General features: G+C 40.7%; 12 protein-coding genes, 1 long non-coding RNA gene and 1 pseudogene across 26 annotated transcripts; 8 read left to right on the top strand and 6 right to left on the bottom strand.

Moving 5' to 3' along the window:
* Positions 1-2,480: 2,480 nt before the first annotated feature.
* LOC117394439 (CMRF35-like molecule 8) lies at positions 2,481-17,765 on the bottom strand. Its single transcript, XM_033992721.3, has 8 exons — positions 17,593-17,765; positions 15,588-15,920; positions 14,891-15,223; positions 8,166-8,286; positions 7,382-7,497; positions 6,994-7,052; positions 6,502-6,585; positions 2,481-4,866 (listed from the first exon to the last, which is right to left on the bottom strand). The coding sequence occupies exons 1-8, from the start codon at positions 17,720-17,722 to the stop codon at positions 4,708-4,710; spliced, it is 1,335 nt and encodes a 444-aa protein (XP_033848612.3). The 5' UTR covers positions 17,723-17,765; the 3' UTR covers positions 2,481-4,707.
* A 10,123-nt stretch (positions 17,766-27,888) lies between these two features.
* On the bottom strand, positions 27,889-65,462 carry LOC117394438 (DNA topoisomerase I, mitochondrial-like). 4 transcript variants are annotated; one of them, XM_033992718.3, is made up of 26 exons: positions 65,327-65,462; positions 62,483-62,653; positions 61,632-61,716; positions 60,537-60,592; positions 58,855-58,954; positions 58,143-58,186; positions 57,588-57,806; positions 56,623-56,698; positions 54,623-54,810; positions 54,159-54,248; positions 53,124-53,333; positions 52,506-52,581; positions 51,720-52,330; positions 45,893-46,008; positions 44,829-44,950; positions 44,535-44,657; positions 43,717-43,904; positions 41,228-41,372; positions 40,530-40,673; positions 38,985-39,170; positions 36,036-36,104; positions 35,522-35,636; positions 35,079-35,206; positions 32,746-32,840; positions 29,153-29,302; positions 27,889-28,555 (listed from the first exon to the last, which is right to left on the bottom strand). In XM_033992718.3, exons 2-26 carry the CDS (start codon positions 62,608-62,610, stop codon positions 28,453-28,455), a joined length of 3,567 nt encoding a protein of 1,188 aa, XP_033848609.2. In that variant the 5' UTR covers positions 62,611-62,653; positions 65,327-65,462; the 3' UTR covers positions 27,889-28,452. The 4 variants fall into 4 exon arrangements, with proteins under 4 accessions (XP_033848609.2, XP_058874655.1, XP_058874652.1 ...); XM_059018672.1 differs by having other exon boundaries at positions 61,632-61,713; XM_059018669.1 differs by having other exon boundaries at positions 65,332-65,462.
* Positions 65,463-76,972: 11,510 nt separating this feature from the next.
* LOC117394441 (CMRF35-like molecule 3) lies at positions 76,973-93,422 on the top strand. The gene is made up of 9 exons (XM_034921076.2): positions 76,973-77,092; positions 81,064-81,360; positions 81,634-81,718; positions 82,461-82,558; positions 82,796-82,854; positions 84,493-84,561; positions 86,262-86,330; positions 88,041-88,109; positions 92,698-93,422. The coding sequence occupies exons 1-9, from the start codon at positions 77,020-77,022 to the stop codon at positions 92,782-92,784; spliced, it is 906 nt and encodes a 301-aa protein (XP_034776967.1). The 5' UTR covers positions 76,973-77,019; the 3' UTR covers positions 92,785-93,422.
* Positions 93,423-99,232: 5,810 nt separating this feature from the next.
* Positions 99,233-110,015, top strand: LOC117394442 (CMRF35-like molecule 7). Of its 2 annotated transcripts, XM_033992723.3 has the most exons (8): positions 99,233-99,519; positions 100,467-100,823; positions 101,393-101,438; positions 107,029-107,141; positions 107,231-107,289; positions 108,466-108,558; positions 108,797-108,879; positions 109,319-110,015. In XM_033992723.3, the coding sequence occupies exons 1-8, from the start codon at positions 99,486-99,488 to the stop codon at positions 109,332-109,334; spliced, it is 801 nt and encodes a 266-aa protein (XP_033848614.3). In that variant the 5' UTR covers positions 99,233-99,485; the 3' UTR covers positions 109,335-110,015. The 2 variants fall into 2 exon arrangements, with proteins under 2 accessions (XP_033848614.3, XP_058874647.1); XM_059018664.1 differs by lacking the exon at positions 109,319-110,015 and having other exon boundaries at positions 108,420-108,913.
* Positions 110,016-116,602: 6,587 nt separating this feature from the next.
* On the top strand, positions 116,603-131,631 carry LOC117435474 (leucine-rich repeat-containing protein 24-like). 2 transcript variants are annotated; one of them, XM_034058659.3, is made up of 5 exons: positions 116,603-117,133; positions 126,465-126,616; positions 127,914-128,192; positions 129,042-129,210; positions 129,903-131,631. In XM_034058659.3, exons 1-5 carry the CDS (start codon positions 117,043-117,045, stop codon positions 130,913-130,915), a joined length of 1,704 nt encoding a protein of 567 aa, XP_033914550.3. In that variant the 5' UTR covers positions 116,603-117,042; the 3' UTR covers positions 130,916-131,631. The 2 variants fall into 2 exon arrangements, with proteins under 2 accessions (XP_033914550.3, XP_033914549.3); XM_034058658.3 differs by having other exon boundaries at positions 116,604-117,133; positions 126,462-126,616.
* An 11,515-nt stretch (positions 131,632-143,146) lies between these two features.
* them6 (thioesterase superfamily member 6) lies at positions 143,147-146,596 on the top strand. Its single transcript, XM_034059001.3, has 3 exons — positions 143,147-143,603; positions 144,853-145,374; positions 145,868-146,596. The coding sequence occupies exons 2-3, from the start codon at positions 144,874-144,876 to the stop codon at positions 145,973-145,975; spliced, it is 609 nt and encodes a 202-aa protein (XP_033914892.2). The 5' UTR covers positions 143,147-143,603; positions 144,853-144,873; the 3' UTR covers positions 145,976-146,596.
* Positions 146,597-147,870: 1,274 nt separating this feature from the next.
* Positions 147,871-149,451, bottom strand: LOC117394561 (UPF0598 protein C8orf82 homolog; annotated as a pseudogene).
* Positions 149,452-154,443: 4,992 nt separating this feature from the next.
* Positions 154,444-275,612, bottom strand: LOC117435568 (rho GTPase-activating protein 39-like). Of its 2 annotated transcripts, XM_034058864.3 has the most exons (10): positions 275,434-275,612; positions 212,997-213,428; positions 198,201-199,590; positions 192,808-193,369; positions 189,060-189,152; positions 174,110-174,183; positions 163,728-163,927; positions 163,349-163,440; positions 160,073-160,242; positions 154,444-159,539 (listed from the first exon to the last, which is right to left on the bottom strand). In XM_034058864.3, the coding sequence occupies exons 1-10, from the start codon at positions 275,442-275,444 to the stop codon at positions 159,345-159,347; spliced, it is 3,219 nt and encodes a 1,072-aa protein (XP_033914755.3). In that variant the 5' UTR covers positions 275,445-275,612; the 3' UTR covers positions 154,444-159,344. The 2 variants fall into 2 exon arrangements, with proteins under 2 accessions (XP_033914755.3, XP_033914756.3); XM_034058865.3 differs by lacking the exon at positions 189,060-189,152.
* A 14,523-nt stretch (positions 275,613-290,135) lies between these two features.
* LOC117435740 (uncharacterized) lies at positions 290,136-298,321 on the bottom strand. Its single transcript, XM_034059141.3, has 3 exons — positions 298,006-298,321; positions 296,027-296,211; positions 290,136-292,866 (listed from the first exon to the last, which is right to left on the bottom strand). The coding sequence occupies exons 1-3, from the start codon at positions 298,319-298,321 to the stop codon at positions 292,369-292,371; spliced, it is 999 nt and encodes a 332-aa protein (XP_033915032.3). The 3' UTR covers positions 290,136-292,368.
* Positions 298,322-306,643: 8,322 nt separating this feature from the next.
* bmb (brambleberry) lies at positions 306,644-319,761 on the bottom strand. Of its 2 annotated transcripts, none has more exons than XM_033992952.3 (13): positions 319,615-319,761; positions 318,451-318,714; positions 317,105-317,233; positions 316,019-316,204; positions 314,443-314,665; positions 313,772-313,888; positions 312,237-312,416; positions 310,218-310,424; positions 309,818-309,953; positions 309,476-309,534; positions 309,053-309,189; positions 308,110-308,210; positions 306,644-307,486 (listed from the first exon to the last, which is right to left on the bottom strand). In XM_033992952.3, exons 2-13 carry the CDS (start codon positions 318,703-318,705, stop codon positions 307,360-307,362), a joined length of 1,857 nt encoding a protein of 618 aa, XP_033848843.3. In that variant the 5' UTR covers positions 318,706-318,714; positions 319,615-319,761; the 3' UTR covers positions 306,644-307,359. The 2 variants fall into 2 exon arrangements, with proteins under 2 accessions (XP_033848843.3, XP_058874634.1); XM_059018651.1 differs by having other exon boundaries at positions 318,451-318,711.
* A 284-nt stretch (positions 319,762-320,045) lies between these two features.
* Positions 320,046-324,305, top strand: LOC131725215 (pyrroline-5-carboxylate reductase 3-like). Its single transcript, XM_059018644.1, has 4 exons — positions 320,046-320,365; positions 322,725-322,764; positions 322,872-322,936; positions 323,608-324,305. The coding sequence occupies exons 2-4, from the start codon at positions 322,728-322,730 to the stop codon at positions 323,848-323,850; spliced, it is 345 nt and encodes a 114-aa protein (XP_058874627.1). The 5' UTR covers positions 320,046-320,365; positions 322,725-322,727; the 3' UTR covers positions 323,851-324,305.
* A 2,543-nt stretch (positions 324,306-326,848) lies between these two features.
* LOC117394610 (elongation factor 1-delta-like) lies at positions 326,849-345,267 on the top strand. Of its 5 annotated transcripts, none has more exons than XM_059018643.1 (9): positions 326,849-326,868; positions 336,037-336,175; positions 337,803-337,874; positions 339,915-339,986; positions 341,928-342,012; positions 343,276-343,397; positions 344,082-344,270; positions 344,706-344,900; positions 345,166-345,267. In XM_059018643.1, exons 1-9 carry the CDS (start codon positions 326,864-326,866, stop codon positions 345,202-345,204), a joined length of 918 nt encoding a protein of 305 aa, XP_058874626.1. In that variant the 5' UTR covers positions 326,849-326,863; the 3' UTR covers positions 345,205-345,267. The 5 variants fall into 5 exon arrangements, with proteins under 5 accessions (XP_058874626.1, XP_034776972.1, XP_058874620.1 ...); XM_034921081.2 differs by lacking the exon at positions 326,849-326,868 and adding an exon at positions 326,875-326,971; XM_059018637.1 differs by lacking the exon at positions 326,849-326,868 and adding an exon at positions 331,428-332,740.
* A 75-nt stretch (positions 345,268-345,342) lies between these two features.
* LOC117394263 (uncharacterized) lies at positions 345,343-358,190 on the top strand. 2 transcript variants are annotated; one of them, XR_009320487.1, is made up of 6 exons: positions 345,343-351,679; positions 353,190-353,301; positions 355,000-355,080; positions 355,809-356,311; positions 356,608-356,732; positions 357,866-358,190. It is a non-coding gene; the product is annotated as an uncharacterized LOC117394263 (long non-coding RNA). The 2 variants fall into 2 exon arrangements; XR_009320481.1 differs by having other exon boundaries at positions 345,343-353,301.
* Positions 358,191-361,504: 3,314 nt separating this feature from the next.
* Positions 361,505-422,414, top strand: LOC117394730 (1-phosphatidylinositol 4,5-bisphosphate phosphodiesterase gamma-1-like). 2 transcript variants are annotated; one of them, XM_033993229.3, is made up of 32 exons: positions 361,506-362,790; positions 377,963-378,112; positions 379,632-379,725; positions 381,104-381,151; positions 382,832-382,916; positions 388,939-389,019; positions 389,248-389,282; positions 391,692-391,764; positions 392,139-392,237; positions 392,877-392,995; positions 394,032-394,117; positions 395,874-395,994; positions 396,401-396,569; positions 397,334-397,453; positions 398,826-398,933; positions 402,411-402,598; positions 403,387-403,587; positions 404,463-404,582; positions 405,854-406,037; positions 406,743-406,820; positions 407,403-407,506; positions 408,123-408,219; positions 409,351-409,417; positions 409,939-410,096; positions 411,268-411,364; positions 412,480-412,704; positions 413,579-413,727; positions 414,411-414,525; positions 416,387-416,548; positions 418,059-418,147; positions 418,892-419,076; positions 420,338-422,414. In XM_033993229.3, the coding sequence occupies exons 1-32, from the start codon at positions 362,532-362,534 to the stop codon at positions 420,396-420,398; spliced, it is 3,927 nt and encodes a 1,308-aa protein (XP_033849120.2). In that variant the 5' UTR covers positions 361,506-362,531; the 3' UTR covers positions 420,399-422,414. The 2 variants fall into 2 exon arrangements, with proteins under 2 accessions (XP_033849121.2, XP_033849120.2); XM_033993230.3 differs by lacking the exon at positions 381,104-381,151 and having other exon boundaries at positions 361,505-362,790.
* The last annotated feature ends 65,173 nt before the right edge of the window (positions 422,415-487,587 follow it).

Raw genomic sequence — 487,587 nt, 5'->3', positions numbered from 1 at the left:
ATTCAATAGATATTTACAAATTCACAATACGCTTTAGCAATTGAGCTGCTATTGCAGACAAGAACATAGGTGTGATGTTGATGAAAAAAACTCTGGAGGTGCTATAAGGAGATTCAACGTGGGGCAGACAACATTCTAGTGCAGTTGTGAGACCTCTATATTAACAGGAAGATTCTTCTGTTTGACCTGCAACCTGAAAAGGCCACCTATTGTGAAACATTGAGCCAATCACAATGGATCATCTGGTTATAGTAAATGCAAAGATCAAGACACCACTTGATATGTGCAATGGACTATGGTAGCATGGAATCATTTGACAGTCTGTCCTAGGATCCTCAATTGAGGTGTACAATGCCGTGAAAAAGTATTTGCCCCCTGTCTGATTTTCTGCATATTTGCACATTTTTCACATTGTATTTGGTCAGATTTTTTTGTGGGTTGTAGTAGTATATAGAGGGAGTCTGAGAGAAAAAATGACACCAAAGTTTTGGTGCTTCTTTCATTTGTTTGGTGTGCAAGGTAATCAAACATGCAATCTTTAGGTGTGAAAAAGTTATTGCCCCCCCCCCCCCCCCCCAGTTAACTCAACCCAATTAAAGGGATAATTAGGGTCACCTGTTTGAGTACTTTGGTTTACAACCAGGCCTGATTTGGGCCAGCCCTGCCCAATATAAATCTGACTAACTTTGGCCCTTACCATCAGAGTGAAGTTGTCAGCACACAGATTCTAGAGGCACATCATGCCACGAACAAAAGAAATTCCTGAAGACCTCCGGAAAAAAGTTGTTGATGCCTATCAGTCTGGAAAGGGTTACACAAAGCCATTCCTAATGCTCTGGGGCTCCACCAAACCACAGTCAGAGCCATATTGTCCAAATGGAGAAAGTTTGGGACAGTAGTGAATCTTCCCCGGAGTGGCCGTCCTGCCAAAATCTCTCCAAGAGCAAGGCGTAAAATCGTCCAGGAAGTCACAAAGAACCCTAGAACAACATCCAGGGATTTGCAGGCCTCTCTCGCCTCGGCTAAGGTCAGTGTTCATGACTCCACCATCAGAAAGAAAACTCATCTCAAGTTTGCCAAAAAGCACCTGGATGATCCTCAAGAGTTCTGGAATAATGTTCTATGGACAGATGAGTCAAAAGTGGAACTTTTTGGTCGACATGGGCCCCGTTATATCTGGCGAAAACCAAACACTGCATTCCACATTAAGAACCTCATACGAACAGTCAAGCATGGTGGTGGTAGAGTCATGGTTTGGGGATGTTTTGCTGCATCAGGACCTGGAAGCCTTGCCTTCATTGAAGGAACCATGAATCCTGCTCTGTATCAGAGAATTCTACAGAAGAATGTCAGATCATCCATCCGTGAGCTGAAGCTGAAGAACAATTGGGTCATGCAGCAAGACAATCATCCGAAACACACAAGCAAGTCTACACCAGAATGGTTGAAGAACAAGAAAGTTTTGGAATGGCCTAGTCAAAGACCTAAACCCCATTGAGATGTTGTGGCAGGACCTGAAATGAGCAGTTCATGCTCGAAAACCCACAAATGTCACTGTTGAAGCAGTTCTGCATGGAGGAGTGGGCAAAAATTCCTCCACGGCGCTGTGAGACTAATCAATAACTACAGGAAGCATTTGGTTGCAGTTATTGCTGCTAAAGGTGGCGTAACCAGTTATTGAGTCTAAGGGGGCGATTACTTTTTCACACGGGGGCATTGGGTGTTGCATAACTTTCTCTAATAAATAAGTGAAATATGTATCAATTTTTTGTGTTATTTGTTCACTCAGGATCCCTTTTATCTAATATTAGGTTTTGGTTGAAGATCTGATAACATTCAGTGTCAAAAATATGCAAAAATGCAGAAAATCAGACGGGGCAAATACTTTTTTACGGCACTGTATATCTCAATGTCGGTCAGAGTTCAACCAAGGACGGATTATGGAGGACTTTCAACCACCTGTAAGGTAGATACAGCTGCAAAGGAGGTTGGGGAGAATGACTTTCAGAACATTTTGTGAAATGTGGGCATGCCCTTTATAGGATTAGTTTGCTAGAAGATTTAGTTGAGGGACAGAGCCTGCCCCTTATTTCTTACATATCATAATATGTTCCACAATATATTGAAAAAAATACTTAGACATATTTTGAAATATATTTTTTATGTATGCATTGCAGGAGTCAAACACAGGAAAACAGTGTTTTAGCATTAAAACAATGAAATAAACGCAAATATTGTTGATTGTCTAAGGCCAATACACAATCATGAAAATATGGTTTTCTTACATTGGTTTCTTTTTATTGTTAACTGGAATATGTTACTAAACAATGAATGATGGCTTATTAAAGGATTTCACTATATATATATATATATATATATATATATATATATATATATATATATATATATATATATATATATAGTTGAACTCATGACATGCAACATAGGGTTACATATTATAATTCTATTACGTTCCCTATTGCAAATATGCACACATCCAGTGTATAAATATGAATTTTGGTTATACATATTTTTAAAAATGCAGTGTCTGTTCTCCCAATTATTTATTTTTTATTATTTCTAGTTGATTGGATTTTTATTTCCACAAGGGTTTTAATTAGTATCTGCCCTCCAAAGAATTTTTGAAATTAGCTCTGGAAGTGTCTTCTGCTTCTATAACAGAGCATGTAGCTGATACTGGACTGCCATTCTATACGCTTTATTATTATTACAATGATTACTTAACTTGCTTACAAGGGGCGCAGCGACAGTAAAGCCTCCTTATCTTACATTACATGAGTTGTTTGTTTTCTATTTCATATCTGCCTGCCCAGCCTACTTTTAGTTCTTTTTTATTATGCTATTACAGGAAGCTGTTCTTTCACACCATGAAATGTAGCTTGGAAATGTATTTTTTTTTAAAAAAACAGGGAAACTGCTATAATAATTATTATTGTTGATATGTGGTCCATGGGGAAGAAGTAACAGTTTGATGTAGATTTTCAGACCCCTGAAAGTGGTCGATGTGGTCCATGGGGAGAAAGTAACAGTTTGATGTAGATGATCAGACCCCTTTTAATGTCCCGTCCAGACACTTTTGGCATTTTTTATAATTAAAAAAAATATGGGGTGCTATAATAACCATTATTTTTCATATGTAGACTATAGGGAAGGAGTAATACTTTGGTGAAGGTTTTAAGATGACCAAATATCTTTTAATGCCCCATCCGGGCACTTTTGCCTTGGTCCACCTTTTACCCACTCCCCTTTTGGTTTGACCGACTGCATATCTGCAATATTGATTTCCAAATGATGTCTTCCTTTGATTGGCCGTGTTTTGTTCCTTGATTTTCAAATATAATTAAATAGTTATTAGTAATCTATTCAACTAAAAGCAATTCAGCTGTAGCAGCAAATATGTTTTAATGGAAGTGCTTGAAAGCTGGACAAAGACAAAACTGCCCAGACAGGGCACTAAAACAATACAAAATGTCTTGAAAACTATACCATCCGGGCACTTTTGCTTTGGTCCGGAAGCATGTTATTTTATTTTTTTTTTAAAAAGAATTCATAAAATGATCATTCTTTTTAATATAGAGGAGTAACAGTGGGTGTAGTTTTTAAGACGGTTTACATGTGTGCCCCGTTTGGCCAGTTTGGTCTTGGTCCAGCCTGTTTTAATATACAGGGAGTATGACGAAAAAAATATGAATTGAATGCTGATATCTCAGACATGCATTTTCTCTGTGCCTCAACATGTAAGGACAAAAATAATAATTCACATTTTTAATATCACTAAACAAATGATTAATCACAGAAAAGCGTGCACAGCATGGGATAATACATTTCACATTGCTGTTGCTGGAAAGTGGGAAAAAAAACATTAGAAGTAACGCATGTAACAAAGTTATATTAGAACATCAGTGTAAAAATGTGCTCTGTTGTTGAGCAACTTTTAATTAAAGCAAAGGCATATTATATCAATGTGCCTACAGCTAGCTGTACTGCAGGTAATAAGTGTGGGCATTTAATTAAAGGAGATAATGAGGTAAGAGTCCCACTATCATGGTAAAAAGAGTGGTATTAATGCAAATTAATTGTTCATGAGAGCTGATCTAACACCATGAATTACAGCGGAGCCAGGAGTAAAGACTGAAGGTGTATTACTAACACACCTTCAAGCTTAACTCCAGTTTTACCACTAGTATGTGAATTGGGCCCATAGTCTCTTATACTAACAATAATACTGCCATAAAAGTGGAAATCATTTAACACATTTGACTATTTATGACTGAAAGAAAGCCATTGCCCAATCACTGCTTGTCCGGTTCTAGAAGCTGATTGATCACAAAATGTTGTCAGATCTTAATGGATCCCAATGATTTACAGGTGGCTTCAGTTTCAAGCTTTACTTGGATGAAAAATATTATTGTACACTATTATGCACTTGTGCCACATATCTACAACATCTCATAGAACCAGCCTCATCGGGGTCATTTGAGTTTATACATACTGTACAATATCCTCATTAAGTTTCTCATTCTCGGAGAGCTGGGTAAGCTGCACACAGACGTATGAGAATCCAGGCAATAGTTTGGGCGTCTTTTAAGGTCCTAGAATGGATGTGGATTATGAGTTTTTATCATCTCTTTAAGTTTGCATTATACAGGTTTATTGATGCAAGTCTGGGAGCGCAGAAGGCACTTCTCATGGGCGGTTGGTTTTTTTACCAACAGTTGCATAGAGAGCGGAGGCAGCATCAAAAGGCTGTGCATTGCAAACCGTTCCCATATCTCCTGTGGGTGAATCCCTTTTCTGGAATTCCAGTGTGGCGTATGTAGTGGCCTCTCCAGGTATCTGAGAGGGCTGAAAGAGAAGATAGTTATCGACAGTGGTGTAGTCCTAAATCTTAAAGTACCGGAACACTAATTAAAATATAGATTTTTATAGATAAAACTAATTATACAAACTCACGTTTTATTTGTATATTGAACTTGAGGTAACATTTAATAGGTAATGCATGCGTATTCAATTGAAAGACTGAAATTGAAATTAGAAATTAGAGCGGATGGGCACTATATAAGCATTTTCATAACAAATTGGTAAATGTTCTTAAGTTAATTCTTAAGTCAAGGTTCCAGCTCGACTACACCACTGGTTATCAACGGTGTATGTAATGGTCGAAACCTATGTTTACATTCATGCATATCTCTTAATGACATCAGGGAAGGGCAGATCCAACACAGCTTTCACCTGCACAACACAGAACCGGGTCAGGGAAAGCTTTGCTGCGGTTCTGAGTGTCACCAATGTCACCTGCTAATTTACTCTTCTGCCCTGTGTTATATTAGCCACACTTTCTTATTAATAAGCTGTCTTTGTTTTTAGTTTTCAAGCTGCCCTTCCTCCCCACCACCACTAGCTGTCAGTTCCTTGTCCATGGGTGTCATTGGGTCAGTTCCACTTCCCCAATCTCTTTCCACCGTACCTCAATTCCTGGTTTGCATGGCTAGGGCTAGTGCTGGGTTATGTGTGAGTGTTATTGCATAAGAACAAAATGTGTAAGATATTTTGAGAAAGTGTAAGTTGAAAGTGCAAGTCAATACTGAAGTGTTGAAGGTGCTCAGAAATGTGTGGGAGGGGTGGAATAGTGAATTGCTTGTGCGAGTGGTTTATTTGTGAAGATTAAGAAAGTCAGTAAGTTCAGGTTTGACAGCACCCTTGTGGTAAAGAAAGCTGTTCTTTGATATACAGTAATATGGATTTTAAATACAGCGAGCAAAAAGACCCCCAGAGAGACAGAGCTCTGAGTGCATAAGGAAGGGCAGTCCCTGTAGTGGAAAGATAGTTGTACACATGCAATGATCATTACAAGCTTCTGAGGGTTTTGGTATCTGATAACTTGCTGTGGACGCACCACGTTGATTGTCAGCTGTAAAATGAGAACAGTTCTGGGGTTTATTTTTCGTTCCTTTAGCGAGGGCCCCTCCAAATGTTGTTTTACATCTTTACAAGAGTTTGGTAAGACCTATTTTAGAGAACAAGTGTTTTGTCTGGGATCCATTTCAAAAATACAATACTAAGAAGCATGAGTCTGTGCAAAAATGTGATTGTACGGTTGTATTGAATGACTGGAACTGGGATTCTTATGATAATCTTCTTAGATTCTTAAACCAAGCGCAGAAGGTCCGATTTTATTCTTGCTCATTTCTAAAAGGTTTTGCATTCACTGTACGTCCACACTATTGCTCCATGGGACAGGACCAGCACATAGAGAACACCTGGGGGTGGGTAATTTAATTTCAAATGGAAAAACTCTGGATTTTGTATTTGAAAGAGGAGCAATCAGTGATACCAAGATACAGTATTTAGTGATAATGCAAGGAGTCTGAGTGTAGTCAATCGGGCAGTCATTCTGCAATTGTTAATCTGTCTCAATAATTGTACTGTAAGGTTAGTGTATACTTTTGGATATATGAAGTTTCTGCATGTATTTATTACCTTTTCTTTTCTCATGGTTTGCTTTTTCTTCTGAAACGACACTGCAGTGTAGGTGACTTCTTCCCCCGCAGGTTGTCCTGTAAGCTGTGAGAGAAGAGCAGAAACAACTCAATTCTGTTTCTGGATGGAGTTCACAATGAAAATGCCTTGTACAAATGGGTGAACAGATTTATAGTGCTGGGTAAGGTGTTATCTCTGATTAAACCCGACAAAGAAAAGCATGCTCCAGTTTCCACAGCGAAAGCTCAAGTTAGGGTTAACGAAAAGCCACGTTTGTATGACAAATCAGTTGGATTTGCTAGTTCATATGCAGTACAGCAGTAAAAATCAGGGCAGCTTTTCTTGTTTTAAAATCAATGCATTAATAAATGTTTTGATTTATTTAAAACCTCCAGACAAACACTTCTTAAAGGTAATTACTCAATCAGCACACAACTATTAAACATATAGAAATAGAAATGCGTTTAAACAGGAATCTAAATAAGAACTTACAGCGAGGCTGTCCACTCTCTGGTCAACGTCCTCTTGCTGAGACACCTTTCTCACTATACCTAAAAAAATAATTAAAGATTTTAAATAGTTTGTTTGCCTCCAACAAATATCCCAAGGGTGTGTCACGAGTACACAAATCAAGTACCCTAGGTCCAGCCTCCTTCAGGTTTTATAGGTGTTACAGAATTAAGTGATTGACTCAATTAAGTAATTTAGAGGACAGGTGGAGCAGAGACCAGGAGGACTGGGCCTTGAGGGCTGATTTTGTGCATCCCTGGTGTGAATACCTGAATTGTTTAAATTGTCTAAAGGTTAGTGATAGAGAAGTACGTGAACATGACATTTGTCGACAAAAGAAATAAGCAGTATTGAGTTAGTTGTGTCTTACCCTGTTTGATCTGTATATACTTTATTACGCAAATGACAGCGATTACCAAGAAAAAAACAAGAATCCCAATTGCCACCATGAGAGCTACTTGTGTAGAGCCGCTGTCTGAGAAAGTACTGTAAAACAAAAATGAGAGTTAGCAAGGCTGCATTTGTCTGTGCAGAAAACCAAAATACAACTGATCAAAATGATTGCTGGGAAGTCATGTGAATTCCAACAGAATAGCTGGTAGAATAACTAATTTAATGACATGGGGTAGCACTGGTACAAAAGATCTGACTACCCTGAAAGGAGCTATATTCACCTTAAGTGACAGTTACAGTACAGATTACCCTTACTACGGGTGTATTTTAAAACTATTCTATTTTATACTTTTTTTGTTTCAATATTTCCTGTAATTCAGTGCAATGTGATAAGCTGCTATCTCTTCATGGGTTATGAAATAGTAATTGCAATAGTAATATTAATCGTCATTTATTTTGGTTGCATGTAACTGTATCTGATTCCTCCTGGTTGTATACAAGAATCCTTTTGACTGTTGTGGTATTCAGATTTCGCGTTATATATTTTGACTCTTGTGTGCGCATAAAAGGTGCTATATAAATACAAAATTATTATTATTATTATTATAGAAATTCTTTAAAAATCAACAGAATCAACGATGAAAGGTAGTCATAACAAATAATTACAATTACAATAACTAAAAAGCTATTAAAAAAACAGTATTTGCAAACAAAAAAACAATATAATACTTTATAAGTTGCCTCTTTACAACTGGAATTACCTGGTGGTGTTTCCTGGGGTATTGTTTGGCAGTATGACATTTGTAGTTTGGGTCCGTATTTCATCAATGGTTGACATGGAGACTGAGGTGTGAATAGTTGTTTTTGACTTTGTGGCTATGTCTATTAAGAAAAACAATACGTTAGTCAAACTGGCATTTAAAGTAAATTATAATTCAGTAAAAATGTACTATAATGTTCATGGGTAACTGTGTGAGGGAGTTTGCTGGTGCTGTCTCCAGCTGGATTGGTGTAGTAGGACACAGTCAGTTTGGTGTGGATTAGATCTACGTTGTTAGTGTTTATTAAGGATTGGGGTTGGTTTTTTTTAGCCTGCTGGAAGCTCTAACATTGATCTAGGTGGTAGAATGTTAGGTTAGATTCCAGAGCAGAGTGGAGTATTGGGGGATTATTTGATTGGCTGTGTAAACATTCTCTTTTGTATGGTGGTTAAGATGCCGGTTTGGCACACAGTCTCTGCTGATGCATCTGCTCCCCTGTTTGAGCAAGAAGTGAAGCACATTTTTCCTGACACACACTAAGTTCTAGTTAGCCTTATTAAACATATATTTAAAGCCAAGGAAAACCCAGCAATAAATCCACCTTAGTACTGTATTTATCTGGTGCATGAAAATCAAAATCAGCCATGTTGCTTTCCCTGCCTGTTGAAAACTGCCATTTTGTTTGTGTTACATGGTACTCTACAGTAGATTCAAGACCAGAAGTGCTCATGCTTATTCTTAATTTTACTTGCATATGGGCCCTATTCATAAAAGTACTTGCCGACTGCCGTAATAAAATGAATTTAGTTTAAAACTAACGAAAGTGGTCCATATTGCTATACATAAAATGATCTGAGCAAACAGGCGACTGGGTATACAGTCGTTCAAGAATGATTCCGATGCCCTTATCACGTCTGCCAAAAATTCAGGACATGTTATAATTTAGAAAAAAAAGTATTTTTTAAATAAATACTTTGTATTTCCATTTTGTTTGGCAACACTGGTAAACACATTTCCATACGCACACATAAGATTTCCATTCTTAACTGCAGGACCAAAAAAAAAAAACTAAACAAAAAGCACTGTAGGAGGATGTTTGAATAATACTGTAATTCTAGTAATAATAATAATAATAATAATAATAATAATAATAATAATAATAATAATAATAATAATAATCATTTTGAAAACTTTAAATGTTAATCTTACAAATGCTCAATTATTATTAATAATAATAATAATAATAATAATAATAATAATAATAATAATAATAATAATAATAATAATAATAAAACCTGCTTAAAGCAGGGAATCAATCAGGGGCGAGTTTATGTTTATGAATCAGTGAAAGTTTCACGCCGTATTGCACACAAAATTGATCGTTTTGTGGTGTGCGAAAAAAGACTCCCTTTCAAACATTGATAGAGCCTCGCACTGAGGCTCGATCAGTGTTTTTTGCAAGCCCAAATTTCCCAGCGACTGCATCAGCAACACTGGTATACTGTATATTATAATAAACAGGCTCACACAGGCAGGCAGTATTCGTCCAAACTGTTTATTGTGAACACAGTTAAAAGAAATAAAAAGAAAAGCACTGCTGTCAGCCGCGCATCACGGCAAAGAAATAATAATAATAAAATAATTCTCAGTCTCTCACTTACTCTCCGCTTCACAGCGCTTTTTCAAAAAGATTATGCCAGAGAATATGTTCTTGTGTGAGTATATATTTATATTAAACGTGTTCCTTCATATAAAGATTTATTTTTTATATATAGGCAGTGTTAATCACGGGTATGTCAAACTGTATAACAGAGCAAGTGTAGTAATAAAATATGTCTTTAAAAAAATAGTCTACCAAGGCTGTCGTTAGTTTAGACTTGACTGTAGAAAGCGTTCAATAACTCCTAGTTATCGACAGCATTTTGCTGTCGTTTACTCTTATGAATAGGAGGTGAAAACTTTATGCTAATGAGGTAATGTGGCAATGTGGCCACGCCCTTGTGCGTAGTTTGTGTTATATGTTGTATGTTACGTGTTGCGTGTAAATGTTGGTGTATAGAGATGGTACACGGGATATAAACGGGTCTGTGTTTCACGTGTATTTAAAAATGTAGATTTGTATGTAGGCACGAGGATGGCACAAATCACTTCACATGCTGGTTAAAATGTAATGTGTGGTCACGGGAGTGCACTTTAATTAATTCACGTGCAGTTGTACCGAGATTCCAATTGAATGATTGACTAGCAATCGAGTCTCGGTACAACTGCATAAAAGCAGCATGTTTTCACTCACTCGGGGTTGGGTGTTCGTGAGTGGAGAACGAGTGAGAGAGAAGGAGAAATAAAAGCTAGAGTTTAGATAACAACTGCTACAGCGTGCTGGAAGTGCCAGCACGGTACTCGTTAACGTTCGTCCACTTGTTTTGTGTGTTAGTTCATTTTGTTTACCTGTTTATTTTGGCCGCAAGTGCCGTGTCCTGTTTTCTGTTTGTTCAACATTTTTATTTATTGGTTATTAAACGCTGAGTGCAGCCATTGCACTCAGTTTCACTCATCACGACCGTCTGTCTGTGTGTTTTCTTCCGGGTCTGACGTGTCACTACCAGCCAGCCTTGTGACATATGGTGTCAGAAGCGGGATAACAGCGCCCCCCAGACTCAGGCCGGAAAGAGTACCGCAGTTTCTTTGGGGGAAAAAAAAAATGACAATGGCAGAAGACGCCAGGAAACTACGGGACTGGATCCTGGACAATGCTGGGCTGGAGGCCCAGTCTATGCCCATAGCCACCCGGATCCTGTGGCTGATAGACAGGGAGCGATGGGAGGCCTATGGGAGGGAACACACCCTAAGCACCTGGGAGGAAGGTGTGGAGTTGGTCCTCAGCTACCTGGAGGCAGCTATAAGTGGAACAGCAGCCCAGGTAGCAGGGTCTCCAGCAGGAGGATTCATGGCCAGCTGCACCTTCCTAGAGATGGGGGAGGAGCCCGAACGTCCTACGCCTGAGTGGGAGGAGCCCGAACGTCCTACGCCTGAGTGGGAGGAGCCCGAACGTCCTACGCCTGAGTGGGAGGAGCCCGTGCGTCCTGCGCCTGAGTGGGAGGAGTCTGTGCGTCCACAGCCCAAAGGGGAGGAGTCTGTGCGTCCACAGCCCAAAGGGGAGGAGTCTGTGCGTCCACAGCCCAAAGGGGAGGAGTCTGTGCGTCCACAGCCCAAAGGGGAGGAGTCTGTGCGTCCACAGCCCAGGACCCAAGCTGCCAGCAGAGGGAGAATGCCTGCTGGTTCCACCTCCAACAGCAGAGGAAGAATGCCTGCTGTCCCCATGTCCACCAGCAGAGGGAGAATGGCTGCTGTCCCCATGTCCACCAGCAGAGGAAGAATGCCTGCTGTCCCCGTGTCCACCAGCAGAGGAAGCATGCCTGTTGGTTCACCTGTTGCTGCCGTCCCGAGAGCTAGAGGGGAAGGAGCCATCGTTGCCATCCTGAGAGCCAGAAGGGGAGGAGTTACAGGCTCAACCCCCTGAATTTTTCTGGGGGGGAGAAGGGCAGGATGCTGGTGTCCCCCAGCAGCCTCTATCTATGCTGCTGAAGGGAGCACGGCACACACCAGCCCAGCCGCCACAGCAGAGGGAGCCAGTACCGCCACAGCCTCCCTCTGAGTGGCCAGCATCAGCCCCATCGCCACAGCCTCCACCACAGTCCCCTGCAAGAGAGGCAGAGCCGCACCAGTCCCCTGCAAGAGAGGCAGAGCCGCACCAGTCCCCTGCAACGTCAGGAGACTACACGCTGCTCCCACCTCCATCGTCAGGAGACTACATGCTGCTCCCACCTCCACCGCTTCCGCCACTAGGAGCAGAGGAGCAGGAGCTGCCTCTGCCTCCACCACCTCCACCGCTTCTTCCACTAGGAGCAGAAGAGCAGGAGCTGCCTCTGCCTCCGCCACCGCCAGAAGCAGAACAGCAGGAGCTGCCTTTGCCTCCGCCACTGCCAGGAGCAAAACAGCAGGAGCTGTCTCTGCTTCCCGCACCTCCTCCACAGGGAGTACGGTGGCCGGAGCCCAAGAAAGGGGAGCTACCGGCTACAAAGACAGGGGGAGAGGTCAGGAGACCACTTTCCCCAGCAGCAGTTTCGCTGCAGGAGTTCTTGTGGCCGGAGCCCCACAGGAGGGAGCTACTGGCTACGAAGAAAGGGGGAGAGGTCAGGAGACCAGCATCCCCCGCAGCAATTTCGCTGCAGGAGTGGACCAGCATGCTGTCAGCCGTGCCACTACCGGCAGGGGTGCTGACAGCATTGCCAGCCATGGGCCAGGGTGTCCTCGGGTCACCGCGCACCAGCGACCCCTGTAGTCTGGCCAGGGGCCTGCGGGCTTGCTTGTAAGCTGCCCGAGAACTGCGTTGTCCTCCGACGCTGTAGCTCTTGGGTGGCTGCATGGTGAGTCCACAGTGTGAAAAAAAGCGGTCGGCTGACGGCACACGCTTCGGAGGACAGTGTGTGTTCGTCTTCGCCCTCCCGAGTCAGCGCAGGGGTGGTAGCAGTGAGCTGAGCATAAAAATAATTGGCCATTTCCAAACTGGGGAGAAAATAATAAAAATAATTGGCAACGACTAAATTTAAAAAAAAAAAAAAAAAAAAAAAAACATGGCTTCATAGACGAAATTATATAGTGATCGAATGAATGTCCCAATAGGTAATATCGTAAGATGTGAGAAGCCCATTTAATGGCCAAACACTCCTTTTTGACTACGGAGTAGTTGCGCTCCTGGGGGAGCATCTTTTTACTGATGTACAGGATTGGGTGTTCTACTCCATCTTCCTGTTGGGACAAGACTGCCCCCAGACCAACATTCAGTGTGGAGGATGAATCCTTTGTTAAAATCTGGTGTAATAAGGGTAGGGGCCTGGCAAAAACTCTGCTTAATAGTATCAGATGCACCCCGACATTCTTCTGAGCATTTAATTAAATTTGGTGCACACTTTTTAGTGAGGTTTACTAGGGGGTTGACCACTGTGGCGTACTCGGGGATAAATCTTCGGTAATAACCGGCCAACCCCTATAAAGACCTCACCTGGGACTTGGTTTTGGGGATCGTCGTGTCCATCAAAGCCTGGACTTTGGTGGCTACGGGTTTCACCTGCTTATTTCCCATAATAAATCCCAAATATTGAGTATCTTTTTGGCAAATGCACATTTACTCAAGTTGGCTGTCAGCCGGGCTACCTTCAGGGACTGTAGGACGGCCATAATCCTAGCCAGATGCTCTCGCCAGGTGGAGCTGTAGATAACCACATCATCAGTATATGCTGCTGCCTACTCACGATGTGGGTGTAAGACCTGGTCCATTAGTCTCTAAAAGGCAGCAGGCGCACCATGTAGCCCATGGTTATGAAATGGAGCAGACCATCAGGAGTTGAAAATGCAGTTTTCTCTCTGGAACTGCGGGTCAATGGGATCTGCCAATATCTCTTCATCAGGTCCAAGGTCGAGATGAACCTTGCTGTCCCCAGCCTCGCCCATCTATACCCCCAATTTGTGGGCGGAGCAAAGCCAGTGTATCATGTGGTCACACAATCGTTGTGTGACTACCCTGGGGCGTGTATCTGGTGAATCTCAAACACGACCAGGTATGCCTCCGGGTCATCCTCCGCCGTCATCTTCTGTGCCCTCGCTTTCGGGGCCGTTGGTGCACTTGGTATCATTGCGATCCCAACCCTCTCAATCAGAGCCATGTACCTCTCCTCTCTCCTTCTCTTCTCTATCTCCTGTATACAATCCAGCACCTCCAGCAGCGCTGATAGTGTAGTGCGGTCTATCCCTTGTTCTGACACCACGTGTGGCAAAGTGGTTTGCAGTGTGCAGGTGTAGAGGTAATGCAATGCTCATACAGATGACAAACAACAAAGTTAACGGTCCAAACAATCCTTTATTGTTTTGTAATCCAGGTCGTTTGGTGACTGTAAATAATAGTAACTGGCACTACACAACAATGTGTACTGCACAGTTAAAACCACGGGGTTCAGTCCCAAAATAATAAACAGAGTATAAACACACACAGAACATAAACACGATCACAAGTCCAGAGTGAGTGCTATACGTGCAAGTGGTGAAATACAATTTATTAGTGAACAGTAGTGCAGTGCTGTCCGGGTTTGGTGCTGGCCTATAGCGACAGCTCCTGGATCGTGTTAGCCGACTAACAATGACAAACGAGTACAACTAGAACGACAAACAAGCAAACACAAAACACTCACGGTTACTTTACAGTCCTTCAGCGGTTCTTTCGCAACCATAACAAAGGCACAGTTTGCTTTGCCACACCCCCTTGGTTAGCGAGTGCAATCGCTTTTCCTCCAATCCGCGATTGGCACATCGCCGCCCGTCTGGAGCGATGACTTGGTGTACTGTGACTCCGCCCCCTTTCTAGATGGCCAACTTCCACCTTTCACTGGAATGAATTGCCAAACCATCCAGTCCGGGGCACACTGTTCCCTTTACACAGCGCCCTCACAGGTCGGGAGGGAGATTTATAACCAAGATTCATTCTTTCTCTGCCACACCTGGTTATAACAAAAATCAGTTTCTACAGAAGACAAGACATTTTTAAGTACAATTTAATGTCAACGATAAATGATACATAGGGTTCAGAAGTTCCTTTGAACAGAGGACATCAAGCAAAGACAACACTGTTAAAATGTATTTATTGCAGAGCAATATGATCAATGTTTCCTTACTGTCAGTAACTGTGAGGTAGAGTGGAATCCTTTCATCAGCCCCTCCTTTCTGTATAGCACACCAGTACCAGCCTGCATCCTTCTTCTCCAGTCTCCTCACTGTCACATTGAAGAATCTGGGGAGGTTACCATTATCATCACTGATTGATACCTTCTCTCCTTCTGTTTGGGGAGTGTCAGTTCGTACTAGAGTCTTACAGGAGGCCCATTCTCTCCCGCCACACCAGTATTTTACATGCTTTGTGTATAGCTGAGCATATTGACAGGAGACACTGGCTGATCCTCCTTCACTTCCCGTTATCAAGTTACTTGTGACAGACAGGCCGGGGGTTCCTGCAAACACAACAGCAATTAATACTGACAGCAGGGTTACATTAATGGAAAGAAGTACTCATCTTTTTATGTAGATCTGTATCATGAAATGTTTCATAAGCCCCTAACCCTAACCCTGCATGAATCACTCCCATGAAATTAGGTTATCACATATCAGATTGATACATTTTAGTGGAGGGTAGGGTGTTTAGATCATTACAATAATTGTTTTGTCACTTTAGAGACAAGATCTCAAAGGGTATATCTTGGTTTTTAAAATAATCTTCCTGGAGCACCCAGTGATGAATCTCTATCCACAAACACACACACACACACAAGGTCTGATAGTTCGTTTTTCAAAAATGTTGTTTAAAGAATGATTTACCCTCTGTAACTGTTAGGTACAGATAAAATTGTTGATCAGCTTCTTTTTTGCCTCCCAGTTTTATAGCACACCAGTACCAGGCTGTATCATTCTTCTCCAGTCTTCTCATAGTTACAATGAACACTCCTCCCGTTCTATCATCACTGATTGATATTTTATTACTATGACGAGGGGGGGAGTCAGTCTGTTTCAAAATGTCACAGTATGTCCATTTAGACCCTTTACACCAGTACTTCACATGGTCTCTGTACTTCATGTCATAGTGACAGGGGACACTGATGGATCCTCCAACCAAGCCGGTAAAGGCCCTTTCTGTTGACAAACTGGATGTATCTGCAAGTACAGAACAGAAAAAAAACCAAATCCAACACTTGAAGCTCATAAATAGATGTGTATAACTCAGCTGGTGTATTAAATTCACAGGATTAATGTACAGTATATCATCTGCTCGAATAAGTATTGGTTGATATTCTCTGATACTAGTACTTGTACTGTATGTGTTCTTTTCTGTTTAAAATCCAATCTTTAAACTGAGTTTATCTCAAAATACTGGGGATTCTTTTGAAATTTTTTAAAGATTTACTGGCTTGAAAGCTGAAAAAGATATATAATCTTATCTTATTCATATATATGTTATTCATATATATAAGATATATATGAATAAGATATACACACACACACACACACACACACACACACACACACACACACACACACCATGTGAAGCAGAATATCCGATATCTAGGCAATAGTGGAGTTGCCTCTTCTGCTCCCTCAGAATGAAGCAATATGAGGTAGAGGCATTTTTCTTATTTAAATGTTTTTACATCGATATATATATATATATATATATATATATATAAAAATACAAACAGACTCATAGTGAAAGCACCTTTACAAAGATTTACACAGAACATGAAAAATACAATATTTGAGTAATTGCAGTAAGAACCACACAGAATGACTGCAAACAACATAAAAAGGAGAGGAAGAGGTAAGGAAAAACTAATACAACGTAATTGGAAGCGACTTGACCAAGTTACTCCAATTATTAGCATCTTGTCTAAACTGATGTCCCTTTTTGTAGATTTCATATCTTTTTACTGCTGATAATGTTTTGGATCTTGGTATCACTTCTTGTTTTAAGAGAAATTTCCTCTTCTGTTCTTATTCACATGATGACGATTCTGATTCTCAGATCTATCAATGCATTTCATTTAAAAAATATATTCAGAAACTTATTTTTCATTTAGTAAATAACACTAACATTAACACGAGTCCAACTACTAATAAAAATGCTTTCATGGGATTCAAAGTCTTAACCATCTATACTATTCAGGAACCACAAGTGTCAGTAACTTTAGGTGTCATGCTAAACCGTCTTGTGTAGTAACCTTTGGATTAGCAGCAGTCACTCTGTTCTGCCCGTGTCCATATACATGAAGGTAACTGAACATAACAAACGTGAATGTAAGTACTAACAAATTCCCTAGTACACAGCAATCCCTACACTAATGCTCTCCATTTTATGAATGATTATTTGTTCTTAAACATACCACAGATATTAGTAAATATTTTTAATGTGATGTCCGAGTATATCACTACAGAAACACAAGCAAAATAGCGATTGGAATTGTTGCAGAAATATCCTTGTTTTCCATCCTGTCCTCTATTTAGGGCCACTGGACATTTTTCAATGGCTGCAATCACGAGTGACTGAAGATAACTGAATGCTCTTGCTTTTAATCTACCAGCCTTATGGGTCTGAGAAATGGCAATTAGAAATCCTTTATTGAACTGTACTGTAGTTACTGGAATTTTTCACATGATATTATTTATGAATTGTATTTATCTTGTATGTATATTGCTGTTATTGTATTATTACTTGTACTGTAACACTTGAAATGTATTTGCTTACGATTGTAAGTCGCTCTGGATAAGGGCGTCTGCTAAGAAATAAATAATAATAATAATAATAATAATAATAATATGGATAAAATCATACCTGGAATGGCAGCCAGAAGAAGGAGAAGAAGCAGCTTCATTTCTGAGATAAAGGCGACAACTCCCCAACAGCAACTTTCTTTCACTTCCTGCAGCACTATGATAGAAATGCCCCTGGCACTGTGTGTCATCTTGAGTTCCTGTGCATCACACACTGCAACCCAGATGCACAGAGGGGCAGACGCAAGATCAGGGCTAACTACCAACTGTGCAAAAAAACTGACGTTTCTTTTTTTAATTGCAAGTGTATTTGAAGCCACTGGTGTAGCACGTTTGAATTAAATTATTACATTGACTGAATACTGAATATACCTTTAAGCGTAGTACAATTAAATCATTATTAACTTTTACAAGTGAGGTTTGAAGGCATTGGACAATAACCGGTTAACGCTAAATGAAACAAGTGTTGGATATTTTCAACATTAACCGATAAATCTTGACAATTAACTAGTTATCAGCTTTGGCCCGAACTGCTTTGGGGAATGCCAAGAAATAAGATGGGTGCAAAATATTTTTGACTAAGTAGAAACAAAATGCAGTCCCCTGGTTTCCATCGTATTCATGTGATCGAAGTCACACTGCTTTGACTGCCAACCTCACAAGACCTGCTGCTGACATAAAGAAGTGTGCACCGTGGTCTGTACTGGGGTGCCCTCTTGTTTTTCTTATTTGTCAAATTACACAGACCTCATGGAGGAGAAATATACAAAAATTTATCCGAAAATTATATATTTGGGAAATTTACTCAGAATATATATTTAGAAACATACATTGCAATATTCAAAAATGGCTGCAAGATATATTCAATTCATTAATTCAAAAAAAAAAAAAAATTTAGAAACACATTGACCAAAGTAAACTAGTGAAATTTGCAGAGGACACAAAGCTTGAGGGTGTGGCTGACACAGCTACATTTAACCAGGTAATCCCAAAAGATTTATACTGTAGCGGACAGTGTCAGTCAAATGAGGGTATGGCTGGATACTGAAATGCACAGTTTGAAATCATTTGAGAAACTTGCAAGTTAATATTTCTCTCTTCTCCCATCTCTTGGTGAGAGGTAAAAATTCCTTTGCATAATCACAAACTGGGATCTTTGCACAGGCAATTCTGGCAGACTTTGATGAGAAACAGGCACGGGTGAGCCCCCCCTCCCTCAAGAAAGTGGAGAGGGGGGAAGCCAGTCAATCATCCTCGACAGGTCGAAGGAACTTTGGTCGAACTGTCAATCACAATCTGTGGGCAAAGCCAAGTTGCCCAGAAACAAACCAACCAGTGTTTAGGCACATTGTGTGATTTTAAACACCACCCACAAATTCAACGATCCAATCAAGACAGGTTGAGGTTTAATTCAAAAGACTGAGACAAGCAGAAATCAAAGGGTAGAATCAGGTCCAAAAATGACTAAAATCATGTTCTGAGAAGGCTAAGAGGAAGCTGAAATCAGCTCTGCGAGAGACTGAACCAGGAAACAGGACACAGCATTGATCCGAAAGCGAGTCTTTGTTTTTATTTCGCTGCTTGAAACCAACCACGAAACAAACTTAAGCAAAGAACCAGCAGCTGTGCCTCTGGAAGGTCCCGTAGCCCATACAAAAGAATTGCGACAAGAACACTTTTACAAATTACATAACTTTTCAATTGCAACACTCTTTGAACTGTGAGTTACGTCTGATCAATGGAACTATTTCCAGTTGGAAACCTCCATACAAGTCAAAGATAATGTTGCAACACTATTGGAAATCAACAGCTGAAATATGATTGATTAAAATGAGAAACGAGTATTGAAAATATTAATGCAAAGTAGACCACTTTGTGAAACTAACCGTAATTAATATTAGTATTTTAGTCTTGTATGCTAATAATGTTGTGTTCATTGTAATCGTTTGACTAAAGAATCAATGAGCTGTATACTATTAATGAATATCTCTAACCAATAGCCTTTCCTTCCTGTAATATTAGACACCCCTTTTTATTCTTAAATAAAGTCTTATTTTATATTTCTGATACGTTGTGTGAATGTCGATTATTGTCAAGGGAATCCGGGTTCTATATGAATAAGGTATTTATCTCATTTCCTACACTTTGGTGCCACCAATATACCGAACACACTACAATACCTCATACAAAACTGGGCAGAGAGGCAGCAAATTAAATTGGAAATTAAGTGTCAGTAAATGTAAAGTGTTACATGCCTGTCACAAAAGTGTAACATCCAAATACTACATGGGAGCACACCAAGAGAAAGACCTTGGTGTTGTAACAGACTCATCGCTGTCAGCAACCACACAGTTTGGGGAAGCGATCAAAAAGACAGACACTGACCAAGAGACACAGCATTGCTCTTATAGGTGACAGGGTAAATTGGCAATCATGTATCCAATGTAATCTGGCCGCATTCTCATATCTCTTGTTGGTTCCACACCATTCAGGTCAGACTTACCAAAGTCCAGCCACATTCTTGCATCCCTGGCTTGTCTGCCTGTTGTAGGAAAATATTTCAGGAATTGAAAACCCCATCACTGCCCTAACACAAAAATATGAATTACCAATATTTACAATGTGCAGGGCCTTTGTCCTGTTACAACCACCACACCAGGAAAGTGTAGTTATTTCAACAGAAACACACGTCCCGGTGAAAAACAAGAAAAACCCAGTTATCTTTTTTTATTGAATGCATCTTTATGCCAGTGGAAAGTAGTCCTTTTGACATATTAGTCTAATTACTGGAAATAAATATTACTTAAAAATCATATGTTTTTCTAGCAATTCAATGAACGAGGCGACAGCTCAGATAAGGGTTAGAAATAAAAGCATTTAATAGATGTACAGTGTGATATATTACAACATTGTGGCCCAGGCTCTCACCTTAGGCCAGCTGAAGCCACTCTCTTTTGAGGTGAGCCTCTGACAGCAGTCACAGGGCATCTAAGGCTGGATGATGGGACATTTAAAAATGTGGCAAAGGTGGCAGTTTAGACCTGGTTTTCACATGTCAATTGAAACGCAAACGCTAACACCATTGATGGTTTGCTAAATCGCTACATTTGTATGTAAATGTAGCGATTTAGCCCATGTCCAGTGCTAACGCTGACTTGCCGTGTGGGCACTAAAACACGGTTGCTAAATCACATAGGTGGGCAAAGTCTGTTTGCCCACACGTGCCCCTGATTCTGGTGTGCTAACTGTCTGCAAAAGTGTTTTGCGATTGCCTTAGGGGGTTGCGAACGTTGCTAAATAGGGCCCCAAGATTTATTTTTATTAACATCAATAAGATTTGAGAAATAGCAACGCCTGGCTGTTCTCCAAGCTTCATTGAGCTTTAATAGATTATTGTTTAAAAATATCATAGTGAATGTGCAATTTATTAGCCCTACATTCTAATGTGCAACATTCCCTTTTCATTTTGTATAACTGTTAACCCATGGTGCAGTTTGCTAAGAAGAGACTTTGAGTTTTAACAGCGGCCATAATATCAAACGTACTTGTTAAAAAGTGGTTATATCTGTCAACTAACTAATTTATTCTCTTATTGGGTAAAGACAACGTAGCCTCAAAAAGACTGCACAAATGATCAGAAACAGTAAGATCTAATCTAAAGTGTGACCACGATTGTGAGGAAGTCCTGCAACATGATTATCAGGATATAATCCAGATAATCTAAAAGCCTTAAACATTCCAGTCTTTGGATCAGATTCAATGTCAACATGTAAAATAATCCTTTGGGCGGAAAGTAAATAATTACAATAAGAACAGGTAGTTGGCTATTAAACAGTAAAGATAAAGATTCAAATAAAGAGTACTTGTCAACACCTAATAGGGTGTGTATTCTGGGGAAAAAAAGTATAATTTGAATATATCAGGTTTACCTTTTAAGTTCAGTATTTGTTCAAAAAGATTTTATCTTAGCAATAACCTTTCTCCCTGATAACATTTTTATTTTAAAATGTGTCAAAGTTTGTTAACCTCATTATACGTTCATGTTATTATTATTTGTTTATTTAGCAGACGCCTTTATCCAAGGTGATTTACAGAGACTAGGGTGTGTGAACTATGCATCAGCTGCAGAGTCACTTACAATTACGTCTCACCCCAAAGATGGAGCACAAGGAGGTTAAGTGACTTGCTCAGGGTCACACAATGAGTCAGTGGCTGAGGTGGGATTTGAACCGGGGACCTCCTGGTTACTAGCCCTTTTCTTTAACCACTGGACCACACAGCCTCCTATATGTTCCATTCATATGCAGGCCTCCTCAAGCACATAAACAAGCAAATGTAAAAGCATCATGAACACCAGATGCCCGTTTCTTGAAATCTTGTTTTCTGCTAAGTTGGAGTATCTTGTTACTTGTTCATCCTGAACAAAAAAAAAAAAAAAAGCACAGCTTTAAAAACATGGTAAATATTTAACACAAGTCATTTTCATTCAATCATGAGAGGTTTTAGGTAATTCTGGAGATGGCTACAGTTGTTGTAGTCCTAATAATATCAGTAACAATACACATTTATAAAAAATAAGAAACATACTTTTATGGATGTTTTTTAGAGTTGGTTGATATTTGTATAATTCAAATGTGTGTTTGTAACTGTTTTTCTGTTATTACAGTAATGTTAACATAACAACAAAATATGAACGAATGAATGAATAAATAGCAAAATAGCCTATGCAAAAGTCCATTCTGGTTAGGAACAGGGAAGATGACAGCTGAACACTGTGGTTCTCTCTCTCTCTCTCTCTCTCTCTCTCTCTCTAAAATACGCGATGCAATTTTTTTTAAAATAGCATGTTTTTAAAAAAAAAATTGGCAAATTTGTCAACAGTACTCTGTTTTAAAGATCGCTCATCTCCAGTACAGTTATTCAGAGAAAGTGGATTCGTAACTAAATTTATTACGGTGTTTCCCTTGTCTGGTGAAATTAAAAAAATATAGAGAGAGAAAATTAAATTCTAAACACTGAAATGTATTATTTTTCTCAATAACAGTCGGCGAAATTCAGTGCTTACCCAGCATATTAACACCCCGCCTCTACTCACGAATGATTGGACATCTGTCAGATCTTTCACTTTCCCATTGGCTACTCACTCGCCTTCATTTTTCAAGCAAAATACTGTGAACGGCCTCTGTTTGCTTATGATTGGACAGCTGTGTAAAACTTGGCAGATATTTTACTCTCCTATTGGTTAAACTTACCGTCAATACCTGCAACTGAAACAGACACAGTTTATGTCCCACCCAGCTAACTTATGATTGGGCTACCACAGAGAAAATGCAGATATTCAATTGGTTGATCGTATCGCAGGGCATGATGGCCAGGCTTCAAGGGCACCACTTTGAGGACCACTGTTGTAGAATTACAGTTGCAGTGGGCATTTTACGAAAATGTAAAAATGACATTAATGGTGTCTAAAAATACAAAAAATAAACATAAAACATGTTTAAAACTGACAGGCCATTCAGTTAATTCATCAGTTGCAGCCCAGACGACACCTATTGCCAGCAAGAGTTTGTATTGCAACTGGTGTCATCGGGAACACATTCATAGCATACAGTGCTGCACATACAAGCCAGGCAGACTGCAGACGCAGCTACTGTGTGTAAAAGTGATCTCAGGAGAACATAGGTGAGAATAATGAATAAGTGCATCAGGGTGCACCGTGCTGCTACCTGACCAGAAACAATGAAGATGCGAAGACAAGCTTTGGGATAAATTGGAGTTACCTGGAGCAGTTCACAATGCCAACATAATTGCTGCAAGTTATTTAACGTGATCAGGGAAGATATGGAACAGCACAGCAAGGTCCATTACATGTTACAGATATTGTTATAATGTGTTATAAGAAGAAATGGAACCAACCTTGATGGACCTTAATTTCAAATGTAGGCAGTGAAAATTCTGGGGGGGGGGGGTGGAGTTCCAATTGTGGCTGATGATAAATAGACTACACATGAGAAAACAGTGCCGGGGTAGATGTCTGTGCAAGCAAAGAAGTGTGTAACTCATGCGCCCCATGTGGTGACAAAGTGTCTAAAGGCTATTCTTCTGCATGTGGGTTGATGAACCACTGCAGTTGAAGGTGATGTCACAGTAGAAGCCAGTCCTGTGGGGGGATGGGGAAAAGACGTAGTTCACGAAATTGTTGAATTTGAAAAATGCATAAGCAACAAAAAACCCCATTAACATACAACCGGATTATACTGTTGTAGTGTATTTTAAATACAATGTCTGTGTACATATGCTTTACTGATGTAACTATCAACAGTTATCTGCTCTAGTACTGTACTGTAATTCATGATATGTATTTTTTGTCTACAACTGTAAGTCGCCCTGGGTAAGGGCGTTTGCTAAGAAATAAATAATAAATAATAATAATACAGCTGCACTGAAAGAAAAGCAGAAGTTAGCAGCTACCTGAACATACACTCATGTAGGATGTTGACACGCATTGGAACTCTGCCTATGACATGATAAATTGCATTGTCGAGCAAGAACTTGCTATCTGTGCTGTCCTCTTAAGCACTGGAAAGTCTGATGATTGTCTGCTAATACTTCCAAAGAGCAACATATCCCAAATTCGAGATTTAATGACAGTGTTGGAACCGATCAAGAGTGCCAGTCATTCTCAGCTCTGAAAATCAAGTTACTTCATCGATGCTACTGCCAGTGCTTGAAAAGCTTAAAACAGCCACAGCTCCGATGGAAATGGATTCCCCAATCCAAAGAGATTGCAAGCTGGAGATCAAATCGGGATTCAAGCATGTTACAAGACAGACGGTGTTGTGCATTTTATGCAGAATGCTACCTTTCTTGACCCACGATTCAGGTGTCTTTCATTCATGTGTAACGATCCAGCCCCCTGATAAGCAGGTATTACTGGTCACAACTGAATCCAAATAAGGCCCAGATTACAATGATCAGGTTATCAAAGTGAACTGTACAGCAAAAAAGAAAACAAAGGGTGATTTATGTCAATAACAAAAAATAACGGTTTATTGCAAAATATGGTTAAAGGTTGGAAAAATGTCAGAATAAATAATCAACAAAACACAAGAACAATAAAACAACTGGAAAATAATAAATCTGGTAAATAAACAATACAAAACACGAGTTAAAGTATCAAAAGAAAACTAAACAGTCCCAGAAAACATATCAAAAGAAAAGAAAAAATGCAACAATGTCCAAATCCTGTAAATCAAATAATGGAAGGATCTCGCCAATGTTATGAAGTCCAGTTTAGATGATCAGATGAAAAATCTAAATGGTAAAACTAGTGAGCGTTTAAATAATTGTAATCCAGTTAGGAGAAGTTTATAACAAAAAAAAAAAAAAAAGACAGACACTAATAAACTGAAAAACACCACTCAGGCAATGAAACTGTTCTGTCAATCAAACTAACAAACAATAAATAAACTTAAAAAGCTGAGGAATACAGAAAAATAAAACAGACTTTGTACTTAATGAATAAATAAAAAGCGCTAAGACAAAAGCCTGATATAAACTGCAAACCAAAGATAAGTTTAAAGAAAGGTTGCATTGGTTTTAAACAAAACATAGCCATGTGCTCCACCCTCTCTTTCTTCTCTTTGCCTAACTGCCTATATAACAGCCTCAGGTGGAGCCAAATGGTGGCCCTCTCCGAGTGGCTGGGGAGAATTCAAATTGCCCGATGGGGAGTGGGGCAATTTAAAGCCAAGAATTATGGGCAATGTATTTTTTTTTAATGAAAACTACAGACCCTGCTTAAAGGGACAGTTGAGGAAATTATTTTATTTCCCTATGTAGCCAAGTGGTTGCTACACATGGATCCTTCTGACAAACGTAAGGTTTTTAATCGCTTGGAGGAAGACGTCCTTGAGTTTTTGCAGACAGAAAAACAGAAGCAAAACACGAGTGTCTTTTCTGCTGGTGGTAATATTATAACAGCAAAACGGTCTAGGCTTAACTCTGGCAATGCTGACATATAAAAACAGGCAATAACAAACAGAAAATTCCTTAATTAATGTAACTTGTCCTTGTTTTAATCCCTGTGTAAAATCATTTGAGTTGCTTCTTTGGTGAGTAAGTATTTTTATTATTTTTTTTTTTTTAATTAGTGACAAGTACACAGCATACCTTACCTTTATGTTATGCGCCATGTTAAATCTGTACTGTGCCTACTTTTGTTTCAAAGCAATTAATGTAAGTTGTGGCTGTTTAACTGTTATGCACAACATTGTTTTAAAGTTATTGGATTTTCTGTTAAAAAAAAATTCTTTATTTTGAAAAATAAAAACTCAATGCATCGTTGATAAATGACTGTAGGATAATCGAATAAAAAATTAGGTTGCCGATTGCAGGAAATTGAATGGGTTGCCTAGCCATGTTGTTGAGGCACAATCACTTGGATCCTTGAAGACCAAACTTGACAAAGTTTTGAGATCAATCAAGATCGGGGGGAAAAAAAAGGAGTTAAAGAATGACCAATATCGAAGTGAACAATATCTGTATAGTGTGTAAAACTTATGCATTTTAACAATATTGAATTTTTAAAAGCAAAATACCCTTTTTAATGTTTTTCAAATATATACCACAAATCAGACCTTTCACTGGCCCATCTGCCTGCATCACTGCCACTGGTGGATTTAAAAACAAACAAATGGAACAAATGTGGTAAATCTTACATAGGGGCAGGTTATTGGTTACATTGGTGTACCGGCCGTACTCAAAGGTTAAACACATAAACTAACAGAAAGTTATAAAAATACAAGCACACATTATGCATTCATACACCATACTCTCCCTCAAATCCAAAACCATGCACTGTGTTAATCGCATTACCTGAATGACAAGAACTGGAATATTTCTTTGGTTTAATGCGATTTACCTTGCAGAACTACTCTGGGACTGTGGGATCGACGTGGTCCAACCACATCCTCAGAGAGCTTAGAGAATGGTTAAATGGTTTCTGTAACTTCGCTGTATACACAGTAAATGAAATTGTGGGTTATCAATTTTCCAAATCAACACGTCAACATTTATTTCTGTACTTTGTTAACACCTGCAGTCATAGTTTACAGATTTGTTTAAATGTGTCATGCAGACAGTATTTGAGTATAATCCCTCATATCTGTCTCCAACCCCACAAACACAGAAATGACAAGAGCTGTTAAAATACAAAACGACCAAGTGACCTCAATACAGTCAAACCCCGTCAATATCAATTCAAGAATAGTGTCAATAAGACTTTACTTAAGAAGTTCACCAAAAAACTTGCAAAACAGTCAAAAAAGTGTTGATACAACAATTATGCCTGCTGTGGAAGTCAAATGTAGTACTAGCTATTGCACTGATCCCAATAGTGTTCACAAACAAAATGTATTTTCAACATAGTCTATTACACTACATGTACTACTCAAGCTTAATCATTAAAAACATACGAATGCTGTAAGGAAGAAGTTCTGTGTGAATTCTGACCAGGACATTTTTAATGGGCTGATATTAAGCAGAGCTTTACATAAGAGTGTTATCAATAGTGTTCACCCACTTTTAATTTTCACAGGATGCATTTATACAAAATCTTTAGTAGCTTTGAGGCCTCTCAAATCAGCTATGTGTTTCTATTTCACAAAAAGTAATTTACAAGGGCATGCCTCTGTAATTGCTATGATAATAACAATAACAATAATAATCTACCTGTTTATGACTGGGCTGTTGCTCAAAGTAAGCACACAAGTATGTTTACAGGTGCTGGACGAACATGGAAGAGTTTAATGTTCGGATATCCATTTAAATGTCAGACAAGTGTTTGAAAATGTGAGGAGTGACATATCTGATCTGAAACAAACCCTGATTGACTCGCTTCCCAAATCTGAAGCGAACCTTAAACTTTATATAGAGATCAGATGCTGACGTTTAACAGCCAGAGTAAATACAGGACCAAGAGCGGCTGTGTTGATCTGTTTTTTTTTTTTTTTTTTTTTTTTTTAAATATAGAAGTTCCCCACAGAGCTATTTTCATGGTGCCTGCGTGTCACACATGCAAGTAATTTTTAAGTCATAGTTGGATGTGCTGTTATTTGTTCTGATTGACATTGACAACCATATAGTGTAGATTTCCTCTTCTAAACTCCAGAGGGGCATGAAATTAAGTTGAGGCTGAAGTAAAAACCGCATTGAGAACATTTTCTTTCAAAACTGATTTTTTGTGTTTCAAATTATAAACATTACAGGCCTATCTCCGCATAAGGTAGGTTTTGTCAGGTTTTCCGAACTTGTGGGGACTTGGGACCTCGAAACACAAACAGATCCGCACACACAATATCGATCTGCCACACTGGCTCTTTATTTCAGTATCTCCTCGGTATAAATCTGATGTTAATTGAACACATACAGAACAACCCTTACATTTTAAAAGGGCCAGTCATGTAAGGAAAAACAAAAATGGCAAACAAACTTAGCGCAGTGGCTTCCAACATCTCAGAGAAGAAAACAAATACCAGGAGAAAAAATAAATTACAATAAATAGGTAGAAGCAGAGAGCCAGATGAAGTAACACTCTGCAGAAATGCTTTATTTGAGAACATCAGAGGACAAACTCAGGTAAAGCACACAGACCTGGACAGAAGGATCAACAAAACAACAACAAAAACATTAAACACCACATGAAAGAAATGTGTCACACTGTGCTTAAATAAAGCAGGGATATAAATAAAGGGGCCAGGACAACAGTACTGCAAGACTATCGGTTGTATCAAATCTGTCCTCCAAGTCAATTTCTTTATTTTCCTTTAAGTGCTTAATGAGAGTCCATAAGTGTGGAGGGCCTTGAGATTGCCGTTTACAAAAGTCTATTAATACAAGCCCCAACACATGATGCTAATTTTTAGAATTCAAAGTCTTCATCCGTCATGTGAATGGCCCATGCAAACTTGTCTCGATGTGTTTTGGTATAGATCTTCTCGATCGGGACACCAAACTTTTTACACCTGCAAAAAATAAGTTATTTAATAAATCCCAGCGTTCACTTAAATGTATACAGAGAGGGAGAATAAGGATACATACGATGTAGCTCCAGCTCATATGAAGTATGAAGCTTTCAGCAGCTCAGTAAAATGTTAGTAGAAAAAGTAATTCTTTATCCCAATTTTACTTTTGCGGGGTTATCTACTTATGATATTTGCAATTGCTTTAAGTAGTTCTTAATGCTGTTGCTGAGATATTAGGTTTTATTGATTTGTTTTTCCTATAACCAACAGAAATGCTTCAAAGAGTTTTGAAAAACCCAGCAACCTGCTAGAACTTGTAATTTCTTTTACACTTCACAATCTGGGACATAGATTTCCATGTCTACCTCTAATGTATTTTGTCCTTTTACATTCACTATCCAAAATGGGGAAGTGCAAGAGAAATTAGAAGTTCTGGCAACTACGATAAAAGTTCACAGCACTTTCAGAGGTCATACGGAAAAAAGAATCAATAAAACAATATGAGAAGGTACAAAGGAAATAAAATAAAAGATGTGTCATTTGAAGATACTTGCTCTTTAAAATCACAGGAGAGGAGTAATGAAGTATAAACAGTACCAGGCCACGGAGATCCTGGGGTCGAGGTAGTTCAGTTTGGACGTCCCCAAGGCAATCTGTTTGTTCTCCTCGCGGTCAGTCACCTGCAGCTGCAGTTTCTTAAGCTGCTCCTCGAGTCTCTTCACCAGGGCAGCCTTCTTCTCCATCAACCTGCAAACACACACAGCGATACAAGGTCATTCTGTACCTGCCGAAATCTAAACACTGCTACTCCAACAAAAAGAGGCCATTCAGCCAATCGGTACTCGTCTGGTTCCTAGTAGCTGACTGATCCCAAAACGTTGTCAAGTCGGGTCCTAGAGATTCCCAATGATTCAGTATCTTGTGATTTTGCTTAAATGAGAAAATACACATTTAATATTTATTCCTAAGACAACTCTGACAAGCGGTCTGGAAAAACTCAATTCTAAACAAGAGGACCGTTTGGTAAGCCAGAACCGTGCTGTGGCTCTCGGCTTCAAAAACAGATTTAGTTTACACCTAGTACCCTAAAAACAAAACAGATAACAGGACGATGCAAATTCTTATCTACTTAGTCGTAGACTGAATGTGTGTATTCTATACAAAACTGTCCAAAACTGCCCTTTGGTGGACTATGGAGATGTTTCTGTCTGGAATTAAATACAGATGAACCCGTTTCATGTTACGATTGCCGTGCAGGCATGATATAAACCAGGTTTCACGGTAGCCTAGGACAGCATATTACGAGTGTGAGCAAAAAAAGAAAGAAAACTAACGGTGAATTAAAGAGCAGTGTTTTAATACTGTACATTTAGACATTCTTTACATTTAAACACATGCATATAGTTTACTACAGGACAAATACGCTTTGTATCATTAACTGGAACAAAACCATTTGTGTCATTATTTAAAAAAGGCAACTTTTTTAAAATGAATTGTCAACTGATGTGAGCTATCAGCTTTTTTTTCAATCTTACTAAATAAAAGTCCAGCCACTAAATCCTTTCTGTCCAAGAAATTAAAATCTTAAGTGACAGTTGTGCTTCAGATGTGGATACAACTGCTCCAGGTAATTCACCTTCCTCATCACAGGCAGAATCAGCAGCCTGAAGTTGGTTCTGTTTCTTTTGCTGGACATCCACTGAACTCATCCTCTGTAAACCCCTCTAGGACCACCAGCTCTTCCTCAATCACTGAAGCCGGGGCATCCTCTTTCAAAAAGCCAGTTAATAATGGTTTCACTTTTTATAGAGTCCCAACCTTCCTTGATCAACAACGTAGTTGTAAACAGGTCTATTTTCCTTGCAAGCTCAGTTGCAGACTGCACATCGTCTCCTGCATCCATTGAAAGCATGGGAACCAATAGGCAGAGCACGATAATAAAGTCCTGTCTCGTCAGCATTGTATACATCATCTGGCTGGCAGAGCTGAATAGCAGGCAGTTCATTTTTCAATCCAGTTGTGAGCTCTCCTGAACAATCTCATAACATTTCTCCCAGTGATAAAGCCACCCATTGGTTGACTTAAAGTCATCAACATTCAGGTCAGCAGCAAACCTGACAGCTTTGGCTTTTAAGATTTATCTGCTAACAGGCAGATTTGAGGCTATGGCAGATTGAAACCATCGAAACAGAGCTTAGCTTCATCAACATCAGCTGCATCAGACTGGTGCGTTGACGTTTTCAGTTGACATTTGAAGTAGATTGTTGTAAAACAGTGTTTCGATTTTTATACATTTTGCTGACAGCAGATGGAATGATTGAGAACTTTTTTGCAATCTCAGCAAACAAAAGTTTTGGTGGTCCTTTGCAGAGACATATTCTCTGCCTTTTGTTTGCTAGTTAAATCAGTTCGCTGGCGAGCAGGCATTCTCGATGCTTCGCAGACAGCACAGTGACGTTGGTGTTTTGTAACTGAACTGTATCCCTTTAAGACCGACTAGCAGCATTTGACAGGCTGCACAAAATATCAGTTTATCAGCCGAGATGATTATCGGTTGTTAATTGTGTTGGAAATTAATTGTATCCTGTGGTTACGTAGTAAAGCCCGGCCAAGCAGTATTTGACAGGCTGCACAAAACGTGACAATAAGCGGGTTTGTGAGATGATATTAAGAGAGGTAATTTCTCAAAGAACCACTCGCCATGCACCATAGTTTTTTGACAAATCATTATAATAAAACGGGGTAAGATATTAAGCAAGGTGATATAAAACGGGTTCTTCTGTACAATGGTATTTAGCTAAAGATCTCTTAACTATTATAAAATCATTATTCTTGTGGACTCGTACATTTACAAACGTAGTATATTAAAAGACTTACTTAAATCACTGAAAATTAAGTTACTGATCATTCAGAAAATTAGTTAAATTTAATTAATGCATTAAAATGATAAATAATGGACTTATGATTTTATTTGGTACTGCATTGTGTGAAATCACATCAGGAATATAGAACTGTGATTATCAAGTAGAAATTCATAGTTGGGAATTTATTTCACAGAACAGTATTTTAACTGAATGCATGTCAATTAATACGTTTTAGAACCCTGTTTGACTTAATATGGGAGGTGCTTTGTAGAAAAGGTATGACGTAATCCAGCTTGCATTCAAAAGGGCCAATCACTGAACCAATGATGGGAAAACTCATGCAGAGCATATGAAAGTGAATCATTGTAAGAATAACAACACAGAAACATCACTGTGTGAGCGATTCATTAACTAAAGAACCACAACCCTTCTGCATAAAACATCGCAGTAACAATCTGACTGCATGGCTCAAGGCTAACAAACACTGCTGCTGGATACAACACGAATAAGAAGAGGACCAGATTGAAATTCAAATGATGAACAAATAATTCTGTTTAAACTGTGTATGATGTAATTATATTAATCCATAACCTATGGGTTTTTTTTTTATGGTAAACAAGCACTGATATATGATAACACTGAATTGAACCAAAATTGAATATTGTCTAAAATATTAAGTCATATGAATCCTATTTATAGCCAGAATTATAGGATTACTGTAGAATACATATTGTACATGTACAGTGTAACCTCTGACTCCACTTAAATATGAGATGGTATTAACAGATATGTATACTTGTCTCAAGATAGCGTAATGATTTATGCTTACAATACCTATCATAAATACACTCCACAATCTACAACATGGCTAGGTAACCCATTCCATACCCTCGCCACTCTCTGCGTCTCCTATCTGTCCCAAGTCAGCCTACACTTAATTTCCAGCATTTTCCTCTGGCCCTGGTTTCTGCGTGGAGTTTAAAGTATTAATTTATTTGCATATGGCTTATGTAAAGTTTGACGCCACAAAACTACTGGACACTTATAAACCCAAGTCAAATGAACAATTCAGTATGTCCATGAGTCCCACAAAATACCAAAGAAAAGGCTCAAGAGGCCATGCACACTAATGAGAGTCAGGTCCGAGACGCACTCATTATTGAACAGGATGAAGCGATCACTGCTGCATCTAGATTATGTACCTGCTGTGTACATTCTTTCAACTATCTTATTCATTCTAATAAATTGCAGTTTTCTACACGAGGGCAATTGTGTTTTGCAACAGGACACTGACCCCCCCCCCCCAAAAAAAAAGCCATCGCTCACTTCTTTGACTTCTCGTCCTTCTTCTTTTCATAGTCAACCTTGGCTTTTTTTAGGTCAATCCTGGCCTGCTCCAGCTGCTGCCGCTTTGCTTCAATCTGTGAAGCACAGATACAAGTGTAAGACTTCAGGACTTTGTTTAGCTTTGTTTCTTTATGAAAGCAGAAACACATGACAAGGTGTACAAATATGGTCCAATATCCACACGCCTAGGCTTGCAGACACTGGACCACATTTTAACATTCTGGAGTTTTATTGTGCTTCTAAAATGGCACCCTCACCCCTCCCAATGTGAATTGGCTGTCAAGGGAATCAGGCTTGGTGACATCTGCACAGGTTGGAACACTTGTTAACTAATGAGATTGCATCCTTTATTCTCATGGAATATTGAGGAACTTTGTATTCATTAGCAACAAAAACTAGTGCTGCATACAATCAAAAAAAAAAAAAAAGAAACTTTAAAAAATGTTAAAAATGTTATTTTTTTAACCCTTTGCGGTCCATTGTCGGACTGGGTCCGACACTGCAATTATTCCTCTCAGGTCCTTTGTCGGACTGGGTCCGACATCATTATAGCAACGCAAAAAACGGGTTTCTAGTCGTTTTTTCTCCGGAAAAAGCCGAGAAAACCATTCAATTGCCGAGTGGTAGCGACAGGAGCCGAGACAAGTCGAAGAAAAAAAAAAAAAAAAAAAAAAAAAAAAAAAAAGGGCGTATCTCATGATTAATCATATATGGCCCTGGTATCAGATAACGGGGCGGTCATAGTAAACAAGCTGGCTGAGTGCGTCAGCGCACAGAGACTATCATAGACATTTGCAGAGCTTTTTTCAGATGTTATAGTAATAAAATAATGACTTTGATAGCAATATTGAGGAGTTTGGTGATAAAATGAGTGATCCGGAGATGATTGATCGGTATGTACGACTATTATCATTTATTATTTTTTATTTCTTACATAGGTGAAAGCGACAGCGAACGAAAGGGTGGGGCAGGGCTGGAGATGCCTAGTGAGTGCTTTGTTGATATGCAGGGCCATTTAAACCCATTTGACTGTGGAAAAAAATACTTTTAAACAGCGCGTCTAAAATTAACTGCGCGTGTGAAAATAAATTAGACCTGACGTGCCTGACGCGCACTTAATAAATGGACTGCAAAGGGTTAACGTGTCAATTTTGTAATACCAATAGAACCCTCATTTACCATCTGGTAAGGCCCATCTTGTTATGTTAAATGCTTCAGCCTTTGGCTCAGGCATTTAACGGCATGAAGCGGGCCTTTACCAGTCTCTTATGAGAGTTCTACTTCTATTAGAAATGGTTTTCAACTGACTAATATATTTTTTAATAAGTTCTATTAAACATTCCACAGGCTTAATGTATTATTATTATTTATTTATTAGCAGACGCCCTTATCCAGGGCAACTTACAATTGTTACAAGATATCACATTATTTTTTATTTTTTTTACATACAATTACCCATTTATACAGTTGGGTTTTTTTTTTTTACTGGAGCAATCTAGGTAAAGTACCTTGCTCAAGGGTACAGCAGCAGTGTCCCCCACCTGGGATTGAACCCATGACCCTCTGGTCAAGAGTCCAGAGCCCTAACCACTACTCCACACTGCTGCCCTTACATAACTATTTTTTATTTTTTTACAAAGATTGTTTGCTAAACTACTACACATTGTGTATTTTGTTATATTAATTCATGGATAATGTTCAATAAATGCTTTTATTTAACGTGTTTTTTTTATTTATCTTGTATTAAGCATAGGGTGCCAACACTTTTGTCTGTGACTTTGGGTGCATTTTGTTGTATAGGTGATAGTAACTGGAAATAGTATACATTTTCTTTCAATTACAGTTAAGGGTTTAAAGAAAACATGCCGAAACCTGCGAGACACCTATCAGTGTTGTCAAGTTAGAGTGGAAGTCCATGAACGTGAAGGAATTTCTCAATCTTGAATTGATGTACTTACATCTATTACTGCAAATCAGATCATATTCGTGTTTATCCCAGTATTTCCAAATGTTGCTTTTGTATACTTTTTATAAAAACTTGTTTATTTTCTGTAAAATCATGGATGGAAAGAAGACTCCCACTGCATAGCGGTTTGATCCATTCCTGCTTTTACTAGAAGTTTAATAAGACACACTCTCTGGCCAATCAAGCTTATAGTAAAACCTGGAATGGGTGAAACTGCTGTGCAATAGGAGTCTAAGTTCCATCTCTGAACATATCTATAAAAGTCAAACCACAATGCTACAACATTCAGCTAAGTTACCCCATGGTGGTACGGTTACCCTGGTAACCCTGTTTTATCTGACCCAACCTTAGCCTGCAGGTTCTCCATGGACTTCTCAAAGCTTTTGGGTGCTGCCCTCTGGTGGTTGCAGAGAATAGCCACAGCCCTGTTTGCTCGATTGTACGACAGGATCTTCTCAGCAACAGTGTCGTCGGCTTTACAAAAACAAAGTGGTAAGAGTGCAAAGCTAATTAATTGATCTGAAAGTGTTCACTTCTGTTATTTTTCACTTACAGTCTTTTCCACTTAAAACATTAACACATTCCACAGAACATCCTTTTCTATTTTCAAAATTTGGAAAAGCTGTCAACAGGATTGGAAACTCACATTAGTCCCACTGCCCCAGTCCTGGGTCTCTGAGATCCAGGACTGGGTTCAGCAGAACTAGTGCAAGTCAAGTATGCATTTCGGTCCGACGGGACATGTGGCATGGGGAGTGAAGAAGTGGGAAGAAGTGGTTTAACACTTACGGTTGGTGAGCTGCATTAGCTGCTGCTGCAGGGTGATGGAAGCGTTGAATGTTCGGAACACTTTGGCAGACAGTCCGTCCATCAGTTCTCGGAGGTACTTGTTCACAACGTCGGTCTAGAACAGAGACCCAGGGTGTCAGATTAAGAAAACACACACACACAAATAAAATGGGGATACAAAAAATTAGACAAACACAAAAATTACACACAAAAAATGAAAAAAAAAAAACAGTTATTTGCTAGATGTTCATTGGGAAGTAATACAGTATACAGGACTGCACTTTATGGGAAATCTAGGGTATTGCCACAGCGATCCCTGTGGATAACAGACAGGTTGTCAAACAGGGGACTGAATTTATTCTACAATAAAAAAAACACATCAGATCATCATATTACAGAACACTCGTCTCTCCTTAGATTAGGTCCAATATATATTTGTTTTTAAAATCAAAAAAGATCTATACAACAAGCCTTCCCTGTTGTATTAAAGAACGGTCTGTGTTTCTGAACTCACGGTTAGTCTATCAAACAGGTCATCCTCTGGGTTCTTGTTATTCATAAAAAGCTGTAAATTCTTGAACACCTGCAGGGATAACAAACAAACAAACAAACAGTCAGACACTCGTTAGTGCTACATTTACAAATACAAAAAGAAACTTACCCTCTTGCGGTCCTATGTCGGACCTGGTCCGACATCGCAATTTTCCCTTTCCGGTCCAATGTCGGACCCTGTCCGACATAATCAAAAAGACGCAAAAAACAGGTCTCTAGTCGTTTTTTCTCTGGAAAAAGCGAGTAAACCATTCAATGGCCGAGTGAGACCGATAGGAGCCGAGAGAAGCCCAAAAAAAATAAAATTAAAAAATAGGGCGTATCTCATGAATACTGATAGACCCGACACCACATAGATAACACGGACATAAACAAACAAGATAGCTGCTTCCGCATCCAGCGCTGAAAGAATATCACAGACATTTGCAGAGCTTTTTTTTAGCTGTTATAGTAATAAAATAACGACTTGGATCGCATTATTGAGGAGTTTGGTGATAAAACGAGTGATCAAGAGATGATTTATCGGTATGTACCATTTTTAAGAGGCATTTGAAAAATATAGCGAACAAGGGGTGGGGCGGGGCTGGAGATGCAGTACTGAGTGTCCTGTTGATATGCAGTGCCTCTTAAACCTGTTTTACTGTGAAAAAAATCACTTTTAAAACAGCGTGTCTAAAATAAACTGCGCGTGTGAAAATAAATTGGGCCTGACACGCGCTGAATAAATGGACCGCTAAGGGTTAAGTGACATTAGGAGACTCAATTAGAAATTTATTTACGCATGGATACACCCATAAAAAAATTGCAAGACTCACTGAAGCCATTACAAAAAAAACCATATCCCCACCCCCCACCACACACACACTCACATTTTAATACTATATATGACTGTAAAATGTATTGCTGGAATTTAAAACAGTGGTTCACAACTACTGCCTTGACATTCATGGGATTGAACACTTATCTGAACAATCTCCACTAGCTTAAGAGATGAAAACATAAAAAAGATGACAAAGACAACTATTAGTACAATTATTATTATCATGGTTATCCATAGATTATTGTTAAATTGAATGTATACAGCATTGGTTCCCAACTGTAGTCCTAAAGTAAACCTGTGACTGTTGGTTATTTTTCTGAGCTCTGAATTATTTAATTGGACCCATAATTGTACTAATAATTCTTTGTCATCTTTTTTTATGTTTTTTTTTTTTCATCTAATGACACTTAAGGAATAAAGTGTGTTATTTTGCGTTTTATTTGTTCACGTAGCAATACTAACATCTACTTCAAGTTTGTTTTTGTTTTTTTGTCTTCATATTTTAAATATTTTAAAATTCATGATAGAGGTTTAAGCTAGGGTATTTGTCCTAATATGGACACCGTACACGTAGACGGCATCAATCATGCAGGGATGACACAGGCAAGAAAATAGTAAAATATTGGAAAATTAAGATAAACACTTAAAAAGAGAAAGACTGAACTATGAGAGTACAGGGGAGAACTGTAGATTTGGTGATATCTTAAGTGGAAAATATTTTCTGGCATAGTGGTGATTATTACATTCAAGACAGCAAAGACAGTGTGAGGACCTTCTTTTAGAATTACCCATACCAGAAAAAACACGAGTATTTTTTAGGTGGTGTAGAGATCTAAACTGATTGCACATCTTTCTACATTTTTCAAGGCTACGTAAAAAAACACATGGCATCTATACACACTTCTCTAGTCACAATAGCACATCCTACCCTTTCTTTATACAATAACCAAAACTGCTCTCCCATTGGTTTCCTGTGGTCGGCAGTACTGTTAATACTCAATAATGGAACAGTAAATAAAGCACAGCTGAGATGACACAAACTAATGACACCTGTTGCCATGGGCGCCCCATCCCTGCTCTCAAACCTCTTTTAGTGGACCACAATAACCGTCAGACAAACAAAGCTAAATAAATAACTTTAAAAGGTTGTTGTAGAATAGTGATAATGGCATTGCTGTGGTGTGTTCTTCTGCAGCAACTCATGAAATGATGCCTCGCTTTGTAACACTCCACAAAATGCCATTATACTTTAAACAAATATATAGAAACTTTAGTAAAAACAAAAAAAAAAAAAATCACACACACACACAGAGTACATCCTCGCTAGAACGCCCTTCATTATAACAAACCAGGCCCCTGGAACCCCCCCGACCCCCGACACCCCCCACAAAAAAAAAAAAATACATAATAAATAACACACACTGTCAACATCCTGTCTGTACGCACAGGATGCCACCTCCGCAGTGAAGTCAACTCTTTTGTTTTAATAAAAAGCACACATTGTGTAACTATGCCTCCAAAACGAAAATCATTTTATGTTGCAACGAAGCCAGAAACTATATTGATCATTTGAAAAAAGGAGTAATGCAGGCGTATCTTTTTTTTTTGGCTTGTTCAGCAACCATGCAGCAAAGCAAAATTGATTAAAGAAAAAAAAAAAAAAAAACTTGAGGATCCGATTAACTTTTCATGTCAAACCTTTCATGTCGGGTTGATTTGGAATAAAATCTCAGTTTGGGATTCTTGCATGTTGGATTAAGATTTGGTGCACTTTGAAACGATTCATGGTCAGATTGATTCTGAATAAAAGTTCAGCTTCAATTTGGGATTTTTTTTTTGTACTGCGGTTTAATTCTTTAACGAATAGGATAAAGCAAAGGCAGAATACTGCATACATGAGATGAACAGGTACGTGTAATTCAACTTGTATTTACAATCTCATCTCATTAACTTACTCCAACAGTTTATCATGCATTTTGATTGTCCTTACACTATAACAAACCCCTCGATATAACGAACAAAAGGCTTGGACCCCAACAGGTTCGTTACAGGGTGTACTGTTATATATATTTTTTTAATGAAGTGTCTTACAGGTTTCTCCACTGGCACTTTGTTGTAGTAGCGAATGGAGTCCTTGCCCAGGAAATCGAACTCCACCACGTACTCATCGTCACCCAGCTTCTTGTGCAGTTTGATGTGCTCCAGGCGCAGCGAGCAGCAGCCCACGGTGTCCGCAGTCTCCGACTCGTCCTTCTCATTGCCCACCCTCAGAGCCAGCTAGGGTATCACAGACAACATGCATTTAGAAACAATCACTAACTTTAAATAAGTAAGTGGCTTCAGTCCTCTAAGTCTTTGCTCAGGTACTTTGTCTATTATAAACATAAGAACATTTATTGGAGAGAGGAGGCCATTTGGCCCATCGATGCTGGTCCAGTTTCTAAGAGGTGACTGATCTGAGAATTTTGTCAAGTTGGGTCTTAGAGGATCCCAACAATTCAGCGTCAACATGGCTAGGTAACCCATTTCATACCCTCCAGTCTTCAATTCAATTCCAACTGTGTCTTTTGCTCCTAGTTTCTGTGCCTAAATGTATTGATTAGGGTTAACTTTGTCAACTTTGTTTAAGATTTTAAAAGCCTTCAATCAAGTCTTCCCACTAAATGTTCTTTGTTCTAAAGTTCCTTCAGCCTATCTTCATAGCTCACTTCATTGAACCCTGGGGTTAATCTTAGTTTGACTCTCTCCAGGGTCACAATGTCCTTTTGGTAATGCTGTATAATATATGTTCAGGAGCTGCTCTTCAATTCTATTACCTGTCAGACATATTTACTTCAGCCCAAGTGTGTGTATATTTGTAAGCAGAGCACCATCTGGAACACTGGAGTGAATTGTGAGCAAAACGAAGGGAAACATGAGTCAAAGTGGCAGATTTTAAGTTTATAAAGACACTAGCTTCTCTATCCTAAGTTACATGTACAATATCTAGGGCAGGCAACTAGACCTGAAGGGGACACTGAAAGAATGTGTGTGTTGTAGGGGTGAGTTAGTATACTGATCCATCCCGTGTCTTGTAACACAGATGTCATTGACCCATCGTCTAATTTGATTTCCTTTCTACAGTTTGAAAACCCACACTTTATAAATACATGTAGCCTATGGGTCTGGGTTTAAGTATTAAATGTAAGTATTAAATATGCCATTTTAACAAACTGTATTGAGGTACTTAAACTACACCTTTATTTATCACTATAACACATAAAAATCTAGACGAGTAAAACCTTGATTAATCAGAACAGCCCTTTGTTAACCTGTCCTGCTGTGTGATGAGCTCTTAAAATGTGTAAGTTAACTGTTATATCAAATTAGATATGATATCATAAACTTAGTACAGAGAACATCAAGCCATTTATATATCTCACTGTGCCACAGAAAACAAATCAGTAGTAATATATTCACATAAAAGAAGACAGTAATCTGTTTGCAGCATGTTGGGTGCCACAGTTCATGCAAATGTTGAGACCACTGCTGGAGGCACAGTAGAAGTTCATGGGTGCATATAGTCTACACCTAGACTTGACCTTGGTTTCTATTTCTAGCTGCCACAGAGATGAACCCCCAGTGTTGTTCTGGTACCTTGTCTATGAAGTACAGTGCCACCCCTCTCTGTCTCTGCTTCATTTCGCGAGCCTTCCAGTCAGAGCGGTACTGCAAGCGAATGGAGTCCACCAGGCCTTTCAACTTGCGGGCCATCTCAAACTTCTGCCAGTCCTTCTCCCCCTGCAGAACGGACCACCACAGCAGCAATGGTTTGACTTCTTTTTATTTTACAACCATTAATCAGGTATGATGCAACACAAGTCATTCAGGGCAATGGCCTGACTCTTTACCTTGCCATAAAGGAGCCACACACACTCTACTTGGTTGTATTAGATACTGATTTCACCAAGTAGACACATGTTCTGGCTAGTGCTATGGTGTTCAGCGTTAACTGTATGTCATGTTCTTTAACAGTAAATCAGTACACAATGCAAGTTTCTTCAACAAATTAATTATTTATTGTTACTATTGTACATTTTATTTTGTATAAATCGGACATTGCAATTCCCAGGATATGTGCCGATAACTGTTTTTGAAAGCCAGGTTTCAGTTTTCAGAATTCAAGTGCAAACACCCCATTTGCTCAGCAAATACAAGTTTTCTCTGTTAATGTGAAAGCAGCAGAAGCTGGGTGTGAACCTGGGACCTCGCACTCCACAAGCAATCGTCACACTGTGCCGTGTAGCCTTGCCTGTCTGCAAGAGCAAGAAGTATTCAATAACGAACTCACCAACCTTGAGTTTAGAGCTGGGGTTGAGCATGACATATTTAATAGATCCCTGCACATTCTCGGTCCACGACGCCAGCCACGTGACTGTGTTATCGTGCCGGACCTCCTTCCACCTGTGGCCTTCAGGAGGTTCAGGTATCTTTGAATCTCTGCAGGGTACAATTAAGGTCAGGGTTACAGAGGTGACACATGAGTTCCAACCAGAGATGAAAGTGAGGAGAAGTAAAAAGAAAAAAAAGTTGAAAACTGGGATCCACTGCCGTGTTGGATTTTTGGCTCAGGAACCCAAATTGAATGAAGTTAAGATTCAGATTGCACCTGAAATTATAATGTATACCAAATAATAAGTGAACTTTATGCTGGTTTCACAAACCCAGAGATGCCAATACTTGAGTGAAAAACACAGCACCTGCCAAGCAAAATTAGGTAAATAGGGTCTGTGAAACTTGATGCAAGTATTCAGTCAAATAAAGTTGAGGTAAAATATATATTTAGTTTTAAGTGAAATCTATTTTTTCTTAAATAAATGCTGTACAGCATGTCTTTTCTTTTAATGTTCTTGTTCCTTTGGATCTCAAATGCAACTTGTTTACATCAGAAAGTCACTCACTTTTAATTGTTAAAGGTCAAAAAAGAACTATGTACACTTTCAATTGTTCTTGTTAATTTTTATTTTTGTGGCACCTTCCTTTCCCCTGTTTGAGCTTTAATAATAACAAATAATAACAATAATAATAATAATCCTAAACATTGAACCTACAAAAGAAGCCACACAAAATACTTTCAGTGCGGCACACACAAGGCTAGAGCTCTTGAACTTGAGTTAATCAGCCACTCTTTTGGGCCTATTTGCAATACTAAGCATTTAATATTATAAAAGTTTTTTTAAGCAAAAAGTTGAAATTTTCTGCTTCATTTTATGTTCCCATGGAAAGAAAATGTAAGAAAATATAGTGCTAATAAAAACAAACACTAATTGCTTATGTCACGTGAGAGTCTGGTTACAACTTAATGTTATGTTAATCAAGTTGAAAATGATTTTTCACTCTGTCTTCTATGGGAATCAAATGTCTGGCAACTTCTTGTTTTTCAAAAGATGCTTGTTTAAACATGGGGTATATTATATAATTCGCTGGATCGCCATGTTTGTCTCCATCAACATCAGGTCACAAAGAAAAAGCTGTAGTTACTGCGAGAGTGTTTATTATGTCTACATGTTTTTTGCAGAGAATATGGCTTTCCAACGCCTTGTATCCGCTTTCAAAATCAGGGGTTCACGTAGCTGCTACATCGCAGATACGCATGTGGACCAATAAAAAAAAAAATGCAGACTTACTTATTGTTGTATAAGACACAAGCGTACAGTCAGTATATTTAACAGAAAAGCATTTATAATAAAAGGCAGAGACGGTGCTTATGGTTTGAAGGTGAGATATACATGCCTAATGTATTGATTATTCCAGGAGAGTCTTTGTCAACAATGTCCGCGATCAATACCCCCTTAATTTTTCGCCAGCACCTTCCTTCCGTTCCATTACGTCCGCCATTTTCTGCAATGTGAACTGTAGAACTGCACCATACCTGTTTAATTCACAGTACTGTACTTGTCTGGGGACCAATGAAATAGCAACTTGCCAAGACAGCCGTCCGCAAGCACCAATGTAAAAACAACTGCCTTATTTTTCCTGGTTTTTTTTCTGTTACTTTGCCGAGATCTATTTCTATAATAATTTAGCGGTGTTACACTGCAAAAACACTTTACACCAACTGTTATAAATGTGTTAACAGCTTTCAAAAAAACAAACAAAAAAAACACACAACAGGAACTTTCCCCCCCGTATCTGCAGTGATCACATCAGTAGCCCCGGGGAACTGAGTAAAAGCTGAAATCCGCCAATTTGCGGAGATTTTTCATCTCTGTCTAACTGACTGGGTAAGGTTGTAATTTAAGAGTAATAAAACCACATTGTCAACCAATTAAACCAATATTGACAAATGTTGTTCAGGTTATACACTATTTATTTATTTACCTCCTTACTTTTTACTGTTCTTATGCTATACTGTAACATGCCTTGTTTGCTGACTCAGCCCCACAGTACAAGGAGCCAGAAAACAACTTGTGCTGCATTTTATACTAAAAGAAAAAAGAAAACAAACTGGCAAAACATGGTTAAACAAATATACATTCCACTACCACCGAATTTAATATTCCAGGCTTAATATATAGCATTTCTGCTGTAACCAATGTATATTTAATGTATATTTAAATGGAAAATATATATTTAATGGAAAGGGTGGTCTAAACCAGGGATGTGCAATCACAGTCCTAGAAGGACATTTCACTCCAGCATGCAAAATGAAAATTATTTAAACTAGGGTCTGGATGGAGGTTCAATTGGCAAACAATTTAGAGAAGGGCTGGATTAAAGACCAGGACAGGAAGGAGCCCTGCTCTAAAGAGGCCAGGCAATGCAGGCCAGAGCCAGTCCTTACTTGCTGCAGTTGATGATGACGTCCTCCGGCTGGAGCCTCTTCTTCAGCATGCCCATCTTCGGGTGGATTCCTCGTCCTCGGAATAGCCCTGGAGGCTCGACCTTGAAATTCCCGATCTTCTCCCGGTGCCCATCCAAGAGGCAGAACCCAAACTCCTGCTGAACCTTATCCGCCTCCGCCTTCAGCTCCTGTGCAATAAAACACCAGGGAGTGTGTCACTGGGGGAATCTGTAACAGTGGCTCTCAAAGAGAGGACTAATGATGACTATTTTGTTAAAAAAGAAATGAAATATGGGGCCCTACGCATAAAAAAAAAAAAACACCTGTTCTAGAAGGATCTTGGTTTGTCCGTAAGAGTCCACAAGAGACATACGGAATATTATTCTAAAATCATTAGCAAATCGGAATCACTGTGGGATGTGGGAGGAAACCAACAGCAAGCTGAATAGAGTGCGTTCTAATAGAGGCACTGTAATGAATGGATTGGCGACAATGGGAAAGACAGCAGCTTTGTCAGTTTATTGATTGGTTGACAAGTATTTTTACGTACAGGAATGCACAAAAGTGATGCATCTCTGGGAAATTCTAGAGAACAGCCTTCACTGTTGATTTCCCAGTAGGGTCACGTAACCCTCCAAAAGAAACGCTTCATAGACCTGGGATCAGACTCCTCATGCTGATGACACAGTTATGGCTCGGGTCTGTTTTTTTAGCCGATGAGATTGCTAACTATTCTTCTTATTCCGTAAGGTCTAACAGAGCAGAGGGCTGATGGGAGGATTTGATCCTGACACAGCTGAGCATTCTCTCTGAATTACCTGCTTCTTTTCTTTTGGCAGGGCTTTCTTCTCTTCAGTCCGGTCCACAAAGTATTTGTGAATTTCTTTGAAATCGCATTTCTCCAGGTCTTTGATATGCTTTCGCTCTGTCTTTGTCATTTCCTGCAAATTCACCATAAGAAAAAATTTAATTTTAATATGTATTCCTTGTCCGATGTCAAAAATAATCTGAACACTGCAATTCAATTAAAAAAAAAAAAAAAAAAAATGTTCTGGTTGAAAAATATAAAACACTGTTGAAAAGGCTTTCTGCCAGTAGATGAAATGTCTTGCCTTCTTCCAGTCGGTGAAGAAATTATTCAGAAATATTTCCTTTGAGGTGTATTCGTGTTCCAGCATCTTGGCAAAAAATGTAGCAACTTCCTCTGCAGCAGGACTCAGTTTCATAGGCTTCCCTGTAATCAAAGAAACTCAACTAGAACAGAACGTTTTCACAATTACACCATGACACTTTATTACTTCTAGTCAATAAATGAACAGCTTCACAGTAACTTACACCATTTGTAACTCCTTCAAAAATAAATTTCCAATAAAAGGTTATCAAAACAGGTACTAATTTAACCAGATGCACCTAATAAAAGACAAAACTACACAAATTAGTGTAAAAAACTTTGATTCAACTGAAAACTGTATTTGTGACAGAACAGTGGGTTTGTCAGTTCCTGAACCTACAGCTGTCAATTGCTTGTTTTCCTCTCTGAAAGTCAATCTCTTTTGAAAACCGACAGTATAACTGTAGTTTTTATAGTTGGACGTGCTTCAATTTGCACATTATCGAGGATGATGAAGAGGGGTGCGCGGAATGCATCAAAGCATGTGATCTATGATTTGATTTTCAAATTTGGCTTGTTTCCCGTGTGCTTGTTACAAACTTGCCAGTGCTGACAGAAAGTTTACTTTCTGGAGTTTAAATGTTCAGTGTGTTAGTAGTTTACTCAGTTCAGTGTTTTATCTACGTTTACGTTTTTAAAGAAAAGTATTATTGAGTTGAGCAGGCAGCTGCCGCCCTACTTAGACAGTGAAATCACTCGCTCTGCGCTGGAGAGACAGGACTTTTTTCTTTACTTGCAATGCTTGTGTGTGTTTTTTTCATTATTAATTAATTTCGTTGTGCGAGTGCATTACCCTACGCCTCCACACCAGTAATTATTAATTAAAGCAAAAGCACAATATTATTATTATTACAAAAATGGAATCCCAGGATTACGATAAAACTTAGTGGTGAATCGATGTGTCAAATGATCCAGACTGACGTGCATAACTGCACTCAGACAGCACTGTATTACAAATGCACCACTTATTGTTAATCCCCAACATGATTGGAAAGCAGTGCTCACCATCATAATTGAAGTGGACATTGTCAGGCAGTGGCTCATAAGGAGGTGCGAATAGGGGGCCTTTGTGTTCAAGAAACTTCCACTTCTGGCCATCGTTGTAGTTCCCTTCCTCCCACCTGGGAAAAAAGTGAAAAAAAACAAAACAAAAAAATGTACAAGCACCGACCCACAGAGGACAGAAAGAAAGACGTGATTTACCAACAGTGACAGAGGAGGAGGGGACAGAAGCACTAGACACACTACCAACACTGCTTTTCATAACATTTTGCAGAAACATAAAAACAGTGTTTTGTCAAATAAGAGGATCTCTGGCACAATAACACATCGATATATAAATATAAAATACAATCTTTCCTGGGAACAGAAGAAAGTCTATTGTTGGAGCACAACCACACACCATAGAGTGGTCCAGTGGTTAAAGAAAAGGGCTTGTAACCAGGAGATCCCCGGTTCAAATCCCACCTCAGCTACTGACTCATTGTGTGACCCTGAGCAAGTCACTTAACCTCCTTGTGCTCCGTCCACACACCCTAGTCTCTGTAAGTTGCCTTGGGTAAAGGCGTCTGCTAAAAAAACAAATAATAATAACAATAACAACAGCAGCTGGCTGTTCATCTGCTGCTACCTTAAAATACTAACACATGCCAGTTGCATCACGACTTTAATTGATCTTATTACAATAAAAATTAAAAAAAGGTTTAACTACATTTCAACAGAGATTTTTTTAAACCTTACTTAAAACTATTAGTATCAGGACATAGGAGCAGTTGGTCATTTTGGCCTGAACTACAGAAGGTCGGGGGTAGGTTTTGTTTTGGCCGTTTCGACGACACTGTCCCTGCAGTATGTTTGTCTTGGTCTAAATACGGGAGACTGAACTTGTAGTGTGTTCATTTGCTTTTGGTCAGTTTATCTTTATTTTGTAATCAACCCTAACTAGCAACATGTTATTTATTACAGTAACGTACACGTACCTTTAAACAATGTGATTGTAATACAGTGTGTCGTGCATAAACTTTGTTTCTTCATTATAATCAATAAAGATTAGTCGCTTATTAAAATGTTGCACCCTTGTTTGCATGCAATCTGTTCTACACACAGCAAAATCCATAAATGAAACCAATTTTACTGCTTAAAAAGGAGACGAAAAAGTTGAGGGAAAACCATTCATAGTAGTCGCAGTAGTATTGTTGTTGGGTTGTGTATTAGTGATTTACATACACTATCGTTAATACAACTTATTTCTGTAAGGGAGGTGTAAAACAGCCCAATTAAACACTACATTAAAATTAAACATTAAATGAATCTCTCAGTCTTTCACGAACTTGACAAACTACTGTATCACCATTGCTACATACAAGCCTTTTTATGTGCACTCCGGCGCCCAACTGAACTAACTGTTTAATGAAATACAGCAGCTTGTTGTAGTAATGCACTTTTAATCAGTTCTTTCAGATTTATGATTTCTATATTGTTGCCCGTTACATTACTTCAACGAAAGAAAACCTAATCTTTACCTTCTCTCGCCCTTTCCCACAAACGTTACCCGTCTCTGACAATCTGAAGCGAGACATATCAAATCCCTTACGCCACGCAAGGAGACCGCAGTAGTTCTGTTGACTGTGCAGAAGACTAGCTGTGCCACCCGACTTGCATAGCTGAACATTCCAGGAGAGGAATGCTGTCAAATATGTTCTTCAGAACACTGCGGTACCCAAGCATGCCTGCAACACAACCACATGTAGACTGTATACTTTTCATGATCTTCCACAACCAACGCGTTTCCTGTCCTGCACTATGTTTCGCCCCCAGGAAACAAACACTAGGAGGGTAAAGCAAAATTAAAACGGGTTTTATTACTATTATTATTACTTTAGTTAATATGATTTTTATGTGCATATACGGACTAAACGAGAATACTGAAACGAATCCTAATTAGTAACACGACGTTAGTAAACTTTTTTTTTTGTAGGTTACATTAACGGGTGTGACGTGTTTATTGTATTTTTGGAACGGACGGTCACGAAGAGTGTACATTTCAAGGTTTATTGCTGGTGCTGTGGGGACAGAAGCGTATACTATAGAAACATATTGAAATTCTATTATTATTATTATTATTATACAGTATCAACATTCCCCAATTCTACCCAATGTAATATTATATTTAAAATATCTTAAGTGTGTCACACAGTAAAACTTGTTTGTTCCGTGATGTTAATCAACTGTGTCCCCTTCCTCACCGCACGGGATACCCTTACCTGTATGGTTACGGGCGGATCTAGCCTTGTAGCTTGACAGGTTCATTACATTCTGGAAATACTTATAAAACAGTCAACTTTAGGTTTTGTTTATTCTTTTTTCAAAAATTCCAGTAACTGCTTGACAAGGCACTCAGAAATCATTCTATTACAGAACACGATTCTTTCTAAATCAGACAAAACCTTAAAAGCCTGTGTTTTTTTTTGTAGTAACCTTATAAATGGATGCATTTAAATGTCAGTTATTTATTTATTTAAAAAGCAATAAATACCTTCAAAAGGCCCAAAGAAGTTGAACATATCTGTTCCTTGCCAGAGGTTTCTTGGAAGCCTTTTTTTTTTTTTTTAACCTACTGAAAAAAGACCTGCGTAATATGGGTGGTGCGTAAACACTTTCCTCGGTCAGTTATCTCGGAAACAAGATGTGACAAATGAAACAAAGCACCAGTGTAATATAGTTTTTAGGAACGCATCACATTCGGATTATTACTTTATTTAAAATAAATAACTTACCGAATGTCTAGTGTAGATTGATATTTGTTTTCTGACCGGTTCACATGACGCTGTACTTTATAAATTGTGTGTTTGTCAGTCTTTGCAGGGTCTCTTAACCCATAGTGTTCATATATATAGTCTAAACAGATTGTAAAAATGTAATTAAAAAATACAACCAAAGGAGATACATGTGAAGTAGCTCTCGGCTTCTGGTATATTAAAACCCCAAAAGTAATGACTAAAGCTAAGGTTTACAATTTTAGAAAAGCAAACTATGAAGGTATGAAACAGAGACTAACATAAGTAGATTGGAGTAAAATAGAGAAAACATCCACAGAAAAAGGATGGCTGTTTTTTAAAAACGTAGTACTAGAGGCACAAAACAATTACATCCCAAAAGTAGACCAATCTAAATCTAAAACAAAATGGTTTAATAGATCAATTAAAACAAATATTTAAGCAAAAAGACACTTTACTGAGTGTTTAAAAGGGACCAAAAACAAAACAGAAAGAGTACTTGGAACTGCAAACACAAGTCAAAAAGGAAGTTAGAAAGCCAAGAGAGAGATAGAAATGAATATTGCTAAGGGGGCTAAAACCAATTCCAAAATGTTTTTCCAATATTATAAAAGCAAGAGAACATTCAAAGAGGAGGTTAAATGTCTAAGAGACACACATGGCAAAATCATAGACAAAGAAAAAAAAATAGCAAATATATTAAATGATTACTTTTCACAGGTTTTTACAAAGGAGGATACGGACAACATGCCCCACATGTCGACCTGTTCCTATCCAGTTTTAAGTAACTTTAGCATAACAGAGGCAGAAGTGTTAAAGGGACTAGGAGCTCTTAAAATAAACAAATCCCCTGGGCCAGATGAGATCCTCCCAATAGTACTCAAAGAAATGAAAGAAGTTATTTACAAACTGTTAACCAAGATCATGCAACAGTCTCTTGACACAGGGGTTGTACCGACAGACTGGAAAATTGAAAACATAATACCGATCCACAAAAAGGGAGACAAAACCAAACCAGGTAACTACAGACCAATAAGCCTGACGTCTATTATATGTAAACTTATGGAAACTATAATAAGATCCAAAGTGGAAAAGTACCTATATGGCAACAGTATCCTGGGAAACAGTCAGCATGGTTTTAGGAAAGGGAGATCTGTCTAACTAACCTGCTTGATTTTTTTGAGGATGCAACATCAACAATGGATAATTGCAAAGCATATGACATGGTTTATTTAGATTTCCAGAAAGCTTTTGACAAAGTCCTGCATAAAAGCTGAATTCTCAAACTGAACGCTGTAGGGATTCAAGGAAATGCATGCACATGGATTAGGGAGTGGTTAACATGTAGAAAACAGAAAGTACTGATTAGAGGAGAAACCTCAAAATGGAGCGAGGTAACCAGTGGTGTACCACAGGGATCAGTATTAAGTCCTCTGCTATTCCTAATCTACATTAATGATTTAGATTCTGGTATAGTAAGCAAACTTGTTAAATTTGCAGACGACAAAAATAGGAGGAGTGGCAAACACTGTTGCAGCAGCAAAGGTCATTCAAAATGATCTAGACAGCATTCAGAACTGGGCAGACACATGGCAAATGACATTTAATAGAGAAAAGTGTAAGGTACTGCACGCAGGCAATAAAAATGTGCATTATAAATATCATATGGGAGATACTGAAATTGAAGAAGGAATCTATGAAAAAGACCTAGGAGTTTATGTTGACTCAGAAATGTCTTCATCTAGACAATGTGGGGAAGCTATAGAAAAGGCCAACAAGATGCTCGGATATACAGTGAAAAGTGTTGAATTTAAATTAAGGGAAGTAATGTTAAAACTTTACAATGCATTAGTAAGACCTCACCTAGAATATTGTGTTCAGTTCTGGTCATCTTGTTACAAAAAGGATATTGCTGCTCTAGAAAGAATGCAAAGAAGAGTGACCAGAATTATCCTGGGTTTAAAAGGCATGTCGTATGCAGACAGGCTAAAAGAATTGAATCTATTCAGTCTTGAACAAAGAAGAGTACGCGGTGATCTGATTCAAGCATTCAAAATTCTAAAAGGTATAGACAATGTCGACCCAGGGGACTTTTTCGACCTGAAAAAAGAAACAAGGACCAGGGGTCAAAAATGGAGATTAGATAAAGGGGCATTCAGAATAGAAAATAGGAGGCACTTTTTTACACAGAGAATTGTGAGGGTCTGGAACCAACTCCCCAGTAATGTTGTTGAAGCTGACACCCTGGGATCCTTCAAGAAGCTGCTTGAGATTCTGGGATCAATAAGCTACTAACAACCAAACGAGCAAGATGGGCTGAATGGCCTCCTCTCGTTTGTAAACTTTCTTATGTTCTTATATTTCAGCTGTAAGGATAAACAATACGTTTTGTTTGTATTTTTTTTTTTTTTTTTTTTTAAAGAGAAGCAAAGTGAAGAAATGTAGCAATCAACCGATATTCAACATACAATCAACATACATTAATATAATACATGCATTAAAAGAAACATACCCCCGCCAGGAATACTGACACCACATGTCACATGTCAGAATTGTAGATCGATGTGAAGTACATCCAGAATGTGTAGATTAGCCATCCTAACAAGTGTCCATGCAAAGTTGTCTCAAACTCAGGCTTCCATTTTGGAAGATCTGGCCTGTATTAGCCCAACCAGCAGGTGGCGCTGTGAATTAATGCATTTACCTTTAACATCTGGAGTCCTGCATTCAAATCCAGCTGGTCACAAAGGGAACGAGTGCAGGTGTTCCCACAAAGTGTGTGAGTGAGTGCAAATATATTAGCCTCATCTTATTATAATTTAAATTCTAAAATCACAAATTACATTTCCCAGTGGTGAGAAAGGTAATGTAGGTTCCATCTTTCTTCCTTAAAACCAAAATAATGCTTGTGTTTAAATATTCATATTAAAATAAACATCAGCTTTTAAATGATATTCAGGGTTCTGTACCTAGAACTGACCCCCGTTCCCCTCATTTGAAAAGGGTCAGTCCAATCTTGCACCATATTCCTGCAGGCTGCCCTTGGGTACACTCACCATTTCCACTTACTGGCCTCCTCCTGCTGCTGCTTTTCCTTTCTCTCTTCTGTTTTGGATTTCTTTTCCTCCCCCTCTTTCTTAATTTTCTGTTTCTCAGACTCCTTATCTTTTCCGTCCTTTGAACTTTTCCTTTTCTCAGACTCCTTCTGCACCCCTTTTTTGGATTTGTCTGAGTCTTCTTTACTTTTTTTCTCCTTCCTCTCTTTTCCTTCCTCCCCCCTTTTCTTCCCCTCCTTTTCCCCCTTGTGACCGTCCCTGTGCTCCTTGTCTTTCTTCACTTTCTTTTTACTACTTTTCTTTTCTTTCACACTCTCAATTTCCTTCTTGTGTTCTGGATCATGGTCTCCTTCCTTGTTTAAAATGAGTGTTTCTTTGTTTTCATCTGCTACCTCACAATCCTTGAGCCTTCCTTTAGTCTCCATGCTTTCCTCGCTATCTCTTTCCTGTTTGAGGCTGCCCTGCACTCCAACAGCCTCGCTCCCAGTATAATCAGCCAGGCTTCTCAGCTCTTCCTCCTTGATGTCTGGAGGCTCACTGTAGCCCCCCCAGGTTTCTTTGTTCTCTTTGATGGTTTCCTTCTCCTTTCGCTTCTCTTTCTCCTTCTTTTTCTGTCATTTTAAACAAGAGGCAGTATTACCAAACTTCACTTTTCCAAGACTTTCAAATCCACCACCCACAATCTTCCCCACGTATTAAAATTATCCATCTGTGCTGATTCTGTACACTGAAGAGCGTCTCTATTTAAAAAAATGTACGGGAAACAGGTTTAAGGCCAAAACCTACCTTGTCATGTCTGTCTTTGCTGTTGTGTGAGGACTTCTCCTTTTCTGTTTTGCTTTTCTTAGCTTTCTGTTCTGATCTGCAAGAAGAGCAAGAGAGTTGTCTACTCCCTTTAATTGTACAGGCTTGGTCCATTATAATATGTGTTTCTGTTGTTCATCACATCCTTGAAACTTATTTTTTTTTAAAGTCAGAGCTCAGGGACGGTTCATAGCAATATTTTCTCTGCTAAAGATCATTAGAGCATGCTTCTAGTTAGCTCCCCAGAGCTTTTTGCACCATCAATGTGAGACTAATTTGATCAATAGTCTCACCGTCAACACCTGCTGCGAGCTTCCCTGTAAAAACAAAAACACCAGACTCATTGGACCTTGTTAAGAGCTGCAATGAACTCAACAAGTCCATCACAATCTAATAATCACATTTAGTTTTTTTCTCACATTGATGACGCAAAAAAGCACTTGTGCTTAACTACCTGTAAGCATGTTTTAATGGTCTATAGTAAAGACTGAGCTCAAAACCTTTTAAAAATATGCTTCAAGGAAGCCATTAAAAAAGGAAGCAACATAAGAATTGGAAACCAAATAATATGAGTGATGCGCAGCTGAGAAAATGACCTACCTTTCTTTGCCTTCATCCTGATGAGGTCGTTTGGACGTGATCCCCTCTTGTGAGATGCTGCTGTAGTCTTCTTTCACTGGGACAGCCACCGGATTACTGCCAAGCTCATTTTCTTTGAGAACCGAAGGGATACTGAGGATCCCCTCTTTGCTGTCGAAGGCTGAGGAGTTGCTGTTTAGATCCAGTGAATCTGGAGTCTTATCAATCAAACTGCCCCCCAAAAAAAGGGAAGTACATTTATTCATTCACTTTTTTTCCAACTTTAAATGCCTTAGTTATGAAACATTAGGTCTGTTAAAATAACTACTTAAGTGCCCTTTACTGAGCCTAGTTCAGATGTTCAACCTGTGTGTCTGTCAATAACTTCCAGGTGGACCCTGATCTAAAAAAAATTAAATAAATAACTCAAAGTTAATCAAGTCACTGATCTGCTTCAAGACTGTTCGCCAGTTCTCTTTGACTTGAAGCATTTTAAATTGGGTAGAAAAATGCTTAAATACTGTATATAGGGTGCTGTATGATACAAGCTTAACCCTACTCCACTCCGATCTGTCCCTGAGTGAGTGAAAATCAGCTTGTATCTTAAACATCTATCTATATATTAAAAAATAAAAATTGCTGTTCTTTAAAAGGGTACATAAGGACCTTTATTTTATTGTGTTACATGTTCCCATGGATGATGGGAAATGTAGTTCTGAGAGGTCCATGCAGGTCCATGGGAAGCCATCTTGAGGCATGGAATGTAATTTAAAAGTTTAAAAAAGTGGTCAAAATGTAAAGAATTTTAAAAATAAAACACACCTTACGTAAACAGTTGTAGCAACACATGGGAACATGTAACACAATAAAATAAAAGGTCCTTATTTACCCTTTAATGCTGTATGACATCAATATCAGTGCTATCTATACCAGAAATGTAGGGTTTTGTGAAAAACTATTGTACCCTTTTGTTCATATAGTGTCCTCCAAGCAACATAACCCCCTTTAAACACTACATATTAAAAGAACAAATGCTCGAGACTACCCATTACTCACCCTTCCTTGCTGTCCCGACCATCAGTTTCAGGGGGCTTGTTATCCTCTGCATGTTCTTTGGTGTCATTCAGTACAGAGCTTACCTGAAAACTGATATTAACACATTACATTATTATAACCCCAATCAATTCACTACAGCTCCCTTCAACAGCAAACCCAATTAAAGGGTTGCTAACAAATGTAACAGGCAGTGTTGTGTGATACCCTGCCGTTATGGATTCGGTCTGTCCGTGAGATGAGGTTAAAAGCTCTATAACCTTGAATGCAGACCAGCCCGACTCTTTTGCATTGTGGTTAAGATACTCACTTGCTCTGTGAGGGGGTCACCTGTTCGCGCCCAGCCTCTGCCCTGTTACACAAAGACATTTGAAACTCACGCCAACCGTCTAGTTGCACAAGAGAAGAGGACATAAAGCACATCCACTAGTACGCAGCATCTTACTTTTGTATGTATAGCACTGTACCTTTCAGAGTCCCCGCATTCCTGCCTGGGGCTCCCCTGCAGTCCAGTCTGATCACCCTGGCTCTTCAGCTCTTCCTCCTGCCTGATGTCCGGCAGGACTCTGTGCCCCCGCGAGGTTCCCCTGTTCTCATCTCCGGGGGGTTCGTTCTCTCTCCTCTTGTCTCTATCCTTACTACTCTTGCTTTTGTGCTGCAAATCAAGGAAAAGTTCTTTCACCAATAACAATATGATCATTGTGGCCAAACACCACCCCTTTTTAAGATGGCATTGCTTAGCTACGCTTCAAGAGAGAGCTTTACTTGGCACTTCAGGTATTTTTTTTCCTCGTACCACACTGTGCCAGCCCTCCTGTGGAAGTAAAGACCCGCTGGATCTGTTTAGACGCGAATACAAAATTATCGTACAAAAATGAATTAAACAAACAAGTACATTTCTTATTGTACCTCGCAGAACCACTTCTGTGACTGTCTGTCATCCCCCCACTCAATGGTTAAAGTACTAAAAGTAAATGTACTTTGTTCAGCTGATTTCATATATGCCTCCGCTGAGAGCATTTTAATGCATTCAAATAACAGACTGCAGTCGCTGTGTAAAATTTACCCCCATCAATTAAAAAAAAGCAACATTAGCACTGTAAACAACACACAACTTACAGAATTGCGGATACAAGTTTTTATAATCAATTCGCAAATCAGAAACTTAAAACCACCTGTTATTTAGTTCTAAAAGTCATTACGTGACACCAGCGTGGAACATTCGCTATAAAGACAAAAATACAATATCACAAAATCATAAATTAAAAAACAAAACAAAACTAAGCAGCTTGTCATGTCGTGGCAAAAACTGGACAGTTGTACAATTAAAAGAGACTACGCTTTGAAAGAAGGAAACATGGCCAACAATAGTTTGTTCAAAGCACTGCCTTCCATTTTATGCACTCCTTGCCACCTTCCTTCACCGTCTTTCTTCAGAATCTCCAGTGCTGGTGTTATTCTGTCATCCTTAACAACTGAACGTCTCTCTTCTTGGGATCTTGCTGTAAAACTTATTTTCCTCAGGTCACACACATAATATCAGTTTCAACTAAAGACATTTTTGAAAAATCTGAACTGCTCCAAATCCAGTAGGTGCCTTACCAAGCTGTGGTTACAATAGTAACGCCTTCGGAAAGGGACTCCCCAGCGTGGGGAGTTGCTATGGTAACAAGCAGCTTTGTGAGGCACTCGGGGCCCAAATTTATAAAGGGGAAAAACTGACCGCAAAAAGCCACGTATTGTGTGTGTTCAGTACGGCTGCACTCAGCGTCAAAATAACAACCTATTTTATGAGACTAATTAGGTGAAGCAGGCGATTCCGCAATCAAACAAATTAAATACCTCATCGCAATTAGCGGTGGAGAATTACACACCTCTTCAGTTCAGCAACAACAACTCCATACAGCTTCATACGAACAATCTTCAGTTTAACTACGACTTACATCTTCTTAGATTCCTATTTATTCTTCTGTGGCCTTTAATGTATTTAATATGCTTAACTGAGCTTAAATGTGTTTCTCAATTAAATAAAAAGAATATGCAAAATGCTGTTTTAGCCTTTGGGAATTATTGGCGATACCAGCGTACCAACATGACTCGACCACTTATGTCAATTCATTATTTTTTGGTGCAAAGCCCCTCAAAATGTGCTTTCAAATGATAACGTCAAAATGATTTGTCTAGGTCAATGCAGTTTTTCATCATATGTGGCATGACTTGCCCAGATCTTCTTTAGCATGCACTCAATGCCCACCCTGGCACAATTTTCTCAATCACATGTGGTTAATGTTTCACTAACCACAAATGGAAAAAACAATTCCCCAGGATTTGGTTCAATTGAGCAGGAATGACCCACTAAACACAAGGAGACATTGCTGTAGCACCATCTACTGGTGGTTAGGGGGGGAACTACAGGAGGCAAGCAAAAGTAGGAGCAGGGCAGTGAAAGGTTCTCTAGCTACCTTACCTTGTCATGCTTGTCTTTACTGCTGAGTGAGGACTTCTCCTTTTCTGTCTTGACTTTCTTCGCCTTGTGCTCTGATCTGTTGATGAAAAGCAAAGCAGGACACTGATCCACCTCCCTAAACCATAACGCCTTGGACCACAGCTTTGTCCGTTTAATACACATTATCTACATCATTTTAACATTTATAGTAATGTATCCTTTCCCATCAGCATGTTAGATTCTCGTTCATTTCCTAAACACTGACATTAAGATTAAACACATTTTAACATATATGTGTGATGAGTGTTGGTATCAAGATGCACTCGGATTAGAGTTTAAAATAATTTACAATACTATTGTGCACATGGAAAAGAAACACAGAATCTGAAACATTAAAATAACCTTACACTGCATAAGCACTAAGGTCAACATCTCTATTTCACACACATATTTCTAAAATAAGATTTGGATACTATTTAGACTAAACTATGAACACCTTGTTAATAGTTTAGAGTAGGAGTCTGTGTTGCTCCTGCTTTGTTATTTGCCAGGTATACTAACTTCTACAACTGTAAAAAATGTTTCTAAAAAGACTCCAAACAAATCTTGAGAAGGAAAGTGGAGAAGAGTTAGGAAAACAGCAAAATAGGAACAGAACACACATAATGAAATACAAAAAAAAAAAAATCAGCAGGGGTGGAAATAAGACTCTTATTGCATAGCAGATTCACCCATTACAGGTTTTACTACGAACTTGATTAGCCACAGTGTATAGGTAACAAGCTCAGGTGTCTTATTAAACTCGTAGTAAAACTAGGTAAGAAATTAGGATAATATGAAAATGTACTGTAGATCACATGAAGTTTCACTTCAAGATAAATTAGAAAATAAAAATGTTGTAATCAAAGCTTTTATAAACTTTGAGGGAAAAAAAGCAAGGAAACTCCTAAAGATTAGCAATTGATGTGTCCCCAAGCGGTACATACCTTTCACTGTCATGAGAACGCTTCGTCGCCTCTGCTCTCTCGTTGAGAATCAGGTTACAGTTCAGATCTTTTCCACTGTATACCCTGCGCTCAGAGGAGGTGCTGAAGAGCTGGTCTTTCCCTTCAGAGACAGAGGAGTTACCATCTAGACCCTCCTGGTCAATGACAGCTGAGGAGTTACTGTTAAGATCCAGCAAACTTGATTTCTCATCTACTGGACTGCAAAGGGAGGGAACATAAGCAGTCAATAGTATGTGGACTACATTTTTAATTCAAATGTATTACTTAAAATATCCCCTGTGAATCTTACAGCTTCACTAATTGTAATTCTATATACCTGCATCAGCTACACATGGGTGATCCAGGTAGAATGTCTTTATAAAATATCTACCTATGTTCATTTTCAACATATTCAGTGTCAGAAATACATGTACACTTGCATCGGGTTAGGGTTAACTAACTGTATGTACTTGCATACAGCTAGACGGTACATGCTTGATTTTGTATGGGAAGAAGTTTAAGCATCTTTCAAAATAAATATAGCTGACCACTTACCTCTCCTTCCCATCCGCAGGTCCAGGCAGTGACAAGGTTTGTTCCTGCAAAGATGGAACAGTTCAATTGAGATGTGAATGAAAAAAAAAAGTGTCATAGAAAAATAGCCTTATCTAGCTTAAATAAGTAACATACTACTGGTTTGTACTTGCCATTGCAAATTATTATTATTATTATTATTATTATTATTATTATTATTTATCTCTTAGCAGACGCCCTTATCCAGGGCGACTTACAATTTTCACAAGATATCACATTATTTTTACATACAATTACCCATTTATACAGTTGGGTTTTTATTGAAGCAATCTAGGTAAAGTACCTTGCTCAAGGGTTCAGCAGCAGTGTCCCCCACCTGGGATTGAACCCACGACCCTCCGGTCAAGAGTCCAGAGCCCTAACCACTACTCCACACTGCTGCACTACCATTGAAAAATTGCATCACCACACCCTAGATTCACTGTACGTACATGTAATAATGCAAGTTTGATATACTGTACAGACAGTATATCCTCCACATTACACCAGATTATCAGTATATCCTCCACATTACACCAGATTATCATACTCTCAATAACCTAGAGTGCTGCAATCACAACTGGATGAACGGTTTTCTAGATAAAAGTAAAAATGGAAGTGTCACATACAGGCGTCTCCACTACACTGCGTCTGCGATTGGTTTGTTATTTGCTTTTCGTCATGCTGATCTTACCAAGGTTACATCCTCTGTCCCTTTCCCCAACTCCTCAATGGTGCCCAGTTTGCTTACTTTCTTGTTGCCCAATTCTTTTGAATTCGTGCGCTTCTCAGAACTGAAAAGTTTAAAAATGACAATCAGTTTCACTGTAGTTTCATATTCAACCTTTCCTGTTTTGCGATTTTAAAATCTTTGAAGTTTCAAAACCAGTGCACACACATACAGTAATCCGTCACATATCAGACTGTGGTGGGACGAGCTGCCCTAAATGCCTTGTTTAGAAAGATAGTAGTAATGCTTGTGACAGGGTATTCGTCTGCCATGTGAGTATGTGCATTCGCTGCTGAGTGACAGGCAGGAGATCGAGACAGAGGTTGAAACTGATACGCCCCGCAGGCAAACAGGATTTATTTACATAAACACATTGAACAGCTCACGTGACCAGCAATGGAAGCGCACACACCACATACAACACTGTGTACGAAAACCTTAGTAGGATCTACAATCTCTGAACTAATCTTCTTTGTTCAATAATAAACTAACATTGCTGAAGAGCTTCATCGTGGCAGATAAATGGTTATGGCGGATATGCAACGGATTACTGTTCAAAGAGCACAGTGAGCTCAATTTATTTATAGCTTACAAACTTTTTTGTAGCTTCAAAGTCTGTGTTAAGGTGCACAGACTACCATGGGCATTTGTAATGTATGCTAGTTCAGCCAAAGTGTGTTTACAGTATATTAGTAAGAGCCACCAGTGCACTGTATTGCCAGCAAAAAGAAAATTGATTGAACTGGCAGATCAGTAGATGGCGCTGGCTCTTACAGCTCTAAAGACACTGGCTGATATAGCCTACATTACATACATCTTTGTCAGGCAACTGGAACTGAACAGCAGCTCCGGAACTTAGGTGAAAACACGTTCAAATAATTCCATAAATCTTAGCTATTTTGTACTTCTATATAGGTCTCAAATGTGCAGTTCTGAAAGAGACATGTTAGAGAAAACATGTATTTTCATAACAAAAAAAAAAAAGATATCTGATAATACTCTCGGTTAAATAAATATCTGTTTGCAAGCTGAAGTCTGTTACTGCTTCGCTTCCTTGGTCATTTCAGCCCAGCAGTGTCTTCTGGGTCAAAGCATGTCAGTCAATAGGGAAAGCAGATGATTGGTTATTGACAGGAAAGAAGCCAGTGAAAGGATAGGGAAAACATCACCCTCCAGGTAAAATGACCAGGATGTTCACGACAGCCTGAGGGCAAGGCTTGCAAGCAGACATTTCTTTAACCTACAGTAGTACTGGATAGTATGTTTGCTAAAATGTGTTTCTTTCAAAACTGCACATTTGAAACCTAAATAACGAATGGATGTGTACTGGAACTATTCCGTTAGCTAGGATTACTTAAACAAAGGCTTGCAGGGTACGTAAGTATGCTAGGAATGTATGTATGGCAGACAGACAGACTAACGAGGGCCCTAACTATTCAAATCATATGCGTTACTAAACCAAGTTCAGATTCTCCTCTAAACCCTCTACTTTTTCCAGATCAATTCCCATAACCTACATGTCCTATTATTTTGCACTAAAAAAAGATTTATGGAGCTGTAAATTAAAAGATAATTCATTAAACATTTAAAACCCTGGAGTGAACTCTGCTTGTGCAACACATATAATCAGTTTGTCCAGTTCTAACCAGGCAATCAAATTGTCTTGAAGTGGTTTTCCTCCTGCATTTGTAGATGATTTCTCCTGCAAGAAAAAAAAGGAGCCTGATTTATTAATGTCTCAACTCAGTGGTTTACTAGTCCTTGGTCCACAAGAACCCCCAACGCTGCAGGTTTGTGTTTCAAACAGAAATTGATTAACAGACTCCAGAGGCAGAGTGCCGATGAGACCAGTGCGTGGTGCCTGCACAGACTCTAGAGACAGAGTGCTGACGAGACCAGCGTGTGGTGCCTGCACAGACTCTAGACACAGAGTACTGACGAGACCAGCGTGTGGTGCCTGCACAGACTCTAGAGACAGAGTACTGACGAGACCAGCGTGTGGTGCCTGCACAGACTCTAGAGACAGAGTACTGACGAGACCAGCGTGTGGTGCCTGCACAGACTCTACGGACAGAGTACTGACGAGACCAGCGTGTGGTGTCTGCACTGACTCTAGAGCCAGAGTGTCGGCGAGACCAGTGTGTGGTGCCTGCAAAGCCAGCTCTGCAATACTGATGTAGTAGCAGTGGAACAAAGGTCATTACAATCTGCTACTCTGTACTCCCAATCTCTGCCATGTAATAAATGTGTATTTTAATATAATGTTATTTGTCATCATTCTTTCCTGTCAGTAACCAATCAGCTGCTTCCCCTAATAACTGACTTTGCAGACTGTAAAATGCTTTGACGCCGAAAGACACTGCTGAGGTGAAATGACCTAGGAAGTGAAGCAGTAAATTCTTGGAGGGTAAGGCAAGCAAACAGAGCTTTATTTAACCTAGTGTAGGACATGTGTTTCTTTCACCATAAAGTGAATGAAAGTGACAGGTAAAATGTCTGAAATGTTGTTAGCTAAACAAGCTTTTTAATGTCTCGGAGTCTGTAAGCACAGAGTTACGTGCTCTACAAAACAATGTACATTATAAACAATATTTAGAGGACCTGGGTTGAAAACCATAAAGTCCAAAGTGCAATACACAATTTTATAAAAAAACACACAAATCAGAAGCTAAACTGGCTTGTTTCCTGTGATATATTGTGTTTACCATAACCAGCGTCATTGAGAATATAAACATTCTTACCTTCTCTTTTTTCAGTTCACTATTTTCATCTGCAGATCTGACCTTGTGTTTCTTGTTTCTCTCTGAAGTATCACTCTTCTGCCTTCTTGGAACAAGAAAAAAAAAAAAAAAGCTTCTACAAACACGTTCTCTGCTTTTTAAATCAACGCAGAGACTCCCAATATGAATACTCCCAGATTTGTATACACTCACTAGCTTGTGCTAGTGTCCAGACCAGGTTCTTTTAAAAATTGAGAAAGCACTTCTCTGGATGTATGTGAAAACTAAGTATAACACACAGATGGAGAGACTAACACAGAGCCTCCATATACCCCCACATTATAACGCTTAACTCGTGTTAAATAAATTCCTCAGGACTTGAAAATGGGGGTTCCCTGTAAAAATGGAAACTTGTAAATGTGACAGACTGATGCAGTCAGGATACATGCGATGGTCCTGATGGCTGCTTACACAAAAAGATCAAATGATCATTTAATGACGGACTATTCTGTCAAAAGACAAAATTAAATGACAGGAAGAGTGTGTATTCATACCAACTGTTAATCACACGTTCATCACTCAGGAAACATTTGGTGAAATACAATGAGCTATGTTGTGTTTGGTGTTACATGCAAAAATAACCAATATTACGATACATTTCAAGCAGTATTTATTCAAATATTCAAACACCCCAGCACTATAAAATAATGTTTAAACTGTTATTCTTTTAGGGGTATTTGCTAGTGGATAAGTATTGTGTCTGTCTGTCTGTCTGTATACATTTTCAGCTGCTTTCTAAGTAGCCTAATTTTAAAGTCAACTTGAAATAGAAATAGCCAGGCAGAGCAAATACAAAGAGGGTGTTTTGTTACCTTTCAGAGGAACCTCTCTCTCTCTTTGCATCTGTTGATGAACTCTTCTTCGCTTCCAGTTCTCTACTTTTGATCATCATGTTTTCATCACAGCTTCCTTCTGCGATCTTCTCCTTGGGGTCCCCCATCACAAAAGCCTCTAGCTAGGCTAGAACAGTGAACCAGCACCCCCTTGAGGTTACAAGAGATTCCACACTCATTACTGTCATTGCTGTTTTGTCAAGGCAACTCTTACGATTTAAAAACAAAAGAGAATGGTTGTAAAGCTTTAAACATTTCATCATAAAGTGAATGAACAACACAGTATTAATCCTGAACAACACAGTATTAATCCTGAACAACACAGTATTAATCCTGAACAACACAGTATTAATCCTGAACAACACAGAATTAATCCTGAACAACACAGAATTAATCCTGAACAACACAGTATTAATCCTGAACAACACAGTATTAATCCTGAACAACACAGTATTAATCCTGAACAACACAGAATTAATCCTGAACACAGAATTAACTAAAACGTCTTGTTTTAAAAGGGTCTTGCTTGGTTTTCTTTTTTTAAGCTACATAATGTATCGTGATTGAAAACTGCAAGTGAAAATTAAAATGAAATATGAAGAGGACGATAACAACACTAAACCAAATCTAAAACGAATTTGAAAATGTGTATGGTAGTTTAAACAGTAAAAGGCCACTTACCCAGGAAGTTTAAATGTTCAATCTATTAAAAGCAGATTTACATTTTTTTATTATGTATTACATCATATTGGCGGGTTTGGTTTTGGTGCAGTTAGAATGCCAAACTCCCTGGTGAGGACAGACATGGTTAAAAGCATGGCACTGACTACAAAGAGAGGTACTGTAGGGTTACATGAACCTGGCTTCAATACTAGTGGTAGCTGCCACTGAGTGATGGTTGACATGAGATACCTGCTTACTCCGATGTCTGCTTCACTTTTGGTGATGGATGCTAGTATTTCCTTGTCAATCAAATTATATTTGCAGCTGTATTTCCTGACTAATTTCAAATTGCTTCACATTTATTGCTGTTATGATGATGATGATGATGATTATTATTAGGCATGCTAACAGGCTTTAAAACTAGCAGCATGATCACTGGTCAGAGAATCTTGGTATTCAAAGCTGCACTTGAAAGCAATATGTTTAATCATAGCACGTGGTCCTTATTAGCTACAACACAGTTTAAATCCCAATATGGCAGCCATCTTAGGTCATGGTTCATGGGCACTGGTACTCCCCCGTCCCCCGGCAATGATAAAATATTACAAATACAAAGACTTTCATTTCATTTCTACTCCATTATACCTGTAATAGTTGTGTACCGAATGTGAAGTCTATATCTCAAAGTGTTTGGTCTTTATCACAAAGAAAAACATGCACAATTTTCAGCTATATTCAAATGAAAAAATGACATGTATAGTATATTAACTCTTACAAGACTGTAGTCCACTAAACAGTCCTATGAAAAAATAAACCACTCAATACAGCAGAGTGCTAGTGCAGTCTCAATAAAATAACTCCACTCAGAATAGCAGAACAGTAAACAGGTCCTATTCTTGGATCTGCATCTTTGTATGAATTATTTCCATATAATACACTGAAAATTTTAATTATAATAACATTTACATAGGGTTGAAAGAGATAACATATGGGTACAGAACAATCACTTATTATAGATCTAGTTTCACAGACAGGATTAGAACTAACCCTGGACCACCCAATGTTACACAACAGGTAAGGCAGTTCAAGACTAGTGCTATTTAGGTCTGTGAAACCAGCCCATTAAGTTGCCAGTAGATTTGGTCCAGTGGAGAGGGGGTCAACCATTTCAACTCCCAAGACAGGATGTTCCTTGGATTTGGATTAATAAATATATATCAATAAAATAAAGTCTGTTGATTTTTTACTACAGTGCATTGCTTCACTGTGTGCTGGTTTAAATATGTATTCCCCGAAAGTGTGATGATCCCCATTATGTATATTTAACAGTGACCACATTTAAAAGAAGACCTGTAGAAGTCGAAGACCAAGTTTGTTTTAACCATTCAATAAAAATTAGCACACATAGGCATATATTTCCCTAAACGTTATATTTATCACAGTTGCTTAAACCACCAAAAGACAATTACTTAAAAGCGCTTCTGCGTGTTCCAAACAACTTAGAAAATAGTCAACGCTGGTCTTCAATTGTGAAAGGTCTTACTTTCCAAATGTTCTGCATAAAGCCACGAGCATCTACCAACTTTACCAGCTAAATATTTCAAACCTGGAATTGATTTTGTACGAGACACTTCTTTAATAAAAATGCGATTTGCACTTATTTTCCTCTTGTAAAAAGCGCAGGTGGTGGAAAACGACAAGGGGGACTTAGGGAAATGGCGGAGTCAAACCTCAAACTAAAAACGAACCAATTTCAAAGTTCGTTAATGATAAAAACTAGTTGTCTGAAAACAAAAAAAAAAAACATTTTTAAACAATTTTAAATGATCGTTGAGGAGATGAATCTGTAACGAAAATTGTACTTGCACGATTAGAAAGAGCGGGTTTTAAAAATGGCAAACACGTTAATCGTAACATTCTAGCTCTTTCACGTCGTGTAGCAAAGCGTGTTGTGTCTCAGTATACCGAAGCGTCTCGAATTCGGAAGTTTGACACACGTAGCAACGTTCGTTTGGAACCTAGAAGAACAGATTTAATGCATGTTCTTAAACGTTTAATTTCTTCAGAAGGTAAGCACATTTCCCAATTTTTTTAAAAAAAAGTTATTTTACACAAACTGTTCTTAACTACCGGTATCGAATACTAGAATGGGTTACCAACCTAACCTGCAGTCCTGAAACTTCTCTTTTTCTCTGCTTCTTCGCTTTGCGATTCTCTGATTCTGAGCATACATACAATGCGCCACCCAGTCCTGCAACGGAGACAAGTCCTCTCACCTCTCCACTGCGCAAGCTCACACGACGCTCTTTTTTTTTTTTTTTTTTTTTATCAGTGTGCTATTATAACATGATTTAATAATAGGAAGAAAAACAGGAACGCTCATAGAGAGGATCCTTATAATCGCGTAATAATAAATCTAAGGGTTATGTCATAACAGTTCCATAGGTTTCTTAAGAAAATTGATCTTTGAAGATCTGTACCGATAACACCGTGTAACATTTTTTTTTTTTTTTTGTTGGTTCCTGGGTAGTAAGTGTTATTTCCTAATTGCTTATGCCTCAAAAGTATAGAAAATGGCTATTATTCCCCACAAACTTTGCTTTTGTGACCAGGACAGTGATATTTTGAAATGTACCTATTTTCCAGAACATTCCAGATAGATTCAGTGCTGAGTAAACTTGGAGTAACTTCTAGAACTTTCTAGAACTTTCCAGTAATATAAATAGTAGTATAAATACAGGGGCCTTAAGCCCACCAGTTCAGTTTAGTTCCAGCTGCCTGTGGATACATATCTGCATTTTTCTGAGATGGCATCAAGAGGCTGCAAGCATCCGGCAGACGCATTTTGCTATGTCTGCGGCCAACTTATCAAGACAAGAGCGAAAAAGTACTCCGCGGAAGCATCTGCTAAGATGTGTGAGGCCTACAAGGCATATTTCGGCATGCCTGTCAGGGATCAAGACAAACCCTGGGCACCTCATTTCACCTGCGAGCACTGATGATGGACAGTTGTTGCTCGGAATTTTATGTTATAAAATTTGTTAAAATTTTTAAAATTGTAAAAGTTTTTAATTTTAAAATGTTTTACAATTTTCAGTGTTATTGAAAAAATATATCATATATGAAAAATGTTGCGAGAATCTCTTACACATTAGTCATGGGTGAAATAAATGTATTTTTGTAGGATGGTACAGAGGGGAAAAGAGAGCCATGAAGTTCGCTATCCCAAGAATTTGGCGGGAACCCACTGACCACTCAAGCAACTGCTACTTCTGCATGGTGGACCCTTCCAAGCGGACCAAGTTCTCTGTGGGGAGGAACAACGTCAAGTGGAAGCCACTGGTGGACCCCCGGAAGGTGCTGATGCCACCACTGCACATCAAATTGGGCCTTATGAAACAATTTGTCAGAGCTCTAGATAAGGAGTCGGCAGCCTTCAAGTACCTTCAAGACTTCTTCCCTAAGCTGTCTGAGGCAAAGGTCAAAGCCGGTGTCTTCGTCAGACCACAGATAAAGAAGATCCTGGAGTGCAATGAATTCCCCAAGAAGCTCGGTAGTAAGGAGAAAGCAGCTTGGAACAGCTTTGTCGCAGTTGTTCGGGGCTTCCTGGGCAATCACAAGGCCAAAAACTATGTGGAGCTGGTTGAGACTCTGGTGAAGAACTACGGCACAATGGGCTGTAGGATGCCCGTCAAAGTCCATATCCTTGATGCTTATCTTGATAAATTCACGGAGAACATGGGAGCGTACTCGAAGGAGCAAGGCGAGTGCTTCCACCTGGACTTTGAACGCCGCTACCAAGGACAGTATAACGAGAACATGATGGGAGTCTACATTTGGGGGCTGATTCGTGAAAGTGATTTACATATATGCTAAAAGGGTTCTGTTTTACTGAACAAAAATCGTTAACAGAACTTAACTTTAAAAATCAAAGAATACAGCTGTGTAGTATTAAAACAGTAGCTCAGAGTGAAGTCTTTTCTCTGCTACTTCGTCACAGACAGAGATTATTTACATGTCAGTTTGTTTATATGGCCCAAAACGTTACAGCTGCTTCAAAAATTGCCCCAGACATATACTCTCCACTAGACAGCTACTCTGAAAGGTCTGAGGTCTGAAGATAAGTTGAGGGAATCCAATATTTTATTTAAAAAAAAAAAAAAAAGACAAAGTGTTTTAAAATTAACAAGGATGAGATGTTGTATGTACAGAGCTAAATAGACCTATACAGAAGTAAAGTGACACAGGCTGGTCTTAAACAGAGAAGCGTGTCTGTTGAAAAAAGACAAAATGTTTAAAATAAGGAACAACCTGTTTAAGAAATGTAAATACTTCTTAATCCAACACATAAATATATACATAAATACACAAATAAACAAATGCAATGCGAGAACCTGTATACGTTGTTAAGTTAACATTTTAAAAACTTTATTGCATTATTTATTTTACACAGCTTGAGACCCAAACACATGTAAAAGCAACACACAGCGCTTCTGAAAAGTCCCTACAAAGTGTCTTGAGTTTAAAACATTAAAAAGCCCAATTAAAAAAAAGAGTACGTGGATGATAAACAGACGTCCTGATGGGACATATTTTTAATTTTTGATATACCTGCTGTAACGTGTTAGTCAAATTCTCCTTGAGGATCCCCTTCTCTAGCCATAATCTGCACTAACTCTGTGGCTATTGCAGTGGCACTAGTGGACCTCAATGGAGCTGCCTCTGGGTATCGCGTTGCATAGTCTACCACTACTAATATATGCGTATACCCAGAGTCAGATGGTAGCAAAGGGCCCACTATGTCCATTGCAATGCGTTCAAAGGGAGTGGAAATAATCGGCAGTGGGGCCAAAGGGGCGGGGCGCACTCGACCCGACGCTACTCGCTGGCAGTCTGGGCATGTGGCTACATATTTCGACACATCAGTATGAAGACCTATCCAATTGAATTGAGCCAATATCCGCTCCCTTGTCTTGTCAGCTCCGAGGTGCCCCGCAAAAGGGACATCATGCGCCAGCCTCATGATCTCGGTCCGACAAGACGGGGGAACCAATAATTGTGTTACAGGCTGTCCTGTGCCCGCGGCTAGATTTACCCTATACAGTAATTGCCCCTTGATACTGAAGTGTGTATATATTAGCGCTCCAGCGCCATCAACATCCTTACCTTCAATAGACCGGACTTACCCCCAAGCGTGCACTAGTGACGGGTCATTATGTTGGCTCCACACTATGTCCTCGCTTCAATACCACATGTCCGGTATATTGAGAGGGGCTGGAGTAGCATCTACCCTGGATGGCCCAGTAACCTCGCCCTCTCTGTCACACTGCATTCCGACTCCTTTTGACTGGCGTTTGTTACCATTCAAGCATTCCCCCACCAGACCCCAGCCTTGTCTCAGTGATGCTCCCTCCCATTTTGCGGTCCTTCTCTCTTTATTTGTTTTTCTAGGACGGAAAATAGGAGAAAACATTTCGGCTTGAAAAGGAAACACATCACCAGGGTATGACCTGGCCAGATGTCCCTGCTGGTTGCACCTAAAACAAGTTGGGGGGTGTGACGGAAATATAATGAGTTCTGGTTGTAAATCTCCCTCCCGACCTGTGAGGGTGCTAAGTAGCGAAAGGGAAAGGCTTTGGACGGGTTGGCCTGACAGTTCATTTCCTGGGTCGGAAAGTCAGTCAGCCTGGAAAAAGGCAAGACTCCATTGCAGGAACGTATAGACCTGGAAGGTAAACGAGGAAGCAGCTGCAGGCAATAGAGTCTGCTGTAATCGTTTACCAAGGGGTCATGCATGATCGCATAAAGGGGGCCGGAGAATTGTAAATCTTTTTCTTTGCTTGGGTTCAGAGAAGCACAGAACTGGAAGGACCTGGAGAGTTTCCAAAAAGTAACCGATATTCGTGAGTGTTCTGTTTGTTTGTAGCACTGTTAGTAATTGTGTTTTGTTTGTAAATTCACTAGACGGCTAACACATCTCCGGAGCTGTCGCCTTGGGCCAGCACTACCCGGAACAACAACACCACAGTCACTGTTATTTGTTATCACCCACCTTGAGCACTACTGCATGCACCCGGACTGGTGATTTGTGTATGTAGTATTGTGGGAGCGGATAACGTGTTATTATTTGTTTTGTTTACAAATCATTATTATCATTTTCCTGCCAAGCTTTATGCTAGGGGTGTGTTGCCGGAGGATTATTGTTTGGTCGCCAGACCAGGATTTGTGTTGACAAAAAAAATAACGTTTCCACATTGGATTATAGTTTTTCACTTGTGATTATTTCTGTACTGGATCACCTCTGCACCTGTTCATAATCAGCAGCCACTTTGCCACAGGGGGACAGAGGGGACATTGGTTAAATATCTGTCCCGTTGTTGGTATGGCAACGGGTCAGGGGCAGCACCTCTACCCCAGCTGGAGGCCAACCTTGGTCTCCATGAAGGGGAGGCAAGGAGGCCCATTGGGGTCGACGGTCTCAGAGGTCTGGGTCCTGGGGCTGATGGTAGTGGCGGAGGAGAGAGAGGAGGGGCTCGGCTTCTCCGAAGGGCAGGAACCGACAGTATCCCTGTCCGGACGGAGACTAGGGAGTCCTCATAATTCTCTGCCAGTTTCATCTTCCAGGGTGTGGGGGTTGTGGTGCCATATCCAGGCTTGGGTATTAGCGCTGACCACATGGCAGAATTGCTCCACAACCACTGCTTCCCCCATTTGGAGGTTGGTTTTCTTCTCGTGGGTCAGCCAGTGTACCATGTGGTCATACAACCGCTCCGCAACCACCCTGGGGCGTGTCTTCGGGGATCTTCGGTACTCCCTGAACAGTAATGTTGAGGCGACGGAGGATGGCCAGCTTGACCAGGTTATGACTGGCGGCATTGAGGTTGCTCATAGCCTGGTAGGCTGCCTGAGCCTCCCCAATCAGGCAGGGTCCCAGATGGCTCACTCAGAACTCCTGCGGCCATGACGCAGTGGTGGCCAGCCTCTCAAACGCGACCAGGTACGCCTCTGGGTCATCCTCCTCCGACATCTTCATCGCCCGAGCCTTCGGTGCTGACATCGCTTGTGTTCCTGTAGGGGCTGTTCCTGTGCTGGCCCTTGGCGACAGCTCCGGAAACGTGTTGTAACAAGACTGTAACAGGGGAGATCTGTGCTGACTGTCTGGCGCATGCGTGGTACTGCATGAAGGGGGCAGTAGCCTCGTAGATCTGCCTGTCAGTCAGTGCAGTGACACAGAGAGGTGGGGAAGAGGGTGTGTTGGCTTTCCCTCTAAGTGGCTGAGAGGTGGGCCTTGGGGGATTGCTGACCCTATAAGATAACGCTCTGTTGTTCCCTCAGCCTGCCCCTCTAAGACGAAACGAGCCAGCTGGTGGGAGCTCTGCTGTCAGACCGAGCACGGCCGGAGAAGAACGAGCACAACAACAAATTAATTAAAAAGAAAATAATTTTTAGTAGCGGGGAAAAGCTTGGGCAGAACCCCGAACAGTATCAACAGGTTGAGGGAACGGGTGAGCATAGGACGGAGACCCGGGCCGTGCAGATAGCAACGGCCGGGGTACTGCTGCCGAGTGCAGCAGCTTTATTTTGTAGTTTTATTACTGTGTTTTATTTTCCCTTTTTCTTTTGCCTTTTGTTTTCATTATTGTTTTCAGCACCTGTGAGTGCGAAACGGTGGACTGTACCTGTATTGGTATTACTGTGGACCTGACTACCATTGGCGGTATTCAGGCCACAGACAACAGCGCCCTCTGCAGGTTAAAGAGAAAATAAAGCCAAATAAAAGAAAAAAAAAAAAAACTGGGCACCAGTAAGGTGTTGCAAATAAACCTTCTGTCTCCCACGTGTGTCAGTGAATTGCCCACCACCCATCCACAAAGACAATTACAAACAAAAAAAACAGAACACTCACGATACTGTTTCTCACAGGGCCTCTTTCAGTCCTTCTCGGTTCTGTTGTAAACCAAACCAAATGCGAAGGAACAGATTGCGATCACACATGACCCCTTGGTAAACGAGTGCCACCACCCTCTCCAATCTGCGATTGCCACGCCGTTTCCCTTCCGGGTCAATGCGTTCTTCATCCAGACTGGCCGACTTCTCGACCCTGGGAAAGAACTGTCAGACCAGGTCATCCAAAGAACTCTGTTCTCGCTGCTTAGCGCCCTCACAGGTCGGGAGGCAGATTTACAGCCAAGAATCATTGTATTTCTGTCACAATGTGTTTATTGTTTTTTTAATTTCAGTTGGCATAACTGAATTACTAGAGCCACATTTTCAGTACTACCCAGTAGTTTGTTGCAGAACATTGACACAAAACTGTTTCTGAAAGGACAGTCATGGGAATGTACTCAAAAAATCCTGTAGACAGATTTCATCGCAAGATTCCCACACTATAAAGCACTTTAATGGTAACTCTCATTCAGTTCAGAAAAGCCTTGATCTCTATGTATTTTCATAGTCCCCTCTAACAATTCACAGGCACGACATCCATGGTCTTGTACAACCCGAGAACACTGCCTGCAACACAAAGATTGTTAGCCTAGTTGTTTAAGTCGATCAACACAGCTCTTTTCAGTGCTTTTGAATACATATTTCAGTACTACTAAATGCAGGTGTCCACTGCCATCCATATTCCAAACAACCGTCAGGACCAAACGTAGTCTGTCTTAGCCAGCAGCTCTGTGTGACAGATAAATGACATTCTATGGGCCTTGTGCTAAATAACTCCCCAACAAATGTTTATCGCAATTGCATTGGCGGTTCTCTTGTGAAACTGGCTGGACAACCTCTAGATATCAGCACAGGAAACAGTGGGTTGGAGGATTTGAAATGCGCTGTCCACTTCTTTAGCTGTCTTGTTTGTCAAAGGGACAGTTCCTGCATACTTAGTCAGCGCAGCTATACACATTAAAATATAACCTAAAACCATTGTTGAAGTTTGAATACCAGAGAGGGGCTATCTATACGATAAATGTTTTTTTTTTACATTTATTTAACACAAACACCAACACAGCCAATTCTTGTTTTAATGAATTTATAAATTGTTTACAATTCCCCTCTTTGAAACTGCTCATTCTACGTAAAGGAATTACAGCAAACTCTTGTACAGCATCTTAAAATAAAACACACCAATCACTTATCGCCTATAGCCTATCTCCACAAGCCAGTGTAGTCCCCAGCCCCTCGCCCATGAGGGGGGCCTGTCGCTTGTACAATTGTCTCTCAGTTTGCCATGCTCACACAAGAATAGACACAGCTTAAGTTTGTCGCATTTTATTTTAAGACTGTTTTTTTTGTTTTAAGTAAATACGTTGTAACAAAGTTGGAAATTATCTAAAATACGACCGCTGATAGTCAGTGTTTGTAGCATATGTTTTTAAAGTTTTTAAGCTTTAACTAAATAAATTTAAATAGACATTCATGATCCATGCATTTCTGCATAAACACCTGATTTGAAAGTGTTTAAATATGTGCCTAAAGACTGTTTTGTTCAGTTGATAATCCTTCAGTCTGTAGTTTTGAAAACGTTTGTGTTCGTTTACTTCTGCATAAGCTTACAGGCCGCTCTAACATTGCCAGGAGAGACCCAAACTGTTTTTTCTGTATGGCTGGGTCAACATATTATATATATATATATATATATATATATATATATATATATATATATATATATATATATATATATATTATTTGTATAATTAAAAAATACAATAACAACTCTATACTATGGTTTTATTTACCATTTTACTGTAACAATTTTTAATATCAAAATTGACTTGAAACTACAATCTTTAAAACTGTTGCTTTAAAACTACACACATGGCCCTTAACCGAGTTAAAACTTCTTTAAAAACTACAAACACGAGACAGGAAGGGTAGCGGCACTTCCACAATGCCCTCAGCACACTGGGGGGAACTGCCAGCCACACTTGCAATTCTCTCTGTTTGTTCAGATACAGACAAGAACTGACACTGAAAAGGTTTATAGCGTTTTATTTTAAAACTGTTTTTTTTTCTTCAGTTTAAGTAAATACATTGTAACAAGTCTAACATAGCGGCAGCTGATAGTCAAGGTTTGTATTATTTTTTTATTGGACATTTTAATGTTTTATGCTTGTACATCCAGCTGTGTAAAATAAATAATGCAATAAGGCTTTTAAAATGTTAACTTAACAATGTCTCACATTATTATTATTTTATGTTGTTTATTTATTTATGTATTAATTTATTTATGTATGTGTTGGGTTAAGTATGTACATTTCTGTGACAGAAATATAATGAATCTTGGTTGTAAATCTCCCTCCCGACCTGTGAGGGCGCTAAGCAGCGAGGACCGAGTTCTTTGGACGGGCTGGCCTGAAAGTTTTTTCCTCGGGTCGGGAAGTCGGTCAGTCTGGAAGAAGATGAGACTCCGTTGCAAGAACGTATTGACCCGGAAGGGAAACAATGTAGCAGCCGGAGATTGTAAAGGCAGCTGCATTCGTTTACCAAGGGGTCATGCGTAACAGCATATAAGGGGGACGGAGAATCGTAATCGGTTCCTTCGCTTGGTTTGTGGTTTTTAAGCTCAGAAGGACTGTGAGAGACCCCAAAGGACTGTGAACAGTATTGTGAGTGTTTTTTGTTTGTTTGTTCTGTCTGTTAGTAATTGTCTTGTTTGTGAATCACCAGACAGCTAACACATTTCCAGGGCTGTCGCCTTGGGCCAGCACAAAGCTGGGCCAGCACTTCATCACTGTCACGAAATAAACTGTATCACACACCACGAGCACTACTGCACGCATCCATGACTGGTGACCGTGTTAGTATATTGTGGGACGGATATTAGTGTTTATTATTTGGGACTGTAACCCTGTTGTTATTTACTCCGTGCTCTACACATTGTTGTGTATTGCCTGGGATTATTATTTGGTCACCAGACCTGGGTACAAATGAAAACTGTTTCCAACCGGATTATAGCTCTCTGTTTCATTACTGCACTGCATCACCCCTGCACCTGCACGTACCACTTACCACTTTGCCACAATTTCATAAACAGGTTGTTCCTTATTTTAAACATTTTGTCTTTTTTCAACAGACACGCTTCTCTGTTTAAGACCAGCCTGTGTCACTGTACTTCTGTATAGGTCTATTTAGATCTGTACAGCATCTGTTCCTTGTTAATTTTAACACACTTTGTCTTTTTTTAAATATACACACTTATTTAAAGCCATCCTGTGTCACTTCCTTCTGTATCGGGGCAATATAGCTCTGGACATGCAGCCTCTATACGTGTCAACAATTCACATTTCTCCCCTTTTAAATTGTTTTTCATGTTTAAGTAACTGCACTGCAACCTTGTTTTTACCTTGCTATCATTCACTGCAACGATTTGCCATTGGTTCTGGACCGTTTCTTATTTTCTAAACTGAGCGACCAGCAACACCCTTAGCACATGACCAGCGATGCTGTTAGCCAGTACTGGGGCCCCCAGTTTCTTATCTTCGAGCGATGCCCCTTAGCTCCATGCGGGGCACAGTTTAGTGTACAACAGTGTTCTCTTTGCCTCAGACATCGACAAACACATTTAAGGTTTGTAGCATTTTATTTAAAACATGTTTTTTCTTTAAGCAAATACTTTGTAACACGTCTAGCATAATGGCAGCTGATAGTCAAGGTTTGTATTCTTTTTTTAATTGGGCTTTTTGTTGTTTTAAACTAAAGACACTTTGTAGGTACTTTTCAGAAGCACTGTGTGTTGCTTTTACATGTGCTTGGGTCTCAAGCTGTGTAAAATAAATAATGCAATAAGGTTTTTAAAATGTTAACAATGTATAAAGGTTATTATTATTATTTATTTCTTAGCAGACACCCTTATCCAGGGCGACTTACAATTGTTACAAGATATCACATTATTTTTACATACAATTACCCATTTATACAGTTGGATTTTTACTGGAGCAATCTAGGTAAAGTACCTTGCTCAAGGGTACAGCAGCAGTGTCCCCCACCAGGAATTGAACCCACGACCCTCCGGTCAAGAGTCCAGAGCCCTAACCACTAATCCACACTGCTCACATTTGATTTGTTTATTTGTTTATTTATGTATTTATTTATGTGTTGGATTAAGAAGTATTTACATTTAAACAGGTTCCTTATTTTAAACATTTTGTCTTTTTTCAACAGACACGCTTCTCTGTGTAATGTACTTGTTTTTAACATTTTACAGTCTTCATTTTCAAACTTGCTTTATTTTTTAACTCTTTATACATTTTAGTTTATTTCTTTACTATTTTCAACTTTCTTTATTTTTTCAACACTTTATACATTTCTGGGTTTTTTTTCACATTTCAGGCTTGCTCTATTTTTCAACACTTTGTACCCTTTTTGTTTTAACCCATTTTACTGCTCATTTTATTTTTCTGAAATAAACAATATAACAAAACAAACTGTATACCCATTTTTTAACGTTTTTTAAACTTTTTTTTTGTAAAAAGCTTATTTTTCTGAAATAACATATGTAGCAAAACACACTTTGTATCTGTTTTTCCCATTTACTGCTTGTGGCCGAGCTGTTGCTGCGATGACGTCACGGACCAGGAAGGAACGACACATAAACAATGAATTGGCGGGTGAAACTGAACGCAACGGCGCTCAGCGTTTTATTAAATAAACAAAACAAACAAAATATTTAAACAAACAACAAACAAAAAGGCACAAGGGCCAAACAAATAAACAAATAAGTATTGTGCTGGTGTAAACCAGTACGCTTAGCAGTTATATTTAAGTTTCGTTTTCTCTCTCATCGCTTTCTCCGCTCATGTACCACCCGTTTACCCATTTTATTGATCATTTTATTTTTATGAAATATAACACATGCAGAATTGCTAAAAATCAGGACTTAAATGTCCACCATCTCAAATCACATGTGAAGAGCATATATTTTGAGGATTTATGTTGTTACTCAGTGCACCCCAATGATATTTTGTGCAGACTCAAAATGTAAACTAAATTGTACCTTGTGTAATGTTTTAAACTTTGCTTTTAGAATATCATTGACCAGCTGGCATAGCTAGTGTTGGGAAAATGCTGTGTTGCAACATGTTGCATAATGTTGTTAGCACTGATGTGGTGTTTATGTCCAACACTCAGAGTGTTAGAAAATGAACACTGAGATGGTGTTAGAATTTCAACAGTTTTAAAAGTGTTGATTTAACACTTTTGTGGTGGTTCCCATATATACACTTCAAAAGTGTTGAATTTAACACTCAAGGTGTTAAATTCGCCCATTCAAATTTGAAGTGAAGACGGGAGGGTGGGACTTCCGCTTAAAGACTACAATCACATGATAGGAACTGGGAGGCAGGACTTCCGGTCAATCCTGATTGGCTAAGGGCACCTGTCAAAACCAAATGCTGCATTCTCATTGGTTAAAAATTAACATGGTGATATCTGCTATAGCGTATAACTGCTTATGTATAACTGAATACCTATATAGTATTTAAACATCTAAATAAAATGGATTTTGTTCAAGTGTTGTACATTAATGCTGTCTGGTCTGATTTTATTTCCTTACAGTAAAATTCAACCCACCACATTTTCATGTTTTGTACAATTTGCAGGAAGTAGCTGTGGTTGTGCATTGAAGTTGGTGCTCTTGCTCTTAAAATCTATCTTAAGACCATGACACTGTTTCTGAAAACCAAACGCTGTTTTCATACTTCTTTGCCCTAATTTGGCTGTTCTTTCTGCTTGCCGTAGATGTTTATTTTTAGGTCTTCCACCCTGCGGTTTTTATCTATTGCATTTCTCACTGTGGTCTTTTTGGCCCCTGTGTTTATGGGCTGCGTCTTAATGAAAAAGGAACTTAAGTACATATGAAAAAAAATACATTTAGACCAGTTCTTCAAGAAATGAAGTTCCTTATCCTTCTCCTGGTTACTCTTCCAGGTAAGAACATTGCATTTTTCAGTTTTTGGAGAAAGTTCAGTGTTTCAAAATTTTCCTCTCCTGTGATTCTAAATGATCTACAATATATAACCATTCAGCTGATGAAGGTTTTTTAAATACTAATTGTACACTGCAGTTGAACCTTCTTTTTCGGATATACATGATAAATCAAACAGAGATTTTTCTTTATATACTGTATGTTGCTATATTTGATACCAATGCATTGTAAAACGAATGTACCCCTAGTGACACAATATATTGTGGGAACGAGATTAGGGGGAAATGTAATTTTAGCTCTCCTTCAGGTTTCAAGCCCAGATGTTGCCCACAGGTAAATACAACATGGTTTTGTAATCACGAGTAGGGTATATGTATCAGTATACGGGTAGTAAAACAGGAACTTGTAGTTTTATACTGGGAGCTAGGATTTTACTTAATATCCTTAAATCAGATTGCATTAAAGAAACTGGTCTACAGCTGGAAAATTCCAGGAGATCTTCGTTCTTTTTTGGAAGTAGTGAGTCTGGCTAATGTCATTGTTTATAGGAGCTGACTTTCTCAATAGGAAATTTGTAATATTATAATAATTGGTAGAGGGGCCATCCTCACCAGTTTTATTTTATGTTTTTGGCAAAACAGGTCATGTAAATGTCTTTAAGTTTCATGACTGTCTATGTGTATCCTGTACACATCAATTTTCAAATGATGGTAGTCTAAATTTATGATTTGCTTATCTTGAGTTACCGTCAAGTATTTTTTCCCAAGTAAATGTCTCTGAAAAAAAAAACAAGAACTGTCATGAACCTTAATTTCTGAATGGTGAAAATAAAACACAAGTAATTAAGATAAGCCTTTCTTTAGCATTTTAGGCAGTTAGAAATAACAGAAATACACACACACACACACACACACACACACACATATATATAATTAAGATTTCCATTACATGAGAGTAGATGTTAAAACTTCATGCTGATTTGAACTTGGCTCTCGCCAAGATAAGCACCAACTAAGATGTAGCTTTACAGTAAGCTAATGTGATCCATCTGCGTCTCTATCTATTTGCGTTTGCTTCCATCTGCATGACAACCATCTGGATTGAGCTAAGTAGGGTTCATCTATGGGGTCTTCAAGTGGGCACCTTCCATCCTCAGTGTTTCGTCAACTAGCCTACAACACCTCAAGAGGGTTCGACAGTGATTCTACGTCCCAGCATCACCCCCCTCCACCCCCCACTCAACTCAGCCCGGTTTACTTACCCGTACATCAGAGTTGCTTTCTTTCTATTGTGCTTGAGATCCCCAGCCAGAATCTTTCCGTCTCAACCACAGCCAGCTGCTGTTCTTTTCTGCTGCTTCAGATAAGTTCTTCACTGTGTGACACAACTCTTGACCACTGAATCCGACGTCTCTGAGAAACCGGGTTGTAGAGTGTGCCACAAATTCTCGACAACCCACTTCCACTGGGTAAACCCAGACTCTCCATCCTCGCTGTTCCACTTCAGCGGCTAGTTGAGCGTACTAAAGTTTCTTCCTCTCATATGCCTCATCTACAACATCCTCCTATGGCACTGTTAACTCTAACAGGTGAACAAGGCATGCTAATCCAGACCACAAGACAATATCTGGTCGAAGGTTAGTGGTGGCAATCGCAGGTGGAAAAACCATTGACCAACATCTGCCAGCATTTTCCAGTCTCTAGCAGCTTCCAGTTGTCCTGAGCGAGGCTTGGTTTTAACACCTTTTCTTGGCAGTTGCTCTCCTGGGCGGAGGAATGTTGTCTTTTGTGTGTAATGTTTTGATGGAACTGGTGGCAACTTATTGGTCATCTTACGCTTGTCTTCCAATGCTAAGGCCAAACATCGCAGCACCTGGTCATGGTGCCAAGTAAACTGTCCTTGGCTAAGACCCGCCTTACATCCTGTCAAAATGTGCCTTAATGTTGCTGGTGATGAACACAAAGGACATGAGGGATCCTCTCCTATCCAGAGGTTTAGGTTCTGTGGTGATGGGAGAATATCATATGTTGACCTGATGAGGAAACTGATCCTGCTCTGTTCCATTGTCCATAGGTCTTGCCAGCCGATCTTGCGTCGTTCCACACTCTCCCATCTCATCCATTCTCTCTGCTTGGCCTGGAAAATGGCCTTTACACATCTCATCCTCTCCTCCTGCTTTTGCACCTCATTGACTACCTGCTTCCTCCGTTGAGCTGGGGCTGCCTTGTGCCTTGTGACCCCCTCTTCCATGCTGAACTTGCCCCATGATATCATCGATTCGAAGGGCAGCCTTTGCATCTTCCACGGCTTTCTTTGCTGCCCACTTGCTTCCAGTTTTCAACACAGGTCCTGCCTCCCTTACACATTTGTCGCGTGACTCTACTAATGTCATTTCCAGTCGGACCTTGGTGCTCCTCGGTTAGAGCAGAGACTGGTAGTTGCAGTATTCCTTTACCATAAAGTCCCACTCTGCGGAGGCAGTGTGGAACTCCCAACCATTTCCTGACGTATGAACTGATTAAAGCTTCCAGATTCTCTACTGTTGTCAAAGAAACCTCATACACAGTCAGTGGCCACAGCAGCCTCAGCAGTAGACCAAACTGAAAGCACCAGATGATCTTCATTACTCAAGCGGGGCATGATCATATCTTTCATTGTTCTTGCGTTAATTAAAATCATGTCTTTTAGAATGGCTTTTTATACAGATTCTTAATCAACTCTTTTTGGCAATTTTAACTCAACTCAAATACCAAACAATGAGCACCTGGCGTTTTGATGAAATCACATGACTTGAACTTAGTATTTTGTTATCCCAAGGAACAATACTACTCAAGCAACAAACCTATCTGCTCACTATTTAAAATGTAAATAACATTATGTATGTTCCCCATGAGCTATTGATGTATTGATATATACATATATTCCAGTTTTTTGCCGTCTACAATGAAATGCTGCTGTCTTATACACAAATACATGTTGCAGTAAAAAAGATGATTGTGATTGTGTTGGACTTTTCTGATTGTTTACAAACATTCTGTCTGTGTAAAAGCTTGCCAAAACACTGAACTTGACTTCTTGAGTTTGTGATTGTGTCTGATCGTCAGCTGCCTCGTTATGAAAACAAACTTACATTTTTCAGAAGCAGAAATCAATTAGGGCAAAGCTTTAGTTTCTGGTAACTATAGTTATCAGAACTTGGACCAAAAGTCTTAAGGCTATAGTAAAAAAAACTATAGATGAATTCTTAGCCTAGAGGTTAACTTACTTGCCAGCAGTCCAGAAGGTTGCAGGTTTGCATCCTGCATTTCACAAGTTTCATTTCTCTTTTTCCCTTTTTTATTTAGGATTGGAGTTGCACTTGTTTTGGACATGGCATCAACACAATACATTACCCTCCAATATTTGTGTTCTAATACTTGTAACACCTGTAGGCAGTATATCAGTAATCCCAAGTCCTGTGGATTTGAACTGATCTTGGCATCACTGATATATAGGCAAAGCTATTTATTCTCAGTTCTTACCATTTCCAGGTCTTACTAAAGCTATACTTCAATATTTACTGTTTTCACCCAACATTTGGCCAACTCAAGCATGTCAAAATACTGATTTATACCAAGAAAATCTATTACTTTACATTTATGTAAATAATAAAAATATAGTTTTAGTGTAATGGGGCTGTGTCTGAAACATACTGAACGTATGCACTGATGCAGGTTAACTTCAGCAGCGTTACATGGTTTGCATTCACAAAGAATAGAAGCAGGCGAGCTGCTCTGAGATTACCCCTGATATTTACCAGCAAAAATGCAAATGATTTATTTTCATCTGTTTTATTTATTTATTAATAAACACTGATACATTCCTAGAAAATGTTACATTATAATACTGTAATACAAAATGAGAATAAAAGGCCTTATATATGTGTGATTAAATAGAAGACTGTACCTGATAAAACTCATTCATTTTGTTGCAGATACTGCAGTGACAAGCCGCTCCATAACTGGCTGGGAAGGAGGATCAGTCAGTATCCAGTGTGACTATGATCAGTACTACAAAGACCATGAGAAGTACTGGTGCAAGGGGAAGGATTGGAGCGCCTGTATTATCCAGAGAAATGAAGATAAAGTATCGATTAGTGATAATAAAACCCAGGGAGTATTCACTGTGACTGTGAGGAGGCTGGAGAAGGGGGATGAAGACCAGTACTGGTGTGCTATAGAAACAATGTTTTATGATATAAACATTCCTGTTTACCTCAAAGTTGCTGATGGTGAGAATATAAACTAAACCACTGTGCTATTATAGTATCTGGTAGTCATGCAGTACAATATGCAGTATATCAGGATTACTCTTACTGTTTCACTTGGTATTGTAATATTATTAAACCATAATGGAATGATAACATCCAAAGTGGATTTTTTTTTTTTTAAGTTTGATCAAAGCCATATTGCTAAACAACAGTTTATTTAACCCACCAAAAAAAGTATACTGTGTGAATCGTGTCCAGTATTTCCCAGTATAACACTAGTTACATTTTGTCTAGTGCCTGTTACTACCACAGTCCCAGTCCCAGTCTCAACGCCAACTGAGATGTCAACTGCCAATGAAACAACCCATAACACACTCAGGTAATGAGCTAGTACCATTGCAGCACAGCAGCCTGGCTTGGTATGAGACCTGGAGCAGTGTGTGTGTGTGTGTGTGTGTGTGTGTGTGTGTGTGTGTGTGTGTGTGTGTATGCGTACGTGCATGTGTGTATGTGTGTGTGTTTGTGCGTGCGTGCATGCATGTGTGTGTGTGTGTGTGTGCGTGTGTGTGTGTGTGCGTGGGCAGGTGTTGGTTAAATGGCTTTGAGCCCATTACATTTTAAAGAGTTCTTATTCATAAATTTGCTTTTGCTAAATGCGCACCATTGCTGTGAAAAAAAATCATTCAACACAGAGCAATGAAACTTGGCAGATTGAGGAACCAAATGATGGACCCCAACATGGCAGTAAAGGTGGTCTATTAACTTCTTAATATCACCACCATTGAACATGCAATACCAGCACCTGGCTGCATTTTCACAGGGGCACACAAGTTGGTGGATGGTATAAATCCTTGAATTCAGCTAGGAATGTCCACTCCTTGAGGAGTCTTTTCAGAAGCAACTGCAAAAAACATCTGTGTCTTTCCTTCATAATATTCTGAGCATAGATTTTGAAAGCAAATTGAAATGTATAGAACATAAAATAACATTATTTTCAGGTTCCTGCCAGCACCTGTTTGTCATGACATTTATTTTGTCTTTCTTGTATAGTATATGAATAGACCTTACTCAATGTTTTATTCCTTATATTTCTTCACTGACATCCTTATTCCACTATCTAGAAGATTCACAACTTTTATAATCTGGGTGACTGGAGGAAGTCTTTTCATCTTATTGGTATCTGCAGTCGTGCATACAGCAATCGTTCTTACTAAGAGCAGTAAGTGGATTGTTTACAGACTCTCAGATATCCTGAGAATAAGGCATGGAAACAGATAACTTTCTTTAACCTAAAGTAGTACCAGCTATATATCAGCTATAACACGTTTTTTTTCAAAGCTGTACATTTGATACCTATGTAGCTAGCAGAAATGTAAGACTGGTAGGATTTATGATATGGTAATATTGGGATGGCTATAATTACTTTATGAGATTTAGGTGCATTTCGATATTTCAGGTGAAAGACGCAAAGAGCCTCCAAGATTGGAGAGTGACAACAACAAAGGCGCTGTGACCGTAGGCTCTGTTTTTTTATTATTATTATTATTATTATTATTATTATTATTATTATTATTAGTTTATTTAGCAGACGCCTTTATCCAAGGCGACTTACAGAGACTAGGGTGTGTGAACTATGCATCAGCTGCAGAGTCACTTACAATTACGTCTCACCCGAAAGACATAGCACAAGGAGGTTAGGTGACTTGCTCAGGGTCACACAATGAATCAGTGGCTGAGGTGGGATTTGAACCGGGGACCTCCTGGTTACAAGCCCTTTTCTTTAACCACTGGACCACACAGCCTCCTCTGTGTGGTTTTCTGTTTCAACATCCTGTTTTTTTTTGTTTCTGCCCTCTGGTCCCAGTCTCTGTGCTGTCTGAAATAGTGACTGGGTCTGACTTTGCAAACCCCTTTTAGGATTTTACACATTGCCAAACCAATCTACCCTTTTGAGGAACAGATAATCCATGAGCAACACCACAATATAAATAGATCAGGAAACAATACTTTGGGTTTCAAGGAAATTTGAACAAATCAGCTCAATTAATTAGTACTAGCTTATTGCAATAAAATAATATCATATAATTTCACCAGTTTCAATGAGCAAACCCAATAAAAACACCCTCTTGGTACATTCAGCTCCCATTTCAACAAGCTTCAAATTTGTGTTTGATTCTGTTTAATTACCTAAACATTGAAAATTTAAGAATTTAAGCATATTTGGAGTGTTGGTAACCACTCGATGGCCTGTAACAAGAAGCCCTGCGATAGAGTTTAAGCTACTGTGCCGACACAAATGATGGAAACAAATAATTTGTTGGTTATGTTGGTTCTGACTAAAATATGAAAATATGAAAAATGTGTATTAGACTAGATGTGTACAACACTAATGTGTAGTTTGGATAGACTAAGAATAAATTCTGACTATATTAAAAAGCAGAAGGCTGACAGAATCAAAGGGGTGGGGTGGGGTGGGGGTTCAAGAGGAAGTGTAGTGAAGTAGTACTGCCACAAAGCCCTTCAGAATAGAGTGGTGTGGTTTGCTGTGGTGTCAGGTTGTGCTGCCATCAACTATGGTCAGGCAGCTTATTTTTGTTACAGCTTGTAAACAGGGTGAGACCCAAGTGTCAGGTGGTTAATGCAACCCTCACTACACCCCTAAGCTTGGATGTGAATTTCTGAAAATAATAAAATAAGAAGTAATCCTAAGAAGTAATTTAGCCAACAAAGAGGAGGATGTGTGGTGAACCACCTGATACCACAACACAAAGTAGTGTGGTGTTCAATTCTCTGCAACTTAGCTTATTTATAAAAGTGTAGCTGCTAACCCTGAAGAGGTCCTATCATTTTTCGATACACCACTTTTACAGAGAGAGCCCAGGGGAACCCTTTCTATGTCCAGTAAACTTCATCCAGTAACTGAACTACTGAACACAGAGGGGTAGTGTGGTGAAATAGTACTGTTACAGAACCACCTGACACCACACCACATACAAGAGTAGTGAAGAGGGGGGTGGTGTCAGGGGATCTACAAACAAGAGGCTTGGTTAAGCAACTTGAGTAAAAGTGTATCCGCTAGGCATGTTAGAATCCTGTGATTTCTGATTTCAGAGAGCATTCACTGTTTGATTTTTTTAATTTCATTTTTTACAGAACTCAGAGGAACTCAAAGGAGATAATCCATACGTGGTAATGTCATCTGCCAAACAACAACTTGACAATGTAATACATCTTTCTCATTTTCTCTCTTTCTCTCTCTCTATATATATATATGTACCAATTTGAAAAAGAAACGCACTGTCAACATGAAAACATTACAGAGTTAGTATCAGTTATGACCTTCCTGAGCATTAACACAATCCTGGCAGTGTTGACTCATAGCCTCTGGATAGACTGCTGTGGGATGTTCTGCCACTCTTCCTGTGCAGCCGAATGGCAAAGGTTGGCTGGTCGAGGGTGTCTCCTGTGGATGGCACAGGCGATTTGGTCCCACAGATGTTCTATTGTACTCAGGTCAGGAGTCAAAAGGGTGGGGGGGTTCAAGAGGAAGTGTAGTGAAGTAGTACTGCTACAAAGCACTTCAGAATAGAGTGGTGTGGTTTGCTGGGCTGTCAGGTTGTGCTGCCATCAACTGTGGTCAGGCAGCTTATTTTTGTTACAGCATGTAAACAGGGTGAGACCCAACAAGTGTCAGGTGGTTAATGCAACCCTCACTACACCCAGTCATTAAAAAAAATACAAACTGGATAGTAACCCTAACCATTACATTAGTCACTGACAGACCTTAACCCAAAAGGCTGCTACATACCAGATGCGATGCGACAAGTGAAACTGTGCAGCGGTGCGACAAAATGAATAGAACCTATACTTTTGATAAGTATCTTTCACACGACAGGTGACTCCAGGGCAACACTGGAACGATGCAAAATAAAAATAATTTGATCCTATTTTTTGCGATTTGTCGTGTGACAACTAGGGAATTGACCAATCAGAGAACAGCTTCAATGCACGTGGTCCAGCAGGGTGAAGCAGTATCCAAAATGACAGAGAAAACAATAATACTTGCTATGGAAAAATACCCAGAACTTTATGACAAAGATCATCACAATTATAAAGATACAGATTTGATAGGTAATATATGGGAGTCCATTTTGAAGGCACTGGATAAGCCTGGTATGTATGATTTATTGCCATATATGTTGAAATACCGTCAGAGAAGACACTCATAATTACTACATCATGTTGATGGATATGTACCAGTCTTGATCATAGTTTTGTCAATAGCAATTTTTTATAGTTTTATTGATCTGGTAGTTTTCCAATGTGTCGCATCACCTCTGTGTCACTTTTGGTGTGTATGGTCATGTTGTAGCGAAAGTATCTTGTTGCCCAATGAAAAATCACATCATGTGCGTGATGGCCTTAACCCTAACCCTAAGGATGGACGTGAATTTCTGAAAATAATAAAATGGTATCCTAAGAAGTAATTTAGCCAACAAAGAGGAGGATGTGTGGAGAACCACCTGATACCACAACACAAAGTAGTGTGGTGTTCATTTCTCTGCAACTTAGCTTACTTATAAAAGTGTAGCTGCTAACTCTGAAGAGATCCTGTGATTTTTCGATACACCACTTTTACAGCGAGCCCAGGGGAACCCTTTCTATGTCCGGTAAACTTCATCCAGTAACTGAACTACTGAACACAGAGGGGGAGTGTGGTGAAATAGTACTGTTACAGAACCACCTGACACCACACCACATACAAGAGTAGTGAAGAGGGGTGTGGTGTCAGGGGATCTACAAACAAGAGGCTTGGTTAAGCAACTTGAGTAAAAGTGTATCTGCTAGGCGTGTTAGAATCCTGTGATTTCTGATTTCAGAGAGCATTCACTGTTTGATTTTTTTAATTTCATTTTTTACAGAACTCAGAGGAACTCAAAGGAGATAATCCATACGTGGTAATGTCATCTGCCAAACAACAACTTGACAATGTAATACATCTTTCTCATTTTCTCTCTCTCTCTCTCTCTCTCTCTCTCTCTATATATGTACCAATTTGAAAAAGAAACGCACTGTCAACATGAAAACATTACAGAGTTAGTATCAGTTATGACCTTCCTGAGCATTAACACAATCCTGGCAGTGTTGACTCATAGCCTCTGGATAGACTGCTGTGGGATGTTCTGCCACTCTTCCTGTGCAGCCGACTGGCAAAGGTTGGCTGGTCGAGGGTGTCTCCTGTGGATGGCACAGGCAATTTGGTCCCACAGATGTTCTATTGTACTCAGGTCAGGAGTCAAAAAAGGGGGGGTGGCGGTTCAAGAGGAAGTGTAGTGAAGTAGTACTGCTACAAAGCACTTCAGAATAGAGTGGTGTGGTTTGCTGGGCTGTCAGGTTGTGCTGCCATCAACTGTGGTCAGGCAGCTTATTTTTGTTACAGCATGTAAACAGGGTGAGACCCAACAAGTGTCAGGTGGTTAATGCAACCCTCACTACACCCAGTCATTAAAAAAAATACAAACTGGATAGTAACCCTAACCATTACATTAGTCACTGACAGACCTTAACCCAAAAGGCTGCTACATACCAGATGCGATGCGACAAGTGAAACTGTGCAGCGGTGCGACAAAATTAATAGAACCTATACTTTTGATAAGTATCTTTCACACGACAGGCGACTCCAGGGCAACACTGGAACGATGCAAAATAAAAATAATTTAATCCTATTCTTTGCGATTTGTCGTGCGACAACTAGGGAATTGACCAATCAGAGAACAGCTTCAATGCACGTGGTCCAGCAGGGTGAAGCAGTATCCAAAATGACAGAGAAAACAATAATACTTGCTATGGAAAAATACCCAGAACTTTATGACAAAGATCATCACAATTATAAAGATACAGATTTGATAGGTAATATATGGGAGTCCATTTTGAAGGCACTGGATAAGCCTGGTATGTATGATTTATTGCCATATATGTTGAAATACCGTCAGAGAAGACACTCATAATTACTACATCATGTTGATGGATATGTACCAGTCTTGATCATAGTTTTGTCAATAGCAATTTTTTATAGTTTTATTGATCTGGTAGTTTTCCAATTTGTCGCATCACCTCTGTGTCACTTTTGGTGTGTATGGTCATGTTGTAGCGAAAGTATCTTGTTGCCCAATGAAAAATCACATCATGTGCGTGATGGCCTTAACCCTAACCCTAAGGATGGACGTGAATTTCTGAAAATAATAAAATGGTATCCTAAGAAGTAATTTAGCCAACAAAGAGGAGGATGTGTGGTGAACCACCTGATACCACAACACAAAGTAGTGTGGTGTTCATTTCTCTGCAACTTAGCTTACTTATAAAAGTGTAGCTGCTAACCCTGAAGAGATCCTGTGATTTTTCGATACACCACTTTTACAGCGAGCCCAGGGGAACCCTTTCTATGTCCAGTAAACTTCATCCAGTAACTGAACTACTGAACACAGATGGGGAGTGTGGTGAAATAGTACTGTTACAGAACCACCTGACACCACACCACATACAAGAGTAGTGAAGAGGGGTGTGGTGTCAGGGGATCTACAAACAAGAGGCTTGGTTAAGCAACTTGAGTAAAAGTGTATCTGCTAGGCGTGTTAGAATCCTGTGATTTCTGATTTCAGAGAGCATTCACTGTTTGATTTTTTTAATTTCATTTTTTACAGAACTCAGAGGAACTCAAAGGAGATAATCCATACGTGGTAATGTCATCTGCCAAACAACAACTTGACAATGTAATACAACTTTCTCATTCTCTCTCTCTCTATATATATATATGTACCAATTTGAAAAAGAAACGCACTGTCAACATGAAAACATTACAGAGTTAGTATCAGTTATGACCTTCCTGAGCATTAACACAATCCTGGCAGTGTTGACGCATAGCCTCTGGATAGACTGCTGTGGGATGTTCTGCCACTCTTCCTGTGCAGCCGGCTGGCAAAGGTTGGCTGGTCGAGGGTGTCTCCTGTGGATGGCACAGGCGATTTGGTCCCACAGATGTTCTATTGTACTCAGGTCAGGAGTCAAAAAAGGGGGGGGGGCGGTTCAAGAGGAAGTGTAGTGAAGTAGTACTGCTACAAAGCACTTCAGAATAGAGTGGTGTGGTTTGCTGGGCTGTCAGGTTGTGCTGCCATCAACTGTGGTCAGGCAGCTTATTTTTGTTACAGCATGTAAACAGGGTGAGACCCAACAAGTGTCAGGTGGTTAATGCAACCCTCACTACACCCAGTCATTAAAAATTATATATTTATATACACACACTGATGCTCAAAAGAAAAGCAACACTCAGGTCTAATGGATGTAATTAAATATTTTAAACATAGATATCAAACAAAATCACAGAACATTTGAACAAAAATACAGATCAAAGACTCGTGATACGTTGTCAGTATGAAACGTGATACACTGTCAAAGTAAAAATATTACAAAGTTAGTATCGGGTATGACCTCCCTGAGCAATAACAATCCTGACAGCGTTGATGCATAGACCTGATCAGCCTCTGGGTAGACTGCTGCGGGATGTTCTGCCACTCTTCCTGTGCAGCTGCAGCCAGTTGGCAAAGGTTGACTGGTCGCGGTTGTCTCCTGTGGATTACACTGGCGGTATTGTACTCAGGTCAGGAGAAAAAGCTGATCTCAACATTGTTTTCTTGAAGTCGTGCAATTGTAATCCCAGCACTGTGTGGTCTTGCATTGTCCTGCTGGAAAATCGACACTTGCAGGAACCGAAAAACTTCCCTCAGTGATTTCATCAATGTATTGCTGAGCAGCGAGGTTGCACCAAAGGCGTTCTTGTGTTAAAGGAGATTACTCTCCGCATCATCACACTTCCACCGCCCCACCAGTTGGCTTGAACAACGCAACAGTCAGCATAACCCTCACCACGATGTGGTGGGCCAGTGTGGTGACCCTCTGCCTTCCAGGACATGGCCTGTCCCTCACAGAGCCAGTTTCCTGGTTTCTCTGGACTAGTCTGCTGATTGTTGAAGCAGAACATCTCATTCTCCGGGCAACTTCTCTCACAGATAGGCCGCCTTCAATCATGCCAATACCAACCAGCCGATCTTCATTACTCAAGCAGGGCATGGTCGTATCTTTAGTTGTTCTTGTGTTAATTAAAATCATGTATTTTCAATGGCTATTTATACAGATTCTTAATCAACTAATTTAGGCAATTGTACCTCAACTCAAATACCAAACAATGAGCACCTGGCGGTTTGATGAAATCACATGACTTGAGCTTAGTATTTTGTTATCCCAAGGAACAATACTACTCAAACAATCAACAGACCTATCGGCTCACTATTTAAAATGTAAATAACATTATTATGTATGTGCCCATTGAGCTACTGATGTAAAACTTAGACTGTTGCGTTTTCATTGTGCATCAGTAATTTTATATATATATATATATATATATATATATATATATATATATATATATATATATATATACAGACGTGCTCAAATTTGTTGGTACCTCTCCACAAAAAATGAAGAATGCACAATTTTATTTTGTTGCACAACCTTTAGAGGCAATCACTGCAATCAAACGTTTTCTGTAGCTCTCAATGAGACTTCTGCCCCTGTTAACAGGTAGTTTGGCCCACTCTTCCTGAGCAAAGAGTCTGAGTCTCAGGTTTGATGGGTGCCTTCTCCAGATTGCAAGTTTCAGCTCTTTCCATAGATGTTCGATAGGATTCAGATCAGGACTCATAGAAGGCCACTTCAGAATAGTCCAATGTTTTGTTCTTATCCATTCTTGGGTGCTTTTAGCTGTGTGTTTTGGGTCATTATCCTGTTGGAGGACCCATGACCTGCAACTGAGACAGAGCTTTCTGACACTGGGCAGTACGTTTCGCTCCAGAATGCCTTGATAGTCTTGAGATTTCATTGTGCCCTGCACAGATTCAAGGCACCCTGTGCCAGGCGCAGCAAAGCAGCCCCAAAACATAACCGAGCCTCCTCCATGTTTCACTGTAGGTATGGTGTTCTTTTCTTTGAAAGCTTCATTTTTTCATCTGTGAACATAGAGCTGATGTGACTTGCCAGAAAGCTCCAGTTTTGACTCATCTGTCCAAAGGACATTCTCCCAGAAGGATTGTGGCTTGTCAATATTCATTTTAGCAAATTCCAGTCTGGCTTTTTTATGTTTTTCTTTCAAAAGTGGAGTCCTCCTGGGTCTTCTTCCATGGAGCCCACTTTCGCTCAAAAAGCGACGGATGGTGCGATCAGAAACTGATGTACCTTCACCTTGGAGTTCAGCTTGTATCTCTTTGGCAGTTATCCTTGGTTATTTTTCTACCATTCGCACTATCCTTCTGTTCAATCTGGGGTCGATTTTCCTCTTGTGGCCGCGCCCAGGGAGGTTGGCTACAGTTCCATGGACCTTAAACTTCTTAATAATATTTGCAACTGTTGTCACAGGAACATCAAGCTGCTTGGAGATGGTCTTGTAGCCTTTACCTTTACCATGCTTGTCTATTATTTTCTTTCTGATCTCCTTAGACAACTCTCTCCTTTGCTTTCTCTGGTCCATGTTCAGTGTGGTGCACACAATGATACCAAACAGCACAGTGACTACTTTTCTCCATTTAAATAGGCTGAATGACTGATTACAAGATTAGAGACATGTGTGATACTAATTAAAGAAACTAATTAGTTTGAAATATCACTATAATCCAATTATTTATTATCTTTTCTAAGGGGTACCAACAAATGTGTCCAGGCCATTTTAGAATATCTTTGTAGAATAAGCAATAATTCATCTCTTTTCACAGCTTCTTTGCTTTATTCTATGACATACCAAAGGCATGCAAGTATACATGATAAAATAGCTTTTAATTTCATCACTTTTCAGGAGGAATAAAGCATTATTTCAATGAGCTGTAAGGGTACCAACAAATTTGAGCATGTCTGTATATAGAGTATATATATATATATATATATATATATATATATATATATATATATATATATATATATATATTAGAGTAACCTATACTATGGTGCCAAAAAATATATAAAATTTAAATTAAGCCAGGACTATAGGAATGATAATTGTTCAAAATTAAATAAATCAGCAACAAGGTCAGAATAATACACAACACAAATGCCATGTACTGAACAAAGCAATCCTGCTTTATTCAAAACGATCAATTAATTATTTGCAACTCCATTACAATTATTAAACCAAACAAACTAGTCCAGAAAGTCTCTTAGTAAACCCCAGTTCAAACTCACGGTCCTTCTTCGTTGCATGATAATATCCTGTAGAATCCAGAACTGTTTGAATGTAGACCAGGCGCAAAATCCTCTGTTAAATCAGAATTAGTTGTATTTCACAAGTTTATTTTCACTTGCTGCATTGCAGTAAGCCAAACTTTGATTGGTGAAAGGAACGGTATTTGCAATCAACAGCAGCAAGCATGAACTGTCCCATCCACCAGCACAATGTTAATTTTTTGGCCGGCCTCTCATTACTTCCACACAAACCAAAACACAGAAACACTGTCATGAGAAATGAAAACACTGGTGCCGCAGTATTTTTTCCACTGTATACTGGCTTTCCTCCAGAGCTTCTCAAGCACATTTTTACACAACTGAAAACTGAGGAACGGGCACTGCAGTGAATGTAAAAGTGTAATGTGCATTGTCTGGAAGTATCACAAGGCCTGTCTCTCACTTGGCTTTGAGCTGGTCCTGCATTCCATTCAAATCACTTGACAATGTGCTTTTTCAACTGTCAGCCCATCACCTACTGTGCCATACTCTATGTGTATGTATATGTACAGAGATGGAAATAAGATGCCTATTGTGTAGCAGTTTCACCCATTCCAGGTCTTACTACAAGCTCTATTAGCTCCTGTGTGTAAGTAACAAGCTCAGGTGTGTCTTAACCAGCAAAACCAGGATAGGATCAAACTGCTAAGCAATGGGAGTCTTATTTCCATCCCCGATCTATATGTGTGCATACAGTATATATGGGTTATATGTAGAGAATAATCACTATTGTAAAGGCAGATCAAGAGCAAAATTACAATAACTCATATATATACAATAACATATATATATATATATATATATATATATATATATATATATATATATATATATATATATATATATAGACACACACAAACACCATAAAAGGGAATGTAAGAAAAGGAATCAGAATCAGGCATTAAGGAATTAAAATGACGGCAACATCTAGTGATCTACAACTTCAAGGATCAAGTTTCTTTATTTGAAACTCCCTGTGGACCCCTTGTTTGAGAACCACAGCTTCACTCTGACTCATTCATATTTTTTCTCTTGCAGGCTGAATGGGATCCCGTGGGGGACAATACTTACATAAATGTGTTCTTGAAGAAGAATATGCAGCCAGTAATCCAGGATGGAATGTAGTGCATTAAACAATACCACGTACATGTACCTGGATTGAACAATGAAAACACAATACTAATATATATATATATATATATATATATATATATATATATATATATATATATATATATATATATATATAGATATAGATATAGATATAGATATAGACACACACACACACACACACACACACACATTCCAAACGAGCAATTTAACACACCGGCTGCTCTGGTGCCATCCCCGTCTGGTCTGGCGGAACCCGTCAGCACTCTCACTCGCTCACCAGCTGTGTTGTGGAAGAAGTGTCTCTGTCTCGGAGCCTTCCCCTCCACCACTCCTCCGCCTAGACCTGTAGTGCAGTTCCCGTCCCGGAGGTAAAACACTTCCGCTGCAGCCTTCTGTAGATGGTTTTCTTTTGTTCCTCTCCGCCCAGACTTCCGCCTTACACTCAGAACCCCATTTTGAATGGCAGTTCTGACAATGATTATATGATAATTTGTATTAGTTTCATTTTGTCTGGTACTTAAAGCCCTGATATTAGCATCTTTGAACCAAAAAGTTATATTAAATCAATTATTAAAATACCATTTTTAGTTAAATGTATTTACATTGAATTGGGAACCTTTGCTCCCGCTTTTAAGATATAATAATTTGAAATAACTGGTAAATTTCAAATAACTGTTGAAAATGTTTTTGTGATGCTTTGTTAATAAACTCAATATTTATTAAAAACATTACTTTTTCTTAGCTCCGAAGTAGAAATAATTACAGATGTGAAGTTGTTTGATGGTCTTGTATGGTTGCAGTTTGTTTTCTACTGTTGTATATGTCTATTGTAGAATAATTCACACCCAGCTGTACATAAGGCTGCAATGCCTTTGAGGTGTTATATTTTATAATACAACACGTTTTTCTACCACTGCCTGGCAGTGGTATATAATTATTATTATTATTTGTTTATTTAGCAGACGCCAAGGCAACTTACAGAGACTTGTTTAAACCGAGATCTCCTGGTTACAAGCCATTGCTTTAACAACTGGACCACACAGCCTTCTATATATACACAAGATATATATAAACATCTCATATATAGCTGTTGAATGCTTGGGTATTCTGACCAGTCCTTGCACCAACGGCAGTTCAATTAAATTAAGATAATTTTATTATATGAAATAAATTAAACCAAAACTGAAAATGAAATACCAAAAGAAAACAAACACCTACCCCTCACCATGGTATTAGCTAATCTTATACTTCGTATTTTATTTTCCCTCACTAGTGTAAACAAATATATATATAAAATCCAAAATCCTTATTTTGCCTTCTTTTAATCCTCCTTTCAAGATTTTGGATCCACAGGTAAATTTGTAGATGTGTCTCCCTCTGCTGGAGATAGCAGGTACTGCAGTCTGTGGTTCTGGCACGTCCCCTCCTCGGGTTCCCTGTGTCATCAGACCAACCCTGTGCCTCAGTACAGTTTTAATAAAACAATTGTCCCACACTTCTGTTCAGTGGTCACGTCTATATATCCATAGATAGATAGATAGAGAGATAGATAGAGAGATAGATAGAGAGATGTTTTTGTAAGTGGGTAGAGAATATGTACAGTAAGTGTTCAGTTTATTTCAAACCTTAACATAACCAAAGAGTGTCTAAGACCCTTCACCGTTATATTTGTTCTCGTGTGAGACTTTCACTTTTTCAGTCAGCGAAAATGTGGGCTAAAAACGGAGTGAATTTGATGTAGTCCTGTTAAAATGGTAAAAAGACAGCTACGTTTGGAGTTTTTCTACAAAAAGCTAAACCACCAACGCCAGACACATCAAGAGAAACTGAACCCGACTCTTCTGTGGTTCAGAATGTTATTAACAGCACGACAGTGTGACGATACTTCCATTTCAAACGCTCAGGTTAGTGCAGGTGCAGCTGTCTGTCGATAAGAGTCCCTCGTCTGTAGTGTTGTTTGCAACACTGTGTTGATTGTGACAATCTGACGTAGAACTGTTTGTGATGAAAGATCTGCTAATGTTAGAAAGCTAGCTTAATGTTTACAAAAAAATGGTTAAAATCGGGCATCAGGTTTGAGCACGGTTTTGCTTCCTTAGTTTTTTTTGGGGGGGAGGACTGTGCCCCACCAGTTTTTCAAGCCAAGAGTCGCCACTGCTTCCGTTAATGTCTGTTGAGTTATATAAGTTGCCTTGGTTTATCAAAGCACTTAACAGTACAACACTGCTTTCACTCCAGTCTTCTCGATAACTTGTTCTCAGAGACTATTCATTTTAAAACAGTTCACACATGGTGGGGAGTCTCTTGTAGCAAGCACTGCCGATTAAAATTAGTTCTGTGTTTACAACCTCCTCAACTTGACAATGAGTGTTTTTGGAAATCTTAGTGTACAAGGATAACACACACCAAGTAAACAAAAATACACCTTCAACTGCTGTTTTCTATATGCTACCAATACACTTAGTTCTGAATAACGGTTTGCATGAACTTCAGTAACCTTGCAACACGGCGAAACAGTTAGCTCTTGCCTTCTCTCTGTAGACTGGCCGTTTCAGTTTCTCTGTTCCTTGCTTTGGTGCTGAGGTGCTGAACATGCAAAAGAGATTCACCGGCAGCATACCGCATGCAAGCATATCATAACAGTGTTAGTATAATACTGCACTATGGTGTCCCAGAAGTGTAAAACACAATTAGAAAAAATTATATAAAACAAATATTTTAAGAACAAAAATATTTTTTATGTCCTCAATATTTTTGGGGTTTTTAAAAAAATATTATTTATGTTTTAAAAATATTTTTTGTGTTTTAATAATGTTTTGTGTGTTCTCAAAATATTTTTTTGTGTTTTTTTTAAAATATTTTTTGTTTTAAAAATATCTTTTGTGCTTTTAAAAAATATATTTTTGTGTTCTAAAAATATTATTTTAATTGAAACATATGTGTTATGATGCTGGGTACGGACAATTCAGTATTGTTCAAGCTCATTGACCTCTCAATTTTATATACATGTCAAACATCACCTTTGAAAATAATCTGTAGATGTCTGCAGAACACAGAAACCCACTTAACAATTGTGTAATTTAGGGAGTTGATGATCATGTTATGACACATGGTTCTAAAATAGCAAATTATCATTGTCCGAGGTCATTGACCTCTCACGGTCGTCAGAGGTCAAATCCAAGATGGTGCCACTTCTGAAAATAAACCTTAGGGTGCGTACAAAAACTGTAGAAAATTTTATGCTTTTGTCACTATACTATAAAAACCTGTCCAGTGAGTTCTTAAAATCCCACTATTTCAAGACACTCATCAGAATTAAAAGCAATATTTCTCACAATAGAGAGAGAGAGAGAGAGAGAGAGAGAGAATAAGTTTGTGTTTATTATTTACTGGTGGCATACAGTCTTGTTATCTTTCAGGGGTTGGTTTACAACTGGGGAGCAGGCTCAGCTCAGACCTGCTGAGGAGCAGGTGTCAGATAAACAACAGTTTATATATTTCTGCATATCGGTATTCCTCTTTGACTATACTGGCCAATTATTATTTTGAAGCTCAGCTCACCACTACCACCCCTGCGCTGACTCGGGATGATGAAGACGAACACATGCTGTCCTCCGAAGCGTGTGCCGTCAGCCGACCACTTTTTTTCACACTGCGGGCTCACCATGCAGCCACCCAAGAGCTACAGCGTCAGAGGACAACGCAGCTCTCGGGCGGCTTACAGGCAAGCCCGCAGGTACCCGACCAGACTACAGGGGTCGCTGGTGCGCGGTCAGCCAAGGACACCCAAGCCGACCTAAACCCTTCCCCCCCCCGACACTTGGCCAATTGTGCACCGCCCCCTGGGAGCTCCCATCCATGGTCGGCTGTGGAATAGCCTGGATTCGAACCGGCGATGTCCAGGATATCGAAGAGCATCCTGCACTCCACGTGGAGCGCCTTTACCGGATGTGCCACTCGGGAGCCCCCCAGTTCTTGTCTTTTTCTGACTGTCTTTTAAATACATATCTTTTTTGTAAACTTCTGTTTTCTCTTTGGGAAGATCTAAAAACATCTAAAAAATGTTGCCATAAAATAACGTCTCATTAAAAGTGATTTTTTTGTTGCCATGAAAATAACGAGAAACAGATCCCTTAAACCGACTAAATAAAAAGGGTATGAACAGAATAGAACCATCCTCTGGTGAAGTGGACTGAGATCGGTTGTAGTCAGACCACAGCTAAGACTGTAATCAGATGTAAATGTTTACTGCTTCTTGAGCTAATGCAGTGTTGATTTGCAAGCTCTGTGTGAATCGCACATCCAACTGCCACCATTGTAACACCACATGAACACTGAAACACAAAGCCAGGGCTGCAAGCATGCATGAAACATGTGGACAGTTTTAATATAGTTTCCCCTGAACCTGAATGTCAAACTATCTCCTCGCTTATGAAAACCACTTCATAACATTAAAATAACTGTTAGAGACCCATATAGCAGGATTCCAGGAAGACAGGTCTCATGTGTATTTCTGTCTCAAAACAGGAAACAAAGAGAACATGTTTTTTATGCTTCGAACTCAGAATGCAGACTGTATGGGATCTCGAGGGGGTTAATACCTACATAAATGTGTTATTTAAGAAGAATATGCAGCCAGTAAACCAGGATGGAATGTTACGCATTAAACAATATCACTTACATGTACTTGGACTGTACACTGATAAAAGCTGAATTGTGATTGCAAGATGCCAGAGTGGTGTCGAGAGCATTCTTGTTGAACTGTAGCTTCACCATCTGAATGGAAAGTATGAGAAACCACAAATATAACAAAATATGTTAAGATGCAAATACGTTCTGTGAAGGGTGGGTCTTGTAATTTGGGTGAGAGGATTTTGGCTGCTCAAATTGTGCAATATATGTTAATAATGAGACACCCCACAAACAACGTGGGGATAATGTACACCCAAATGTGCTTAATAAGGGTTTAATTCTATCGAGGACTTCTGGTGACATATAAATCACACAAGCTCTAGCTCTCATCAGAAACCTGATAATGAAATTAAATATTGTTTTCTGTTTTTTGTTTCGCTCACTATGAGGGTTATTGTCATTTGCAGTGTCATTTATATGTGTCAGAATAACAGGTAAATAGCAAACAAACTGAGAATCCCTATAGTCACTGGAAGCAGCTCTAGATTACTCTCGCGATGACAAGTCAGTTTTGAAAAGATTGAATAAACTGTTTGAATTTGAGTTTGATGATGAGTTATCAGGTTACAAAACAGCACTGTATCCGTTTTGAATCGGTTAGCAACGAATCGCTATCGGTGCCAAAAAGGTGTTCTTTTAAACAACATTTCTGTTCCTTTAGCCAGAGTATTTCCAATGGGAAAATTCTGTTTCACCACAAGGGTGTTCCCTAAACCGAAATGTTCACTTAGGAGGTGTCCTGTACATGGAGGCTACTGTATTTTATTAGGAACAGCCACTGAAACCCAGTAAACAATTTAAACAATTTGGTAAGCTTCTGGGTTTTTTGAAGTTGTGTTTTGAATAAAGCAATATCTTCATCTAGTTATTCAAATATGTGCCCACAGCAGATTTGACACAGATAAATGTGTTTAGGTTAGTTGTTTACCAGATTTTTGAAAGCACCCATTCACAGCTTGTTCTCTCTTGCTTTGCATGCTCTTTAAGCCTGATATCTGTTATTAGCTGTTGTGTCTTTGCTTCTGCTGATTTTTCAGTGTATCTTATTCTCATGATTCTATATGACATACACATCCACAGTGTTTTAGAACTGCACACCCTAGTCTTGTATTTAATGTATTGTTATGCATTTTCATTGTATTTAATGTATTATTTTACATTGTTTTTCACTGTATGTAATGTTTTATGCATTTTTTTTTACTGTATCTTGTAAAGCGCTTTGTGATGGTGGTCCACTATGAAAGGCGCTGGGGAGCAGATGTCAGATCAGCCTGAGACTGGCTCAGCTCAGACCTGCTGGGGAGTAGGTGTCAAATAAACAACAGTTTATATATTTCTGCATACCGGTATTCCTCTTTGACTATATTGTAATATTTGTGTTAAGTGCAGCTGCTTGTGCAATTGATACACATTGTTCTTGTCTTTTTCTGAAAAAGTCGAAGGGGGGTGAATACTTTTGAGAGCCACTGTAAATGTTTACTGCTTCTTGAGCTAATGCAGTGTTGATTTGCAAGCTCTGTGTGAATCGCACATCCAACTGCCACCATTGTAGCACCACATGAACACTGAAACACAAAGCCAGGGCTAATATAGTTTCCCCTGAACCTGAATGACAAACTCTATCTCCTCGCTTATGAAAACCACTTCTTAACATTAAAATAACTGTTAGAGACCCATATAGCAGGGTTCCAGGAAGACAGGTCTCATGTGTAGTTCTGTCTCAAATACAGGCTAGTCTGGGGTCATACCTCAAAACAGGAAACAAAGGGAACAGGTTTTTGAGCTTTGAACTCAGAAGCAGCTTGCCTTTCATAGTTTGACAACAACATGTATGGTTATTTTTATCAGACTTTCCAGTTATTTAGCAACAATAACAATATATAAAACACAGAACTTGGTTTGTGTGTCTGTGCTCTCTGAAGTGCAGGGGACAGCAGCACACGAGAAACTCTACAGCACAGTCTGTGTAAGCTGCGCACGACAGAAAGGCATTGCTGCAGAGCTGTCATCATTTAACTGACATGGGACATTTTCTTCTTCTAGCTACTCTCTCAGGTAAGCACAGTTAAATGTAATAGTTAACTGTAGGCTATTCTAAAACGCCTACAACAGCAGTTTATTTGATACACATAGCAGGAATGGGCAGGGGGTTGTAGAACGATAAGAAGTAGACAGGCACTGTGACTAAATCTTCTATTAGCCAGAAATGTTCATCTACGTGACTTTATTTTATAATTGAGCGTTTGAAGTTTGGAATATGTGTACATTTACCTAACGAAAGTCTATTATTGTAACATTACCTTTAGGAATAACACAACAAGACATTAGCCAGACTATTTTCAAAGTGTTTTCCCAGGCTTTAAATAACTTTAAATGCAAAAATACTGGTGACTTTCACAAAAATAAAACCAAAAAAGTACTAAAAAAGTGCTGTGATGTACCTCTTGTTAGTCCTTTCCATATGATTATCAACAAATATAAATGGAAACTTGTAAAGGGTTATTCAGAATCTAATTGCATAAACTCTTTCATAGAGTACATGTCGATGTGTACAATAAAAGTGCCTAAGGGTATCTGAGAGTTACAGAAATTCACTTGCACCACTTTAAATAGAGTGCTGTTGGACTGGGTTTAGTACAACTGCTCCATATTTTGACCAGTAGTATTCAAACAACCTACAATCCATACTTTTGTTTCATACATGCTGCAGAGTGACCATGGTGATGCTAGCAAATACTGTTTGGATGTTATCTTTTAGTGGTATATGGTTTCTTAATAAATGCTGTTGATTTAACCCCATGCACACCCGAATGCATGAGTTTAAGCCTGAGTCTGTTTTGAATATATGCATTTTTAAAGCTTTATTGCTTACAGATATCTTTGATAAAACAAAAAGTCATAACTATAAAATGTACTGTGGTCTTCATCATATTTCCTCCACTCTGAATGCCAGTGATATAAGGGAACTGTGCACCTAATAGGAATTGCTTTTCTGTTTGCAGGTTGCTGCAGTCTGGTGGTACATTCAGCAATAAACAAGCCTGTATCCGGCTGTGTAGGAGGATCTCTCAGCATCCAATGCCACTATCATCTATACTACAGGGACTATGTGAAATATTTGTGTAAAGGAAGTAATTGGTTCACCTGTAAACCAGTAAAAAGCACTGCTGATCCCAAAAGAGAAGGAGATAAAGTGTCAGTCATTGATGATCGAACCCAGGGAGTATTCACTGTGACTGTGAGGAAACTGGAGAAGAAGGATGCAGACTGGTACTGGTGTGCTGTAGAAAAAGCATTTGATGATTTAAAAATAGATTTCTACCTCACAGTTTCTAAAAAAACCACTTTGAATCATGAAGGTAAGAAAAATATCAAAAGTACATTATTGCCTTGTTTTCATCAGCCACTGGCACTGAGTTGATCGGCTCTACTGATTTTCTACTTAGTCCGCGGCCATAGATAGTCTGCCACTAATGCCATTAGCAGGGAAGAATGATTCTTCGACATTTACAAGGGAGCCCCACCAATACACCTCCAAATAAATACTGTATATAAATATGTTATTACAGCTCTAAATTAATTATTTTAAAATAAAAAAAGATCTAAGTATATATACTTTTTATCTCTGTAGAAATGCTGCATCATTTTCTAAGATTTTGTTTAAATGAATGAAAAACTAAAATGTTGGGATAAGATCTTCACTATAATATTTTAAGTCCAAAACGTAATATTAGAATCAAGGAGTATTCAATCAAGGTCTGTGAATCTTTCACTTGGTAGGTTTCCACTTTGCAGAAAGACTGCCCAAGGATAGATAACTGATGAAAAAGTTGAATGTATTATACTGAAAAACGAATACAAAATGGAAAAGGATTTACATATTAGTATTTTAGATAGTTAAGTCATATTTTCAATCTTTTTTTCACAGTTACCACATCACCTCTCAATCGTACAACAACACAGAATACGACAAGGTAATTCTTGATATAGCGGTCAGTTCAATTGATCTTTATGGTGGCACATCTGAATACTATAATTATTTGAAGAAGGCAAAGAAAACAACTTAAGAAAGACCACAAGTCTCTGAATTTAATCCAAGTTGTTTTTTCAAGCTCTGTGAATTCAACAGCTACTTTTGTCTTCTGTCAGATAAAAGATGATGCAAATGACACTGGAGAAATGGGTCTGTGAATTTCCCTCTACAGTATTGTAAAAATCATCTTATGACTAGGACAGTATGATTAGGGCTGTATTTTTTTCACAGTAAGAAATGACTAAAAATAGGTATTTTCAAGAGATTTCAAGATTCAACATAATATTTATTAAAGTAGACAAAAATAGCATTGTCACATTCAAAATGTATAATTTTCTCAAAAGATATTATACAAAAAATGTTCCTAAATATTTAAATGCTTACCCGAAAAACAGTAAATGCTGAATTGTAGAATATTTTGTTTTTATGTCAACCTTTTAAAGACATTCTATCACATTCTATCACCATCAGTGAATTATCAAACAAAATAAAAACATAAATAAATGTAGAAAATACATCAATAAGGCAAATGTTTGCTGTATTTATTTTTAAGTGTTAAAAATGTGTATATTTACACTATTTCTTCTGAAATAGGAATTTTCACAGAACTACAGTACATATAACACAACAATGAGTACATTTCACAGAAATCATGCTAACTGTGAAATAAATTCAGCCATAAATATGATTTGTTATAAGTTTATTTGTAAGCAAACTGCATTTGTTTGGGGCAGTATTAGTCCATGAGCCCAGTACCTACATTTTGACTCATCGGTGCCACCCAGAGGGGCAAATTCTAACAATGCATTTTTGAAATCAATCACTTATAATCGCCCCCTCATACTGATGAAAAAGCAATACTACACAAATAATCTCCATTATGTAAGATAACAGAATCATTGTAAATCAGTTTTAATCAACAGTTATGACAAAGTTAATTACAATAACTATTTTTTATATGAAAATAAACACTGTTACCTTTTACTAGATACATCCTGTTTTTTGCTTTGCATTTGTATTCGAACTCTAATTCATCAAGTTCATTGTCACTTGAGAGACCAAAATCACTGTCACTTTCCTCACGGTCTTGATTTTCTTGAAGTCTTGAGTTTGCACATGTCTGAGCACTTCGTTCCATTGCTCATGCATGGGCAGTCCGGTAGCTGACAGGATCTTGCACATTTGCAGGACAGAAGTTCCAGCACTGCTTCAGGTGCTGGAGGACCATCCATCCAGTTGATAGTAAGATCATCTTGGCCATCTCCAGACTCAAGCTTCCACCAAAATCCAATGGGAATGTCAGGCCTGTGTTCCAAGCACCTCTTCCATATGGCTGTTTGATAGTTGGGTCTCTGTGCATCTTAAAACAGACAGTCAGCACATGGGGGTAACTGATGCGACTCAATCTCACCCTTCCTGCTGCAGAATAGCTGGTAGCTACCTTGATGTCTTCAGAATTAGATCCATACGACAGGTAAACTTGTCCAGTTTGGAGAACAGAACTGGAGAAAGATTACATCCCTGACCTAGTACCTGAAAGATATCTTGTACTGATGTGTCTGTTTTCATCATTTTCAAAGCACTCATCTTTCCACACCCAGCAAAGGCACCGACAGAATCGCAGCCTGTGAAAGCATAGAATCCTAGTATTCCCTTGCACACATCTGAACCACAGGCACTGCAGACTTTACTGATGACTGTGAATCTTGTGCAAATGCTAGTTCCACATTTCACAAACAGAGGTGCATTAATTATATCATTGAAGGCAAGGCAGAGCAGAAACACATCTGTGTCTTGCTTCCAGATTTTGCAGCATAAGAAGCATGGAATAGAAGTCTTGTATCTGCTGCTTCTTGGTGTGACTTTAAATCAGGCACCTCTTCACTGGTGTCCTTTATAATTTTGTAGCATCTCTCTTCATGTGTTACAAAAAGTACTTTGTCATCTTGTAATCAGTTCTTGAGTCCCTGGCTTCCTCCATTGATTGATCAAGAAATGAATCAGTGCTGTTTTGTGTCAGTACTTTGCAAAGACTTTCTCTGCTGGAGAACCATTTGGCCACCAATTATGTTCTTGTACTGAACTCCTAAGTCCTGACATCGGTTTAGTCTCTCAGCTTCCTTGATGCTCTGCTGTCGATACACATCAAATACAATGCCAATTGTATTTTGTGAACTTTGGGCACTTTCTCTGAGGGCTGCTAATAGGAATGGTGATGCAACCTGTCCAAAGGTTTTCTGGTCTGTCTTTACTTTATGGACCAATGCCATGCCATCAATAATTGTTGCTGAGGGTTAAGGAATGTCATCAGCAACAGATGCTTGGCATGACCATGATCCATAGCAGAGGCCCAAGAGGATGGCCAAGAACATTCTTAATGTGTAGCTCTTTCTTGGTCTGGGCTATCAGGATCATTTGGCCAAAGAGTTTCCTGTCTGCTTTGAGAATAAGGTCCTTGCCCTTTGCTTTTGTTTTCATTTTCTTCTTTGTCATACTGAGAATGTCTTTGACTTCTGTGTTGTCAGCTTGTCATGAAGTTTGTACTTTGGAGTCACACTCTCCAGTCGTTCTTCTCAGAACGTCTGATACTTACTCTTTCCAACCGCCTTTGCACTGAGAAGATCAGCAGTTATATCTTCAGACACAGCTATTGCAGTTTATAAACTGACCATTTCCTGCTGACCATTAAATGGATTGATCCAGTTTTCAATTGTTTCTACCACTGCAGCGACAGCTGCCTCATCTTTGATAATCCTCCTGGTTTCAGAGCTCAGCATGATGCACATCACACTTTCCAAAGCCTAGCATGTCCCTGAACTTGTGGAGAAATGCACCTCGGTGTTCTGCAGTTAGGTAGAATCTGGTCACAGCTCCTGGTTTCAGACTGTATTTTCTGATCCCTCCTGGTATTTTGGAGTCTTTGTTCACAGTCTCCTCAATTTTTTGATCGACTGAAATCTTCCCAAAAGGGTTTTCTGACCCTAGCTGAACTGAGAATCCTCCCTGTTTGAAGTGGTCATGGACTTCAGAATGTTCAGTGGGGATCTTGGACATATCTGCATAGTACACAGGCAAATATCGTGAGTAGTTCATCTTATCATAGGCAAAGCATCATGGGATCATGGCATGGATAGCAGTCATGTGAAGATCCCAGTCACCCTCTCAAGATGCCTGTATGAGTCCCAAGAGAATTTCCTGTACCATGTCAATGTATACATCCAGAAAGAGGATGAGGGGCCATTGTTTTGTGGTAGCTACTCAAGGTATGCATGGAAAAGGTCACAGTAGACTGGAACACTGGTTGCTCTAAGGTTTCTTCAGATCTTTCTTTGCTTGTTTCTTTATGAAGCTCAGAGACTAGCTCCAGTGTTTGATCTATACGATGTCTTTGATTTGAATGATGTTCTTCAAGCTAAGTTGCAAACCCTATCCATGCAAGCCTCATTAAGGCTTCATACACATACTTGTGTACACAAATTGCTCTGTTTCATTGTTGCCTTTCCATTACTGCTGCAACAGAACCCTCGGCAATGATTCTGGATTCAATGCAGATGTCTCTGAGACCTGCATCCTGAAAGTGTTTTCCCAATATAATGATGGCATTGCATATTGTGTGGAAAGTATCCAATCTCAAACTAATGTCTGAGTACTGTTCTCTGTGTTTCCAAACAACTTTTCCATGGCATTTTTTGCTTGTTTCAGGATCTCAGAGGCAGTTGCCATATGTGTTGCTGGTGCATTTATGGTTGGAAGATAGGCAATGTTGTCCTGGTGGATTTCCAGACCTTTGCGAATTCTTATGTTGAAGCCTGTCCAGGCACAGACTATCTGCTGCTGTGGATCTACTTGATAGCATTAGGATCCACAATACATCCTTCTTGAATGTCTGTTGCCTTACATCATCTTTCACCACATCCACAGTCCTCACATGCCCAGGCCCACTTCTCTGGCCTGTGTTGTAAACTGGCAGCCCAAATTCACACACTGGAATACTTCTTTGCTTGCGTTTTTCAACAACTTATAACTGGGGTGACTTTGGCTGAGGTCCATACACTCTAGGTTGAACCACAATGGCATTCACCCTGTGGCTTGTACCTTCTCCAGTAATGGTTTCCTCCAAGAAGCCAATGCTGTCCCAAGCAAAGGTAGTGAATACATAAGGCTGGATGTTTTTGGGTAACACAACATTTCCATCCACAACTGAAGCCAACTTGTGAAGGCAGAGTGCTGTTTGATTTTCTTCTGCTTGAGAGTAGGATACCCCTGTAAATACTAGCCTAATAGCATGTGAAACAGTCTTTGTCAGTGATTAGTATGGATGATCAGTGCTGTGGGTAACTGATCATCCATACTAATCACTGACAAGGATGGCTGGGCGGTGACTTCAGGCCTGAAATATTCAGGTCAGATGCAGGAAGGTAAACACACTGACACCAAATACTGCAGTTTAAAATAAAGAGACGTGGCGGCACCGTTTTATTCAAATACAAAAATAAATCAAAAAGTTCAAACAGAAAAAAACTGCGCTCACAGAGCAAAATAAAAGGTTCAAACAGAAACAAATCTCGAACACAAAATAATAAATAATACTGGTCAGGCTGGGCTGTAGCCTTCACTGTTCCTGTATCTTTTTTCTTTTAGTTTCGTTTTCACTCGCTGCTCGCTCTCTCTCTCTGCTCTAACACCCACCACCCCGAGTGCAGCGAGCTGCAGGTTTATATACAGGTGACCATCTCCCGATTTAGCAACAAATTAATAACTTAATTAATTCAGGAGATGGCCACCTTCTGCATGAGGTTTTTTTTTAATTATTCCTGGCAGAGGACGAGTACCCACTCTCGCCTCTGCCAGAACACATTTTAAATAAAACAATAACAAACAAAAACGCATGGCTACGCCGTCATAAATAATAAATACATAAACATTGCTTTATGATAAGTAGTCATATTCTTATCCATTATATTTGTACATTTCCTTTCTTATTCTAGAGTGCTTGCAATCGTTCTCAGATATTCTGGGTTCTGTTGCTCCAATGTTGCTTTTTTAAAATCTTTTTTTCTCTAAATCTGCCTTCACTGGCTTTGATCTTGTCTGAAGAATCCTATAGACTTTATAGTCTTTCTCATTCCATTCAAATCATGTGACTGTATATACAGTATCTGAACCCTGTCAGCCCTGTCTGCTCTACATTTATAGAGACAGAGAGTAGAGGGGCTGGCAGAGGTGAAAGTCTGGTCACTCGTGGCACCTAGATGTCTAGATCAAGCTCAAAGCAACTTAAACCAGATGAAGGCAGATTTTGAGAAAAAAAATGATAAGAATTCAATATTGGAGCAACAGAATCCAGAACCACTCCGAATGATTGAACAAACACCATGCAATAACAAGGGAAGTGCAATAAAAGTGACATTTGAAACTATTTTTTTTTTAATTAACACATTATGAACTTACAATAAAGCATGTTTTCAATTGAAATTGGTTTGGAATCACTGGTACCAGCAGGTGTCTCATTTCTTTGTCATCTCAATCAGACCGATGTTTCCCAGCAATCGCCGCTCACATGTTCTACCCCTGGTGACAGGGGGGCTTCTTGTCTTGTTGGGATCTGTATTGATTTCCATAAGGAAGATGAAGGCCAGAGCTGGTAAGTTAAGTGCTCCAATCGCTTGGTATTATAATTGAACACCAAGCACACATATTGTGAATCCATGAAGTTTTGTTGCTGTATTTCAGAAGCGAACTGCAGGATGCTTCAAAATGGAAATATTGACCACACGATGGGTTGTCTTGCTGTAAGAAAATCATATTTATTTGTATTATTATTGTTTCTAGAGCTGTATTTCTGGTGAAGACGTAATCATGTTTCAGTATTTAAGCGAAGCAACAGTATCTGAATCTCCAGGTGATTTAAAAGTTAATTGGCACAAGTCTTGACATTCAAAAAAGCAGAACTATCTCACAGAGGGCTAGATTCTCAAAGCGTTTTACTCGTTACAAGTGTAAGAAAGGAGTCCTACATGAGGTCTTATGAAGGAGGAGACACTAGATGACAAGCGATTGTCTGGATACAGCCTAATACAGCTAGTTAAGCAACAACAATGGCAACTTCTCTTCCCTATCTCTAACCAGACTTTCCACCTTTTATTAGTTATCCAATCACATTAATCCTAGCATCACTCAATAAGTATTTATTCTTATAATTCTAGAATACTGACTAGTAGAGACAAACTATGAGTGATATTAACTCACCAAAATACAAATTAGTATTATGTTAGCAATTTCTTTTTAAGAAGGAAAAAAGAGAAAAAGACAGGTGCTTGTAATTGCATTTAGAATAGATCACATTTTACATTACTGTGTAATTACACTGTAGTAACACAGTAGTTACACAAATGGGTGTATAGTAACAATGCAGCAACATGTTTATTTACAAAATGAAACATACTAGAAGTATCTAGCATGTCTTGTAAGTATAGTGTAATTACACATGTGGTTGCGTATTTAAAATGCAATTACAATGCTATTATATATGCAATTACTATGTGCGTAATTACTGTGTACTGTGTAATTGCATATACAATTACTGTGCAATTACATATACAATTACAGTGTAGTGAAATATGCTTTGACAGTGTAGTTAAAGATACAAAGCAAGGCAAACAAGATACAATCAAATCTGAGATCTACATCTACCCTCAACCCCCCCCCTCCCCCCCCCCACTTCCCGTTATATACTGAAGAGACCACAGCAGTTCCACGTGCTATGTTATGTTTCGTTTATTACAGTTTATCAATGTGGTTGTAATGTGCATGTGTGTGTGTGATCTGTAGCAGAACAGGAAAAAACAGCCTCTCTGTACATCTGTCTGTGGTAGAGGCCCTCGTTCATGGTAACAAGCTGGGTGTGTGTGGTCATTCACAGCACAACAAGAATGCAAGAGTCACGACTCACCTTTCTGGTCCTACAGCCACCCAGAGGAGATCTCCAGGAAGATGTATACATGGACATGTCATTTCAGAAGAAAGAAAATAAGAAGATCATGCCACTGCAACAAGGCAATGTACTGTATTCTAATGTTTTGGTCATGGTCTACTTCCCTGTCTAGATACAGTGCATGGGTTGGATTAAAAAATATATATTATACACTTGTGTAAATGGGCTATCCCTCATAAGGCTGGTTTATTTGTTATGCATGGTTATGTGGAGCGCAAACTGACCTTTGCGAAATGGGGCCCTCTGTTATTATGAGGTCAATTGATGTAAACAGTGACGGATTTACATGCTTTTTTATATCACAGTCTCCCTGCAATCCAGAAGATAATCATGATGTATACACAGCAATGTCATTTGAAAAGAAGGAACCATCCAAAGGAAAGACCAGGTAACCCTTCTCCTTCTTCATGCAAAGCCTTAAAATCTAAAATCAGATATATATCAGAGTGCTGTAGCCGAGACGGCAGCTGACACAATCTGGAATGTTGCATTATTCATTTAATAGTAGAGGAAGTAAAGCCAGTACATTCTGCTACCCTGGGCTCTTATGGCTGGTTTTACCGACGTGGATTATCTCTAATCGTGGACTAACTATTGGTATTTTAGGTAAAGCAGTCCAAGGCTAATGCTAATTGGGATCTGTGAAACTAGCCGTCAATCTCAACCATTTCACAATTCTGCATTTTAAGGATTTTTCTGTTTGTTTGCCGGTTTTTTTGAGAAAAATTACCAAAGATCATCTGGATCATTTGTTTTATAGCAATTTAGATGAATAATGTTAAATACAAAATGTAACAGATTGATTTCTTCTTCTCCTTTTTTAATAGTGTTGTCCATTTGTGATCGACGAATACAGTCCCTAACCTTTTTCCACAAGCCTGGCTGATCTATCAAGTTTAGTGGATGCAATGAATTGTATAAATACCTATAGATTACTGAACCACCCTTTCTTTACATTTCAAATACATTTAGGCTAATGCAGTTGTGGATGCCTAGCATTAGAATTACAATGTGAGGAGGGTTTTCGTTTACACTAGCAGCCAGAATGTAGGACTGCATGGCTACAATTACATCCATAGCAGTATCACTGGTCGCTGTCCAGTTCTGATCATGCCTCCTCGCTCTACTATCACTGGTCACTGTCCAGTGCTGATCATGCCTCCTCGCTCTGCTATCACTGGTCGCTGTCCAGTGCTGATCATGCTGCCTCGCTCTGCTATCACTGGTCACTGTCCAGTGCTGATCATGCCGCCTCGCTCTGCTATCACTGGTCACTGTCCAGTGCTGATCATGCTGCCTCGCTCTGCTATCACTGGTCACTGCCCAGTGCTGATCATGCTGCCTCGCTCTGCTATCACTGGTCACTGTCCAGTGCTGATCATGCTGCCTCGCTCTGCTATCACTGGTCACTGTCCAGAGTGTCGATCATGCTGCCTCGCTCTGCTATCACTGGTCACTGTCTGGAGTGCTGCACAATGTAAACCTATCTCAGTTTTAAAAATGCTGTGTAACAGAAATAAAATGTTTATTAAATTTGGTGTTTTAATCCATTCTCAAATGTCTTGGTTTTATTCATAATGGAAATTGGCATCTTTTATTTTTGTATTTTATTTTTTGCTATTTTTAATAAATCGTCTTGCATATAGTACCTCAACATAGATTACATAAACATCTAAGAAAACAGAATGACAGAATAAACAATTAAAAAATCCTTCACTGCTAGTATATTCAAATCTCCCACATTAGTACACAGTAAACATTTTGAAAGATGAGAAACAATAAAAAAAAATTCGGGCCAAAAGCTACTGTTTATAAAGATTATATGTATAAAGGGGATGGGGCAGTTAGTCCCTAATTATATCTTGTTTAACTTTTATTTCGTAACATGGACCTTTATTCATGTGAACTGTTTTGAAATAGTAAATAGTGAAATAGTCCTAAATCTAAAAGCTGGTTCCATTCTACATTGACCAGGCAGGTTTAGGGTCCTCTGCAAAGGCAGAATAAAATCCCTTTTATGGTATAAAGATAGCAAGAAACTTCTCTGAAAAATGAGATGCTCGTCCTTTGTTTCTTACTCGTTTTAAATAATCTAGTCCTCTCTGATTCAAAAAATGTCCAACAGGATGTGGAATGTGTTATTAGAAATCTGCACGAAGAAATGTCAGAGTTCTATATTCACAGACTAAACATAACCTGGCCAATATCCAGAAGCATGCAGTTACACTGGGTTTGCCATTGGGTGTAATAAATTTGATATTCTGTGTTCTGCACCACTCTCTCTGTCATTTTTAACTCTAACCAATACTTTAACCGCAGCACGGACACCATGACCAGAGGACACACAGTTGTAAATTAAGTGGAGACTTAGGACAGAGGGTAGGAGACTTTTTACACAGATTGCAGTGAAAGTATGGAATGGGATCCTAGCAATGTTGTTGATGCTGAATCGTTAGGGTCCTTTAAGACCCGACTTGAAAACGTTTTGAGATAAATAAAATACTTTGAAACAGATGAGCATTGGTGGGTTGAATGGCCTCCTTGTAAAATGCCAGGAATGCAGAATTTGATTCTTCGACTACTATAGGAATCTAAAATATACTGAGACATTGACAGGCCTGGCCTGAAACCCAGGCACAATGTTTGTCTAATAGACTGAATAGGTCTGTTCAACATATACTATATATACAGGGGGTAGCTCATTTTATGGGTGATTGGTTATGTTAGCCCCTGTACCTTTGTGTGGATTTATTGTAAATAGATTGCAATAAATAAAGATGGTCAAACATCTTGTGTAATTAGAAAAATGCTGTAATATTTAAGCAATAACAATGGAGGCACAGGGCATTTCCTGGGGACTGTGTAATTCTCCAGGAAATGCCATGTGCCATTATAAGCTGTTTGGGAAATTTTAAAAACCTGTGTTTCATTGGCACAGGGAATTGGTAGAGTGGGAAATAAGTAGACATTCTCTATACTGCAGATTTCAGATTTTAAAGGGAGGGTTCGTCGATTTTCTATCAGGGGACTTATTATCAAACAGTGTGTATCAGTTTGTGGGTAATCACTGTTTTTTTTTTAATACTGATTTACATAAAATCATAGAAGACTAGTGCACTAGATTTTGAGATCTGTGCTCTGGCTTTTCTGTTCCGTACCACATCATGGATTGTTATTGCTGTGTTACCTGTTTGACAATGTGGGCAATAATCCTGACACTATCAGTGCACTGGAGAGGACATTTTGAAAAGAGACTTTTGTGTATAAGTGTAAAAAGTTGTCAGGATGTTAACAATGAAAGGAAAAATTACAGGTACATTGTTTAAAGAGTTGTAGCAACATGTGGGCACTTACTCTTTAAGGGACTTTGAGAGGGTAACAGCAATGTACAATGGGGTTCACTGCAACTTAATGACATCAACTGTACAATGTTGAAGTTTCTATTATGCCTTATTCTCTATATCGGCACAGTTGACCGGGTCACCTGCAGTATATATAGTAACATTATACAACGTACATATATATTCTTTGAAGCAGTTACGTACAACTTACACAAGTATATTGCAAAGTTAGGTAGAAGTGTGGAAAGGCAGCAGCATTAATAAGTGTTTGGAGCCTTTGTTTCATTCTGCATTCTGCCTGCAGTGTGTGTATTTGCTATACATTCTAGAAGTCTCAAACCAGGAAAGCACTGCATGTAGATTGGATCACAGCCAGTGAATAAACACAGCTTGTGTACCAGGCTGTGTGGTCCAGTGGTTAAAGAAAAGGGCTTATAACCAGGAGGTCCCCGGTTCAAATCCCACCTCAGCCACGGACTCATTGTGTGACCCTGAGCAAGTCACTTAACCTCCTTGTGCTCCGTCTTTCGGGTGAGACGTAATTGTAAGTGACTCTGCAGCTGATGCATAGTTCACACACCCTAGACTCTGTAAGTCGCCGTGAATAAAGGCGTCTGCTAAATAAACAAATAATCTGTGGAGTGTTTGTTATTTTATTGCTCCTACATAATAGGTCCAGCAGTCCTTGACACATCACTGATGTTCTCCATACCACAATGTAGCTGGTGCTTTATGCACATATCACTGAGTGCACTTTGTACAAGCAAATTTGTATCAGTATCAACATAAAAATGAAGATCACCAATGTTTAAACACTAGAAATAAAAACAACATCCAAATAAAAAGATGTGTCTGTTTAAGTGACTGTGCCTATAGCAGAGGGTACTGTATGTGGGTGTTTCATATCCAAAAGAATACTGTACAAAAACACTATGGTCTACTGAAGTGTACTGCAGTATACAAATATGCACTGGAGTTGAGGTATATAATGGAAAACTATTGTCCTGAAGGAGAATATAGTGTTTGATGGGATTATATTTCCTGAGGTCATTGATCTTCAGTATAGATCCCTATTTCTCAACCAGCATGCAAATGTGATTTGGGGTCTTTTCCCAGGATGAAGCCCAGTTGATGTGAACATTTTAGCAACTGATGGGCCCTGCAAATCAATATATACTCAATGTACTAAAATAAAGAATGTTTTGTTGAACATTTGTGCAGAAACAGTGTCAGCAGACATTTACTGCACAATGATATGGCACTCGGCAGCAGGTTTCTACATAAGAGAGTTTTCCAGCGTTCTTTTAGGTGCCCAGCGAATTGATCCAGAAACTTATTGCCAAAGTCTAATCAGGAAAATGACTTCATTAAATCTCTCATCATGTGTAAATGGTTAATTATGTGCGGTATAAACAGAAGCACTATGGTTCTTCATGGGTAACTCAAAAACAATACATTTGTGAGTAAAGACATAAAGAACTGTGGACTTCGTCCCTCTGTCTTTATGTCTCCCCTCACTCATTGATTATTTTTACATAACCCACTTAGAACCATTGTGTATCCTCCATGTAATAACTGAGAACTCACTTGTTGACCCTTTAGCCCAAGGAAAATGTCTCCAGTATTTTCTGTTAATGTTACAAAACTAGTAAGAAAAATCTAGATTTCATTGACATTCTTCATATGTTTTTCATATACGGTATAACACAAAATCTCTGTCCTACTTAAACATTACTAACTTCTTACTGTACCAGGCAGGCACAACTGAAACTGTTTAACAAAACACACTGGCACTGGAAAGGTCTGTGAACTACAAGCTTTCACATAGAGGCTGTTTCTGTATGACAGATGTATTGCAGAAAGCATTTTCAGTAAAGGATCATGAACCAATGCATGTGCGCTCAAAGCATGAACCGAATTCCCCTTCTGGTTATGAGGCAGTACAGTGCAGCTGGTTGAGAATTTTTTTTTTTTTTTATAATTCACTAAAGCCGCTGCCACGAGCCAAATAACATCATAACAGCAGAGACTAACAACAGAAAAGTGGAGCAGAGCTTAATCCTATAGGGACAAACAAAGGGATCATTGGAATAGGCAGCCTTAAAAACATGTATATAACGTCCTTCATGTACAAACACCCCAGGGCACGGCACAAATACTTTACAAACTAAAACAAGTTCTAAACTACTTGGGGGCAGGGGTGCTTTGTTTGTTTTAACGAGGCTTTCTGATGGATCCATGGGCAAGATCTTTTCCTAAACATGGTGTTTTATTTGAATTGATGATGCCGGTAGGGCTGCATCCTTGTAAATGCAATGAGAAATGACTGAATGGCTTTGCTCACTTGGATCCATTGCAATCAATGCAACGACAATCCATTAAAGGGAGAAAAAAATGGGTCAGATGAATTTTCTCTTCTGAAATAACACTTAGCTGACTCCCCTAAAGAATTCCCGACATGTCATCCCAGATTAGAGTCATTTCCAGCAGCAGCTGGGGGTGGGCGGTGTGGGAGTCACTTTCCGCTTCAGACAAACTCCTTCCCATGACTTATGACTCTGTGTGAGTGACTGATTGTACATGAGAAATGCTAAGAAAAACGCCTTTCTTGTTCTGATATTATGAACAACAAATTCTTGTCTAAATTATAGGGAATATTTTAAACATATGACTCCAGTATTACAATGTTGTCCTTGTTTATTGCAATGGCAGGCATTTCTCTAAATATATACATGCATGTTTACTATGCCTATATAACAAATAGAAGTGCGTGACAGGGAAGATTTATGGAATTAGTTTTGTTTGCTACAATCACTTTAACAGATGAGATGTTAAATCAATGTCCTATTGTAAGTGACTCTGCATATAATGCACAGTTCACAATCTACCTATGAAAAGCACTTTGTGATGGTGGTCCACTATGAAAGGCGCTATATAACGATATTATTATTAAATACATATTGGACCAAATTCATTAAATATTCCAGTGCTCCATTTGTTATTTAATTGTTACTCAATCATTTGGCCCCATTTGTATACTTGCAATGCAAGGCCTGTCTTGGCATTAATTATTTAATCTCCACAGTACATCCTGTAATGAATCCTTAGGCAAGCTACTTTACCTTTAAGTGGACAGTTGCCATGTTGCTAATGATTATACACGCCCCCTGTTTGATCTGCACCCGCAGAGTGGGGCAGTTAGCAAGTACTGAAGAGCTGAAGAGTTCTAATGAGAACTTATCTTAATTATACCTTTCATTTCTTACATAACTGTATTATTAAGCTTGACATGGTTAGCAGATAATGTAGACTAGGGTTGTGTAATGTTATACTACAATAAAGTACCAAACTTGTTCTTTTTTTATCTCAGAGCTCCGTCTGGATTTCTTTTTATCACAATGACTTCTTAGCTACATATATAGTGAAGCATGAGATAGCAAGGTTTTTCATAAGCTATAGCAGGATAACAATGACACCACTCGACCCATTTTTATCAGCAGACAATATAAATTCTGGGAACTTTAAGCAAGCCACTTTGGATAACAGCTTGTGCAAATTGCAGTCCATACTTTGTGCACTCTTCATATTGTAATGACCCTGGGTCTGCTGTAGCCGCGTTCGGGAAGGTTCTGTGACCCAGGGTCAAAGGTTAAAATGCAGCAGGTGCTCAGTGACGTCAGAGATGGGAAAATAGCCACCAATCAGAAGCTCGGGACCTGGTTGCAACATTGTTGTCACAAATCATGGGATAAAATATTGCAAGAATCAAGGGATCGAGAGTGGGAAGCTGAGCGTGCTTGGTATTGGTGGCTGGTGCACCAGGGGCGTGGCCTGGACGGGGATAAGTAACTGGCTGCTGAGACAAACAGTGTGGTCAGGTGTGAGACAAACTGGAGAAGAAACAGCAAAAGAGAGAAACTGGACAAAAGAGAACCAAGAAAGAAACCGGAGACTGTACTTAGTTGGCTGAAGCACACGGCCGAAACAGTGTGCTTTTGAGCTTTCTTTTCTTATCTTATTTGTCACAGTCTGAGTAGCACTGCACTGCTCATCTGTAGCTTAATAAACCACTGCATTGAAAAACCTGTGTGAGTCTGCCTTCATTTCCACGCAACGCTACAGTATTCTTTATGTAATATATGTGGTGTAGGCACTTTATGTATTGTTGTTGTTTGCATGGCATCAGTGTAATCATTTGCATGTTGTTCCTGACAAATAAATGCAAAGGTGGCACAAGAATATGGTTAACTTTGCATTCTTTCCAAATAAAACAGTGTGTGTTCATATGGTGAAGAGTAGTGGTACACACTTGTTACAGAGAATGTGTGAAAGAATGCTACTGTCACAAACTATTTTGAGAGAAACGTGTTCATTTATGTATTTGTGTCCTGAGCTGTAAGAGCTCACAGCAAATTGGTCTGCTTTCCAACAGTGTAAACATGTGGTAAGAAAAATTATTCTGAACATTATAGCATACCATCATGTGACACCATCAACGTTAACTTATAGATAGATAGATAGATAGATAGATAGATAGATAGATAGATAGATAGATAGATACTAGTTTAGAGTGAGAGTTCACAGCAACTACAAATTGCCTTGGGTTAGCTGGCTGTGTGAATTCCTACAGAGATGAAAGGATCTTTGTAAAACACTTAAAGAAGTGACACGGAAAAAACAAATCAAATAAAAGCGGCCGGGTTAGGTGATTGGCCCAGATGCGATGATGCATTTGCCCAGTCACCAATCGCGTGTAAGAAAGAGCAGAATAGAGAAAAATACAGAAAGAGAGAAACAAATATCGTGCAGACTAAAAAAAGAACAAGAAAAAGATAGAGAATTGACAGTGACGTGCTCAGTGTTGGTTCAGTTTCAACGAATGACGGGACTGTGATGAAAGTCGAAAGCAAAGCTGGGACGTGAGAGAAGCGCTGGGTGTCTGTCTAGGACAAGGGAAACACAGACGCGCTAGACCCAAAACTGCTATGAGCATATATAATTGAGACAATCGAACTGGGAGCATCCGAGCACATCCAGGAGGAGCTGTGGTGTACTGTCACACAGGCGCTGGCTCAACACAAGAAGTCGAAGCTTTGTGACACGATAATAACATGCAAGGGCAATCAACGAAAAACATTTTGTGCTACTCAAAAAAATGTGCTCTCTCGTTGAATTATGTACTGCTTTAAAACAATGGGTCTGATGGTCTGATGCTTGCATTTGTTTATTTTTTAACAGAACGTAGCAAACTGGATGTTGTTCGAGACCCAGCTTCGAAGAACGTCCTGATAGCTTTGTCAGGTAAGATATATCTGACATATTTTTGTTCTGCTTGTAGCGGTACTGACGCTGAGGACGCCCACTGACTTATAACTATCAAATAATAATAATAATAATAATAATAATAATAATAATAATAATAATACAAAAATCGAATCGAGTGTTTGAGTCTTGTCATCAATCATTTATAAACCGTAAACACTGCTGCGCGTTCTGTGGGGTAAATGTAGCGTCCATACACTCTCGTTATCACGTATCCCAGAATGATAATAATGTCGCTTTAGAGTAAGAGAACCCCGTAAGCCGTATCGACCCACTCCTCTCTGAAAGCTCTGTTATTCAGTTACAGGTGCTGCTTAGAAACCAGTTGTGGGGTTGAGATAAAATAAAAACCGCACCGCTCAGGTCCTAAACGTCACCGATACAGGTGAGCCTACTTGAGAAAGCCTGGGAAGTCTCCCGTTTTGAGACGCGATAAGGAGTTTGCCGTCGCTCCCTAAGATCGTGATTGATTGCCAGATTCTGTGAGTGACGTGAAGTGGAATCGCTTCCAAAATCAGTGTGTGGGAATACATATTGCAATAAAGAACTGTCAGTTAACGAATTCACAGTAATGTGTATTGGTACCACAGCATAGTACTAGATACTGAAATACAATACAAATACAAAAATAAATCTTTGGGGAAAATGCATTACTGCGCATATCATCTCGTTTTTTGAACACCATTGAACGAGTAACAGTATAGACCTGAATCTTCAAACAAAACCATGCTGTTTATACCTGTGTATCTTAAATGTGACTATTATCCCGAGTTAATAACACTTTTGTCTCACATAGACATATATTGTATGGAGACCCAAGGTTTTAAAACTGCAATTTTACAAAACTGCTAACAAGCAACTTGGAAAGTTCAATCAAATATTCATAGGTCTGATTTTTAAATAAAGGTAACATTTTACTTTCTCAGTTGTTTTTAAATAGTGCTTTGGAATAAAGACCTTGATAAAGATGTATGATGAATATAGCTGCCTAGTACAGTAATTGGAAAACAGAGTGGAAAATATAAGCTTCTCCTCCTAGTGGCTGCTGAGTTAATAATACTGACGTCAGCACTGGACTGTATTTCCCTCTCAATTGCAGAGCTTGCTCTTTGGTTGAATGGTAAGATGTTGTTCTTTGAGCTGTGAGGTTAGGGGATGAGATGCCTGTTCATTACACCATGTGAATTTACAAATCAGCTGCTGGATCATAAACTATTTAAGCCGACAACTTCATATTTTCAGTGTTATGGCAACTTCTGGGGCAAAATCTTAACAGCTCCCTTCACTTTGACCTGTGACCTACAGTATTTGGGTCATGTGATGTTTTGGTTTCCAGATGATAAAAACCTATCACCTACTGGCTTCATACTTAGCACACAGCTGTATTCTGTGATCCTCTCGGTCATGTTCGATCATTGGTACCAAACACTTTTGTGCCAGTTTTTGTCTCAGCCTCTTATCTCAGAAACCATTTGAGATAGTGAATTAATTTGCAGGGTTATACAGTATATACCCTGTATGCTAGATTACCTGTGACCTAAGAAAATGTATGAACAAGAGTAAATGTCCTTACTCTATCTCCACTTCATTTCCAACTGTGTCCTCTGGTCCTGTTTTCTGTACTGCGTTAAAAGCTTCGGTTAGGCTTAAATATGTTTAATGACTTCCATTAAGTCTCCTCTAATGATTATTTTGTTCCTGGCTAAGTTAATTACCTTCCTTCAGCCTATCTTCATAATTGACTCCTTTAAGCCCCAGATTTAGTCTCTTCGCTGGACTCTTTCCAGGGCTGCAATGTTCCTTCAGTACTGTGGTGATCAGGTTTGGACACAGTGCTCTCAGAGCCGTCTTACCTGTGCATTAACACACTGGTGAGGCAGCACACTGCATAAAGACAGTACACATGTCTGTTATTGTCTTCATGTTTGTTACACAGCTGTATTCCTTCCAGTAAAGATTAACCTTTTCACTGTTGCATTGTTTTAACCCCTGTCCAAATCAATGATACTGACCACATTTGACATAATGTCTTTATGGATGGTACACTGCTGTTTCTGTGATTCTAGCAGTAAAGTTCCATTGCAGGAGGTGTCCAGTAGAAATGTACTATTTCACAACCTCAGTGACACTCTGTGTTTACAACCCCTGTGATCGTATACACCATTCCCCTTTTGATTGCGCCCCCAGGGCTGCTTTGTTATTGTTCTTTGTTAGCTTGTGTAATGTTTGATGGGTTTTTAATCATATTGGTCACCTAGGCAGAGCATCCCCATTCCAGAGAGCTGAATGAATGAGCTGATTGCACTGCATTAGAGCTTCGGCCTGACACAGTGTGCTGCATTGGTCTGCCACTGTTTTACAATGTGGCCTTTTACAGGTACCTATGAGACCACAACCCTGCAGTGTTCTGGAGTGAGAGTGGGACCCATTGGAGTTACTACTAGCTCGAGGGTGACCCAATACAACTGCCTGCTGTGAAATGCCTGTTATCTACACTGCTATCCCTTATAAAAGTGTACCACAGTGAATTTCCCCAGTATGTTTTGCAGTTTTCCGATGATTGTACTGTGCATTTACCATAGTTTACCCTGGTTTGCTATGTTTATTAATGTGCTTTACCATACCTTGCTGTTCTTTACAATGCTTACCTATGCTTTATGATGCTTTCACTGAGCTTTATTACACTTTACGATGCTTTAGCCATAGTGAACTTGTATAATGGATGCTACAGCTTCAAGACTAAGAAACACAATTCAACCATGAAGTCATTTTCAGTGCTCCAGATAAGGTTTTGGGTCTGGGAGTAACTTACCCTCTAATTTTAACACTGAGAGAGAAAAATGTATTTTCAGGGGGTAAAATGCAACTTTACCTTGAAGTCCTGAGTAATCTAGATAAATGCTGTACAATCTTTAATGGTAATGGGGTAGGCATTAAAAAAGAGCCTTCCATTTTAACTGCAATGTTACTTTGAACTACTGTACAACGAGGCATGTGTTTTGCAAGGTTCTTTATCGGCCCAGTGCATTTTTTTCACGGTATCACGCTGACTGTTAATTAATTACGTTACTTATATTATAACATTAAATTCTTAAACTCATTGAACATGTTAAAACTTCAGTATAAAGCCATACAGATAAATAAAATAAGGAAATACATTAATAAGTTATAAAACAGTTAGTTTAATATTATAGGCACCTTTTTTTTTAGCTGTTGCCTCTGACGATGGTTCCAGTTGGATTTGTAGCTGGACTGGGGTGTTTACGCTTCAACTTGTGTTGCTTCGAAATGCTCTTAGTCTTACTGTGATTGGCTGCAAAGACAACAGGGCTAGCCAGAGATTGGATAATATTTGTTGGGTTGGTTTTTCATGTGTACAGTTTCCTAGTAACTGAAGACTTTGTATTCTCGGAGATGTAGTTGTTAGTGGAAGTTTAAGGGGAGGTAGACAAGCTGTGCAGCAAAATTGCTATGCATATTTTTATGCATATATATATATTACAATTCTGTTTAATGAAATTGTGTTATTGTTCAACAGATCAATATACAGCAATGGAAAGATTAAAGGTGTTTCTAACAGCCATGTTGAAAATATATATAGAAACCCTAATTATGTTATAACCCTAACACCCTCCCTCCCTCCTTCCCAACAAAGACAAAGAAAGAAAGAAAGAAAGAAAGAAAGAAAGAAAGAAAGATCCTAATAAACTAACAGAAATAAAAGATAAATTAGCAGTTAAAAGATATAAGGGAGGACGGTCACCTGCTACCATTCCAGACAGAGAAGGCTGAGGAGGTTTAATTTGCTTTGTATTACATGAGAGTGATACATAATTAATATTAGTAGTCAGGGCACAGAGGGGATTTGAAGACTGTCAAAATATGATAAAAATGGTTGCCATGCTGTGTAAAATTTCTCCACAGAACAGTGTATTTAATTTCTAACTAATTACATAATATCCCTGATCCAGTGGATATGTGACGGTGGGACAGTCTGTTTCCAGGTCTGCAGGTTTAATCGCCTAGCTAACAAGGTAAAAAATGATTTCACTGCTGTGGAGAGAGACAGAGAAAATATATATATATATGTATTATTGTTTTCAATTATAGCAGTATGGTGTCACAATTGCATTACTTAGATACGTTTTTCCAGTTGTAGAAGAACATAAACTAGGAGATTATTATTATTATTAATTATTTCTTAGCAGACGCCCTTATCCAGGGCGACTTACAATTGTTACAAGATATCACATTATACATTATTTCACATTATACAGATATCACATTATTTTTACATACAATTACCCATTTATACAGTTGGGTTTTTACTGGAGCAATCTAGGTAAAGGGGGATTGAACCCACAACCCTCCGGTCAAGAGTCAAGAGCCCTAACCACTACTCCACACTGCTGGAGATTACTATGATTACATTTTTTTGTGCTGTTTGCCAGGTCTACAAAAGCAATGACAAGGCATTACTGTGGCAGTTAGGATACATTAAAGCAGTGTATCCATGGCTACAAGTGCAGCGCCTGTTTCTGCAGTGGAGAGAACGAGATGATTAGTTTGAAGAGTGGGTGTCTGAGGAGAACAGGGGCAGATATGACAAGACTGAGGAGGTTAGGTGTGGGGGAGGCACTGGGACACACCATCCCGAACTTGGAGGTGGAGAAACTGACACAGCCTCACAATCTGGGGGAGGAGACAGGCCAGCCTGTTCATGTTGTTTAAAGATTTGGGTGGTCTGTATGCAAGAGGTTTGATCTTTAGATGGGAGACTATAAGCTTTCATGTCCAATTGGAGCATGGAAAAATTTAAATATTTTTGAAGTGTTAAAAAGTTTATCATTTTTCCTAAATGTCCTAAACTAGATATGCATGTCGTCTGTAGTGTTTACACAGCGATCATTTTCCAAGTACACATCAGTGTTGCACACATGTCGTCCATGAGTGTGTCATAATGGAGGGCTTCATGTTGACTTTTGATTGGTAACAAAAATTCCTAAAATGTTAAAGCCTGAACTTTAAGAACATGTTTAATCCTCAAGTTTAAATGTTCAGGAAATTAAACAGAATCTAGCATCCCTAGAAAGGATTCTACCCTTATAAAAGTTTCTTCTGAAAGCAAAGTGTAACATACAGGGATTCAAATAAGTGGTCCACCGGTTTGCAGGTCCGTGTGCGGCTCAGACTTCATAGCGTAGCTCGTGAGTGCAAATGTGAAGCACACATTGTTAAAAGAAAAGGAACAATCCTCATGACACAGTAAGAGAACGTCGATATTTTCATTTGAATTATATTTGAATGTTTTTTTCTATAAAATCTTTTTAAAACAAGCTGCAGTCATCACATAATAACATCACATAATAACTCGAGACAATACTGTAGTACCTGTATAAATTCCCTGATTGCCTAGCAACCCAGGCACAGCACAGTTTAGAGATGTGCAAGACAGAGCTGTGTTTCAAACCTTAACTAATTACATAGTTCTGTGTTTTTCTACCTTGTTAATGTTATATTGATCTCAATAAGGAACAAACAGATTCTAACGGTCCACATATGAGAACTCCCCGATAGTTTTTATTTGAACCCCTGGTAATATAGCACAGTGTAAGCACCCTAAAGCATTGGTAAGCATTGTAAAACCCAGAGAGGAATGGCAAACCATGGTCAGCTATGGTAAATGGAAATTGGAAAAGCATGAGAAATCTGCGAAGAGGACTGCTTAAGGGTCAACCAAGCAACCCCACAAACCTCATTACATGAGATGAGTTTGTGGCGTGGAGTCCGGAAAGACGTTTTCAAATTAGACAGTGCTGTTGACAGACTGGCGCTCTTGGAATTCATGGACGTTTGCCTGCTGGAATAATGCAATTGCTGTTCATGTCATAAAGGCGGTGAAGCGAGTCCCTGGCAGCTGAAAAACGCTGTACAAACACAGAAGGGCAGGCATGATTTACATTGTTAGGCATTTCAGCCAGTAGTGTCAAGGAGCTGTGAACATGGTTACCCATACTGTGTATAAGCAACCTTGACCGCGAGTGTGTGTTTATTGATTGAAGTGGGGTGCAGGCTGCCATTTTAAAAGCGCAATACAAAGGTGTTCAAACATGGTTTTGTGTTGAGGGACACCCCTAAACACGTCTTGCAGGACAGTTTTAATGAATGGTTTTGTTAAATACTGTTTTATAATGCCCATTTTGATTAGTCAGATCAAGTTTCCAGTCCATGAAACCTTTCTCGACAGTTTTAGACATGGGGTTTATTAGCCTCTTCTCATTTTTCAAAGCACTGTTTACCCTCAGAAAAAAAAACAGCGCTTATGTGAATAGGGCTGGTTGTGTATTTTGGCACTGCGAGTGTTAACAAGCATGTCTTCTCCACTGGCTGTTCTGGACCCTTGCCCTGCCATGAATGAGAACAAATAGGTCTTTCTGCTCCCATGCCAGCATGTGACTCGGGTAGAATAATAGGGAGACGATGCCATACCTTATTGAATGGCAGACTATCGGTTGTTTTGCCACAGATGCACTTGGGTTCTGGCAGTCTGCGCATGTTCAGGGCATGAATTGGGAACGATTGTTGAGTAAATGAGCACAGTGCAATCTGCTTCCCTGAGTGCAGGCTCAGAGAAAAACAGTGCAACTTCCCTGTTAGGCCTATGTTGCATACTCCTAACTAAAACATCAAACCTGATTAAAAAAATGTGCCCCCCCCCCCCAGTATCCTCAGAAGAATGAACCGGTACTTAAAGCAGTCTCGTGGTTCAGTATGTCGACAGAACCCGTATTTATTTATGTACATTGGAATCTATTCACAAAGTGCTTATTCCATAAAGAATGTTGTTGTTTCTTTGTTTTTTTTTTTGGTGAGGTACTGTACGTGTATATGTTCTGAATAAAATAAAACATTACATACTTTCCTGATGAAGCCAACACAGTTTCACTCTTCTTCTTCTTCTTCTTCTTCTTCTTCTTCTTCTTCTTCTTCTTTTTATTTATACTAACAGGAGCTGATATCCATTCTAAAAATTACAGTAAATGTACACTGTAATTTGCAGTTTTCCCATGCATTTTCCAGTTATCCTATGCATTTATCCTTGTTTACCACTGTTTGTCATGCTTTTTAATATGCTTAACCATACCTCTCTGGACTTTACAGTGCTGACCTATGCTTTACCATGTCTTCACTATGCTGTATTACACTTTGCTATGCTTTTACTATGGTAAACTTTTATAAGGGACTTAACCATGAGGGCGTCTTATTAGAAATATAGAGAAGCCTAACATTTCTTAGGTTATAACCCTGAGCCGATATGCAGAATATTATGGGGCTGTTTAAAAGAGAGCTAATTTTATGGACAGACCTACATAAGTAATTTTTATTTTACATCATATGCATTGTGTACCACAATAAATTTCAAGAATACAGTGGGCACTATACATAGAGGTGCTGATGAAACCATTGAAGACATGATTAGTAACAATGTGGTCTATATGGAAATCATTCTTGAAAGCGTTCAAAAATCTTATTTTCTATATTCTGGTCTATCGGTTGGTTCACAGGTTCAGTCTAACTGGTTCCACTGGTTCAGATCAGCTAAACTAATTAATTTTGTTCAGTTCATTAGGATGTTCTTGTCCTGAAATTAATCTGCTTGAAGTGGACTAAACTCCATTGAGTCCAAGCTTGTTCTGATTGTAGGGACAGGGACTAGCTGCTGTGTGTGCTGCAATGGAACTTTTCTCTGCTTTCAGAAAACACACACACACTGCAAGATAAAAAGAGAGTGTGAATCTTCTCATTTGAGTGAACCCCACGTTCCACTCCATCCACTGATGCTGTTACCTGTGTATCGAGTTTGCTTTGCTGCAAGATCAAAGTTGTAATGGCTTGGCATGTCAGCCTATTGCATTGAATAGAGAGGAAAGGGCAGAACATTTTACCATTCCAATAAAGACCAGGCTCTGCAGTCAAGAGATAGGCACATAATATATGCAGATGTTTGCATTGCTAACTCACCAGCTGCTAAGAGGAGATGCATTCCATTCTCCCCCTTTTTAATCAAATCTTGTCCTTGTGCATGAATACAAGTGCATGCCTACTAACCTTCAACGTCAAGCTCATCCCCACAACCACCGGAGCAACTTTTAGAGAGTCATGTGTCTCGCAAGCCAACATACCTGTCAGGATTCTTTCCCGTAGGGTGTCACTGTAATGGCCTGGTAAGACAGCCCATTCAGTTTAATGGACACCAAGCGCTAAGACGAACCCTTACCCTATAACTAAAGAGTAAGCTCTGTAGGCGAGAATCACGTACAAGTCTTATTGCTGATGGCAGAATTATTAACTTGCCAGCAACCGGGAGGAGATCCGTCACATTCTCCCCCTGCCTAATGAAAGCTTGTTGCAAGATCATTGCTGGCTGTACAGATGGTACAGGGGAATTGGGAGGTCTCTCAGCTGCCCAGCCCAGTCTTATTACACATTCTCCTGGTGTGGGAAAGCAGTGCGGTCTAGCAGTCAGAACAAATGAATTAGAGCCCGGAGATTGTGGGCTTGAATCCCAGCTCACTGTAAGAACGTGTTAGACAGTATCCAGCATCAGATAGGGGACAGCAGTATCCGCACCCACAGGTTTGCAGGTAGACCAGGGCTTTCATTATAGTTATTGCTGTATTACTGCCACACCTGTCACACTTGTATGAGAGCAGTGCACTAAAGATTAGCCTGTCTTCCATTTGTGGCCTTGATTCAAATATGCCTTTAAAATTAAAACGGTTTTAAAATCTTAAAAGTTGCCAAAGTTACCTTTAGCCAAAACTTTTGGAGCAGCACAGAAACCAGGACCAGATTAAACACAGTTGAAATTAAGTGGAGATATATTTAGTACAGAGGGGGGTGGTGAGGGCATGGAATCGGTTACCTAGCCATGTTGCTGGTGCTGAATCACTTGTATCCTTTAAAACTCGACAACATTTTGAGATGAACCAGCTACTAGGAAACAGACGAGCACTGATGGGCCGAATGCCCGCCTCTTGTTAGTGAATTTTCTTATGTTCATATAAGTAGCAGGTTGGACCCCTTATACAGTCTCTGAATGGTCAATATCAAACTGAAACGTGTTTAATTTACCTGAGCACACAACCCACGCATCTTCCTTGTGTGCAATTCTGCTGTCCCCATTTTGCTGCAGGACACTCCCACAGAGCTGATTCATTTCCCAGGCACTGCAGGGCCACATCCTGTTCTTATGACCTGGGTCCTCACAGTTCTCCCCTCTCTCTGTCTCTGTCCCCCCGTGTAGCAGTGATGGGCCTGCGGGTGCTCCTCTGTGTTCTTGCCCTCCAGGTTGTTAGGACCCTGGGCTGTCCAGCCGAGTGCCGGTGCTACAGCCTGACGGTGGAATGCGGCTCAATCGGGCTGAGAGAGATCCCAGCTGATGTCCCTCCAACCACTCAGGTAAGCTTTCCCAGACACGGGCTGAGACTCCCCTCAGTTCATAGTTGGGACCTGTACTGGCTGAATATAATGTGGCTCTGCGTATAAGGTTTTGATGTGAAGGACTTTGCAATCCCTGTTTGAAAAACAGTTATATAAATCAGAGAGGTTTCCCCAAGTAATTTTCTTTGACATGTCTCAATGAAAACAGAAAGAAACCTGTTCGAATTGAGAAAATACAATAAAACATCTGCCCTATTAGAATAGATATTTGCCACTACCACGTCTACAAAAATGTAAATATGCTTCATATAAAGGAACTTGGGATTCATTTCAAACACTTTAAATAGGAAAATAAATCAACGTCTCAAAAAGTCTTAGACTGCACATATACTTCAGATGCTTTTTTGTACAACAGCAGAGTGTAATGAAATCTCCCCTTGATCCTGGTGGTAGGCTAGGGTCCATCACACAAGAGAGCAGGGTCTGGGAGGATAGCAGGCCGGCTAGGGAGCTAGATAGGAGGAATAACAGCTTCCTTACTTTTATTTGAGCCTACATGGTAAATCAGGTTCCAGTTAGAATAATATGTTCTATTATCTCAGTAGTTACTACCTTCACACATTGGAAAAGGTTCCCACTTCCAGAGTTAATCTCTTACATCCCTAAGGGCTGAACCTCTCTCTCCTTCTGCACGTGCTCACTGCATGCAGTCATTCAGAAATACAGAAACACTCTTTATTCGCAAGCAGGCAGAACAAGAACATCGTCAGGTGTGCAGCCCAGACTAGAGTGCAGACAGACAGGCAGCAGCTTGAGAGCGCAGGTACAGGCTGCTGTACAGGATGTGCTGACGAACAGACAGAACCTCATATCTGAAATACATAAACACAGTGTTTAGAACCGCCCTGTATTCAGAAACTGGGTTAATGTTCACTTTTCTTTCTCAGTGAGAAAAACCATTAACTTTGCACACTGAACATGCACGAGAATAACAGCCATATTCAGAAAAAAAAAAAAAAAAAACACTTGGCGTGATCATGCTCACGTAAGTGAGCCATGGTTTTCCACAGTGAGAAAGCACACTCAAGGGAGCATTAACACTCCAGGGTTGTTTCTGAACAAGTCTCCTGAGTTCACAACAGATTGCTTCCACTGTTGACCAGGAGAGGGAGACAAAGCTAAGGGTACAAAAGGACGCAATTCAGGGTCAATTTATGTATAGTGTAATACCGAAGGCCCAGTTCAGTTAACTGATATATTATCCATAACTATGAAATACTACAAGGAATGTAAGTCTCCCTTGCTGTGTCTGCAGACCATCTTCCTGCAGGATAATTCCATCGGTCAGATCCGTCAGCAGGACCTGTCTCATCTGGGCCAGCTGCACTACCTGTACCTGCAGAACAACAGCATCTCAGCGCTGGAGCCTGGCGCCTTCCACAGCCAGCAGCAGCTGCTCGAGCTGGCCCTGAACGGAAACCGCATCCACCTGGTGAGCGGCGACGTCTTCCAGGGTCTGGAGCACCTGCGCATCCTCTACCTGGCAGGGAACCAGATCACACGGCTGCACGACTTCACCTTCCGCGGGCTGCAGGTCAGGGGCGAGCTGGCTTACTGGTGGGGAGGGGGTGTGTGGGGGAGCAGATTGTCAGAAGCGTGTCAGTGTGGTGTGGTGTAAAGTTCAGTGGGCATTCTGTGGAGACTACGGAGGTTAAAGGGGGTAGAGGAGGCTGTCACTATATATAAGCGTAAGTAGCGTCAAATGACATCTGTACCTTTTTGTGAGTATACTATGGTACTAAATTATGTGGTTTTGAAAAAAAAAAGATGATAAGTCTGTGTTATGTTGCTTTCACCCGAGTGCAGGAGCTGCTCTTCAGTCTAATACAAAAGTGAGAAACAAAACAACTTGAGGTGTGTGTTTGACTCTAGTTTTTTCCTATTAAAAAATAGCAACTTAAATGCCAGAATATTTGTCTTTCATTTGCTTTACCTAGCTGGGATTTACAAGGATTCATTATGCTTATTACACTTCGTTGTGGTTTTACTATGGTAAACTTTTGTAAGGACAGGTCCCTCTATGTTTTGACTTACTCTCAAGTGTCTGTCTGCCCCTCTGTGTTTGAGTCTCCCTCTCAGGTGTGTCTGTCTGTCTGTCTGCCCCTCTGTTTGAGTCTCTCTCTCTCACATATATCTGTCTGCCCGTGTTTGAGTCTCTCTGTCACGTGTGTCTGTCTGTTTGTCTGCCCCTGTGTTTGAATCTCTCTCTGACATGTGTCTGTCTGTCTGCCCCTCTGTTTGAGTCTCTCTCTCTCTGATGTGTGTCTGTCTGTCTGCCCCTCTGTGTTTGAGTCTCTCTCTCACATATGTTTGTCTGTCATTCTGTCTCCCCCTGTGGGTCTCTCTCTCTCACATGTGTCTTGTCTGTCTGTCCTTCCTTCAGAGGCTGCAGGAGCTGCACTTACAGGAGAACAGTGTGGAGCTGCTGGGAGAGCAGGCGCTGGCCGGCCTCTCCTCCCTGGCACTGCTGGACCTGAGTCGCAACAACCTGCGCACCCTGAGCCAGGCCTCGTTACGCCCACTCGCCAGCCTGCAGGTCCTGCGTGTCACAGGTACGGGGCGCCTCCTTCACAAAATACTGTCAGTGTCTGTTATGTAAAAAGTGTGTGAGAAATTCGCTCTCATGATTAGAAGTAGCCACTGAACACTTATAAACATATTCTAAGTCATTAAATCTAAATAAAAAAACAACATACCAAAAAATGTATTTAATCTGTTGGTATAAAATGTGTTGTGGTTTAAACATTTTGAAGGCTTTGTCACTGATCTACACTCAAAGATAACATGTAGGTGCTGCTAATACTTACTGCTGTTGACATGACTTCTAATAAGAACAAAATGGCAAGGGTGGTACACTAAAAATTGCATTCTGTTCATAGGAATATCAAATATGTTTACTTACCTTGCTGACTATCCATGTTTCTCAAATATGATTTCCTTCCTCATGGCATACTTTTTGAAACATGCCATTCCTTGTGTGTGTTGCATGGGCTCATTTTCTTTTACAAAAGTAGAAAAACACCTGTGAAAGTTACACAATTAATTCAGTAATTAGTGACTGCATAGTGTAGTAACTGTGTTAACTTTCCCCTCCCTTTCTCCCTGTGTGTGCGTGCAGATAACCTGTGGCGTTGTGACTGTGTTAACTCTCCCCTCCCTTTCTCCCTGTGTGTGCGTGCAGATAACCCGTGGCGTTGTGACTGTGTTAACTCTCCCCTCCCTTTCTCCCTGTGTGTGCGTGCAGATAACCCGTGGCGTTGTGACTGCGCACTGCACTGGCTGCGGAGCTGGATCAACGAGGAGGGGCAGCGCCTCCTGAGCTCTGCCGAGCGGAGGCTGGTGTGCGCCGAGCCACCTCGCCTCTCTCACCAGAGCCTAGTGGAGGTGCCAGGGAACAGCCTCGTCTGCATCCCCCCTGTGGTGCAGCTGGAGCCCAAACACCTGACTGTGCGGCTGGGGGAGAACGTGCGTGTGTCCTGCCAGGCCTCCGGCTACCCCCAGCCCCTGGTCACTTGGAGGAAAGTGTCTCAGACCAAGGCATCCCCCAAGGTCTCTGAAGAAGAAGGAAGAGGTGGAACCATGGAGCCCAGCAAGGGGGTCCGGGGGGACCGCTTTGACCCAGACACGGGCAGCGGGATGCTCTTCCTGAGCAATGTGACAGTGGCGCACGTGGGCCGCTACGAGTGCGAGGCCTGGAACCCAGGCGGCGTGGCCAGGGTGACCTTTGACCTATCGGTCAACCTCTCCTCCTCCTCCAGCCAGCGCCCCTACCCGGCAGTGGACATCAGTCAGGAGCCTCTCTACGACTTGGACAGTATGGACTTCAATGCCCTCAGCATGGCCACCCAGACCACCATCGCCATTGGCATCTCCATGCTGGCCCTCACCGCCCTGCTCCTCATCGCCATGATCTACAGCCGGCACCGCCACCGCAAGAAGGGCCCGAAGGAGGAGAGCATCCTCTACGTCAACGACTACTCGGACGGGCCCACCACGTTCGCCCAGCTGGAGGAGTACCGCGACGAGCGGGGCCACGAGATGTACGTGCTCAACCGCAGCAAGCCCGTCTTCCCGGCCAGCTACAGCGGGCAGCAAGGAGAGCTCACTCCAGAGCAGCTGCAGGACCAGGCCACACAGACTGTGGTGCCGGAACTGGGAGAGAGGAGTGGGGAGGAAGGGGAGAGGGGCGAGGAGGCACTCTTCATTAACCAGAGCCTGATGTTTGACACGCACATTGCCTACGAGATCCACTGCTGATAGACTGGCAGCAAGAATTGCAAAGGCATTTACTGATCCCTGGGATTAAGGAATAAACTATGGGGGGGGGGGGGGGGGGTGCTTGACTGAAATATTTAAAATCTTAAAAGGCGTTGACAAAGAGAACATGAACCAATACTTCAAGTGCAGCACAGAAATGAGGATCAGTGAACACTCGGTTGGAAATCAAGTGTAAATAGACTCTTCATGCTTCTTCACACAGAGTGATGAGGGTATGGAATAGGTTACCTAGCCATGTTGTTGATGCTGAATCATTGGGATCCTCTACTCTGTGCTGGATTAACAAAGATCATGCCCAGGCCGCATGCATGGCATATTAACAAGATGAAGTCTGTTTTTTTTTCTGAAAGGGATGCTTATGTTACAGAAACCCCACAATCCTTGGTTTATATTCCAAACACAATTGAAGGTTGCAAAAGATTTGCTCATGATTATTTGCTGATGATATATGGGGTTTGTGTTATAATTATCATTATTTTTTTCCAAGAAAACAATAACTCTTTGAACATTTGTCTTTATATTTAGTTTATGTTGAATTGCTGAAAAAAAAAACATGGGGGAATAAGTACACCTTTAAATAGTGCTGGATTTCAAAATCTAAAGGAAACTTTAAAAATTCTTTCAGATTGAATTAGCTGGAAAACAAAAGTATAATTCTTATTACAATAAAACATATTTCTCTGGAGTAAAATAAAGCGGGTGTCCCATCAAATGACCTATTATTCCTCAATTATGCTTTGTTTTTCTTTGCATCTTTTTGATACTGCCATTTATAAATATCTGAATAACTGTCCCAGCACTACTTTACAAGGTGGAAAGGAGCAGTGTTGTGGGGCGCAAACACAGTTAGTCTCATAGGAAATCACACATTGTGCAGAACTGTGGAACACTCCATGTGACTTGCTTCACACTCACTTTTAGGAATGTCAGATTCATATCATTAAATGTTTAAACTTTACGATTAAACACGTTTAACAATGAACTTTGCCACAGTGGGAACTTGTACGCAATCAAAAGATGTCTTGAGAAGCCCTCCATTAGAGTGCTGTTACTTTTTTTATGATGCACGACAACATTACAATAACATTCATGTATAACATTATTTATTCAATAATACATACTTACCCTGCACACATCATGTTGTATAAAGACTAAAGCTGATCTGTAGATTTTGTCAGGCACATTTTGACAATGGTTAAATGTTTAGGAAAAATTATAAAATAGGCAATAGGCATACAGTTTCTTATTCAAGGGGAATGCCAATATGCAATGCCAGGTTGACTCAGGGTTAGGGTTAGGGTTTGGGTTGGGATTAGAGTTGGGGTTGGGGTTAGGGGTTAGGGTTTAGGGTTTAGGTTTAGATTTAGGTTTGCATTAGGTTGTGGTAAATTAATAAACTTTAAAAACTTGTAGTGTAAAAAACTAAATATAGCAACCACATGCTGTAACTTGTCCTTTTAGTTCAAACACACAGTAAAGGTAGCTTGTAAGGTTTCACTATAGCATTAATGCAAATGGCAAAAAACACTGGAACTGTTTTGGACTATGCATACTGAAAAAGTTAAAGACTGTAGTGCCATGTTGACATAGAAGAACATCAAACCACTTTCCTTCAAAATCCAAGAAACAACAACCATCCCTGGATTTGATTTGATTACTTCCAACCATGATTTTCTCTCAAATCTCCACCATATAAAGGAGCGTAATTATGCTGTTTATTGAGATTTTCAGTGCAGCTAGCTAGAATTATGTTTAAAGGCCTTTAAATGTGTGTGGTATTTGGTATAAATTCTAAAGTCTGCTCACTTCTTTGTCTATTCAATAAGCACTCTCAAGAATTTAATTGAGCCCTGGGCATAAGAATAAACTATTACATTGAGCCCGAGTTCCAAGTAATACGCATATATACTGTATATCTCATACCAAAGATTCTCAATCGGATTTAGATCGGAACTTTGACTAGGCCATTCCACAACCTTGATTTTATTCTTCTTTAACCATTCTGAAGTAGATTTTGATGTGTGTTTTGGATCATTGTTATGTTGGAACGTCCAATTGCGCTTTAAAGCAAGTTTTGTAGCAGAGGGTTTCAGATGATTCCATATGCTATGGAATTCATTTTACCATGTATTGGAACTAAATGTCCTGTGCCATTAGAGGAGAAGCAGTCCCATAGAAGGATATTACCACCTCCATGCTTGACAGTAGGTATGGTGTTCTTTTCTTTGTACGTCTCAAAAGACTTTCACCAAGCGTAATGAATATCAGCGTGACCAAATAGCTCGATTTTTGTTTCATCACTCCACAAAACCTTTGACCAGAACTCCTATCCATCATTCAAATGCCGTTTTGCAAACTTTAAGCGATTGTCCTTGTGACGTTTCCCTAAGAGTGGCTTTTTCCTTGGTCTGCAACCTTCACCTTGCAATTCTCGACCTGTGGTTGAAATGGAAAACTTTTGACTGAATGCTGTAATTGGTATCATGTTATGAATGTAATTGGAATGTTTTGATATATGTGAGTGGTTGGCTTCTACCTAATTGCTGTTTGATTTTAATTGAAAAGTTATGGGCTATTCATCTATCAATTAAATGAAGAGACGAAATAAGTATTAACAAAGTGTTATATGAAGATTTAAACTTGCCATTAATCTGTTAATTGATATTATGATTGAATGTAATTAACGATAACCTGTATAAAGAGAGTTGCTGCTCATATTTGATCTACGATCTCTACAATCGCCACCTGACGACAACTCGTTCGAGTCGAAACGTGTCGTGGACGTGGACTTTAAAATCTCCTGTTTGTCTAAATAAAATGAAAATCATGTTTAATCCTTGAGTTAGTGTGTATCATTAAGGAACATTACGGAGTGTGCGACCTTAACTGTCTCTATCATCCTGAGTCATGGGAAATTGAAGTTTGAAGGACTATCCCCTACTTATTGGCATAAGTTAAGAGACAATCACTTGTACTATAGACTTTTACCTTACTGTGGTCGGCACCTTTGTATATTGAAGCATTGTTGTGCACTAAAGGTTACATTTTGACTTTTGATATGTATATTGACATTTAGTTATTTCGTTGAAACCCTTCAATTCCGCTTGAAATCTGTGGTGGACCATTTTTACCCAGACAAAAGATAATAAACAATTATGTCACATAAGGTCATTTCGGGGTCAGTGTTGTATTTTTCCACCAGCTAGCAATCCAAACCTTTTACCTTCTGATGGTGTCTTCGGGTGACCTGCACGTCAGTGATGGTAGCATGGCGATTGCCCTGCACATGGGGAAATTAGTGTTGGTGTAATTTGTATGTGGAAATGGGTTTATTGTGTGTGAATTTTGGAGTTGTTTTATTTGATTAATTGATTGATTACAGATGGGTGCTCGATTGAGACTTGCTGCCTGCTAGGTTTGGTTGAGAGGAAAGGTAGCAAGTGATTGGCTGTGCCGATCCTCAATCATCTAAATTTAGATGATCAAAATCAACATCAAGAGAATGAAAGGAACAACATCCAGGACCCTATAAACAGTGCTGGCCAGGCAGCAAAAAGAAGGGAGGTCATGATTGTTGGGGACTCTATATTGAGAAACACAGCAAGTTCAGTGTGCAGTCTGGACCCCCTTACAACAACAGTGTGCTGCCTTCCAGGAGCCTCTGTCACGCACATCACTGAGAACGTGGACAGGATCCTAGAAGGAACAGGAGACGACCCGGTACAAACAACATTGGTAGAGACAGGCCAAGATCCCTGCAAAACAAATTCAGAGAGCTAGGAAGGAAATTAAAAGACAAGACCAAAACTGTGGTATTTTCTGGGATACTGCCGACACCTTGCAAAGGAGCATATGGACAGCTGGAAATACATAATCAAAATGCATGGCTGAAATCGTGGTGCACACAGGAAGGCTTCACCTTTCTTGAACATTGGAGCACATTCTACAACATCGTTGGTAGCGTCACATTTCCCATTTGTTTACTTTCTTTTTGTGTGTTAATAAATCCTGCACGCCTGTGCCAGCGTTTCAACTCCAACTCCCATGTCTCTCTGTCATGCATATCAGCGGTTACCCACACACGAGAACCTTGTCACAGTGATGAACAATTTTACAAGGCAAAGCAAGCATCAGAGTTAATGCAAAGTGCAATGTTTCCATGTTGGATTTATTCATAGTGTATGCAAAGTCGGTAGGATCTGGCAAAGATAACAAACAGATGAACCAATACACATGTGACAGAATATTTACTTGACATTTAAACTGTTTTTCATTTACTAGGACAGTACCTCTTTTCTTTTAAGGATGTGTTGCATTAACTGTAGTCATTCAAAGTAACAAGTGAGTGTGTTTTCAGATGCCTCTTGCGAACCCCCACCCCACCCACCAGACACCCGTGTAAAGGAAACCGTGCATCTCAATGGGACTATTAAGGGTTAACGTTTGTATGAAATATGTACATAATGAACTGCTTTAATAAGGCAGCCTTTGGAATGTTTACTGTGCTGGAAGTAAAGGGCAACACAATACATGTGTATTCACTTAAGCTGCAGTGCACTGCACTGTTATATGCATTAGCTTTGGTTATATCTTTGCAGCAATTGATTCATTTCATAATCTTGGGGATACAGTAAATGGAGTACTGTATGATGTTACAGCAGGCACAGAGCTTGTTTGTTAAGGTACTGTCAGTGTAGCAGACTTACAGCCTAGATTAGCAGGAATTTCCTTATTAAATTTGCATAGCAGTTTTGCAATCTCCCATGCTTTCCCCATGCTTGTCCTAGACATGCTCACTGTGCCTTACCAGACATCCACTACCAGCCCATTCACTATGCTTTACAACCATTCCTTGGCTCTGTCACAACCCTCAAACTTAGGGTTACAAAAAGAAACCTCCTCCACACTGTGTCCATCCCTACACTGTGTCCATCCCTTTCTAATTATACAGTGGCTCTCAAAAGTATTCACCCCCCTTGGACTTTTCCACATTTTATTGTGTTACAACATGGAATCAAAATGGATTTAGTTAGGAGTTTTTGCCACTGATCAACACACAAAAAGTCCATAATGTCAAAGTGAAAAATAAAATCTCCAAATTGTTCTAAATTAATTACAAATACAAAACAGAAAATAATTGATTGCATAAGTATTCACCCCCTTTGCTATGACACACCTAAAAAAGCTCTGGTGCAACCAATTGTCTTTAGAAGTCACATAATTAGTTGAATTGAGTCACATGATTTCAGGTTAAATAAACCTGTCTCTGGGTGATCCCACAGTTGGTTAGTACATTTCCTAACAAAAACTACATCATGAAGACGAAGGAACATTCAAAGCAAATCCGGAATAAGGTTCTTCAAAAGCACCAATCAGGGGTAGGATCTAAGAACATTTCCAAGGCATTGAATATCCCCTGGAGCACAGTAAAGTCCATTATTAAGAAATGGAGAGAATATGGCACAACTGTGAATCTGTCTAGAACAGGCTGTCCTTAAAAACTGAGTATCCGGGCGAGAAGGGCACTAGTCAGGGAGGCCACCAAGAGGCCTATGGCAACTCTAAAGGAGTTACAGTCTTCCACGGCTGAGCTGGGAGACACTGTGCATACGGCAACAATAGCCTGGGTGCTTCACAAAACTGGCCTTTATGGAAGAGAAACTCACATCAAATCTCGGCTAGAGTTTGCCAGAAGGCAAGAGGAAGAAGATTCTATGGTCTGATGAGACCAAAATAGAGCTTTTTGGCCTCATTGCTAAGCGCTATGTTTGGCGCAGGCCTAACACCGCACATCATCCTGAGAACACAATCCCTACCGTGAAGCATGGTGGTGGCAGCATCATGCTATGGGGATGCTTCTCTGTGTCAGGGCCTGGAAAGCTCGTGAAGATAGAGGGCAAAATGGATGCAGCAAAGTACAGAGAAATCCTGGAGGAAAACCTGCTGCAGTCTGCAAGAGACCTGGGACTTGGGAGAAGATCCATCTTCCAACAGGACAATGACCCCAAACATACAGCCAAAGCCACACTGGAGTGGCTTAAAAACAAAAAGGTCAATGTCCCGGAGTGGCCCAGTCAAAGCCTGGACCTCAATCCAATTGAGAATATGTGCAAAGAGAAAATTGCTGTTCACCAAAGGTCCCCATCCAACTTGACAGAGCTTGAGCAATTTTGCAAAGAAGAATGGGCAAAAAATGCAGTGTCCAGATGTGCAAAGCTGGTAGAGACTTATCCAAATAGACTCATGGCTGTAATTGCTGCCAAAGGTGCCTCTACCAAATATTGACTCAAGGGGGTGAATACTTATGCAATCAATTATTTTCTGTTTTGTATTTGTAATTAATTTGGAACAATTTGTAGATTTTATTTTTCACTTTGACATTATGGACTTTTTTTTGTGTTGATCAGTGGCAAAAACTCCTAATTAAATCCATTTTGATTCCATGTTGTAACATAATAAAATGTGGAAAAGTCCAAGGGGGTGAATACTTTTGAGAGCCACTGTAATTACACAGAAAAATCCTAAAAAGGAAACTTATGTAAAAAGTTGTCACCTTATGAGCCTACAGTGAATATGAGAGCTCGCTGCTCCACTGCTATTGAATGCTACAGGAACAGTCTTAAAGGATTCCTATAGTATTCATACAACATACTCTAAAATAGACATATGATTCCTATAGTACTCTTATACTAATCCATCAGTATTACTAGAGTATTCCTGAAGGAGTCCTATAATACTCCCTAGCATTACAGAGAATCATACAGAATACACAATAGGATATTAGAAAGGTAAAACATTAAATGGAGGACAAGCTGTCAGGCTGTGGACAGTATAAATAACAATTAGCCCAGATGACTGGAACACAAATAAGGGGGGGGGGGGGGGGGGGGTCAAAATACATCCAATCACATTCGTACTGGGGTACCTATCCAAGCTCAGTGTGAATTTAAATAGTCTCTCTGTGTTTGTTTAAGGTAACAAGAGCCTAAAGAAAACAACACATCTCTATTTAAATGTGCTGAATACAATATTATTATTATGAAGATAAGGACCTGACCGATACAGTAAAGTCACCAGAACTTACACACCTGTTCCACTCTAGAGAGTGCTGAAGAAAGGGACCATGGAGAAGACTCTGGGTGTTTGTCTGGGTGAGTAGCATAGACCATTTTCAAATACCACTTATCAATACAATAAGCAAAACTGGAGAGCTTATATCTGACTCAAGCCAGACATTTTTAGATTCATATTCATGAAAGCTGTTGGTTTCCTTAACAAAAACCTAGGACAATGCTTTAAGTTTTACAACATATTTATTTTATTAATCAAAACATTCTTTAAACAACTTATGAGTAACTGATTTGTGACTATGGTCCCTTATTTTCACTAAAAAACAGTTTATAATAGAATAAAAATAGAAAAGATAGAACACATAGAAAGAAAAACTACGGTTCTAGCTGACACTATTTCTTTTTCAGCTCTTTTTGCAACCTCATGTTCTGCACAGAGAAGTTATCATCTTATCAGTTCATCTAAAACATGGTCTGAAGCACAGTATTACTGCAGATCCTGCTACTCAGGACCCCTGCCTCTCTTATTCCCAGCACATCTCCACTCTGGCACGCACTTGCAGATTCTTCCTGAGCAACATCCGAAGAATCCGACCCTTCCTCACCAACTATGCTACCCAGCTCCTGGTCCAGGCCCTGGTACTCTCCCGCCTAGACTACTGCAACTCCCTCCTGGCTGGCCTCCCTGCGTCCGCCACCCGTCCGCTCCAGCTCATCCAGAACTCTGCTGCTCGCCTGGTGTTCTCTCTACCTCGCTTCGCCCACGCTACTCCACTACTCCGCTCGCTCCACTGGCTCCCGATCACCGCTCGCATCCAGTTCAAGACTCTTGTACTAGCCTACAGATGCCTTGATCAGACTGCACCCAGCTACCTCCAGACCCTCATCTCTCCCTACACCCCCACTCGACCTCTCCGCTCCGCCTGCACTAGAAGACTGGCTCCACCTCCGCTACGCTCCCCTGCCTCCCGAGCCCGCTCCTTCTCCACCCTTGCTCCGCAGTGGTGGAACGACCTTCCTACAGATGTCAGGACTGCCCAGTCCCTGACCACATTCCGGCGCCTCCTTAAGACTCACCTCTTCAAACAGCACCTGTAGAACTCCTCTGTTGTATCCTGGGACACTATCACCCTTCATTTAAATATGCTTTATTTTGCTCTTATCTGCCCCCTATTTTACTATTTTAATCCTGTACCTCAGAATATTGTAATCTGCCAAGTGTTTAATCTGTAGTATTTTGTACTTAATCATATCCTGATGTAACTTTCACTATTATCTGCTGTATTATTGAATTCTGGTTTGTCACACTTGAGAATTATTGTATTTCTTGTTCTTATTGTATGACTTATATTGTAACACTTGAATGTATTTGTATTTGCTTGCGATTGTAAGTCGCCCTGGATAAGGGCGTCTGCTAAGAAATAAATAATAATAATAATAATAATACTCAGACCTGGTCACTGTTACCCCTCAGAATGAACCTGTTCTGGGTGCCTCAGCTACAGATACGTGGATCGGACTGCACAGAATCCCAGGGGGTTGGCAGTGGTCAGATGGAGACAGCAGCAGCTATTATAATTGGGCACCCGGTGAGCCGAATAATTCTGAGGGACATGAAGATTGTGCTGCTCGTCTAACAAACAACAACTGGAATGATTGTTCTTGTAGTTCTGGATTGCTTCTCCACTGTTATGAAGGTAAGTATTAATGAGTTGAGAAGTCTAGCTTTACCCACAACCAAGAAAATAGCATGTGGTGTGCAGAAGTACATCTCATTTTATATTGTGTGTTCAAATATATATATATATATATATATATATATATATATATATATATATATATATATATATATACAGTACTGTGCAAAAGTTTTAGGCAGGTGTGAAAAAATGCTGTAAAGTAAGAATGCTTTCAAAAATAGACATGTTAATAGATTATATTTATCAATTAACTAAATGCAAAGTGAGTGAACAGAAGAAAAATCTAAATCAAATCCATATTTGGTGTGACCACCCTTTGCCTTCAAAACAGCATCCATTCTTCATAAAGGATTTACTTTCTACTTTTGAAGTTAAACTGTCCCATGTAGCCACTGTATTTTTTTTTCTTTTCATTTTGTACTGTAAATACCTTTCGGTTGTAAAGATACCACAGTAAAGCTACACACACACACAAGTAAATGACATCACTAAGTACACCTACTTTCAGGGATTTACACCCATTGAGGAATATAACTGAATGGGGTGATTCTTGCAAACCCCCCACTCCACACATATACTGGGTTAGCATAACAGCACAGGCACTGCCGGGTTCCCCTTAACAGAGAGAAGCAGATCAAATCATCTACATCTCCCCCATACCAGCTCAACAACCTTCTTTCTACTTTTAAATATGAATGCTTCTCTCTCTCTCTCTCTCTCTCTCTCTCTCTCTCTCTCTCTCTCTCTCTCTCTCTCTCTCATATATATATAAATAATCTGTAACAAGTGTACAGCAGGCCACTTTTAGGATGGACAGCTACATTTACACTACAACAAAAAGACCTAAGCCATCTCAGAGTTGGCTTAAAAGTGTGTAGTGTAAATGGGGTACTAGTGTCCTGAAACCAAGTGCCAAGCTCCATGCTCCCAATGCTTTACATGTAGATTGTACTAGAATTTCACTGGGCTGAACACAGACATCTTTTTACATAAATTAGGACACATTAATGTTTAATTAAAATGTCTGTATTTCATTTTAACTGAAAGAATGTCTAATGTCTTCCTTGTCGATAGAAGTCTCCGGGCAGACAAGTCAGACCTTCACAGTAACACTCTGTGACTGCTGTTGTGACCTCTCTGACTCCCGGCTGTCTCTACACATTGCAGGTCTTCCCTGTGAAATGTGTCAAAGACTGTCCCCCTGCTAGTACATCAGTCTACACAGGTATGTGCAGACAATCTGGGTTTGAGCTCAACATGTACTGCATGGAACGTAGGGTTTGCAGGAAACATTTTCTCTGCATTACTTTACCTGCTTCAATGGGCCTATACGAGACGTTTTCCTGGTTCACAGAACAGTAATGAGTAATTGCTAGGAAACAATAGTGTACCGTAGTTAAAGAACAGTACATGAATGGTATAATAGTGGGGAAGACATGGCAAAGAGCAAATGCATTCTGGTGCGCTTGTAGAGGGGTCAGGATGTTGTATGGTGTGTTGTTGTAAAATGATGTTTTGAATATAAGTAATATCCTTGCACTTTTCCCAAGCTCCAGCCCCACCAGGGCAACTAATGGCTGACTCTGTGGGATCCAACTCTGTTTCTCTGAGTTGGGGCAGACCTGTCGGTATGGATAAGATCCCACACAGCTTCAACATCACCTACTACAGCTCCTTCTGGGGTCACCAGGGCTCCACCACTGCAGCCTCCAATTCCACTGTCATCTCTAACCTGAAACCAGCAAGCCAATACCTCTTCAACATCACCACAGTGCAGGAGCATGCGGGCCGGAGCACACCTGCTTCAACATCTCTCTTCACAAGTAAGAATTCCTCATTCAACTTCACCACTCTTTTATCTGCTGTATACCGAAATCAAATTTGTGTATTTTAATATAATTGTATTGGATACATTGATGCTACTGAATTGAAACAAGCATTAAGGCAGGGCCAGTCAGGTCATGAGTGTTTAAATCATGCCCCTTTCACAGAAGCAAACGAGAAGCGGATGATAGTGGCTTTCCACTGCAACTCCCAAGACCCGCTGGCATGCAGGGATCCCAAAGTCAAAGAGGAGATGCTCAACCAGTTAACTGCCGGAACCTCTTCAGTCCTACGGGTGTACGGAGTTACAATTGTTCAGGAACCAATATACTAACTCCTATTGTTTGGAAAAAGAAAACAAGACAAGATGGGAGAGCGCTACTCTGGGGTGTATTGGAGACTGAAATGGAAGGAGAATGGAGGGGGCGACTGTACTGAACTGAACAGACAGATCTGGTTGAATTATAGATTAATCATCCATACCTATTAATCACTTGTCTGTTGAAGGCTGTTTCAGTTTAAACACAAAATATTAGTCTTTGCAAAGTAACTAATAAGTTACTAGCCCAGAAAATAGCAACCCCTCCCAATCTTTGCCCCTGTGCTTCCTTGAAATTATAGCCGTGAGCATGTAAAGACATTTAAGAAATAAAACAGCAATAATATTTAAAGAGCATGTAACTACTAAACCTGAGACATAATAGAAAACACACTGTACCTCTTAATTATCAATTTCACGGTAGACCAAACTGTAATGTATTATACATCTATTCAAGTGCATAAGTCATCTAAGGTTATCTTACCAGCTGATATCTGAAATGAAGGGTTTAGAACCCTAACATTGCCTTCATTTCACAATATTACAGATTAGGGAATAAGGGGAAGGGTGTCTTGAAGAAAGGGACCCCAGGCTGAGTGGTATGTTGTAAAAGTATGAGTGTTCAGATGTGATGGACGTTCATATTTTGCCATGAGTGATTTGGTTTATGAATTCAGCTAATGGAGGAATTTCTTTAGAGCGCCACGTCCGTGTTAGTAGACACATGGCCTTCATGGACACTAGCACCCAATGCATCAAATTGGCTGATAAATGTTGAGCGGGTTCTACCGAAGTGGTGCATCATGGGAATCCAAAGAGTTCCGGGGGCGAGTTTTCTCTTATCGTAAAGTCTGCATCTTTACCTATTCCAAGCTTTCTCATTTGAAAACGATTGTATTTTTAAGATTCATCTTGATTTATAGATTTCAAAATGTCACAGGTATGAATGTAGGCCTACAATTAAACACAGTGTATATTGCCTCAATTACAATCGTCAGGCAATAAAGCCATTAATAGAATAACATATATCTATATCTATATATCTATCTCTCTCTCTCTCTCTCTCTCTCTCTCTCTCTCTCTCTCTCTCTCTCTCTCTATATATATATATATATATATAGGCTGGAGGAAAATTGAAAAGGGAAATATTATTATTATTATTTTTTACCTGTGTTGCCACAATTAATTGCGCAACATCTGCGAGGTAAGCCTGTTAATTAATAGCGTAAGCCTATTAATTGTAGTCGTGATTGAAATATTAATAATATTAATGATGATAACAATAAGTAAAAAAAGACCTAATTAACCTAATAAACAATAACCTAATAAATAGACCTAATTAAGCCGCTATCAAAAAACTGAAGAATTGAATTGCCACCAATCTCGATCTGTCTATCTCATTCCATCCCTTGACAATCAAACCAAAGATCAAACCACGGCCTCGTCTTGTCTGCTCATGAATAGCCGGCAGTTTCTGACAGCACTGCGGCGATAAAGAGCTCTTGTCAAGCAAATTGAAAACATCGATCGTAGAAATAATAACGCATATGTCTTAAGGAGGGGTGTCTCTAAATAAATCAAGATGAATCTTGCTAAAAAAAAATGCAATCGTTTTCAAAAGGAAGCTTGGAATAGTTAATGAGGCAGACTTTACATTATAGAGATAGGAGAAAACTCACCACCGGAACTGTTTGGATCCCCAGGATGCACCGCTTCGGCAGGGACGGAAGAAAAGGGGTGCTGTCCTTACAAAGGTAACACGAGATTCTGCTGTAAGGACATTGCACTCTGATTGGTTATTGTTAATAAAACAATAATCCTCTCCCTACACCGAAACCCTAAACCTAAGACCAATATCCTATACTGCAGCCATGAGACATCTAAAGTAGTTCATGATTGGCAGTGAATAAGCGTTTTTTTTTTACTAAAAAAAAGTGACCGGAGGTGCTGACTTCCTCAGTTCTCCTGAAAGGAGCATTTTGTAGTACCTTTGGAAGCACTGCAAAAGGGGGAGTTGACTATATATAGTAGAGCTTTGAAAAGAAATAGACTGAGCAGTCACATGACATGGAAGACTCTGGCATCGGCACATTATAGTCACGTGGTGCGGAAAACGGAACGATTTTGATGTTGCTGGAAATACCGGTATAAATTGCAATGAGATGACATGACGGCGAGTAAACAGGAGTTGCTAGATATGTAGAAATAGGGTACTATTTATTAAAAACAACAAGAAGTCACTGCTTAAGGGAGATGTGGATACATTTCATGAGAAGTACCTCTGATAGACCGTACCATAGTAAACGCTGACGCTGTTTGTTAGAAGCTACACAGGATCACGGTCAAAGGTCTCTGTGCTGTGTATTAACTCAGTTCTATAGTATAGTGACGCGGGTTTAATGCAACTTACTTTAACAGTTATTCAATTCAATTGTTTTTTAACAGTGCATTGAGTATACTTTAAAATCCATACGCAACGTGCCTGAAACTTGGATTACTGTAAACGTAAACAGGTAACGTGGTGGGTAATGAAGGTGACAGATTTATCATAGTGAACCAAAGCTGTACCACTGAAGCTGCTAAACTGGGAAAGTTGTATGTGAATACAAACACACAGCACACTGTTTATTTGAGGGAATTGCGAGATAAATAGTAACGGGGAAATATATAGAATACAAAGAAGGGTGAGGATTGACGCTTCTGTTATGTACAGTAAATACATAGATACAGTACTGTAAACTGAGATTACAGTGATACTAAAGAACAGTGTAAAATAAAGGAATACGTTAAAGATATGTGCTGGGGGAGGTAAACTCTGTATCAGACAAGATTAAATCCTTAGGGCCAAAGAGAAAAAACAGTAGCTGGAAATGTTTTTGTAAATTGTGTGTTTTTATATTTACACTTTAATAATAATAATTGTGAAACCAAAAGAATAAAATATTACACTGAAAATAAAAAGTACATTGTGGCACACTAAACACCGTTGGTGGCGATTGTCAGTGGAGAAGCCGTGCTGCTGAGATGTGGCTGTGGGTGCTGGGCGTGCTCCTGCTCCTCTTCTCTTCCCTGGATGTGTGGTACTTCGTTCGGGGGGTGGCTGTGGTTGTCCATGCCTGGTTCCAGCCCGTCGTGAGAGACATCCTGAGGGAGCAGTGTTTCGGCGGGAGGGTGCTGCCCCAAGACATCGACTTCATGGGCCACATGAACAACGCCCGCTACCTGCGCGAGTGTGACTTTGCACGCTTCTCCCTCTACACCCGCAACGGCGTCTTCAGGGCCATTCGTGCCTTGGGGGCCGGCATGGTGCTGGGGGCGTCCACCATCCGCTACCGGCGCTCACTGACCCTGCTCGAGCCCTTCGAGCTGCGCAGCCGAATCTTGGCCTGGGACCACAAGGCCTTCTTCCTGGAGCAGCAGTTCGTCTCCCGTGCCGACGGCTTCGTCTCCGCGGTGATGCTCTGCCGCCAGAACGTTCTGCGCAGCACTCCAGACAAGATCGTGCAGCACCTGTGCAAGAGAAAGGTGAGTCTGCATCGCCAGGGTCTGTGTGTACCCTAGTGAACACGACTAAAGCATAGCCTACCCCTTAGAAAGGTAGAATTGAAATGGCTTCTGTCATTCAAGTATAGTAAATGACAGCGCCATACATTTTGATCTAATTTAGGCCCTTGTCTTTCGTTCAGTGACATCTGCTTGGGACGCCTAATGTTGTACAGTCAGCTACCTAGCAGGTAATGACTGCTGCTTAACTAAGATCCACAGCTATGTAGTTTATTAAAAAAAAAGCCCCTCCACTAGGCCTCATTTCAAACTGTATTATATAATTGGTAAGAATATTGGTCAGCACACCATACAGCACGCATTCACATCACAGGGTCTTTTCTGGGTTACAATTAATTGATTTACAAATGAGTAGAAAAGAAAAAAAACAGGCCTGTTCTATGAACTGAATATGAGCGTAATCTGCCGCAGTGGTAACTTCTCTGCTGACTCTCTGTGTGTGCTTGTTATGCAGGTGGAGAGTCCGGAGTTTCCAGAGGACCTGAAGCACTGGATCAGCTACAACAGCGCCAGCAGCCAGACACTGAGAGCAGAGAGCGAACTGGCAGGGAAATCTCAGTGAGGAACAACCCCCTTCAGGACCACCACACTTCAACAGGACAAGCAGCTTCACTATTGTGTGGGACTGGATTCTGTTTGTTTTTTCATAGTTCAGCAGGAAACATGCAACAGAGCATCGCTCCGGGGCTTAGTGTTTGAGACTCACACTAGCCCTGCTGCACCCAGTCACAGGTTTCAGAACTCCCCTCAATGGTGTCTCTTATTGAAAGGATCAGGAGTCAGAAGTTTGTGCAGTTAGATGCATTGTTAAATATTTTTTTCCTCCCCTTATAGTTGCATGTACATCTCGTATTAATATATCTATATACTCAGGTGAGACCAGAGCAGATTTAGCAGGGGCCTGCTCATTTCAATATACCTGAACAAGTGGAGTTCTGCAAACCAGGCCTGGGTGCAGGACTGCTGTGTCTTTCTATCCCTGCCTGTACAATACAATAAAGTAACCATACATTTGAGAGAGAGTACATTTCTTACCCTACATGAAATCCATCCAATAGCCCGTTAGTCCAGTATCTCTTCTCCTATTTGTTCTGTTTATCAATTATTTTGACTATTGTTTTTTTTTTCTTCTTGTGTACTTTTTGCATGATTTGTAGTTTCTAATTAGAATCGTTAATCGTGACTGGGGAAAATTGTTTTGATCACCCTGTGCAATATTTGGGTTTCTACCCATTCCCTGTAAATGGATGTGATGTTTACAGGTAGAGCACACCTAAGCTTGTTAAAATCAATGGGTATTTTGAGTTGTACGTCCCTCTGAATCATGTCTTGAATTATTTGTGGCTCCCTTTAGGATCTGTGGTTTCACGGTGGTCCTAATTGAGTTAGAATCAATTGAAATATTAACAATAAAAATACATGCTTTCGGCATGTTATATGAACTGAATATGAATGTGCATGTTTTTATTTCTGCTGAAATGAATGGCAGCTTTGCCAACTGCGAGTCACGCAGACACCAGGAGCTAGAGCAACAGAGCTCACAACCATTCACACTCATTAATATGAGTAAACAACTATTTAATGGGATTTGAAACTACTCCAGTGTGGAGTAGTGGTTAGGGCTCTGGACTCTTGACTGGAGGGTCGTGGGTACATTGCTGCTGTACCCTTGAGCAAGGTACTTTACCTAGATTGCTCCAGTAAAAACCCAACTGTATAAATGGGTAATTGTATGTAAAAAATAATGTGATATCTTGTAACAATTGTAAGTTGCCCTGGATAAGGCTGTCTGCTAAGAAATAAATAATAATAATTTGAAGCTGTTTGTACTTTATGTATTTCAAAAGACAGTCCAAAATCAAGGATGTGATTTTTAAGGTATATCTCTCCTCTGCACTGGTTAGTCGTTTTCCCCAAAACTATCGATGTAGGGTAAAATTAATTTGCAGTTAGTATATGGATAGGATGCAGAACAATTTGTGAAAGTTTTGTGTAAATCAGAACTGCTCAAGTAGGGGCAAATGTTATTAATCATGAATCAGTTTTGCTTTGAGAGGTATCTACACTTTAGGCACTTGCTTTATTTATGTGTAAAGCAGACCATGGTTTAATTTCACAGTTGAAGACTGGAAGGCAGAGCTGTCTGGAACACAAGCCCTCTACCAATCTGAAATGAGCTCAACCCCAATGACACTCCAGCACAGGCATGACTCCGCTTGTCAAATGACACTCAGAGGTTAGGGAAACACTTCTTGGCACTATTTCCAAATGAAATTGAAAATACTAAATCCATGATTCATGCACTTAAAATAACCTTAAACTGAAACCTGACCATATGCTCTGAAATATGATGAAATATCCAAACAATACAAATCCAGTCCAGTTGGGTTCCCTCGTTAGAGATGGACAGTGCTGGTTCACAGTGAAAGTGAAAAGAAACAATGAACTGGTCTCATTCAGAATGCTTTAATAAGTGTTTGAACAGAAGCTGTAAAAACACATTTTGCATCTTTTAACACTAACAAATCGCTGCAAAGTAAATACCTGGAACAGAGCAATCCAGCTCGTTGGTCAGCTGGTGCTGGCTCCCCACCCACTTGAGATGTGTGGGCTGGCCGATGTCTTCCTGCCCGGGCCGGTACTCGAATCGGGAGCCGAGCTCGATGGCGAAGGTGGAATGGACCAACCCCACGGAGCCGTGTAGAGGGCAGTGGGGCAGAAGGGCACGACCAGAAGCTTGGCTCCTCCGCAGTATGACAGCAGCTCTGGACCCCCTCCCCCTCCCCCTCCCCCCCCCCCCCCCAGGAGCTGGGTGAACACCACTGGCCAGTCGTCGCACGCACAAAGTTCCGCTCCCGTCCGCACAGTGACAGGAAGGGGAACGAGTCCTGGTGGTGGCCACTCTCGTTCCGCCACAGAGGGGAGAAGAACATGAGGAACTGCTTATCTGCAGGGGAAAAAACACAGCAATGACATCCTCACACCATTCAGCAGAGACATGGAGCTTTCTACTATATTGTACTTTAAATAGGAGCAGTGGAATATAGATCTATACTGTACCTGGCAGAATAAATACAAAAAGCAATGTGGAGAAACAGATTTATAAATATGATCCAATAGTGCAAAATGCCTGGTAACCTACATAACGCAGAGGTGGAACACAGCAATACATAAAGCCATATTCAAAATGCTGTATCTTCAGTGAGAACTAGCTCACATTGCAAAGTACATGAATTACACCAGTCTGGCATCATAGGTCAGCACCTTCCAGTGATAAAAACAATACGCTTTGGGTATTATTAATACTGTTATACATCATACCAGGTGTGTTCACTCCCTTCTGTTCACAATTGAGGAATTCCACTGTATTTAAACTTGAGGTGCCTCCTACAGTTCACAAATACACACACGATAAGATGTGTAACAGTGATAAGAATGTGTTAGTGTTAGTTATGTTTACTAATAAATGGTAGTGCTAGGGCATTCATGTTTTTTCATGTTTATTCTTTCAGAATTTAAATGAATAATCCAAATGTCATTAATTTTGAATTAGCTGGAAAACATAAATATAATTCATACCATGTTAGAGCACAAAAAATACCTGGCATCCCATCAAATTGCCCATTAATGAGAGCGGAGAAACACTTCTCTGTACAGTAGAACAGGTGCTATTTATTTATTTCAGACCTCATTCATGCATTGGTTTCCTTTGCATCTGTGTCACAGTCATTTAAACATTCTGTTATATGAACAAATATGAAGAGGGGCATTTCTGTCACCAAAACATTCAACATCCACTAAATGGACCGATTTTTTTGTTCTCAGTAGATTTTTCTGTTTTGTTTTAATTACATATACAATAAGAACAACAAAAGATCCCTCCATTAAAAGACTGCTAACTGCATGTTTGAAGATGAAAGCAGAGACTTTACCTTTGAAACAGCTGATGAAGTTCTTCACTTTGGAATCATCCAGGAACAGCTGTGAGCAGAAGAAAAAAGTGCTGTGCTTTACCACCAGAACAACTGGGGCATCCCATGACAAATCACACAAAACATGTTGGATTTAAATCCCTGCCATCTTTGATTCACGCCAGTGACACTGTTTAGGTTTTCACATTTTCAGTCTGATCGGGTCAAAAGTTATAGTGAGGACAAAATGTGCTCGATGGGTGAACTGACCTCCAACCTTGAGTAGACCTTCTACTCAAAGCTGCTTCTGCTGGAGACTTGTGTTAGGTGTCATTGTGATATTTATGTATTTATTTTTCTGCCTGGAAAACCCCTAAGCTGAGCACTGAGTCTTGTGTAAAGTGGAGGTGGTATGGTGGTAACTGTTTGTGACTAGTCACTTAATGGCCTCTAAATGACACATGCAACCTTTAATGGAGTGGTAACCAAGGCTTTAAAATCCAGTCATCATTACCTCTTACTCACACTAGCATCATAACTGACCATCTTTTCTATTGTGGCATCTATCTATCTATCTATCTATATCTATATCTATATCTATCTATATATATATATATATATATATATATATATATATATATATATATATATATATATAATCACACATAGTCCTATAAATTATAAATTGATCATTCTTTCCGCTTCCAAATCATAGTCGTCTCAATCCATTTGACCTAGAGCACAGGAAGTGATTGAAGGTTTGAAATGCAGATTGGTCTTCGAGTTAACATCCCTCAAGTAAGTATATTAGGAGGCAGCAACCAGGCCCCCAGTAAATCAATTATTCCCAGCTGCAAGTACAACTGTAGTAAACATAGAGGCAGGTAACATTTTGATTCTGTGCATTAAAAAAAAAAAAAGTTATTAAATAGTATATAAAGCAATATAGATGTACAGTGAAGTCAAGATACAACCAGTTTAAAAAGATAGTAGGCAGCTCAATGTAAATAAAGAACGCGTATTTGTAAAGTTAAAGTGATGAGGCTACAGCCAGCCAGTGTGTTCCCTCCCTTTGGTGGTCGATGTAGTAGAAATTCTCTCTATCCTCGGTACCGGACTCTGTCTTTGATTGTAACAAGTCACATTCTGCACGGTGGTCAGTTTCTTTGCTTGATACTTGAGAAACCGGGATCCCCGCAACCAGGAAACTAAAAACTTAGAACAACAGACCCCCTCGCCTACAAACAAAACAAACAAACGGATTACAAAACAAAAATAATATTCGGTAACAGCCTTCCTTCCTTTCAACACGATAAATTGGCGTGCCTAGTTGTTGTAAATCATGCTTTGGGGCGACATGAAATAAATAAACTCCTTTGAGGGTTAAAAGGCGATTTTTGTGGTCAAACAAAGTGATGTTTTGTTTACAGCCGTTGCGGGTGGAATCCGGTCGCAACACCGGTACGTACAACAGGATGTGTGGTTAGGTTCTACTTGAACACTGGTATTAGTTCCTATGTTATTTACACGATTACATTTAATCAATCAATCTTTGTTTCTTATACAGCGCCTTTCGTGAAAAATCACCTAGGATTATGCATTTTCACTTGAAAAAACATATGCTAAATTATTAAAATGTGTTTTAAATCTTATTTTAAAAGCAGCAAGAGATGGTACACTCTACACACAATAGTATCCACCTGTATACTAACATACAAGTTCCGTTAGGTGACCTCTAGAGGGGGCGCATGTTACACTGACTGGACTAACCAGCAGTACACAAGAAGCAAGGGAAGACACGGTTTTGTTTTTTATTTTCTTCCGAAATACATCTGTTTTAGAAATAAATAACGCAGTCCTGCATTTTCCCTTTCATTTACTGTTCGGATAATAAAGAGTTTGAGTTCTGCTGTTTATTTCTAATTACGGTTAGCACCCGTTCTGGTTTTGCCTGGATTGTTCTCTTTTTGAGGCAGGAATTACATGTCAAAGTATATGATTGATTGATTGATTGATTGATTTATCTACGAAATGACTCTGGTGTCCCGATTTTTTGTAAGTCATTGGTGGGAACCCTATTTCTAATGTTTACATCCTTCAAACACGTTGCTATCAGGTATTAGCGGTTTAACTGTAAATACATGGTGAAGCTGCTGTCGTTGACCAGTATGCGTATAGTGTAGCTCACGCCACAGAGAGGAGTGTTTGCATCTCTAAGGGTGTGTTTTATATGAATGCCAGTGTGAGAAGCGGCTGGAGAGATCATAGGTCAGCGGTCAGTGGAGAGGTACAGTTAAGCATGACCATTCCATCGCCTGTTGGTTTCTGGTATGTCAGACAGTTTTGAAAATAAAAATGTAAGGCCAGTACCTTTTAAAAATATATGTATATTCCTTCACGATATCCTTTCTTTCCACTAAATTGCTGGTTCTCTTGCACTTCTCCATAGAAACAAATTATTATTATTATTTATTTATTTAGTAGCAGACGCCCTTATCCACGACGACTTACAATTGTTACACGTTATCACATTATTTTTACATAGTACACTTACCCATTTATACAGTTGGGTTTTTACTGGAGCAATCTAGGTAAAGTACCTTGCTTAAGGGTACAGCAGCAGTGTCCCCATCTAGGATTGAACCCACGACCCTCCGGTCAAGAGTCCAGAGTCCTAACCACTACTCCACACTGCTGCCCTGCACTAAAGTTTTCAGGGGTCACAACTCCACTCATCAATACAAGAGTCCAAATCCTGAACAGCTTTCTCGTCTTTTCTCCGACCTTGTTCCCTTCCCTCGCAATGTGCGAGGGAACTTGGTGTGTTGCATGCAGATGCGATGTGATTCATCTGCATCTGCCTAAGAGAAAGGAGATACTCATACCAATCTTAGAGGATGATAGTTAAGTAGCAACACCTCCACCATCTCCATGTAAGACACCCAGTACATTCCCATTTCAGATCCAGACTCTGTGATATCATATTGAGCCATTAGCTCATACGAAATATTTATATTTCAATATAGTTTTGAAGCAAATAAAGCCTGTTATAGTATCTATCAAAGAGTATCTTGAGTATTTCTGAGGGTCATAGAGACGTATGTGAGTGAGAAATTGATCCAGCACCCCCAAAATCCCAGTGTAGACACCTTGGATGAGTCTGTAGGTGGAACAGGTTGAAATCTGATATACACGACAGCCTGATGATTGAAATTTTGAATAACGCCATCTGGTGGCTGTTCCCCATCATTTCGAGAGCTATATCCCCGCTCACATTGAAGAGAATGTCTCAAAGTACCTGAATCCACCTTCAAAACAAGTTCTGCTAAAAAATACTTACGGATTACCAGAAAAGTAACACCACTAACATGTTCTAGCTTCTCCACCTTAGATTTCCTCTCCAAATTGCAATGTAATGAACCAGGAATGCATTTGATCTCATAATGTGAAAATCTGAACCCTCTGACACTTTGGACCATCAGAAGCACTGCATAAAAACATTACAAGCTATGCTTCCATTAGAACGTACTGGTGACAACTAAATGGTCTTGTTTATTATATCAGCTGTTGGGTTGTGTTTCTTTTTGTTTTGTTAAGGGATAATGGCATTGCTTGGCATGTTTTGCAATGTTATAATGGAACTCTTAATAAAGCCCAAGACCATGTGAAGTGACGTTAGGGCCTCAAAAGCATGCAAAAAAACAAGGAAACAGAGCTGATCACATTTCAATAATTTATTTAAACAATGTTCTTGTTTCAGTATGTAGCTCTATGCGCTCTTTCAAAGTGAAATCTCAAAGAACAGCGAGGAGGAACACAAATCCCAAAGGCTTCCCAGGCATTCTTAAAACAACAATAATAATAATAATAATAATAATAATAATAATAATAATAATAATAATAATAATAATAATAATAAAACAAATTATAACAACATTAACATTTATTATAAGAACAATAATAAATTAATTCAACTAAATAAAATCTGTTCAAAACATTTTAACCTGCTATTAATTAAGCATCAACTTCAGATTAAACAAAATCTCATGTGACTGATCTGCTGAGACAGGAAACACAACTCCAGGTTGGTCGTCAATAGTACGTGGTGCCCTCTCTCATTGCTACAGAGTCCCAATGCCAGTGTACGAGAGGGTAAAGTCTGATCTCACGTTCCCTTTCAAAGCAGTTACAATATGCAGCACCCCTTCACTTCCTCCCAATGCAAAAATCCCAATAAAATGAAAGATAAACAATACAGCATGTAAAGGGGAATTCGGGTTTTGGCTACAAAGCTCAGGTTTTCTTGTCTTAAAAAAGCTTGGCTCACCAGTGTGCCCAACCACCCTCAATCTCCAATTTGGCTATTTTTGTTTATAAGAGTGCTCCTAATCCTGTACTTCCAAACAATTGGCCCTGTCCTCAAAGCTTCGATTCCAGAGGTATTTTACATTTTTTTAAATCTATGCATAGAATTGTTCTAGACTGTTTATAAATAAGCCAGCAACAGTCTAGAACCCTGATTAGAGCGCATTAATCTGGTGGTTAACCGCGTCTGAATGTTCTGCAGTCATCTCCTGTGTGGTAGTGCCCTGCAGTGGAGCTTCCTGATTTGTGGATGAAAGACATTTCTGATAAAAAAAAGAGCACACATAGAGCAGCAGTTTTAGATTATTAATACACCCTGATATGGTGCAATGTTAAATCAATTTATGGATTGATTATCCTTTCTCTCCAATGTTACAGCACTAAAAAGACAAACTGCAGACTGACTTCAGCATCCACTTGATTTTGTGCAGATTGCAGGCAGTATGCTTTAAAGAAGTAGAAGTAGCATCAAATGTCTTTTTAAAGGTTTTTTAAATGCTGGGACTGAACAGCCTTCCTCACTGCATATGTGAATGGAATGAGGGAAGACTGTTCAGAGCCTGGCAGTTAGGATTCCCCAAACAAAGCTCAAGACAAGCTCAAAGGCAGGTAAAGACAGATTATCTGTCTTTACCTGCCTTTGAGCTTGTCTTGAGCTTTGTTTTGCACTAGTGTATATATATATATATATATATATATATATATATATATATATATATATATATATATATATATATATACACACATACCAGTGCAATACAACTTTCTTTGTCAATCAAGATTAGCTCTAGTAAAAAACATTTGTCTCACAAACTCTGGTAACATCTTATCTGAGACCGGAGAGCACAGAAATCCAAAAGAAATACCCCTGTCCGAGCTTGACACACACCTTTCAAATATCCTTTTCTGTGTAACTAAAAAAGACACCAGTGAGTATGAACCAAGCACAATGCTGTCAATATCTGTTCAAGCACCAGCAACTTTGCTTCCCTAGAGACAACAGCATCAGCAAGCAAACTAACTCCCAGCACAGCAGCAGCAAGAGAACAGGAGACTAATTCGTACACTACTACACACAGCATGCAAGCCACCTTTGGGCCCAATTGTACTTTCAACCAGGCAGTTACGGTTCAAATCTACAATCAAGCACCACCGATGAAGTGTCACACAACACAAGTGATCTTTGACACAGTGACTCTGATTAAATGCCAATCCACTGCTTCTTACAATCTCAGTATAAAAAAATATATTGTAAATAAAGTAATTATAAGTTACTTTAATAATACTATTTAGCATAATACTATTCTGAATTCAACATGAGTTATTGTCATTTATGCATTACAAAAAGAGATGGCAACGAGTATGAAACTGGAAATATACATTCCATTCAGAATGGAATGTATCTTTATACAGCACATTTTTAAAATCCATGTAATGTAAAAAATAAAATATGGGCTGCATCTCAGGGGTTCTGTACTGTTTCATAAACCACTCAAGTTTTACCTGTTTAATGACAGTAGTATGCATATCATTTCAAAAGGGACACAAACCTGAGCCACTGTGTAATTAACTTTCTTTCCAAAAACATCTTTCAATTATTATCTTTTTTTCTACATTGTCTATACAGTGCTTGGGCACTCACAGTCTATGTGCTGTTTTGTTTCTGACTGATCGTGGCTGTACAGCTTATTTGATTTGTTATTGAGACAGGATGTGAAACAAAGGAGTACACTGACTCCACACTTACAGGGTACAGGCTGCCCTAGATAAAACAGAGCTGAGGAGAGAAAAAATATAAATATGTATAATATATGTATTTATATATACTGTATGAGATCCAAGTTATAGGACACAGAGGAAGAGACCATGCTTGAACTGGGACTAGGCCACTGTATTGGAGAATACCTTAAAGCTGGAATGGAAAGAGCTTAAACATGTATTATTCTCTTACCCACATGTCATTCATGCTATTTAGTTTCCAATTCGTGTCTTGTTTTGGTTTTACATCATTGAGACTTGTTATTAAAAGTTGGAGCTCAGCAAGGTCACTAGCCACAAGCCTAGCTGCTGAAGACCATTTTGGCGAGCCTTGGTTCAGAATCAGTTTTTGGCATCATCAAAAGAATAATATTTGTTTTCTGAATTCAAAGCTTGGCAAACCTGCTATTGTAACATCACTGATACAAGCTGGCCATTGCAATATGAAAACTATTACACACCCACACATGTTATAAAACGGTTTTCAAGGTACAGGTCTGGCATGCTTTTCCCTCAGTGTACCACTAGGGGCTAAGGGGGCAAGCTATTTGGAGACCCGCTTCTAGAGTTATCCTTTCACACAGTGGCCCAGTTTTCCACAAACAGCAATTTGCTCAATTTATACATTTACTATGGAGTGGAAAAATACAGGCCAGTAAATCAGAACTGGTTGTACTGGGATTTAACCCTCTCTGCTACTGTGTGTGTGTCTGTGTGTGTGTAGGGGAATGCGTAATTACAGTGCACTGCAAATATCTATAATCCTTGATGCCTGTGGTTGGTTTTCCCTTTTAAAATTCCCATGGTTTCCATGTCCTCCTGGTGCAATGCAACGCGATAAAGCAAGACAGAAGTTGACAAGCGGTTTTCTATAAAAGCTGCATTGTGACACTGTCACCATTAGCACCTGCTGGGCACAAACTGGCACAGCCCAACACAGTCTGTGGGATGAAAAATGCAGTAGCAAAAGCCACACGCTCCGTCAGACAGTAAATCAGGCAGGATTAGGAAGATGCAACAGAAAGACATGATCTGCCTAAGGCATAAACATGGACAGGGACCCCCTCAATTCTAGGGAGTCCAATGGCAGCTGACCTTAAAGTGAGCTGACAAAATAATTCCACAGATCTAATCTGTGGCGTACTCCCAGTCACAAGATATAGGTCTCAAATGTGAAGTTTTTAAAAGACACATGTGGTTTAGTAAGCATGTATTGTTATCTTAACACAGAGGTGAAATGACCTGAGAAGTGTGACAGATTTCCTTTCTTTAACCTAATATAGTACCAGATGTTTTAACATGAAAATAGCTGTGCTTCTTTCAAAAACTGCGCATTTGAAACCTATGTAGCCAAGTGCAAAACCGGTGAGATTTACTACAGTTCCTTTAAAGATGCCACCATGTAAATCTGCACAATTTGTATATTGTTTTCAGCGATGCTATTGAGGGGGCTGACAGACCAGCCAGACTGGGGGACTGATGCAGTGTGAAAGGGTGGCAGTGTGGACACGCCGCTGTTGAGATGATGGTTTTTCAGTTTGCGTGTTTATATTTGAGTAGCGCACACAATACTGTAATACAGCACTCACCAAAGCCAACTCGTGCTCTTCACTGAAACATCATAGAAAGCTATTCATTACAAAGGAGGAGGCTTTGCTGCTTCATGCATCGTATTCAATTCATTGGCCAGCTGAAACACAGCCTGACCTGAATATAGCAGGGGACGTGTAAGAGGGTAAGCAGACAAGCTGGGTGCTGATCATGTCCAACACCCGGCTTGTCAGACCTATACCGAATTAGAAACACATGATAGGAAACTCTCTTATTGGAAAATGGTGCCAATAAAGAGGCACAGGGAAGACAATTAACTGTATTTGTACTGTACTGTATTGTACTGTATTTGTAACACTGAAGTTATGAACTTCAGTTCAAATGCCCCCAGACTGTGGAACTCCTTGCCCTTTTCTATTTAGAGATGCTGCGTCGGTCAATATTTTTAAGTCAAGTTTAAAGACATACTTTTAAAGTTTAGCCTTTTTAACCTGACTTACAAGCAACTGTTTTTATCTATTGTATTTGCTTATTTCTGTGTTTTTATACATTGGTTTATCTATCATTGCTATTCATTTATTGTTATATTTTGATTTGTTGTTATTGATATCCTTATTCTAATTATTTAATGTTATTTTATATTTATATTTCTTGATGCGGCATCTGTTCTGTTTTAACTGACATGTAAAGCGGTATGGTATTAAAGTCGCTATATAAATGCAACAAATTGATATGATTAAATTCTACTTGGAAGATAAATATATAATTGTGTAATTGCATTAAAAGAATACATAAGGATCCATTTTGAAAGTTTCTTGAAAATGGCTTCCCTGTCTGGGAGTTTGGTCTTTCCTGTGGAGCAGCGGATTTATGGAATGACCTGCATCTGTTTGGACGAGGTTTGCTTGGTAAAAAGAGATGCTGCACCTTTCACAACAATTTTCATATAAAAAAAAAAGATAGCTTCCCTTGAAATTCAAATACAACATGCTGATCACCTGAGGGTGTAACCAAAAGGTAAAAAAAATACAAACATATTTTCTTCTTTAAAAACAAAAATGGGTAACTTTGACAATTAAAACTCCAGAGCGCGCCGAGTCTGACTGACCCTCCATAGTTACACACCTATACTACATGCGGGTGCAAGGTGCTATACAGCCGTCTGCCTCAGGAATGTTTAATCACGGGATTTCTCATTTCTGTTGGCGAAAAAAAAGAAACTATTTTCAACACGGTTTCCAATACGGTTTGCTATGACTGAGCAGATGGGGGGGGCGGGGTTGGTATTTGGCGTTGGGGCTAACAAATCTTTAGCGCAAACAATGGTTTTTAGTACAGCAAATCCTGTACAGGCATATTCAATACAATGTATACAAAATACCCTGGAACACTTCTCCAAACCATGACAATATACACACGGCTAAAGACACCCAGCTTGGTTTTGGGGAGCACTAGCTGGATCCAAGGGGGACATCTTTTATTTTGTTGTTGCTGGAGCAGGTTAGGCTCATTTACTCGTAGCTGCTGCTAGCCAAGGTCCTGGACAGCACTGAAAGGCAGATGAGGGTCGGTCTGTTCACTTATTCCCAGGGAGGGTGAGGGAAGCGCAGGCAGTCTTGGTAGTGCTTTAATGAGGAATTAACAGTCCCCTTATTAACCCTGTGTTATCCACAGAAAATCCCCAGGACCGCTTCACAAGTTTTGGCACGGCCTTCATGTTCAAAGAAGGACTTTTTTTTTCCTGCTCTCAGTTTAAGGATAACCTGATTTGATATACTCATTTGTATCAATAAACAAAGACATAGCCACACACACACGCACATTATTTAAGTCCTTACCAGTCCCCTGCTAAAGGTATTTATATAAAAAAAATAAGAATAAACATACTGTATAAAACAATGCACTGAAAAAAAAATAACAAATACCAACCCTGTTAATTTACTGAGAACAGTGGATTTTGCACAGAAACGAAAACCATTCAAATAAAGAAATGTAATCATTTTTTAAATGTATTTGTTTAAGTCAATTTGCCGTGATGTGCCTGTCTAGTAAGTTCTCACTTGGGGCACTTTGCATTCTCTATGTAATATTACACACGCACACTCAAGGCGGACAGACACACAGAAGTATAGAAATCAGACTATCCTAGAGCACAAGATACACAGCACGCTGTTGAAGGATGAAAAGCCCCCCCCCCACCCCAAAACTGAACAGTTCCTCTTCCAGTCCTTTCTGTGTTAGATCAGCTCAGTTGGTACAAACACCGTCCGGTGTGTGTGTGTGTTTGTTCCCATTTGCTAGTTTGTTGGTAGTGTTTTTTCTATGAACCCCCCGGGCTCCCTGGTGCTATAGCAACCCGTCCATGAAGCTGGTGTCCATGTGCTGCACAAGCACTCGGATGAAGGACATCTCCTTGCGCGTGTTCTCGAAGATGATGCGCGGGTCGTCGGACTGGCAGCGCAGGCAGTTGGGAGCCATGACCATGGCCAGGTTGTTTACGTCCATCTTGGTGATCGACACGTTGTCAGGCTGACCGAAGACCTAGGAGGGAGCGCACAGCAGAGAGCTAGGTTAGGAACGAGAAGGAGAGCCCTCACAGCACATTTAAAGCACTTGAAAGGGACTGTAGCTCACCAGATAATTCCATAAATGTAAACGGTTTTGCACTTTGTATTACCTACATAGGTCAAAGGAGAGGGGTAGGGGTAAGGCTCACCTGGAGGAAGCGGATGAGGTAGCACAGCACCAGCTTGTTGATCACACATAGGAAGGGGAAGGGTAAGGCTCACCTGGAGGAAGCGGATGAGGTAGCACAGCACCAGCTTGTTGATCACACATAGGAAGGGGAAGGGAGTATGAGGGGAGGGGGAGGGGTAAGGCTCACCTGGAGGAAGCGGATGAGGCAGCACAGCACCAGCTTGTTGATCACACATAGGAAGGGGAAGGGAGTATGAGGGGAGGGGGAGGGGTAAGGCTCACCTGGAGGAAGCGGATGAGGTAGCACAGCACCAGCTTGTTGATCACACATAGGAAGGGGAAGGGAGTATGAGGGGAGGGGGAGGGGTAAGGCTCACCTGGAGGAAGCGGATGAGGTAGCACAGCACCAGCTTGTTGATCTCCGGCAGGGAGTGCACCACTTGCACTGCAGCCTCTGGGTCCTCGTAGTGAGTGATGCACTCATCGTAATACTCATGAGGGATCAGAGGCTCCTCCAGCTCCCGGTACCACAGCTTCAGCAGCGAGGCTGAGGAGCAAACAAAAGCACACCGTTTAGGGGGGTAACGATGCACTAATGTCACTATACGTATCACGACATGCAGGTCTCGATACAACATGTATCACAACACATGTGATGATCGTGATGGGATACTTTGATAATTTATTATTGACTATTACAAACAATGAGACGAAGAATTATGTATTCATACCAACTATAAAACACACTTTACTCTTTATTTAAGAACCACTTGGTGAACTACAATAAGCCATGTTGTTGTGCTTTTGGTCTTGTGTCACAATACAAACAATACATCAGCACAACTCAAAACAGGACAGCACAACACAGAACTCTAGCACTGAATCTGACAGCCCTCAGATATTAGTTCCCAGTGTTGAATCGGAAGGCTTAATCTGTAGATCTCAAGTACCAAGTTTCCCCACGTTGTATTTTGAGCTGGTAGTTTTCTTTCGATGTATTGTGTGTGTGTGTGCGTGTGTGTGTCTCTGTCTGTCTGTTTACTTGTCAATTATTGTTTATAGATGCATGTGTGTGTTTGTCTATTCATGTCTATGTGTCTTATGACTCTGTGTGTGTCTATGTGTTTACTTTTGAATGATAATGTATAGCTGTATGTGTGTGTAGGCATGTGCGAGAGGAGTGACAGCCTGTGTATTTGGGAGTGTTTCAGAGTGTTTCAGTAGTTACTCCCAGGCACTTTTGATGCTGACTAAACCTCCAGTTAAGAGCCATCTGGGTACTAATGAGACCTTTTGTTTGGCAACCGGCAATTTGTCACGCAGTCTTCAGCATTGACCTATAGGGAGGATCGCGCGCTGTCCGGAAACGTCTTTGAGTTTTCTAGCTACTGAAAATACATATGTATTATTTCAAACCTGCACATTGAGACTTTTGTAGCTAATGGAAGGGTGTGAAATATGTAAGATTTATGGAATTATTTTGTTAGCTACAATTACTTTAAATTGGTTAGGTTTAATTTTGACAACTCCTTTTAAGATTTTAAAGACTTCAATCAGTCCCCCTTAATTCTTCTTTGTTCTAGGTTAACAGATACATTTCCCCCAATCTTCATAGCTCATTCCTTTAAGCCCTGGGATTAGACTGGTAAACCTGCTCCATTGTATTTCATTGCTCTAGTACTTTCTAGGTAGCAGCGCTGTTATAATGCGTCCCTCGGGTGTTGAGAAAGGGCTGCTCTTGACTAATTGCTTCCTAAGGGTGGAGCCCTGACATTAATCTGTGCCCCCGGTAACACAGAGACAGGTACAGGGGTAGGAGCACAGCCCTCATACATCATGACAGCCAAGCCGTCACATTGGCACTAATTAGAGCCTGTCTGCCAGGTCCCTCGGGACTCCTACAGAGGGGGCTACCAGGAGGGTATGGGATGAGTCACCTAGCCATGTTGTTGATGCAGAATCACTGGTATCCTTTAACTTGAAGTTATAAATAGAGGATTCACCACAAACATTCAAGGAGTGGTTATTTCACTCAGAATTACTCCAATACATGAAGTTTCAAGGTGTATCCTCTATTTCTTCATTGCAATACACAGGGAGGTCATCTCTGTAAGCTCTGTGGATCACTCCTATCTAAAGGATTGCCATCTAGAATAGGGCTGTCAGGTAATGTTTAGCATAATGTATATACATTAGTCTCGGAGTTCAATGAAAATCCATGTGCTTAAAGCAATTGCTAGTGATGCTAATAGTATTGCGCGTGTTTCTATTTTTACACAGAGAATTAGAACAGTAGAAAAACTGCCAGAAGCTGGTAGCTAATTACTCCATCATCAGTGACACCCCCTCCAACCCACCCCATCCCTAGGACCTCTGTGACTGGAGTAAATTAAAAGAGATTGGGTATAAGGTTACCTTCTTCTTATTAAAAGTTGTTAGAATTAAACCATTTGTTAAGGGAATCAGAAGACACGTTAACGCCAGTGAACGGTATAGTGGCTGAGAAGAAGCCCAAGGAACTGAACCACCAACACACAGGACCTCTGTAGGATCAGGTCACTGAGGTAAGAGCTACTGGACAGACTCACTGTTTTGTCTGTCTGTGTGTATGTCAGTCTGTATTTATTTAACCCTTGAGATATACAGCTCATTTACAAAGGGGTCCTGGCAAGAGAAGGCGGCAAGAAATAACATTATAAAATCAATGTCAAAGAGAGGCAGGGCTCCTGAGTGGCACATCCAGTAAAAGGTGCTCCACATGGAGTGCAGGATGCGCCCTATAGCCCGGAGATCGCAGGTTCGAATCCAGGCTTTGTCATTGCCGACCGTGACCAGGGGTCCCTAGGGGACGGCGCACAATTGGTCGAGCACCGCCCGGGTAGAGAGGGCTTAGATTCGGCAGGGCAATCCACGGTTCACCGCTCACCAGTGACCCCTGTGGCTGATAAGGCACCTGCAGGTCTGCAGTGGAGCCATTCAGATTTGTGTTGTCCTCCGGGTGGCTTTGGCAGTGCGAAAAATGACGGATTGGCAGGCTAATCATTGAAACAGGACGCAAACACCTACTATTATCATAAAAACAGTAATACAAAATAAAGCATAAAAAATAAAACAATTCCTATTTACATGATCCTGGTCATAGTCAGTATTTGCAGCCCTGGTCAAATTTTAAATAAATATTTATGAGTGATTTAAATAGGTATTGTGAAGAGGCTGGTATTACATTTGAAAGCAATGAGTTCCAAAGATGAGATTCTTCATATACAATGGCACGTTGGTCCATGCTGGAGCCCAATTTAGAGATTTTAAAAGCAGGCACATCATTTGATCTTAGTGCGTAGGTAAAGTTACATGTTTCAAACAGATATGTAAGGTAACGTGGAGAATTTCCAGTGTGCACAGAAAATGACCGAGCCTTCTATTATCCAGACTGAGCCACCCAAAAGTGTCATAGAGTACAGTGGTGCTGGTTGTAATCAGCATTCAATATGGAATGGGTTACCTAGTCATTTTAAAATCCAATGCAGGAGTATTTACTTCAGCCCCTGTCATTATTGTGTTGATCTCCACATGCGCACCTCTGTGTGTCTCCGCGTGTCTGTCTGCGTGTCTGCACGTGTCTGTCTGTGTTTGTGTCCCTGCATCTCTCTTACCTGGGATGTGAGGGTCCTCCAGTCCAGTGGGTATATTCCATTGGTCCACTTGCAGCTTGAGAGCATTCACCTCATCAATATCACCAGGGACTCTGAAGTGGAGAGAAGAAAGAGGAGAGGGGACGGTGGAGGGAGATTAGCACACATTGAGAAATGTACCAAACATCAATTTTTTTTATTTATTAATTTATTTAATTTTACCCTGTAACATGCTAATTGACAGACAGACATATACACTGACACACAGAAGATCGCAAATCAAAAATAGCTAAGCTCCAGAACAGCTTGCCCCTGCAAAAGGTGTATAAGGTGAGACTTAATTAAACTGGGCATCAGCAAATAGTTGTTTTTACCCTGGTTTTCCCAGAGCAGTGTTTACCTGAAGATGCCTTCGGTCTGGTCCCCGTTGAGCCCCAGCACCTCCTCAGAGAGTCTGGTCTGCACCCAGGGCAGCTGGTGATCTGGATAGCGCTCCTTCTGCATGACCATCACTTCCTCCAGGGAGCTGCCGAACATCGAAGGGCAAAATATAGCGTTCCTCGCATGCTTGATCTCCTCCAGGTTGGGCTTCTGCAGACCCTGCAACACAAATATCAATCCTGGGGTTAGAGAAAGTGCTGGTCTGTAGTGTGGAAGGCAGTGGGTTTGAGGAGTCAGTGGTTAGAGAAAGTGCAGGGCTGCAGTGTGTAAGGCAGTGGGTTTGAGGAGTCAGTGGTTAGAGAAAGTGCAGGGCTGCAGTGTGGAAGGCAGTGGGTTTGAGGAGCTCAGTGGTTAGAGAAAGTGCAGGGCTGCAGTGTGGAAGGCAGTGGGTTTGAGGAGTCAGTGGTTGGAGAAAGCGCAGGGCTGCAGTGTGGAAGGCAGTGGGTTTGAGGAGCTCAGTGGATAGAGAAAGTGCAGGGCTGCAGTGTGGAAGGCAGTGGGTTTGAGGAGCTCAGTGGTTAGAGAAAGTGCTGGGCTGTAGTGTGGAAGGCAGTTGGTTTGAGGAGCTCTGTGGTTAGAGAAAGTGCAGGGCTGCAGTGTGGAAGGCAGTGGGTTTGAGGAGTCAGTGGTTGGAGAAAGTGCAGGGCTGCAGTGTGGAAGGCAGTGGGTTTGATGAGCTCAGTGGATAGAGAAAGTGCAGGGCTGCAGTGTGGAAGGCAGTGGGTTTGAGGAGCTCAGTGGTTAGAGAAAGTGCAGGGCTGCAGTGTGGAAGGCAGTGGGTTTGAGGAGTCAGTGGTTAGAGAAAGTGCAGGGCTGCAGTGTGGAAGGCAGTGGGTTTGAGGAGTCAGTGGTTGGAGAAAGCGCAGGGCTGCAGTGTGGAAGGCAGTGGGTTTGAGGAGCTCAGTGGATAGAGAAAGTGCAGGGCTGCAGTGTGGAAGGCAGTGGGTTTGAGGAGCTCAGTGGTTAGAGAAAGTGCTGGGCTGTAGTGTGGAAGGCAGTTGGTTTGAGGAGCTCTGTGGTTAGAGAAAGTGCAGGGCTGCAGTGTGGAAGGCAGTGGGTTTGAGGAGTCAGTGGTTGGAGAAAGTGCAGGGCTGCAGTGTGGAAGGCAGTGGGTTTGATGAGCTCAGTGGATAGAGAAAGTGCAGGGCTGCAGTGTGGAAGGCAGTGGGTTTGAGGAGCTCAGTGGTTAGAGAAAGTGCTGGGCTGTAGTGTGGAAGGCAGTGGGTTTGAGGAGCTGTGGTTAGAGAAAGTGCAGGGCTGCAGTGTGGAAGGCAGTGGGTTTGAGGAGCTCAGTGGATAGAGAAAGTGCAGGGCTGCAGTGTGGAATGCAGTGAGTTTGAGGAGCTCAGTGGTTAGAGAAAGTGCTGGGCTGTAGTGTGGAAGGCAGTGGGTTTGAGGAGCTCAGTGGTTAGAGACAGTGCTGGGCTGTAGTGTGGAAGGCAGTGGGTTTGAGGAGCTCAGTGCTAAGTGCTGGGCTGCAGTATGGAAGGCAGTGGGTTAGAGTTCTGGGCTGAAATCCAAAAGCTGGTAAAAATCAGGTCAGGATGTTACATATTTTCAAAGCTTTTCTTCCATTTTAAAAATGTTGTTGCGTTCTAGTATTGTACAAGTAACTGGAGTTTTTTTTTTTTTTTTAGCTCTTTCAAAAAATGGGAGTTAATTAAAGACTGGAGTAAACGCTTTGAAAACAGGACCCATCAGGTTCTAAAATTAGAATTGTGTACTATAACATGGGCTTCTTTCAAAAAAGCACACCTGAGAGCGATGAAACAAATGGAAATGAGCTACAATGACCTGAAGAGCTGCGAAGGCTGTGAGCACAATGGCTTTACAGAATGAGTGCATTCACACTGCCGGTTTACTCCAGTCTTGAGCCCTGTTTGCAGGGGAGGTCCACTGTCTCCCAGTGGATTATCCTTCCTAATCACCGTACAGACTGTCAATATAATTCACACACCTCAAGGAGTGCAGCAGCACTGGTGATACCAATGTCTGACAATGTTACAGTGCTCTGCCTTTATAAAGCTAGGAGCCACAGTTACGTGAGTGTGCTACTTGTGTTCTGCAGTCTAACAAGAATGAAAGTGCTTGTGGAAAGTGATGACTTAATAAGCGGAGGGGTGTCTACTGTACTCAAATTCAAACTGCTAATCAATAGCCTATTCAAGTGGTTGTAGCTAACAAAATACTTACTATAGTCTTACTATATTGGTCTCCAGTGTCCAGTTTTGAAAGAAATAAATGTTTTATAAAACATTTTCATTTTAAAACACAGAGATGAAAATATGACTCATATTGCATAGGAGTTTGATCCATTCCTGGTTTTACTATGAGTTTAATAAGACACACCTGACCATGTTACCTATTTCCAACCCTGAAAACATGACAGCTGGTACTACACAAGGTGAAAGAAAGTTCTAAGTTGGCTTGCCTTGCCCTCCAGGACATCTGTTACACTTGCCCTAACCTTAACCCTATCCCGAAGTCAAAGAAAGTGCAAGATCTGCAACAGACATTTATTTTGCTCAGTGTTGTTCCAGTTGTTTTAAAATGAAAATACTTATTTGCTACATGTTACATTTTGATACCTCCTTGATACCCCTCTCTCTCTCTTCCCCCCCCCCCCCCCCGGCAGTGCACCTGTCACAGAAACCTCCCAAACTGATCGCTGCGGGAGAGACAGGCCTCCTTCCCCAATGTTAAAAATGCCTGGCAGACAGAAGCTTTTCACTGCAGCAAGCAATACGATTAACAACCCGCTCCCCCACACCGCCGCCAATTAATCCTTCCAAATGGAATCAATCCAATTACACCTGGAGATGTTAATCTGTCATTGCGTTGAGCTCTTCTGCCCTGCTGTCATAGAAAACATGCTAACCAGCCCTCCATGTCTGGTACCTACAGGTAAAGGGGTTGAATTATATTTTCTTAGCAGAATTAGTTCTTATAATAGAGGCTTCACTGTACTATATATGACCCTTGACTACTGCAATTCCCTCCTGGCCAGCCTCCCTGCTCCAGATCATCCAAAACTCTGCTGCTTGCCTTGTCTTTTCCCTTCCTCGTTTCTCCCATGCTACACCGCTGCTCCGCTCCCTGCACTGACTCCTTATCGCTGCTCGCATCCAATTCAAAACTTTTGTACTCGGCTATCGCTGTCTTGACCTTTCTGCTCCCTCCTATCTGCAGATTTCCCCTACACCCCCTCTCGCCCCCACTGCTCCTCCAACACAGACAGATTAGCTGTAACCCCCCTCCGCATCCCCGCTTCCAGAGCCCGCTCCTTCTCCACCCATGCCCCCTCAGTGGTGGAACAACCTACCCACGGATATCAGGACTGCTCAGTCCCTGACCACCTTCCGGTGCCTCCTCAAGACACACCTGTTCAGACAGCATCTGTAAAACTCACAACTCTCGACTATACTGGACTATATGGCTCCTAATTGTACCAGTGCTTGCATCAGCTTGTACTTGCATTTACAGTGCCTTGCGAAAGTATTCGGCCCCCTTGAACTTTGCGACCTTTTGCCACATTTCAGGCTTCAAACATAAAGATATGAAACTGTGATTTTTTGTGAAGAATCAACAACAAGTGGGACACAATCATGAAGTGGAACGAAATTTATTGGATATTTCAAACTTTTTTAACAAATAAAAAACTGAAAAATTGGGCGTGCAAAATTATTCAGCCCCCTTAAGTTTATACTATGTAGCGCCACCTTTTGCTGCGATTACAGCTGTAAGTCGCTTGGGGTATGTCTCTATCAGTTTTGCACATCGAGAGACTGAAATTTTTGCCCATTCCTCCTTGCAAAACAGCTCGAGCTCAGTGAGGTTGGATGGAGAGCATTTGTGAACAGCAGTTTTCAGTTCTTTCCACAGATTCTCGATTGGATTCAGGTCTGGACTTTGACTTGGCCATTCTAACACCTGGATATGTTTATTTGTGAACCATTCCATTGTAGATTTTGCTTTATGTTTTGGATCATTGTCTTGTTGGAAGACAAATCTCCGTCCCAGTCTCAGGTCTTTTGCAGACTCCATCAGGTTTTCTTCCAGAATGGTCCTGTATTTGGCTCCATCCATCTTCCCATCAATTTTAACCATCTTCCCTGTCCCTGCTGAAGAAAAGCAGGCCCAAACCATGATGCTGCCACCACCATGTTTGACAGTGGGGATGGTGTGTTCAGGGTGATGAGCTGTGTTGCTTTTACGCCAAACATAACGTTTTGCATTGTTGCCAAAAAGTTCGATTTTGGTTTCATCTGACCAGAGCACCTTCTTCCACATGTTTGGTGTGTCTCCCAGGTGGCTTGTGGCAAACTGTAAACGACACTTTTTATGGATATCTTTAAGAAATGGCTTTCTTCTTGCCACTCTTCCATAAAGGCCAGATTTGTGCAGTATACGACTGATTGTTGTCCTATGGACAGAGTCTCCCACCTCAGCTGTAGATCTCTGCAGTTCATCCAGAGTGATCATGGGCCTCTTGGCTGCATCTCTGATCAGTCTTCCCCTTGTATGAGCTGAAAGTTTAGAGGGACGGCCAGGTCTTGGTAGATTTGCAGTGGTCTGATACTCCTTCCATTTCAATATTATCGCTTGCACAGTGCTCCTTGGGATGTTTAAAGCTTGGGAAATCTTTTTGTATCCAAATCCGGCTTTAAACTTCTCCACAACAGTATCTCGGACCTGCCTGGTGTGTTCCTTGTTCTTCATGATGCTCTCTGCGCTTTAAACGGACCTCTGAGACTATCACAGTGCAGGTGCATTTATACGGAGACTTGATTACACACAGGTGGATTGTATTTATCATCATTAGTCATTTAGGTCAACATTGGATCATTCAGAGATCCTCACTGAACTTCTGGAGAGAGTTTGCTGCAATGAAAGTAAAGGGGCTGAATAATTTTGCACGCCCAATTTTTCAGTTTTTTATTTGTTAAAAAAGTTTGAAATATCCAATAAATTTCGTTCCACTTCATGATTGTGTCCCACTTGTTGTTGCTTCTTCACAAAAAATTACAGTTTTATATCTTTATGTTTGAAGCCTGAAATGTGGCAAAAGGTCGCAAAGTTCAAGGGGGCCGAATACTTTCGCAAGGCACTGTAACTGCTCCATAACTTGCTGTATTCTACTACTGCTCTTAATTATAACTACTTCCTGTATCTTGTATTTACCTTTACTCTTACAGGTATCCATATTCACATTTTTTGTAATTGCTCTTATTTGAAATCATTCTCATCCATTCATCGTACTTACTATGTGCTCATACTGGACTTTACTCGTATAAGCAAATATTTTTAAGTATAACTAACTAATCTAAGTTAACTGTTCTTAGTTGAAACCGCTCTTACATGTAATTTTTTACTGTAATCTCTATTTTTTGCTCTTCTTTGAATTTGATATTTTGCTACTGATTTTATTGTACTTTACAACTGCTCTTACCTGTACGGTGACATTCTGTAATGTGATACTTTATAACTGTAAGTCGCCCTGGATAAGGACATCTGCTAAGAAATGAATAATAATAATAATAATAATAATAATAATAATAATAATAATAATAATAATAATAATAAGTGTTGGTGTTCCAAAAGCATATTTCTTTGAAATATTTCACTGGTATAACCAGAATAACCAATGAGTGAGTAAAGGCATAAAAATGTCTGCCTTCATGTATTGATTATTTTTATGTTACCACTCAGAACCACTGTGTATCCTCTCTATCCCTGTATTAAATGTATACAATCACTCTTGTGTGTTATGTTGTAAAGTAGTTATAGGTTCAACAAAAAAATATTGGCACTGCATTAACAGTATTTCGTTAAGCTCCACGTTTGATCCAGCTCCGCCTGACCTGTTTTTACACCCCTCAGTGTGAACACGAGCTTCTTCTTGATGGGTTTGATAACCTTGCTGCTGTCGGGAATTCAAGCCGATCATCTGATATAATTAAAACTTTCGTTTAGGGAGAGAAACTCTGGAGCCATGCTCTACTATGCCATACGGACCATGACTAACTTCCTTTTGTTTTTTTACAATGAAAAGTTTTTAAAAGACTAAATACATGTAGACTTCAGTAGACCAAAACCCAGACTTGATTTAAATATGGAATATTGTGTTCACTCTGCCAGAACGTCATTTTGTTACATCAAAGTAACTGTGATCTCAAGATCTCATTCAAACAAATGATTTGTTCTTTTTTTTCTCCCAATTTAGAATAGCCAATTATTTTTTAATCTCAGCTCACCGCTACCACCCCTGCGCTGACTCGGGAGGGCGAAGACGAACACACACTGTCCTCCGAAGCGTGTGCCATCAGCCGACCGCTTTTTTTTCACACTGCAGGTTCACCATGCAGCCACCCAAGAGCTACAGCGTAGGAGGACAACACAGCTCTCGGGCAGCTTACAGGCAAGCCCGCAGGCGCCCGGCCAGACTACAGGGGTCGCTGGTGAGCGGTGAGCCGAGGACACCCTGACCGACCTAACCCTCCCTCCCCCTCGGCCAATTGTGCGCTGCCCCCTGGGAGCTCCCATCCACGGTCAGCTGTGGAATAGCCTGGACTCGAACTCGCGATGTCCAGACTATAGAGCGCATCCTGCACTCCACATGGAGCGCCTTTTTTTTGACTGTCATCTTAACCTTTTTGTGATGGTTCCAATTATTCCGAGAGGTTCATATTACAATTACTTCAAGTCTGTGTTAAGGTGATTTCACCGTGCCGTTAGATAACATATAAAGACATTTTGGCTGATCTAGCCTATGTTACATGCATTCATGTCTATGGCAGGCAACGACTGCAGAACTGCAGAGAAGTTTCTGAGCTCATTGTCGAAGCATCATAACACATCAAAGAATTACAAAAATAAAACACTGTTTGAGTAACTGATATAAGAACCACTAAGAATGATTGCAACCCTCATAAGAAAGGATACAAGTAAACAGAAGAAAAAAACTACAGGCACTTAACACTGTACAGGGTTTAATGCTCATGAGATTTGGGAACCTATTCACTGTACGTGTGACCAGCTACTCAAGGTGTTATACAAATAAGCAGCTACAGCAATAGATCCTCAAGTAAAGGACTGGGGACTGTTCATAAGACTATAAGAATATTTACGAACGAGGGTAGGCCATTCAGCCCATCAGTGCTCGTCCAGTTCCAAGTAGCTGGTTAATCTTTGTTAAGTCAGACTACACATTTTTCACTGGCTGACTCAGCTTTATAACATTCTAAAGCCTCAACAACACAACAATAACCCATTTCACACCCTCGCTATTTTCTGTGTGAAGAAGTGTCTCCTTTCCTCTGTCCTAAGTCTACCTCCATTTCATTTTCAGCTGTGTTTCCTCTGGTCCTGGTTTCTATGCTGTGCTTTGACTAGGGTTTGTCAACTCTTTTAAAGATTTTAATAACTTCAATCAAGTGCCCCACTAATTCTTCTATGGTTCTAGACTAAATTAATTAATTTCCCTCAGCCAAACTTCAGAGCTCTCTCCTTTAAGCTCTGGTAATAGTCTGGTTGCTCTTCGTCCTTTTGACAATGCAGTGACCAGTACTGAACACAGTGCGTTGTACTGCCTCATCGTAACCTCTTTTGGTTTGTTTCAGCTCCTCTTGTTCAGCTCCCTTCCCAGTATCCACAGTCACAATGGAGAGCACATTCCAGGGCTGTCCCACCCAGGCCAGTGATACATGGTTTGCAGTAACCTCCCTGCATTATTCCAGGAGACCTTAAAGAGTAAGCAGGGGGTTCCGAAAAATATAGAGTTATACATCCCCACGTGTTGCTATAAATGGTTAACATAATGTACCTGTAATTTTTCTTTTCATTGTTATCCTTAATGGTCGCTCTAGTTCACTTGGGTTTGAGATCTGTACTCTAAAATCACTGCAGGAAGAGCGATTAAAAAAAATAAAAAATTAAAAACACATAAGTGCTGTGGCTTTTCTGTTCTGTACCACGTCACAGATCATTATTGCTGTGTTACCTGTTTGACAATGTGGGGCATTAATCCTGACACCAGCAATGTATTAGAGCTGCCATTTTGAAAAGAGCTTTGAAACAGACTTTAAAATAATAGGTGTAAAAAGTTATCAGGATGTTAACAATGAAAAGACACATTACAGGTACGTAATTAAACAGTTGTAGCAACACGTGGGGATGTATAACACTATATTTTTTCAGAGCCCCCTACTTACTCTTTAACCACCATCAGTGCTGTCGCACAGGAGAGAAAACTCCCAAGCGCTCCTCCAGTATGTACTGTAGCAGGAGGGACCAGTCCAGTGCCTCAGTGCTATACTGTACACCAGTGCCGCTGGACTTGCAGGGTCAAAGGAGGGCTGTATTATTTAAACAGATCTCAATACTGCCTCCATTCAATTCTATAACAATACTGCTGCAGGGATGGAAATCAGACTCCTATAGCATAGCAGAGTTTCACCCATTCCATGTTTTAATATGGGCTTGATTAGCCCGAGTGTATAGCTAACAAGCTCAGGTGTGTCTTACTACACTCCTCATAGTAATGGATTAAACTGCTATGCAATGGAGTCTTATTGCCATCCCTCTGCTTGGGTTTCCCCTGTGGGTAATGCAAACACAGTGGGCAAACGACACAGCAAGTGACTGTGCAGTAGCTAACAAATGAGTTCCATAAATCTCAAAAGGCTGCGACAATGCCTCCATTTGTTACCACTGATGCATCATATTTTCCTAAACAACAGTCAATGCATCTTATGTCCTTAAAAAAAAAATCCAAACTAATATATATTTCGAGCTGCTGTACTGGGGACAGAGCAATCCCAACAGGTTTATAATCCTGGAAAATGGGAGGCATTAAAGGGAAATGAAAAGTGCAGCAAGTAGCCAGCTGTGAGATGGAAATTGCACAGCAATGGGTTCAAGCTATGCTGCCAAAGCAGCACTAGAACAGAAAGACACAGTCACCTCATGTTAATTCCATATGAAAACCCTACACCAGGCAGTCACACACAGGACTGCTTTTCACTGACAGGATCCTCTTTGGTTGGAAGACACTGATTTAGCAGTGTGTTGTCTTGTGTAATTATCAGTATTGTCCTACACACCATTAGCCCGCAAGGCAAGTTTCTTTTAACAGGGCCCTGGGGACTGTTCTTTTAGCTTCTCACTGTGTACATCAAATCTATGCAAATCTCTTGTGTTCTTTTTTTAATGAAATCAAGAAACACATTACTAACGAATCATTATCCATTACCTCCCCAAAGTCTCAAAATCCCAGTCATCTGTGAGAGTGCGTACTACAGGGAAACGTGTGATGTGCGACCTTCTCTAGATCACAGGCAGGCATCTGTCAGAGCTGACAGAAAGAGAGGCATGGGCAAATAATTTCATTTCCTCCTTGTCATGCATTATCATCAGTGAGAGAGACAGGAATAGATCCAGGTGACTGTACTGTAATCATGTCTTCTCAGTTTATGAAAGCACGGCAAGTTTAAAGGGTAGAAATGGGACTGAAACTTCAGTATGTCAAGGTGTCAGGCCAGTTCACTCCTATTACACTCTCAGCTTGTCGATCGACCACACTTTCCTCGGTTTGAAAAAATTAGGGACTACCAAGTAATTGAGATATGTCAATTAAACAACTCTGCATTAAACTTTCCTATCAGGTAAGCACAGGGGGAGAGAAATTGTCACCACCCCTTGTTTCATGTTAGTGCCTTACTTAATGGCTGACATGCTTTGCAGCAAGTAAGATGCTTTGAGCCAGAAAATATTGCTGAGATGAAATAATTATTGTTGAAGTTTATCTTACTTCTCTAAGCCTAACTGATAGATAATTCTATGTTTGTGTGTTATACTTGACAGTCTTTAGTACCTCTATTGCAGAGAATGACCAACACCCGGACACTGCTTTCCCATTGCTTTCTACAGAGGTCAGCCGTTCTGTTATCACTCAATAATGGGACAGCAAATATAATACGTGGCTGAGAAGATGACATGCTCACTAATTAATGACATCTGTTCAAAACCACTGCTTACTGATGAAATGCTTTACAGGGACGTTTGAACCCTGCTCTCAAAGTGAACTCTTTCAGTGGACTGCAATGATCATTTCAGTTAAAAAAACAAAACAAAACATTAAATAGTTGCAGTATCATAGTGATATTGGCATCACTGTGGCCTTTTCCTTGGTAGTAATGAAACTCCCTCGTTCAAATTCATTTATTGACTCCAGAATTCTATTATTACCTCACAACTCACAACAGCATGGCCATTATCCCTTAAATATGGCACTGTAGAATGTAAGAGTAGAAAGTAACAGTTCCTGGATTTGGTCAAACCTACCTTTTTGGCCCCGGTGAGAGCTGCTTTCTGTAACTTGCGGTAGCAGTACTTGGCGTAGGTGCTGATGGCAACCCCTGAAAGAAAAGCAGACACAAAGATGAGGAAGGGGAGGGAGATTCTTCGCTTACACTTCAGTTCAGTTCGGTTCAGTTCAGGTCAGCTGTCTTCAGACTACACAGATTTCACTGGCTGACTCAGATTTATAACATTCTAAAGCATACAGTACAATATACATTTTCACACACACACACTGTACTAAACAACAAGTACAATTTCTTCTACAATAGAGTGCACAAATATTTTACCCAAACGTTCAATTAAGTTCCCTCACTGCAGCATATCCCCACAGCAGCTCAGGAGAACTGAAGGTAGGCCACCTCAGATCCCACGACATTACAAGAAAGCTTACAGAAGGTGGGACAATCAAATTAGTCTCCTTCTCTTACCTTTAGTCTAACATATTTTAGGCAAAAAGCCCTTGCGGGGAAGTAACTAGAGTGTCATGCATCAATGATCTTTAGTTGAGAAAAAATTGCTATGAACCACGTTGAGCTCACACTTTTTAAAAACAAGTGTCAAGGACGTGATGAGAAATGGAAACCAAACACCGTGAATGTTACATGGGGGATTGTATTATTTAGTTTTGCACAGCCTATTTATTCTACCTTGAAAGGCAGTTCCACTACACAGGGAGTGTTGATATGATCAAAAGGCAGGCCTTTCAAAGTGCTGAAAAAGCATTTGACAGAGGACCTAATGTAATATGGCAGTAGGTTTCAGGATTCTGCCGGTCCTGGGATTTCATTGATAAGCCGTAGTCTGTGTCAGTTTCACAGGATCACAGAACACAAGTTCAGCACAACATCTAACAGAATACAAAATACTCTGCACACAAGCTCGGCAGGAAGGGGAACTTTCTTCAGCAAATAAGCAATTATATTACATAGATGAATATTCAAATAAAAACTCCTGCTTGAAATGTTTTTGGTGGCAAAAATGCCCATGTTTGCATTCATTCATATAATTTACACATGACTATCAAAAAGATGCAAAGAAAACGAATGCATAAATAAGGCACTTGCTTTATTTTTATAAAAAATTTACTATGTCATGCACTGAAAATACAAATCTGAGATTTGTAGCTGAGTGAGCAAGCATGTAAATGAGTGGAGCTGAAGTAAATGGGGTAAAATCAGGTGAAATATTACTGCTAATAAGACAAGTGAAAAATATCCAAAGCAGACATTTCATGAAAGTGGTGGCATGATGTTTTGTACAGCATGTAATGTTGCTGTGGATTACAAACGAAGAGAAAAGCAAGCTGTGACAAACATATTGAAAGAGCTTTACATGAACGGAAGATACAAGCCGTTGAATCTGCAGTAGGGAAAACAGCTACGCAAAAAACAGGAGTGAGCTGTTTTCTGTAAAGACAGAAGAACAAATGCATTGGTGAACAGAAATTTACCAACTTACAGAGGCTTTCTTTACAACATACCGTTTCAGAATCGTGAAAAATGCTGCCTGTAAGCATGGGCGTCTGCAGAAAGGTGCAAGGGGGGGCACTTGCCCCCCCCCGGAATATGAAATTACAAAAAAAAAACAATAGTTGTACAGTGTTTTTCAGGAAAATTAATAGACTGATCTTTAGATCTGTGTTGCATTTTTTAAAAATTTATATTTGGTTAAGTTTTCTTTTTTTTTTTTTTAATAATTTTTTGATAATTTTCTCGAGAGACACCCTCCCTCTCTTACGTGTTGAGACGAGTTATACACAGACACACACACGGACCTGGGCTTCTGGCTTTCAGTGCCAGCGCCCAGACTGAAAGGAAAGTTTGCTTCCAATGATTGGTTTTGGTGTACTATTTAAAAGCTCTTGTGTATGTTGAGGAGCTAAAACTACATTATTTGTTCTTGTTTTTTTCCAGCACCTTGCCTGTGAAATGTACAAAAATGACCGTAGCCTTATGCACAAATGACAGCTGAAATAAGTAACTTGCATTCTACTGTAATGAAGAGGGTTTAACTCTCATTCCTTTAATAAGTGATTAGAAGGGGGTTATTTTACTCCTGAGAGACTTATTTTTGCTGTTATATTATACTAATTATACTTTTGTTAAGCAGCCTGTTTCATTTTTTAAACAATATTCAAACATGAAAAGCCCATTTCAAACCAGCACTAAGCAATTATAAAATACAAGATATTGCCAGAGGGGATTAGTACATTACTTTGGTCACTTGTGTATCTTAATGATGGGGGAGGGGGAGAAAGGGCTCTGCTGGTTCCAAAGCTGAAATGCTTATTTTTTTTATGAAAGCTACACCACCAACGCTTCTTAAATCTTGTCTTATTGAACAATTTTGTAATACAGTATTGGTGTGATCAATTAGCTAGACAATAACCTTGTCATCTTCTTCAGCAACCTAGAGCTATACGGACAATGGGTTCACTCATACTGAGCAAGGCACTACTGTAGCGCAACAATTTATCAAAGCGGGTTATTCACTGAGGACAAATGGAGGACTCTACTTCTAAGTGTGAAGAAGGCAAGACCTGTAGTATACCAAGTTTACAAGAGTGCACCTGAGGTTCTAAGAATCCTATGGAGGTTGACAAAGGTAGCATGAATAAAACAGGCATGGCACAGAGCAGGAGAGGTCTTTATCCCCAAAGAAAACAAAATCTACAAGCATCGGCCAATGCCGGCCAAGTTCCCTGTTAAATGTGGAAGGTAAGATATTCTTCAGCATTGTGGCACAAAGGTTGTCAATTGGTATCCCAGGCTTTCTGGGACGCTTGCAGCATGTCAGTGTGATCTGGCAACAGAGTCATTCTGCATAGTAAGAGAAGGACCTTCATGTAACATTCCTGGATTTAGCTAATGCATATTTATATGGTCCAGTGCCATATAAGCTCCTCTGGGCTGCATTCGAGTTAGTGAAGTTGGAATCATGGCAGGTTGCACCATTTCTCCACTGGCCTTTACCATGGCAATAGAAGCAATTACTAGGGCCTCAAAATGGGTAGTGGGAGGAGAACGTCTGCCACCACTTAGAGCACACATGGACGACATGACCTCCATGACTACAACGGTAGCCTGCACCAATAGGTTACTTGGCAAACTAGCAGTATCTCCATCAGCAAAGGTAAAGTAGTGGATAAGGTGTTCTATATTGATGGTTAGGCCATTCCAAAAGTGTCAGAAAAGCCCCTAGAGTTGGGGGTGGTATGACAGGGATTTAAAGGACAGTCCGAGAGGGAGAGGTGAGACAGCAGGCAGTGCAAGGGCTGAAGACGATCGACAGTAGTGAACTACCAGGCAAGCTTAAAGTCTGGTGCTTCCAGTTTGGTCTTCTGTGGCCGCTGTGTATGAGGTTTCCCTGTCAACAGTAGAGAGACTGGAAGCCTTGATTAGTTCAAACATTAGAACATGGTTGTGAGTTCCACGATGCCTTAGCAGAGTAAGAGAGGTGATGAATGAAGTTAACGTCAATGAAAAGGAATGGATGGCTAAGGTAAGTAAACTGGACTGGGTTAGGTGGGGGGTGGAGGGGAGTGGTGCTGGGACACCAGCATCACTGTTGGGCCTTCCTGAGGTGTTGTAGGCTAGTCGACAAAACACAGGGGATGGGAGGTGCCCACCTGATGACCCCTGCGAAGTGCCCATTCCAGACGGTTGCCATGCTGAGGCGCTAGGGAGGCTGCACTTTGGTGGATCCCCAGAGCCAGCATTACACTTCAGCCATCAACACCGGGCCAACAGGAAATCAATTACCTAGAGGAAAAGCACTAAAGGCTCAAATGTTACAGCAAAGCTACTTCTTGGTTGGTTCACACAACTATTATCTAATTTTATTTTGGCGAAAGCCGAGTCCAATATTAGCATGAAGTAAATGACAGCTACCGTCACATAATAAAAATCTGGGGATGCACAGGAACCAAGGACTTCCATTATTTACTTCTCTGCCCTAGATTATTATTATTACAAATTGTGGGTGACTCTGAACGTACAGGTGTAAAAGGTTAGGTACAGGCTGCTATAGTCTGGCAACACCAGAGATTCTCCTCACAACTCTGCAAGTGAGAGAGAGAGTGCGCACCGCAATCCTGACCTGAACACCCCCTGCCATCCATCAGCTCTACAGACACGGGCAAATAAAAATGAAACACAGCTGCGTGCTGTAAAGACCCTGATCTGTTGATCTCCGCGACTGAAACGCTCATAAATACCCAGTGAGCAGCAGCCTGGGAGAGGTAATAAATCCATGGGCAGGGAGAGAGTGGGATCCTCCCTGGATTTCAGTGCCGGGACACAGCAGCGAATGCAGCACAGGCACTGCAACAGTCCAGGCAGATTCACTGGGGTAATTCCTACACATCATCACATCCATTTGGACCAGTCAGATCAGCTGCGAAAGTCGCTCTCCCAGAGTTTGGGCATTGTCCAGCTTAGCCCACTATTTCTCACTTGACTTAGTTTAAATAACAGCTAAGTAATGTAAGAAAAACAGTGAGCAACTGAAATGAGAAACACACTAGCATTCCCCCACACTAACACGCGGTCACCTCAAAACTGTGTTTTTTCTACATTTCACCAGCAGGTGGAGATCATTAGTTTATCCTAAGGTTGCAGACAGACCCATCTGCCCTGAGAGACAAGAAAAGGAATCAGAGGCACTCTGGAATGTTAGGCAATTAATCCTTGTGTGTCACTGTGACAGAGATCGAATGATTCTTGGTGTTAGATCTCCCTCCCAACCTGTGAGGGCATTGTATAAAAGGAACAGAGTACCCTTAACTAAATGGCACGACAATTTATTCCTTAGGGTAGGTGGAAGGCGGTCATTTAGAAAGGGGACAGAGCTATGGTACCCAAACTCAATGACTCGGACGGGAAACGGCGTGGCATCCGAGGATTGGAGGAGCGGATGCGCTCGTTAACCTAGGGATCATGAGCGAGGGTATAAATACGGGGGCGTAGTGTAAGTGATCTGTTCCTTGGTAAATGGTTAGTGTTTTAAACCTACAAGGAGACTGTGTTGCAGTATCGTGAACCATGAGTTTTGTCTTGTGTTTGTTAGTGTTTGTCAACTGTCGTCTGTTTTTTAATAGACTACCAGTAGCACGATCCGGAGCTGTAGCGAAAGCCAGCATAAACCCAGACATCACTTTCACCCCTGGATTTCACAGAGAATTGTAATACACCACTTGCACTTATTCACTATCACTAGGAACTGTGTTTGTGTTTTGTGTTTAGTGTTGGTGTGTAAAACTGGACTTTTGGTTATGGGTCAAACCCGGGGATTTACAAATACCGAGTGATACACGCCGCTGTATCACTCCAACATTATTATTTACATGTGTTTGCCATAAGGCTCTCGACATAGTTAATTAAATCAATAAACACCCCTGCACCTGGAAATCATTGTCTGTCTGTTTTGTATCCACTCTGCATTGCACGTACCTGTATTCACTCACCACTTTGCCACAGACACCCATGAATTACCCAGGACTTAAACACCCAATCACTATTCTAGAGGGAAAACTAGCAGAGACAAAGTTAAGTAAACACTAACTCAGCTTCTTACAGGTCTACATCATACCCATGAAACTGCACCTCAACAGGGTGTCTCTGGGGAACATACAGTACCTACTAAATCACATAAGAGAAATCAAACAATCATCGCTAAGGATTTGTTCCAGCTCATCTTCTCTTGTGTATGGATGTCATCCTGTGCACAGAACGCAGACACAGTTCTAAAGTAAAAAAATAAAATCAATTTTCACAAGATGGCACCTTTTATAACAATATGAGATCCACAACATATTAAACAGTACTCAAACCCAGCTGCTACGACTAATAGCTTTCTGTCCCCCAGCAGACAGGATCCTGAAAGCTACACACGACACGCAACCCTGCAGAACCTCCTCATTCCACTTATCCATTCAAACTAGGAATCTCATTATAAATCACACACAGTATTTTTTATGCTGTAACCTACAATTCATGTAACAGATGGCCTTGCACATTCTAGGATCATATACAGTGCCTATAGAAAGTCTACACCCCCTTTCAAAATTTTCACCTTTTGTTGCCTTATAGCCTGGAATTAAAATGCATTAAAATAGTTTTTTTTTAAATTTATCTACACATCCTACCCCACAACTTCCAAGTGAAAAAAATATTCTAGAAATTTGTAGAAAATTAATTACAAATAAAAACTGAAATAGCTTGGTTGGATAAGTGTCCACCCCCACTTGTAATAGCAATTCTAAATTAGCTCAGGTGTAAACAATCACCTTCAAAATCACACACCAAGTTGCCTCCACCTGTGTTAAATTGAGTGGCTGCCACCTGTGTTAAATTGTAGTGATTCACATGATTTCAGGATCAATTCAGCAGTTCCTGTAGGTTCCCTCTGCTGGGTAGTGCATTTCAAAGCAAAGACTCAACCATGAGCACCAAGGCGCTTTTAAAAGAACTCTGGGACAAAGTTGTTGAAAGGCACAGATCAGGGGATGGGTATAAAAAAATATCAAAGGCCTTGAATATCCTTTGGAGCACGGTCAAGATGATCATTAAGAAGTGGAAGGTGTATGGCACCACCAAGCGCCTGCCTAGATCAGGCCGTCCCTCCAAACTGGATGACCGAGCAAGAAGGAGTCTTTGCAAGAGCTACAGGAACTTTGCAAGAGCTACAGGCTTTTATGGCCAAGACTGGTCAAAGCGTGCATGTGACAACAATATCCCAAGCACTCCACAAATCTGGCCTGTATGGTAGGGTAGCAAGAAGGAAGCCATTACTCAAGAAAGCCCACCTTGAATCCCATTTGAAGTATGCAAAAAAACACTCAGGAGATTCTGTAGCCATGTGGCAGAAAGTGTTGTGGTCTGACGAAACTAAAATGGAACTTTTTGGCCTAAATGCAAAGCGTTATGTTTGGCGCAAACCCAACACAGTGCATCACCCAAAGAACACCATCCCTACTGTGAAGCATGGTGGTGGCAGCATCATGTTATGGGGATGTTTCTCATTGGCAGGGACTGATAGAAGGGAAAATGAATGGAGCAAAGTACAGAGAAGTCCTTGAGGAAAACCTGCTGCCCTCTGCAAGAAAGCTGAAACTAGGACGGAAGTTCACCTTTCAGCATGACAACAACCCAAAGCACGCAGCCAAAGCTACACTGGAGTGGCTAAGGAACAAAAAGGTAAACGTCCTTGAGTGGCCCAGTCAGAGCCCCGACCTAAATCAAATCGATAACTTGTGGCATGACTTGAAGATTACTGTCCATCAATGCTCCCCAAGGAACTTGACAGGACTTGAACAGTTTTGTAAAGAAGAATGGTCAAATATTGCCAAATCTAGGTGTGCAAAGTTGAGACCTATCCCAACAGACTCACAGCTGTAATTAACTCAGGGGGGTGGAGACTTATCCAATTATGATCTTTCAGTTTTGTATTAATATATAATTTTTTTCCCCAATAAAAACTTTTTTCCCCTTAACAGTATGGAGTATGGTGTGTAGATAAGCGGAAAAAAAATCCTCATTTAAATGCATGAAACTCTGAGGCACTGACACAACAAAATGTGAAAAAAGTTCAAGGGGCTGTAGACTTTCTATAGGCACTGTATTTATGATCTTATATGTATAATCTAAATTAAAATCCCAACAAATATTAAAATTAAAACAAGGACCGATAAAAGAACCAGCTTGTAAGACTAATCTTCAAATATTCAAAGCCTCTTTGAAAACGAGCAAGGGGCTGTATGAATGTATTCAATAAATAATTCATAAATGATCGACAAAAAAAAAAAAACACTACAAAACAGTAACTTGTCAGATAGCGCTTGAGGTTTGAATTGAACTACAGTAGTTCAATTTTATTTAAACATTGATGTGTTCCTGTTGCTGTCCACAGTGAGTAACAGCAGTTAGTAATAGAGCATTTAAAATAAAGATCTTAAGTGGCAGCAACCCATTAAAAGGCTAGTAGCTTCAAATTGAAATTCCTTATTTATGTATGCATTTATTTATTTATTTTCCTCTCCCCTTTGATTCTTTACGATGCTTGTAATCATCCATTACAATTACTCAAATTCTTAATTAATTAATTAATTTATTTATTTGCTCTCATCCAATTTCCGGAGCTGTTCTTCAGTTCTAGCCTGCAGTAAATTCATGTAATATAGACTAAAGAAACCTGGTACACGTCCAGCGGAGCTTATTTTTAATTGCTCAGTTATTCTCGGAGCACTCAGAAAATGATTTTCCCAAGTGTTGGTTTGCTAAGGCTGTCAGCGGTGCTAAACCCTTTTCTATGTACATCAAGCGTAATGAACCAGAGAACAGAATGGCTTGGGTGTGGGCTGGGGAACTGAATTTCAAAATCAAGACCATCATTAATACACCACTGAGCTCCTCAAACCTACTACCTTCCATACTGCAGCCCAGCACATTCTCTAACCACTGTGCTCCCAAACCTACTGCCTTCAACACTGCAGCCCAGCACTTTCTCTAACTCCTGAGCTACTGAAACCCACTGTCTTACACAGTGCAGGGTATCACTTTCTCTAACCACTAAGCTACTCAAGCTCACTACAGCAGCCCAGTGCTTTCTCCAACCCAAGCTACTCAAACCCACTGACTTCTCATTTTAATCCTACTACAATGTCTATACTACAGCCCAATGCTTTCTATAACCAGTGAGCTACTTAAAGCATGCTGAAGTGTGTTGATGTGAACTATTCATGGAAATGTAGTGGTTAGAGCTGAGGGACTGGGAGGGAGGGTGGGAATGTGGTCTAGTGGTTAGAGCTGAGGGACTGGGAGAGAGGGAGGGAGGAAGTGTGGTCTAGAGGTTAGAGCTGAGGGACTAGGAAGGAGGCTGTGTGGTCTAGTGGTTCGCGCTGAGGGACAGAGAGAGGGAGGCAATGTGGTCTAGTGGTTAGAGCTTATGGACTGGGGGAGGCAGTGTGGTCTAGTGGTTAGAGCTGAGAGACTGGGAGGGAGGGAGGGAGTGTGGTCTAGTGGTTAGAGCTGAGGGACTGGGAGGGAGGGAGGAAGTGTGGTCTAGAGATAAGAGCTTAGAGACTGGGAGGGAGGGAAGCAGTGTGGTCTAGAGGTTAGAGCTGGCACTGGGAGGGACGGAGGGAGGGAGGGAGGCAGTATGGTCTAGTGGTAAGAGCTGAGGGACTGAGAGGGAGGCAGTGTGGTCTAGTGGTTAGAGCTGAGCGACTGGTGGGAGGGAGGCAGTGTGGTCTAGTGGTTTGCGCTGAGGGACTGGGAGGCAGTGTGGTCTAGTGGTTAGAGTGCAGAGACTGAGGGAGGCAGTGGTTGAGTGGTTGGAGCTGAGGGAGATGGAAACTTTATAGTATTTGTTAATTATCACCCATTATCATAGGTTAAGGGGTTAATTGGAAGTAAATGGAACGCTGTCTAAAAAAAACTGTTTTGATTGTTTTGTACACTCTCTGAATCATTGTGCTCCCATTCTCTTATCCGCAGTAGAGGACAGAGGCAGCCTGGCAGAGCACAACCCCCGCGTAGGAGCGAGCACCTCGGGCAGATCCAGCAGCAGGCAAGCAAGCCATGTGCCTGCAACGGATGTTACATTTAGAAACTAATCTAGGCAGACAGGGCAGCGCACATCAGGGCTGGCCCTCCGGACAGAAAATGCTGAATCACTGGGATCCTTCAAGAACCAGCCTGACAATTTACTGACGTTCTTGTGCTCTTATGAAGTGCACCAGTGGTGTAGTGGTAAAAAAAATAAGTGGGTAAACTATCCTTTTGGTGTTCCAGGCCAGGCAGAGGCAAAGTAGGCACTAAGGGTGTGCAGTGATGCCCTTAGATTAAACTCAAGTCAGTTGTGGTGGTCACACAGAATTGTGGGTTAAAGGTTAATCTTTATAAATTCTGCCCATCATTAAATGCAGTCGCTTTATATAATTGGAATATGCCTTGGCTTTAACCTTGATATAGCCAAGATTTTCTTATCACAAGAGAGTAGGAGTGAATAAACGCTTTACTCTTTAAATGAAAAGTGGGTAAACGCCATATTCCCTAAATAAGAAGTGGGTAAACTCAGTTTACCCGGGTTTACCCACGACTTCACTACTGAGTTTACCCTTTAGAAGACCACGCTTTCCATATCCTTGGTTTAACCGCCACCCTGCAGACCAGCTTAGAGAAACTAATATAACCCCAAGTGAGTCTCAGCCTAGGAGCTGCAGAAAACTGCAATAACTCATTTCACGTAGATTCTTGCTATCCTTGATGAGCAGATAGAGAGATGAGCAGATAGAGAGACACCTGCATATACCCCCACAATTTTATGCTCCCAATAACTTCTGCTAAATAATGTTAATGTTAAAATGGAAATGTCACCTACAGTACAGACAAGACACCTCCATATATCCCTACTATCTGATACTCCCAATGACTTTTTCTAAATATAAATACAGATATATGGAAAAATGTGGCATACTGTACAGACGGCCAGATGTGCAAACAGACAGACAGACACATGCCCACATATATCCCCATTAACGTTTGCTAAATGATGTAAATGTCAAGTTTCATCACAATGTAACAAGCAGCTTTCCAGACATATGGAAAAATGCAAGTGTGGAATACAGTACAGCTGGGCGGGTGTGAAGCGACAGACAGACAAATAAACCAATATACATCCCCAGAATCTGTTACTCTGTCTGCCGTCCTCAATCCAGTGGTCTATTGGACTAGCTCCTGATTGAAAGGACTTTGAATTATTTTAAGAAACATGTTTCAAGGTTTTTTAGCCTTACTTACAAGAGTGAGGAAGTATGACTGCAGCACAGCATGTTGTCAGTTTATTTAACAGGGATCACATTGACACTGCCTCTGCTGTGAAAGCAGGATTCACACTGCATAACCATTATCCAAAAAAAAGAAAACAGGCCCTGTGTGCTCATAGGCGGTGAATATTGATTTTTGTATTTGGAGAATGAATTCATTGCACAGCAAGGTGGTGCTTGTTACACAGAGCTGGGCTGCCAGCTGTAACAAACAAGCTCTAAAATATACAGACTCCTACGACCTTCAGGAAGCTACATAAACCATCATCTACTCACTGTAAGCAGGCTAATTACAACATCAATACAGGGAGCCAACAAGGATAAGTCGGGCCTCATATGTCCTTTGTATCGCTTGTACTGTGCATTGTAAATCACATATCAGAAATCAATCACTGTTAATATCTAAATTCCAGTATGTTTTATTATCCTGTGTACAGCTGTCATCCGTGCATAGAACCTACAGCACAGTAGTTAATGAGTACAATCTTCATTTTTGTGATTCATAAGAAGATAATACATGGTGAGCTGGGTGTTGGGTGCCTGGTATTATAACAGAAATAATTTTGCACATTTTCAGCAGCTAGAACCCAACCTGCATGAGATGAGAAATGCTACATACACACTTGTAACAAGAAGCAACTTCCCTTTCCATGGACTTCAAAGAGGGCCACTAAGCTGGTATTGGAACCAGTTCTAATTGCAGGCTTAATGACAAAGGTGTTGAAGGGTTCTCCGGAGGTCAGGAACAGCAGGCAGGGCAGTGGACACAGATCCTGTGACACCGGCTTTCTAAAAATCAGCAGTACACAATACCTTTGTTGAACAGGTTACCATTAACACCATGTATGAAGGACAGTGCAGCTTCCTCTGCAAGGATCACCGGCCAGCTGGACTCCCTGTAGGGAGCATTTACACTGTTAAAATGAGGGATGTTTACTGGAGCTAAACTACCGGAATTAAAAATAAGTAAATAATTAAATAAGTTCTATCCGAAAAACCTAAAGACTAAGGGAACAGAAGGAAGGCTATATTTTGCGGATAGTTATTAATGGAGATTACAGTAAAAAGAGAATACTGTACAATGTAAAATGTTACTCATCCGAAACTGCTTGCCACAGCCATTGCCCTCAAGACCACAAACCAATTTTCTAGTCATGTTTTGCTTTTTGATAGTAACAAAAGATAAAAATATGTTCCAGTAAGCAGCGCAGTCATCTTTAAGAGAACAAGCCCTGCTTGGACCGTATTACAGACTGGGTTTTATAGAAAGCTGAGTAAAGGAGATGCCACAGACACGGTGTGGGGATTGTGGGTATCCGTGACCTGCTCTTGAATAATGGCCCTTTGTACAGCGTATTCCTGTAAAGAAGTGTAGTTACAGTGTAGTTTTAAGATGTTCTTTTCCTCTTAATTTCCTAAACTTTATTAATCATGTTTAAACATTTAAACTTTCACATCTTGGAAACATTTGTAACCAAACCACAAAAACCATCCGAAGCCCTCCGTCACTGTTTTATATACAACTGCAACATATGTATAAGACTGTGCAGGTAGGTATGTGTGCAGCATTTCATTATGAAATAAACTGTTCCACACTGTACACTAAGGCTAACACCCATATTTGGCCTGCATATTTGCTGAGAATATTTAAAAACTTTTAGAGAACTATTACACCCCTAGTGATTATACTGTAATCATTACTGCTTTGAGTTCACAGTCATTCCTAAAATGCTATTAATTATATGATTATAAATTCCACATATTTGTGTTTCTATCTTTAAAGTAATGATCGTTGAAATCACAATGGAGTTACTACATGGCTACTTCAGTACCAGTACAGTATGTGTGCCCAGTGACTGAAAGTTAAGCATGATAACCCTTAGTTAAAAGTAGAATAAATAGGGTGTACAAAATTAAATAATTCACCCACCTATATAGCATTCATGGTATTTGGTTTCCAATTTTTATTTTGTTTCCATTTCTCTTTACATCCTTAAAACTTGTTTTTAAAAAGTTTAAAAAGTTTGAGCTCAGCACGGTTCATAGGAATACGTTCTCTACTAAATACCATCATGTGATCCTTCTAGTTTTGTGTCATCAATGTGAGACTAAAGGTTTGAGAGTGAGACAAATGTGAAACTATCAGAAACTATGAGAGATCTTTAACCATCTGCACTTCTAGAGAGCTGCTCCGTGAGTCACCACGCCCTGCTATGTGTTCGTTTGCGACACTCAAGTGACATGCACAGCAGACAGCTCTTGTTTATTTATTTTTTTATTTATTTAGTATTCGGCAATTAATTTTACCCTGTTTTTCTCCCAATTTGGAATGTCCAATTGTATTTAGGCTCAGCTCACCACTACCACCCCTGTGCTGACTCAGGAGCGGCGAAGACGAACACACGCTGTCCTCCAAAGCGTGTGCTGTCAGCCAACCACTTCTTTTCACTTTGCAAGCCCGCCATGCAGCCAGCCCAGAGCTACAGCGTCGGAGAACAACGCTACTCTGGGCAGCTTACAGGCAAGCCCGCAGGCGCCCGGCCAGTCCACAGGGGTCGCTGGTGCGCGATGAGCCGAGGACACCCTGGCCGTCCTAAGCACCACCACCCCCCAACCTTCGGACGGCACTCAGCCAATCTTAACAGAACTAGAAACTTCTAATGTTGAACATCACTTGCTGTGTTCACATTAAAAGGTGTTATTCATCCTACACAGGATAGAGAAGAAAAAAATACTTGTTTAGCACAAGGTGTGTCCATATGACATGCATGTCCCCAGTGAATAACTGTAAGGGTGTCTGTGCCATGAAAGAACATCAGGAAAGTCACAGTGGCTAGAACAGAATATCATAAATTCGATCATGGTTGGCAAAAATCATGCCCTTTGATTGGATGTCCGCTATACATTCAAAAGTGACTGAGGATACCTTGAGTACACCCTCTCTAGACAAACCAAGCAACAACCAGCAGATAAAGCAAAGAACACTACAGGAACAGTATCCAAAAGCTGCCAACAGTAAAGTATAGAAGAATTGAAATGTCCAGGTCAAATATATATTCTAGTTTTCACAAAATACAGTAATAAAACTTTTAAACGTCAAAAAGCCAGTGGAAATTAAATCACACGGAGAGAGTAGAACAAGAGAACATCACTGGGAATTTTTCATATTTAAGAAATTACATAAAACAGATTCACTAATGCTACAGGACAGAACCCTGAGGGCTGTGCAATGCTTTCAGTAGAGGAGTGAGGCGATAGGAGTGAGGTGGGCAGGCACACAGTAAGGCCCCTGCACAACACTGACACTGACACACATACACACACACACACACAGATCACAGGAGGGTCCCTGCACAGCACTGTCACTGACACACACACACACACACAAAGCTCACAGGAGGGCCCCTGCACAGCACTGTCACTGAAACACAGCTACACAGACACACACTTAAATTAACAGACTCACACACACCCATAAAGCAAAATATACAGTAACACAAACACACACGCAGAGACCTACAAACACATACACATGTACAGCAACACAAACACTGACACATAGCAGTTACTAACTTACTAACACACAAACACGCACAGAGAACACACATATTGTACACAAAAAATTAAGACACTGACACACACACACACAGTAAACACAAAGACACACAAATAAACAAAGAGATAAAAAGTACAGTACAGTGGGCGACAGACAGACAAAGACAAACAGATACACACAAACACCGGCGCAAAGAAATTTTCACACTCACTGAAACAAAGACATCACACACACACACACACACACACACAACTCAGCTATACATTGAAACAAAAACATCACAGACAAACACACAAACATCAGATTTAAATCTCAGCAACACACACATAAATGCACAGCCAGACAGAGACAAACAGATTACACATGAACACTGACACTCAGAAGCTCCCGCAAACTAAGTGAAACACTGAAATAGACACCACATACACAAACACACACACAGCAACACACAAACTCTCTTAGCGGCACACGCAAATGGACAGAGTCAGGGACGCACACGGCTTGGCGAGAAGGCTGCCGACCCACACAAGAAGCCAGAGAGCGACCCCTACCCTCAGTCTCCTCACTGTGGGGCCTGCCTCTCTTTCGCGGTTTCTGCCTCCTCTTGATTTTCGCCTCCAGGAGATCTCTAATGTGCTGGTTCACTGGGGAACAAATGAAACGATGACCAAACAAACAAAAAGAAAACAAAATCTACTGTACCAAGGAAGCACAACAGATAAACAAACAACAAAGAGTGGCCCCCTGTTTTTAATCCCTCCATCGATCTTCTGTCTGACTTTAACCCATATAAAAGTTCACCACAATAAATTTGTCTGGTAATTCTGCAGTTTGCCCATGGTTATACTATGCATTTGCCATAGTTTGCCATGTTTTAATATGATTTACCATAACCTTCTGTGCTTTGCAGTGCTAACCTATGCTTTACCATGCTTTTACTATAGGAAACTTTTATTAGGGTTTTTTTCAGTACTTTGACCACATAAATCATTCAAATATTCATACTAGCATGAAGTCTGAGATGTATCATTTTAATGTTTAAAGCACATTTGTCACATGCCACTGTGGAAATCCATCTATTCCCCCTTTTAAAAACAGGGTTCCAGTGAAACTAAAACAAAATTAAACAAACTTCAAATCCAAGATGCAGCTTCCATTCAATCGCCAAGTACAGTACAGACCTGTCGTGAAGGTGCCTGTACAGCGGTCTGCATTGAACCTGTTTATTGGAGCAGGCAAGCAGTATCTACTGTATCACTTACAGTTTTGAATTTCACAAATACAGTACACTAATGCGAGAGTGTACACAGGTCTGCCTTCACTGAGCCTGAGGAAAATCCTGCATTCATGCAGAAACTGAAACAATTACTAACACTGTCTGAAGAGTCGGTGAATTTGAAAAGTAGACAAATGCTTCAGATGATGCTTTCTTCAGTGCACTGCTGTCTAAATATTGTGCAAAGATTGCTGGTCTGCAGGCTCATGGCTGACTGTGTGTGTGTGTGTATTTAGCTGTGTGTGTCTGTACATGTGCGTCTGCACATGGGTGTATGTGTGCGTGTGTCTATCGCAGTATCGCAGCTCCACCTTCCTCCCACAGCTCAACCACAGTAAACAAGGGAGACAGGCAGAAACACCAGTGCAGCCAACAAGCAAATCAATTCAGAAAGTTCACCGAGCCTCAGACTCGTCAGACTCTGAGAATCCAGCGCATCAATACCACCTCCTGTTACTACGTTCAGCTTCCTGTCACCCCACTATACCCACACAGGGCAAAGGTCAGCTCCACTGAAGAGAGGGGGAGGAGAGGGCAACAGAGAGCGAGCAAGAGAGAGAGAGAGAGAGAGAGAGAGAGAGAGAGAGAGAGATGGGGGAGGGGTGAAGACAAAATGTTTGAATACAAGAAAGAGAAGAGAGAGAGAGGAAAGTGTAAGAAAGAGAGAGGGAGACATGAATAGAAACTGTTTGAATACGAGACAGGAAAGAGGGGGAGAGACAGAGGAAGAGAGCATTTGAAAGGGAGGATAGTGAGAAAATCAGAAGAAAAAGAAAGGATAGAACAGAGGGATAACATAGAACTGATTTATCAAGGCTTTTCTTATTCCAAAATTCAATGTGCATCATTATTTTGTGAAATACGTAGGTTCATTTTAGGATTCAAGTGTGCTTTGAATAGTTTTTAAACATTAGTTAGTTAAGGTATAGTTTTGCTTTCATAAAAAAAATATCTGTCCGGCAGAGGGAGAGGGGGAGATGAGAAGAGGAAGGGAGAGAGGAGGGAGAACAGGAGACAGGTGACAGAAGGGAGAGCGAGAGAGAGACAGAGAGAGAGAGAGAGGGATTAGTTGGGAGGTGAGGGGATGCAGACAGACAGACAGAGAGAGAGATGGATGGGCTGAGATAGGGGGTCCATGTGGAAGTAGATGTAACTCAATGCAGTATTACTGTAGGCAGGGTTCAGATTATGACAGAACCTCGGTGCCTCTCCATCCAGTCACACAGTATCCAGACAGCTTCTGGACATACCCTGCCGCAGCTGTAATGACACAAGGCCTGATTGATCAAGTCAGTCCATTCATTTTAAAAAAGAAAACTTCTACTGAAGACTAGCCATTGCAGTCTTTTCAAACCCATTAAAAGTCTTGAATGGGATTCAATCTGAAGAGCTGCCCATGGTAAATCAGTGTTGAGAGGGTGCGCTCCCTGCATGCTGGCATGTGCTTCTCTGTTTCTTTGAACTGCAATGAATCATACATCAGACACTCCCTGGCATTAACAAGGAAACAAAACAATTACTGCATTTTCACATCTCGTTAGAAAGCACAGGACTAAAAATCCCCACATAAACAAGTGGCGCTGGAATTTTACCGACTTCAGTGCAATTTAATCCCGTGTGAACAGTCAGATCATTTTCTCAGAGGTCCTCTGACCATTTGACAGGACATAGGGACCCTTCTGTAAAATTTTAAACTTAGATGTCCTGTGTCTTTTTACTCCTGTGCGAATCGACCATGTCAGTGTTATGTTAGAATTTATATAGCATTTCCAGGGTATTCGCCTCAAAGCAATACCAGCCTTCGCAATAAACTATAATATAATATTAAAATTGATACGATCTGTACTGAGATTCTACAGTTCAGTAAAACACTACGATTGGGCAGAACCAAATTGGGGACGGGGAAAATACAAAACATAATTGGCGACTCTTAAAAAATGAATGCTTTTAACGGTGCATTTTAAGATATGTATGGAAATACATATCACTCACTAATAATAATAATAATAATAATATCTTTATTTTTATATAGCACCTTTCATAGTGGACCACCATCACAAAGCGCTGTGGTTATTCTAGCCTTTGGAAAAGAAGGCAGAATTAAATTAGTTATTTTCACCGGTTCATTGTTTACAAATCATGCACAAAAGCACCTGCTCTGACCACAACATTGCATTTCATTTTGAATTTACTGAATTCCTTGATGAAAACTAATCCATGTCTGGGAGGTTACTAGACGTCCTCTGCTTTTAACCAGCTCTGAGGACACCTGGTTTTTAGTCCCATGCGAATCACGCTTAAAGAAATTCCTGCAGCATGCCGACCTCTCGTCTGGTGTGAGTTAATTGGCAGCTCATACTTATCAATTCATGTGCTCAGCAAACACAGTGTTCTCGAGCCTCAGAAACCTGCCTTTTTTACTTAACAAGGGGCTTCAGCAGCTAGTGTAGCATAGGAAATAGAAAGTAAGAACTGCTCCAGTCAGTCTGATTTACACAAAAAAAAAAAAAAAACACACAGCCCACAATTTTCTTTATTACATTTTAACTCATAATAGTCAATGGTCTAATGGGTTCTTGCTGTGGCTCTGTGTCACATTGAGTGGTTCCCACTCCAGTGCAATACCCACACATGTACACACTGGAACACCATTCATGCCTGTCTTTTCAGAGTGTGAGAGTATTCCTGCTCTACCCATTGTAGTACCCCAAACCCACTCCCCCCACCAACCCAGTGTATCCCTGCAGTCAGGAACTTGGGCCCTTTGGCTGGGGACCTGTTCCAGAATGCAGCAGGAACACACAGTGTGAGGGAAAGCAAAGAGCAAACGGCAACCAGACCCAGACTGAGGTGAGGCAGGAGACAAGATAGATAGAAAGTCACAGAAAAAAAGGGGATAAAGGAAAGAGACATTAAAAAAAGGAAGAAAGAAATACACTTAATAAATTAATTCTGAATGACACTCCTTTTAGTCTCAATGTTGATCAGAAGAGCCCCTTCCCCCACTGCCTACCCCTCCTTACCTTTAGTGTCGTTCAGGGGGTCCATGTGCCGATAGATGTAGCCCTCCAGGTAGGAGTGAAACTTTGGCGTGGGTGGAAAGAAGGCCAGACAGATGGCCATGAGCTCCCAGCCGCGCGACAGGCTGTCGTAACGGAAGTTCTCTGTGGTCTGGCGGCACAGCTGGATGTACAGCTCGTCCCTGAGCCCCTGCACGCTCCAGCCCTTGATGGCGATCTCTAGAGCCACGTTCAGCTGGTCCGTCTTCGCCCGCCGGTCTCCCATGTACATCTGGATGAGCTTGAAGATCTCCACAGCCTCCTTCTTGACACCCCGGTCGGAGGTCATGATCATGGGCTTCTTGATGGGTTCACTGCTCCAGGCCAGCATGTTGGCGATGGAGACCTTGCGGCGGAACAGCCCCTGCGTGTGCTTGTTGAAGTGCTTGGATGCCCAGTTCTCAATGTCTGTCTCCGAGGAGGGCTTGCGCAGCGTGAACTCCGGGAACACGCAGCTGGCGCTCGCATTCATGTTGCGGGCATTCCTGCTGGACTCGAACTGAGCGCAGGCACCCAGATCCTCTGACTGCGGAGAGAGAGAAAGATATTTCTCGCTGTCTTTTCTTGCCAGGACCCTCTCTAGAGTTCTATACTGGTTAAATAAATAAACTTTCAATTTTACAAAATCGAGGGGGGGGACCATGCTTTAACCCCTTTTTCTCTCAGGACAAAGTTCCAAGCCGTGCAGGTATGAAACAGGTTACAACACTTGTTAGCCAATGAGATTGCTCCCTCTATTCCTGCCATTTTATAATTGAGTGATAATGTACTAGCAAACAAAGTGGCAGGATGGCTAAACTTTCTGTCCATGCTACTACCTCTATTGAAATCAGGGAAAGAGGAGGGTTATTGCTCTTGTGGCATTACGATGTATTTTCACATGGAGAATAATAACACGAGTCAAAGAGTTCAGCAGGTGAGGCAATAGCACTTAAAATGCTGAGTTAATTCATGAAGCAATTACATTCCACCCTGGGGCCAATATTGGGCTAACAAAGGGCGAGATATTTATGTTCTTCCAGTATATTCTCACTTTAAGAAGAAAGCAGCTCCAGTATGACTCCTGATGCTGCCTGCTCATTTTTTCTTCCCATTAAACATGCACACGCATACACACCCACACACAGTGCAATTGAACACAAGCACCATGCGGATATCCTAGCTCTAATGAGACAAGACAATGAGTCTGTCAATAGCACACATATAAAACCTGTTACAAGAGGTCTGAGTGAATACGACTCTGTGTTTAGAATAATTTAGCAGTGAGCCATCAAAGAGTTCTTCTCTAATTTCTGTTATTCGGTTGCAGGGAGAGTCCTTGCTAAATATACAAGGACTAAAAAGCCACCCTTCTCTCACTATGGAGTTCATCTTCAGAGCATCTCGTCTCTGAGTCATTCCATTTAGTTTTGAGAGGGATCTGAAACAATTTTCTCTGTGCCACCACTTTTTCCCCACTCTGTTTTATTTTATTTTTATTTTTAAGGAAGCATGTTTATTACAGGCATATTCTGATGTATTTGTTGATAATAATTTGTTTGATTGTAAAATTATTTCTTTTTCTAGGGCTTGAAAATCGCACTAGCCCTTCGTTTTAGAACGTCTCGTCAGGTATCTTGAAATGGCCAAATATGTGAACAGTCCCACTCTGAACTGACCACACTTCTCGGCACATCATGAATAAGTCACACCTGTACTTTTACTAATAGGAGTTGTCCATGCAGCTAATTATTTAACATCAAAGGACCCCTGGCACTCCCAGGGTTTGACATTAACACTTTAACAAGATTTCTGAACTACCTTCAATGAAGTACATTATTTAATATGATGTTAAATAAACTTTCTTTTTATTATTAATGAGTCATATAACAGACGCTTTTATCCAAAGCGACTTACAGAGACTAAGGGGTGAACTAGGGATCACAACTGCTGCTGCAGAGTCACTTATAACACTATGTAACACAATTTTTGTTCCTGGGTAGTAAGTGTTATTTCATAATTGCTTATGCCTCAAAAGTATAGAAAATGGCTATTATTCCCCACAAACTTTGCTTTTGTGACCAGGACAGTGATATTTTGAAATTTACCTATTTCCAATGAGAAAACGGGTGAATTTGTGTCTTTTCATTCACATAAAGTCAGAAAAAAACAACATATGAATCCAAATTAACATGTATTTATACTAAAGTAATACAAAAATGACTACAAAAGATTTAGAAGTGAGTAGTTTTTCGAGATTTACGATTATACTGTAAATCACTTTCACGAATCAGCCCCCAAATGTAGTCTCCCATCATGTTCTCGTTATACTGTCTTTGGTAGCGACATTCAAAGTCCAGTATATCCTGGTGGAAGCGCTTGCCTTGCTCCTCCGAGTACGCTCCCATGTTCTCCTTGAATTTATCAAGATGAGCATCAAGGATATGGACTTTGAGGGACATCCTATAGCCCATTGTGCCGTAGTTCTTCACCAGAGTCTCAACCAGCTCCACATAGTTTTCGGCCTTGTGATTGCCCAGGAAGCCCCGAACCACAGCGACAAAGCTGTTCCAAGCCGCTTTCTCCTTACTAGTGAGCTTCTTGGGGAATTCATTGCACTCCAGGATCTTCTTTATCTGTGGTCCGACGAAGACACCGGCTTTGACCTTTGCCTCAGACAGCTTAGGGAAGAAGTCTTGAAGGTACTTGAAGGCTGCCGACTCCTTATCTAGAGCTCTGACAAATTGTTTCATAAGGCCCAATTTGATGTGCAGTGGTGGCATCACCACCTTCCGGGGGTCCACCAGTGGCTCCCACTTGACGTTGTTCCTCCCCACAGAGAACTCGGTCCACTGTGGCCAGTCCCGCCTGTGGTAGTGCGACTTGGTGTCCCTGCTGTCCCAAAGGCAAAGATAGCAGGGAAACTTGGTAAAACCGCCTTGGAGACCCATCAGGAATGCCACCATTGCAGCCTCTTGATGCCATCTCAGAAAAATGCAGATATGTATCCACTTAGGCAGCTGGAACTAAGGCCCCTGTATTTATACTACTATTTATATTACTGGAAAGTTCTAGAAAGTTCTAGAAGTTACTCCAAGTTTACTCAGCACTGAATCTATCTGGAATGTTCTGGAAAATAGGTAAATTTCAAAATATCACTGTCCTGGTCACAAAAGCAAAGTTTGTGGGGAATAATAGCCATTTTCTATACTTTTGAGGCATAAGCAATTAGGAAATAACACTTACTACCCAGGAACCAAAAAAAAAAAAAATTTGTTACACGGTGACTGAGCTGGGATTGAACAAGCAACCTTCTGGTAACAAGCCCCTTTCTTTAACCACCTTTGGACCACCAATCCTCCTTATAGCCACATGAACAACTCCTATTAGTAAACCTACAGACCTACTGGTGAGACTTATTCAAGCTGTGATGAGAAGTCAGATCAGTTCAGATTTAGCAGTACATTTTAATAACATACTTCATTGAGGGGAGTTTAAAAACCAGAACTGCGTGCAGAAGGGCTATCGTGAGTGTCTAACTATGTATTTTTTTATATTGTTATCCACTAAGCTCCAGAGCAAGACTGTTGCACCAGTCCATAAAGGTTTGCGTCGTAGCCTGCCGAGAATGAGAACTCTCCAGCTCCCCAGCACGCACTGTACCTTACTGGGTTGTACCAGTTACCCTGCCTGGTGCTGTACTGCTGGAGATACCTGTAGTGTTCCAGTTCACTGCTTCAGCTGTGCAGAGACAGAACCTGCTCAAGAAAGCATCTACTTTACCAAGGAAAAGAAATCAGAGTCAGGGCGAGACTCCGGAGACTGTGTGCTGTGATTGCAGCCGTGGCCCAGTTCCCTTGTTCAGAGACCTGCGGTGAATTCGTTTCTTTCCCATTCAGCATTAGCAACACACAAAGCCGTGCAGGAGGGGAAGAAATTACCTGGATTTCTAAGAGAACTTAAAAGGTTCTTGTAGATTAGAGCAGCCTTGTCATGCACAAATTGATCTTGTGATGGTCCCAACCCTTATAAAAGTTTTGCACTGTAATTTCCCATGGAAGCCAGATTTCATAATAATCCAGTATGTACTGTTTTTTATGCCATAAATGTGTCTCCTGCACGGTAGACTACCTGAGAATCATTCTAAAGGTATGGATAAAGGCATTAATTTTGTATTGTGTTCTTTTAATTATAACATGATTTATAATAAGTTAATATGTACTAATATTATAACACATTATAACTATTGTATTGTACATCACTAAGGCCTCGTACACACACACTGCGGTTGGCGTGACAACCGTATTAACAAACTGCACTCGCTGTGGTTGTTTGTCGTACACACGCCTTTCATTACTGAACTGAGTGCACTCCCTGTTTAAACAAACCACTGAACTCGGACCAGCATTACCCAACATTCGTTAGGTTTGTGTGGCGGCAACATGGAGGCTGTGTTTTTGTTTATGCTTTTGGAAGAAAGTATTGTACGTAATCGATCGAGAGCTCATCAAGCACAGCTATGCTCTTTTCTGAAAAGCCAGCTGAGACGCCATTTAGCTTTTCCGCTCTGTTAAATACAGTGATGACGATCTGCAGTACCATGATGATAGATCGAAACATTTGGGCGATCTTCTGACCAGAAGGCTGCTGAGAAGGACTTGAGTGGTCTCCAAATGTCTGGATTAAAAATGTCTAAGGAGTCGTATATGCGTCTTTGTGATTTACTGAGACATTTCCTGGAGTGCCAAAACACAGATGAGACGTTAGGTATCGGTGGAAAAACGAGTTGTGGTCGCACTGCAGCGTTTGGGTATACGAATTGTCCCATATTGTTTTATTTAAGTTGCAAAACCAAAAATACATTTTTCGCATTTTTTTTTCTTACAACAAAATATTATACAACTGTACTTTGATTAAATAAAAAAGTATATTATATGTATGCCCTGCTTACCATTGTTATGAATTTACTATTCATCAATATTACAAAATCAACTTGGCTCATCAGGCACCTATATTTTTTTTTAGCCATATCACACGGAAATGTCTGATACAAATGATGACATCATTACTTGTGCAGAAATCCATGAGCACCTATAGCGGTTGTTTTAGTACAGTTTTAATGAATTAATAACAGAACTCGCTACTTATTCCGAACAGGATTAACAAGTACAGTTGTCGCTACCTTTTACAACCGAACTGTGTGTGTACTTATTAAGAGCAAAAGGTGAAGGTCGCAACCACATTTAGGCTGTGTGTGTGTAGGAGGTTTAAGTATCGCACATTAAAACCAAGATCACCAACACAGAAAGGAATGCAATGTAGAAGGGACACCTGCATGCTCACTGCAGTGCTGGGTGGGTCAGGCTGTGTGGACTTACCTGGGAGGGGTGCAGGAATGGCTCCGGAGAGGCCAGGTTGGTCTGCACAGAGACGCTCTTCTCCAGCAGGACCTGTGGGAAGCCCAGCCTTTCAAAGGTGCTCCTTTTCCAGTGCCGGCCATCCTGCTGCGCCAGCGCCTCGTCCTCACTGAAAGCTCTGACCACTGGGCCGGGCAGGGGGTGGGGCACGGCACCATCGCTCTCGTACCCGTCCTTGGCCCCGACGCCCTGCTGCAGCTGGCTCTGCAGGGCCCCCTGCTGCTGGGCCGCGTCCCAGCTACTGCGCTGCCGTAGCTGGTGCATCTGCTGGGCTTCCCAGGCCAGCCTGCCCTGGGTCAGGTAGGATTCGGGGTAACCAGACCTTGGTGACTCTGCGGCCGACACCCCTCCCCCCTGCTGCTGCTGCTGTTGCCTGTCCATGGTGCCTTCCCCTGCAGGCTCACACTCCCCCACGCTCTCCCCGCAGTGAGCCAGCACCTCCTGGGGCAGAGAGGGCTTGCGGCTCTTGCGCTTGCGGCTGCCCGGAGAGAAGCCCCCTGTGGATGAGAGGGTGTCCTGTTGGCTGGACCAGGACATGGAGTCATCGTAGAGCAGGTGTCGCAGCTCACAGGGGTCCCCCGGGTTGCTGTTGTTGCGGTCAGTCGTGCGGGGGTCCCTGATGAGGGACTGGCTGTGCTGCAGGGTGTAGGAGGTCCCGTAGCCGGCGATGGTGTTGGACGGCTGGTAGCGGTGCAGCCGGTCAGCTGTTTTGAAGCGCGGGCTGGAGCCGGACTGCTCCACATAGACCAGCTGCTTGACGTACTCCTTGCCGGCTGGGCTGTACTCCAGGCTCAGGGACTTCTCTGGGCACTTCTGCTTGGTGAGCACCAGCTGTTGGTAGGGGGAGTGGGAGCCCTGCTTCGGGGAGTGAAAGAGGGGCAGCTGGGGCTTACGGCCAGGGGATTTTTGCGGCGGAGAGCAGGCCTTGCCGTAGTGGGACGCCTCGCAGTGCATGTCTGTGGGGGGCTCCTCGTAGATGGGGGGCTGGTATTCGGAGGGGGGCTCTTCGTAGAGCGGGGGCTCATAGCCGTAGCGGGGGGAGGGAGGCTGGGAGTCGCCTGAGGCCAGGCGGTGCTGGAAGGGGTCCCCTCGACCTATCATAGGGGCGCCCCCGAGCTCGACCCGCTTCAGGAAAGGGGACTGACGGCGCTCAGGGTAGAAGACAGAGCAGTTGTCCGGCTCAGGAGGTGTGGGCTGGTTTCCAGAGGAGCGCCGAGACCGCGTGCCGCCCCCTCCTCCCACAGGACCCTCGTAGCCGTTGCCCTGGTGAGCCAGGAAGCTGGGTTCACGGTCCGTCACCTTAATTAACATTCGCTCTTTGGTGCCTGTGTTCCAGCGGAAAGGAGAAGTCCTGTTGGAGAGGAGGTGACATGAAAAACACATTTGGTAAAAAACATAACGAAACATAACTAAGCTACTCAAACCCACCCTTCCACACTGCAACCCAGCACTCTAACCACTGAGCTCCTCAAACCCACTGCCTTCCAGATAGCAGCCCAGCACTCCAACCTCTGATCTCCTCAAACCCACTGCCTTACATATAGCAGCCCAGCACCTTATACAGGTGCACTCCACTTAACAGATCCTGTTAGAACAGAATTCTGTTTACAACGTATTGAGGAGGCATGTCCCTGCCAAACATGAGTTTTAATGGGGAATTACTCTGGTTAAAACTGACTCTCTTACAACGTATATACCGTTTAATATGTACAGTTGTCCTGTTCCACAGGCAGGTCGTTTGTGTTTAATACATACAGTACCGTTTAATACGTACAGTTTTCCTGCTCCACAGTGGATATTTTGAGCAAATAACGTACATCCGGACCAGTAAATGACTGTCACGGTGGCATTTGTGACGTCAGGCAGGAAAACAGTTGCTGTTTACTTTTATTCTTCTATGTTTTTGTTGGCACAGTCGTTGTACAGTTTCAAACATATAACGTATACAATTTTAATTACATTTAGCAAAAATATAAATTTGTAAAATGGTCCTACTTATTACATTGTACATCCCACAGGGGGGTGTTTTGTATAAATAATAAACTCCCATTCTTTGGCAGTTAAGCTTTCTTATATTGTTGATATTTACCGGTATTTATGTATTTATTTGACAGGGACAACAAACATTTTTTAACATTTATGACATGTCTACAGAAACTAAATATTTAAGGTACTTATGTCCGCAGTTACATACAGCATTTCGAATTGTGTTTACAACGTACTTTACTGATTTCCATTGTCCCTTGGAGTCTGTTATAACTGGAGTACACCTGTATACAGTACTGCAGCCCCGCACTCTAACCACAATGGGGACATTCAAGGGGAGGCTGTAGGATTGGATTAAACAATGCAATAGGAGTCTTATCACCATCCCTGTATCTGTTGGTTACTAAATACTGAGCACTATTGAGCAATGCAGAGCATAAGCATGTAACATTGCAATGTTAGCTTTGCTTTCCCGGACAGCACAATCACAATGACTGTTATTTGTGTAAAATGTGTAAATGTGACAGCCTTACACGTGTCTAGAATGTATAGGGAAGTGTGACTGTTTATTTTATTTACACAAGATGGGTTAAATAGTTAGCAGTTTCATGCAAGAGAAAAGAAAGCTGATGCTGGTTTGGAAAGAAAGTATAAGACAGTGCTGTGGGGAGTCTACTTGTGCTCCAGTCCCACCTCTCCAACCCAGCCTCCACGCTGGCAAACAGACTCCTGCAGTGTCCTTCAGACCAGAACAAGAGTATACGAGAGAGAGAGAGAGGAGAGAGAGAGAGAGAGAGAGAGAGAGAGAGAGAGAGAGAGAGAGAGAGAGAATCAGAGCACTGCCCCCAGCTACTGGTAATCTGCTGGGTTTGTATTCTATCAGAGTATTCCAGACCCAGATTTTCTGTCAACTGGAAATTCACAACAAAATGAACACTTTCTTTTTTTTTCATGCAACATTATAAATAAATTACTTGGCTGACAGATTTCAATCAATTGCACTCTCTCTTTCTTTTTCTCTCTTGCTGGCACAGGATCGATTTGTGAGCAACAGCATGACCCCCTTATTAACCAAGGCAGAAAAAACCTCCCCGGTCAAGACAGCTTAACCTTGAATCAGGAATACTGCATTTCAAAGTCTTCAGAGCCAACACACTAGTTTGGTTTGTTATCTAAGATTGTGAACCCATCACTGCTGTGCGTTTTGGTTGCAATGCTCCGACTGCTGCTGTCTGCTCCGTCAGCACTGAATTGTACAGTGAGGAAAGGGCCAGGCACACTGTGATGTCACTCCAGAGAATTAGGAATAGGACTGTCACTGTCACGTTCACTTTGTCAGAGCTCATCATTTTCTCAGAGCATGGAGTTGTAAAACTGTAACCACTGAGCTACTCAAACTACTGCCTTCACAACTGCAACCCAGTGCTTTCTCTGACCCCCGAGCTACTCAAACCTGCTGCCTACCACACTGCAGACCAGCACTCTAACCCATTATCTTCCACACTGCAGCCCAGCACTGACCACTGAGCTACCCACACCCACACCCACTACAGTACCTTTCACACATCCCTGTCTCTACCCAGAGCTATGCAGTAGTACACACCTCTTCCTTTCACTGCAGCGCTGCACTGATCTCCCTGGTCCCTTGTGAGGTTTCCTGACACTGAGAAGTGCTGTCGGGCTCCTCCTGCAAAGCAATCTCTTTTTACAGACAGGCAACCCCAGGGCTGGCCCCTCAGAGACTGCCAGAGCACTGCAGCACAGAGCATGGAAACGAGTCAAGAGTGAGAGAAACCAGAGAGGATACAGTACTCTTTAGGATAACATGCTGAGGTTGTCAGAAGAGAACTGCTAGACTGTGTGAAACTGCAGGAAACAGCTGCTACGCACGCCATTGTAGGGATGTTGCGTTCTGTTTTATTTCCTAAACGTTTACATTTTAACATATTCAGATTCTTTGTAACCAATTAAAAGCTACTGTGAGAAACTCTCCATTAAAGTGGACGAGACTACATGCGCACAGTGTAATGGATCTCCTCCTAGCGCCTGATAAGTTAATAATTGTGACAACAGCATAAGACATGTACTTGCCTCTTGACTACAGAGCTTGATCTTAAGTTGAATGGTAAATTGTTCAACTTTGAACCCTATGGTTTGCACTTCACGTCCTGCCCGTGCCTTTCTATTCAAATGAATGTGCTGAGATGCCAATTCATTACAACAGTATGTGTATTTGGAAAATATTTTGAATAAGTAATGCATAAATAACTTTACACTGCAAAAGTCCTACTGTATAAACGCCTAAGCTAACCTCTACTGTATATTTGATATTCACAGTTCTGCTAGTTTTAGGAATCACTGTAAATGTTTAAAACACTTGGAAAACATTGAAACGTTTAAACTATTGCCAGCAACCCCATGGCTAGGGCAGAGACAGGGCAGCTCAAACTCACACGTCCAGTATCACTTAGGTGTTAAAACCACACACCGCCTACTTGGAATGTATCCGGCTCAACAGGTTCTTTAAAAAGTACAAGACACTTAGCCTATTGTATGTTTTTGTCCTACAGTATAGGCGTTTCAGATTGCATTTGGCTATCTTCTGGTAAACTCTTGATTTAATACAAATTCGGTAGGTTTGGTGGGCTAGTGGTTAAAGAAAAGGGCCTGATGTCAGAAAGTTCCCAGTTCAGCCACCGACTCACTGCGTGTGACCCCGAGCAAGTCACTTAACCTCCTTATGCTCCGTCCTTCAGATGAGGTCCTATTGTAAGTGACTCTGCAGCAGCAGTTGTTGATGCATAGTTCACCCCCAAGTCTCTGTAAGTCGCTTTGGATAAACGACTAATTAAAAATAATAATAATAATAATAATAATAATAATAATAATAATAATAATAATAATAATAATAATATTTAATCTGCCAGGTATGTGTGAGCACTAGTTTTTCACATATCTCTAAGTATATTAAACTCATCTCAGATTCATCTCATCACTATTAGGGGTACTTTTGCCAAGTTGTCAGTGTTCTCCCTAGACTCCCAGAACAGAAAAAGCAGAGATTTCCCCTTACAGTTCTCCAATAGCCTTGTACCGGCAGATCCTACAGTATATAAACCAGCCATACCTGATATGGGGCTATGAGTCCAGGTATAAGCCTGCTTGTGATTAATAATTTCCCCCCTAGTGAATTACAGCTTCACGCATTGATTTTGAAGCACCTTGACTGATCTCTATGATCTGAAGCCCCCCCGGCAGGTACACGCTTGAAAGGCTACCCAAAGATCCAGAGTCAATTCCTAAAAGCACTGCCAAGTAACCAGATCTAGATGTAGGGGAAAAACGTCTAGAAACACAGAGTCTGCAACAACAGAACAAGACAAGGCAGCAGAACAAGAGAACAACAGCACCAGCTACAGTACAATCAGTCAAAAAAAACTACTGTTCAATGTCGTATTGTAAAACACAGTCCCATATCCATTTCAGTTTGTTAAAAGCTGTTTATATATATATATATATATATATATATATATATATATATATATATATATATATATATATATATATATATATAAATCTAATTAGACCCTACAGTGTTTCTTTTTATTATTATAAATCACATATGAGAAATCAACCAATAAAAGTCAAGGATTTGTCAAAACTCCAGTACAACTTATCATCCAGTGTACAGCATACAACAGTTCAAAGTTTATGAAACAAGCAGCACTTTATGTTTAATAGTAAAATCTTAATTTAAAAAAAGTATTAAAGTGTGCAGAGTGTCTCTTATTATAACAAACCAGCTTCACTAAAACTGCACAATATGGCATAGCTTATAACAATACAGCATCGCTTATAACAATGCAAGACAGCCAGAACACAGCATATTAACATATAAACTAGTAGATGGCCACTCTGTACCGATCCCGCTAAACAATATCCGTCTGACCGTACACATTTGGATTGGCCATCCAATAGATAAAGCACATCCACGAAAGCCCATGTGGTTAATTTGGTGTCCTACCTGATTGCATCCACAGCCATGGATAACAGCGAAACTATTAAACCCATATTTCATACCAGCAGCGAGTCAAACAACCTGCCTCTATCTCAGTAGAGTGGAACAGACCCTGAAAACAGAGTATTTACACAAAAGGCTCTTTGGACACATGATTCATACCATGTCTGCCCACATCTCTGTTTAGTAAATAATGCAGCCTTTTCATCCTAAAAGGCGGAATTATTTTAATTTATGAATGAATGCAATTGGAAAATATTTCAAGGGGGCAACTTGCATTCACAGACATACTGTTTGTAGACTTGCCAAAATATTAAGAAATGTAAGCACATTTCTAGAAAATCCCCTAGTCTGTAATGTATGCAAATTGTGCGAGTCAAGTGACATGCCATGTGATCCATTTGACCTGTATAAGCTGTGTGAGAGTTGCGTGCAACTATTCAGTAACAATCACGAAAAAGCAGAAGGAGCTCTGTGACTTCACAAGGGGCATGGCAGACTGGCTGCATTGACCAACTTGTCCCTCATGACACTGTAAATATGAAGTCACTACCTCAAATGGTGTCTGAGATTTGACTCTCTAGTGAAGGCAGCTTTTACTGACACGATATTCACCATCGACCTTGACCTAGAGAATCACAGGATACAGCGGTGTACCAAGCATGAAGTCAATATCTCAAACATTACCAGAAAAACCCATTGACCTAAACAGGATATGAGACATTAGCAGATGAAGGGCTTACACAAGCATAGACAGGACTCGTAGGTCCGCCTGTGTTTTCTCCTCCTCTCGATGTACAGTAGTTAGCTACTGCGGTCACTGAGTCTCCTCCCACTAGCACTAGGCTGTTACAGTTGTTCTATAGCAATATAAAGCATCCCAACTCTCCTAACACAGAATATTATATTTATTATATAGATTTACCTTCGAAAAGTTGCGTTTACAGATATATTGGTATATTGGTAGGTTAGTTTGAGGGAGACAGTGCTGAGAAATCCTAAGGATCAAGAGTCCAGTCACTTATTCACCAGTCACAAACATTTTTACTAGACTAGTGAGTGAGTGGATTCAACCATATAAAGAATACATACTCTCCCTATCTCATTTAATGGTTGTCTTTAAATGATTGTCATTAAATGATCATTTGGATTGTTACACCCCTAAGTATTGTAGTAAAAACAGTAAAAAACCCATTCTTCTGGGAGATTTCTCGTGTTTCTGTTTAATTCGACAACTTGCATAAAATAAACCAATGCAGATCTATCATGTAAAAAATATCTTCAAATGAACGAAAATATACATTTACACATCAGACTGATCAAAGCAATTTAAATATCAACCCCTCCACCTCCCCCAACACACACATACACAGTGTCTACGCAACGAGTACCAATCCTAATGAGCTGCAATCTTTCTAGGAGATAACCCTTGAGAAAATAAAATAGGCAATTGCCTCAACGGAACATATGGCAGAGGTTAATGCAAGTCGATTTTCATTAGCAGCATCAACGTGCTGCAGCAAAGCGCATGTAAACCACAATACAGCTCACTGGAAAACGAACTACATTTACATAAACAAGACAAGCAAACACTCTTTCTCTCTTTTCCTGCAGAGGTTTAAATGACGTCCTTTCACATACAACTTTAACAACTACAGCTATGACCACAACTTTTGCATCACCCTATAGAATTAACAAATTTGGCTTCATAACGTGGAATGAAACCTGCTGAATAATGTCATGTTAACTTATTGAATTACATGCCACTTTGTAGTTTTCCATATACTGTACTATTATTATGGCTTCTGGTAGACTTTTGCGATAACATTTTGTAGTGTCTTTAATTACATGATCTGCATGAACTCCTCCTAATAGTTAAACCTACAGACTCAGGTGAGACATGCTTTGATGAGAAGTGTGAGCAGTTCAGATTCAGCAGCCTGATTGCTGGTACCTGGTTATATACCTAAATCTGAAACCCAGGACTGTGTGCAGCAAGGCTAGCATGAATTTCTAATCCTGCTCAGACTCCTGGCTCCGGATCATTTCAATAATATACCTAAACATGGAGAGTTCAGGACTGCGTGCAGCACGGCTAGTGTGAAGTTCTTACCCTGACACAGTAAACAGCATCCTCACACAGCAGTCTCCTGCATCCTTATTCTGGGTCTCTAGGAATTCAATTTGCCTGCCATAAAACTCAGATTACAGAGGATCATGGTTTATGATTCTTACCGAAAATGGCTATTTAAAATAATGGTCTGGTCTGGCAGAGGAGCTGGGGGGGCTGGGCGAGACCAACACAAAACCTCTTTTAATTCTGTTGTAGTTTAGGATGTCTGGAAGCTCTTCAGTGACAAATCTTTTAGACGAGATGAGGTGCTTGTAAAACGTACTGGTGAGACTGCACTGAGAATACAGTGGTAGTTCTGGTCACCACATTAGCAAAAGGACATTGTGTTGTTGGAGAGAGTCCAACTGAATGAGCTATGAAGACTGGATGACGTACTGATTTTATTTAGCCTATAACAAAAGAATAATCGGGGGGGGACTTGACTGAAGTCTTTAACAGGAGTTGATTAACCCGAACTTCAGGTGCAGCGCAGGAGCCAAGACCAGAGGACACACAGTTGGAAAAAAGTGGAGAAAGACTGAGGACAGAGGGCAGGAGACACTGCACCACACAGAGAGTAGCAAGGGGAATGTTATGTGTTGTGGAATTTAGAGCAAAACGTCAGAATTGTGATGTCATTTCCATGCAATACGGGCCACATAATAAAGAAATATCAGATGGTTGTATCGTAGCAGTGACTGCTATACTGTACATCATATTACATTTATTAGGTCAGCTAATCTTGTATTTTCGTCTGTATTAGGTTGAAAATGTTAATATTGGACCAGAGTGTTCCCAAGTCTTTCAGCTGCAGACTGTAAAAAAATGAGTTTTAGGTGCATTAAAAAAAAACACTGACTAATCACATCACATTCATCCAAAACTGCAAGTTGTTTGTGTGTACAGGAAGTATTGTGCCCTCCCTCTATCTCTATTTCTCTGTCTCTCAAAAAAAAAGGTTGTACAACGCTACGATTGCATAGTAGCCAGGAACTATGGATAAATGCACAGCATAACCATGAGGAAAGCATGGGGGGGAAACTGAACATTTACTAGGGTAAACTTTTATAAGGGAGGAGCCACCATCCTTTGAGTGTAGTACCTGAAATCTACCATCTGGTTTTCTTTGTTTATGAAAAATAAGCAGACACATTGAGCCCAATTCTAGCATTAGAGGACAGTGACACTATTAATTATTGATTGATTACTGGCATTAACATGACAATCACATTAATCTTAAATCAGGTTTTAATACCACTTAATTGCAACTTTCTACCTAGTTAGTAGTTACTTCTCTGAAACACATTCTTCTCTTTTTGCTTTCCTCTTTTTAATATAAAGCCATGCCTGCATTCTCTTCCACATTAGAGCTGGGATTGAACTAATGTACTTTTCAAATGCCCTGTTTACTTACACTTACAGTAACACACAGTAGGGATGCTAGTTCTTTAGAGTTCTCCAAACGTTTTCCAAAAAGCAGACAAAAAAAGAAATAGAGAGAGAAAGAACTACTACAGTAACTAAGGATAAAGTCACAATTATCATGGTCATTTTTAGCTAATAATCAATAATATACCAACCCTACTGTAGGCTTCACCATCTTGTATCAACTGCACTGCATGGCCACAATGTAAGAGCGTTACGAGCTGAGCGCATGACTCGACAGCGAGAGTTTGTTTGAGTGGCTCGGCCCTCTGCGCACTGACCAACCTGTCCAGCAGAAATCAACTGCCATTGAGCAAGCACATCTGTTCTATTTATTGTGACAAACAACAGTCGTGCTACAGATAAGCATTCTGGGCTATCAAGGATGTTATTGTTTTATTTTTTTTTAACCAATCAGTCAGTGTATGCCCTGGATGCTGCTCCACCTAAGAGACCAGTGAAACTAGGCAACAATAATTAACTGTGCCACAAGGTGACGACATTGTGGGCCCGACATGGGTGGTGCCTTATGCAGAAGGAAGGCAGGTTGACATTTCAACAGCTTGGGAACTGAACTGTTTTAAATTTCTGTACATTACTTAGTCATTACATAAGTCACGTGGGCATTAAAAGTTATTATAAACTTGAATGTAATTTTCCTGTTTTTTGGTAAGTGATCCCAATGATCCCTGGTTTACATTCCATGGGTGTTGCTAATTCATGTTGCTCCAGTTGGCACTTGTTTTGAAGTCTATAGAGATGAATCTACAGACATGTAGCATATTAAGGGGTTAATTTCATGTAATAGGGGATGAGGAACTGAAACCACAGCACATGTTTACCTTGGCTGTCTTTCTTTCTCTGTATTAAATCATACTACCTTGGGCTCCAGGGTAATTGCACTGTAGCTACTGTACATGGTGCAGGGTCTAAACTGAAACTGTGCTCCAGTACAGAGTGTAATAACAAGCACATCAAGTACCAGGTGCACAAATAGCTGTTTATACAAAGTGCTACTCTGTAACCAGAGAGAGAACACTAATTGAATATAAAGCAGGATCCAGCTAATCCCACCTGAGTTTAGAGAGGATAACATTCAGCCAGCCAGCATGCGGCTGGTTCATTGTGCTGGGAAATCACTGCATAATGTGCAATCACTGCACTCAAGCACCCAGCCTATCTACTGAACTGTATATGAAGCACCGTAGCAGGGTAGCGTTGTGGTCACGGCTGGTCAGTGACAGGAAAGCAGACCCAGAGAGAAAGCTGCAGTTTTAAGCATGAATGCACACTTTTATTAACAAACAGTACAAAACACAAAGAAACACAGGCACAATGGCCAAAATAAACGGTTCAAACAAACACAAATCAAAACTTCCCTCTTTGCTAACTCCCACTGTTCAGGCTGGGCATTCACCTTCAATGAACTCTCTTCTGCTGAACATAGGATTCAGCTCCCTTTTTTATACCATGGGGCTGGGATTGATGATAAATTATTCAATCAAGACCCAGCCACATTCCACACATGTATTTGGCAGGGATGGAATTAACATCATCCCTGCCAAACTTAAATAGAAAATACCCCCACACCCTATTTACACCGGCAGGGCTTCCGTCTGCCACAAGCACCAAAAGGGCTTTCAATTCGTCCTGGTTATTCATTTCCCCCAGATTAGCCCAGCTGCACAACTACATTCCTATTAGATACAGGGTCCTGCTAATCCAAGTTGTACTATTGGGGTACAACTCCTGGGGCACTAGAACGATCCCCTTATAAAAGTTTCCCATAGTACAAGCACAGCAGAGTATAATAAAGCACACTGAAAGCATGGTAAAGCATAGGCAAGCATTGTAAAGAATAGTGCGCTACAGTAAATCATATGAAAGAATATGGCAAACCATGGTAACCATGGGGAAAGCATGGTAAAATTGCAAAAATACTGTGGTAAACTTTTATAAGGGTCACGCTGGTTGACTAAACTAGGAAGCTAGTTACAGCCAGGTCAATGTGACAGGGGAATGGGACCAGAGAGACAGGGGGGGATAGAGCCAGAGAGACAGGGGGGATAGGGCCAGAGAGACAGAGGGGATAGGGTCAGAGAGACAGGGGCGATAGTGTCAGAGAGACAGGAGGGGATAGGGCCAGAGAGACAGAGGGGATAGGGTCAGAGAGACAGGGGCGATAGTGTCAGAGAGACAGGGGGGATAGGGCCAGAGAGACAGAGGGGATAGGTTCAGAGAGACAGGGGCGATAGTGTCAGAGAGACAGGGGGGGATAGGGCCAGAGAGACAGAGGGGATAGGGCCAGAGAGACAGAGGATAGGGCCAGCATGACAGAGGAAAGGGTCACAATGACAGAGGGATAGAGCAATTCCTGCCCTCAAACTCCCCAAAAGGGCCGACACGGCAGCCTTAGGACCCACACCTCTGCAACGGCGCTCTGAAGTAATGGCTTCGGGCAGCTAGCGCTGTCAGAGTTGCTACAAGCGATCCCTTCCTTTCAGAGCTTTTTAGAGGGGTCCAGTCACTGCAGGGTTATTTACTGTCACGGAGGGAGTCAGAAAAGGGTATTCTGCTTGTTGCTGCCCCAACATGGGTTACGTGCTGTGTATACTACATGTCCACACACCCCCCCCCCCCCTCTCTCTGCACATTAGCACTGCTCTTCTCAATCCACTTCAGTGCTCGGTGGACAGCAATGGAAAGATAATGCTATTACATTAATAACCTTACTGGAGATCAAGAGTGTGACACATGCAAAATGACTTTCTGACAGGTCTCCCCTTCTAGAAGCACAGAGCGACTGGAGAGAGAATGCTGGTTCAGGGATTAAACACACCTGCACTATACAGTAACTAGACTTGCTCCTTTTCAGCGTTTTTTTTCAGGGCCTTGCAAAACACTGCAATCAAACACTCACCTTTTAGAGTGAAGTATTTATTTGAGTCGACTTGGATTCTTTATTGAAACATCATGAAACCTGTTCCTTGTGAAATTGCTTGCAGGGGCTTTTCTACTCAATGTGATGATTTTCAGTTTTTTTTTTTGCTTCTGACTGGCAGCTAAACAAATGCATCCGGGGTGGGTATATCCAAGCTGAGGAAAATCACAGCAAATGAAACGGTTGTCAATCATACCTGACTCTTTCCTGTGGTTGACTTTGAATACCTCGGCCCCACTCAATCACGATATGTCTTCAGCTGGTCAGAAACGACTCATAAACTGAAAGTGGTGAAACCTCTTGGTTAATTAACTGGTTTCATGGTGTTCAAATGAAGAACCCCAGTCATATACTGCATTTTACTCTGGAAAGTGAGTGCTTTATTGTTGGTATTTTGTGAGCCCCTGAAAAATAAATACTGAAAAGGAGCAAGCCTAACTATGACACACATAAAGAACCAGACACTGTACATGGGAGTAATAATCCGCTGTCATTATTATTCATTGGCTTTGGCGAAAGTGCTAAGAATAATGCAGAGTGGCGCTGAACAGTATTCATCCAGTTATTCATTTCTGGAATCAGTACTATAACCTGTTCTCAAATCTCTACACCCTCCATCCCATCCTCAACAACTCTTTGAAGGGTTGTTTTTAGTGCTGGGGCATATGGAGTAAAATAAACCTGGTGGCACCACATCAAATTCCCTATTAAAAGAAGGGAGAGAAACACTCTTATGTGCAGTGGAATGTGTGTTACTTATTCCAATCGTCACTTCTCTGCATAATATTTCTTTGATAGTCAAATTCTGGAAAAAAATAAAAAAAATAAAAAATAAAATAAACAGGAAACTGGACCAAGTTGGCCAAACCCCAAGTTCAAAAGTTATAAAAAATAAATTACAATTACAATTTGCATGAAAAGTATGTTACTAGCAACAACTACATAATGTGTTATGAAATGAGAAAGCCTCATCCTGTTCCACTCCAGGTCCACTGTCACAGTTAAAATGAAATAACTACCACACTCTCTCCCTCCTCCTCAGCTAAGAACCTCGGAGTCACCCTGGACCCCTGCCTCTCGTATTCCAAGCACATCTCCACTCTGGCACCCACTTGCCGATTCTTCCTGAGCAACATACGAAGAATCCGACCCTTCCTCACCAACTACGCCACCCAGCTCCTTGTCCAGGCCCTGGTACTCTCCCTTCTAGACTACTGCAACTCCCTCCTGGCTGGCCTCCCTGCGTCCGCCACCCGTCCGCTCCAGCTCATCCAGAACTCCGCTGCTTGCCTGGTGTTCTCTCTACCTCACTTCTCCCACGCAACTCCACTGGCTCCCGATCACCGCTCGCATCCAGTTCAAGACTCTTGTACTCGCCTACAGATGTCTTGACCAGACTGCACCCAGCTACCTCCAGACCCTCATCTCTCCCTACACCCCCACTCGATCTCTCCGTTCCTCCTGCACTAGAAGACTGGCTCTACCTCCTCTACGCTCCCCTGCCTCCAGAGCCCGCTCCTTCTCCACCCTCGACCCGCAGTGGTGGAATGACCTTCCCACAGATGTCAGGACTGCCCAGTCCCTGACCACCTTCCGCCGCCTCCTCAAGACTCACCTCTTCAGACAGCACCTGTAGAACTCCTCTTTTCCCTCTGGACACTTTATCACTCTTCCTTAAATGCGCTTTACTTGTACTTATCTGCTCCCTATTTTACTGCATTTAATCCTGTACTTTACAGAGTACTGTACTGTATTCTGCCACAAGTGTTATTCAGTCTGTAGTATTTTGGATTTAATCGTATCCTGATGTAACTATCACTGACACTGTTATCTGCTCCAATATTGATACGTATTTTGTAATATATATTCTTGTACTTACTAGAACTGAAGTCATTGTATTTTATCTTGCACTTAATTGTATTACTACTTGTACTGTGATTCTTGAAATGTATTTTTTGTTTACAACTGTAAGTCACCCTGGATAAGGGCGTCTGCTAAGAAATAAATAATAATAATAATAATAATAATAATAATAATAATAATAATAATAATAATAATAATAATAATAATAATAATAATAATAACTACCAGTACTTAAGGTCTGGAATGAGGTTTAATTGATTCAATTAAACAATGTGGGACAGAGCTGGTACCAAAGACTACTAGAAGGGACAACTTTGCCCACACTTCGTCTGGTATAAAGGACTAAATGCCACACAAAAAGGCTAAAAATCACAGTGACCACATAACTACCACTGTTCCTTCTGCCCTCACCTGTCAGGCTCGTCTCTGCCCAACGTATGCTGCTGCTGCTGCAGAGTCTGTGCCTGTGCCTGGGGCAGCGCCTTCCCCTCCAGCTCCTGCTCCAGGGAGGAGGAGGTGCTGCCCTCGCGGCTCACGTTGCTGTTCCGGCCCGGGCTGTTCTCCGCGGAGGCACGTGCTGAGTCTGTGTTCTGCTTGAGTGTCTGCAGCTTGGCCAGGGGGATGATGTCGCAATTCTGGGGCCGGTGCCACACGGTGCGCTGCGTGGAGGCATTGTAGTAATAGAAGCGCGAGGTGTTGGGGTCAAACAGCTCCCACCACTGGTTGTCGCTGGTGCGCTTGATCCGCACCCCCAGGGGAGGGTCCCACACGCACTCCCCCGTCAGCAGGTTGGCGTACATCCGCTCTCGGGTTCGAGGCTCGATGATCTCCACCCATTCAAGCCTGCAGGGGAGGAGAGAGGGCAGGTTGGTTAGAGTGCTGGACTGTACACCCCACTTACACTGACACACACAGACACCAACACAGAGAGACTGACACACAGACACACGCAGACACAGACACACTCTCACACAGACACCGACACAGACACACTGTCGCAGACTGACTCACACAGAAAGACTGACAAACATACACACACAGACAGACAGACAGACTGACACACACAAACAAACAGACAAACGCTAACAGTCTAGGTACATGTTTAAGCAATTCAGGGAGGAGGTATATACTATCCTCTTAAGATAAGTTTTAGATTTTCTTACCTTGTGGGGATATTTTTGACACTATAAAAGAGCCCCACCCTCACACACACACAAACACACACACAAACACACACACACACACACACACACATACACACTGATCCACACACAAACTGACAGTTACAGTATCTGGGAGCTGGGAATTTAACCAGGCAAAAGCATTCTTATTGTAGCACTTTATAAAGTAAAAAAAAAAATTATACCATTACACATTATACTACAGTATTACACTGAGGCAGTGTTTAAACACTCCAAGAAGCAAGACAAGTGCACTGAATTGGAAAAGGTCTAGTAGATAATCTGTTTTATTAATGACCCATAAATAATACCAGCCAAGAAGCCGCCTTTGTCAGAAAGTATTGACTTTCAGAGTTTGAGCGGACGCCTTAAACATGAAATACAAGTTGAATCTGGCAGGATTTTGTTTTATGAAAAGTGTTGCTTCTCAAGAATACAAAAATGTTGTAAGTATCTCCAGATGAAAGTATGCAGTAGAAGGCTAATAATCGTGGAGCAGCAATACAGTAATACATACTATGGGCTGTGGATTTTATGGGAATAAGGTATTGAGATCACCCACGGCAATGTTAAACATGAATGCTTTCAGTCTACACTTTTTTTTAACAGTATTATCAATGGATGGCGAAGCAAATGAAATACTGTAACATGGTAAACTATGGTAAACTATGGTAAATGCTTAGTATTACTATACCATGGGGGAAAGCATTGGAAAAATGCAAAGTTACCATGGTAAATGGTTTGATTTCTCAATAAACATACTGTAATCTTAAGAACATAAGAAAATCTACAAACAAGAGGAGGCCATTCAGCCCATCAGTGCTCCTCTGCTTCCTAGTAGCTGGTTGATTTCAAAACTTTGTCAAGTTGGGTCTTTAAAGGATCCCAATGATTTATCATCAAAAGCAAGACTAGGAGGTACTGTAGCCCATTGCATACCCTCACCACTCTTGGGGTGAAGTAGTGTCTCTCCCCTCTGTCCTAAGACTGTATAAGAAAATGTCTTCCCTGTGCTGTCACATTCACAGAGAGGGTGTGCTGTGCAGCAGTAAGCTAACCCAGCTCAGGCTCGTGGGAACTCTAAACAGGACAATAAGCAGCTGGCAGCACCAATGGACTCCAAGCACCTCAGTGTCTCTGCACTGGGCCTACAGTATATTATAAGGGCTTTTGTTAAAGTGCTTTGTTTTCTTCCTCTACAAATGCGCATCAGAAACTATCTGTCCTATCTAGTGTTACTTTCCCTCAGTCTTTTCTTTATTCCAATGTGCCCTTAAATCCCAGAAGGAATGTGGCTAAGCAGGGTTCCGTAATTAATCCCTGTGTGTCTCACTGTGTGCTGGCTCTATCCATCACATTATCTGGATCTTGAACTGTACAGTTCTGGAGACAAGAAATAGAAATCCCTTCAGGGCATTGATTGAGAGAGCTCTTTAAAAGGAGCGACAGCCCAGGCTTTATTTAAGCAAGAGATCCTCAATTAGAGGGCCTTACCGTCTAACAGTTTACTGCATCGGAAAGGTAACAGTTACAGTACTGCTACCAGAATGACAAGGTTAACCACTGTACCAAGGTAACGTCCGATAATCAGGCTTTAGTTTATTCTCATTTTTCCACTGTTTAACCTAAGAGAATATTTATAAATGTTTCTTAAAAAATAAATAAATAAATAAATAAATAAATAAATAAATAAAAAATAACATCCTTAAATTTCTGTGAAGAGACCACTGTCATAAAAACGCAGATCACTGCAACCTACTTCTACAGTATGGACGCACCCACTGCAGGTAAATACAGACGGAGAGGCACCTCACTTTACCTGACACTAGAACTTGTGCTGAAGAACGTTCTTAGCCAGTTTCATCACAACTAGATAAGCTATTACAAAGTGAAGTGTGACAAACACACAGCAGGAAGAGAATACAGTAGCAAATGAAGAACAACAAGTTCCTTGCATGCAAAGATAAGGGCACCAGAGGAATGTTGCTACAGTGCACTTGTGAGAAACTTATTTAATTGAGAGGAACGGTAGTTCCTTGCGCCAAGTTATCAGGGAAACGCGAGAACTGCCAGACTCTTTATACAGCAAGGACAGTTTACGTGTTTTCAGGGTATTGGCGCAGCAAAAGTAAATCAGCCAAAAGCACCATTTCCCTTTTAATTTGTAGTTCCCAACACTCTTAGGTGAAATGTAGAAAAAAAGTCAATACATGTCATACAGTAAGAGAAATAAGTCGCCCAAGTAAGGTACAAATGTCCTTCTCCTCCTCCTTTTAAAATGCTTTAAAATGGAATATTTGCATGCAATATATAAATATAAAAAAAGGTCTGGCATGCATGGGATTTGAAACTATAACCTTCAGTTTGCAAGCGTGTTGTGTTATACTGTCAGTGCTACACAATTAGTTGAGACAAGCAGTATTTTGAAAGATGAAATCAGCCAGCTGAGAATTCTCGGGACTTTGTTATATTTTGGAGATTTTTCGAGTCATCATTCATCTTCATCACCATCACCATCACCATCATTCTGATATTCTGATCTTGAGCTCTGAAAAATGTTGGTTTCCTGTCAGTGTAACGCTCATTGTGGTCCTGTGACGGAAATATAATGAGTTCTGGTCGTAAATCTCCCTCTCGACCTGTGAGGATACAAAGTAGCAAAAGGGAAAGGCTTTGGACAGGTTGTCCTGACAGTTCATTCCCTGGGTCGGGAAGTCAATCAGCCTGGAAAAAGACGAGACTCCAGTGCGAGAATGTATTGACCTGGAAGGTAAACGAGGTAGCAGCTGCAGGCAATAGAGTCAGCTGTAATCGTTTACCAAGGGGTCATGCATAATCGCATAAAAGGGGCTGGAGAATTGTAAATATTTTCCTTCGCTTGGGTTTTGACGTGGAAACTGGAAGGACCGGGAGATTGCCCAAAATAATTAAAAGAAAATAATTCGTGAGTGTTTTGTTTGTTTGTCTGTTTAGTAATTGTCTGTGTTTGTTATCACCAGACGGCGAAACACAAATCCGGAGCTGTCGCCAAGGGCCAGCACGAAACCGGATCACCACTGCACTACCGTCACGAATAAACATTGTTATCAGCACCTGTTTCACTAAAAGCACGTATTATATAGTACTTCACCACAAGCACTGAGAGCACTCACTTTGGAACAGTGATCGTGTGTGTCTAATTGTGTGTGTTTTGTACCGTGTTTTTCATTTGCGGGACTGCAACCCTTTGTTTCATTACTGCGAAATACACATTGTTGTGTATTGCCAGCTCTTTATTATTTACTGGTAGGTCATCAGACCATTGGATTATAAACCATTAAAACATTTTCACCCGTACTTTGTTGTCTGTGTGATTCTTGGAATTACGGTATCTGCACTGCACCTGCTATACACCTGCTACCACTTACCACTTTGCCACAGGTCCCTACTGGCGCAAGGAAGTACGGTTCCTCTCGATACTGGTTGATGAGAGCAGGAATAGACACTCCCGCTCGCCCGCTCACCCGAGGCGAATTAAATCTGATGAGGACTAGTTGATGTCTGTGTCTCAGTAGTCCTCTGGGCAAGTACTTAAAACACACATATACTCTCACGTTCAGTCTTGCGTTAAAAAAATGCAGGAAAGTAAATTTTCTAATGGGTGTAGCAGTGGTGAATAAACATTCACAAATAATGCTTAGAAAACAGTCACTCGGAACTGAAACCTCCCTTCATCTCCCCTGCAATGCCAACCCCTCTTAATGGCGTTTTACGTTTGTGTTCTCCCTCTGCGCGGGATGCGAAGTTTATCGTTTGAATTTACTGAAACACGTATCTTTTGAAGTAAGTAATTTTACAAAAATGGGGAGATTTATACCAGGTTACGACCCTGACTGATTCCGTGAGCACTCTGGGGCTCAAGCACCAATGGGGGAAAATAAGGTCTCGCATAGTGCAAATCAGTCACCTGTTCTGTCAAATTGCAGTGTGGATGCTTCACAAGCACAACTGTTATTGCAGCGTTTAAAAATATAAAACCCATTCGTACAAAGTATCCCAGTTTTCTTGAAAAGATTTGTTTCCCTCGTTTCTTTTTTATTTGTTATGCTCTCATTAGTATCTAAACCTAGTAGATACAGCGTCCGTCAGTTCTGGCAGATTCTACTGTAGTTGCTGAAGCGGTTTTCTCCCAATAAAAAATAGCCACCTAGCTAACGAGTACATTAATTATTGTAGATAGTAATTAATAGCCAGCCAACATTTTTGTAAATAGCAACACATCTAATGTACAATAAAATACATATTTTATTTGTGTCATCGGAGCTTCGTGGTCGACAAGGTGACACAGCTGAGAATTTTTTCTTCTGTCATCCCGTCTGGTGCTGTCAGTGTCAGTTGCTCAGCACACAGTATTAATTGTGTTTTTTATTTTTATCACAACGACACCATTTTTGTTGTGTCATTCAGCGGGATGATCCTCATCAAATGGCAGTGTAAACGTAACACCACTGATCGTGGTCAAATGTACCGATGCATTTGATCCGGATCAGAAATGGCAGTGTAAACGCGCCTAATGAAACAGCCTGCTGTATTACAATGCTCTTTACTCATGCGATGACAGACACACAGACGACAGTAGTAGCTCAATAGTAAAAGATTCTCCACCTTCATAAAAAAAAGGATTTTTAATTCTGCTACAGTATGTATCAATCTTATTGTTCAGATACCATTCTTTCTGAGACTCTTCTATTAAACCAACATTTCAGTTACCACAAGACTTCAAGGCCATATACGCTAAGTATTTTATAATGACATGGTTGAAAAAAAAAGTACAGTAGCAGGTTGAGAAGCTCAAAACACACGACAGACAGACACATACAGAAACACACACACAAACACTTACACACGCACACAACAACAGAGAGATACACACAACTACAGAGAAACACACGTGCAACAGAGAGACCCACACACACGACAGAGACACAGACACAGACACACAGAGACACACACACACAAAGACAGAGAAAGACACACACAGAGAATTTAAGAATAGGGAATGTGCTCCTCTGAGACACTCTGTAAACACATGTCCTCATCACATCTGGTCTGAGTGCTGCTCTCTGTCAGACTGCATTCCCAGTGCATGGTGTTTTCATCAACCTGCCCTGCTTTACAGTAGTTTCAGATCTATTAATGCCTGGGAATTGAAGGAGTTGTCACTTTTCTGAAGATGATATCAGTAAAAAAAAAAAAAAAAAATATATATATATATATATATATATATATATATATATATATATATATTTTAGCACCCCTAAAGGCCTGGTAACAACAGTGTTTTTCGTCGCTTCACTTTTTTTTTTTTTGACACGCAGTAGACAGTGGAGACAGAGGAAGAAGAGATTCGTACTGTACATATGCTTGAACATAAATTTCCATTTGACTTGAACTTATTAAAAAGGGAATTTAGATAGCCTTCTAAAATAAAGAACCTTTGTCTTTAATCATCTTTAGTACCGTGCCTATTTAAACATAGATAGATCACAGTATGTGTTTATGCGTATTTGTACATGTGTGTTTGTGTGTGTGGGTGTACTTTTTATCTGTATACAGTGCCGTGAAAAAGTATTTGCCCCCTGTCTGATTTTCTGCATTTTTGCACATTTTTCACATTGTATTTGGTCAGATTTTTTTTTGCGTTGTAGTAGTATATAGAGGGAGTCTGAGAGAAAAAATGACATCAAAGTTTGGTGCTTCTTTCATTTGTTTGGTGTGCAAGGTAATCAAACATGCAATCTTCAGGTGTGAAAAAAGTTATTGCCCCCCCCCCCCAGTTAACTCAACCCAATTAAAGGGATAATTAGGATCAGCTGTTTGAGTACTTTGGTTAGCAACCAGGCCTGATTTGGGCCAGCCCTGCTCAATATAAATCTGACTAACTTTGGCCCTTACCATCAGAGTGAAGTTGTCAGCACACAGGTTCTAGAGGCACATCATGCCACAAACAAAAGAAATTCCTGAAGACCTCCGGAAAAAAGTTGTTGATGCCTATCAGTCTGGAAAGGGTTACAAAGCCATTTCTAAGGCTCTGGGGGTCCACCAAACCGCAGTCAGAGCCATATTGTCCAAATGGAGAAAGTTTGGGACAGTAGTGAATCTTCCCAGGAGTGGCCGTCCTGTCAAAATCTCTCCAAGAGCAAGGCGTAAAATCGTCCAGGAAGTCACAAAGAACCCTAGAACAACACCCAGGGATCTGCAGGCCTCTCTCGCCTCAGCTAAGGTCAGTGTTCATGACTCCACCATCAGAAAGACACTGGGCAAAATGGGATTCATGGCAGAGTAGCAAGGCGGAAACCATTGCTCACTAAGAAGAACATGAATGCTCGTCTCAAGTTTGCCAAAAAGCACCTGGATGATTGTGGCGGAGTGTCCCGCCCCTATGTATATGTGCACTGTTTTATTATTATTTGTATTATTGTTTGCGGCGCGGATAAAAGCCGCCGCCATTATCTGTTATTGTTTTTGTCATTTTAAAAACCTCGTGAGGATGCGTGACTGATCAGCTACTGATTATTTGACTAGCTGACAGTCACGCATCCTTACTAAACTCGTGCAGACTGTGGCCGAGGGGTAATAAGATAATTTACAGCTAGTTAACCCCTCAGCCAGAATATAAAAGCCTCTAGCTGTCTACGCTAAAGGGTGGAGTGTACAGAGGAGAGTACGGGAGAGCTAGCAAGGAGAGAGCGAGATTTAGAACGCGAAACAACTGCTAAGCATGCTGGTTTTACCCCAGCACGATACTTATTTGTTTATTTCTATCTGTTTGGCCAACATGCCCTTTTGTTTAGTGTTTTGGTGTTTGTTTTGGTTATTTAATAAAATAGCTGAGCGCTGTAGCGCTCAGTTTCACCACCGCCATTCCTTACGTGTTTTGATTTCTGTTTGTGGCCCGTGACGTCACGGACCAGAAACAGAAACCAAACAATTAATGGCAGTGGTGAAACTGAGCGCTATGTTAAAGTTAAAGTTTTGGAATGGCCTAGTCAAAGTCCAGACCTAAACCCCATTGAGATGTTGTGGCAGGACCTGAAACGAGCAGTTCATGCTCGAAAACCGACAAATGTCACTGAGTTGAAACAGTTCTGCATGGAGGAGTGGGCCAAAATTTCTCCACGGCACTGTGAGAGACTAATCAATAACTACAGGAAGCATTTGGTTGTAGTTATTGCAGCTACAGGTGGCGTAACCAGTTATTGAGTCTAAGGGGGCGATTACCTTTTCACACAGGGGCATTGTGTGTTGCATAACTTTCTTTAATAAATAAATTAAATATGTTTCAAATGTTTGTGTTATTTGTTCACTCCGGGTCCCTTTTATCTAATATTAGGTTTTGGTTGAAGATCTGATAACATTCAGTGTCAAAGATATGCAAAAATGCAGAAACAGGGGGCAAATACTTTTGTATACAAAAATGTATACATTTTGTGATTATGCAGCAAAAGATCTGACCTGGACATCTTGTAGCTCATATAGTGATATTTTGTGTTTAATAAAGTCTGAATCAGCAAAACAAAGCACATAAAAATAAAATAATCAACAGTCAAATTAATTAATTGTGCAATGCGAATAACGTTTCCTGAATTAATTGTATGTGCTAGGTTTCAGATCGATCTTAGGTCAATGCATAAGATATTTTACAATGCTATAACATATGCTCACTGTATTTCGTACACTTCGAGTAAAAATGACAATCTTACATAGAAAACGTTGATTGTTTGTTTAAAAAAAAAATACAATTTCATAAGTCTGCTGTACGGTTACTGACTCAGATATATGATTGTACAGAACAGCCTTCATCACCAACATCGCTTGTAAGCTTGAAACTTATTGGTCCATCATGATTCATGGTGTCCATGGAAACATAAGTGCGGAAACGAAATGCCCTCAGAGAAGGAATGTTTTGCTCTACTTACATACGTAATAAATTGTGGAAATTGTCACTATTTTACTGGAAGAAAATTAACATTTTGAATACTATTCACTGGAACAAACGAGCACTGTAAAAACTTTTTTTTTCTTTTTGAAATCATTTCAGGCGGCTCATCTGGCAAAGTAGACAGCAATTTAGCCGACCGCCGCCTGGAAATGAGAAGGCTGCTGATAATGCAGAACCTAATTCTAGAAAAGTCTAGAAAATGCTGGATTGTAGGTGAACATTCTTAGAGTGTATAAAAGGGTTAGGAATAGGATGATTGCTGTCATTACCAATAAGTCAATATGGGGGAAAAGTAAAGAGCTATCTGAAGACCTTAGGCAAAAGTATTTATTGTCATAAAGCTGGAGAAGGATACAAGATGATTTCCAAGCATTTGAGTATCCCAATTTCAACTATTGTTTCTATTATCAAGAAGTACAAGACTCATGGTCACAACACTCCCTCGGTCTGGAAGAAAGGAGGTTCTTTTCTTTCACCAAGAACAAGCAGAAGAATTGTGAGGAAGGTTAATAACAAAACTGAAAATGAAAATGAAAACTACAACTGTACATTTTTATGTATATATATATATATATATATATATATATATGTATATATATATATATATATATATATATATATATATATAGTACTGTAGCTCTGATGAGAAGAGATGTTGAATATTAATACATTCTATATGGACATTAACTACAGGATGTACTTAAGGATTTGGTTATAAAACTGACAGTACTACACCTAAAAAAAGTAAATGTACTGCAGTACTTCTTGAGATATTGCAAGATTGTGTGAAAACACTGGGATCTACCTTGATGTACCAGAATAATTCATTCTGGGAAGAACAAATTAAAACACAAAACAAATCAGATTGTTACAGTTCCCTGAACAGGAAAGTCATTCTGGCCAATTACCTCACCATAGTTAAAAACCCAAAACAGAATTACACAATGCAAATTGAAACTGACAGACACAAATTAAACTCCACACTGCAGCCACCTCATTTGAAGTGCAGAGTAACAGGCCTTTCAATACTAGTATTTATTTATTTGAGTACATTTACTAACATTAGAAATATATACATATATATGGTGGGATTTGAACCGGGGACCTCCTGGTTACAAGCCCTTTTCTTTAACCACTGGACCACACAGCCTCCTAAGCCTAGGTATACAGTACAGCAGTGCCTACTGTAAAACACACACGTTCTACTGCCACAGCATGACACAGTGTACATACAGTACAGCACATAACCGCAAGGGCACATAGCATGCCAGCCTCTCCCACACGACACTACAGTTCACTAACCCTCAAGAGAAAGCGGACACACGTCTGATCGTTAGCGAAGCAGATACTAAACTTAGCTTTCTGGGTTAGAAGGCTGCAACACAACTCGTGTTGTTAGTGTTTGTCTAGTAGAGCTGTTTTGAATCTCAGCAGCTTTCAGTACTTCCACAATTAATAAGACAAACCGGGCAATCAGAAAGTCAAGTTTGGTAGCAAGGAGGGGAGAAGATGCCTCAGATATTCCTCTGATGTCGATTAAAGTACTTTGCCCTCCTCCTTTGCGAACCAGACACCTCCTGATCAGACTGTTTATATAGATTACAACACACTTCAGGCTAACCAGATCTTCGTGTAAACAGGCTGTCAATATCGAGAGCACAAACGATTGTTTAAATATTAATGTGCACACAGATCTAGTGCTTAGGTTACAACAGAGCCGACTGTTACCAACATGTTGTGCAGCTCTGTGGAGATGGAGCCGGCACTGGACTGGCTGTGTCTCAGCCTCTGTGGGGCAGTTACAGTACATTCCATTTAATTCCCTAAACATTTAGCTTTGTGATTAAACATGTTTCAAACGTTTAAACATATTGGGAATCTCTGTGACCAATCAAAAGTCATGACAACTCCTCCTTTAGGATGCTGTTACTTGATTATGATTATGCTAAAACGTTAATGTGGGTAAGACAACACGTGCACAGGTAAGCCATGCTCAATTTGTTTACTGACCGCCGTGTGTCATCAACTCCGAAAGCTTTACCACCTTAATGAAACGCGGCCCCCGTGCAGGAGCCGACACGCAGAATAGCACGTGTGTGTGTTACAGTAGCAGGTCTCCTCCCAGTGTGTGCATGCTTCATCTCTCAAGTGGTCTTCCACTTTACTCTGCCACCCACCAGTGCTCTCTTTCACTCTGTTTCTTTTATTCATAGCATTATGAAGGAATATTTCATTTCTGTGTGCTGGGGGGATTTCCCCACTATGCTGCAGCCAATGGGGGGGATTCCAAAATGTTATGGCATCATCATTCACAGGTATTGCTTTAAAATAAGCTGCTTTCAGGAGACCTAACAGCTGTTCTTCACTGTGAGACAAAGCACTCTCCATTGCTTTTGCCATTGCCTTATGTGAAGTTTTTGCATGCAGCAGAAGAAAAAGGTGCTTTTCTTTTTAACCAGAGCTCCATTTCTTTGTTTTAACTCTTTACACTCAGCCCTATTTCTGCCTGTTTTTCACTGTTTTCATTTATGTATGTTTAACTACTGGATAGTTTGTACAACATGCATGTAACATATCAAATGAAAGGCCTCAAAAATAAAAAAATAAATATATTTTCCAAAATAAATCAGGTCACTGCAATATATATATTTTAATCATAGATGGCTAAAAAAAAAAAAAAAAAAACACTGCACCGTTGAACCTCAATATGAAAATAACATGGGGGGTGGAGCTGAGCTTCTGAGCTTTCCAACGATACCCCCCCTTTCAGTCTAGCTGCTACAATGACGGAGCAGTAGACTCAAAACGAAACCTAAGCTGTGAACTACCCAAAATGAATGGGACTGTGTTTTAAGAGTTAAAGCGAAAGTCATCGCTTGCAAAACAACACCGAGACTTAATATAATCTTTTTTTTCAAAACTGTTTACTTACTGCATCATATGTGCTGCACATCAATGCTTGAAACGTGCACCAGCCCTGCACCGAGACCAGCGTTTCAGAACTACTGTACCTTCAATTAAGTGCATTTATTAAAACGGAGTTTGGTGTTAAATTCCTCCCGTATAGCAGTATTAACTCCTATTAACAAGCCTACTGACTCAGGTGCATAAGAACATAAGAACATAAGAAAGTTTACAAACGAGAGGAGGCCATTCAGCCCAGTGCGACTTATTCATGAAGCTCTGATGAGAATTGCGGTCCGTTAATTCAGAGCAGATTTACAGTAGCAGGGGACTCATTGCTCATACTCCTGGCACCTATAGTACTGTGTCTGGTCATTTCAAGAATATACCAGAACAAGGGTAGTTCTGAAACCCAGGACGATGCAGCAGGGCTAGTGTGAGTTTCTAAGAATGCTCACTCCTGGCTCCTGATCATTTCAATAATAGACTTCATTGAGAGAAGTTCAAACCCAGGACTGGGTGCAGCAGGGTTGATGCAAGTTCCAAGCCATGGCAGTCTGTAATGAAGCACTTTCAGGACATGTTTGTGTGAGCCACAGCACACATGGATTCCGTTAATCTGTATTGACCAACATCAGTCAGCTGAGCTAACAGACAGACGTGCTCAACCAGATCTGGTCTAAAATGATTTGCTCCTTGGCTGACCACATTCTCACTGGGAATTACTTATCTCTGTCGATCAGCCTGACAGATACAGGACTATACAGCTCTGTTTCAACACTCCACTAAGGAGCATTCAGCTTCACCTGCACTACTGAAGCAGTGTAACGAACCACAGTGTACATTATCTACGTGATGCTTTCTTTATATGATACTGTATATGACATCATATCTGGTACGACACTATTTCATATTATCTGTTTGCAGGCCTTGCTTTCTTATGGTAATTTCACTTAGAGGGTAAAATTGTCCCCACCCCTGTAGGGCGGCCTTTCCTGTAGGTAACCAACCAACTGCCTCCCGTAATGACTCACATGCTTTGACCTCGATGACACTGCTGAGGTGAAATGACCTACAGTAGGAAGTACAAGTGTAACAGAGTTACATCAAGCTTCAATCTGTCTCCTTGCTCTGCAGGCTATGCTGTAGTCTACATCCCGACAAAGCAAGTAAACTGGGAACTTTCTTCATACTTACAGTATTGTTGAAACAGACATATCATCATACGTGCTGCACATCTGAGATCTATACAGTGAATGGAAGTGCAAGGCAAGTGAGATTTAGGAACGTAGTTCGTCTCTTTATTTACAATGCCACTCTCACAGTGTGCAGCAGGTGTGTTATCATACACGGCGCCTGTACAAGCCAGAAACACCCTAAATCATCCAGAAAAACAACGCAACATTAAAACATTTCACAGAGACGGAGGTCAAACAGTAAAAGATATCTGTACACAAGACTGTTTAATCCTTCACACCACCAAGACAGATCTGAGCCTGTGAGGATAGTAATCTGGCTCCGTCTGTCAATTACATAGCAAGCTTCAATCCATCTCCCCATCTGGGGACTAGAGGCCTACTGCACATCCAGACAACAAGGTGTTGCAGCAAGACGGGTTTGAGTCATTTACTGAACCTTTAAACTTTAAGATGAAAATCATTTTAAAAACTTCAACATCCTGGGAATGTTGCAAACCACTCAGATAAACTACAGCACTTACACTTCTACAATCACTGTAGGTTTGTTAGATTCTGTTTAGCTCCCTGAACGTTTAAACTTTAAGATTAAAAATGTTTATAAACGAACATATTAGAAATGTTGGTAACCCATAATATAAGAGTTTAAAACATGACTACAATATGAATATGGAGAGTATAAGACTAATGTGTAGAAATACTGAATATGAAATAAATGAACTTACACTGCATACTGTGCTACTGTTGTAATTGTTTCAGACTAATAAGACATCTATCAAATGCAGATATTCCAAATGGATGACCCTAAACTTTGAACACCCTTGGTCCCAGTGTAAGGGCATGCGCCCAAAAACCTCTTCAAAATGCAAAGAATAGGAGAAGCTGTTCTGCTGTAGTACTGCACTGTGCCCATGTCCACTCATACAGCACAGCACCATCACTGACAGTCAGAACATATGCCATTTGAGTCCACGGCGCTCGGTACAGCTGTTGAATTGGAGATAGGCGGGATGGTGCTGTGTAACCACTTAATCCTCCCCAACAGCTGCAGTTTACCACATGTGCGAACCAGAATGGCACACGAGCAACCCAGGGCTTACAACACTGCTATGTTACATGCACTTCCCCAGTGCACAGTACTGTTTTTATGATGCATCTGAAACCCTGCTCCATCACAAACGGCTTGTTACTGCCAGTAGTGTCTCTCTAGCATGATTTGTGGAAGCAGCTGCAGAACTACTGTCTGATCCCTGCTTTTACAAAGCAAACATGATTTAACTGCCCTCGAGTCTGCCCTGGGAGAGAAGAAGAGAAAAGAAGAGAAGAGAAGAGAAGAGACGAACGGAGGGCTGAGCCAAGCCCTACCAAGGAAGGATCAAATGTGTTCATGTAGATGTGAACCACTAAGCCCCTTTGTTTCTGTCTGCTTTGCTTACTGCAGGCAAAACAGTGTTAGTGCGTCCCATTTCCAAGTGCAGGCTTGTTTTTCTCAGTGTTCGGTGGCTGCCTCTAATCAAGTAAGAGTATTTCTCACGCACTTCTTTAGGCGGGACTGTCTTACAAAGAGTGCAAGAGATAGTACACTCTCGGCTTGATTCGAGGTGGCCACTGAACACTTACAAACATGTCAGTAATAAATCTAAATAAATAAAAACAGACAACAAATCTGATATGAATGTACAGTATCTAGTCTTTTTATATAGACGCTGTTGTGGTTTCAATGCTTAGAATGCTTTGTCATTGACATGCAGATTGCATGATCTACTGTACACTGTGCAGAAATTAGAAGTGTAGTTGCGTTAAAGGTTCCAATGAGGACCTAACATTTAATGCTGTTTAGTGAAGTTCTACTCAGTAAAGGTATGGTGCAGTATGCATTCTGGTGACACCGACTGAAACATTAGCTTAGTTTCTTTTTTAATATGGTCTACACATTCGTGGACCTGCATCACAATCCATAGACCTGGTTAAATGACAAGTTCACACAGCTTTCAGAACTTAAATTGTATTTCAATCATTTCACTGTTATTTAGAAAACATAATCCAAACTTATAAAAGGGTCCAGATGTACAAACAGAATATATAATATAATGGGCTTATGCGATCAAAGGCTTTCCTCCGCTCGCGATTAAAGGCTTATAGGAAAATTGGTTAGTTGTAAGAGCCAGTTCCCTTGCTCGTGATGGAAAATATCTGATATCTCTCTCTGTCTCTCCAATGTATTATTATCATGATTATGTCTGTTAGTTATAATTATTTACAATAATAATAACAACAACAACAACAACAAAATATGCATTACAATATAAATTACTGTTATTATTAATCATGATATTAGTTTACAATAAAAATAACAATTAGAATAATAATATTAATACTTAGGGTTTTAGTCAATTAATCAGCCAATTAATCACACCTGTGGGCTTTGATTGATCTGAGTGTACTTACTGGAAGGTACAGTACAATATTTCACAATATCTCACGATGAAGAAAAAAAAAAAAAAGACTGCAACTTGCAACATTTGCTTATCGGTGCATTCCTTTCACGGCAGTACTAAAAATTTATTGTGTCATCTTAGTCACAAGTTGATTTTTCTTTTTATTCAATGCATTTCTTTCAAATGGTATCAGAAAATGAATATTGAAAAATGTGTTTAGTGATTTAACTACAGTCTAATTACTGTACTGTACATGTAAGCAAATATTTTCAAACTTTCAAATTACATGCAAGTAAATATATGTTTATGAACCATAAGCTGGTATTATGAAACATTTGCAGTAAATAGCATTGTTTTAATACTTTATTACTGGTAATTGTGTTTCAATACAATTTCATGTCACTAGCAAACAAGTGTGATTAACTGAGTGCGTAAATCGGATGACTGATCAATCAATAGAATGTCAAGATTAAAACCCTAATAATAATAATAATAATAATAATAATAATAATAATAATAATAATAATAATGTCCATTAAGGGCTTGTTGCCTTGCTACTCACTGCAATCACACTGCCACTGTCTTTTTGTTTCACTTCTAATATTTGTTTTGAAGACCTGTACGCTTGCTCATTACTTGCACGCCCTGCAGCCTCAGAGTTATTGAAAGAGTGAGCTTAACAAGGCTGTGATTGATCCTACAAACAAGAGGGACCTCTGGAGAGGCAGCTGTGTGCTCGGAGGTCATGTAAACAACTCTGGCTCCGGGAACGCTGTCCAACGTCCCCTCCGCTGCTGCAGTGATGTGCCAGCAAAGCCCATTTAAACCAGCAGAAACATAGCTACAGGACTGAGGACCAGAGCTACCCCTATCATCCAAAACTATTAAACACTCAATAGTGCTAAACATAGAAATACTAAAAGAAACTCAATGTCTTCAAGATAAATATTTTAAAGAGAAATCTTCCTGAATGTCTTCAAAACAAACGTTCCAATAGGAAGGGGGAACCTCTATTTTTCTTTAATAAAAATAGAGATTACTATAGAAAACCTATAAGATGTTTGTCATTTTCCTCTGGATATATCTGTGGATCACACCCGTCCCTATACAGTAGACATCTTTAATGTTCTGTAGATTTCTAGAAATATCTTTTCAATTGGATTTTTATATAAGGGTCATCATCTACAGTAAGAAAAACAGCATTGCTGTATCCCTATACAATATCTACAAAAATGTAAAAAGGCAGCCACTGATTATAAGAATACCAGACATTACCTGGTTATACAGCAAGTGTGACAAATGAGTTGCATTTATAATATTTAACGACTCCTTGGAGAGACAGAAAGAGAAATGCACGGTAGCACTTGTTTGCTAATCCATTACTCTTGCTACAGTACATTAAATTATGAATATAACAAGTGAAAATATGTTAAGCTCCATATACTGCATTATCAAAAGAGAACATAATGTATCCAGCATCCAGCAGTGTGCATTTCTGTACATACACTGACACAGAGACACTACTGTGTACAGCCTTGAATGTACGGTACAATGGCAGTGCTCACATATCCGAAACAACGCTGCTCGAAATGTATTTGGTGGCAAAAAAGACTATGTTCTTATTTGTTCATAAAATAGAATTTATGAATATAAATATATTTTTAACAAATGAGACTGCTAATACGGTCGTCGGGGGCACACTCCTCAGTGTTACCTTTTTCTTCCTGGTAATATATATATTTTTTATTTATGTAAATGTAGGTAACCACGGGACTGCCACTGAACACACCACATATGTCCTGATGGAATAATGCAAAAAGATGATCTACTCTCCTTTAAAATGTAATTACTGTGTTGAATTAACCTTGATTGTAATTGTGCAAGGGGTTCACCTGTGTGCTGCAATCAATTACACTGTGGTCATAGTTTTAAGGGAATGAGGGATTAAAACCATATATAACAGAATTTCACTATAGCATACAGTAGCAAATTAAACTTAATCTGTAAATATGTATTCCTAAAAGTGAATTCCTATTCAACCATTGGTTATACCGCTTTCGTTATTTACAGTTTTGTCATTGTTTGAGCTAGCTGTTGTGCTTATCAAATTTAATTGACGGATGACTGTGAACGTGTGGTTGGTAGTGCCCAGGTGTAGAGGTGAGGCAGTGATTATAAACAACAGTCCAAAAACAAAGCTTTATTGTTGCTTTTAAATAATATGACTGACTATACACAACAACGTGTACAGCCAGTCAAAAGCAAGGGGTTCAGTCCCAAAATAATAATACAATAACACACTGTAAAACACCTACACGATCACCAGTCCAACAGTGAGTGCTCTGGGTGCAAGTGGTGTTTTGAACAGTGAACAGTAACGGTGCAGTGCAGTCCGGGTTTGATGCTGGCTGAACAGCAACAGCTCCCAGATACTTAGCCGTCTACAAAGACACAGGCAGTTAGCAAAACAAACAAAACACTTAACATTCACTCTCCTTATTAATTATTTCCGTTCTCTCAACGGGTCCTTTCCGTAACTATAGCGAAGGAACAGATCACGGGGGCCACTTCCCCTAAATACCCTCTGTCACACCCTCTTTCAATGGAGCGGCCAATCACGTCTCCTCCAATCCGTGACTGACACATCACCTACTGCATTCAGGCGCTGACTTCTGGTATCGTGGCCCCGCCCCCTTCCAGGATGGCTGGCATCCGACTGACCCGGGAATGAATTGCCCAACCATCCATTCCGGGGCGTTTTGCTCCGGCTATACAGTGTTCTCACAGCTCGGGAGGGAGATCGTTGATTAGGATTTATTTGCTCTCTGTCACAATGACCTTACAAACCAAAAACAATGAGAGATGCATAGCCAAAGTATGAATAATCAGAAATTTAGTTACTCTCTTACAAAGTAAAGAATTCTACATAAAAAATGTGTCCTTTTATTTAATTCGCTTGGTGGTGGAATTCTGAATTAATTATGAAGCGTAACAACCTCCGACAATTCATACAATACAATTCCCATCTCGGGTCTTTAGCTGTGATCTATAACTAGCCTGTAAAAGATATTCATGGAATTTTCCAGATTACTCCCATGAGGGCCAGAGAATCCTACACACTGAGTATTCCACTCCCATGGTAAATCTGCTCTTCAATAAATACTGAAATGCTAAGCAGAGCTATACAATTTAGCAGTGTTTTAAATGTCCTCTGTGAAAAGTTCTTAATATAAAAAACAGACAATTTCTTTCAAGCTGCCTGCCTCTGGACTTATCCAGATTAAGACGATCCACTGTGAAATATATTTTAATAACACTAAATAAAAACTGCCTCCCTACAAAACATCTTCAATTGTGAAGAACAAAAAAATAATCTTATAGTAAACTGTTGCTTGTGAAAACGGCTTTAGTTAGCCCAACTAAATATCCCTTGAAAATCACATAATCACAATGACATTAATGACAGCAACAGCAGTAATATACAGAAAACACAAAATAAAATGTCACAAAGCAAAAGTTACCAGGTATGGATTTAATACATTTCTTCCATCCAAATGTTTCTGTCTTTGCTCGAGATTACTTTACTGACCCGGCTGAATGAAGATATTTGAACCCTCCCCTATTAAAGCTCTGGTAAATTCAGCAGTTGTTCATCACGTACCTGTATGGAGATGTGCAGCCATAATGAGAGATTAAAGAGCATGCCAAGTTGTAACAATGATGCCAGTTTATCACATGCAACACACAGCTGTATCTGCAGTACAGTAACTGTAGAGCCTGAAAATGCTGTGCAAAGCTTATCTGTACTCTGTCAAAGGGCAAATTACACCATGAAACCAGTTTGTAAAAGTCAATCTCATCTCGTTCAAAATCAAACTGAGGCTGCCCTTCTGTTCCGTCTGCAGTCAACAATCTAATCTGAAACTGGACTTTACCTGTGTGTATGATGTTTCATATTGCCATTTATAAATTTATGATCTACATTTCTTGGATAGTATAATTATTTCACAAACCCATCCAGTCAGTCTCTGAAAAGTCCAGGACCCCTGCATCCTCCAGTCAGTCACACAGGCAGGCAGACCCCCACACCAGCACTGGAGCACTTTCTCTATAAAACATTCAGACTGGCACAGATTGATAGGTCTCCTACTGCACAGAAGGCATCCCTCCGAGGAAAGAAACGCCAAAACAGTCTTCCAAATGTGTTTCAACTTTACAGCAACAGCCTACCACGAAGAATCTCAGAGCCTTTGGTTTTAACCTTGTTTTATTTCTTTTTTAGAAATATCGACAGAACATCAGAGAGAATACAACAGAGAGGTTTTTTACTGTGCAGAATGTCCCAGGGAATAGAGCAGGCCGACACAACATGTAACTGAATCATTATGTTTTTGTGTGAGTGTGATACGTTGGTGCTAAAGAAACTGCAGCAAATTGCTCATTTGTAATGCACTTGTTTTGTCTAATGTGCTGTGTTCACAGGTTCCTGTCCTGGAGTATTCCTCATTAAGTGATATTTCTGGAAAACTCAAATGGAACTCAATAGTGCATGACAAGCGATGTCACATTCCTGCTCTCTGCTCTGACTCCAACAGAAGCCACATGCAGTCACAGTGTATGCTTTAGCATGCCAGTGAAGTACAACTGCGTCTTAGTTTTATCCGCTTAGCTGAAGGAGTGGTAGTGGTGCGATTTATTTTTTTCTGTACAGTCACTCTCATGGCCGTTTGTTTTTAATAGGCATCCCAGGTAGGGCTGTTAGATTCTGTTTAATTTCCTAAATGTTTAAATATTAGTATTTAACACATTTAAAGTTTAACATATTGGGGATTTTTGTCACCAATTAGAAAAGCCACCATGAAGCACTCGATTAGAGTGCTGCCAAATTGTTATGATGCAATATTAATGTGGATGAGACTACATGTGCATAACATTCAAGTGTAAACATCACTCTTTCCTACTTTCACCTAAAGAAGAGACCTTGGAAGTCTTGAAAGCTTGTGATTAATTATTGTTTAGTTAGTCCAATAAAAGGTATCACATATCCTTCTCTTTGTCTACCATCATTGGACTGATATGGCTACCCTTTCATCTATCAAAGTGTATATGGAAAAGACTTTGAATATAAAAAACTTTACACTGCACACATCTTATAGTTTGGGAAAAAAAATCTTAATGTTTAAGTATTTAAACTCTAAACTATTTACATCCCTAATCCCAAACTGTGAATCGGGGATCTACTTGTAATCTGTGAAATGATCCTAAAATTAGGATACTGCATAACGTTACCCCCACACATAAAAACTGCGAAACCTTAACAAACTCTGTGCCTCCTCTGACTACTCTACTACAGTGCTCCCCCTTTACAGTGAGCCATTATGAGACTGGGCTACACCTTTCTGTCAGAGCTCATTCATCTCAGAACTTTGTCAAATTGGGTCTTGAAGGATCGAAGTGATTCTGCCTGAACAACATGGTAACTCTCGGTAACCCCTTCCCTACACTCACCACTCTCTTTGTGAAGAAGTGTCTCCTTCCCTCCATCCTAAGTCTATCTCCACTTCATTTCCAACCGTATCCTCTGGTCCTGGTCCTTATTAGGGTTAACTTTGTTAACTCCTTTTAAGATTTAAAAAGACTTCACTCGTCGTCCCCCTTTTTGAAAACAGTTTCATATGTCGCAGAGAACTGTCGGGCGAGGACAGAGTAAAAAAAACTTTCCATTAGTGGCAAAAAATTAAACGACACCAAAGGAATTAGGATACAGTGACCTTTTCCAGAGTCACAGAGCAATGAGAAAACACAGAGGAATTTATTAAGACAGGAGAGCGCTCACTTCCCCCCCTTCTCCATCTGGTATTGATTGATTGCTGCTTCTGTCGTGCAATGGTTTGGCCAGTAATTTCACAGTATTATTCTCTGTTATTTAACACATCATTATCATCATCATCCTCATTACAATGGTTCAAAGAAAGCTCCACACGGTGGGATTGAGAGAGATTCTGAATATAGTCGTCTCCGGCTAAGAGAACACCCTTCGGGAAGCAAGCAAAATGTTCTCTTAGCCGAAGTGTTCTCTAGACGGAGTTGACCACAGGCACAATATGAATCAATAAATAAATAAATATGTATTACTTGTCATGACGCACGTGCATCAACATATGAAATGAACAGAATACGTAAGAGAAAAGCAATAGGCTAGTGTAGGCTAAACTATAATAAGAACATAAGAACATAAGAAAGTTTACAAACGAGAGGAGGCCATTCGGCCCATCTTGCTGGTTTGGTTGTTAGTAGCTTATTGATCCCAGAATCTCATCAAGCAGCTTCTTGAAGGATCCCAGGGTGTCAGCTTCAACAACATTTCTGGTGAGTTGGTTCCAGACCCTCACAATTCTCTATGTAAAAAAGTGCCGCCTATTTTCTGTTCTGAATGCCCCTTTATCTAATCTCCATTTGTGACCGCTGGTTTCTTTTTTCAGGTCAAAAAAGTCCCCTGGGTCGACAATAAAGTAACAGACAAACTAATGTTAATAAACTAAATTAAGACAGCACCCCTACACACGTTAAAAAATGCAGCAGCAGCTCTAGATTATTATCAATACCTGGAGCAAGTGTCAAGACACGCACAAAATTATTTAACAGAAGCAACTCACCAGAACGGGAAACACCTAACTGCTCGGTGACTTATATCTGATTCAGGTTTTCTTTGAAGAGCTCAGACAACTTCCAATTTTTTGTAGCAAGAGAAATAGCGGAAATCAGAATACACAATGAGGCAATAATAAACTGAAAAACTGAATAAACCAAATCAGTATTCCTCAAGACACTCTCCCAATGACAAGTCAGTTTTGAAAAGATGAAATAAACTATTTTATTTGAAGTCTGATGATGACGAGTTATCTGGTTAAAAAATAGTACTGTATCAGTTGTGAACGAAAAAGGTGTTCTTTTAGCAAAGTTCCTGTTCCTTTAGGCGGAGCATTTACAATGGGAAAAATCTGTTTTACCACAAGGTTGATATCTTAGCCTTAATGTCCTCTTACGTGTTCCTATACGCAGAGACTACTGTATACACTATTATTGCTACTAGAACCCAAATGGAGGAACACAGAGCCTTTCAATAAAGACAGGCTGCACAAGGATTACTGTGGTTAGCCTTGAATTAAAGATAATGTTATTTTAACATTACAAGGTTCCCAGAAGCCTCAGAAGAGAAAATGCATTAGGCATTACCACATGCTTCAAGCTGAGGATGAAATCTTTGTAGGCTGTAGCTGCCTCATTTGTTACTGCCACACATTGTAAGATTGTAGGGATGGAAATAAGGCTCCCATTCCATAGCGCCTTGATCCATTCCTGGCTTTACTATGAGTTTAATAAGACACACTTGAGATTGTTACCTATACACTGTGGCTAATTAAGCTCCCATTAACACCTGGAATGGGTGAAACTACTATGCAACAGGTGTCTTATTTCCATCCTTGGATTGTTAGTAGCAGGCTATTTTAACTGTGGAACATAATCATAGCTAATCATTTTCCATTCAAGTTTTACCGTACTGTAACATCTATCATTTTTATAAGGCTATCATTTCTTAAATAGCTTTAACCGGTTCAAAACGTGTGTGTAAATGGTTGTTTAAACTATCATACATTTTTGATAAAATAGTTAAAATAATGTAAAAATCAATGCAAGATTCCTTTCAGTTCTCTTTTAGGCATTTAGGTGCTTTATTTAGGCTGCTCAAAACAAAAGAGCTACCCACAACTTAATCACAGGCTGTGTGGGAGCATTCCCCCATGCTGAACAACCAGCCAATTTGCACTGGTGACTGAACACAAAATAATCATGAACACCCGCTCCCTCCTAACACCTCCCCCTTTCCACCAAACGAGCCCTCCCCCAAAACGACACAAACTAGCATTTCTATCTCCCCTTATTTGCATAGTAGACCTATGACAACCAATCAGTGTTCTCCCTGGATTCCCTGTCAGCACTTCCATCTGTTGGTTTGCCACAATAGATAGATAGATTTTATAAAAAATATATATTTATATACACCTGCAAGCTCAACAAGGGTGTATATGTAACAAAACGTTGTTGGTCGAGCCTTTTTAAATTGCTTTACCACATGTTATCTTTTCTGCCTCTCCTCAAACACAGCGTAAAGTCCTTGGTAATATCTATCATAACCTACCCGTGTAGGGCAGTAGAAGTAGGTTAGGATGCATGTCACATGTTCCTATTTGAAATTCACTTTACAGGTGATTTTATAAATCTTCAAAACAACAGAAAGCACTTCAGCAATAAACTTTATTTTATAAAGCGCCTTTCATGACAAGTCATCACAAAGCACTGTACATAAGAACACAAATAAAAATAGATAATAAGAAAAATATCAAACATTAAATCCAAAAGCCAGGTTTAAACAAATACGTTTTTTAAGGTGAGATTTAAAAACACCCAAGGATTCAGAGTCCCTAATTTTTTTGGGAAGGGCATTCCACAACCTAGGGTCATAGGAACAGAAGGCCCTGTCAACCACAGTTTGTAGTCTGGTCGTGGGGACACATAAGAGTCCGACATCAGTGGACCGCAAATTGCGTCTAAGGGTATAAATAGACAAAAGGTCAGTTATGCAAAGGGAAGACACACCCTAAAAATCAATAGCAAGATTCTAAAATCAATGCAACACTTAACAGGAAGCCAATGTAAGGATTCCACAACAGGGGTAATAGGATCACCAGATCGAGACCTAGTCAAAATCCTCATTCTGTTCAAATCACGTGACATTGTGATCTTTCAACACCACTTACTCTACAGATAAATAGAGTAGGTGGGGCTAGGAGGGGTGCAAGGTCACTGGCCATATGATTTGAATGGAATGAGGAATAATGTTCAGTACTGGCACTAAGAATTCTGCAGAAAAGATTAAAGTAAAAGGCAGATTTAGAGAACAAAATGGTAACGCAGTATTGCAGCAACCTAAAAACCACTCAGTGATTGCATAATACAGCAGAAATTGTAATGACTGTTGAAGCTACTTGAACATTTCGATATATATCACTACAGCTACAGGAGAAGCTACTGTATATACAACGAATGCAGAACTAAAGGGTGAAAAGTACATCCAGAGGATTTGAAAACTCAATTTGAGACAGATCTCCATGAACACAGCGTTCACTGCATAGCTATTTGAGTTATGTGTTGTGGCTTAATTTGTAAGCAGTGCAAGACTGTTGTACGATAGGCAGCAGCTGCGATCGAAATAATGAAGCTTGTGGAATGCAGTGTCTTTTTTTCTTTTCATTCCTGGCATGACATGGTAAAATACAAAGTAATACAAATACAAAAGTAAACATTATTATTAAGCTAACTTCTAAGTTATTGAGAAACTAGGAATTCACTCTAAGGTCCATGGAATAGAAGCTATACTAATGCACTTCTATTTGGCTGTCAACACTGTACTATAGTTACATGTATATGTTAAAGTCTTATATGAAAAGGGAAATGAAAATAGTAAAAGCTACTTCTGAATAGATAATCTACATGCAAACATTTCCATATATAAGTTAGCATCTACAGGGAACAGGACTGTTCTAGTGAGCAGTTTGGGTGGGAAGAGGACTGAACAGACAAGGCTAACTGAACATATTACTGTAACTTATTATAATTCATATTTAATTAAAAAATAAAAACACAACATAGTTGTTTAATGCAGTTACCCCTGTCTTTAGAATTGTTGTCAGTTGGTCTCTGTAATAGGGGTGTTCGGTCAGGGTGTGGGTATCTATAGGGGTGTTCTGTCAGGGTGTGGGTATCTATAGGGGTGTTCTGTCAGGGTGTGGGTATCTATAGGGGTGTTCTGTCAGGGTGTGGGTATCTATGGGGGTGTTCTGTCAGGGTGTGGGTATCTATAGGGGTGTTCGGTCAGGGTGTGGGTATCTATAGGGGTGTTCGGTCAGGGTGTGGGTATCTATAGGGGTGTTCTGCCACGGTGTGGGTATCTATAGGGGTGTTCTGCCACGGTGTGGGTATCTATAGGGGTGTTCTGTCACGGTGTGGGTATCTATGGGGGTGTTCTGTCAGGGTGTGGGTATCTATAGGGGTGTTCGGTCAGGGTGTGGGTATCTATAGGGGTGTTCTGTCAGGGTGTGGGTATCTATAGGGTGTTCTGTCAGGGTGTGGGTATCTATAGGGGTGTTCTGTCAGGGTGTGGGTATCTATAGGGGTGTTCTGTCAGGGTGTGGGTATCTATGGGGGTGTTCTGTCAGGGTGTGGGTATCTATAGGGGTGTTCGGTCAGGGTGTGGGTATCTATAGGGGTGTTCGGTCAGGGTGTGGGTATCTATAGGGGTGTTCTGCCACGGTGTGGGTATCTATAGGGGTGTTCTGTCACGGTGTGGGTATCAATAGGGGTGTTCTGTCACGGTGTGGGTATCTATAGGGGTGTTCTGTCACGGTGTGGGTATCTACCGAGAGATGAGAGACACAGAGGGTTCGTATATGAAACGCCGCTCAGGCGTCCAGGTTATTGGGAATCACACAAGCAGTTGTAGTGATATGTAGCCGCCACTAGGGTACCAGAAATGTTTTGACTGACTGAGTGGCTTTATGGTTTATAATACAGTGTTCATACATTGTGAAGACTTCTGCAGCCCAGCATTGTAATCTAACACAGTCATGCCAAGACGTTCTTTATGCTGTGCGTGTCTTCTGTCTGTGGAGCACACTGTATGGGCAATGTCATACTGCAGTGATGATTAAAGTAGTTGCGTCGGGCAGCAGTGTGGAGTAGTGGTTAGGGCTCTGGACTCTTGACCGGAGGGTTGTGGGTTCAATCCCCAGTGGAGGACACTGCTGTTGTACCCTTGAGTAAGGTACTTTACCTAGATTGCTCCAGTAAAAACTGTATAAATGGGTAATTGTATGTAAAAATAATGTGATATCTTGTAACAATTGTAAGTCGCCCTGGATAAGGGTGTCTGCTAAGAAATAAATAATAATGTTCCATCTTTCTTGCTTTCTTTTCTTTTTTATGGTTCCCTTTTGCAGATGTTTGCAATCATTCTTAATGTGTCTGATTGGGATTTCCTGTACATCGATATTGTGTTTTTTTTATTTTTGATAAGTCTATGTTAATGTGCTTTGACAAAGAGTTCAGGAGGAGCTGCTATTCGGTTCTAGTTTGAATGATTATAAAAATCATAAAATGGTAAGGCAGCAGTAAAAAAAAAAAAAAACAGTGCAGTGTGTTCTAAAGAAGAAAACTCAGGATGCTTACGGCCGTTTTCCTTAGGAATAAAGGAATGCAGCATTTCAATTAAATACGACCTACTGACCGACCGAGCCAGCAGGTGGGAGTTTCCTCCAACCTATCTTTTTTTTTGTAGATAATAGCTGAAGTGACCCGCGAGGATATACATTAATAGGCGGTTCAGCCACTGTTCTGAATCACTGCTTGAACTGCATTATGGATAACGTGACAGGACTACACGTGGTCGGCTTCTATAATGAGTGGAGAGCTGTCTTTCGTTGGGGAGGGAGAGGGAGAGCGAGAGGGATTAATCCCACTCAGCAGAGCTCACCAGAGTGCAATTTAATACCATGTTTCCACTGCTCAAACAGGCCGGGGCGGCGTTGAGCGGAGCTGGAGGAGCCTGGTAGCATTTCTACTGCAGGACCACGTGACAGTAAATTAAGAAGAACAGCAAACTAATGTATTTAAATGTATCGGTAGTGTATATCATCAGAGCACAGACCTGTGGAGTAACGCTGTTACTCCTGTGAGAACTGAATGGGATGCTGAAAAGTAACACAATAGCAGCAGCAGTGACACAGTAACTGTAAACAGGAGCACAGGTACAAGTATTAAAGGGGCACCATCAAGGACACTCAGTCATACCTGACGCTTTGCTATTGTTATCTTTGGATACCAGCATCTACGCCCCATCAATCACAGTGTGTCGTCAGCTCAGCCGGTCATAAACGACTGGTGAAACATGTTGTATATTTAACAGGTTTCGTGTTGTTCCAATGAAGAACCGTAGTCCAATACGTTACTCAAGAGGTGAATGATTTATTATGGTATTTTGTGAGCGCTGTTAAATACTCATCGATTGTTCCCCCAATCAACAGCCTGTCCTGTGACCTCTCTGACTCGTAATTTTGTGAGTTGTACTCGTAACTTTGTGATTTGTACCCATAGCTTTTCTTGAGTCATACTCGTATTTCTGATTTGTACTCGTAATTTTCTGATTTGTACTCGTAATTTTTTTTACTTCTTTTTACGCATACTAATATTTTTGACAGTGATCTCCCTCATTACAGATGTATATATATAGTGAAAAGTGTTGAATTAAAATCAAAGGAAGTAATGTTAAAACTTTACAATGCATTAGTAAGACGTCATCTAGAATACTGTGTTCAGTTCTGGTCACCTTGCTACAAAAAGGATATTGCTGCTCTAGAAAGAGTGCAAAGAAAAGCGATCAGAATTATTCCGGGTTTAAAAGGCATGTCATATGCAGACAAGTTTAAAGAACTGAATCTATTCAGTCTTGAACAAAGAAGACTACGCGGTGATCTGATTCAAACATTCAAAATTCTAAAAAGTATAGACAATATCGACCCAAGGGACTTTTTCAACCTGAAAAAAGAAACAAGTACCAGGGATCACAAATGGGGATTAGATAAAGGGGCATTCAGAATAGAAAATAGGAGACACTTTTTTACACAGATAATTGTGAGGGTCTGGAACCAACTCCCCAATAATGTTGTTCAAGCTGACACCCTGGGATCCTTCAAGAAGCTGCTTGATGAGATTCTGGGATCAAGAAGCTACTAACAACCAAACGAGCGAGATGGGCCAAATGGCCTCCTCTCGTTTGTAAACTTTCTTATGTTCTTATGAAAGTGCTGGGCTGCAGTATGGTAGGTCGGATTTGAGTTCAGTAGTTGGAGAAATCAAACACCAATATGAACTGGATTTTTAAGGCATCCCAGGTAATACATTTAAATCATCATGATGTCGATCAATACATTTGTATTTAAAATCCACTCCATCTCAATGTGACCTTAACTCTCACAGGGGCTAGCTAACAGCATGAGAGGCATTTTCATTGCATCCCTTTGCTTGCCTTTCAGGAAGGTTTATATCTTCAAATAATAAGAATTACTGATGATTCATCAACAAAAAAGATTTTCTTTAACTGATTGCCTGTAGTCTGCAAGGTTTCATGCAGGTGTGCCCAGCGCTCCCTGATGAGCCTGTGGCTGGGTGAAGAAGCACCGAAGAGGGCTGGTTCCCATGTGATGACCCCGTGACACCGCTGTCAGTCCAGCAGGGCTTGAATTTCAGCACGGGATCACAGGAATCGCGCATTTTCTAAGTTGCTCCTGCAATTTAGAATGCCTGAAACGCTACAACAATCTCTAAAGAAGTGGGTGTCAGTGACGAAAGCACTATGAGCCGCATTCTGAGTAGTTCTGGTTAAAATAAAAAAATTAAAAAAAGTAGTGCTGGATATTTTAAGTGCCGCCAGCGCACCAAAGGTACGCACATATTACTCAGGCACTGTAAAAGCCACCTACCTGGCTTGTTTAAAAGTACAGATTCGGGACTTTCTAAAGAAGTATTCACTGTGTGTATGCGGTACTCCTAGCCGGAACCGAGTGTCTGAAGTTAAATCATGTGACAGAGTTCACAGCTTAGGTTTCGTTTTGAGTCTATTGCTCCGTCATTGAAGCAGCTAGACTAAAAGGGGCGGTATCGTTGGAAAGCTTAGAAGCTCAGCTCAGCTCCCCCACATGTTCATTTCATATTGAGGTTCAATGGTGCATTTTTTTTTAAGCTATCTATGATTACAATATAATAGCCGTGACCAAAACATGATTTTTTGGAAAAGTGTTTTATTTTTTTTTTCTACCACGTATAGTATGCCTGATCCTGTTGCAACTTACATAATATGAAAGGACATTTTGTGGCCTTTCATTTGATATGTTACATGCATGCTCGCATTCTATTGAATTACTTACCACAACATACATTATTGAATATTGTTAAATATTCATTATATAACAGTTCATTTTGAAACTCCAAAGAAGCTATATACAGTCAGTATTCTTCAATGTGCACAATTTATTTACAGGCTGTTTGCCAGGAATACAAGCCTGTCGTCCTGCTCTGGATTCAAGACGGCAAGTGTTTTTGTTTGTTTACATCGAATACACAGAGGGCATTTTCAAAACTGATTCGCTGGTAGGATGGGACCAGCAAATCAGATGCTACTTAACATGAGCAGGAAAAGAAGAGCACGCCCACTGCTTGTCTGGCAAAAATACTGTAAATAGCAAGACAATGCGTTTTGTACATTTTGATAAACTTAAATAATGCTATTAACTATGCGCGTTACAAAAATGTAATTATTGAATCGATTATCCAGTATTTATAACAATGTATATAATGAGTAATGGAATCGATTGAAAAATCGATTTTCGATTTAATCGTAGCAGCCCTAACACACACACAGACAGAGACACACACTGTCACATGCACACAGACACACATTCTCCCTCTCTCTCTCCACCTCCCCCTCCTTGTGTGACTCTTGCATTGTGTTTCTCTATCGATTTAAAAGACTCTTCTGGATTGACCCTCCAGATGCAGCGACTGCTGTTTAGAAGTGTCCTGGAGAATCAGACAACTGCACGTCAAGCACAGTGTATCTACAGAGCCATGCAATCTGAGACATTCAATTCTTAGCGGCATGCAGCTGCAAGGACAGAATTTATGTCACATGAAGTTATAGAAAACAGTTATACTATAAAAAAAAAATGCAACTCAGTTTAGAGGAAAGTCTATTGTAGTTGTACAGTAGCCGACGTGTCACATCTGGACAATAAAGTCTGATGCACAGTTTAATTATAAATTAAAAAGAAAAAGACAGGCAAAGTCAAACCTTTTGATCAGAGAGCCAGTTACTGTATTAGAACCAGACACGGAAGCTAGACTATTTTGAGCACATTCCTGTTGCTGTGTTGTACAGCCTGTGTAGAACACAGAGGATTTATATGCAATATGAAATTGGAGGCAGTGCGGTCTAGAGGTTAGAGCCGAGTAACTGGGAGGGATGAAGGCAGTGTGGTCTAGTGGTTAGAGCATAGAGACTGGGAAGGAGGCAGTATAGACTAGGGCTTAGACGAGGGACTGGGAAAAACATACTGTAAAGCTGAGAGAGCTAATCAAAGATGCAGTCAGAGCTGAAAATGCTGTTGTATCCTAGACAGAACGACACATTTCTTAAAGGTTTCAAATTTGCAGTTTTGAAAGAAACTTATAGCAAACCTGTATCTTCATATTACAAAATGACATCTGGTATTAAAACTAGGTTAAAGAAAGTTTAGTTCAGTTTTCATGCTCTCAGAAAACCCAATTACACTTGCACTTCCTGGGTGATTTCACCTCTGCAGTCTCTTCTGGGTAAAGCATGTTACGGGCTGAAGGCCCATCAGTCAGTAGGGGAGGCAGCTGGTTGGTTAACGACAGGGAAGGCAGCCTTGACGGTGTGGGGACAATTTCACTCTACAGGGGACCAAGAAAGTGCTGGGCGTGTGTGGCGTGGAATAGGTATGGGATGATTTTGTTAGCTACAGTTACTTTAAAGTGTTAAAAACTTCAAAGGAGTCACTTCTGATGGTGTCCACGGTGCCTGCACTGTAAATTTAGCTCTCAGAGTTTAAATCGATGTGAATACCTGACAAGTCAGAAAGTCTCATAACCCAGTGTGATCTTTCTCAGAGCAATTTAGTGTGTCCCACACAGAGGGCAACCAGCCATGCGATGGGAGAAGAGGAAGCAACAAGAGTGATTGATTACCGCTCAACACCGTCTCCAAGCTGCCCCTAGCAACCAGCCACGTGACACCACAGAGCTCTCAGTCACTGCCGGAACAGAGAGAGCACCAGCACTCTGTGAAAACAAGCTTCACTACACTGCACTGTACACTGCTGCAGAGCACTCTAGAGATGTTAGACTCTTTTTAATTTCCTAAACGTTTAAGCTTTAACATATTGGCAATTTTTGTAAGCGATCAAAAAAGCCATCATGAGAAGCCCTCCATTAGGCTGTTGTTTTTTTTCTGATGCACAACAACTTTAATGTGGATGAGATTAGATCTATACAACATTGACATGTGTATGGAAAATAATACATCTAAATAAATAAGCTTACACGGTACACATCCTAGTGTACACAGTACACACTACAGTCTACCTGCATATCTTTGAAACAGGTTGAATGCTGTGGAAAAATTCTTAATATGTTTGATACATGGAAAACATTTCAACTCTACACTTCCCCATTAACTGCAGTCAAACCATCCAACCTTCACCCCTGTTTATGACAACCTCTGCTTATTATTCCCAAATGAAAATGTCCTGGCTAACATTTTCAGTGTCACACTCCGCTTAATGTTATTCACATTTAGCATGAATACAATTCACTTCCATCCTATAAAAGCATAAGATTAGAAGGTGTACAAGTGAATTGCTGTCCGCTGTATTCAAATGTTCGGAGTATAAAAGTATGGTAGGACGCTATATATCCTACACAATATTGACATGTTCATTTTTTCATATTTTTTACAGTATGTTTTTATTTTTTATAATGTGCAGGCCGTACTAAAAGGGCTCTACAGCAAAATATCTGTTCTAATGCTTATTTTTGCCAGGTTATTGGTGAGCTTTTAGAGTAAGCCAACTTCGCTTATTTATCACAATATCTGATCAGTTCTTGTGCAGTGATCTTTAAAATTAAAATACAGGGTCTTGGAAGACGGCTAAGACAAAGGCAGGCACGTATCATACAGATAAAGGGATGAAAATAAGACTCCCATTGCATAGCAGTTTGATCAGTTCCTGGTTTTACTATGAGATTAATAAGACACAGCTGAGATAATAAACTGGGGCTAATCAAGCTTGTGGTAAAACCTGGAATGAGTCTTACTTCCATCGATGCAGATAAACTAGTAGACAGCTAGACAGACAGTAGGGTAAATGGGATGGTGAAACATTAAATATTATACTTTTGTTCAACAATTTCAAAATAAAAGTACATTTGAATATTCAATTACATCTTGAATGAATGTAGGAGCATGAAAAACTCAGCATGTTCTGCATTGGTATCAAATAAGGGTATTACAGCGGGTGAACCATTTCACAAAAAGGGCTAGTCATAGTAGAATGAATAGAATATACAAAATGAAACATTTCTCTCACCCATGTATTCTTTGGTTCCCAATTCTTTTTTTTATCCCATTCTTCATCACTTCCTTGAAACTTTTTTTGAGCTCAGCATGGTTCATGGCAAAGTTCAAAACCATTAAACAGGCTTGCATCGTCAACGTGAGTCTAAAGCTAGACAGTGTTTTAAATACACGTGCATCACCAATGTGAGTCTAAAGCTAGACAGTGTTTTAAACCTGCATGCATCGTCAATGTGAGTCTAAAGCTAAGACAGTGTTTTAAACACACGTGCATCACCAATGTGAGTCTAAAGCTAGACAGTGTTTTAAACACGCGTGCATCGTCAATGTGAGTCTAGCTAACGCCGTGGGTTTTTTTTGTTTTGTTAAGATTATCCAAATATTGTAGGTACTGTACAATGGCTTGTCGTCCTCATCCAATTGTATCACTAGCATTAGTACTGTAGCACAGGGAAATTACTTTAAGGGAGGTACAGTACAACGTCGCATATCCGATCCCCTTTGGACTGGGGTATAGGCGGATATGTGAAAAAGTCGGATTTGCGACTTTTTCACATATTCTATAGAAAATGACATTTACACATCCATAAATAGGTTAGTAAACAATAACAACATGCAAACTGCTTTAAATTTGGGGACATTTTTTGCTTTAAAGGTAAACGAAGGTAGGGCTCCCGAGTGGCACATCCAGTAAAGGCCCTCCGTGTGGAGTGCCTGATGCACCCTATAGTTTGGACGTCGCCGGTTCGAGGCTATTCCTTTGCCGACTGAGGATGGGAGCTCCCAGGGGGATGAGCACAATTGGCCGAGCGCCGCCCAGGGGGAGGGAAGGCTAGGTCGGCCAGGGTGTCCTCGGCTCACCGCGCACCAGCGACTCCTGTAGTCTGGCCGGGTGGCTGCGGGCTTGTCTGTAAGCTGCCCAGGGCTGCGTTGTACCTCTGGGTGACTGCATGGTGAGTCTGCAGTGTGTAAAGAAGCGGGCGGCTGATGGCACATGCTTTGGAGGACAGCGTGTGTTCAACTTCGCCCCTCCCGAGTCAGCGCAGGGGTGGTAGCGGTGATCTGAGCCTAAAAATAATTGGACATCACTAAATTAGGGAGAAAACAATGAAGTAAAGCAAACGTAAACAAGATTAATTAGGCTACAAATACACAGTGTTGCTATGCGGTTTGCTATAAGCCATCTCCACGCAAAGCTTTAAAAAAAAAAAATACAAAACAAACAGTAAATGTACAGTAACCTGCAATTGATGGCTTCTTTCTTAACTCTAGAAGTCCCTGCCTCCCTGGTTCTGCTTTTTTAATAACTCTGTCATGGTACTTTGTGCTCGCTCTTGATATTGCCAAAAGCCAATAAGCAGCTCGGTTTGAATATTGCTTCGGCTATTTTAAACAAACGGCCGGTAAGCATGAAACAAGCTTGCCTTGTTTAATTCAAATGCATTTAAAAGCTACAACACGCTGCCAATATCTGCAAGCGTGCACTCCATCATATAAACACATTGCACAAAAAAAAATACACCAGTTGCTTTCTCAACTGGTGTATTGAAACGTCACTGCTACACACAGCTGCCTCTCTTAAAGGGGAACGCACCAAAAGGCTGATTGCTGTAACGCTTTCTTTCTGTTTCCATCACGGAAGCTGCATTTGCTGCAAATGCAATTACTCTTGTAGCCTACTTTTAATATTTATTTATTTATTTAGCGAGGTGGTTAATTGATCAGGTCGGTTATATGACGGTCGGATATGTGATGTTCCACTCTACTGTATAATGGATTTAAAGTCAGGTTTTTCACAACTCATCTTTAATCAGAAACAGCAGGTCTGTCCTCAGTTTTGCAACAGCGTTTTTTTTCTCTGTTGATTCTGCCAACACGATTTCCTAGAGGGGAACTAAATGGTTTAATTGTTCACCCTGCAGGGTCTGGCAAAAAACGCAGCGAGGTAACCTGGAAAAGCAGGAGCTGAGAACGAGCAGCAGATGCATTGTAACTGAGGGAGGATGAAAGCATTCATCATTTACCAGGATGTGGAAAACCCCATCGAAACCACCTTACAATTCACAGTGTATAACCAGTGCTGGCGACGATTGTTTGTAAATCAGACAGGGAATTCCCTCCAGAACCATCTCATCATCTTTCTTTATAATACTTAAGCACAGTCCTAATCATGGCTTGACTACTGTATGTACCATTATTGGCTGGTTTCACATACGCTAATTACAGTAGTACTTATCTAACAAGTACCTTACCTTAAAATAGCATTACTGTAGGTACAGTACTTTAGTACAAGATTAGTGCTACTGACAGTAATTGGAGTCTGTGAAGCCATGTCATACAGTACATTTATACTCATGAATTTGTAATTAACCCACTTGACAGTCTCGACTGCATTTTTGCATGTTATTTACAAGTTAATAAATTATGACCGTTCTTTAACAAACAGATTGAGGGGCAGTTTGATTGACTGTATTAAAAGTGGCACAGCACGGGGCTCCCGAGCGGCGCATCCAGTAAAGGCGCTCCACGTGAGTGCAGGATGCGCTCTATAGTCTGCAAGTCGCGAGTTCGAATCCAGGCTATTCCTTTGCCGATCGAGGACGGGAGCTTCCAAGGGGCAGCGCACAATTGGCCGAGCGTCGCCCGGGGGGAGGGAGGGTTAGGTCGGTCAGGGTGTCCTCGGCTCACCGCGCACCAGCGACCCCTGTAGTCTGGCCGGGCGCCTGCGGGCTTGCCTGTAAGCTGCCCGAGAGCTGCGTTGTCCTCCGACGCTGTAGCTCTTGGGTGGCTACATGGTGAGTCTGCAGTGTGAGAAAAAGCAGTTGGCTTGACGGCACACGCTTCGGAGGACAGCGTGTGTTCATCTTCGCCCTCCCGAGTCAGCGCAGGGGTGGCAGCGGTGAGCCGACCATAATAAAATAATTGGCCATTCCAAATTGGAAGAAAATAATAAAAAATAATTGGCAACGACTAAATTTATAATAAATAAATAAATAAATAAATAAATAAATAAATAAATGAATGAATGAATAAATAAATAAATAAATAAAAAAAGTGACACAGCAAAGTTACCAAGAGGGAGGAGCCACAGCCCTTCTCTTCTCCCTCAGCCATCTGCAATACATGCATTGCATGCAAATCAAAAAATAATCCACATGAATGCAAATTATACAAACCAGCATACAATGAATGAACCCAAAAACTCTTACACAAATGGCGAAATATAAAATAAATAAATAAAACAAGCTATACAAAAATGAACAAATAAGTAAATTACACACAAAAAAATAAGAGGGGGTGGTGGGCATAGGCATCCAACAATATCCCCACCACAGTATACACTGTATCACTCATGTGCAATCAAGCTACAGCAATTAAGCCCAGTCACAGTGCTCTGTTCTTACTCTTTCAAAAGTTAAGAAACTAGAAATAAATACAGCAGGCATTTAATTAAAGGCATTTTAAGTAAGGTAGGCATGGTTTATTTCACATTCTGGAATTTGAAAGGCTGTTTTGTTTTTTTTGAGTAAATTTGGAGTAAGAAGTCCACAACTGAGATAAGAATATTTTTGCATTTGTGGAAAGCAGATTGTTTTAACTTTTAAGCTACGACAGCCACCTGATTGACTGCTGGACATTCAACAGTTTGATAAACTTCATGTCATTCCAGAACCACTCTTCGAAGCATTCCTACACTACAATCATATCTACTGTAGCATACCAAGCTTGCGTCGCGGAGTGGTTTAAGTGATCTGATTACCGTTTCAAACACACAGATGAAAGGTGGATATAGTGCAGACCGCAGACTTCCTGGTCTAGCAGGATGCTGAGAGCATTCCCCAGATCTGTTTAAAGAGGCATTACATATTTACTTATAAAGCTCTTTGGAGGTAGAGTTTAAATAATCGTATTACATGAGTCAATCTCAACATAATCTTATTGGGGGTTTGTAATATAGCCTGCATTTGTACTGTATATTTGAATGCTTGTTATACTTCAGTCTAAAATTCTGTTCTACTGTATTGCCTACAGTATACGTATGGAGAAACCTGTGTGTGGACAGTGTGTTTTCTCCACTTTCCAATCTAAATGAGGTCTATCTGTATCGATAGTGTAAAGCCTGCCATACACTAGACCCAATGAGATTTTTTTTACCGTAAATGGGCGACAAGATACTTTCGCAGCGACATGACCACACACCAGAAGCGATCTAGAGGCGATGCGACAGGTTTGAAAACTGCCCGATCTATACAACTGTTAAAAATTGCTATTGACAAAACTATGATCAAGACTGGTACATATTCTTCAGCATGATGTGGAAATGATGTGTCTTCTCCGACAGTATTTCATCATAAATCATTCATACCAGGCTTATCCCGTTCATTCAAAATGGACTCTCATATATTGTCTTTCAAATCGGTATGTTTATGATGATCTTTGTCAAAAAGTTCTGGGTATTTTTCCACGGCAAGTATTGTTTCCTTCGTCATTTTGGTTACCACTTCACCCTGCTGGAACACATGCATTGAAGCTGTTCTCCGATTGGTCAATTCCCTAGTTGTCACGTGACAATCGCAAAAAATAAGATTCAATCCTATTTATTTTGCGCCACTCCAGTGTCGCTGTGTCGTGTCGCCTGTGGTGTGTAATATCCTGATTAAAAGTATAGGTTCTATTAATTTTGTCGCATCGTGTCTGGTGGGTAGCAGCCTTAAGAGATGTTTATGCAGATACAGCCCTTTTATACGGTGTAATCAGTTATAAGGCGGCATGGTCATGATTCCTAATTGCCCCACAATGCCATTCTCGTTTGAAGGCAGAACACAAATAGCGCAGTCTCTGGACTATGGGTCCCACCTACAGTGTTATGAAGGGAGAACACTGTGAAGGAACACATGTTTAACAGGGTCCTGATTGCACATATTCCCGGCGCCTGGTCATTTAAATAATTCAAGTTAAGGCCACTAAACATGACAAAATGAACAGAATCTATGCTTTTGATAAGTATCTTTCACACCACAGGTGAACCGACTTAATTTAAACAGGATTGAAGCCTATTTATTGTGATTTCTCCACGTGAAACAAATAGGAATTGACCAATCAGAGAACAGCTTCAATCCACAGTGCCCACCAGGGTGAAGCAAAATAATACTTGCAGCTGAAAAATACCCAGAGCTTCTTGACAAAGATAATTTATAGATACAGAGATGAAAGAACTGGATAAGCCTGGTGTGTATGATTTATTGCCATATATGTTGAAATACCATCAGAGAAGACACTCAATTTCCACATCATGTTGTCGAATATGTACCAGTCTTGATCATGGTTTTGTCAACAGCAATTTGTAATAGCTTTATAGATCTGGCAGTCGCATCGCGTCTGTGTCGCTTCACGTGTGTATGGTCATGTTCCTGCGAAAGTATCCTGATGAGAAATCGCATTGCATCTGGTGTGTAGCGGCCTTTAGAGTTGCTCTGAAACCTGGGACTGCATGCAGCAAGACTTGTGGAAGTTTCTAGCACTGCATATTTGTGCGAAGACAGCTACCAATACCATAAACCTTGGAGGTGGTTACAAAGATCACACGATAATAATGTAAAAACGTCTTTTCAGTTAAAGGGGTTCTTTTAAAAAAAAGTGTGCAGCCCCAATTAAAACAGAGGATGCTGACTGACTGACCATGTCTGAGCCATCCCACGCTGTGGTTCCTGAACAGACCAGGAAATTGTTTTCAGACAGTCAATGGACCAGGTGGCTTCATTGTGTTCCTCTCACTGTGCTACAGTATTCCTGTGTTCGCCTGGGTCGCTATATTCAAATTAACTGGAAGCAAAGTTTGTAGTCATTCACATTATTCTTACTTTAGAACACACTGTACGTGACATTCAAATTCACTTGGGCCATTTCTGAAAAGCACTGCTAGTTAGAAAAAAATGTTTTCTCAAAAATCATTGAAAACAAGGACTTATTTCTTACCTGGGTCGAAAACTGAGATAAAAAACAAAACAACTTTATTTGGATCCAGATAATAAATTAGTTGATGTTTTTAATATTATTTAAGAAAGAAATCTTCTTAGGAAGTAAGAAAGCATTTTTGGCAGTGTAGGGTAGTGGCTAATGATTCTCCAAACCACTCCCCTGTGCTGGGCTCTAACCTATAGACGGCACACTGCTTACTGCATAACCCTAATTTAATTGAATTCTAAAAAAAAAAGTATTTTGACACCTAAAAACCTCCAACAGAAAGACAAATACAATAGCAATTAACTACACCCCCAGAAACAGCAATGTTGACGCGTTTATGAAAGTGAAATGAGATTCCTTTTACAGGTTCTAGTGTCTTGGAAGCTTTGCATTGTAAATGGGTAGACACACAGTATATTGAGAGAGTACAGTGCATTGCTGAAAATTAATTCCTGTCCCCAGGACAATCTGTTTATTTTTTCAGATCCGATGATGTTCCAGTCAGGAAGAACCACTGTAGTCTGTATCCAATCCTGATAATGTTTCACGGGACAGCGATGATTCAATTCAAGCATCAGTCACATAAACAGCTGATAATCTAATAGAACAGAAAAGCATCTTCATTCCCCGGCACTGCCAGGAATGAGTGAATCACAGATCATAGTTCAGGCCCTTGTTTCATCATTCCTCGCTGCAGAGAAATACGACCTAGTAATATCTGTGTGTGGATCTGTCTGTGGGTCTGTTTGTCTGTATCATGATAAGCAGGTAGTGATATGATGTGCATTACAATACATGCAATGGTCCTGATGGCTATGGTATACAATAAGATCAAACTGTCATTTAATGAGATATGGCAGTGTGGCAGGATAGCGGCAGAGGGAAGACTCAGAGACAGAAAGTGCAGTGAAACCAAAATATTTTAATTAACAAAACACAAATAAAAAGGCACGATGGCCAACCAAAAAGACAAACACAAAACAGGCTTTAAACAAACCCCAAAAAAAAAACACTCACTCACTCTCTCTCTCTCTCTCTCACACACACACACACACACACACACACACACACACTCACACACTCACACACACTCACACACACTCACTCACTCACACACACTCAAGGAAACAAGGAAGTCCTCTCTCTCTCTCTCTCTCTCTCTCTCTCTCTCTCTCTCTCTCTCTCTCTCTCTCTCTCTCTCTCTCTCTCTCTCTCTCTCTCTCTCTCTCTCTCTCTCTCTCTCTCTCTCTCTCTCTCTCTCTCTCTCTCTCTCTCTCTCTCTCTCTCTCTCTCTCTCTCTCTCTCTCTCTCGTCTTCTCTCTGTTACAAACACTCACCCACTAACATACCCAACCACTCCCTTTTATACAGGTGCCTGGGCTAATTGGGCAATTCGCACCTCATTAGCCCAGGCACATTCCACACATTCCACACATACTCACTGAACCACACCCCAAACTCACTCACATCCACTCTAAACAATATAAAAAACACAGAACCACCACAAAATAGGCTGCACCCCATCACAGGCAGTTACACCGCTAGTGTGTCTATATGTCTGTCTGTGACTTAGAGGATTTCTCAAATACGCCATCCCATCCCATCCCAATTTAATTTTAGCATCATTCATGTTTAAAGCATCCCAGGATACTTTACATGCTTTAAACAGAGCTATAAATTGTGAGAAATAGGTTTTACTATAAACTTAGATTTTAAAATATTGATTGACAGCATTCCAAATAGAACCTGGCAGCCAGTTCCAAAGTGAATCAGTCCATTTCTTGGAATTAAGAGACCGTTATTGGCAGATCTTAGAGAACAGGTAGACAGGACCACAACCATGGATAGCCTTATCAAGTGAGGAGTAGCATCTTAAAATCAGTATGCTGTTTCATTGACAGCCATTGTAGTGACCTTGAAACTGGGGAAATAGTCTACAGTACAGAGATGGAAATAAGGCTTCCATTGCATAGCAGTTTGATCCTGCCCAGGTTTTATTGTGAACTTAATCATGACCACCTATTCAGAAGAGTAAACTGCAGCATCAGTCTTATTTCAAATGGGACTGTATCCATTGGACCCACCGGCACATTAAAACACAGAGACGGCCTTGCACCCTTTTACAATGTTATGGCAGGGGTTTCCTTGTAGAAATACCGAGAACAACAACTGCGGCTCCTCCTTTCTGGATTGAAGGCTAATTACAAGATTTTTAGTGTGTTCTCATCAAACTGCAGCGTGTGCGATGACGGACTGTAGTTATCCCATTTGTGTGCAGCAACATTACTCTGCACTCATTGAATTTATTAATTTCCTGCCTAATAGACTGAAATAACAAGCCGATCTCTCCCAGCACATTTAAACACCTGGAGGCTCGGAGCCTGGAGGTACAAGGCGCTCAACACCTGGGGTGCTGTCCTGGGCAAATAAAAGGTGAAAGTGCAAGTTTCAGAAGTTTCCAGCAATAATACATTAGCTGTCAGATGTATTGTTTTGACAATTGCAGTAAATGCGGTAAAAAAAAAAAATATATATATTCTTATTCTCGCCTTTGGTATCTGCTGTTCTATAGGGTTATACTGTAGGGCGGTGAAGATCTAAGTATGTGGGTAACATCGGCACGAGTAGAAGTGAACGCACTGAGGCTGAAAGCTGAGGCCAGTCGACGTGCTATGAGTGCTGATATAACTCCCAAACAGACGCTTGCTGTCCTGTAACTTTACTAAAAAACACAGTTACTGTATATTTGTTTTCTATTCATGACCAGCCTTAAGTGATTTTCATTGAAAAGAGGGTAAAAGTGGATGAAGAGAACACCGTTAAGTGGTAGATTGTGATGTTTTGAATTGACTTAGCAGTTCAATGGAATTCCGAGAGGTGCCTCAATACTGTTCTGATATTGAGAATAAAGCACAGAAGAAACTAAGTATGGAACGGTTGAGGTCATGACTTGGGTTTCTCACGTTCTAGTTAGTTGAAACATCCACAGCAGTCTATAATAACCAAATAAATGTTCACCGCCCTGGGGTAATCACAAAAAGCATCAGTCTACATCAAAACCATCCTGTAATTTGTTGCACAGTGTACTGGCTAGAACAGCTACAGTAGTTGCATGCCTAGAGCAAATTGCATTCCTGCACTGATAGATTAAAATCATAAAATAATATTGTCAAATAAAAACAGCAGGGATTATTACATATGACAATAATCCCCAAAACACACACTGTCTCACAGCACAGTTTACTTTCCTGTTACACCAAACAAAAACAAAACAATACTCTAGCTGTTAGAGTCTCACTATAAAAGCAATCATACCAAGAAGTTATAAAAATGTATACACGCGCGCGCACACACACGCACACACACGCACACACAGAGGCCTATACCAACGCGCTCTCATGCAACATTTTAAATGCCTTGGTTAGGAAAGGTTCATTCAGACCACACGCTGCTTCATGTTATCTGCATGATCTGGTTCAATGTAGTGCCCACATTACTCTCTATCACTGCTAACACTAACCATTGGAAACAAGGAAGTCCTCTCTCTCTCTCTCTCTCTCTCCTCTCTCTCTCTCTCTCTCTCTCTCTCTCTCTCTCTCTCTCTCTCTCTCTCTCTCTCTCACACACACACACACACACACACACACACACACAAATCAAACCTGTTTTCTGTAATTCTGTAACGTTTAAACAGGTTTTTGATCCAGGAAATTAAATGTAATCTGCTGTAACATCTCTTAGAGCACCTTGACAGCAGGAACAGAGACCCCTCAGGGGGGTTCAGTCTCCTAATTGATGAGCAGGTTGCACAACAATCGGACACTGTAAATTAATAATAATTAATAACAAAATATTATTATTATTTGTTTATTTAGCAGACGCCTTTATCCAAGGCGACTTACAGAGACTCGGGTGTGTGAACTATGCAAACCGATTCGCTTTCTTAATCAAACACTCATTTCCAAAGTTGTTTCTTTTTACCCTCATATCTTGATTGAGTTGATCTCACCTGATTTTATTTGAACCTGCATTTTGTTCTGACTCTAATCGCTGAATTCATCTTATTAATTTCCACTGCATTAGTTTCTAGTAGTGTATTTCTAATTTAAACAATCTGGTATTCAGTTATAATACATGGTGAAAATAATATTTCACTTTTCACATTGTTGATTTTGGGAAACGTTTATGTTAGAACAGAGGGTACTGTAGGAAACACTTCTTCACACAGTGAGTGGCGAGGGTACGGAATGAGTTTCCTCATCATACTGTTGATGTCGATTCGTTGGGATCCTTTAACAAACTTTTGAGATCAACCAGCAACTAGGAACTGGACAAGCATTGATGGGCCTAGTAAACACTTAGGAAAAAAAAAGTTATGTATGAATCACAGAGGAATTGAGTGACAAGGAGAGCAGAGCGTGGGAGGGCAGCACTGGGGTCAGCACCCAGCCAGGAGGACAGCTCCCACTTCTCAAAACACACCTGTAAGAGGGAGGGAGAAGGGGGTCTCCATGTTTTTGTTGCCATGCTTTTCTTTGACCCCTGACATCATCAATTAATGATTTCCCAGAGCACAGCCAGTAATTAAACTATCACACATCCTTTGTGATGGATGGGGTTGAACAATATAAAGTGTGGAATATGACAAACTAGTGCTGGGACAATCCTTGTTCTTTTCATGTTCTGAAACAAGAGGACTAACGCACTAATGTGAGAGTAGAAGTGGCCCTTCACAAAGGGTTAACACATTATAGAGGTTGTGCTAGAATCCAAACGGAGCACACACACTCAGTGGACTACTGTAACTTGGAATAAATAGTTTAGAGCTTAAAGCGTTTGGATTTTTTCCCAAACCCCCAGCTCTGCACATACTGTATTGTATTACTTACAACGTTGAGAGAGAGAGGCTCTGCAAATAGTTTTTCAATAAAAGGAGCCAAGTACAGAATCAGTTCTTGAAACAAAGTGGAGTGGACAACATGCCAAACACAAAGTATCTGCTGTACGTACTGTCAAACAGAGACACTATTAAAATTAACAAGCATACACAGCAGGCTCTATACTGACATAATTACAATTATAACGTCATACATGGAAATATTTCAAAAGTCTCAATAAAATAGCATGCACTCAACAAAATCTCACTATCCTTGCGCCGCATTCTAAATACAGTAGCAATTGTGCAGTTTTCATTAACTCGTTTAAAGGCACGCTGTGCCACTGTATGCAACGCCTCAATGCAACTTTTTAACTGAAGGCAACTCTACAGTACTGATTGTATTGTTTGCAGTGCAGGAAAAGCCAAGGATATCCCTCAAAAAGCACAGCCCCACCATTGGATAGTTCGCAATTAGGATTCTGTTCAGGGTTCCAACACTTATGGCAGAATTATCATTTGCATATCAACTCCCGAAGAAGTGGAACTATTTCCACCATAGTATGAACATGAAATCTGATAATGTTTCTTTCTCTAGTTTTACAGATTGTATTTGGCAATTGCTTAGAACCTCCTGACAATGCTTCTCCTTCAGTCCACATTAATAAATAGATTTAGCAACAAACATTGTAACACCTGGAAGGGCTCATGCCTGTCAATACTGACAGAATGCTAAACAGCAGACATCTGGGTATTTCTATAATCCCCCCCAGGACATGTACGTTGCCGAGCACAGTCAAGAATACAAGTTACATCACTGTTGTGTGCACTCACACAGAACTAAGAACACCACAGAAACTGCATCTTCAACCTGCCCTTTGACTTCCCATCAACCTAAAGGTAACTATCTCCATGGAGACGAGAGCTTGTAGGTCACATGACAAGGAAAGCACCGTGTCATTAATCCATTATCCTGTGTCAGGCAGCAGGTATGCAAAACAGAGGGGGAAAAAAAGTTAATTTTAAATCAACTGTGACAAAAAACAGCGGCATTCATCCCCCGCCACAATTGTAATAAACGTAGAGCTTGAGTGTACATCCACTGTTATCGGCTTGGTAAAATGAATGACTTAAAAGACAGGTTGACTAATGTCTTCATATACAGTACTACAAATTCCTATTCAGATACTCTCAATAATTAAGCGCTCAGGTTTCATCAAAGCTGGATAATCACTCAGCTAAATATATACTTTAATTTCTGACAACGACAGGCAGACAGTCGGACTGATAGACATCCAGTACAGCTAAGTAACTTGCACGTATGTTGCTTGGCTGTGTCTACTATATCACCATCCCCATACAGTCTCACACACACACACACACACACACACACACACACACACACACACCTACATACAGTATTGCCACAAGAATCATAAGAATGATTTTTTAAAACCTTCCCATGACCTGTAGAGTTTTAACAAACCTTCACCACTTACTAGCAGTCCCAAACAGTCAATACAGCCATCTTTGACTGTTCACTCAATAATATACAGTATTTCCAGGTTAAAGCACAAAGAAGATCACTTTTCAAAATTGTATCAATTTCTGTCACCTAAAGTCGACATCTGTTTCATTTCCCCCCAGAGATGACTCAAGTTGGCATGCGATACAGTGGAGAGTGGAGAGATGTCACAGCTGCATGGTATAGTGGAGACGCCCCTGCATTACCAGCCCAAGGGCTGCACGGTGTAGTGGAGATGCCCCTGCATTACCAGCCCAAGGGCTGCACGGTGTAGTGGAGACGCCCCTGCATTACCAGACCAAGGGAGGCACGGTGTAGTGGAGACGCCCCTGCATTACCAGACCAAGGGAGGCACGGTGTAGTGGAGATGCCCCTGCATTACCAGACCAAGGGAGGCACGGTGTAGTGGAGACGCCCCTGCATTACCAGACCAAGGGATGGTGGTTAGCGGATTTACATTACAAGTGTTTGTAGCAACCAAAATATTTTAATAAATCTTACCCATCATGCACTTCCATTCTTTATAGTATGTACAGTTTCTCAGATGTGTAGTTTCGATACAATCATACAATATGATATTGCAAACATGTACTTTCATTTGAAAACATGACATCTGGTACTACACTAGGTACACGTAAGTTCTCAGTTTGCTTGCCTTCCCTTCCAGGAAGTCTCCTAGGTCATTTCACCTCAGTACTGTCTTCTGGGTCAAAGCATGTTACTGGCTGCAAAGCATGTCAGTCAATAGGGGGAGCAAATGGTTGGTTTCTGACAGTAAAAAGGCATGAAGGGGTGGGGACATTTTCACTCTCCAGGGGAAATAACCAGTAAAGTCCAAGACTGTCTGAAAACAAGGCATGCAAACACAGAATTCTTTAACTACACTATGTACCAGATAGTATATTTTTAAATGAAAATACATGTTTGCTAAAACAGATTTGTTTCGAAATTAAACATTTGGAAACCTACAGTACTGTATATAGACGTGTATGGTGTTATGTAAGTATTTGGTAAGCTACAATCACTTTAAAATGGGAAGATAACATTTTTAACACAGGCACCAGGTCCTCTGAGAAAATGAAACTTGCCGTCTTTCAAAACAACTGAAAACATGCATTTTCAAGAAATATAGGCGTGAGGATACTAATAGGGCACCAGGTTAGTTGATAAATTCATGTTTAATGTACTGGGTCGCAAAATAAAAGACATACTCCCGGACCTTGCCAAATTCAACCCTAACTCATTCATTACTGTCTTTTCTATCTTCTTGTATTATATATTACAGGGGTTTAGTGGGTCTTTTGTTTTATTCATTTGTTGCACCTAGTTAGCAATAAGGAGTCACTTCTTTAGTCCTACCCTGGGCCAGCAGCTACAGCAGGAATATCACCAGGGAAGCACAACAGAAGAACTGGTGTGTAAAAGGAAATATCCCCGAACACTCCAACCTTCCAGATGGAAGTCTACCCCACCCAGCAGAACCACAATAGCAGCACAGGTGCAGCATGCCAGAAAATGGCTTTCCATAGAATTTGCATTCTGCAGATGCAAACACAACAATCTCGGATCAATATAAACGCAATGAGTCTCATCACAGAAATGTCATTGCCTTTAAAGAGAAAAGTAGACAGAGCCGACAGAAGGGGGAATCTACCAGTTCACTCACAGACCCAGTCTCGCTGGAGACAGCGCCGGCCTGCTGAAAGAGGGAAATGATTTTACAAAGACCAGCCTGCTCACCCACAGTGGGTTTAGCAGATATAACACAGTTTCGGTTACGGATCACAGATTATTTTGTACATAGTAAAGAGTCTTATTTTTATTTATTTTTAAAAGGCGGAGCTCAAGGATGATCCTGCAGTGGTTCCCCTACCATTCTACAGGCCTGGCTGTGAATTTACAGCCAATGCAAGAAGTGGCCAATTATCGCATCGAAATATGATTGGGTGAGAAATGATACACAACGCAAGAAGCAGATTATCATTTACAGGCACTCGGGTAAATTTCATAACGATTTTTTCTCTCACCAACACAGTTAAATTTAAAAACAATATATACATAGCTAGCGCAAGCAGACCAAATTAGTTTGATTCCAGATCAAGCAATTATATTACAAAATATAATTTGTTGCTTATTAATATTTTAACGTTTGCATCATCTACAGTGTAACTTTAATGATGACATAAATATCGTGAGCGAATTAGTATAAAATGTTGGTTGGACCATGTTATTACTATCATCACCAATAGGTAGCTAGCTAGCTAAGTTACTAATATTTGGGGAAATGTTGAAGCTGCTTCACATACACTGAGATAGGCCTAAATGATTTAATTTTATCGAAATTATTACATACTGACATTTAATCGGAATTAGGCCCGACAGTCTGAAAGTAATTAATTCTCGTCTTGCTTCCATACCCTTCGCATTCAGGGCCGGTTACATTTAACTAGTATAATATATAGTGCACATGGCTTCCGTTTCCTGAATCCAGGAAAATTGGCCAGTGTGCCAAAAGCTGAAAATGAATTTACAAACCATTTTTTAAAAACATAACTACGAACTAATCCTAACTTTGCTGCCGTAAGTCATATTTGTTATAGTCAGAATCTGAGACTGTGTACCGAAGTGCTGTGTTGGTGGTACTCGTTCCCGCGACATGGCAAATCTTTCACAAATCGGGTTTTGTACAACTAAGCACCAATAAGCCAAAAGAAAGTGCTGAAATCAATAAATCATATAGAAAGTAATTATGGAAAAAAACAAAGACGAACATTTAGAGTGGACGCTTCACCTGGCTTCATTATGACAGTGACAAAAAAGTAACGTTCTGCCTTGTTTGGAGTCAGTTTCCCAGACTTGCAGATAAAACAGCAGCTTTATTTGTTGTGAATTCAACATTTCATTTACATCATATCCAGTCTCACAGTAAGATGGATACCCAGATATGCGATCAAATTGTCTATTTTTTTGATATGGGATCCAATGTGTTCAAGTCAAAAACGCCATTTACAATCAGGACTTGTTGGTATCACTCAGCAAGATTGGCGCTGACTTGGGAGAGGCTACACAAGCGACAACGCTCTGAGAAGGATTGTTATTATTTTGTATTATGAATATTGTTTTAATAGTGTTTATTATTAGGAATGGGAATTTCAAATAGTTTCCTATTTGAATACACAGGGTGCAACATTTTCTTGTATTCGATTACCCGAACTCTGGTCCCTTAAGCAGACAGCACAACAAGTTTGGATTACTTCTTTTAGCACTTGCTATATACATTATTTTACTTCAGTTCACACATTCAAAGTTCGCCGGTGGCATGCTCCCGGAAGCTGTTTCACCACTGGCTAGCAACAGCTGCAGAAGCTGCTGTGTACAGTCATTACAGCGGAACTCATGCAGGGATCTGTTAACATTAGCTAAAAACAAGGCAATAAAATTGGCAACATTTTCAAACAGAATACGATTACTGTAGAATGTTGCTATTACAAGCATTGTATAATTAATTAGGATCCTTACGTTTAATATGCAAATAGCAACGGGTTTAAGACTGACATAACACGTGTTAAGCATCTGCATTAAAATAAATAAAAGCAATACACTTTGCTTCTACTAGTAGCTAATGTATAAAGTTTTTTTTTTTATGTACTCGAATATGTAATATGCTATTCGAATAGTTTATTTTTATTTTTTATTTTCATGTAGTCTTGCATTTGACTACACTGACCCATCCCTAATCAGGATTATTATAATTCAGTTTTAGCGTTGCTGTGACCCTATGGTAACAGCTTGGTTGTGGGTTTGCTTGTGAAAAAATGATTATCATTTGCACACATACATTTTCAAATCTTGAAAACAGTGTTTTCATTTTCTGACAAGCACACAAATGTGTGCATGTTAAATGGCTGAAGTAAATATTGAAGGCTTCGTTTAGCCAATTTCTTTTGAGACGTGGGCTCTCTCTGGTTACCATACACAGTTAGAAACATACTGAAAATATAAATATATTGGGCCAGATAAAATTGCATCCGGGCCAGTAAAAACACTAGCTCAGTGGCCCAAGGGGCCAGTAGTTAAAAATCTAAATGTAGAGCCCTGGAATGGGTAAAGGATCCCAGGTACAGCCCCTGGCTGTACAACACTGACCATGGTATGTTTACAACCTTTAAAAAATAAATAGGTTGACTGATTTGTAACTCTAAAGGAAATGCTTTGTGTAACTAACGATTATACAATGTGAATAGCGTAAATTACCAATGAAGAAGTATAATGCTGTTAATAATCCATATGGGAGAGTATTTTCACTTATTTTGACACTTCCTCCAATGATCAGTTTTCAGTTTGCTTGCATGAATTAAGATTTGTGTGTTGAAGTGTCAATGTAAGGCAAATCAAACTTGTTAAATATCAAAGACGTGAGTGTTTGTCTGAAACACAGCCTGGAGGTTTACTGACTTCCTTTTTCCGAATATGATTATCAGAAGGCCATGGACGTTTCTTTCTCCAAGCCACGAAAAATAAGCTGCACAGACGGGCCTATGTGATTTTCTAGGGGAAACACTGTCCTGTATTACTGGCAGAATCCATGCTGCGGAGATCTGGAGTATGCCGTGCAAAGGGAAAAAAATGGCAAAGGTTGTTATTTCTGTCTCCTCCGCAACTGTGATTTTGTATGAAATACTAACTCAGTTGCAACAGTTGCAGACCATGTACATAATTTTCTAAAAGCCACCTCACTTCACAAATTCAGTTAAAGTGCTGCCTCTGGGAGCGCAGGATGAGTCACACAGCTTGGACGGCTTCGGTTCACGACCCCGAGGGAGGCGTCACATTGGCTCTAACTCTCCCGGGGTGGGGGATGGGAAACCATCCCTACTGACCAGACAATGAGCACATTCAGAGTGGATAAAAAGCAGGGCTGATCTCTGTTCTCTGGGATCGTTAGCCCACCTGCCGGCAATTCTGGCTTTGGGCTTGTGAGATTGGAGGATGCTCACACGCCCTCAGAACGTCTGTGCTGTGTGGGGACTCACTGCGGTGGGGAGAAAAAAACATTACTGGACATTCCAAATTGGGGGAAAATAAATAAAAATAATAATTGGTCACTCGAAAATTAAAAAAAAGGCATTAGTTAAAAAAACAATCTATACAAAAACAGAGCTTCACATGGACACAAATTGGATATTAAATACTGTAGTGTACAAAATGAAATATTCTGAAAATGTACAGGCTAGTACTCCTTTAACTATTATTCCTATGTCAACGGCCAAACAATTTTCAAAAAACAGTCTGTATTCTCTAGTATTTTCCTCTGGGTGGGATATTAATTGCTTAAACAGGACATGATAGCGCGCACACACACACACTCCAATACAGGCGTTGTCTAAAGCAAAGCGCTATACATATGCCAAGACATACTCACACAGGTTTAATAAACCGCAAGAAAAGTACAGCAAACAGAAATGCCTACTGAGTGTCAAGTGTTCAAAATATTAAATGGAAAGCAGCAATGTATAAAAAGCAATGACGACGTACCTAGGGCTGGGACGATAAGTGTTTTTTTTGTTTTTTTTTACTATCGATGCATCGTTTTCATTAAGACCTGATGCATCGATGCTTCGTTTTTTCATAACGCAAAAGAAACTTGTAAATAATAAGTACATATATTTTAATCAAATCTAATTACAAAAAGTAAATGTTTCTCCAGTTGAACTTAAAACTACACATTTATAATTATTTACGTCTAGTCACACTGTCAGCGAGATTCCCCACAAAAAGTTAATAAAACATTACAAATATTACTGTCTACCTTAAGATGTCTTGACAGCCACCGGATTAGAAAAAAAAAACTCCAACGGGGAACACAAGAATAAATATTTACAAGTCCAACGTAACAAAGTCTGTGATCTCTCCAGAGCTTATTTTCTGTTTTTATTCAGAATTGTTATGGCATCCACATTCTCCGGTTTCAAAGAAGAAGAACAGTTTTCTTTTTAACAGGTAAGTCCTCTGTGCTGCACTCACTTGTACAGGCACGATTTCTGTCATTTTCGAGGCTGTCCTCCACCAGGGTTGCCACGTCCGCGGTTTTCCCGCCAAATTGGGCTACTTTGAAAACCCAACCGCGGTATTTTTTTGGCAGCCGCGGGTTTCTATTTTTTTTATAGGCATGGTCCAATCAATTAAAAAAAAATTATAATAAAAGTCAAAAGGGACATATAAAACACTTGTCAGTGAGTCACCTGACTGATCCAGCGGTGAGCCTGCCCGTGAGTTGTTTACAGTTAGCACTACGCAAGGGAATAATCATTAGCGGAAGGAATCAAACATCAATCTTAATTGGAATTCATTTAGTAAGCCTATAGACTTCAAACTACAGTATATTTTATTAATCCTGGGAGTGAGAACAACTTAATTGAAAGGACACTAACATGAAAACTTCAGAGCAGGGGTAGGTTGAAATTGTTTTTTATTTTTAAGTTTTATTATGGTTGCATTTGGTGTAATTGAACTGAAGTTGACGAATGTATTATTAATTTATTGACTACTTAAATGTCTTATACTTATGTCACATACATTGTAATTGTTTTTTTTTTTAATCTTAATTTGTAATAACAGTATTTAATACTGTAATTTTACTATATATATATATATATATATATATATATATATATATATATATATATATATATATATAGGACTATACATACACACACACTGTAACCTATATCTTTTATTTATCTATAATGATGGTTATTGCATCTGGAATAATAACTTGCGCTGTCATTTATTGAGTTTCTGTCTTACAGGATGTAAAATATTGTACACTAGGCAGTAACAAGTAAATAGTATGTTTGTTTTGACAGGTACATGCCACTTATACACAGTCAGCCAGCTAGCCAGCTAGCCAGCTTCTCCATTCACAAGAATGTAAAGTAAGCATTTAAGTCTTTATAGAAATGTTATTTATATATCTGTATTCTTTATTACTATTAATTTAAAATATGTGTCTATGTCCTAAAGTAGGGCAGTTTAAGCCAGAATTCCCTAAAATGAATTATGTTTTGGTTAGTTAATGTGTAAAATTAAGTAACAATTTTTTTGCCTACTTTTGGGCTGTTTTGGAATCAGTCTTTTGGCTATTTTTGATTGAGCTTTTGGCTATAGACATCATACAGATCTGGCAACACTGTCTTCCACTGTCTACAAGTTAGACAGTGCTTCAGACACGCAGGCCTGTTTGGTTAGGAAATCCAGATGGCGAAATCGTGGGGTCAAGAAATGACACAAAACGCAGTGGCATATAACCTCATTACTTGGGTCATTCAGCTGATGTAAACAACGTAGCCGAAATGTTTTCCTCTGCACTCAAAAGTACTGTAGCCAGTTCGAATGCTTAGCTTCGTAAGATCTACTAAAGTAGCTGTGTCAGACTTTGGTCAAATCTGGGTTTGACAAAACAACAATAACTGGCCATTTTAATTCAAGGCGGCGTTTAAACATACAATAAACCGTGTTCCACCTTTTTTGTACGTCCTGTATTAACTTGAGAGGTGCTTTTTCTGTGTTCAGCATTTCTGTTTGTTTCCTATTTAAAGCGCTTGTTGCCACCTCACTCTTTAACATGTGCAACCAGTCTCCTTGCTGCTGCCACGTATGGACTTGTCGTACATCCTCCAAGCTTTTCTGAATGAAGAATTTATATTGTGCCCTGCTCACACTTTCCACACTACCAAAAAGTAACACAGCACGCTCGCTTGCAGAAAGATATTGCTCTGCAGACGTTGGCCGCGTTCTCATGAAATATAAGCTATTACTTTTGTAGCCTCTTCAAACTCTGATTGATCCCTTCTGCTAAATTCACAGCTGTGTTTTCTCTCGTGTAATTTTCGTGTCGCTAATACTTTTGACTCGAGTTCCCAGTTTTGCTTAATGTAATGGCAGGTGACTGTTAAAAACGCTTCATGCTTGTCCATACATCTGTAGTGATGGACACTGAATACACTCCTGACTTAAATCCTGTCAAAGATTTTCATTTGAACGTTCGTGATCCCGAGTAATGAATTTGGAGATTGTCTTTCGACAGGGCATTTCACAGCCCGGAGCAAGATTCACAATCAGATTTTTAAACGCATCTCCCTCTACTATACTAACAGGTCTGGTATCTTGTGTGACAACATCCACTATCAGGCCTGTTACTTGTTTTGCTCTGATGCTTTTTGGATTAACTTTCCAAAATAAGGTGTCACTGAAGGTGTTGCTTCCTTTTGTTTTTTACTTGTGTTCCCGCTGTCGTATTTTGTCGGTGCCGTCTTACTAAATGATCCCGCAGGTTGGTGGTATTGCCACAGAAGTTAATTAAAACTCCACAAATATCGCATTTTACGTTTCCATTTTGTTCTTTTGTAAAAAAAAAAAAAAAAACTTCCAAACGTCTGACGGCATTATTTATTTTAATGAGGGGGTCTACTCACCAACCTCCACGATTAGTTTGTATTTATCTGTGCATGCCAATACCCTGTTAAAAAAGAAACGACACTAGCACAAGGTACTGTAGGGATGTTAATACTGTAGTTTTGGTGTCAAATGTTTAGAATTGTTCCTAAACGTTTAACCAGTCACAGATATTCATGTCAAATATAGAGGTCAATCTGTAGTCTTCAAGGTGTGATAATTCTTTTCCTTATACAGGATACATGCTGTTGTGCATCACACAGGCTAACTCTTCTCATGATGGTTTTCTTGATGTTAAAGTTTAAACGTTTAACCACGTTTAATCCTAAAGCTTGAACATTTAGTAAATTGTGTTGTGGTCCACATGCAGTAGGACTTCTCATTATGGTGTGTTTGGTTGGTTACAAAAATTCTGCAATATGTTAATGTTTAAACATTTAGAGCCAGTGAGCCTAATCCAGACCAACATCACATTGCCAGTAATCCTCTTATCAAACACAGTTTGGCCATTACTTGGCAACACAGAAACTGACAGAAGGGTGGATCAGCAGTTTTAATAATAGAACCAGAACTGTTATCCTTAACAAAAAAAGAGTAACTGACAACAAAAGATGAATACATACCACACAATTACACAAAAGCAAGCCTGGGGTGTAGACTCAGAGAAACCTAAAGTCATGAAATTTGATCCTCCCCCTCCCCCACACACGTACAAGTATAAAATAGCAACACAATAGTTCAGGCCTATACTAGAATTAACAAAAAGAGAGACTCCCTCTACAGAATACATTAACTACTCTTTGTTTAACAATTCCTGTAAGAGGTTTGTCAAAGGGAGGGATTACTGTATATCTATTTACTGTATTATGCAGTAGTACAGTAACTATTTCAGGATCACACTGTTTTGAACAATTATTTTTATCCAATTTTTCTCCCAATTTTTGGAATGTCCAATTATTATTCAACCCGGCTCACTGGGAGAGATGAAGACGAGCACTCGCATCCTCCGAAAGGAGTGCCGTCAGCTGTCCGCTTTTTTCTGCTCTGCAATATGCTCAATAAATCGGAGGACAACGCAGTTCTGAATTGTGTACAGGCAGGCCTACAGGGGTCGCTGGTGTGCTGTGAGCCAAGGACTCCCTAGCCGACCTAACCCCTACCCCGCACCGGCAGCGCTTGGCCAATTGTGTGACCTGGAAACTCCCGTCCACGGTCAACAGTGGCATAGCTTGGATTTTAACCGCCGATCTCCAAGCTATAGGGTGCATCCTGCACTCCAGGCAGAGTGCCTTTACTGGATGCGCCACTCGGAAGCCCCTGGATCACACTATTTTATTTAAAAATATATGTACAGCTAAAAGAAGTGCTTTGGCCATACTGTAGCTTTAAGTGCATGTGCTGCATGTGTCTCAATTGCTCCACTTTCTGATTTCATTCCATTACAGAATTCACAATACAGGTAATATAGTGCAGTGAGAGCTCCTTGCCAGGGTCTGGGATTTAAAAAAAAAAAACCGACACAGAATATTGATATAATGTGATACGTACGCATATAGTGTTGCTTTTTCTTTGTTGTTGTATTCTCTGTGTTTTCCTCTGCAAATATTACGAAAACCTTACAAAACAGAATCTTCTTTATAACATTGCCCCTTCCGGTTTACGCTCTTTTCAGCTTGCAATTTTGATAAACTCACTGTTGTGACAGGCTGTTAATTTGTCTAATAAAATGGCAAGGAAAGAGGAAAGCAATCCCAGATACTGTACAACACATGGCTTGAAACTTTGTGAACCCCTCTGACTGATTCACTGATTAGAAGTGCAGTAACACACTCCACGGTGTTTAAATCCTGCCAAATATATGCAGGCTAGACACTGACTTCTAGATTATTATTTTTTTTGTTTTAATTTAGTAGTTGCCAATTAGTTTTTTGTTATTTTCTCCCCAATTTAGTAGTGCCCAATTATTTTGTTTAGCTCAGCTCACCGCTACCACCCCTGCGCTGACTCGGGAGGGGTGAAGACGAACACACGCTGTCCTCCGAAGCGTGTGCCGTCAGCCACCCGCTTTTTTACACACTGCAATGCTCGTTCGGCTGTGGAATAGCCTGGACTCTAACCGGTGACGTCCAGGCTATAGGGCGCATCCTGCACTCTACACGAGTGCTTTTACTGGATGCGCCACTCGGGAGCCCCGACGTCTAGATTTTTAAACATCTTTGAACAGTGTGTTGTGGGGCTTTGCATTCTCATGAAATAAGGCAGTACACACACTCAGATTCAGAAGAGATTCAGACGCTGCCACTCAAGATTTTACAATGAGATTTGTTTCCAGCCCACAAGCTCAGATGTGTAGTTATGCCTAAATGAATGTAGACTGTGAAAGTCGATTAAGTACGATCAACACTTGCAGGTGTAATGACTGCCATGATGCACTGTCACATACTGTAAAACTAGCAACCTATTCCACTATGTTTTACCTAAACTATTCGATGATGTCTAATCAGAAGTCATTCTACTGTACCCTATGTTCCCGCTAGCCGGTCGCCACAAGAGAAACATTTTCCCTTGTGGCTCAACTATTTTTGAAATTCCCCAAGTTCGCCACGGTGTCAAAGGCTTTGAAAGGGTACTTGTGTAAGACTGCCAGCACATTCAACATGTGCTGGTAGATGAATCATTACAGACTGTTTAGTTTGATTTTGCCCAATGAAAGCCCTTTAGCTTGATCATGTAACATATGCATGCCAAAAAAGTTTGGCGGGAGGGACAGAGGCTCTAATTAGAAACAGTCAGCGGACGGCTCTGCTTGTAAAAGAAAACATGGCATCCAAACGGAAATAAATGTTATAAAGAAAAAATTGTACAAATTACCAGAATCATGTTCCAAAAGATGTAGCCCAAGGATTACCAGTCACCCATGTACAAAAAACTGAAATATGACCGTGACACTAGTCACAGGGAGGTGAAGCAGTCATGGTTTCAAACATACCTTTTCACAGACGGCAAGCCAGAAACACGCACCTTCAAAAGATCACAGCTAAGTTTTTTTTTTTTCTCTTTAAAATGTGTTGAAATATATTTTGGAAATAGTAACAGAGTGGATTCAAAAGAGGAACAATTTAATAAAAGAAGGATTCGTCTCACTATGATATATTGAGTTTTAATGTCAGAATCGGTGCAATATTACTGTCAGTACTCCCAGGTGAAAGAACATGGTAAAAATAATAATAATAATAATAATAATAATAATAATAATAATAATAATAATAATAATAATAATAATAATTTTAAACACAGTAGTGGCTGTACAATCCTACTAATATAATCACGTAAGTACAATCTTGTGTAACTAGAGCTGCGGTTGGTCAGGGAGGCATTAATATTAACATACACTAACAGCACTGTCTACTGGCACAATTTTGCTTTACCGTTCTGTAGTGGAAAGAAAACCATGTCACAGTCAAAATAATGTAAAGGATTATGCAGCACATGAATATCTCTGCAAACCTATTCAGAATGTAGGAAATCTGTAATGATGTTTTTCACATGGGACTAAGTTTGGCATTTATTAAATGGGAATCAGAGTTATAGTGCAATTTAAATATAATATTTATGTGTATTGTAAATGGTAGGGTCTGGCATTTAAATATCTACTTGTTTTCAAATAAAACACACGTCTTTTTGCCTTGCTGAAACAGTATGTTTATAACTTGTTTAAAGTATTGTTATAAGTGGCTTAAGTTTTTCCAGTGTGGCTAAAAAATGTTAAGTTACTTTAGCCATAATGGCTAACTAAATGAAAGTCTTAGAGGGAACGTAGGCACCCCTAGTTTGCACCATTTTCTGGGAGGGATTCTAATCACATGACTAACCTTGTATAATAAATAAAATAATAAAGATCTGAAATTCTTTGCAAGGATCAACAACTTGAGAGAGAGAAAGAAAAAGAAAGGAAAGAAAATCTGTGTCAATGTCTATTTATAAACTCAGTCAAACGTTCAATTAAGAGTTCGGCAATTAGGTTTTAGAATAAGCTCAGTAGATCCGGTTTTACTGCAAAGCCCCTAGTGATGCACATGTGTATAGCGCTATATTAAAAAAAAAAAAGAAAATCAGTTGTTGCAATTATAAATCATGTAACCACTTTCAGCCAATCAAAATGTCAGATTTCAGAACATTCTAGAACATCTTGTTTTGCCATAAGCATCATCTTGAGACTACCGTGATTTATAAAAAACATAACTTATAATAAAGTTAATATGCAGTCTACTGTGGTATAAGAGGGTCTTCTAACTTCTTGCCCAACCCAAATTGCTCACGAGTAGACGCTTAACATAAGACAGACAGGGTCAACTGTACATATTAACTGAAAGAAGAGACAGGGTCACCTGGATGTAATATCACAGTGTTCCCTGGTAACCAGTTCCACAAACCGATGGGCCAGCTTGATGCCCTTGCATTAAAATAAATGGGCAGATCGCTTAAACCTGATTAGTAGCAGCTTGTGTTTGAGAGCAAATCTCAACACTAATCCTGTTAAAAGGGATTCCAATACTTTCACTGTGCCCTGGAAACCGCCAACAACCTCTTAGAAATCTGGGTCTGGATGTGAGAGTGGCAGGCCATCTGTATTGAGGGCATGGTTCCACTGGACTGCCACACAACGTGACAACTGCCAGCTCTGCTCAACCCTCTGCTGTGAAAACCAGACAAACACAGTAGAACAACTGCGTCATTTAGACAGAGAGAAAAAAGCGGTTTAACTTTATTTAAAAAAATATTAGACAAAATGTAATAGATTCAATGACAAACTTCGAAGTTTATCTTCACGTCTTCAAAGATATTGAAAAAGATCTATTCCGTTTCTCAAATCTACAAATAACTGCCTTTAGGAAGTACTTGTCGGCAAAGTACACACCTATTTATTAATGTGTTGATTTCAAAACAAGAAAAGCTGCTGTTCCCTCAACTTCACAGTTGACTGTCAATTGGCAATTAACTTCTGCACTGAGTGTTTTAAAAGCCGATTCAAAGCAAATTTTCCTCTCATCCGGTGCGCTGACATTTTTACTGCCGTACTAACAGGGAAAATATGTTGCAAAACTAGCAAATGCAACTGATTTCTTATGCAAACGTGACCTTTCGTTAAAACTAATTCTGGGATATGTATTTCTTTGTCAAGTTTAATTAGAGATAGCACATTGCCCAAGACTACAATCGCACAATTCACTACAGAGCGGACACATTTCTAAGGAAAGGAAAGTGAAAAAAAATAATGATTTCATATCAAAAGGATAAAAGAAAGGTTAGAAATAATCAGTGTGTTCAGTAATTAACACATTTTCATTCCATTTAATTAATACCGAACAACTTCAAATTTCTAAAAGGTAATTAGACGGAAAACACGAGTTTCGGCACACCCCTACAACGATTGTGAACACTCGCCAGATCGACATCCACAGTGAGGTATTAAACCAGGCCTGTTGGAAGAAGGACCTCCCTGGAATCACCTCATCAACGGTAATGAATTGAATCAAATTCAATCAAAGGTTTCCTAATGACGAAAGAATACACCAGCTGGACTCCATCGAACAACAGAGAAAAGCACTTTTTAGCTCAGACCAGTCTATCAGAAAGCAATTACAGCCTTAATGGTTTTCAGATAGGCTGATTTCTTACAGACCGTTTCTCAAGTGGTTTGTGGATTGAGGAGACCCAGATAAAAGAAGGTTCATTAAATCACGTGGTTATAATAATAATAATAATAATAATTTCTCAGAATCTAAACGTTTACAAATATTTCATCCATAACTGTTAACACTTAATAGTGCAGAATTTAGACACTAAAAGAAACATAATTAATTCAACGACAGATGTTTCAGCTATAAGCCTTTCAATGTCTTCAAAATCAGTCGACACTGAAAAAACTACTAGCTGATATGTTTCTCATTGAATTTATAAAAATATTTGTATAAAATGAAGATTTTACCAGATTGCAACCCGAAACATCAATATAAGGCAAGATGATCGGTGCAAAATCATGGCAGTTATCAAACGTTCACCCTGTAGAGTGACAGGCGGACATACAGAGGGACGGACGCATGCAGCGCTTATGGGTCCCCACATTTGCATGAAGATCCTAAAAACTGATTTTTAGCAGGATAACTAAATCACTAAAAGTTTGCCCAGTTATAGGACCATTGTCTTGACCTGCAGCCAGCCTGCCTGGTTTTATTTTATTACACTACAGAAGACATTGAACTCGCTGAAATGGTATTGGGATTGTAATTTTACAAATTCATTGTCATCTGTAGTTTGTAGGTGACTGAGGGTCGCTGCTGTCTTCTAGAGCCCCTTTCACACTGGCACTCCTACCCTGGTCCTGGCTAACCGGGTCACAATCCTGTGTAGTGTGAAACCACCTACCTGGATCGGACCCGGGTTAACCCGGGTCCCAGCGACCCACTTCAGGATGTGGGTTGACACGCTTTGACCCGGGTTGAGCGAGACAAAATGCATGACGGACGATGAAAAAACAAACAGCCACGCCTGTGTGAAGGTTTCACTTCTGCAAGGAACATTTCTGTTTATTCTGTTTAGCCATATTTTTGTGGATTGAGACACAGCATGAGTCAGATTGCAGCAGGGATGTAGAAACATTTGCTCTAATTAAAAATGTGTCCAACGGTTCAATCCGGAGAAGCTTGGATGGAAACGTCAGTAACAAGCTGCTTCCAGGGCACTGATACGCACATTGTGTACTTGCGTCTGTCATCCAGGTCAACCCTGCTTTATCAAAAGCAGTGTGAAATCGCATAGCCAACCCGCATGAAACCGGGTCCTGCCCGGGTAGGTTCAGACCTGGGTAGAGCATGCCAGTGTGAAAGAGGCTTATAAGACCCTTAAAATCCTCTGCCTGGATAAAGATTACATAATTGAATTGAATTACTCCATGGCAGTTCATGTTTTCCATCAACAATGTTAAAGGTTTAAAATATTGGGCGGAACTTGTTATATCTTGTTATACTATTACACTGACAGTTACTATATATTGTATTAGTGCAACAATATAAAGCAAAACAATTGATAAGCCCAATAATTGGCATATACTTATATTACTACTAGATAGCACCACACTCAGAAACACGGATTCTTGAGAAAAAACTAAGAGACAGGGTAGCAACAATAGTCTGCTATGCTGGCGTGGTCAGGGATAGATAACGCCATTGCTGGGAAAACCTTACGAACTAAAATGTATCTTTAACGACAAAATACTGTGATCCAGACTTCTGCTATTAGCATTAAACACCTTGCAGTATAACATACCGGTACATATCAAGGAAAATAGGCTTTTAGTTGAACTAGTATATTAGGATTCTAACAACATGCAGCTGCAGAAATCCTACCTTGCGGCCCGGCTATTTATTCTGCACTTTAGTCAAGCTGTGTATTATTAATACATACATACAAGGTCCATTCGGTAATAATATGAATAAAATGACACGCTAACATCACTGTATGTACTGCACTGTCCGAACAAGACCAACACGAACGAGTTCTGAATTGAGACGACTACAGGCGCCGTGCAATTCTCTGAATTTAACTGGGGGATCTGGGTGGAGAGCGGAGGAAGCCTAGTAAAATAGACATGCGTTTTTATGAGCATGCAAGTGACTTGTCTAGAACAGAATTTTTTTTGGCAGCACTATTACAAAAAAAAAAAACACGAGAAAAAAAATATACCAGTGTCGGTTTCATTATAGCAGTGCACAGTAGCCAAGTACACATACGGTGTACAGAATAGCTACGCCACCACCGCAACACATCACGAAATGAGAAGACGGCGGCGGGGAGATTGTGTACGCTGCTCTGTTACCGTATTTACATTTTAAAATAATGAAACAAATAAATAGGGTCACCAATTGTTCATATAGTTTAAACAAAGCCATTCACCCGACTTTTTTTTCTTTTTAAGCAGCATACAGGGTGACAGGTGCACCATAGAACAACCTCGCTTAGCGCAAAGTAAAATGCGAAGCATGTACTGTAACTGCATCATCATCATAGTAACAGCAGCACACCACCAGCTGAATTGTGAAGCTCAAGCCAGTGCCGCCGCTCGGAATTTTGCAGCTGTGCGAGTGCCAGATGCTTGCTCCTCCTGATCACGCGCTCCACAGAACGTGAATAATACACACACCTTGTGAATAATACACACACCTTGCACCTCGACATGTGCCAGATATAAAAACAAACAAGAAGAAAGCAATTATTAATTGCATTAATATATATATATATATATATATATATATATATATATATATATATATATATATATATATATATATATATATATATATATATATATAACGGTATTATACACAATTATATATATTTTATTATAATGCAATAAACACAAATATAATAATTCTACCGGGGTATTAAAATCGCTGCATACTGTTGTACTACTAAAAAAAACGCTGTTTTAAAGGATTAAATATTCTGACAAATCATTAAAATTGTGCAACTAATACGGTAAATCTTGGAAAGCGAACGAGCGAGTGCGCGCACCACCTCTGCTTCTCGTCCCACATTTGTTGCTGCCCCGCCGTGCACGAGCCCTGCTATTTGAACATTAGAACATTGAGCCGGTGAAACCTGCTCGAGCCACCACCACCGGGATGATAGATAAGAATTAAAAAGGCAAGCAAGCTGACCCGACCCGTTAAACACACAACACTAGGACTGGCAAAAATGCAGGACTATCTACTGTATTTATATCTATTTAAAACAAAAAAACATTTCTTAATATATATATATATATATATATATATATATATATATATATATATATATATATATATATATATATATATATACTTTAAAACTGACTGAAAAGATACGACCCCCAACCACCCGCTCCGTGCATATGAATGAATAAGATAGAAACCTCGGCTTCACAGTCGCCGAGGTGCTGATGATGCTTATAAAGACAGAGGACACTTACAAGGATCCAAACGCAAATTGGATCTGGGAATAAAAAAAGCCAAAGCAATTGCCTACCTCTCTGCCATTTTCCCGCGTTTCCCTGTTAAATGCCGATATTAATAATCCTTGCAATGTTAGTCATGGTTTCAAACGCTCTGCTGCAGCAGTCTGTCGCTTCTGTCTAAATTTAACAACCACCCTCTCTCTCTCTCTCTCTCTCTCTCTCTCTCTCTCTTTCCTCGGCTCCGTCACCCAACCGCCGGGGGCGAGCACGCACTGCCAAAGACCGGCAGTTTCCATAGAGGCACGCAGACGCTAAGTGCGATGTATGTTAAAATGTTTGTTTTTTTTTAAGCCATAAAACCAATGATGTTTTTGGATATTGTGCCTAATAATCAAGGTACTTTTTGTTGACTATAAAATTAACACGATGGAATAAATTGTTTTAATAAACTCTTTTGTTTGTTTTGCAATGAAAATGGCGTCACTTTAACAGGTGTGTTGTTTTAAAACAAACAGAGGAGATGGAAGGAAGCTTTAAATTTAAAAAAATCAGTTATTTATTTTAATTTAGTTTAACAATGAACCATTGCTGTGGTATACCATTAAACAGTGCTTTCCTTAAATACTACTTAAAAGAAACCATAAATATAAACATAAATGTTGCCATGCTAGACTGTTCCAAACCTGTTTGGTAGGTGACCCCCTCATTAACTTGTCAAACCCTCCTTTTATACTTTGCTTTCCACATAACTGCCTCATTCCCATGTTCCTTAGAGAAATGTGCCCGAGCCCTGCATTCCTCAACAGAACCTGCAATCCCCAAAACACCTAATTAACTAACTAACTGAAAAGTACTTTCAGAAATACCAATGTGTTAAAAAGAAGCAAACAGCGAGAAACATTGTGCAATAGAACAACACATAATACAATATGAATTAGTGTACAACTGCATAGTACAACACAAAATGAGATGATACAAATACAGTCCCAATTAAGGGCTGCAGCAGGTGCAATATTAAAGACAGTATTGCAAAAAACAGTTTTCTACAGTCCTATAATGTTCTTAGCTTTTGAGAAGTCTGTCCGTAATGTTAAACCCTAGCAGTTGCTTCCACAGACTCAATTAGCACACCTCTTGGACTACCTAATGTCATCCTAAAGTAAAGTGGTCCAGGATTAATCCTAATCCGGGTCTGTGAAGCCAGCCATAAGGCTGGGTTCAAACCAAGTTCCTGAACCTGAGTCTCACCAAGCTTTAAAACAAAGTGCCTAGTTATAAAATAGTGTGGCGCAAACATGGGCTCAAACTGTATGTCCATCCACTAAGACTTAAGAGGGGTCTGTATGAAGCTTTGGAGTATGAATGGTCAAACTGATTTGAATTCAGGAATGTCCTGTGGTACTATAGTTCATAATTCTGATTTTATACTGTTTATGTAACTGCGTTTTCCAAAAACTAGTTTGAGTGTCTGCTGTTCGACTTGTGTAGCCAATGGAAGTGCAACAATTTATACAGAGCAGCAAAAGAAACTTATCACTATTATAACACATTTATTTTAGAAAAAAATAAGGTATATAAACGATGGACATTGACAAAATGTTTTTGGTTTCTTTTTAATCACTCGATCATTCATCCTTGACCATGACACGCTTGAGTGACTATGACTGAAGCATATGCACTTAATCACCTAATTAGTGAGACAGTTCAGTGGACACTGGATATGGAGTGATTTCAGCTGTTGAATTGCAAGCTTGAATAAAAGCAATAAAGAAAATCACAGAAAAAAAAACAATATGCCACGTCTGTCAAGAGCAGCGCCTTCGTGCAATCGGCATGTTGGAGGCTGGACTAGGGCAGCGTACTGTGGCTCGCCGTCTTGGGTGCTCACAGCCAGTGTAACCGGTATATGGTGCACTATTAATCCTACACCAAAGATCCTGACCAGTGCCATGTTTTCACTGCAGCCACTATTGTTTAGAGCAGGGGTGCACAATTCCGATCCTGGAGGGCCGGATCCCTCCTGGCTTGTGTTCCAACTGTGTTCTAAATTACTTAATTAGACCAATAATTGGTAATAATTGATCCAATTAAGTAATTTAGGGCAAAGTTGGAACAAAAGCCAGGAGGGACACCGGCCCTCCAGGACCGGAATTGTGCACCCCTGGTTTAGAGTGTACGAATGTGTAGTCTTAGATTAGAATGAGCGCCAACACTGAGTTAAGGCATTACTGGAGAGGAGATGAATGGTGAACCGAGCCATCTTTTGCTTATATATATATATAATATATTTTCTTTTAGTCCAAATACCAAATACTATGGATATGCAAAAACAAATCTGCATATCTCTCTTGTCATTAAGCAACCAACTGCTTCTGAGGTGAAATGACCCAGGAAGAGCAAGCATAACAGATATCATGAAAATAAGGCATAGTGCACCATTGAGACCTGTGTAGCTAATGGAAGTGCAAAGCAGGTAAGATTTAGGGAATTATTTTGTTAGCAACACTCCCTGTAATACAGTCCTACTTTAGAAAGCAAATCCCCTGGATAATATTGTTCTTACTCTTGTCATGCTGTCACAAAGATTGCAAATCCCATTAGCTGGAAGAGAAACACACCCCAGCTTATGCTGACTCAAACACCAGGCTCTAAAAATGTTAAGATGAACAATTACAGTATAGCCAGTAAACTGAGAGGTTGTAGCTAATAAAATAATTTAATAAATCTTTACCAGTAGTGCACTTTCACTCACTATGTAGGTCACATCTGAAAGAAACACAAGTTCTAGCAAACATGTATTTTCATTTTAAAACATGACACCTGAAGCTCTTTGCTTGCTTTGCCTTCCAGGAACTCTGGTACTGCTTTACTTGTCGTGTCTTCGGGGTCAAAACATCTTACTGGCTGCAAAATATGTCAGTCATTAAGGGAAGCAGCTGGTTGGTTAATGACCAAAAAGAAGCCCTGTGAATGTGTGGTTGGTAGTGAACAGGTGTAGACCGATCTGTGACTGACACATCGCCTACTGCATTCAGGTGCTTTCTGGTATTGTGGCCCCGCCCCCTTCTCGGATGGCCGGCTGCCAACTGACCCTGGAATGAACTGCCAAACCATCCATTCCAGGGCACTCTGCTCCGGTTATACAGTGTCCTCACAGGTCAGCAGGGAGATTGTTGATTCGGATTCATTCACTCTCTGTCACAAGGCCCTGAAGGGGTGGAGACAACCCAAGTCAGAATTGAGAGCAAGGCTATGTGCACCTTTGTCATTGTGTTGTTGTGACCAGAGATAAAAGTGCAGCAGGGCTGAGTGGATGTAATCCTGTTTGGAGGAGTGTGGGATAAACAGAAAAGCTTAATATCCTGCTGATCCCATTTTACAAAAATACCACACGATCTCTCTCTCTCCTACTTCTCCATTTCTCAATTTCTTTCTCAATTTCCTTCTCTCATTTCCCTCTTTCCCGCTGCCTCCTTCCACCCTCTCCCCTCTGCCTGCCATTCCCCTCTTTCTCCACTTCCTCCCTTGCTCATCTATCTTCTTTCCTTTCCCATTATTCCCCCCACCCCTCCCCCATGGCTTTTCCTTCTCTTTCCTCTCTGCCCCCTCCCTTTTCTATCCTGTCTCCCCCTCTCTTCTTCCCAGTCTCCTCTCCCCTGCCTCATGTCTTTCTTATTCCCCTACTTGTTTTTTTCCCTCTCTCTCTCTCTCCACTCCCTCTCCCTCTCCAACGCCCCCTCCCCCACCCTTCCCCCCTCTGCCCTCTCCCTGATTCCCAGAGCAGCTGGTAATTACATTCCTAAATAGACAGAGCAGTGGAGCAAATCCTCTTTGAGCAGATACAAATGGGATATTCAAGATTAATTCTGAGCCCAGCAAACAAATATCACTGCACACAGTCTGATTCGAAGGGGGGAGGGGGCATGTTACTGTGGGGGGTACAGACAGACAGGCAGGGTGGTCCGATCAAGGTGAGACACAGGGGACCTTGTCTCTTGTCTTTCTGTATTGAACTGTCACTGTACTTTTTGAAAGTATTACATCATCGAGTTTTGCCCGCCCTTTTACATTATCTCAGCCCATTGAATTGAATGGAAAGGCAAGGGCTGGACGTGAACTGCAAACCAAACATTTTCATTCAACTAAAGGGCAAGCTCTGTAGTCGAGAGGTAAGAACAGGTCTTATGCTGATGTCAGTATTATCCATTTCAGCTTGACCTAGCCATGTTGGTTTTTTGGTTGTTTTTTTTTTAATCAATTATTTTTATTCATTTTCTTCCAATTTTGTAATGTCCTATTACACCGTGTAACAATTTTTTTTTTTTTTTTTTGTTCCTTGGTAGTAAGTGTTATTTCCTAATTGCTTGGAGTAACTTCTAGAACTTTCTAGAACTTTCCAGTAATATAAATAGTAGTATAAATACAGGGGCCTTAAGCCCACCAGTTCAGTTTAGTTCCAGCTGACTAAGTGGATACATATCTGCATTTTTCTGAGATGGCATCAAGGTCATAGGAGACTTCAAAATGGTGGCATTCCTGATGGGTCTCCAAGGCGGTTTTACCAAGTTTCCCTGCTATCTTTGCCTTTGGGACAGCGGGGACACCAAGGCGCACTACCAAAGGCGGGACTGGCCACAGCGGACCGAGTTCTCTGTGGGGAGGAACAACGTCAAGTGGGAGCCACTGGTGGACCCCCGGAAGGTGCTGATGCCACCACTGCACATCAAATTGGGCCTTATGAAACAATTTGTCAGAGCTCTAGATAAGGAGTCGGCAGCCTTCAAGTACCTTCAAGACTTCTTCCCTAAGCTGTCTGAGGCAAAGGTCAAAGCCGGTGTCTTCGTCGGACCACAGATAAAGAAGATCCTGGAGTGCAATGAATTCCCCAAGAAGCTCACTAGTAAGGAGAAAGCGGCTTGGGACAGCTTTGTCGCAGTGGTTCGGGGCTTCCTGGGCAATCACAAGGCCGAAAACTATGTGGAGTTGGTTGAGACTCTGGTGAAGAACTACGGCACAATGGGCTGTAGGATGTCCCTCAAAGTCCATATCCTTGATGCTCATCTTGATAAATTCAAGGAGAACATGGGAGCGTACTCGGAGGAGCAAGGCGAGCGCTTCCACCAGGATATACTGGACTTTGAACGCCGCTACCAAAGACAGTATAACGAGAACATGATGGGAGACTACATTTGGGGGCTGATTCGTGAAAGTGATTTACAGTATAATCGTAAATCTCGAAAAACTACTCACTTCTAAATCTTTTGTAGTCATTTTTGTATTACTTTAGTATAAATACATGTTAATTTGGATTCATATGTTGTTTTTTTCTGACTTTATGTGAACGAAAAGACACAAATTCGCCCGTTTTCTCATTGGAAATAGGTAAATTTCAAAATATCACTGTCCTGGTCACGAAAAGCAAAGTTTGTGGGGAATAATAGCCATTTTCTATACTTTTGAGGCATAAGCAATTAGGAAATAACACTTACTACCCAGGAACAAAAATTGTGTTATTATTCAACCTGGCTCACTGCTGCAACCTCTGAACTAACCACGCAGTTCTGAATTGCATACAGGCCGGCCATAGGGGTCGCTAGTGTGCGGCGAGCCAAGGACTCCCCAGCTGACCTAACCCCTACCTCACCCGGGCGGTGCTTGGCCAATTGTGTGGTGCCCCCTGGGAACTCCCGTCCATGATCGGCAACTGCATAGCTTGGATTCAAACCAACGATCTCCAAGCTATAGGGCGCGTCCTGCACTCCGGGCGGAGTGCCTTTACCGGATGCGCCACTCTGGAGCCCCCCTCCTAGCCATGTTGTTGATGCTTAATCACTGGCATCATTTAAGACCCAATTTGCCAAAGTTGAGATAAATCAGCTACTAGGAACCAGATGAGCTTAGATCAGCTGAATGGCCTCCTCTCACTTGTAGATTTTCTTATGTTCTTTTTTTATACAGACTGGAGGTCACACTGCAGCCCAACAGTATAACCACTGAGCAACTCAAACCCACTGCAGCCCAACAGTATAACCACTGAGCAACTCAAACCCACTGCAGTCCAATAGTCTAACCACTGAGTAACTAAAATCCACTGCCTTCCACACTGCAGCCCAACACTAACCACTGAGCAACTCAAACCCACTGCCTTCCACACTGCAGCCCAACACTAATCACTGAGCAACTCAAACCAACTGCCTTCCACACTGCAGCCCAACACTAATCACTGAGCAACTCAAACCAACTGCCTTCCACACTGCAGCCCAACACTAACCACTGAGCAACTCAAACCCACTGCCTTCCACACTGCAGCCCAACACTAATCACTGAGCAACTCAAACCAACTGCCTTCCACACTGCAGCCCAACACTAACCACTGAGCAACTCAAACCCACTGCCTTCCACACTGCAGCCCAACACTAACCACTGAGCAACTCAAACCCACTGCAGCCCGACAGTATAACCACTGAGCAACTCAAACCCACTGCAGCCCAACAGTATAACCACTGAGCAACTCAAACCCACTGCAGCCCAACAGTATAACCACTGAGCAACTCAAACCCACTGCAGCCCAACAGTATAACCACTGAGCAACTCAAACCCACTGCAGTCCAATAGTCTAACCACTGAGTAACTCAAATCCACTGCCTTCCACACTGCAGCCCAACACTAACCACTGAGCAACTCAAACCCACTGCCTTCCACACTGCAGCCCAACACTAACCACTGAGCAACTCAAACCAACTGCCTTCCACACTGCAGCCCAACACTAATCACTGAGCAACTCAAACCCACTGCCTTCCACACTGCAGCCCAACACTAATCACTGAGCAACTCAAACCCACTGCCTTCCACGCTGCAGCCCAACACTAATCACTGAGCAACTCAAACCAACTGCCTTCCACACTGCAGCCCAACACTAACCACTGAGCAACTCTAACCCACTGCAGCCCAACACTTTATCCACTGAGTAACTCAAATCCACTGCCTTCCACACTGCAGCCCAACACTCTAACCACTGAGCAACTCAAACCCACTGCCTTCCACACTAGAGTACAACACTTTCACTAACCACCTTGCTCCTCTAACACAATTAAAATAGGTCCTAGAGCAGAGAGTGACCCCTGGGTGACAGGCTTTGTTTCCTATTAATGAGTGACCAACAGAAGGTCTGAATAATTCTGAATGAGCTGCTTGACATGAATCAGCACTGCTAGCTACCTCCAGAGAGGGAAGCATTAAACTCACTCCACTGTGTGCAGGCAGAGAAAGAACAAGGGGTTATAAGATGGGATGCCCACACGTGACAGAAAAAAATGAAATATTTACTGTGAAATAAAACTTCCATTGGGGTATATTTGAAGAAGTGAACTTGTCTATTGCCACATTCCTTCTTTTTTCGAATCCTATGCCAGCCCACTTGTACAGTTTTGCTCTTTTTAAGGTAATTTTTCCAAAACTTTGACAGCAAGTATTAAGAGGTGATATCAAGGCCGTGTGTCCTTTGAAACAGGGGTCTCAAACTTGTTTTTGTTTGGGGGACACCATCTGACAACTGAGTAGGGACCCCCAACTGAAAACTGAGGAAAAAAAGAAAAAGATAAACTGGACTGCAGTGAAGTGTAAAAACGAGTGTATAATACTGTCTGTAAGTATCGGGAGGCCAGGCCTGTCTCTCCCTGTGACAGTCAAAGAACACTGTACCTACAATAAAGTCAAAGAAACACCAAAAATTCAGCTGTATTTGCAAGCCCAACAGTCAAAAGGCATATTTTTGTTCATTAAATATGTATGGGAAGTTTCCAGAATTTCCTGGGCCTCCCCAGTTTGAGAGCCTCTGTAACCTGGTGAGGCTGTGTGCTGCCGCTGCTGTCTTCTGGGACCCCCTTGTAAAGGAGATGCAGATCGCAGTGCCTTCTCATCATCGAGTTAATGAACCCACTTGAATCCATAACAGCCAACTTCGCAACCAGCCGCCACTGCCTGGAAAAACACTTCTTGATCTTTTGAAGAGCGCAAGCAGAATCACATTAAATATTTAGTCCCTTAAGTTAAGATGACAAAGAGGTGGAATTGGTGTTTTAAAAGGACGCGCTATTAATAACCTTGCTGTTTAAAGTAACAATGCTATGATGACTTTCTCAAAGAGGTGCAGTGTAGTAAAAGCATGATAAAGTGTGGTAAACACAGACATGTAGATTACAGTGGAGAACAGAAAGTATGTTAAAGGTAGAATAGACTGCACACAATCTAATTATATTTCATGCATATCATTTGTTTTCCAGTTCTTATAGGTGGTCCAGTGGTTAAAGAAAAGGGCTTGTAACCAGGAAGTCCCCGGTTCAAATCCCACCTCAGCCACTGACTCATTGTGTGACCCTGAGTAAGTCACTTAACCTCCTTGTGCTCCGTCTTTCGGGTGAGACGTAGTTGTAAGTGACTCTGCAGCTGATGTGTAGTTCACACACCCTAGTCTCTGTAAGTCGCCTTGGATAAAGGCGTCTGCTAAATAAACAAATAATAATAATAATATTGCTTCTGTTTTTTATTACATCTTTGAAACTGTGGGTGTGTCAGTGGGAGTTTGTGTGTCAGTGGGAGTGTGTGTGTCAGTGGGAGTTTGTCTGTCAGTGGGGGTGTGTGTGTCAGTGGGAGTGTGTGTGTTAGTGTGAGTGTGTGTGTCAGTGGGAGTGTGTGCGTCAGTGGGCGTGTGTGTGTGTCAGTGGGAGTGTGTGTGTCAGTGGGCATGTGTGTGTTAGTGTGAGTGTGTGTGTCAGTGTAGATGCTGTGTGTGTATGTGTGTGTGTGTGTGTGTATGTAAGTGTGCTGGTCTGTGTATTAACCCTTGTCCCACTGGCTCTGTCTCCAATCAACACCTCCCACCCTGGCAGCTCTGCAGGTACTGTGTGACGTAATCCAATTACTGCAGGCTGCTACACTGTGTGTGTGTGAGGTTTCACTGAGCCGAGAGAGGAGCGGGCCTTACCTCCAGCTTCCAGCCAGGGCCATTAGGAGTGCAGGGGTTTCTGCCCGGGTGGCCAAAGTGTGCCCTTCCACTCCTGTTCTAGTTTAGTGCCTTCCTCAGTGTACTGGTCAGGACGTTTGTGTTCTTTGTTTGGTTTCTTGTAGTTTTGCCTTGGACTTCTGATTGCGTTTTAAAAATTTTTAATGAATACAATAAAAATAATAAATACAATGAACTGGAACAAAGAAAATATTATTAATGTATACTTAACTAATACAGAAAAAAACTATTTTAGAATATGTCTGTGGTGTTATTGTAAACATGAACTTCATTGTATAACTACCCTCTGTCTGTCTCCACTTCATTTCTAACTGTGTGTCCTCTGGTCCTGGTTTCTGTGCTGCACTTAAAGTATTGGTCAGGGTTAACCTTGTCAACTCCTTTTAAGATTTTAAAGATTTCGATCAAGTCCACCGTAATTCTTCTTTGTTATAGGCCAAATAGAGTCAGTCAAACTATCTTTTTCCTCGTTCCCAGCTCATCCAGAACTCTGCTGCCCGCCTGGTGTTCTCTCTGCCTCGCTTCGCCCACGCTACTCCACTACTCCGCTCACTCCACTGGCTCCCGATCACCGCTCGCATCCAGTTCAAGACTCTTGTACTAGCCTACAGATGCCTTGACCAGACTGCACCCAGCTACCTCCAGACCCTCATCTCTCCCTACACCCCCACTCGACCTCTCCGCTCCACCTGCACTAGAAGACTGGCTCTACCTCCGCTACGCTCCCCTGCCTCCAGAGCCCGCTCCTTCTCCACCCTTGCTCCGCAGTGGTGGAATGACCTTCCTACAGATGTCAGGACTGCCCAGTCCCTGACCACATTCTGGTGCCTCCTTAAGACTCACCTCTTCAAACAGCACCTGTAGAACTCCTCTGTTTGTATCCTGGGACACTATCACCCTTCATTTAAATGTGCTTTATTTTGCTCTTATCTGCCCCCTATTTTACTGCATTTAATCCTGTACTTCAGAATACTGTAATCTGCCAAGTGCTTAACCTGTAGTATTTTGTATTTAATCATATCCTGATGTAACTATCACTATTATCTGCTGTATTATTTAATTGTGGTTTGTCACACTTGTACTTTGCTTGAACAAAAGTTATTGTATTTCTTGCTCTTATTGTATTACTTGTATTGTAACACTTAATGTATTTGCTTACGATTGTAAGTCGCCCTGGATAAGGGCGTCTGCTAAGAAATAAATAATAATAATAATAATAGAAAACCTGGGATTAAAGAGAAGCGAGCAGATGAAATTATTAGTTGAAAAAATGTTCTGTGTGACTGTCGGCTTTCCAGTGAGAATGCGTTAATTAAACCAAACACACTTCACACTCTACGCTCACAGCCTGGCAGTAATTACTGGCTGTCACCTCCAATCACAGCTCTGCCTTCACACACCTGACAATGTGCACCTGCTACCTGTGCCTCCTCCAACTGGGATGACAGACCCCACCCACTATCCCTTTGACACACCCTTCTTCAGTGACACCACAAAAACGTTTCATCTGCAGCTTCAACCTTCACAAGACCCCACAGTAAAACCATCACTGTTTATACCGTGGGTATACATCCCCTTCACATAGTAAAGATCACTAAATATTGTATATTGTGTTTAAGGAGAAGGGATTAGTGTGAAAGTAGTGTCTCCATTCCTCTGTCCCAAGTCTATCGCCACTTAATGTCCTCTGGTCCTGGTTTCTGTACTGTGCTTAAAGTACTGGTTACAGTTTATTTTGTCTGCTCCTTTTAAGACTTTTAAATACTTCGATCGAGTCCTGCTCAATTCTTATTTTGTTCTCGGCTGAATAAAAAAAAATATATAAATATATATATATATATATATATATATATATATATATATAAATAATTGATTTTTATTGAGAGTTTAAAAATCTCCTGCTGATCCATTTCATGATGTCATGGCATCAGAACAAGGGCGTGACAAACAGAGCTGGAGAGCTGCGGTTTTGCTGGTTAATCGTGCCCTGCAGCGTTCGATTACTGCTTACCTTTCTCAGCTCTCGACTCCTTCTGTCCTAGGGTGCCAGACACTTTTGGTGTGGGCAGTGTGGCACAGACACTAGAATGTGCTGCCCTATATATATAGGGTGGGTGGTATGATGGGTGGTATGATGCATCTTCCACTTCTTAATCATGGACTTCACTGTGCTGAGAGGGATAATAAGCGCCTTTGAAATGTTCTTGTACCCTTCTCCTGCTCTGTGCCTCTCTACCACTTTATCCCTGACTTGTTTCGAAAGCTCCTTGGTCTTCATGGTTGCTTTGTTGGATCACTATGTGAGTTGCAGCTTGAAAGTCTTTATATACCTGAGCAAAACTATCTTCAAGTTAAACCACTTTCTGTACACAAAGGCTGAAACCATTTCACTAATTTTGTGACCTTTCAAACAGATCATTTGCACCTGAGCTGATTTAGGGCTGCAGTAGCAAAGGGGCTGAATACTTATGCAACTGAGATTAATCTGTTTTTCCCTGTAATTGACTTATTTATATTTTATATTAATTTTTTTAACTTTATCAATGTGGAGTAGTTTGTGTAGATTCTACATGTAAAGTCTAATTTGAAAGCATTGTGGAGTACGCTCAGATGCCAACAAAATGTGAAAACTGTGCAGGGGGGTGAATACTTCTGGGCAGCTGACTAAAATAAATATATATATATATATATCATCTCAGAGACAGCTGTTCTACAGTATTTCAGTGCAAGTCCAAATTAAAAACACACCCTGTCACTCCAACTCATGGGGTCAATTGCAGCAAACTAAAATGAGCGTACTAACTGGGGATGATCTCTAAAGTACACAACTAAATACCAATTGCAACAAAAAGCAGCTCCAGATAGTCCCCAGCTGCGTACTAAACATGTTCTCAATTGCAACAAACCCAAAATTACTACAGTTGCCCACTACAGGATACTAAAAGACTGATCTAACTTAGTCCAGCATTATCTTTAGATGAAAGTTGTGATAGTGTACTAACTCCTGAAACTCAAAATGTATTGACAACATTTATGGAACTGAATTATTCCAAATATTAAATGATTTTAAATGTTTGCCAAATTACATCACGATGCTTATATCCCAATTTGTAATGGTAACGAACGGTAGTTAAATATTATATTGTGGATTGATATTAAAATGAGTGTAAAACTAGACAGACTGCCGTTCGTACCTTATTCATCGATCGTACGACGGCCAAAGCATCTTGTGATTGTTGTTTATTGAATTAAATCATAGGAACATTATTGTGCAGAAGCTCATTAAATATAATTATGTAATCCTTTATTCAGTGGTGTTCCATTGTTTTTAACAAGCTGTTCTCCTTATGAAAGCAGTGTCCTGCCTAACACCTAAAGTGTTTTGTTTTACTCTTGATTATTGGGAAGTGTTTTGATGGGTTCCTTCTTGAATTTTTTTTTATGATTTTATTGCGTAGTGACTTGGAATTACTTGTGATGAAAGATGTTATAGAAGAGGAAGTTTTATTATTATTATTATTATTATTTATTATTATTATTATTATTATTATTCCAGCACAATAGCTATGGTACTGGTACCACACTATCTGAACAGTTTGCCATCAATTATCAGCAGAGTAGGTCTAAGTCATTTCAAATCTGCGCCTATTGTTCCCATCTTGTTTGAACAGTACAGGGATGGAAATAAGACTCCTCTATTAGATAGCAGTTTCACCTATTCCAGGTTTAACTTCAAGCTTGATTAGCCACAGTGTATAGGTAACAAAGCTCATGTGTGTTCTATTAAACTCACTGGAAAACCAGGAACAGATTGAACTGCTATGCAATTGATACCCTGCAGTTCAGAGTTACAAGTGCATTTCCTTTGTATTTTTCAAGGTGCTGTAAGGATAAAATGCTTTTAAGCACTTAATTGGTCGAATTAAGTAATTTAGAGTACTGTTGGAACAAAAACCAGGAGGGATGCGGGCCCTCCAGGACCAGGATTGGAGACACCTGCTCTAGACCAGTGTTTCTTAACCCTGGTCCTGGGGGCCCACTGTGTCGTCTGGTTTTCATTCCAACCGAGCTCTCAGTTACTTAACTAGACCCTTCACTGAACTGATCATTTGCTTAATTAGACCTTTTTAATTGTTTTCAGCTCTTAACAGTTGCAGATTTCAAGGTAGTTATAAGATTAAGGGTGCGTTCACGATACGCAGACTTTGCTAAGTCTGCGCAGATTCTGCGGAAAACCTGTCCAAATTCATCGTCTGCGTGAACTCAGCCGGAAAAGACGTCACCAGGTCATGCATCCCGTGGCTTAAAAGTCTGCACAGCCGCGCAGCTTCTCAAGAGGTACTGCGCTGGAGCAGCCGCGGCTCAAAACAATAGACGAGCGTTGCCTGACAAAGAAGTGCATAGGCAACCAGATACAATCCTCACTCCATGTGCTACTGCCACCTAGTCAGGGGGTGTGAATCACCTTCGAGTCATGTCATTAATTATCTTACGAATGATTTGTAATACAAATTAAAATGATTTGACTCTTTTTTCCACACAATTATTATACTTTTCAAATATTCAGATATTTATTCTAAAGGTTTAAAAATGTAAAAAAAATAAAATAATGCTAAACGGTTGAAATGAACCTAAAACTGCTCTGTTATTTTCACCCGGTGTAATTGGTTATTGATGAAAGGCTATCAGGGACAGGGATTAACCTACTTTGAATTAAGGAGAATAAATCCGCTTTAATAACAGGTAGTTGAAGTGAGATATGTGACCATATGTGCAAGTATGTGAACTATTTTTGTCCCAGATCAAAATACAGTACTGTCTAACAACCCCTTTGTGAGAGGGCGGGGGGGAATCCTGCTCGTTATAATACTCATTAATTTGTCTCACATCACAAAACATATGTTTATATTATCTCTTTATAGCAGGGACTATACCTTTTCTGATCATGCTGTAAATTATGAAGCTGGTGGAGCACAAAGGGAACTTCGATTGCATCCACTTCTGCGATTAGAATTTCTCTCAACACCACCTCCATTTTGGTTCTGCTCAGAACTGTTGTTCATCTACCAAAGCTGTCCACGCTCTGCCTGTACAGACAGTGACGTTATGCGCAGACTCCCGTCTGCAATCTAGCCGGCAAAAACGTGTCGTGAACGCACCCTAAGTAACTTGAACTCTGCAACTGTGTAACAGATGAAAACAATTAAAAAGGTCTCATTAAGCAAATGATCAGTTCAATTAAGGGTCTAGTTAAGTAATTGAGAGCTTAGTTGGAATGAAAACCAGCAGACACAGTGGGACCACAGGACAAGGGTTGAGAAACACTGGTCTATAAAGTACAACACCATAAAATTACGTGCAGTGCTTTCAGATCACACCGGATGAACCTTGGCATGAACCTTGGTATTAACATTATTTAACCCCTTCCCCTCTTACTCCTTCCTTTCTCTCTCAAAGCATTTCATCTCACTGTAATCCAAGTCATGCTCCTGCAACTCTGTACCTATAGCAGCAGATTAATAGGATTGCGACCTGCAAGCCCTGATTTAGCTTAAGAAAGCAAACTACTTTAAATGTTAGCACTTTGCTGGAAACACTCTGCAAGACCTGATATTTGAAGAACGATATCCTTCTTAAGTATAAATTCAGGATTTTCAAATCTGTATGGGGTCCTCGGTCCCTGTAGAAATACACAGTAACCGTCGCCTCTGCCTAAATACCTCATGACAAAAGAATCAGTAATACATTAAACATTTTCAATGGGTTTTTAATACAAAATAAGATCTAGCCAACAGCACTGTACATACGCGAACGCAAAAACGCATGGAATCATTGGAATAAAGACACATTTAGACTTCTGTGACCTGTATGCAGTGTGTTTCATGTTTGTTTTTGGAAACATTTTAAAGTAACGATGAACAAAAACAGGAGCAATTTGGGCAATAATGAGGAATAATGAGCTATATGAATTCAGATTTACAGGAAATAATATTGTGCACTTAATAAATACCAGACCAAGTATAACCTAGCTTTTGCTTTTCATTTGAGGAGGAAGGGGGGGGGGGGGGGGTCACACGTTCTGATTACGTATTCAAACTCATCCTCAAAGAATCAATATTCAACGTAGTTTTAAACTCCAGTAGGGTCAAAGGACTTAAACAAGCTAGAAGCACAGACTACAGCAACCGGATGTAGAGTCATGCCATCAAAGTTGTACTGATAAGCCGCTCCCTTTTAGCATGACAATGCGCAGCAAGTCTAGATTAAAAAAAGGCTGTGTTCACACTGGGTCCGTTTAGGGGGTTTGGTCCACAATAGGTACGGTTCGGTACGTTTGGCGTGAAGTGTGAACAACAAAGTCTGCTTGGGGAAACGAACCATGCCAAGTCCACCTAAAGAGGTGGTCTCGGTCCGTTTGGCAAACAAGTCTGGTTCCGTTGCTAAATCTCTTATGTGAATAACTGCTGGACTCAGTCCTTTTGCACATAGGAAACTAACTATACAAGGTAACCTTAAATCAGAAATAAACATTTTGCGCGCAGTTTAGTTAATATTCTGAGGAAACAAGTAGAGCAAAAATTGAAATGTCTCAGGGGAACTACATTAGGGTTACCAGATCGTCCCTGTTTTCGGTGATAATTTTTTGTCCTGGTCTGAAAAAGTAAAATTGTTAGCTTGTCCCAGTTTTGTTATTGTATTCACATTTGTATTAAAAGTACCAAACTGCACCAGTGTGCTCAGCAAGTTAACAGCACATGTATTAGGTTGTGTTAGCGCCATTCAAATAAAACAAAACAATCTTATGATTATGTGTAGATCACACGTTTAACCGGCAATAGCAAAATCTATTTTCTTCTAATCTGGATTTTTGTACATTTAACATGTTTTGATTAGATGACAATGAAAACAAGGAGTTGTTATGATCTGCAGTAGATACACCCGATGTTTAATTTTTAAATCATGATTGTCTTATCATATATTGTTATTTTAACGATGTCAGGAAATTTAAAAAGACGTCCCTGTAGTTTTTCACTCTGGAAATGTGGTAACCCTAAACTACATGAACAGTGCGAGGAACTGAAGCTCCAATAAAAATTTGGTTAGACCCCAAAATCAAAGATGGGACAAAGCTCACAAAAATTAAACAAATGACTTTGTTTAATGCCTACAGTAGAACAATCGTGCAGTATTGTGTAACTGAATACTGCACTAAAGGCATTCAAAAAATGTATTCATTAAATGAATTAAAAAGTGCTCCCCCAGTGCTTTCTTCCACAGCAACATGTAATAATCTAAAACAAGTTATTAAAAAAACAGAGCACTACTCCACAGCAGTGTGGAGTAGTGGTTAGGGCTCTGGACTCTTGACTGGAGGGTCGTGGGTTCAATCCCCAGTGGGGGACACTGCTGTTGTACCCTTGAGCAAGGTACTTTACCTAGATTGCTCCAGTAAAAACCCAACTGTATAAATGGGTAATTGTATGTAAAAATAATGTGATATCTGTATAATGTGAAATAATGTATAATGTGATATCTTGTAACAATTGTAAGTCGCCCTGGATAAGGGCGTCTGCTAAGAAATAAATAATAATAATAATAATAACTACATCAATAGCTGCCATCTTTCAAGATACCTTGCAGGATATTGTAAACATCCAGTTCACAGACCATATAAATGAACCGAGTGCACTTGCAAACTGCGTTGTGAACACAAACAAACTTGGTCCTGAAAAAAGTTGGAAAAGGACCAAACAAACTAACTTTATCTCCCATCTAAACGAACTTGGTCCCTTTGCTCGCAGATAAATGTGAGCAGCGAGCACACTGATGCATTGTTTCAAACGAAACAGACCCAGTGTGAATGCAGCCAAAGGCTTCTCATAATAACCTGCTAAACTGAACGCTCATCGTCGCCAGCTCTTACACTTGAGGTAGGACGGTTCCTTCAGTGTTGCTTTTTAAAAACCTTCACACAGGTGAAGTATCAATCTGTAGGGTCTTTATCCCTGCACAGGCGGGACAGATTCTTCTCCTTCTGGGACAAGAGGCATTTTCGGGCGAGATCGGGGGCACTCTCCGTGTCAGAGGGACCCTCGGGGGACTCGAAGCTCGACACGAAGTGGGGCGGCTGGGAGTAGCCGAACTGCGCTTCGAAGAGGATGTTCTGGATCTGCAGCTTAGCGAACTGCTTGGCCCTCAGGTTGCTGACGAGCCGCAGCTCGTTGGCCACGTGCTTCCCAAAAATGTCTTCCTCATCATCGAAGCGCGGGGCAGGGAGAGGGGTGTTGGGCAGGGAGGCTGCCTTGTACGCCTGGACAGCCTCCTGGAGCAGCAGGCCCTCTCGAAACTTCTTGTGGGCGCCCAGGTGATTGGGAGCTTTCCGTTTGCTGCTCATCACAGAGCTGGCCCCCAGGTTGGAGTCTTCTCTGTAGGGCTTACTACCCTTGTCATCACCAGCATCCCCATTCTCTTCAGCCAGCTCCTGCAGAAACACAGTTAGGAGAAGAGGTCTTACTGCAACAGTGGAACCTCAAAGTGACAAACACATAGGGAATGGAGTATGTTCATATTATGTTATATGTATACTGTGTTCATAAAGTATTTAAATGTGACTAGAACTAGAAAATAGCCCAACAACTCTAGTGCCTTGTTTCTACTGTACAACCGAGCTGCACCAGGGCCATACCGAGCCCTCACGTGCAGTTAAGGTGAGCCTGGGTTGTTTTTCCACTGCAGAGCTGAGTCGTGCTACTGACGTCACACGCAACGAAAGACAATTGTTATTAGTTAACTCAGTTTGCCAACAGATGAGCAAACAAATGGTGTTCAAAAATTAATAGACCAACAGTACAGCTGTATCTTTTATTGCTGTATTTTGTAATTATATTTAGGAATGTCTTTATAATCCACAAATTATACTGATTATATCAACTTAATAAAGTTCAATTAGTTCTGGTGAAGGGGAAAAAAGAAGTTTTTAAAAATATGATTTGTCAAAGGTATCCCATTTAAGGATAGTTGATTTTTGTTTGGGTTCTTAAAAATAAAAATAAAAAGAAGCTGTGCGAGCGTAACGAGAGCCGTAGTTGTATGTATGGTACAGCTGTACAGTACTTCTGTTTGACTATATTTTTGTAAATACAGTGCCTTGCGAAAGTATTCGGCCCCCTTGAACTTTGCGACCTTTTGCCACATTTCAGGCTTCAAACATAAAGATATGAAACTGTAATTTTTTGTGAAGAATCAACAACAAGTGGGACACAATCATGAAGTGGAACGAAATTTATTGGATATTTCAAACTTTTTTAACAAATAAAAAACTGAAAAATTGGGCGTGCAAAATTATTCAGCCCCCTTAAGTTAATACTTTGTAGCGCCACCTTTTGCTGCGATTACAGCTGTAAGTCGCTTGGGGTATGTCTCTATCAGTTTTGCACATCGAGAGACTGAAATTTTTGCCCATTCCTCCTTGCAAAACAACTCGAGCTCAGTGAGGTTGGATGGAGAGCATTTGTGAACAGCAGTTTTCAGTTCTTTCCACAGATTCTCGATTGGATTCAGGTCTGGACTTTGACTTGGCCATTCTAACACCTGGATATGTTTATTTGTGAACCATTCCATTGTAGATTTTGCTTTATGTTTTGGATCATTGTCTTGTTGGAAGACAAATCTCCGTCCCAGTCTCAGGTCTTTTGCAGACTCCATCAGGTTTTCTTCCAGAATGGTCCTGTATTTGGCTCCATCCATCTTCCCATCAATTTTAACCATCTTCCCTGTCCCTGCTGAAGAAAAGCAGGCCCAAACCATGATGCTGCCACCACCATGTTTGACAGTGGGGATGGTGTGTTCAGGGTGATGAGCTGTGTTGCTTTTACGCCAAACATAACGTTTTGCATTGTTGCCAAAAAGTTCGATTTTGGTTTCATCTAACCAGAGCACCTTCTTCCACATGTTTGGTGTGTCTCCCAGGTGGCTTGTGGCAAACTGTAAACGACACTTTTTATGGATATCTTTAAGAAATGGCTTTCTTCTTGCCACTCTTTGTGCAGTTTTGTGCAGTATACGACTGATTGTTGTCCTATGGACAGAGTCTCCCACCTCAGCTGTAGATCTCTGCAGTTCATCCAGAGTGATCATGGGCCTCTTGGCTGCATCTCTGATCAGTCTTCTCCTTGTATGAGCTGAAAGTTTAGAGGGACGGCCAGGTCTTGGTAGATTTGCAGTGGTCTGATACTCCTTCCATTTCAATATTATCGCTTGCACAGTGCTCCTTGGGATGTTTAAAGCTTGGGAAATCTTTTTGTATCCAAATCCGGCTTTAAACTTCTCCACAACAGTATCTCGGACCTGCCTGGTGTGTTCCTTGTTCTTCATGATGCTCTCTGCACTTTAAACGGACCTCTGAGACTATCACAGTGCAGGTGCATTTATACGGAGACTTGATTACACACAGGTGGATTCTATTTATCATCATTAGTCATTTAGGTCAACATTGGATCATTCAGAGATCCTCACTGAACTTCTGGAGAGAGTTTGCTGCACTGAAAGTAAAGGGGCTGAATAATTTTGCACGCCCAATTTTTCAGTTTTTTATTTGTTAAAAAAGTTTGAAATATCCAATAAATTTCGTTCCACTTCATGATTGTGTCCCACTTGTTGTTGATTCTTCACAAAAAATTACAGTTTCATATCTTTATGTTTGAAGCCTGAAATGTGCCAAAAGGTCGCAAAGTTCAAGGGGGCCGAATACTTTCGCAAGGCACTGTAAGTTTAGAATTGTTTTATTTTCCGCATTTTTTCTTTATATTAATGTAATAAAGGTCAAGGATGAGAAGTTTGGTACAAATTTGTGTTTTTGAGTGGGCTGTACTTCTCTCATCAGACTCGTTGCCTGCCATGTTTGTTGTTTTTCTTTCTGGAGTGTACTGACTGATGCAATGTAATGATGAAAACCCTTAACCCCGCCCCTGGCCCGGCTCGACTCCGAGCCAGATTCAGATGTCTTGTGAGGCAGGAGTTTCACAGTTTGTTTCTCGCTCTGCTCGACAAATAGCCAGTGGAGAAGCACCCGTACCCGTACCGTACCGAGCCCTCACGGGTCGGATGTGCCAGTGGAGAAAGGGTATAGGTGACCAGGAAAGTGCAAGATTGAAAGAAAGACTTGCAAACAAAAATCTATTTAACCCTGTGTACTACCAGATACCATGTTTTAAAATAAAATACCAACACTGCTTGAAAGGTATTTGGTGGTAAAAATGACCATGTTCATATTCGTTCACATAACAGACTGTTTTAAAAATATATCATACAAAGGAAACCAATGCATAACGAGGTCTGAAATAAATAACACGCATTGCATTGTCCTTTCTTGAACAGGAAATTTGATAGGGTTTATTTTACCCCCAACATATGTATCTTGATCTATCTAGCTATATACACATTTCGAAGGAATATCAGGACATGAAAAAACATGTTCGTCCCTGTACTAAATTATTTTGACTGGGATTTTACCTGCTTCCTCTGTAGAGCCACTTCTCCTTGAAGACTGAGTCTCCACGGCAGTGGGGGTGACACCCTAACAGAAGGAAACATTTACCTTAGAATAGCTACACAACTGCACCAATGCTGAATGAGACACTTACAGAGATGGTGGCCTTCCTGGGCACGACCTGTGCGCTGAGGAAGAGGTTCATGTGATCGAAGAAGGGCCACTGCGATTGGTACACTTCCCTGCTGTCCCCTGCCATCAGCCTCGACTTCTTCACCTTGGCCAGCTCTTTACTGTAGTAGGTCCTCAGATTCATCAGCTTCTTATTTACTTCATTCACTGGAAATAAGAAGAGCAGCAGCAACATTTCACTTCCATATATTTCACCTTTCACGACCAAGGCTGTCCCCAATATTCATATTATTAAATTAATTTGAAAGCCAAGTCATCCACAGCTGTTAAACCTAACAGTGATCCATAAACTCAACATGTAACAAGCATGTCAATTACATCCCTCCCTCCTAGCTGTGAATGCAAAATTAAAACTATCAGTATGATGAAAACAGTTAGTGACCAGAATGATCAACAGCATGTACAGAATAGCATACATAAATTAACAAAGACATGCGCAAACGCAAGTGTGACATACTGTCTGATGTATGAACATACATATATCCCCAGAATCTGATACTCTGAACAACTTACACCACAAAATGTTAATAGCAAGTTTCATGGCCACGTTATCAGCGGTTCTAAGATATATGCAAAAATGTAAGTGACACAGAGACGGGTGGATGAACAGATAAACAGTAATAAGCCGTGGTAAACTTTTATAAGGGAATTGTGTGACAAACAACTTCAAACTGAGCCCAAAATGTACAGCAAATGAACACGGTATATCATCTCTTTACATTCAAACCAAACCTCTCGAAACTTTGCAAATAGGATGAACACTTCCCAATACTGATCCAAAAAGTGGGCTTCTCGTTAACATAAGATAATAATCACATCAAGCCCTACAAGAACCTAATGGGAATGGCCTTTAATGTGAAAAACCCTTAACATGGCTTAATTGGTTTGAATTTAAGCACATGATGTGTTTTTTACATTAAGCGTGTCAAGTGGGTTATTTGTAGGGCTTAATGTGATTATTAATCCTGTACTTGTTGACACAGAGTCTGTGTTAGTACATAAACACCTGTACTAATTGACTCAGGTGCTGTGTCAGTACATAAACACTTGTACTAACTGACACAGGTGCTGTGTCAGTACATAAATACCTAACTTTCCCAGCTGACACAGTTGCTGTTCAGTTAAAAATATTGAAACAGTGTAAAACAATGGGATGTACAACATAGTAAAGGTGCTTTCTTCACTGTGTTAATTTAAATGCGCTGCTCTTATACTCATTACGGTACACTTGACTGCGCTGCGCAGTCAGCTTATCTTTCCCAGGAAAGAAAAAAAAAAAAAAAAGCAGAACACAAACTGATAATAACGGTTACTTTATTTTACGTACATTTATAATCATGACAGAGTAAAATCACAACTCATTGATGGTACATTTCTTATTTTTCGTAAATCCCGGATTCTGACTTGCATTCGCTTTATTATCTATGTTAATGAGAACCCCAACTGTGGATCAGTAATCGGAAGTGTTATCTGCAGTTTGTAGAGATTTGTTTTCACTTTATGTATATTAAGCGAAGTTCACAGGTTTTTTTTCTTCTTTTTGTAGTGTGGTAAGTGTATTTATTTATATCGCGCCTTCCATACTGCAGTATACCAAAGCGCTTGACAAACAGTCGCCTAGTATTAAGAGGCAACATATTTTGCTTTGTGAAAGTAGTAAACAGCGTACCGCTACTAATACTAGCATATAGATCATTCTATATCATGATTAGAAGGACTCACACTATACAGGTATACTGTGTAATTCCAGTAGGCCTAAAACGGAGGCTATTATTGTTTATAGCGATTACGTTGAAAATGAGCAGGTACCGGTACACACAATCATGAACCTCTTTATTATACTGTCCCGGATGAGGTAGCGATTCAGTGACAATCGTCTCTCAAGGATAGAGGTTTCCCATCATTGTTTGTTACTGATGGTGTGTCAGAGATTATACTCACCAGGCACGTTGAGTTTGACACCCAGCCGCTCCAGGGCGGCTTGTCGCTGGTTCTTGTTGTGATAATCCTTGCATTTGACATTCCAGAGTACCTCCTCTTCTTCGTACAGCCCGATAAGTTCGTGGACTCGTTGTTTACTCCACGGAAACTCTACTTTCACGGTATCCAGAGAGGCTGCCATTCTGCTTGTCATGTGACTACGCCAGCCACGTGACTGCCGCCCCGTAGCGGATTGGTTTAGAGAGGGCCACGCTGTTTTCAATTTTTTTATTTTTTTAAATTTATTAACCAGCTGGTGTGGGGGGAAACGTACCATCTCACGAACTCTCTTATGAGACCAAGCGGTTAACTAAACATATTAGTCTACACCAACAGTAACAGGCTAAATAATAATAATAATAATAATAATAATAATAATGATTTGCACCGTAGCGGTGCATCCGGTTATTTCTCGGTGTAGCCACGTTATTGTGGCTGGCGTGTGTTTGTTTTGATCATGAGGACGTCGCTTTGCGTCTATTTGCTCAGAGAAGAATCTAAAAGTAAGTGTAAAAAACAGCATATTGGTTTCTTAATAATAACGCTACTTCGTGTATTATTTTATCGTGTACATAATTCTGAACCGCTACTAAAGTACAATTTTTTTTTCTTTCTTCCTGTTGGAGTCTTTTTATTTACCTGTCGTGCTAAAATCTACAACTCCCACAACCCCCCGCGCCAGACAGTCCGTTCTGCTATGACCTCTAAAATTGAAACTACATAACCTGCGAACATAATGGGAAATTGTACAGAATGGACATTAAAATACTGTATACCTATGAAAAACAGACACATCAAAGACTTGGGTTTAAATAAACTTTCGTGACGTTATCTGGACCTGAATATCAAAAGTGTCTTCCGACAGTCCAAAACTAGCTGTTTCCGTCTGCTTAACACGAATCTTATTCTGAACGTTGTTTCCGTTATAAAATAAAACTTTTTCTGTCGTTTTCCGACAGGTGGAACGGGTGCAATTTTACATAAAGGTGGCAGAATAACAATTCAGTTTGTAAATGAGAAACCTATGTTAATGATACAAATGACGTTTTTATGTCATTTCAGGATTTCAATCAATGGACATGTGTGATTGAAAGGTAGTAAAGGCGGAGAAAAACAAAACAGACGTGTTTCAGAGAAACAAGAGAAGATACATTTACTAGAACATAATTCAGTCTGGGTTCAGGCAGGAATAGAAATAAAGGCCCTTTCACACTGGCATGCTCTACCCGGGTCAGAACCTACCCGTGTCAGAACCTACCCGGGTCAGGACCTGGTGTCATGCAGGTTGGGTACGTGATTTCACACAGCTTTTGATAAAGCAGGGTTAAGCAGGATTGACCTGGGTGAGAGATGCAAGTACACGATGCGCGTATCAATGCCCTGGAAGCAGCTTGTTACAGATGCTTCAATCCAAGCTTCTCTGGATTGAACAGTCAGCTCAAAGATTGATTGCAGTAGGGATGAAGAAACATTTGCTCCAATCTGACTCATGCTGTGTCTCAAGCAACACAAATATAGCTAAACAGAATAAACATAAATGTTTCTTGCGGAAGTGAAACCTTCACACAGGCGTGGCTGTTTGTTATTTCGTCAGCCGTCATGCATTTTGTCTCGCTCAATCCGGGTCAATGTGTGTCAACCCACATCCTGAGGTGGGTCACTGGGACCCAGGTTAACCCAGTGTCGGAGAAACATGCACTTTAGAAACTATAGTGTAAAAGATTAACTGTTTAGTTTTAGACTGTTAGTATTTGGGTTTCATTTAGTTAGTTAGTTAAAAGACAGTTTGGGTTTAATATTAATTACTGGAGCAGAAAGAGAGATCGTAAGGGGAAAGCTTGAAGTGCACCAAATGACAATTTAAAAGGGGACCATGTGCTTTGTCAGAGAAAACACTTTGAGGGGCTAAAACCTTCAAAAGCTTAAACAATCTCCTTCCTTCCTTGTCTTTATAACATCAGGGTTTCCTGACTGGAACATCAAACAGGCTTTGATGTTACAATCACTTAAGGTAGTAAAACAGAAATGGACCCGCGTGGTCAGTGATATTCTGATAGGTTAAGGATTAAGGGGTGATGTCATAAGGTTAAGTCTATATGAACCCCAGTACTGTGTTGTCTTGTTGATTCTGTTATGACCTGTGCTTAGGAACAATGGAATACCCAACTGTTCGACTGTATCTAATAAAATATTTTTATTGAAATCTACAATGGAGTTTGGAATCACAATAATTATACTGATGGTGCATGAAGGAAAAAAGAACCCTAACTTCTAACTAACTTTTTTTTTTTTTTAAAACAACACCCGGATACGACCCAGGTACGTGGTTTCACACTACGTGGGATTGTGACCCGGGTAGCCAGTGTGAAAGGGGCTAAAGACTCCAGTTGTGTAGAGGATTTACCCATTGCAAGTGTTACTATGAGCTTCATTGGCCCCATTGTATGGGTAACAAGCGCAGGTATGTCTTATTGAACTGATAACAAAACAAGGAATGGATCAAACTGCTATGCAATGGGAGTCTTATTTCCACCCATGGTTTAGGCCGTATAACTTATTTGAGTGGTAAATGATGTGCTGTTACCCTCTGACATGGGCTCACCTTCGGTTCTGATATTACTAGATTGAAGTGCTGCATTCAACACTGTTGATCATTCTGTTTTAACTGATCACCTTAAGATATGGTGAGATTGTCAGGTAGTGTCCTGTCGTGGTTTCGATCCTATCTCTCCAACAGGCTTCGATTTGTTAAAATTGAGGCGACTTCTTTTTTGTCAAAGGTTACATGTGGGGTCCCACAGGGCTCGATTCTTAGCCCAGTTCTGTTTTCTTTTTATATGCTACCTTTGGGCAACATTATTCATAAACATGGAGTTCATTTTCATTGTTACACTGACAACACCCAGTTATATCTGTCTCTCAAACAGGGTGACACGTCTGCTGCTAATATTTTGAATGCCTGCCTTGTTGACATAACAAAATGGTGATGATTCTTGGATCTCAAAAACAACAAAGTAATACACATTTGTCTGATTTCGTCCTTGACGGCTTCTCTCCTGAATTTAGAGTGGAAATGAGAAACTTAGGGATGACCTTTGGCCCAGATCTTTCTTTTGAACCACACATTAGAAATGTTACCAAAATCTCTTTCTTTTAAGAAATAATCGCCAAATTGAAAAGTATTCTTTCCCGACCAGATGCTGAGAAACGGATGCATGCTTTTTGTCTTCAAGGATTGATTGCTGTAATGCCCTATTCTCTGGTACTCGTAGTCATGTTATTCCTCATCTGGAACTTGCACAAAATGCTGCTGCTAGAGTCTTAACAGAGACTAAGAGACAATAACACATTACCCCTGTGCTAGCATCTTTGCACTGGCTTCCTGTCTGGTTTAAGATAGATTTTGAGGTGCTACTTTTAGCCTATAAGGCTTTAAATGGCCTTATCCCATCTTACTTAAATGATCTTTTAACCTCATATGTTCCTAGATGCTCACTCCGATCGCAGGGTACAGGGTTGCTTACTATTCCCAAAGAAACACAGGTGCTAGAGCATTCCGCTATAAAGCCCCTCAATTATGGAATGACCTGCACAGCCCTGAGAGGAAAGCTCCCACTGTAGCTGCCTTTAAAACTAGATTAAAACACATTTTTATCATCTATTTGATATATCTTAAAACATTTTCTTACCCTTTTTTGCTTGTTTTACTGTTGTATTGTTTTTATTCTATTGTTCATTTTTGCTGCTTATTGTTACTTTTTGTGATATGTATTAATGTTTGTATCCTTGTAAAGCGCTTTGCAGCGATCTATTGTGAAAGACATTATATACAAATAAAGATTGATTGATTGATTGATTGATTGATAATGATAAATCAAATACATCATGTCACAGAGAAAACACAGTAAAGTTAGAGAGCTCATTTGAATATGATTTTGTAAATCTATGTTCTGTAGTAATTACATTTTGTTTCATGTATGTTTATTTATTTATTTATTTATTTTTCCTTTTGGCATAAAATATCCTCCATACCTGGTTGTACTTTATGAAAATTAATAACATGTGAGTGTGTAATAGGATATCATACAAACAACCGGTGGCAAAGAATGACAGGGCTGTGAGTGAGACTGGCAATGCATAACCACAGGGTGCTTGACTCTAAATTCAGTTTAAGTTCATCACATAAATATATGATATCTTAGCTTTGTCCATTCGATATCTCCGTAGCACTTGCTCTTCTGTAAGGTCCAGACAGGTGGCATTTGACGATACACCGGTGGGGAATACTGTTGGGTGCAGGGTGCGGGGTGCTGGGTTGCGGGGGCAGGGGGGAGGGCAGCGGCATTATCCCTTTCATCCTCTAAAGTCACACTAATCCCTAGCAACACATTGGGCACCATCACCACATAGTCAAATAGTCACTCCACCCACAGCAGAACCTTTTTATTTTTTAAATAGGTTCCCACCTCCATTAGGACTCTTTGAAACAGGTGGAACTAGTTTAGATGCAATATACTCAATCAGACCACATCAACCCTTTTGATTTTTTGCACTGGCGGTATGTTGATTAGGTACCCATTTCATTTGCATTACATTCTTCATAGTGTCAGAATCGGGGTTTTGCGACTGTTCTTATCCTTCCTGGCCATTGATTTTTGATCAGAACATGAAAAACAGTCTGAAAGTTAAAACTCCGCCACAAAAGCCCTCCCGACGGTCAGAAAAGCTTTGATATTCAGCCACTGTGTCTGAATGGGGATATAAAAAGCAGTAAACATATTATTATGTTGAGTTTAAACTTTTTTAAACTGACCCGCGAGGTAATGCATTCTTGAGATTCGTACTCGCGCCGCAGGAGAACTTGACGGATAGTGGTTGAATATGAAACTAATAAATCACAAAGCAACCTAGAGCACACATTTATGTGCAAACGATTGATACAGTGACTAATCCCAAGGCATGAGTTATGAGGATAGAATGAAAGAACTGAATATGTTTTGTCAAGAACAAAGAAGAACAAGGGGGGACTAATAAAATATTTATTGAAAAAGTTGACCAACTTTAAGTGCAGCACAGAAACCAGGACCAGAGGACAGAGGTAACACTTTACACCGAGAGTAGGGGTATGGAATGGGTTACCCAGCCATGTTGTTTATACTGAATCATTGGGATTATTTAAGACAAGAAAAACTTTTGAGATCAGTCAGCTATTAGGAACTGGATGATGGACTGAATGGCCTCCTCTCGTTCATACGTTTTCTTATGTTCTTATTTGTTATGCATGAATCCCTGACAAGTGCTCCTCATACAATCTGCATCTCCCTGTGGAAAGTAAGCTTCAAGTCAAGATGACAGATCTGACTGACTTTGGTCTGAGCTGAGGGCTTGGTTGGCAGGTGCATCTGTCTCCCAAAACAGATTATTTTTGTTATAACCGTTGTATCACTTTGACTGAGTTCAGGGGCTGCTCATCAATTCTATTTGCCTGCCATAGACATCTGTGGTGTATGCTAGATCAGCCCAAAGGGTTTTGTTTTATCTATATTATATACACAAACACCATCTAGTACAACTGTGTGGTTAAAGAAAAGGGCTTGTTACCAGGAGGTCCCCGGTTCAAATCCTGGCTTGCTCACTGACTCACTGTATGACCTTGAGCAAGTCACTTAACCTCCTTGTGCTTTCGGGTGAGACGTTGTAAGTGACTCTGCAGCTGATGCATAGTTCACACACCCTAGTCTCTAAGTCACCTTGGATAAAGGCATCTGCTAAATAAAAAAATAAAAATAAACAACAACAACAGCAGCAGTGTATTGCCAAAACAGCAAAAGGAAAAAGTAAACCCCTTTATCTCTCTCCCTCCGTCTCCCTCTTCCTCTCAAATTCAAATTCAAGTGGCCTTTATTGTCATGTCAAGCCATACAAGCCATATTAACAAAGTTATTACAACAAATATACAGCAAATATTTAACAGTACAAGTAGATGCATTGAAAGACCTCTACCCTGCACTTCGAATGAGGTGGCTGCTGGCTGCAATGTACTGTGCAGAGATCTCACTCCCTCTCCCTCTCGCTCTCTCTCTCTCAGGTGGCAGGTGAGGGCGGTGGTGCTGAGAAGTCGAAGCGGATCCTGGTGACGGGAGGCTCGGGGCTGGTGGGACGAGCGATCACGAGGGTGGCGAGCGAGGGGGAAGGCAGGGAAGATGAGGACTGGATCTTTCTCTCGTCCAGGGATGCCAATTTAGTTAGGACTAACCTAAGCAGACTCTCTCTGACCCTCTGTCTACACTGCTTGAGGCTGGATACTGACGTCTGTGTTTAAAGATAACAAAATACATCAGTCCATCACAGGGTTAGAAGCTCACACTAGCCCTGCACTGTCATGGGCTTCAATGAAGTCTATTGTTCAGTAGGCAGGAGGTTGAGCAAGTCCTGTTAAACATACTGTTTCTTCCCTTATAGCTGCAAGAACAGCACCTAATAAACCTACAGACGCAGATGAGACTTATTTCAGTGTGATCAGTTCAGAGCAGATTTAGCAGGGGCCTGATTGTTTAAACTCCTGGCACCTGGTAATTTGATATCCCTAAACAAGGGGCGTTCTGAAACCAGGACTGGTGCAGGATGAGTGGAAGTTTCAAACCCTGCAACATGTCTTCTGTGTCTGTTTGTAAGTGTTCAGTGGCTCCCTCTAATCAAGCTGAGAGTGTATTTTCTCTTGCACTCTTTGTATACACTCTCGGTTTGATTAGAGGGAGCCACTGTACTCTTAGAAACAGTTATACAAGTCATTAAATCTAAATAAAAAACTAACGAAAAGCTGATACTGATCTGTTTAATCATATACAATGTGTTGTGGTTTAAATGTTTGCGTTGTCATTGACATTCTGAGTGCGAGATCTACGTCTGCAAAGCTATAAAAAAGAGTTGGTCCTTTTAAGTGTTTATTATTCAAGAGCTCAGCTGGTCAGAAATGACTCATAAACTGTTCAGAAACTCACAAAAGAATTTAGAATTCAGAAACTCATAAAAGCGTCATAATTCTACAGAAAGGGAAATGTATAAAACAAGATTAAAATCGTTTGGACCAGGCAGTTGATGTGAAGTCTGTCTGTAAAGGATTGTTCTGATGGGTAGTGGTGGGGTGAGGGCAGCATGTTCTTTATTGAAACATCAGGATTAAAACTGTTACTTGTATTGCAGGAACTGGGCGGAGATGAAAATCAAACAGGTGTCAATCATACCCGACACTGAATATCTCTGCCCCACGACTCATGAACTTAAGGTGGTGAAACCTGTTGTGTGACTAATCAGTTTTGTGGGGTTCCAATGTAGAACACCAGTCAGATAGGTATTAGAAAGGGCAAGCCCATGAAAAACAAATGCCACCGGAATGCTTTGTTTTTGTTCAGAAAACCATCCGTTTGTAGTTTATTAAATATTATCTTGTGTCTGTGCCTGCTCTGTAGAAAGACAGAGGGGCTGGGATTGACCAGTCAAATCAAGGAGCTTATTCAATGATCGTGTGAATCGTGGCTCAGTGTGTGTATGTGAGCCTCAAACTACTGATCTACAGTATTGCACTATTCTCTACATACCAAAGATGGAGGGCTGAACAGCACATCTCCTATGACACAGCACCCAAGACATGTTAATAAAGGGCAGTTTAGATAATCATAGTTTTACCATAGAATTGATTCAGTGCAACACAGACAAGATATTTGGAGTCTTTGCTGCAGGATTGTGCGCTGCAGTAGTTGCAGTATGCATGCAGCTGTAGATCCAGGATAGTCACCTGGTTGTGCTTCAGAGATAACCCTGGTAGAGTAACTAGCAAGTCTTGTCCAATTAAACTTGCTAAGGATCACCTATTAAACACTCAATAGAATTTGATATTCTTTTACTGTTTTAACGTGCCAAGGACCTTCTTTCTGTGTTGCTTCAAAGCTTTGCATCTATCTACATCAGTGGTTCCCAACCCTGATCCTGGGATCCCACTGTGCCTTCTGGTTTTCATTCCAACTGAGCTCCCAATTACTTAACTAGACCCTTAATTGAACTGATCATTTGCTTAATTGTTTTCAGCTCTTGAACAGTTGCAGATTTCAAGTTAGCTGTAACATTTTATAAGTAACTTCAACTCTGCAACAGTTTAAGAGCTGAAAACAATTAAAAAGGTCTAATTAAGCAAATAAGTTCAATTAAAAGGTCTAGTTAAGTAATTGGAATGAAAACCAGCAGACCCAGGGGGTCCCCAGGACCAGGATTGAGAACCACCGATCTAGATGAACTGTCTCTCCACTTGTATGAAACTTACCAAGTATCAGAATCTGGGGTAGAAGGCAGCGGATTTACTTGATCACGTTACTGAAAGCACAAATTTTGTATTTAGAGTCATGGCGGGATAAATGTCAGACAGGATTATTTACAGCTTGTAAGTTTAAAATCTTTGTGACAGATACATCGGCATAGTCCCAACTTCAGATTTTACCTCATTATTCAATTGACTGCTTGTTCGTAAATGTATTGCTCATTTCAGCTTCATTCATGGTCAGGTGCAGAATAGTAAAGCTACATGGAAAGAGACAACAACGCCACCTTAACATCTTAAAAGGCTTTATTAAATATAAAAAAATAATACATTTTACAAAGTTAAAAAAGACATGGATACAACACAACCAGTGGCAGTCTCTCCCAGAACACAGCTGGGAGTCAAGACAGTCCAGTATATGGCCAGACAGACTGTTACATTGCAGCCCAAGGGTGTGCACTAGTCAGCAAGAGTCCTCTTTGTCCCAGATCAGTAAAACCACAAACCCTCCTTTTTACACACAGACTACAAAACACACACACATCGCATTTGAGTTACACACACTAATTGTAGGTCTTTCTTCTCTTCCAGCTCAAAAGCAGGGTGTCAGTTCAGCCTACAAGAGGAACCTCACTAGTCCTGCTGTACACAATCCTGGGTTTCAGAAACACCTTCAATCAAGTATAATATTGAAAGAATTTGGAGTTTGTGCAATCAAACCTGTTTAATTATTTCCTCCCCTATAGCTCCATGAACAGCACCTCCCAATAATAAAACCTACAGATTCAAAAAGATAAGCTGTGATATGAAGAGAAAATCAGTTCAGATTCAGTAGAGGGTTCTGATTGCTGGTCATTTTAAAAATATACCTAAACTGGGTGCAGGACTAGCGAGAGCTTCCAACCCTGGCCTACAGCAGTGCTGGAGTGTTGGTTGCGTGTGTGGATCTCATTCTCCAGGGTTGTAGCTGTGCTGTCTGGTGGAGCAGGTTGTAGTGGCAGGCTCTAACTGGTGTAGGATGCTTGTCCAGCCTCATGCACATGACAGAATTCCCACCCCCTCACCGCTCTCTTTTTGCAGAGCAGTCCAGTCTTGGTGATGCCACTGCATAACTGTCTGCCGGACATGGACCTGCAGGAATAACAAGCCAGGGTCAGTCCAGCCCCTTTCAAGGGTCATTCAGTACACACATGGATCATTAATTCCATTTAATGTGCTTCAATACATCTCGCACACACACTGCTATGGTTTAATTTAGAGGATGTGTTATGAAAGACCACGAGATACAGGATTTGTGTCACGGGCGGAAGGAGTGAAAACAAACCAGCCTTCGGGCAAGTTTATCATCGTTCCACCGTTCAGTGCCCATGACATTAATACTGTATATCACCCTTTCCACCCCACCCCCGAATGACATATCGCATTTATGCTACAAATGATTACATTTGCCATAAATCAGTACTATATCGTAGCTCCCCTGAATGCATTTGAAGGTACTGCAAGGTAATCTACAGAGCTTGTCGACCCATTCAGGCGAGCTGGGTGTATGGAAATGCATTCTTCAGAGCCGGTGTCTACTTTACTTTCATCATGAAGTATTTTGTAAATAATGTTTTGCTTTAAAGGATATGCAGTATGCTTTGCAAGATAATGTTTTTATAATTTAGCTACAGTGGTATAAAAAAAAGAGAGACATATGCTGAAGTATTCAAAGTAAGCCACCAATTATGAGATGACAGGTGTAGTGCACTCACCCATTGCTGCCCATGGACTGGTTGGGGCTGCCCAGCCTGGATTCTGAGATTCCATCGAGAAGGGAGCCCAGGTGTCTCTGGGGGACGCCCTCTAGCGCCATCTAACAGGGCAGGCGGACAAACCGTTTCTCAAAAGGCATCTCCAGGAACAATCTTTCACCATGAACAGCAATGCAGTGCTCCCTCGTGAAAAGTTAGCTTTTCATACGGCAGAGCAGGTTATAAGGTGGTGCCCATTTGGCCCCCTAACGCCATTCAACTGGCACAGTCTTACCTTTGACTCCAGGATATAGTTATAAACACTGAATATACAAATAACTGGTTAACACAGCACAACAACACGGTTGTCTAGTTTATTACCAAGTTGCCACGTTCAATTATTGAGCCACAAGACTGTAAGGAGGTGCCTCCTAACCACATACGATCTGCGTGTTGTATTTTTATTATTATTATTATTATTTATTTAGCAGACGCCTTTATCCAAGGCGACTTACAGAGACTAGGGTGTGTGAACTATGCATCAGCTGCAGAGTCACTTACAACTATGTCTCACCCGAAAGACGGAGACAAGGAGGTTAAGTGACTTGCTCAGGGTCACACAATGAGTCAGTGGCCGAGGTGGGATTTTCTTTAACCACTGGACCACAGTGTAGTACGGTTAACAGTCGAGTTAAAACATTTGGCAAGTGTTCATTTTGTGGGGTGGGGGGAGGGGAAATGTGGAAAATGTGACAAATGCAATCTATATTTACACAGTATAATCTATTCAAGAGCTCCCGCTTTATATCGCTATCCAACTTGCATAAAATACTGATGAGCAGTGAGTTAGTGATGGGCACTAACTGCAGGAAAATATAGGACTTTTACAGTTTACTGTCAACATGGGCCAGCTGCAAATTAACCAAAACTAGTGGATTATGGAAGGAGAACATCATCATCTCACCACAGGCAGGCTGGTTCTCTTCTTCAGCAGCGGGGTGGAGTGACTGGGGGTCCCCTCAGATCGGGGGCGCATCTTCAACAACCGAGGGGGCAGTGGCTCAGCCCCCTGCAGAGAGAGGTCCACCAGGCTGCCCTCATCTGGCAGGGTGGGGGGTAGAGGAGAAGAGAGAGGAATAGTTGATCTATGTATTATCTGTAACAACCTGCAACACTTGGTATTCTGCATTAATGCAAGACACACAGCAAAGAGACCGCAATACATAGCCGTTTCAACCATTCTAGGTTTTACTACAAGCTTGATTAGTCCCAGTATAGTGGTAACAAAGCTCAGGTGTGTCCTATTAAACTCGTAGCAAAACCAGGAATGGATCAAACTGCTATGTATTGGGAGTCTTGCTTCCACGATTGTCGTTCACAAGCTCACCGAAGAGACAGCTGTCCTGCTCCAGCGCCGGCAGATCATCTTTCACATCAGCCAGGTCCCTGCAGAGACAGGGACATGTCAAGGGGGAGCAAGGTGAGGAAATGCAGAACTCGTTCAGCAGGATCAAGTCCACTGGCTTGGGTCTGCACTCAGCCTTCACAACGGCATTTGAAAAGATTACAACCCTGCCACCAAATGTTTTTACACCGCTAATTGTTCTATGCCAAACATGAGTTTCACCTTTCTGGTTCAACCTCAAGATCTCAAATGCACACACAACAACAAATGCTAGATCCTATGACGAGCCCGATCCCCCCCCCCCCCCCCCCCCAAGCCCCTCACCTGTTTGGCGTTGAGGCGAGGGGCCAGCCCACAGGTCTGAGGGTCTCCGAGGTGCTGGAGGCAGGCAGGGCGGCCTGGGATCTTCGACGGGTCACCGCAGAACAACCGCTCACCAGCCGCAGCAGGAACCAGTTACCTGCCAGCACAGCAGCAGGAGCAAAAGCAGTTAAAGCATAATCTCAAACTGCCAGTCACCACTGTCTAAAGAGCACAGCAGGAAAGGCACTGGTCAGCTTGGTTTCTTTTAGTGCAACAGCAGATCTTAAGGCTGAGTGTTTAAAGTTCTAGACAGCAGTGCTAGAAAATAAACTAGTCCGTTTCAGCCATCAAACCACACTGACCTATTCCTTTATTCCAACACGGCTGACGTGACTCCAAGTACCCACCCCGTGGCCCTTACCAATGGCGGCGAGCACCAGGAGGATGGTGAGGCTGCGGAAGTCCATGGCGGGTTGCTGGTTGAGCTCAGACAGTGCGTTTAGAACAACTAGCACCAGGAGCATGGCGCGGGGCAGGCCAGGAGTCTGCAGGAAAGTCATGAGTAGAGCAGCCAGCAGGAAGTAGCCAGTGTGCAGGACACAGGTGGACACTGCAGAGAGGTTAACGCCTGAGAGAGAGAGAACATGGGTTCTTGGGAGCCATTACTAAAGATACAAACAGGCAAGATTTATGGAATCATTATATATTATACAGTACACCCTCGCTATAACGAACCTCTTGGGGTCCAAGCCTTTTGTTCGTTATATCGAGGGGTTCGTTATAGTGAAATGACAATCAACATGAATGATAAACTGTTGGAGCAAGTTAATGAGATGAGATTGTGAATAAAAGTAGAATTACATGTACCTGTTCATCTCATGTGTGCAGTATTCTGCCTTTGCATTATCCTATTTGTTAAAGAATTAAAACACAATACAGAAAGTACAAATCCTGAATTGAAGCTAAACTTTTATTCAAAATCAATCTAACATGAATCGTTTGAAATGAAAAGTTAATCAGATCCTCAAGTTTTTTGTCCCCCCCCCCCCCCCCCGTTAATTCTATCTCTGTTTCACAACAGCAAACACTCCCTGTGTCACTGGTCTTTAGCCCCCAGTTAGTCCTGCCTCCTCCCACTCCACAACCAATCACCAGCAGCTCTTGTGTTCTGTGCCTGTCGTCTATAGGCTGTTCCACCGATGTGATACACAGCTCCTCCTACTCCAATGTGCCTGCACTTCACAGACCTCACATACGTTACAATATTATTATGATTATTTTTATTTTATTTTATTTGGGGTCCAGGGGCCAGGTTCATTCTAGCCGAAGATTCATTATAATGAAGGGCGTTATAGTGAGGGTGTACTGTGTGTATATGGCTGGCAAAGGAACAGTTGGAGCCTTCAAAATCATTGCGCTGCCTCACAGAATTTTAAGTTCCGGTAGCCATCTTGTTTACAGTTACAGATGTACAGTTGCTGTAAAACAGAGTGACCAATTACCAGCAAAAAAAATCCCAAAGTAGTAAGTAGACATGCCGATTTGGATGAAGAACAATTAAATTAACTGTAAGATAGCAAAACAGAAATACCAAAAACAAAAAAATTCAGCCAAATTAAAATTAAGTTTCAGCCAGTCTATAGGACTGGCTGAAACAAAAAAACAAAATTTCTCAACTGTGGAAAACACACATCTTAAGAATCTTTATAAAATACCAAGGGATTTCTATGGAAATGTCCATAGAGAAATCTATAACATTTCAAGCTACAGTCTGAGTTGGAATAATCTGCTGTCTAAATGAAAACAAAACTGGGGAAATCTGTCAATATTCACACCTCACCCCGACTTTGTCACTTCAAATAATGCATTTAGTGGTTTGTAAAACGCTAAACACAAAAAGACATGTCTGGACATTGTCTACCCCTCTCCAACACAGACCTTGAAAAATTACTGAAATCTGAGACATCATTAATTAATTTATTTATTTAAATCCCTTTCTACTGAAACAGCATCTTGCACTCAGAGAGAGAAAAAAAAAGTGCCATCTCATCTCCACCTCATGGTGGATCTTTTCAATTGTAATGTACAATTCAACACAAAAATAAATGTTTACCTACTCAGTTTAACTTGGTTTGGAGCCAAGTTATAAAATGTGCCTTTATTGGCATAAGGATATTTAATAAAAATCAATTTTTTTTGCCCTCAGTTACTTTAAATCCACGGTTTGACCTGGATTATAAATGTAGTAAGGCCCTTCAGGGTCTCCGTATAAGTCGAATCTACAGAATTCTCGGGGGTTGAAGGCACTCTACTTTGTCTCGTGCCGCACAACGGGCCTTATTGCATGCACTATATATATAACAGTTTGAGACACTTTACATTATAATACGTGTCAGTAACCCCCTCTGCAGCCGTGATCCTCCCTCTTCCCTCTCCTTACCGACCCAGCCGATGAAGCCCTGGATGTGCTGCAGCCTGCTCTCCACGCTGCCCTGCATCCTGTCCATGTAGTGCAGCAGCGTCCCCAGCGTGCTGTTCATGCGCTGCAGGTTCCCCATCAACTGCTCGAAGTAGCGAGCAGTGCGGTTCTGATAACGCAGGAATCCAGACAGGTTTGAGTCTGAGAGGAGAGACAGGAGATCAACCTCCCACACAGGCAAACACCCATACGACCTTCCATTTTAATACGACCACTAGATTTTACCAGTCGCCACGGACGGCAACTAAGCGTTTACAGTATATACAACAGAACTGCAGTCCTGTAAGAACAGCTTTCTGCTTAACTGTCAAAATCTGCACCGCCCTGTTGATATCGCAGAGCCAATCCTTTTGTGGAACAGCCCCCTTTTCTTGTTTCCATAGTAATGCACATCAGCCAGTCAAGTTAGGGTAGAACAGTGTAAATTATCATTCTGAATTCATTATGCATTGTCTGCAGTTTGGAAGAGACGGCTATTGCCAACTTAAAAAAAATTAAAATCACTAAAAAACTTTAAAGGCAAGTAGATTCCCCTCATCCCAACAACATGGGATGAAAGGAGTGTTGCGGTGCCTGTGCTGCCTTATGGCACAAATTCTCTGTGTTGCAGGAGTGTGCAGTGCTACAGGCCATTGAGTTTCCCTGACTAGCTTGACTGATCATCTTAGATGGCACAGGAAATAAATAAAAACAATTCTCAAAATATCTCTTACCCTAAATAAAATGTGAAAGAAACTGAAGCAACAGTCAAATCTATTTGCATTTGGATATGAAAAATCCACATTTGGCTAACTCCATGAAAATGAGAATTTAACAGATGAGGAGGAGGAGCTAACAGTGTTTTAGTGAGTATTTTAGCCAGCTTGTCTATGACAGTAACTGAAAAATAAAGAAATGTGTTCACTTCCTTGGATTTTATATAGTTATCTTCTCTGGCATTTGATTAATATAGTTCTATTTCCTGGCATGTATATGTATATAGTTCCCTGGAGTTAGTTCTCTGGTACATCGATTGATTTAAAAGAGAATAAAAAAAAAAACCCAAAACCAAACAAAAAACACCCATTACATGAAAACAAAGCATGCAAAAGCAACAAGTGTGCAACACATACACGTCTCCTCATGTTGTCCCCGTTTGAAAATGTTGACCACTATAAAAGTTCAATTGGCCACCAGATTTTGAAAGCTAGTGGCCAAATGGCCATCAGCATACAAAGTGGTTTGTCCCACCCTGCACCCATCTCTATCTCCAGAACCTGGTTTTAGGAATTAACAAATTATTGCGAATACCAATTTCACAATTGCAGAAGTTTTCTAGATACTATATATGCAAAAATATAACCTATATGAAGAATGACTGTTTTCAGGAATTATTTGTACAAAAGGGATCCTGATCATTGGTTAAGAATGTCAGATATATATAGCTACACAACTCTAATGAAGGCATGTAAGGGGGTCCTCGTATTGAATTCAGTTGAGGAGGGGCAGGTCTGTACCTATCTTGGAGTAGATGTCCTGGGCCCGGCTCCTCACTTCAGCCAGGTCAGCCAGGATGGCTTGGTGTCCCTCCTGCAGGTCCTCACCCTGGCCCTTCAGGTGCTTGCTCACATTGTCTGCACGAGAGCCAAACATGAACTCACACGCAAACACAACATCCTGTTTTAACCAGTCCCACTGCTACTCTCCTACAGCAGCACCAGGCATGTTTCAGGTGTGAAGCAGAGACAACCAATATTACCAGTTATGCCTATGATGCACAACACTGTCTATTGCTCAGTCAAGGTATACTGGCCACACACTCATACCCACCTTTGACCATACCTCCTCCAGCTCAATTTAACACATTGCTTGTACCTGGTTTATTTATTTAGGTTTATAATCTTCTCTGGGTAATCTCCTAACGATTTGTAAAAGGCTCAGTTTAGTTTCACTAAATCCTGGATTCCCATGCCTCACTCTCCCGTGCACTGGAAAAAGTTTCTTTTTGACCCCAGGTCTTCCCTCTCACTGTTGCCTCCCCCCTCCCCTATGGGGGTGGCCATGTTGACCCCCAGCCTCCCCTCCCCCCTGGCAGTGTTGACCCCCAGCCTCCCTTCCTCACCCATGGCAGTGCTGAGCTCAGCTCAGCCTCCACCCCCCCCCCCCCCTCACCCCCTCACCCCCTCACCCATGCGGTGTGTGATGCCCTCGATGAGCTGCGCCACGAGCTGGTGCCCACTGGCGATGAGCGCCTTCTCCTGCGCCAGGCGCTCCAGGTTGATGTCGATGGAGGACTCCAGCTCCTCCTGCCCCTGTTGTAGCGCCCCCTGCTGCTCAAGCAAAGAACTCTGACTGCTCAGAACCTTCTCCAGAGATGAGGCTGTCAGTTCCTTCAGCTCAGCCTGGCCATCCTGCAGGACAGACATTATATCAGTGTTAGATACTCGCACAAAAACACTGCTGCACCCAGTCCTGGGTTTTAAAACTCCCTGGGTGAATTGCAGTGTAGTTTTGAATTTAGTAAGCGTCTTGGGGGGGCAGCACAGTAGCTAGTACAAACTACCTCTAGTTAATCCTGAACTCCGTACTACCTTAATACCAATTGCAATGTAAAAATGCACGCAGCTGACTTTCACAGACCCCAGGGTTAAACTAATCATTTCCTTCCTGTTTGGGAAAGTGTGGGGGAGAGGGGCAGAATTAATTTTTTATTTGATCTGTTCCCCTCCTATATATGTTTATTAACAGTTATATAAAATATATACTGTAAAGACCTTGCAAGAAATTAAATGTAATTATGTTTATATGAAAGTGTCCCATTATGCATTAGGCAACAGAGATGACAAGGTGCCAATAATTCCAGCAAGCTTGTTAATCCAGCAGTGTTTAAACACTGAAGCTGCTCAGTACATTAATGGAATTCACAAAATATGATCAAATAACCGGTGTATCACAACACAATAAATGTTTATTCCTGCGTTACATTCTCAAAAGGCAGAGTAACTATAATATATGGGTTTGAATTTCGTGATGAGAATTAAATGTGTTCTGAATTACACATTGGATCAATGGAATGAAATAGTTCATATACATCAATAAAAGGTTTAATTACATATTTGCACATTAACTTAATTAAGATACAATTACAAAATGAAAGAATATTTCACTCCTTGACTTTATAGGACAGTTGTATTAAATTACATTTAATTGAATTACCAGCACTTGGGAATACATTTAACAGTGCTGCGTATATGACTTGGTACTGAACTTGGTCTAAAGAATTGCTGGACTCCTTTTATACCCGGTTTACACACCTCTAGGAGGCAGACAGCTGTTACATTGTGTTCACTGCAAGCGACATCATCTTTAACACCCACCTACAGACTATCTGGAGAGTGTATTGCCATTGACCTCCCATGTTTAGGTATATTATTGAAATGCCCAGGTAGGTGACAAGAGTTTGATCAATCCTGCCCCTGGTAGATCTGCTCTGAAGTAACCGATTCTCACTGCAGTACGAGACACCCGAGAGTCTGTCGGTTTACCAATAAATGTTCATGCAATAAGGGGGAGCACATTATTTAACAGGGGTTTGACTGCACAGACTCCTGGCCACTCATCATTTCAATAATCTACTTCACTGAGGGTACTTCTGAAATGCAGGCCTGGGTGCAGCAGGGCTAGCGTGAGTTTCTAACCCGGCCAGCGACACATGGAAAGGGCCTGTATTTTATTCGGCAGAGAGGAACAAAGGCCAGTCCTACCTTGAGCACACGCATGGCCTCCAGCTGGCTGGTTGCCGTGGCGACGAGCGAGTTGACAGTCACCTCTGTCCTCCTCTTGAAGTGCTGCTGGCGCGTGGTGTAGCACACAGAGCGCGCTCGGTTGCTCACGATGTGGTAGGCATTCCAGGTGTCTGCATCCATTGGCTCTGTGCACTCTTTGATCGTCTGTAAATAGAGAAGACACCAGGAGTGTTCATGCAGTGCTGGAGTTATTGCAGGAATACATTTTTTTTTTTTAATGCTCTTTTTTTTCAGGTTATTAAAAGTTACCAATGAATTGATAAATATTTTGTAGAGCTGTCCTCCTTTTTGTATAATCTATAAATCACCAATGGCAATCAAAAAAAAATTCAAGTTTATCTGACTCTACAGTTTGTGCTTAAGACTACAGATTGTCCTCGTCAGCCCCGTTAAAAGCCTTATCAGGATATATCAAGAGTCAATAAGAGAGCAAATCATATAATTCACTTAACAGTAACAAGAGTGCTACCAGTTTATCACATACCTGGGCAACAGTAGGGAAAAATTATGAATTGTTAAAAACGGTACAAATTGAAACATGGGTGCCGATAGCTTGTAGCTCACCAGAAAGTACACTGGCTAAACCCTTTCTGTAGTAGAAAACTGTTTAAAATTGTTTCACTTCCTACTTATTATCCCTAGCAGTGGACGTGCTCCCCATTAAAGGAGATAGAGGGGAGGTGGGCGTACGTATGTGAAATTGCATATCCAATTGTCACGAAACTTGGCATTAACATTATTTAGCAGAGCAGATTCTGGGGGACATACGGCGGTGTGTCTGCCAATTCTTCCAGCTTTATGCCGCACTTACATTTTTACATGCATCTTGAGAACACAAGTAGTTATTCCACATACTGTAAAACCAGTCATTAACATACTTTACCACGACATTAACACCTAATTTGCTTACCCAATGGCAAATTATTATTATATACCACTTATCCAATCATCATTAAACTATTCACTATACTTATAAGATTGCTACAGTAAAGATAAGAGGTGCTTAGCTTATTGTCAGCTGGAATGTGAGAAAGTGAACTGTACCATTTCTGGGGTGCAGGGGTAGGTCTTTCGCCCTTCCACCTCTGCCTGGCAGTTGAACAAGACCACGCCCAGTTTGGCAATCTCCTCTTCCGATAGGCCACTGCAGGAGGATTTCAGCTGGGCGATCACCTAGGAAACGCCGGAGGAACAGTGCCTGGTTACCGCTGCGGTTTGCTCAGCTCAAGGTGTTCACGCTGTCACAAACTCCCTTCTCCACAAGCACTGCGCTGTTACAGTGATTGCCCTGCCCTCCCTCAGCAAGCAGGTTCAATCAGGTCTGATTTTTCACTCTTGGTATCTAGGACTTGATATCGAACTTATTTTGAAAAGTTGACACAAGTTTAACCTTGCGGAATGATGGAGAACCACTTTTTTTTTTTTTTTTTAAAGTTGATATTACCATCTGCTTTTTATTACCCCATTGAAATGTCCCTGCCAGAATAGAATGAGTCAATACAATATTATCAAATCGTCAAAAAAATAGCTTTGGTTATTGGCACACACTGGTTATAGATTGACATATCAGCCATACAGCAGATTTCTACCCCCCACTGGGAAATAAAAGCAGAAAACACCTAAAGTAACATACAGAACAATGTACAGGCTATGTTTACTGTACACTGATCACATCGTATTTATGAACACTTCTGTAATCAAAGCAACAATACCTGCAACAAGAAAAGGAATTTGCCGTTTCAGTACTTTTGTATTTTGGTGCTTATCTTGCTCAATCTCTTTGACACAGTATTAAAAGGGTTTGACTTATGAAACAGTGGAGTAGATTCCACTGAGACAGAGTATAAGTAGAATACTATGAACACTGTGATAGACACTAGTAGTGTTTAACACACTATTGTGGTATTATAATATTATAAGTGCAGATTTAAAAGTTAACCTTTCAAAAAATAGTTGTGTATGGCCAAACATCTCAGCATGTGATCTATTCACAATGCCTGCAGGTGATCTGTAATCTGGTCTGGATAATGAAGCAGAAAACAAACAACAAAAAAGTATAGAATATTGTACCATCACTGTACTAAAATGAGTCAAGTGCTTTTTTAAAACAGACTAGTTAATTTCAAATCAGCAGCAGGCATAGTTCAAATCGATTTCAATAGGGACTATGTTTGTCAGCCTCAGTTAATATTGCAGGCTGGCAGAACTCTATCTCTCCAACTAGTGCAGATTGTGAAGAGGCACCTTAAAATAAAACTATAAAATACACATGTAGACATCCTGTCTTTGGGGAATTGTGGAGGTTGGTGAATTACCCAATAAATAGCATTTATGGATATTCTAAAAACCGAGCTTCCAGCAAAGCCGTGCTGTGTGCAGCGGTACGGTACCTTGTAGTGACAGCTGTCGAGAGGGGACAGCTCAAGTTGTTTGGCTTCGGCGAGGAAGCGGTCGTCTGCCGTGGTCATCTCAAATGGCGGAGTTTCCCCGTGCGTGTTCGCCGACACGACCGCGGGAGGGGGTTCCACAGTGGTGGGCGTCTCCTTCATCCAGCCGAAAAACGCCACCACCAGCCCGACACGGCCACACAACACACCGAGGACCAGGGCCCGGGCAACGAGACTCGAATTTACAAGGAACGCCATCCTAACCTGCTGGAGACACATGGAACACAGATCGGACCTCGATTCGCTGGACCGTACGTTAAACCTGGTGTACTTTTGTTAACCAAAAATGTAAATAGAGTATTAATGCAGTTTGTCAGAGTGTTTACTGTAACACCGGGACTGTAGAGTTATAACTGGCATTGTATAGATATAAAAATCTACGTTTGTTGCCCGGATCCTTCTTGAAAACGAGCTTAAATGTTCCCCGTTGTGTGTAAAGCTGTTACCAATGCGCTTAAATGTACTGCTAAAATCAAACAAGCCCTTTATTGAACCCGATATTTGGTATTATTAATTATATTATTACTTGTACTGTGGTTCTTGAAATGTATTTTTGTTTACGACTGTAAGTCGCCCTGGATAAGGGCGTCTGCTAATAAATAAATAAATATAAATAAATATAAATAATAATGGCAGTACTGCGGATATTACACCATTGGGGTCGCTAGGATGTCTAACCTTCATATATATCCTTTTTATTCATCTTAAAAATCCAATGTCCTGATAACAGAAATGTATAAAGTTTATTTTAAAATATTTTACAACTGACTAATCAAATATAAAGGTGGCATTTTACAATGCGTACAAACATAATTGGTTTATTTAAAAATATATAGATATATAATTATTCCAGAACGTCGCTGAGTCAGACATTTACTTTACAAAGTAACACAACATCCAATTTTCTTTGCAAAGATTGACCATGATCCTTGGCAGAACAATTGTACCGAAACTAACATGCATCGCATAGCACACCTATATAATTGTGCAAGGTACAATATACACGAATTTAGATGCACCCCTCCAAGTACATTAATAAACAGCAACGGTCTAAGCGGTTTTCGCATACAAAGACTACCAGCAGTTTAATCAAACAACAGTACTTACAAGACAGCAGCAGTTTTTCTTTTCTTACAGAAAAGCACGCACTGAACCAACACGCAAGTACCTGGTCAGCACACTCGGCTTAAGCTGGCTCTCTGCAAACTGACGTAAAACTGAACTGACATCACCAGCACCACCTGTGCAAAATTCTTATTTCCCGGGAAAATATTAAATGTCTGGTGGACAGCCAATCAGAATTGAGCATGTAAATGAGGGCACGGTAAGCCCTGTTGGTACAAAAATACAAATGGAAACTTTTAGTATTAGTGTGTGCCTGGCATTAGTTTTATAATGCCAGACAGACAATAATACTAAAAGTTTATTAGCATGAATTACAGAAAATAATGTGTCTGTCTACACAAATGAAAAACAACGTGTTTGTTAGGTAGTTTATTATTTTCAGACATAGTTAGATGCACAATACTTCATTTCCGTACGTGTAAACGCAGGGAAACTCGTCAGTCGGCTTTAATTTGCTGACAATTCTGAATTCCAGGGTTATACGTTGGTTGTCCAACCAAGTCACATGTGTATCGTTTTGCAGCAGTAAGGGGAGGGGTGGAAAACCTGTGTCTTCTTCGAGTTAAAGGCTACGTTCACGTACGCATATTTTGCTAATCCTGCTCGGTTTCTGCGCAGATTGTGTGGAAAACCTGTCCAAGTTCGCCATCTGCGTGAACTCATCCAAAAAGACGTCCCCAGGTCACGCATCTCCCGAGCGTAGATTCTGCGCAGATCGCGCATCTCCTGACAGGTACTGCGCTGGAGCAGCCGCGCCTCAAAACAATAGACGAGCGTTGGCTGACAAAGAAGTGTGTAGGCAATCAGATACAATCCTCACTCCATGTGCTACTGCCACCTTGTCAAGGGGTGTGAATCGCCTTCGAGTCATGTCATTAATTATCTTATGAATGATTTGTAATACAAATTAAAATGATTTCACTCTTTTTTCCACAGTTATTATACTTTTCAAATATTCAGATATTTATTCTAAAGGTTTAAACATGTAGTAATAATAATAATAATAATAATAATAATAATAATAATAATAATGCTAAACGGTTGAAATGAACCTAAAACCGCTGTTATTTTCACCCGGTGTAATTGGTTATTGATGAAAGGCTATCAGGGACAGGGATTAACCTACTTAGAATTAAAAAGAATAAATCCGCTTTAATAACAGGTAGTTGAAGTGAGATATGTGACCATATGTGCAAGTATGTGAACTATTTTTGTCCCAGATCAAAATACAGTACTGTCTAACAACCCCTTTGTGAGAGGGCGGGGGGAATCCTGCCCGTTATAATACTCATTAATTTGTCTCACATCACAAAACCTACGTTTATATTATCTCTTTATAGCAGGGACTGTTTCTACTATACATTTTCTGATCATGCTGTAAATTATGAACCTGGTGGAGCACAAAGGGAACTTCGATTGCATCCACTTCTTCTGCGATTAGAATTTCTCTCAACACCTCCTCCGTTCTGCTCAGAACTGTTGTTCATCGAACAAAGCTGTCCACGCTGCGTCTGCACAGACCGTGACGTTATGCGCAGACTCCCGTCTGCAATCTATCCGGCTAAAAAAGTGTCGTGAACGCACCCTAGTTGAAAGAAAAACTCAATTTTGTAAATCTCAAGGACTAGTTGTATTACTGCACGACTCTCTCTGAAGCAAACAACGTGCTGTAACTTTTCAGAGACATTGTGAATTTTGTCTAGTAGTACAACTCGATTACAATTTTGGACAAAAATCAAATCATATTTATTCTAAACGCTGTCGCGCCCTCTGATGTATTATTCAGTTATATTACCACATAATTTGATATTTTATGACTGTGACTCGTCGCTAGGTAGTGCTAGTGTACTAATAGTTGAACACCAAAGTTTCATCCACTTTGCACTACGGCTATCAAGAGTAGTACTGGCTTAAGTAAGTCTTGAATACAGTCCCGAAGGATTAACTAACGGGACAATACTTAACATTAAATAACGGAACCTATTCCCAAACGTGCTGCAGTCAACCTGTTAAATTTGAACTGAAGATGGAGCAGGACCTCAGAGAGATCAAAGTGGGCTTCATCAGAGCAGGGAACATAAGAAAGTTTACAAACGAGAGGAGGCCATTCAGCCCATCTTGCACATTTAGTTGTTAGTAGTTTATTGATCTCAGAATCTCATCAAGCAGCTTCTTGAAGGATCCCAGGGTGTTAGCTTCAACAACATTACTGGGGAGTTGGTTCCATACCCTCACAATTCTCTGTGTAAAAAAGTGTCTCCTATTTTCTGTTCTGAATGCCCCCTTTATCTAATCTCCATTTGTGACCCCTGGTCCTTGTTTCTTTTTTCAGGTCAAAAAAGTTCCCTGGGTCGACATTGTCTATACCTTTTAAGATTTTGAATGCTTGAATCAGATCACCGCATAGTCTTCTTTGTTCAAGACTGAATAGATTCAATTCTTTTAGCCTGTCTGCATACGACATACCTTTTAAACCCGGGATAATTCTGGTTGCTCTTCTTTGCACTCTTTCTAGAGAAGCAATATCCTTTTTGTAACGAGGTGACCAGAACTGAACACAATATTCTAGATGAAGTCTTACTAATGCATTGTAAAGTTTTAACATTACTTCCCTTGATTTAAATTCAACACTTCTCACAATATATCCGAGCATCTTGTTGGCCTTTTTTATAGCTTCACCACATTGTCTAGATGAAGACATTTCTGAGTCAACATAAACTCCTAGGTCTTTTTCATAGATTCCTTCTTCAATTTCAGTATCTCCCATATGATATTTATAATGCACATTTGTATTGCCTGCGTGCAATACTTTACACTTTTCTCTATTAAATGTCATTTGCCATGTCTGCCCAGTTCTGAATGCAGTCTAGATCATTTTGAATGACCTTTGCTGCTGCAACAGTGTTTGCGACTCCTCCTATTTTTCTGTCATCTGCAAATTTAACAAGTTGGCTTACTATACCAGAATCTAAATCATTAAAATGTAGATTAGGAATAGCAGAGGACCTAATACTGATCCCTGTGGTACACCACTGGTTACCTCGCTCCATTTTGAGGTTTCTCCTCTAATCAATACTTTCTGTTTTCTACAGAAGATGGCTCATGGAATCGCCCAGGGAATTCTCCTGTCAGGTACTACTACTAGCGCCACAAACTCGCGCTAGGACTTGCTGTGCCTTCATTGTGTGTACTTGTATCTTGGTGTGTAAAAACTATTAAACTATTTTTTATTTAATCAGGTAAAGTGTGTCCTGGCAATGTGATGGTGAGCGCACCTTCACTGAAAAATCTGGGGAAGTTCAAGGTGAGGGGTGAGGGGGCACGTTCCTCCAATGCTTGTCTTGTTAAAATATTATTAACTTTGTCAACTCCTTTTAAGATGGTAAAGACTTCAAACCCTCCATTCTTGTTTGTTATAAGTAGATTCAGTGCCCACAACCTTTCTTCATAGCTCATTCCTTTAAGCCCTGTGATTAGTCTAGTTGCTCTTCATTGGACTCCCTACAGGGCCACATCCCTTCGGTACTGTGGTCACTAGAATTAGACACCATTATAAGTGTGGTCTTGCCAGTGCTTCATCCTAACCAACTTTGATTTGTACTGTACACTTTTCACTATTCATATTTCTGAATGTGAACCAGCCTGTCTTCCAGGTAGTGTCTTTACAAGCAGTATTCTATGATTCTCTAAGTTCCATTACCGCTGGTGTCCAAGAGAAATGAACACTCTCCCTGCCACGTTGTTTTGAAACCTCTGGACATACCGGTGACGATGCAGATCTCTTTCCACATTTTTGTTTTACATCATGCCTACAAACCATTTGATTTGACATGCTACTGGGGTTGCTTTGTAGGTTTCCAGTTTGTAATTGTGTTTTTAATAAAGTTGTTTTCCTGGTATTTGATCTGCTTGTTCTGTGCATAGTGTGTTGTAACTGACTAGTGAAGTGCTTGCTTGTTGTGTATTGTCCTGCAGGAATGTGGTGTCAGGACCACGCACTGTAACACAGAGGTGGTGCAGGTCAGTCGGGTTCTCTTTCTGGCCGTGAAGCCGCGCATAATTCCCAGCGTCCTCCAGGAGGTCTCTGCCGTGGTCACCCCGCAGCACATCATCGTCTCCGTGGCAGCAGGCGTCACCGTAGCAACCCTGGAGAGGGTGAGTGGGCGACACACAGGGGTACACTACCCCAATAACAGTACAAAGTTAGGAACCCTATAAAACTGACCAGTCAAGCAAGCAGCGCTTGAAACCAGAGACTGGGCTCCTGGCTGCTAGAAATAACATGAAGATCAGATACTGGACACATCTATCAATTGTCTCAACCAATGAAAACACCAGAATTCAAAATATCCCATAACATATTAATGTGTTCAGGGTTCTCCCCAGGCCTTTTCATTGATTGCGCTGATAGCAGAATAGATCAGTTGCGCACGCGCTGGTTGAAACAAAAAAAAATCTTGGAACCAGTTGCTGGGTTAAGTCTTGGCACTACATTTAACCAATCAGAGAGGTGAAGGGGTGGGTTTTCTTTTTTAAGCACTTCGAGAGGCTGAAACGTTAAAATAACCGATTGTTTTCGAAGCAAAAATAGAAAGTGAATTGGAAAAACCACAAGAGGGGCCAGCGCATAAAAAAAGAAACATTGTGATGGAAATAGCTTTTTGTGAAAAAAAATGGAAATGGCTTTTTTACACCAAGGAATTATTTGTCTTATTATATATATAAAATTTTTTAAGGTAAGGCAATTTAAGGTGCCGGCAGGCTCGTGAGAGACTATGGGCAGCACCCAGCACAGCTGCGGGCCGACGTCTGCACCCCTGGAGAGAGGGGGGCTTCGAGCTGCTGCCATGGGGGCCGTGGATGCAGTGACTGAGAGGGCCCGCCAGTTGGGGGGCAAATAGGGCAGATCAGCCCAGTGGAAATCATTCTGCCTTCACACTGACTCATTCAGCATGAAAGCCTGCTATGTGTTAGACCCTTAGTAAAGTTCACCACAGTAAATCTGCAGTTTCCTCATGCTCTTCCCATAGTTACACAATGCGTTTCCCATAGTTTCTCATGGTTTACCATGTTGTTTAATATGCTTCAATGTGCGGCAGGGACCATGTGGATGTGGCAAATAAAATAATTTAATAATTTATTCTTCATTTATATAGGCCTCAAATGCCCAGTTTTTAAAGAAAAACTTTATAGTAAATACATCTCTGTTTGCACAAGACATGCTTTCAGATAGTGATGCACTAACTTGATCACCTGGAGAGTGAAATTGTCCCCACCCCTTCAGTACCGTCTTTTCTGTCAGAAACCAACCAGCTGCTTCCCCTAATGACTGACATGCTTTGAGCCAGTAACAAGACCCAGAAGACACTGCTGAGGTAACCCAGGAAGTATAACTGAAATAAGGCATACAAACTTTCTTTAACCAAGTGTAATACCAAACCTGGTCTTTGGTATTACACTTGGTTAAAGAAAGTTTGTATGCCTTATTTCAGTTATACTTCCTGGGTTACCTCAGCAGTGTCTTAAAGTGTTTCTTTGAAAAATGGAGCTGTGTAGCGAAGAGGTAAGATTTATGGAATTCTTTTTTTTTTTTTTTTTTTTTAACTACATACACTTTTAAATTGGGACCTGTTCAGGGTTAATCATGCAGGACATGAATCTAAAATCAGCTTGAGATATTGTTGCTCCATCGAATTACTCTGGAGGACTAAAACATGTCAAGCTGTTTAGTCTCAGGACCGAACATTGTCTTTCTGAGTCTTACAGGGACATTAGCCCCATCCATTTACTGTGTTTACAGACCAGCACTTAATACAATCAAATCAAACAAAAATAGTGTTTTCTGTGGAGCTCTATTATGTAATGGCCCTACTAAGCGAAGTCATTTGGATTTCATTGAGCAAACCTTTGTCTGATTTTAGAGGAAGAAGCTGGTGCAATTGTATTACGGCTGTGGACAATGAAGAATCTACTGAAATCTAAATGAAATAAACATTGTTGAATGTTATCCATTCACTGAAGTATTCTCTTAAAGGAGTGCCAACCATTTGCAGATACATTTTCTTACCTGAAAGCGATCTGAAGTCAGACTTGTTCATTTCCATCAGATGCAGATCTGGGACTCTGTCTGTCTGTCTGTCAGCCCCAGTTAGGATGGCGAGCTGGCCAAACTTGAGCTCTTTGACTCGCGTTGATCTGAAGTTACCTAATGAGTGTTCAATGCAAAGGATCCAAGAGAGGCAGGTTTTCAAAAGCATGAAGGCTGTTAATGTACAGCCGGGAAATATTGGAGAGAGGTAAATTTATTAATAGCAATTGTACCAAATAATGAGAGTTAGAGTTAGATCTACAAAAATGTCAAACAGGCTCAATTGGGGTAAAAGAGAATTGAACAGTAACATCCCATGTTTATTATAAGTTAACAGTCTATAAAATATGTATATGCTCATCTGAAAGGGACACTACACATTATAAACAGTGTATTGTGGAAAGTCATGGAATTGCAGACAGAGGATAGTGTATTACGGTAATAAACCCGCATAGTTTATAGGGTAATTCATTAAAAAAAAAAAAAAAAAAAAATTAAAAACATGATAACATTTGCTATGCAAAATGTAATTTAAGCCCTCATTTATTGCAGTGTTTTTGGCTTCTTAAGCATTAATAAACCAGTGCAGAGTCTTCAGTCCCGTAAAAATCTCCCCTGAAAGGTTACAAATATTTGTGTAAAATCGAGAGTTTAACGGGTTATATATAAAAGTCTGTATGATAAAAGTCTGGTGGATGAAATAGCGCAATATCAAGACGGCTACCTTGTTTAACGTGTACAGTTTTTGACAGACAGAAAGACAGGCAGACACCATCTAAAAAACAATTACAGATGTTTTGTTCCGTATAGAAACACAATACCAACAAGTTTGTCGACCATATCTTTTCTCTTCTTTATCCTGTATATGAGTTATGTACAAATGAATACCTGACGCAATGGTTGATACATGGATTGTACACCTTTAAATAGTGAGGCTGCACGCTGTGCTGTCATCGGCACGGAACGTACCAACAACTCGGGACGGGGAGAGATAAACATACCTTTAAACACAATACATAACTCTATGCATTTGACACGAGATAACTAATTTGATGCTAATAACATATCATGCCTTTGGTGGTAAATTCTGAGAAATACGGGGAAATATTATTTTTGGACGTACGTAGGCTCCCCCGTACGTGAATGAGGTGAGTTGGTTGGCCCTATTTCTTCCCTTTCCTCTTCAGCTTGCAAACGGCGAGTTATACCACTTTACTCTTCGGCACCGAAATCCTAGAAAAACAGCTAAGTGTGAGTACAGCGAAATGGGACTAGGGTGCCAGAGGTGTGGGAAGAACCTGTCTAGCAGTCGGGGTGATTATCGTTGGGTCGGCAAATTCATTTTCTATGTTTTTTTTGCCATTGCCGCTGGCGAAACTGGCCTGTCATATCTTCACGCGGTCTGCGTGGAGCCAGGGGCCGTCTGTAAGAAGTAGTCCGGTTAGGAACGTAAGAGAACACTGCCACTAAATAAATACGTCATAAAAAGAATGTCTAGCATTGTGAAAAGCGTTGGTTGGTGTTTTTAATGACACACTCTGTACGGCTTATAAGAATTTGTGATGTGTAGTTCTTGAAGTGTGCTTTTATAAAGGTACGCAAGGGGGTGTCGCAAAAGTCCTGGGCCACTGTATATTTCTTTACGCACGTTGCCTTCATTTATACTGCTGTATTTAGATAGCATGGTAAAAAATAGCGAGGCATAGATACGTCTGAAGAGGGCAGAAATCAAAACGTTGTAGCTAATATTTAAAATAGCAAGTTATCGGTTACTTTTCTTCATTAACTATTTATAGTGATTGACGGGTACTCTGGTTCTCCTTGGATATAGATCAGTTTGCTGTATTCTTTCTCAGGTTTTGGCCGCGTCATATGATACGCTGCATTAACAAGCAGCTGCATCTGTTTGGTCTGTTGTACTCCCAGATTGTGCTTTGTACCGTATTGTAGTGTACGGCTTCTAGCAACGGACGGCCCCACTTTTTTTTTTTTAAAGGGGTTTAGGTTGCCACGTTCACTCAAGAATTGGGGTTTCCTGAGCAGGTACACGCTAGTGCTCAGTACCGACCGCAATTAATCTGTTCACTGTGACGAATTTTAACGAAGTAATTGATTTATTTCTGATTTCCTGTTTACATTTTGCCATTGATGAGGAGAGCTCTTAATTCAAACGTTGGAAAAGCTGCTGTTGACTACTTTCTGTGCAACTTAAAAAAAAAACAAAAAAAAACTGTCCAGACTGTCACGGAGGAGGGGCTTTGATAAGTCATAATTCGCACCACTCTGTGGTGGTATTTTAATACCTCTGCATGGTCCGGTTATTCAGATGGCGCGCTCCACTCAAATTGAGTGCTTGCAGTCAGGTGAGGGTCTTCATTTTACTTTTGTATTCGCCTCCTCACTGTTTCTCTTTTCCCCTTTCAATGCTTCCAAAGGAGGTGAAAAGGTAAGTGTCCTGTCCTTGGGTCTCCTTGATGCAGGCTTTTCTATAGCTGCTCAGTTTAACACGTGGATTTCTGTAGTAGCCATCAGGGAATGGACTATAATACCCAAGTAAAGGAGCCCAAGTCAGGTTACAGCAAATAAACAGTGTAAGGTTTGCGTCTTCTGCTGGGATTACAATTGAATTATGGCTATACTTGCAGTGCTGTGACTGTTGCCTAAAAAGTTAGTTTTTATTTACTTATTTTATTGATTTGTTTATTCTTAAGTGTCTTTTAAAGTTGCTATATTTATAGCAGCACCATAACTTAAAGAACTAAAGAAAATAGTGTGCCCCTTTAGAAGGCAGCCCATTTATACTTTGTTATAAGGGCATGTTCGTGGCTCCCATTTGCCCCATAATGCCATTTAACTAGGACATTCATTCTCATTAGAAGGCATAACTATGGCTCCCGCCTGCAGCGTTATGAAGGGGGTGCACTGCATAGCCAATCCCAGCCTGGGTCCACACTGCTGCAGTGCTGCATTTCAACACCAGCCTGCCTCCGGTATTTGAGCTGTACAAGCAGTGGGGTTTTACTGAGCTGCTCCATTCCAATCCTCATGGTTGCCAGCGCCAGTCTGTAGTTGGATGTTAAATCGAAGGCTACAGACTGGAGTTAAGTGCTCTAGGAATTGGCCCAGTTGTCTCAAAAGAGTAGTAGGCCAGGTTATTGACTTAGCTGTTGCTCTGTGCCCTGCATGGGATTTGAAGAACATGAAGAGTGGGTGCAGCATGCCTTGCCCAGTACACAGGGCTTGCATGCACTCTCTTGGCTTTGGATTTATCTGCACGTGCTGTGGCTGGTTATCTAGCCGATGTAGAGTGCCAAGGAGAACACAGTGATGCAATAAAACGTGCATGTCAAGGATGTTGGATCTTGTTTAACTTCCTAAACGTTTGAGTTAGACAAACACTTTTTAAATGTTGCAAGTTTAACATATTGGGGAATGTTTGTAACCAATCAGAAAAGGCTGCCACCACGAGAAGCAACTCCAACAGGGTGCTGTTACTGTGATGCACTGAGACATTATGTGCAAGACTACATGTGCACAACACTGATGTGTACGTAGAAAAATGTTGAATAAACCACCTTGCACACATCGCTACTGTAACAACCCAGCTGACTTCCATTTTGACATAAATCTCTTTGATATCGGACATCTAATTTCTGAGCTCTTAACAACCGTAATGTATATTGCTATGAGTAGCTATAAAGCTCTGCGTTTGAGACCCCTCGCTCATCCATTCAGCTTCGAGTCACTGATGGTATTTCATAGTGCTGCATGGACCGATTTATGGATTGAGCTCCCAACAGAAACTGGGTGCTTGCAATCAGGTGAGGGTCACTGGTGTTAATCTATCATTCAAAGTTAAACAATGAAGAAACAGTTGGATTTCTGTTGATTGCTGCTTTTCTTAGAATCTGTAGAGAACAGCAATCCACACATGTCCAGGCAGCTGTTTCTTCACTTGTTTCTCTTGGAATGGTCCATGAGCCCAATTAACACCACTAACCCTTACCTGATTTCTGTGGAGAGCTCAACATACATTCAGAAGCCTCTACATGCCAACGCATGTTCTCACAATTCAAGAATTGCTTTCACAAATTAATAGAGGCAGTTCTACAGACAGCCCCTGCCCTGGTGTGCATGCAGCTCTAGTATTTGGCCATGTGGTATTGGCAACATCCGTGGATACTTTTTGTTTCCATGGCCTGTTCTATGCCAGTACCAAAATTCAGCACTCTACATTGGCTAGAGAATCCACTGTGTGGATGTTTACCCAAGTGGCTTTAGGCATGCCCTGTATATATTGTTTGTTGTGTGCATTTTTTTGTGCTTTTTCTGTGTAATTTGTTATAATTTATTTTATTTTGTTGTCACATTGTCACGATTTCTGTTGAATTGTGTGTTTCCTGTTCATTTGCTTTTCTGTTTCTGTGGGATTGAATCTTTTCTCTTTCAGTGGCCAGCTGTGTTTTGCCTTTATAAATTGAGGAAAGTGGTGGTAGTTTTGTACCACTTTTTTCCTCAATATCAATAACCCTAAGAATGCTAATAATACTTATAACAAAAAAAAAAGTAATGGCTGTTTTCACAAACCTTGAGTAGCACCTGATATTAATTAATAGTAGGTTTAATTTGGTTTTAGGAGTTACAATGCTGTAACTGTATTACACCCTAGTGCCAGACTACCATATACATACAGTACTGCCGTAGACCTACTGCTATGGCCAAATGTTTTGCAACACTTAGAATTTTTGGATTTGGGAATTTTTTTATTTTTTTTTGGGAGGAGGAGGGGGGTGGGGGGGGGACCAAAAAACTATAAAAATAATTTAGATCTTTAACATCATGTAATCAAAGAAACTACACAATTATATCACAAGTCTACCGGAAGCCTATATAGTAGTACAGTATTTCATGTTAGATTTTGAAATGTCACATTATTTGTCAGTTTAGTATATGTAAAACTACAAAGCAATATTTAATTCTATATGTTAATGTACTGTTATTCAACAGGTTTCATTCAACTTTATGAAGCAAAATGAGAGAATTCTATAGGGTGATGCCTCTAATATACACAACATATACTGTCAAATCTGGCTTTGTGGTGTCATATGTTCCCTTTGTCACCTGGTAAGGAAAAAAGGTTCATTACTTTAATGGCTGTGTTATTTTGTTTCCATATACTCCAGTTTTGTTGCAAAAAGCATTCTTTTTCATCATCTCTGTTGGAAACGGTGTCTGTTTTGATCCAGAAGTGGGGTTTTAGGACAACATTCCTGAATGTACTTGTGTGTTATTTTTTATTAATTCGGATTGCCTAGAAAAAAATGTAACCTCTTCTGGTTCCCAAGCCTTAATTTTATGAAAGCTATATAATGTTGTGCAGCAAGTACAATGCACTCTCTCTTTATTGTGCCAACATTTTTATGTGGTAAAGTTGTCAGATAATAATGTTTATCTTTTCCACATTTCGGTCTCGAGCATAATTCCCTGTAAAAAAGCATATTGTGCAGCCTAGAAACTATCTCACGACTTCAACCTTTTAATTATGAAGGCACAAATTGTCGTGAATTGATTCTTTCTTGATGGTAAGAGAGCCCAGACTTCTTGATCAAATCTACAGTGTTTTCCTCTGCATGTCTCGTAAAATGAATTGTAATACTAATGTTGCTGCAGCCAGTCCATGTCACTGTGCTTGTCTCCTCTTAATGCTGCGCTTTGGAACAAGATGAACATGCAGCTGCATCCCTACCTGCTGAAGACTGTCTGGATGGACAAGCCCAAGTACGACGAGGCAGAGAGGCTTTACCACGAGGAATGCGCCACGTCTGCTACCCTGGAGAGGGGAGAGAAAACTAGTGTCGAGAAGCGGGAGGAGAGCTTCACCACAGGCAGTGGTGGGGAGGTCCAGGCATCTTCCCCAGAAAGCCTCAACGGAGAGCCGACCAAGAAGAAGCAAAGAAGACGCAAACGATCGCCCAAAACCAAGAGCCAGCAAGCCAGGCTAGGCCAGACGTTGGCTGGAATGATGTCTGAAACCGTCTGGTTTGAGAAATCCCGTTTTGAGGAAGCAGAGTATGCTTATCAGAAGCAGCTGGCAGATTATCGTTCCCACTGTACTCTTCCAAAGGCCCCGGAGCCTAAGTTCCAGGCAAACTCTAATATGGCACTGTGTGAAAACGGGAATGTGGGCACCTGCCACCATGTGGTGGACTGCGTCCGGCTCAACAAGCCTGCCTTTGACGCAGAGCGCAGTTTCGCGGAGAGATTGCTTCCTTGCTCCACACCGACCACTCTGGCTGTTGTGCCCCTCACAGCTAGTCCAACACCTGCTGCCATGCAAACCACGGATGACGAGGGTTACCTGACCGCTACCCCAACGCCTGCTACCCCAGTCCTTTCCCTCCTGGATCACTCAAATCATACCGCTCAGGTTTTACCCACTTCCTCCACCCAGTCCATCAATGGGATGACCCAGGTCCCCAGCTGCCTACGACAGCTGGTCTCTGGGGTGTGGCTTGAGAAGCCAATCTACGATCAGGCTGAGAAGAGTTACTATGAGCGCCTCTGCGATGGCTTTCCCCCCGCAGCCTCAATGCAGAAGGGGAGGAAGAACAGGAGGAACAAGAAGGCCAGCAAGGATGCCAGAGCATGCAACCATACATCGGGGTCTGAGAGTAATAACAGGTTGGGCTTCTCTGCGACGGTGGCTGACAGTAATGGCAGCGTTTCACAAGGGACTGTGGAGGAGGAGGATGACGGACGGCTCGATCTAAAGGCTAAAGAAGCAGAGAGTAATGTGATATCTGTGCTTCTCTCTGTCCAAGGCCACCTTTCCAAGGCATCCATTCGGTTCTTCTTGCATCAGGACAGCGAACGTGTGTGGCTCAGCAAGCCCCTGTTTGATGCAGCGGAGAAGAGGTACTACGAAGCAATCTCTGATCAAGCTAGCAGGACCAGTGCTAGACCGACTGTGGAGGCCTCAATGCCAGGGCTGGCTGCTTCAGCACCCAGGCAGCAAGCAAAGTAGGATAGTTTCTGTTCCTTCAATCGTTTTACACTCCTAGGGTTGTATCTAACATCATAATTGTATTCATTTCCAATGCTATGCACACCCATGCACTACGTTGGTCTCGGATGTGTAGTTTTGAAAGAAACCTATGTTTTGGCAAACCTCCAGTCCTGCGCTTTCTTGGTCACCTGGGCCTAAATTAATTTGCACACAAATAACTTGATTTGCTTGTATGCATAATTAAATCCTGATTTATCTATCTTGCGTAAGGCACTCATATGTACGTTTTGTAAGTTATAGGCGTTAATAAATTGCAGTATCACTAAAGGTGACATGAGTGTGTTATTTTAGATATTGCACTGATTGTACATCTTTAGTGCATTTTTTATTTTGTAAATATGAGTTTGATCTTATCTTGCAGTACCATCATTCTAACACAAGGATACAATCGTATGCATTCTCCAGAGTGTGCGTGAGTCTATATGAACAGTCTGACGCAAACTCCTGTGTCTAGTTTACATACTTTCTTTTCGAATGTGTTCAGAAGGGAATACTTGTGCAACCACAAATGATAAATATAGGTCCTGGAGAGTGAAATTGAACCCACCTTTCCTGTCAGTAACCAACCAGCTGCCTCCCCTAATGACTGACATGCTTTGCAGTCGGCAAGATGCTGTGGATCCTGCTGAAGTGAAATTACCCAGGATGTGGAGCAGTAACAGATTTCCTGGAAGGGAAGGCAAGCAAACAGAACTTTCTTTTCTTTTTTTTAATTTGGAATTGCCAATTTTATTTTTTCTTATTTTCTCCTGAATTTGGAAAGCCCAATTTATTTAATTTATTTACTTTATTTATTTTTTAAACCCGGCTCACCGCTGCCACCCCCACACTGACTCGAGAGAGATCAAGACAGACAGCCACCTCATAGCTACAACGTCGGAGGACCACGCAGCTCTGGGCAACTTACAGGCAGGCCCGCAGGCGCCTGGACAGTCTACAGGGGTCGCTGGTGTGCGGTGAGCTGAGGACAGCCTGGCCGACCTAAGCCCTCCCCACCTGGACGGTGCTCGGCCAATTGTGTGCCACCCCCTGGGAACTCCCGTCCACGGTCTGCAGTGGAATAGCCTGGACTCGGTGATCTCCAAGCTATAGGGCTAATTCTGCACTCCACGCAGATGCACCACTCGGGAGCCCCAACAGAATTCTTTTAACCAAGTGTAGCACCAAATGTCATGTTAAAAATTAAAATTTATGTTTGTAGATAAATATTAATAGATCATATACGCATGCTTCTTTCAAAACTGCACATTTGAGACCTGTTTAATGAATCAAACAATGAAGCACAACAGGTAAGATTTATGAAATTATTGCGTCTCTTTATCACTTTTTAAAGAAGCGAGGTTGGTACTGTGCGTCTGAAGAGCTGTCAAGTATGTGATACTGCATCTTCTACCCATTGGTGATCAAATACTGCGTTCCCTGTATTGAGTTGCTGGCTGTCAGATCCCCAGTACTGTCTGCCTCCTCCCCTTTACACAGAGGCCAGTAATGTCGACCTCCTCCCCTTTTATCTTTTGGTATTTATTATTATTATTATTATTATTGATACATTTGGCAATACTGAAATTAACATAAAACATTAATGTATTCCAATGGAACCTTTCAGTTGCATCATACAACCCAAATAGTTAAATGACGAGTGTTTTGACGAGACATCTTTCGCAATGTCTTGAATGAGTATTGATTCCCTTAATTATGTGGCTCCTTCCCCAGTTGTACTTTGTTTCAGAACTAGAATATACTTCAATGATCAGGTGCCAGGAGTTTGAGCAATCAGGCCCCTGTTGAGACTTTTCATCCCGAGATGAGAACCAGTTCATTCAGAATAGATATGCCGTGGTGTTCCTGTATCTAAAGGGGAAAGCAGCAGATATAAAACAAACTGCCGAGTCAGGCTGCTCTAATCTAATGTGCTGGAGTTTTTTTCTGTCTATGCGGAGTTGGCTTTTGGAATAAAACAGAACAGTGAACGTTGGGTGGGGAGGAGAGTAGGTTATTTAAATAGTTTGTCTGCACTGGAGCAAAACCCATTCAGATTATATTTAACAGTGTAATGCAGTGCTCTCTATTTCGCTGTCTGACTTGGTGAATGGCCTTTCCTTGTACAGTGAAATAGTGCTTGTACAATTTACTGTCAGTATGGCCTAACTGAAATATTAAGTGAGCACTGTATAGCATAGCTGTGACTTGTAGCCAGAACACCCTGATTTTAACAGGTGTGTGTATATATAGAATATTTTACTATATAGAACTTTATTTCAGTAGAACATTTTGTTCAAATTATTTCCCCTTTGTAAAGTTTTGGAAAAAGAAACCGTTGACATTGTTTAGCCTATTGAACTAGACCGTTTGAAAAGCAGGCAAGATCTGTTTCTTCTGCTAAGATGACAGAGCTGCCACCATACAGGACAGCTGCTGTTTGGTTGGGGACTCTTTACCATGGCCAAACAGTCTGACCCTTCTGACATCTGACTAGGTTACGATCCTTACAATCCAAGGCGTTATGGATGCATCACTGATCTGAGCCCAAAACTATGAACCTTTACTTTTTATTTGTTACAGCATAAGTAGTGACCCACTAGAATTGTACAACTTTAATTCCATTAAATGTTGGGGGATTTGTCTGAGATTAGAGAAGAGCACTTCTTACTGTTCTAGGGTCCGTTGGTGTAAAGGAGTGTGGTCCTGGGTGAATACTTTGAGACAGGGTCACTTATACTTAGTAACTTATTATCAATTGTATGCTAATTTAAAACAAAATCGCACAATACGATAGTTAATGTAGCATGAGATGACTCCAAATAAGATGCATTGGAATGTCCTGGAATCTGGCGCTTTTGATGAGTGGCTTTGTGATTTACACTGCTTTGTTGTTCCAGGGCCCCCTTAGCCTAAACGTGTCTTTCTTCAAAGCAACTTAGCATGTGAAAACAGACCTTCCAAGTTAATCCTGTATCATTGACTAACTCTGAACAGGCTCAGACTCCTCCAGTTTCTTTTTGAAGGAACATCACTTGCAAGTTCATTCTGATTGGTGGACTTGGCTAGCAGTGACACGTTTAGCTTGTCAATGTTTTAATTAATCTGATGCATTGCTCGTCGAATAAAAACTCCAATAAATGTGATCCATTTTAATCCAATCTGGGCACAATGTGCCTGTGAGACAACACCCTAAAGGAGTGTTGTCCTGGGAGATGTGTGTTGAACTGCAGAGCGCTGCTAACTGTGCTCTCCTCTTGAACCCGGGCAGCACCATGAGCGCAGAACACCTGGCCCAGGAGAACATCTGGTTCGACAAGTACCGATACGACGATGCCGAGAGACGGTACTATGAGCAGATGAACGGACCCGTCTCCTCCACCCCTGCGGGCCGCACACAGACTGCACAGGTATGCCTCCCCCCCCCCCCCCCGTGCCCCCGAATGTATGAGACAGATTTTAATAACCTTACACTGCACACATCCCACTGTGTATAAACCCTACAGCTGACTTATTCTGAAATGCGTATCTTTCACTAGGAAAACATTTAAACTCCCTATTGCATCCCTAGTTAAAACTTTTCTAAACTTTTAATCGTTGTCAAAGACGGAGGTCAGCTGTAGTGTTTATACAGTCTGATCTATTTAAGTCCTTTTCCATATTCACTGTTTTACACATTTTAGGCTGCGGTGCATCATGAAAAGTAACAATTATAAAATGAATAAATCCATTTAAATCAATAAACGTAATCAATGCTGTTGACAATACCGTAGCAGTGCAATTCCACTCACACACTCTTAATGCTCGGTATTCTATGATGAGGTACAATAAACAACTGTGCCACCTGTACCAACTGCAGTACACTGTAGGTAACTTTTAATGGTCAGTCTGTTTTGGTTCAGCTTTTACTGTCATTTATTCTTTTATTTCATTATTGAAATTTTGGTTGATTGCTACATACAATACAGTGACAATATCTGACAATCTGGGTGATGTTTTGGCATGTGAACCGCTGGTGCCATGTGAAATCTTACGTAAACATTGCTTTGCACATATCTTCCACGTTTTGTAATTTTTATTTTACTTTCATTTATTTAAAACAACTTGATTTCCTCTGAAATGAATTCAGCTGTTCAAATGTAAAATCACGATGACTGGGGTCTCTGTCTCTTGAGTGTTCTGAAGTCTCTTTTTTTCGTCTTCCTCCTGTATGGTGGCTGGACTCTGTAAGAGACCCATCTTTCCTCCCTGTCTTCTGGATCGGCTCCATTGCTGTACCATGCATGCATGATGAGACGACAGGCAATCGTCTGGCACCAGCACACCGTAATTTAAACAATCCGTAATTTAGCCAAGCCATTGTTATCCCCATGAACTAGCTGACACGGCCCTTCAGAACTGTATTGTGGGCGCATGCTTTAGTCATTCTGTTGTGATCAGCTGCTGAATTTAAAGCGATGCAAAATTAACACGTCCCTGTATGACTATTGGGTACAGCACATGCAAAGTTTACTGTCAAAATGCCAGCCCAACTGAATAAATTCATGTTTTTGTGATGATCAGAACTGTAGTTTTATGTAGAACTAAAACTTGCCCGTTGCCTTTTGTGCTGTTGTGTTTTTTTCGTTTTGCTTTTTAAATGAGCAAAGCTCTTGATGCCGAACATAAACCATTGCTTTTTACAAAAGGTTGTTGGCCTTTTAACAACCATCCTGCAGCTGGAAAGAGTCTGGGCTGATGTAGCGTGATGTTTAATTGTATGTGAAGTTCAAGTTTCTAGCAGCTGAGCTGAGGAAGTCCTTCAACTTGGCCACTGGACATCCTGATTTGGAAACTCTCTGTGACTCGTTGCCAGGGTTAATACATGTTTGCTGTGTTGTGTTCGGTAGAGCAGGGCCTGGGTTTGTTGGCCCTGCAGTGGAGTGAATGGAGTCTTTGCAGGCCCTGGTAGGGACTCTGCAGCAGTTGTGTTAATGGATTGTTCTGCAGAGTCGTTTGCCTGGTTGTGTTTGACTTGCTTCTTTCTGCCCCCCGCAGGAGAACGGAGCAAATACAATCCTGCAAGACATTGCCAGAGCCAGGGAGAATATCCAGAAATCGCTAGCCGGAGTGAGTACTGCGCTGTCTCACCCTAGCAGGATTACCCCATCTGTCGTTGTCATTTACACCCCTCCCTCTCATTCTCACACCTGTGTGCATACAGCGTGACCCACTGACACTCCTCGCACACATGCACTGCACCATTGATGTCCACTGCCCATACTCCATGACACACACATGCAAGCAGGGAGCCCATGTAACTGCACCCCACAATTCTAGCACTCCTAATCCCTTCCAGTAGAGCTGCAAGAACTGATTATTTTTTTCATTTATTTTTTTTATTTATTGTGATTGAATGGTAAAATTAGCCTGACCAAAGTGAAAGAAACAGGCTCTTGTATTCCAGCCTGGGTTTTTGTGCAAAACAGTTCAAAAGTTAATTAACTGGGGGTGTAACTATTCATTGTGCATTGATGAGTCGTGGTACTTTTCTTTTAAAGGATGTATCGTATTGCAATAGAGGAGTGTATTGTGATAGACCACAACATAGGTCGCTGTAGTTCACTAAATAGTTATTGAATGAAGTGTAAGTGTGTGTGTGTGTTATAGTTGGTATGAATACATACTCTCATTTAACTTTTTAAAGAGCTCTGTCATTTTAAATGATCATTTGAACTTGGTATGCATCATATAAGTAGGCCCTGATGGGATTAAAAACCTGTACAGGACTGGATCCCCTGCCTACCCATTTTGACGTGAAACGTTTCCTGCTGTTTAAATGCAAACCAGGGAAAAAACATTCACTATGGATACATAACAATGGACCACCCTGTGGTTGTTACGCCTCCCCTATCCACCATCATGAAACCAATTGTGTGCACACTTTCTCATTCGTGCACACTTTCTCATTCATACACACACGTTCTGTGCATATACATACATACCACTTACCGGTACCCGCAAAGAGCATGCTTTTATTTTTATTTTTTTTAAATTGGGGCAAAATGATTAATGTCACACCTGCGGGTTTTAAAACCTGATTTTTAGACTAGAGTGTGTTAATTGACCCATTTTTAAAACACCCACAAAGATGTATTTATTGACCCACAGCTTATCTGGTTTTAAAAACGATCATATTTTTGAGCCTCAAATGCATGCATGATTGCCAACACTATTTTGTATTGGTGCATGCTTAGCCTAACATGCACACGGCATACATGTATACATATACATTCCTTACTCATGCATGCAGTTTGTGTAGAACGTAGAGTCGCACTCTACAAATTCACAAAATGTACTGGAATTAAACAAAGGCCTGTCTTGAAAAATAAGCAGCCCCAATAAGAACAGTTGGGAAATTCAGTAAGGGAACCAAATTTACAAAGGGCGCACAAAAAAAAAAAAAAAAAGTAAAATTGCCGTTATATAAATATGATTTGGGGTAGTTTAGTTAAGCGAGTTGTCAGCTTTAAAAACAGCAACTTGGAGCCTGGTTGTAGTTTGAGTGCAATTTACCGTCCCTCTAAAACCATTGTCATCCATTTACGGCTCCCAGGATAGTTTTAGAAGCTTATCACCCGTGTGTGTGTGTGTTTGTTTGTTTGTTTGTTTGTTGCCTGCCTGCTTGCTTTAATCCTCTGCTGTGAGATGGGGGAACTGATTTCTGATTTGGCAGTGTCATTTATTTATTTTTTTGCAAGAGGAATTCTGTTAAATTAGTGTTATGTTGGTGTATGGTCACTTGAACTTGAGTGTTGATTTGAGGAGGCTCAATGGTTGCTTGGTAGCACTGATGAATTTGCACCCCAGTGCTGTGGTGTGTGATAGCACAGTGCTTGCTTTGTGTAAAAAAATCAATGTTCTAGGGGCAGGCACAAGAGCAGTGCTTAGTTTGTTTGATTTTTCTTAAGATTCAGCCATGCATCTCTTCTTGCAACAATGGACAGGTGTGAATTGGTTTATTTTGGGGGAGGTGGGGGATTTCTTCCTTTTACAACATGTAACCTTCAGTCTGCATGCGGTTACCGTTCTGTTGTGCATGTGGTTTGCCTATCCTAGCTTTTAAGCAGCTCTTTCACCTCCAACACCTCACCCCCATCCACTTTCCAGCTGAAGACCACCTTACACCCCACTGGAACCCCCTCTGTCTCTGCAAAGCGCCCCCGCCACTCTGCTCTGTCTGTAAGTGCCCTTTCTCTGTTTTTCATGTCATTTCATTATTTATTAAACCAGGAGAATACCCGTCAAGACCGAAGCCTCATTTACCAGGGACTCTCGGTTAGATTAGTCAGCAACTCTGCAGAAGCAGCAGCAGTAACATTTTTAAACTCATTGTATTTAAAAAGAAAAAAAACACACACACAGGTTAAAGTAAGTTCTCAGTTTACATACCTTGCACTGACACACAAATGGATCGGATCAGTCCGCATCTCAGCAATAGAACAGCAGTTGGAACATACAAAACACAACTGGTAAATGAGTAAGGAGAGAACGCACCACCAGCAGTTAAGCAGTGCAGAGATATTATGAGGGACACACAGCACCTGTAGCTCCAAAGTATCCCAAAGTAGTCTCCAAAGTATCCCTAATAGTTTATAGTGACGGATTCAAAGTCTAGTTTTGAAGTTTGCAGGAAACGCATGCTGCAATTCATTTGTATTGAGCATTATTCTACCACTCCCCCACAGGGAGGCTGTTGATAGCTGTAGACTGTAGTATAGTCTAGTTGCTTTAGCCCTACCTTGAAGAAAGGAGGTCCTGTCTGGATGCTTTTTATTGGGACCTGTCTACAAGATTTGGCGTTGCCCTGGCGGGGGGCGGGGGGGGCGGGGGGTGTTCTGGTATACCCCAGTCCCTTCCAACACCTTGTGGAGTCTATGCCATGTCAATGATGTGATCGGGGTAAACGATGGCCCTATCTTATATTCGGTAGAGGTCCCAAAACAGTGGCCAGACAGTATAATTACAGGTTACTATTCAGTTATTCAAGTTTATTCCAAGTTTGAGGAAATTATATAGTTTAATAATAAAGCAATATGACAGTTACTGTGAATGGGTTTCCTGTTAGAGATGCCAGACGACAGGTTCAGAAAGTCTTGAGGAGACAGAGGTGAAAGTACAGGAAGCCATTCTAAAGCTAGGGGAAGCCTGATCTTTTTGCAGCCAAGAGCAAACCATGATGATCACCAGGCTGGCCCAAGAGACCCACTGCCACCTACCGGTTCTGCTCCCTGCTTCCTTTTTCCTGTGCTTTTCATAAGGCGGCTTTTCAGCGTCTAGTTTTCAGAGGCTCACAATATACCGTAATAGACTTTTCAGAGTAACGTATTTGACGGGGGTTCGTCACTGGAACCCCACGAAACCTGTCAATTTTATACAACAAATTTCACCAGGAGTTGTTTCTGACCAGCTGAGCTGACGACACGCCATGATTGAGTGGAGCGCAGATACTGGTATCCAAAGTCAACAATAGGAAAGCAATGGGTATGGTTGACTACTGTTTCATTTGATTTTTCTTTAGCTTGGATATCTCCGCCCCGGCTGCACTTGATGAGCTGCTAGTCCGAAGCTAAAAATAATTAATTCTCACATTTAGGTTGCAAAGACCCTGCAGTGCCTTTTACAGTTAATATGTTTCAATAAAGGACTCTGCTTAAATAAATGTTACTCTAAAGGTGAGTGATTTATTCCAGTATTTTGTGAGTCCCTGAAATAAATGTTGAAAAGGAGCAAGCCTAGAGTGTCGGTCTGCATCACTACAGAGCTGCTCTTTGTATGCTCTTCCCCTTTCCTCAGCCGTGCTTGGGTATGAGAAAAGAAGGTATGCTCATAATAGTACTCTCTCTATTTCACAAGTTCAGTTTATTTCCAAAAGAACATAAAAGTTTACAAACGAGAGGAGGCCATTCGGCCCATCTTGCCCGTTTGGTTGTTAGTAGCTTATTGATCCCAGAATCTCATCAAGCAGCTTCTTGAAGGATCCCAGGGTGTCAGCTTCAACATTACTGGGGAGTTGGCTTCTGATCATGTCCATCAGACTTCATTGAGGGGAGTTCTGAAACCCAGGACTGGGTGCAGCAGGGCTAGCATGAGTTTCTAACTCTTGAGTGTTTTGTGTTGCAGAGCGCTGGGTGTACCGCTGGAGAACAGAGCGAGCTGGTGTCCCGCATCAACAGCCTGGAACTGGAGAACCGCAGTCTGTACAGCGGTAATAGTCTAAACTTCAATAGTCCCTTTCTGTCTCAATCAACACATACTGTTTTACTCAAAGGTCCCTACAACATTTTGCTCCAACATGTTCTTGGAGCAAAAACTGAACCTGATTCTCTGTCATACAGAGACAGGGCAGCCTTGGCCTGACCGTCCAACTGCATTAAAAACATCTCTATCAATCATAACAGGAATGGAAATATATCATAGCAGTTTCACCCGTTCCTGATTTTGCTACAAGTTTGATTAGCTACAGTATATAGGTAACAAGCTCAAACTCATGGTAAAACCAGGAATGGATCAAAGTGCTATGCAATGACAGTCTTATTTCCATCCCTGCTATCCTATTTAAATCTCACATGCTACTGTTACGTTGGAGTGCACTTGTGTTTTGTAATTGTTCTGTGAATGGCTACTGTATTGTTAGATCACTGATTTAATATGGAATGAAACTTATATGGACTAGCCTTGCCTCTTGGTATCTTCCCCGGACTTCCTTGCAGATGACACAGGTGTTTCTGGAACACCGCAAATCATGACCACAAGGATGGAAACGGGACTCTCATTCCATAGCAGTTTGATCTATTCCTGGTTTTACTCGAGTTTGGTAAAACCCATCTGAGCTTGGTACCTATATGCTGGGGCTAATCAAGCTCATAGTAAAACCTGCAGTGCTCTTTTATTATTCCACTTGGAAAGCACACAGACTCAAAAACATACATTTAGCAGGTATGCTCAAGACAGGCTTTGTGATGCATGTTTAGAAATTCAGCAGGTGTTTTACAGTCACTGCCCCAGCAAGTGTTGATACAGCTAATATATACAGGGTGATTTGAAAGTAAGTGTGGGTCTCAGTTTCCATGGTAGGCTCCTGCCGTGTGCAGTGCTGGCTGTAAAAAATTAAATGTTTAAGCCTTTTATGTAAGGCAGTTTTCCGTTTGAACTATCCAGACACATTGTCAATGTAATTCAACTTGAAAAAGTAATTATTTTTGCTAACTTTCAGTATTTTTCAAATTTGACATTGATTTGCACATACAGTAATTGAAACTGTTTTGCTATGTATCCTGATCATGTAAAAGAAGAAACTAGTGCAAATATACATTTGGTTAAACGTTTTAGTAAAATTTTAGCCATTCGTGATTTTTATATCGGTTTACCATTTTAAACTTTACAGCCTTAATTTAAACAAACCACATACTTTGTTTATATCGAGTGACGGAAGTGCCATTTCAGTGCAATATGATCTTTCTCTCTGCAGTGGTGGAAGACCTGAGACTGGCCATCTCAAAGCTGGAAACTCGCGTGTCACAGCTGGAGAAATCCCCAGCAGGGGGCAGACCGACCCTTGCAGCAGCAGCAGCAGCACCACCCTGCACCAAGGTAGGCTCTCACTATCTGAGCCACATCCCCAGGGCTTGAAACATACCAGCCCTGCTGCACCCAGTCCTGCAGCGTTTCAGAACTCCCCTTGTTTAGGTATGTTATTGAAATGAGAGAGTCAGACATGCAGACAGACACACTCGGACTAAGCCTGCTTTACAGTCCTGGGTTTCAGAACTTCCCTGGTTTAGGTATGTTATTGAAATGGCCAGGAGTTTGAACAATCGGGCCCTGGTAGATCTGCTCTGAATTAACTGATCTCGCTTCTCATCACCGGATGAAAGAGTTGTTTATGCATCTATAAGAGAGGGACCGTTTACTTAACATCAGACTCCTGGCTCCTGATCATTTTATATGATAGAATTCATTGAAGGTAGTTCTGAAACTGACAACTGGGTGCAAGCAGGGCTAGTGTAAGACTCCCAGAGACAATGCTTGAGTGAAATGACCTAGGAACTGAAGCATTAACATACTTCCTGTAAGGCAAGGCAAGCAAACTGAAAATTTTCTTGAATAAAAATGTATGCTTGTGATATCATGTGTTTCTTTTGTGTTTCTTTTGAAACTGCACATTTGAGACCTATGTAGTGAATGATAAGATTTCTGAAAACATTATTACAACTGCTTGAATTCCCAGCTGTGTGTTTTCAGTGCCGGTATGGACTGTCTTGTCGTTCCCTGCAGGTGGAGGTGAAAAAGGAGGAAGATGATGATGATGATGATGATGATATCGACCTGTTTGGCAGCGACGATGAAGAGGAGGATGCTGAGGCAGCTCGCATCAGGGAGGAGAGACTGCAGCAGTACGCAGCCAAGAAGTCAAAGAAACCTGTTCTCATCGCCAAGTCCTCCATCCTGCTAGACGTCAAGCCGGTATGTCCTGCTCTGTCCTCCCGCCCTCCTGTCTCTCCTGGGTTCTATGATGAGGTGCTGTCAACGCGTTGGGTTATCTGTAGACTTGCTCTTAGGGGCTCACAAAATAACTGTAGTAAATCACTCAACTTGCTGTATTTGACTGGGTTTCTTCATTGGAATACCATAAAACCTGTTAGTCATTTTTACCTCCTATTCCTGATTGTAGTAAAGTCTGTAAAGCAGGCAAATCTATATTCCCTGTGTTTGTTAATCCGTGTCTGTTAAAGAAAGATTTGGTCAGTCATTCGGTGTTGGAAGTAATCCAATCTGATTTTATGGTTTTTGTTTATAGAGACTAATAATCACTTATTTTTTTTTTTTTTAAATGATGCTACAGAGTAATTAATTTTCTCTTTCTCTCTCTCTCTCCCCCCTCCCCCCTTGTCTCATCAGTGGGATGACGAGACTGACATGGTGAAGATGGAGGAGTGTGTGCGCTCGGTGCAGGCAGACGGTCTCTTGTGGGGCTCCTCTAAGCTGGTCCCAGTAGGGTACGGCATCAAGAAGCTACAGATCCAGTGCGTGGTGGAGGACGATAAGGTCGGCACAGACATGCTGGAAGAGGAGATCACCAAGTTCGAGGACCTTGTAAGTGTCTCTCTCTCTCTCTCTCTTTCTCATGTCTGTGCAGAGCTGCCCAGCCTTTTAGAAGAGCCACACTGTTTGCCTGGCAGTTATACAGCCAAACAAAAATCACGCTTCTACAAATTTGATAAACCTTGCATGGTTGGCTGTTCTAAGCCTGTACAACATCTGATGGTTGTGGTCATTTGTTCTGAGGTGCTATTGTGACACCTCCCCTCCCCATGTGCGACTTCTCTCTGCAAATTTATTTATTTTTTTTTCTCTTCAGGTGCAGAGCGTCGATGTTGCTGCTTTTAACAAGATCTAAAAAGCCATATTTGATTGCCTGGGAAACTGTCACTAATAAACGGTTCAGTATTTGAGCACAAGAGCCTTTTGTTTGCGTGTTTCATTGTGATGGACTGGGAGGGAGGGAGGGATGCAGTATTGTCTAGTGGTTGGAGCCGAGGGACTTGGAGGGAGGCAGTGGTCTAGTGGTTAACATTACATAAGAAACTAGTCCAGTCTATCTCACTAAAAATTACTTGTTTTAAAAAGGGCTATTGCATAATTTAGTAAGGAAGCATACAGACACCTTTTAACCATTGTGCTCATTAGAGATGTGATCAAATAAAGATGCAGATTAATTTTGCTACTATTACAAAAAATGTAAAATTGGATAAGTGGTATTTTAGATCTAGATGTCGTTGGGTAAGAATTAGGTGTTGGTATCGTAGTAAAGTCTATTAATGACGGATTTACAGTATGTGGAATAACTTGTGCTCTCAAGATGCACGTAAAAATGTAAGTGTGATGTACAGGCAGGCGTCTCCATGTATCCCTACAATGAGATCCTCCCAGTATCTTCTGCTAAATCACGTTGAAGCCACGTTTCATCACAGTTGGATAAGCGGTTCTCCAGACGTGTGGGGGGGAAATATGAAGCGTGACACACGCAAGTGCGACCACCTCCATTATACGAACCGCACCCGCAATGATGCTGCAGCTCAGGTACTCTGCTGAGGTAGGTTCCTGATTTGTGATGTTACCGTTTTGAACTGATTTTGCAGTTGAATGGAGTTACCTTGGATATGGTGTGTGTGCGTTTTTTTTTGTTTTTTTTCTGATATGGAGAATACAGCACAGCAAAAAAAATTAAATGGTATGGTTGACATTAATGGTTGAAAGATCCTCAGCATTATATAATAAAGAATGTTGAATGATGAAATTATGCTTTAGACATTGATTCACTGGATACGGGTTTACACTTCTATGAGCCTGCATTTTGTGTTGAGTTCTACTGGTGGTTAACAATATGCTTTATTTTTACAGCTGGTTTCAAAGACCCCGGTTATTCCTACTCTTGGACTTTATTTCATTGTATTTGGATCAAGATAACACTGCATCTCTGTCTCCACCTCTCCCAGCTCAGTGACAGCACAGCCTGTTCTCTCTGTCACTCCAGGATTTTTTTTTTTGTACTGGCCTGTTTCAATGGCCAGGCTGTGGTCACAGTCTGTACTTGGTTAGAGTTTGTCTTTGAGTCTTTTACCCTGACAAGGTATTCTGCCAGGGTAAAGTTTCTCAAATGTTGGTCAAATATACATATACACACACATACATACATTTATTTTTGTTTTACTTCTTTAGTTATATCTGTGGTGTATAGACGGTATACTTTTATTCAATTTAAGATTTTAGAGCAGATGATGTCTAACCTTAACCCTCTTTGTAAATATATTTAGGAATTTCTTTATCCACAAAACTGATTTATATCCACTTAATGAAGTTCAATTAATTTTGTTGAAGGGGGGAAAAAAAGGTTTTAAAAATATGATTTTCCAAAGAGATCCCGTTTTAAGGATACCGGTATTTTGTTGTTTTTAAAAAATAAATAAATAAATAAAGCAAGCAAGCTGAGCGAACACAACGAGAGCCGTAGTTGTGCGTATGGTACAGCTGTATTCTTTTACTATATTTTTGTAAAAGTTTAGAATTTATTTTCCGCAGTTATTGTCTTATAGTAATATAATAACGGTAAAGGATGAGAAATTTGGTATAATTTTGTGTTTTTGAGTGCGAGTTAATTGTACCTGCGGTTTATGTCCATTTACTTCAAATAGTTAGAAATTAGAAAGGCCAAGAGAGATCATGCAACAGTCTCTTGACACGGGTTGTACCGACAGACTGGAGAATTGCAAACGTAATACCGATCCACAAAAAGGGAGACAAAACCAAACCAGGGTAACACAGACCAATAAGCCTGACTTCTATTAAATGTAAACTTATGAAAACTATAATAAAATCCAAAATGGAAAATTAATTATATGGTAACAGTATCCTGGGAGACCGTCGGCATGGTTTTAGGAAAGGGAGATCTTGTCTAACTAATCTGCTTAATTTTTTTTTTAAGATACAACATCGATAATGGATAACTGCACAGCATATGATGTGGTTTATTTTGATTTCCAGAAAGCTTTTGACCAAAGTCCTGCATAAAAGATTAATTCTCAAACTCAACGCAGTAGGGATTCAAGGAAATGAATGCACATGGATTAGGGAGTGGTTAACATGTAGAAAACAAAGTACTGATTTAAAGGAGAAACCTCAAAATGGAGCGAGGTAACCATTTGTGTACCACAGGGATCCGTATTCGGTCCTCTGCTATTCCTAATTGACATTAATGACTTCAATTCTGGTATAGTAAGCAAACTTATTAAATTTGCAGATGACACAACAATAGGAGGAGTGGCAAACACCATTGCAGCAGCAAAGATCATTCAAAATGATCTACAGCATTCAGAACTGGGCAGACACATGGCAAATGACACTTAATAGAGAAAAGTGTAAGGTACTGCATGCAGGCAATAAAAATGTGCATTATAAATATCATACGGGAGATACTGAAATTGAAGAAGGAATCTGAAAAAGACCTAGAAGTTTATGTTGACTCCGTAATGTCTTCATCTAGACAATGTATGTAGCTATAAAAAAGGCTAACAAGATGCTCGGATATATTGTGAAACGTGTTGAATTTAAATCAAGGGAAGTAATGTTAAAACTTTACAATGCATTAGTAAGACCTCATCTAGAATATTGTGTTCAGTTCTGGTCACCTTGCTACAAAAAATGATATTGCTGCTCTAGAAAGAGTGCAAAGAAGAGTGATCAGAATTATCCTGGGTTTAAAAGACATGTCATATGCAGGCAGGCTAAAACAGTTGAATCTATTCAATCTTGAACAAAGAAGACTACGCAGTGATCTGATTCGCGTATTCAAAATTCTAAAAGGTATTGACAATATCGACCCAAGGGACTTTTTCGACCTGAAAAAAGAAACGAGGACCAGGGGTCACCAATGGAGATTAGATAAAGGGGCATTCAGGACAGAAAATTGGAGGCACTTTTTTACACATAGAATTGTGAGAGTCTGGAACCAACTCCCCAGTAATGTTGAAGCTGACACCCTGGGATCCTTCAAGAAGCTGCTTGATGAGATTCTGCTTGATGGGCCGAATGGCCTCCTCGTTTGTAAACTTTCTTATGTTCTTAAATTCAGGCATACACTTTCATTTCTGATGCACGATTCCAGATCTTCCTGAACAGTTCTATCTGCCCACAGGGAAACTAAAGCCTGCACTTCCTTAACGTCCCAAGGCTGTTCTTTTCTCTCGTCATACTCTCTGCCTGCCATGTTGTTTGTCTTTCTGAAGTGTACTGACTACTACAATGTAATGACGAAAATCCGTGGTGGCTGGATTCCCTGCCCAGGACATTGCTGTAGCATAGCTGTCCTGCTAGAGTTGTGTGGGCCCCTGGCACAATTTGTGCTGTCTGGCAGAGCTGCTCTGGATGGTGTTTCTGTGGGTGGGGGCTTTATATGGCCTTGTTGGTTGGGTGCTCCTCCGTATTCAGGGGCGGCTGGGGGAGCTTCTGGTATTGGGATGGGGGCTGGGTCTCGGTCCAGGGTGGTGTCTTTTGAGGGTTTTGGTGAAGACCATCATACCCTCCTAGTTGAGGTGCACCTGGTCGTACAGGTGCTGGAGCTGGATGGTGTGGTGGTGTGCCAGGTGAACGTTGGGCAGCAGGGCGCAGCCCCGGGATACCTCTGTGTTGATGAGCTGGATGGTGCGCTGGGCCACGTCTGCTCTGAGTAGCAGGGTGGATGTGACGATCTTCGAGGAGGGGAATTCTCCTGTTTGCTTTTTTCTGGGATTTGGCCACATCCCCTCTCTGGGAGCTGAGGTCGTTGGGTCCTGTGTGTATGCCTTATTCTCAGGATATCTGTTACACTTGCACTTTCTGGGTCACCACAACAGTGTCTTCTGGGTCATGTTAGTGGCTCCTCAGTTTGTGCTCAGAAAGCAGGTGCAGGGCCTGATATTGCTGATTCTTTTGCCTGGAAACAGCCTGCCTATCTGGCATATGTGTTTCAAACTCTCCTGTGTTTTTTTCTTTCTTTAGCTTTTAATTGCCTTTTATTTAATTGTTGCTCATTTCAGAGGTTCTGTTTGTACGGATTTGTGTTGAAACTTAAATTGTACCTTATGACTGTAAATACGAAAATCCTAATGGTTTAGCTCATTTTCTCTCTCTCTCTCTCTCTCTCAATAAAATATTTACATGCACAAAGTACAACATAAATACAAAAGTATTTAGGTCGTTTTGGACATGAGTCCTTCAGCTAAAATGCCATAATCCAATGAGGGGCTTGTTTTTAAGAAATAATTTCAAATAAGGCCAAGTGGGGCTAAGAAACAAACAGATTTTCTTCCAATTAAGGTCAGGGTAGCTTGTAATGTACAGCACTGTAGGATGACATATGCACTAGTCACGTGCGTCTCGTTATGTAAACACTGTACTACATTAGAATGGTGTTTTGTTTTGAAAAAATAAGAAAACCTACAACTGCAAGACCGCCTAGCGGTTGTAGTTTGGCAAATCCAAAGATAGCTAGTAAAAGTGCAGCGAGTTTGAGGGAGATGACCATTACCAGGGGTCACCAATGGAGATTAGATAAAGGGGCATTCAGGACAGAAAATTGGAGGCACTTTTTTACACATAGAATTGTGAGAGTCTGGAACCAACTCCCCAGTAATGTTGAAGCTGACACCCTGGGATCCTTCAAGAAGCTGCTTGATGAGATTCTGCTTGATGGGCCGAATGGCCTCCTCGTTTGTAAACTTTCTTATGTTCTTAAATTCAGGCATACACTTTCATTTCTGATGCACGATTCCAGATCTTCCTGAACAGTTCTATCTGCCCACAGGGAAACTAAAGCCTGCACTTCCTTAACGTCCCAAGGCTGTTCTTTTCTCTCGTCATACTCTCTGCCTGCCATGTTGTTTGTCTTTCTGAAGTGTACTGACTACTACAATGTAATGACGAAAATCCGTGGTGGCTGGATTCCCTGCCCAGGACATTGCTGTAGCATAGCTGTCCTGCTAGAGTTGTGTGGGCCCCTGGCACAATTTGTGCTGTCTGGCAGAGCTGCTCTGGATGGTGTTTCTGTGGGTGGGGGCTTTATATGGCCTTGTTGGTTGGGTGCTCCTCCGTATTCAGGGGCGGCTGGGGGAGCTTCTGGTATTGGGATGGGGGCTGGGTCTCGGTCCAGGGTGGTGTCTTTTGAGGGTTTTGGTGAAGACCATCATACCCTCCTAGTTGAGGTGCACCTGGTCGTACAGGTGCTGGAGCTGGATGGTGTGGTGGTGTGCCAGGTGAACGTTGGGCAGCAGGGCGCAGCCCCGGGATACCTCTGTGTTGATGAGCTGGATGGTGCGCTGGGCCACGTCTGCTCTGAGTAGCAGGGTGGATGTGACGATCTTCGAGGAGGGGAATTCTCCTGTTTGCTTTTTTCTGGGATTTGGCCACATCCCCTCTCTGGGAGCTGAGGTCGTTGGGTCCTGTGTGTATGCCTTATTCTCAGGATATCTGTTACACTTGCACTTTCTGGGTCACCACAACAGTGTCTTCTGGGTCATGTTAGTGGCTCCTCAGTTTGTGCTCAGAAAGCAGGTGCAGGGCCTGATATTGCTGATTCTTTTGCCTGGAAACAGCCTGCCTATCTGGCATATGTGTTTCAAACTCTCCTGTGTTTTTTTCTTTCTTTAGCTTTTAATTGCCTTTTATTTAATTGTTGCTCATTTCAGAGGTTCTGTTTGTACGGATTTGTGTTGAAACTTAAATTGTACCTTATGACTGTAAATACGAAAATCCTAATGGTTTAGCTCATTTTCTCTCTCTCTCTCTCTCTCTCAATAAAATATTTACATGCACAAAGTACAACATAAATACAAAAGTATTTAGGTCGTTTTGGACATGAGTCCTTCAGCTAAAATGCCATAATCCAATGAGGGGCTTGTTTTTAAGAAATAATTTCAAATAAGGCCAAGTGGGGCTAAGAAACAAACAGATTTTCTTCCAATTAAGGTCAGGGTAGCTTGTAATGTACAGCACTGTAGGATGACATATGCACTAGTCACGTGCGTCTCGTTATGTAAACACTGTACTACATTAGAATGGTGTTTTGTTTTGAAAAAATAAGAAAACCTACAACTGCAAGACCGCCTAGCGGTTGTAGTTTGGCAAATCCAAAGATAGCTAGTAAAAGTGCAGCGAGTTTGAGGGAGATGACCATTACCAGTTCACCGTGCCTTACGCGTACTTGAAGAGCGGCCAACACCGGGACGAGGCCGTGTTCGAGTTATTCTTCCGTGAAAATCCCTTCGGAGGCGAGTTTTCGCTCTTTTCAGGACTCGCAGATTGCTTGCTGTTCCTGAAAAACTTCAGGTATACAGAGCAAGGTAAGGGTAAGCCAAGGGACCGTCTCAAAACTCTCGTGCTGTCGCCACAATAATAACATAATTCTTAATTCTCTCTAGCTAGCTTAAAGAAATCTGTATGCAAACCTTGCTTTCAGATAGCTTTGCACTTCCTTGGTCACCCCTGCCATTAACCAACCAGCTGCTGCTTCCCCTAATGATTGACATGCTGAGGTGATCCAGGAAGTGCAGGTGTAACAGATCTCCTGAAGATAAGGCATGTAAACTGATGAATGTCTTTCGCTTAATTTAGTGTCAGATATCGTGTTTTAAAATGACAATACACGTTTGCTATTTGGGATTCTTTCAAAACTGCACATTTGAGACCTGTGTAACTAATGGAAATGCAAAGCAGGAGAGATTTATGGAGCTGTTCTGTTGGCTACAATTACTGGAAGGAGGTTGTATATTTAATTGAATAGCAGTTTATAATTCTTCACACAAACCTGAATCTTAGCCCTTGAGCCATATCCATAAAACGTCATAAGTTTATGTATAATTTAAAGTTTAGTACTCCAGCAAGTTAGGGGTCTCGCTTAAGTGACCTAGATAAGCACCCCACTTAACATTTTATAACGTAAGTCCTTTTATGAATACAGCCCGAAAGACTGAAAATAATGATCAGATTGTTGCTGTGCTCTACCAGACCCTCTGCTGCCACCTGTCAACCAAGACGGGTACTGCAGCTCAGTTGTTGAGCACGTGAATTTCTAAACCTGAAAGAAGAATATTTAATAACTACGCTCTTGAAGGGCTTCATTTATTCTTAAGGTTTAGGCATTTTAACATAATCTACCTTTATAAAAGTTTCCCATAGTAAAAGCACAGCAAACTGTAATAAAGCACGCATTGTACAACACAGAGGAGTCTGTTTAAAGCAAAATGCAAAGCATAACCGTTGGAAAAGCAACGAAAAACTGCAAAATCCCCTTGCAAATGTAACACCCCTGAAATGGACCCCATGTACTTTGGCTTGCAGTTTGAGTCAGGGGGACCCATGACTTTTGTTAAGTTCAGGGTTTATCTTCTTGGTTGATAATGCCATGTGCACTTTCCTAATCATTTCTAATAATATCTGTATTACAAAATGCAAATGAATTGAGCCACTTCTCTGTTAATACTGAGATGTTTTAGTCAGTTTGTTTATTTATTTATTTATTTATTTATTTATTTATTTATTTATTTATACATTCTTTCTTTATTTTTAAACTAAGGCTGTTGATTAAAAGTTATCCCCGTTTGTGTTTAAACTGCCACACACATTTCCAATGCTTTAGTATTTAGTCATCTTTCTGTTTTACTTTTGCACTTACTTAAAGTTTGCCGTTGATTTTTTTGCATTGTGTATTACCGTGGTTATTCTTAAAGGGGAGTGGTTTATTGCAGTAGATAGCAGCAAATCAGTGCTGGAGGAGTGCCTCCTCCCTGTCCTGTCATTGTAAAGCCCTGACCCCATGCAAATTCCCTCTCCCCTCCCTGCTGTGACCCTCAGGAGTGGGGTGCTGAATATCTGTGCCAGCTGCACTACCAGCCGATCGGGGTTAGACTGGACAGCGGGGACCTCTGTGGGCAGTCAGTCGAATATTCCTGTCCTGCAGCTCCAGGTTGGTGGACAAGTCTTCTTGTTTACTGTCCCCTTACCTTTCATGTTCTTGCAGTTAGCCATAACTATTAAACACTCAATTGTGCTGAATTGAGAAATACTAAAAGAAACTTTCGTTTCAGTTTCTTTTTATATTTCTATGTTCTTGCAATAATTGAGTGGTTCTTGTTGCAATTGCTCAAATAGTCTCTGTTGCTTTGACTGAGTTCAGGATCTGCTTCTCAGTTCTAGTTGCCTGCCAAGACGTATGTAATCTAGGCTAGATCAAATAGAGTCTTAATATTAGTAAGTGCCAGCACCATCTAGTGTATAGCAGTGTGTTGCCAGCAAAACTAAAGGAAACTTGTTTCCAAGGTGGAAGCTCACTAGATGGGGCTGACGGTTACTTCTGTGAAGACACTTTGGCTGATCTTGCCTACATTACATATGGCAAGCAACTGGAACTGAAGAGTAGCTCCTGAACTCGGGTGAATGCACCTTGACACAGTGTTTTGAGTAATTGCAAGTAATACGACTCGAGTGATTAGAAACATCATAAAGAGGTAAGGGGGCAATAAAACTAAGGAAATGGCAGCTTACTGTTGTGTTTTTTTTTTGTTGTTTTTTTTTTTTATATAAATTTAGTCATTGCCAATTTTTATTATTTTCTCCCAATTTAGAATGGCCAATTATTTTTTAAGCTCAGCTCACCGCTACACCCCCTGCACTGACTCGGGAGGGCGAAGACGAACACACGCTGTCCTTCTAAGTGAGTGCCGTCAGCCGACCGCTTTTTTTCACTCTGCGGACTCATCATGCAGCCACCCAGGAGCTACAGCGTCGGAGGACAACGCATCTCTCAGGCAGCTTACAGGCAAGCCCGCAGGCGCCCGGCCAGACTACAGGGGTCGCTTGTGCGCGGTGAGCCGAGGATACCCTGGCCGACCTAACCCTCCCTCCCCCCGGGCGACGCTCGGCCAATTGTGTGCCGCCCTCTGGGAGCTCCCGTCCACGGTCGGCAAAGGAATAGCCTGGACTCGAACTCGCGATGTCCAGACTATAGAGCACATCCTGCACTCCACGCAGAGCGCCTTTACCGGATGCGCCACTCGGGAGCCCTCAGCAACTTACTGTTTAATTGAGAACTGAAACATATGTGCTCAGTGATTTAAAAACCCTCCATGTCCCGAAGAACATAAGAAACAGAAGAACATTTAAAATCGAGCAGGCCATTTGACCCATCAGTGCTTGTCCGGTTCCTAGTAGCTGATTGATCTCAAAACTGTGTCAAGTGGGGTCTTAAAGGATCCCAATGATTCAGTATGAACAACATGGCAACCCATTCCAATCCCTCACCACTCTGTGTAAAGAAGAGTCTCCTACCCTCTGTCCTGAGTCGCTTCATTTTCAACTGTTTCCTCTGGTCCTGGTTCTCTATGCTGGTTAGGGATTGTCAACTCCTTTTAAGATTATAAAGACTTCAATCAAGCCCCTCTATAATTACTTGTTCTAAATAGATTCAATTCTTTCAGCCTATCTTCACAGCTCATGCCTTTAAGCTCTGGAATTAGTCTGGTTGCTCTTCGTTGGACTCTCCAGGGCCACAATGTCCTTTTGGTAATGTGGTGACCAGAATTGGACACAGTGTTCCAACTGGCGGCAATGTTTGAAGCCATCCTTGTCCCTAGATGGCAGTAGTGAGCTCCTGCTGTGTTCTCAGGTTTCAGGCGGCCGAGCTGCAGTCTCTGCTGATTGTCGGGAGCAACAACATCTCTGAGAAATCCTTGCTGAAGATGAATGGGTGGGTAAGACTGCTCTTTGCTACTCCAGTAGGTTAAAGAAAGTTCTCGGTTGCTATACCTTATTCTCAGGATATCTGTTACACTTGCACTTTCTGGGTCACCACAACAGTGTCTTCTGGGTCATGTTAGTGGCTGAAAGCATATCAGTCAATAGGGGAAGCAGCTGGTTGGTTAATGACAGGAAAGAAGCTGTTGAAGGTGTGGGGACAGTTTCACAGTGACCAAGGAAGTGCAACTACCTGAAATAATAGCTTGCAAAAAGAGATTTCTTTAGTCCTAGTACTAGATGTTTTAAAGGAAAAATACATGTTTTCTGTTCTTTTGTTTTGGGAAAACAAAAGTATAGTTCATAGTTTACTGGTATTACAGTAAAAAATAAACATGGTAACCCATCAAGAAAGGAGAGAAACGCACCACTGTGCCTGTGTTATTCATTCCTCAATTATGCCTCAGTTTCCTTTTGCATCTTTTTGATTTTTTATTTATATATTCTGTTATATGAAGGAATATGACCCTGGTCATTTTGTGCCACCGAATACATTTCATGCAGTGTTTGCTCCAGTATTTGCATATTTATTGTCATATTTGTTGTTTTATTGTCTATTGGAATTGTCTATATGTATTGTAATTGTAATTTTAAATTGCTAGTCTGTATGTATTGCATTGTGATGTCTATTGCTGTTGTCTATATGTCTAGTATTCTAATGTCTATTGCTTTGTTCTACAGGAGAATGAGATTTACGTTGTTGGTGTTGGGACCCATCTGGTGACCTGCCCATTGCAGCCTAAGCTGGGCTGTGTTTACATGGTACCCACACCCCTCTCCAACGGGCACAGCACTCCACGGGAACTAACAGAGATGTGCAGCAGGGGCGATGAGTTTAAATGTTACCACGCTCCAGTTTAGTATTCATTATTCATGTGTAAAACCCAGATTATCCAAAAGGAGATTTCTTGATTTGGGAAATAGAGGAAAAAAGGCATTAGAGAATAATGATCATTTAGGTGCTAGTTTATAGTTTATTGGTGTTAAACTAAACAGAGTTTCCATTATCTATTGTCTTATGGACAATAGATAATGGAGCAGGGCATCTTTTCTATCTCGCTCTCCCCCTCCCCTGTCCCAGCTTGTTCATTTGAACGGTGCCCTCTGGATGAAGCTCACTGAGGACTCTGAGAAGAGTACCCTGCCTGGGAGGAAGGCTGTCTACAGACTGTACAGCCAGGATGGTGAGTACAGACCCAGGGCAAGACTAACTCTATTGATGCTGTGTGTAACTATGTTGTGACTCAGTGTAACATATATCATTCCTAACTAGTAAACACTCAGTAGTGCTGAATTCAATGACAGGTGTTTCAACTAGAAGTTTTTTTCATTGTCTTCACAAGACAACATCTTCTAAACTTGAGGCTCTGTCTGACTCTGTGTAAGTCAAGAGTCTCTGTCATTCTGTAATAACTCTGTAGTACGTCTATAGTAACTTGGTGTCTCTGCGTAGCTCTTGGTGACTCTGTGTGCTGGACAGGTCACGCTTTCCTAAAGCTCTGTCTGTCTGTCCAGAGATGACATCCATTCACACAGGGACAGGTACGCCATAGCTCTGTCTGTCTGTCTGTCCAGAGAGGAGGACATCCATTCACACAAGGACAGGTACACCATAGCTATAGCAAGCTGTCTGTCTAGAAAAGAGGGCATCCATTTATTCATTTACACAGGTAGTCCATACCTGTCCATCTCTGTACTCTCTCTCTCATTCTGTGTCACTGTTTCTCTTTGTCTGTCTGTTTCTTTCTCTTTCGTGTCTCTCGCTCTCTACATATCAAACCTCCATTAAATCTGTTTGTTTGTGTAAAACAGTGTCTGCTCCAAACCCATTACATTTCTCCCTATTCTTTGTATTGAACACAGTTAGTCGTGCTTGTTGATATCTCTCCTCCTCCTCTCCCTCAGATCAGCCAGACTCTTCCAAGCTCTGCTGACATCTGAACTAGAGTCCAGGCTGTACTGAGCATGCTCCACCCAGGACAGAGTAGACTGCACACCGCCTTTATTAAAGTAGTAAAATTGTGTGTGTGCGTGCACGCGCACGCATCAGTGTTTAAAACTACATCTGCATAATCAGGGGTTCAAATAAGTGGTCCGCAGGTCTGCATGAAAACCAGAATCTAAACATGTATATTTAACAGCATAGATTATGCGTGCAAATGCGGACCACTGTTTGTGTCAAATCCTCATAGCACAATAAGAGAACCCCAATATTTTCCTTGAAATTATTTTTGAGTGGTGATTTTTCTATCATAAATGCACCTCACAGTGCCCCCAAAGCAAGCTGGCGTGACGCATCCCATAATCTGAGACTGCCTGTATACATTCCACAGTCCCCCAGCAACCACAGTACGACCAATACCTTCAACTAGCACACAGGAAGCAAGAAGAGTTTAATTTGAAGAGCTTAATTTGTTTTTTGTTTTTTTTTAATTTATTGTCAATAAATCAATCGTGTGCTCACTCTTATCACACTCTACTGTGTCTGGCTTTCCTGTTATTGGTGCAACCTTTTATGCATTCATACATCAAAGTGTGTCAGAAACATCCTCGTGAAACATTAGTGACCTGTGCTGTCTGTAGAAGGTCACCAGTGTGTGTGTGCATACTTGACTAAATCTTTACATGCTACAGAACGACCATGTATCAGTTGAATTGATTCCTGTTGCCATAGCTGCACTGCTCTTATTCCATTGCACTAACCTGCCTGTCCTGTCTGTCTCTCTCTCTGTCTGCAGGTAGCTGTGTTAGAGAAACTCTTCCGCCTACTCAGGGACCTCAAGAACAGTTTGAAGAACTAGCTCTCGCAGTCTGAAACCAGTTGATACACTGATGTCACAATACATATTCTGTTTGTGATGACCCTGATTGAAACCAGTTGATACACTGATGTCACAATACATATTCTATTTGTGATGACCCTGATTGGCTGTCAGTATGATGCATAATAAGATCAAATGATAATTTAATGATGGACCACTTTGTTAAAACAACAAATTACATGAGATGGGGAGAGTATGTATTTACGCCAACTATAAAACTCAGTTATTCATCATTCAAGAACCTCTTAGTGAGCTACAATGAGCTATGTTGTGATCTTGCATCACAATGAAAATGATACAAATGATCTCGGGGTTGAAAATGGGTGGTAGGTAATTCCCTTTAACATGTTTTAAATATGTAGGTATTACAAAAATGAATACAACGTGTTAATTACACAACGTAAAACAAAACTTTCCCCGTTTGCTCTTGTCAACACAAGTGTGGTTGTTCACTCAATAGCAATCGGACATTGTGGTTCAATATAGAACCTGTTGTGATCAAAACAACTACACCCACTCATATTTAATCTGCGATCATTTGTTGGTTTTGTTATAGAATCATTTTTACTTCTCATTGCTCATTTCCTTAGAAATGCATCATCTCTGCACTGCAGTGAATTGTGGGGTTATAGTCCTGGGAAAGATTTAACCTCTGATTAAACTCACCAAAGAAATACATCTCCCAGTACACAACACTTAGCTCCAGCAGAACAACTGAGGGCAGCAGCACCGGGCAGTGGAAATATAGCTTTAGATTTTCTGAAAATGTAGGTGAAGTCAAAAGCAAAGCTAAGAGGTTATTATTCTAATTAATAAACAGTTTACAAGGAAAAAAATCTATAATATTAATACAGAATAGTAGAGAGAAACCGACAGAGGGGAGAGCGAGGGAGTGTGGAGGAGAGGCAGACAGCTACAGAGAGAGAAGGGGGTTTAGGCTGGGTAAAGTGAAAGATTTCCATGCTATATTAAAGTTCTCAGTAATTTCTCCTTGTGCATCCAGAGATGAGTAACGGCTTTTCTGAACATGTGCTTATAATCGAAGGAGATCTGGCGCTTGGCCAGCAGAGCTGCAGAGGGGAGGGGGTCCAATTGCAATCTGGACAAAGGAGTATCGATGCTGGGCACTGAACCAAAATCACAGGAGGAATTTTACTAAAGATTTGTGTGCTCCAGATTGCATGACTCATGCTATAACTCCACGTGGCAGTGCGTGGGCACCCTCAATAGCATAGCCTGTATTGAAGGTGACCCAAAGTTAGGGCTGAATTTGAGGGTTATATAAAAGACAAGCTTCACATTTCTAGAATGATTATAAAATTGTCTTAAATTGATTGTAGCTAACAAGAAACTACCAGAAATATTTGATGCCAAACACATCCGTTCACGATATAGCTCTCAAATGAGCAGTTTTGAAAGAAACCTATGTTATAGCAAGCATGTATTTTCTACACTGGGTTAAAGACATCTCTGTTTGCAGGTCTTGCTTTCAGATAGTCTTGCACTTTTATGGTCACCTGGACAGTGAAATTATCTCCGTCAGGGCCTTTCTTTTTATTAACCAATCACCTGCTTCCCCTAATGCTTTGCTGCCAATAAGATACTTTGACCTCGAAAACATTGCTGTGGTGAAATGACCAAAGAAGTGCATGTGTAACGTTTTCGTGAAAGGCAAGGCAGCTGTCGTGCTTTAAAATGAAAATACTTCCTTGCTATAATGTGTTTGTTTCAAAACTGCAGATTATAGATCTGTGTAGCTCCACAGACAGATACACTGAAACATGCAGACACACACAAACTGACAGTCACACTAACAGACACACACTGTACACAATGTGCTTGGCGCCACCCTGTGAGCTGTGAAACTAGACTCGGCTTGTCCAGCGGTTGTCCAGCCGTCGCGGGCATCTGGAGGTAATCAGAGCATAGCTGAGGGATGATGTCATCTCCACAGGACCTGTGCGCACTGACCTCTGCTGTTGGAGAACTGACACGGCATGCTTTGAACTCGCTGGCTCGTATATCAACAGCTATTCTCCACTCACATGTGGCTGCAATTTTACAAAAGCTCTCCTTCCACTCTAGCTATTCTAATGTCCCTCTTCCTATCAGTTTATATATATATATATATATATATATATATATATATATATATATATATATATACAGTACTGTGCAAAAGTTTTAGGCAGGTGTGAAAAAATGCTGTAAAGTAAGAATGCTTTCAAAAATAGACATGTTAATAGTTTATATTTATCAATTAACAAAATGCAAAGTGAGTGAACAGAAGAAAAATCTACATCAAATCAATATTTGGTGTGACCACCCTTTGCCTTCAAAACAGCATCAATTCTTATATGATAAATTCAATTTAAAAAGATGAAAAAGACCGAAAACAGCCTAACATACCAGATTTCAACGTGCTTTCTAAGCGGAAGTTGTTCAGAAGTTGTTTCAGCATGTGAGCTGCGTACCACTTTTTTCCGCTTAACTGAAAATAACATTACACTTGTGCTCAATAAAGGAAGCTGTGTGTGATTTACTTATGTATTTATTTGTTTTTAATATAGATGCGCAGTAACCGTATCCCGCTAAGCAGTAAATGGCAAAATAACGCAGAATACATTTCAGTGTAGTTCTCAAACTTAACTGACCTATAGCAAAAAACAAACAAACATGTTTGCAGAGTGGAGCGTTGAAAGGGCTGACTCAGCGAGAACGGTGAGCATGCAAGATTTGCAAGGACCGGACTTTTCCCTTAAAACTGGATTTCCGGTCCAAAACCGGACAGTTGGCCACCCTAATCACATCATTTAAAATTATTTTTTTTAAGAAGAAATCAGTCTCCTACCCTCTGTCTGTCCTATATCAGTTTCATTTCCAACTGTGTGTCCTCTGGTCCTGGTTTGTAGTCCCCAATAATTATTTGTTCTAAATAGATTTGGTTCCTTCAGCCTACCGTCATGGCTCATTCCTTTAGCCCTGCTGGGATTAGTCTGATTTCACTTTGTTGGAGTATCCCTCAGGGCCACAGTGTCCCTTTGGTACTGTGGTGACCAGTACTGAGCACAGTAGCACCAGTGCGTTTAATACAATCTTTGCTGCAGAATGGTACAGTCATCATTTTAGACGCTGCTCCTAATTAAACATTAATTTGTACAGTCATGGATGTAATTACTGTTCATCCAAGCACCTGTCTGCTCTGCTGTCTTGCCCGTTGTGACTGAAACCGACATGCAACGGGAAATACAGCTTTTGTATGTTGCAGAAAGATGCAAAACAATTTTATCAGTCATGTCAGGGACAACACGACTACACACAAGTGTTTATACTTCACGTGCTACAGTACTGCCTATTTTTGTGTTTTTAAGAGAAATTCAGTTGTCTGCTGAGAAAATTCCATTTTCGACCTGATGATTTCGCTGTTTCTCAGTAATTTGAGAACCACCCTCTCTCGCCTCGTTCTGTATTTCCAAGATGCTGTAATATAAATATAGGCTATATATATATATATATATGTATTTTTTTTTTTTTTTTTTTACAAAATCCTTTCTGATCTCTTTCCGGCCCCTGTGTGTGTCCGTTTCCTCTCTCAGACGCCGTCGGTTTGACTGGGACTGAAACTGAGAGAGTGTAGAACCGATACCAACATGCCTACGCCGGGATCCTAGACCGAGCCCTCCAGATCGACAGTGCCAGAGGAATCGGGGGCGGAAAGGAAGGGGAGCCGGAGTAGTCGATGGATAAAGGGCATGGTTTGGTTATACCGTGCCAACGCTCTACCTGATGGCGCTTTAACTACAGACGCTAAGCTTCTCCACTCTCCCGTTTCATCTTCTCTTTCTGGTTACATGTAGATTGTACGGTTGCGTTTCGAATTCGCGATTGTATTTCAGGGAAATACAGTGAAATAATGGTGGTTTCTGAGCAAGAGGAAAACAAATTAAGAATCGCCACTTAGAAATCCCACTAACCTGCCTCTCTTCTATTTCATGACCGAGGGAAGCTGGATAAGCAACACATCACACTGCTTTTTTTTTTTTTATTTCATCTTCATCCTGCACGGTGGAAACTTTGTAACTTCGCATTGTGGATTATAGTAACATTGATTTTAATGTTTTAAGAAGGAACAAAAACACAGCAACATTTTATGTTTTTTTTACGCATTTACGCAAATGGTTTAATTCAGTTTTTGTACAATATTTTTTACATTAAGTATGATTTATATCGTAATTTTGTTATGTATTGTATAGTCGAATTATTTATCCATTTCTATTTCAATATTATAAGAACCCCCTTCTAATATATTTGTAATTTTTAGCATACTATACATTAAAATGCGATGTATTATTTTTATTATTATTATTGATCCGTTTTTATTTGTATTGTATTAGTCTTTCATTTTAAAATTGCATTTCAATATTATAAGGACGCCTTCCAATACAGTTTTTAATATATATATACATGCCATGTTTCTTTAAACCGCGTAGTATTGTTATTTGTTATTATTATTCATATTTTTTTTATCAGTACAGTATTAGTGATTCGTGACCTGTGAGGTCTACTTTGTCATGCTCTGAAGATGTCCCTTGCCAGAGTAGGCACCAATTCGAATGGGTGTTTGGAGGACACCGCTAACGGCACAGTACCGAGCAGCACGCTCCGGATGCTGGACTGGGGCGAGTCCGGCGCGCGGGTGCTGCGGAGCTTGGATATGGGCACAGTCATGACTCTGTTCTACCAGAAAAAGTCCCAGAGACCCGAGAGAAGAACTTTCCAGGTTAAACAAGAAACCAGACAGATCATATGGAGCCGCAACCGCGACAAAATAGAAGGAGAAAGTAAGTACTGTAATAATAATAATAATAATAATAATAATAATAATAATAATAATAATGTACATTGGTATTATTGTACTGTGCAGTAACTTGACATACTCTTCCATAAATTTTGGCATATAATAGGGAGGAACAAAGTCAAAAGTATCTCGCCAAAATAGTTTTAAGCAGATGTTCTGGCAGCTGCACAAAACAAATTCTTAATATAACAACTCATTTCCCTTTCTGTAACCTGAAGCAAAAATATAAATATTTATCTGTATTCAGCCCTGATGACGTTAAACTTCCAGAAGCAGCCTTTTTGGGGGTTATCTTACTGTCAGTGGAATTTGTTCTGTTCTTAAGAACCCCCCCAAAAACTGCTGCCAGTAGATGTTTTTTTTTACAGGTTATGATCACTGTGAACAACAATAATATTAATATATTTCACAGTCCCTCACCCCCCCCCTCACCCTCTGCCCCCCACCCCCCAAGGTCCCAAGGTTATTATTTAACAGTTTAAAACGCCTTAACCCTAACCCTAACCCTAACTATTTCCCTATTAGTAAAATTGTAATAATAATAATAATAATAATAATAATAATAATAATAATAATAATAATAATAATAATAACAAACCTCGGTCATTGTTAAATATAACGCCTGTTTGCTGGTCAAGTGATGGTGTTCGTGTGGCTCAAGCAATTCTACTGTGGTGCTTGCTAATGTGTGCAGTTGACCCTGTTTGTTCTGAGTGTCTTCTTGTGGTCACTTTGGTCCTGTCCACACTATGCCTTTAACCCGTATTAGTTACCTTTAAACCGCCTTAAAAGTGCTAAATACGGTTAGCGTCCACACTAAGCAGTGTTTAATACCGTACTCGACAACCGGACTCAGGTAGTGCGGTTTGTCAGAAGCGTGGACGCTGTTGCTCCAATATGTTTCGGCGCGTGGACAGTACTCAGAACAGGTGCCTGAAGGAGCTGAGAATGACTATCAATACTGCCATACCATTTTTAGGCTCATCTTGTAAAATGGTGGATCGTGGAGCGATGTGGTCAGGTGGCGTAATTAATGCACTTATTGATATCTGGAGCGATGAAATTGGTCGAGGAGAACTTCACAGTTCAAAACGAAATGCACACGTTTATGATAAAATGTCTACTTGCATGGAGAAGCAGTGGAAGAACACCTAGCCAGTGCAGGAGCCTATGCAAAGCTTGCCTGTGGCGAGACTGTTGCTGCCTTCTCCATCGCTGATACCTTGTGTTTTTAAGAAGCGCTATGTGTTCCGTAAGCACAGGCTTCGTATTTGCAATGTTGTAAACAGACAGTGCATGGTGTTAAATTATTATTGCAGTCCCACAGTCCATTGCGCCGCTAGGAACTGTAACCAGACTCTTTTAATAGTGTTTGTACGCATTAAGCTCATCTGAACATGAAACGGTACTTAAGTGTGGACGCTTTGAGCTGGATTCATTCAAACGTTTTTGAGTATGGTTCTTGAGATGGACAGGGCAAGAGGACTAGTGTGAAGCGGTATTCTGCAGCGCACACGGCTCACTCGAGGACACTTTTAAATAGTATAAGATTCTCTTATTGATGATAATGTTTAATGACATACACAAAATCATTACTTTAAGTTCTTTGATTCGATTATTAAATGTCCCACTTTTAACATTTTGTAAAATATATGGTAAATTCACAATAAACACCTGTCTGCTCTTATGACAGCTTATGGGAACTTTGTTTAATTCTCTTAAATGAGTTGTAGCTACAGTAACAAAATACTCTCCCAAATCTCACTGTAGGCCTCACTGTGCAGTTTCAACAGAAACATGTGTTGCAAATGAGTATTTGAATTATAAAACATGACAGCTGGTGCTACAAGGTAAAGTAATGTTCTCAGTTGACTTGCCTTGTCCCCTCACGAAATCCGCTATACTTGCACTTCCTAGATCATTTCACTTCAGCACTGTCTTTGTGTTCAAAGCATCTTACTGACTGCAAAGCATATCAGTCATTGCTATCTACAGGCAAGGCCCGCGAGCAGAGAGCTCTTTAATCAAGTGTGGCACCAGATATCACGTTTCAAAATGAAAACATGTGTGTGCTAAAATGTAGGTTTCTTTCAAAACTACACATGCAAGACCTGTATAGGGAATTACTGAGCATGCCATGGAACATTTATGGAATTACTTTTAGAATATTTCATGGAATTATCAAAATAAAAACCCTAATAGAAAGTGTCCCATAGTAAAAGCATAGTATAGTGTAATAAAGCAGGGTGAAAGCATGGTGAAGCCCAGAGAGGCATGGTAAAGCATATTCAAAAAGACATGGCAAACCATAGTAAACAACTGTGCATAGTATAACCATGGAAAAACTGCACAAATACCGTGCAGATTTACTGTGATAAACTTTTATAAGGGAAAGAACCATCAATGAAGAGCACAGTGTAGATCACAAGTCCATCCAGTCCAGTGAACCAGCTGAGATCATCTCCCCTGACATAACAATCCACGTGGAAATACAGAACACTGTAAAACCTTGGATGTCATGGGATTAATGCTATAATATTGTTCTTTTTTACTCAACCCATCTACTGTGAGACAAGAGTTGGCCCCCAGATTTTACGACTGATTTAATGGCAGTCAGTCTGTATCGAGAAAATAAAGACCGCTAGTATTTGGTTGCCAGCAGGACAATATACATTGATTAGAGTGAAAAAGACAACTAATTCTTCGCAAATATAATTTATTTTAAGAAATTATTTCCATTATTCGTATTTTTTATTTTCTATACCTTTTAGAATTTTGAATGCTTGAATCAGATCACCGCGTAGTCTTCTTTGTTCAAGACCAAATAGATTCAATTCTTTTAGCCTGTCTGCATACGACGTGCCTTTTAAACCCGGTATAATTCTGGTTGCTCTTGTTTGCACTCTTTCTAGAGCAGCAATATCCTTTTTGTAACGAGGTGACCAGAACTGAACACAATATTCTAGGTGAGGTCTTACTAATGCATTGTAAAGTTTTAAAATTACTTTCCTTGATTTAAATTCAACACTTCTCACAATATATCCAAGCATCTTGTTGGCCTTTTTTATAGCTTCCCCACATTGTCTAGATGAAGACATTTCTGAGTCAACATAAACTCCTAGGTCTTTTTCATAGTTCCCTTCTTCAATTTCAGTATCTCCCATATGATATTTATAATGCACATTTGTATTGCCTGCGTGCAATATTTTACACTTTTCTCTATCAAATGTCATTTGCCATGTGTCTGCCCAGTTCTGAATGCTGTCTAGATAATTTTTAATGACCTTTGCTGCTGCAACAGTGTTTGCGCCTCCTCCTATTTTTCTGTCGTCTGCAAATTTAACAAGTTTGCTTACTATACCAGAATCTAAATCATTAATGTAGATTAGGAATAGCAGAGGACCTACTACTGATCCCTGTGTATAATGTTCATTAATACAGGTCTTCAAGGGCCAAGTTGTTTATACAGTGGCCTTGTTCATTGATGTATGTTGGTAAAACAACACGGTGGCTCAGTTAACAAACGACTCTTGAGAAGGGAATCTTTTTGGATTGAGAAAGACTTGTAGTCGAAACGTTTGCCAGTGAATTTACACTGAAAACATTTGAAGTTTCCCATGGTAAATGTGCACTGTAATCTTGCAGTTTTCACACGCTTTTCCCATGGCTATACTATACATCTACCATAGTTTACCACAGTTTGCCATGCTTTTTTATTTGCTTTACCATACCTCTGTGGGGTTTACAATGCTCACCTCTGCTATACCATGCTTTCACTATGCTTTACTACACTTTGCTATGCTTCCACCATGATATGGAGCTGTAAACGTTTTTCTTCAGGCTGTATAACTGACCCTACGTGTTCCTCAGTAGATCCCTGTAGCCTGAGTAAAGAGACTTGAAGCTGCTGTTTCACGAGTTTAGCTGTTTTGGGGAGTGTTGTCGGCTCTCCTTCTCTTTAGGGCTGGCGTTAGTGGAGCTGTGCCTTTGAGGAGAGCTTCATACTAAAAGTTCATCTGTGATGTGTAGGCTTTCTCTGATGAAATGAGAGATGCCGCCATGCAGTTTGGGTTCTGTCTGCTCAAACTGTGCGAAAAGATTTCTGTTATAATAAAAGATACCGTGCATATGACGCATTAACCCTTATAAAAGTTTTCCATAGTAAAAGTGCAATAAAGCACAGTGAAAGCATGGTAAAGCCGAGAGAGGTATGGTAAAGCAAATTTAAAAAGCATGGCAAGCCGTGGCAAACTATGGTAAATATGTGATATAACCCTGTGAAAAGTATGGAGGGAAAACTGCAAAATTACAGTGTAAATTTACCATGGGAAACTTATAAATGACAAAAAAGAAGCGTTAAATTGAGATCCATATTTTGACTAGAATGTGTCATTAGATTATTTTAGCATTTCCAAATTTAGCACGATCGAGTGTTTCTAGTCGTGAACTATCACTAAACATAAAGAAGTATTTTTTTAAACTCAAGAATCCTGTTCTGTGTTCTGTGCATATCGATACACAAGATCTGTTCACAGCGCTCCAGGAACGAGAAAAGCAAGCAGAGTTCTTGTGAGCTGGATGGGGCTGGAGCTGTCCTTATTGGGCTGGCTCTCTCCCAGTTGACCCAGTCTGTTTCTCCTTTTCCTCCCAAACCAGTAATGACAGGCCTTGCATGGTCATATTCATGGCAGAGTCTGGAAATGAATTCCTAAGCAGAGTCTGTGATGACAGAGCAGAGCAAAGTGTATTAAAACACAGTGAAAACACAGCAGAGTGCATTAAAACACAGTGAAAACACAGTGAAAACACAGCAAAGTGAAATAAAGCATAGTGAAAACACAGCAGAGTGCATTAAAACACCAGGACCAGAGGACACACAATTGGACATGTAGGTGGAGATAGACGTAGAATAGAGTGTAGGAGACACTTCTTCACAATCATCCTTAAACTTGATTAAGAAATCAATCAGCTACTAGGAACCAGATGAGCATTGATGGGCTGAATGGCGTCCTCTCTTTTGTAAATGCATTTCAAACAGTCAGAATATGTTGAGAGACTTCCCCATTAAGTTGGGTTGGTATAGAGAGTCACTGTAGCGGCTCCACTCATTATTGTTACTTGGCAGGGGTAACCCTGAACGCTGAATGCCTCATGTGTTCCTGTAATCCTGTGCTGGGGCACCTGCACTTCAATACAAGCTTTGAGGCATTGCTCACAGCTTGATGTGCTCTAGCAGAGCCTGAGCAGCCGTGGGTGGCGCCCTATTGGCAGCGTTCTCATTGGCTGAGCGCCTGAGTCATGTGACTTTGTTATAAACCATAACCAGCACATTATAGCCGGATCTGGAAGCTGTAAATATGAACACTGTGAACAAGAAAAAAAAAAAAGAAGTGCCACGCTTTCAACTCTTCTAAAAATGCCCTGTGGTATCCCACGATTACAGCATAGCAGAGAGGAATTCCATGGTGAAGCACTGGCCAGTAAGGTTAATCCTATGCAAGCCTACTAAAGTATTGCAAAACAATTTTATACCAAAGGTCAGTAGGCCTCTAGTAAAAGCATATTTCCCATTTTTCACGTCCAAAATTCAGTCATTATTTTATTTTATTTTATTTTTTGGAATGTAAAATTTGGAATCGGCAATTATTTTTTTTATCATTTTTCTCCCCAGTTTGGAAAGCCCAATTATTTAGTTTCAACCTGGCTCACCACTGCCACCACTGCTACCCCTGCGCTGACTCGGGAAAGACAAAGATGGACACACGTGTCCTCCGAAACGTGTGCCAGCAGCCGTCCACTTCTTTTCACTCTGCAGGCCCGCCATGCAGCCACCTCAGAGCTACAGCGTCGGAGGACAATGCAGCTCCGGGCAACTTACAGGCAGGCCCGCAGGTGCCCAGCCAGTCTACAGCGGTTGCTGGTGTGCGGTGAGCCGAGGACACCCTGGCCAACCTAAACCCTCCCCCCATGGGCGGCACTCGGCCAATTGTTTGCCGCCCCCTGGGAACTCCCGTCCACCGTCAGCAGTGGAATAGCCTGGACGCTACAGGCTATAGGGCGCATCCTGCACTCCACACGGAGTGCCTTTACCGGATGTGCAACTTGGGAGCCCCAAAATGGTACTCTTATGTTATTATCCATGTAACTACAGTCAGCCAAACTTCAGTCTAGATTTTTAGTCTAGGGATGAATAGAGAATTTTTGGGGGTTTTATTTGATGTTGTAAAACCTTAGTGGGTTTTAAAGACTGCTATTCCATTATATTGGTCCTGTATCCACAAAACCTTTCCTCAGCAGCTTCCAAAGAGGGAGTTTATTCTTATATTTCCCAACCTCTCTCTAACCTTAGTGAATGTTTACAAAACACCCTTGAAAACTAGTCTTTAAATACAGTGCCTCTACTTCACCCACACGGGTGACTTCCTGTCTGTGTGCTCTCAGTTCCCTCACATGTGTGTCTGCTCCCCTCAATCCCTGCCAGCCTCTGTTTCTCATTACTCTACCTGCGCTGCTTTCATGTGCACTTGTGGTTTTCCTCTCTCTTCTGGCTGCCATGTCTAATAGCTTACAGATAGGAGAGGAGAGATAGGCTCAGGGCTGATGAGAGACACGTTAAGAGCCAGCTTTAAAGTTTCCACCATGAGAGGCTTATTAGCAAGCAAGCCAGGGAGAGGCACAACTCTGACTGCTAACTCCTCAGAAGCCAGCTCAGCATTTCAGTTTCTACTGGGCTTTCAGTGTTATGGAAACTCCTGCCCCAAAATGATTCTCTCAATGAAGTTCAATTGCTGGCAGTGCCCAGTAAAAACTAACCTTTTCCCTGGCCTAATAGAGATGTATTTCACATTTCCATTTTACTTCATGTTTACAATCTGATATGATATAGTCCCTCTCAAACTCACAGAACATGAAAGTGCAATTCAGAGGAAAAAAAAACAAACGTTTTTTATTTTTTACATGTAATATTGTATCAAAACATTTTTTGTTTGCTTCCCTTCCTCTACAAACCGGCTGTGGCGTTTCAAGATATGTCTTGTTTATGCCATAAAAGTTGGTATTTTCTATAAGTAAGATAAGTAAGATATCAGCAAGAATACAGTAGCTCCCCGACCTCATTTGAAGGTACAGTACGGTAATCTATTTCTTTTTACAAGGCGGTACGGAGCTCGTCCCTTGTGACAGATGAGCTGGGTGTAGAGAAGTGCATTCTTCAGACCAGGGGTTTTCTAAAGTCTTTTTGAAATTCATCCTCATCTGAGTAGGGTTGCCACCCCGTCGGTATTTTACCGGACTGTCCGGTATTTTTATGTACTTTGACCCCCTGTCCGTTTTTTTTGGAAGATGTCCGGTAATTCTAAGCATTCTAATCTATTGGATATGTTCTTAAAAAATGTGTTACAATAAACAATTTAATATAACATGTTGTGCTTGTATGAGTGAAATTCAAATACTATAACACAGTGGTGTGTAAATGCACCAGAAAGAATTGAGGTAACAATGTAAGCCACCAAAACGCTGTACCGTTATGTTTTTCTTGTGTGATCACCGCTGTGTGTTATCTGGTACGAGCATTCGCGCTGCTGTTAAGTATGACAGCCCTTTGAATGAAGAAGTGCAAAACTATTAAGTATCATACTGTAACGTTAGTCACAATGGCAGAGACAAATGAAGAAGTAGACAATAGGAGGTATTTTCGGTATTTTCGTATCTCAAAGGTGGCAACCCTACATCTGAGACCAAATTTATATCAAAGTTTACGTCCATCTTAAAATATTTGGTATTTTCTGAATATCAGTAGAGTTTGTTTTAAGTGATACACAGTGGGCTGAATGTGCAGAATGTGCAGAATGTCATGATGAAAATGCATTTTATATTAATCTGTATCACACCATCTGCAGAAAAAAAGTATATAATCCAGTTCTTATTTTTCTACCTCCTTACAACTCAGTACCACACAAGGGGCTACTTTTACAAACATACACATCTGGAATTCGTTTCGGGGGAGTTTCTTTTGTAACAGAACAGAAACTGCTCAATAATGCTCCTCTAGGAGGGAAGCGTCTACCACTGCACCAGGGTTCTCAAACATTTCACCTCTGGAGGCCGGGTTCTCCATTCGACCCAGGCTTCAAGTGATTAGGTGTTTGAGTCTAAAACTGAATACATTATAAAACCTTTCAGCATTACAAAGTGTCTTGTTCTATCTTACTTGAGATCACTTTTAATAAAGCCTGTTATCAGTTACAGTTACAGCATACGTTCTAAAAAATCTTTCTAACGTTACCATCCCAAAGGTTCAAACAGTTTGGTACAAGATCATCCCCATACTAACTACCTTGGGCCTGGAATCAGTTTCCTGCAAACTAGACTTTGAATCCCTCACTGTCAATTCTTTTAAATTATTCATTTAGGGATACTTTGGAGACTTCTTGTCATTGTCATGCTACAGGTGCTGTGTGTCCCTCATAATATCTCTGAACTGCTTAACTGCTGGTGGTGCTTTCTCTCCTTACTCATTTACTAGGTGTGTTTTTTTTTTATTATTGTAAGGTGTTCTGTGTTTTGCTGACTGATCTGGCCTATTTGTGTGTCAGGCCCCCTACAGTCTCAATGGGTACAGATAGGCTGAGAATAAGGCATAGAAACTGGGAGCTTTCTTTAACCTAGTGTAGGTCCAGACAGCATGTTTTCAATTGAAAATACGTGTTTGCTACAATATGTGTTTATTTCAAAAATGTGTTTTTGAGACTTATGGAATTAACTTTGTTATCTGCAACGACTAGTCTTCTTAACATAAAAACAATACACCAGGTACTGCAAAAAAAAATAGCAGTTTTCCCCAGCACAGCACACACACGCACCCCACAAACACACACACGCACCCCCCCCACACACACACGCACCCCACACACACACACACACACCCCACACACACACACACACGCACCCCACAAACACACACACGCACCCCACAAACACACACACGCACCCCCCACACACACACGCACCCCACAAACACACACACGCACCCCACAAACACACACAAGCATCCCACAAACACACACACGCACCCCACAAACACACACACGCACCCCACACACACACACACACATGCACCCCACAAACACACACACACATGCACCCCACAAACACACATGCCTGGTAGACAGAACAGGTCCCTAATTGCACAGAGCAGCAGTTTAAAGCAGCACCCAAGCACTTTGTTTAGTAAGTGGTGTAGCATTGTTATCACCAAGCAAGCACGGCACAGTGAACATGAAGCGACTCGGCGACAGTGCAGTATCTCCAGTGCTTTTGGCATTTACTTCCTTGACACGAGCAGATATACCACAGCTTAAATTACTGTGGATTGTTAGGCACAACTAGGACAATTATGTACTGTGTGCAGTATGCTCATACAGTGAATGCCATTGAAACGTTCCTTAATGGTCTCTTTACACAGATATTCAACCTCCATGCATATGCTTGTCAGTTTCTATAGAGGGAGGGACTGGCTGGTGTTCAATAGAAACTCTTCAGGCATTACACAAACTTGATAAGCAGCTTTGCACTAAAACTACGCAGGTATTATAATTAATACCGTGGCATTTCAGTCATGGAAATTCACTGGTGAGTTAAGCAGGCTTTACCACTCCGAGAACAATCCCGACAAACAGTTCAAAGTGGTTGTAACCAACAAAGTACAATTTCACACTAACTGAAATCATGGCTGACAAGCCGGGATTTCTTTAACTGTAGTGTAGTGCAGTACAGTGCCTTGCAAAAGTATTTAGACCCCTGACCAATTCTCTCATTTTACTGAATTACAAATGGTATATTGAAATTTTGTTCTGTTTGATGTTTTATTTTAAAACACTGAAACTCAAAATCAATTATTGTAAGGTGACATTGGTTTTATGTTGGGAAATATTTTTAAGAAAAATAAAAAACTGAAATGTCTTGCTTGCATAAGTATTCAACCCCTGTGCTGTGGAAGCTCCCAGTTTACACCGATGAAAGAAATTGACCTAACAAGGACACAATTACCTTACCATTGGCCTCCACCTGTGAACCATTAAAGTTGCTGTCACATTTTTGGGTAAAAACCCCACTGTTGAAGGATCATTGGTCAGGCTGTGAATCTGAAGGAAAATGAAAGAGCATTCTACAGAAGTTAGAGATAAAGTAATACAAATGCATATATTAGGGTAAAGGGTACAAAATAATATCCAAGTGTTTGGATATCCCTGTGAGCACAGTTGGATCAATAATCAGGAAGTGGAAGCTGCATCACACCACCCAGGCACTGCCAAGAAAAGGCCGTCCCTCAAAACTCAGCGCTCAAACAAGAAGGAGACTTGTGAGAGAAGCCACATAGGGGCCAACAATCACTTTGAAGGAGCTAAAGAGTTCAGTGGCTGGGAGTGGAGTAACGGTGCACCAGTCAACCATATCAAGAGCTCTGCATAACACTGGCCAGTATGGGAGGGTGGCAATAAAGAAGCTGTTACTCAAAAAGTACCATCTGAAAGCACGTCTGGAGTTTGCCAGAAAGCATGAGAGTGACCCAGCTGCGATGTGGGAAAAGGTTTTGTGGTCAGATGAGACCAAGATAGAGCTTTTTGGCCAAAACTCAAAGTGCTATGTGTGGCGCAAACCTAACACTGCCCATGCCTCAAGACACACCATCCCTACAGTGAAGTATGGTGGTGGCAGCATCATGCTGTTGGGATGCTTCTCATCAGCAGGGACTGGGCATCTTGTTAAAATTGAAGGAAGAATGGATGGAGCAAAATACAGGGAAATACTGCAAGAGAACCTGCTTCAGTCCGCTAAAAAACTGAAGCTTGGGAGGAAATTCACCTTTCAGCAGGACAATGATCCCAAGCACAAGGCCAAAGCAACATTGGAGTGGCTCAAGAACAAAAAGGTGAATGTCCTACAGTGGCCCGGTCAAAGTCCTGATCTCTATCCCATTGAGAATCTGTGACACTATTTGAAAATTGCGGTCCACAAGCGTCGTCCAACCAAGCTGAACAACCTGGAGCAAATCTGCAAAGAAGAATGGGCCAAAATCACTCCAACACTGTGTGCAAAGCTGGTACATACTTACCCCAAAAGACTTAAAGCTGTTATTGCAGCGAAAGGTGGCTCTACCAAATATTAATGTGTGGGGGTTGAATACTTATGCAAGCAAGATATTTCAGTTTTTTATTTTTCTTAAAAATATTTCCCAACATAAAACCAATGTCACCTTACAACAATTGATTTTGAGTTTCAGTGTTTTAAAATAAAATATCGAACAACGAAATTTCAATGTACCATTTGTAATTCAGTAATATGAGAGAATTGGTCAGGGGTCTGAATACTTTTGCAAGGCACTGCATGTATATGCTGAAAGGTGTATATATATATATATATATATATGGCAGCTGGCTCTTTGAATAAATCTGTATATATATATATATATATATATACAGATGTGCTCAAATTTGTTGGTACCCTTACAGCTCATTGAAATAATGCTTCATTCCTCCTGAAAAGTGATGAAATTAAAAGCTATTTTATCATGTATACTTGCATGCCTTTGGTATGTCATAGAATAAAGCAAAGAATCTGTGAAAAGAGATGAATTATTGCTTATTCTACAAAGATACTCTAAAATGGCCTGGACATATTTGTTGGTACCCCTTAGAAAAGATAATAAATAATTGGATTATAGTGATATTTCAAACTAATTAGTTTCTTTACTTAGTATCACACATGTCTCCAATCTTGTAATCAGTCATTCAGCCTATTTAAATGGAGAAAAGTAGTCACTGTGCTGTTTGGTATCATTGTGTGCACCACACTGAACATGGACCAGAGAAAGCAAAGGAGAGAGTTGTCTGAGGAGATCAGAAAGAAAATAATAGACAAGCATGGTAAAGGTAAAGGCTACAAGACCATCTCCAAGCAGCTTGATGTTCCTGTGACAACAGTTGCAAATATTATTAAGAAGTTTAAGGTCCATGGAACTGTAGCCAACCTCCCTGGGCGCGGCCGCAAGAGGAAAATCGACCCCAGAGTGAACAGAAGGATAGTGCGAATGGTAGAAAAAGAACCAAGGATAACTGCCAAAGAGGTACAAGCTTAACTCCAAGGTGAAGGTACGTCAGTTTCTGATCGCACCATCCGTCGCTTTTTGAGCGAAAGTGGGCTCCATGGAAGAAGACCCAGGAGGACTCCACTTTTGAAAGAAAAACATAAAAAAGCCAGACAGGAATTTGCTAAAAAGCATATTGACAAGCCACAATCCTTCTGGGAGAATGTCCTTTGGACAGATGAGTCAAAACTGGAGCTTTTTGGCAAGTCACATCAGCTCTATGTTCACAGACGAAAAAATGAAGCTTTCAAAGAAAAGAACACCATACCTACAGTGAAACATGGAGGAGGCTCGGTTATGTTTTGGGGCTGCTTTGCTGCGCCTGGCACAGGGTGCCTTGAATCTGTGCAGGGCACAATGAAATCTCAAGACTATCAAGGCATTCTGGAGCGAAACGTATTGCCCAGTGTCAGAAAGCTCTGACTCAGTCGCAGGTCATGGGTCCTCCAACAGGATAATGACCCAAAACACACAGCTAAAAGCACCCAAGAATGGATAAGAACAAAACATTGGACTATTCTGAAGTGGCCTTCTATGAGTCCTGATCTGAATCCTATCGAACATCTATGGAAAGAGCTGAAACATGCAGTCTGGAGAAGGCACCCATCAAACCTGAGACAGCTGGAGCAGTTTGCTCAGGAAGAGTGGGCCAAACTACCTGTTAACAGGTGCAGAAGTCTCATTGAGAGCTACAGAAAACGTTTGATTGCAGTGATTGCTTCTAAAGGTTGTGCAACAAAATATTAGGTTAGCGGTCCCATCATTTTTGTCCATGCCATTTTCATTTGTTTTCTTATTTACAATATTATGTTGAATAAAAAATCAAAAGCAAAGTCTGATTTCTATTAAATATGGAATAAACAATGGTGGATGCCAATTATTTTTGTCAGTTTCAAGTTATTTCAGAGAAAATTGTGCATTCTTCATTTTTTGTTGAGGGGTACCAACAAATTTGAGCGCGTCTGTATATATATATATATATATATATATATATATATATATATATATATATATTGTGAAATGATTGCACCTCACACGGGTTCGTTGCCCCTTTAAGAATTGACCCAGACACAGAAATAGGTGGTTCAGCGCTTACGCGTACTTTTAATAAAACAAACAAAAACACAAAACAAACACCTAGCTCTTATACGAGCACTAACTAAACATACAGGAACGCCCTTCCTAACAAGGGACGGATACCCCGTTTACCCGTAGCAACCAAAACACACGCTTTACAAAGCTGAACACAGCACAGGACTTACATTGGGGCTGCTAGGACACAGAGTACCCCTTTCCATGTCCTTCTCCTCAGCAGCCCTGAGCAAACTAACTGCTTTACCTTTATACCCTGCACCTGGTCCTAATTTACAATTACTACCCAGGTGCAGGGGATAATTCAACAATAAAACAATTACCAAAAAGGTGCATTTTTTTTCCATTTTACTCTTCAGGGAGGTTTTAACCTCCTCCCTGCTGTCTCCCTCAACCTGCTGCCTTACAATATATATATATATATATATATATATATATATATATATATATATATATATATATATATATATATATACACACACACACACATACATACATATACATACACGCATACATATACATATGTATATACTTACAAATACATATGAATATATTAAAAGAAAGATAAAAATAAACGTTTTAATCACGGTTTCATTACAACGAAAACAAGTTAATCTCAAGCACAGATGATGCTGAAGGGCAGTTTTAACCCTGGAGAGGCTTGACAATGACACCATGCATAATCCCAAGGCTGTGCCAACGAAAGAGTACCAACACAATTCATTTTTAGTATGACACAAGCGAAGAGATAAGGACTGATTGTCAGAGCAGCTCTGTGGAGACTCTCAGGCCAGGTCTTTTACAAGCACAGACTGACATAGAGGTAGAACACAGTGAATGCACAAGCTTATAGAAGTGAGCAAAAATAGAAACTTGCATTTCTAGTTTTTTTTAACTTTTGTCATTATTATTATTATTATTATTATTATTATTATTATTATTATTATTATTATTATTTATTTCTTAGCAGACACCCTTATCCAGGGCGACTTACAATTGTTACAAGATATCACATTATTCTTTACATACAATTACATTATTTTTTACACGTTATTTTTAAGATCAGTGATGTACAGCATGTAACACATTTACCACTGTGCACAAGTTTGCTCTGTTTTATTTTTTTAAAACAAACTGCTGGCTTTGTAACTTTTGGAACACTTCCTTAGTGTAGCTACACCCGGGGGAAAGTTTTTTGAATATAGTACATTAAAGTATAGTAGATCTCAATAATGACTGGACTCATGAGTTGCGCATCCAGTAAAGACACTCTGCGTGGAGTGCAGGATGCGCCCTATAGCCTGGAGGTCGCCGGTTTGAGTCCAGGCTATTCCACTGCTGACCGTGGATGTGAGTTCCTAGGAGGTGGTGCACAATTGGCCGAGCGCCGCCCAGTTGGGGAGGGCTTAGGTTGGCCAGGGTGCCCTCGGCTCACCACGCACCAGCGACCCCTGTAGAATGGCCAGGGGCCTGCAGGCATGCCTGTAAGTTGCCCGGAGCTGCGTTGTCCTCCGATGAGGTAGCTGCATGGCGGGCCTGCAGAGTGAAAAGAAGCAGACGGCTGCTGGCACACGTTTCGAAGGACGCTTGTGTCCGTCTTTGTCTTTCCCGAGTCAGCGCGGGGGTGGCAGTGGTGAGCCGGGTTGAAACAAAATAATTGGGCTTTCCAAAGTGGGGAGAAAAATGAGAAAAAAATTATTGGTGATTCCAAATTTTAAATTCCAAAAAATAAAATAAAATAATGACTGGACTAAATCATAAAACTTTGATAAATCACAAAATCTTACTGTTTACTATTTATATTTTTAAAATTTTAACTGAGACTTATCTTCTCATTTGTCCCCCCCTCTCGTCTCATTCCCCCACTCTCCCTCTCCCCTGTCCCTCCCCTCTCCCCTCCTCTCTCCCGTCTGTACAGTCGATATACGGGAGATCAAAGAGATTCGGCTGGGGAAGTCCTCTCGTGATTTTGATCGGTACCCGGAGGAGGTGAGGAAGCTGGACTTCTCTCAGTGTTTCATCATCCTGTACGGCATGGAGTTCCGGCTCAAGACTCTCAGCGTGGCCGGTGAGCTGCGTTTTTCTTTATCAGAATTATTAAGAAATGCTTTTAGTCCTTCTAAAGATGAGCAGCCAGGGCAGCAAGCCTGACCTGGGATCTGGGACAGACACAGATCCACTGCAGAGTCTCGCTGTTAGACGTGTTGGATTGAGACCTGGGTACGCCAAGATCCCTTGTTTAAAGATCCCTTTTCAAAGCTACTATTTGCACAAGATCGCCATTTCACTTGCACTTGCATTCTCTTTAGAAACGTTTAACTGAGATGCTATATTTTGTCTTCTCTTCTGTCCCCTCTACCCCTACTTTCTATTCCCCACTCTACCCTGTCCCTATTCTTCCCTCTTTCTCCCTGCTACCATTTCCCCCATTTCCACCCTCCTCTCTTTCCACCCTACCTTCACTCTGCATCCCTCATACCTCTTTCCACACTCTCTCCCCGCTCCTCTCTCCCTGCTCCTCTTTCCCTTTTATCTCCACTCTCTCCCCTCTTTCTCTGCTCTTCTCTCCCCTCTCTCTCTCCCTGCTCCTCTCTCCCCTCTCCCTCTGTCAACTTATAATGAATCTCCTCTTAGCGGCTGATGACTGAATTAATAATACTGACATCAGCCAAAGACCCTTACTTGCCGCTCGACTACAGAGCTTGCTCTTTAGTTGAATAGTAAGACGTTCGTCTTTGAACAATATGGTTAGCGGTTTGCATCCAGCCCCTGCTTCTCCTTTCAATTCAGTGAGCTGTCCTCTTCCCTCTGTCCCTACCTTCTCCCTTCCCCCCTCTCTCCTCTCCACCCTCCTTCCCATTCTCACACCTCTCTCTCCTCTCCCTCCTTCTCCCTGCTCCTGTCTCCCCCTCTCCCTCTTTCCCCCTTAGAATGCCATTTGACTTTTTTTTACCATGCTTAATGTCTTTGAAGAGGGTGCATCCTTAGTTCAGTTTCTAGTTGGATAGACTGCAGCTGTGAAAGCACTCAGGATAATACTTGTGCTTTACAAGCTTGTTGTGTTCTGAGCATTGCAGCCAGGCCAGTGAGTTTTAGCTTTCATTTCACAGTGTGTGGGGGGTTGGGAGTGTTTGTTTGTACAGGCAGTGATCTAATTCTTGAGAGTTTTGTGATCTGATCTCAGTTTGGGAGTCAGCTCAATGCATTAGGCAGCTCAGTGCTTGGGACTCTGAGCTAATGGAATTGCTTCCATCTTGCACTGGGTGTATATAATAACTGAGAAGAATTGTTAAGAAAAAGTGTATAGAGCTGAGAGACTGGGTGAGAGGCAGTGTGGTCTAGTGGTTAGAGCTGAGGGACTGGGAGGGAGGGAGCGTGATCTAATGGTTAGAGCTGAGGGACAGGGAGGCAGGGAGTGTGGTCTAATGGTTAGAGCTGGGGGAATGGGAGGGAGGGAGTGTGGTCTAATGGTTAGCTCTGAGGGACTGTGAGGCAGAGAATGTGGTCTAATGGTTAGAGCTGAGATACAATTATTCTTCTGTCTGTGAGCTGCTTCCTCTCTGTATACATGTGTCTTGTTCCACCAGCCTTTAGTGAGGAGGAGGTGACCCTGTGGATAACTGGCTTGACCTGGCTGGTGATGGACTCTCAGAAGGCTTCTGCACCTTATCAGATCGACAGGTAGGAGCTTCTGCATTAAAAAAAGAACAGTCCATGCACATGCAGCATGCCCCCCTAATCGCGTGACAGTACCCGAAAGAGTAAAAACAATTTGGTGAAATGATTGAAATGTATTGGATTATAGACAGTTGCAATCTGAAACCTGTCTTTAGGAGGCTTGGAGTTTATCATTACAATTCAGTTAAAATTGGTGTAACATCAAGGCAGTCATTGTATTTGCCATGTAGAGTGTGACAGACAGACAGACAGACAGACAGACACAATCAGTGTTCTAGGGTCTCCATTTTTAGGACCCTAAACTCCTAGTGGTTGTGAAGAAAATGACACTACTGGAGACAGGATTTCGAAACCGAAAAAGAACGTACAGGGGAGACCATTGCTTTACTGCACTTCCCCAAACACAGACACAGACACACAGACACACACACACACACACACACACACACATTCCTATATTTGTGGGGACTTCTCATTGAGTCTCACTATATTTTTATTTACTATTTCCAACTCCAGTGAGACAAAACTCCAGCGTTGTTTTTTCAGCAGTTACTATCTTTGTGGGCACATTTTCTCAAATTTTGTCCACACATTGATAGTAATACCTGCCCCCCACACACCCACACACACACACACACTCGATATCTCACTCTCACCTCAGGGCCCCAACAGCAGACCCTGTTTAGATCATTAAAATACTAAAGATAACGCAATCTTCTCCCGCAAAGCTTTCCCGGCTTGTGTTTCCTGGGGTCAGTTGCACCATACCTGTTTTCCATACACAAGTACTGTACTTCAAAAAAACAACAAATGACTAGAACTCAGAACCGCTCTGCATGATTCCAAACATAACGCAGTAGCAATGGAAATGCCAAAAACTGACACCCAAAGCCGCTTATTGGATGAACTGATGCGGTTTGTTTGTTTTACTGGTAGTTGCTCGTATGGGTTGGATTGGTGGAGCAGAGTACATGCTGATCCTGTAGGTAGCTCTGCAGAGTGTTTCTACCCTCCTGGAAATGTTTGAATTATACCAGTCACAGGCAAAAGACAGTTGGGTGTTACAGAAAACTCCTTATCTTTTTGTCATGAAAGGAATGAATGGAATTCGGAAGCACCCGTCTATCTGTCTGTCTATCTATACATCTCACTCTTACATTTCACATATTTTTAAAGGACCAGTAATACACTTGTGGTGAAACTTGTTAAGGACATTCTTTACCACACGTTATAATCCGGGAAATGGGGATACTAAGGAGTCATCTGTACATGCAGTATGGAATAATCTTGGCTTAGGGTTCAATATGTTGAATCAATGTGAGAGAACCGTGATGCGCAGCATGGAACAGGTTGAGACTAACGGTTGCTCTTCACGTTCCAGGTGGCTCCGGAAACAGTTTGACTCCATGGACAGGAACCGAGAAGGCAGGTGTGTTGTCAAGGAAACCATCAAACTCCACTGAGGGAGTCAGTGTGGTCTAGAGGTTAGAGCTGAGGCACTCAGAGGGAGTCAGTGTGGTCCAAAGGGCAGAGCTGAGGGACTAGAAAGAGGTGGGATGTACGAGAGAGAGATAGAGAGAGAGAGAGAGAGAGAGAGAGAGAGGTTGTAGGGCTCTTCAATGGCTCTGTGAATTGCTCTGCAGCTGGTCTCCTTGCCATTGGTACAGCTTTGTTTTGTCAGGAAGAGGCAGAGGCTCAATCCTAGCACCCTATACAAACAGGAAGTCTGACAGGAAGCGATAAGAGCCGGGGCAGGAAGTGGAGTGGCTAGGACAGGAAATGATGCAGGGGAGTCGGAGAGTAGCTTCCTGTACAGGAGTTGGAAATAGAATCCAATCACGGAGAGGGTAGCAAAACAAAGATGGCTTTGTTATCAATTAAAGATCAGGAAGTTCACAGAACTAATCTCTGAATGGAGGTTTCTCTCCAGAGTGAGATCAATCCTGCTGTACAGTTTTTTTTTTTTTTTTTTTTTTATTTATCCCACTTGTGTTGCTCAATAACTTATTAGCTAAAAATAATATCTAATGAACAAGAACCACGTTGTAAACACTGATCAGCACACCATGAGAATTATTTTAACGTCATTGCTTTTCCATTTACACTAAAAAGAAAAATAGCAATACATACTTGCCTGGCATCTTTAAATTCAAATGGTCTAGCCTTTGAAAATGAATTTTTTGTTTCATTCACTGCTATTAAACACACAAGAAGCACTCTCTTCCACAACCCCCCTTCCATCAAAGAGAACCCTTGGCGGTTTTCCACCAAATAAACCAAATTACATCTATCTATCTATCTATCTATCTATCTATCTATCTATCTATCTATACAAACAATACCTGTGGTATTAATGGAATGGCTGATTCCGGGCTATTAGGAACAATATTTGTCTAAATCGTCCTAGTGGTTTGTATCTGTTGCAAATGACATCACATTAAAATGAGCTATATTGTTAAATTCTTCTCATATGACTATATATATATATATATATATATATATATATATATATATATAAGGTGCTGTGTTAGATACAGTACATGTATCTCACAAAGCACCCCAGACAATATTATAAAACATATAGTTAATTAGCAATAACTAAGCAGTCTAACTCGTTTTTATGTGATGACATTTCCATCTGATACAAACTATCTGATACGAATCTATTCTATTCTATTTAGCCTGGATCAGAGAAGAATTAGGGTGGGACTTGACTGGAGAAGTCATTAAACCAAAGCGCAGCACAGAAACCAGGACCGGAGGACACACAGTTGGAAATTAAGTTGAGATAGAGTTAGGACAGAGAGAAGGAGACACTTGTTGTGGTGAGGGTATGCAATAGGTTACCTAGTCATGTTGTTGATGCTGAATCACTGAGCTCTTTGAAGACCTGTAAATCCATCAGCTACTGGAATCGGACGAGCAGTGATGGGCTCAATGGCTTCTTCTCAGTCGTACATTTTCTTATTGTTCTTATTGTTCTAAGTTTCAGATGGCTGTATCACATCAATATCAGTCTAAATATTTAAATCTGGAATTTCAGATATTATGTTTCTAGCATTAAACACTACTCCTGTTTTATACTGATTGCGTCCCTGTGTCCTTGCAGCATCACAGTGAAGGATTTGAAAGCCATGCTGCCCCAGGCAAACTACCGAGTTCCCAACATGAGATTCCTCAGAGACAAACTGCTGGTAAGAGCCTGTCTGAGTCTAGGGGTCAGAGCTAAGGGGCTGGGAGAGAGGCAGTGGGGTCTGGTGGTTAGAGCTGAGGGACTGGGAGGGAGGGAGTGTGGTCTAGTGGTTAGAGCTGAGAGACTGGGAGAGAGGGAGGCAGTGGGGTTTAGTGGTTAGAGCTAGGGGACTGGGAGGGAGGCAGTGGGGTCTAGTGGTTAGAGCTGAGAGACTGGGAGGGAGGCAGTGGGGTCTAGTGGTTAGAGCTGAGGGACTGGGAGGGAGGGAGTGTGGTCTAGTGGTTAGTGCTGAGGGACTGGGAGGCAGTGGGGTCTAGTGGTTAGAGCTGCGAGACTGGGAGGGAGGCAGTGGGGTCTAGTGGTTAGAGCTGAGGGACTGGGAGGGAGGGAGGCAGTGTGGTCTAGTGGTTAGAGCTCAGGGATATTTAAAAATATTAAAAAGCTATAAAAAGTATGTTGTGTAGTTGTAAAGTTCTTTCTATTCAGAACATTTCAATACTGGACAACAACTGACTTACTAAACCTTCTTATGCTTTGTGGCAGAGCAGGGCTCTGCTCTTGTAAATATTGGCAGGGATGGGGTTAAATTCTCCTACCTGCCCAGGTTTATTGTGTCAGGTGGGAATCATTAACAATCAATCAGCACCCAGCCACCTGACATAAAAGGAGGCCTCAGCTCCTCATTAGAGAGAGGTAGCTGAGGATGCAAGGGTGGGGTTGCTTTGTGTGCTGGTGGTGTTTTTTTGAAATTTTACAGTCCAGTGAAGGCAAAGTTCAGCCTGGAAACCTTATTTTTGTAAGTTTTACTTTGTGTTTATTGTTTGTGTTTTAAAAACCTTTTGTTTGGCCCTCGTGCCTGTTTATTTTGAGTCTTTTATTTAGTACAAGTATTTTGTTTGAACTGCAGTCTGTCTCTGGGCCTCATTCCTTGCGCCATCCTGTCACACGCTTTTATTGCCCAAAGTGGAAAATAATAGCATGACTGATAAATGTGAGAGTGACAATAACCAAAGTGATATTATTATTGTCCCCTCTGACAGACATTACATTACAGTGGTATCAATGGGAATAAGTGAATGGCCACATAAAAATAACTTTTGTAAATGTACCTAAAATACAGGGTGATTCATAATTCACACAACATCGTCAGAGCATTGTGAATACTGGAGGGCACATGGAGACACTCTGTGACACACTGTATGGCTACCACAGGGCTGTTCAGCAATGTCAGCATTTAAGTAGAATTGAAGACAATGCAAAACAACAATGTTGCACTAATTATGAATTCACACAACATGTTGAGTACAGTGTCAGGGACAGCATGAAAATGTACACTAAAAAAGTCTGAATGGAAAGAGCTGAACCTTTGAAATCGTTCTGTGGTGTCAGTCATTCAAGATCCAAGAGCGACCACTCCCAAAAATATCTTCACAAAGACTTCTAGTCGAAACGTTTGTCACTGAATTTATGAAGTTTATTTCAGTGTTTCTAAATTCAGTACTATTTAGTGTTTAATAGTTTTGGATGATAAAATACAATTAAGAATGATCCCCGTAGTTCAGTTGGCATCCCTAAACCAATCATAACTAATTAGTGCCAACTGAACAGCTTGACAAGTTATATTTAAAGTTGTGTATTGGTGATACTGACCACAACTAGTATAGTGCAGCATGAGCTGGTAGCAATTAATGCATATTCTAGTTTCCCATAATAAATGTATAGCAAAGTGTATTAAAGCATGGTGAAAACAGGGTAAAGCATAGGTAAGCACTGTAAAAAACAGACAGGTATGGTAAACCAAACCATGGTGAATGCATAGTATAACCATGGGGAAAGCATGGGGAAGACTGCAAAATTATTGTGCAAGTAAAGATTATCACACTCATCGTGTTATCACACTGTTGGGCTGGTCTATTGTCCCCTGAGGAACAGGTGACAGTTGTTTTCATGAAGAGCAGGTAGCTTCAGATGTACTTTCTTTTATTCCTCAGGGAAATGACAGCTAAATACCCAGACTCTCTGTTCAGTGTTGTCACACTCTACCTGCCGGGCGTGTCACAAAGAATCTGAAATATTTCCGCAGCGACTCACGTACAATTCAGTCACCAATCCAGCTGTACCCCCTGTCCTATTCACCTTAAAACAAAAACTAAAAATATCTCTTTACCGGTATGTTCATAGCATACCCCAAACTCGTTCGACAACAAGCAAATGCCTCTCTGCTGGGTGTTTGTTTCAAACAGTGAGATATGTTTAGTTGTCTGCCTTCGTCAGTCACTTGACATTACTAGAACTGTGAACAGAGCAAAACAAATCGGGATAACATCTTGAGCCAGTGCTCTGGGATTGTGAAACTGATGTTAACTCTTTGTGTGTTAGGATGCAATCGACATTTATTTTTTCATTTCGTCTGTTGAGTATCGTGGTGTTGACATTAATTTACCTTAATTGATCTTAACAGTGGCTTACGCGCCATTCAAATTAGTAAACCAGCACACTCACATGCAGAGAGCCCTCATAATCACATAATAATCACACACTTAAAAACAATCAAGAGAGTTTATCAGATTATAGCCAAATGAAATCCGTCTATGGAAGGCTAGGAGTGTATGGTTAAAGTTTGGTGAAGATTGGTGTCAAGTCAAGGTAGTTATCGTGTTCACCATGTAGAGTGTGACAGAAGGGCGGACAAACAACTTTATGTTGCAACATAAAGTAATACACTAAATAAGCGTTGTTTGTTGTCATTGAAAAGTCCTGTTTGAATGCTTTCAGTGGTGACAGTAATTACATTATATATATATATATATATATATATATATATATATATATATATATATATATATATATATATATATATATATATATATATATATACATATATATACAGACGTGCTCATATTTGTTGGTACCCCTCCACAAAAAATGAAGAATGCACAATTTTCTCTGAAATAACTTGAAACTGACAAAAGTAATTGGCATCCACCATTGTTTATTCCATATTTAATAGAAATCAGACTTTGCTTTTGATTTTTTATTCAACATAATATTGTAAATAAGAAAACAAATGAAAATGGCATGGACAAAAATGATGGGACCGCTAACCTAATATTTTGTTGCACAACCTTTAGAGGCAATCACTGCAATCAAACGTTTTCTGTAGCTCTCAATGAGACTTCTGCACCTGTTAACAGGTAGTTTGGCCCACTCTTCCTGAGCAAACTGCTCCAGCTGTCTCAGGTTTGATGGGTGCCTTCTCCAGACTGCAAGTTTCAGCTCTTTCCATAGATGTTTGATAGGATTCAGATCAGGACATAGAAGGCCACTTCAGAATAGTCCAATGTTTTGTTCTTATCCATTCTTGGGTGCTTTTAGCTGTGTGTTTTGGGTCATTATCCTGTTGGAGGACCCATGACCTGCGACTGAGACAGAGCTTTCTGACACTGGGCAGTACGTTTCGCTCCAGAATGCCTTGATAGTCTTGAGATTTCATTGTGCCCTGCACAGATTCAAGGCACCCTGTGCCAGGCGCAGCAAAGCAGCCCCAAGACATAACCAAGCCTCCTCCATGTTTCACTGTAGGTATGGTGTTCTTTTCTTTGAAAGCTTCATTTTTTCGTCTGTGAACATAGAGCTGATGTGACTTGCCAAAAAGCTCCAGTTTTGACTCATCTGTCCAAAGGACATTCTTCCAGAAGGATTGTGGCTTGTCAATATGCATTTTAGCAAATTCCAGTCTGGCTTTTTTATGTTTTTCTTTCAAAAGTGGAGTCCTCCTGGGTCTTCTTCCATGGAGCCCACTTTCGCTCAAAAAGCGACGGATGGTACGATCAGAAACTGACGTACCTTCACCTTGGAGTTCAGCTTGTATCTCTTTGGCAGTTATCCTTGGTTCTTTTTCTACCATTCGCACTATCCTTCTGTTCAATCTGGGCTCGATTTTCCTCTTGCAGCCGCGCCCATGGAGGTTGGCTACAGTTCCATGGACCTTAAACTTCTTAATAATATTTGCAACTGTTGTCACAGGAACATCAAGCTGCTTGGAAATGGTCTTGTAGCCTTTATCTTTACCATGCTTGTCTATTATTTTCTTTCTGATCTCTTCAGACAACTCTCTCCTTTGCTTTCTCTGGTCCATGTTCAGTGTGGTGCACACAATGATACCAAACAGCACAGTGACTACTTTTCTCCATTTAAATAGGCTGAATGACTGACTGATTACAAGATTGGAGACATGTGTGATACTAATTAAAGAAACTAATTAGTTTGAAATATCACTATAATCCAATTATTTATTATCTTTTCTAAGGGGTACCAACAAATGTGTCCAGGCCATTTTAGTATATCTTTGTAGAATAAGCAATAATTCATCTCTTTTCACAGCTTCTTTGCTTTATTCTATGACATACCAAAGGCATGCGAGTATACATGATAAAATAGCTTTTAATTTCATCACTTTTCAGGAGGAATGAAGCATTATTTCAATGAGCTGTAAGGGTACCAACAAATTTGAGCACGTCTGTATATATATATATATATAAAGTTGACAGTAACATTGCCAAGGTTGTGCATTTAAAATTAGAGCTATCAGTATGGCAAGGAAGTCGACGACCCTTACATATAGCATCAGTATGTACAGAATAGTTAAGAATTAGAAATGGATAGTTTATATAAAAAAATATGTCATTAGGTAAGCATATGAGGTGTTAGCATCATGGGAAAGTGTATTTACAGTTCATTATTATTATTTATATTTCTTAGCAGACACCCTTATCCAGGGCGATTTATAATTGTTACAAGATATCACATTATTTTTACTTACAATTACCCATTTATACAGTTGGGTTTTTACTGGAGCAATCTAGGTAAAGTACCTTGCTCAAGGGTACAGCAGCAGTGTCCCTCACCTGGGATCGAACCCACGACCCTCCAGTCAAGAGTCCAGAGCCGTAACCACTACTCCACACGGCATACAGATTGACAAATATATGGACAGACAGACCCCCTGAATCTGACACTCTTCCAGCTGGTTTTACACACCCAAATTAACACGCGTCTTAGATAATGTTAGGTAGGCCAAGATCAGTGCTAATCGGGATCTGTGAACCCAGCCATCAGTGATGTAAGTCAGGTGAATATCAAGTTTCATCACAAGTGGATAAGCGGCTCTCCAGATATATGGACAGTATGATGTACTCGCTTCTCCAAGCCATTCCTTGTATTTTAAGAATGGAAAAACACACCCAATGAATTACCAACCCAGAATTCAGTAGATCAGGACAAACCCGCACAACACAGAAATGTGAATAATTAAGATTGTATTGATGATTATGCGATGTAGAGAATAAATAAGTGCCTCAAACCCTTTTAGTTTGAGGGTCCATCACCTGGCCTGTTGGACGAGGCAGTAGACCCCCCCACTCCCCTCCCATAACAAATAGTACCAAGGGGTAGCTGCGAGGCTGGAGTTGGGGAGGCGGAGGGATATGAATTAATCAAACAGAGGGGTAAGTTACCTGACTATATTACTCTGATAGGCCAGAATTGGATCACGTAATGTGTGTAGGGAGCTGTCCTTCCTCCCAAACCTTAGTTTACAAACTTCATATAAACAACTGCTGGGCCTTCTAAGTAGACTTAAAGGGTACATAAGTACCTTTTTATTTTATTGTTTTTCATGTTCCCATGTGTTGCTACAACGGTTTACGTAAGGTGTGTGGTGTTTTCATTTTATTTATTTTTTTACATTTTGACCACTTTTTTTTTAACTTTTAAATTGCATTCCCTGCCTCAAGATGGCTTCCCATGTACCCGCATGGACGTCTCAGAACTACATTTCCCATCATCCTCCTGCTCACATATGTAACTGAGATGGATTTACCAGTTGTTTTGTATTCATTTGTGAATTACAAATGGTGTTTTTTCAATTCAGAAAAAAATGCTTTGAAAATGCAGCCCTTAGTTTCTTACAGTGTCCTCTGTGTCTCCCCTCTCCTCTGAAGTGTCTTGTTCCTTCTCCCCAGGAGGTAGAAGCTCGCTCTGAACTGTCTTTCACACACTTCACTCAGCTCTACAAGAACCTCATGTTCGATGCCCAGAAATCAGTGAGTACCGAAGCAGCTCCTGTGTAAAACCAGCTCGCAGATACAGATAAGCAGATACGCAGGGGCGAGGAACTTTGATGATAGATCTGCCCCATAGCTGTTTAAATAAAAAAGAAAACATGCATGCTTCTCTTAGGGACAGCTCCCCGTGCAGGTCGCTAGATCCTGGGGTCTGTAGCCGCGTGGTTTCATGGGAGAGCTTCTTCACATTGTTGGTTTTCATTTCAGATCATTGACCAGCTCGAGCTGTCCTTCCCTCTCAGGTATGATTCTTAACATTCTTTTTTTTTTCACTCAGCATTGTATTTCAGAGCAGTACAACTGTAGAGCAGGTATTGGAGTCTCGTTTCAGAGGTAATATTGAACTCTGCTTTAGTCCCTTGCCTGCCTGTCCCACAGCTTCAACAAAGCAGCAGGATAGCACAGAGCATATTCTCTTATAATTGTTTCCCACAGTAAAAGCATAGCAAAGTGTAATAAAGCATTGTGAAAGCATAGCAAAGTGTAATAAAGCATTGTGAAAGCATAGCAAAGCGTAATAAAGCATTGTGAAAGCATAGCAAAGCGTAATAAAGCATTGTGAAAGCATAGCAAAGTGTAATAAAGCATTGTGAAAGCATAGCAAAGTGTAATAAAGCATTGTGAAAGCATAGCAAAGCGTAATAAAGCATTGTGAAAGCACTGTTAAACATAGGTAAGAATTATAAAGCCCAGAGAGGTATGGTAATGCATAAAATATAAAGGTAAACTGTGGTAAATGCATGCTATACAGTAACTATGGAACAATTGCAAAATCGCTGTGCAGATTTACTGAGGTAAACGTTTGTAAGGGTTGAGCAGAGTTATACCTGGAAAGGATCTCTCCCTGCCTCTCTTTGAACATCAAGGGAAGCGGAGGGGACCAGGAAGAGGGCTGCAATGCTGCTGAAGCCTAAGTAGTCCCCCCCAAACAAAACTGGAAGAAACACAGAAATAACATTTATTGAAGTAATTTATAGCATTGCGGAAGACTTCCAAAGACTGCAGTACTTGAGAATTTACACTCACAGATCCCAGATAATTCCTAAAGGCTGGAGAAGGCTGTGAGACTCAAGAGTTGCATTAAACATCACGGATCAGCATTTAACCCCTTACCTAACTAATAATAAGCTGTATGTTTTTAACACACATCTTACATTGTCTTGCATAACATATATAAAACTAGATATGGAATTTTCGGCTAAGCCAGGTGCATGTGCCTGTGTTGGTCCTGTCTCTTATATAAGAATGAGTTCACTTTCGGTGGGCAAGAGGACCGCAAAGCACTCTTTACCACATAAGAGACAGGGTCAACTCTACAAATTATCCAGAATGGTTATAAATCATGTTTTAATTTTAAATTTAGAATTTTTGGTAGTTGGTAGTCTAATGTGCATGAGATGACACAATATAAGATGATTTAATGGCTCTCCTGCTAGCGATTGATGGGTTAATAATACTGACATCAGTATAAGATCCGTATTTACCTCAACTACAGAGCATGCTATTTAGTTGAATGGTAAGACATTTGTCTTTGATCCGTGAAGTTTGCAGTCCGCCTCCAGCCCTTGCCTCTCCCTTCAATTCAATGGGCTGAGATGCCAAACTATTACAACGTACTGGAATGTTCTGATATCTGCTGTTTTCATTGGCTCAGAGTGGCATGAATGGAAGTTTTTTTTTTTTTACTGAACTGAGCACATGCATGCAGTGCATTGACATCACTGCACTCAGTCGTTTCTAATGAAAACAAAATGAACAAACACGCCTTGTCGACTTTCACGCTGAATTCTAGATACAGACTAATTCAATACATCTTCCTGCACCAACTTTATCTAACCTCTTCAAAGTTCCATCAATTTAACTCTGATACTCTCTCGTCAGTGTGTTTTAGATGTGGGGTAGAGGAGGGTACATTTCTACATGCCACTTGGCAATGCTCTAATCTGCAGCTGCTCTGGCAGGAGGTCTGTGACACTTTGTCACTGATTCTTGATATCCCTTTCCTGGTAGACCCTCAGATCTGTCTGCTAGGGAACTTCTCTGGAGTTCAGTTCACAAATAAACTTGCAATAAAATGTATTGGCTATAGCTAAAAAATGTATAACTGAAGTGGAAGCTAGACTCCCCTCTAACAGTTTCACTGTGGTTTTCTGAAATTAATGTCTGTCTACCTTTGGAAAAAATTACTTATGCAATAAGAAACAAGATAAACATATTTTATAAAATATGGCAACCTTATATAGATTAAATGGAGGGACTTCCTTTGAGGCATGTTGACCCTAATATAGTATAGGAATATTGAAGAGGTTACAGCCATTTATATATTATAATAGGACATCTAAGGTGAACTCTTAGTTATACTCAGTCTCTCAATTTTTACATTTATGTACTTATTATGTACAACATATTTATTTTTTTAAATTATTATTGTTTATTTAATTCTTAAGGTGCTATACACTGGATATATGCCAACTAACATAACTGGATATTTGTTTTTCTTTCCTGTGTTTGTACAGTTTTTCTTTGTATCTTTCTGTCATTATGTTCTGTAAAATGGAAAATAAAAAAATAATATTTAAAAAAAAAAAAAAAAAAAAAACATTCCCTGTCGCTCCGGTAATGAATTATTTCTCTTTGTGCTCCCCTGGCAGGAATGTGGACAGGCCGGAGCTCTGTCAGATAACCCTGTATGACTTCCAGAAGTTCCTCCAGTTAGATCAGAAGGTATTTACCAGACAGCGTGTCCCGCTGACAGGGCTGCTCATGTGCCAGCTGTGTTTCTCCAGGAACTGTCAGCGCTTTAAGTTTTCCAGAGTGCTATGATTACTTATTCTTTCAGTATCCACCTCAGTAGGCAGTGGTGCCTGAAAACACTATATGTTTTACTCCCAAAGCAAACAATTGGATGGCTTCATTTTTTTCCCCTTTTAATGAATGTGTTACCAGACTTGACAGTCACCGTACATGTATCTGTCCAGCACTTGTAGGGTACAGATCTCTGTATCTTGTATGCCCCTATTGGAAAGCAATGTTGTAAAGTAACAAGAAGGCATGGTTTCCGACCTCTTGTAATGATGCCTTCTCCTCTTCTCCCTCAGGAAGGCTGGGCGAGTGATCTGAGCAGGGTGAGAGAGTTCATGAACAGCTACCAGAAGGAGTCTCAGAGACACACCGAACCCACCCTGCAGCTGGACGAGGTGAGTCTCTCTCTTACTGTCACTCTCTCTGTCACTTTGACTCTCGCTCTCGCTCTCGCTCTCTCGCTCTCTCACTCCCGCTCTCGCTCTTTCTCTCACTCTCACTGTCACTCTCGCTCTCACTCTCACTCTCGCTCTCACTCTCACTCTACAGTCCTTGTTCCTATCCAGAGCCATTGTCCCTCACATTACTACTAGAATCACAAACACCACATTTAAAAAGTCCAAGTTCGGTTGTAGATTTGAAAGCTGCAGTTGAAGACTATTTGATTTGAAAGTGAGCTATGTATAGTTTTGCTTCTTTTCAACGGTTATTTTTCAGGGGCTCACATAATACCGTTATAAATTGCTTTTTTCGTTTTAGAGTAACGTATTTGACATGTTCCACAACTTTCAGTTTATGAGTAATTTCTGAGCGGCTGAGCTGATGACACACCGTAATTGAGTGGGGCCGAAGTATTCAAAGTCAACAATAGGAAAGTGTCAGATATGATTGACACCCATTTCATTTGCTGTGATTTACCTCAGCTTGATTATCTCCGCCCTGGCTGCATTGTTCAGCTGCTGGTCAGAAGCAAAGAATAAATTGAAAGCTGTGTAACTGTGTGTGTTATTGTTACTGGTGACCCCCCCCTGCAGTTCCTGACGTTCCTGCTGTCGAAGGAGAACATGATCGTGGAGCGAGGCGGCGGGCAGGTCCGCCTTGAGGAGATGAAGCACCCGCTGTCACAGTACTGGATCAGCTCCTCTCATAACACGTAAGAGACACAGCTTGAGATTACATTTACAGGGACCTTTAGAAACATTTCCCACTGTAAAAGCATAGCAAAGTGTAATAAAGCACAGTGAAAGCATTGTAAAGCATATTAACAAACATGGCAAACCAGGGTAAACTATGGTAAATGCAGAGTATAACCATGGGACAAGCATGGTAAAACTGCAAAGATACTATACAGAATGACCGTGGTAAAGTCTTACAAGGGGGTGGAGGGGATGTGAAGACTTGAGGACTTGAAGTGGTTGTACGTGGTTGAAAGAAGTTATGTATTTTCATTTTACACATGATATTTGGTGCTACACTAGGTTAAAGAAATCTGTTATAATTATACTTACTGGGTCATTCCTGGGCAGTGTCTTTGGGGTCAAGGCATCTTGCAGATGGTTGGTTAATGACAGTGAAAAGGGTCCTGAAGGTAGAGGGCAATGTCATTCTCAAAGTGAAATGGTCAAGCAAGTGCAACACTAACTGAAAGCATGGCTTGCAAACAGAGATTTCTTCAACCCAGTGTCAGATACGGCAATGCACAACAGGTAAGATTTACAGAGTTATTTTGATAGCTACAGCCACTTTAAGGAAATGTAAAGGGCAAATGTGCCCACAATTTTCAGTTCTCAATTCAGTTTTGTTTTTATAATAAACATCACTTGCTGTGTTTGTACGCTGTGTTGTGATCTGTAAATGTCTTTGTATTTGTATACTTGTCTGTGTATACCTTATAAAAGGTCACCAGAGGAAATTTGCAGTCATCCCTGTGCTTTCCCCCTGGTTATTCTCTGCATTTACCATGGTGTGCATTTTTCTTTGCTTTAGGTCTGACAATGCTATACTTTACCATGCTTTCACTATGTTTTAATAAACTTTCCTATACTTTCACTTTTGCAAACCTTTAATGGATGAATGTGATGCAGTCTAATTGGTTTTAACTTGGTCCAGTAGGAAACAGACTGGCTCCCCACAGCAGTCCTGAGAGTTGTGAATGGAGCATATTTATGTTATTTCTCTCTCTCCTGCAGGTACCTGACTGGTGACCAGTTCTCCAGCGAGTCATCACTGGAAGCCTATGCTCGCTGTCTCCGAATGGGCTGCCGCTGCATCGAGTGTGAGTATGACCCAGTCCAGTGTGGAAACTGGGACTTCTGGGCCACCAGTCTGGCACAGGCACGAGGAACTGTGTCACCATTTTTTGTGTCACAAAAAACAAGCTTTGTATTAAATGGTCCTTCGCTCTGTTTTGCAGTTATAACTAAATAAGAATGTGACTAGGTTTAGAGGCTTCCATTAGGGTAATTGATATAATATGATATTACTTGCCAGACGAGTCCCTGGGCTTAAAGGAATGAGCTTAGTTTGAGTGAATCTATTTAGCCGAGAACAAAGAAGAATTTAGGGTGGGACTAGAATGAAGTTTTTAAAACCCTCAAAGTAGTTGGCAAACCCTAACCAATACTTTCAGTGTAGCACAGAGAACAGGACCAGAGGACACAGTTTGAAATTAAGAGAGACACTTCTTTACACAGAGAGGGGTGAGGGTATGGAATGGGCTACCTAGCAATGTTGTTGATGCTGAATCACTGGGATCCTTTAAGACCTGACTTGACAAAGTCAACTAGCTACTAGGAATTGGACGAGCATAGATGGGCTGAATGACTGCTTCTCGTTTGTAAATTTCCTGTATTATCTATAGGGCCCTACCAAATTCATGGTACATTTTCGTAAATTTCACAGTCATAACATTTTAAAAATCTTAAATTTCACTGTTTCAGCTATTTAAATCTTAAATTTCACGGTGGTGTAATAAAGTATGAACATATATAAACATTTAAAGCCCTGAAGTTAACAAAAGCATGTGACTAAGAAATTAGAAAAACACTAAAGGAAAATGAAACTGAAACCCTGAGGATCGCTCTATGATTGTTGCATTTCTGTTATTACTATTAAAAAAAAAAAAAAAAAACCTGTTCTGGTTTTAAACGTCATTGTATGCAACAGTAACTCAAAAACTCAAAAATTCTGAAATGCTGTTTTTCTTCATTCCCTGTCTCTGCGGTGTAAATGCCTGTCTGTATTTAGACACAGCTCTCTCTGCATCCACAGAGTTTGTTGGAATTGACAGACAGCACCGAGCTAGGGACGGGTCTATAGCTGGACAGTATATCCAGGGGCTAGAATATATAAATGTGAAGTCTCTGAAATTACCGACATATTTATTTTATTTATTTATTTTGTCCTGCGGTGCTTTTAATGTATTTTCTGCTCATACTACTACTTTGTATATATTTGGCTTCCAAATTATTTTACATGATCAGCTGCAGTAATGATTGTAGCACTTTTTGATTTATTTTGGACACTCATTTTACATCCGGGCACCCGGATGCCCGTGTCTACCAATCAGTGAGTAAAGCCCAGTTATTGGCTGTTGTCAAGTGTCAATCAATAAATCCTGTCCAGTTCATGATGAGCTTTCTTTTTTAAATTGAAACAAGCTAACAATCGCATCAGGAATCTGTAATGGTACTATAACGTCACTGGATTTTAGTGCAGGGTAAAAGTACACAAAACAGACTTCACAATGCAGAATGAATTTTCACGGTCCGTGTCACGTTTTTCACGGCCATGAAATGGGTAGGGCCCTAATTATCTAATACCAATCATAAGTACTGGCTGATGGTTAGTATTGCCCGGTTAACATAAAGAGTTACCACAGTAGCTGAACGTTTTACACAAAACGAATGAGAATTCAGTTGAACCTGTGTCCCATAAAGTTAGGTCGAGCAGAGTGATGAGGTGGACAATGCAAACCAAACAGCTGGTAAATATACATAGCTGCAGTACAGCCTCCACTTGTTCTTTTCCAGTGGATTGCTGGGACGGGCCAGACGACCTGCCCATCATCTACCACGGACACACTCTGACGTCCAAAATCAAGTTCCTGGATGTACTGTACACCATCAAAGAGCAGGCCTTCGTCACCTCTGAGTGAGTTTTTAGTTCTACTATATATATCTTATGATTGAGTGTTTAAAGTTATAGATCTACAATACTTTATGCTGTTTATTATATCACCAGTGCTTTCATTATTCTTTACTACAGTTTGCTTTGCTTTTATAGAGTATAGGGGTACAGGGTATAGAGCAGTAGTTTTGTTAAGGGGTAATGTGACAGCATCAGAGAATCAAGGTCTGTCCCTGAAATCATTCCAGTCTGCTTACATTGCCTCTATATACCACTAATCTTGGACTAGCTAAAGGTAAGGTAATGCTGTCCAAGATCAGTGCTGTGTCATTAGTTAAGAGAGTGCTGCTTTTATTGAAGTCTTGCATCAGCTTGCATTGCTATTTGGCCCCAGCTTGTTGAAGTCATTAGCTTGTCACACTGCTCCCAGGTTTCCTGTCATCCTGTCCATTGAGGACCACTGCAGCGTGGTCCAGCAGAGGAACATGGCCTCGCTCTTCAAGAAGGTCTTTGGAGACATGCTGCTCACCAAGCCAGTGGACATCAACGCAGACGAGCTCCCCTCCCCATACCAGCTCCGCAGGAAGATAATCATCAAGGTAACAGGGTGGGGCAAGAGGGCAGGACAGGGCAGTAGGGTGCACGGCAAGGTAGAGGGGCAGGGCAGGTGGATGCGCAGGGGGGTAGGAGAGTGGAAAGGAGGCAAGGTGGAAGGGTGGTGTTGGAGACAGGTCAGGGGCAGTAAGGTGAAGGGCAGGGCAGAGCAGGTAGAGAGGCGGATCAGGATAGGATAGGATTGGAGAACAGGATAGGGCAGGAGGGTTTAGGCAGAAGGTAGCTGTATTTTAGTGTGGAGTGGTTCAGGCTTGAATGTTTGAAGTGGGTTGAGAAGGCTGTAGTTCAGTGTAGAGTGGGTTGAGAAGGCTGTAGTTCAGTGTAGAGTGGGTTGAGAAGGCTGTAGTTCAGTGCAGAGTGGGTTGAGAAGGCTGTAGTTCAGTGCAGAGTGGGTTGAGAAGGCTGTAGTTCAGTGCACAGTGGGTTGAGAAGACTGTAGTTCAGTGCAGAGTGGGTTGAGAAGGCTGTAGTTCAGTGCAGTGGGTTGAGAAGGCTGTAGTTCAGTGCAGAGTGGGTTGAGAAGGCTGTAGTTCAGTGCAGAGTGGGTTGAGAAGGCTGTAGTTCAGTGCAGAGTGGGCTGAGAAGACTGTAGTTCAGTGCAGAGTGGGTTGAGAAGGCTGTAGTTCAGTGCAGAGTGGGTTGAGAAGGCTGTAGTTCAGTGCAGAGTGGGTTGAGAAGGCTGTAGTTCAGTGCAGAGTGGGTTGAGAAGGCTGTTTGAAGTGTTTTTACAAGACTCTTGTGCTCGCAGCACAAGAAGCTGGTGGAAGGGAACATGTATGAGGAGGTGTCTTCAGCCAGCTACTCCGAAAACGACATCAGCAACTCCATCAAGAACGGAATCCTGTACCTGGAGGACCCCATCGATCATGTGAGTCCCTCTGTCCTTCCACCCCTCTGTCCTTCCACCCCTCTATCCTTCCACCCCTCTGTCCTTCCACCCCTCTGTCCTTCCACCCCTCTTTCCTTCCACCCCTCTATCCTTCCACCCCTCTCTCCTTCCACCCCTCTGTCCTCACTGCCTCTCTCACCCTGTCTCTCTCCTTACTACTCTTCCTCAGTTCTTCCTGACTGCAACCCATCCTACCACCCACACCTTATAAAAGTTTCCCATAGTAAAAGCACAGCAAGGTTGTAATAAATCACAGTGAAATCCTGGTGAAGCATACATTTTTGAAGCCTGGAGAGGTATGGTAAAGCATATTAATTCATAGCATAACCGGTGCAAATTTATCATCGGAAACTTTTCTAAGAATCCCCTGCAGCAGAAAGCAAGATATTTTAGAAACCTCTGAATTCAGAATGTCTCCACAAATCTGTTACACCATTTGGTATTTATTATTTACCAAACCATTTAATAACAGACTTGTATTCTTGTTGATTCAGTATCTTTTTTTTATTATTATTTTTTTTATTGCTGTGTTTATACAAACATGTAACTTATATGTAACTTATGCTGCCGCCAGTTGGACTGCCATCAGGAGTATGTGGTGGAGTATTGCTGTTCTGCCTGGATGCAGTGGATTTTAAAGCAACGCTGTTGCTGGTTGTTATATAAACAGACACTATAAACAGAGTTGCTATTTATTAGTGCTGCGCAGATACACAGATTTCTCCCTTTTACATGTTTTAAGCTGTTAGGTATTCATTTAAATAGAATAAAACCACTTAAAAAAAAAACAAAAACTGTTGATTTCACCCAAACACAAAACAAAGTGTTCCCTCATTTGCCCTTGTCAACACAATTATTAAGTACCGATCAATAACAATCTGACAGTGTGATTCACTATAGAACCTGATCAAACCAACTAAAACCATATTTTACCTGCTTTTATCGTTTGATATAAAATCATATAGATTTCACTTCCGGTTTCCATTGAAATGTGTCAATCTGCCAATGTGTGCAACATCTCTGCTTAGAATTATGGGATCCTGGGCAATAATTTACCTCAGCATCAGTGTGATAAACAAATATATCTCCTGGTAGAAAATTCAGTCAGAGCTCTTAAATCACACAATGTGAAAGTTAATTGCCATTGATTTGTACTAAATTGTATAGATGAAGGCAAATGAGGTAAGGGCAGCTTTTCTTGTTGTGAAATGATCACGTTTTTAACAGACTTGTTTTGGTTTAATTTAATACCTGCCCACACAAAACATGTTAAAGGGAATTACTCAGAAAACCCAAGTATCTGCACAGCCCTGCTATTGCATCTAATGCCTCCCCTGTCTGTGTGTTTCAGAACTGGAGCCCTCACTACTTTGTGCTGACCAGCAATAAGATCTATTACTCTGAGGAGACGTCACGCTACCAGAGCACGGACGAGGAGGAGGAAGAGGAGCACAAGGAGGTATTCTATGATGTATCATCCAGAACTATTATAGACTCAATAGTGCCTCATTCAGAAATACGGTAACACTTTGAGTTCAGCCCTGTCAATTCATCATGATTTAAAAACATTTTGGTTCCCCTTTCCCCTCCATCTGTTCCTAATGAATTCACTGTTTATTCTTCACTAATTCATACTCTCTTACTCTCCCACCAGGGGGTTGTGAGACGCGTTAATTCATGCATGAATGCAGGCCAGATACATGTGATCAACATCATTTGTTACACAGGAACATGTTAATTAATTAAATCCACCTGAATTAACAGGGCTGAATTCAAAGTGAATTACTTCAGCACTCGGAGGGAGTGCATATGATATTCAGGTGCTATTCCTGTGGTATTCAGTCGGAATTCATTATGAATTTGCGGCCATTATTTAAATTCTGTTATCAGAAATCCAAAAAAATAAATAAATAAATTCAGTGTCAATTTAACTAGAAGTCTTTCTCAGTGTCTTTAATGGTGAAATGAGTTTGGATTCACATTCTTATATCACTAAGTGATGTGTGGACTCCACCCCTCATTGATGAAGTGTGAAGGATCTCTTAATGGTCCTAGTAAGAGGAATGTGCTAATTGTGTAGTACAGTCTACCCCACTTAAGTGTATATTGTTTAAGTGTATATCCTGCCTAAGTTTATTCAATTCCAAAGTTCAAAACCATGACCAAAGCTGCATCATTAAAGTACTGTAGTATTGTGAGTGTATGTTCCTGTTTTACTGTAGAGCTGTAAGACTTTATATGCAGTTAACTGAGCATGTGAATTGTGAACTGATGTAAACGGGCCCAATGTCAGGAACACGAACACTTTCAACACATTCCCACACTAAAATGGCTGCAAAAAGGACACTGAAAGAATTTTCATTAACATACTATAAAAACCTATGATGTATTTGTTAAAGGTATGCCGATAATGATTTATTTTCAGTTTTCAAATAGGCTAAAATTAAATGTAGATGTGTGAAGAGACTATGAATGCATACAGTTTTCAGAATGAATATGGTAAATTGTCTGCAATGTACATACAGAATTTAAGTAACAATTATTTCCATTTAGTTCTTGAAAATAAGGCGTATTTTTTTTAATGTGCATCACTATGCATGTTTACCATTTACTGTACATTTAAATAAAGTACGTTATAAACTGATGGTTCTGTGTTTTCTTATTCAAGTAAAATAATTATTTGTTGGCCTGAATTAAGTGAAACCTCAGAAACGGTAAATACTTAGACAGCAGCATAATGCATTTTGTTTCCAGTACAGTAATATTTTAGAATAAAAACTGGGATGGCAGATCACCAACCGGTTTAAGTGTATACTCTGTATACTCTGTGTAAAATAGATTATACATTTAAGCCGGATTATAATTAGGCTTGCTACTTTTATTTTTTTGCCAAATCGACAATTAATATTGACATTTATTTTGGAAAGAATTTACCATTTTTTTCTATCTTTATTTTTCAATTCAAGCAGAGAATGGGTGAAATCGACCTTTATGCTTTAAAAAAAACAACAGACTTTTTATGCCATTGAAAAACGTCTCATTTAGCGAAAACCCTTTATCATATTCAACATGCAACAAAACCATGGTTACCAACATTCTAATTGAAATAATATTTGGTCACAGCTGAGCTATAAAAATGGTCTCAAATAAACCGTAGTAAACGCAGCATATAAAAGTGTATTACACAGACCTTTATAGCATAAATTTACAAGTAAAAATAATATGCACAGAACAAAACATTAGATAGCTGAACAGAACTAACTTGCACTTACTATTCAGAGTCTGAGCTCCCCCACTCCTGCTTCAGCACAGCCAGACTCAGAGTCACCGGAGGCAAGGCAGACGGGCCTGTTTCGTCCTGCCGTGGAGACTTCAGCTGTCGGCCAGGGTATTGTGCACAATATTCATTAAGTGTTTTTCTCTTGCAGCCCATTTTCAAATTAAACTAGTAACTGTCACCATATACCTAAAGCAAAAGCTTACGTACACCTTAACACGCAAATTTCAAAGTAGGCGCTTTTTATTAGATTTTTTTTTTTTTAATTTAGTCATTGCCAATTATTTTTATTATTTTCTCCCAATTTAGAATGGCCAATTATTTTTTTAAGCTCAGCTCACCGCTACCACCCCTGCACTGACTCCGGAGGGCGAAGACGAACACACGCTGTCCTCTGAAGCGTGTGCCGTCAGCCGACCGCTTTTTTTCACACTGTGGACTCACCATGCAGCCACCCAGAGCTACAGCCTCGGCCCGCCACCCCCTGGGAGCTCCAGTCCACGGTTGGCTGTGGAAAAGCCTGGACTCGAACTCGCGACGTCCAGACTATAGAGCGCATCCTGCACTCCACGTGGAGCGCCTTTTACTGGATGTGCCACTCGGGAGCCCCAAAGTAGGCGCTTTTATGACAGGTGCTGTAGCTGGCAAATGAGAGCTATCTAGCACTGCTTCAGTCAACGAGTACTAATGGACCATTGAGATGACTGACAGCGACCCCCAGTCATTCAGAGTGGAAAGGAGATGGGACAGACAGCAAGTATAAAAACTACACAAACTAGAGAGGATTTCTAAATGATTATTTTTGGTAAGAAAATAAAAAATAGCGAGTGATTTTACCGATGTTTATCGTATATACATTTTTTTCAGTCGAACTCGTATTTTTGGGGAATTCGACGTTTAATGAGCTTTACCGATTAATATCGAAAAGTAGCAAGCCTAGTTCTAATTTATTTGACATTAGCCTTCTGTGCTTGGATTGTTGCTCCCTTGACTTTCCTTTCTTGATGTGTTTTGGTAGTGTACAGGATTGATACATATGCGTGCAGTTTTGAATTGTGCTCGTGTTGATTGAAGTGCAGGGAGACTGGAGGAGGGCTAGACTCTGTGAGTGCTTCCAATCATATCTATGAGTGAATATAAGTATGGGAATCAAAACTCATTTCAACATTGAAAATGTTTTCAGCTTAATTGAAAATGGAAGAAAGAGAGGACACATGAGGGTGTATCCTCAATGAGTGAAGGAAGACAAAAACGCAAATTATTTTTGAGCTACCCACACATGCTATATAAAAGCTACGTATCCCTGTTACAAATCAATTATACAGTCACAATCGTAAGTATCAGGGCTCTAACAATTCATTGTATATCAATAAATCAATGCTTTCCTTTTTTTTTACATGACATATCATGTATATTTGGTATTAATACATACTCTCCCTATAGCCATATGTTTTCATTTTTGTCTTTTAACAAAATAGTCATTAGTCATTAAATGATAATTTGATTTATCTTACTATATATCATACAAGTAGCCCATCAGGACCGTCACATGTATTGTGATGCATATCATATTGTGACCTGCATATCGCGAGACGTATCATACTGTGACATTATCATGGAGCTAAAATGAGGCACTGACCTCTCTTGCACCCCCTGCAGGAGTCCAATAACAACGAGCTGCACTTCAATGAGAAGTGGTTTCATGGGAAGCTGGGCGGAGGGCGCGACGGGAGGCAGATTGCAGAGAAGCTTCTCCACGAGTACTGCGGGGAGAGTGGGGGCAAGGATGGCACATTCCTGGTGAGGGAGAGTGAGACCTTCGTGGGGGACTTTACCCTGTCCTTCTGGTGAGTGCAAGGGTGACCAGGGTGGGAGAGGAGGGAGGGTCAGTGATCCTAGAAATACAGCATCATCCAATGGATTTAGAATAGGACCACTGTGTCATTCCATTGTAGTGTGTTTATTATCTAGCAGTGTCTTTAGAGATGTGAATAGCTGTCAGTGTGGGTTGATCTCACTTCCAACAGTAGAGCTTAAAGGTAGAAGAAATAGGCTGTAGAAAATGTAATAAATCTCTCACCCACATATCATTCAAGATATGTTGGGTTCCAGTTCTGGCTTTGTTTCCATTTTTCATCACACCCTTTAAACTAAATTTTAAAAAGTTTGAGCTCATCATGGCTCATAGCAATATGTTCTGCGCTAAAGACCATCATGCTTCTAGGTCCACACAAGGGCTTTCTGCATCATCAAGATTTTAAATACCTCAATCAAGCCCTCCCTCATTCCGTTACGCTCTGGGATTAGTATGATTGGTCTTTGTTGGACTCTCCAAGACCACAATGTCCCTTTGGTGCTGTGGTGACCAGAATTGAGTACAGTACTCTAAACATGGTCTCACCGGTGCATTGTACAATCCCATCATAACCTCCATTGATTTGTACTCAACACTTTAGACTACATACCCAAGTAATCTGTTTGTCTTTTTAATTACCTCATAACATGCCACAGCAATTCCATTATCCCTTAAGGAAAATGTATGAAACAGTGTATGTTTTTAAGTGAACATCAGTTCAGTTCTCGGTTTGCCCTGTGTGGTCTGACCCCAGTGTGCCCCCTTCTCTCTCTGCTGCAGGAGGTCTAGCCGTGTCCAGCACTGCCGGATACACTCGCGACAGGAGGCCGGTGTCACAAAGTTCTACCTGACAGATAACCTGGTGTTCGACAGCCTCTACAGCCTCATCTGCCACTACCGCGAGGTGCCCTTGCGCTGCAACGAGTTTGAGATGAGACTGAGCGACCCTGTGCCCCAGCCCAATGCACACGAGAGCAAGGAGTGAGTCGCCAGGCAGAATACACCCCGTCACTCCACACATACACCCACATGCAAGGGATGAGCAATAGTGCAGGGACGAGCTTTTCATGATTGAATATTCTTTCAAATTTTAAACAAATGTTAGACTGTTCGAAATGTTAGACTGTAGGGTGTCTCTTATTGTGTGGGCAAGAGAGACAAGTCAAGTAGACAAACTAGTTCTTTCTTCGGTGTACAGAGAAACACATGATATTACAAACATCTTTTTCATTTTAAAACATGATATGTGATACTACTTCAGGTTAATGAAATCTTTGTTTGCAGACCTTACTTTCAGTTAGTCTTGCATCTTTATGGTCACATCCACTAAATTGTCCCAACCCCTTAAGGGTCGTCTTTCCTGTCAGCAACCAACCAGACACTGGTGAGGTGAAATAACCCAGGAAATGCATATGTATGAACATATTTCCTGGAAGGCAAGACAAGCAAACAGAACTTTCTTAAAGCTCATATGTGCCAGATATCATGTTTATACATTAAAATATTTGTTTACGATATTGTGTGTTACTTCTCATATCATTAAATTAAACTAATCCTTGTTAATGCACACACGTTTAGTTTCTTCCACCAGCCACACCGCTGTGGAGCTTTTCAGAAAACAGCAAGATAAATATTCTGCTTCTTCCCTGAAACTTTTCAATATGTTTAGTGTAACTTTAGTGAACATTTTGAAGTTTCAGTTGGGTAGAGATGTAGGTCTCCCTTCAGCTCCTCTGCAGTATTGCCTGTCTTGGCACAGTAATGATAAGTGTTTAGTGTAACTTTAGTTAACATTTTGAGGTTTCAGTTGGGTAGCGACACAGGTCACCCTTCACTGATGTTGTTTTGCTCCCAAGGTGGTTCCATGCGAACCTGTCCCGCTTGCAGGCTGAGCACATGCTGATGAGGGTCCCGCGTGATGGAGCGTTCCTGGTGCGCAAGCGGAGCGAGCCCAACTCCTTCGCCATCTCCTTCAGGTAGGGGGCGCTCACAGCACACACCGCACAGGTAAACTCACATCAAAGAGGAAAGAGAAGCCTTTCTGACAGCGGTAGTAGTCAAAGAGTGGCCACCGTTCGTAGAGTGAATCCGGAACTCATGGTGAGAAGATTGAAAGCAAACGCAATGCTTGGTTAGCATGATTTCTCTGTCTTTCCCTCGCCCTCTCTATCTCCCTCTCTCTAATCCCAGGTGTAGCAGGATAGCGTCAATCATGAGACTCAGAGACAAGAAAAGCTACAGTTTAAGCAATGGTGCGCACTCTTAATAGACAAAAACAGACACAAATAAACTGAGGCCAAAATAAACAGTTTAAAGAAAACAATACAGTACAGTACAAACACTGTTGTCAGGCTGGGCATTCGCCTTCACTGACCAAGTTTCCAAAATACACAGTACACACGCAGTTACCTACTCCCCCTAACTCCCTCCACCAGACAAATAATTTTTCCTGCTTTTATACATGTGGCCACTCCCCAATTAGCATACATTACCTAATGACTCATTGTGTGACCCTGAGCAAGTCACTTAACCTCCTTGTGCTCCGTCTTTCGGGTGAGACGTAATTGTAAGTGACTCTGCAGCTGATGCATAGTTCACACACCCTAGTCTCTGTAAGTCGCCTTGGATAAAGGCTTCTGCTAAATAAACAAATAATAAAAATAATAATTGGGGAATGGCCACACCTGTGATTGCTGGCAGGGACAGATTTAACCCCATCCCTGCCAACCTTACATTCCCATACACACACTATTTACCGCAGCAGGGCTTCTTCCCTGCCACACCAGGGTTTAAAGCAGTGATGCACAACTAGGTCCTGGAGGGCCGGTGTCCCTGCAGGTTTTTATTCCAACTGCACCCTAAAGTACTTTATTGGACCTTATTAGAAGCTTACTTGTTCTTATTAAATAACTTAGGGTATGGTTAGAACAAAAACCAGGAAGGACACCGGCCCTCCATGACCTGAGTTGTGCACCACTGGTTTAAAGGAATGAGCTAAAAAGGGAACTGACTTTATTAAGCCTAGAACAAAAAAATAATTAGGGGGGACTTGATTGAAGTCTTTAAAATCTTAAAAGGAGTTGACATAGTTAACCCTAAGCAATAGTTGAAGCGCAATGCAGAAACCAGGACTAGAGAACACACGGTTGGAAATTGAATGGATGCAGAGTGGTGAGGGTATGGAATGGGTTACCTAGCCATGCTGTTGATGCTGTATCTATTTTGTTCTCATGTTCTCTGAGAGCAGGGCAGAGGGGAAGATAAAGCACTGTCGGATCCAGCAGGAAGGTCGTCTCTTCATGCTGGGCAGCTCAGCCGAGTTTGAGAGCCTGCTGGACCTGATCAGCTACTACGAGAAGCACCCGCTGTACCGCAAGATGAGACTGCGCTACCCCATCAATGAGGAGACTCTGGAGAAGATGGGCACCACGGTACAGACCCAGGGGCACAGGGGAGGGGGCAAGGGAGCTCTCAGAATCACTGCCACATAAAACTTGCATGTTGGGTTTGAAGCCCTGTAAGGTACCTTCTACAGATTGGGTTTAGTATCCTGTTTTTTATCGTAGTGGATTTTATTTTAGTATGCAACTATGACATAAGGCTATGCCTTAAGATAGAGATTCTCAAACCTTTTTGTTTGGGGGGATATCCTTTTTTAAATGTTTTTTAAATAGGGAGGGACCCCCAACTGAAAAGTGAGGACAAAACTAATCACAAACAAGAAAGACACACTGAATTGCAATAAATCGTAATGTTTGAGTGTAATATTGTTTGCAAGTGTCATAAAGCCTGTCTCTCACCACCACAACAGTCAAAGATCACTGTACAATAAAGTCAAGAAAAAGACGACATTCAAGTCAGTGTTTTATGTACAGTAGTTTCTGTATAAAACCACAAGGTTAGTCTCTCACTACTACAGTGAAAGAACATTTTAATATTCTTTTACAAGAAAGAGACATTTCCAGAATTTTCTGGGGACCGCCTGGGCAACCTTTGCAGACCAGGGATCCCCAGACCCCAGTTTGAGAACCACTGCCTTGTGATAAAGACGTTTTAGTACTGAAGACATCAGGTGCAACACCCATGCCCAGTCCCTGCTGGTATGAATGCTGAGCCTTGCTGTGCTGTTTCCTCAGGAGCTGGACTATGGAGCTCTGTACGAGGTGCGGACTCCTCACTTCTATGTGGAAGCGAACAAGATGCCTACAGCCAGGGTAAGGTCCCATCGGGGCAGCCGGGGGAGGGATGCAGTACCCCTGTCTCTAGGAATCTGCAGGAAATATTTGCTGTACAATTTTAATCGAGGGAGCTCTTCACTTGGTGTCCTGATTGAAAGACCATTCTTTATAGAGAGCAGAGCTGTGTGCGACAGGTGATGTTATGCATACTGTATAAATCCAACACTTCAGAATGGAGTATATAGAGGATACACCAGGAATGAGGATAGCCCAGAAACCCACACACCCCTCATGAGTGATATAACCACAGCACTCTATGAACATTCATGGAGTGTTCGTTTAGTATGACAAGTTTAATGTATGGAAAAGAAAGTAGGTTTATACCTGTGTTCCAGTGATTGGTTGATTTCTCGTGGATGACTTATATTTGCTTTTATCTGTGTTTATCGTTAACTCTCTCACTTCCCCTCTCTCCCCCTCTTCTATCTCTTCTACCCCTCCTCTATCTCCTTTACCCCTCTCCTATCTCCTTTACCCCTCTCCTATCTACTTTCTACCCCTCTTCTCTCCTTTCCACTGTCCTCTCCCCCTTTTCCTCTCTCCCCCTCCCCTCTCCAGTGCACTGTGAAGGCTCTGTATGACTATCGAGCCCAGAGGGAGGACGAACTCTCCTTCCCAAAGCAAGCCATCATTCTCAACGTGGACAAGCAGGAGGGGGGCTGGTGAGGAGGGGAGAGGGGAGAAAGTAGATAGGAGAGGGGTAAGGTGGGAGAGGGGAGATAGGAGAAGGGAGAGGGGAGAGGGGAGAAAGTAGATAGGAGAGGGGTAAGGTGGGAGATAGGAGAAGAGAGAGGGGATGGACAGCATAACTCTGCTAAAGGTCCAGAGACGTATCCCCTGGTGATGGGGAGATAGTGGATGTAATCATACATACGTACATATGCATGTCACCCTTTACATTTTTGTATATATCTGGAACGCCGCTTAATTGTGATGAAAATTGGTATTAACATTATTTAGCATATCATTGGGAGTATCAGATTGTAGGGATGGTGGTGGTGGTGGTGGTGGTGGGGGGGGGGCACTGTCTGTCTGTACAACCGTCCCTCTATATGTCACACTTACATTTTAACATGTATCTTGACAGCACAGGAAGTTCTTCCACATATTATAAACCATTTTAGTAGACCGTGATTTTAATATTGTTTACTATGATACCAACACCTCATTTGCTCACCTAATGACATCGTGCTGATAGCTCTGATTTTGAATGTGTTGCGCCGTGGCAGTGGTGATGAATGTTACTATTGAAGGTGTGTTACTCTCTCTGACCTACAGGTGGCGTGGTGACTACGGGGGTAAGAAGCAGCTGTGGTTCCCAGCCAATTACGTGGAGGAGATTCCCACCTCCCCTGCACAGGGGCAGGACGAGGCAGTGAGTAGCCAAGCCAGAGAAGAGTCTTGTACAGTAATCTTTTACACTGTAGAGTGAGTCTGTTAGGGTTCGTCAGACACCATGGACTGATCTTCACTTATTATCTACAGCTGACCCGCTCTCTTATAAAACTTAATATGCACAGTTCACTTAATATGTCCAGTTGACCCTGTGTCTTATATCAGTTCATATGATATGCACACTTGTATCTTCTCCTGTTAGTCTGTGTTTGCTTAGCTTGTTATAAATCATCTTCAGTTTAAAGAAGAGCTTGACATACATATATTGTTATAATAGTTTTTACCCTTGTAAAAGATTACCAGGGTGAATTTGCATGGTCCTTTTGCAGTTTTCCCCTTGTTACACTATGCTTTTACCACAATTTACCATGTGATTTTTTTTTGTTTTTGTTTTTTTTTAAATATGTTTTACTATACACCTTTACAATTCTTTACAAAGCTTACCCTGTGCTTTCACTGTGCTTTATTACACTTTGCTATGCTTTTGGGAAACATGTATATGTGTAATTCTATATAAACTCTACAGTCATCACTCTTTTTGACAATGTTTTGTGTCTGTCATAGAATATTTGTCAGCCAAGACACCTGTGATGAAAGAAAAAAACACAAGTCATAGTCAGTGCTAACAAGACAATGTTTTCTGGCAATGTGAATTAATAGAAAAAAATATCTAACAGCCCGACAGAACCTAATCTGTTAAAAAAGGGGGTCTTACCTTTGTTTCATCAATTTGATAGAAAATTACATTTTTTCTTTTGATTTTCTAATAACACTTCACTAAGTGTCCAATAAATCAGCTTATTTTGAGTGAATGGCTCTTGAATCAGGGAGCATGGAAGTACATTGACACAAGCGTTGAATATGAGCCACTGAAACTGCTGAAGAGTAAAACCAGAGAAGTGCTGGAGAAGACACAGGCCTCCTCACTCTAGGCAGTGTACTAAAGGAGCAGCCCCTTTAACTGAGCTGGTTGAAGTTCCCCACACTAGCCTGCGCGTTCCATGTCTCTCCTCCATGTTCCAGCCCCCTATGTCTGATTCCCCAGGCGCTGTTCCACTCTGCTGGGCTCCTGTTTATTGGAATGTTTGTTTTTTCTCCCCCCTCCCCCCAGTCCGTCGAGAACAGCCCCCTGGGAAACTTCCTCAAGGGCTTTATTGATGTGCCGACCTGCCACGTAGGTAAGTGACAGAGACTGTCTGTCTGTCTGTCTGTATCTAGCCCTCTTCATTCCACCTTTAACAGGGGTTCAGCCACTGTCTGTCTGTCTATCTGAGCGACAGCCTTTCTAACAGTCCAATCTTTCCCACTGTGTCTTGTCTATCTGTCTGTCATACTCACTTTTTGGGCTGCCTCTTCTATTCGGGGGAGGGGCAGATGCTGTACAAGTTTTCAAATAGCGTTCTCTTCCTGGCCGGTCTGACTTGAAACATGTGTGCCTTTAATTATAACTTGTTCTTCTACACACATAACTATAACACCGTGCCAAAACCCGCGATAACCCTCAAACTCAAATATTTATGATTCTCCACTCCAAAACGATGCAACCTCAGAATAAGAAGAGATGCTGTCTCTGCTGTCTGCCTGCCTGTCTTTACCTGTGTGTGTGTGTGTCTCTGCTGTCTGTCTGCCTGCCTGTCTTTATCTGTGTCTCTGTCTGCCTGCCTGTCTTTACCTGTGTGCATGTCTCTGCTGTTGGCAGTGGTTCACAAGGATGGGAAGAGCTCCCGGCCCTTCGTCTTCACACTGCACTCCCAGTCTCATCCTGTCCAGATGCTGGACGTGGCTGCTGACAGTCTGGAGGACCTCAACGACTGGGTCGCCAAGATAAGAGAGGCAACACAGAATGCTGATGCCAGGGTGAGTCTGAACCCTAGTGTATAACAGTCAGAGCATTATACACACTGCCCCCTTGTGTATAACACAGTCAGGGCATTGTACACACTGCCCCCTAGTGTATAACACAGTCAGGGCATTGTACACACTGCCCCCTAGTGTATAACACAGTCAGGGCATTGTACACACTGCCCCCTAGTGTATAACACAGTCAGGGCATTGTACACACTGCCCCCTAGTGTTTAACACAGTCAGAGCATTATACACACTGCCATCTAGTGTATAACAGTCAGGGCATTGTACACACTGCCCCCTAGTGTTTAACACAGTCAGGACATTATACACACTACCCCCTAGTGTATAACACAGTCAGGGCATTATACACACTGCCCCCTAGTGTTTAACGCAGTTAGGACATTATACACACTGCCCCCTAGTGTATAACAGTCAGGGCATTCTACACACTGCCCTCTATTGTATAACACAGTCAGGACATTATACACACTGCCCCCTAGTGTATATCCTGGGACACTATCACCCTTCATGTAAATGTGCTTTATTTTGCTCTTATCTGCCCCCTATTTTACTGCATTTAATCCTGTACTTCAGAATACTGTAATCTGCCAAGTGTTTAACCTGTAGTACTTTGTATTTAATCACATCCTGATGTAACTATCACTATTTAATCATATCCTGATGTAACTATCACTATTATCTGCTGTATTATTGAATTGTGGTTTGTCACACTTGTACTTTGCTTGAACAAAAGTTATTGTATTTCTTGCTCTTATTGTATTACTTGTATTGTAACACTTGAAATTATTTGCTTACGATTGTAAGTCGCCCTGGATAAGGGCGTCTGCTAAGAAATAAATAATAATAATAATAATAATAATAACAGTCAGGGCATTGTGCACACTGCCCTCTAGTGTATAACAGTCAGGACATTATACACAGTGCCCCCTAGTGTATACCACAGTCAGGGCATTATACACACTGCCCCCTAGTGTCTAACACAGTCAGGGCATTACATACTGCCCCTTAGTGTATAACACAGTCAGGGCATTACACACTGCCCCCTAGTGTATAACACAGTCAGTGAGAGAATGCCCCCTAGTGTACAACATTGCTTGAGTAATAGACACACTCAGCAGAGTATCCCCGTGGTAACAGCCTCTTGTTTCCGTGGTGACAGATGCAGGAAGGGAAGCAGATGGAGCGCAGGAAGAAGATTGCCCTGGAGCTCTCAGAGCTGGTGGTGTACTGCCGGCCCGTGCCCTTCGACGAGGACAGTAAGGGACTGCGCAAAGCTGTGGTTTTAAAATAAACAACACCACAACGTCCTCTTTGACCTCTCCAGGCACCTGGCCAGTAGGGGCTGCTGTAGTGCTGTGAGGAGACACTGGTCATGTGGATTTTGCTTCCCTAACCCAGCAGTGTGTGCTTGTGTGAGGAGGCACTGTGTCTGGATAGCCTTACTGGACATCTCTGTGCATTCAGATAGTTAGGAGTTGTGGCAAAGACAAAGTGTGCAATTAAACTCCTAGAGAGTGAGGGACATTGACAGTGGAGACAGTGACACTTGAATTTTGTGATGTGGACTGATTTGATCTTCCAATCTTCCAGAGGATAAAAGATTGAGTTAATTAGCCTGGAGTGCCATTCCTCTCATTTTTATTGCTATTATAAAACCTAAATTGCCAATATGTCTATGGAATATGATATAGGGTGCTGTACAATAGAAGATGATTCCCACTCCATAAGGGAGCTCACTGGCCTAAATAACAAAACATTTTAATGTGCAAGACTTTTCACAAGTAGGAAAGCAGTACAACTGGGGATGGGGAGTTTGTTTCCGGATAACCTCACTCAGACCCCTTGCTCGCTAAATATCTTGATATTCCTGAATAGATAATTGTCTCCTCTTTAAAAATATGTTCAGGATTTTAATGAACAATCTGTCTCACAACTGCAGTGGTACCCTAAATATGATCCGTTCACTACCAATGCTAAGTGAACATAAAATACAGTACATTAGATTCAACCAAATAACACTGAAACAACAAGACCCATAACAATAACAACAGAACTCAGAGAAACAACTTTTTTAAAAGAGCAGGAAATGGTGTATATGCATTCAGTGGGAGAAACAAGGTACAGGGAAAAACAGACCTTTGTCTATTTTAAGAAACACAGAATATATCAAATATGTGTCAAAAAAAATTATCATTACAATATTGTCTCTCGTTGGATTTTGACATGTATTATTGTGTAGTAATATATTTTTATGTATACATTTATATATATATATTTCTATAAATAGTGTTCTGTAACTCCATTGAAAGGCTGTGTCAGACGGTAGTGTATCAGTGTCTAACCATCCCTGTTTCTGCCTGTCTGTCTGCAGAGATCGGCACAGACAAGGCTTATTACCGTGACATGTCCTCGTTTCCCGAGACCAAGGCTGAAAAGTATGCGAACCGCAGCAAGGGCAAGAAGTTCCTGCAGTACAACCGGAGGCAGCTCTCTCGTGTCTACCCCAAGGGCCAGCGCCTCGACTCCTCCAACTACGACCCCCTGCCCATGTGGCTATGCGGGAGCCAGCTGGTCGCCCTCAACTTCCAGACCCCAGGTACAGCACTGTCATCCATGAGTATTGTCACCCGTGTGCACAGTAGAGCTGCACGAACCCGCTATTCAACTACTGTGACTGAGATCTCCACAGAAATCAGGTGCTGACAATCAGGTGAGGGTCACTGGTGTTGATCGGGCTCATTTATCATTCAAAGTGAAACAAGTGAAGAAACAGCTGCTTGGATTTGGGATGATTGCTGCTTTTCTTAGACTGTGTAGAGAACAGCAATCAACAGACATCCAAGCAGCTGTTTCTTCACTTGGAATGGTAAATGAATCCCGATCAACACCAATGATCCTCACTGTGTAGAGCTCAGTCCGAATAATCAATTAAGCGGTTCGTGCAGCACTAGCACACATTTTTATCATTACGTTTTTATAGGAAATCTAGAATTTCTTTTTTTTGTCTTATCCAGTCTATGTTCTTGATAATTGAACTGAGCAGCACGGAGCCTTCTTCCTGCCAGGTCTATTGTTTAATGGAACCTAGGTGTAGGTGATAATGAAGGTCCCCCGATCTAAACAATGATGCACATTAACTCATCAAATAGACGTCTTCTGATCTGTCTCGTGAAAGTGAAATTGCTCATGGTCTGTCTCCTGTTTGTGCCTTCATGTGTCCGTGTTTGTGCCCCTTTGTGTGTGTCCGTGTTTCCCTTTATGCTTCTGCGTGTGCCTTTCTGTTTGCGTGTGTGTCTCGTGTGTACTTCCCTGTGTGCTACTCTTTGCCTGTCCCTCTGTGTGTGTCTCCATGTGGCGCCGCTGTGTGCGTCTTTGTGTCTCCATGTGTGTGTCTCCATGTGCTCCTGTGTGTGTCTTTGTGTCTCCGTCTCTCTCTCTCTCTCTCTCTCTCTCTGTGCTCCTGTGTGCAGACAAGCCGATGCAGCTGAACCAGGCCCTGTTCACACTGGGGGGGCGCAGCGGCTATGTGCTGCAGCCTGACATTCTGAGAGAGGACAGCTTCGACCCCTTCGACAAGAGCAGTCTCAAACCGGTGGAGCCCATCACTGTGCAGCTGCAGGTCAGTACTCTGTAGAACTCCTTAAACTGGAAACCAGCATCACTGTGCAGCTGCAGGTCAGTACTCTGTAGAGCTCCTTAAACTGGAAACCAGCATCACTGTGCAGCTGCAGGTCAGTACTCTGTAGAGCTCCTTAAACTGGAAACCAGCATCACTGTGCAGCTGCAGGTCAGTATTCTTCAATAGGGGAGGTTTCACTTTCCATTTAAGTTAACATATCAAGACACATCATTGTACAGAAACCGTCTCCTATTTACTGTGAACTAGCAGAATGTGTTTTATCTATTTTACGATCATTACTCTAAATATTAAACCTTTTTTGTACAAATTCTGTTCCACACCCCCAACAAACAACCTTCATGTGTTTAGATGTTTGTCCTGCTACTTACCAGTAAGCATGAGAGAGTTAAACTTGCAGTCATTCACTGTGCATGAAAACGCTGGTACAACAGTGAATTTGCCAAGTCTTTTTGCAAATGGTTATGCCATGTATTTATTATAGTTTACCCTGAGATGACATGTTTCATATTTTTTTTAAATATGCTTTACCATACCTCTCTGGGCTTTACTGTGCTTGCCTATGCTTCATTACAGTTTGCTATGGTTTTACTATGGGAAATGTTTATAAAGGTGCTCCCCTGTGTCATGTCTCAGTTATTAACCCCCCCTCCCCTGTTTCCCAGATCCTGGGGGCACGGCACCTCCCCAAGAACGGCCGCAGCATCGTGTGCCCCTTCGTGGAGGTAGAGGTGTGCGGAGCCGAGTACGACAGCAGCAAGTGCAAGACTGACGTCGTGGGTACGGACGCCTGCTGCCAAGCGCCTCCCTCTGTCCTGCTTTACGGGCCGTCTATCTCAAAGTGTTTACTCCAGTTTAAATTAACTCCTAGTCTTTGTACAAAACTGAGAAACAAAATACCTTGAGAGTGCTTGACACTCCTTCGATCACATTACCTAGATGAACACACCTTCAATCATATTACCCAGAGGAACACACCTTCAATCACATTACCTAGATGAACACACCTTCAATCACATTACCTAGATGAACACTCCTTCAATCACATTACCTAGATTAACACACCTTCAATCACATTACCCAGATGAACACACCTTCAGTCACATTACCTAGATGAACATACCTTCAATCACATTACCTAGATAATTGACACTAGTTTTGCAAAGTCAACAGGTTATTTAAGACTGGAGTAAACTCTTTGAATATATGGTCCTCTGAATTTTTCTGACTGCGATCTCAGGGCAAAAGTTTCCATCACATTAAATCTCCTATCTCTCCTTTTTCACATTATTAGATCCAAGTAAATCTCACACAAATAATGAAAGAGGTAAGGTAATATGAACTGTTTTCTTTAGAGACAAATATATGGACCATGCCCCTGGTGCCCCACATTGCCTCCAGGTATTTTTCTAGCTTTTCGTTTTAGTTGTAGTGCTGTGTGATGGACATTAGGGTGATGCTGGCAGGCTGGTATCTAGTCCACTCTATACAGTGCATTTTAAAATGAAAGTAGCTAACAAAATAATTCCAGACTTGTGGTGCAGTTCCATTGGCTACATGGTTCTAAAATGTGCAGTTTTGAAAGAAACACATGATACCTGGTACTACACAAAAGCCCTCAGGTAGTCTTGCACTTCCTTGATCACCTGGAGGGTGACATTTATTTGAAAATACTGATTGACAGCATTCCAAATAGAACCTGGAAGTGAGTTCCAAGTGAAGGAGCCCGAGAACTCATCTAATTGAGTTCTTGGCAGATCTCAGAGTACAAGATGTTTGTAAGGAATAGGCAACCCACACAAGTAGACAGGGCCACAACCATGGATAGCCTTTTCAGTGAGGAGCAGCGTTTTAAAATCAATACTCTGGAGCCATTGTAGTGTCCTTAAAACGGGGGAAATGTGACGGAATATACAATATGAACAATATACATTTATGATACATAGTAGACCTTCCCTGATAGTGATGTGATTCAGCCTTTGAAATGCCTTTATTATTTATAGTAGACTCTGCTACTGAAGTTATACAGCCATCTGAAATGTCTTTCTAATATACTGTAGACCCTGATTGTGATATGACCCTGATTGTGGGACTTTTTCGATCTGAAAAAAGAAACAAGGAGCAGGGGTCACAAGTGGAGATTAGATAAAGGGGCATTCAGAACAGAAAATAGGATGCACTTTTTTACACAGAATCGTGGGGGTCTGGAACCAACCCCCCAGTAATGTTGTTGAAGCTGACAACATGATCCTTCAAGAAGCTGCTTGATTAGATTCTGGGATCAATAAGCTACTAACAACCAAACGAGCAAGATGGGCCGAATGGCCTCCTCTCTTTTGTAAACTTTGTTATGTTCTTATGAAATAGCCACCAGATGGAAATTACATCAAAATGAGCCATGCTATATATTAGAATATGTGTAAGTAAGCTGATTTTCACCCACTCAAGCACACACTGCTCTGTGTCTATCTCCTTTGACCTCTTGAGGAGTAAATATCAGCGTGTATATTATGTAATATTCTATACAGTTTTACAGGTAAAACAGTAATAACTGGAAGTGTGTGATGTCTCCGCTTTGTAACCTTTACCCCTCTCTCTCCTCCTCTCTCACTCACCCCTCTCTCTTCTCTCCCCTCTCCAGCGGATAATGGTTTGAATCCAGTCTGGTTGCAGAAGCCGTTTGTGTTGGACATCAACAACCCTGACTTCTGCTTCCTGCGCTTCGTAGTGTATGAGGAGGATATGTTCAGCGACCCCAACTTCCTGGCGCAGGCTGTGTTTCCTGTCAAGGAGCTCAAGACTGGTACGCTGAAGCACAACACGCAAACACACACGCCGAGCATGCTGGGCCCAGTTTTTCAAAATCTGTTGTCAAAATCAAAATGATCCTATTTATTTGAATCAGGATTTTTTTTTTTTTTTTTAATATGGATCCACTTTTTCAGAAAATGTCATTGCTGGATTACATTTACATTTTTGTAGCTCGTAATAGTTTTTTTTTGTTATATTATGTTCAACTGTAATAGGTTTTCAATATTTTACAGTAATTAAATTACCATGTAGGTTCAAATGAAATAAAGGCTAAATGATTAGGAACATGTCTTTTATTTTTGAAAAAGATCCAAAGTGCAAATAGATTACCGATCTGGATCAAAGTTACTCCTGATAAAAGGTGAAAATCGGATTGTACAGATTTTAAAACACCAAGGCCTGGCTTTATAACCCAGCTGTATTCTAGTGAAGAACAAGTTTAATAGTACCTAGATTTCTTTCTTTTCTTACACAAATATGAAATGGTTTTAAGTCATAACCCTGTCACAGTAATTATCTTATTACAGCTATACTTAATCTGCACAAAATTACTAGCAACAGGTTTATTAAACAATAAACTCATGTGTTTTTGTATCTGTTTGGTTAGAGATCTCTCTGGCATTGATAAACAGCCATCAAAGCTCCCTCAGACCATTTCCTCACTGAAAACACCCCTTAGCTCTCTCACTTCCTCACCCCAGCCCCAGCCACTCTTACTCATTCCTAAAAGGAGCGGGATTTTACTTTTCAAGGTGAAGTACAAAAAGTATGACAGAAAACTTTGTCACCTTCCCGTACATTTTCATTGGCTGTTTTACAGACACTAAGCACTTGAACTACGGTTTCATAGCAATTTTTGTATTGGTTTAAACTTGGGCTGTCAATTAGTTGCAGTTGATTTCTGAGATTCACAAATGTGTAACACAGATTAATCACCCCCTTTTTGACCTGGAATACTGTAATTCACTTCCTGTAATATCCTTCGACTTCTTTATACACTAAATTAGTCTAAATGAACAAACACAGTGTTGTTTTGGGGACCTGAAAAAGTTTTAACATCAGTATTATGACAGCAGCTGTCATTAGGATTAATGAGGTTCTTCTACCAATTAAAAAAATATGTATTTCATTGTTTGGACAACATCCATAACTGTTAAATGCCAACAGTGCTAAATTTAGAAATACTAAAAGGAACTTAATAAATTAAATGACAAATGTTTCACTAGAAGTCTTTCTCAGTGTCTTCAATGTAAATTCAATTTAAAAAAAAAAACGTTTCGACTAGATGTCTTTCTAAATATCTTCAATTGAAATACCAAAGGAAACTAAATAAATTCAATGGCAAACGTTTCGACGAGAAGTCTTACTCAATGTCTTCAATGCTGACATGAGTTTGACAGCCTGAGTTTAAACTAGAAAGCGGGACCCTAATTCCCACACAGCTGAACTGACTGTCCCAGCTGAGGTAATGATTCTCTAGTGCCTCACCTTTCACCCTGTAGGGTACCGCTCAGTCCCTCTGAAGAACAGCTACAGTGAAGATCTGGAAATGGCCTCCTTGCTGGTACACATCGAGATTGTCAATGCCAAGGTCAGTCGCACTTAACCCTGGCATTCCTCATGCCAGGACAACAACCACTCAGACGGAAACTCTATCGGCAGAACATTTCATAAAATAGCTGCATGCACAGTGATGCTGCACGTTAACTGTGGTGTAGCGATACACGAATGTCAAGTAAACTGACACACAGTGAATTGTTACCTACCTAACTCTAACATCATACCCTTATGCAGTGCTCCCTCCCTATCTTGCTGTCTGACTTGTATATCAAAACAGGGTCTTGAGAACATTCACAACTATTAAACACTCAATAGTGCTGAAAAATAAATACTAAAAGAAACTAAAATGCAATGACAAATACCTCATTGAAAAAGACTGATTAGTACGTCTCCCCTTCTACACCTGTGAAGGTGTAAAAGGTGAGACTAATATTCAAATGAGTCTCAGTCTCTTACCTTCAGTCTCACAGTGATGATGAAAAAAGCCCTTGTGGGGAACTAACTAAAAGCATTGTTTGATGGTCTTTAGTAGCAAACACATTGCTATGAATCGTGTTGAGCTCAAACTTTCAAGGTTTCAAGGATAAGTGGAAATAATACAGGAATTGGAAACCATTGACATACCATGAATGATACGCAGGTGAGGGAATTATTTAATTTAGTTTGTTCTACCTTTAAGGGGGTTGTATACGATACCTGATCATGATTGTAGTTGAGCTGGTGGTTTTGCTGGATTGTGACTGTGACTATGCCCATGTCTCTCTCTCTGTCTCAGGAGGAGGATGAGGAGAACCTGTACTCCTCGATCCAGCAGCTCCGGGATCGCACCAGTGAGCTGTCCAGCCAGGTATCCTCCTTTGAAAGGAGCAACGCCTGTGACCAGCGATACCAGCAGCGTGTGGACGAGCTCCGAGCGGCACAGGAGCAGCTCACTGAGCTCACAGAGGCTCGCACCCGGAGGTGAGACCCCCACATACCATCACAGAACCTCGCAGACCACTGTTGACCATCACAGACCCCAGCAGATCAATGCAGACCATCACAGACCACTGCTGACCATCACAGACCCCAGCAGACCACTGCTGACCATCACAGACCCCAGCAGACCATCATAGACCACTGCTGACCATCATAGACCACTGCTGACCATCATAGACCACTGCTGACCATCACAGACCCCCACAGACCCCAGCAGACCATCACAGTCCCCAGCAGACCAATGCAGACCATCACAGACCACTGCTGACCATCAGACCCCAGCAGACCACTGCTGCCCATCACAGACCCCCACAGACCCCAGCAGACCATCACAGACCACTGCTGACCATCACAGACCCCCACAGACCATCACAGTCCCCAGCAGACCAATGCAGCCCATCACAGACCACTGCTGACAATCACAGACCCCAGCAGACCACTGCTGACCATCACAGACCCCCGCAGACCCCAGCAGACCATCATAGACTACTGCTGACCATCATAGACCACTGCTGACCATCATAGACCACTGCTGACCATCACAGACCCCCACAGACCCCAGCAGACCATCATAGACCACTGCTGACCATCATAGACCACTGCTGACCATCATAGACCACTGCTGACCATCACAGACCCCCACAGACCCCAGCAGACCATCACAGTCCCCAGCAGACCAATGCAGCCCATCACAGACCACTGCTGACCATCACAGACCCCAGCAGACCACTGCTGACCATCACAGACCCCCACAGACCCCAGCAGACCATCATAGACCACTGCTGACCATCATAGACCACTGCTGACCATCACAGACCCCCCACAGACCATCACAGTCCCCAGCAGACCAATTCAGACCATCACAGACCACTGCTGACCATCAGACCCCAGCAGACCACTGCTGCCCATCACAGACCACTGCTGACCATCATAGACCACTACTGACCATCACAGACCCCAGCAGACCATCACAGACCCCCACAGACCATCATAGACCACTGCAGACCATCATAGACCCCACAGACCACCACAAACCCCATAGACCACCACATACCACTGCAAACAAATAGATGCATAAAAAATAACAGTAAATAAAATAAATAAATAAATAATAAAACTAAATAAATGAATAAATTGCTATTTAAAGCAGCTGACTCTTTACATAATCCAGGCTGATCATTCTAGACTTGTTCCTGACTCAAACCCCCTTGTCTTTCCCCCAACCCCCTTCCTCGCTTTGCAGGCTGATGGAGAAGAAGAGGCGGGAGAAACTACGCCAGCAGATGGCGACAAAACGCAGCTAAGCAAACCAGCAGGGGGAGCTGGCGAGACAGAGGAAACAGCCAGGTCCGTTTCCATGGACACGCTGGAGTTGCGGTCTTCTGGGCAATCCTTGCACATGCATCTCCTGTATGAAGCAAAAAACAAACAAAGAAAGAGACAGACTTCGGTGTTGAAGGAATTTCAAATCATGCAGCTTTCTGTGCCTTTACATTTCTTTCCTCTCTTAATAATAAGTAAAATAGGTCAGGTCAATATAGTGTGTACTCATATTCCTCTTATAAACGTTTGTCATAGTAAAAGCATAGCAAAGTGCAAGAAAGCACAGCGAAAGCATAGGTAAGCATTGCAAAGCAAAGAGAGGTATGGTAAAGCATATTAAAAGACATGGCCAACCATGGGAAATAGTATAACAGTTGGAAAAGCACTGGAAAACTACAAAATTACAGTGAACATTTACTGTGGTAAACTTTTATAAGGATAGCTTAAGCACATATCTACAGTAAGGGGTGCATTGTCACAGCCTGGCAATATACAGGGTGATTCATAATTGGTGCTACATTGTCGTTTTGCATTGTTTTCAATTCTACTTATATGTCGACATTGTTGAACCGCCCTCTTGTGGCCGAATGGTGCATTTCATCCCCCACATACCCTCCAGTTTTTCAGATGCTCCAATAATGTGTGAATTATGAATCACCCTGTGCTAAGAAACACCAGTCACTAAAATAGTGTGGACCAGTTTCTGGGCTGGAGTTTTGCCAGTGAGGCTTTTCCTAAAATCTAATTTAAGCAATGTTTAAAAATTCCACAGTCGCTGCTACTGCTGCAATACAGTTCAGAGCTGTCAAATTATAGCATTGCTATCCTTTCAGTTTCCAAATAACAAAAACAAACAAAAAACTAAAATAAGAAAAACAGTTAGCTTTCTCAGTATATTGTTATTTGGTACTTCTTTAAAGACCTGTGTATGTTATTAAAGCGCTTTGTGATGGTGGTCCACTATGAAAGGCACTATATAAAATAAAGATTGATTGATTGATTGATTGATTATTCCCTATTTTAAAACACTGATTTATAGTAAAAACATAGCAACGTGTAATACAGCATAGTGCAAGCATGGGAAAGCTTATAGAGGTGTGGTAAAGCATATTCAAAGAAATGGCCAACTATGGTAAATGCACAGTACAAACAAGGGAAAAGCATGGAGGAAAACTGCAAAATGACATGCAAATCTACTGTGCTAAACCTTTAGAAGGGTAGCTCAGCACATGTAACTAAAAGTGCTCGTCTTCTCTCAATTAGCAGTGGTGAGTCTCCTGACACAAGGCCAGGAAGAACCTCAGGGTACTCGTTTCTCAGAGACCCCCCCCCCCTGTTACTTACAGTGCTCTATGCAAAACCGCAGAAGCGTTTTGTTACATTAATGGCCTTTAGAGGGTGTTCCCAGTATCCTAGAATGTATGAGAGGCAGGTGGGGATGCTGCACATCTCACAGAATGGTGTGGTTAAGGAACACAGTCTTTATCTCCCAAAAGGAGACGAGAGCACCCAAATCGGTAGACGAGAAGAGACCTCATCCTAGCCTTCAGCTCTAGACCTCCCGGCAGGTTCAAGTCCACTGCACCAGAACGTCACTACGAAATCTAATCCCTGCATGCTCTCCTCAAAATGACCGTTATCATTCATTTCTCAATGGACTTCAATGCTAGTTTTGAGGGATCTCTCTTCCCTTACTTTTTTGTGTACTTTTTAAGGGTTGTTCACTTCTTAATTCCACCCCTCAGCTGTGTGGGTTCAGGGTGTGTTTGAGGGGGTTATTACGTGGTTTGAATCTCTTACTTGTGGTTTAAGTGCCAACCCCAACCAGATAGCAGACCTGTACAACTAATCACCAAAGAGGAGATTTTTTGAGTACCAACATTAGGAATGCCCAGCCCTGGTCTGGTGTTTGGCTTTGTATCCCTAATGCAGAGGGGATGAAGGGATTCCTTATTTCAAATCATGTCAGTATTAATAAAGACTAAAGCTAATCCACGCTCAGTGTTCTCTTTCTTTCCCCCCCCCCCCCCCCCCCCCCAAAATACAAAGCAGAGCAGAAACAGAAAACCATTAAGATTGTCAACTCATTTGATCAGAGGGTCCTGGTAATGTAAGTGACAGCAGCACGCTCACTACAGCTGTGGCTAAAAGAGTTGCATCACCCTATAGAATTAACTCATTTTATCTCATAAAGTCGAATAAAACATTCTGAATAACGTTAAGTTAACATATTGAATTACATACTGCTTTGTAGTTTTCCATACTTTATGAAAAACTGACCATTTTTGATATTCTGGTAGACTTTTGCTAAATAATTTTACAGTTTCTTTGATTACCTGATGTTAAATAAAATATCTAAATTAGTTTTGTTTCAATCCTAAAATTCTAGGTGATGCAAAACCTTTGGCCATAGCCGTAGAAATCAGGGTACAGCTCAAACGTCATCAATGTAAACTGTAATGAATCTCCTCCCAGCAGTCTCTCCCGATCCGAGGGACGGCGAGTGGCTGCGGTGAAGAATATAATTTAATTTTTATTTTTTTATTTTAGAGAGTCAATTATTTTACCAACAGTTTTCTCCAAAATTTTAGAATATTAAGTCATTTCACCCCTCACCATAGCAATTCACCACACAGCTCAGGAGAACTGAAAGCTCAGTTGATGTCCTACAATCCCTCAACCAAGCCAATTTCTCCAGGAACTCGAGAGCAGATGTCAGCAAGCTACTAGCCCCTGGGGGACAAAGCCAGCCTTGCAGGTGTCTGTCTGAACTCTCCAGGTTCCTGGCACGTAGGGTCTACAATACAGATAAAATCCCTGCCAGTTTTGCATCCCAAACCCACGGGAGCGCCAGAGTCAATGTGTCGCTCCCTCCGGAATCCCCAGCGACGACCGCCGACTTCGCACAGCCAGGACGTGAGTCTGCACTCTAGACTGTACTCCCCGGTACAGTCTACACCACATGGCCATGCCTTTACCAGGGAGACCTCGGGGACCTAAACGCCTCCAGCCTTTATTTACAATATTTGCCAGCAGACCTGGCGCGTTTATATTAAATCTCTAGCTTCCCAGGCGGTCATTGAGAAGCCGCTAACACATAGCCTTGCAGCAACATCGTAACTCAATTTAAGCATTCCAGCAACTTTGTTAAAACTAAAGGCTGTGTGTCAGTGGGAACCAAGTAACAGTCGTTTTATAACAAAATGACATTGTATTGTACACCCTCAACTATAAAGCGAAAGTATTACAGTCTTTTTATATGCACTGGTTAACAAGGCTACGTTTTGCAGAACGTTGGAAAATGAACAAGCAGAAGTATGAATTTGTAGTTAAAAACTTAATTCGATCTACCATTGTTAATAATAATAATAATAATAATAATAATAATAATAATAATAATAATAATAATAATAATAATGTGTGGTTAGCGCTGATGCCTCACAGCTCCAGGGTCCTGGGTTCGATTCCGGTCTCGGGGGGCTGTCTGTGTGGAGTTTGCATGTTCTCCTCGTGTTCGCGTGGGTTTTCTCCAGGTACTCCGGTTTCCTCCCACAGTCCAAAGCCATGCTGGCTAGGTGGATCGGCCTCTCGAAATTGCCCCTTAGTTGCCCTGCGATGGACTGGCGTCCCATCCAGGGTGTAGTCCTGCCTTGCGCCCTGTGTCTGCCGGGTTAGGCTCCGGCTCACCGCGACCCTCTATAGGATTAAGCTTTTACAGATAATGGATCGATAATAGTAATTACAAACGTATACATGTTTTTAAAAATAAACAATAAAAGTAATACGTATCATTATCAAAAATAATGTACTGTTTAACCTCAAACTTGTACATTGTTAATACAACAAAACACGTTAAAATACACCAAGAGGTTTGTATCTGGCCTACTTTTAGCACGCTTAAAATGATCAAAACTTTTAATAACGTAATAACTGCATTAAACAAATATGCATTACATGTATGCCTACCTTAATTTATGTTTTCTATTATTATTATTTATTAATCCTGAGAGTCACTTTCATCGTTGACACTTCAAGCTCCTCCTCATCTTCCTCGGCTTCAATGGCAATGACAGAGACCCGGCGTTTAAGACCTGGCGTTTATTTACAACATTTGCCAGCAGAGCCGGCGCGTATTGGAGACAGGCGATTATTTGAGACTCGGCAATTATTTGAAGTTTTATGTTATTGTATTTTAGATAATAAGTAATACTTGTTAATTGTAGTGATCCAATAGTTCACAAGCACCTTTACGTTTTTTTTGTTTGTTTGTTTTTTGTTTTATAAAAATACACTGGAATGAACAAGCAGAGGCAGTTTTAAAATCTTTTTACTTTATTCCCACTTTTCATAAAAAGACACCCGAAAAGCGCAAGTAGCAGATCACAGTACAAGCAAAGTGCACAAACCTGTGTGAGCATTCAGACAGACTGCTGTGTGTTGTCTTGGGTCTCACAAGGGTAAATGTTAAAGGTCAAGCAACGTGGACTAACTTTAATTATTATTATTATTATTATTATTATTATTATTATTATTATTATTATTATTATTATTATTATTTATTTCTTAGCAGACGCCCTTGTCCTGGGCGACTTACAGTCCTAAACAAAAATACATTTCAATCATACATGATACAGATCACTTTCAAAAACAAATAGACATACCATGGTCCAGTGTTGAGGTCATCAATCGGTTGCCATGTGTGCAAATCTCAAACAAGAGCTTGTCCAGGTTTAGCCATTAACCCACTTGTCTATAACTAGTATTCAACATGAACTATAAATGGTTTAAAAAAAAAACCCCACACATATATATATATATATATATATATATATATATATATATACCGTGTATATTTATATAAATCAACAGAAAATTACAGAAATGTACTGCCAGTTTTACACATCTTTTAGAAAATGAAATAAATAAATAGACATTTAAACAAGAGAGTGATCTACAGGAAAGCTATACGAAAATTGAAAACAATTTCTACAGTGATCTGAATTTTTTTTTTTTTAAGGGCAAGGCTACTTGTAAGAATCCCCTGTTACCAACTGCTTTAATTTACCAGCCATGTGTCATAACATAATACCACTGCTTTATAAATCTGATATATTTATACAATGCACATCCTGAATAAGCAAACAAAATAACCAGAATATAAGCATATTTCCACCACAGAAAAATAAAACTGTGTACCGATTGTCATTACTATATTCGGGTTTGGCAAACATTCAAATATGTACCAGGGTAACTGCTGAAGTCAGTTATCCCCTCACCAGTGACACCGACGAAAACCCAACATCCTCGCTGCTCAGTCCAGCTGTCAGCTATTCTTTTTTTCTTCGTCTATGATTTTGCCATTTGTATCTCTTAGACATTTAACCTCCTCTTTGAATGTTCTCTTGCTGTTATAATATTGGAAAAAACATTTTGGAATTGGTTTTAGCCCCCTTAGCAATTTTCATTTTTATCTATCAGTTGGCCTTTCTAACTTCCTTTTCGACTTGTGTTTGCAGTTCCAAGTACTTTTTCTGTGGATTTTGTTTTTGGTGCCTTTTAAATGCTCTGTAAAGTGCCTTTTTTCGCTGAATATATTTTAAATTTATCTATTAAACCATTTTAGCCATTTTGTTTTAGATTGAGATTTGTCTACTTTTGGGAATCAGAAGCTTTCACATTTCTTCACAAATAACTTTTGTGGTGGGAACAGGCTTATGAGCAGTACTGTATTTTAAAGTGGATTAAGACAATCCCATTGCAACATCATACTGATTTTGGTTTGATATCACAGTCACCAATCACTGTTGCCACTTTTATTCATCTGGTTCAGTTAGTAAATAAAAAGATTGCTATTGCATAATAAAACACATGTTAACAGAGTCAGCAGACAGTCATCCACAACTATTAATAGTGCTGAATTTAGAATAAACTTAATAAATTAAATGACAAATGTTTTGACTGAACTACTTCTAGTCTAAACGTTTGTCATTGCATTTTTTAGATTTCTCAGTATTTTGAAAAAAAGAATGGCTTATCCAATTGTGGTGACATTTAGTAGGGCCATTGTTATAAAATAAAAAAATAAATAAAAATAAAAAAATAAAAAAAATGGCCAGTTATTTGTTTTTATCTAGGTGTGTCTGTTTCCAATAATATAATTGCATTTTTCTGGGTGTTAATGAGTCTTGAGAAACACCTGCATGCTGGAACTCACAAAACAAAACTTTAGTCGGCTAAGTTTGTATATCTCTGTGCGTGTCTGTGTCTCTGTGTTGCTGATGTTCTTTCTGCTCTGTCTGCAGGGATGTGACCCGTTGACTCAAACCCAGTGCAGTAAACTGCAGCACCAGCGATCCCGGATCAACCAGCAGATCAACAAGGAGATGAGGATGAGGGTTGGAGCAGAGAACCTCTTCCATTGAGTAGGGGGGAAGGGACCAGGGTTTCAGGAAATATGCTGCCCCAATCCAAAGCTTACACTTTAAATTTTGTTTTTAAATTTATTTTTTGATTTTTAAAGGGGCTCCTATGTGGACTTTCTTTCTTTCTTTCTTTCTTTCTTTCTTTCTTTCTTTCTTTCTTTCTTTCTTTCTTTCAGTTCTATCACATTATCATATGCAATCGCCTATTTGTCAACCTGGCTGTTTAATGTTCACAGCATTGATCTACAGTGTAGAGAGAAATGGGTTTGAACCATTCCTAGTTTGAGTAGCACAGTGGTTAGAGAGCCAGGCTGCAATGTGGAAAGTAGTAGGTTTCAACACATTGATGTTATGGTCCCATCTGCTGCTATAAAGATTACATGAAAGTGTGAATGGAAACATTCATCAGAACAGGGCTGGCAGGGTCTCTGTGTAAACATGCTGAGATAAACAGCCTCCTCCCTGACTCTGTGATTACACACTGCCAGCATCCAGCTGGAAAAATTATTTCTCTCTCTCTCTCTCTCTCTCTCTCCAATTAAAGAACAACACACAAAAGAGCCTCTCTTTACAACAAGAGCAGAAAATCAGACGGGTCAGCAGAGGTTCTGTTTGTCTTTCATCTTGAGTGCCTGGATCCCAGTGGTCTGCTCTATCTGAATTTCCAGCATCTTAATTAGGCAGGGACTTCCTTTGTGTGTTTTTTAAATTAAGGTCAGTTTTTACTTCAGTCCATTTCCTATACTTAGTCAGGAGCTTCAAATATCTTTGCTTCTTTGGCTCATGTATCGAATTATTTGGAGAGAAATGATAATTCAATGCACTAGGTTTATCCAGAACCACTGCGCCGGTAAACACATGGGCGTCTCATCATTTAACCTGGTGTTCTATTACCTCATTTCAACTTTTGTTATTTGAACTTATTGCTACAAATAGGTTCAATAAACGTGAGTGTGACTTATAATACTTATTAGAAACAAGGCTTGTTGGAGGAATTAATTCCTCTCAATTAAATGCGTTTAAGAGAAACAAGTCGGATACCAAAAAATGGAGTGATACTGTAGCTTAAACCTTGTTTAAACTGTTGAATATATTCTTCCCAGAGGACAATGTGCACTGTGTAAGTCGTCTTGTTTTCCATGCACATACAGGTTTCGGGTAGGCCAACCTTAATCAATCCCAGATACATCTAAAGCATGGACCACTTTCTGAAGACTAGACAGGACCTGAGCTTTGCTACTCTGTAGGAAACACCCTGCCTTCCAGGAAATGTGTTACACCTGCACATTCTGGGTCTTCAGGGTCAAAGCATCTTAATGGCTGTGAAGCAGCTGATTGGCTAATGACAGGAAAGACGAGTGAGGATCTGATTTATTAGTCATGGTTTGCTATATATACCTGATGAGGATACAATGCAGTGCATTCAAATATTATTATTATTTTAAGATTCAATATTATGAATACGGTCCCTCAGGTAATAGAATAACATGTTTTATAGATGTATCTCTAAGCAGTATACATAATAAAAATTACTTCACTTCAAACAAAAATAATAATAAAATAAAAACGAAATATTGTGTTGAAAAAAAAGTGAACAGTACTTTATAATGTTCCCCAGAGTGTTCTGAAAAAAGGACTCTGTTTGCAAGATGCTACTGTAAATAATGTTTTTTTAGTGAATTTTTATAGGAAGAGTCATCTACAGCCAAAAAGCACCTGATCCTGGGGGAGCAGTCCACTGAAAAATGCTTAGTCCTGAAAGAGTTAATGCTACACATTTGTGCAATCCTAAACCTCTCCCCCAATGAATTAACTATGTCCTGTAATTGGGTTATTCTATCTACCATATCACTTCGTTCTTGTTGTGGTGAAGAAGCTATAATGTCTCCGTCCTCGCCACCTACTGCAACATCCAAATGTTAACTAACATAAAGTTCACTTAACAAGGAAGTTATTTCTCCCATAGGTTCCCTTTTAGTTACAAATGGCCCAGCTGTAAACTCTGCAGCCTCGAAATCAACACCCTGCTCTAAAAAGGAATCTGTTTCACCATTAGCCATGACAAAAACAGTGTAGTAATTTCAATCATGTTAAAAAGGTGCATATATTAAATATACTATGTCTAGTAGTGCAAACAAAGTGCTTTTCTTTAGTAGGAGAGAAAACAATTAATCCCCATATGGCCACCAATTCTGTTACAATCAGCCCTTAGCCTTGTAGGAAATGACATTCTGCATAAAATGTTAATTATGTATTTGATTATAAGTTTCTTTACTTTTGATTATAAGTTTCTTTACTTCTATGATAAAGTTTTATTTTCATATTTTGATACAGCTTAAAGCACATGTAACTAGCTAAGCAAGACATTTGCAGTCTCTCGTATCTTGGTGTCTGGGCAGAGAGCCAAAGTTAGCAGGTGTCTAATCAAGATGTGTGGAGGAGTGGAGACACAGTGTGAAAACAGAACACCACAAACAAAGGACCAGTTTGAAATGGTTTCTAACAGATTAGGTTAAATGTGACGCATGTAGAATGTGATAAATTTGGGCGGGTTTCCCCCCTTACCAGGAGGTGTGTTGAAGGTGTGTGATAGCAGGGTGGATCCATACTGATTGGAAGAGAGTATAAGAAATGGGGTGGAAATGCTAATATATTCATAGTATTTAATGTAATGTTTTTGTTTGAATTGTCAGTCAATTCTTTGATTTGACTCCACGGATGTTTGTGTTATGATACAAATGTATACATTAGGGCATGCTATGACCTGCGTGTCTTTGCTTGCTTGTATCTAGTGTTTATACCGATTGTATTATTTTCTTTTATACATATGAAGTGTTTTTGATAAAATGCAGGTACACAGCGGCAGTGTAGTAAGTCATACAAGCATATTCAGGGAAACAGAACGAGTCCAATCTCTCTGAACTAAGTTAACCTGAACTTAACTGAACTTTCTTTCTTTTCAAGCACTAGTACAAACTATTAAAGAAAAATAACAAACAGCAGCGGCGGCAGCGAGCAAGCCTAAAAAAAACTACGGCAGTCCCACCAGACCTGAATGAAACTAATACACCCCCATTTTCAAATGATCCGAGACGGGCAATTATCTCTCTGTTTAAAGGTACATACCACCCATACGATCACGGGCTAAAAACGAATCATGCAAAAGATACAGTAAACATACTTATTTATTTATAATATAAGAAAAAAAGACAGAGAGAACAGGGATTATTAATTAATACTAAATACAGGAAAAAAATATATAGATTTTTTTTTGTATTTTGTAAAAGATGAATGATGTAAATATGGAATTGTGTAACTAAAAATACATTAACGAAACGTTCAACAAAAAGGACGTTATTCAACAACAAACAAATATACAGGGTGATTAGACAGTAAGTTTACCACATCAACGCACCATATAAGAAAATAAGAACATAAGAAAGTTTACAAACGAGAGGAGGCCATTTGGCCCATCTTGCTCGTTTGGTTGTTAGTAGTTTATTGATCCCAGGATCTCATCAAGCAGCTTCTTGTAGGATCCCAGGGTGTCAGCTTCAACAACATTACTGGGGAGTTGGTTCCGGACCCTCACAATTCTCTGTGTAAAAAAGTGCCTCCTATTTTCTGTTCTGAATGCCCCTTTATCTAATCTCCATTTGTGACCCCTGGTTCTTGTTTCTTTTTTCAGGTCGAAAAGTCCCCTGGGTCGACATTGTCAATACCTTTCAGAATTTTGAATGCTTGAATCAGATCCCTGCGTAGTCTTCTTTGTTCAAGACTGAATAGATTCAGTTCTTTTAACCTGTCTGCATACAACATGCCTTTTAAACCCAGGATAATTCTGGTCGCTCTTCTTTGCACTCTTTCTAGAGCAGCAATATCCTTTTTGTAACGAGGTGACCAGAACTGAACACAATATTCTAGATGACGTCTTACTAATGCATTGTAAAGTTTTAACATTACTTCCCTTGATTTAAATTCAACACTTCTCACAATATATCCAAGCATCTTGTTGGCCTTTTTTATAGCTTCCCCACATTGTCTAGATGAAGACATTTCTGAGTCAACATAAACTCCTAGGTCTTTTTCATAGATTCCTTCTTCAATTTCAGTATCTCCCATATGATATTTATAATGCACATTTTTATTGCCTGCGTGCAGTACCTTACACTTTTCTCTATTAAATGTCATTTGCCATGTGTCTGCCCAGTTCTGAATGCTATCTAGATCATTTTGAATGACCTTTGCTGCTGCAACAGTGTTGGCCACTCCTGCTATTTTTGTGTCGTCTGCAAATGTAACAAGTTTGCTTACTATACCAGAATCTAAATCATTAATGTAGATTAGGAATAGCAGAAGACCTAATACTGATTCCTGTGGTACACCACTGGTTACCTCGCTCCATTTTGAGGTTTTTCCTTTAATCAGTACTTTCTGTTTTCTACATGTTAACCACTCCTGCCTTCAGTTTGAGAATTAATCTTTTATGCGGGACTTTGTCAGAAGCTTTCTGGAAATCGAAATAAACCATGTCATATGCTTTGCAATTACCCATTGTCAATGTTGCATCCTCAAAAAAATGAAGCAGGTTAGTTAGACACAATCTCCCTTTCCTAAAACCATGCTGACTGTCTCCCAGGATACTGTTACCATATAGGTAATTTTCCATTTTGGATCTTATTATAGTTTACATATAATAGAAGTGAGGCTTATTGGTCTGTATTCATCCTGGTCTTTCCACCGCTCATGCATGTAATTCAAAACACAGGATTTTCATAGCTGTCCCATTACATGCACATAAAATACGGATTAACACAAAATCCAAAGAATATAAAAACATCGCTAACATTTGACATCCGGTAGAGTTTTAATGACACGTCGGCAAATTTTATTTTTTCACTTTCTAGCAAATGCACTGTAATGACGATGTAAACAAGCATCAATGAACTCCCTTTTGATCGCTTCTAGCGCATTCCTGTTTTATGTGTTATCTTTGCTGTGACTTTTGTTTTTATATAAGTACATATGCACTCGAATTCACTTAAACTAACAGAACGGAAGAAACTACAGTCAAAGTGAACTTCGGCAATAAATTGGTGGCATTTCCTCCGTTTGTTTTTCACTTCTTTTAAAACACGTTTGATATTTTGTCTGTACGTGTTAAATCAGATTGCCGTTGTCATCTGGCTGAAATCCAAAATAGTTCCACACCAAGCTTCTCTCCGGCATTCGCCATGACTGCGGCAGTAATTGAATTTTCCCTGTGGGCAGGGTAGTTGGTCACTTCTGCTTATCACATGGTACTAACTATATGTTAAATTATTTTAATGTCTTTTGCCTTGCATACAATGCTTACCTCTGCTTTACCATGCATTCGCTGTGCTTTTATTACACTTTATTATGCTTTTACTATGGGAGGCTGTTGTTATAAGGGCGGCTGTTGATTGCTTGTGTCTATGTGTATTGTGTCCAGGGTCCTCTCTCTGTGTTCTCAGCGAAGAACAACTGGAGCCCCCAGCGCAGGGTGCACCTGGTGAGAGGGGAGGGCGGGTTCGGATTCACCCTGAGAGGAGACTCCCCCGTCCTGATCGCAGGGGTCATTCCAGAGAGCCGAGCAGTGGTGAGTGAGGCCCACCAAGAGTAAGACACCCTGTAAACAGACTGCCAGCAACCAGACTGTGGGGCAGGAATAAAAAAACAAATTGAGGGGCAATGATGTAGAGTATAAAATCCATATTAATCCAATATTCTGCATATGATAAGCCATCTTCTGAATATGAGTGTGCTGTATTTGCTAGGTGCTATATGCCAATAGTAAACGGAATACTAAGTCCCTTCAGTATGTAGATTATTATTATTATGTAGGGAATTCTAGAGAAATGGCATAATCCATGTCATATTTTTTTGTTAAAGAGAAAGCAACAAGCGAAAATTTCAAAAAAAAACAAAAACATTTGCAATGCTTTAGTGACTTTTTAATGTTACTGTTGCAGCTTGCCATACTGATGGATAGAAAAGCATCATTATTACTACAGCCCCCACACCTTGCATTTACTCTTATAATCAGTGGCAGCAGTGTGGAGTAGTGGTTAGGGATCTGGACTCTTGACTGGAGGGTCATGGGTTCAATTCCAGGTGGGGGACGCTGCTGCTGTACCCTTGAGCAAGGTACTTTACCTAGATTGCTCCAGTAAAAACCCAACTGTATAATTGAGTAATTGTTTGTAAAAATAATGTGATATCTTGTAACAATTGTAAGTCACCCTGGATAAGGGCGTCTGCTAATAAATAAATAATAAATAAATAATCAACCATGGGGTACCAGCATACTAGGAGGAACCAAAGTAACTGCATTTTATCAGAAAAACAGAGAGTACACGAGTATTTGTCAATCAATCTATATATATATATACCATTTCGCGATTTGAGCACTGACAAATTATCAAAGAACAAAATCAAAGGTTATTTCGATGTTTGAGCAAATTATTGTGCTCAAATTGTGAAATGGAAAATATCAAACAAGCAAAGAGCGAAACACAAAAGAAGAGAGCTTCTTCAGTCTGAAATTCATTCTGACTGTATCCTCCAGCAGACTGAAGACCCAAGAAGCTGTCTCTTCTTTTGTGTTTCCGTTCTTTGCTTGTTTGGTATTTTACATTTCGCCATTTGATTATATCGCTTTACTCAAAGACTGAAGAAGCTGCCTCTTCTTTTGTGTTTCGCTCTTTGCTTGTTTGATGTTTTCCATTTTGCAATTTGATCAAAATAATTTGCTCAAATATACAGTGTGTGTGTGTCTATATATATATACAGTGCCTTGCGAAAGTATTCGGCCCCCTTGAACTTTGCAACCTTTTGCCACATTTCAGGCTTCAAACATAAAGATATGAAACTGTAATTTTTTGTGAAGAATCAACAACAAGTGGGACACAATCATGAAGTGGAACGAAATTTATTGGATATTTCAAACTTTTTTAACAAATAAAAAACTGAAAAATTGGGCGTGCAAAATTATTCAGCCCCCTTAAGTTAATACTTTGTAGCGCCACCTTTTGCTGCGATTACAGCTGTAAGTCGCTTGGGGTATGTCTCTATCAGTTTTGCACATCGAGAGACTGAAATTTTTGCCCATTCCTCCTTGCAAAACAGCTCGAGCTCAGTGAGGTTGGATGGAGAGCATTTGTGAACAGCAGTTTTCAGTTCTTTCCACAGATTCTCGATTGGATTCAGGTCTGGACTTTGACTTGGCCATTCTAACACCTGGATATGTTTATTTGTGAACCATTCCATTGTAGATTTTGCTTTATGTTTTGGATCATTGTCTTGTTGGAAGACAAATCTCCGTCCCAGTCTCAGGTCTTTTGCAGACTCCATCAGGTTTTCTTCCAGAATGGTCCTGTATTTGGCTCCATCCATCTTCCCATCAATTTTAACCATCTTCCCTGTCCCTGCTGAAGAAAAGCAGGCCCAAACCACGATGCTGCCACCACCATGTTTGACAGTGGGGATGGTGTGTTCAGGGTGATGAGCTGTGTTGCTTTTACGCCAAACATAACGTTTTGCATTGTTGCCAAAAAGTTCGATTTTGGTTTCATCTGACCAGAGCACCTTCTTCCACATGTTTGGTGTGTCTCCCAGGTGGCTTGTGGCAAACTGTAAATGACACTTTTTATGGATATCTTTAAGAAATGGCTTTCTTCTTGCCACTCTTCCATAAAGGCCAGATTTGTGCAGTATACGACTGATTGTTGTCCTATGGACAGAGTCTCCCACCTCAGCTGTAGATCTCTGCAGTTCATCCAGAGTGATCATGGGCCTCTTGGCTGCATCTCTGATCAGTCTTCTCCTTGTATGAGCTGAAAGTTTAGAGGGACGGCCAGGTCTTGGTAGATTTGCAGTGGTCTGATACTCCTTCCATTTCAATATTATCGCTTGCACAGTGCTCCTTGGGATGTTTAAAGCTTGGGAAATCTTTTTGTATCCAAATCCGGCTTTAAACTTCTCCACAACAGTATCTCGGACCTGCCTGGTGTGTTCCTTGTTCTTCATGATGCTCTCTGCGCTTTAAACGGACCTCTGAGACTATCACAGTGCAGGTGCATTTATACGGAGACTTGATTACACACAGGTGGATTCTATTTATCATCATTAGTCATTTAGGTCAACATTGGATCATTCAGAGATCCTCACTGAACTTCTGGAGAGAGTTTGCTGCACTGAAAGTAAAGGGGCTGAATAATTTTGCACGCCCAATTTTTCAGTTTTTTATTTGTTAAAAAAGTTTGAAATATCCAATAAATTTCGTTCCACTTCATGATTGTGTCCCACTTGTTGTTGATTCTTCACAAAAAATTACAGTTTCATATCTTTATGTTTGAAGCCTGAAATGTGGCAAAAGGTCGCAAAGTTCAAGGGGGCCGAATACTTTCGCAAGGCACTGTATATATATATATATATATATATATATATATATATATATATATATATATATATATATATGAGAATGTGTGCAGACTGGGCCAGAGCAACACCAGCCGCAGCACCGGCTTCCTGCTGACCTGGAACAAGGGGAGCAGCAGCACATTCAGCCTGCCTTTCAGAGACACTGAGGCCATGTACTGAAGGTGGCCATACGAGCGCTGTAGAGAATGGACAGGGTTAGAAAGTCACACTACCCCTGCTGCATCTGGTACTGGATTTCCAATATGTTAGGTATGTTCTTGAAATGACTAGTAATCAGATCCCCCTTCTAAGTCTAAACTAATCGCAATTCTTATCACAGCTAATTTATATAATAGTGGGTTAAGTTCTGACTTGCTGTGTACTGGACCTCTGTTTGATTTCAGTGTAGACTCCAGTGTGCATTATAGTGATCAGACTTGAGTCTTCTCAAGCATTGGTCATTTGAAACAGCGGTCTACTCAAATCCTTTTTCTGGACTGGAGCAACTTAATGTCTGACCAGCTTATTCTTATCATTTATAAACATTCCTGATACAAGGAAGGTAAGAATCAAAGTGCCTTTAATTACATGGAAGGGCTGTATCAATTTAAATTGGAAGTGTACTGTGACTCGAGACGCACTCTGACATAGATCTGCAGGATATACAGTGACTTTGGCTCATTCTGACGCACTGGTGAAGAAAACAGGATGGCTTAAATTTTCATCCTGTGCCGTGGAAAAAGATGAGCGTCTAATGAAAAATACGATCAAGAATCAAACATGAACTGTGACAGTAAGCAAAAAACCGTAGCAATGACTGTTGTAGCTCAAGAAGCTTTTTGATGGTAAAGTTTCTAAAGATGACGTTTCAGAGGATGTGTGGGGGATCCTATTGTTTTCTAGTAAGAAAACAAACTTTTAACTGGAAACTGGGGTCTTCTGTCCTGGAATACAAAAGACGTGACCACTGTCTGCCTGCTGAGCAGATCTGTCTATGTTTTACAGACTGTATGATCAAACTCAGTTGTGATGCAACTCTTTCTGGAGGACAATGGATAAGAGAATACGCAGGACCACTGGAGCGCAGTATAGTATTTTCAGGAGGATTCAGCACTACAGTACCACACAATGGGCCATTTTGACTGGAGTTGTTCTGTGTTACCCAGAATATTTCAAATGCAGGGTTTTGCATGAGTGGTTTTCATACACATTTTGAAACATTAACAGTTTTTAATTTTTAATCCCACTTTAATGTGTTACCATATGCTTTTTTACAACAAAAGGTGATACGTTGCCAGAATCTTTTTGATGCGAGTACCTGGTTTATGTGCTTCAAACCCTTTTAGTTTCTGAACAGAGGTAGTGGATGCTGCTACCCCCAACCCCAAGACTGTGAGGAGGGACAGAACCTCATTGTGATTCCAGGTGGGTTTTTTTTTTTTTTTTTTTTTTTTTTCCCCTTATGCAGCCATTGCGTTACCACTGGACATCATTGTTAGCTCGCAATGTGTTTCATGACTGACATACAGGGTGACTTGGTTCTAATTGGCCTGAATGCAGCTGTTGAATGGGGGCCACGGACCATCAAACGCTGCGACGCAGCTCGAGTTGGTGGCAGTAACATGCAAACCCCAGTTCAGCTGGAAACCGGTTGCACATGGAAACAGGGTACTGGTGATTTTCAATTTGGTTTAGCAAGCTGGATACAGTGTTGTGCTGTAGTGATTTATTTCTGTTTATTCATTTGTCTTATATTACACAGGCTTCACAGATCTGCTCATCAGCCCGGTATATTTACTTTAGCTGAGCACTGATTTTATTGTAATAGTTTTTATTATTAATACTAATTCTAAAAAAGTTTCCATATGGTACATAGGAATGTAATTGAGGAACAGTGAGTGGAACATTCCACAATGATTCACCATTTCAGAAGGACTGGTATTGCACTATTTCCAGACTTTAAAAAGACAGCTCCCTTTTGTTTAAGGAACCTCTAAAATGCAGTATTTATAACATAGGGCCATTTGAGGTATTTTTGGGGGTGGGGGTGGGGGTGGAGGAGGGGGGCTTTGTGTGAAAAGACTTCAACCACTGTCTGCCTTAGCATTTTAAATGTTGAAAAGTTAGAAACTCACACTAGTCCTGCCCACAGTCCTGGGTTTCAGAACTCCCCTAGTTTTAGGTATTGATATGACCAGGTGCCAGGAGTTTGAACAATCCGGACCCTACTAAATGTACTCTGAATTAACTCATCACAGCATGAATAAGTCATTCAAGGTTTACTATTAGTAGAAGTGTGGGAGGAACTAATAATTTAACAGGGGTCTGATTGCACAAATTCATGATTACTTCAAGAATAGACTTAATTGAGGGGAGTACGAAAACCCAGGTCTTGGTGCAGCAGGGCTAGTGAGTTTCTAACCTAGTAGAACTCCTGGCTCCTGGTAGATGTCATTGAAGGAAGTTCTGAAGCCCAGGACTGGGTGCAGCACAGCAAGTTTGAGTTTCTAACCCTGGTCTATAGCTAGTAGAATCACATTCTTTAAGTGGCCCAATTCACACAGGCTTGTTTTGCTTCTGATGTTTCTGTGTTACTGGGTACAGCCTGCTTTTCACGTTTCATGTGACCAATTTGAGGTAATCTCTCTCTCTCTCTCTCTCTCTCTCTCTCTCTCTCTCTCTCTCTCTCTCTCTCTCTCTCTCTCTCTCTCTCTCTCTCTCTCTCTCTCTCTCTCTCGTGTCAAGCACCCCAATGCATTCCTTTCTCTTATTCAAAATGTTTTAAAGCCCCCAAATGTCAATCATGTACATGGTTTATATTGATTAGTATTGGTGTTTGTATTTATTTATTGTGTAATAAAATACAGTGCTGAAGATTGTGTACATAGGAGAGATGTGATGAGAACAAGCAGTACTGCCAGTGCAGTGGTTTTATTCTTTAGAACCCCTCGCAGGAATAATGACCACTTCAGTTTTGCCAATTCATCAGGAACGCGTAAGAAAATATCTGATACAGCTGAATCATTACACTAGCTGACATGCAGTTTCTTCACTAAAGAAAAGGTTATGTTTTTAACTAAATATTGTTTATGTGAAGAATTTTGTTAATTCTACTGACACTTGTTGTTTTGTACTTTTGAAGTACTTGAATTGTGTGCCATGTGCCAAATTAATTAATTTTAATTATTTATTAATTTATTTTTTAATACAAATACAGTGGGTTTTGTATTGCGGTTTAGAGTTTTAGCAGTCGTGGTGTATAACAATATGAAACACTTTCACATGCGCCTGACCACCCACAATGACATTGAACAGGATAGAAGTAAGAGCTGGAACATTGCCAGACAGGGATGCAACAAGCAGTATAACATACTGGACACATGTAGCATTTAATGCAACAAATGTTGAGAAATCTACAGTTAAATAACGTTTTTGCATTCAGCGCTGCAGAGTGAATATTTAAGAACTTTACCAATGTTTTTGTTTATAAATACTAGGAATACAATTCCATTAAAAATCACTCATTTCAACCAGAGCACCAGCACTGTTGCAGGAGGGACACGGGAGCATGAACTGGATACACTGTGATGTTCAGAAAACCAGCTTGATCTCCAGGACATGATGAAGGTAGCGTAACACTTCAAGAAATGCAGCTTTTTGAAGTGGTTGGAATAGTTGCTGGAATAGTTAGTACGTTTAAGCAGAAACAACAACGGAAAGGTAGAAAACACACTTGCTAGGAAGCCATGGAATTAGTATGATTTCTCCTCATAAGAAATGTTCTAATTTAAAAACGAAAAGAATGAAATAACCAAACTAATTGGGACAAGAGGGTGTTCGGATAACCAAACTGAAATTGTACCAAGGGGCGGTTCAGAAAACCACTTGCCCCTGTGTGTTATACTAATGGTGTGTATTGTGTAATAGACCTGTGATGGGTGAAAGATAGCTTTTTATGTAAGAAGAAGTAGAGGTATTCTTTTCCCCCAGCAAGTGGTGCTCTAACACAGCTCAATGAGATGAGAAAAGAGACAGACGGCTCTTTCTAAGAACGCCCTGTTTAGAGCTTATTAGGGCTTTATGTATGCCTATATCAACAATGGGGACATGCAGATATATATATATATATATATATATATATATATATATATATATATATATATATATATATATTATATATATATATATATATATATATATATATATATATATATATATATATATATATATATATATATATATATACTGATGCACAAAACAAACATAACACTCTGGTCTAATGGATTTAATCAAATATTTTAAACAAAATGTGAACTAAAATACAATTCAAAGAATCATGATAAGTTTTCAGTATTAAACATGACACACTGTCAAAATGAAAACATTACAAAGTTAGTATTGGGTATGACCTCCCTGAGCATTAACACAATCCTGGCAGCGTTGATGCATAGACCTGATCAGCCTCTGGATAGACTGCTGTGGGCTGTTCCACCACTCTTCCTGTGCAGCTGGCGAAAGTTGGCTGTTCACGGTTGTCTCCTGTGGATGGCACTGGCGATTTGATCCCACAGATGTTCTATTGGACTCAGGTCAGGAGAAAAAGCTGGCCACGGCAAGACCTCGACATTGTTTTCTTGAAGTGGTGCAATTATAATCCTAGCACTGTGTGGTCTTGCATTGTCCTGCTGGAAAATTGATGCTTGCAGGAACGGAAAAACTTGTCTCAGTGACTTCGTCAATGTATCGCTGAGCAGTGAGGTTGCCCTCAATCTGCACCAATGGCGTTCTTTTATTAAAGGAGATTCCTCCCCACATCACACTTCCACCGCCCCACTGGTTGGCTTGAACAACGCATCAGTCAGCATAATGCTCACCATGACGTCTCCACACACATTGTCTTCCGTCAGATCTGTCAAGGGCAAGACGGCATTCATCGATGAATAAAACACTCCACCACTCTCTCTGCCACCTCAGATGTTCTCTGGCACGTGAAGACGGCGATTTCGTCTCTCAGCTGTCAACATGTTACCCCTGAATGGCCTCCGAGCATGCAAATCATTTTCATGCAGACAGTGAGCTACAGTCATTCTGCTGATGTGCGGCTTATTTCTTCCAGGTGTGGTGACCCTGTGCCTTCCAGGACGTGGCCTGTCCCTCACAGAGCCGGTTTCCTGGTTTCTCTGGACTAGTCTGCTGATTTGTTAAAGTAGAACATCTCATTCTCCGAGAAAATTCTCTCACAGACAGGCCGCCTTCAATCATGCCGATAGCAACTAGGCGATCTTCATTACTCAAGCAGGGCATGGTCGTATCTTTCGTTGTTCTTGCGTTAATTAAAATCATGTCTTTTCGAATGGCTGTTTATACACATTCTTAATCAACTCCTTTTGGCAATTTTAACTCAACTCAAATACCAAACACTGAGCACCGGGTATTTTTATGAAATCACATGACTTGAGCTCAGTATTTTGTTATCCCAAGGAACAATACTACTCAAGCAACAAACCTATCTGCTCACTATTTAAAATGTAAATAACATTATGTATGTGTCCAATGAGCTATTCATGTAAAATTTAGACTGCTGTGTTTTCATTGTGCATCAGTGTATGTGTATATATATATAGTTAGTAGACCCCACCCCTTTTTAAACACAGAATTGTCTAAGCTAGAGGAATATTCCTTTTGCTTTCTCTTGTAGAGGGTTAGGCTGTTTGGAAAAACCCTTCATTTTTGTTTTATCTATTGTTCAGTGCTGGTGTTTGGAGAGGCACTGCACACTCATCCACAGGTAATTAACAGGGAGCCACCAGCTTCCCATATAGTCAGGTCTGTGGCAGATTATTATTATTATTTTATTTCTTATCCAGGGCGACTTACAATTGTTACAAGATATCACATTATTTTTACGTACAATTACATTATTTTTTACATACAATTACCCATTTATACAGTTGTTTGTTTTTTTTACTGGAGCAATCTAGGTAAAGTACCTTGCTCAAGGGTACAGCAGCAGTGTCCCCCACCTGGGATTGAACCCACGACCCTCCAGTCAAGAGTCCAGAGCCCTAACCACTACTCCACACTGCTGCCCTATCTGCCAGGTGCGTCAGTCAGCACAATTGACTGATTAACACTTGTTAGGTCTGTCACAGATAAAAGCACCTGTTAAGAAAGAAAATCCTGTAGTTCAGTAGAAGCTCCAGTGTGGTGGAGTGTGGAGACAAGCTACCAAAGCAGTTGTGTAAAGGGAAACCAGGAGGCTTGCCCGTATTGCTGGATATATGCGTCCGGTGAGTTTTTGTTTATTTTTCAACATTTCATACATTTTTTTTTTGTCCTTCTCATCAGTCTGAAAAAATACATTTGCACAAGAGCGCTTAAAGCATATATTTTGGTTTTGTCTGTTATCTCTACCTGCTTACTAAAGTGATACTTCCTGTTCCGTTGACATCACATCCTGCATATTGAAAAATAAGCATTTGCCTTGAATTTTGTATGTTTATTTTAGCAATTCTAAATGCAACACTATTGCGTGTTTAATAGCAATGACGGATTTATTTGCATTAATGTTATGGGTTAATAATGCCCCCTGCTGGATATTCCTAGTAACCTGCATGTATCTCCTGTCTCGTGTGGTCATACTGGGCTGGAACTGAGGCAGGAGCAAGTGAAGTGATTTGACCCTAAAGGAGTGCGGCAGGAATCGTCTCTAGTCATTAATAATAGATTTACAAATCTTTACAATGTTGTGGAGGGGCAGGAAATATAGTATGGTACTCAAGGATCTCCTGAGGGACACAACTGTAGTCAAACCAGTGAAAGTGTGGTCAATTGATGCACACAGCAGTGCTGTTTATTGCTTACATGTAATTACACTTTCTGTAAGTGCAGTCTGTGTTAGAGACGTGGGATATGAACTGTTCCACAGTAGTACCTTCTCCATTTGTATTACATCTTTACAGGTCTGACCCTTTTTTGTATGTAATTTGGCCCCTTTTGTAGATATCACATCTTTTTATGACTGGTAACTTTATGCTAAGTTGGTCTTACATGTGAAATGTTTTTGGACAGGTCAAGAAATACTAACAGTTTGTAATTTAAAAAGTATAGGAAAAGGTAGAATAAATAGGCTGTACAAAATTAAATAGTTTTCTTTCCCACGCATTATTCACAGTATTTGGTTATTTCCAGTTCCTTGTTTTGTTATGGTTTTTCATCACATATTTTCTTAACTAAAGACCATTAAAACATGCTACCTGTTAGTTCCTCACAAGGTTTTTTTTGTGTCATCAATGTGAAACTAGAGGTAAGAGAGTGAGGCTAATTAGATTTTTAGTCGCATCTCCAAAACCTGTGCGAGTTTCCCTGTAATGAAAAAAAAAACATCCGGCTCATTACTTCTCATTGGCAAAAATTAACTCAACCAGCCCGTCACAACGCAATTGTTGGCAGGGGAGCTTGGACAGGTGTAGAAGGTGAGACTAATAAAGTCTCACTCTTACCTCTAGTCTCACATGCAAAAAACCCTTGTGGGAAACTAACTAGAAGCATGTTTTCTGCTTGTGTCTGTTTTTACAGGTCCACCGAGCCCTGCTGTAAAAAGTAAAACACATAGCCGCTAAGTCAGGAAAAAATAAAAAACATCATCATTCCAGTATTTATTTGTTTTCCATTCATGAGCAGCGGATGCAGGTTCAGCTCAATACTGGCAGCACTAAAGAGGAGACAGCAAGAAAACAAGATGAGATAAATATACTCACATATACAGTACATACACACAACTGTAATGCATAAACATGATTTCCTACCAGGCATACTCAGGTTTGTAACATTCAAATTATTACATTTTTAAATGCTTTAAAAACTTTCAGACCTTATACTTTTTAACTGAAGAAAAAGAAAAAAAAAATACTTTTTAAAGATATTGATATCGGGCCCTATTCACAGAACATGAAGGACTGTTTTAAAGGAATGCTTTTAAATTTCTTTTTAAATAATGTTTTTTGGTCACATTCTCTTAGATTAAAGAGTGCTTTGATGAACAGGAATAAACGAATACACTCTAAAACAGTTAAAAAGGTTTCATGAACTGAAAACATGATTTACAAAATTAAAATGTGACACACACAGTCCATAACAAAGTCCCTAAAACAGGCTGCCTTATTTCAAAACTATGCACATGCTGTGGTAGTGAAATACAGGAAGAAATGCCAGCAGAAGTGCTAAAATCGACTCCAATATACATCTTGAACAGAGCAAATCTGTTTCCATTGTCATTTCAATGTGTGATTATGTGTGCAGGTGGTGAAAGCGTTCGGCTATGTACAGCACTGAAACACCTGAATATAAACGCCCTCATGAACAAAGACTATTTCGAGGGTTAGCTGTTTTTAGTAAGCTGTTTTTCAACCAGTACTGACCAACACTCTGTTTGCTTCCAACCGCATAATATAAAACTGTTCAAAAGATAGACTCTTCGCTCAGCACATTTAGAACAACGCACTTCAGACCTTGTGTGTCTCATTCTTTATGCGGCTGGTCTTTGTTTTGAGCTATTATTCCATAGCAAGCTGTAAACAGAGTGGATTAAAATAAAGAAATGTCTTTGTCTAGACATACATTGTAGACTCAGTTTCCACCTTGTCCTCTGTTACTCGGATACAGGTGTTTAGCGGATAGCAGTGTGACAGCACTGCTCTACACTTTTGTCCATATACCATATACATTCTGTTTACTTTTTGAGGGTCCTCATTCAAAAAATGGGGGGTCTCTCCACTCTGTCTGGTTGCTCACAGCAATGAGGAGTCTATTACAACACCAAGGCCTTTCTCTTGGTGAGTCTGTTGTTCCAGTTCCCATTCCAGTTCTGTGTCACCCATTTGGTACATTTGTTACATTTTTGTGACCAGCATGTAACAGTCTTTTTGGATTTCTGGTAGCAATCTAGGTAAACACCTCAAGCTAAGAGCCAACACATATGCCAGTTTACTGAAGCCACAAAGAGGACCCCAAGAAACGTGAGCAGTGGGGGCCGGCTAAAGTGGATTGCTGACTCTGGACAGAAATGTGATCTTATTTACCGTTCATGTGAACACTTTTAAACAATTGGAGAGCGCAGCTTGCTCCCCTGGTAGGGCTTCACCTCTAGCCGGAGAGAGTGTCTTGTGTGTGCAGCCCCAGGTCCTGATTGGTGTTCTCATCAGGTACGGTTGATTTGAGATCCCGGCGGGGCAGGGTTATTCATCCCTCTGAATTTTAATTAATGTGATTGCCGAGAGCGTGGAAACAGCTCCAGCGGGAGACACTACACACTGACCCTGTCATCCCCAATTGCCTGGTAATTATCTCTGCAACATGCATTTTTATTAATTAAATTAATAAACACCCCCTCCTGGCCCTTTGCTCGAAAGTGCTGACAAGGCCTCTCCTCTAATTGATGTGTTTTTGCTGTTGTTAAAGGAGGAGAGCTGAGGTGAGGAGGAGATTTGGGGATAAGGAAGGGTAGAGGAGGTGGGGAAGGTGGGATCGGGGAGGGGAGAGAATAGATGGGAGGGTGCTAAACTGGTTCACGCCCAAAACACAAACATGCCTGTTTCTGATTAAAGTTTTGGATTACCCAGCAGATTCAGATTTTGTTAAAGTAATGTGTTGTGTTGTAAACTCTGTAGCACGTTCAGGAACACTTAGTGTCTAATTTCAAGTGGGATCTTGCCATTTCCTCCAATTTTTCCGGGGATGGAGCCACAGGGTTGAGATTTGAACCCTGCATCTCTCAGGTCCTACTTCTACAAATCATTCGAGCACAAAGCCTGCCCTGTATAAGACCCCTCCATATACAGTAGCATTTACATAAGAACATAAGAAAGTTTACAAACGAGAGGAGGCCATTCAGCCCATCTTGCTCGTTTGGTTGTTAGTAGCTTATTGATCCCAGAATCTCATCAAGCAGCTTCTTGAAGGAACCCAGGGTGTCAGCTTCAACAACATTACTGGGGAGTTGGTTCCAGACCCTCACAATTCTCTGTGTAAAAAAGTGCCTCCTATTTTCTATTCTGAATGCCCCTTTATCTAATCTCCATTTGTGACCCCTGGTCCTTGTTTCTTTTTTCAGGTCAAAAAAGTCCCCTGGGTCGACACTTACATACTGATTTTCAATTGTTTTGCTAGTGAGCTGATTTTGTTTGATGCTCCTGTGCATCTCATTTCTCCGTGCTTCTGTTGCAGAGGTCCAATTTTCAATCTGAAAAGATGAGCAAAATATATCATTTCGCTCCACTATTTTACACCTACTTTGTGGTGGTGTAAAATGAGGAGCAAGCTATAAAACAAGATTATCAATGGAAATCAGTGTGGACTGTCCACAGTGGCTTTCTATTCAATTAACTAATCACAAACTGCGTTTTGAAATGCATTAATTTTGTTTCACCGTTTCTGAAATTAGCTACTGCAGGATGTTTGAGGGAAGCTGGGAGGTTTTGTTAAAACATGGAAACATCTCAAAATATTTCTGACAATTGCAAATTAAATAACTTAAATTAAATAATTATTGAATAATAATTTGGACCTTTTGTTCAGTATAGCAGACATTTTTAACTTGAAATTGCCCGCACTACCATCAGCCAAGGAGCCCTAAGGTACGGACGTTCAGAATACTGAACATTCAATATTTCAGGGTCCCAAATGTTGGTCTCATGTTTTCGTGGTCTTGTGTAAAGCATATAACACGTTTCTTAGTCTAATTTAGGTTTCTCTTAGCAAATCTGGTCTCAGGGCTGAATAGGTTAAAAAAATGGTCTGTACATAGCTACAAAATAAGCATTAAACCGCAAACTGAGTCTTACACAAAGCATTAGAGAGGTCGATCTTTTCAAAAAGCTGAATTTACTTTAAGTGTTTTTTTGCTTTCAGCCTATTTTAAGTAATATTTCTGTTTGGCAGAGCAAATAGAATAAGTGTGTGTCTTTCTTTACCATAGGAATAAATATATGAATATTTGATTGTGTGCTCCAGAGCAAAACCAGGCAGGGATGATTTGAAAATAGTCATTTTTTGAAAAATAGCGAATGAGGAGCATATTAGGGTACAATAAATGGAGCACAGCAAAATCTTTGACAGTCAGCCTGCTAATATACATACCTGTAAATTCCAATCTGACTCATTCAGTAATAGATTACATGCAGTATGTTGCACAGCAGATACAATTCCATTCGCCAATTGTTTCCAGATACCATTTATACAGGTTCTTCTGCATCTGATAAAAATACAGTCCATCACTCTGCCCAAAACATCATTCTGGTGTTGGCCGGTAACACATGGATCTCACTCTTATACAGTACTACACCAGTACAAATCTACTGTCTGCCATCACCTCTTCTGAGAGGTAAGTCTCAGAATGTTATTGAAGCTTCCTTTTCCTTTCCCCTTCCCAGTTACTAATGGCATGATTATAATTAGGGCTTTTTTTTACCTTTTAGAGTAACATATTTGACTGGTGTTCATTGGAGCACCATTAACCTGTTCCAACAGGTTTCACCACTTTCAGTTTGAGTAGTTTCTGACCAGCTGAGCTGACGACACGTCGTGATTGATTGGAGCGGAGATCCTGGTATCTAATGTCAACAGTAGGAAAGGGTCAGGTATGATTGACACCTGTTTCACTTTTCCAAGCTTGGATATCTCCACCCCGGCCACATTTGTTCAGCAGCCAGTCAGAAGCAAAGAATACATTGAAAATGATCGCATTGAGTGGCAAAGCCCCTGCAACCCATTGCACAATTAACAGGTTTAATGATGTTTCAGTAAAGAACTCGGGTTGTCTCAAAAAGAAATACTCTGAAAGGTGAGTCTATTAGAGCATTTTATGAGCCCTTGAAAAATAAATGCTAAAAAGGAGCAATCCTAGTTCAATTTAAACTTTCTGTTATTGCTAGTCCTTATGTTGCTCCCCTCTGCCCCCCACACACACCTCCAGCTCTAACCTCCCATGTCTCAGAGCTCAGCTCTGTAGACATATGGTAGCACCAATCGCAGAGGCATGAAGTTATGCCAGGTTCGGTCACTCCTGGGGCCTTGACCTCAGTGATGGGACCAGTGTTCTCACTCCCCGTCTCACTGGCAAGTGGATGAGGTAAGTTGGAAAGCTCCAGCTCTGGCCCTTTTTATGCTAACAGACTGATCTTTTGTTCCTAGCAGATCTGCACACAGCCTTGACTGCTCAGTCTTGCTGCTTTCCTCTGATACAGACCACACACACATGCACACGCACACACACACACACACACACACACACACTCGGCTGCAATTGTTGGTACAGTGAGGAGAAGGAGAAGGAGTTTTGCGGAAATCCTGGATGATCATTTTAGATTTATTCATCTCCTTTAGCTCTGAAGACATACAGCATCCTTAAGTGTGACTAGCTAATATATGTATTTTACACGTCATGCACATCCATTCACTAGGCCTGAAATGAGTAGTTTTTAAAGGAACCTGTGTTTTAGCAAACAAAAAAATAGAAATGAACATGTGTGCCAACATGTTTCTTTCGGAACTGCACGACAGATGAGATTCATGCAAATTATTTGTTATCAGCAACCTCTTTAAATATTGTATTGATTACAGCAATAATCTTCGGACCTTTCAGCATCCATCAGCATGCTGTCAGTCATTTCCTGACTAGTCTCCAGCTTAATAACACTGTTCCAAGCCATTGCAGTTGACCCAATAAGTTCCCACTCGCATGGCTTCATCCTGTAAATTTCTTTTCCATGGAGAGCTTGGTAGATTGGAATCGAAATGGGCCTATTATTCATTAAAATAAGATTTTCCTGAACATACCAATTCTGGGTAACCTTTGCCCTGTGTCACAGCGCACCATCAGTCATTCAGCAAATTTCAGTTTGGTTAGAAGAAACACACTGAATCCTGAGAAAGGGCTGGAAAATGTGCACATTATTTTTGCAGATTTTCCTATGGTTATACTATGCATTTACCATAGTTTACTTTCACTGTTCTTTATTACACTGTGATATGCTTTTACTGTGAGAAGCTTTTATAAGGGATACAGCAGAGTGTAGTAGATATCATCTCAGTGGCACAATGGTCTGAACTGAAATGTGGCTGAGATATGAGATGGAAAGGGTTAATTCTGCTGGAGAATAGTGCACCACCCCCAGGCTGTGTTTGGGGCTCTTTGATCACCCTCTCAGGGGGTGACCTCACATTTCCTGTGCAATCTCTCAATCTCTCCCCACAGACACATCCACAATTGCACATGGAAATGCATGTTTAATACGCCTTTCACTAGTGCTCCCTGTGTGCTCATTAAACCTGCAGTGCAGAGTTAAGTAAAGGAGATATATATATATTATTTAGTGAGAGCTTATTACTAATAGAGAGAATGCAAGACCAGGTGCGCTTACTCTGTACACAGCTATAGTGCAAAACGCTTGGCACAGGACACATTTAGGCAGTAGTTCTACTGTGGATCTACTTAATACAAATGACAGATTCTCACCATTATCTCACATTTCCCTTATAAACGTTTCCCATAACGTTGCACAGGAAAGTGCAAAAAAAAGTATGGTAAAGCATATTTAACAAGAAAAAAAAACAAAAAAAAGCAGGGCAAACCATGGTAAACTTTTATAAACACATGTTTATATGTTTTTATAAATATAAACAAAAATATACTGCATCTCCCTGAAATATTACAGAGCTCGCCCCTTCTGACAGGTTTGCTGGGTGTAGAGAAGTGCATTCCTCAGACACTGTTTTGTCTTTTTGAAATTCCTCTATTAAAACATCCTCATCCAAGTAAAATTTTAGATCAAAGTTTACTTCCATCTTAAAATATTTCAAATATTTTGTGAATATCAGAAGAGTTTGTTTTAAATGATACGCAGTGTGCTGAGCAATAGAATGGATCTGCGTTGCAGTAACAGTTAAGTGAGAATAAAAATAAAGATCCGATCACTAACGTAGTATAAAAATATCAAATGGAAATGTAGCCACATGAGTAGTGTAATTGGAGTAGTATAAACAGTTCAGGGATGGAAGTAAGGCTCTGATTGCATAGCATTTTCACCCATTCCAAGTTTTACTACAAGCTTGATTAGCCCTAGACTATAGGTTTCAAGCTCAGGTGTGTCCTATTAAACTCATTGTAAAACCAGGAATGGACCAAACTGCTAAACTGTTATATTTCCATCCCTGAAACATTTTTTGAAGGACTCAGACTTGGGGGTTTCTTACCGCTGAGACTTAGCTTCTCAAACCCACTGCCTTCTACACTGCAGCCCAACGCTTTCGCTAACCACTAGGCTTCTCAAGCACACTACCATCCTCCCAGCAATGCTAGAGAAAACCAATGTGGCATTCCTGTCTCCTAAATATAGTCACTTGAATCTTTGCCAATTGTGGAGCAAGACCCTTAAACAAGTTTCCCATGATAGAAACATAGCAAAGTGTAATACATCACAGGAAAGCCTTGGTAAGCATTGTAAAAACCAGAGACGTATAATAAACCATATTTAAAAAATGGCAAACCAGGGTAAACTATGGTAAATGCACAGTGTTAGCATGGGAAAATCAATCCCTCCCTCCACTGTCATTCTTGTTTTCAACACTGAGAAATAAGACGTAGCTTTGGAAGAGTCGCTATGAAGTCTAAATTGGAGTGGCCTCTGTAGGGATTGTGAGTATTCTGATGCTGAGCGGTGCACACAGAGAGAGCCGAGAGAGGTGGGGGGTTTTGACTAATGTATTCGCATCAGATCCATTTTCAGCATGGATATGAGGCTTGGTTTGACAGCCCCTGACAAGCACGTGCATTATTTAAAAACAGGCCCCTCGGTCGTTACTCACCTGAAGAAGAGGACTTTGACATTTACACAGTCGGAGTGTAATGTATGATGAATTGCACACACGCACACAGTCAGGGCTTTCTCTTTTCTTTCCTCTCTTTTTCTTTTACAAATTGGCTGTCATTTTAACCGGAGGAAATATGCATAAAAGCATAGCAGTGTAATAAAGCACAGTGAACGCATTGTAAAGCCCAGAGAGGTATGGTAAAGTTTTCTAAAGAACAAGGAAAACCATAGTAAACTATGTTTAATGCATAGTATAACCATGGGAAAAGCATGGGAAAAATTACTGTGCAGATATGTACCATGGGGAACTGTTAAAAGGGTGCTAGCATTGTATGAGGGCAGCCCTTCAATTAGACAAATCTTGTTGTTTTACCAGCAAGTTTAATTAGATTCACGGAGGATTTCTTTCCCCTCCTTCACATTTTTCATAAAGTCTGCATTACAAAATTCAGTAACTTTGTGAAAGAATTGACTTGCAGCTTGTTTTTTCATTTTCTCAGGTTAACCGAGGGCCGCTCTGCGTGTGGTATCAGCTGCTATCTCCTAGTCCATAGACTTATATTTCCATCTTTGTGTTGACAATGCGAGTGGCAGGCAGCAGATGTGTGGATGATAAATAGGAGAGGGTGCAGTGAAAGCTGCTGAGCCTGCTGGGTAATGAATGAGTGTGAGCGGGCAGCCCCAGTCCTCCTCGGACACGCTCGCCGCTGTTGTATGTCATCGCAAGCTGCCGGCAATTTGTTCTTGTGGGGGAGCCATTAGTCAAGGGAGGAAAGTACAGGGAGCCGGAAGAAACTGCGACTCCCCTAGTTTAATACATCTGTCAGTGTTTTCTATGTTTTACTGGTAGAGGAAAATGCAAGCTAGAGACCATTTAGATATTACAATGTATGTCAACGTAGGCATCGTTCAATTATATATTTACACTTCTAAAATTATTTAAGAAAAGTTGTATCTGACGTAAACAATTCCATACTTCTTGCCCATTCTGCACCTCACGAGCTGTTTTTTCATTGATATTTCTGCAACTGTTCTGGACGGTTGATGGGAAGGAGACAGTTCTTCACACAGAGTTAGATGAGGCTGAATCACTTGGATCCAACTTGACCAAGTTTTGAAATCAATCAGCTACTAGGGACCAGATGAGCTTAGATAAGCCCAGTAAGTAAAATGCAGCTGCAAGCATCAAATTACAATTAAAAAATGCAAGGCTCACACATAGCCCACAATCAACCTGACAGACAGCACGGCAAGGGTTAAAAGTTTTAGTGAAAGTTCTACTCATTTATTTTTCTTTCTTCCTCAAAATGTCACGTTAAAAGAAAAAAAAAGAAAATTGCAGACTCCAAGAGAGCAAATTTAGCTTGGCTAAGCACGAAGGAGAGCGCCGAGCAGAAATGGAAAAAGATTAATTTATCAGGAAAAATTATCTTGAGGGCCGCTAGCAGGGGTGGCCGGGGGATTTCCGTGTGCCTTTATTGTCTGATTGAGCGGCCTGATAGACAAATTAATCTGAGTGCCTGTCGATACACCTCTGTGAGTGCAGCGCAGTCAGCAGATATTAAGCCACTGACCAGGGAGAGGCTGGTCACTCCACAGCAGGAACAGCCGGGGACAGGCTGGGGGGCAGAAAGGTCCCTTGCTGATTGACTGGACCAGCGCTGCTCCTGCCCCCCTCATTCATTTTTATAAAGTCTGCTAGAGGCTTACCCTTATAAAGGTTTATGATATGGCACAATGTAATAAAGCACAGTCAGGCTCAGATAGTTATAGTAAAGCTTATTTAAAAAAAAAATTGAAAATCACTGGTAAATGCGAAGTAAAACCATGGGGAAAATGCAATATTGCAATATTAAAGTATAAGTAAAGTGCATCTACTCCACAGACAGAAATTCTAAAAGGATCACCGCTCAATCAAAGCCATCAGTGCTTGATGAGTGCCATTTGTCATTGAATATACAAAGTTTATTTTAGTATTTCTAAATTTGTCACTTGAGTGTTTTACAGTTACTGATGAAAACTCCTTTGAAGTAGCCTGTGACAAGGTGTGCAGCTGTGACGCGGAACAGGAGACGTGTTGCTGGGCAACCAATTGAGCAGTTAGGCTGACCCGACACTGAGCTGATTGGGAGGTCCGGATTGGCTGGGGGGCATGCCAGGGGAGGCTGCGCCACAGCTGGAGGCTACTGCACAGCCATGGCTACACAAGCGGGTGCTGAGCGAAAGCTTGCGCTTGTTGACATCGAGGAGGAGAGCAATCCGCTCCGCAGGATTAACTACTATGGAACCCTTCAACTGGAAAATGGTGCTCGTGAAGGCATTGCCCAGCCAAGTGGCAGGAGTCGCTGTGAGGATACCGGGACTCCGGGAGCCCAGTTAGGTTAGTTTAGGGGTGGTTGATCCCAAATAGTGTATAGAGAGGGCTTTCGTAGTGTAGTAGCTTCCTGGAGCGGGACGTCTCTTTTAGTGAGACTAGCGCTGGTCTTGTGTGGCAAACTTTTATTTTTTTAGCTTTGTTTTGTTTTGTTTTCTTTATTAGATGTGACACTAGGACTACCACTGCTGGTACCCAAGTGTCAGCACTTCGGTTGATATTAAATCTGCGTGTCAACACCCAAATGCTCTGTGTCTGCTTCAGTATTATTCATAAAGACCCACACATGTAACAAAACCCCTTGTTACATAGACGCTAAGGTTTGGTAAGAAAACTTTCCATTTCAAGAAATCTGTCTTCATTTTTTAAAAGGGTAAACAGAAATCAGAAAATGGTTCTGCATGGCCAATCAGGACCTTGTCCTTTTACAGTATTTATAAACTTTTGTATTGCAGTCTGGTGTAGAAGCAATAACTGATAAAGTGACTGTCTGTCTGTAAATAAATACACTTTTTATTTCTGAAACAAAAACCTGGATTGTGAGAAATATCCAGTACCGGAGAGAAAAATGATGCCAATGAGACTCTGAGGAAGTTTGATTGAACACTGTCAGCTGAAGCCATCAGCGCAAGCTCATATTTCCCTGAGCTCTTATCTTTGGTGTAATGGGCTGAAGCTGAAAGAACAGAACAGGAGTTTCATGTGTCAAGGTGTTCATGTGACCTGGGGTGCAGTCAACACGAGAACCTCTTCACTACTATGACAGGCATGGCCTGTCAGAAATTACAAACGCTTTGATTTATTTTTTTCAAAAAGGATAAAGTATCTAGACTGATGACTTTTAGTGGTGTTTATAGATATTGTGGAAATTAAGTTAATAGCCCAGTTGTTTCATGATACCATATTTGCACTGGTTTGTATAGACGTAGTCTAGTCTACAGATGTGGGCTTCTGTAGACAAAAACAGTGACAAATAAAAGTTTGCCACCCCTCCTAGTCTACAGATCTGGGGTTCAGTATCAACCTCTACTGACATTCTGTACGTTACAATGTGAGAGATCTGTTAATCCTTCGGACTGGTGAGCTTGACAACCCGGTAAGATCTGTCTTTACCTTTGCAGTACAGGAGAGGAGATTGAAAGCTGCTCAGCTTCTCCAAGCTGACTTAGCCTTTCCATGAACACCTTCCTTTGCCATGCTCACTAGCTCCCTGAGAACAGACGGCACCAATCACGCACAACCATTCCTTGAATTCATATGCAGCTTCGGTTCAGAACAAGCACCAAGCTCTTTCTCGTAGTTGACAAGAACGCACCTTAACGTCAGCGCTGGTTCCTCCGCTCCCACATTGTCTGGGAAGTGATTTGTTCAATATATTCTAGTATGACAGCTAACTCCCCCAGCTGTGCCAATATTTTCACAAAGCTCTAAAGGGAACACTAACTGCAGAACCTCGAGAAGATGAAGCCATTTCCATTCCAGTGAAGTAGCTTCATTTCAGAATCAAGAAAACAATACAGTCGATGACTCACAAGTGAGTCACCTGGTAAATGCATGGCCACGTGGTGTGCAGGGTGAGTCATACAGTCAGGGGAGTGCAGGTTCCTGGCTGTGCGAAGTTGCTGGTCTTTGCTGGGGATTGCACAGGGCACACAGGCCTTGGTGCTAGGTTAGGGAGGCAATATCAGTAGGGACTGAGACACCTCCCTGCACCACAGTGGGCCCTACTGGTCAGGCGCCAGGAGAAATCAAACAGAAACATGCTGGGCTGGCCCTTGTTCTCCACAGTCCAGTAGCTCACTGATATTCACTCTCAAAATCCTGGGTGTAAAGAGGCAATTGCCTTGACCGTGGGATTGGAGGATGCCCACTAATCTTCAGTTCTCCCGAGATGTGGGAAATTGCTGCAGTGAGTGCACATAATTGGGCATTTTAAATTGGGTAAATAAAACAGGGATACAAAAATTTCAAACAGTTTAACAATTGGAACAGTCCAAGCCGTGCACTGTAATGCAGCTCTTTATCCCTCAAGATTAATCGCACCTTCCCATATCTCACAACAGAGAGGCAAATGTCCAGACCAAACACAGACATTCCCGAGCAGCAGACATACCACAGCCCCGGGCATTCAGTCAGATGGATGAGAGCTGGAGCTTGGAACGGAACCACTCAGCTTGAAATCTGCACAAAAGATGCTTTAACTCAGATAATAACTGTAATTAATTGTCTTTGCTTGATATTATCTCAATATAATTAAAAGTAAATGTTTACATCTGTAAAGACCACAGGAGGCCTTATTATCTTATTACCTAGCATAATACAAGATAAAACAAACAATTAGAGACGCAAACAGCAACCTAATTAAAAACCGGACATGCAATAATATATGCATGGATTAAATGTGCAGACGCTTTACAAAATACAACTGCAATATTATTATGCAGCTAGCTACTTGAGGCTTCAAATAGGGGACCAGGGGATCAATCAATTAAGGAATATTTAATTGAGGTTCACAAAACCTTGTAAAAGAAAAATCTTTTATAGCAAAAGTTTTGCTTTTGTCAATGAGGGAAAAAGTTACAAAAAATAGATGTCTACAATTATTTATTTCAGCAAAATAAATAATTCACCAAAAATGCTAATTCAAAAGTATTCATACCCATTGATGCTATGATAGTATTGTCTACAATGTGCTAGAAATTTCAATATGATAATGCAGAACCTAATTCTAAGAAAAGTGTGGATTGTAGGTGAACATTCTTAGAGAGTATACAAAGGTTAGGCGAATGTAGCAGGTGAGACCTTTTTGCTAATTACTTTCAATTAAGTAATGATTGAATTAACACTGCGCCGTTCCCAACAATTTGCACATCTGCATATAAAGAGCTACAGTGTCACTTGGTAAATCAAGATTGTTTGCTGTGGTTGCTTTGTTTGGGTCTCCTTGCTACTATTGACAGTAAGAGTTATTTAAAGCCTATTCGCACCTATCTCCCTTGTCAAATGTTTTGATTTTCACACCGTGACCCTGTTCTCCATTGAGCTAAACCTAACCTCTATGTGGGATTCACCTCTAAATGCCATGGATGGCTCCACTATTTGCTCAGATGAAATAGCAGGACCTTCTACAGTTCAAGCTAAACTCTACCCTGCAACTAGACCTCCTCCCCCAGGAACACGGAATTCAAAGCGCCCCCGCAGGCAGACCCAGCCCCCGGACCAGCTGTTTTATAAAGATTGTCCACTTGCCAAACTCCTAAAAATCTTGCATGAAAACAACATAAACATTCTGACAGGAAGCGATTGCCTGGCTCTTTTCTATATGTACTGTACTCACATTTCTGCTACACCAGTGCTCCCTCCTCCTCGCCGTAGCCGTCTCTCCTCCCCAACTCAGCCACCTCTCCTTTCACAGCAGCAGCACAGCAACCTAGAAATACAGCCGAGGCAGATCCCATCCAGCAGATCCATTTTAAAATTTTTGAGGATAAGAAATCACTCATTCAACCCATCGCCGTCTCAATTTTAGCCATCAACACTTTTCTGTTCCAGAACTTCCGGGTCCCACAGCCGACATTCCCACCTACAACCTGGCTACTGCTGTTCTCAATAGTTCCTACGAAGCTCCAGCCATCAGAAATCATACTCTGGCTCTTCATGTCCGGTGCCAAATCATTGAAGCTCCATGTCTAGGTACCTCGCTCGTAGAAAAACCCTCCTCCCATCAGACCCTCTGTTCGTGAATTCTTCCCGTACAGTACTATCAAGACATTGGTTCTCTTCCCATCTGGCCTCCCTGATCTCCAAGGCAGGCCTTCCGCCCCAGTTCTACACCCCTCATTCCTTGAGGACCGGGGCAGCAACATCAGTGGCCAAGGCCAGAGTCAACCAATACCTCATAAAGAGTCTGGGATGCTGGTCTTCATCAGCAGTCGGCTTATATATTTGCTTATCCATTTCTGACATTTGCATAGCTCAACAAAACATAGCTAGCTTGTCCGGAGTGGGGGCTATCACTTCGTCAGGACCACCAGAGGTTTCCTCCAACGAGCGGGTTGTTCCTCTCCACTGAGCGAGAGATATAGGTATAGTTATAGATACACATAATGCATACATCTATCTAACCCTCTTTTTATTGTTGTCTCGTGTGTTGTTTCCTATGTGTTGGCATGTGGTCTCTTTTCTTGTTCATCGCACGGTTTTGGGGAACTTCTATGGAGCCAGGGGTCCTTCTTTTGGGGGGCAAGTGATCTCACTGCCCTGACTTCGGGTCAGGCTACACCACCTCTACCTTCAGATAAGGGGGGTTCTCATTGTACGAGTCAGCTTATGTGCTATTCCTCACTTCAAATACAAGCTCAGTTCTTTCTTCCTACTATCCACTCCGGACTTGGCCTACTATGCTCTTAGAGCTCAATGTCCCAACTCACCTTTCTATTTGTTACCTCCTTTCAGATCCCTGAGGTGAGACTCTCTGTTTCTAACTTCTAACGTCCTTTATTTCAGGTTAGCATCCACTGCCTATTCCACCCTCGAAGGATTTAGGTTTGCATCCGCTATCTACTCCTTCCTTGAGGGACGCTGTGCACAGTCTGGAAGGCCAAGCTCCTTTTCATCGAACAAGACAACCCCTTTTACATGTTTACTTTACTAACAACTATTCTCAGAGCCCAGGCTCCCGCCCCGTGAAATAACAAAATGAACGTAGCTGGTGTTTTGTTTTAAGTAAACTGAGTACAACCCTTTTGGTTAAAAAGAGAATTGTAATGATGAATATATATTGTGTTTGTTGAGTTCTGTATTCAGCCTCCCCCAGATCACACTGCCCATTGGTGTTTGTGTGTGTGGTGTTTGAAATTATTCATTATTTGGTTTTGAGCACATTTAAGATTTGTTGGCACTTAGTTTGTTAATTACTGTTTGGTTGTATTTTGTTTATTTGTATTGAAACCCTTATTTTGTATTTTTTTCTTTTGAGCACTTTCTTCTCCAGGTGCTGGTGGCATATGGGAGAGGCTGTCCTGACTTCAATGTGCTTCATCAACCCATTCTTTTAGATTTTAACCTATTGTAGCACATAATAACTGCTGTTAGTTAGCAAAGAAGATACATGTATTAAAAAGCAAACATTTATTTTCCATTCTTTTGTCTGAATTAATTGTTGTTGTATTTAAATAAATGACACCTTGCCTATGTTAGGTAAGGTTTAAACCATATCTGGATCACTAAATTCTGTCTTGTAAATTAGGGTTACCATATGGCTCCAGATTAACCGGACGCTTTGAGACAGACCGGGTTTTCAAAATTCCCCCTAAATTGAAAGTAATTAACGTATAAATGAGCTCCACCTTTGCTGAGATTAATCCTGCTGTGGTGGAATTGCTTGGGCGCAGCAAACAATTCACACTGATCAGCTGCTTTTGATCAGATCTTAATGAACGAATAGCTAATTTATCGATAGAGCAACGAGATGATGATCGATTGTATTTGCAGAATAATATGGGCGATTGAATTTTAACAAACAGAAAAAAATAGCGACTGGCTGCAATTCATTCTTGGTATAATACAATTATTTGACGCGCATGCGGGTATTTAAGCACCATTCTTAATTGTAGCTAAGGATGGTTCATTTACACCTTCATTTATTTCAATTTAGGGGCAAGTTTGAAATCCCGTTCTGTCTCACAGCGTCCGGTTAATCTGGAGCCATATGGTAACCCTATGTAAATACATAACAATGGCATCCAAGCAAAGCATTGGGTGGAATTTCTTTACTAAGCAGGAGAAAACAGAGCAAACTCTGTCAAAAAAATATTTAATTCAAAGGAGGAAGCACACTTACTTAATGTGCTCCATATTATTTTATTTTATTTTTATTTTATTTATTTGCTGATTTATTTTTAAATAAAGGCTACTAATTTTATGTTTTTGGTAAGAAACTATATCTGAGCAATAACTGTAGATAAAGCATTCCATATTGGAAGCCACACGGTTATTATTAATGGATCACAGAGTTATCACTAACATAAACTAACAGGATGTTGTTTTGTTGCCGATTTAGTTCCTGAGAAGGATAGTTGCCGCAGTTATTATTATTGAGTTGTACTTGCCACTCGCTGTGTTATTATTTTCTGTAAAACATTGAAAATCTGTCAGTTAAGAAAAGGCTTCATGCAAAAGCTTGTTTTAACATTGTCTTTATTACGCCAACCAGAGACCAGTGCTTACAACTGTATTGTCATATTTTCTACAATTTCTTTAAAATTCTCAAATTAATAAATCGATACCCGGGTAGTAAAAAGAGACCCGGGTACCCGGGTTTTCAGGGTACACGTGCCGACCTCTAATATATATATATATATACAGGTATATATATATTTTTAGGGTGCGTATCTGTTGACTTGGAAAGGAAGATTTACAGAAAACAACTATAAAAACTGTAACAGCCTAGTGCTAGTGGGAGGAGATTCGGTGAACGCAGTAGTTAACAATATTGAACTAATAACTAATATTGAGTGATTACTAATAATATTTTTCATTTTTCAAAAGACATTGTTGGATTTTTTTTCAGGTGGAAAATAAGAAAAGCCATATGTACAGTATTTATTGAAAGTACTCATGACTTTGCGGTAATGTTGCATTTTCCTCACATAGTGTCTAAATTGGAGAGTAATAACTCAATGACCTAAAACCTTTTATACAAATAATACATTACCCGTACCGGTATTATATTCATAAGACTTCCACATAGGTTTCAATTTACTGTAACTATTATGCATTCAACAGCAGCACACAGCAACCATAGGCCAAGTTTTATAATGAATTTCATTTCATAGCTGCATTTTCCAATGTGTGTTCAAGTAGTGTGTGTTCAAGTACCATGAAGAACATGTCATGGAACTTCATGATATTTTGTATATTCTGTGCATAGCATTTGTATACAATGTAAGGTAGGCAGGCTAGTTCATCATAGCAAGGGATGTTTACCCTGCCTAGCATGACAGTATTTTATCATTACCTTTGTTGGTTCAGCGTGAAATTAGTGTAACCGGTAGTGCTGTGCCCATTACTGATTCTGCTGGTGGGATGAGATTAAAGGCTCTATAACTGCTTGTGTAAACCACCCTGGCTCCCGTCTGGTGTTTAAGACGCACATTTGGGGAGTTTGTGGTCTCCGGCTCACTTTCAATAACTTTGTGCAATTCAAATCAACTGGCATAAAACATCCCTCTCTGAAAATGATCAATGCTTACTCACACTGCCCCTTCAAGAGATGACAAATGAGGCATAGCAATCTGGCAGTGGTTTCTGTTCCTGCTTTTTTTTTTTACAACCTCCCAAGCGTTTCGCCAAAGCTCCAAGGGGGTCAAAGTTGAGGCTCTCCACAAATCCTCTTAGCGTTAGTCGAAAAAGTGCCGACTCGCGTTAAAAAAAGAAAAACAACGAAAAAAAACCCCACACACATATACAACGATTTCAGCTTGACTAAGCAGTGTGGAAGAACCTGCAAAGAAACAGAGATAGGAAAAAGATTAATTTTAACAACAAAAAAAAAAAGTTAAAGTTGCCCGGTGGGAGCAAGGGTGCAGAGTGAGGGTTTGTGTTCTTGTTAATAGGATCCAAATGTGTCTGGGTGAAATGAATCATCCTGCCTTCTTGTACACAGATGTGAGATTGTGTGGTCAGCACAAAGCTCTCGGATGGGAACTGAGAAGCTGTTTGTGTCCACCACGGTCCCAACACACACACACACACAAGACAACATTCTTGTACATGCACTGGAGGTCTGTAGGCGTTGCTGGTTCCCAGAGTACATCTCTAAAGCGTCTACAGTGTGGCCTCTATTTCTAAACACTTTGCACCTCAGTATCTGCTTCAGAGAAGAACACAGACTTGAAGTTCCCCTTTTGAAATTTTCCCACAGTAAAGACAAGACCTGTAAAGGGCGAGCGAAACTGAAAGTAACCGTGAGTGTTTTGTATTTGTTTTGTTAATCACTATTTGGCTAACAACTGGGAGTTGTTGCTGTTGCAGCCAGCATTAAAACCAGGATTCCAAATACTGCACTAGTCACAAAATAACTGTGTATTCACCACCATCACTGGAGTACTGCAAGAAAGGACACAGAGCCATGCCTGTATTCTTGTATTATTGTTTCGGGACTGAAACCCTGTTTTGATTAGCTGTGCATCTACGCATTGCAGTGTAGTTGCCAGCATTTTTATTTAATGGTGCCAAGCCGTGAAAACAATTAAATAACTGTTTGGACCATGAACACTGTTTGTTGTCGTCGTTGAGCATGCATCACCTCTACACCTGCGCACTACAAACCACTTTGCCACAGTGTTGTTTACAGGATACTGGTTTTCATGACAATCTAACACTCTCCCTGCACAAACATCCTGGCCACATATTAATAATCTCATTGTCATGCTAATGTTACATTCAGGGCAGCAAGCAATAAGCAGACTTTATCATTAATCATTAGCGTCATTTTCATTAGCCGCAGATCAATGCAATGCACAGACAATTGAAAGTGATAGCTGATTTCTGTCTGTCTTTGTTTTGTATAGTCTGTAAGCAGCTCAGTGGTCAAAGTTGTCTGCAGAAAGATACGAGTTTGAGTCCCAGCTAAAACAATTGTTCAATATATGACTGAGTTCCAACTGGTGTGGCCTTATGTTTTGAGAATGTAAAGCTGTATGAAATGTTTCAAGCAGTGAATTTTATGTACGCCTGCAAATATGACAGGAAAGTCTTCACAACCATCACTGAAAGTCAAGCTGTCATTGGATTAAGGAGCTGACTCCCACATGCCAAACTTCAATCAGTGGCAGCTACCAAAACTGTGACTCAGAGTGATTAGTAGAAGACAGTAACCCCTGCGGTGATAAAATAACAGAGAAAATGTGTGACTTATTTTGTAAGCTTATAAGCTCCCACCCAAGGATTTAAGAGAAGCTATTGGATTGTTTTAGATCGATCGATCGATCGATCTATCTATCTATCTATCTATCTATCTATCTATCTATCTATCTATCTATCGATCTATCTATCATTAATTGAACTGATAATTTGCTTAATTAGACCTTTGTAATTGTTTTCAGCTCTTAAACAGTTGCAGAGTTTAAGTTACTTATACAAAGTTATAGCTAACTTGAAATCTGCAACTGTTTAAGAGCTGAAAACAATTTAAAAGGTCTCATTAACCAAATTATCAGTTCAATTAAGGGTATAGTTAAGTAATTGAGAGCTAAGTTGGAATGAAAAACAGCAGATACAGTGGGATCCCAGGACCAGGGTTGGGAAGGAACCACTGATCTACAGTATGTTTATTGATTTTGTCATTAATTTGGTAAAAATGTTTTTGCTTTCTTATATAATTCTAACTTAAAATGCTCTGGCTGACAGTTCTGTAAGTTACTTAGACCTTAATGCAGCCCTTCCTCATAAATCTAATATGTTCATTTTTTTTCTTCCCCTAATGCTGTTTACTCTTTGAAGGCAATCATTTTTCAATCTGCAATCAATTTATAACTGAGCGTTGAATTATTAAGTGAGGTCTGCTGGATTAATCATAAGCACAGTGTGGGTCTAGTGGTTAGAGCTGGGGGACTGGGAGGGAGGGAGGGAGGGAGGCAGTGTTGGCTAGTGGTTAGACCTGAGAGACTGGGAGGAAGTGTTATCTGCTGGTTAGAGATGCGGGAAAAGCCATGATTAAACATCAACACCATGACTATGTAACTCATTCCACAACCTCACCCCTCTCTGTGCGAAGAAGTCTCCTACCCTCTGTCCTAAGTCTGTCTACACTTAATTTCAAACTGTGAGGTTGAGCAATTCCAGTTGTATTTTTTTCTGTGTGGCTGGTAATATCAGGTGTAGATGTGATCAAGTACTAAACCACATTTTTTATACTGTAACATGGCTGTGCAGTGGATCATCATGATTCACCAAAAATGTGATATTTGGATCAAGTATCTGATACAGTAGCACAGCGTTCACCCTAACAAATACTTTAAGCACAGTACAGAAACCAGGACCAGACAGTAGGAGACACTTCTTCACACAGAGAGTGGTGCGGATATAGAGTGGGTTACCTAGTCATGTTGTTGATGCTGAATCACAGGCTCCTTTAAGACCCCGAATCAATCAGCTGCTTGGAACCAGACGAGCACTGATGGCTCTCAATGACAATAATTTAGTGGCAGCGGGTACAGCAAATAAATAAGCCAAATTTGTAGAGCTGCTCTAAAGTGCTCGTATTGACTGGCTGTGGTCCCTCTCCAAAGTGCTCCGGGCGCTCGTATTGACTGGCTGTGGTCCCTCTCTAAAGTGCTCCGAGCGCTCGTATTGACTGGCTGTGGTCCCTCTCTAAAGTGCTCCGAGCGCTCGTATTGACTGGCTGTGGTCCCTCTCTAAAGTGCTCCGAGCGCTCGTATTGACTGGCTGTGGTCCCTCTCTAAAGTGCTCCGGGCGCTTGTATTGACTGGCTGTGGTCCCTCTCTAAAGTGCTCCGTGCGCTCGTATTGACTGGCTGTGGTCCCTCTCTAAAGTGCTCCGAGCGCTCGTATTGACTGGCTGTGGTCCCTCTCTAAAGTGCTCCGTGCGCTCGTATTGACTGGCTGTGGTCCCTCTCTAAAGTGCTCCGAGCGCTCGTATTGACTGGCTGTGGTCCCTCTCTAAAGTGCTCCGAGCGCTCGTATTGACTGGCTGTGGTCCCTCTCTAAAGTGCTCCGGGCGCTTGTATTGACTGGCTGTGGTCCCTCTCTAAAGTGCTCCGGGCGCTCGTATTGACTGGCTGTGGTCCCTCTCTAAAGTGCTCCGGGCGCTCGTATTGCCTGGCTGTGGTCCCTCTCTAAAGTGCTCCGAGCGCTCATATTGACTGGCTGTGGTCCCTCTCTAAAGTGCTCCGGGCGCTCATATTGACTGGCTGTGGTCCCTCTCTAAAGTGCTCCGAGCGCTCGTATTGACTGGCTGTGGTCCCTCTCTAAAGTGCTCCGGGCGCTCGTATTGACTGGCTGTGGTCCCTCTCTAAAGTGCTCCGGGCGCTCGTATTGACTGGCTGTGGTCCCTCTCTAAAGTGCTCCGGGCGCTTGTATTGACTGGCTGTGGTCCCTCTCTAAAGTGCTCCGAGCGCTCGTATTGACTGGCTGTGGTCCCTCTCTTCCTCTCCCCTGTGGCTCTCTTTGCAGGATGCTGCCAGATGCTGACAGGCACAGATCAATATGGAAAATGTTCTCCGTGCAGCCCAGGTTAACTGTAAATGCTGCTCGTGACTAACACTCCACACTGCTGCTGTGTGCACAAGCCTCTCAAAGCTTCAGCCAGGACAGGTGTTATACCTCGTTCCAATCATAGCGTGCTGTCCCTATTTTTGCTGTAAACATAGCCAATGAGAGCCAATATAACTCTCTTGCCTTGTTTTGTATTTTTGTTATGCAGACAAAACACAGCTAACCAGATCATAAATATATCGAAGCAGGTGAGGCTTGTCCAGGTTGCTTTTTTACGGTTTATTCCAATCCTCACAGTCGTTCTGACATTAAAACAAATCAAAACACAGTACAATGTGCCAAAACCCATAATAAATGCACAGCGTTTTGCATAGAGTTTGTGCATGTATTTCTAAGTGATTTACTGCCAGAGGAAGGACACGCAGCAGGGCTGGTCTGGTATGGCACTGGAGGAGCCTGGTAGCACTTCTACTGCAGGGGCCATGGCCTGGCAGGGGTGAGATAGAGCCCTTAAACAATGGACTTCACACATTTAATAAATCATTGAAACTTTGTAATGTGTTCTCTGTATCAAGCACCCTCCACTAAGCAGCCGTTAAACAGGGTGCCATCCTCAGGCATAATATACGGTATATAGGGAGTATGTATTCGTAGCAACTATAAAACACATTTATTCTGCATTCAAGAACCATCTGGTAAACTACAATGAGCTATGTTGTGCACAATACAAACCACACATACCTCTACATACTGCACTGTGCTGGGAGAGGTATATACAAAGGAATGGACACAAGAATTAGAAACCTCATAAAACTGTCCAGTGTAGGACCACCGTGGGTGTTCAGGACAGCCCTAATTTGAAGTGATGAGTCGGCAGGATGTTATCCCAGGAACATCATCGAATCTGATAGATCAGCACTAGGCGGTGCAAACCCTTAATTGGCTGAATGGACGACAGAAAACCTAACACACAAAATGTGGGTAGAGGGGGATTTGGTTGCTCAAAGTCATGGGGAAGCTGGCCGGTGCTCTTGGCGGGTAGGACGGAGCGTTTTAGCCCCCTCCTCATCTGCCCCACGCAAACCATTTCCAGATAATGATGAAAAAAACAAATCAGGCTAAATAAGAAATGGGAGAATGCCAGAACCCATGGATCCGGGGAAGTGTTTTCAACGGGGGATATTGGATTTTTGAGCGATCTCGCTGTAATGCTGTAATGGTCGTTGCATTAGGAGCATTAATTGATCTCCTAGCTTGCGATTGATTTTTCATTCATTTGGTAAAATCTTTATTTTTTTTTGGCCCATAAAATTCCATTTGAAAATGGTTCTGTTGGCAGCCCTATAATGTTTTAGCTGAAGACAACAATCTATTGTAAAGATACAAGATAACAGGAGGAGCAGGGAGAGAAAGAAAGTGGGTTGAGACAGAAGGGAGAACAAGTACACAGTAATAGAATGAAAGAGGTGGGAAGTCGTGGTCACATGAAACAGGGACAATCATGGAAAGCTAACCAGTACAAAAATGAAAAACACCAGGGCATTGGCAATGGGCAACAATGGCAAGCTGGACTGGTACTGATCTGCCATGGTGTAAGCACAGAAAGCTACACAGCTCAATGCGTTTCTACAGAATTGCCTTTTATCATGGCATCATGGCTAAAACAAACATGTTCAGTGTCCTGGCTTGCTCTATTACCCTTCTTTAATTGTAATCCAATTGGTCTGATGACCCAAATACTGTAAATAATAACAATGTTAACAGACAATACAGCGGCATGTAATAAATAAGTTACAGGCTGTCCTGTGCCCGTGGCAAGGTTCACCTGATTCAATAATTGTTCCTTAATAAAGAATTGTGGAAATACTAGCGCACCAGCGCCTTCAACACCCTTACCTTCACTAGACCGGACCTGTCCCCAAGTGTGCACTAGTGAGGGATCATTGCTTTGTCCCCACACTATGTCCGCGCTTGAGTGCCACATATCCGGTATATTGAGAGGGGCTGGAGTAGCCCTGGATGGCCCAGTACCCTCACCCTCTCGGTCACACTGCGTTCTGACCCCCTTTGACTGGTGTTTGTTACCATCAGAGCATTCTCCCACCAGACCCCAGCCTTGTCTCATTAATGCTCCCTCCCATTTTCAGATCCATCTCTGTTTGGAGGGAAAATATTTCAGCTTGAAAGGGAAAAACATCACCAATCATTTCCCTTTCTTTCTTTTCTGCCACGTTTACGTGTGCGGTCGAGACTGCCATTAATTTAACCAATTCTTTATAGGTTGTCCAGTCTTGGCCCATAATTACTGGCTGTGTTAGCCTTTCTGCCACCCCTACTACCAGGTGACGTTTTATTGGTCCTACCAATAAGTATACTTTTATAGTGGGGTATGTCGCCGTGTCTCCATCGATACAGGAGAGAGCCACCTGACTTTGTGGCTGCCACGACACACCGCCCAAGAAAGCTGCCTTAATTAAGATCTGCCCACATCCGGTGTCCACTAATGCATGGGTTTTCACATTCCCTAAAACCACATTAACAATACAAGGTCCCTCCCGACCATTTTCCCCTCGCTTACCCGCTTCTGATGCCCAATTGCAAGCTGCCATGTCACACTCCAGATGGGCATGACCTGGCCTGGTGTCCCGGTGGCATCTAAAACAGGTAGGATCTAGGGAGGGAGCAGAGGTTAAATATTTGTCTCAGCAACTCTACCCCAGCTGGGGGTCAACCTTGGTCTCCATGGAGGGGAGGCAAGGTTGCCCATTGGGGTTGACGATCTAGGAGAATAGAATAAGTGAGAAGCAGCAACAAACATAAGGAGGACAGGGTATTAGAGGAGCTTTGAGAAAACGAAAAATTGAAGAATTAAAGGAATGGACACTTATTAAAAAAAGAGAGAGAGAGAGACTGAGAGAGAAAAGGAAAGACATGGAAAGAGATAGGGACAGGAAAATAAGAGCCAGACTAATGTAATAGAGGGACATGTCATTTTCTAACAAAGCAAAACGACACCAGAAATGCCAAAGCTGAGCAGATTTGTGGTGCTCATTAGGAGTGATTGACATCTCTCTAGCGGTAGAAGAAGCTGTCTAGTTTGCCCTGGTTGCATTTTGGATGGGATGATGGAGCATGTTGTTGTTCAACCAACATGACTCGTTTGCATTTTCCACGGGCACTAAGACGTCTGGAGCTGCCTCACTGGGTCATTACTCTTAAATGGCCCTCTCATATGCGTCTGATACAAGATGCTTCTTTTACTAAATAAACATGCTGTACAGAATAGAACATCCTCTATAATAACTGCCTCGATTTTGTGCCAGTCTTTCCCAAACTTATATCATACACTCCGAGCATCATATAGATGTTTGAAATTCCATTTGACTGTAATCCAATAAATCCTATTTTATCTTTCAGGTAGTGTACGATTATTATGCAATTATGAGGACACTTTGTATCTGCGTGCACTAGCAGTTCCTGAGTACAATCTTTGTTTTTGTGATTTATAACAAATTAATACTTAATGTGGAGGGTGTCTCTTATTACACGAGACACAATTCTGCACAGTTTGAGCTCAGATTTGCCCAAATAGCACATGATGACATCTCTTCTACAATAAGATTAAAACCAGGGGCTGCACAAATCCAGTCCTTCGATGTCCAGAGGCCTCCAAGTGTAATTGGTATCATTAAACAAGGAGGTTAAATTGGTTCAATTCATTAATTCAGGGTGCAGGTGGAACAGAGATCAGGAGAGCTCTGGACCTCAAGGACTGGAATTGCAAACATTATACATTTAACAGAACTCCACGGTCACCACGAATTGGCCATGGCCACCCTTTCTCTCTGTGCCAGGGCAGCAGGCAGGATTGAAACAAGATTTTATCAGTGTGCAAAGACACTGTTTGTTTTATCCCATCTACTGGTCGGCAGGCTAATGTGTTCTCAAATCTGACATTTTGATTGTCTGAGAGTGGCTTCGTCTGATTTCTAATTGTAATTATTTATACATTGGTGTAATGTGAGTAGTTACAGTAGTAGGTAGGAGTACAGTGAGTAGTAGGACCAGAAGATAGGGGATTATTTGCACTTCTCTCAAACAGGTGGATATTTTTAATGCATAAGTTTTCCAAGTAAACATACACAGTATATGCACAATTCAGATATATATGCTGTATGTTTATGTGTTTTGTGGCAGGGCTCCAGAGTGGTGCAAGGTAAAAGCGTTTCTCGTGGAGTGCAGGATGCAGTCTATAGCCTGGACATCACCGGTTCGAGTCCAGGCTATTCCATTGCCGATCGTGCATGGGAGCTCCCAGGGGGCTGCACACAATTGGCCGAGCGCCACCCGGGGGGAGGGCTTAGGTCGGCCAGAGTGTCCTCACCAGCGAACCCTGTAGTCTGGCTGGGCGCCTGCAGGCTTGCCTGTAAGCTGCCCAGAGCTGTGTTGTCCTCCAACGCTGTAGCTCTGAGGTCGCTGCATGGTGAGTGTACAGTGTGTAAAGAAGCGGGCAGCTGATGGCACACGCTTCGGAGGACAGCGTGTGTTCATCGTCGCCTCTCGGTTAGCTGAGCCTAAAAATAATTGGACATTCTAAATTGGGAGAAAATAACAAAAAACTAATTGGCGACTACTAAATAAATAAAATAAAATACGGTGAGTGTTTGCTGGCTACCTCTAATACAGTTCAGAGTGCATTTCTTTGCTGTGTGTCAAGTCTGTCATACAAAGAGTGCAAGAGAAAGTAACTCTCGACTTGATTAGAGGTAACCACCGAACACTGTAAACATAAATAAAAAACCTGAAATATGATGTTAACATACTCGGTGTGTTTTTATAGAGCACATTGTGGTTTAAACATTTAGAATGCTTTGTCGTTGACATTCTGAAAGCGGGATCTGCACTCTTAGTAAAATTATAAGTGTATTTGCTGCTAGGGGATATAATTATATATAAACTACTCAACTTTAGCTTGGCACCAAGATTTTCAAAAAATATAAGTTTCATACTGTGCCCTTTATTGAATATACAGAATAACCTGTGGAAAATGATGCACAACAAAAAGAAGGATCATAAAGTCATTAATTAAGACTAACGAGGGAAAGTGCCACATCCGCCAAACAAAATTTTGTGACAATTCAGTCTTGCACATATTTTTCAAACGATTTTAAACTCCTCTCTGTTGAAAGACTTGATGCCTAGTATAAGTTGAGTACTGCACTATGAACACCCAACTAAAACATTTTTATTATACAATGGTGTTTTCAGATTCAAGTTTTATATATATATATATATATATATATATATATATATATCGAAGCAGGTGAGGCAGAACTGCGAGTGTTTGAGCTCAGTGTGCTATTTGTTTAAGTGCACAAGACTGGCTTGTCCAGGTTGCTTTTTTACGGTTTATTCCAATCCTCACAGTCGTTCTGACATTAAAACAAATCAAAATGCAATAGAATGTGGCAAAACCTGTAATAAAACCTGTCATTTGGAACGCACCGTGCCATCAATAAATGCTCTGTGTTTTACATGGCGTTTGTGCATGTATTTCTAAGAGTGATTTACTGCCAGAGGAAGGACACAAAGGGCCCAGCTGCTTAAACCAAAGAAAGGGAATTGGGGGGGGGATACATATGAAAAAAGTGTCTCATTAATTCAGAATACAAATGGTAGGGTTATAATAGTAGGGCCGTTCTGTCGTGCGGCAGACAAGTAGGTAACAGATGGGACAAAGTATTGTACTTCCATTATCTTCCTGGGTCTGCAGTAATCATTTATTAGGGGTTGAGAAATGTTTAGTACTACTGTAGGCAAACTGTTTTATTGTGCCACAGCTTGGAGGGGAGACAGCAGAAAATCTGGAGAATGTGGAGTGGGAATATCTTGGTAAACTTTCCCTTATCCATTAACACACAGAGACAAAGGTGCAAACATTATGGTATCTCTGGTATGATTTCGGATGGGTAGCTATCTACAAGGGTTAAATTCAATTATTTATCACCTGGTGTTCAGGGTGACTCATACAGTGCAGATTCGCGTACTGGCTGTGTGAAGTTGCCGGTCTTCGCTGGGGATTTCGAAGGGAGTGTCGCATTGGCTCTGGCACTCCCGCGGGTTTGGGAGGCAAAACCAGAAGAGACAGATTCTCAACTTCGTGTTACAGTGATCCCTGCTGGCCAGGCCCTCAGTGAGCTCAGAACGTACACTGCTGACCTTTGTCCTCCAGAGGCTGGTAGCTCATTGACATCCATTCTTGAGTTCCTGGGTGTAAAAGAGAGAGCTGGCTTGGTCGTGGGATCAGAGGATGCCCAATGAACCATTGTTTCTCCTGAACTGTGTGGGGAATTGCTGCAGTGAGGGGAAAAATAATTGGACACTCCAAATGTGGGAGAAAATAGGGGGTAAAATAATTGGGCACACTAAATTTAACATAAATAAATAAATAATGTATTTATTCAATAGTGTAGGGTTCCCACTTATTTTAACACTGACTTTCTCCCAAGTTTAGAATATATAATTACACTCCCTTCCCTCAGTACATCCCCATACAGCTCAGGAGATCTGAAGGTTCAGTGGGCGTCCTTTGATTCCACGACCAAACAAATTGCCTCCTTGCAACCAGGAACCCAAGAGTGGATGTGAACAGTACAGCCTGTTTTGTATTTATGAAAAGTTGACATGGTTTGATTTCTTTACATTTTTAAAACCGGTAAAATTGATCACAGAGCTATTTACATTGCAGTTGCTGCTTTCTCTGTATCATGACTGGTTGTGTTATTAATGTGATGCAAGCACACTATGACCCCTTACCAAAATAAATAAATAAATACTTATACAGAAATATATTGAAATATATTGACATACATTTTAAAACATATGCATATGTAGTGGTCAGTGGTGTGTGGTGCAGTTCCGGATTCTGACACCTGAGATGAAATGAGGTTAAAAGCTCTGCAACCACAAATGCAGACAAGCCCCCTCTCTTTTGCACAGTGGTTAAGACGCTCACTTGCAGTGTGCAGGGTCACACTGGTTTGTGCCCAACTTTGTCAAGTGTCAGAATCCCAATGATTCAGCATCAACAATATGGCTAGGTAACCAATTCCATACCTGCAGGTGTGTTATTCAGGCCCCTGCAGGTCTTACTCTGCTGTCTTTATGAAAGGTCATCACTTTTCTGTCAGCGTGATGAATGGTTCGCCTCTCCTTCTACGTCTCCATGACGATTTGACAGCCCACACAAGGAACTGCAAGACCGTGGGTATGTGTGTGCGTCGGTGTGTATGTTTGTCAGTGTGTGGTGGCGGGTGGCGGGGGGAGGGGGGGGGGGGGGGGACGGGGACTTTTCACGTTGACAGTGCCAGTGGAGTCAATTTGACACCTAAAAAGATGAAGACATTGATCTATAGATATAATTTGGGGAACCTGGGTCCATGAAAAATCATACTGTTAGTTGGATGGGAAAATATTTATTTGCATTTAAATAATTATATTATGTGGAGATTGGAACTAAGTTTTAGGCTACCAATAATCAGTGTAATAATTCAAATTAATAGTAGAACATGATCACTGTTGGGTAGATTTTCTATGGAAGGTTCTCACTCTCTAAACTAGGAGGGCCGTCCTTGCCTGTTCTTGAGAAATATTATTTGGATGCAAGGCTATATTCGGTGCAATACTGAATTTTCAAAAATGTTAATGCCGGATGTACCCACATGAAAAATTATTTGGAAAATAATCTGACTATTCATATCTCTTAACTGGTCCACCAAAATTTTTTTACACAGTTAAAAAAGTTATTTTGCATACACTAAATGTCTGGTAATGCTTAAAAAGTGTTAGGATTAGACAATGGTTATTTAAAACTGGAGAACAAAGATATTTCGTCCACAAAATAGAAAAAGTATGGCATCAACACGCTGCAGGACATCTCTCAAAATGGCATACTGTTATCCTTTGATAGAGCTTTATTTATAGTTTGCCTATCTAATGGGACCAGACTACACTTCTGCATCACCTGAATCTTAAAGGTGCATCTTAAAGGTGCACATCTAATATTAAGTTACATTATATGTTTTAGTCTAACATTAAACCTACATGTAATATGGTGAAGGTTTATGCGTTGCTTAAGTGAGATTCTACGCGCTGTTATTTATTTTATAGAAACCAAAAGTTACTGTAGCGTACTGTATGAGTGCTGTTTCTTTTTAATTTCTGAAAATAAACGTTTTTAGCAAATGATAATAAAAATCGAAAAAAACACCCTGCAAGTAAGCTGCGCAAAAAATAAAAAATCGAAAAATAACTCTATCAAAACACCAAATAATAATAATAATAATAATAAATAAATAAATAAATAAATAAATAAATAAATAGATAAATAAATAAATAAATAAATAAATAAATAAACAAACCTGCACACACACACACACACACACATATGAAACCGTGTCAAGTCAATTTCAGTTCACGGTGGCGCTTATCAATGTACAACTCGAGTTCCTGTTTAGCCAGAGTGCACACGCAGACGCAAAAAAACAAAATTGCGTCGGGAACATTAAATGATGAAGTATTGGGGAGAAATGAAATAGGCGACTATTCAAGATAAATAACAATGACGAGGGAGTGAAAAATGGCGTTTCACCAAAAATAGTGGGTGCACCGTGTCCACCCTTCCAAAAAAGTGTCCACCCCCAAGTCTAACACTGGAGGGGAGGGTGCATAAGCAATATCCATATTTAAATATCAGAGCTGGTTTAATTGCGTTCAAGTATACTGCTTTTAATATAAAACAAAGTATTGGGAACCAAATAAATAATATTATATTCTCATCCTTCAAGGCTACATAAAGCTCCTTTAAGTTGGAGAATGGCAACTCAAGCACTTTGAAGCCCAGTGGACAGTTTTCTAAAATTATTAAAAGAACTGTGGGCTTTTTTTCCCTTGAAAAAAAGCCCAGTCTGCAAATTGCTCAGTTCAAATTGTGATATTTTAATCCAGTGGGGTATTTTATATAAGAAATCTCCCAACAGAATTGTATTTATGGATTTCTTTGGACTGGTGTACTTAGTTGCCCTCTCTTAAAGGGCTACCAGTCACAATATAGCATGGGAATAAGGTCTCTTAAAGTATTAGGAATTTAGCAAAAAGTACCATATTTACTTTCCTGGTCATTTCATAGGTGAAGTGTGGTGCTATGGTGTGTGGCTGAGCTGCCTCCCTTGTCTCTGTACTGGTAGCGCACAGGAGAACACAGGGGAACTGTTTCACTCAAGTCACAGTCTAATATTCAATTAAATGTCATCTACACAGTGATTGGGAGACTTGAGTAATTGCATGAATACACCCTTTTAACAGTTTACCACAGACATACACACACATAGATGGGCAAAAATGTTGCATCACCCTATACAAATAACAGATTTTGCTTCATAAAGTTGAATGAAACCTGCTGTATAATGTTACATTAACATATTGAATTACATACCACTTTGTACTTTTCCACATACTTAACAAAAAACAGACAACAATTGAAAAATGTGACATTTCTAAATCTATCATGAAATATTGTACTACTATTAAGGCTTCAGTAGACTTTTGCGATATCATTTTGCAGTTTCTTTGATTACTGTACATGATGTTAAATAAAGATCTAAATTATATTCATATAGTTATTTTTTTCAATCCTAAAATTCTAGGTGATGCAAAACTTTTGGCCATAGCTGTATACATATACATTTGCATTCCTATATTTGTGGGGACTTCTCACTGACACTATATTTTGATTTACTATTTCTAATTCCAGTCAGACAAAACTCCACACAGGGTGAAAGTCGACAACAAACTAAATATTCTAGCACTTTTTTTTTTTTTTTTTTTTGAAGACATATTTAGTACTTAAAAAGGTGTTTTACAAAGTGAGGACTTTGTGGGGACATTTTCTTAAATTTTGTCTGCACATTGATAGTAATACCTCCCCCCCCCCCCCCCCCCCCCCCCCCCCCAACACACACACAATGCAAGAGTTGGCAGATTAACCCATAGCTGGTTTTATTTCTCTTTTTTTTTTACTTCAATTTCACCTCGCTCTCCCGCTCTCTTTGTTTAGCCACTTTGTTAGAGTAGCCCTATAGAGGCTGTAGAGGCTTTTATCATAAATTATAAAGAAACGCTAAGCTCTCCATTTGCAGGGCAGATGTTATTTTGTACTTATACAGAGGATAGGGCTGCTTTATTATTTAAAAGTAAACTTGATGCAAAACCCCCAAGTTGCTCCTTTAAGCTACTAGAAATGCTACTATGTATGTATGTATGTATGTATGTATGTCTACATGACGCATGCAAACACACACGTCCGCACACATGCACGTATGTTTATATTTGCAGTTATATTCAATATAAATCAATTTATACAATGAGGTTTCACAACAGTACATCTGGCCTCTTCTGTAGTATGTACTCATTCACTGTGCTTCCACTGCAAATGAGTAGAAATCACAGTGCAACAGAGATGGGCTCTTTTCTTTGTAGATGGAAGTTAAGTGGCCATGCTATTGATGTGGATCATATCCAGCAGTACATCTGCAGTATATTAAACCCACACTTCATCTCTTTGTAACCCCATTTGGGTGACGGAACAATCTTTTTCACTGTCAACCTTCTGTGTCTTTTTATAGTATTGCCAGTATCTGAGCTATACAAATTTACAACATTTATACAAATATATAGAATATTAAAGCAATCACAGATCTGTAGAAATATATAGAAAGAAAGAAAGAAAGAAAGAAAGAAAGAAAGAAAGAAAGAAAGAAAGAACAAACAAATTACAGTTTATTCCTGTATACTGTGGGTCATCACAGCAGCTATGCTGGAGTGACTCCCAGTGCATGTGTAACTGTCAGCATGTGCGTGGTGAAGTGCAGAAAGGGAATGGCCACACACTATTCAGAAATACCTGTGCTTTATTATTTCAAAATTCAGACATTCTCTAAACAAAAACACAATAATTATTAATCCGGCACTGCGGTGCCACCTGGATCCCTCCATGCATGAAAACTGTGCTCTCAATACCAGGTTGTGATGTGGTGCTGTGCTGGGCTGTGTAGTGCTATGCTGTGCTATGCTCTGCAATGAAACAAAACAAACACAGAGAGCTCTGGGGCGTCATCAGTCAGCAACGTAAGGTCAATGCTCACACAGCTGCACCCCTTTTGTGCTGTCAAACTCCACCCTGTAATCAGCCCGGCACCATGCCTTATCCAGTCGCTGCGCGGCCCCCAGCTGATCACAATGGATTTGTTTAGCAGCACTGCAGCCACGTACTCTCCCCAAGATGTCCGACTTCCGGTTTCTCCACAACACAGAGTTTGGCCATCTCGGAGACGACACAACTCTAACCTTTCCAAACGTCCTTCCTGGTTGGGGGGCAGACTTACAGCTTGGATTTCTTCGCTCTCCACCACATATCCCACCCCTCAGAGTGGAGCCGAAGGAACACTCGGCTGCTAACCCTAACTCCCCTGATGGTCCCCCCTCCTGGGAAAAATAATCTGCATTTTGGTGATCTTTCCCTGCACGATGCTTCATGGTGTAAGAGAAGGGTTGCATCGCCAGATACCACAAGTTCTCCAGGCGTTCGTGTCCCTCATCGTGTCTAACCACTTAAGGGGGGTGTGATCCGTGACAAGAGTGAAGGAACGCCCCAGGAGATAATAGCGAAGGGAGTGAGTAGCCCATTTAATGGCCAAACACTCCTTCTCAATGACGGAGTAGTTCCTCTCCCTGGTAGCCATTTTCTTGTTCAAATAAATAATGGGGTGTTCTACTCCATCAATCTCCTGGGACAGGACCGCTCCCAGACCAATTTCAGAAGCATTGGTCTGAAGAATGAACTCCTTGCTGAAGTCAGGTGTAATTAGGGCTGGAGCCTGGCAAAGCTTCCTCTTAATCATTCCCCTGTCCACTTAACTAAATTTGGTGCATTCTTCTTGGTGAGGGCAACCAGGGGGTTAACTATGGTGGAATACTCTGGGATAAAACAGTGGTAATAGCCGGCCAACCCCAGTAGTGACCTCACCTGAGACTTGGTCTTCAGGATCACTGCCTCTACCAAAGCCTGGACTTTGGAAGCGACTGGCTTTACTCGGCCATTACCCATACATAATATAGCCAAGATATTGAGTCTCGCGTTTGCCAAATGCACATTTTCCCAGATTAGCCGTCAGACCCGCTTCCCTCAGAGACTGCAGGATGGCTGATAATCTAACAATATGCTCTCTCCAGGTAGAGCTAAAAATCACTACATCATCAATATACGCTGCAGTATATTTCTGATGAGGATATAGCACCTGGTCCATAAGTCTCTCGAAAGTTGCTGGGGCTCTATGAAGCCCGAAGGGCATGGTCTGGAAATGGAACAGACTATCTAGGGTAGAGAAAGCAGTTTTCTCTTGAGAACTCTGAGTCAGTGGGATCTGCCAATATCCCTTTGTCAGATCCAGAGTTGAGATAAACCGCGCCTTTCCCAGTCTGTCTAGGAGCTCGTCCACCCGAGGCAAGGGATATGCATCGAACTTGGAAATCACATTCACCTTACGAAAATCCACACAGAAACGAGTGGTGCCGTCCTTCTTGGGCACCATTACAATAGGGCTGCTCCACTCACTCCGGGAAGGCTGAATGACTCCAAGCTCGCGCATAGTCCCCACCTCCTTGTGAACTACTTCCTATTGACTTTCCAGGATGCGGTACGGCCTCTCCCGGACCCTGACACCTAGCGTAGAAATAATAGCATGTTTAATAATGTTCATTCTACCAGGCATGTCAGAAAAACATCACCAAACTCCCTTACTACTCGTTGAAGTTTCCGTCTCTGATGAGGAAGCAACTGTTTTAAGTGGATCTGTATCAGGACCAAAATCCTCTTCCTATTGCTGGATATAGACAAGGCCTCCCTTTCACTTCAGTAAGTTAATGAACTGGGGATATCGTGAGCCAACCGCATGATCTCGTTTTGAAAAGGCTTTGGAACGAGTAATTGCATTAGAAGTTGTCCTGTGCCCAAGGCTTGGGCTACCCTATACAGTTGATGCCTGGTTATCACATAGTATGGAGATACTAGCTGCCGACTGTCGTCAATCACCTCGATAGACCGAACCTGCTCCCAGAGGTTGACCTGGGTGGGATCATTTTTCTGCTCCCACTCCAAGTCAATCTCCCGGTTCCAGAACTTCGGGATATTGAAAGGGGCTATAGTAGCCTCATCACTGGGAGCCTCGGTAACCCGGCCCCGTCAGTCACACTGAATACCAAACCCCTAACCTTACCAAACGTCCTTCTTGGTTGGGAGGCTGACTACAGCTCAGATTCCTTCTGTCTCCATCACAGTAACCTAATACAGAAATACACAGGAAACACATCCCTGTGTCCCAGTACTTGTTGAAGGGTGGTCTATGGTAAACAGGCAATATAATACATACAGTATAAGAGAGATATTGAGCATATACAAATCTTACATTAAACAAACAGTGCATTTTTCATACAATCTGTCCATGACAAGCCTCAGATGACACAGAGAGCAGTCAACGCTTGCTCTAGTGGAAAGTGCACCATTTGTTGTTGTTTTTTTTAAATGTATTTATTGCACTACAGGAGCTACAGTATTTATACATTTTTATTGATACATTTCTCTATATTCAGTTGTTGATGAATAGTTCATACCTTAGTCTCTGTAAGTCTCTTTGGATAAAAGTGTCTGCTTAATGACTGATTCATAATAATAATAATAATAATAATAATAATAATAATAATAATAATAATAATATTCTGCTAGCAGCAGAGCTACATTGTACTGGGCTGATGTGTTAGAGCCTGTAAAAAGAACACAGTGGCGCTTTTATAGTACTGAGCAGCATGGCTCAGGACTGGCACGTTGACCGGACAAAGAATAAAGAGATACAATTATAAGGTCACGTGATCCACTGGCTGTGTGAGAATTGCGTGCAACTATTCGGCAACAAGCTACTCAGCAGAAGGATCTCAGTGAGATCACAAGGAGCATGCTATCAGGTGCCTGTTGCAATACAATTCATCAACATTCAACTACATACTGTGGGCTTAGGGTTGCAGGTTACCAGTTCATTTCTGTCTGCTCAGTATAGATAGATTTTACAATAGGGTGTAGGTTTATTTTACCCATAAATTATTGCTCACCCGCAAAACCCTCTTTGCATAGCCTTTGTATATATAGCGCACCACATACACACTGGGATTCATAATCTGCTCAACATTATTTTTGCATTGTTTTCAGTGCTTCTTAAATGTTGACATTATTGAACAAGCCAGTCATAGACATTTTTCCTTTTAGTATTATCCCCCACGTACCCTCTAGTTTTCATGATGCTCTGACAATGTGGTATAAAATAATGAGTCACCCTGTATAACGCACAGAAATCATTCTAACATTTAAATTCATACAATTACGGTCCTGTCATTTAAATGTAACAAACATATGATTTCTTTCTCATTTCCTAAAGCAAAGTAAAGTTCTTTATGAACCACTGCATCACATCAAACCCTAAACCTACCCCTAACATCATCTTGAACAGCCTTGTAAAGGAATGCATGAATCATTCAGTCCCAGTGTAAATCAAGTTCCCTTGCCTTGTGTCTGAGGAGAGAGGGCACTCCTGCTGTTGGGCACCATACATTTTTAATGCTAGTCTCTCACAGGCGAGAGGCAGATACTTCTCAGCTCAGTGATTCCACCTCTATGTTTCCGTAAGATACTGTACCATTTATTTCAGCATCAATGTAATGGCTCACCCCAGCCCTATCACTCAGTGATCATTAAATCACAGCAGACAGTATGACTACAGTCAATTGTGCTATTATTTATTTATCCAGCCCAGCTTCGTAGTTCACAGCTTTGACACACCTGAAGGTGAACCCTTTGTATGTGTTTATTTAGTGCACCCTGCAGAGCGCCTTTGACTTTAACAAGGGTCTTGAATGGCAAGGTGGCCATTTGAAACTGGCACTGCATGATTTTAATCATGCACAAGATTTAAAGAAATACCAAAACAAACTAAATCAATTAATTGATAAACATTTTGACTGGAAGTCTTTCTCACAGAAAGATTTTGAAATGTTTGTTGCTGAATTTATTAAGTTCCTTTTAATATTTTCTCAATGTAGCGTTATTATTATTATTATTTATTTCTTAGCAGACACCTTTATCCAGGGCGACTTACAATTGTTATAAGACATCACATTATTTTTACATACAATTACCTGTTTATACAGTTGGGTTTTTACTGGAGCAATCTAGGTAAAGCATCTTGCTCAAGGGTAACCACTACTCCACACTGCTGCCCAATGTGTGTAATAGTTATTGAGTGTTTAATAGTTATGAATGCATTGGATTTGAAAGATTATGAAATTCAGATGAGGTGCGTTCTTGTAGAGGACAGAGGAAGAATGTTTTACTACATTATTTTTTTGAACACCGCAAATACTTGTGCTAATAGCTCTATTGTGTTTTAGTTAACCATTAAAATGTATGTGTTGTTTGTTTGGAAGTACAAATACTGTGGGACTAGAATGCATTTTTTTTACATTTTTTATATTTGATACAGAACTGCCCAAGGCATAAGCAATACATACATAAATAAATAAATAAATAAATGTGTTGATTTTAAAACAAGAAAAGCTACCTTCCCTCACCTTTACAATGGTGTACCAATCAATGGCAATTCACTTGCACACTGTGTTTTAAAAGCCATTTGGAAGCAAATTTTCCTTTCATCTGTGGCGCTGACATTTTTACTGCCATACTGATGTAGCAAGGCCGATTCATGGTCAGTTTATGGCCTTGGTATGGCAGTACGCATTAGAAATGTCAGCGCTTCGGATTAGGAAAATTCACTTCCATTTGGCTTTTAAAACACTCAGTGCCATTGACGGGTACTCAATTGTAAAGATGAGGGAAGGACAGCTTTTCTTGTTTTGACATCAACACATTCATGAATAGATTTATTTAACACGTGCTGATAAATACTGCTTAAAGGCAATTACAAGTATGAGTACGAGAATCGGCACACCAGTTTTCAAGTTAAAAAAAGAAATAAACAACTTAATTTACTTAAACTGCCTTAGCCTACAACCCTGCTGTGATTAATTCCAGTTTTTATAGCTTTAGCAGGTGCTGTTCTCCTTGATTGAGTAATTTATTCTTCAGAGTAAAACGCTTTGTAAATCTGCCCCTTTGTGGTTTTCATTTACAGAAAGAAAACATTTTGCTAGACCTCTTAATGCTGAGTAGTTCACTGTGGTAGTGCAGGCACAAGGATAGGCAGTAGAGGGTGCTCTATGCGCAGGAAGACTGGCAAAGGACAGCATTGAGGCAGTGTGAGTTTGTGCAGCACAGCACTCTGGGGTTTTGTGTGGGATTTTCTTTCAGTGTGTCATTCCCATTATGAAAAAAAACAAAAAAAACTTTCCAGTTAATTGGGACAAAACTTTGGTTTCTAGTAGTTACAGCTATCTGAACTTGGATAAAAAAAACAAGTCTTAAGGCAGGGGTGGCCAAAGCTGGCTCTTCCACTAGTCTTTGTTCCAGCCCTGTTCTAAATTGTTTAATGGAAACAATTAAACCTGCATCAGACCCTGAAGTAGTTAAATCATTAAATAATTTTACATGTTAAACCCGAAGTGGAATAGTCTTCCAGGATCATGATTGGACACCCCTGTCATAAGGCTATACAGTAGTATGCTGGTCTGTGCTCTTTACTGTGCTTTTACCGTGGTATAAGGCAGTACAGTTTTAAAGGGGCTGTAACTCTTGCCAGTCCTTCGGAGATGAGAAGAATATCTGGAGGGGTTCTTGCACACAAATCAAATGGAAGTGAGAAGGTGGTTGCTGGTGTCAGCTGGTCTGTGTGCTTGTGCTGTCAGCCTGTTTTCCCAGCTGAGTTGATGCAGAGTCGGTCATCCTACAGTAAGTGAACCTGTTCTCCTCCTTCCTGGTCTTTACAATACACACTTCATTCATTCAGTTTATTTACTCCAGGATAGAGCACTTGAGGTAGTGGGTGTCCCAGAGGCCCTCATAAAAGTTTACCACAGTTGCTTGACAGTTTTCCTATGTTTTTCCCATGATTTTTTCCATGTATTTACCATATTTTACCCATGTTTGCTATGTGTGTTAATATGCTTTACCATATCTATATTGATCAATAATCAATAACATTCTGGGGTAATTCTGCAATTTTACCATGGTTATACTATCCATTTGGGCTTTATCATGCTATTGCAATACGTTAACCAGGCTGTCACTGTGCTTTACCACACATCATTTCATTGTCAAGCCTGTAAATCTGTAGTAGCAAAATGAAGGCAATACCTCTTACAAAAATACAAAACAGATATATTGATTTATATAATTCGCACAATATTGTTGTTTTGCATTGTTTTCAATTCTAATTAAATACTGACATTATTAAACAACCCTCTGTCACAGAAATGTTTCCTTTGCATATCATCCTGCAGGTTCCCCCCAGTTTTTGCGATGCTGTGCATATTATGAATCACCCTGTGTGAAAAGCAGGAAGGTGTTTTTCCTCCCTGGTGTCCTGCTAGCCCTGTGACGGTGTGGCAGATGTAAGTAATACTGAGCCTCCGTGCCTGAGCAGAGTGCATAATATACTCTGAGTAAACGCACATGATAGCAGATAGACTGCTGACATGCCTAATGAGAGCACACTGTCTCTATCCCACTGCCAGACAGCTCCAGGACCAACCAGGATCCTGACTCACATCTCAGAGCACAAGGGACAAGCTGGGGGGTGGGCAGAGCTTCTGTCTGTCTGTCGGTCTGTCAGTCTGGACAGGCATCTTTCTTTCGCATAATTTACAAACCAGAAGATAATAATTCACAAAGTGTATTTGAAAGTATTGAAAAAGTCTGGTTCGGCTGATGCAAGGCCCTATAAAATGACACAGTGGCAGATCTAAACACCACACTATTGCGCTATAGACTAGACTGGACTCTAGTGACTTTATCCAAAGCCAGTTGAAGGACTGTGAAGTTAATCAGTTGTTTTATGGTTTCATTCTTAATTTCTGTATACAGTATGTTCCAACTGCACGCTAACATAAATTATAAACAGTCCTTACTATTTTGTTTGAATTGTTTTTTAAAGACTACACAACACATATGTGTTAAAAAGTAAAAAAACAAAAACAAATTAGTATAAAGGGTCCAGCCATGAAGAGATACGCTATCTACAAAAGGAGCCAAATACAAGAGGGGTCAGCCCTGTAAAAGTGGAAGTTAAGTTCATTTAAGTTAAATAAATATCCTGTTTAACACAGCCACTTTCACATTGCATCTTTACAGGGCAGTGTAAAACTTGGCCCCTTTTGTAGATATCATATCTTTATATGGCTGGACATTTTATACTAACCTGGCTGTTTCTGTACATGTGAAATGTTTTTGGTATGTTTGATACAGTTCACTCAACTGCATCTCAAACTCATCTATTTTATACCATTCTCTCGGCCGGGTTGTTTTGTCCAGTGGTTATGAAAAGCATCACTGTGACATGTTTTCAAGGTTAGTCTCCTTGAATTTGTTTAAATTCAAGACATCTCCGCAGGTTAACATTTGTCTTAAACTGATAAAATGATACAGACTCTCAATAGCTGTGCTCAAAGTAAAGTGGACTCATCCTCCTTTGTGTAAAACTGAATAGGAAACTATGATCTGTTCAGTAAAGTATTTTAAATGAATCAATTAATAAGTTTTGTTTATAAGGTTTTCTGTTTGATAATGTAAGACTTTGGATTGCCTGATCTATTTACAATTAAAAGTTGTATTTTATTTTGGTTGAAGAGTTAATCAATATGAACCTAAATGTTTGAAGAATTTATATAAATATTAGGTTTTGTAAGATGTATGAATACATTTGACATGTTTGCTTCATTTTGCAATGGTATTTGATGTTTTGCAAATCACGCAACTGTTTTGGTGTTTGTGTTAACTGTTTTGAGAATTGTGCTAATAGTATTAAAGTGTAGCTAACAAAATATTTTCATAAATCTTACTTGTCATGCAATTTCATTCACCTTTTAGGAATAAATGTGATATTGCAATTTATTGCAAGTATTTTCATTTTAATACATAACATCTGGTACTACTAAATCATGTAAAAGAAATGTATTTAACCTAGTTTAAAATCAGTGTTTGCTAAAATATAGATTTGTTAAAAAATGACACGTTTGAGAACCATATAAAGTGAATACATGTGCATGGTGTGGAAAATGATTGTAATATATTAGCTGCAATCAGTTTAATATGTGATTTCTCCTGACAATCATATGATGCAGACTATGAGTGAGTGAGTGGTGAGTGAGCGAGTGAGTGAGCGAGTGAGCGAGCAAGTGATTGAGTGAGTGATTGAGTGAGTGAGTGAGCGATTGAGTTAGTGAGTGGTGAGTGAGTGAGCGAGCAAGTGATTGAGTGAGTGAGTGAGTGAGCAAGTGAGCGAGCAAGTGATTGAGTGAGTGATTGAGTGAGTGAGTGAGCGATTGAGTTAGTGAGTGGTGAGTGAGTGAGCGAGCAAGTGATTGAGTGAGTGAGTGAGCGAGCGAGCGATTGAGTGAGTGGGTGGGCGAGTGAGTGAGTGAACAAGCAAGTGATTGAGTAAGAGATTGAGTGAGTGAGTGAGTGAGTGTGTGTGAGTAAGTGAGTGAGTGAGTGAGTGAGTAATATAACCTTGCCACAGAGAGTAACCTGAGGGGGAGGTACAGAGCCCTGCATTATTGATAAGTTGGCCAGCAATCTGATCTGTTTGTGGGTTGGAAATGCAAGCTGCCTGCTACCAGCGTAGGTGTGAGCGCCGTGGGTACAGTTTCACCTGGGCAGATCGCAGAGACAGATATGGGGAGATGACTTCAAGACTTTTGTGCTATGTGCTGGCTAAGGGCATTTCACAACAGCGGTATCTATGACCTTTAATTGAGTTCAGAAGTTTACTATTTGCTTCCACAAATCGGTAATTCGTTGATGTGGACTCAGGGAAAAGGGGGGTGTTCGACACTGTACTCCATTCTGGCCAGTGAAACCAGACTAATCCCAGGGTTTTAAGAAAGGAGCTTCTGTGTAAAGATTGAGGGAACTGAATTTATTTAGCCTACAACAAAGATTTAAGTTTACGAACAAGAGTTTGTAACAAAACTTTATCATGCTGGGTCATAATGGAGCCAAATGACTCAGCATCAACATCATGGCTAGGTAACCCCTTCCATACTCTCACCACTTTCTGTATGAGAAGTGTCTCCTAAATCTATATCCAATTCATTTTCAGCTGTGTCCTCTGGTACTGGTTTCTGTGCTGCTTTTAACATTTAGTAGCCTAAGCTATAATTCGTGGGAGGAGCTATTGAATGATTGCTCTCTCATTAGATCACTTCCTCGTATGCTGTATAAATCAGGTAACCTCACCTGGCTGTTGCCGTTGCAATCCCAGTTCTAATCCTATCCTCCACCTCCCCAACCTACACCTTAATGCAGGCAGTCCTCTTGAGGGGGGCGGAGGGGCATGGCTTCATCATGGCCCATCGTGCTGACTTGGCATCGCAAGATCAGTTTCTCTTTCAGAGGGTGGTGGCTTCTTCTCTCCTTAACAGACGGGACCAGCGGCCAAATAGTCCATAATAACCACTTCACCATACCCACCAACAAGAGTGAGACTGATTTGATTATTAGTCTCATCTTCTACACCTTTGCAATTTTCCCTGCTAACAATTGCATTGTGATAGGCTAGCTGAGTTAATTGCTGCTGTTACCAAGATGCACTTGTCAGCAGGGAAGCTCACAGAGTTCAAGCGAGAGAAAGTAAGACTAACATTCAAATTAGTCTCACTCTCTTACCTTGTGACAGGCTGACCGGGGTAAGGAGACTCAGAGTCAGGATGTGCAGGGAAAATAAAAGACTTTTAATAAAACAAAATACACAAAACAAAAGGCATGATGGCCAAACATAAAGACAAACACAAAAACAGGCTTTAATCATGAAATCATGAATCATCAAGCCAGTAATCTGTGACAGCTGCATGACGTGGGAAATCCGAGAAAACCCAACAGAGCTCAACCAAGTTTGTGTAAAGTGCCGCACGATCCAGGACTTGCTTCAGCGATTAAGCCTGCTAGAAAAGGAGCTAGAGGCAATGAGACAGCAACAGGAGCTTGAGGAGCTGACACACCCACAATTCATGGAAGTCTGCACCCCTAGCAGACTGAAAGCCACCAGGGAGATGGAAGATGGAAGAGAGTCGGCTGGGTTCAGATAGGCAGAAGCAGGGAAAAAAAGAAACTTCGTCAAACACAACCACCAGAAATCCAGACATCCAACAAATTTGAGCCACTTCAACATTTAGATGACCAAAACCAACATCAAGAGAATGAAAGAAACAACATCCAGGACCCTATAAACAGTGCTGGCCAGGCAGCAAAAAGAAAGGAGGTCATGATTGTTGGGGACTCCATATTGAGAAACACAGCAAGTTCAGTTCGCAGTTTGGACCCCCTTACTACAACAGTGTGCTGCCTTCCAGGAGCCTCAGTCAAGCACATCACTGAGAATGTGGACAGGCTCCTAGAACGAACAGGAGATGACCCGGTAGTAGTCGTTCACATCGGTACAAACAACATTGGAAGAGACAGGCCAAGATCCCTGCAAAACAAATTCAGAGAGCTAGGAAGGAAATTAAAAGACAAGACCAAAACGGTGGTATTTTCTGGGATACTGCCGGCGCCTTGCAAAGGACCATATGGACAGCTGGAAATACAAAATCAAAATGCATGGCTGAAATCATGGTGCACACAGGAAGGCTTCACCTTTCTTGAACATTGGAGCACTTTCTACAACAAGGACTATCTATACAGGTGGGACGGACTGCACTTAAACAGAAAGGGAACCAATCTACTCGGAGAAAGGATCCTTCAGGAGGTCCAGAAGCATTTAAACTAGAAAGGAAGGGGAGAGAACAAAAAAACAGAAGGGAGGCCACATCAAAACAAGGGCAACAACTCAGGTAAGACCACTATTAAATGTATTTCTTAATGCTAGAAGTCTCAGAAACAAAATGTTAGAACTTGAAGCTACTGCACTAACAAGTAACTACGATGCGATAGGTGTTACAGAAATTGGTTGTCTGAGAGTGATGGAGACGAATATAATATTAGTGGGTACACACTATATAGGAAAGACAGGCAGGACAGAAGAGGCGGAGGGGTAGCGCTATACATAAGAAATAGTCTTCAAGCCCAAGTGTTAAATGAGGACAAAGAAAACAATGCAGAATCAATATGGGTCAGAATAATGGACACAAATTCAAAGGGCATAATAATAGGAGCATACTATAGACCGCCAACTTCAGACGCTGAGCAAAATAATCTGTTGTACAGTGACATTCGAAATGCGTGTAGAAAAGGAGAAACCATACTAATGGGGGATTTCAACTTCCCCCGTATAAAATGGCAAAACCCAATGGGGGGCACGACGGACGAAATTGAAATGGTGGAAATGACAAATGACTGCTTCCTAACGCAATTTGTCAAGGCACCGACTAGAGGGGAGGCATGTCTTGATTTAGTCTTTTCAAATAATGAAGACAGAATAACTAAAAGAGAGGTCAGAGAGCCATTGGCAAACTCAGACCACAACATGGTCTCATTTGAAATATTTTTTAAAACCCCAAAAGTAATGACTAAAGCTAAGGTTTACAATTTTAGAAAAACAAACTATGAAGGTATGAAACTGAGACTAACAGAAGTAGATTGGAGTAAAATAGAGAAAACATCCACAGCAAAAGGATGGCTGTTTTTTAAAAATGTAGTACTAGAGGCACAAAACAATTACATCGCAAAAGTAGACAAATCTAAATCGAAAACAAAATGGCCAAAATGGTTTAATAGATCAATTAAAAATATTCAGCAAAAAAGGCACTTTACAGAGCATTTAAAAGGGACCAAAAACAAAGTACACATAAAGAGTACTTGGAACTGCAAACACAAGTCAAAAAGGAAGTTAGAAAGGCTAAGAGAGAAATAGAAATCAATATTGCTAAGGGGGCTAAAACCAATTCCAAAATATTTTTCCAATATTATAACAGCAAGAGAACATTCAAAGAGGAGGTTAAATGTCTAAGAGACACAAATGGCAAAATCATAGATGAAGAGAAAAAAATAGCAAATATATTAAATGATTACTTTTCACAGGTTTTTACAAAAGGAGGACACGGACAACATGCCCGACATGTCGACCTGTTCCTATCTAACTTTAGAATAACAGAGGCAGAAGTGTTAAAGGGACTAGGAGCTCTTAAAATAAACAAACCCCCTGGGCCAGATGAGATCCTCCCAATAGTACTCAAAGAAATGAAAGAAGTTATTTACAAACCGCTAACCAAGATCATGCAACAGTCTCTTGACACAGGGGTTGTACCGACAGACTGGAAAATAGCAAACGTAATTCCGATCCACAAAAAGGGGGACAAAACCGAACCAGGTAACGACAGGCCAATAAGCCTGACTTCTATTATATGTAAACTTATGGAAACTATAATAAGATCCAAAATGGAAAATTAGCTATATGGTAACAATATCCTGGGAGACAGCCAGCATGGTTTTAGGAAAGTGAGATCGTGTCTAACTAACCTGCTTGACTTTTTTGAGGATGCAACACTGAAAATGGATAACTGCAAAGCATACGACATGGTTTATTTAGATTTCCAGAAAGCTTTTGACAAAGTCCCGCATA

The sequence above is a fragment of the Acipenser ruthenus genome, chromosome 3 (genome assembly GCF_902713425.1).
Source record: "Acipenser ruthenus chromosome 3, fAciRut3.2 maternal haplotype, whole genome shotgun sequence".
Taxonomy (NCBI): domain Eukaryota; kingdom Metazoa; phylum Chordata; class Actinopteri; order Acipenseriformes; family Acipenseridae; genus Acipenser; species Acipenser ruthenus.
The sequence above is the reverse complement of the archived record's forward strand: the minus strand, read 5'-3'. Positions and strand labels throughout refer to the sequence as shown.

Bases quoted from the DNA above. Each gene is read 5' to 3' on its own strand.
- LOC117394442 (XM_033992723.3), top strand. From the start codon at position 99,486: ATGGGACATTTTCTTCTTCTAGCTACTCTCTCAG. The intron at 107,142-107,230 runs GTAAGTTAAGTG...GCTGTATTTCAG, and splicing joins GAAGATGAAGGCCAGAGCTG to AAGCGAACTGCAGGATGCTT. The intron at 108,559-108,796 runs GTACTGTATTCT...TTTATATCACAG, and splicing joins TGCCACTGCAACAAGGCAAT to TCTCCCTGCAATCCAGAAGA.
- bmb (XM_033992952.3), bottom strand. From the start codon at position 318,705: ATGGCGTTCCTTGTAAATTCGAGTCTCGTTGCCCGGGCCCTGGTCCTC. The intron at 316,205-317,104 runs GTACAGTTCACT...CTCTATTTACAG, and splicing joins ACCCCTGCACCCCAGAAATG to ACGATCAAAGAGTGCACAGA. The intron at 309,535-309,817 runs GTGAGGGGCTTG...CTGTCTCTGCAG, and splicing joins CTCGCCTCAACGCCAAACAG to GGACCTGGCTGATGTGAAAG.
- LOC117394441 (XM_034921076.2), top strand. From the start codon at position 77,020: ATGAAAAAAAATACATTTAGACCAGTTCTTCAAGAAATGAAGTTCCTT. The intron at 84,562-86,261 runs GTAATACATCTT...CATTTTTTACAG, and splicing joins CCAAACAACAACTTGACAAT to AACTCAGAGGAACTCAAAGG. The intron at 88,110-92,697 runs GTAATACAACTT...TTTCTCTTGCAG, and splicing joins CCAAACAACAACTTGACAAT to GCTGAATGGGATCCCGTGGG.
- LOC117394439 (XM_033992721.3), bottom strand. From the start codon at position 17,722: ATGACACACAGTGCCAGGGGCATTTCTATCATAGTGCTGCAGGAAGTG. The intron at 7,053-7,381 runs GTAAGACACAAC...TTATTTTTTTAG, and splicing joins GTATATACAGATCAAACAGG to GTATAGTGAGAAAGGTGTCT. The intron at 4,867-6,501 runs GTAATAAATACA...CTTCTCTTTCAG, and splicing joins AAACCATGAGAAAAGAAAAG to CCCTCTCAGATACCTGGAGA.
- LOC117435474 (XM_034058658.3), top strand. From the start codon at position 117,043: ATGCTTGCATTTGTTTATTTTTTAACAGAACGTAGCAAACTGGATGTT. The intron at 128,193-129,041 runs GTCAGGGGCGAG...TCCTTCCTTCAG, and splicing joins TCACCTTCCGCGGGCTGCAG to AGGCTGCAGGAGCTGCACTT. The intron at 129,211-129,902 runs GTACGGGGCGCC...GTGTGCGTGCAG, and splicing joins GCAGGTCCTGCGTGTCACAG to ATAACCCGTGGCGTTGTGAC.
- LOC117435740 (XM_034059141.3), bottom strand. From the start codon at position 298,321: ATGGTACGTTTCCCCCCACACCAGCTGGTTAATAAATTTAAAAAAATA. The intron at 296,212-298,005 runs GTGAGTATAATC...TCTTATTTCCAG, and splicing joins TGTCAAACTCAACGTGCCTG to TGAATGAAGTAAATAAGAAG. The intron at 292,867-296,026 runs GTAAGTGTCTCA...GTGTTTCTGCAG, and splicing joins CCAGGAAGGCCACCATCTCT to GAGCTGGCTGAAGAGAATGG.
- them6 (XM_034059001.3), top strand. From the start codon at position 144,874: ATGTGGCTGTGGGTGCTGGGCGTGCTCCTGCTCCTCTTCTCTTCCCTG. The intron at 145,375-145,867 runs GTGAGTCTGCAT...CTTGTTATGCAG, and splicing joins AGCACCTGTGCAAGAGAAAG to GTGGAGAGTCCGGAGTTTCC.
- LOC131725215 (XM_059018644.1), top strand. From the start codon at position 322,728: ATGGCTCATGGAATCGCCCAGGGAATTCTCCTGTCAG. The intron at 322,765-322,871 runs GTACTACTACTA...TTATTTAATCAG, and splicing joins CCAGGGAATTCTCCTGTCAG to GTAAAGTGTGTCCTGGCAAT. The intron at 322,937-323,607 runs GTGAGGGGTGAG...ATTGTCCTGCAG, and splicing joins AAAATCTGGGGAAGTTCAAG to GAATGTGGTGTCAGGACCAC.
- LOC117394610 (XM_059018637.1), top strand. From the start codon at position 331,443: ATGAACATGCAGCTGCATCCCTACCTGCTGAAGACTGTCTGGATGGAC. The intron at 339,987-341,927 runs GTAAGTGCCCTT...TTTGTGTTGCAG, and splicing joins CCCGCCACTCTGCTCTGTCT to AGCGCTGGGTGTACCGCTGG. The intron at 344,271-344,705 runs GTATGTCCTGCT...TTGTCTCATCAG, and splicing joins TCCTGCTAGACGTCAAGCCG to TGGGATGACGAGACTGACAT.
- LOC117394730 (XM_033993229.3), top strand. From the start codon at position 362,532: ATGTCCCTTGCCAGAGTAGGCACCAATTCGAATGGGTGTTTGGAGGAC. The intron at 410,097-411,267 runs GTGAGTCTGAAC...CCGTGGTGACAG, and splicing joins CACAGAATGCTGATGCCAGG to ATGCAGGAAGGGAAGCAGAT. The intron at 416,549-418,058 runs GTACGCTGAAGC...TTCACCCTGTAG, and splicing joins TGTCAAGGAGCTCAAGACTG to GGTACCGCTCAGTCCCTCTG.
- LOC117435568 (XM_034058864.3), bottom strand. The intron at 193,370-198,200 runs GTAAGTCCACAC...CTCTCTCCGCAG, and splicing joins CATTCCTGCACCCCTCCCAG to TCAGAGGATCTGGGTGCCTG. The intron at 189,153-192,807 runs GTAAGGAGGGGT...TTTGTTCCCCAG, and splicing joins CCCCCTGAACGACACTAAAG to TGAACCAGCACATTAGAGAT.
- LOC117394438 (XM_033992718.3), bottom strand. From the start codon at position 62,610: ATGGGGGACCCCAAGGAGAAGATCGCAGAAGGAAGCTGTGATGAAAAC. The intron at 41,373-43,716 runs GTAAGGACTGGC...TGTACCCTGCAG, and splicing joins GTCATCATCAACTGCAGCAA to AGATTCAAAGATACCTGAAC. The intron at 39,171-40,529 runs GTACCAGAACAA...GTGATACCCTAG, and splicing joins CACTGTACTTCATAGACAAG to CTGGCTCTGAGGGTGGGCAA.